The sequence below is a fragment of the Atractosteus spatula genome, chromosome 4 (assembly GCF_055471065.1).
Source record: "Atractosteus spatula isolate fAtrSpa1 chromosome 4, fAtrSpa1.hap1, whole genome shotgun sequence".
In the NCBI taxonomy this organism is placed as follows: domain Eukaryota; kingdom Metazoa; phylum Chordata; class Actinopteri; order Semionotiformes; family Lepisosteidae; genus Atractosteus; species Atractosteus spatula.
Window position 1 is genome coordinate 17,784,051 of NC_142709.1, and position 551,404 is coordinate 18,335,454.

A 551,404-nucleotide genomic window follows, 5' to 3' on the forward strand; every position below is an offset into this window, starting at 1 on the left:
TCTCATATTCATAAAAAAATTATCATATTAAGCTTCTCATATCTATCTGCAGTTTGGAAACAACAGTCAAAGCCAGGTTTTAATTAATGCTTTGGAACAGCAGCCTGGATATCAAAGACCCATTCTGTGTTTTAACTACAGTTTCACTGAGAGAAACAGTTTTAAAAATTGACTAGGGTGTTCGTTATAATACTACAACAAATAAAATGTGGGCCAAAGTACAACAACAAATAAAATGAGGGCAATACCTAAGCTTTTGCTTCTGAATTTTGTGGAGAAAATATAGCTTAAATGTGATTTCAAGATGTTGACGGTTTGTGCATCAAACACAAAATAAAGTCCACTACAGAAAAACATTCCCTAGTCTCAGTTTTCTCTCAGCATTTCAGCTTTCACAGTACCAAAAGATGATGAGCAAAAATATTATTGTCACTCAGGGTCAGTAGAGTAAAGGAGAGACGATTGTTTTAAGGATGTCAGCAGTGAAGTCCATCTGGCAAGGCTGCAAAGACAATGAGCCCTTGTTAATATGCTCTCCTGCATCTCTCACTATTAATGGTGAAAGTGACCTAAAGTCCTCCTTAGTTTTGAATACCTAGGAGATCCCCAGTGATTAGAGTCAGAACAGAGGGAGAGAAATCTGAAAAAGACCTCCCGGTGTTGTACAAATATTACTTCCGATGAGTAAACTAAGTGGTCTCTCAGGGTTGAATCTATTTAAGTGTTCTTACAGCTTATTTAATCATTAAAAATCCCAGGGCGTTTCTCGAAAAGAGACTGTAACCCCAGCATCCTGGCCAAATTTCCCATTGGCCCTTACCAATCATAGCCTCCTAATAATCCACATCTATGAATTGGCTTCATTACTCAGCTCTCCTCCCCACTGATAGCTGATGTGTGGTGAGCGTTCTGGCACACTATGGCTGCCGTCGCATCATCCAGATGGATGCTGCACATTGGTGGTGGTGGAGGGGAGTCCCCATTACCTGTAAAGTGCTTTGAGTGGAGTGTCCAGAAAAGCACTATATAAGTGTAAGCAATTATTATTATTATTATTATTATTTGATTGTTAAATTCAGAGCCAAACTTCATTTTGTCACATAGTAATCATTGAATTTTGCCACCTAAACATATTGTCCATATTACCTCAGTGACACTTTTTGTGAGATATGTTTGAATTGATTAAGTGAATTCAGTGACATGAGCTCAGTAAAAGCAAACAATTTGGTCTTTTAAGACTGGTGACAGTATGCAACTAAAGTAGTACTGGAAATGTGTGCTGTTTTCACTCTGAGGTGTATGAGCTATGCTGGATAGTCACTGTAGCATCTAATGTTATGTAATCAAATCCAGTTTTTAAAGAGACCTCCTAGTATATATTTACCAAACATCTAAAAGCAGATGATTTTCAGATCCATGAGTACAAATCTTTCTGTGCTAAACTGCAGTCTCAGTGTGTGAGGCAGAATGGAACAAACAAAAATCTTCAGTCTTATACTGTAGGTACGCCACTTTGCACTGTTTCCATGGTGTCCTGCTTAGGAGAACTGACCTTTAACCCTAACATTTCCTCACCCTGAACAGAAAGTACACATCAAACATAGATTAAAACTAATTAAAATTCTTTGCTGAGCCTTGAAACATTTTTTACACAACCTCTGATAAACTGTCCAGCAAGAATCTCTCCAGGGACATTTTCACGGTGTTACTGATTTAGCTTTTTATGCATTTGTACGGGTTGGGATTTGTCTGCATGGTAAAACTAACACCAGACTTCTCAATTGTATGCTTAAATGAGGCAGAGGCCAGGTTTCATGGGTGTCTCTGATAAGTCTTCATTACCAATTAATTAAAAAGTCATCAGCATAAAAAATCAAGATACAGAGTGAGATGTCAATCACAGGATAAGAATTGATAAGTGAGCAGTTAAGAGAGGCAGGAGAAACAAGACGTGTTTCAAGATTTGTTTGTTAGGGAAAACTATATCCTTTAGTGTTTACTGTTGCTTACTGAGAGACACAGAAATACAACTATTTCATGCAAGGCACCTTCACCAGAAAAATAACATTTAAATACCTTCAAATGGCTCATGTGAATATGGTCCGGAATATTTGACATGAAAACAAAATATTGGTTTATTTTAGCATGTTTCATTAAGTGTATTCAATACATTTTGCTGTAAATGTACAGTTTAAATTAATTTATGGTGATCCACAAATTTGGTGTTAAATATTCGTTCAGATTTACATATGGAGAGAGATAATACCATTCATATAATACAGATTCTGCAAAACACCCATGGAAAACTTCAATACTAGCTAAGTTAAATACTGTAGGTCACCCGCTTTTAAAGATTGGCAATACCTTTTGATAAATCAAGTCAAGCAGGTAATCTGTTCAATTAAGAGAACTCTGCTCCTTCAGGACTGAAGAGTACTTAGATCTTAGTCCTAAGTGATCTCTAAATTATTTCATTTAACAAATCGCCTTTTTAATTGATCACAAAGGGATTGTTCTTCTGCTTCAGGAATCGGTGATTTAATGTTGACCTAGAAAACCCTGCTGCAGAGGGGCTCTCCAGGGTTAGTGTTGGATATCCCCTGGTGTGTGTAATACATGAGCGCCATCTCCTGGGACATATGCTATACTACAGTAGGTTTGAAGTAAGCTTTTTAGGGAAACGATCACACTTGGGAATTAATTTTGTACTTGTACTATACAGTTTTTAAAACTGTTTTTTCAAATACTGATTTGCTGCAAGAAAAAGAAGAATACTGTACTGTTTAATAAGTGCTAATTTAGTTCTACGGTACTTGAGTAAGAAAAATAAATAGTGAACGTGTTAAGGGAAGGCCTTAATCCAGTGGTTAATGAATACCACGCTGCAACAACCACAGTTGATCCTACTGTAGGACGAGATTTCCTTCAGCGAAGATAGTGACTGTGACTCACCACAATGCCACGCGGATTGGTAAGGATTGAACTCTATGCAGCGTGCTTTACGCAAACAGAGCAGCCAAGTTACTCAAATAGCTTTTTACACCCTGCGTCATAAATTAGCTAATTCCCTAGAAATCTTGTCACTTCCGAAGATGAACAGGTGCAATGACCTTACAAAACATTATCAATCCATCGAACATTATCAAATAAGAACGGTATAATAAAATGTACAGCCACAGTTTAACTTTGCTAAGTAGTCAAATAATTCGTTCAGTTGAATACAGTTTTTAAATAGTCTTCTTTAAATGTAAGTCCAACAAATGAACAATGCCAACCTCCCTCACGTCTGCTTAGCTCAGCTTGTGTCTCAGGTTTTTAACACATTTTTCTGTCTTCCCTTCTCCCATCGCTTTGCCCTTGCAGAAGCTCTATATCTTCTTCTAATGTCTCATCTGTCATTACATCGGCCCCAAAATGTAATGGACTGGGGAACCCTTACCAGGAATAATAAGCAGTTTTCTGTTAATGGAAGGTAGAACTACTGAATTGTGAGATAAAAAAGAACATGGGCATTAAGATCAGACTTGTCACTACTGATGTACCAAGCTTGAAAACTGACATAGTACAATCTGATCTGATTATAAATGCCACCAGGAGATCCAAAAATTATCATTTGTAACAGGGGCCAGCCTTGGTGCTTCTGAAATGCTTACTCAAATAAAAATTCTTTTTTTCACCACACCTTCCAATACTATGTGTGTTACATAGTTTCCATTCGTCGCTAATGACACTCCTAGTTACCAAATTACTCCTTCAAAATATTTTTTGGTGGAAGCTCAGTTTCATTGTTCTTCTAAACAGTGAAACTTTCATCAGTTCCCCCAAAGTGACCCTTTCTTGTGTATTGATTATTAATGAAGTTGAATTTTTTGCCATTTGCTTTTATCTAATTCCCCAGACTTACCAGGACTGTCCTTTACGTGGAATTAGTATGTGAAGAGCATATCTTAATGTGCGTACACCTTCATATTGAAAGTTTCATTAATCCTTGAAAAACATCAATTTTCTCACAAGATCTTGTGTGATAACGATTGTACTTTTCTCCCATTCTGTGGTGAAACACCCTTGCTTAAAGCAGTACTTTTTTAAAAACATAAATCTTTTTTAACAATATTATAAAGTATGACTGAATTTACATATTGTAACAATCCTTCCACAATCGTAATTGCATCTCAGTAAGTAAATATGTCTCAGAATGTACATCTATCATGCAATTATAACAAAACTGTCCTTAGAAAAAAATCTCCTTCCAGCCTTATTAAAAATCTCACTTGTTTATTTTCTTTTTTCCTCTTCTTGGTTTCACATATTTACAGTAAAACTCTGCCCTGTTTTGAATATTTGGTTGAGGACCTTTTGTCTCACAGCTTGAGGCTGTTATTGAGTGTGTGGTTTTGTATTTTTCAGTTTAAATCTTATACTGTTGGATATGCCTATATAAGGTGGAGAGAGGACAGGTGGCCTTATGTTGTCACAGGCATTTTTGTCATTTTAAATAAAAACTCATCCTTTACCTTTTGAAGCAAATAAGCACAGTTAAAATGGGTGTTGAAGTGCTGGTCCTCAGACTGCCTGTGTCTTTTAAACAAACCGAGAAAAATGTTGACTTGCCTGAACATTTCAGTTCTAATTATTTTCAAAACACACTTGAAATCCCAAACACCAGGATTGGAAAAAGCACTGTGCTACATGATGGTATTTAACATACTTTCCTTGTTTTTCCACTAATGAACAAGAAGAAGAAACCTTAGATTTAGACTGAACACAAGCCTTGAAACTCACTAGGACACTTTGTATGGATATTTTTAGCTTTTGTTCCCAGATATACAGGTAACTCCTGTATTTTTAAAAACATAATGTATTACAGTTTTAACACAGTAGCCAAATCATTAGAACAGTAATTAGGTCTTAGGAGTGTAGATCCTAATTCTTTTCAGCTATCTCCACAAGTCTTCAAAATCTAGTCTAGAGTTAATAGCTGCTGCAATCTTCGGTTATGTGTCCTTTACTTCGACCCCTAAAGACAACATTTATTGATTTAATTACAGTATCCTGTGATAATAGGTCGTTAAAATATTATCATGTACTTGGACACAGGTGTACTATACAGTTTTACTAGATCAGACAATTACTCACGCCAGCAAACTGAAGAAATACAACTTAAATGTTAACTGTAGAATTTGAATTTAACTGGCATATTTTCATACAACACAAGTTAATTGATTGACTTCGGCAGTACAAGAGAAAAGCAGAAAAGTAAAATAGGAGGGAGGCAGCACCATTTGTTTCATACAAAGTGTTTCCTTTGCAGTGATACTTTGGAAGAAGATTGTTTTACACCCACACATGCTGCACCTGCGCCACACCCCTGTTATACGTGCACGCCTTTTTTGTTGATCGCGGCACACTTACACTACACTACAGACTGGGCGTCAATTAGACGGAGGAAAAACCAACCATTCTGGTTTGCGATCCTGCCAACTCTTTCACTGCAAGGCACACCCTTGTTCCACCTTGTGTCTCCTCTCTGGGATATACTGATAGTATTAGCAAGTGTGACTGAGGGAGCAACTTCTTCACTGGTCCACTGGCCTGCACTCCAGACACTCTCTGTAATTTACCGAGAAGACTGCTGGTAAGTGGCGCGGTTTTCGGCCTCGTATTATTATTACCAGGGGTTGCCTTGGAAATGACCGTGTGTTGGAGAAGATCTTTATTTTATTTGACATTACTATTGTAAAAACGACAATTTCCCAGAAAAAAAATCAACGCTCTTTTTCTTGTATACATCGTTTGGAACTGGTTTACTTTTTCTTTCGGGTGAATAATTAAAATTACAAATGTGAACTCCAGTGCAATAGAAAATGAAATAAATGCTAAAATATGTTGTTCTGACAGCTCAGTCACATTAATAGTACTGGGGAATGTGAGCACTAAGTGTAATGCCTCTCTGAAAGAAGTTAGTCGTAAATACTTGTAATTTTGTATAAAATCATTGATATGTGGATTTCTTCTTTAGATTTATTATGAGAATAGATGTAAAGAATCACGAATAGATTAACATAAAATACTGAACAGTGTCACAGTGCGGTGTTGTTTTGTCACAAGATTGAAAGGCAGGTGTCCCTTGACAAACCACTCATGATAATAACCCTGAACTGCAGGTTTGGCTTGTTGTTGTTCATTTGAATAGTGGGTGAATCAGCTCTGTTGACATCTTAACTATGAGTATGAAGAAGGTATTTCATTGTTCAAAAAGATAGCTTGACTGAAATTAATCTTACCAGCTCGATGTTTCGTCGAGCAATCTTCTGGACAATATGTTCCGAACGTATTACGAACACAATCCCTTAAATAAATTCATGTGCTCTTCAGATTAAAAAAGGTTCAGTAATGGTCATATCCCACAACACTGTTGATCTTATATAAATAATCCGAAGCTACTGAGTGACATGAAATGAAAGAAACAATCACATTTGTTCTTCTACTTAAATGCTACATGTGAAATAAAAAGGGAATAAAAAGTAATAAAGCATAATAAATGTCCTGCCTTTTCACATAACAATTTTTTTTTTGCTTTCACACTGTGTTCCAGTGTTTATCCGATGAAAAAAGGACAGTTCACTTTCACAGTTGAGCTGGACTTGCTGGCAGGTGTGACATTAAGGCAGTGTCAGAATTATGTTCTTTTATAGACCTTGGATGGTGATTGAGTACAACTTGTTTTTAAAGTCAACAGAGTGACTCTTGTATCTGAAATAGTGTCCGATTGTCCCTTCTGATTCCTGCTTCACTGTTTATTCTGAAGAAATCTGCAGGATTTGACTTGGAATACTTGTATCAGGTCCCCTTGTAGTCTTCTCTCTTCAGGAAAAATGCTATATATGCAGTTCCTTCAGTCTGTCAGTGTAGGACATTGCCTCAAGCCCAGGAATGTGTCTGGTTGCTTCTATGGCTTGACTGCAGAGCAGCAGAAACGTTTTATTGAAAGAAATAAATGATATGACAAATTAAGAAAGGGCAGGAGTATACAATTTAACCACTTCTGTTAATCTTGGAACAGCATGCTGAATTTTGCCACTATACAACGACTCAATTGGTATATAAATTTGAATGATAACTTGATTATCTAAAAAATATGTCACCATTCGATTATTTTGTCTTCAAGAAGTCGATGAAGTTCAGTATATTGCAGTCTGAAGAGGACTTCAGCGAATAACAACTAACCCACTAACCTGTAGTCTGTCAATATTGCTCACAGGTTTCTTCTGTTCAGACATTGAAGGCCTGCCAGATTCTGTGTCAACTGCTAACTAGCTAGCTTTAAACAGAGGTCGAAACAGGCAAGTCTGTAAGACCTGTTACATATTTTAAGCAGTTTTAAAATATTAACTTGAAAAAAAGTTATCTATATTAAGGTAATACGGAAAGCAGTTCCACACTCAGAACTCCATTGTACCCCAGTACTCCAGAACTCCATTGTCATGCGAGGGACACCCCAGAAGAGGGGGACCGGCTGGCAGATGTGTAGAGGACTTTAGGTGGCGACCTTACCTGTGGTAGGAATGCACTTTGTAATGTTTCTGGTATTTACAGAAACGCAAATACCTCTTGGTTGCTTCACAGTTTACTTTGTACAAGCCAGCAGATTAGTGTTTGGTGAGTGTAAGCCGGTTTGTGAAAAAGGGTAAAAAGACTGTGAAGTTAACAATTACATATAGAAACACAAATTTGACACTAGAATGTATGATAGGATATCGAATACGGTCATGACGGTTGCTTGTCCTGGAAGGGTAGGTGGTGTCGCTTGTTTTAAAATAAGATAGAAACTCACCCTTCATGTTTGCATGTGTGGTGGAGCAGGAAGACATCGACCTAGGCTGGGGTTGAGGTGAGGATGAATGTGTGGGATCATTTTTCTCTCATGTTGTCATGTCATATCACAGTGCTCTACAACTACACAAATGAGGCCCGGGGCATGACAGGCTGCTCTCCAGCAGTCTGACCTCCGCTACTCTGGTCTGTGCCAGCATCTTATCACCTCAGTAGATGTACAAGTGATTTTTGACAGGTGCTGACCAATGTGTTAAAAGTTTTCCAGTCTCTGCTTCATGGCTGCACAATGAAAATGTGTAGAGAACTGGACAGGCAAAGAAAGAATCGTCTTAAACAGTTCAAAAGCGAAGAACAAATGTGTAGTTAGGTTACAGGGTTAAACATTTGTACGTCAGATTTAATACCTATAATATTATTGCCTGAAGCCAAGGCAATGCCCATCTTGTTAAAACAAGGACACTGCTATGGCCGTGTTCCTGACCTTTAAAAAATCATTAATCTGGAGGATCTGGGATGATGAAAAGGGTAGATGAATCCTGTTTTCCAGTTTTATCAAACTCTGGCTCTCCAATAAAGGTCGGCTATAACAGCTGTAACCTTTTGTTACCGTCTTAGGTTTTCAGAAATCGAGTATCTAATACTTTTATTTCAGAGTAGTGGGAATGAAGTCTTGAATGTTCCTGAAGACACTAAACTGAAGATTTTGTTCAAATCGTGAAGGCTCAAATTGAAGACGTGTAAGAGGAAGGAGGAACTCAATATTTGGTGGAGGCCCATTTGCAACAATTATAGTTGCAAGTCTTTTTTAAAAAGGCTCCACCAGCTTTGCACACTGATGGATTTTTTTGCTCATGTTTCTTGGAAGATTTCCACAAATTCTCAGGTCAGGACATTGGGTGACTCATGGACCTTCTCTTTGTATTTTGCAGCCACTCCAGTGAAAGGTGGATTTTCGCGACAGCTTTATGTCTCGAGCAGACTGAAGCAGGTTGTCCTCTGAGTTTTGCCCGTACTTTGCCATCAGTTTTCTCAGGTTTATCAGTCTCATCTTATGAGAAGCAGCCTCATAATGGACTGCTGACACCTCCACGCTTGACAGTAGATAGTGTTGACTGGATGTTCTTCGACCAAAATGTTCCGATTTTGTCTGCTCTGACCTCTGACCACAAAACAAATTTCGCTGCATGTTTGCAGTAGCACTTAAATGTTTTGTTGTAAATGGGATTTGAGATGGATTTTTTTCAGTAATGGCTTCCTTTTTGTCTGCCATCTGGGGCCAGCTTTGACTCATGGACATTTTCCCTCATCTCTGCCATTGAACATGAGTGGCTTTGAAACCTCTTTGGTCTTAATGGTTGCATTTTGACTTGAAAATACTACCCGATTAAAGGACATTACAGATTTATCCAATGTATTTATTCTGAAATGATGTGAACCCTTATTATTGTACACACGCAGTGGCCACTCAACTGATTGTGTGGCTCATTAAGGTCATTTGTTGCATATAGGTTTGAATAGTAACGCAATCAAGATTATTCCATTTGTCTTCCACATTAATTACCAATTTACATCTTTATTTTTGGTTTTTGCTTTGAAAGTGTGGACTAAGTTGGGTATTCAACAAATATTAATTTCTGCTTCAAATTCTCGTTCATCACATTGCTTGTAGTGCGATAGCTACAAACTTTAAAGCAGCAAAATGTGACAACTGTGCAAGAGTCTGACTATTTTTGCAATGTACTGTATTTGTAAATATAAATATAAAGTGCTGTTTATATTGGAGTAAATGCATTTAAAACAAATGTGTGAAATTAGATGCTAAACCCACTAGCCTCAATACATAGTTTTACATATAAGCTTAAAACTAAGTCTTTGTTCTTACAGCAGTAAACTCACAATAACATGAAGCAAAAATCAATATTTCCATTCTATTGTTCTAGAGTTAGATCTTCACTGCCATTAGAATCTGGGAACATTTAGAGAGTTTCACAATTGGCCTTTGCTGAAGTCATATAAAATACGGCATATTTCAAACATTTCTTCTGTGTAGAATGAGACGAGGGAAGCTGAGGTGCTGCAAAGCAAAAGATCTCGAAAAAACAAAAAGAAGCCCTTATCCAAATAGAGAAACAGAAGGTGGATGTTTCTGTCTCCAGCATATCTTTCCAGGTTTCCGAATCGTGGGGATGTTTAAGAAAGGCGTGCAAGTTATCGCAGAGATCAGGACGGGTAGCTTTTGTGATGAGGGCCGCAGGCAATAACTCATTGGGTGTGACCTAGTTCACTGCACAAGTGCAAAGAACATTAGCAGGTGGACAAGCACAATGCACTTTGTCAGCACTGTAATCAGCTGGGTTTTAAAACACAAGCTTGTAAGAGAATGTTATAGCATAATAGACAATCACCTGTATAAATGTGTGCCATTTCTGTGTTAATTCCTTAAAAAAAGGCATTATGTTAAATAATAGGTTAAATGAATATGCTGAGCTTGTGTTGTTAATAAGAAGCTTCTATTATTATTATTATTATTTTCTGTTTTCCTCAGAACTGTTCATTTTATAGGTAGGTCATAGGGCCTTCTGGCTGGGTTTTGTTAGGATGCCTTGGGAAGGGTTTGTCATGCCTTAGAACAGCTTTGTCTAGGGTGGGGAGTGAAAAATGAGTTCTTCACATGTTTATGAAATTTAAGCCTCCTATTCATTACGTTCTTGGCTTTATAATGTACCTTTGTTAGCTCCAGATGTAGTGAGTTCTATTACCTTTGTAAGCCCTATTTTTAATTCCGATGTTGTAATTAACACAGCTAAAAACAAATAGTTATCTAGGCTTTTTTTGAAAACCATTATATTTTCTTCAAGAACATGGCTGGGTAGCTTGTACCATACTCCAACACCCTTTAAGTAAAGAAGTATCTCCTGTTCTCAGTTTCAAATGCACTTCCACTTAGTTTCCACTTGTGTCCTCTGGTTCATATTTGCTATTTTGTTCTGAACAGATCCATTCGATTGACTGAATTGTACTTAATTAAAACTGTTTTCTGTATTATATTATGGGACGAGCAACGATTCCCAAAATGTAACTAAGTGTTTTGAAAAGGTTTGAATGTTGGCTCAGAAAGATGCATACATTTTATGTGCCTAATAATAATAAACTTTCTTTTCCAGATTTGAGGTGCAGAATAACTGTGAACAATGTCATACTCCTATCCTAAAACAACATACACTTCCAAAACAGGTAAGACATCACCCTCCTTGGCTTAAATTAAGCTTGTGAAGGTACTGTACATCTTTACTGCACATGATGAACTTTTAAAATTTTACACTAATGTGCACATATGTCACTGTACTCTGATGTGAAATGGCGTGTTATTGAAACATAAAGGTAATGTATAATAAACAGTATCGATAATAATAAACACACCCAACACAAACATTCACGAGTTCCTGAGCTGGTTCAGCCTACACTTTGCACTTTGCAAAGTTCCATTCATCCAGTGCTTGTTCTCATTTCTTTACAGACTGAGAAGCTTAATGCCTTTGATTTTCTTATGACCGTATCAACACTCGTTTACCACCTTTGTTAAAGGATTAATTTGAAAAAATAACATAACCGTCATGAATATTCATTAGAGCAATAAAGGATAAAATGGGATGCGTAGAAGTAGCTATTGTTGTGGGAATGTTAAGTAAAAAAACAAAAAGTGACTGAGAGCATTGCATTGTCAGCTGCTCCAGAGATAACCTCTCATTCAGAGCTGACTAATACTTTTTATTCTGCCCTCTTCATAATGTCACCTGTGACCAGTTTCACTGCCTCTTCCTAGAGCATGCAAAGAAAAGTACTGCTATTATAATACTGTAAATGAAAGCAATTGAACAATTCTAAGCCTATACATATACTACTTTTTGCACATTTACTGCTTGGTGAATTGATTCACATACATTTTACAGTTTTATAGTCCAAATCAAAATCAGAATCCGGCTGTAATGAGAACATACACTTGGCAGCATTCACCAGATCAGATAAAAAGTCGGAAGTTATGCAAAGGAAAAAAAGCTCATTTCGATGCGGAGCCACACCTGCTGTCTCTCCTAGTGCTGAAAAGGTGGGGAGTGAACTCGATTCCTCATACCGTAGAACTGGTTGCTCCACCTGCACACCTCTGCTGTGGAGTTGAGCAATCTGCCACATGAGATGTCACAGAATAAGTCCTGGCCAGCTGTTACTTCCCTAAACCTGCATTCTGTTCATGTTAAAAACCAGATAAGAAACCAGTGCAGAATGACAGGCTGAGGCTGAAAAGTGTTACAAATGTGTTTCACTCTGTAAGTAGTATTTTTAGTATTTAGTATTATTGTAGTATTTCTGAAAGACTTTTTTTAAATTTAAAAATGGCCGTAAATAATAAAGGATTTTAGTACATGGAGTAACCAGCAAGGGCAGACATTTAATTTCAATTCAGTTTAAACGTGCCAGCTCCTTTTACATTAATCCTGGCACAAGAAGCAAGGTGGGACTTCACAAAAAGCAACATCAAAAGCCAGATCTCCGAAAGGCTGCGAGAGAAATAATAAATCTAGTAACTGTTTGAGCAAGAATAGCTGCGCGCAGATATGATATAGACAAGGATCATGACAAAGAAAATGGAAACTTTTTACCCCCAAACTTATCACTTACTATTATTTGCTAAAAATAATAAAAAGCAGCCAACACACAGAGAATCACCTCTTCTTTACACTTTGGATTATCTATGTTATGAAGTCTGATTGTTACATTTGATATCTTTTGTTTAAAAGGACTGGGGTCGAGAGGGTGTTCTTTAAACCTTGGGCTAATCTGATATTAAACCATTCACCAAAATACCCAGAGTAATGGAAGATACTTTTATTTGTGGGGTAAAATTAAAATGTACCTTCTAGATGATACATGTGATTCTCGTCACATTAACCTGGCTCAAGTTAAACACATAAATAAGTAACTTTAAAAACTGAAAGGAATTGGAAAAAAAAAGATATAGGAAAGAAAGATAAATGGGAAGATAAAAGAAAAAAAACTTATTTTAAGTAGTTATAATATCAGTAACTAGTTAAGCATAGTAACTATCAAGTTTAAGCACAAATTCTTAAAGCAATTAAATGAATGCTTGCGGTAATTTAGTAAAGTTGTTTCCTCTCCCAAATCCAGTAGGATTAATTAGTTAAATATGTTATATTCTAAATTGTGTGCGTAATTTCATTTTTTTCTGTTTAATGGTGCCACAGACACCAAAAGCACGTACAGCTCCACTAAGACAGGGGATGAAAACAGGAAGAAAACAAGCCTGCTGCAGGACAACAGCTGGATCAGGAGGAACCCAGAAGAAGCCGAGCCTGTGGAGTAAGTAAAGAGAGGGCTTCCTGTGCACATTCCCACAGCCAGCTGCCGTCCCCAGCTTGAGTCAGTGATGAATATCCCTTTTTATTTGCCAAATACAATATGTAAAAATATCAATAATCACGTAGAGTTTGGGAGATGAAAGCTAGGGTCAGGAAAGCTGCTTTTAAAAATATCAGTCCGTTATTTAGTGGCAGATTGTTTAATTAAAAAGACGGTAAACTTGAAAAATAAGTCACCACTTACAGTGATCTATGATTACAGTGATCTTTCCTTTGCATTAGTTTTACTCCCCTGAGTAAAACAGCACCCCAGCTCACTGCCTGTGTGTCTGACTTGGTGAGATAGAGAGCGAGAACTGTGGCTTATTATGTCACATTCCCTTATTGTGGCCACCCTCTCTACGGCACTTAACTAAAATGTGACAAGCACATGAAATGAATCCTCTTCTACCTGTTTTTAAAGCAACACCTGTAAGCTGCTGGAAAAATCAAGCAAGTAATCTGCTCGGTATAGAGAAATCTGGTTTTGTTGGCTTAAGTGTACATAGATTTTAGCCCTCAATGAGTTAGAATTGCTGCCCTGCAGCACTGGGGCCCTGGGGGTTAAATTCTGGATCAGGGGTGCTATCTGTGTGGAGTTTGTATGTTAGCCCTTGGAAAACATGGAAAACTGACCCTGGTGCCTGTTGCCTTCCAGGATGGGCTCTGTCCCAACAACCCCGTAATCAATAAAGCAGTTAGGAAATGGATGATCTCTAAATTATTTTGTTTAACAAATCAACTGTTTAATTGATCAGAAAGGAATAGTTCCACAGATTGAAATGGTGGTACTACAGGGTTGGAGACACCTGTGTTATACAAGTGGATAAATCATTGCGTATGCTAAATGAAATCTACAGAAAACCTCAAGCCAGCTATAATACAAATCTGTCATAGTTCCTGTCATTAATGACTGATAGAAGTAAAAAAAAAACTACAGATTGCAGACTAATTAAAAATATTGGGAATGTAGTTTGTAATTCATGATTTTGTTTCCAGGTTTCTCGCTTGTTGATTGATTTCTGCCTGTTCAAGATGCATCTAGACTGTTTCATAACCAGGAATCTGGTTCGAAATCATAATCTAACTCTCTCCAGGAGCCCAGCTGTTACAAATGAAGAAATGTAGCTATAAGCCACAATATGTTGCTTTCTCTTGGGCAGGTTGTAGCAAGGCCCTTGGGAACAGGTTTCAGTGTCTATTTTGAATCGCTGCATGCAATGCCATGTAATCCCACTCTCATATTTCTTGGAAATAGGTATGGATCTATCAAAACTGTGTAATGCTCTAATACCTCTTAACAATTTGTAAACACCTCCATAAGCACAAAAATATGTCATTAGTATCTGTTTGCATAGATAGATACATTGCGTTCTCTCGATGCTTTCAAAGGGTCCCTTTAAATCATCTTCTGAAATGTTTCATAATAACAGCTGTGCACAATCACAGCTACAAAGCTTGTTTAATATGTCCCACTCCTTAACCCTTGTATCTGAAGACCATCAAAGAGGACGAAGCTTGTTCCTTCCTTGTTTCACCGATCTAGCAAAATGCACCATGTTGGCTTTGCATGCTGTGAAGCAGAGAATAGCTTTGCAGGCCTCAGGACATCAGGAAGGCAGCTGCTCAGTCTGAAACCTGCTGAACATATCAACCTTTCCAAAGGCTCACCATTCACGACTTTTCACAGGACAAGTGCTGGATCTGAATCGGCTGTGACACCGAAAGAAGCAGAAATAGCTGGCGAAAGGTGTTAAGCCCCATTTTATTCTTTTTCACTTACAGCAAGGATGAAAACTTCGGCAAAAGTCTTCTTAGCCGATTCAAATCTGAAGAGAATCTAGACAGGTAGCTAGTCTGTTGTGGTCTCTGTGCTGAGCGCCTATTCAAAATAAATGCATAAAATAAATACATATTAAACCCTTGGCAATAAAAAGACAAATGCAAATGCCTGGAAAAACTACCAGGCAGATAAATTAAGCTATTTGCATTTACAGCAAGGGAGTTATACCACCAGAGTCACCCGACTGACTGTGTGTACAGAAACAGTACAAATTATGCTATTAACTTGGTGGGACTCATATTAATAAATGTCAGTTACGAAAGCACTCTTCCTACTCACATTATAATGTGAGTAATTTAAATAGCAAATAAAACAAAACTCGGTACTGTATATCTGTACAACACCTATTTTGCACCTGAATTTTGTCCTCTTTCAAGGGTTTAATAGAATTGTAGCTGCATGTGGAGAAAGCTGATTTGCTTGAAAAGGCAGTATGTTGCAAGCTTCATAAGGGCATTGAAAAGCAGAATAAAACAGCTTTACAATATAGCCTCTGTTCTTCAAAATCTTTGCAAGTATAAGTGCCTCCTCCTCTCATAAAGCCCTCTGCTAAGAAATCTTAACTCTTGCATGTGACTGTTTTTTATTACCTTGACCAACTGGTATTGCGCCATTTTATTGTTGTCCCCTTTTATGTAAGGAGTTACTCTACATTATTAAGATGCACAGCCCTAGTTAAAGTGAATAGTTGGCTTTAATATTGATGGCTGCATTTTTGTGGTAAAGCTTTCCTTTGATTGTGGCTGCTTTCATCAGGTACAGTATGTACTGCAGAAGTACTCCATCCTCACTATCGTCTGTGACTGCGCTTCTGCTGCTTGTTACTTGAATGTAAAACATATTACACATGTTTTACTGATTCTAGCTTCCCTGTACGTCTGGCAGTGCTGCTTTGAAATGGAATAGGTGGGCTAGCTTCTGCTTCATACCGGATCGTATGTTGGTCTGGTATTCCTCGATGACATTCATTGAATTTTATTTAAGCAGGCCTACAGGTACTACGAATCCTACAGATACTAACACCTCAAAAAGTAACAACCAGGTGCCATCTGTGAAAGCTTTGTCAAAAAGGTAAATTATGTCTCCTTTTGTTTAGTTATCAGTGTCCTTAGCACATGGCTGAAAACAACCTTCATTCTTCAGGTTAACTGTTAACGCTGTCATGAGCTCAGTCAACACAACAGCAAACGAACAATTAAGCATTTTAAAGGTGTGGACAACCTATTTTGTGGGCTGAGGAGTTGCTTTTATTATTATATTGTTTTAATTCCTCTGTCCTTTGCAGGTTCAAACCAATCAACATTCAGTCTGAAACATGAAAAAAATGGAAGTAGATGATTGCCTGAAATACTTTATATTATTTTAAATAATACTTTATCTTTTTAAATTATTATTATTATTTTTTATTATTGTGTTTTATTATTTCTATCATTTCCAGACTGTCAGACTTTTAAATAGTGTAAGGTGTAGCTGAAGCACTGCACTGTGCTTATTCTTCTTGGCCTCTGTACTCGCAGGTTCAGTGGCAGTGAGAATCAGCTCTCCAGCACCAAGTAAGATTTTCTGTTTGTCTTGTGTGAAGGAACACCTTTGAGGGTTATGGTTTAGTCTCCGTGAAGTCAGTCTCTGTGAATGAAAAAAAAACACCACAACCTGGAAAAGCATTCCTTGTAAGATACATATACAGTGTATGTGTCTATGTCATTGCATAGAGCTAGCTCTGTCATGCTGAGAAGCTCTATTAATGATAAACAGCTACTGAGCTTGTCTTTATATGTGTAAAAAAGTTCCTTCATATGTGTGGAAAACTCGATTTCCAGCACTTCAATGTTGTGAAAAGTCGAGAGCTAATAATATTAATTCAAATAATTTCTATGTATGTATTTACTGTATATGTGTATCTGTCTTTTCACGGGTTCCTTTTAGTTGAAAAAAGTGGGTCTTTTGATTCCTAAGGCAATACACCAAAAGGTACACGCTAATTATTTCTAAAAAATGTCCCACTAACTGGAATCCATTTGCATACCTGATGTCCTTAAGTGTGTAAAAATGACTATATGTTGAGTGTTTAGTTTAATAGTATAAAAGATCATCATTGCCACTCTAAAACTTGCACTGCCTGCGATATATTCTCACTTGATCTCGCTACAGATCACATTTTCCCGCAAACGAATTCAGAGACATGATCCCACAGTTTCACAGCTCACAACTGCAAAAAAGAGCTTTCAGCTGCTTGGAGATTTAAACATTTGGGATACAGTCTGTATGTACTCTTTTAAGCATAAACTTTTTAAACGTTCATATACAAAAAAAACCTTTCCTTAAAGAGAATTACCCAAGGATTGAGAAATCTTACAAAATACCAACACAGTGTCATATACAGTAGCAACAAAACCAATAAGAATAACGTGACCAAATACAAGTAACGAATGACAATCAGCACCCCCAGTGTAAAACTGTAGACTGTGAAGATTGTATGATTGTGATTCGGTGGCAACTATGAAGACTGCTTGATGGCAGCGATAAAGTAACTACTGTATGAGCAGAACACAAAATATCTAACTTGCCCTGTCATTCCACAAATACCGATTGTCATTCCAGGAATTGCACTTTCACTCTATTCTGGAAAGAAACTCACAGGAACATGATGCTTTTCACTGCTTTTTTATTTTCCCTAAATACATTTAAATAAGATTCAAGGGAAGAATTTCTGGGGCAAGCTGCAGTTGCAGCTAATGAAAAAGGTTTAAGTCGAGCTTGAATCTGGCACCGCACTAAGTAAAAACAAAGGAATACAGTTGTAACCCTGATTGAAGTAACAACTTTATCCTTTTTTTTCAGTCCCTAACCAGTTCCTAGTTAGGGTGAATTTTATATTTCACTGTCTTAGTAAAGACATGACAAACGGAACTGTAAAACCTGGTGAAGTCAAAGTTTTGTGGTTTTTCGAACTCTAGGCCTAACCAGATACTTTTCATAACCCTAAGTGCTGTGCCCATTCAACAGTGCTTACAATACTAATTAAACATACAGTATAACACAAAAAGGATAAAATTCTTTAAAAAGCTCTTTAAAAATTATTTTAAAAATTTAATATGAATGCCACAAAAACATGCTACTTTTCAACCACATTTTTAAGAAAATGCACCTTCAGTTGTATTTCTGAAATGTAACTTCAGTACATTTAATAAGTTAGAAGTGAAGGTAGGGTTAAGGGTTGATCTCCTTAAACTTTGGCTCATGTTAATGTTACATACACAATTTGAACGGCAATTTAAATGTTGCGTGAGTGGAGTTTTGGGCTTACCTTCAAATTACGGGGTAGGATGCAGTATGGTATACAAGTATTTTTTTTAATAGGCAGGAGGGTTACACTTTAAAGATTTCCATCCTGTTACTGTTACATCTACATTTTAAATGTGAGTATAAGTGTAGCTTGAAAAGTGTTTTTGACTGATCTGGATCTAATCTTTGGACAGATTTTGGGATAGGCTGCAGTATGGTAAACACTAAGTATAATGCTTTCCCATCAACAGAAGCCCATATTCATCTACTGCAAAACCATACAAATAAGCCTGAATCCTGCATCATGCTATTTTAGTTAAGCCATGGCAAATCCAACTGTAACACAGGTTGAAGTCAAGGTTTTACAGTACAGTCTAGTATAGTTGTAACCTAGGTTGAGGTCAGTGTTTTATATTCTCTTTTGATCCTCATCCTGAGAGGAATTTAAGAAACCTTCATGGAAAGCAGTCTCGCAATATTCACAACCCTCATCATCATGCATGAACAGACAACTTGATTTCTTAAACATTTTTTACATCTGTAGCGTATGTTGCTTTTTTCCAAGCTGGAACACACATTAAAACAGATATTTTTTATGTCTCTCCCGACAGAATATAAAATCCCATTAGAACCTAGGAATGATTGATCTTCATCTCGATTACGTAATGAGAATTTCAGGATTTAACTTTACCCTCTACAATCACTGATCTGGTTATATACTGTACTGTAGCCTACAGTACTATAAGAAAAACTGCATCTGTAACATTAATCCATAAGACAGTGATACAAAAGAATACAATAGTGATTCTCTAAACTGTTTTCTTCTTACCTTTAGGGATACTGATTCTGCATTTAAAAGGTAAGTATGTTTATAAGCTGCACAGTATGTCTCAAATTGATACTGGAAAGAGGGAAATAAATGTGAAACTCTTACAGGGCCTTGGATTCCTCTCTTCCCAGCCCACATGGTCAACTGTTGCTACGCTGTTAACTGCTATACATGACAGCAAATATAAGATTAATTGATTAGTTGAAAGAAAATTGTGTTTCATAATATAAACGGTTCACTGAATTTCTTATTGCCTATTCAGACAATCATGGACAAGCAATTTCGACAGCCCGAAGACGACAACTACAGTTACTAAAAGGTAGGGCTTTGGTCATGACCTTTTGGAATTTGTACCATTTTTAAAATAAAATTGTTATGCATTTTCGTACTCCCTAAACGGTTGAAAGCCTTTGCTGAGAGCCCAGGCTGTGATCTGTAGTTCCAGGAATGCTGGGTTGTTGCTAAGACCATGACTGGGAGAGTGTCTTGTGGACCATGAGGCTTAATTGTCTGGCTAGTCATTTCATGCAAAGCCAGCCCTGTAGCTGACTGTGCATGTAGCAGACTGCAGTGTTGTCAGAGAGCTGCACCACTTCCCCTGAAACCTACCTGTCAATTTGTAACTGCAAAAGCCGAACAACATTTTATTTATTATTGGGCAATATTTACTTGGAATCTTAACAATGGTCAATCTCTCATGAAATAATTAATGACCAGAAATATGTTTATACATAGTAAAACCATAGTAAAAACATGAAATGCTATTGTAATTACAATGCAATGAACTGTGTAATTAGCACATTTAATGTGAATTTGTTGAATTGTAAAGCTAAGCATGAATTTTAAACAGCACATTTATTAAGTACTATGCCTACGAGAATGACTTAGAGAAATAATTTATACGTAAACTTGGTATATATGATAAAACAGTGATTATGATACAGTAATGAACATGCAATAGACAGAAGTAAAAAAAGCAAAAATGTGCAGAAAATTGACTCAGTAAACCCAATAGTAGAAATAAAATACAGTACACATTAAAACCTATAGTGAAAAGATAGACCTTTGAGTTTTAGACAAGTTGACAGTCACAGAGTCTCTAGTGACTCTGAGTTCGCAGTGAGTTCCACAGAAGTGGTGCCACACACAAGCCTGCTCTTTAGTAGAGTAAGAATTCCTGAGTCAGCAGATCTCAGATTAAGTGCTGGATTGTACTCATTCAGTAAGCTCAACTTTAACCTTGAGCTAGTCCGTTCCGTGCGTGTTACTGTAGCAGGAAATCCTTAAGGTCCCTCTGTAAATTTCACAGAGGATGTGACTTATGTGGTGATGTAGAGTAGTTTTAGCCACCTCATGAACCACAGAACAACTCTGTTGGGCGTTCCAATGTTAATTTAGAAGCTTTACACATACTGTACGCCGGTAAAAATAACATGACAGTAGACATAGGCATGTATCAATATTTCAGCATCAGGTAGACCGAGCAATGTTGCACAGATGTAAGATTCCCTTGTGCCTTCTTCACATGAGCATCAAATGACAAAGCAGAATTCAAAGGAATGCTAAGGTTTCTTACTTTCTATCAAGTGTTAAATTTACATGAAGCGTTCATTTACATGGGCAAATTTATCATGAAAGATGTGTAACAATGTTGTATAAAAAGGTAAGACTTTTACAGGAGCGGAAGTTGACGAAGCAAAAATGGTGTAGCAGTGCATTTTTACTCTGTATTTCAATAAAAGAAAACTAAAGAAAGTTTCTCTCAGTGACTCATTCCTGTCCGACTGTCAGTATCTCTCTCTCTCTAAGTCCATTGTCTTTTCCTATATATAAATGTATTTGCTTACAAATATTACAATAATTTCTAAATAGCATTTGCAATATTATTGTAAGATATTTTAACTTATATAAGTGCATGAGATGGTTCTTAAATATAAATAATATTTAAATTTAAATTATAATTTAATTTAAACATTGTATCCAAAAAGTACCAAACATACAATCCAACACTCTAAGGAATATATTTTATTTTTTTTACAGTACTTCATCTTCAATCAAAACTGATGACCCAAAGACGTAAGTTAAGCTTTTGCTACCATAATGTCTGATTAGTGCAGCGTGGTTAGTGTCAAAATGTATCCGTCTTCTAGGATATTGCTGCACTAAGGCATAAAATAGTTTATAGAGAAAGAGTGTGACATTTTGTTTTTTTTTATTAAACCAAAGACTTAAATTCTTGTTCTTTATGTTAATACAGGACATCTTTAACTTCTGGATCCAAGATAACAACGGTTGAGGAAACTAAAACAAGGTATTGAACATAAGACCTTTGGGTAGTCAGCCACAGTACCACTTGCACTTACATTTTGCACTGTGACAATTAAATGGAAAAAAAACACTGCGTTCCTGTGGGTGTGCATCTGATATCTAACACATACCACTCCTGTCCTGTTTATTTCAGTATCACTTCTAAGACCACACAGGATGGAAAGACAACCATTACCACAGTCGAAAAACAGAGCCCTGTAAGGTATGGGTGTTGAGTTTTATTTTAGGTCGATTTTATAAAGACCACTACAGCAACACAGGTGGACAAATGGGCAGTGTCTGAGTTCCTGCGGGTGTGCATCTGATTTCTAACACATACCACTCCTGTCCTGTTTATATTCAGTATCACTTCTAAGGCCACACAGGATGGAAAGACAACCATTACCACAGTCGAAAAACAGAGCCCTGTAAGGTATGGGTGTTGAGTTTTATTTTAGGTAGATTTGATAAAGACCACTACAGCAACACAGGTGGACAAATGAGCAGTGTCTGAGTTCCTGTGGGTGTGCATCTGATTTCTAACACATACCACACCTGTCCTGTTTATTTCAGTATCACTTCTAAGGCCACACAGGATGGGAAGACAACCATTACCACAGTCGAAAAACAGAGCCCTGTAAGGTATGGGTGTTGAGTTTTATTTTAGGTCGATTTGATAAAGACCACTACAGCAACACAGGTGGACAAATGAGCAGTGTCTGAGTTCCTGTGGGTGTGCATCTGATTTCTAACACATACCACGCCTGTCCTGTTTATTTCAGTATCACTTCTAAGGCCACACAGGATGGGAAGACAACCATTACCACAGTCGAAAAACAGAGCCCTGTAAGGTATGGGTGTTCCATTTTACTTAAGTTGATTTTATAAAGACCACTACAGTGACACAGGTGGACAAAAGAACATGTGTGTTTGTTCTTGTTGTAGGATAATGATCTAATCATGCTAATCCCTTTCCTTGGGTACCCATTTGAATTTGAACAAAAAGCTGGTGAAGGAACTCAGCAGTGCTGGGAAGTAGTGACTGATGACACAAAATCGTTACCGTGTTCACCAGAATTGTCCACTCCGGATTTGGGCTTTTTTCAGGGTTCCTGAAGGGTAGCTGTGGGGGATTCATTTGGAAGACATATAGAGGAAAAATACAGGATTCCATTTCTTCTGGATTGTGTGTTATTTATAATTAAAAACCAGTAAAAAATCAAGTGAAAATATTTGACTTTCCACATCACTTTTATGTAAATAACATGAATATCTTTTTGCCAACAACCTTGCTTTCCTTATAATGGCACCATTCACCTCTGAAGGCCTCCTGCCATGAGCAACAGGCACCTTGCTGCCTGCGTGGTATTGAACCCTAGAAAGCCTGCCCTCACGTACCTTGTGGAGGTCCGAACCGTCAAGGCCGGTCGAATGTACTCACTGTGTGCACAGCATCCGAGGGGATCAGAGTGAAACGTTTCTGGCCCCTGGGCTAAATACAGCAGATATGTGAAAAGGAAAAGCGATACATTTAATCCACCTACATTTCAATTAGAATTGAACGGCACTCCTCCGGGTGTAGCTTGTCAGAGTATCACCATGTACAGTGTAGCTGGGTACTGGATGTCTTTACTGGCACCCACGTTTCAGCTGCTCTCTCCCCCTCACACATATGAGCTCCTGTCGTTCGGTTAGCTTGCTTGTGAAGACAAGCCTGAGTCATGTAAAAGGCGACACCTGTTGGCCAGAAGGACACATAGCAGTTTACAAGACACTTGTGCCATGTCTACAAATACAGTAGCTCTCGGCAGAACCACAGTTTGTCTGCCTTTACTTAATGAGATTCCTGGCATGTGACAGTGATTAGCCTATCAATATTAATTCTTTACAAATACTAAATTTATGAACAGCGGTGAATGATTGCATGTGCCTGTAACATAATTGTGTTTAATTTTAATGAAGATTTAATGCACATTATTCAACTTGATTAATATCATATACATTTGCATTTTGTGACTGTTTAAAAGGTAATTACTTAAGGCTTTTAAACTTTCATTTCTCACTATGCAAATTATTTGTGAAAGTTATCATGGACATTCCCAACTGAAGCTAAAAATGAGGAGGCTGTGAGAATGCATTCTTGCAGGCTGAGAAAAAATCAGTCAAATGTATTTTAATTCCGAGTAGTTTTGCAAAGACTACGAAACACAACTTAATAAAGAAAGTCACAGCTGTCTGTGACTTAATGATAGTGTACACTTCTTTATATAACTCAGTGTTTCTGTGCTATTGAAAGAACTTCAGAGGTCCAAAATCCTAATAGATTCCAGGATCAGACGGACCATTCTTCCAAAGAACCAAAAGCTACCAAAGGGTAAAATGATCTACCCTAATGAAAAAAAAAACCTCAAGGGATTCATATATAATTTGGATTACAAATTATATATGCAATATTCCACTTCATGTATGAAATAGTCATATATAATATATCACAGATGATATATAAATTTAATTTTATATATTAATATAAAATATATTTAAAATGTGCAGTTCAGTATATATATAAGAAGAACATGACAAATATGAAATGGGGAGGCGAGGAGCTTAACTTTCCTGTTAACATCAACTTCAAACTTGGGCACAAGTCAACCAGAGCTTGTGAAACGTCTTATTTTATAACAGAAAATGGTTTGGACAGGACACATTCTGACATACTCAAGTCTGAAATGTATTTGCTTAGATTTCTTCAAAAATATGCAAATATTTGGTTGTGGAAAAGCAGCTATGCAAAACGGCTCCCCAGCTGCATTTTTATCAGCTTGGCATGTTAGTATCCTGCATATCAAGCCAGCAGAACTCTATGAAAATGATCATGGACTTCACTTTTTGTGATTCAGACCAACATAATTACAAACGCATGTGGATTTTACTTGTTAATTATTAAGTGATTGGCATTTCTTAATGGAAATGAGGCATGAGTAGTGGCATCATCCAGCTGCTTATTAAAACAGTGGCCCTATGTGTTTTACTCTGCTTGATTTAGCTTTAGCTCCAATAGCCATCTACACTGTTAATGCATTTTGATTTGTGTCTTTCAACGGGCACCATAATTTGCAGCTGGTTTCCTGCAGCTGCAATCTGCAATTAATCTCTCACCTCACATGACTCAGTCGTTTCTTTGACTGCTGATGTCTTAACTTGCTTGCCTCAGATGCAGGCCTTCCTCTCTATCGGCTTTGTGTCCTTTACGTTGCATTGCTTAGCTTTGCACACACCCCTCCGGTCTGAGACTTTCGTCTTTGACGTGCCTAGCAGCAGTGTTCTTTGGTCAACGGTGTGCTGCAGCTGGGGAATTCTGGTCACAGGTGGAGAAATGTAATCTTCTCTATTGTCTTTGAATAGGACTGCATTCTAGATTGGCCAGTTTTGGTCATCAAACATAAAAGTAAATAAACCTGAAAGAAAAACTGGAATTTGTAATTTATATTAGCCTACGTTATGCAATGAAGACATCTCTTTTTGAAAATTCAGCTTGTCTTAAGGGTCTGTGAGTATGTATGTATTAGAATTTTGTATGGCGCCGATCTACTGTGTATTCATAACTAATTGGTCTCTAATTTACTAAGTAGTCTTAAATTACGGGTTATTTTACTGTGAACTAAATCAACTTTCTTTTCAAAGAATACCACCCTCTTTGCCCTCCAAACCATCCCCAGTTGATGGAACAGACCCGAAAAAGACGATCAGCAAAATGTAAGATGCAGCAAATTTGTCTGAGCATTGACCTTTTATCGTTTTACAAAGACATGTGGTTTGAGCTGTTTCAACCACCAAAGAAAATGACATGGTCTTTTAGTCTGAGAAGGAAAAATAAAGATTTATTCCAGGGAAGGCTAACTCTAGTCCTCAGTCCCCACATAGCCCTCTAATTCACATCACCAACTAATGTGAGAAAGGAATTTTTCTTGTTTTTTTTCATCTAAGTTACAAGTATAGTTGAAAAGTAAAAGTCAAACTAGCTCTTGAGGGCTGGAATTGCCCAAATCAAAGATGTATTATAATTAAATAGGGGTTAATTGAATACCAATGTGTGAGTCAATTTATCCCTTCAATTAAATATTGTACTTACCTATAGATTGATTGTATATTGTTTTAAAAGATTATTAAAGTATCAGACCAGTAAATAAACTTTTTCACTGTCAAAGGATTTTGTAACATTCTAGCTAACTGTCAGGATGCAGTACTGCAAAACCCATTGCCTGTTATCGTTATAAAATGAGTAGCAAACATTCACACAAAAATCAATTTCGTAATATAATTTGACAAATCTTTAGTAAGATTCTAACTTTTTTATGTTTCCAGAACTACAAGTGTTTCATCTATTGAAACGCCGCCTAAGACAGAGGTGACTAATATAACAGTGACCAAGGAATCCTATAAGGACGGGTAAGGTCTGAGTGGTTTGTGAGAAACCACAGAAACAGACTTTTTTATTATAGTTGAAAATTTAAAAGTACCAAATCTCTCTACTATACCATCCCTTTGTAATATCTTGTCTTCATCGTGTTTCTTGTTAAAAGTCCAAAATTCTAATGGAGCTAGATGTTTTATGCTGGGTGAAAAACTGAGAATGGGGGTGAAGGAATGTTTGACGTTATAGAGCTTTTGCTTTCTTATAAGACTTGAACCAGCTCAAAGATACTCCTGGCTCAGTCAGTTTGGAATTTTCCAGTGATACTGGTTTAACACAGCACCTAACAAGAGTACATAAGTGGTGATGAACTATTCCAACACATGTCAAAATAGAAATCCCAGAAACCTGATACAAAAAGATACATTAAAATGAGTTATGAAAATGTCTTCAGTAATATTTTTTTAATAGAACTGATAACTAATTCTAAAAAAGGCCAGATTGACTCATACACACTAAGATGGAGTCTTATGTTCATCAATTCCCTATGCTATGAAAAAAGCTGTGAGTCTAAAAAATATATGTATCAATATGTATTGAGTCTCAATTGTCAGCAACTTGATAGTTTTGAAGAGCTGTCTCTGGACCCAATCAAATCTGACTTGGTTGAAAGGGTGTGGTTGTGGGTCTTCAGTTTTAATGATCAGTCCTTTCTAAAGACAAATTCTGTGGCCTTTTATGTTTCTGGACCTTGGCTTTCAGGTGCCTTGTAATGTACTTCAGTGTATATTCTGTATGACTTCATTGTTTTTGCATATGATTCCACAAGCAATGTGGAGTAGTTAACATTTAGCTTTACATTATTAATTAACTGAAAATGGATTTAAAACACTGTATCAGTATATGTTTACTTGCAGTTAATTGAATGGGTTTTAAAATTCTACTTGAAAGTAGAACATGTTTAAAAAGCAGTTTGAGATAATTCATTTTAAAGGTTCCATATACAATACTAATATATTCTAAAAATATTTTTTTAGAATTGTATATATCTTTTTAGAATTATACAATAATAATGTATTCTAAAAAAATTATTAATCCTAAATATTGTAAAAACAGACATAGACACGTCAATCAAGTCAATGATAATGTCCAATGCTATGTGTCTGTAAGGGTATCATGAAATTATACAATCAACATAAAAATACAGTCTGTGAATTATATTGGAGTGCTGCAGAATATAATCTCAGTTTTGATATTATTTAAGACACCAGGGATGTAAAACTAAACTAATACAGAATATCATTGGTTTTAACATGTTACCTTAGTTTTGGCTCCTTTGGGTACATATTTAACTTTTTCATTAAAGGAAATGTAATTTTTAGGATAAGTGTTTTATATTTCTTATTCTAATATGTTGTTTTAAGTTGGTTTATTCATCACCTTATTCTTATACAGTATACTGTGTTATGTAGGAAACAGCTGTTGGATGTCAGAATTCTTCAGAATCAAATCAAATGCTTTTTAGCTAACATAACTAACCTAGCAATTTTAATTTCCGTGCGTTTAATTCCAGCCTCCTTCAGAATGTGGCATTAAACTCATAACCATTTAGCATGGTCACAAAAAGCTGGAGATTTTCATCAGTGGGAATTGTGTCATGCTAATGTTTTATGATAATATCTGTTAAGCAAACAATAGGGTTTGTAGTAGTGGGGTCCTTGCTATTTTTCACTTTTCTTGGTCTAGTGTGACTGACTAATGTTTACATTACTAACTTTCTTTCATCTTTAAAGAAAAGTGGTTCCTGTCACAACTAACAAAACCACAAGGCTTACTGATAAGTTTTCATCTCTGCAGAAACAGAACAAGGGGTAAGCCTGGCTTTGCACTCCTGAGACTAGATTCTTGGTGGTGGGTTTTATCCAAATACAGTGTAATGACAAACATGAAACGTTGTCATTTGTTAAGCTGCATGAACTTTCCGATCAAGGATTTCTTAGTTTAAGGACTGCAGGGGAATTCTTTGAAAAAAAAAAAACTTCGTCATGAAATGTTTTTTTTTTATCGTATAATCTCATTTCACATTTCCAGCCAAGTCCCCTAATGTTGTATGTCATTCAAGGACACTGCTAATGTCCTTTCTTTTAAGTTCAGTTTACTGCTCATGAGCTTTCTCATAAAGTTGCAGGTCCCTGGCTCAAGAATATTTGAGAGATATGCTGTTAACAAAGACTGAATATTTTGTTTATTCACTCAAAACGGCATAAACAAAGCTTCCACTGTGTCTGGTATTTTAGTGTCTTCAATCAATAAAAGGCCTTTTTTGTTCTTTGTTTAGGGAACAAGATCCCTTACTATATTTTCATTCTTTGGAGTTGTTTCTGAAAAACAGCATTGTACATCTTACAATTTCACAGAAAATATCAGCATGCCAAATTAATAAAAGTAGTCATTTTCTTCTTCTTTCACATTGAAATCAAATTTAAGCAATAAAGTAGGAATTAATTGTTAGGCTCAAGCAGTAATTGTGTTGATCTGATAGACAATAAAAATACAATACAGTATTTTAATTATAAAAAATATTGTGTGATTGTTTATGGGGTCAAATTATAATAAAACAATGCAGCAAAGAGCTCTAGATTTTGAGATTGAATCAAATCCAACAGAATAAAGTTCATGATTGTTGTAGTCTATGGTCAATTTTTATCTTCTACACATTTTATGTATTATTTTATATTGTATAAATGGTGTAGTTCTTAGCAGGATTACCTTTTGATTGTAAATGTTATTCCTTTTGTGAAATTAGAATTAATAAATGTTATATATTCTATAACACTGTACACACAACTGTAGAATATTTTAAGTGTGAAAGGTCATTGGGTTTATTTTGCTGATTAACCGCAGAATTTTCACTTATAAGGGATTTGTCATGTAAAAAACGTTGAATGTCCTTTGAGTCCACTGTGGGAAATCTAAGACTTCAGTGACCTCTCATACCTATACGTCAGGGAAAACACATTGGGCACAGTTTTTGCAATGGATAAATTACCCATCTCTTTAACCCCCTATGGGTAAGTCAGCTTACCCATGGGGAATATAAGAACCTTTGTTTCCTATGCTATACTGATACATTTTCTTTGTATGTCTTGCTTAATTTTGTTTCCGTGCCATTATAATACCATCTCTGATTTTGTTTGCTTAAAATTAAAAGGACCTATAAAAGTTACAGCAGCACTGAAGACATTACAATGAAAAAACCAAGCTCCTACTCTTTCAGTCGGACAAGTGAGCCCAGGTAATTTTAGTGTCAGCATCAAGAGTGACGTCAGTGAAAAGAAATGTAAAATGTAATATATACAGTATACTGTATATAGAAAACACTATATATTTTCATTTACTGTATGTAAATCTGGCAATCTTGCCTTTTTTGCTTCCCTCAATTGTCCAGTATAAGCAGTTCATAAGATGTCATAATGCTGTTCAGTGTGTCCTTATGTAGTTATGAGTGTGTATAGTTATCAAAGCACAATAGTTATCAATGCTTATTTTTGCCATGGTTATTTATTCTACTGTGTTCATCCAGCTATGACTACAATGATGCGGTACGCCTACCCAGGAGCTACTCTAGTCAGCTGATTGATTCCAGGTAACACTTTTAGAAAATACAAATACTTTTGGGTTTGTTTTACATTTTGAAATGCTGTGTCCAAAGATAACTCAACATGTCTAACGATATACAATCCTCTATATCAGTGGTTCTTAACCTTTACTGCAACCTGCACTCCTTTGGTTCTCAAAATCTGCTCTCACACACCTTATCAAAAATCACTGAGGTCATTTGTGTTTTTGATCATTTATCTCTTAAAGAATCTGGCATGTCTTGCACACCCAGAAAGATGATCTCAGACCTGAGGGTCCCAGTTTAAGAACAATCCTCTTGCCTTTTTTACTTCCGCCAATTGTCTAGCATAAGCAGTTCATAAGATGTCATAATGCTGTTCAGTGTGTCCTTATGTAGATTATGAGTGTGTATAGTTATCAGAGCACAATAGTTATCAATGCTTATTTTTGCCATGGTTATTTATTCCACTGTGTTCATCCAGCTATGACTACACTGATGCGGTACGCCTACCCAGGAGCTACTCTAGTCAGCTGAGTGATTCCAGGTAACACTTTTTGAAAATACAAATACTTTTTGAAATGTTGTGGGACACAGTAAAAATCATCACATTTTTAACTCAGCATAACATTTATCACACTGACCTCCCTGCTTTGTGTGAAACTCAACAGACGACTTGATGTTGACCTATCCTAAGACATAGCATGTAATGCTTATAAAACTGTTATGCAGTTTGTGATATATTTAGCAAACCATAGCTCTTTTCTTTTCAGTTACAAGATCAGCAGTGAATCCAGCCCAACGGTCTATACCAAAACATCATATGTTCAAAACAGGTATTATTTTAGTTGGATTTTTAAATCGATTCTAACTGTCATTTGCTATGTCTGACCCATCAGCTCATCAGACCAGAGCTTCTCCTGTTTTCCTTGGTGTTCAGTGGATGAGAGAGAACATGAATCCTCTCCCCTTAATGGGACACTGGTCTATTGCAGGGATGACCACCCCAGCCATGCTGGTCCCCATGTACAGTACACAGTGGGTGGACAAGGGTACAGTAGTGTAGATCTGTAGCAGGGACTCAAACCCACAACCTACCAGCTGTGAGATCAGAGACTTACCCACTATTGCCAACTCCTGACAGTTATAAAAGACTCATAAATTTGACTGATTGCATGATTGATTGATTTCACAGCTATCAAAATGTGTTGGATAATGTGTCATTTAGATTGCATTTATGCTATGCAGCTCTTCATCATAAATGTATTCAACGTTTTGACATATATATACTAATGTTATAAAATAAATTAGGGTAGGCAGTTAATAATGCAATACATGTTTAGGTTAATTTAGAGCAGCGGTCATGTCATTTGTATGTTTTGTACAAATAATGATGTAGATCTCCAGAAGATTGTCTGAACCTCTAATAATACGTTCGAAAGACAAGTGATCCATGAAAATTATTAATTAATGTTAAATTATTTAATTTAATGGATACATAATATTTTAAAATCATACAAGATTAATAAGCCAGTTTTTAAAGTTACCATATTATTTAATGCGATCATTGATGCACGATAAGTAAAGATTCACATGGATCCTGTGTTCAACGAATGCTGTAGTTTGCAGCTTGCCAGTATATACAGTATGTACCTATTTGTTTCAACAGCAGGCCGGAAGACTTCCATGATGACATGCTCTCATCAAAATCAATCAAGACAGTTTATTCTACTTCCGACAGGTTTGACTAATTTCTGTTTAACAATGCGATGAAAATACCAATGATTTCAGCTGACTTCAACTACATAATGGGCCTGGGATTTCTTTATAGGAGCATCATTGACAGAGACATGTGCACCTACTGCCGGAAGCCCATTAACACTGAAGCAAAAATGATCCTGGATGATTTGCAGATATACTGTCACGCTTCCTGCTTCAAGGTCAGGAAGAGGCATAATGTACCTGTTCTTGGTTTCTGTTAATGTAGAGCTAGTTAAGGACTTAAAGCAGAAATGTCTAAAGATTATGTTTTATATAGCATCATGATATACTGTATGAGCTATTCATAAATACGGTACATATATACTGTATGAATCCTGGTAATATATCTTGTGAAACGAAAAGAAGATTAAAGATTATTTCTCAGAGGTTCACATTTTTCAACATCTATGAAGGCGTCTGCCTGTTTTCTGATGGTATTTTCACATAACCAATGGATCTACCAGTGCAGTGTCTCAGTGTACAGATACATCATGTAGAAGAAACATTTTGCTGGCACGAGCCCCAAAAAATAAGTGGAAAATAATAAGGACCATCTCATGACAGGTATTTATAAAAGGAGAAAGAAAAACTTTAAATTCCCGAAATGACCCAAATTTCTATAAACAATTTAAAACTGCAGTAGGAAAAGGTCAAACCAAGGTCCCAGTCGAACATGAACATAAGGGCTGGCTGCTGTGAATAGAAAATAGCACCTGCATCCTCTTTTAAAGTATTTTAGTACTTTACCTACCAAACTACTGAAAATGTCCTGTTTTAAGATAACAAAGAACATGCGTGCTCCTGAATTTGGTGGTAACAGTTGTTACAAACGGTGACAGTGGGTCTCAAAAGCAATACACACAGGTTGATGCTTTCGATGATGAATACCAGCTTGGAAGATTTTAACATTTTTAAGAGAAAAAAAAAAATAAAATAGATCTCTGTAGTAGAGTATCATATTCCGAACTTCAAGGTTTAATTCCGTACTTTTCACTTTCTTCTAGTGTGAAGTCTGCAACAGCTCACTGGGACACTTGAAGGCGGGAGACAGCATGTGGATTTACAGGCGCACTGTGCACTGTGAGAGCTGCTTTGGAATTACTAGAGGTAATCCCCAACATCTACAGCATGAGTGAATGCAGGTTGCACTGGGAGAGCATTAGGGCTGTTATCACTCAGGTTTTGGGAATCAAGTAACTTTGTAGGAGCAGCTACTGTGTGGCAGATCACTTTTGTGCTAAAAGTGGCCATGTAACTTTTTCAGAATGATTTCTCCTGCAGCAGTGGCTGAACATTTTTAACCCAGTGTCCTCTGTGTTTCTCTGCATGTTTAGTAATCAAAAAAAGACAGAGGATTACAAATCCTCTGTCAAATCTTTTACATTTAGTTTCTGGTTTCTTAGTTGTGTAACTCTTTGATTTGTTTTACCCTGGTTCCTTGAATTGGACTCTCAAGGTTGTCCAACAAGTCTAACTATACACAATCCTCTATATCAGTGGTTCTTAACCTTTACCGCAACCTGCACCCTTTTGGTTCTCAAAAGCTGCTCTCACACACCTTATCAAAACTCATTGAGGTCATTTGTGTTTTTGATCATTTACTGCACGTCTTTAAGAATCTGGCATGTGTTGCACACCCAGAAAGATGATCTCAGACCTGGGGGTCCCAGATTAAGAACAGTGCTCTATAATACTGTACTAGTATTGAAAATTAGCCGATACATCTTGAATCCCTAACATGATTGTACCATTAGAATGATTTCAAACATAGTTTGAGAAACGATGATAATTGCTTGCCTTGGCATCCACAAAAATGCTGTGGTGGCCAACAAAATAATGAAGGTTGAGATTTATCCCCATCATCAGTTGCAGTACTACAGCACATGAGACTTAAAGGCATCTGCTATTCTGAGTGAGTGTAAGGTCAAATCATTAAGGAAGGGTTTCTTTCATCTGCGTTTTCATTGTTCTGTTGTTATTATTATACCTTTTTCAATTTATTTGCAACTTTTTAAAATGTCACTGAAAGATGCCAGGTGACAGTTATAGCAGGTATACGGCTAACATAATATTAATGCTGCTCATATCCTTGTTTCTTTTTTACTGAAAAGGAAATCGCTTGCAGCTTAATCACTTGCAAGAATTCATAAACATCTAGTAACTTCTCACTGTTTTACATCTTAGCACCTTTATAATGTCTGATTTCATATTTTAAAGTGATAAATGTTTTGTAGATTGGTATATCTGTGGTTGTATAGCTGTAAAGAACATGCAGTACTGTCCATAGTGACAGTAACCTCTTTGTATTGGTGAAGTGGCAGTGCTCTAATGCCTTTGATGCATAGCTAGTGTTGTTTGTTTTTTTTAGAAAAGTGGCGTCGCTGAACAAGACGTAAAAGAAGATGCAAAATGACAAGATATCCTGAAGCCACAAAATGTCTGCAAATATTAAATATCTAAAATTATAAATCAAATATTTGTATGTTGGTCAACAACCTTTAAAATTGTACAAAACAACCCCACAATGTGTGTATCTTGAAAAGGAATTCCTTGGTGTTTTGAATTATGTACTGTGTTGTACCTAAGCATTTCTCTTAGCCTTCAGAGCTCATTAGGGTTGGGTTTTTATTTTGTTTCATTTTAGAATGTTTATTTTTTGATTCTGGAAAAATGGTTTCCCCTAACGACTTCTGAAGCCAAGAAGAAATTATAATTATATTCATACATTTCTAACTGTCTCCTAATTGTATGGGTTGTGGGTCCATTTTTCCCTATAACCATGTTACATTAAATGATAACAAATACCCACTAAGACATCTTTGAAACATTAAGAGATTTGTACTTTAATATAAATGGAGCAAGGCAGGTGAATGTTAGGTGGAAGGGAACTATTAACCTTTGTGTTTACTGATTTTAGATGGCTATCCCTGACATTTAATGCACTTTGATTACTTACTCTTAAAAAGCATATCCAATTGGTAACATATTAATAGTATGGTTTACCTTTTAAGTCAAATAGAAGCTAAAGCCTTTCTGAAACAACTGACTAAAAATTCAATAAATAACTTTGTGGAAAAACTCTCAAATTATTGTATTTATTAATTCTGTAATGTGAATATATAATGTTAAATATTGGTTAATATTGGTGGTTGAAATGACAGAAAGGGGGAGGATTAATTTGAAGTTTATATCAATCCATGTTAGTCCAAATGTTTTAGTTTGATATGGAAATGAGTCAATAACATAAGCACCGTGATCAAATGACTAATTCAAATTACTCAACCCTAGAATGCGTCCATCATTTCCCATTAGCTTTCGAGGATTTGAGTCTATTCAGCTACAAGTATCAGCTGCAGCTCAAATAAAACGTGGTAGAATGCCGCACCAGATCTATAAAAACCCCAGCTCGTGTGGGAATAAGAATAGAGCGAAAATGTTAAATACCCTGACGCTTATGTAGCGTCAGTACCATTGTGGAGCACCTCACCTCACAACACTACTTATGTAATTACTAAAAAACAGCGTATGCTGTTTTTTTTTTTTACAGATTTGCCGTATTATCAACAAGGAATATGATTAACATTTCCGTTGACCCGTGGGTCAACTGGGCACACTGCCGTTGTGTGGAAGCTTCAAACCGACGTAGACCAGTTTCTTACAATGCATGAGGATTATCCCTAAGACGACCTAGATACCGGCTGAAATCTATAATTGAGACGTCGGACAAAACCATTTAAGGCTATTTATACTCCTCTGACGCCAAGAAAGCTTTAACACCTTCAGTGAAGACAGCCTGAGGAGCAGACGTTTATCCTCGCTAGCTCCATGAGCAGAAGTGCACAAGACTGCATCACAGGTGCACTAACTTCAGATTGTAGCTTTAGTGGGGAGAAAAGTTTCCCAGCTGTAAATAACCTCCTTCATATACAGTAGGTATGTAGGTTACAAAAACGCAACAGCATGTGACGATACAGGAGTGGATTCTCATTTTTAAAAAAACACAGCAGTGTAATGAACTGAGTCTAGAACACTATTACATTTGGTTACAGATTTGCACTGGCCGCACCTGAACCCTATTTGAGCCCGTGCAGGTCCGCTGTATTCATCATTCCGAAGCCGGTCTTGGCATTGTGGGAGGAGACAGCGTCTTTATTTTTCGCTGGGGGTGGCTGGCGTAGCATCTTAATGCAACAGTAGAATGGGAGCACTGCTCAATTGGTTCAGCGTAATGCACAAATCTCAGTGAAGGCAACAGAAAAAAGCAGGGAGACGCAACCCCGGTCCACCATTTTTTTTACAGGAGTGATTTATATATAGATACATAATACTTATGTGTATTTTTTTAATTCAATGGAAGCCGCTGTGCTAAAACCCCAAATGATGGCGGACGTTAATTGCAAGAATAACGCTGTAAATGCGGAGCTGGAGGTGAAAAAGCTGCAGGAACTGGTACGAAAACTAGAGATGCAAAATGAGCAGCTAAGGACCAGGGCAAACGCCGTAAGTAGTTGCACTGTCAGCCCGCATATCCTGCAGTCTTCCCCGGCCTGTCTGCTCGGGAGCCCTGTGGGAGCTGGGGGAGTCGTCAGCCCGGTATTTACGGGGAGTTACTGTATTCCGAGCCCGGTACCGACGCTCCTGTGCCCGTCAGCAATCGGTTCTTACTGCCCTTCGGAGGAACAGTACTTGTATTTCAACCCGCATTCTCCAGCTGCTGCTGTGGCACAGGACGATTGCAACAACAGCACAGAGCCCACAATTCTGGATGAGGTGGAAGTACTGGACCTCGATGCCGTATTCTGCAGCGATGAGGAGAATGATTACACCTGGTACTGTAGATTTAAATTACTCCAATGTTGGCGCTCGGTTGACGTTTTGTTCGTTCCTGCTGTTTTTTGGGACTGACTGGTCATTGATCTGTTGCACAAGCCCCTTTCAAAAATATCCGTACAACCTCAATGCAGCCCACTGGGTGTAGTATAAATGTAATGAAATATTATTTATAGGCGCAAAAGATGCATTTTGTGGCGAAAGCTTATTGGAATTGAGGGAGTTAAACATTTTCTAGGTTTCACATGTATCATACTATATTTGAATGAACAACATTTGACAATTGCAGAAGGCCTTCAAGGTACACACTTGGTACTATGCGGTGGCGAAAAAGGAAGAATGTTACAATGATCCTTTTTTGACTTTTGTGTGATGTGTCATCTTGATTGGGAGACGTGCAGTTATTTCCTAAAACGCTTACGAAATTAGTTTCCCGTTTTACTGAAGCGCTAAGTATTCATCTTCGTTAATTTCTGTAGTTCTGGTATTTCTGGTTGAGTTTTTTTCCCCCCAACCTTAAAGTTGAAAGGACTATGCTGGTGCCAGACATCCCGTTGCAGTAATGCTTTGTAAGCTGTAGCTGAATGTATCCAGTGTTCTGGAACATTTAGCACAGTTTTTACAGCAGCAGCAGTGCTGAGAATATGTCTTATTGTAAGAGAACTCAGTGCCATCCTAGTCTAAAAGCAATACATCTGGTTGGTTTCTTTAAAGTTTTCAAGAGTTAGGCCTTGCTTGTATTGACTTGCTTGACGTGTTTATTTTCATTTGATCTCCTGAAATCTATGTCCTCTGCTTTGTTACATTCCCCATGATGAACTGAAATCATTCATAGAACTGTTACTACTGTGGCTTCTGCAATAATTCTGCTCTTCTAGCCTGTTTGATAGTAGCCAAATCATTCAAGGATGTCATCCAGCTGTTTCTTGAGAGAAGCCAGGTTATCCAATTCAACAACATAGCTGGGTAGGTTGTTCCACGCTCCTACCATCTTTTACCAGAGACAGTGCCTTCCATTCTTGGTTTTAAATGCACTTCTGTGTAGTTCCACTGCTGTGTCCTCTAGTTTGTATTTCGCTGCATTTCTGAACATCTAAAGTTTCATCCAGACCTCTGTTTACACTTACTTTGCCTCTACACTTGAGCTTTGTGGAAAATTTGTTTGCTTAATCGAACATCTTATCCAGGGAAAAACATAGATGAAATGAAAACATACTGTAAATGCCAGCAGCTTTCATGCACTTACAAGATAAGTAAAATAACTGCATAAGCTGGAAGCACAATGCATGTGCTGCACTAAGAAAAATAGAATTAAAGCTGTATGAAGATGGTGAGGATATCAAACAGTGATTCAGGCAGCCTGATAGTACACCCTTTGAATGACTACATGAAATGACAGCAGATAATTTGAGCAGACATCACCTCAGCCTTACAGCACTCCATCTTGACTTTCAAGAGGAAACCTTCTTCAGAAGTTATTACATGAGCTATTGTTTTAATAATAATAATAATAATATTATTATTAATTGCTTACACTTATATAGCGCTTTTCTGGACACTCCACTCAAAGCGCTTTACAGGTAATGGGGACTCCCCTCCACCACCACCACCAATGTGCAGCCCCACCTGGATGATGTGACGGCAGCCATAGTGCGCCAGAACGCTCACCACACATCAGCTATTAGTGGGGAGGAGAGCAGAGTAATGAAGCCAATTCATAGATGAGGATTATTAGGAGGCCATGATTGGTAAGGGCCAATGGGAAATTTGGCCAGGACACCGGGGTTACACCCCTACTCTTTTTCGAGAAACGCCCTGGGATTTTTAATGACCACAGAGAGTCAGGACCTCAGCTTTACGTCTCATCCGAAGGACGGCGCCTGTTTACAGTATAGTGTCCCCGTCACTATACTGGGGCATTAGGACCCACAGGGACTGCAGGGTGAGCGCCCCCTGCTGGCCCCACTAACACCTCTTCCAGCAGCAACCTTAGTTTTTCCCAGGAGGTCTCCCATCATTTTGTTTGTCTTTTGCAATGTCAAGACTTTAACCTGCTCGCTTCTTATATACAATGGTCAATCTAGTGTTTAATTTTCTTTCTCAAGACGTGTAAAATGTCGAGCTCTCTTCCTGGCTTCCAGGCCTCAGCGTGTTGTCTGTGTTTACTCGGCCTGAGAAAGCTTTTATGGCCATTCTCAACCTCGCCTTTCAATTCGGGTCACAGTCACGGTACACCTCGATCTAGTGACATTAACTGTGAATGCTGCACTTTAATCAAATACAGATTTGGTAAGAGGAATTTTTGTATTGGGCAGCATGGTGGCACAGTGGTTGGCATTGCTGTACCACAGCACAGGGGCCCTGGGTTCAATTCTGGACCTGGGCTGCTATGTGCAAGGAGTGTGTATGTTCTCCTGTGTGCTACACGGGCCGGTAGGTTCATTGACTTCTGGGAAAATTGGCCCTGGGGTGTGTGTGTCGGCTTTTTAATGGTTTTTGTTTCTCTAATCAAGCAAAAACATTTTTTGTATGTCACGGCACAGACTGGCTAATTATTCCAGGGAGGCAAGATAGGAGAAAAAATGTCAGTCTGGATCTGGATGGGGAAGTTCTGTTTCTCAGATCTGCGGAACACTGTTCTTGTCTCTTGTATTTTCTGTTACTGCCCTTTTTCTACTACAGCTTTCAAAGAAGATCAGGCTTTTCATTATTAATGTCATAACATGTTGAAAAGTTCTACTATACACACTGAATCTCACTGCGACAGCGGAGTAAGCCAGCTTGCTCCAACTTTTTAGACTGAAGGCTTGTAATATACAGTACAGTGAGTTGCCATCACACCATACACTTGCTTTTTCGACTGACATCTATGTCTATATCTTCAAACAGCGTCTGAATGCATTCATCAAATTACTCATTCTGGCTAGCAGAATACATGACCTGATACAGGAATACAAAACTAATTTAATTATGTGCAAATGTTTGTGCAAGACAGGCTATACTAGAAACCAAAGTAAAGAGCTAAATGGAGTTTATAATGAAAGTTAGGGAGGGATGACAACCATGTTCAACCAGACTCGGCTGTCGGTTATAAACAAGCACCCGGAACGTCATTTCCTCTCCTAAAACACTGTTTATACTGTATGCTATCCCCTTCTCTCCCTCGCGTACAGTATGTCTTCTTGAAACCCACCTCTGCAGCTGCCCCCTTGGTCATTCCTCACTCTGCATGGGGGTCCAAGCCTCCTCATCCTGTGGCCAGGAGGTCAGCCCTCAGCCAAGCAGGTTAAAAGGGAGCTGCAGTCCCAGTTTCACAGACCGGTTATTTAATCTTGGTAACAAATTAACTTTATTGATGTTATAGAAAATGTTTTACAAATTTCGAATCAAGCACAAAATCGTGAACTTTCTGAAACTACTATATTGTCGCAAACTGGCATTTGAGATACGGCCCTTCCTGCTCATTAGTCACTGTAATGGCTAATGTAATGTGACGTATAAGTGAATAAGTAAAGGTTGTGCAGCAGACACTTAATCACAGAATTGTTCCAACTTGATCTGCATGCAGAGTTAACAAACAGTATTTGTCGAAACCGAAAGCAATATTTCTAATGGATTAAAAGAGATGTATTAACAGGCCTGCTTGTTTACAATGTCATAGGGCCACACACACGTCACTGGAAGTTTTCCTGCCTCGTTCGGAATTGCAGAACATGGCGCTGCGCATTCCTAGAAATGCTATTTTGAAATGGAAATTGGATGTATTGCAAATTACCGGGTACATTTTACTTTTATTGTGGCTTGAAATACCTTCTTTCTGACCCTGAAATATAAAAATAGCAGTTGCAGTTCCCCCTTAACACAGCTTCTGGGGTGTTATTCCTATGAAAAGTTTTATATTATGTGCCAGTGCCATGTTCTAGCATATGAGGTGCAGAGAAGTCAGTTTATTTATAAACATTTAGCTTAGATAACTGTAAAGCAGGGATTCCCAAGAAATTTAAACCTGTATTTCAGAAACTCTTAATCAGGGCCCCGTGGAACTCTGGTACAGTATGTCAGCAAAGCAGAAACCACATGTGAAAGCTATTTTGATATTGAAATAAGTATAGTCCCTGTGCTGTAAGGATAACAAGAAATTGGCTAAACTCTTTAATGAGCCAATTTGGATCAAAGCCTGCTAGAAGGAAGTTTGCTTCCAGTCAGAGGTTAGATAATATCTAAATGTGTATAAGGTGAACTGTATTTAAGGAACCTCCAAGGGTGTGTTTTTGGTAGATTGTGATCTCTGTGTTTGACTTTTGTCTGTGCACTTGAGATGTTGAAAGTTTTCTTATCTTTCTTTTGTAAGGAAAGAAAACAAATGTAAGCCTGATCTTACCAGTCATTGAATTGAAGTGGACTATAGCTAGTTTAGCTAATTTTAAGATACAGCTTCCAGTGTCGTCCTCCTCAGCACTTGGTTGAATTGTATATTGAGACTAGAACAAGTGATACTATAGGTCTGGAAAAGTCATTAGCTGAAATCTTCACCCCCCCATGCTGTCTAGCTCAAAAAGCCTTTTAAGTTTCCACAAGCAAATTGCAGTATGAAATCAAGGCTTCTTTGAAACAATGAATGTGACTGACCATATTCCTGATTTTTTAGCTTCATTTTAAAATAACTTAATTTGACAGGTTCTCCTCTCTCTATGGGTTTTTATTTTTTTTTTTGCTGAGTCATTGTATGAAGGAAAGGAAGGTTGGTGTTATTGGAAAAGGAAAGACTCTGGCAAACATACTGTTGTGAAATTACACTTGCTTTTTTGTGCAGTTCCCCTGTACGAAAGCAGCAGTCGAACCCCTAAAGGAAGTAGAAAAGATCTGTTGTGCTGTTCTGTTGTTTTTACTGTGAAACTGCTGTCTAACAATGCAAAGTAAGGTTCCCGTAGACCAGTGATGTGCCTGGCTGTATCCTGTTACTGTTGCCTGTTACTGATGGGACTTCAATACAGTATGTTAACTAGGGATTTGTTTAATGTTGAGATAAAAAATAGTACATTTTACTGTTTGGTATTTCTAGCCTTCCAGTTTGCGGTTCATGTGTACATTTCACTGTATGTATTTGACTGCAGGTTGTATGTGTCCCCAAAAGCAAAGCTTACCCCTGCGGACAGAGCCCTCAGCCCGCTGCAGTGGTGCCGACAAGTGCTGGATAACCCTCGGCCCGAAATAGAAGCAGCGAAACGCTCGCTCTGCTTAAGACTTGAACAAGGTAAAGCTCAAGAGTGATTCTGCGGAAGGCCTTTGCAGGGAGATGTGAATGGAGTTCCAAGGTCTGGGTCTCATAACCTAAACATGTTGTTTCCATATTAAATGATTTTTATGTTTCTTTACATCAATGAATAATTGGCGGTACTTTGTAAAAGGGGCCCCGTGCTGCTTTCCCATACTAGTAAGTAATATTTGGAATGGTGCAAGCTTCTGTATCTCGGAAACTTTCTGCAAGGTACCCAACGGTTAAATGTGAAAGTGCCGTCAATGTAGGGCTTTCTCATTTCAAGGTAAGATTCTGCATTTTCTTCCGAATTTCTTTTTGTACCTGCTTGAAGCTAATATCTCTAGATGGGCGCAGTGCATTACTCATGGCTTAGCTGAAATCTTTACTAAGGCTTCTTAAAAACCAAATCCTGTAGAAGTCTCCTTTGATTAAAAAGACAATTTAACAATGTACCGATTTCAGAAGCCACTTTTTAGGATACTGAAATGCACCAGTAACCCCTGCATGACACATACGGTCGTCTTGAATGTCATTTCATTTATTTTTTTTTAAACTAAGTGCTGAGTAAGTATCTATTACTGTCTGCTGGTTTGCACCTCTTCCGTAATTGTGCTTTGATAACTCGAGTGAGATCACACTTGTGTCTGATTATTCTCTTCAGTTACTTATTATAATGTCTGAAATAACTGGAGGAATTGCTTTCAGGAATGAACTGAACAGCCCCAAACCACAAGATTTTTTTTTCTTCTGGTGATATTTTTGAGGATTGAGCTGTTCTATTTTTTACTTTACCTATGGGGTACAGTACATGTGCTTTCAAACATTTCTTAAGAAAGAGAAGGCACCCTTGTTGTTGGCAGAGATCACATATTGAAATTCATAAGCGGAACACAGACTTTGCTTGGTGTTTTGATATATGTAGTCCTGCCCCTCCATTCCAGAAACTGGTTTATTCAGAGGTCATACTGTAGCTTGTGAGCTGCTGGGTTGTGTACATTTTACATGTGCATTACACTAATTGACTATTACTTCACTTAAAGAAAGGTACCATTGTATTTCTTGCCTGCCTTTTAGACATAATGTAAATGGATTAACATTGTCCATGGAGCTCAATCACTTATTAAATGTAGAGAGAGAGATGGGGAAAGGAGCAGATAAACCCGCTACTATGAAGGACAAAACTTGAAACCCCCCACTTAAAAGGTAATGCAATGGTACAGTAGGTCAAGGGAACAAAGAGGGCAGATTAGTGTAAACTTTAAAATACTACAGTATGTTGCTCTTCAATACAATCAAAGACGGCCAAAAGGCAATCCCTTGATGACATCTGTGACTTTCATTTCACTGCAGTATACTAAATAGTTTTTTTTCACTCCTGTTCACCTTTTTAGATCAGAATTCCAAGGTGAATAGGCATTCTTGAAAGGAATGCTTTGTTAGTTCTGTAATGCAGATAAATCCACAGTACATTTCTTGCATAAGCAGCATAAGACGTTTAGAGCCTTGTGCACAACTCTTTAGCATTATTTTTCCCCAAGCTTTTTTGTGAGTCTTTAGATTGTGAGGGCCTAGAAATGAATTGATAATTAACTGGGGGAGGAAATCTGAATTATGATGCTGCAGTGAGGCCTTATGAATTCGGAACTGAATTCGCCAGATGGCATTGTTTACTAGATTAAGTCCTGTGGTTAGTTAGCACAGAGGTAAAAAAGAAAAGCATTTGTATTCTCTGTCGTAAAAGTGTGAATAATTTATATTCCTAGATGCAGAAAGTTTTCTTTCTGTAAGTGTGGAACTTGTGTGTGGAGAGCAGTGGGGTTGGAAGAAAATGATTTTGTGGTTTATTATTAAATACAGCATCAGTAAAGTAGGTAAGCTGATTATGGCTGTATGATGCAGTTTGCTCTCTCGGGTCCAGTTGATCTGAACATTGCTGTGATTTCACATTTTCACACTCCTCAGAAATAAATATAGCACCTCAGGTGGATGTTGTGGCTAAAAACAATTTAATGTCAATTAAATCGGAGTTTACAACTAACCCATTGTTCATTTGTGCCAATAAATTCCCTAAAGCGAGATGTAAACGCCGTTCTCGTTTTGTGCTACTTGCTGGTAGATTGTGTTGTTGGCATGTCAGAGCTATAAGAACAGTAACCATGGTAACTACACTTAGATGAAAGAATCTTGCATGTGTTGCTAAAGGGCTTATATTTTTGACCTGCATCACAACATCAATCTATGTATTTTTCCTCACAGATGTTAATGGGTATAATGCATATTCCCTACTAGAAACAAAGGAGTTTTCTACATCTCCTTTGTACATAAATGACTTTAAGAAATGTGACGTGAAATGTTCTCAATGTGAAAACAACCTGCATATTGTTGATTATATTTTTCAAAATCGTGAACATTTAATATTTTATGTGGTTCTCCCCATCTTCCCAGGGCTTGAAATGTCTGAATTGAGCTGTGTTTCAGCACTGGGCTCTTGCCTCCTGTTAGGTAATGAATACAGCTTTGTGTGCTAGGCCTAGCAAACAGTTGTTTTTGTAGCAAAGCATGAATGCTGGTTTTGTGCTGGCATGGTCAAGCTAAATCTGTGAGTTAGGCAGTATCGGAGTGTGAATTCAGGGTGCCTACCAGTTGCAGAGAATAAATGATTTTCAACGCCCTCTACTGAAAATGCTAAGTTTTACATCATTTTACAGTTTTTCTAGCATTTGTCACCCACACCAATTTGATTAAAAGAAATGGGTTATGGAGAGTGAAGCCAGTAGAATTAATCTGATTATTTTAGTGGTCAGCCCTTACCCTACAGCTCCCTGCTCATACCCTCCCACACCACCCCTCAGACCTCACACTATATCCCAGTCAACAGCTGGAGAAGTGCCTGTTACAGTGTAAGACAATTTTCATAATTTTATAAAAGGACAGCAGAATATTCCTAACAGCCAGATGTTGTAATGGTCTTTATAGCAAGCCATTAAATAATACCAAAAGAGATGCAGCCCATAGATTGGGCCAGAAAATTGGCTTGTTTGTTAAATCGGAGTCTTCTTTGCCACAGATGTGCAATGTTTTGCTGGAGGAATGTCCTGCTGCAGTTTCTCAGACTAGTTTGCTGCAGCACGAGCGTTAAAGTTAATTACACACATCTTCCCCCCCCTCATGTAGTGGCTAACCTCCTCCCTTTGTCTTTGTGATTGATCGCAGCCAGCAGATGGAAGAGTCTCTTTTCCAGCCCCGTTTCTCCTGCTTTTCCCTACAGTCCTGTAGCAGGAATCTCTCCCCTTAGCAACGGCTTTCACTCCTCCAGCTCCGTTAAATCCTCCAACAAACAGATACTAACCGAAAGACCAGGTAATGACTCTTTATTAATACAGCTGCTCAACTTATGCATTACATCACTCAAGGCGTGGAAAAATTGGTTTAGGTTTTTCATATCCTTTAAATACCTGCACTGGTTGCAGGATAATCCATTTTAATGTTACAAGTCTAATACCTCCAGCATAAAGAATGGTCATTTACAACTAGTATCAATGGAGGCTTATTTTTCCGACATCTTTTAGCAGTGGCAAATCAAGTTAATTTATGTGCAACTTGCTCATTATGCAGTTTTGTATTATGGTGCTGCCTCATGATTTAAACCTTTTGTTGTAAAGAGCAAATCAGACTTTCTTTCATTCTTGGATTCTCTTTGTTAAAGTTGATTAAATTGCACAGTTCTGTAATACATCCATTAAGAAACAATCACAGTACATTTTTTTTTTTATTGATGGACTAAAGGATTGCCCAGTGCAAGATTACGGTCGTGGAGGTCTAGTGCTTAATGCACATACCGTATGTCACAACTGTGAGATGCTAATGTGAAAGTGAATGTGTTTTTTCTTTGTTTAGCATCACTGTATTCATCAAGCCACCCCTCGCTTCACCTGGCATTAACTCCCACTGGGAAGGAGTTCCCTGGTGTAGCTGAAAGCTCCCCAGCAGCAGTCTGTCCTGCAGTCCCTCACAGTAAGTGCAGCACCCGTTTGTCAAATATATAATTGCTAAAGTGGCGAAAACTGAGGTGACCAACACACGTATGCATTTTTCTAAGTCTTGCTTCATTACAGTTGGTCAGCTCTGGTTCTTTATTATTGATTTGATCTTCTGATTCCAAATGGAAAATCTACCAAATGCCTCTTTTCAAAGTAATGGAGCAGTCTATTCACCATCGGTCCTTTTAGGGTTAATTAAACTAGCTATATACTGTATGTATGTCCTGGTTAACTACACTTTCTCCTGAAGGAATACTGCAGGGAAAATTGTTCTTGGAGTTCTTCTCTGGTTAAAATATGGGTTTCAATCTATTATTAGTGCTCCTATGACCAAACTGCTTCTTAACTTAAGGCATTAGAAATAAAAGTAGAGTGTTTTGTATATTTATAGGTGTGCGTGATTATATATAAAGAATATATCCGAGGGGGTAGCAGATTAGAAAAGAAGTCTCCTGATATTGGCTTTTCCTTTCCTCTTGAAGGGTATTCAAGCAGACCCTCTCTTCTCAGCCGCCAGTCTTCCATTGACAGTGAACTAAGCACATCTGAGTTTGAGGATGACTCGATCTCCATGGGCTACAAGCTGCAGGATTTAACTGATGTTCAGATAATGGCTCGGCTTCAGGAAGAAAGTAGGTTGTTACCTCCCCAGTGCTGCCTTACATACACTGAAAAGTGCACAGTAAGGTTGTCTGTGCTTCCCTTTTGTAGAAATTGGAACATCCTTGAGGGTGTGAAAGATTCAATTTCTGTGGTGCTTCAGTATTTAATGTACTTTTGGGGTCTGGTTTTGGAAAATATACTGAATTCTTTAGTTCAGGGTTCCCAAATATCACTTGATTTTTTTGCCTCCATCTGTTAAAATCAATTGAATATAAATAGAATAGGCAGCAAATTCACATTCCATAATACACCATGAAGATAACCTTGGTGAAAATGAAGTCCTCCTGCTTTTTGAAGCAGTGCATTTGGGCTGTGTCTCATGGCTTTGAAGCAGAAGCAGAAAAGATCATGTATATTGCCGTGCAAAGGTCTTATGAACAATCAAATTACAATCCAGGCAACGTGCATCATGAATTTACTCAAAGCCTTTAGATAGACAGATGATAGTGAATACACTTTACTAGTGTATTCAACTATTGCAACAATTTATCTGTCTTCGTATTCAGTTAAGCTTGTCATTTAGCAATTTTTAATTCACATTGATCAGAGTCTGCAAAAACCTGATCACAACAATTCAATGTAAGATATACAATGAAGTGCTTTAGTAGTTTATTGTAATCAAATTGTATTCACTCAGTTGGGTGTTCCTCATCGGTCACATTATTTGTTAACCTCCACACACTTAAAACTAAATGGCTGCTTTTTGTACTAGGAAATAAAGGTTAATGGAAACGAAAGTGATATTTTTCACTCTGTCTTTTAATGAATTAATAGAACTATGCGAAATGTTTCACTTTCGCAGAGTATAATGAATTACTTACCAACTAAAAATAAACCCGACGTATTAATATCTTCAGAATGTTTTTACAGGGCTCCTTTTGTGTGTAGTACAAAAAGATAAGGATAAGATCATTTCAATAGCCAGTAGTCATAAACTTGCATTTCCATTATTCTTAACGCAAATATGGGTAGCGTTTGGAGATGTTATGTTGCCATGTTTAACTAAAAGTTTAATCAATGTGGTTGAATTTGTAAATCATTGACATTTTTGGAGTACCATAAAATACGTTTACCTCCCATCTAAACATCTTTTCTAAAACCTTATTGTGTTTAAATCTTTTTTTATGTTTATTTTTCACCCTTGGTTGTTGTGCGTTTGCTGCCCGTTGACCACAGGCCTTCGTCAGGATTATGCCTCCACATCGGCATCGGCAACAAGGCGCAGCTCGGGCTTCTCCTTCCATGCCGGGCGGAGGGGCGTGAGCAGCGACGTGGAGTACGAGCGCTACAGCCTGGACGACGAGGAGGAGGAGTACGACCGCCTCCCCCCTCCGCAGACCCAGCTCCCTCGCTGCACCCCTCTGCACAGGGGTATCCCCCACTCCCAGACTTTCTCCAGCATCCGGGACTGCCGGCGGAGCCCCAGCGCACAGCACTTGAGCAGCTACGGCTACCCACAGTACTCCTCCCCCACGCTCGCATACACACCCGAGCCACAGCAGGGTTACAGGGCCAACGCAGGTAACCACGGCAACTGCCTGCTGCGGCCTTCTTCTGGAGGGCTTGTTTGCTGTGCGGTGCGATTCATTTCCTTAGGACACACCTGAAAACAGTAGGGGGGATGTTTTGAATGGTGACCACACTGGCCTGTCTGCTGCCCTTTTCCATTTTATTTCAGCCTGCACTTGTTGATTAATTTAGCTGTTAAGGCATATTGTCCTCCACACAAATTAATTTAACACTGCAAATAAATATTTTTTTCTAGTTTCATATTGTGAGTTCTATCCAAGTGCACTGATCACTTTATTTTACTTTTCAAATAGTAATGAAGAGTTACAGGTTTTTCTTTCAGATGGTAAACTTTTTTGCATTTTCTGGAAAGTGAGTCTTAATAAGATGAAATTATAGTGGAAAACATAAAACCTTTCAGCTTTCATTTCTGAATATGTATCAACCACATCTCTGGTTAGAGGAAAAAACCTTTTTTTCTTGATTTGACTGTCAGAATAGAAACTGTCCTATTTTTGGTTTGAAACATTTTAAATATAATTTCCCTGGTGATATCTTCTTTAAATTGGGAGCAAATTAGTGGACAGAGAAGTATATTTCTGAATGAACTCTCATTAAGAAATCTTCACAATTGTAATTTAGATAGGTGAACTACAAGAAGATATGTCTTCCTTTCTACATTTGAACCTGGTTCTCTTGTAAAGCAGAGAATTCAACAGTGTTTAAAAATACCTTTTTGTATTTTTTTTGTTTATGTGTTTGTTTGTTTTCTTCAATATTCTCTAAAATTGGAAAATTCTTAGGATCTCCTGTTTGGAATCAAGCAGAATATGAGAGTAAGTTGGAGAGCTTTTCCTTTGACTTGTTTGACTCTGGTGGAGTGCATGAGGTGGTTTCACTTGATGTGATATGGTTTACTCTATCACTGTATGTTTCCAATAACGCCAAAAGTAAAACAAAATACACAGTGGTGTAGATTGGAAATTGATGCATTTTGTACATGGGAAAGAAAAATGAATTTGCTTGTCTGTAGGATTAAATCATACTAGATAGACTTCAAGCACCATCTTACTTCAAGTGTCATAAGAATAGATGCTCTCATTGTTTGAGACCACTCATACATCTGGATAATTTAGAAGGTTCTAATATGTTTGCACCTCATTCCTTATGTTATGTAGTGACCCTTTCTTAATGGAAACAATGTGAACTCATGACTACATGTAAGCTAGGGATCAAAACACTTTTTTAAATAGGTCTGTGATCAAGATGGGAACTATATGTTTTTAAGAGAGACATTTTTGTATTCACTGGATTTTAAAAAATCTAAAATTATTGAACAAAACCCCATGTGTCTTTATCATGTGGAAGAAATTTAGTTTTAGGACTGAAAAGGTGAATCTTGCCTAAAGGGGATTTGACAATACATTAGGTTTTTGTTTGGTTCTGAAAGGTTTGAAATAACAGCATTTGCACTGTAGTTAATATTACTTCTAATTAATAATGGTCAGAGATGGTCTCTTTATTAAAATCTGCAAAATGTAAATTGTCCAATAGATCTGTGAAATAAGTGATACAGAGCCTTATATAGGGGAATTTTTCTGACTGCTTCATTACAAATTATTTTTTGGAAAGGTGTGATTTGCAGCTAAAAAAAATACCACAGCTTTTATGATGAAATGGGATGAACAGCAAGGTTTTGTTCTGATTCATCATATTTCATGTCTGATAAAAAGGACTCCCCTGCCCTTTAAGAACTAGTTCATATTTCATATGTTTGTTAGCCTGTGTCCTGTAAAAGGGCTGTAGACAATTTCATGGCTAAAAGGGAGAGAAAGAACGTTACACTGCATTATTCACCCAGATGCTCAGCAACAGCATTCAAATGTAAAGTGAGATAAAAAAGACAGATGTTAACCTTTAGGAATTGTTTTGTTCATGTTTTAGAAGAAGCCTTATTTTCAATATTAGGTGTATATTTCTAATATAAAAACCAGTTAGGCATGTTTGTAGGGTCGTTTTCCGAATGAAATGCAGTTGATGAGAGGTTTGCACAACTGAGGGAGACTTTGACGGAGAAAAATCTGTAGGTTTGGTTCTTCAGTATAAATAGGGAATAGCTCACTGTATATCTTGCATGCATTTCAGGAGCTCCTATTGCAGAATCGTTTAAAAGTACATTTCTATGCCTTTTCTGGTCCATAACGGATAACCGGTTTAGCCTTGGTGTGCACCAGTTCAGATGCAGTTGTCAAGCCTGAGAGGATGTGTTCTCTTTCTCCAGCAGACAAGCTGAGGCGCAGCATGCCCAACTTGGCCAGGGTGCCCAGCACGACCAACCACACCAGCTCTCCCTCCACCGTGAGGAACAGCCAGAGCTTCGACTCCTCCAATGGGCTGTCCAGGCTGCAGTCCTCAAGTAAGTGTGCTTGAAGAGCTCCAGGCGTCTTTTCACTGGCCGGCTGGGCTCAGCGCTGTACTGGTAGTGTTCTGTTACCCCTTTCTTATTATCTCGTGAGAGTTTGTAATTCGTGGTTGTTGTTTGTTTTTTTTTCCCCAGTTCCGTCGCCAGGCCAACTGCAGCACCGCGTGCACAGCGTGGGGAATTTCCCCTCGGCTGTCAGGCAGCCTCTTAAAGCCACGGCCTACGTCAGCCCCACGGTCCAGGGCCCTGCGGGAATCCCGAGCTCCGTCAGTCTGCACTCGGTCTCCAGCAGCGGGATACCTCTCCCCAACAAGCCCGGGACTCCTGGCTCCCAGGGGCGCAGCGCCCTGCCCAGACCCGCCTCCGTCATTGGGGGCAGCGGCATACCGAGGAGCAAGATCGCACAGCCAGGTCGAAGGTCAGACCCCCAGCATTCCACAGGCTGGCTACTGTGAACTGTAAAGCACTTCAGTCTTGCTGCACAAAGCTCACTTGGCACTTTTTATTGATGAATTTGAATAAATTCTCGTTTGTTTTGTGTGCTTTTCCAGTTTACTCCAGCCTCCGAAGACATTATCGGCACTTAGCACTCTACAAGATGGCAGCTGGCGAGACGGCTGCTACTGATACGAGGGATATATAGTGACGGAGCACTTGGAACATCCGGTAGTGTTCAGAGCCCAGCTGGCTGGGCTGTTCTGCTTGCACAGAAAACTCCTAAGGTCTAGTTTTATTATGAAGTGAGCTGAAATGCTGATGTAACTGTTGAACTGAGGTACACGTACTGTATGCATTGCAATAATGCTACTTTTACGGTTGCAATATTCTGGCATTTTTAAAGCAAAGCATTCTAGCCAAAAACTCAACTTACAGCATAATGGCTTGTTTCTGCATACAACTGATGATAATATAGTTATTTTGTCATTTTGGAACTTTTTCAGAAATGCTGATCAATGAATGTCTACTAATATGGAGTTTTTTAAGAACTAATGTGGTATGTAATATCTTTGTAATGTGGTGCCTATTGTATAGTGCTGAACATTTGTGTTTTGTTTGCTGTTCTTGCTATAATTTTCAGTTAGTTTCACTGTCATCTTTAAGTCACTTTTGTCATTTCAGAGCACCAGATAAAACCACATGTCACGTAGCATTTTGAACACAGATGTTTAGTTTGGAAACATCACAGATTTGGCAATAGTTCTGTTTGATATGTTTAAATGTATTTTTTAAGTCTTAAATCTTCATTTTACCTTTTGTTTGTATTTGTCTTCAAGGTAGAACCTTAGAGTTCTACAGGCAGTGACTTCTTAATCTAAAATGTGACTTTTTATAATGAAAAGCGCTTTAATGTTTATTAACTATTGTATTGGAATGAGCAGATTTTAAAACAAAAATAAAAACTTTTCAAGATATTGTTGTCTGTTATTTCTGTTCATTTACAGGATGAGCTCATATTTGATATTTCTCTTACAATGGTGACAGTGATCACAAATACCAGAGTCATTTTTCTCACATTATTATAATCTCTTGCATCACACTCCCCTAAGGAAGAAAAATGTCCCTTAAGTTCATAAAATGCCTTTCCTGTTTACCCTAACACACTGGAAAGGAGTGCCAGGCTTCTGGACAAACTTGGATTACAAACTTGGACACGCTGGCCTTAGGATTGCATTGGATCCATTTGTGAATGATGGGGCTTTCCTTTTCCAGAATCCTTGCGGTATGATTATGCTCTTTAATCTAGTCCCGAACCTAATGCCAAAATTTTAAAATGCAGATTGTGGCAAGAAAAGCAGTATACCGGTTTTGTACAAAAATAAAACATGAATGCACTTGGATTTCTATCTTATAACTGCAGGCCTAATTCCTAACAGCTGCAGGTAGTAACTTCTTATCTTTCAATGATAATGTGTGTGAGTGGGCCGTGTCTAACAGCCTTACTGGATGTAGATCTGGGTGCCGATAGCCTGGGAGAACACTGGGAGGGCTGATGGGACACGGGGTACCCAGGTGCCCACTCTTCTCAGCGAAAGGGAGGTAATGATTGCTAGAGATTCCATTAGAAGCGTAGACTGTGGTATCCTGTATTGGGTGATGCCTGCCTGGTGCCAAGGTTGCAGGTCTCCCTGAGCAAGTGGACCCAGTTGGCATAAGACATGTAAAGGTAGGCTGTCGATTCTCCCAAGACAGGTTAAAGGATTGGGCTCGTAGGCTTAGGAGCAGAACGTTGATGGCGACGTCGGGAATTCTGCATGTGCCATGTGGGAGCCTAAGGAAACGGGAGGAGATTTAACTTGTGGTTAAAGACTGGTGTGGAGCAGAGGCCTTAAGATTTATGGGGTGTTAGGTGTCCTTCTAGAACAAGTGGGGCTCTGTACAATCAAGAGGGGTTGCACTTGAACCAAAAGCACACCAATGCACTGCGAAAGAGTGTGAGTAGTGTAGTTGAGTATTTAAACTGGGGAATTGGGGAGCAGGGAACTTAAAACTGGTCGTGTCTGGTGGGATCAGGAATGCACAACCAGCAGGCAACCCCAAGAATGAAGTAAAAACAGTTCAAATTCCTCATGCTCGCCTATATGGCTCTACATGGCTTGGCAACTCAGTACCTACTGTGTCTGACTCCTACTCCCCACCTCACAACCTTCATTCATCTGATTCTGGTTTCCTGTTTTCCCCCAAAGCTAGCTTACACTCTGACAGGGCCTTCTGTTTCTGTGCCCCAAAGCTGTGGAATTCTGTTCCCAACGATATCAGAGAGTCACCTTCATGGAGCTCGTTCAAATCCAGACTCAAAACCTCCTGCTTCAGAAAGGCTTTGAGTTAATTGGTGTCTGTGTCTGCTCTTTACATCTTCTATTCCATTTCTAATCCCTTGTGTTTCCTTGTGCTAATTTTGCTGTCTCCCATGTTTGTTACTGTTTTGTTTTAACAGTTTATTGCACTTTTCCTGTAAAGTACTTTGAAAAGATACTTTCAAAGGTAAACATATCACTATTTTAATCATTATTTTAATTAATTAATAGAATATAATCACATAATTATTATATACTTATCATATAATTAATATTAAATAATATTAAAGAAAACTACTTAAATGGTTATACCCACATGCTAGACATTATGTAGTAGAAAACTGAAACATGGTTAAGTGAGAATAATGGGGACAAATATAAAATTAATACGTACATACTTTTTCATAAAGATTGGGCATAACAAGTAGTGGTGTGGGTCTATGTACTGTAACAAGAATGACCTGCTAACTATAGTATTGAGGGTATAGGCTATTTAGCATGTATATGGGTTAAACTGGAACATAAAACTTCAAAGAGCTTATCGATAGGCTGTGCTAAAGATGGCATAATGGGCACAAATAGTAATGATGAACATGAGATCACATAACAGGAATGCACAAAAAACATGCACCACTCATATCGCATGGATGCTTTTGAGCTGCAGGAAGTCACACGCGAAAGACATCCGGGTGTTTAAGCAGAATATTTCGACTACTGCATGCTTTAACCAGAACAGAATCTGCCGGAAACAATATATGCAAAAGTAAGAATCTGATTAATTCGGTGGGGGCGCTATTGAGAATAGAATACGAACGTCCCCTTACATTTATGAGAAGCAAGTGGATAAAATATGGTTTGTTAGGTTTACGTGAGTTGTCGAACACGCCTTTTTTTCTTATTGTTGTTACTGTGTGCAGTTTAGAAAAGTAACAAAAAGATCTTACTTCCCATACCGGGAGTCGAACCCGGGCCGCCTGGGTGAAAACCAGGAATCCTAACCGCTAGACCATATGGGAGGCCATGACAATGCTGTCTAAAGAAATGACTTTATATTGCATGTCATAATACAAATATAAAACAACAAGTATTTACAAGATCTTTATAATACATTTATATATTAATTATTATGTTTATTTTACTCGTCAATTTAAGGTGTTATGTGCTAAACCTTAATATACTGCATTGTAACCGAGTGCCGAAAAGATTTGCAATTCGAAAATATGTCTTTTGACCCTTGACGGTTGCCGTATTTGAATGGTGTCGCTACACGAGAAGGATGGTGGAAGGCTCCTAAGTTAGAGAAGGAATTTTAGGTGTTTTATAGTTTTGAAACAGAGAAAAATCTCTGAATATTGATTTTTTGGGTCATATTTGGTAAAAATGTAAGTATTTAAAAATACCCTTCGGTTTAATGTAGTGTGGGGGTTAGTGTGACGTTTTGGTGACGGATCTTTAATGTTTTTTTGGCGACAGCTTCGCATTTCAGGGATTTGTATTTATTGAACTGCGAGCGCAGACGAGAAGGTACTAGAAGGGCCAAGAGAAAGTTGGAAGGGAATATTAGAGTGAAAACTATTTTGAATTCAGAATTATAACAGTAAAAACGAATAACAAATGAGTAGAATGTCTAAGAGATAATAATGGAAAACTTTTAGATGATGAAAGGGAAATGGTCGATGTACAGTATTATGTGCATTTCACGCAGGTGTTGAGAAAGGGGAAAAACTGACAATGTGTCTCGCACTGACGAGCAGCATGCCACTCTTTGAAGATAAACAACCAGGGTCCGATGACATTTTCCCAATCAAGGAAGCAAGAAATGTTATACATACGCATTTAGCAAAACTCAGTTCTCAACAGTCTTTAAAAAAATCATAGAATTGTCAGATTAAATTGTAGCCAATGTGCTGCAAAACAAATATTGCCACTCTGGAACTAACTCAAAGAAGAGCAACCAGGTAACTGTTTTATGTATTGGATATAGCTTTATCCAATGCAGGGCCATGGGACCAGGAAGCCAGGCAAGTTCAAACACATCTTACTTTTTTGAAAGAAAAGAATATTGAACAGAGAAGACTGTGAGAAGGCCAAATTCAAATATCCCAAATCCTAAGACACTGACAGTGTAAATCCTACAGACTCTTTTGAAATCAACTGGAGAACAGAAACTGGGGGATTAAAGAAATATAAGGAGATGTGCATTTAAAATGGAATAGAACAGTTTTAGGAGTCTGGATTCAGCCATGTTGTCAAAGCCTTGCTTTGTTCAAGAAATATCTGGATGAGATCTTTGCTTTGTCCAGGAAATAAATATCTGAATAAGGTCTCCAAGATCAGTTAGTTAATTGCAACCAAATAAAACAGATAGTTTCCTCTCTTTTGCTACCTTTCTTGTGTTCTTACATAATACCTCAATTAAAAATATGCCTTCCCCGTCTTTACTATGATAACATTTTTCCTTAAAGACAATGTCCTGATTTTTACATTTTCCATTATTCCAAAACTTGTCGTGATACATTAAGCTCAAAGGCTTATATTTTTATATTTATTGTGTTCTAAATGCTTCTTAAAATCTTTTCTTTTAACTCTTTGCAGGGCTGACTACTGGAAATCACAGCCAAAGAAATTCTGTCAGTACTGCAAGTGTTGGATAGCTGACAACAAACCTGTAAGAATGTTGTTTCAGTTAACCTTCTGTTGAGAGAATATGTGTAGTCAGGTATTATGTAAAATAGAAATATAGCCTAGTCTTACGTGTTCTGTAAAGTGTGTAACATGCAGAAGAGACCACAATAGGTGTGCTTTTTCTGAAAAGCATGCAAAATTGGTTTTATCCTAGATGGTTTGTGTGGGTACAGTATTCACAGTGCTCATAGGGGTTTGAAGTTCTTGCTGTTTTTATTTCAAAATGCACTGTTCTCTAAATTTAGTCTCCATTATCTGAACACTAAATTGTTGTTGTATTACAAAGTGGATATTTTAATCCTTTGTTATGCAATATCAATGGGTGAAATTAAGCAAGTATTCATTTCATAAAATGATTCACATTTTATTTTCTGTTTCTGTTTAAAAACTAGAGTATTGAATTTCATGAAAGGGGAAAAAATCACAAGGAAAATGTTGCTGCCAAAATTAATGAGGTAGGTTGATTTCCTCTTATATATAACGCACTCATCACTTTTCCATCAGCTGTAAATAAATGTTCATTTTAAAGATGGCTTTCGTTTCTGTGTAAATAATATTTCAGAGTGATGGATCAGTACTTCATATTCTTTCACAGTGAGGGTCAAGCTATCGTGTGTGTCACAACACATGGTGTTATATATCTAACATAAAAAAATGATTCAAGTGTGCAACACTGAAACTTTTGTAGGCTTGTTTTAAATTCAAAACCCCCATCATGTAACACGGTTGAACTGCTTTGAGTCTACTGTAGATGGCAGTGTTGCCAACAGAAAGATTCATGTGCATGCAGCACATCTTTTTATACTTCAGTGGAGATAAGGTCCCTGCTTTTAAGTACACCCATGGAAAAAAGTTGACACAAGCAGGACCTTCACCATTTCCTATGTTCTGCAGATCAAGAAGAAAAGCACTGAAAAAGCAAAGCAGGAGGAGCGCATGTCTAAAGAATTTGAAGCTATGGAAGAAGCAGCTTTAAAAGCTTACCAGGAAGACCTTAAAAGACTAGGAGCTGACTCGGGTAAGCTCTGTAAATACCAGTGAACTCAAAGTGAAGTGACAGAAAGTGAATATACAACATGGCTTCCAGTGTGCCAAGAAGAAGGACTGGGGGGAAAGTAGATAATAAAAAAAAGCCTTAAATGTCATGTTAGTCTGACTGTGTCATAGTATTGCTGACATAGCTGTGAATGTACACTACTTGTAGAGAAACAATAGAAAAATAGATTTTTCAAGAAAGGTTGTCCAAAGGCAAACCTTACAACAAAAGTGGTTGTTAAACAAGAAAAGAAGGCTTCCCCTTTAAAAAAAAAAAGTATATTTGATAAATTACCTTTTCTGTTGCCTGGATCCGTGGTGTAATTAAGGTCAGATATAAGTAAAAGGTCTTTGTTTTTAAAATTGCAACACTATGTCATCTTTATAAAGTGTTTCATATTTATAGCTGTTCCATCAATTCTGAGTTGATGTGTATATTTTTGTACTAAAACACTGGTTCTGCTGATTATGTGTGTTTAGAATCAAAGGCTGCAGAACCGCGGCGTGAACTGCAACGTGAACTGCAACGTGAACCGCGTCGAGATCCGCAACGTGAACCGCGTCGAGATCCGCGTCGAGATCCACGTCGTGAACAGGCAGAAAAGAGGGCTTCAGGTGCAGGCAGTGGTGGTGAGGGTGACTGGGTTGAAGCAGTTACCGATGATGGCTACACCTACTACTACAACAGCGTGACAGGAGGTAGGCGACGGCATCAGATTGGTCGATTATTTTCTGAAGGCAAGTAGATAAAGATAATCATGTCCGGCAAAAAGGCTCATTAATAACAGAATTAAAAAGTAGAAAAGTATTTTAAACAATAATGACTTGTTCCTAATCCTGTTTTATATTTCTTAGTCTGCTTAGATCATAAAAAAACAATTATAAATTGTAAGTGTGTCCTGTTCCAGTTCCTGCACATTGTGACTTTAATTTTATGGATTACGGTAAATTAGTAGGTGGGGATTTAATGGATATAGTATTTCTTATGACTAATGCATACATTATGAATATGAGTTTTGTAATGCATTTGATGTTTTGTTGAGTAATTTGCTTTCAACATTTGAACTGTTGAATAGTACATCAAAATTAAGAAAGGTGCAGTGCAGGTAACTGAAAGGCATTATCACACATCAGTGAAAGTATGGCTTAGCAGACAAAATTATAATGTGTAAGGTGCTTTGAGAAATAATTATAATAAGCCCATGTGACAGAATGTGGAAGTGGATCGTTTTGGGTATTTTGTGTCAGAAAACATGAGATTGTTTAGATGTTTTGCCTGTTCACGTTTGTTTAGGTGGAAGGACGCATTTGGAGTTTGCATCCGTGTGTAGGTCAGTTTAAATCCATTCAAACTGAGATCTGAATTCCACTCAGAGTGAGAAACCTCCGCTCTTTATTTCAGAGTCACGGTGGGACAAACCAGAGCAGTTCCAAGAACGAACAGGAATTGCAGAGGTACATTTAGTTCTACTCTGTAAAAGCTGACGTCGTTGTTTACAGTTTTTGAGAAGTATTGAAAGCAAAATCAGTTTTGGTAAATAACAGTCTTGTTCATCCACCCCTTTATCTGTTTTCATTCTTTGTACCCTGGTGAAGGTTATTGTTCAGCTTGATATTATTGGACGGCCTTTGTCAAAAGTGCTTTTTTGAGATATTTATTGACTACGGGTAACAAGGTGTAACTCTTTTTAGAAAAGAACTAGCTGCCCATGGATTGAAGCCTTGAGTCCAGAGGGTTATACTTACTATTATAACACAGTAAGCGGTGGTGAGTATCGGTGTTCATCAAGTTTCTGAATTGATTCTAACAACTGGAATTCTATTCTGTTATTTCAGTTTGAATTGTTCTTTTTAGAGGGAGTTGCTTTAATGTTTCCAGACATTAGAAAGATCATTAAGAGGGAACTGATACATTTTTTTTACCATAAATGTATTTTTCTCTTACATTTGTTAAGACCAATAAATGTAATTTGGATAACTTTAAAGTTTATCAGGAAGAAAGGTGCCTTAAATGTGGATGGAATGATGGTGAAGTTTAAAATTAAAGAGCACATTACACTTCACACTGTACTGACACCTCCAATGGGCTATTTTTGTGTGCAGATCCAAAATAGATAATAGGTGTGCTTATTCCACCTTTAAAGCAAACGTTTTCTCTTTCAGACTTCTGTTGTTAAATTCTTTTTCTGAATGAGATAGAGATCTTTAGGAAAACGTCTGGTTGATGAAGCAATTTAGGAAGCTTTATAGAGAGCCTTTTGACGAGTGGAAGCATTTTTGGCAGATATCACAGTCTCTGCCTGTTTGAATGTGTTGTGGTTTGTAAAGTGTGAAAGAGCCAGGTCTGTTGACACATGATGTCCGTTATCCGCAGAGTCCACGTGGGAGAAGCCAGAGGACTACACCCCAAATGAAGCTGAGGTTGGGAGCAGTGTGCCGACCGAAGGCCAGGAGAAACCTCCCTCCCCTGAGTCTGGGGCCTCATCTGAGGAAAATGGGGCTTGTGAGGGAGAAGGTGACTCAGAACGGCTGGAGACTCTAGAAGAACCCCAAAAGCCCAAGATCAGTTTCAGAGTAAGACGCCCACCAGCACCTGAAAATCTTACACCTCTTTTCCACTGGCCACTGTGAGGCTCAGACAGCTGCCTGCATTTGCAGCAGGTCCAGCCTGCCTGAGAAGTAGATACAATGCAGCTGAGGTCAAACATTGACTGAGACAAATACAGTTAAGAATCGTATTATAATGGGACATCTCTAGGTTTAAACCTTTTTTTCTGGCTGTCCTTTGTCACATATTGCATTGCTACATTCTGGTTTGTGTACGGTGTCCTAAGTTGTCTGTTTTGTTTGGGGAAAAAAAAACAAGATTACAAACCTTAAGATTACAAGAGGAATTCTTTTTTGATTCACATACACCATCCTCCTCACTAATTTTACATCACTGTTTTCTTACCATCTCTGAACCAGAACACCCCAACCCCTCGTTTCAGCTGTCACTTCACTTAACCATTCAGTAATGGCGTTCACCATGACTATCAATGTAACAATGAAGTCCAACAAATCCAACAATTTTCTTTCAGAATCTGTACTGAGGATCCCTCTGTCTGAACCACTTGGGGCTCCAATACAACATAGCAGACTAAACAATGACAGACCACTTTGGGTGACTCTGTAGTTCAGAACATCCTTAAATCCTTAAACAGCCTGACTGAGGTGATTTGTCAAAGTGATTAAAGAAAAAATGCAGGAGTGGCTGTAGTGGAGCACTGAGCTATCTTTTGTAGGATCCAGAGAATATGTACTGCCAAGTATTTGATACCAGGTTTTGAATCAGTTAAAACCACAATCATTTCAGTGAGAAAAGCATCATTACTTACCTGTGTAAATTAGATTGCCTGCTATCTTTCAGTTTAATATGAAATCGTCTGCAAGTTCTCGAAAAAATCATTGCTCCTAAATAAGTGTTTATTTCTAGAACCTATCTAGGCCGCTATAATCTGTCCCATTTTGGAATTAGCCAGTGACACTGTACCTTTATAACCTTTGTACGCTTCGTAAAGGCCATTCGTGTAAAGTACTCCCAATTTGTCTGCTTTCATTCCATATAGAGGAGAAATCCAGCGGAAGAGGAGAGCAAGTTATTAGAGGAGAGGGGTGAACCAGAGGAAAAAGAGAAGGAAGCCCAGGAAAAGGAGACGGAGGAGACTTCATCTCCAGAACCGGAGCAGAGCCAGAATAAAGTAACTACGAAGGCAAATCCATATGGAGAATGGGAACAGATAGAGCAGGAGGAAGATCCATAGTAAGTTCGTTGCCTGGGGAGAACTTGACCAAATGCAATAATGTACAAGCAAAAGGGAACATATGTTTGTGGAATACGTTTTCTAACTTTGTTTGGAGTATTTTGATGTCAGATTTTCAGAATATCTAGAAGCTCATATTATAACATAATTATTTACCCTTTGAAAAGTTTTTTTTTCTAATTATAAGTCAGAAACATATGTCCTAAAAGGGAAAAAAAATGTATAAGTGATAAATGATAAGTGAATTTATGCCCCTAGTGTCTAAAAACACGGATAAGTGTACTTTAGGAGTATCAAAGTGTCTTCGATGAAAAAAACTCCCGAACCATACAGGGTGGATAGAACAGTGCAATAGTGTGTATAAAATCTGAGCTGAGTATTTGGAAAGCTAAGGGAAAAGCACATAGGTTTGTTTAATGTTTTTACTTCCTGTCTGAAGAGTGGGAAATGGGCAAATTGTGAGGTTTTACTCTGTAAAAGACTGCGCGGAGGGCTCTCCTGTTTTCCAGGAAAGAGCTTGGTTCAGGAACGGGGCTGTCGTCTGTGCTTGCTTCCACACATTTAAACGCCTTGACTTTCTTCCTGTTCTCCCCCCCCCCCCACCCCCCCCGACAGCGAGCAGGTGGACCTGCAGCTTCCCCAGACGGAGGGATTGCCCCCAGCCGCCGTGGCCTCAGAAGTCCCTTCTGAGCCGAAACTGAAATTCAAAGAGCGGACTATCACCTCCCTTGGAGGTGACGCTGGAGAGGACGTGGCCTTCAAGAGAAGGAAGCTGGAGAATGGCAAGTCCCGGAACCTGCGGCAGAGGGGAGGAGACGACTGAGCCTCCTGCGCCGAGTGATGGGCGTGAAAGGGCATACCGAATACCGATGAACGGACTGGAATAAAAACCTGTGTTTTAGGGAAAAAAATCGCGTGGCAGCTGACACCTGGTCTGCCTCTGGAAATCTGGACTGCTTGTAGAATGTGTGTAGTTGATTCCTTGCGGAGCTGTGTACTGGCACTGTGTGTGTTGTGAAGTAACATTATAGATCTTTCACAGTACTCATAATAGTTCTTATTCCTCGCATAATTAGGACAGCTGTTGCAAAGTGACATTGTGGTTTTATATGACTCCATCTTCCTGATGGACTGTTTTTAATTCTTAACCTTTTCTGTGTTTTGCAATCAGCGGGTCTGTGGATGTGTTATTGTAATGTTATGCTTCTACTTGAAATCAAGAGCAATTCAAGTATGTGCGTTTGCCTGAGGAAGAATCAAACAAAGTTTCAAAATCTTCCCTTCTTTTTCATGTTTGGTAATAGGCTCCGTTTCCGACTTCAGCTGTGAACTTGCTCCATAGTGTGCTGTTGTTGTCTGTTGTATTAATTTGGGGGGAGCTGATTTGAAAATCGGAGCAGTTTGTCAATAAACATTTTGACACATTTGATCACTGGCCCACAAAGCTGTTTTTTTCCTACTCATACTGAGTCATGTGACTAATGAAATTGGGGTGCATTTTGATATCAAGGTTATTGTGAAATTATCACAAGCAGTCCAGCAGACAAGAATGTGTGAAGATAAATCAGAGCAAGAAATGATGTAGTCAAAATGCATTTGCTTGGTGATGTATGGAAATGTTTCTCTAGTGATGCTACATTTTTATGTTGAATTCAAATGACACATAACTTGATGGAACAATGTGGGTGTTTCATTCATATGTAGTTTGCATAAATGCAATTGCTTTTGGGCAGAAATGCTATTCCCAGAAATGTCTTTTTTTATCCAATATTTGTCACTGTACAATAGTGAGCCAATTTACTTTTACATTTATTACATTCTACAGTAATTTACATTTGTGTGTCGCAAGGGAGTTTGCCTTTTTTGTTTAAGCTGATTTGTCTTTTACAATTTGTTTTATCCACTGTACTTTGTGAAACCCTTCAACATTTTAGCTAGCCTAAAGGGAGTAACAGGCCCTTAAAACAATCACAAGCTTTTGCTAAAGGTTTGCAAGCAAGCCAGTTGGGATTCTTCTGGTAAGATATCAGGCTGGTGTTTCTGAGCATTGTGATGGAGTAAGGGTTCAGGAAACATTCATACAGTAATGCCATGTCATTTCTTGATAACATGTACCAAGTGAAGATAAATAAAATCTTTTCAAATATAGTGTGTAAAATTTTGCATGTGATAAATGTAAGAGTTGTTGACCCTGACAGTATCATGACATATAGTGTGGTCAGAATAGGTCAGTACTCCACCGAAGGTAGCCATGTGTAATGGGCTTGACAAAGACATTCAGAACTTTCATTAATTGTTTTAATTTTTAACAGACCAGGGCTTTGTTGTAGTTACTTGCATGGTAACAAGGTTTCTATCCCATTTGAGATGACTTGGTTAGTTCTCCTAGGAAGCTCCATGCATCTCTGTGCTTCTTTAGCAGTTCTTAAGAGGTGAGTCTTTTGAATGTATTCCTCTTTACTTTCTTAATAGCGTTGGATAAAATTTTAATAACAAATGGTACTATTAAATTTAAAGTGTATGTTTCTGATAAGAATTCAATTCAATTTGTACCAATTTCCCTTCAAAGTTGAAGAACACTGCAGGTTAGTAGTGAAGTACTGTAGTGAGAATTCACTGTAATTGTGTAATAACATTACCAGTGAATGTGGTTTGTAGAGTTGGAATTTTTTTTAAACGTAACGTAATAGTTGTTCTTTTTTCCATATTTCCATAATAGTGAGTAGATGAGTGGTTTTTCCCCTGAAGTGTGGGTGAAAAATGCCAAACAAAGCTCAAGAGGTAAGTGGCCCACTGCTTAAATTTTGTTACTGTTTTCTACTTGGAAAATCTGGGTTTTGCGGGACCCCTGTTGGCTAAAATCTCCCTGATCAAATGGCATTATTAGAGCTTTCTACATACATTCATCAGGTCCTGGGAAATTGCTCAGTTGGTGGGCAGTGTACCTACTGAGACAGAGCTCTAGGAAACCAGATGGTGAATATATAGGATACTTTGATCACTATTTCCATGTAATAAAATTTCATGTACAAAATATTTCATGGTGAAATACTGTTTCCCTATTAAACATTCTTTGTTGTACATACAGTATTGTGGTTGTTGTATTGATTTAGTGGAAAAACATTTAATTCACAATAAGCAACTTATGTCTTTAAAGTTGATACAGGTAATAAAAATGAACTTCCATTAGATACAGTAAAAATCTTTCATGAACCTGCCAGAGAGAATTTTATTTTCTTAATGTGGCCCACGCTACCATGTGACTCTACCAACAGTGACAACAATTTGAACAATTGACATTTGATTCATTAGTGCATTCAACATTTTAAAACAAAATTTATACTTGTTTATTTTCCTTTCTTTTTTACCATTTATTTTATTTTACTATATTTAAAATGTGGAGTGAATAACTACTGTATAAAGAATTTATATTTATGGAAAAAACATCAAATCCAAGCTCCCTGAGCCCCAGTGCTACCTGATACCCTCAGACAACTGCATTGCTGCCAGGGAAATTATTGGCAGGTATACAGTAAGTTCTTTGATCTAGTAAATAATGAAGCTACATTTATTTGAGTGCAGGATGCTGTAATTAACTTGAAGTCTGTTCAAGATCTCTCCAAACAACTTGGTTTTGAATGGACAATCATTGCGTATGAGCTGGGCTTCACCAGGGCGGAAATCAGGCAGTTCCATGCCGCAGCAGTGGAGAAGAAAGCCCAGGCACGCAGAATGCTGGAGTGCTGGTACGTCATTCTTTCATTCATCTGAGTTTTCTTCCATTCTCTCCATTGTGAGTAAATCGTGCACTGTGCACCATTGATTGGCTTACTGTAACTTTTTTGGTGTAGAGCATTCTGCAGAACCACCTACAATATTTCTATAATTTGCCGGGACAGATTTTGCCTTTCAATTTAAACTGCTATATTTTCATGGAAACGTTAACAACATGCCACGAGAGCTCGTATACAGTGTTACATATTGCAAATATACATTTATATTTCAGATCTGTGTAGGTTTTTTTAGCTAGAAATTATTAACTTCATCTGTATTTTGGGTTGGTTGCAAGAGGACATTTAAAACACAGTTTCTAATAAAACACCATCCTCTCTTTCTACATGAAAAACATTCTGGTGCTGCTCCTTGCAGATAGTACCGCAACAGGCATGTGTTCAGCAGATATAGCCACACCACGCCTAGCCTGGGGAGTTTTAATGTAAAGCACTCCTATTTTTATCTGCAATTTTTGTTTTCAAATTGTAGCCTTTTGTACAAAAATTACATTATTTTCACTGAAATTGCATACTGAAGCAACAGAGCGTGTTACAACAGTTGATTCGGTCTAACCTACTAAACACACTGCTCCATTTTTCTAAAGGGATCACAACATGACAGGCATTTTAATATCTTCTTTCAGTGTGTAAAATATGTGGGATAAATTGTGTAAAGAGACTTTGTTACATTACCGTACAACTGGTCACCAAAAATACTTGCAGTATAAAGTAATAGTCTGTCATAGATTTGTATTTGTCTTATGATCATAGTCATTATTAAATGATTTTAAAAAAAAATTATAGTGAGATTTGTAAAATAAATCATCACCCAATACTTTTTTGTATCTGGAGAGGTGAAGTTGTGGAGGCTTTTGTTACAGTCTTAGAATTTTAATGAAGTTTGAGTCCAGGATGTATGGACAAGGACAATTGAGTCAGTAATGTAACAGTTCCTTACACCTATTGTTCTTTTTAAGGGCAGTGGCTTTTGGTAATGATGATGACATAGAAAACTTGAGATGAAGATATATTTTTAAAGGATCTGGAACATTCTCTTTGCTTCATTGAACTTCAAAGAAGGAATTTAATTTTCTTTTGTCGGTGTCCAATAACGGCACTGCCCTGTCATTGGTGCTGGGGCTCGTGCCACTTAGCACCAAAAGACGCTTTGAGAGTTGAGAGCTGACTTTCCACGCAGGTACGAGAGGTCGTGGAACAAGCTGAACAAGACGAAGCTCCTGCAGGATGCTCTGGAGAGGGCAGGCCGCAAGGACCTGGCCGACAGACTGCGCTGCCTGCACTGGGGGCATCAGAAGCTCAGCAACCGAGTGGAGCTGCCCTCCGCCTTCCCCTTCCTCATTACTGTCCACAAAACCATCAACAACAGGCAGGGTCTGAAGAAAATCAATGAGCTCAGTCGCTAATACTCCTCAACCACTCCTTAAACCTGGGCCTGGCTGTTTCTTAAGAGTTATTTGTTTAGTTCAAAGAGCAGTGTGTATCAGTTTAGTGTGTATACAAAAGATCTACAATATACACGTGGCCCACATTTGGTTATTTGTTAAAAAATTACTACTGGTATTCTTGGCAAACGCATATACCGTAGTTTTCGATACTTTTACTGTAGTTTAAACACTTTGGCGGCCAAGGGATTTTATTGAAATAGTCCAAAACACCTCTTTCTTGAAATGGCATAGACAGTAGGTACTGTATATCCATGTTAATTAGGTACCTGACTTTACTGAACATCTCTAGCTGTTACTCTTTCTGCAATAAATGATTTGTGTATATTAGTGTGTGGGAGCTTCCTTGCTACTGAATGTTTTGAGAAATGTTGGAGATGATTGTAATTCATATTGATTTTAGTAGCACAGCAGCAATCCATTCTAATCTTTAACAAAAATTAATTCAGCATTAGCTATTCCAGGTAATGTTTTCAAGAAAATCCTTAAACTATCACATTTCTCTGTGAATTTCCCCAGCCTGCCTAATGATGGCAGTGTTTCAGCTGTAAAATGACTGATTTCCTTCATCGTATTTTGTCAGTGCAGAAGCAAATGTACATGTGGTTTCTTGTCTTTGAGTTTTTCACATATTCATGAGTCATGAATGATGAGCCAGCAGTTGTCAATAAGTATTAATTCCTTGCATTTATATAGCAATTTTCATGCCTAAAGACCCAAAAACACCACGTATGAAGGGAGCCACTTCAGCCACTACTGGCACATGGCATCCATTCTGTACCATCACCTCCAGGACAAAACAGTTCAGGTGAAATTATCAAGCGCGTCACCAATTGCACTAAGGGGGGAGATTAGGTAGGCCAGACAGTAGAGGTTCAGAATCTAATTCAGGCAGGTCACCTACTCTTTCAAACAGTACCACAGGATCTTTAGAGACTAAATAGTCACCAATAGTGAAATAGTCCATGGTCTCATCTGAAGGGTGGCACGTCCTGTAGGGCGGTGACTCTTGTCTGCGTACTGGGGCTTCAATCTATCCATCTTCTAACTACATTATCCAGTACAGGGTTGCTGGAGCCCATCCCTGCAAGCAACAGGTGCAAGGCAGGCTACACCCTAGGCAGGATGCCAGTCCATTGCAGGGCAGACAGACATGAACCCAAATCAGGACCCATTTTCATAGAAGTCAAATAACCTACCAGTATTTTTTTTATTTTTGGGAGGAAAGCAGAGCACTGTGGAAACCCATGTGACCACAGGAGAAAAATACAATCTCCATGCAGATATCACCCCAGGTCTGGAATTGTACCTGGGGCCCCAGCTCTGTGAGACAGGAATGATACCCACTGGGTCACAGTGCTGCCCCATACTGGGCTATTGGTTTGGAAATTCTTATGTAGGAAGAAGGGTTTCTCCTACTAGCCTACAAACACTGCTGGAAGCAGCAACCTGATTTTCCTTGGAAGGTCTATCATCTCAGAAGACATATTTAGCTCTTAAGATCTGATGAAATTAGACTACAAGGTGGTTAACTCTACTTCTGCTCTATATAGCAGCTGTGACTGTCACATTAAGAACTGAAAATTGTTTTTAGGTCATTTCTAATTAAAGAACCTACATATTACTCTGACCTTAATCCATTCTGAACATCTGTTGAAAATGCAAATCTCCATTGTCTTAACCTTTTAAAAAGCTGTTGTTTTTTTCTAATATGTTGGGGCTAGATTGCAGTTCAAGAAATTTCACATAAAGAATGCAGGCGTGTCGTGATAAAATATTTTCTTAATTGGACCTTGTATAACTTTAATAACGTTAAATTCTCATTTGCTAATTCCTGCAACCGTTTCAGTCAAAAATGGTGATAACGCTTTTCAGCAAAAGACGATACTGCTTCCTGCTGGCAGTTCTAGAGCTTACATCTCTCGAGTCCAAGGCTTGTAGCTCACTACTTTAAACAATGGAAGACTCCTGTGATCTCCAGAAGAAAATGTTTTTTAGAAAGCGTGTGTAGAGATACCAGAACACAGAAGTCTTTAAAAAAACAATCCTGTCTTTAAAAAAATACAAAAATGTTATATACATACTGTATATTGTCCCTATTACTATTGTTTTTTCCATTTTATCCGTTTTTTTCATTTTATTTACACATTTGTGTAAATAAGCATCAAAACCTAAAGCACTGTTTTATGGGAACCATTTAAAAATGTGAATAATTGCAAATCACACAATATGAAAAATATCATTGAAAACAAATTCGTAAGTACAACAAAGCTAAATATATAAATAAATATATAATTGTCTTCATCCAACACAAAGTTTTTTGGACAATTTGTCAATTCCTCGAAAACGTGGACTATAACACTACTCTGCTTTAATATATTTAACAATCAAATCCCATCTGAATCAACTCTCACGCAGTGTAACAGCAGGTGAACTGTTTCCACTCTCAACCTAACTCGGGTTGTTGGACCTAGTTGTCACATTTCAGCCAATCGCAGAAGTGCGCTTCAGGACTACGAAAGCTATCAAGGTTGGATGAGAGCTACTACGTTACCGTGTTTGCGCTAGACGTGATTGTAGGCTGTATGGATTGGATGTCGGACCAGAAGGTGAATTGAGTCACAGTATAATTTAAATAAATCCGGTAACTCTGTGAACTAGTGAAAAATATGATTGAAACTGAAATGCCGTTCACGTGCTTCTTGTAATTTACAGCTAAATGGTAGTGTAGTGTTTCTGTGTAAGAACAAGTACAGTATATAGCCTCCGCTATGCTGCTGCCTCTGTATAATAATAGATACTGTATGTTAATACATGCCGTTGTAATAATCGATAGTATCAGTTAGGCTGATATTTTTACTTAAAGAAAGTGTAACGCGTATCTGAGCAGCACAAGGAGTACTTTTCTGTGTATGTCGATGTCCGATATAGATCACATTTGAATACAAATTACATTGAGAATTCTGTATTATCTGGATGCTTTAGAAAAAGATGGCTTCGGTATCAAGCTATTTCAGCGGCCCTGAAGAGCTAGAAGACGCTTCTCACGCTGGAAGTTTGCTGAAGGAGCTTAAGCTGTTCTATGACTCCAAACTGTTGGTCGATGTGACCATTGAAGTGGAGTCGTCTGAACTTTACCACCACACCGCGCCAGAAAACGGCAGCACCGGCTTGACGGGGAAGCTGTTTCCGTGCAACCGTAACATCCTTGCGGCAGCAAGCCCTTACTTCCGAAGCATGTTCACGGGGGGGCTGTACGAAAGCAAGCAAAAGAAAGTGACTATACATGACGTAGATGCCGAGTCTATGTCCCTTATCATTGACTACTGCTACACCGGCAAAGTGACGGTCACAGAGGCCAACGTGCAGAGGCTGTACGCCGCCGCCAACATGCTCCAGCTGGAATATGTGAGACAGGCGTGCTCCAATTTCATGACCAGGAGGCTCGACCTTTCCAACTGCGCTGGGATGCTGAAGTTTGCGGACACGTTCGACAATCACGATTTGAAAGCCAAGGCTCAGGTGTTCATCGCGAGGAACTTCCAGCACTTCTGGAAGAAAGGCAAGGAGCTCTGCGAATTGAGCCTGGGCCAAATTAAAGACGTCCTGTCCACAGACACTTTGGACGTGGACAGCGAGAGGAAGGTGTGCTCGGTAGCCGTTCAGTGGATAGAGGCGAGCGAGAGTGAAGACGGGGAGAGCGCACTGGAGCTGCTGAAGTGCGTGCGATGGCAGCTTTTTACAGAGCTGGACAAGGCGTACATTGACGGGCTGAAGTCAAAACCCTTCGCCAAGAAGCACTGCCTAGAATTCCTTGAGGCAGTTACTGCGGCTGGGAGCAGCGAAGTGTCAGAAAGTGTAGAAGAGCCATCAGAGAGGCTGGGCATGAGCGCTAGGGAAATGATCCTCTTCTTTGGCCACCCCAAGGAACCTTTTTTGTGCTACGATCCCTACACTGGAGATATTTTCTCCATGGTCTCGCCTTTGACCGGCCTAGCTCTTAACAAGTCTGTGGACACCTTTTCGGTTTGCATCTCGCCCGAAAATGACCTTTATTTAGCCTCGCAACATTCAAAAAATTTCTGGGTGTATAACGGGGTGCTTAACAGCTGGCAGGAGCTGGCAGAGAGACTGCTGGGGAGGGTGCACATGGACATCGGCTACCTCAACGGGCACGTCTACGTCGTGGGCGGCCGAGACCCTTTGACGGACGCCAGGCTCAAAGAGGTCGAGTGCTACAGCGTTCAGAGGAACCAGTGGGTGTTTGTGGCCCCTGTGCCCCACTCTCTGGGTAAGATTAAAATCGTGACTGTGAACGATCACCTCTATGTGGTCAGCAACAGAAGGATGCTCTGTTACGATGCCGAGAAGAATGAATGGCTCAACTGCGCCGCTCTGAAGAGGAGCGAGTTCCACAAAGCCTGCGTCTACCAGGACGAGATCTTCTGCATATGTGACATTCCCGTCGTGAAAGTTTACAGCCCTGCCCGGGGTGAATGGAGAAGGATTGGAGATATCCCTCTGGACGGTAACACCCACAATTACCAGGTGGTGCAGTATGACAACAAACTGATGCTCATCACAACCACCATCCCTCACCGCAATAAAAACAGCATCACCATCCATGAATATGACCCTACAAGGGACTTGTGGGAAAACATGGGGACCATGCTGGGATCACTGAACTACGCTTTGTCTTATGGCTTTATCTGTCTTTCTGCTCGCATATACCCCTCGCGTCTGGAGTCAGGGCAGAACTTTTTCACCGAAGAGGACGACGACTGCAGCGGCTCCAGCGCAGACTGGGATTTTGATGGGCTGAGTGATGCAGACTCAGAGTCGGGCAGCTCCAGTTCGTTTTCCGACGAGAACTGGTAGCTCTCTCACTCCGAGGACACTCCAGGAGTTCTGTGACTGGTGCCGGTGGTAGTATTATACAGCAAAGTATTTAATTTTTAATATATAAAAAGTTTTAAAATAATTGCCAATATCAGTTTAATCATCACTGTCAGAAAGCTTGAACTAATGTAAGTTGAATGAATGCCCAAATATTATGGGGATAGCATGCAGGTCAGTATTTCTATTGCAGAAATATCATCAATGTTTATATTTTTAGCACAAAAGCCTTAGTGCACCTGCAGACTAAATTTTCTGAATGTTAAATTCAAAATGCAAATGTATAAGGTACAGTGCAGTGTGACATTACTGGATTACATTGAATGCATTTACCTGCAACAGAACAGATCAGCATTCTCTTATAAATATACAGTACAGATAGCAGTAGTTTACATTTGCACAGTATTAGTTAAAGCCTCTGGTTTATACAGGAGGAGAAAATTTAAATCTGAACATTTTTTTCTCCCAGTACAGCTAAAGCATTCCTGCTGCGTGTGTAAAATAAGCTACTTCTGGCTCACAAGAATTCTTCTTCACGCCGCACTATTGAAAAGCTCAGCATGGCTTTACATATGAACCGTGGCACAGGGTCCAGGCATAAAACTTACTTAACTGACCTGTAGAACACAGACCGTTCTTCAGATAGCAGTAATGAAAATAAGATATTTGAGGTACAGTAAATGTTCAACATGTTGATTGCATATTATTGTACAGTATATAAAGTTTTGTTCACAGTATAATGATATTTCCTTAATTGGACATTTTTTTGCCTTTTCACCAAGTTTGAACAGAAGGCAATAAGGTTTGTCTTATACTGAGGCTCCACAGAAGAGGTACAGTATTAACTATTACAGGTGGAAAACGGGAGCTGTTCATTATCAAAGTCACACCTGAAACAACATGGTTTCCCCTTTAATCTTCATTTTGTTTTGATTAATGAAGTATCTACTTCACTGTAGCTCATTTGGTCTAGGTAAAAGTTTCCCTGTATCCTTTCATATTTCACACAGTTTAACCACAGAGCTGAGCTTCTTATGCTTTTAAGATATTGTATAAGAAGCTTGCATTTTCAGTGTCTCAAATTGCTTTCTGTAGATATATTTTACCACCCAAAAGAATAATTTTGCACATTCCAATTTTTGGCCACATTTTTATTTTTAATGGTACAATTGATAAAGAAGAACTAAATATTACAATAGCTTTCAAAGCCTGGCTGTTGAGTGACTTGCACTTATTTGGAAATGGTTATTAAAAAAATCCAGAAACAAGGTATTCAGTAGTCTCATTCACCAGCTTTGCTTGGGCTGCTATTTGACAGCATTTCAAGGAGTGCTTCCTTCTCTGCATACTTCAGCAGCTGTCTGATGAACTCATCCAGGGGCTCTCCCCCTCTCAGGAACTCCTGTAAATAACAGCAACTAAGACAGTGCCTGGAAACTAAACAATTATAACAAGGTTTGTATATTCTATGTTTGTATGGAAGCTAAATGTCTCAGACAATGCCACTTAGACCTCTCTAGTTCACCTTTAACCAGTATGTGGAGTGATGTGAACACTCAAGAGTCATGTCTCTTTCACAGCTCTGGTACCTATACTGAGAGACATGTACTCTAACCCACAAGTTAGATGGTCTTGATTAGCCTCACATTTAAAAGCACCAGAAAATTTGCAAAAGAGAGCAGTCTTTTCAGACCACCTGTCTTGTTTGGTTGCTAGTAGCTAATTGACCCAAGAATCTTATTCAGCTCTTTCTTGAAAGAGGCAATGATATCAGCTTCAAATAAGTAGCTTATTAAATACTCCCACAACCCTGTGCATAAATTAGTGCTTCATGATTTCAGTTTTAAAAGCACTTCCTCTTAGATTCTATTTGTGCCCTCCTGTTTGTGGTTTGCTGTTGATTTTGACTAAGTCGATTAGGTTGAGTTTGTCAGTATCTTTGATGATATTCAGAGCTTGAATCAGGTCTTCTCATGAAAGTTCTCTCTCTTTAAGTCTTATCAGAGCAGGGCATTCTTTTATTTGTTAGCACTGCTGCCTCCCAGCACTGGAGCCCTGGGTTCAGTTCTAGCTCTGGTGAGTTATCTGCCTGGAGTTCGTATGTGCTCTCCATGCTCATGGGGTTTCTTCCCACAGTCCAAAAACATATTGGTAGGTTACCTGGCTTCTGGGGAAACTGGCCCTGGTGTGAGTGTGTCTGTGTGTGCTTGAATCTGTCTGCTCTGTGATTGACTGGCATCCCTGCCTTGTGCCCACTGCTTGCCTGGATAGGCTCCAAGTCCCCTGCAACTTGTATCTGATAAAGCAGTTAGAAAATGGATGGATGGATTAAGTTTCCTTCTATGATGACACTTTATTTGGCCTGGTAAGGTGAGAACTGCTATATACAATAACAACATATCTTCCTCAATTCTTTCAAGAAATGCTGTGGAAAAGATTCATGGATCATTTAACTACTAAAAAGAAAAAAAAACAAGCCTATAAAAGATGGAAATTGGGTTGAATGCCCACTTTTGATTTCCCGACATTCATTTTGTCTCACGATATGGAAAAAAAGATGGCCAGCCATTGACTCACTAACTGCGTCTTAACAGTAGTGTGTACCATGCTGAAACTAAAAGGGATGATGCCAGGTGTGGGAGACTGTAAATGACATTTCTCAGAAAAAAAGTCTTATTAAGAAAAAAACAGTAACAAAACAAAAGGGAGGAAATAGCTGCAGTGGAGGGGTGCAAAAACTATTTCCTTACCTTGATATCTCGGGCAACACAACCAATCCTGTGGTCTGTAACTCTGTCCTGAGTGAAGTTATATGTTCGAACTCGCTCCGACTGGGACCTTGTCCCCACCTGTACCAGACAAATTAAGATTTCTATACATACTTGACAGCAGAGAAAGACTTGAAGCTGTACAGTAACAGAAGTTGAAAAACAATCAAATCAAAAAGTTGCTGCATTTTACAACCCAGTTCTTCTTAACGTTACCTATACAATGAAAGAAGGGAGCCTAGAGGTTAAGTACCTGAAGCTTACGGAAGCTGTGCCTTTTCTCAGTTTCTTTCTCTGTTATCTGCTGGTACATTTTAGCTCTTAGCATCTTCATCGCTGTATCCTTGTTGTGCAACTGTGAACGCTCTTGTTGGCACTCGACTGTTGTTCCTGTTTCCAAGGGCAGCAACAAATTGTCATCATGTTTATTTTACATTCACATTGTGGTGCCAAAGAAGCTGCCACGCAAAAGAGCTGAGACAAGTGCCAATACCTTTTCACAATATGTGGTGTTTCACAAACTATGTTTCACATTGTTATACATGCACTATGGAGTAAACTGACACAATACCAAAAAACACCTGATGAAGTGAGCATAATACTGTGCAGCACGATCTTTCCAATACAATCTGTAAAAGGACTTGTTTTCAGCATTTACAGATGATGCTGATGTGTAGAACTCTGCTTTTGCACCAGTAAAGTTTAAAACACCATGAGAATTATATTCGCTTTTGACAGAATACAAATTTGTCTTTTATTTATCCTTTTTGTCCTCCTAACTTCATTGTCTCTCTCCAGGGGGGCAAACCAATTTCATAAGACTTTAATATTTCAAAGACACTGTACTTCCAGGTTTAAACGATAAATAAAAAAAATAGATGTGGGCACTTGCCTGTTGGAATATGAACTATTCGAACAGCACTATCAGTTGTGTTAACACTCTGACCACCAGCTCCTTTGGATTTAAATGTATCGATTCGTAAATCCTTCGGGTCTAGGTGGATATCTATCTAAGGAGAGACAAAAATTAATTTAAATACATCAGTGTACAAAATTAATGATAAAAGTTCATATTCTTATTATTTTTTTATACTGGGCCTTCTACCCAAAACTGCAATTGAGGCGTATCAGTTAATGAATACAAGTCTTTATATTGTTTCTTTAAAAGACAAAGATCTTCAACAAAAGAAAATGCCTGTCTATACTTATTGTTTAATTCTTAATAACTTTTTCTAGATTAAATTTAACTTTAATTTTCTAGATTAACCCACTTCTATCTAGCCTTTTCTAGTGAAACACAGGGCTGACAAAAAGTTGGTGTACGTTTTTGTAAAAGTTACTTCATGCATTCAAATTAAAACCTGCAAAGATTTTACACACTTCAGTGAGTCCAAGTAACTATGGAAACACGAAGCAGAAGTAAAACATGTTCCAGTCCCAGTAACCAGACTGATGGTATACAAGAACCTGGTCACTCTAAAAGATTGTGCATTTGTGCTTCTCTCCAATAAACTACTTTTCAATACAATTGTGCTTTTCTCTGATAAATAAAATATTGAATTGTAAGTACTTTCCTAAATGTCAAAATGGGTTTCATACACAGTGCTGTTTATAGAAGTAAATAAGAGCAAATGACAGGAATGTCAGCATGTTTTACGTCTAAGAATGTGGCTTGTGCTTTTCAGGTCAAGTACAGCTAATTTAGTATACACCAGGGGCAGCCAACCCTAGTCTTGGAGAGCTACAAGGAAACAGGTTTTCAGGGTCACCCTCAAATCATCATTTTTTGTTTGACTACCCCTAAAATGTCAAAAAGATTATTTGTACAGTTAAACAAGTTCAGAGATTACTTAAACTGAAACTACCAGCATGGTATACTCTAGGTCTCAAGGCCTTTCCTAACTTAACGGAAACAGTTAACAGACTGCACTAGATTGGTCAAACCCCACATTTCCAGTTCCTTACAAATTGATGAAGCACTGCACATTGACATTAAAAATTATAGTCAATTCTTTCTGGAAACCAAGGTAACAGAAGGAATCTTTGAATTCATATACAGTTGCTTCCATTAAGTAAATCAAAAGTAAGGCTTATCTTTACTTTACCTCACTGGGCTGGGGCAATACAATAATGGTCATTGTTCCTGTATGGATACGCTGCATTCTGGATGAAAGGCCAACCTCAGGGATCCTCTGCACTCTGTGGGTCCCACCTTCATATTTTAAATACTTGTAAACATTCTCCCCTGAAATCCTGGCTGCGGCATGATGCAACCCACCTAGGTTAGTGAACAGAGGACCAATTTAAAATTGTGATAGAAATCCGAGGAACGATAGCTGAACATCAGACCAAAACCTCCACGTACCGTACTCAGCAGGAGTGTAATTGAGAACTTCGAAAGCCCAGTTTTTGTAGCTTGCAAACGCAAGGTACATTTCAAAGATTTCTCTGGTGAACTGTTGGCATATGTCACCTGAAAAAAAAGAACAATTCTGACTTCAGCATGGCATTATACTGTACAATTTCATCATGCAATCTTCACGACAGGATGTTGAAACTGCTAATAGCACAAAGCCTGCTCTGATCAATTACCATAGACAACATTGTAGCCCTGCGTAACATGCAGTCACTTGCCTTTTTAAATAATCATATTAAATTGTAATACTCTTAAAAGATGAAAAAACAGAATGATCACATTCTGCTTCAGTAGACAATACTCAGTAATTTTACTCAGCAATAAACCAACCACCGAGACCACTTACAGTAAGTAAGAGGAACGAGTAGGCAGGTATTATCCCAGCAGGCTCACTGTCAGCAGAAGCACTATGCCAGCAGTGTTGTTAAGCAGGCATTCAGTGTTTCTCTGCTGATATCTTACCTCCTGTAGTTCTTCCTGCTGCCACCTCCAAAATAACATCACTGCCATCGTGTCTGTCACTGGGCACTAGGTTCTCCAGCAGCTGTGCAGGGCAAGAAAAAAAGAAAAGATTGCCTTAAATAGCTTGGGTTGTAGAAGCATCTAAAAGATGCAACACTACAGTTCTTACACCATTGCTGCCACCATAAATTATTCTGGATCATTAGTCCATTCCATGCATTCCAAGCAACAGGCAGTAGAGATATCGATTTAATTTTAGGGAATTTTTAAAAAAGAATTCACTACACTCACCGACTTACCCTTTACAGTTAAACCGAGACACGTTTAATGAAACATTGGGTTAATTTTCAAAACAAACACTTAGAATTCAATTCCACACTAAAAACAAAACAAAAAAATCCGGGTGTGCAACTTTCTTCACAAAACTGACCTCCCCACTGTAACCTTTCTTTAAAACGTTGTTGCAATACACCATGAGTTTAAAAAGTAAGATCTAACTGCAGACTTACAAAATGTCTAACAAGACCAAAAAAACATTTCAAAACATTATTTCAAACACAACAATGAAATGTGATTGTTCCTGTGAAATAAAAAGAACAATGTTTATGACAGAGTCCGGGGACTGGGATTGAAAACAACCGGAGCAACACCTGTGATGTCGAGCTTCACAAGAAGACGAGCATTAGCTGAGCCTGCTACGATAGTTTAGGTTTAGACGTTCATGTTAAATACAAATATCCCTGTGAGCGAGAATCCTCACTCTTCTGGTGGAGAGGACAGTGATTTCACTGAATGACAAGAAACGATTTTATTATATCTCCAGTGATTCTGCAATAGGAACCTTTGCAAGTCAGGGAAATAGGTATCGCATAAAGAATTACATACTAATGGACAAAAAGAAGATTTTGTAAGGCTGAGACAATATAAATATCTTACTTGTTGTTGCAGTGCTTCAATGCGTTTTGCAATGATATTCTGCTCCTCCTTAACTAACATCACCATCTGGTCATCTTTTCCCTCTGCACCTGGAGTTAATGACAAAAAAACAAAAGTTCTACATCACCTTTATGCAACCTCATATAGCCCCCAAAAACACGTGCAGAAGAAGTTAACACTTCTAGTCAGTAGTCAGTACCTGGTCAACCACAGTATACAGTATGCAACACTGCAAAACAGTCGCATTTCAGCTAGCCAAGAATATATTATACAAATTATATAAAACTGAATTGAGTCAATTTTCGCACATTATTTCTATGCGTGTTATACTAAAAAATAACCATCTTTGCAGACAAAAAGAAAAATCGTTTCCAAAGTGCGGGGCTTTTTTATTACATACTGTAAGAATGAAAATGTTAGACCATTCTGTCAGCAGGTATAATGTTTAATAGCATCTTCATGTTTAATGGAATGATCCCAGTTACAGATTTTTCTAAGATCAAGCATGGTTCACAAGTGTAAGCTTTTCAGCCGCGCAATTTAGACAGTATATAAAACTTACTCTGAAGAATAGCTTCCACATCCTTCAGGTCTTTCCAAGCTCTTTCCGTCTCTTCAAGGACATTCGCCGTCGGTAAGAGCTCCACCTGTCTTCTGCTCAGCGCTCTTCTTTCACTGTCACTGAGCGCCGGGTTTTGTAACCTGTGGGTAACCTGCTCGTATTCCCGAAACAGACCCTCCAGGTGTTTCTTTACGGGTTCTTCTTGTAATAAATCCCTGGTATCGCTACAGCAGTGTCTTCGCAGCTGTTTCCTTAAAGCATGTTGCAACCTCTCAACACGGAGCGGGCCCGCTTTCACCGAGGGGTGCTGGTTACAGGCGAGCTGCCTTAAACTGCGAGCTGCAGGCGGCACAGCCAGAGAAAAGCAGTGTTTGTAAAAACGAAGGCTGAACTGTCGTACGAAGTTTCTCATTTCGGCAGATTTTTCCACATGGCTAGGCTAAACTAACAGTACTCTCTTACGTTACTCGATACAGCTTCAAAGCATGCGACTGCAGAAAGGTTAGACCGCCTGATCTGAAATACAATACAGCACTCTTTGGTTATCGACTACCTCTCAACTTTAATGAGTTATTGTTAGCCGAGACGTTGGTTTGCTTGGCTGGCTGATGTATGAAACTACAGAATTTGAATCCGGTGCTTATCTCTGTACAAGTACGGTCCTGAACCTGCTAATTTTTACCTTCATATTACCATTAATAAGTTACTTGTTTCGTGAATGAAAGTTAGCTTTAACAACTAGATCTTAACACACACCGCACTACCAAGACTTAATTTAGTGCGAAAACAATTGGAATGAATGATTGCGCATGATTGCTGTGACCCTACAACTATGTTGCAGGTTAATGACATATTTTCTGCAATGCTGTCTGGGATACGTAGTTTCTTTCCCATTGTCACTGTTGAACGCTATACAATACCACAGAAGTTACATTGCAGAAGCAGTATCATTGAAAGAAACGTCTCTTCCCGTGAGAAACACAGATGTTCTGCAATGGTTTGTTAAAAAAAATAAACAAAATATTGCCAAAAGCTGAAAATGCAATTATTTGTCATCAAGCTTTATAATAAAATGATTTTATTTTATAATAAAACGGTCAAATGAATTTTAGCAGCACCATATTGCTTTCGTTGAAATGCTAGGTTTGCACTTTGGAGCTTATAGCTTTTCGAAATTTGAAACTGATTAGTGGCTTTGCCCCCTGCGAATTATCATTCTTAAATTTTAAGTCCCATGTGACTTATTTTTCTAATTAACCTGCAATGTCCTCCGCATACTGATATTATTGACGTCAAAACGACTTAGAAACCAGTGATGCATATACCACCAGAACAATAACAAAAAAATATTTTCTTTTCTGTCACCCCCTGTGTTCTTATCCATCTCCTCAAAGTTTGAAACGCCGTTCGGTATGTTTGCGTTCTCCTTTAAGGATAAACCTTGCGCAAACTCACTGGAGTGTCGACGGCTGCCATCTTGGTGAGCTGAGACGAACGTATGTGCAGATGAGGGGAAAAAAAACACGGGGAAGTGAATGAATTAGTTCTGCTGTTAAGGAGTGAAAGTTAATACGGTCGCTGTTTCATTTTTTAACATTTGCGAGGTTTCATCCCCTGGTGCCATGCCGTCTGTCTCGTTGCCACCCAAAGAGAGTAACCTCTTTAAGAGGATCCTGGTAAGTTTTCAATAGACTGAAGAACTCAGAAGAGAAATACAGTACAGAGTGAAAATGTATAACTTGTACATTAGCCGTGAGTCCCACAGAGAGATGTAAGACAGGCTGTGAATGTGTTTTGTGGAGAATGAGATGGAAGGGTTTTGTTTTTCAAAAATGAGGTTACCTAGTGAAATGTTTCCCCCCACCTCGGAAGTTTGTAGAGAGCTGCCAAAAAAAGCCTTGCTATACCCATTGGTCTAAGAGTAGTATAAATTACACAGAATATATGTGTAATGGATTAACGGATACAGAAGGACAAAATATCGTTTTGACAGCATGCAGGGTGTTTAGTATCATCTCTACATGTTTCGGTCCATGGTATGGGACACTGAGTGACAACGATCCTCCTAGGCTTGAAATTATAGTTGCGGAGGTTGCAGAAAATCGAGGTAAATGTTCTTAAAACAATTGAGCATAAATTTACTTCATTACATACATGTATTTGTGTATACCTTCTTAGGATATACTGTGTAAATAGAGGTTTGTTCTCTTGACTGTTGGTATCAGCCCCTTCTTGCTCTAGGGGAGAGTCGATTTTGGTATTCTGTCAAGAAATTCAGAACAGAGCTGTCTTTTGTATTGTAGGTTCATCTTTAAGGTTTTATTTTCGTGTAAAAACGCGAAATTCACCGACAATTATGAAGTAGATCTTTTGAAGACTAGCGCTCTTCGAAAGATTTACTCCATAACCGTTCTTCTGCCTAAATATGTCTACCCCTATATTTTTAAAATGTAGGTTTGCTACTAGAGTTTTGAGTTGAGATTGGACTTTTATAGGTAGAGTATCTCTGTTGCAACTGAAATCAAATGTTATACTGCCACATGTTTCCAAACTGCCCACTCAGAGCAGTTGCTATATATAGGTCTTATGTCTTGGCCTCAAGTCGAAGTTGCTATTTTCTGTCACAAGTGCCTCTCTAGTAACTGTGTATCTGACATAAGCATTTCTCATAAAAATAAAACAGAATGCCTATAAACACCTACAAAATAGTCTTTGAAAAGATCAGCTCTATACAACTTTGCTATACAAAGCAACTGTTATCAGTTTTTTTAAGACAAGTGTGCTTAATTGTTAATGTTAATAAGTGCATTACAATGTAATAAGGTCTGTTAATGAAATTTAAAGCTCAGCTGAGCAAACAGTTTTGATCTCAGCTAATTCATGATAAGCTGATTGACCTGCATTGTCAAACCTTGAAAGCTCTGTTTTTAGTAAATTTCTTATTTCCAAAGCGATTTCGCAGAAGTGGAAGTATAGAAACATCTCCAGGTTGTTTGTCATTTCTGATTCTTTTTCCTCCTTTAGAAATGTTACGAGCAAAAGCAGTACAAGAATGGACTGAAGTTTTGCAAGATGATTCTTGCTAATCCAAAATTTGCTGAACATGGAGGTATGTTAATTGGAAGAAGATAAAAGAAATATCAATGTGATCATTTCATTGCCTTCACTTTAAATGTGCTCCACCTCATCGGTCTTATGATGAATTGCTCTTTGGTATACTGGTGAGATAGTTTTAGTCTTGACTATAGCAATACTATGACCTGTAATATTGGAAGCACAAAAAACATTATCATCTTTTCTTGTGTTCTCGGAGTAAACAGACCGTTTAGCCCACCCGAGCTAGTCATTTTCCTCTCAAGTGATTCAAGGAAATAATTGATGAGCTGTGTTTCTTTACAGGAAGTAACTCAGAGGATTAAACTAGCATTGGACCATAATGTACTGGAAAACTATGTTCATAAAAAGGTCAGGTCCCACCCAGATTAGATCCTGGCTGGCAGCCATAATCGCTTATTTTTTTAGGAAATATCATGAGTGCTCCATAATCATCTAGAGGTGTTTGTAGAGCACTGGTGTGCATGTGATATTGCACTCATCGTTGGAGTGTCATTGGCAGTACTTTGGGGTTTCGCGTTGCTGTACTTTTGGGATTCTCTTGTCTATATTGAATTTCAATGCAGTTCAGCATCATTTTGCCTTTTGTTTCAAGATACATTAGAACATATGAAAGGTTACAACTAGAGGAGGCCATTCGGCCTGTTTGATAATGACTAATTGAACCCAAGACCTCATCCATCTGTTTTCAGCTGGAACCCATACTCCCACACCCCTTTGTGTAAAGAAGTGCTTCCTGTTCTCAGTTTTTAATGCCGTTCCACATAACTCACGCTTACTGTATGTCTTTGGGTGAATGCTTCGCAGTTTATTCTGATGGAAATTCATTGGATTATCTTTGTCCATGTCTCTGAGGATTTTCCATAGGGATCCATTCATAAACATCTCTTTTCAAGACTAAATAATTCCCTTCAATCTGTCAGTGAAGGACATTTCTCTTAAGTCCCAGAATGTGACTCTTCTCCAAACTAATTCCAGAGTAGTATTATCTGTTTAATAACATGTTGACTAGAGGTTTGCACAGTGAGGTCCTAGTAGTGCATTGTTCAATTTTAACCAAACATTTCTTTATTTAAATTGAGCTTTTAATTATATTTACTAACATTTAGTTCGCCTTTTTTTCCTTCTTCACATTATCTTGAAAATGTGAATGATGTGGCCAAAGTTTTTTTCACAAGTAACCTCTTCAAACTCAGCATTACCCATTTTGTATTTATAGTTTGTTTTTGCTGACCACGTGTTATACTCTTAACTTTTTTTTACATTTTATGTCATGTACCAGGTGTTAGCCCAGTATTGGATTTTAGGGGAAAAAAATTGAATTTCATTTGCTACTTCTGTAGTGTTTGCTAATCACCCTATTTGAGTATCATCTGCAAACCTGACTAGGTTACTAACTATACTGGAGTCAAGATCCTTGATATAAATAAGGAGGAGCAGTGGTCCTAGTATAGATCCCTGCGGTACTCCACTGATTACACATTGCACATTTTAGCATTCATCCTTTGTCTGCATAGACTTAATTTTTTTGTAGTACAAAAATTAGGTTTTGCTATAAACTAAAGTTAATATCTCTATACACGTTTCTCTGACTTTATGGAAAGAAATATTGCCAGCATCCATGTTACCCTGCAATTCACATCTGGCCACCCACTGAAGCTTAGCAGACGTGAGCCTAGTCAGTACCTGGATGGGAGACCTCCTGGGAAAAACTAAAGGTTGCAGGTGGAAGAGGTGTTAGTGGGGCCAGCAGGGGGCACTCATACTATGGTCTTTGTGAGTCCTAATGCCCCAGTATAGTGCAGTACAGTATACCGTTGCATCATCCAGATTGGGCTGCACATTGGTGGTGGTGGTGGAGGGGAGTCCCCATTACACGTAAAGAGCTTTGAGTGGAGTGTCAGAAAAGCACTATATAAGTGTAAGCTATTATTATGATTATTGTTATTTCTATTATTATAAATATGCCATGTCCAAAATATACAAATATTATTCTTATTAGAGACACTCTGTGGAAGAGCCAGATAGGACTTATACTCTGAACTGGAGATCTCTTCTCTTGATTTGAATCATTTAAATTTGATTTTGCTTTTAAAGTTATTCTCAGTTAGAAATTCTTCTTTGGTGTGGTTTGCATTCACTGGGGCTTCCCAATGTTTTTCATCCATGTGTGGTAATAAAATGTATTTTTTTATCTACAAAGATGTTTTCTGTTTTCTTTTTTGTTTACAGAAACTTTAGCAATGAAAGGCCTTACTCTGAACTGCTTAGGAAAGAAAGACGATGCATATGAGTTTGTCAGGAAAGGACTACGCAACGATTTGAAAAGCCACGTCTGTATCTTTTGCAACACCTTTTTGTAAATAAGCAAAACTGGCATATTTTAGATCATAAACTGTTAATTTGATCCAGATTGTTTTTTCATACAGGCTTCTTTTGATTGTGGGTTTTCACATGGGAATTAAATGAATGTGGTTATTTTGTTTAGTTGACAAAAATAAAGTTGAAATATTATGTGGCACGTTATTTTGGTGTGTATACAGAATAAATGGTTAGGGATGTTATGCTAAATGTTGAAAACTTGTTTTAAAACGATAGTAATATAAAAATACATTTTTGACATGCAGGTTTTTTGCATTAGCCTTTCATTCTGATCTGTATATATTATGTGGGGTTTCTGGGAAATACCAGTACATCAAATTTTGCTTCCGTTAATACAGGAGAGTGGGGAAAATGATCATAGTTCAGTAAATCAATTGCTTTGAAAATGAAGGTGAAAATAAGATATGGATGTGTAAAGGAGATATGTAGAATTTCCTTAAAATCAAAAAGTCTTTAAATCTCTTCTGCAATGACTTTAAAACATCGAACATTTTTTGGGTGGGTTTCATAAACACACACTTTAAAATTTTCAATTGTCTTTACTTTTTGGCTGATAACACCAACCAGAAAGCCAGAAAATCCCACTCTCCCAGGAGTCTCAATATCCGTATCAGGTCCTGCAGGATCCTGTGTCTTCTGATTTATAGTCAACTAACCTAATTATTTTATTAGGTAGACACTTATAGGATTTTGCTGAAGACCTTTTTTTTTTACAGTGAGATACTCAAAACAACTAATATACTTGCCTCAGAACCACCTCACAACCTGGTTAGACATGTTCCAATTTTCAGTTAAATATACGTGTATAGTCCACCCATGTAAGTGAGAGCTGAGATGGAACAAAAAAACAAAGGACACTAGGTCCTCCAGGAATTTAATTTTGCCAGTTCTTACACATCAAACCATGCTTGTTTTGAAGTGTTACAAGCTCTGTGATGGCACACAGGAAGTCTGGCATTGCCTGGAACAGACGAGCCTCTTCCCCTGATGTCAGCCTGGAGCTGAAAGAGTTCTGTTAACTAATCCTAGCCTCACAGCTGCTGATATGGAGCCATTCCTTGGGGGATCCCAGTCACAGTCAGTTCGTAACACGACTCAAACTCAATCTTTTTACTCAGACTGCCCTCACAGGAAGTGCGTTTACCAATTGAGCCATTCATCTAGATTGTTACTGGACCTGCAGTCCCTTAGGATTCACCTTCACAACTTAATATCATTTCATTCAATGTTTGTCTGTTCATGTTGTATTGGGGTATCCCTGAACCTGAGAGTATTCCTTAACTAACAGTGTGATTAGGCTGGCATGTCTATGGGCTTCTCCAAAGATCTGATAAGAAGTATGATGAGGCCATCAAGTGCTATCGCAACGCTCTCAAACTGGACAAAGACAACCTGCAGATTCTGCGAGACCTGTCTCTGTTGCAGATACAAATGCGTGATCTGGAAGGATACAGGGTAGGACTGCTGTTACCATTGTGACATTAAAAACTACTTATGTGTTCAGTGACTCAGATTAATGCTTTTGCAAGGCTTTTCTGTGCCAGTCTTTTCTGCAGCTAAATCATACTTCAAATTACAAGCTTTTTTATGGTTAGTTTTGCATATAATGTTTGGATTCTTTGCATGTAGAGCTACAAAGATTTGGAGTAATTGCGTGGCATGGTAGTGAACCAGTGTGCCTGACCTTATTTCTGGTTTGGGCATCTTTGCTTTTTCACCCAATTACCCCTTTTTGAACATGCTTTTTTTAATTTAAAAAAAGTATTAACTGTCCTTGATAAAGAATAATTTGCATTGATTTTAAAACCATTTTAAGCTTAAATTCAGCCAACTGTTGAAACGGTAAAGAAAGGCTTTTGTCATGTGAAGGCATTTCTTAGGGCTAACAATGAGAAAGCATGTTTCTTTGCAGATGTATCAGAAGACTGGATTGACATTTAACATTATTCAGTGCTGGATCTGTTGTGGTCCAGGTATGCTCCGAGTGAAGCACTTGGTCCAGTGTCGAAGAGCATTGAGGAAATATGTATGGTAAAAGGAAGTAACTAAGAGTCTAAAACAACGGAAAGAGAGATTATACAAATCTGCCTGCTTACACTCTTCATTCTGTAGGACAGAGAAGCCTGGCTCTCCACAATATTTGAGAGCACAAGGGTTGTCTCGATCTTTGAGCATTTAATAGGGAGCAATGTATTATTTAATTTATGAATTTTAGCTCTTGGTAAAGGTGAAGAATTATCAGCGCTGGAGGTTGCAGCTTTCTAACCATGGACCAGGTGCAGCTCAGCCTTATACACCCGGCTCCTGGGACTGGAGGGACTGTCCTCCACTGGTGTGACAGGGTGATTCCATCTCTGTGCTCATTCGCCCTGGGCTCTCACCACAGGAGTGCTGAGAGGATACCGTCTAAGGTCACACCAGGGCATTGAGCAGGGAAATCGTGGACCAAACCTGGTCAACACACAGGTCTTGCCCGATGGTTTTGCTGAAGCCAGTCCCCACTCGGTAGGGACAGAAGGGCCAGACACTGGGCTTCCTCAGAAGATCATATACACAGTATATATTTATTTATACATCTTAATTACTGTTAACTTCTTTTTTCTTTTATTCATTGTCCTTAGGAAACCAGGTACCAGCTGTTGCAGTTACGACCAACGCAGCGCGCTTCCTGGATCGGCTATGCCATTGCCTATCATTTGTTAAAGGATTATGACACAGCCTTAAGACTGCTGGAAGAGTTCAGGAAAACCCAGCAAGTGAGAACAAATTTCTTCTTGTTCTGGTTTGACTTTGCAGTCTAGCTGCTGATTCACTGGATAATAAACACCATTGTATCTTCACAGCAGCTAGCAATAAATGGCATGTTTTATTTGTTGATATTGATTTGTGTTCGGTAGTGTGAGGGAAAACAGTTTTGTGAACTGCTGTGAAGGCTGTTGGTAGTGGAGATATCAGTTTTTACTGTTGCCTAACCTCTCTAGAAGGTTTAACCATTTATACTACTTTATTTGTCCCAATACTTACAATCACCTGAAATGGGGAGGGGATTGAGCACAAAAAAGTACTATTATTCTAAAACAGTACAATATAGAAGTAAGCACAGAAATACTGAGAAATAAAAGGTGACATTCTGTACTTCTTGCCTTGTATTAATCTTTTCAACTTAAATCCAAATTGCTTACGTATACAGCAAAAGTAGCCATTTTGACTTCACTGCCCCAATCCTTATGGAGGGTACTGCATGTTTATTTGCTTCCTAACCAATCATATCTGACAATTTACTTCCCAGCAAAGTTCCTTGTCCATGCTCTTGAGCAGCGTGTTCCTCAACACAATTAGTAGGCACCAAGCAATGCTGCTCTCTTCTTAGCCTCATGCTATGACACTCTGTTCTATATGGAAATCTCAATTAATAATGAAGAAATGATCTGACCTCAGTAAACATCTGTAATATATATATAAACTGTATGATTCTTATTAATTAATTCAACTCATGTTTGCTATATATTGAGTAAATTAATAGCACGGCTGGTGCTGTTTCACAAACTTTAATGGTAGGGTATCCAGTTGGAGCAAGTTTGGGAACTGCTGGTTTAGTCTACTTTGCAGTTTTTGTAGTAAATGCTTGCAATCTCAAAGCACCTGTTGCTTGTTGGTTGTTAGTCCTTGTGCTTTGTATTGCAAGGTATTATGTACTGTAGCTACAATTATAGATTGTAATATCATTAATTGTAGATGTAAATTAATAAAATTAAGGTTTCATTCAGTGCTCAAGATTTATCACCCTCTACTTAACTATTTCTAGTGAGTGCACCAGTGTAATTTCCTAACAATGAAAAGTTATTTTTTGAAATGCTGTAATAAAAAAGAGCAGGCTTCTGCAAACAAGGAAAAAACAGGCTGAGAAAAGGTTGCATTAGTTAAGGGTTAAGGTTATTTCATATGTTTCCAGAGGGGTTTGGTGTAAGACAATGTTACTGGTAATGTTATATAAATAATGTTACTGTTTCTTATTTCAGTTTTTGCTGTACATCTTTAATCTGTGTTTAGTGGATGAAATGAAATGGTGAAGATGGGAGTCTGAAATTTGTAGAGCTCAAACCAAGCTTGTCACATAATTATATTTGTATTTCAAACAACTTTGTCTTTGATACAAATCCTTCCTTATGATTGATGACAGAGGTTAAAAAACATGAGACACAAGACAAGCTTGTTAAAACCATTTTTTTTCCCAAAAATGATTATTTTCTAGAACAATGATGACTTTATCACTTGTTGTCTGGGGTATTGGGTGGTGTATCTTTGTGCCAAGAAAAATAATGTACTATTTCAATTGCTTTATTTCATTTTACTTGTAGGTTCCTCCCAATAAAATAGACTACGAGTACAGTGAATTGCTGCTCTACCAGAATGAAGTCATGAGAGAAGCCAGTTTGTTTCAAGAGTCTTTAGAACACATAGAAACATATGAGAAGCAGATATGTGATCAACTTATGGTAGAGGAAATAAAAGGTAAATGATTCATGAATTAGCCTGTTAAGGCAGTTTGTATGCTTTTCACTCATAAAGAGCTATGGGTTACAGCAAAACAATGTTAGGTCAAATCACTGAAATGTTAAAAATATTGTCATGTTAATAAACATGGTTTGAGGGTGAGCCATGGATCAGTACTCTTGACCCAGTAATGGTCTCCTAATCTTTCAGCGTTGTATCTACTTGTATAATTTGAAGGCAAGATTTCCCACAATTTTATTTCCTCATTTTATTTTATTTGTTCCCATGTGTCTGATATCATAATAATTATTAACTGTTATGAAGAATAAAATGTTTTCCCTTGTGTCCTTCTCTTATTTTTAAAAATAATCTTTTTTTAAGATTTAAATACTCCCATCTGATTTTTTTTTCAGTTTTTCAAACGTAGAATTTCTTTCTATTCTAATATCCGTACCATAAAACAGGTCACAAAGTAGTGAGACATATTACTTTATGTGTCATATAACACACATTGGGAATCTGATGGGGACGTAGTACAGGGCTCCCCTCACATGAAGTAGGATTTTAAGAAATTTGTTTATCATTAGAGCTTGAGGGAGAACACGGAGATCATGTTCAAATCACTTTGTTGTTTTTTTTAATAGGTGAGATACTGTTAAAGTTGGGAAAACTAGAAGAAGCTGCTAAAGTCTACCGAGCTCTGATTGATCGCAATGCAGAAAACTGGTCTTACTATCAGGGCCTTGAACAAGCTCTCCAGCCAAGTAAGTTGCACCGTTGGGATGCTCTTTAGGGCTATTATTGGAGTTAGTATGAATATTAATATTCATATTGAGTATATAGCAATACATTGGATCGGAAAGTTAATTTTTTGTAGCTTTAGTGTGTTAGCAGAACAATTGCAAAAGAAAATATTTAACATGATTGCAAAATGTTCTAATCGCTTTAGTGTCTACTCATCATATTTCATGGCACTGTATTTTCTTCTGAAAAAAAAAATTAAAAACAGTCAAAATTTTTGTCCTTAGAGTATTGATCCTATGAAATGTAGTGTATCATTGGTTTAGCACTTACGAGTGCAAATTTGGATTATTGCATTATTATTTTTGTGAGAGGTCTTCTCTGGTTATTGTTTGTGCCTTTGACTCTTTGTTTTGGATTTACTTTTAAAATTAGAATATAGTATCTGCCATGCCTCTATCAGCTGTAATTGCATTTAACAAATGCTGAGAAGACTTATAGAAAAAGTGATTTATAGAAATATTAAAATACCACCGCTATTGTCTGTGGTACTAATTACTAAAGCTTATAAAGTCAAAGGGTTCATTAGTGGCCAAAATCACAAACAGTATTTTTTTCCCACAAAGCCAATACCCACATATCTCAGAAAGCCACATAGTCACTTTAGGGACAAGCATCTTTCAAGGGAAGCATCCTACTGTAAGTCAGAAACCTGTAACCAGTAAGACAGTCTTACAGTGAATTTAGTTGTTTCTTAATGTGAGTGTAAAATACCTTATGATTTAATAAGTTTGTTTGGAGTGTCTGAGTTTCCTTCTAACAAGTCATGTTTTTTGAAAAAGGTACAGTGGAGAAGAGACTGCAAATCTATGAGGAGGTTGGAAACATGTATCCCAGAGCAGTCTCTCCAAAGAGGCTGCCGTTGAATTTCCTTTCAGGTAAAACTCGTCCCTTCTCTTTACTGCCTCCTAACTATTTTTGTGGTGTGTAAGCATCACCTCAACATTTTTTTTCTCTTCTATGGCAGCGACAGCTACAGGTGTTCTGTTATTTGTTGCTATAGAAATGTACTGTTGAGACCCGAGATGCTATTATATACCTCCTTATTTTGCTTGCTTATAAAATGTCCACAATATTGAAGTATTCAGGTAATTTAGAGACTTGATGGAATAAACTAAAAATGAACTTCCATTTTGTTGAGAGATGTTTTCTTCTTTTTAAACACTTTGTTTGATTTGGTGTACAGATTCCTACAGAAAAATTCTTATGGCTTTGTAATGTATTTGAAAAACCCCGGTACTGACTTGTGTTATACTAGTCTGCTGTAATTTTGTTTTAACAACATTCGTTAAATATTATCCATGGAAATAAAGACCTTTTCTTTTGTTACATGTTTTGCCTTTTTTGTTTTGTTTTTTCAGGTGAAAAATTCAGGGAAAAGATTGATAAATATTTACGAACACATTTCAGCAAAGGTTGTCCTCCGTTGTTCACAACCTTGAAGTCATTGTACAGCAGTCCGGAAAAAGTAAGATCCTGTAAAATTGCAAAAGATAAACCAAAAGACTTGCATAATGCAAACCAAATACCTTGCAAAAAAGTAATATTACTCCTTTGATCTGTGCGTTAATTTTTGTTTGAATTTGAGAATTGTTTACCTTTTGTTCGACAGGTTTCTGTAATACAAGAACTTGTTACTGGTTATGATATTTCTTTGAAGACCTGTGATTTGTTTAGCCCTAATGGTAAGTAATTTGTAACTATTGTGATTTGTGAAGTTTTTTATCTCTGTTTTGGATTTTTATCAACATAACATTAACGTCAACATAAAAGTACAGGAACATCTGTCACAGAATGAGTTGGAATATATCTTAAGCATAAAAGTTAGTGCTTTATCAAAAGTTGTTATTTTTAGATTAACAAGAAACACTCTTCCTGTACAGTGAAGAATGATCGCTCAGCCATCTCTTTTGGGCAAACCAGTCCACACTGCATCTTAAAATATAGTGCTGTGCTTATTGTCATAAAAGAGTTTTACCCTAAGTTTCATAGGTCTGTGTTAACACCATGTGACTTCTACTGCTATTCAAAACCGTATTACATCATGTGAAATAAGGTTTAACAGCTCACATTGTGAACATGTGAAACATCTGTTCAAGTGTGAGAATTGCCTGAAGTCCCGTCTATACAAAGGAACAATTAAACACAAAATCTGTGTAACCCATGTTTTTTGTTTTGGCTATTAAATCATAAAGACAGCATCTTTTTGTGAAGATATCAATTCCTGTCTTTTCATTCATTTATCCTTCATGTTTCATTTGTTGTTAAAGCAAGTGGTGAAAAGGAGCCCCCAACAACCCTGCTTTGGGTTCGCTATTTCCTGGCACAGCACTTTGACAGACTGGGCAAGAGGACTTTGGCACTGGAATACATAAATGCTGCCATTGAAAGCACTCCGACTCTAATAGAATTGTTTTATGTAAAGGCGAAAATCTATAAGGTAATCGGGCTCTTGCTCATTCTGTAATAATGCCAAGTGGACAAGCACTTTGATCAGTGTCTCACGACAGATATGTTAAGCATAATCTATCCTACTAGTGCTTGAGGTGAGTTAGGAGTATTATTTTTTTTAAAATGTTTAGAAATAGCATTGTTTCGCATCATATCCTTCACTTGTATTTCTGAAAAACATTTGTCTGCTTCAGTTTGCTATGGAAATTAAATTCACAAGACATTAAGGTTAAACGGGAAAACAAATGTGCTGAACCTTTGTTAAACAGCATTCAGGCAACCTAAAGGAAGCTGCAAAATGGATGGATGAAGCTCAGTCCCTTGATACAGCTGACCGCTTCATCAACTCAAAGTGTGCAAAATACATGCTGAGAGCTGGCATGATAAAGGAAGCTGAGGAGATGTGCTCCAAGTTCACAAGGGTAAGAGCTCATCATCATCATCATTATCATCATTTTATGAAGCAGGGACATGTGGCTCTGGTCCTGGAGAAGCATGGTCTGTCCTGTGTGGTCCTCCATCTGACCTTAAGTACGTTATGTAATTAAACAGGTAATAGATTTCCAAACTTTAAATAACAATTAGAAGGTCCTGTTTACTTAATTAGTTTATTTAAGTGTTGATTAAGTAATTCAAAGCTCATCTGGGAGAAGGGGTGGATCTCCAGGGCCAGGAGTATGAACTTCTGCTTAGGGCTAGTCTTTTTTTTGTTTCTTCTCTTAAACATAATACTGTAAGCAATGAGGCATATATGTGTAGTGGCATTCCTCTCTGATGGACATGTTAAGCTTTATAAAATACGATGGGTTCTTCAAATGTTTGTACTGTTACTGAAATATCTATGCATTCTGTTTAAGCAGTTCAAGTTCAAGTTCAAGCCTTGTTTTGCATGGACAGATGACATATGTTGATAGTGCATGTGCATATTTAGAGGCATTGAAAATGCAACCAATCAGTATGTGAACCAATAGTTTTTGTTCCACGTTTAATACTTCTGAATATATTCTGTGTGAGTAAAAACATGAACACCCACATGAAATGGTGAATATTCATCTTGAAGCATATTGGAGCATTGTTTCCAGTTTTTTTTACTTAACTAAATGTCTTTCACATACTTTATAAAATTTATCACATTTGTCAGAAGGAATACAGTTTTTTATTTGTAAAAGACCTGAAAATGTTTTTAAAAAATATGTTTACATACATAGGAAGGCACGTCTGCGATGGACAACCTAAACGAAATGCAGTGCATGTGGTTCCAGACGGAATGTGCTGCTGCTTATCAAAGGCTTGGGATGTACGGGGAGGCTCTGAAGAAGTGTCATGAAGTAGAAAGGGTAAAGAATTCTACTGGTGTCAGCAAAGATAGATCATTCTATTCTTCAGGTGCACGTCGGACACAATTTAACTTGACAACTTTTGTGTATTTTATCCATCCCTTTAATTTAAAATGTGTATCCACAGTGACCTAATTTAATTATTTTATTGAATAATTATAGTTGTATTAATAATCCTTACACTTACACTCTACTCAAAGCAGTTAACAGGTGATGGGGACAAATTCATAGATGAGGACTATTAGGAGGCCATGACTGGTAAAGGCCAGGGGGAAATTTGGCCAAAACACAGGGGTTAACACCCCTACTCTTGTTGTGAAACGCCCTGGGATTTTATGACTGTAAAGAGTCAGGACTTTAGTTTTAAATCTCATCTGATTTGTATGTTCAGACATGTTTTCCACATCTTTAAAGTTTACATTCTTATGATAAAATTTTGATTCTGTGACAAATATAATAAATTCAGGGCTGTGATTTTTAAACTATAGCTATGAGCAGGGGATATATGCATAATCCATATTTCTGTTACTTTGGTGTTCAATGTAACTTCACCTGTCCAATTAATAACTTTCATGCGGACAGTGACCAACACCTGTTCTGTCCTCGGCAGCACTTCTTTGAGATCACAGACGACCAGTTTGATTTCCATACCTACTGCATGAGGAAGATGACTCTACGTGCCTATGTGGACCTCCTCAAACTTGAGGATGTCCTCAGAAGACACTCCTTTTACTTCAAATCAGCACGCTGTGCAATAGAAATCTACTTGAAGCTACATGATAATCCTCTTACGAATGAGAGCAAAGAACAGGAAGTAAACTCTGGTGTGTTTTTTACATTTCTTGGATCTAGTTTCTCTCCACAGGAGGATTTACTGCTGTCATTTACTGTCATTTGTCATGAGAGATCAAAGGTCATAGCGCTTATCAAATCACTGATCTCAAGTCACATTTTTGTTTAGTCTGCACACAGACCATCACCCAGATGAAGATGGCTTGGACAAAAAGGTTCTACCGTTATTAAAAAAAAATCTAGAACCATGTAGCACTTTTAATTTTTTTTATCTCATAAAAAAAAAGGCGGTGCGGTGGTTCTGTGACTAAGGATCTGCGCCTGTGGCTGGGAGGTTGCCGGTTCAAATCCCGCGGCTGGCAGAGGAATCCTACTCCTTTGGGCCCCTGAGCAAGGCCCTTAACCCCAACTGCTCCAGGGGCGCCATATAAATGGCTGACCCTGCGCTCTGACCCCAAGCTTCTCTCCCTGTCTGTGTCTGTGTGTCTCATGGAGAGCAAGTTGGGGTATGCGAAAAGACAAATTCCTAATACAAGAAATTGTGTATGGCCCATAAAGTGATTTTATCTTACAAGTCTTGCCGGCACCTTCCCATGTTTGTACTCTTTATATTACTATTTTATACTATTTAATACTATTTTCTTGCTCTCTGTAAAATGTAAGTTTTCAAAGAATGTATCTACAGAAACAGCTGTGTGTGCCTTGTTGTATTTACGTTTCCACAGAGTTTGTGAGCTGTCCAGCTCTTAGAGAGACAGGCGGGTGGTGCTGTCCTCGCTGGTAACTTATTGTGTGCCTCTGCTGTTGGGCAGAGAACCTGTCGGCCAAGGAACTGAAGAAGATGCTGAGCAAGCAACGGCGAGCGCAGAAGAAAGCCAAGCTGGAGGAGGAGAGGCGGCACGCGGAACGGGAAAGGCAACAGAAGAACCAGAAAAAGAGGAGGGATGAAGAGGAGGAGGAGACCAGCGGGCCGAAGGAGGAACTTGTGCCAGACAAGCTTGAAAGGGTACGAGCTCCATTCTCTACAGTGGTACTCAGTGATTTTCTTTTTGAAGGGGGAAAATAGTTTTCCTTGTTTACGCATCACCCCCTAAACGTAATATGTTTGCTATAACAGTCTCTTAAGGCCATGTGTTTCAGTGCAGAAGTATTCATAATGCCCTTTAATGTTTTTCATTACTGACTGTAGAATAATGAATAGCTAGAATAACAGTTAACATGTGCAGTAGTTCATTTACATGATTATTTGAGGAAAACTGAATAAAGTCATTTTAATAGTTCTGCTGCATTTAATTGAAAGCATAATGGTGAGACTTATAGCCAGTCACTGGGGTGTTTTTTAGGTAAATATGTTTAATGTTTTGTGTAAACAGCTGTAAAAGACCTTCAGAAAAACCTCAAATATGTCTAGTTATTAAAATAATTCTCATTTTTCTATCAAAGTATATTTTAACATACTGACTATTGGCAAAGTTTCCATTATGTCTCTCGTGTGCTAGTACTGCTGATTGCTGAGCTGCTTGACTTTTTCTGTTGTGGGTCAAGAGCTTTCAGTATGTAGGCCTACATACAGAGCAGAATGAAAAAACTGAATGAGTTGAGGACTTCCTCTACAAAAACGCATAGAATTTAAAGGGGTAAAATGTAAAAAATAATTGGGGTTACAGACTTTATTGTTTTTAGGCAGATATCTGCAAGCACATTAAATGCTACAGTTGATTATTAAATTTCGATTGTTATGCCCAGAAATTGAAGCACCTTATTAAGCTAAAGTGGAGCATTTGATTTACAAAATGCTCTTGTTATATTGGTACTTCAAAAGCTGCCATTTATTAGGGAATTGTCTGCTCTGTGTGTATTTGTTTAGAGACCTCCTTGTTCATTAACGCATCATTAAGGATGTGTAACAGGAAACCTATGACTGTGCAAGATCAATGGTGTTCAAGTATTTGTTAAAATGTTTAAATGCTTTTTAAAAAATGTTTATCATTGCGGTGCTTGCTCTTTGTTCATACAGGTTGAAAACCCTTTAGAAGAGGCTATCAAATTCCTGACACCCCTTAAAAACCTTGTGGCTGACTGTATAGACACACACCTCCTAGCATTTGAAATTTATTTTAGAAAAGGTACTGTACTCGTGTTACACAATATATTTCTCATGCTTAAAAAGAGGTGAATGATAAATTAACAGTGGACATACTGACCTTCAGCCTTGTTTTGTTCTTGTGAGAAACAAAGTAATTTGTAAGAGCGTCCATGATTTGATCCACTACACTCAACAGATTTATAAAAATCCAAAGGTCATTCAGCCCAATTGCTAATTGATCCTGAGGATCTTATCCAAATGTTTCCTCAAAGATTGAAAGGAACAAGCTTCAACATCATAGCTGGACAGCTTGTTCCAGACACACTGTGTGTCGAGAAGAGCTTTCCATCCTCCCTCCTAAACAATTTTAATTTCCATTTTTGACCTTCACCTTCTATTTTAAATGCTTTTATGCTTTCTTGAAATAGTCTAGTACTAGTGTATCATATTGATTTAAAACATTCCCTGCTTTGCACTGGGAAGGATGAGACCTTAAAGAAACATCTGGAGCAATAGAAGAATAAAGGCAACAATAAAATTATTATTTCAAATGTATGTTTTTGTATGTTGTTCTTTGATAACTAGAGTTATTCTTGACTCATTGCTGTAATCCAGGAAAGTTCCTTCTGATGCTGCAGTCGGTTAAAAGAGCCTTTGCCATCGATGCAGACAGCCCGTGGCTACACGAGTGCTTGATTAGGTTCTCGAAAGCAGGTAAGTCTATTTTCATTCGTAGACAGACAACCAGACGCGTCAGTGTTACTTTGTAGAGCCACAGTGGAGTTTGTGTTGATTTGTTTGCCCGTCTTCAAAAACACATGCAAGTCTTATCATCTGCTGATTACTCTTTTCATTTAGTGTCGGATCACAGTAACCTCCATGAAACAGTGCACAAAGTCTTGTCTCAAGAAATGAAGAAAATCTTTGCTAATAAGAATTACGAGACCTTCAACGATGAATTCCTAAAGAAAAAATCAAACTCCATCCAACACTTACTTTCAGGTAGGGATTGCCCACTCTGATTTGAAATTGCAGTTTTCTGACATTTAACAGTGTCTCTTAATGGATTTCTTTGCTCAATGTTTTTTTTTTTCAACTTCAAATGCCTTAATGTTTAAATGGCATATGAAATTATCATCATGATGTCAGGCACTGCCTTTTATTTCAATTTTAAAAATATAGATTTAATACCTTGTTGCAGGTGCCAAGATGATGTATTTTCTGGATAACACAAGGCAAGAGAAAGCAATCTCTATAGCCACGAGACTGGATGAGACAATGTCAGACAGAAATGCCAAGGTAATATCATCGTTCTGTCAAACCATGCGTCAGGTGCTCAGAGCACTAAGAAAGCGAGTTATTTACAGCTCCCTAAATCTTTGATAGCAACTTAAGTATGTCACGTGAGTACCTACTCTGTGATTTGCAAAGTGTGTGTTTCGGAGCTGTTACAGGCATTTGTTTTGTTTTTTTCACCTCACATGTTGTCATTCAAAATGTGTTGTATTGGATAGGCATTCATAACACAACAGTGACCCTAAATACAAACTGGATTTCAGGCACGGCAGTTATTCAGAATGTTTCTTTTTTGTTCATATGGCACCTCACCTGTTTCCTCAGACTTGCACCAGGGTCTTAGACGCACTGTTAGAGGGGAGTCTTGGAACCTGCCAGTCTCAGGCAGAGGACTATCGCTCCGCATGCCACCGGCTCTTCCCGCTGGCAGCCGCCTTCCTGCCTCCCGCGAACGAGGATGACAAGTGCCCCGCCTCCTTGAACAACACTACTATTAACCATGAGGTGCTGTCCAATGAAATCTGAGCCCACAGCAGCGGTATGAGACGTTGAGCACCACTGACCTGTAACTGCTGGAGATAGATCAGGTTTCCTTTTAAAAGGATGTGGTAGAAAACTGTGTGCCCTGGATTTAAAAAGACTTCTGTGCTTTGATAAATGATTTCAAATTGAAGTTTTTTTTGTGCTGTTTTTTTTTGAAAGCGCTGCCATAATTGTAATTTTTCCTCCCCCAGGCCATTGGTGGGGGAGAGGTGGTTCCATTAAGAAAGAGAAAATGTATTGCCTTTTTGTTATGGTTTTATTTTTACTTCTGCATCCATTGCTATATGGTTTCTGGACACTGTACGTCTCCACAAAGAATACATCAGAAGATGTGTAAGCGATTCGTTTTTTGTGAATGATAAAGCAGGGCTTTATTGAAATCCAAAGCTGTACCACCACTGTTTATTCCCATTTCAGCCCCAGGTTTTTATTCCATTACACCACATGGTCAGTTGTAGCTAAGGTGCATGATTGCTTGATGCCTTTCTTAATAAACTTCATTGGATACAGGATGTGAAAAGAATGTTTGTTCAACAGCTTTGTCTTAAAACTGCGGCAGTAACTGATTGCTGTGCACATTTTGTCTTTGCAGATGGGTTTCTAGTCACTTAGATGCATAGTATCATTTTCAAGAAATATTAGCCTTAAGCATTAACACAGTTAAGAAATGCTGCAGTTTTAATTTAAAATAAATCAGTTCAATACACTGTTTTTATGTGGTCTTATACCGTAGCCTTTTGCACTGTTAACATGCGTTATAAAATGGTATTTTATCTAATATTGGCAAAATCCGACAAGTCCATACTTGAGCATGTTTTGTTTGTAACCCTTCTCAGGGCCGCTAGTGATTTTAATGACTTTTAAACCTCAATATAAAGATGGAGGCTTTGTTCACCTTTTTATCAAAAAGAAAGCAAAAATACAAAAAATAGGTCTTGGTAAAAAGTACTTATTTTGTGAGGGAGGGTCTTTAAAGATTACCTTGCTTGAAAATGCTCTTTTTAACTGGCTCCATCATTGTTGTTTTCACAAGGTTTATTCATGATTGCTGTCCTCTGTGAAAAATTGATGTGGTTATTTCCATTACTCGGTTATTGTCTGCATTGTTCCTAGACACTCTAAGTGTTAAGACGTTTGTTGAATTAAGTGGATAGCAGTTGTTGTGAATTTTGTTTGGTTATTACTGGACTTGGGGGGGGGGGAGACCTATATTACAGCACTTTTTCCCCCTGTCATTTTACTGTCCCCTAAATTGTGTGCAGAATTCTCCTAAAATGTTTCACTGTACAATATTGCCAATTTATGTAATGCTGTAATAAATTATTTTGTACTCAAAATGCAACATTTTTCAGTGTTTGTTTACAAAGTATTTTTTTATAACGGGGGAAAAAGATGTTTGATATTTCTTCTTTGTCCCTTTCTTCCTTGAAAGTATTGGTCTTTAAAAAATCTCTCAAGGTAAACTGACGGTGCAAAGAAATCTAAATTTAAAGTGGTTTGTTTTTTAATAATTGCTTAAAGGATAAAGTTTGCTTGAAGCCATTTTTACATTTTGTAAAAGTATGGCATTCACTTTCAAATGTTCTCATTTAAAATTTCCAGTTTATGTAATTATAAGGCAGGATTTTCCAGTACTGGCCCTGGAGGACTGCTGTTTCTGTGTCTGTTTACTGTACAAGCACCTGAGGAAGTTGGCATACAGAGGTCTGAAGGATTATTGGCACCCTTGATAAAGATGAACAAAAAAAGTTGTATAAACAGCACAGATAATGAGCTATTTTTATGCCCCCCCCCCCCCAAGATGGGGAAAACTACAGGCTTTTATTCTAATGGTTATTTCAAAACTTTTTTTAAAGGAGTAACAGTATTTTTTCTCAAAAACATAGAGGTCAAAATTATTGGATATGTTCTGTTTTTTTTAAAGAAAATCAAAATTGAATCTGCAACGTTATTCTGATTATTTAATTACGACTCAGTCCTAAGGAGTGTTTTTTTTTTTCTCATTGGGAATTGATCCATAAGGACATCAAGGATCTGGAAAATTTCTGCTTACAGGAATCTTTCAAGATCCCTCCCAATGTGTGTTCTCCAAACTTATTAAACATTATAAGAAAAGCATTTGTGCTGTTACCCATGCCAGAGGACGTTGCACCAAGCACAAGAAACAGGATCCAATGCTAGTACTAGGATTGGACAGTTCTGTTGTTGGTTTTGTTTGCGGTGGAGAGATTAGAAATTAAATCGCCTGTTTTTTCTTGAGATCTATGCAGCGTGCCTCCAACTTATCATGACATGTTCTAAACTAATATAAAGTGCTTACAGTTAAGAGTCTCCTGTTCTCTCCAGTGTTAACAAAAAAGACTTCTGAAAACATTCTTGCTTTCACTCAGTCATATAACTACTGCTTGCTCATGGAAACGTAGTGTTAAAAACAATGGCGACATATTTCTGGGTAGACCTACAAATTGGCAGACTACTGAATAGAGGCTGAAGTCCTGGAATTTATACAGACAAGATATTTTAAAACCGGCATGATGAGCATTACAACTTTACTTGCTTCTTTCAACAACAAAATGTTAAGAAGCTAGCTGGTTGACAGGGAAGAAATAAACCAAATTCATGAAGCTTTAACCTGAATTTTTGTTGTTTTTTTAAGTTTTTCTAGAGTTTATTGAAAGCAGTGAAAAACCGTTCATACTTCATTTACAGAATAGTTGAAGATGAATGGTGAGGTTTGTGGTCACGAGTTCGCTAACGAAACAAATGCAAAGTTTTCAGTCACATTAAAATGTATTGGTCCCTGTTCACTGTAGAATCATCTGTTCTTGCTCCATCCTTCCGTGAATCCTAATGCATGCTTAACTACCAAAGTTAGAAGCCTTACTGGTATGGGTCATTGTGACTTTCTGGATGGAATATTGGTAATATTCAGAAAACAAGTGGTTTTATGTACATTATTGTCTGAGAAAACCTGTCTTATAAAAGCAAAACGCTATCTAAAGGCTGTGAAAAGCAAACTAGAAAAATGTTCATCCATCGTATCTAATATTATAATAGGAAATTATGTCTTATTTATTCAACGTTGCAGCTGGACAAACTTTATCTGTGATTTCACAGACCATTTATAAAGGCATGATTGATGACCTTACCAAATATGTTGGATATCTTTAGACCATTTACGTATATTGGTACACTGAGATCATGAGATAGGAACGGTAATCCTTGCCAGTTGGCTGGACGATGTGACGTCCGTATTTTGGAAATAACTCCACGCACAGAGTTTGTCAACATTGCTAAGTGACTTCAGGTCCGACTCCAAGCGTGCCCCTTATCTCCCCACATCTCGCGATATTTAACGTGGTGTCTATCTGCAATGGCTAAGGAAAACGAAAATGTCTACAGTATTGTTGCTTTGCATAACAGGACCAATACGAAAGATTTGCATCCCGAATATGACTGTCTGCAAACACGGATTTTTAAGATAATTGTAATCGGTGACTCCAATGTTGGGAAAACCTGCCTGAGTTACAGGTTTTGCGGTGGAAAATTTCTGAAAAATCCAGAGGCTACAATCGGAGTGGATTTTAGAGAAAGGACCGTAGAGATAGATGGAGAGAACATCAAGGTGAGAGTGTTTTTTTTTACCAAGTAGTATAAAGGTTGAAAATAAAGGATGAACTTAGTGGGGGGGAGGTGTTAATTATCTTTTATTATTCGTTTTGCTTCACGCAGAAGTCGAGGGTATCGGACCCAAAATGTTTTTTTTTTGTTTGTTTTAAATTAGGTTATAGAGAGTAATTCTTCGCAATATTTTGTTTAGGCCTATTTCTGCACCTACAAAATACCCCCCAAATCAGAGCACAAATCAAACTTGTGTTCCTGTAGTAAAATGGATCATTGACAATGCAGGATGTATTAAACCTACAGCTGTAAGTGAATATGTTCAGGTTATCTATTCTGAATTATTTACTCTAAAAGAAACCGAAGATGAGAAAAGCTAAATATGTGCAGATTTTTTTTAATTTACCGAGTTGCGCTTTTTTTACTGCAGTCCGTTTTCGCACTTTCACCTTTTAAGCACAGCCTACGGTGCTAGGTTTTCTGCGTTTACACCTCGGACTAAGAATATTATATGGAGAATGTCTGATCGTGATGCTATGGAAATGAAATGGTTAGAGGGTCGCTGCAACCAAAGACTCACATAAGCAACCTGTACGGGATGGCATCCCATTTGTACCCTTCAATCAATATGTGCAGTACATATTTCCAGGAATGCATGAAATGTAGCGATAGAGCTAATCATACCTAATATGTTAATTAAAATAACAGAATATCTTTGTAGCTTGCACCTAGATTCTTGTGATTGAAGCGAAACTTCTCTAGCCCGTTACAATATCTCTCCGAAGGGGCTTTGAACTGTAGTTTGTAGAGCCCTACGTAGAAAAGGGACACAAGCACGTTTGATTGTTCAGTAAACTAAAAGAAAACCACAACCATATATACTATCCCTCTCTTGAATTACAGAGAAGTTACATATTTGCCACAGCCTGTGAAATTCACGTTTTTAGTAGTTAAAACATCCTAATTCTAAATGTCTTTTCCTTTTCAGTTACAAATCTGGGATACGGCGGGCCAGGAGAGATTTCGTAAAAGCATGGTGGAGCACTACTACAGGAACGTGCACGCCGTTATCTTCGTGTACGACATCACTAAGCTGTCGACGTTTGAGAACTTGCCAGACTGGATCGATGAGTGTGGCAGACACGCCGTCTCTCCCCTGGTGCCCCGAATCTTGGTCGGTAATAAGTGTGACCTGAGGGATAGATGTCAGGTCTCCACCTCTTTGGCTCAGAGGCTTGCTGACAGCTACAACTTTCCCCTCTTTGAGACTTCAGCAAGGGACCCCACAGAGAAGGAACATGTTGATGCCATCTTTATGACCCTTGCCTACAAGCTGAAGAACCACAAACCCTTAAGACTGAAACAGCCTAGTGAGTGCAGTATGGTGCACCTCTCGGAGGAACAAGATGTGCAGAGCCCTTGTCTGTGCTGAGAGCTTCCGTGTTAGGAGATCATCCCACCCCATGCTGGGATCAAGCTGCTTATTCCACTTTATTATTGTCCTGTCTGTGAGTGGGTATACTTGATCTTGGCCCAAGATGAGGATTGGAAAGAACGCTTTGTGCATTGGTTGTTGTAGCAAATACTTCCAGATCCCTCTACTTGGACCTTTAGTTATTTTTGACCCTAATGTAGGCTGCAATAATAAAGCATGATCGAGACATTGTGAGGTGCTAGTCTGGGAGGTGATATCCCCTCTTCTATTTAAAAGAAGCCCACGTCTAAGACTCTTAAGTAAAAGGTTGCTATACACGTGCCAGGCAAGGACATCACTAGGTTGCTGCGATGGATTTGTCTACTGCCAAATGCGATGTAGCGAATCCTAATTATGGCTCGTCTGTTAGATGTGCATCATTACTCTACACCTACTGCTCGTCATTTAGGGCTTCTAGCAATGCTCGTCTGTCAGTATTGCACTGGATCGCTTTTGAGGTCTAATGATCAAATTCTTACCTCTTCTTTGTGCTGGCAAACCTAGACATCTGGCTTCATTGAAGGGACTTTTCAAGTCCAGAGAATACTGAACTGTAAAGTGGCTGGGGCCAAAAATGATCAAACTCTTTTTTTTCATTGTCGGTTTATAAAAATGCACTTTATTTTTTTTTTTCTTCTGATTGTATTTTTATTTTATGTAACCAGGCTAAGTAGCTATACAAAATTGTGAGCGTGAAAAATAAATACTAAAACTGACCTCGTAGCAACACTTTGCTGGAGTAAAGACGCATTGAGATTAATGCTGAACTAGAGGTCTTGTAGGGCAGTATCAGATTGTGTGATTATAGCTGAACCAGGAAGACAAGGAGCTGTTTGTGCTGGTTTGGCTTCTCCTAATATCCTGCTTTCTGATAGTGCTTCACCGTTTAAAAAAATCTCAATGCAGATTGTCGTGTACGGACAGATATTTTCTTTGTCGTTGGAGGGAGTTAAAGAAAAACGCAGAATAGTGTGAAGTTGTTCAGCAAGAACACTGGTCTCAGTCTAGCACGAGACTGGAGTGTAACATTTCAAAATTACGTTTCATGACCTAATTATTTAGTTCCAGCTGAAAAATAATGATTTAATTAGAAAGTCATCTGCATGTGTAACTTTGTGTGCGCAGAAAATGTTTTTAAACCATCACTAGATGTCCTGCGATGCTTTTGTGGTTTTTGTTCCACAGGGCATGCAAACACCGTTAACCTCTAATATCCTTAAGTAAAGCCATATGAATTTGCACAGCTTTCATGTTAAAAGAAATGTTTAAACAGTATTTAAATATGATTGTGTTTTAAAGGGATCAAAGGTTTGTCTACCGGGGAGGAATTCATGGGTAGTTTCTAAAGCCTTTGAAGTATTGTCAACAGTTGCACGAATACTTGACAATGTATGAATGCAGAATTTCCTTTTTTTGTTGTGCAAAGACTGTTACTTAAACAGAACTGTTATTAGAAGCCTTTTGTGCAATCCTCTTGCACAGGTGTCATCTGCGTGCCAGTATCTCAAGCAGGCTATTATGTCGGAGCACAGCAGAGGGGTGTGTGTAGGGGTAGTGTTGACAAGTGACAAGGTGGCTTTGGAATACCTGTTGTGCAACACCTTGTACAACACCGCACGTTTTATGATCAAATTCACAGCGGTTCTGCTGCAGTTGGTGCCATCACATGGGTGATAGTAGCCAAAGTGAGGCTGGGGCCAGGTGGGTCTGAGTCAGCCTGCGAATGTTAGCTCTCCTGGGGAATGCCTGCTTCAGTGGCTTTGCCAAACTGCTTCAGCTCTGCACTGTTACCTGGGTATCTACATGAGCTGCATCAGTCCTGCATTCACTGCTAGCTACTTTTAGGAGTGCAGGAGTTCTTTTAGCCAGCAGCTATCCCACCCTCCAATTCACAACTGACTACCCACTGAAGCTAAGCAGGTGTGAGCCTGGTCAGTACCTGGATGTGAGACCTCCTGGGAAAGCTAAGGTTGCTGCTGGATGAGGTGTTAGTGGGGCCACTAGGGGGCGCTCACCCTGCAGCCTGTGTGGGTCCTAATGCCCCAGTGTAGTGATGGGGACACTATACTGTAAAAAGGTGCCGTCCTTCGGATGAAAGATAAAACTTATGTCCTGACCCTTTGTGGTCATTAAAAATCCTACGGTATTTCTCAAAAAGAGTAAGGGTCTTAACCCAGCGTCCTGGCCAAATTTCCCCCTGGCCTTTATCAATTATGGCTGCCTAACAGTCCCTATCTATGACCTGGCTTCATCACTCTGTTCTCCTCTCCACTGAGAGCTGGTGTTTGGTGAGCATTCTGGCACACTATGGCTGCTGTCGCATCCCCAGGAGGGGAGTCCCCATTACCTGTAAAGCGCTTTGAGTGGAGTGTCCAGAAAAACACTTTATAAGTGTAAGGACTTATTATTACTGTTGATAATATTACAGGAAGAAGAGCTCCTCCTTTTATTTCATTCGTATGGGCTGGACTACCCATAACACGATAGGGATGTTTACTTATATACAGTACCTGATATATAAATGTATACGTTAAAGTGGATGCAAATTATTGTGAAAGACTTAGAGCGCCATAAATATTTCTAGAACCTTCACAGGTCAGATGATCCTTTGCTGCAGCCTTGCAGTGTCAAGTGCAGACTGTTATTGGCTCGCTTCAGTGCCGTTATGCATCACCTTAAACCAAAACCAAGGGCATTGCCGTCTTTCCTCTTTCGTCATTTCAGTGACATCAGGCCGTTTCCAGAGTTCAAACGGGTGAAAGGAACTCGCATCAGGAGAAAGACCTGTACTTGACAGATTTCCTTCTGTGCCCTTGTAGCTGTTGTCCAGCCTCTGGTTCGCACCACGCAGAGCCCCCATCATTCCAGCCAGGAGGGCAGAGCTGTTGCTGCTGGCTCTGTGTCTCCTCACGTCCTGCTCTCTGACACCTCCCGGTCAGCACAAGACAGGTCGGAGAACATCCTCAGTTTACCACCTGCCATAGACACGGGTTATGGTGATGATTTCTAAAGCTAGAAGAGGAACTCCTGCTTATGCAGTGATGGCAGTGAGCCTGTTGGGTCCTCCTGTCAACTTAAAAATTGCAAAAAATATTCTATTTCTTATTTCTGTTCTACAGTTCCATGACAATGGACATGTGAAGCCAGATACAGCTCGTTGCATCAGTACGTGGTACTGTATTATCGGCTACTCATGGACTGATCTAGACGGTCTCTAAGACATCACTAAGCTGTTTCTTGGCATCAATGTAACTATTAACTTTCATATTCGCGGGGGTGAAAGTGTATATATGTACTTGTTTAAAAGCAGAGTGCTGTGATACCTCAATAAAAAGTCGAAAGAATTTTCAATTCAGATGTGGATGTTTTCACACTAACTGTATATGTATGTTTAATAACTGTGTTAAGGCCTTTAACCCAGAACTGTTCCAATTGTTCCAACACCTGTTGGAATTTTTCACATAGGCATATTTAATGATAATAAACTGTTAGAAAATGTGAACTTCATACACATTTTTTTACATTCCAATCCAGATAATTTTTTTTCCACTTTTTTTCCATGCAATTGCAGTAGAAATGGGACATTACATTATTTTGAATGAGATATACCTAAGAACAAATTCAGCAGTGTAGGCTGTTTAAAATGATAAAACTGAAAAACCCAGAACAACATATGAGCTATGTATGCGAAATATTCTAACTTTGTGTTAACATAAGAATGATAAGAATAGCTCATCATTTATAAAACCAGACATTCTGAAAAAGAATCATCTGTTTAGGCAATCTTAGAGGAAAGCCCGCTTCTGTCTGCTAAAGATGTGGAACAGGGATGAGAGTTCGGCTCTCAGCGGGACAAAGACCTATAGCCAAAGCTACACTGAAGTGGCCTAACATGAAGGAAGCAAAAATCCTTAAGCAGAACAGGAAAATTTCGGCCCATCAGCGATTCCCAGCCAACCTGCCAGAGCTTGAGCAAGTTTGCAAAGAAAAACGGGGGATTTATCTGTAAGAACTTTAATTACGCCAAAGGTGCTTCCACCAGGTATTGACACAGGGTGTGAGTACTTCTGCAATCGACAGATTTTAGTTTTGATTACTTTTGCATTTTTTTCCTGGAATTTAACTTCTTTCATCCATGAAGACATTAAGTTTGCACATTCGAGTTTCATTCAATTTAAAAAAAAAAGTCTAAAATTTGTATTTTTAAAAAATCTATGGGACAGATCTGGAAGACTGAATTCTGTTGCAAAGTACAGTTTGCCCTGGAATTTATAAGTAATTATACTTGATTTTCTTTCAACTCAGAATCAGTTTGAATGGGCAAGGTGTCAAATTTAGTGTTCATCAAAAGATATAGCTGCTATTATAGCATTTTGGATTTAGTGTGGAAGAATTGTTAAAAAAATGTGTAAAAGGACTATTCAGTTGTGGTTCTCTTAACAGCGTTCAATTAAGAATGTGGTGTATTATTTGGTGCAAATGGGTCCAGGAAAATAAGATTTCTTACTGAAATAACTGATCGCTCTGTTGCGTTACTTTGGATTAGGTTGGAAAGGGTGAGGCGGGCAGAAAACTGTGTTGGAAAGAGTCACAGAGGAGAGCGTGTGAACTGAATCAGCATAGTTCCTCCATCCCAAGTGTTACCTTTAGCACTTTATAAAAAACCCCATGTGTGGCAAGTCTAACATGGTCATTAATAAAGTCAACAGAAAAGTGCAGCTGTAAACACATTTCTCGTCCCTTCCATCTGCTCAGCTGTTAGAAAAGACACCGAAGGTGTGAATATTCCCTGAGGTGACGGACTCTTCCATCTTTGAAGAAACACTTCGACCATGCCATGATGGCTTGTGTGCTGGGAAACAGTGAAATAACTGCCAGGGGTTTCAGAAGCTGGTCGTCTGTGATTCTGTATCAAGTCTGAGCCATTAAGCTATTAATCTAATCACGAATCTAGTGAAAGAAGTGATTGGTCCATATGGCGCTGTTTTGGGATGGTACATTGTTTAGTAGGGACTGCAATTCTTTACGGAACCGCTAGGTGGTTCCCTACACTGCACAAATGTGTAGACTCACAAATTTGGTTACTTACGGAACATATATTTATTTTTACCACAAAAGGGCATGCCGTGAAATCACGTATGTAATAATTTCTTTCCATGTCGTTAGTAATCATAAAAAGAAGCCTTTCAGCTGCTCATCCATGAAAGTATTTCGGAATGCAACTTTAAAGCGTCGTAAAATGCGTTTAATAAATAAATTGTAACTGTTAACAAAATATGAACTTGCTAGATGTTTTATGTATGATTGCAAATAAATGTGTTTTCCTTGTCGTAGCTTTTCTCTACCAGTGGGTAGGTGAAGTCGGAAAACAAAAACACTGAGAAAAAGATCTCCTTCATTCGCAGGAGGAGGGTAATTCGTGAATCAATAGATTTGTAATTAACCCCCTCCAGGGAACTGTCCACAGACAGACCTAAATACTACGTTTTATCGAACTCCCTTAAAACTAATATCATTTTCAGTCATGCTGTTTTCATTTAATCTATAATTACTTCGTATATGCATTTTACTTTTAAGTGGCACGGCAGTATGGAAATACTTTCTGCCCTTCATTATTTTTAAAATGAACCTGAAACTAGCTGAACGTGTGATTTTGGAGCTTAGGCATCTACATCTGCGCTAACGGGAAGAAAAGGAAAACTCGTAACTAATTCGGTCGGTTGTGCCAGTGTGCCAACTAATGTGTGCCAGTAACTGTGTTTATAAACAAACATCGCTTCTGGGAATTAAGCCAACGTGCAACCTCTGAACGTTAGATGGTACTGGATAATGTTCCTTCAGTACCTTCGGTACCAGTTCCTCTGAAGGCAGTGTACGGCGGCAGTCCTAACCTCCACCTCCTGAGAGCCCAGTCACCGCCCCCCGCCGGGACTGAAGTGCATTTAAAGGAGTGTGGCGCACAATCAGTTGTGGGATTTAGCAGGTCTACAGCAGTGGGCATCAGAAGAACTGATCAGAAGTAGTTATCCAGGATAACTCATTTCCTGCATTGGATATATCCAAAGGATAACATATTCGGATAATGAAATCTCCCAAAATGAAATCGCAGAGCAAATGTAAGTTTTATGAATTGACGTTAATGCACGCGTTTTCAGTCGACAATGTAGACAAGTTTTGGATGGAAACCTAAAGTGTTTAGTGCGTTGTTCTTGAAGGGGATATCGTTTATTTTATTACGGGATGCATAACTGCAAGTCTTTTTGTTTGGGTGGCTCGGTTCTGGAGAGCTTGTGAAATTATTTAAATCTCAACTTTTGATTTTACCTTAAACTAAAAATGCTGTAAAGCTTTTGGATGGTTTATGGTGTGTGAAGGTAGGAATTAAATGACGAAAAGCTCAAGCTGATTTTCAGGCAAACTTGGACCCTATTACGTACTTTAATGTAGACCTTTAGATGTTTTTGAAAGCATTTGAAGCTTTAACCGCCCGGGAAGTCACAAATCATGTCACTATATTTGCAGTACTTCGTCTGCTCCTGTAAAAAACGATGATCAATAACCAAATGCGACTATTCTCTTTCCTAGCGCATTTTCTTGAAGATGATGATGATCTTAATGCAGTTCTCTGTGAATTTGACGCTGTTATTGAAGATTTTTCGTCTCCTATGGGCAAGAGGCATTTTAGATACGATGAGCATTTAAAAACCATGAAGAGGAGGAGTAGCGCCAGCGTCAGCGATAGTGGCATCAGTGATTCAGAAAGTAAGTATGGATCTTGCTTCATATTTTGTGTAAAAGATGAGTGGGTTTGTACTGTAATGCCTAATGATGCCATTTTACATAACGGCATTCAAATAATCCAACTGTTATTATGACGACACTGGGACATTAGAAGTTATCTGTCAAAAGGACTAAGTTGTTAGTTGCATTTAGCAAACCACCAGATATCGATGATTACCGCACTATAAAATAAATAAGTGGTTAATATCAAATTTCACATGTGTAAACAGACTTTCGTAATCGGGAAGAACAGTGACGTCTGATACACGTGCCGATATGGTTTGGAAAGACAAAATAATTACACAGAAGAAAAAATAATTACAAGAAACCTAAAGTATACCTCCCTCAACACAAGTATTACAACCACCCATAAAGCATTATTTTAATATACGCGTTTAAAGAAGGTCGATATTCTTCTGCGTGAACACCTGCTGACACACTATCTGCGCGTCTATTTGTTCTGGGATAGCATGCGATAAACCTCCAAGTGAAAGCACTCAAGTCACTAATACGTTTTGAGTATTAGTGCCTATTAAATTCCGTTCTTGACAAAATGCTAAGACTACATCATGAACCGCTTTGTATTCTAATATAGCAGACCACATATAAGCTACATATAAGCTACATGTTACAAACATGTACACACCCATTTGTGCTTCAGTTCAACCACGTATCCAACCACACCGCCACCCATAGGAACAGATTAATTTTAGACGAATTTTTTTTCTTAGCGTAGCTGAAAATATCTCATTCTGTTGCTCGTAACCTCCATACTGTCGCATATTGTGGAATACAAGAGTAGCTTTATCCTTTGCAGCAGAAGACCATTGTCCACAAAAAATGAGGATATTTGTGTTGCAGATTTATGCAGGCAATTTAGTGCAATTAGTAACTCTTCAAAGTTTACATGCAGAGGAAAAACCAACTAGAATGACAACACTTAGCACAATTGAGCCCCTGTTGACAGTCTGTTTAACTTGACGTAGAACGTGTTCGCGTTATTCCATTGAATGTGTAAGTTATAAACAATTATAAACTTTGATTCCCCTTCATTTGCAGGATTAATAGCCTAGTCGAAATGTTTTGTTTAGAAGGTACTGTATAAGTGCTACATTGTTTACAACTGTATAGGACCGTGTGATTATTTAAATGTCGTTACAAATTCTTGTCCTTGCTCTGAGATGCGGGTGTGCAGTTGAAAATGTACCTCGTAATTCTCCTGCTGAACAGTAGCAGAGATTGCATGTAAATCATCATCTTTAGAGAAGGCTGGCAAAACCAACCCCTTTGGGAAGACAGGGCAGGGTATCTGTTTCAGTTTTGTCTTCAAATGTTGTCGTCCAAAGGCTTCAACAGATCATCTTTTTGCGACGATGGGCAGTCCATCTCGCTATCAAAACTGAGCTCACGCTGCCATGTATCTGAGTGAGTTCACGTGACAGAGCATTCATTGAAACTGGGAAGACGGTGAGCGGTCACTTCTAGTGTTAGCCACTGTCAGGTGCACAGACAGCCCTTATGCAGAGCCTTCTAACTGCTGGATTAACAGAAGGGATCCGTCGCAGTTTGAGGTGATAGCAGAAATACTTGCAGTAAAATCAGGATTTGTGCAGATACATCCTGAGGCAATGAACTATTATTTATGCAGCCAGGAGCAACAATATGAGAAGAAATGAATGGACTGAGCCGACAGAGTACAATATCCCCAACTGTAAACAGCATTTCTGTCACACTTGTGCACAAGCTTGTGCAAAGAGAGGGATTTTGAAGAAGCTTTCAGGAATTTTCTTTAGAAATGCTATTGGCATGAATGGACTCATTCGTTGCTCTCCATGGTGTTATGGGAAAACGCATTAAACTAGTCCCAGAAGCTAAGATCTAATTACAACCTCTTTTCTGTTCCCTGCATACATTTCTTTTCACATCTACACAGTGCACACAGATGACAAGGAGCTACAAGCAGGCATCATGTGAAACTGAAAGAATGAGCTCAAAAATGAGCTGGATAAGGGTCCCATCCAGAACTTGACTGATGTCAGCCTTTAATAACTGCCAATCAAAAACCCAGCCCAGCAGACTTCAAAACCAGCAGTGAAACTCAAGCTGGAGGACACAAGAGGGAAAAGATGTGTCTTTAAAAAAGACATAAGAGCAAACAGCAACTGTCTTTACCCAAAGGGTGGTGGGAGTATGTACAGACTACCCAGCCAGAAATGTCTAAGCTGATGCCCTGGCACCTTTAAAAAAGTGGCTTGAGGAGTCCCTTTGATCAATTCATTACTAACAACCAAATGAACTAACTGTAAGGGTCTACTCTGATTTAAAATGGTTATGTTCCTAAATAGATGCGAGGTTCATGTTTGGAGCAGTGTCAGTGTGTTTGTTGCAGTGTCAATGTGTTTGAAGCAAAGGAAGAAATCCTACACCTGAAGAAGGCTCAAGACATTGTTTTTCCTTTCTCTCTGCTTTTCATTGTGGAATTAGACTTAACTTGATGGATTCCTAAATGGATTCAAGCTCATGATCATGAGAGGAACCTATTCATCTCAGCCCATTTGGTTGCCATTAACTCATTGATTTGAGGCAGTTACCCGGCAGTTTTCTTAAACGGCACCAGGATATCACATTCAACAGGCTGACTGGACAGCTTGATCCAGATTCCCACAGTCCTCTCAGTAGAAAGTACCATACAGTATGTTCTCAGTTTTAAATGTTTTCCATAGCAAGATGCCCATTAGACTGACTTTGTCAATGTGTTTGTGGGTTTTAAATACTTGAATCTGGTCCCTTTAAGTCTTGAACTGGTTACAGAGATACAATGTCATTTTCATAAAGTGGAGCCAGAATTGTGCACTGTTCTAAATGAGTTTTTACGTATGCATTGTACAGTGTCAAAACAACATTCTTTGGTTCAGATTTTGCACTTTTTTATATATCCTTACATTAACGTAACTAGATTCCCTTGAGGTCACAGTGTTTTTTAAATAACTTCCCGAAACAATCTTCCACTTATGCTTTTGCTACCAGATTGAACCACTGTGCATTTGTCTACATTAAATGTCATCTGTCTTAAATTTTGTTTAAATCTTTTTTTATTTATTTTCCTGCCTTTGCTAATGCCCCCTTTTGACATAATGTACAAACCTGACAAATTTACTGTATGTCAATTATCTAGATTTAATCATGTTAATTATGAAGAGCAGTAGTTCTAATAGTGATCCTTGTAGTACTCCAATAATAACATCAACTTAATTTGTACATTTCTTTATTAGTCGTACTGTTTTCTGTTCATTGTTCTGTTGTCTATTCAACATTTCAAAATGTCTCCTTTGAGTTTCTAATTTATCGTCTATGGTGAACATTATCAAAAGCCTTCTGAAAATCTCAATATATCTGATCATTTCACATGTATCAGTTTGCATCCATCACTGCTGTTGATGGTTAAAATTCTAATGCTAATTAATCAAGGTCTGCCTTTCAATTCTTAATTGTATGGTTTCTTGCCTTTTTTTGTGGATGAGCACTACATTAACAATTTTTGAGTCAGTGGTTGTTCTATAAATAAGGCAATGTCTGGGAATAATAGAATTGTACTGCATTGATCTGGCACTTTGTGCCCATTTTTTTAGATATTTTATTGATGCTTTAAAACCCATTTTGGCTGGCATTTAACATTGCCTGCAAATTAATAAGTTGTAGAATTTGTCAGAAAATATGAATGACTTCCCTTGGAAGAAGTCTTACTTTCATGATAAGGCTACAAAGGATTTTACCATCCCCATATTATATACATCCCTTTATGAAATATTGGGAATTATTTCACTTTCAATACCATGGTAATCGATATTTGGAAGATTGTTTTACCTACCTGATCTGGCATTCCTGTTTTAGTCAGGATTTCACATGTAAAGCAAACAATCCTATAATCATGTGAAGAGATTATCATTGAAAGAACATGGAGAACCAAGACGAACAGAAAGACAAATTAGTCGTCTGACAAGGCTGCATGTCTTAAAACTTGTGAAAGCCAAACAGGAGACAAAAGCCCAGAGTGTACACCAAAGAAGAGTAGATGGAACTGTACAGTACATAGCTCTGCGAGACTGTAGCTTTAAATCAACACTGTAAAATGAGCCAATGATTTGGAGCTCAAACTTAAAAAGGTACAGTGTGCACAGGAGAACATGTGAGCATGAGAAAAGAAGAAAAGTGAACATGTCATTATGAGATGACGCTCAACATACCTGTACTATTGACACATTAGAAGCTAGCTGGCTGAATATGGATATAAATCCCAAACACGTTTACAGGGATCCATGCCCAGCATGTGAGGGTGTTGGAATGCGGTGCCTCTTCCTGATGTGTCCTCCCCATGCGAGAGAGGTTAGCGTCTTTTGTGGGAATCTCAGTGACAGGCACAGAGATCCCTGCGCTCTGTAATCGCACTCTCAGCAAATTACTCCTTCTGCTTGACTTGGTGGGCAGAGAAAAAAAGTTAAATTACTATTGTTGTCTTTCCAACAGGTGCAGATTCCCTTCACAGAAACAGCTTCAGCTTCAGCGATGAAAAGCTCAACTCGCCAACAGTGTTTTCACCCTCCTCACCCACTCCAACAGTGACGACACGCAGAGGTACAGAGCTCCCCTGCCACCCCTCTTTCACATTCTCCAATTGGGCCATCCCGAAGTTGTTTTTGAATGAAACGGGAAAATAGGCGTAGGGAGAGGAATTGTAAAATCAGACTGTACTTCTGTATCCTCAATCGCCTGCATTTGAAACCTTGAGAACAGTCTGCTCATGTCCACTGTTATACTAAATGAACCCGCTAAAGTTCATGACATCCTACCTGGAGAGGAAGCAAATTGTTAGGCCTAGGACCCACAGAGGTTCAATATTTTCCTTTGGGAGTTTTTCTTTTTCTTTCCTCTGTGTAAAGTGGTAGTTCTGAGTTGTATATACTTGCACAGATTTACAGTTTGTGAAGGCGTCCTATGGCTATTGGTTATGATGACAGATACTAAATACCAAATGCATGATAGCAATTAAAAAATGAACTGAGCTGATACTATTTTCTCTTTCCTTGGCTGTTTCATGTAGTATATACACAGATAGACTGTTCTTGTGAAGTTTTGTGTTAAAATGTCAAAGACTCCCACATAAATAGTGATTTGCACTTGTTACCTGTGGGTAATACCTGTAACTATTAGATATGTGTTTCACTCACTCTGGGGTTCTAAAATTAAGAATACAAAAGTAATTTTGATTTCATGCTTAACTTTTTTTATTAGAGAAATCAACAAATGCGACTGGAGTGTAATGTAACTTTTTTAAATACATTTTCAGCAAAACTTGGTGACACAAAGGAATTAGAAGATTTTATTGCAGATCTGGACAGGACTTTAGCAAGTAAGTACTAAGCACTACTTTTCCTGTTCTCAAGGAATAACTTATTCTCAGATTTGTACTAAAGCCGTACTTGTCATTCTTTTGCTGCAGATTTACAAAGCAGAGAGAGAATTTACAAAGCAGAGGTGTGAAATCAGCCTGTTAAAAGATGCGAATTCATTTAGTTTAACACAGTAGTTCTCATTTCTGGTCCTGATAGATCAATTTTGTCTACTGGTTTTCATTCCAGCTGGGCCCTTAAAGATGCTAATTGTTGCTCGTAATTGATCGGTTTGCTTCTTTAGGCTTTTTTTTTCTGAACTCAAGCCTTAGTTTAAAAAATATCCTAGCTAAGGTACATTATTTCCAACAAGGGCCAGCAGGACTTTCCCTTTCAGTCTTCCTGGACACTCACACCGAACAGCTGAAGGCCATTTCCACTCTGCTGTTTACGGGGCCTGTCAATGAGAAATAAATAAAATTTAATCCACCACTAATTATAGCGTTAACACCACTGGAGCCTGAGGACATACTGATCGTGTTGTGCTTCTCATGTTTGCAGATATGTGACGAGGAGGAAAGGCTGTTGGCACGGGCTGTCGAAATAAACAGAGAATCGCAGGCATGAAGAAGAATGAGCTGTGAGCGCCAGACAGACGCTTTGGCCTCGGAAACACAGACCTTGCTCTGCATCCTGTACACTCTTAGAGCTGTTCTGCATTTGTAAAAACCCGTTAGTGTTCCTTTGAATGAGATGGACAGTAAAAGAAAACATTACAGGCAACACAACTGGCAGCTTGATGTGTGCTTCTGTGCTGCATTTTCATACAAAACTTGAGCTGGAATATAATTTAATTAGCTTTTTATAGAAATGTATTTGTAATGTTATAGAGCCGGTTGTTGTAAATTTATTAATACTGTGCTGTGAAATATATTTTTGTATCCTAAATAAATATTGACTCAGATTCTATTGCTTTGATATACGAAGCTTTATTTTCTTTTTTAATTTAACTTTTTTTTTTGCTGTGATGAAGCTTTTAAGTCTTGTGAACTGAGGATCTTAATTCACAAGTAGAATTGAAAAACAAATGTGAAAATATCAGTAAGTTATAGTTGTTAGATAGCAGTTCATTTTAAGCAAAACTGAAATTTTGTGAAATCATGCCAGTGTTGACTTAAGATGCTTTTAAATTGGTTTTAAATTCATGACATGAAAGCTATACTGCTGCACCTTTAAAATAAGAAAGGAAACAACCTTTGTGGATCGACATGCACTGATGCTGTATAGTAGAAGAAACTTGTTTTAACATGCGTACATTCACTGTATATGCCCTTATATACATGTATACATTACATACCTATAAGTACTAGAAAGACCCTAACTTTTTTTTAGAAACAGGCATTACAGCTCTAAAAGATCAATAGAAAATTTATATGGTCAGACACAAAAAAAAACCAAATTCCTACTGCATTATGTAGTTGGAAGATAGTCCAAAGCCTAGTAGTCAGCCAGCTGAAGGAAAGCCCATTTATTCAAATTTAGGAAGAATGAAATTGTGAAATGCAAACATTTAATCTTGTGACCTTCCATGCCACAGATAAACCCATGGTCCCGGGTGGGTTAATCTTTCTCATTTAAACTATTTCATGGAAAGTATCATTGATACTTCTACTGTGAACTGGCTCTTAAAGGCTTGTAATATGAGTCACTTAATAGTTCTTGTTTGTCGATGAATAAAATGTTATTAGAAAAAAACGTATTTTTTATCTCATTTCATATATCTGCCCCTAAAGTTCATAATTGCCTTGCTTTAGAGACCTCCCTGAAACAGCAGCTGCTAGGTAGGGCTGTAGCAGGGCAGCTGCAGTGTCCCCAGTCCTCACCTGTCAGTTCCAGATCAGTAACCCTGTACACGATGCCTAGGGCCCGGAGGCTGCTGTCCTCCCTATTAAGGAACAGTTTTCTTATCCACAGGGTTCCTTCAGTCCCAGCTCTCAAAGGCTTCAGCTCTGAAGTGTTATGAGGAAGTGTGGAAAAAAGGTTAATCAGTTTGCATGTGAAATGCAGGCTTTTTGGACGTTAGGTCACTTTAGGAGTTATTACCAATTATTTTTTTCACAATTATCAGCTTTTAAAATACAGCTCTTAGCTTCAAGCAGACCTCCCAATTTTAACAGTAGGATTGTGAACAGGGAAAAATAAAAAAGGCGTAGGTCATATCAAAGGGAGAATTAATGAGATTAGCCAGGGTACTTGATCTGGATTTCACGTCACTTTGCTAAAAAGGTTTCCTCAAAATGTCAAGTTCCGAAAAATGTAATAAAAGAAGAAAGTGCAGGACATGTTTTGAAATCAGAGATTATCAAGACATAATCCTATTCTTTGGCACAAATGGAAATAATATGATTACAGAACGCTGTAAGTGATTTCAAATTGATTTTAAAAAGCCACCCTTTGAGTATGGGATTGTCTTTTTTGCTGTGTAATCATTCGACCTATGAAAAATACTTTTAGAGCGATCTTTACATTTCAGCAGAAGAGGACACTTAAGGGAAGGTCAAACTCTTAAGGGCTGTTAACCTGCTGAAGAGCTGTGGATGTGAAAGATTTGGCAAAACATTTGTGAGCACTTAAAACCATTTACTGTAAATATTCAGCCTGGTAAGATGGGTGATCAAGAGTTTGACCCCTTGAGGGTCCACAAAGATAAAGACTGCTCTTCATGATAATGTAATGGACTTACAGGAATGAGACACCTCGTCTCATATTTAAATCTAGTGCATAACACTGGCACTGTGACTCTTTTGTGTATGCTATTTAAGGGTACTTCACCTATTACCTGAGGAGAATTTGAAAACAGATCATTAGAAATGCATGTCTGGTCTGCCAAGATCCTTCCAAAGCATTAATATGTTAACATGTTTAGTTGAATGGGGGAGACACACAATGTAAGTATGTTACATCGTTTTAACTGTTAAAAGTCTGTCTAGTCTCCCCACTGAAAAAAAAAGGTCCAATTGGTTACATTCAAGGCAACTAAACTGAATAAGAGCAGTAAATATGTACAGTGTGGAAAACTATTACAAATCTCCTTTGACCTTTTAAGAGCTAAAAGAAAATTTACAATTGTGTCCTGAATAGTAAACTGAAATCAATTGGCCTGTGATTAAGAACTTGCCTGGAGCAAAAACCAGGAGAAAACAATGTTACTCCAGGACAAGGGTCGGAAACCACTGAAATATGGTGTCAATGAAAATTCTAAATGGCATTTCAAGTAAGATTTTTGAAATGTTAGAGAACACAATTACAATGGTAGTGACGGTTTTGCTCGTGGCGTACATATTTGTGAAAGTTACCATAGTAGGTCTAGTTAAGGTCCTAATTAGAGACATAAGAATGGAAGGAGAATTTAACTTAATTGTCTCAATGGAAAAATGACTATCACCAAGTAAATTAATTAACTAGCTGGGTGACTTGCAGTTTCCCCTCAGAAAAAAATGGACAAAAGGTAGTATAAAATCACTTTTCATTCCTATATTATTCCATATTTACACTGCAAGATATTACCTATAGAGATCTGATGATTTTTTTTAGTCACATTGTTACCCAATGCAATGAATCTGAACCAGAAACAGTTCCTCACTGACAGAGAGACCCCAAATTATGCACTTTGTCCTTTTGGTAATGTTGTTTGTACAGGATTCTTACTTGTGTAAGAACATAAGTGGAGTCTCATTAGAAAAGCAACTGGAGGGTAAAAGAAGCCCGGTTCTTCGCGAAACAGGTGGGCTTGAAGATGTGCTCTATTAAGGACACACAGACGCCTGAGTGGGTTGGCATTTCTTATAGGTCTTGTCAGCTGACTTGGCTATGTCCAGAGGAATGTACTGGCACACAGCGCAGACGTCACGGCGCATTCCACCGGACCAGTTGGAATTGCTGCCATTACGCAAGACACTGTCTGGAATGACTAAAGGGAGAGCAAGGAACCAGACTGCACAAGCTTCACACGTCCAGGATGTATGATCCCTCATTATTCCTCTGGTGATCACTATTTTTTTTTTGGTAGACTTCCTTATTCCTATCAGTTTCTCTATTACAGGTTCTCGTTCTCATCACTTTCCCATCACTGGAAAAAAAACAAAAACAAACGTCTCCACAGCCACACTATCTGTTCCGTTGGCCCGTTTCAATTAGCCTTTATACTTCAGTGTTCATGTAAACTCATTGTAATCCTCCCTGTCTGACCTGGTTTTTATTTTGGTTGCATTATCTCTTTGGCAGGGGGATTCTTAAGTAAATTTGATATAACACTACACCCACAGGCGTATTTAGACATCTTCACTAAATGGGTCTGTCTGTGTACGGAAAAAAAAATCTAAAAACCAGCTGAAGTGGTTGGGACTTTAGAAAGGTGCAATCGTTTTGAAGTGTTTGCTACTTTACTATATAATCCTCTAATTGCAGAGGAGCTCTTCAGACTTGTCAAATACGTCACCTTCTCAAATGTTTTCTCTCACTACTTCTTGCTTCTTTTTTCAGAGTAATCCATCTTCTTAAAACGCAGCATTATTCGTCTTGGTTAAGCTGTTTTGGAGTCTCATTTAGCAGGGGCTGAAGATTAACAGAGAAGAAAGGACCATACACATGGCCACACAGGCGGTTCGTTTCAGGGCAAGTATTGAAATCAATAGTTGTCTAACACTTAATATATTGGCCAGTGATCCCTGGGACTTTGGGAAAATCACGTCAACATTGTCACAGCTCCTCCTGTCTGAGGAGACGTTACCTGGGTCAGAAAACCTCTAAATCAACATGGCAAAGCTTCATTTGAAGGGGTCATATGCAAAAGAGCATCACATCTTCATGGAGGCTATTTAACCCTTTCTAATGTTTTTTTTGCAAAAGCAATTGTGACGGTCTTATCGGTAATCTCAACTTTAAGGCTATCTCTAACATAACGTTAAGGCCATCTCTCATTTAAACTCACGCTAGTCTCCACTTTGCTTAATACATATTGTTGGGATCACTGTGATCATAATATGGCACACTTTAAAGTATTCACGAGGAATGACAGCAGCCGAAAGCTTGGGAGAAATTAGTATCGTTTATTGGGATGTGGAAATTTGGCGTAACCCGCTTGGCTGAGGGCCAACCTCCCGGCCGTTGGACGGGGAGGATAGGACCCCCATACGACCAATTGGGTAGCTGCAAAGGTGGAGAGGGGGTGGAGGAGGGATGCAGAAAACGAACGAGGAAGAGGAGAGGGTGACATTTGATATATATGGAGACCGGTTGCTTACGTCAGGATTAGTGAGAATTGCGGCAGCTGTGTCAAATGAGCGTGGCTGCCTTCATTCCTCCCGAACTTTCATTAAAAACTCCATTAGTTGGAAACTGTTTAGGTTGAGATCAAGGCATGTTTACAATTCCCGGTTTACAATTTCCAGAAAGTAAATTGTTGTAGGAAATGGACATTTGAAGAGAAGAGAAACTGGATAGGATTAATATGAAATCAGTGGAAAATGGATGGCAACAGATTCTACTCCAAGTAGGGAACAAACTCATCCGAAAAGTCAGTAGGTTAGTATTCCTAATGGATAAACAAATCGATTCGGAAAAATCTAAGAGAAAACATGAAAAACAACGAGACACAGCTCAGACCGACATGGTGGCGCAGTAGCTAGCATTGCTGCCTCTCAGTACTGGGACCCTGGGTTCATTTCCTGGAGTGCTGTCTGTATGTAACTCTATGTATTTTCCCCCCTTGGCATGGTTTGGTCCCCTCTTGGTGGTTTGGTTTCTTCCTGGCATACTGACATCTAATAGGTTAATTAGCATCTGGTAAAATGGCCCTGGTGTGAGTATGTCTGTGTCTACCCTGTGTTGGGTGCGTCTCACCCAGGGTGTACCCTGCCTTGCGCCCATTGCTTGCTGGTACAGGCTCCAGCTCCCCCTCAACACTGTATTGAATAAAGCTATTTAGAAAATGGATGGAAGGATCCAGATCAAGACAAGGGGTATTGCAAGCACAGTTAAAGTTACAGTTACCTGCAAGCACAGGTATTAGATAGGCCAAGAAAGAAATCGAAAGGAATATTACAATGGAGACTGAATTAAATATTACAAATTTCTATCAGTACTACAACAGGAAAAGAACCATCAAGGATGAAGAAAAATATATCTGGGACAAAAAACGGAAAAACCTATGACTATGAAAGGGAAATGGCTGATGTACAGAATGAATATTTCACCCACGTGTTCACTGAGGAAGAAGTGAACCACATGCCTAGGGAAATGACAAGACAGAAGACAGTTCTGTATTAGATAGTATTGGCACAGAAGAGGGAGATGTGTTTTGGGTACTAGAGGCACTCAGGACTAATACCTCCCCAGGGCCTGATGGTATCTTTCCAATAGTACTCAGGGAAACATGAGATGTTATTTAAAAGCCATTGACAAAACTCTCCCAACAGTCCCTTAAGACAGGGGTAGTACCCAGGGACTGGAGAATTGCTAATGCTGTCCCTATCCATAAAAAGTTGAGAAAAATGAACCATTTAATTATAGACCCATAAGTCTGGCTTCTATTACATGTAATGGAAATGATGATAGGAACTACACAAAAGGATTTCCTGTATGGAAGTAATATCCTGGGAATAAGTCAGAATAGATGTAGTAAAGCAACAACAGTGATAGATAAATATAGGGCATATGATATGCTGTATTTAGAATATCAGAAGGCTTTTGATAAAGGTCCCCATAAAACATGTGATCAAGGAAAGGCAAGTGTTTTCGACTGAGGAATGGTAATTAAACAGAACACAGGGAATATGCATAAGGGATCAATGCTCAAATGGGGTGAGAGTAATTAGTGGTGTACCACAGGGATCTGTACTAGGAAAACTGTGCTTCTAAATTTATTTAAATGATCTAGATCTCAGAATAATAAAGTAGTCAAGCAGATGGTACCAAGTTAGCAAACACTGTAGACGCAGCAATCTCAGTTCACAAAAAGTTTTTGCTAAATGTCACAACTGGGCAAATACTTGGTAGATAACATTTAACATAGATAAGTGTGGGGTTTTTGCATGCAGGTAGTAAAAATATCAACTATAAATACAAAATAGGAAAAGCTACAAGAGGCTGCTTATAAAAAAGTCTTTGATGTTTATGTTGACGCGTCATTTACATCTTCTAGACAATGTAGGGAAGCGATTAAGGGAAACAAAAGGTTAGGACATATAGTTAAAAGAGTAGAATTTAAATCAAGGGATGTTATGTTCTAATTGTATAATGTAACAGTAAGGGCTCATTTAGGATATGATGTTGAAGTAGGTAGCAGCGTCAGCATGCAGAGGCTGCAAAGGAACAGGTAAAGGTTTATTCCATGCTGAAAGGAAAGAGAAAAGAGACGTTTCGGCTGTGGAGCCTTCTTCAGGTGCTTTCTTCAGGTGTCTTCTTCATTTAAGATATTGTATACAATTGTGGTCACTACTTCACAGAAAAGTTAGTGCTGTTCTGGAATCTGCCCAGAGAAGAGGGGACCTGATTCAAATCTTCAAAAGCCATTCATAGAAAGTTAACCCACTGGATTTCTTCAGAATGGACAGTGAAACATGAACCAAATGGCACAAGTGGAAACTATGTGGAAGAACATTTAACACTAACAGGAGGCATGTCTTTACCCAAAGAGTTGTGGGACTATGGAACAAGTTACCGAGCCAAACAAGCATCAGATGTTAAAACAGGTGCACAAACAGGGGCAACTACAGTAGCTCTCATTTGGATATCAGTTGGATATCCTAATACCACCTCCATGGTCAGCCCCTTTATAATATCGTCTTAAATTCGGAGGGAGAGAGTAGTCAAAGGCACCTCATCTAACATTGTGACAGCTACTCTTTAACGAAGTGAGATAAAGATAAATCTGCTCACTCACAATGACTGGATGGCATGGAACTATTTAATGAGCTAAACATTTAAGTCTTGTTCAGAGAAATCACATTTAACATAAAAAGTGTAAAGGCATTTTCTTTAAAAGCATTTCCTTTTGCATTTTTCTGTCTTTGCATGTATCATTCTTAAAGGGAGCATGTATGTGGTATTCCCCTGGGTAGTCTCCTTTCTTTGTCCCCTATGCTGGGAGGAGGGTTGCAGACGTGTTACATATACTAAAAGAGATCCCTTTCACTATTTGCATGCTTTGGGCAAGCAGAGAAATTTTCAACCAGTGCTCCCAAATTCTGGAACGCCATTCTCTGACCTGATATTGATGATAGTAAAAGATGAAATCAAATAAGATAAAGTGAAAAAACATGAAACAACTAGTGGCATATAGATAAATTCTGCGTGTGCCCTGCCTTGTACGGAATGCTTCCTGGGATAGTCACCATGACCCTGAACTGGATAAGCAGTTCAAAGTGATGTGATACATTAGGCCCTTGATGTGTTTTTCCACTCATTTTCCCTAATGTGTCTCACTTGCATAGTGTTTGGTGTCCTCTTGAAGCCTCAGAAGGACACTTGACAGTTCTGTCACGGCTGAGAAATTGAGCTCAACGTCAGGAAGCATTGTGGAAGAATGAAGTGGTTTGCCACCATTGACAAAATCACAACATTAGAAAAACACTATCTTGTGGTTAAAAGCACACAAAAGAAATAAAAGGTTTGTAGTATAACAGGACCGTGTCTCGTATTAGGATGGAGGCAACAGAGCTATAAAATTGTGTCTTTAAATCTTATTTCTTATTCTTTCTTTTTCTTTCACCTCATTGAGGTGAATCATTGTGGCTGGTAAATAAATATCAGAATCTTTTTAGAAAGGATCTAATGTACATGTTCAAGGCACATTGAACTGCACCTCTTTGTTTCAGATTAAGTCAATGTACTATATTTCAACCCAGTGAACTGAACGATAGAACTGTGAAGAGTGTAATGTTTGGTATTATACAATCAATATTTCTCTTTTCTTACCTAATAAATTTACATAATAAATATAATCACCAAAGATCTTTAAATCTCATTTGAAGAGGCTATGGTATCAGCATATTCTCTCGCCAGAAGGAGCAAATACACTACGGACTGTGTTTGAATCGCATAACTAGACAGTAGGGCTGACATGGAGAATTAGAGTATGAGCAGTCTTTACTTCCTAGTCTGAGATTTAATAATATTTACTTGAGGCCATGATCCTGTCATTTCCATCTGATAGCATCCTAGAGAACCCTTGTACCATGAGACATGTTGATACAAAATTAATTCCCAGTGGCAGAGGTCCATGCATCTTCTTTTTAAAACAACCATCTGCTGGCGCCTTTTTGGCAGAATCGCCTGGTTTGGCTTTGCTCACAGTGCTGGGCTGAGGAGCACTGGCATGAATGAGCAGAACTGTGGGGTGAGGGGCAACATGGAGAAGCATCTCTTTTGAAAACCTAAAGATATCCATGTAATGAATGACCTTAGAGGCACTCGTCAAGATATCCTTTTACATTAAGATCTGAGGTGAAGCTAATAAAGGTAGTTTCAAATGTGTATTTCCCTGGACACGTATTGTATGTGCCAAGGTGCATATGAAGAGATTTTGGTCCACGTTCTTTCTTCCAGCGTGGTCTCCACTCATTGCTTTACATTTAAGTGTCAGAGTGAAAAGGGGAACGGGGAAATCCACAAAACTCTGTCCTAGCAAGAGGGATCTTAGTGTCTCTCGGCCCTCTTTGTGCAGGACAGTCGTAAATTGTGTGAGGAACATTACCACAGATTTTCAAGGCAAAATTGTATGAAGAGAAGAGCATGAAAAGCAATCCAGAAGCAGTAAAAGAATGAAATAATAAGGGTCAGGTCAGAGTATCTGAGAGCTCAAACTGCTTTCAAAACAACCAGCAACTTCTCTACTAAAACCGCCACCAGTTCCCACCAATACAACTCAGATCACAAATTGAGAAATTCGTTACTTTCCTCTTACAGATCCTGTGCCCACTGTAACTCCTGTTAAACAGGCAGGAAATCCCTAAAAAAAACATCATGTCATGCCCAAAAATGTTTACTTCATGAAAGCAATGTTGTGAAGGGACATATGGCAAAAACAATTTCAATTTCAAGGCAAAAAAGAGAAGAATAAATTCCCCATGTTAGACTCCTTTCTTTAACTTAGAGATTCAGCTGTTATGAGTTCCACAAGCTTTTAAAGAGTCATGGTTTTGTTTGGCAGAAAACAACCCAATCTAAATAAAGCTTTTCCTGCCAAACTTAAGCTTATATTCAGAATGTAAGGGTAAAAAAAATATACTGTGGCCATAATTCTAGGTTACACTAGTCCCACAGTTCTGCTAAATGGGCACAACACGTAGATCATCCTCAACTTACTGTATATTTACATCTGGCAAAATCTTCAAGTGTTACGTCCACACTGCAAAATGTGCTTTGTGCTGTGCAGGAGATCAGAGATGTCTGTAAATGGTACGTCATTGCAATACAATTGAAAGGTTAATTCCAGACGGAAAAGCAAAAGGTGAGAAAAAACAACATTTTGGTCCTCACACTTGTGTCCCTGCTCTTACCTCTTCACTGCAACACAGGGTTGACTGGTGAAACAAGAGTGAGCCTTTATGTACTGTACATCCGTCAAGCAGGGATTTTTCTTGTTTACATCTTTCCACAGAAAAGTAAGACAAACACAAACATCCAATATTAGTCACTTCATGTGACTATACAATGTACACACTATTAAACTGTATACAATATAGATTCGATTGTGGTTTTTTTCTCTAAATGTCAAAACTGACGTTATGAGGGACAATTGGAAAAAAGAGAATTTAGATAGACAGACTTGGACTGTTTGCTCAGTGATCCCAGAGATGTGAGATGCTGAAAGGCTCACAGGCTCTGGCATTGACCCAGCTTGTTCATCTGAATGCTGGGAGAGCAGTTTTTATGATTATAAATTACAGGTCTAGAGCTTTCAGAGAGACTAAAGCCATGTTCTGATAATAATCAGTCTTTGGCCATGACAATATACAGTTCTGCAATTTCCTTTTAAGGCAGGAATGTAAAATGAGAAGAAGAACTTACCTCTGGAAAGAAAACACTACGACTTCTTCTGAATGCTGTGGAGGTATAAATCCACAACATGACTTTCTGCAAAAATACTGTAGTCGTGGCTCTTGTACCTATTCACATCGAACCTAAGAAACAAAAACATTACAAATTACCAACATAGTGTACACGATGCTCTGTGGAATATGGATGGGTATACCCAAACATCAGTCTGTCTGTGTTTAGACTGAAAAGATCTGATTGAGTCATCTCACCTCCTCTAAGAATGTGTGCATACCATTCCGACACTGAATACATTTTAAACTGACATTAAAGTTTCCACTGGTAGTGTGAGCATTGATAACATTTAATATATTTCTCATACAGTATGTATCCAATACTACTACAACTTCTACTAGTAAAAGTAGAAAAAAAGAAGAACAACAAGTTGCTACTTATACTGTACTGATTAACAGAAGAACCACCTTTAAATGCACTCTTAAACATTCTGTCACTATGATTTAAAACCAGGGAAATACCCTACAACTAAGAAAATGCATTTTTCAAAAAATCATTTTTCAGTGGTGAACATTGCTTCTGTACAAAAGAAGGTTCATCCTTAGAACTACAGAATATGGGAAGGTGGCACAAAACCAATGTACACTTTTCTTATGAAAATGAATGACTACTACAGTACGTTAAGAGTGCAGAATAACATTTGATTTAGGCCTTGGCCTTATATTATGAGAACCTTATGCCTTCAGTATGTTTTGAAAGAAACTAAAAAAAAATTACTCTGAGCAAATACAGTTTATATGAAAACGCCATCTTTGACCATCCTAAATATAAGATTTAGACAAGTAACGTATACAAAACAGCTGGAAGTACACAGTCTAGATCTGACAAATGTAACAGGCGATTTCTGAGACTCCCGCAGTAGAGGAAAAGTGAGGAAAACCAGAAAGGTTTGAAAATAGGAAAAGTCACAAACGAGCAAAAGTCACCCAGAACGTCCGAGTTTCCCTTTGGGTAACAAGGTGCCTGCTGTCCTCATGTATGAAGACAAACCTGTGTAAAAGACACAAGACAGATGAGTGCCCCCGAAATCCTGCTGTATTATTTGTAAGGATTTATTAAGTATTTATCCAGTGAGTGGTCAAATACTGACAATTCAGCAACGCTCCCAAACCGGTGACAGAGTCTGGCTTTGATAAGCATCCGCCCGCTGCCTCAGATTTTGCCAGCACTGTGTCATTACTGCGGTCATGAAGAAGAACAGAGGTGAGCAAGCTTGCACACGTAGGCACGAGCTCTCCTTCTCCTTTTACGCTGTTGACTCCCGCCGCCGGTTGCGCTCAACTTCCAAACGCATCCACATGCACTCGGCGAGCTGACAAAGATAATCCTGTTTTTTTTTTTCCTGCAGTCAGTCTCATCTCATAACGTTGCCTCGTGGGATCAGTGGCAACACCACAATGCCAAGGTTTTACAGGTAGAAAACAGTAATTGTGGTTGTGCTCTGAAACCACACTGAGATCAAGTGCTCACGCTGTCTAAGCCAAAGATAAAGCTATTGTAGTGTATTGGAGATTGCATTGCCTTAAAATAATAATTATTATTATTCACTGACAGGCTTTTTTGTTCTACACTAAGGAAGACCAGCACAAGACTTCAAAATGCCAGAAAGCAGCACAACCCCAGGACAGCTTGGGGCAAAATAGTTCCTAAAATTGTCTCTAAAGTGAAAGATGAATACATAAATTTAGCTATAATCATGTTCAAGTTCTGTCTAGGGTGTATCAAGCCTTGTGCCTGTTGCTTGTAGGGATAGGCTCTGGCTCCCCATGACTCTGTGCTGGATTAGGCAATGAGAAAATGGATGGATAGATGCAATACAGTAGTCTCCATAACACAAATTAGTATTACAGTACAGTAGACCTTCATTAAATAAGTGCATGGTGAATTTGTTATCTGTGCTTTTGTTTCTTGTTTTTCTCAGTAAGACAGAATCAGATAAGGTGTCTTACTGATTAATACGTTGCACATTTTACACTTTCAATAAGTAAGATTATTCAACCTTTTCCGTTTCCTGCCAGAATCAATTTGATATTTGTTTAAAGAGAGTTTACCAATGAAAAGAATAATGCAAGGTAAAATGGCTGTCTGAAAAACAGCAGACAGAAATAGAATATACTGTAAGTCATGGAAATACTAACAGAAAATAATTTCATTATAATGCCGACTAATGCTAGATTCAAATTTTAAAAATAACACAGATAATTGCACATTCATTCTTTTCAGCTTTGGGGCAATAAATAAATCTGAAAAGTATTGGTCTTGGCAACAGACATGCAGATCCCAACTGGAAAAAGTTCAGTCCATTTCAGGTTTTACACTGCAGTATACGAAAGAAGCAGATAAGAGATTTAATAATTATAGGTGTTTTGATCTTGCTATAATTTTATTTATAGTCATTTTTTAAAGATCGAGATGAGTCCACTGTGTTTATACTAATCATCGTTAATGGTGTTATTAAGAATAGAAATATTAAAAGACAAGTTCATTATCACAACAAAATTCTCTGAGGGGTGAATACAAAGTAAGTTAGATTACATTGAACACTGTTTTTTTTTCAAATTTTGCATTTTGCTAATATAGCATTAAGAAAAAAACAGAGCAATAAAATGACTTGCATAAACTTTTAGTTAATTTAAACTAATTTTCATACTAAACCATATTTGAAAAGACTTTATATATTTGTATATTTCATAAGATATATACACATTTATAACCTCTTGTTGGAAGAAAGAAAATGAACAAAATTTGGAAATAAAACATTATTAAAAACATGAGGTCATTGCAGCCTATGTCATGCACACAGTTCCCTCTTACAACCTATATCTTAAATAGGAGCAATGGCTTTTGAGTCTGTAATTATGCACAGTATATGAAAGGTTTTTCTTCTGTTTTTTCTCATTTATTTTGATCTGTTTCTAGGAGGATGCCTGAAGGAAATGACAACAGCCAAGAACGTGGGAGGGAGATGATATGGTAATTTGTTAAAAAAGTTAGACTGTGGTCAGAGTGAAATTAAGTCAAGTGTAACCAGTCTGCAGCTGTGATAGGATTAACAGTCTCTTCCTTTTTTTGTTACAAATGGGCCTGAGAATTCTCCTGAGAAAACAAAAGAACCGTCTTCAAGACAGCAGCACCTGTTTTAGGATTCTAGAGAAATTAAATTAACCTTTTAATCTTTTTCTTTCCTTTTATTCTGCTCACCTTGTTATTGAGGCAATACCATTGTGCTTCTTTGGGTGAGCTAAAGTCTCAATCAACTGCCAGATGCACACATTTGTCCAGAGAATGGTGTCTGACCACGAGACAAAAAAAAGCTTCTGGGACTGTATTTAGTTTTAGTCTTTAGAAGACTTACTATCCAAGTGGAAGCAATCACTGTGATGTTAAAAAATATAGTACAAATGCTTGTGCTGTCAGCTGGAGAGAGTGACATTATAGTGCACAGCTGCTGTAGAACTAAAAATGCTCGCACTTGTTCGATGTGCATTTACCAGATCTATTAGATATCTTTCTAAATTCTCTTTCCATTATACGATTCACTGTAAGATGGGTTGTGGGAGTATGGAATAAACTACCCAGCAATGTTGTTGTGCCTATTAACCTAGTTGGTTTCAAGAAACAACTGGATGAGATCCATGCATCTATTGACAGCTATCAATCAAGCAAGATGGGCTGAATGACCTCCTCTTATTTGTAACTATTCTTATACTTTGCATCCTGAGAAGCTGGAATATAAAAGAAAAGGAAAAACACATTACAGAACGATACCACAGTGCTGTTTGTTTAGGTATCAGCTGAATTGTTTTGGCCACTAAAGTTTATTAGCTTCCTTGGGTTTGAAGAAGTCTGTCTGTTTTCATTCCACCTCTGCTTTCATGACCTAATGGAGCTTATCATTAGTTCAATGGGTCCAGTTTAAATTTTTTTAAACATGTTGATAATTAAAGTGGGGGGGAGGTCTTTTTATCCTGCTATTGGAGAGCACCAATCCAGGGGATTTTGTAGGTCACCATTAAATCATTGGTTTCTGAAGATATGAAATGATACCATGTCTTCAGATTTTATAATATAGTGTCTATTTCATTTTTAAATAATCAAAAAGTTCTTTAAGTCCCAAATTTATAGCCGTTTTTATTCCATTTTAATGAAATATTAAAGTAGGTATGCCAGAATTTAAATCTCTAAATCTTAAATCTCCACTCCACAACAAAAGTACACAAGACAGGCAGATGGGAGTTCTCATTTAGTTTAAAGATCAATAGACTTCTCTGTTAGGGATTTCTCCCTCATTCAGAAATCCCTTTTCTTTGTCCCTCTCCTGATCTGACCCAGGGAAAGGATTCTGTCTGACCAGTGACCTCTGACCACCAAGGAGAATTAGGGAGGCCTGAAATAAAAGACTACAAAACAAGCTGAATTGTAGCAGAGAAAAGTAAGGTTAAGAATAGGATTGAAAACACACTGTTCTATATGTGAGGTAAAAACATGTTTTCCAATTTTACTTACACTTTAGTGCATCATGCCCACCATTCTGAACAAAGGCGTGACAATGTACTTCGTGTCAGTTTCCTGCCTGAAAAAGAGCTAAAATTCCATGAAAAATTGAAGTGTTCACAAAAAATAAATCATAATAACTGCTCATACTAATTTTTCTACATTCATTCCCACTGGTTTGGTGAAATTGATAGTTCCATCTAATATACACATTGAGAAGATGGTGAAGGCGATATGCATAGCTACATAATGTTCGGAATCAAGGCATCAGCTTCTTACTGTGCTGTGTACCCTGTACGCTAGCAGCCGAATTTTCATGTCATGCACTGAACTGAACATGCTCTCACCCGAAACCCACAGACTCTCAAGGCCCTGAACAGCAAAAGGATCCGTTTGTATGCGGTTAGCCAAGGCTTATGCAGCCCTACTTCGCACCTGTCAGCCTCTGCTGTCAACTAGTGATGTCATCTAGACTCCAACAAGCAACCTCCAGGCCCTACGGCCTATTCTGCACCCCAGGTGTTTTCTCCATGTACAGTATAGCAGGAAAGCCTGAACCACAAGTAGGCCGAAGCAGGTCATTTATGAACATCTGCCACTTTCAATACCATTGAACAAAAATTTACAGAGAAATATAGAAGTTGCATGATACTAAGAAACCGTAAAAACGATTTCCTTTTATAGAATTGTTTTGGTCAATTATAAAAAAAGAACAAGAGAGGGCAGAGAAGTTAGGCTTCAGCTTTCAGATCTACAGTAACTGTTTTTGCTTTAACATGAATACAGTTTTGTTCAGGGGCATTTTAAAATAGCAGAGAGTGCTATGACGTCTATTACATGTTTTGAAATGAAACATGACATTTTTATAATAGGAAGAGGGTCTTATTAAAATAGAATTAAATGATCTGATTTTCAAAAAGTGAAAAAAAAGCTCAGCCTTTGAATGAAGTGCCTCTGCTGCCATAGTACAGTGACAAGTACATCCAAAAATGTATTTCAGAACTAATCTGCAAGTGTTACTACAAAGTACTTACCATCTTAAAAGCAAACGAGATAGTAAATCTTCTTGTCTTTTTTTAGGCTAAATCGGCACTGATACAACATCAGGAACCATCTGCAAAGGCACTATTGGTGCTTTGGCATTGCATTTTCACAACAATACCTATTACCATGACAATAGCCAATGCACATGTCATTTCTACAGGCTGTGGGGATGCTGGATCTCCCTCATGAATGACCAGATGGTTTTCAATAGAGATTGACACTCCTCCCTTTGTCCAATAGTTAGGTGCAACTATCCCTGTTGAACAAGTGTATGTCTGGCTTCCATCTGCTTTTGGACTAAGTTGAAACAAGTGATATTCTCTACATGAGCAAAACCCACATTTCACATCCTGTGAATAGCTTTTTCTTCCAGCTAGTCAGTGCATCATGTGCTCCATTACATATGTGAATACGTGAGGAAACCGACAACATGAAGATGTTTTCTGTCAACAAAAACTGACTTATACAAGAGAAATTAAGAGGATGAATGCTGAACTCAGAACAAAACTAGGAGTTAACTTTGCATTTTGTTTAGTAGCAGGGGAGTTTGAAGAGAGGTTTAAATTCTTTGATCAATTTCATACACAACTTGTTTGGAAGGGCAGTAGATTCAGACAAGATGGAATGTCTTGACTATACTAAATTCCCCAACATTGCCCTCAGTGACCTGACTACTTCTGAGAAGATGGATGGTCAGGTAAACATTTTGAAAATCAGGAAGCAGAGGCTTCCAGAGTCAATAAATACCCACCATCTGAAGACAGAGGGTCAAGCCTATAGCACTGGAAGGTAAGAAACAGCTGACTGACCAGGTGACATAGAACTTTGTAAATGCTGAGAGTTTCAGAGACACAGACTTTTGTTTGCAGTTGGTAAGCTGCCTTATTGATAGAAAGGGTCAGAAAGAGTGTAGGCAGGAACTCAAACTAGTCAGGAACTGATTTAGCTGTGTTTTTGAGTATTTGTCTGAGCCACTGTAAATAAAAGAGAACTTTCTCTTTACCTTATGCCTGTCCTCTGACTGAAGCTTCAGTATGTCCAGATATCTGCAGCCAGAATCCTGACCAGGTAGCATCCAAGTGATCACATTACTCCTGCCCTGGAGCCCTTGCACTGGCTTCCTGTCAGGTTTCATGTAGACCTCAAAATCCTCATGCTCACCTATAAGATTCTCCATGATTTGGCAGCTTAGTACCCATCTAACATATTATCTTCTTATTCCTATTCGCTTCGCAATCTGTTGTGGGTGATAGGGCCTTCTCTCGCCTTCTCTTGCTCTTACCCCAAAGCTCTGTCCCCAGGGATATCACAGAATCACTTTCCCTGAACACTTTCAAATCCTGACTCTTCTTCTGAACCTTCTTCTTCAGAAAGGCTTTTACTTCATTGATTTTATGTCTTCCACTTGTATCATCTTCTGCATTCTAAAAACTAGTTTTTAATTGTGATAATTGTGTTACCTATTCTCATTGTTAACTTTTTTTGTAAGGTAAACCACTTTGAGAAGTTACTTTTAAAGCGACTATTTAAAATAATTATTTATGACAACATCAGGGAGAGTCACACTGTACAAAAAAGCAAGACAAAATTTGTAGACCAGAAATTAACAGATGGAAGATATGTAAAGCAGTGAAAATATATTACAGCATGGACACCTTTAGGTGTAGTATTTAATCACAGGACCTGGAGATGCAGGTTGAAGCAAACTAAAAAAACAAATACAGTAGTAGCAAAAGGAATGCCTTCAAATGCAAGTGTAGGACACACTCCTCCATACTCTTTGTACACCTCACCACTGCCAGCATATTCCCTTAGTTTTCCATATCCCCGTCATGTCAGTGGTCTGTCTTGTTCTTTCTAACCCCATCCTAGTCCCCTCTAACAAAGCATTGCATGGTCTTCTCTTGGCCCTGCTCACACACCTGCTCTTCACAAGCATTAGATCACTGTTTCCCAGTAGTGGTCCTGTGATCCACACACCTGCTGTTTACATTCCATCCCACTTTCATTAGGTAAATAAAGCCTTACCTGATCTAACAAGTTTCTCCACTGGGATATTTGCATTTTTTTTGTCAGAAGTTTGGGATTTTATTTCACTTACAAAATACAACAGTTAAAGCTCCAACGTGTTGCTGAGCTGGGAACAAATACTTCAGATTCTTCTTCTTATTATTATGATTATTAAATGAGGGCTCGGCTGGAACAAAATCCAACAGGTGTGTGGGTGTCACCAGGACCAGGATTGGGAACCACTGCATTCGATATTCTCTTTACTATTTACTCTTCTCTTTACTTTCTCATTAGCTCTTTACTCTCCATCTTCATTCATCACCAGGCATTGCAATATTCAACTCATTTAGCTCCATATCACCCAGGTCTCAATCTTCACTTCAACTCATCTCTTCACTGATTTTCCCAAGCTGATCCTGTTTGGCCAGGTGCACCTCTTTGTAACTATTACACAGTCAGGTATCTACCTACTGATGGGAAGGGGTAGGGAGTACTCAGGACTCTAGACTCCAAACTCTCAGCATTGGAGAAAAGGGACACTGCTACCTCGCCAGGCAATGCTCCACTCCTCCAGGTGCCACTGCCTCCATTAGCCCTGGTTCAGACGGCCAGCCCTGTTTCTTAGCAGTGCACTTCATCTCCATCAACTCTGGCAATCTATCACGCAATCCACCTGTCCAGCATCTGTAATGTCCTTCAATACAACCTGAACTGTATTTTTTCAAGCCTCCCTATCTCACAGAGTCTTACAGGCCTGTACGCCAGCTTAATCCATTACTGGCCAGAGCTCTCGCTCTCTCTCCTTCCAGGATAGCGCCTACATACAGACTGCAACTCTTTTTCTCCAAAATGGTCTTATAAGCCTCTTAATTAGCCAAGTGGAGTGGTTGAGATCATGCAGAACCTATGCAAATAGTTTCTTTGCTTCACACGGAATCTCATGCCCTCTGAGTGCTAATTGCAGATTCAGTCCAGCTGTGCTTCATTCTGCAGGTTTTCCCAATGAACTGGTGGCTAATTTGGCTAAAACCACATCCCGGGTCTGAGTTTTGAGCCAAGATGGTGGCTTTCTCAAAAAAGCAACCTCTCACTGCATCACAAGTTGTGTTACAATAATTACAACAAGTAAAGAAGCATTTGCTTCTAGCGGCAAAAACAACAAAACATTCTAAATGTAAATTAAAGGAGTCCTGTTTTTCTCCAGTGAGGAGTTAATAAAGCTTTCAGGGCTACAACAGGGAACCTCGGTGCACATCAGCAGGTCTCCTTGCCCTTTAAATCCTTTAATCCTTGCCCTGAAGAGGTGCATCTTGGGTAGCACAGGTGTCCACAGATGAGAATACAGGGATAAAAAAATATGAGATACTCTGTATATAGCTGTTAAAAATGTTTGATAAATCTGAAAACATACTGAAAATTATCATTGACATGTTAAAATTATAACCCAGCAATAACTGACATACATACAGTGGTTTACGAACAAGAGAGATTTCATACATCATACCATGATATAAAATGCTATAAAATAAAAGCCAAAATACAAGAAGCAGATGTGTCAGTCATTAATGCCAATGAAAACCCGATCTTTAAAAATCATTTTGTTTTAAAGTGAGACCTTGTTCACTGCTGTGTGCTTCAGTCATCATTACACTAATCTGGTTGTTTCAGGGTGCTGTTTGCCAGTGGAGAAAAGAAAGAGGACTTTCAAATAACATTAATAAAACCGGGGCCAAAGACAGGCTGTACACTGGGGCTCTTGTTGGACACATCCAGTTTATCAAAGCCAAACAGACAGAATAAAAGACCTGCTCTTATTTCAAATGTCCTTTTTAATTTAATGTGATACAATCTCCTTTGTGGGAAATAGATAATCATTTATATGGATAAATACACTTTTCAATTAAACCTCAGTGGAGTCATTATGACAGCAATATTTTGCTTCACAATATGTATAGCTGAAACTCTATGTATTGAAGGCATTTCTATAAAAATGTGATAAAGAAACTACATAAATTAATTGTACCCTTGTTTGAAATACGTTCATTAAAAACATCCTTAAGAGTTCTTGAAAACAGATATTTTCTACCACATGAGAATAGGAGCCTTTGATTTGCATCTTATGGATATAAACAAACAACACTATGAAGTCAATAAATGAAAAATGAAAACAGATTGATTTTAGTTAATGAAATAGTGCGTCTTACAAACTTTATTACCTCATAAAAGAGTTTAACTATAAAAATAATACTGTATAAAACTGTATTTGGGCTAGTTCTTGCAATATTGTTTCTTAACTACTGTTATTCCTTATATATCTTACTAGCCGGTTTTCTTTTACAGACCAACATAAAACTAATTAAAACCAAGCAATTCTTTTAGGGCATGGAATATTTTATGAAGGAACCAGTTGTCATAGAAACCGTAAGTTTTTTAATGAAAAAATACATCTGGCAGGGACGCCTCTTTTTATTAAAAATGAAACAAAAACACAGCCAAGGAATCGTAAAAAATAACATCCTAATGAATTCCACGGCATTGTTAAAAAAAAATATTTGCAACATCTGCAAATAAGCAACTGGAGAGATATACCACAAGCTCTAAATAAAGGTTCTTATATACATATATTAATAATTCAGGTGGGTAACTGCGTCAGCATGCGTAGGCTGCAAAGGAACAAGTAATAGGTTTATTCCATGCTGAAAAAAAGAAGAAAGAGAACACAACGTTTCGGCCGTGGAGCCTTCTTCAGGTGTTCTTCAGGCTTCTTCACACCTGAAGAAGGCTCCACGGCCGAAACGTTGTGTTCTCTTTCTTCTTTTTTTCAGCATGGAATAAACCTATTACTTGTTCCATATATTAATAATACAACTTGGAAGAGCAATCTATAGATGTAGATGTGATATTACAGCTATAACCAAACTCAAAAGTAATATTTTTTTAAATAATGACAAGTAAAAAAAGACACAAAGACCCTCCATTGCCAGAAATGCCCAACATAACATTTAGCAAGCCTCAATAATTAAATTCCACTGACAGATTACCCTATATCAGTGCTTGAGAGTTAGAAAATCCTTGCCTTTCACACCTCCTGAGTGGCGGGGTCTAATTAAACATCAACACCTCCTCATTTAGTGGGCTTGGGCCTCATTCTGGCAACTCTCTCCTGCACCTGCAGCCCAGAGGGAAGGGAGCACCAAAAATATCATTCACCATTCCCCTGTCCTGCACATTCCAAGCCCGCAACCTCCCTTTGGAGGCATCGCAAATAATAGCTTTAATTGGGAGTCATGGCTGTCTGGAGAATGAAACTGGGAGAAGGATTCAGTTGCCAGATCTTCTGGGTATTGAGGAAGAGTGAAGATCTCGTACCAGTGGAGAAGTAGCATTAACAGGCACAAGATGAAATGCTATTTTTAGAGTCCACTCTTTTTGGCTGTTTTAGCATTTGAGCAGTGAACAGTTGCAGTTAAATGTATGGAGGGCTAGTACCGACACAGGGAGCTGCATGCATTTTTGTCAAATACAGAAGCACCAGGAATTATTTAACCAAATCATTAACCCGCGGCCAAAATTTTTTTAGAGCCCACAATGAAAAATAAACTTGGCGTTATCACAGAATTTCCTGCGAGAATTCTTCATGAGTCAAGTGCAGAGCCTTTTTTAACATTTTTTGTCATCATTGAAGACCTCGGCTGCATCAAATTGGATTAGAATGAAAACCCTGATGATTTCGAAGGAAGATAATTGTACTTATCTGGGACATTGTGTACCTTCTGACCTCCATTCTAAGATTTTAGTTCTTTCTTCTCAATAATAGAACAAACGTTCTGTATATTTTCCTGACACTATCCGGCCTTTTTATGCTCCTGATTTTTCAGCTTTAAAACTGAGACCAGGAGCCAGGTTTTCACCCCTTGATTTGTGGGTTTCTGGAACAAGCTTGTTGAAGCAACTCTCTTACTTTCTGGCTTCTTTCAAGAGATGACTGGATGAATCATCAATTACTAACAACCAAACAAACCTGATGGGTTAAATAGACTCCCCTTGTTCCCAATCTTTCTTATGTTCATATCTGTCACTCAGATGAAATCCAGAGATTCCAAAATGCAAATGCAAGGGTCACACCTGAACACAGTTTCAGCACTTTCTGCCTTTTCACTCTGAACTGCGGGTCAAAGTTTTGCTAACTGGCAAAGGGAGGTTTAGTTTGAGATGCACTGAAGTGTCAAGAAACTTACAGTGGCAGTAAATGACCCCATATGAACCTTTATTTTATGCCATTACTAAGATCCTAAAAGTACACTGCACAAATCATTTTTCTTCATCGCCCTAGGATTGTGCAAACTTGCTGTTGTATATTTTTAGATGTTCTGTAGCATGCCGTCTTTAATGTTACAGAGCTAAATTGTTCCATTACCTCAGAATAAGGTTGTTCATTAACCACGGAAGACTGGATTTTTTGTCTGTTGACTCCTGTAACCCATGTGAAAGCCTTGAAAGGCAAAACAATTGTCTGCAAGTCTCTGCTTTTCTTCTTTTGCACACACACTGAACATGCATGCACACAAGACTTGGAGACTAAGACACTGGCGCTGTTGCTTATTGGCCCATTAGTAATATTTCAAAAGCTGTTCATAGACTTTAAAACCATTTTAGGACTAAAAGACCTGCTTGTCAGATGGAGTTCAGAGATAAAGTCACTTTTCCTGCCCTGTGGCGGCTGGTCCCTTAATTATCGTCTGTCGATACTGATTGATCTGCATGGGCAGAGTGCTGATGTAATAAGATTTCATGCCCTGAATAGCAACAGACAGATGTGTGCAAATGGTAAATTAGATCACACACAGCAAAAGAAGCTAAATAAAAAATATTTGGAGATTCAATAAAAAATCTGATTCCCATACATTTTCAGGAATAGGAATATATACACAAGAGGTAACTATTGCAACATAGAGATTCCTTTAATAACTTCCGGTGTATAATCTGTGAGTATATATTTACATATCCACAGTCTATTTAATCCACAAATGTTTTTTTATTACAGAAATGAATGTAGAAAGTATATTACAAAATGTTTTCGTCTGAACTGTGCAGTGCATAGAATAGGATACTAATCTATTATCATTAAAGTATAAAACAGTAAATGCTCGTAAGGCTCAAGGGTAAAATTTGACTCACTGAATGGTTTCCATAATCAGACTTTTACAGAAGTCAAGAAATCCCTGTGTTGGATGAAAGCCACAAAATCAGTCAAGATAAATGATCATAAACACCAGGATAGCATACAAAGAATTCACCCTTTTACAGTCAAGATACAACATTTATAACTAATTCATTCACTAATTTAACAAAACTGTCCTCTTTATATTGTCCAGTCAGAAGATGAATCATAATATTGAATAAGCATCCACATTTTAAAAAGCAATTATCCTTTCATATGTCACATGGATTACTAAGGGAATAGTTTTAGCCTTTTTGTTTTCTGACATGACAACAAATGCAATATTGCATGGTTAAAATACATCTGATTTCTCTTTAGTATGCCATACCAAAAAATGTTTACTTGTTACACATTGAATGTACTAAATTCAGCTTTGCAATCTTTAAGAAGAGTGTGAACAAGTACTGGAAAGCAATGCTTCTTATTTGGAGTTGTTCAGATTAGGCTTTCACTCAAGCTTTTAAAAATAATCGAATAAATGCCCCTTTGATGTTGGCCTTAAAACTAGTTCACGTAAGCTGGGGTTACAGGTAAGTCTTTCTATACACAGAATTTTGCAAACTGTGACTTAGGGGTTATGGAAGACTGAAGAAGAGCTGTTTGCTAAGAGATTTAAAGTTGATCATTTTCCCTCCACAATAACTTAATGAACCATGTTAAGTTCCCTGCTAAAAGGATGCATTATTCACCAAGATACTTACAGTACATTGCATTCTGCACCTTTTTCAAATGTGAAAAAAGGACATTTCATAATAAGATCTCATAAACTGCTGTTAATTCGTCTGAAGACAAAAACAGATGACAAATACAGCAAAGGCAAAGCACATCGAGCTGCGAAATTGTCACTTTTGATTTCCATAGCGTTCTGCTGATTGGACAGACATGAAAGGGTATTTCTGCATTGGGCCACAGTTTCCCACAAGGCTGCCACTTCAATTACAGCCTAGGGCAGGACTGCAAGTAGAAGTCATTTCCATCTGTTGAAGGTTGGGGTGTGTGTGTGTGAAATAAGCTCACATTCTCTCAGTCTACTTCCCTGGAGTGCTAGATAGTGCAAGTCTTTGTAAAAGCGCCCCATATCCTTTTTTTCCATACATTTTGTGAGCTGTCATAACAGCTTTGGCATTCACACTGAGGTTTCTCAATGCATTCAGAATAGCTTCAGCAGGCTGATTTCTGTTGCTGCGGTTACCCAGTTTCTCCAGCTGGGATCTAGGAGCCTAGCATATTTGTGGAGACATGCATGCAGTAATGCTTTCCAAAATATAAATTATACTTTGCGTATATAGCATTTATGACATGTTCATGATCTGTAAGAAAAAAGGGTTGAACTAAAACGTTTTTCTTTTGTATTGGAGAAATGTAGCTAAGTTACGAGTATGTATATCTGCTGTTCAATGTATTAAAACACCCAGTTTGTTTTGGGTTGGGAACAGTGATTATTTGCTACATTTCTGGGGAAAATGAAAGAATAATGCTTTCTCTGATCTTAATGTCTAGAAAATGAGATGGTACATTTCTGAAATGAAAATATATTTAGTATTAAAAAGATATTGAAGTTTCTGGTGTTCGTGTAAAAATGGTTTAAGCTAAAACACCCCCTCAGGAAAATAGTTTTGTCTATGTAGATCACAAGATATAATGTCAGAAAATTGTTACTGTACTGTCACACTATACACAAAACGTGGGACCAGCGTAGGTTGGGTTTCTTATCAGTAAATATTGCAAACTCCTTGGGGGAAGACAGCAAGTTAAGGTTTTGCTTTATGCCAGTTAGCATTGTGGGAGCTTTGACCTCTTCAGATTAAAATAATATAAAATGCCAAGCTATTACAAAATAAGAAATAAGCATGTCTTTCCATGAGGAAATAAACACCTGCTCAGAACTGGTGTAGTTGATGCTCACTTCAATATTATTATTTAAAATACTGCATTTAAACCTAAATACCAGGATGAGACACAAAGAGTAACTGGAGAACAGTTTACTCTCTCACTGCCACAAGGTGCAGCAAACACTCAGCTATGATATTGCTCTTATTCCCAAAGTTGATTTGAATAAACCATTTGTTCATGAGGAGATACTGTACCTATCTGGAGTTTTATATAAAGACATAGGCTCAAGGAAACAGGTTCATGTGGCAGTTTTAGATGAAATACAAGTTCGATACCTGCATGCTTGAGCTGGAAAAGAGGTTTTTAGTATTTTTATCTTATCTTTATAGGGCTCCCGGTGTCCCATTTGTAAGTCTGGTTGCTGGCCATGGACGGAAACTGCTACCTACGTTTTAATGGACATGGGATATTTCCTGACAACCCCACCGGAGAGTTTAAAACAACAGTCGCTGGCCAACGTGCAGAGTCTACACAGAAACCTTAGACTTAGAAGATGAAGTAATGGATGTTAAACCAGTGAAACTGCTTCATATTAGGCTGAATTATGGTAATTATGGGTATTACTTGTCTCAGGCAAGTATGCCATTCTCAAGGATACATGTCAGTGTGGTTTATTTTTATTTCTTCACATACCACACAAAAGAAACCATTGTACCATTGTTGTTGAAATTACTAATAATTGGAATTACAGAAGAATTTATATTCCCTAAATATGATTTTTTTACAGTATATACATAAAGGTATAAATGGTTTAAACATAATTATATGTAATATACTTTTAAAAAACACCAAGGGTTTCAACAACTCTTTTATAAATAATAAATATATAAATTGAAATAATATAAAGAATAAATAAATATGAAACTAAAAAAAGCTAAATACTGACATTTTGTGAGTGAGTACTGTCATTGAAATAAAAAAAAATGGTGTCACATACAGTATAAATCACAGTTGAGACTTTATATAGAGACATATATTTTCAAATATATGTATTCTTTACACATATGGGGGTTACTCTGTTATAGCGGACTAAATCAATTGATATCTTTGGAAAGTTGGACAACTTTATTAATAATTACTTTGTTAAGAAAAGTATGCATTAAAAATCTGTTCTCCACAACTATGAGATAGCAATAATGAAAAGAATATGAGAAGACAGCCATGCAGTGACATTTTGTATCTAAATGTCCAGAACCACCCATCAGTAAGAAAGCAGTTTTATGGGAACAGACATGCAGAAAATTGTTAAAAAGGAAACAATGTTATCATACTTTTGATTAAGGAATGTGCTTGGATATCTGTTTCCATTAACAAGCAGTATCCTTTAATGAAGTCCTGGTATGCAGCTGTGTTTAAAGGCTTTTTCTCAAGGCTGAGAAAGTGTTAGCGACTATCCATGTCGAGGCCAACCCCAGACAGCTGGACCACAACCTGGACCTGCCTGGCGTTGGACTGTCCCGGCAAAGGGGGGGCATCAATACGAGTGGCAAACCACTGCACAGTGAGTGCAATACAGGCCACAAAAATACATCCGCTCGCATTATATACTGTACCTCCTGCTTTCTGTGAGCTTTGTCATCAGTAAGGGCTGGGAAAATGCGATCTCTGTCTCATGGAGTCTGAAACAAGCAAAGAAAAATTATTTACAATGTCGCTGAAAAGCTAAGAAAGAGGGAAAAAAACGGGACCTCGCCTGCTGGCTTCAAGCGAATTTGAACAAAATCATGATTTAATTAACGTCTTCGCCTCCAAATTTCTAGATGTGACAGATTTTTAATCATCGCAATAGGGAGTTCACGGTGTCCCCGTGTTAGAAAGGAACCCCACTCCTGCCCACACGGATACAGGCGACGTGCCACAGAGCTCAGGCCCCTCAAGGCGAATATCAGGCTTGCCTAATGTGATTAGCTGAGTGGGAAAGCATGAGTGAAACTTGGCAAAGTCAAGGGGGAAGCTGTCGTGAGTAGACCTATTAATCACCACGGTAACCCCAGATGCATATTTATGAACTGTCATGAGGCTTTTACATGTTGTTTTATGAAGAGGCCAAAACTCTGGGAATGCATTGCACTTGGTCCCCAGCACTTACTGTACATATAGCCCCCTTTTACACTACTGACCTTCACTGCTGAGAAAACCAGGATGTGATCGTAAGACAACTCCCACAAATCACTCTGGGAACTGTCTGGGAATTGCTGTTTCAATTAAAGGACATCACACAAACATTATGACACCTCAAATTAAAAAGGCTTTGTTTCTTTTGTGTTATTGAAGGTAGGTGGCCCAGATTAAGAGGTGTTGCTCCAGTTTCTGCATGTCTAATATGGTCCTGTGACTCAATTTTAATTTAACGTCTTTTGTAATAACTTACTGTTTGCACGTTTTTTTCCCCTTCATATCTGTCTCCTTTATAAATGTTAAGCTGCCCACATGCCTGGGACAGATGTGCAGAGTTATCAAGTTATCAATTCCTGGTTTTAGATTTCTGAACATCCAAGATACCTTGCACTATTCATAGTAGACAAGTAAAAGTGGTTAATATTTGTAGGAGCTTACTTTACCATGCATTATTTCTATAAAGAGATGCCTTGCATTAAATTGATTTTTATTTCTTTAGTGAGAGATAATGCAAATCGTTTGATTTTCCATAGTATCTTCTTACCTAAAACCTTTAGATTGCCAAGTTTGCTGGCCTGGACTTAAGCCATGATCTGGCTGTTTGCCTGTACAGTGGATTCTTCACTAACAGAGCTGCATTGTGCCACAGATACTAGTCAATTATAGCAGCTTTTTTCTACAACTGGTAATTAATCAGGTCTTGGGCTACTACTAAATCACTGAGCAACTTAAAGACAGAATGGGGAATGCCGTTCCTCCAGACAGCTGGAAGCACAGAAAGTTCAAGGATGAAGTATAGCCATAAGCAAGGCCACACTGTATTCTGTGTCACTATCTCTCACACCGCTTTCCCAAGAGTGTAAACTGTCTCCTCCGTTGTGTGGGCTGAGATTCTTGGAGCCCTTTCTCTGACCTCGTGACCTGCTGCTATGCTCATTTTCCCTATGTGGCAATTACCACATGTCTCTCCACACTCCCTCCTGATGTCAGTCCCCTGACTTGGGCGGCAGCCTCCTCCTGTTACAAGCTGTCGACTCAGGGAAGGCTCGACTTCTACAACCCCAGTCCCGCAGACCCAGCCTCTGCCCCATGCATGCGTGGCACTGCGCGAGCTCCACTTGTCCGAAGGTCTCGAGTCAAACGAGCTGCGTTTTCCAAAAGTGGGGGAATCTGCTTGGCAACCTCAAACAGAAACACTAAAAAACAGAACTTTATTCCAGGTTCTACTCTGTTATTTTAGAAGCTAACTACGTTTTAAATGACTATTGTGCGCCATACTTAATTTGTGTTAACAAATTCAGTATTTTGCATTTTTGTTCTCATTGGGGTTTGTTTTTTCTGTGGTAATTTGTTTAGTGTGAGAGAAGTTTTATCTGCTCTCTGACCGGGGGAAAGTGTGATGGGGACCGTTGAGGAGAGAACGCAGGCTCACGCTGTGTCCGTTATTCTTGTTCTTCTAGTCTTTTCTCTGCCTTGGCTCCCAATAAAGTTTGGTAATCGGCCAGTGAAAGCTCTGTTTTCCTTCATTCCTATGAATGTCTAAATCCCTAAACTGAACCCAGGATTTTATACTATCAAGACTATAACAAATTCTATATATTTAAAGTTCATTTTTCAGTAGTAACATGAATGATTCAAATAAAATAGTTTAGACTAGGGATTCAATGGACTCACAACAACCACATTTCAATAGTACATAAGCCAAATGATGTGCGATGTGAGACGGACTGCTGTCCCATGAATGGCACGTTTTATTACTGCCTTGTGCCCATTGCTTGCTGGGACAGGCTCCAGCTCCCCTGCGGCCATGAACTGGATGAAAAAGTTAGAAACTTGATGGCTGAAGAAACTTCGCTTGTTGAGCAAAGGTCCTTGAATCAAAACAATACGCTCTTTCTTTTCTGTGATGAGGTGATCTACAGTATTTGTGGAATAAAGATGACTGAGCTGAGTAGGCATCCAGGAAACATTCATTAATAGATGACACCATGAACTTTTGACCTATTCCCTAGTACATAAAATTAACTATCGATCAAATGCGCAATCGATAATTTCAGACAACAGTCGCACGTTGAGGTAATGTGTGTTGCAACGTCAGCACGAATATTATAGCCAGCCATGGCATTTCCAGAGTGGCATGACAGCATACACATTTTGAACTGTGAACTGATCTAATGATTTCACACCCATGAATAATCACCCCACTGTGAGATGATTGGAATAAACAGAGGCAGAGTGCAAATCATTCAAGGGTACATAGGGATGTGCTTTAATTATCTCTGTCAGACAATCCTGTACCTGGGATAGACTCCAGCTCCCCCGCAATCCCACATTGGAAGTAGCAGTTAGAAAATGGATGAACGGTTTGATACAATCCTGTGAGGTAGTGAGAGGCAACTTTAAGAAAGAGTCACCTGCTAAGGAGAAAATCCAGTTTAAAATGAGGCATTCCAGGGCTAATTAATTATCCAGGAAAGTGGCCAGTTCCCCACAGAGCCTATCCTATCTGCTTTTCTCCCTCATGTGGGATCTCACTTCCTCCGGATACCATTTGCCCAGGTGTGTCTCATTTTAACCTGGCTCCCTCTCTCAAATTCACCTCTTACTACCGCACAAATCTCATGCATTTTTTTAATCTTGATTCCACATTTCACAGCATACTGTAAATTCACTTCTGACTGGTACCTTTAGAGTAACAAACAGGTGAACCAACAGAAGAGAAACTGAACAGGAGCAGCAGAACACTGCCCCAGTTCTACTCATGAAAGGCACATTCGTTTACTAAAACACCAGTCTGCAACGTTCTGGTAACACTTGTGTAATTTTATTGCTAGCCTGTAATAACTCAATTTACCCCTAAAGTATGCAACCGAGTTGTGATACATAACAATTACAACTTCACTTATGGCAGGCTCTTCTCAATTAATGCACAATGCAAAATGCCATGACACTTTCTCTTTCAGGATACAATACAAAGGCCTGGACCTACCACAAGGAGAAGCCAGAAGCCAATAAACAAAAAACATAACCAGTTACAACAAAAAGAAATATGCAGAATGTCTAGACATCCTACATCACCTGCAGTACATCGGTGCAGGAATGGATAGTGAAATTGAAAACAGTCCAAGTGTGAAAGAAAAGGAATTACTCATGGTTGCTCAATACTTAATTGTCCTATAGTGGTGAAGGCATTAGAGGTACTTAGAATAACTCACCTCTTAAACTCTCAGACATGATCCGGAACTGTAAATTGCACAGTAAATCCTGTTAATCTCATAGACGTGTTTTAAAAATCGGAAAAAGTAAAAGGCTAATGTTACTCTCAAAATCAGCATAGCATCGCATTTTTCAGGTATGTCACTTGAAGAAGGCTCTACAGCTTAAACGTGTTTTTCTTTTCTATTTTTCGATGTGAAATGAATCTTTACTTGCAACATTTGTTTTAAAAATGCACCAAAAATAATTAGAGCTTTCTGTGGCTTTAATTTTATGCAGCTGACATGTAGTTAGAAAGAGTGGTTGGGTTTATTTTTAATTACATGAAAAGGACGTAGAAGCCGTTTTAGGACTGTACTTTTTAAATTTCAGATCGAGCTTAATTTAAAAATATTTTATAAAATATATGAGCAATGTCAATCTTTCCAGCAGCAGGTTCACCAACTACATTGGTTCTAGCAAAGTACACAAATCTTTTGAATTCTTTTCTCATTTAAATTGTCCATTTTCCCTGTAATGTCAAGGATGTGAGATGCAGAGGACATGTAGCTTCATCTATTCATCACTCAGAAAGAGACCATGCCCAATATTAGAAGCTAGGCATGTTGGCAATTCTCCTGAATGCTGAGACCAACATTGGTGTTCCTGATTCATCCCAAGCTAAACTCGGACATGCGACACTCACAAGGTTTGAAACTAGTTATTCCTGATTGTTCTGATCACTGTAGACGTCGGGTGCTTTTAGTTTTGCACGTTTGCTATTCAAGCCGTATACTGTTACAAATGTCAGCAGTCATTGCTTCAAAAAATGTGGATGACATTTAGGGGACGCTACTTGAAAGTGCATTTAAAACTGAGAGCAGGAAGACCTTCTTTATGTAAATGATCATGAGGGTTTAGAACAAGCTACCCAGACATATTGTTGAAGCCAGAACCCTGGTTCCTTTCAAGAAATGGTTGGATAAGATTCTTGGGTCAGTTAGATTCTAATTGCCAAACAGGCTTGATGGGCAGAGTGGTCAGTTTTGGTCTGTAAACCTTAGGATGTGATCTGCACATCATTTTCAATGATACTGTACATCAAACACTGAAGTTTAGCTTAAAAAGAAGAAGCACCTACTACGTAATTGTATATATGACTATGACATGTGACATACAGTACCTTATGACCTTTCTAATTTAAAGTATTTAATGACTGGAAATGGCTTGTAAGGCATAAGGTTCTTAAGTCAGATGCTTCACTTGTGACCTCTTTGTCCACTTTCATCATCTTTACTGTGATTCCATATTATAAACACTAATGACCAAGGAGGAACTATGGTACAAAAAAGAGGAATGGAAGATTTACTCTTACTGGATGTCCTAGTTGTAGTCTTAAAAATAATCTCGGACTACTGGAGCTTAAACTTTAACTGGGATCTTCCTCAAATTATATCTACATTTTACTTTGACGAATGGGATGGTTGTGAATGCATTACAATACACCATTGTACAAGTCTCGAGTCGACAGATATGGGAATGTTGAAGGTTATGTTCTTATGTGTTTCATAGCTTTTGAAATGGCAAAATTCCTGCTTTAATGTGTGTAGGAAAATACAGATGGTTAAGATGTTAAGAGTGCAAATACAAAAACTGACAATTAAAGTTACTGCTGACTCTTGATGTTAATGGTGAGAACACTTGCAAAGGTTTGCACCTGCAAATTTTTGCAACTTAAAATCAATCTCATTCATACATTTATGTACTGTGTAACTAAGTATTTCTGGCAATATGCCTGTTTGAATCCCAAAGTTTTGACTGAGTTTGACAGACATAAAACAGTACATCTGCTTGATGCATCCAGTTCCCTTGTAACTAATGGAAAACGTTACCGAATAGGAAAACACACATCTTATTGCAATGTGCAGAATTATCTACTGAAGAACAACTTAATACTCTTTTTCACTTATTGTGGTCTATTAAGAAACAAAGTGTATTAATATAAATACAGTATACCGTCTTGGCCTCCTCAAGGTCGGACTTAATACACTACACATTTGCATTCTGTGAATAAATAAATAATACATTTATTCTTCTTGATGGCAATGATACATTAAAAGTCAAAAAATGATTAATAAGAAACAAACAGTGGTCAAGGCTATTTTATTAAATAATTTAAACAGTTCTTGTAAGTGCTCTCAGACAAATAATTATTGTAATTAGAACTGAGGAGTAAATAAAAAATAACAGTAGTTTTATTTTTAAAAAGATAACAGAAGGCTTGTTCTCAGATCTATTAAACTTTTCATTATTTACTGAATTTCTTAAGGCATGCCTTCAATTACAAGACATCAACCAAGGACTAATCAAAATGCCATGTTTTCCCTGCACCCAGTGACGGCGCATACTGTACTTCTGCAGAAAAGACAAAACTGCAGCACTCAGTACTTTCACTGGAGCTTGGTATACAGTAAAATGTGGAGAAATGCTCAGGACTTGGGACTGGAGGGTCGTGGGTCCAGATCCTAAGTGAGACACTGTCAGTGTACTCCACACTCAGACTGCTCCAGTAAATGTGCTGCTGTATGAATGGGGACTCTCTAGGCCCTCGCTGTCAGATTGATCTTGATAAACAAAGGATGGAGCAGAGCATAGAGCAGCAAAGGGTGTGTTCTGTTTCTTCTGTAAATCAGGCAAATTACAAAATAAAACCTCCCTCCTTTATCTCCGACATCCAAATTACGAGAAGATGCATGAAAGCCGATGATGACACCTAACCAAATGTGGGCTCCACCAACAACGGGACATTTCTGTAGGAATTCCTGGAGCCTTGCGGGACTTCCTTTGAGCTCTTTCGATGCTTTATCTAATAGTCTGGCTTGTGTTGATAGTGGGGGGTTTGCAGATTAAAGCTGATTTCTTTAAGATGCCGAGGTCAAAATATTTGGCATAAGGCACTGAAGACATACAGGAAAAGATCTAGCACTTACACAGATGGGGCACAAAAGAGAGAAATCTACAGAGCTGGGGTCCGTGGTCTTCAGGTCTCATGCAAGCATGTGTTGGCAGGTAGGGAATGTGGGGTCACTGTCCCAGCATTCCAATGCAACTGTGTCACTGCTCGCTGTCCAGTTCCACAGCGTCAAAGGGCAAAGAGACAGGAAGTTCAGAAACAGAACTGCTTACTGAGAAGAAGTTTTGTGTGACTGATATGTGTATATACTGTGTAACAGAGTGAATCACTACTGAAACTTCTTTAAAAGTGCACTGGGCTGCCCGACTTAGTTTTAAAACATTCAGGACAGAGTGGTCTTGGCTGAGAATCTTAATTCTACAGTAAATCTTAAGGGAACACATTTTCAAGTTGAATTGGATAGTCTTTACGTGAATTTGTTTTTAAAAAGTATTTTTTTTTCATACTTTTGTCTATGAAACAAGTACTTAATTTAAAATGCTTTTGAAAAAGTGTTATTAATATACTGCGTGAGTCAAAAAAAGAACTGAAACTAACAATATCAGTGCTGAACTTTTGGGAGATACAGGGCGTTGCTGTGGGATGTCACCCTAATTCTTACGGTACATCAGACACTCCAATCTAGGAGTCCACTGGGAGACACTCAAGACCAAAGCACTTTAAAAAATATTTAGGAACAGAAAGAGGTTGCCTAGAGATAATTGCATAATTGGTTTGCTATTGTTTATAACTTAGATACATACTGTATGTTCAAAGAGTTAGATTTTTTCATTGATGCTACACTGTTTATTTCCTACTAGTATTTTTAAACAAATGTCCACCACGACATTTGGCTGTACTTTTGTAAATGTCAGAGAATAGGTTATAGCAGCTAAAGGGTGTGAGCCATTGGAGATTAAATTGTGCAATTGTAAGACCAATTTTCTGTCGCTGTGAGCAAAGCATAATTTACTTTTACTACATTAAAATAATACAGAAATATTGCAATTGTCTTCAGGTAGTGCCCCATTGTACCTGCAGCTAAGACTACATTGAAAGGCTAATTGAAATGGTAATCTGACAAGAGTTAATTGGCTGTTGTCAGTTCTCATTGTTTAAGTGAATTAATCTGAAGCAATTTTTGAAATTACCAACATGTGACACTGGCACAGGGGTGTGGTGTTATTCTGAACAGCAGATTCTACACAGTGATGAATGGAAAACATCCTTTGCTAACAGTCACCAAAGGCCTATAGAAAAATTCTCTTAATGTTACTGTCAGCAGTGCTAAGACACTCTGACCTAACTAAAGCCCTGGCTGAGTAGGACTTGATGTGCTTTGACTGGATCAAATCACGCCTGCGATGTTAGGGGTACAGACACAGCCAATGAAAGTGCAGGTGCTGTCGTAGCCTGTGCGGTCGCCTGAGCGACAGGGCAGCCGCGTCACCACTGATCACCAGTACACATCCTCAGGCACTTGACAACATGGTGGAAGTGAAGATCTGCTGCAGGATGTGTGGGATCTGCTTGGTATCCATGGCAACAAACGATCGTCCGGCTGGCAGGGTTCTCTGGAGCCTGCGGGTAGAAGGAGAAGAAGTGCCCCCAACATTAAAATTGCAAATGATGCAGCCCGTAACTGGGCGGGGGGCGGGGAAACAGAAAGTTTTTGCTCTTCGGTAGGTGGACAATGCACATCATTCATGCAAAGGCCTTTGTGTGATGAAAGGCCTTGGGAAAGCAGCCGTGGGGAAAGTGCCTGAAAGCCCGGTGTCACTGAGACCCCTTTCAGACACACAATTACTCAGTTTCTATAAGCCGCATTCATTACTGTCACTTGTTCGGCAGAGAGGAACGTATAAAAAAGTACGTCCTTAAATCACAGTGTCCATGAAAAGGCAAGAGTTAATGGAGCCTCTGCTTGAACTTATTCGCCATGAGAGGTGTACTTCCAGACAGTTCTGCTTAACAACATGGAACCTAATGCTTTATTTGTGTTTAAAATATTCAGTGGACATCTGTGCAATAAAAAGAAAACACAAGAACATACTGCTTACCAGTCAGGATCTGATCTCTGTGAACTGCACAAAAATGACTTAATTATTGCATTTTTCAGCATCTGAAAAAATGCCCTACTTTTTGGAAGAACAAAACGCCTTCTATTTTAAGACACAGCTGGTGCCAAATTGGGGTTAAGTGCCTCCTCGCAGATTAACGAGGAATAATCACCTAGCAAGGTTTGTGTAAATATAATGTGAATTTGACAACAGCGAAAATGCACACTTACTAAAACAGGTCTTAAAGTGTGATTTGCAGCAACTAAAAGACCCGTGGCAAGTCTTACTCGAGCAAAGAAAAACGGAAGTAAGGAGTACGATTCTTAGGATTTACGTGACAGGCTGTGCAGCTCAGCTCAGCTGGCGCGATGCGGACTTGCCTTTCTGCCTGATCTCCCAGGGAGCCTATGAAGATGGCAAAGGCGTGGACTTGCGGGTTGCAGGTAAGCGCCTGTGCGAACCGATCCGGACTTATCCCATATCTCTCCAGGTTGGCGTCACTGAGGACCACCACAAAGTGCTCGTCGGCCTCCTCCCTGGCAATCTCTTTCACAGCGTGCTCCGTCCCTTCCAGAGTGTAGTCCCCACTCATGCAGAACTGGGAGTGGGCATGCATCGTCTGGAGTGAATATGGATTATGAAATACAAATGGGATAAATTCTTTAATGTGTTAAAGATAGCTTTTTCATTGATTACGTGTCAAGTTGTAGTTTTTGCCCTAAAAATAATATTATAAACACTACAACCCTCTCTTATTTCCTAATCCTTTACTTTGAAAGTTACAAGGCATATCCTTTCTGATAAGAATGTTTTTTTTTCGTTTTGGTTTTGTAATCTTTGGAGTTTGTTCATATTTTAGCCGAGGAAATAAATAACATTAACACATCATATTGGTTATCTATGCTGAAAAGAATTCTTTCACTAACCAAATAATGTTGTGAAAACATCTTAGAATCCCACTGAAAGGTTACTTTTCATTTTTGAGTTATATTACTTTAAAGCTGCAATTGTGTTAAATAGAATAGTGATACATTCCATAGATCAGAATGTCCTTTTGAGACTGTAATTTCTATTAATCTGAAGTACTGCAGAATATGTGCACAAGACACAATGAAGCATGTACAGAATGTGACAAGCTCTGTGTGCAGCTGGGAAAAATGCGACTGTATTCTCTATAGTTTCTGTTGCTGAAAACTAAAGGTCATCTTTTTCAGCATAGCAGACTAGTTCGCCTTAAGAATTAGTCTTTGAAGAAATCGGCTGTAGATTTACCTTGAGAACCTTTAATCTCTGTTTGTCGTTCTTTGGAATCTTGTCACACTTGACCAGCTCGATGTTGAAGCCATCGCCCGAATGTCCAACAATATCATACTGGAAAAAGTACGAAACAAGAACATGGTCTGTCATCAAGAGAAGAGCTGATGTTCCAAACGTATTGCTCAAAATTAGACATGAAATACAACATAGGATTACAATTTATATGACTCAAACAGTATAAAATTCTTTGCTTATACTATCAATGCTAAAAAAACAGGGGACAGCTTGCTCTAACAGAGCCAAACCTTCTGAATACCCCTTGTCTCTGATTCCCTGACTGTGGGCATACAGTCGCCTAATAACAATTAGATGACCGTTAAAGGTCAAACCACATCAGGCCCTACACAGCCAGGGTTTTAGCTAGGTCAGTGTCTTAGCACTCTGACAGTAACATCGAGAGCATTTTAACTGCATTAGGAAAATTAATCCTTAAATCAGCCCAGCCTGTGAGTGCTGTCTCCCAAACTTAATTAGTCACACATCTCTCAACAAGACCACATTTGAAAGATTACACTTTAGCATATTTCACAGTACACTCAGCATCGTGCAGAAACTCAAGACAGGAGACACTTTTTATTTAAAGCTCGCTTCCCTGTTAGCAGGTAAGAGCCAGTAAATTAATGCGATCACAGATTTTGATGAGTGTTATGTTTGTAGGCTGGCATAAAAATAGCAGAGACCACAGGTGTCCCTCTATTCCGGAAAGAAAATTTAGCTTTGGTGCTTGAATTCTTTTTTACGTACGAACAAATCTGTAAGGTTACTGCATAGAGAAACCCCAGCCATGTCTGATAAGGCTGTTCAAGGTCACTGGCAGCCGCCGTCTCTTCGCAGGCAGCAGCTTGACTTGGCGACTGGTACGGTGTCCTCAAGCCAGACTTTACAATGAGTCATAGGCAGCTCTGGGGCTCTTGTGTATCACGCCTGTCATGCTCAAGTTATCCGGTCTAAGGTGCGGTGGAGACGAACGTTTCCAACATGCTTTAGCACACAATATAAAAATAAATTTGTTGTGGCAATTGTGCCATGAATCAAAGCAGTCAAAAAGATATTTTGTGAGAAGCGAAAAGAAACTTGCATGTACAATACCCCTGATATGTACATTAAAAAAATTAATGAGACATGTATCTTACACATTCTCCATGTTAAATATTGTGGGTTTTTCATTATTATTTTTTTAAAATACTTTGTTAAAATGTTTTTTTTAACTTTCTATACAAATATTTTGGATTTCTGAAATATTGTTTGATTTTGAAATAATGTTTTGAGTCCTCGAGCTGCGTAGGCTGTATTTGTAATCGACTGTATCACCTTTACAGATGCCACAATACAAAATATCCTGTCAGGAAATGCTAGAGCCTTTGTCCAACAAACGAGCTGGCCAACTGGACTTGTCTCTGGCTAAGTCACTTGTTCCTCTCTCCAAGGCCCAGCTGTGAGAGGTGACGTCAGGAGACCAGCGGCTGCTCTGGTCTGGGCCCTGCCTGCCAGTGTTGCTCAGCGGCTAGTCTCAGTCAGCCCCCTCTTTCACCACAGGCTGTCTCCACGGCAACACTCAGAAACACACAGCCATCTCTCCCAAGGCTGCTTCACAGCACATCACTGCACGGCACAATGCCTGGGCGGGAGCTCTCTTGGTACTGTATCATCCCAGACCGGACCACGCTGCGTGATGCAACGAAAGTGAAAACACTGGATTGTCATGGCTACTGTGATTCAAGGAAAATACAAAGTATTATTTTGGTAAACTGGAAGGGCTGAGGCTATCGGAACTATTAAAAACTAAAAGTTGGAAGCCAAAAAAAGTTAAAGCATTGTTATAGCATCTGTCAGCCATTTAATTGAGTACAAATTGAGAGAAGGTATTAGCATTTATCTAGAAGACTTCACTATACAAATGACACAGACTTACTAAACAAAATTCAAATTAAATAATTAGGATTAACTGTAAATTTGGTGTACTTCATAAACAGAAAGACAGTTAATAAGTAAATAAAGGGCCGTACCTCTGAAATGTTTCAGATTAGTTTACAGTTATCAAAAGGTAAACCTATCTACATTGTCCATGTTATGACCTCAACATCAGTCTCTTTTTCAGAAGTAGAAATAAAATACTAAGAGTTTCATAAATATAGCAAACTACTTTGATTTGCTTGTATGACACATCTTCTACAAAGCCCACTGCTTTTAAATCAAATCTACTTTTATTTTACTGCACATCTGTATCAACACAACAGTCGCCAACAATGAATAATGTGGTCCACCACATTTGGTATCAATAAACAAACTAAAACAAGACTAAACTGTCGGACTTTATAGCTTATTCTAATTCCCACTGTGTAGTAATCAGCAATCATATTGTAAAAATTCATCAGCAAACGAAGCTCAAAACATCACTCCTGACAAAAAAAATATTCTAAGACAGATTAATACAGTAAGTAGGTTAAACCGCGGGAAAACGTTCCTTGTTTGGTTTTCGGCTTTGATAGCTATATTATTTCCCTGTTGCTAACAACAAAACCTTTTAGAAATTACACTTCTCCTCTCCAAGTGGTTGAGTAACCAGCCTTCAGAGAGAGAGTTAGTAACTGTCAGTTGGAGAATTGAGGTTTTGGTCCATGGTCTTCACATCTGACCCACCTTGAACTTGTGCTCGTAGCTCTCCAGGGCCTCTATCACCATGCACACGGCCTCCATGGTCCTCTCCAGCCTCCCGTCCACCCCGTTGAAACGGTACATGCTTCCAGATATGTCCACCAGCAGCCGGAGGCGCTTCGGCTTCTGCTGGGGGGTTCCCAGCTGACACACACAAATGAAATGATAAAAGGCAGAGATGTAACAAATTATAGAGAAATGCTTTTTTTTCTAATAAGTTCTACCAGTTTTCTTCTGCTCCACATATGCATAAACAGGGTTCTGTCAAGGGCATTTTCAACACATACTGTATTACAGTATATACTGCATATATATAAACTTTATTATTATATACATTCTCCTACCAAAGTATTACTAATATTACTTTAGACTTGGACATCCTGCCTAAAGAAGAGGGAATGACCAATGTACACAAATTATCCTGCGATTCCCGGGACTTGTGAAAGACTGCAAAACGGTAGCAGACCCAGTCCATTGATCAGTGCTAAAGTAAAAAGATCAGGGCTGAGCAAAAGAAGGCTGAGGTAAGTCACAGCCAGGAGGATCTCGATCATTGGTACACATGATATTGTTCATTGCTGAAGGCAGCAGCAAACCTGGCTAATGCATCATCCTGCACAACCTCAAAAACTTTACAAGAGCTGTTTAGAAAATAGTAAACCACTACCTGGAAGGGCAATTCAGACTGCAAGAAGATATTACATTGCTACTAACCCTACATCGTATGCAGAGGTGCATCAACATCTCAACTACTGTTAGTTGCTGCTGACAATTGAGAACATCAAGTAAAATCAAAGCAGCAGCATTTAATGCTAGAGGAGAACTGAACTGCTATAACAGGTACCTATAATTCTCCTCTCTAATAAATAGTGATAAGCCAGCTATATCAAACCAAGGTGACTTTAAAATTCTCAAAGAATAAAATATCTAGTGGTTTAAGCAATTTTTTCTTTAAACTCCACAAATTCCAAAAAGCATTTAATATTCCTTCTTAAAACTTAATAATAATAATAATAATAATAATAATAATAATAATAATAATGTCTAATAAGGTCTGAAAAACATTCAAATACGTCTTGATCCTCTCTTCTACTGTCTGATTTATTAAACAAATAACTAGAATTTAGTGTCGTATGACGCACAAAATCTGTGTAAAAAAGATTCCAGATGCACTGCTGGTAGTACATGGGAACATTCTCTCTAACAACGCTCCAAATGAGGAAAATTGGGTACACCACAAACTCTGTCATTTCTTGCTGAGCTTTAACAATGCAGTAATTTTGCACTGTATGTAATTAACAGAAATTTGCCATGTAAGAAAATCTTTGACACATTTCTTAGAGAAATAATGTAATGGGAAATTGAACAGTTTTCAAGAAACATAGCACGGAGAAAATGTAGCATTTGTAACAACCTATCATATCCAAATACAAATTAATAATACAATATAAGTACTAATAAGCTTTTATTTAACATTTCACATTTTAAATGTATATTTTACAATTTACATCTTTCTATGAAAATCCTATTTTTGTTAAGAGTTCCATTAAATCAGTCTAAATACTAAAACATATCACTATACAAAAATAGTCCTTTTACTGTGAATGCACTCCATAGGTGAGCTAAATCACAACAGCAGTACAAAATATTTAGAAAACTTTACTGGAACATTAACTAGGTCTCCATGGTAAAATACACTCCAAATACGGTGTCCTGCTGACAGATGATATTTAATGAATTGTTGTTCAGCACTGTAATCTGAATCAATGCAACAAGAGACCGATTTGGGCTTCTCTACCACTCAAAAGATGTGTCAAAATAAGCTTTATGAATCCATTCCTTGTACTCAAAGCACAGGAAATGTCACTCTTTGGAGTCACAATAATTCATATCCAGATGTCACTTTGTTTCAAACGTAGGACTTATACTGCATTTAAGTAAGTTTAGGTCTACATAAAGTCTATGAAAGGTCGGATCAAATCAAGAACTTCCATTTAAAATGAAATGTTACCATACACATTGCTATGGCAAAGCATGTTTCTTTTTGTTATTGATTTCACTATTTTGAATTCAAATGGTCTTGACCTTTTCAGTTTTATGTTACAACTACAGCACATACACTAAATAAGACCACTTCCATAGTTTAATTTAGGGTATTACCGGGGCCTGTTATGGATTTTCATCTGTGAAAGCTGTCCAAAGATCTGCTGCTCCTCTTGTCCAGAGTAAGAAGCAATATTTTAAAACTTACTTTCATCTATCTGTGGAATTCAGGTTAGTACTCATTCATGATCATGGTGTGATCAATAGTATATCATTGAAAAATAGGCAAATATACCCAGGAAGACCAGATTTAACACAGTACAGGAAAATGAAAGGTGATGAACTCTGTATAAAGATGAAACATATTTTGACACAGCTCAACTTTTACATTACAGAAGAGACAAAGCTCTTCTTCAGTGCTCATTTCCTCCAACTCGAGCTCACCTCTGGCTCCAGCTCTCCCCGGCGCTTGTAGATGGCTTTTTCCCCTGTCAAACCATCGATGATTTTGGCATCGTCTAGTTCTCCCAGGGCCTGGTTCTTTAGCCACTGCCTTTCTTTTCCTTTGGCCTATAGACCATAAAAAAGAAACATTTACTGTTTTCTCCAGAGAGGACTCCTGCCTCAGGCTATTCCAGGAACGGACTCTTGTACTAATCTGGTTAAATGGTCACTAATTATACTACCTTTGCCTTTCACTACATTCATTTCAACGAGATTTATACTAACAAAGAAGTTGTCTGAAAGCCAGCAAGAAATTAAAACAGATGGGATTAATGTAAACCTAGTGCTGGCAGCAGATGGGCCATCACTCAAGCCACTGAGCTCCTAAGCAGCACTGATTACGTGTTCCTGAGGTAATATGAAAAAATATATAATTTACTGTATAATTACACACTTTATACTAACCAAAAATGAAACTTGGTTATTTTAATGGTTATTTGAATTTTAGTTCAAAACTGTCAAGGTATTGTGTAAGAGAGCAACGGGGGAAAGGTTTTACTGCTCAAAGTAAAGCAATACAATTTGCGAGCCTGGGAATAAGAGCTGCATACAGTAGCAAATGTTACCACATAAAACACTTGACAGCAAGGAGCTTTACCAGCTTCTAGTCTGATATTCTCAGATTCCAGAAGCAGAACAGGGCTAAGTCTGGTCAGTACTGAAACAGGAGACCCCCAAGGAAGACAAGGTTCTGCTGTAGGTGGTGTTGGTAGACTAGGATGTGGCACTTTTCCCACAAACTCAATGGTCCACAATAGTGACAGAGGGTACTGTACTGTAGTTGGCACGCTTTGGATAAGACTACTTGGTCATTAAAGATCTTGTAAGAATTGGGGTGCTAATCACAGTATCTTGGCTAAATTTCACTCTGGGTTTGGAAAATGAGGTTGAACTAACACTACTTATCAATCTGATCCACCTATTCTGCTACTGGTACACTATGGCTGCTGTATGTGGTGGATAAAGTGGATCTCCTCCTGTAAGTAAAGTGCTTTTGGATAATTGTGATGGCATGTGACATACAGTAAAACTGCAATTAATACTTTAAATAATCATTAAAAAGTAACACTAGGAAGACTTGATAAACATGCAGTACAATAATTTGAAAAATGAAACCCAGTGAATCAGGAATACAAAGGTAGAAGACAAGTGATTATAATAAACAAAACCTTAGGGGAACCAAAGTTAATATTCAGTTCTGTAGCTCTTTTACTACTGTTGCTCCAACTAAATAAAAGAAGATATGTAAATTCCTAAAAGACTCACAGCTCTTCTGTGAGTTTTTTCTCAGGAGAACATAAGAAAGGTTATGAACGAGAAAGTCTGTTTGGACTCCATTGCCCATTTGGAAATTAGCGGTTAATTGGCCTAAGGATTTCATCCAGCTGTTTCTTGAAAGATGTCAAGTTATCAGCTTGGACGATACGGCTGGGTAGCTTGCCTCACACTCCCAAAACACTTTTCCAGAAAGACGTGCCACATGTTCTTGCTTTGAAATGCACTTCCACATAGCTTCCACTTGTGTCCTCTGGTTTGTGTTTCACTGTCAGCAGTATTGTTTAGTTTGCCAGGAACATGTGACAACACTGCAGAGCGTCATCTCAGGTAATCATAGCTTTGGTGAGGACAACCTTGTGCCAGAAAACCATACTTGTTCTTCACACCCTGCCTTGGCATAGTTCTCAGGGAAAAGGAAATGTAAACATGAGACTGGTGACTGATTAGAAACGCTTACATACTGTAAGGCTGTTTAACCTTGTTTGAATGAACCAAATCACCTTCCATACTGATGCCTTTAGGAACAGTGTCTTTAACATGTCGCCACACGCACATTGTACTGTATTCAATCAAAGTGACAATACTGCACAACAGGGAGAATGTTGGAGTCCTGTTCAGGCACTTTGCCTGGGAATCATCAATTCAACAGAAGTTCAATAAACTGTGTGAGCAGGGAGGACGAGCTCTACAGTAGATTCCAGGATATTTAATTGAATTAAGACTTTTTTTTTCAGTTCATTTGAGCGACATGCACAAATGATAGTCAAATTCACTAACTAAAAATCAAATTCCATAGCACTGTTTTAAAAAATACTTTTTAAAAAACTTTTTATATAATAGAATTCAACTGCAGTCAATACCATAGCCAGTAAAGATGCCTAAAGGCTCTTATACACACTGAAAGTATTGTGAAAGGTTTGTGTTTACTACTTTTTGATCATAACCTGTAAATCAGAACACAGGGAAATCAAAAGTGTAATATCTTGCCATTCGACCACTTTTTCTCTTGAACTTTTGTTGATTTGCTTCATGTCTACTGAATATTTCATCTTTTTAAGAAGATGATTTTGGAACAGAATGGAATTTTTTCAATTTTATTTTATCAAACTGACAAAACAAATTACAAACATGGAGCCTAAAAGAGAAAGTAAAGTCCTACAAGAACGTTATTAAAACAAACACAAAAAAAAATAAAAAAAGGTTGTGTGAAAGTGATATTAATGAGCAGGAAGGCACTAGATGAGATTAGGTGAATTTGCAGGAAGAATAATGTACCAAAGCAACTTCACTTTCTGCAGTAAACTAAAGAAAATCTACTTTACTCTCTTAAAAATAATATGCTGTTGTTCAAAAGCAATACTTAAAGCCCTGTTTATTCAGTGCAACCCACCTGCTGCATGTATGGAAGTTTGTTGTTGTAAGAAAATGCTCACATAACAAGGATTTCAGATGTATCAATGGTTTTTGCATCTTTCTCCACTTATGGTTCCGTGGTTCAATTCTGTCCTCATAGCAATCTGTCGGCTTACACATCAGGTGTTTATCAAAGAGTAACACCAGGTCCTCTATTCTGCAGCCAGACTCCCATGACCAACCCCCATCCAAACCCAACCTGTTCAGTGAAAGGCAAAACCTACTCTGGCTGCAGTTGCACCTTCTTCTTCTAACTCCAGTGGGCTTAAAATCGCACCCTTAGGAGACAGCCAGCAGAGCTGGGCTATCCAGTTTTCAGTCTCCTGCTCAAATGCGTCTCAAAACATTAGGCCATGCTTAACATTCTCCAACAAACTTAATAAAATCGAAACACCTGACACCGCATACATGTAAATTACAGGGCTGTCTCTCTTTTTCATTCCATCTCAAATTGTTCACACATTGCTGGCAAATGGAACTACATTTTTTTTTAACAAAACAAGAACATGAACAAAAACAAAACAGCCATGGAAACACGGTACTTATTCTTCCACTGCTTTTACTCTGACAAATTCCCATGACTGAGTTTGACAATTTGTGACACAGGAGCCTCATCTAAAGACACTTAGATGAAAATTACTTCAAATCTTTAAGACCGCCGATAAATGTAAATGCTGTAAGCTCTTTCAGTCTTTGAAAATAACTCCTTGATATCTTTTCTGCACTCCTCCATAATTAAAGTCTGTTTTTCCAAAAATGTCAAAAAGCAGCATTTTTCTAACTACATCATTTGACACCCCATGGCTACAAGGGGTCTAGCAAAGGAAAATTCCCTGAAAACATTTTTCCCTTTGAATCTCTTATCTGTTTTGAAAACTGAGGAGAGGTGGCCCAAGTGTTGGGGTGAAGTGATGTCAGCTCGTACTGGGCAAGTGTGAGAGGGAGATTTGACGGTACTGCTTAATGTGTGTTTGAAACAAGAGGCGTGAGTAAAAATCCAACACCCCAACACTTTGGGACAAAAATGCGAATCACATAAGCTTCACCTTATGTTTTAGCTTTCTGAAGTGTGGTGCTTCTGTACCCTAGACACATTAAATCAAAGCTACCTTTCAATGTCTCCCAGAGAAAAATGCAGAGGTGCTTTATTCTTTTTAACTCTATCCTGCCAAAGCAGTGCAGTGAGCTGGACCACACATAGAGCACAGTGCCATCAGTCATGTGTGCTTCCCTACCTGGTTGCCACCAAGCAGGTCTGTAGAACAGAAAGCCATTGTTCCCCAAAGTATACCGGCGTACTTACTTTAATAACATTTTTCAGCTGAAAATTAGATATACATTGATTTAAATACCTAAGCAATATAAACCGTGTTCAACTTTTTACAATTTAAGATTTAAGGTATATTCAAGCTCGTAAGTAATGCTATACCCAAACTGGGGGCCCTCAGGCCGAAATCTATTGAGAATCAGTCAAGTGTTCCTTCTTCTCTAAAGGCTGATTGATTCTAACTCCTGTTTTCCCATAAAATCCCCACCCATATCTCAGAGTTTAATCCTACTTGGGAGACCTGGCAGTTGCATACAATGTCAGGTAATCGCCTTTCAGACCACTCCAATGTAAACAATAAAACACCTGGAGGGTGACCTCCTCTTTACTCCAGTGTGATTCAGCTCCGGTGTCCCAGTTCTGTAGCCTTCCCCTCAAGAGGACAGCACTGTTCCTTCAAAGCTCATTCGTTAACATCTGTCACGGGATTCTGACACACACACAACCATTATTCAATGACAAGTAGATGCATGTGAAAAATCCACACAACAACAAACAACAAAGACGAGCACAACATGACCAGCGCCAACACAAACTGTGACTTTTACAGGAAGCTGCTGAGTTTTGTCAATGAATAAGAACAGTCCAGGTTACAAATCTGAACTTCTATTACTGAATATTGAACAGAGTACACATTTTGCAACTGAAGCAGGTTTAAATGAAAAGCACAACAGCTACTGCATCCAGACGGAATTACCTGGAGACTGTCCAGGATGATTCGTAGAGACTGGACTTGTTGTCTGACAGCTCCAGAAAATCTTTCGTAAGTGGCTGCGTCATATTCACTCATCTCAATTTCCTTTAATCTGAAAGATCAGTAAACAAGAATGTTACACAGAGGACAGGGGTAAATCTTTGGGTACAAAATGATGCGTGCACTATATTGGTGGATACACTTTTATAAGAGGCTTCTCCATGGTTAAAGAAATGTTTCAAGCCCTGTAAAGATCTGTGGCTGCATTCATCTGCAGGTGTTCTGCGCTGTACTTCCAAAGGTAAATAAGCCACTGCTTGCACAAGAAGCGAATGATTCATTGCTGAACCTCAGCCAGCCTGGTAACCGGTCCACTGTGTATACAACTGCTCCCCCTCATCATTCTTTCTTTGCACAGCTCGTGTTGTGACTGTCACTTTGACAGCCTGAGCAATAAACAATAAAGTACATGGCATGCCTCTTCCAATTAGAGAAATAATACCTCCATTATGTCACTAATACTCACCCACAACATCTACAAACCACACAAGTAAAGACAGGAATTCTTCCTAAGGAGTACAGTTGTCTAATCCTTCAAACCTCCACTGCAAGATTAAAATAACATTTTTTTGTTGACAAAGTGAAGCTTTTTTTTTCAGTTCTAGGATAACGACAAAACGTCCAATGAACTTTCCTTTAAATTCTGAGAATTTGCTGCCTTACACTGTACCATTCAAGACAATAGCATTATGAAAGCTTAGTCTGCTCCTGCTCTGTATTCAAAAGCACTTCAAATGATTCAAATGAAATCTGCTTTTAAAAAAGTGATACATGCCAAAAGTTGCCAAACAGGGGCACGGCTACTGTATATAATATAGGTGAAAGCCAAGTAAGTCAGCATATAATACGGGAAATGTCTTGCTTTGCTTGTTTTGTTGATTCAAATTTCATACAGTCTGCTCTGATCAGATTATTCTGTGAGTCATCCCTCATGATATAACAATTCAGACTGTGCCTACTCAGAACAGACATCAGAGATTTCACAACGTTCATCTTCGCAAAGCAGATGATGTACTATTTTGATTCCTCAACAATGCAGCCAAGCATTTTTCTCTTTTTTTCTGACTGTAGACAAAACAGGCCGCTTCTAGGTTTTCAGTGGGTTCCAGCTGTTTCCATAGGCCCACCTGCTGAAGAAAGAGCTTGGTCTGGCTTTCAGAACAACGGGCAAAGCCCAGGGAGCATTCTCAATAACTCCAGACCGGCCACTGGACCACAACGCTTTCAACACTTTGTATCCCTGTGGCGAGCACATTCAAGAAGGATGCTATGAATTCTGGAAGTATTCAACTCAACTCATATAGTAGTCTATAAAGAAGTATAATAGAATTATACAATGATTATTTTTTTTAATCAGGTTTTATAAGACTGTATCAGAAAAATTAACATTAAAATCCTGACTGGAGTCATGTCCAAATATGTGCTAAAACTACCACACAATTATAAAACTGTAAAACAAATAATAACACAATCATACAAGTCAAATGAGACTGAGTAACTTTGGAAGGTTTTATAAGTTTTATATTGAGTAAGAGATGAATAATACCTAGGTATGCCTCACTGTGTGGAATGTTCCTGAGGTACAGTACTTCTGAAGGTTATCTTCTTTGCCAACTCTTTGGTTGGTCTTATCTTATCTTTCCTCCTGCTTTTTTTTTCTTTTCCAAAAACAGTAAATATTTAAACATCCTATATCAGCTACTTAAGAAGGTCAGTATCCAGGCAAAGCAATACATTAAAAAAAAACATATTTTCTTATAGGTTATTAAGTCATATCTTTTAAGATCACATGTACATCTTGTGTTCTCGACTGCTTTTGAAAACCTTTCAGTCCGCCCTGAGCAAGAAACCTCAAAATGAAGATAAGATCAGATTTCCTCAAAAATGTCTCTGTCACTGTCCCCTATCATGGTTTGATTATTCAGAAATCCCATGAAAGTGACAAAAGGCACTTAATGACCCACATGCATGAACTATTACTGAATAATTTTATTAAAGTAATTTTACGAATGTGCTTTTTTTAAGTAAGGAAAGCCTTATTTGAGAAACCTACTAAGCTGTGTAGAAAATGGCCTAATTAAATTTAATTTTGCAAATCGGCACAGCTGATGTTTGTGATGTGACGGTGTGGAAAAAAGTTGTTTTTGTTCCTGTAAATAACGCAGGTGACAGTGGTTTGAAACAGCAGGATGTGTGGAAATTCTTCTCATGGAGCACTGTTAATGGAAGCAGTGTTGGAGCTCAGTGCGGGTGCTGTGCTATGCAGGAAACAGCCTGCGCTCTGTGTACAGGAAGCTTGTCAAAGAACTGAGAGGCCCGGCCTGTTCAGAGAACAGAGGCGGCCTTCATCGCTCTGAAATGAGGCTGCTTTCAGACTCTTTTACAATCCAGGGCTTGAAAATCTATCAGCATGAATGACATCATTCATAACTCATATTGTCACACATACTTGGGATGACAACACACATAAGTGACTTGAATAAAAGGTAACAAAGTTCCCTCCGGCCATCATAATTTGCTGGCCACTTCGATACATTAAAGACGTATCTGTTCTTTAAGCCCCTCATATTTCACTGAGAGAAGGAAAAACATTGTGTATAGCATATTGTGTTCAGGTTTGGGAAAACACAATTGTATTGTTGGAATAATTTACAACAAGTTTAATGCTGCAAAACAAATGAACTAGCAAGATGGTGTGAAAAAACGTTTTTCACTGTCAGTCTTTCAGTTTCCTTAATAACAATACAAAGTTCATAGTGGTTCGGTTAAACAGTCCTGTTCCGGAGACAAGACAGTCCCTGTTTCGCTTCTTGAATCTTGTCTGTTTAGATGGGATGAACGGGCCCCTCTTGTTTGTAGCCATTTTTATATTTTAACCATTTCTATAAGAGAGGTGTTCCAAAAACAATAAAATGAGCAGGGCGCAAAGTCTCTGCTCCATACTCATTTATTATGATCTGGTAACATTTCTGCACCAAAAGTCTTCATCAGGACATGCACATTTGGCTCAACAAAGATCTCATAACACCTAACATTAATATGAAACATCTAATGTATACACTGCAATACATAACTAAACTTTGAATTGTACCCACATGAATAAACAATGAACTGTGAGTTTCATTATGCTAACACTCACTGTACTCTTTAAGTGTTGTGTACGTTAGTTCACTCGAATCTACACTATGCGTATCTCTTAAAGCGCTACTTGGTACACACCTATATTAGAACTGACATGCCACATGGTAATATTTTCAATGAATTACTGTTATGCGATGAAAGATCTGTGTTGAGCCAAATGAATATGTCCTGACATACGGAAGGCATTTGGCATTAACAAAAAAATTAATAAATGTAAGTTATCAAGAAGCATTTTATTTTATTGTTTGTGATTGCGCCTTATTGTACAAGACCTCTAACATTATTTTCTCCTTTTTCAAATGGAAAGGTTTGTATCCAAAACTGCCTAACCTGGTGCAGGACAGAAACGGGAGAAATTAAAGAAACCCAAGCGAACACAGGGAGAACATACAAACTCCAGATGCTGTAGAAAGCACCCCAGGAATTGAACCCTGGGCCTCAGCGCGGAGAGGCAGCAGTGCTCTCCACTGCGCCAGCGTGCCGAGTCTGAGTTTGAACTGTATTCACGTCAGTGCTGGGGGAAAGAAAGACACATGTGCAAGCTGTGAAGCTCTGTGGATTTTGGCACTCACGTGTGGGAAATGTGCCTTCTCCACAAACAGTACCTCTCTTTGAAGGCCTTCTCCGCCATTTCTCTGGCTGCTCTTTTCACCTCCTCGGGAACGGCATCCTTCTCCACCTGGGACACTTGATGAACCTTGTGCCCAGCGTCCAGACGGTAGGGGCCTCCCTTTCCACCCAGACCAGCTGTGTCTCTGCCTCCTGCAGGACAAGGAAAAAAGCAAAGAGACCATAAGAACAGTTCCAAACAAGCGGAGGCTATTTGTCCCCACCAGATCGCAACAAGCTGCTTCTGGGAATAAGACAAAGGGTAACAACAAGGCTGGGAAGCCTGTTCCAGACACCAGAAGCCTTTTGGGTAAATAAGTGCCTCCTGTTTTTGGTTTTAAGTACAGTTCCACGCAGTTTCCACTTGTGTCCTGTGGTTCGTGCTTCACAGGTCACTCTGAAGAAAGCTGCTGAGTCGAGTCCGTCAGTGCCTTGGAGGATTTTGAACGCCTGTATCGGGTCCCCTTGTAGTCTTCTCTGCTCAAGAATATAGAGGTTCAGTTTCTTTAGCCTGTCAGTGTAGGATGCCAAGGCTGTCAGGGACACTTTTTATTTTGTTTTTACTGAGAGAATGTTAGAACAACCAAACAGTTTTGAGACAGTACAAAACAGTCTTTTTACTGTACAACAGTGATCATCCAGAAAACTTACTTCAATAACATAAGCAGTGTAGATACCCATCAATCTAACTATCTTCATAATGTTTCCTTGCTCATTAATTAAGTGGTGTGCTTCTATTAGTTATGCTAAAAAAATGTCAATTTCATGGACAGGAAAAGACACAATCGCAATTTTAGGCTGCATGTTAAAATTTCCTACATTTTAGATCACACGAGGAATAAAAATTCAAAAGCTTAGAAGGGACTACTAACCTGTTCCCCCTGCCCACATATTTCCACCAACATGTGGCATGTTGTCAGGGTCTGTCTTGCCATGTTTAGGAGAACTCACATCTAAGCCACTGTCCCGCTGAACTGTAATCTGAAACAGGAAATCAAACCCCGATAAGTCGGACGTATTTTAACATTCTCTGTATATAGTTTTTATTGAAAATTTGAGATGACGTCATCCCAATCCTGCAAGAGCAGGATCTGGAAGAACTGGGGGGGAGTTGCCGACGTTGCTGGACTAGTCCAGACCCTGGTCCTGGTGGAAACGTGACTGTTGTGCAACGTTGCCTAAGGAATCCTGGTCAGAATCTGCTGGTGACACAACCAAGGCTTGAGCATCTTGATTGTGTGTATCAATCCATGTTTACGTTATGGCCTTTGCAAGAGAATGAACTTTTTGGGGTTTACAAATGAATATAAACTGTTTTGTTCATGAAAATGAGGGTGCTCATCTTGTGTTTTAAATGATGACCCAGATGCTCCTATGATATGCTGTATATACCTTGTAAAGTATTCATCCCCAACCAATAATATCACAGGTAATACCTGCTATATACTGTAAATACATTTAAAGAAAAAGATTTAGTTATTTTCCAAAGGTACTGCTTATGTTTTAAACTGCAATGATTAAACTGAACACTCTTGTACTGTATGTGAAGGGAGGTTGAATGTGACATAAATCTTCAAAGATATACAAAATTAAATTTACTGCTTGCTTAAGTCAATATTTTGTGGAAGCACTTTTGACAGCTATTACTGTTCTAAATATTTTTGGATAGGTCTCTACCAGCTTTGAATAGTGGGATAGTATAATCTTTACCCTTTCTTCCTCTCAAAGACTTTGACAAGTTTGTTGGGAAGTCCTGCTGACCGAATTTAAGTCTAGATAACTGTAGCATATTACTTCTCTTGTTCTCAATCCTCTCAAGTGTGGCTCTGACCTGCGCTTCAGGGCCTTATCCTGCCCAGATGTGAATTTTAAACCCAGTTTTAGGTTCTTGGGTGACTCTAGAAGATTTCCCTATCCCTAGCATTTCCCTATAAGTCATCACTCCAGATGCTTCTCATCACACAGTCCCTGCTGTTGAGAAGCAACAGCACTGCACATAACATTGCCACTGCAATGCTTGAAAGTTGGATGATGTACAGCATTAGACTTGCATACAGGTGAAATATGATGCATGCATATGCCATATTTAAGATGAGTCAGTAACTGGCTTCTTTCTTACCAGTCACTTACAGAGATGAAGTTTGTGTAGGAACTGGGATATAGTAAAAGTTTCAGACAGTAAAACTGTGCAGATTTTTCAATGCCACTGTTGGCTTCATCCCTAACAAGTTTCCTGCTTACCTTTCTGCTCAGTTTTGAAGAGTGCCCTGATCTGGGTGGTACAGTATGATGCATATAATCTCAGTAACAAAATAAAATACATTAATTGACAGTATCATAAAATTTTACATTTTAATACAGAGGGTAATAAACATGGGCACTGATGTTGGTCTTGTTTATAAGTTTCTTGATGAGATTCTACATGATATATGATGGTAGAAGTACAGGTTGTGCAGCAGATATTTCACCTAAGAAATGTTAAAACATGAGTAGGCAGTATTACAAGGAAGTCGTATTTACTGTATAGGCAAAACTGTCTCAAAGTCTTTTTGTGGAATTCAATTCAATTGTATTCATTCAAATCAGCTGTTCATGCGATGGCACAGGAGGTGGTCCTGCAAATATATAAGTCCTGATAGAATTTTTCTTTCAGGTGTGTTTTATCATAAAATAACCACCAATGTAAATGAAAGGGCACTTTTGCAGAACTTCACTTGAATATGGGTGTATCTTAGTTCATTGGCAGGGTTACTTTACATCACAATACTTCTAAAGTATCTACAAAATGCTGTCTTGTATACAGTATGTCGGTTTCATGAAAATATTTTAAAAATAATACAGTAGCAAAATTTGCTTGGTCTAAAGCATGTTTACCATGTCATAGGGCCTCTTTTGCATCACCAGAGGTTTTGTTAACTCATTCTGAATCGCAGACAATGATGGCATGCTACTTATGCAATGAAACTTTGACTCTTTTGTGCTGTAAATTGGAGGTACATGTTATCATGTACTTAGCATTTTCATTGTAGTTTGAAATGCACTCATTATTGTCAATTCATTATAACCCCAAATGTAAAAATAGCCTTGCAGTTCCCCTTTCCTGATTGACTTCAGTCACCATACTTAAAGGGATAAGTAACCTTCATCTCAACTGTGCCTCTCTCCTTCTTCATCCTCGACTTGTTTCAAAAGCTTCTTGGTCTTCATGATTGTTTTTTTTTTGCACTGCTATGTGAGTTGTGGCTTGAAATTCAATCTCTGTTAGAGGGAATTTACAGTTTACGCTGACGTCATTAAAGCTAAACCACTTGAATTACACAGACGTTGAGACCTGTCATTAATTTGTGTGATCTTTCAAACTATTCTTCCGCACCTGAAGTGATTTAGAGCTCCTTTTCCAATGGAGCTGAATACATACGAAGTTTAGAATCTTCTCATTTTTAGTTTGTTTTGGAGTAGTGTGTAAATTCTAAATATTTGAAAGTGCCATGATGGCATGGTCAGATAGCAGCAAACCTATGCAGGGGGTGAATAATTCTGAAAGAGATCGTATGCGCAGCATCTTTATGTATCCATTTAATTAACTTTTCATTTTCACAATCTAAAATATATTAAAAAACACAAATAAAACAATACTTATGCAGGGGCTTACAATTGTAGCTGATTTAAAGAATACAGTTTCTCACAATTGCATCTATACTATACTTTACTATAATGCATTTTTTACTATACTATACTGTACGTTTGTTTATACTATACTTTTATTACAATTACAAGAGTTACACGAGTTAGAAAACTCATGTAAGATATAGTACGATATGCTCCTACTACTACAGTTTTCTAACCACTCAAATTTATTTTAATAAACATTTATACATTTATTTAAAGGTATTTTGCACAGAAAGTGATTTTACTGGTATTGAACATCAAGTATTTGCACAGAAACTAAAGTACAGAAGGCGCAAGTGATAAAAAAAAATAGTGAGATAAGCTGTGAGTTATTTACCCGAAGGCTAAATTTTTGGATTTGGCAGTGAATGTTCTCAGGGCAGTTAAGCTGTCTACTGAAGTTACCCAGGGAATTGTGGTCTCATGTACCTGCACCAACACTTCAACTCGTAAACAAACTCCACATGTACACAGGCAACACAAAGAATGTTTTCAGCCCTTAATGAACCATTGAGTTGAGTCTTTCTTTGTTACATAATGATACTTTATCACTGACGGCTGGGACAGCCTGCAGCTATTGATGACTGATTCAAATTTTCCAAACCATAGCCGTGCCAGAGACCCTAGTAAGTAGGATGTGGGATGTGTGGGTTATGATACGTTGTCTTGTACTCAGTTGTGCATTGCCATCAGAATTAAATCTCTCCATTCAGGCTTGGGAATAAAAAAAAAGTGAATACATTTCAGGGAAAACAAGGAGCTTTATATTTTTTTGTGGCTATAAATATATTTTGGAGGTAGTATGTTAGTATGTGAAGATCTGCCTTTAAAAGCTGTAATTCTTCAGTCCTCAATTAATTGGCCTATTTCATGACCTGAAAGTGCTAATTTAATTTGCTAGCTGTACCTTATAGCTATATATACTGCAAACATAGTACTGTAAAAATAGTATTGCTAAGTGAAACAACACAAATAGATTTAGTGCCACAGCAAATACCGTACTTTATGATGACTCATGATCTCCTTTTAAGGCTGCACTCATGTGCATAAAATTTAATTGATTAATATTTTACTGCCTCTTGCTATGAATGCTCACTTTTAATATTACAAAGACTTTGATCCAGATAACAAGTATAAACACGGAGCTGTGAAGATGCTACTTCAGAAAACTGATCCTTACAAATTGGTTTCATTTTGAGGAGAGAGAGAACTCCATGCCATGCTTGGAAGATGTCCTTGTCTGTCAATCAGTAGTTCAAGTTACATGTCTAAGGCGTTACAATCACGGTGTGAACAAAAGAAGCCTTAGCCCAATTAATGGAAAGTTATAGTGACACTTTTAACAAGAAATCACATGACAGTTTCTTTAGTCTCACACAGTCGGGCACAGATTGGATGATACACTTTACTTTCTTACACTCTGTTCACTCTCAAACTATAAGATCCTGACAAAGGCTTGTGTTGACAAGTTCTAATAAAAAATACCAGTTCAAATGGAGCAGAGAGAGTGTGCATTCAGTTCATCCTATTACTTGATATGTAATATTATCTATCCATCCATTTTCTGACCCTTTCTTCCAATTTGGGGTTGTGGGGGAGCTGGAGACAACCCTGGTAAGCAACGGGGGCTCTGCAGGGCGCACCCTGGACAAGACACCAGTCCCTCGCAGGGCAGACACAAAAGCACAGACACGCACACACTAGGGCCGATTTTCCCAGAATCCAATTAATCTACCAGGATGTTATGGATCTCCACCTGTGGCTGGAAGGTTGCCAGTTCAAATCCCGCAGCCGGCAGAGAAATCCTACTCCGTTGGGCCCCTGAGCAAGGCCCTTAACCCCAAAATGCTCTAGGGGTGCTGTATAAATGGCTGACCTTGTGCTCTGACCCCAAGCTTCTCTCCCTGTCTGTGTGTCTCATGAAGAGGAAGTTGGGGTATGTGAAAAGACAAATTCCTACTGCAAGAAATTGTATATGGCCAGTAAAGAGATCTTATCTTATGTTTTGGGAGAAAGCCAGAGCACCCAGGGGAAAAGCATGGAGACATATTAGGTAATATTATCAGAGTGTTTTTGGGCAGTGCCTCAACAACTTTGGGGGTGCATTCTTAATTTTTCTTAAAAAAAATACTTTACCTTCTCTTCTTAGACTATAATGGTGATGATAATTATAGTCAGCAAATATATAGACAGGTAAGCCATACTGATCACGGACCATTTCTACAAAATATACTGTATAAATGCAACAATCCAGAAATAAATTGTTGAGCCCTTCTGTCTCAAAAAGTTTATTTACAAGGACTAGAAAATTAGCAACATCTTCAGCGCTTTAAGAGGGCCTTCCCTCATAAATGTTTTGGTTAAATTGCAAAATAAGGTGTTGTCACTGTTGGGGTAACTAAGCAGAATGCAACTTGGAACACTTTGTTTTCAGAGATGGCCATGAATAATTTAATGTCTTGGATTTTTTTTAAATAACAAAAGACAAAACTCTCGTTGTTAACCTGTCGCAAGTAACAAACCAAAGGTAAATCATTGTCAGTCATTTCCCTGATGACCATAGCAAAATGAAACTATTCTGTCTCTGTGGTGGAAGGCACAATAAAACTTAAAACGTACCTGTGCCTTTGCTGGCGGTGTTACCTGCTCTCAGCAGATATTCACATGAGCTTTTTTTGTTTATGACAGGAGCACCTAACATTACTTTTTCCCTGATATTTTTATGCTAAGTCATATGTGGGCATATCTCAAGGAGCAAGCTTTTCACAATCGCTGTTTGCATCAGTTTGGCAGTTATGGTTCTAACCCACCCCTCTCTTGGAGAGGAGGGCAACAATATACTGCATGAGTTTGCCAGTATTCCTCTTGTTTACATTTAAATTTATTATCAGTTCACAAGCAGTCTATATCCTAAAAAAACATGACCCATGTTATTCTGTCCCCATCTTGTAGTATTAGGTGCTAAAAAAGCAAAGAACAAGATAAAACAGGAAATTAAAAAATGTGTATTGCACAATCCTAGAGTTCTTTATGTTCCTATATACAGTATGTGGCATTTTTCATCTTTCTCAATGAATCCTAATATTTTTTATCTCCGGATTACAATAAATTCCTAAAGCTATGTTTTAATATCAAATGGGAATTTGGCTTCAAAGCCTTATGTTTAACCTCAAGTAAAAAAAAAGCTTTATCCATGATTACGATACCTTGCACATGGACTCTTCTGCTTAAGAGTCTTAAGCAAAAGCAGTAACTAAACTGGAGACAGGTGTCTGTAGCGTTCTCAGCACGAGGGCACTCCACCAGAGCTGGACAGAGCTGGTGAAATCGTGACAATATGTCATTGCAAGGTGGGGGGAGTACATGTTACTTCTGCAATATGTGCAAAAGAAAGTACAATAGTCTAATGTGACTTTTGGAGCAAAGGTTAAAACAATATTCTAGCTCAGACTCAGAAGGGACGGATTAGCTACTAAAAAACATTGTAGTGGCTGATCATTTATAGTTTGCCTTCAGGCTTGAGGCACCTAATCAAAGCTGTATTGATAACAATTGACATTTGACAATTGACAAAATAATATACAACAATGGTGCAAGCTTTAATAAAACTGCTGCTGCCAGGAACATAAGAAAGCTTAGAAATGAGGCCTTTTGGTCCTCCTAGCTTGTTTGGTTGCTAGGATACAACTGATCTGAGGATCTCATCCAGCCACTTCCTGAAAGAAGTTGGGGCGCCAGCTTTGACAGTTTGGTTAGGCAGCTTGTTCCAGTCTCCCACAACCCGCTGTGTAAAAGAAAGTGTCTCCTTAGTTTTAAAGGTTCATCCCCATAGTTCCCTTTTTATGCCATTTGTGTCCCTGCTTCATGCCCATAGTCGAATTGCTTAAATATGTCAATGCCAACAAGGACTGAAAATCTTTGAACCAGATCCCCCCGTAGTCTTCTGTGCTGGAGACTAATAAGATTCAGCTTTAGTCTGTGTAATTTTCAGTCGCTTAGACTGATTTCAAAGTAGCAATTTTTGTTTTGTAATGTGGTAACTAAAATTGTACAGTATATATAATGACTTTTGAAGAGCAGTTAATATGTTTGGCACAGTTACTCTGGGGGATTTAAAAACATATTATTTTGTTTGCATCCATCCGAATGTAAGTATTAATTATTTTCACAACTCCCTAAAAATGTCTGAAATGTAGACTTAACAATTTCGACTGCTTAGGTTTCCCAATGAATCTGACTGGAATACTGTCAAATCGTATTTGACATTTGAACATAAAGCCATGGTTACTGAACTTGACCTCATCTGGTAATCGTGTCCATTTTGCAGAGATCCAAATGTTATCTGGTGATTCTGACACTGGCTCCTGAGTAGTGTACCAGCAAATTCTGCAGTCTTACTATCCAAACAATACATAAATAAAGAAGTCGAAAAAGCAACATGATGTTACAGCATTAGAAAGTTGTCATATACCTCTACACAACAGATGATGTTTATCACTGGAAAAATACATAGACAGCTGGTTCAAACACACTGCATGCATATTTTTAATCCTACATTCAAGTTTTGGAAGTCTTGCTCTGTGTTTGTTGAACCGTTTAAGATAGAACAACCTTAAAAGTAGCTAGACAGGCAGGGTTAACTCTAAAGATTTGGGTTTCACATTACGGCATATATGACATAATGTCACAAACGTGTCACACAGTTGCTTTTAATTTGGTACAGCACATCAGTCCCACTTGTCACTGGAGAAAAATACATGACGTGGCGAGAGCCTCTGGTCCTGACCTGAACTGCACAGGGAAACATTTACAGAGCTATATGACTCAGTGCCTGACTATCATCGGTGACACTGTCCTTCTTAACAGCACTGAAAGGAGACTGAATATACTTCACTCTCTTCTCTAAACAGCCTGAATCACTTGTGGGGTCACGGCTTTATTTTTACTGGTGCAGATTTTTCACACTTTTATTTTATTAACGTTTTGAAAGAAAAAAAACAATCTCTCTTTACTTCAATAATATAAAAGATTTGGCAAAGGAAAATCATGAGTGGTTCAACAGGTCACACATGTTACTGTATGCCTTACACTGAAAAGAATCCCAACTTAGCATTGCATAATTTTAAAGCGTGACGTAAACATAAACTCAAGGGGCAAATAAAAAGGCACTGTAACAGTTCCATATGCTCAACAGTCCTTATGTAATAAAAAAAATAACAAATCACATCAATATTATAAAATAGTAAACGTAATGTGCAAAAAATATCAATGGTATATACCCTTGTCTGTCAGTACTGCAAGTACAGTATAAGGCATAATCATCTCCGCTGTTGAACAGACAGTATAATCATATGTTGGCGGTAGGTCTACAGTAGGTCTAGAGATCCTTCAGTGACCCTCTGCAGAACTGGCAAGAAAAACATACTGCAAATGTGCAAAGAAGCCAGACCCAATGTGCAGTTTTGGAACGTGTAGCACATCCAATTTAACATTCCAATGAGTGTGATGTCTCCCTCACTGGTAACCATTCCATACCTCTAAGAGGATTAAGGTAGCAGCCTTTGTTTCGCACCCCAGTATACAACTTCTTAAAAACAAAGTTGCAATAAACAGGCTGGCTGCTTAGACAGAAAGGATTCCAGTAAACTTTCTCCTGTTGGCTAGGATTCTGTACAACTGGCTTAATGTTTAAGCCCTTGCTTTGCAGGGGTTAACTCCTATTGTCACCACAGAATTTTTGTCAGCAGTTAATTATTTTTATATCTTTAAGGGATTTTGGTTTCTGGGTTTTAGGAAGATACTTTACACTGGGGGTAAGAAACTTCAAGGGTCAACCTGCCATACATGAGGACATCAGGTGTCAACCTAAGGTTTATGGGTTTCTCTTCCCAAAGTATTTTCAAAAATAAAACTTTTCTTCTATCATTTATTTTCAAGATATCTTTTGTCAGTAATGCACTGAATACAGCTAGTAGAGCCCCTTTGGGACCAGACAATACAAACTGTAGCTTACAGTGATAAAGGTTAGTTTGCTCATCCTAAAAGGATAACACAGTATATTTTGAGAAACAGCTTCATTAAATTTAGTTTACAAACTCAATTTGCTAATTTGTTCTATGAAATGTACATTAAAATAATAATGCACTTATTAATGACGGAGATTTCTAAACATATTACAGCAAAATTGTTTTTAAATCTTGCTAGTTTTACAGAATCACATGCTATTCAGATAGGGTGTAGGGTTGCACAAGAAGTCTGCAAATCCTACAACTTAATGCATTTCAGTTACACAAGTGTCAACAAATTTCTGTGACATATGAGCTACCACGCTAAACCTTTCCAACCAATACACGGATAAAAAAAACTCAGGTTACTCCAGAATTTCTAATGTAGAATAATCTCTATAAATTATTCAGCACAGGAGCAAATTAGCCCCCTGGCCAACTGAAAGAGACCAGCAGGGCTGTTCAGTTATAAATGAATATAACCTATTTCAGAAAAAAATAGGAAATACGCTGCAACTTTTGTGGTTTGTGTCACAATTATGACAGAACTCCAGTACCATATAATCAGCCTTACTGTGTGTTTGAATTACAGTGTCAGCTGTCTTAACATATTATGTTGTTGTCTTACTGTTATTACACAGATAAAGTTCAAAATGAAGAAATAGGATTAACATAAACCAGAGAGACTCTTGAATCAGCAAAGGTTTCTTAAAACAAACATATTCTTGAATAAACATTTTGAGTCCTGCATGTAACACCCTGCACTTGTCTATGTTAAATGTAATTTTCCAGGTGTATGCCCAGTCTTGCATTTTGCGCTGTTTCCTAATCCTCCTATTTTATTATCATCAGCAAACATAACTAGTTCACTAACTATACCATAGCAGTGGGCGGCACAGTGGCGCTGTGGAGCCCTGGCTTCAGTTTTGGACCTGTGTGGAGTTTGTACGGTATGTTCTCCCTGTGTTTGCGCGGGTTTCCTCCGGGTGCTCCGTTTCCTCCCATAGTCTAAAAACTGGCAGGTTAATTGGCTTAAAGGAAAATTGACCCTAGGTGTGAGTGTGTGGCGGTCCTCGTTTGTCTCTGGGTGTCTGTGTGTGCGCCCTGTGCTTGCTGGGATAGCCTTGGCTCTCTTGCGACCCTGAATTGGAAGAAACGGTTAGAAAATGGATAGATGTATAGCAGTGATACTAATACTTATCACCACAAGACACCCTTGCAAGGCACCACCCAAATTTCAGCATGAATCCCTTATACAGTGCTCTGCTTTCTATCATATTATAAGTTCTGAATACAAATGCATGCATTCCTGTGAATCCCTACTGTCTGTAATTTGAGAATGTATCTCTTATATGGAAATTTAACAGAAGCCTTCATATTATATGTGGTTTGTATCCATTACTGCAGTTGCCTGTTCAAAAAACTCAAACAGGTTAGTGACACAAGACCTACTGTACAGTACCTTTTCTAAATCAACACAGACAAGACCCTAAAAACATTGCCATACAGATGATCCTCTAGCTTAGTTCTAATTATTGTTTCCATAACCTTAAGGAAGATTTACTGTTCTACAATTACTTGGTTCAATTCTGACACCTTTTTTTGTGAATTGGTGCTTTCCAGCCAATGCGTTTTACCTATGTACAACTTATTTTGTAGTGGGGAGCAGTGGTACCCATCATTTTAATCTCCTACTCCAAGACCATTGATTTCCGGCTCCCCAAAACAAAAAAAAAGTTGAAGCAAGTAACCCTTTGACTGCAGCTCCATAATGTTACAGCTTGCAATAAGGTGAGCATGCTTAATCTCCTGAAGTGAATACAAGAGGTCCTTGTCATTTGTACTCTAAGTCAAGACTCTCTATCAGAAAACATGTAGATGAAAAGCAAACTTGTTCAATGTCTCTGGAAAAAACACATGTGATTGTAACAGTAATAATGTCAATCATCAAACCTTCAAGAGGAATAAATCCTTTAAACTCTTAGGAATGCAAGGAGCATTCTGCACCCAGTCGGTTCATATACGTGGACAGCTAACTAGCAATTAAAAATACACGTGTTCAGAAGAGGCATTGTCTACAGCCATAATTCAGCTAGAAAAGCAAAAGCTGCTGTCTGTATTGATTTAGCTGCTTCAGTGATTTTTCTAGTGTACATGAATTAAGATATTTTAGATAAATCTGTTTTTAAAAACACACATTCTACGGTTAATGTAGTTTAAAGTTATTACTACTAATATTTAAAAACAATTATGAACTACTAAGAAAAATAGAAATTGGAATGCATTATAATTTATGTAAAAGTAATTTATGCTACTTGTAAAGAAAACAAAACTCATATTGTATTGTAACTGTATTTTTTAATAAATGATAAACTGCACACAATTAGTGATGTTTTTTAATTCCTCTTTTTAAAACATAAGTAAAACTGGATAGGGGGAGTACATTAAATCATATGATCCAAGTCAGGAAGCTGGAAAAAAAGTGTCACATCATCCGCAGTAGTGTGAGTACTATGTACTTAGCAGTGTTTTAGGCGTCAATTTCACCAGATAAGAATAAAATCTTGCTTGTGTAATCTCGGTAACTCATCTGCAGACAGCAGACAGAATGTTCCAGAATGGCGTGTTACAAGCATAGCGGCTTTACAATTTTTTATCTTGCCTTTCCTATCAAAATGATTAGGATCTTCTATTTCTCAGCCTGTATCCCCTCAATCAATCAGGGTTTGTTGTGTCATTATTTACCCGTTCTGATGGTTAAATATTTTTTTCAGATTTGTGTTCCATCATCTTAATTAATAAATGCTATGATAAATAGAAGATGAACTTCACATTAATGAGGCTGATCTAAAAATGTCACAATACCAATTTGCAGTTCACATATTGAAAAAAGCTAGGCTCTTATCATAATCAGAAATCATAGGGATAATGCACTGCTTGTCTTAATCAGAAATCATAGGGATGATGCACTGCTTGTCATAATCAGAAATCATAGGGATAATGCACTGCTTCATCACCCTGAGCCTACAGACATCCCCAAAAATTATTTTTGTTACACAGAGAAAGAAAAACAATACTGAAGATCTGGTAGAGCAATTTCAACTTTGGCGCAGTATGGTGGGAGGGGGTTGGAATTGAATGTTATGATGACACCAAATATCAAAAATGCTGTTTCCTCTTTGTATTTTTTCCACTTTAGCAGGGACACTGCAGCGATTTCTAAAGTGTTGACTTCCCCCAGTCTTCTGAACAAATCAAAATGTCAAAAGAGTTATTTCCCTTTGACTTATATTAAAGACGCCTATTTAAAAAAAGTACTGAAACATATTGTGGTATTTCACAATATTTAGTGACAAGGTCTTTAGCTTTGTTTTAGCCTTTTAATTATATGATTGCCTACTGTTTCTAGCTGTAATACTCTTCAATACAGTGTATAATGCTGTAATATTATTGTAATTGTCAGTTAGAAACACTGCCTTCACTACCTGACACAGGTAGTGACACAGGTGCAGTATTTTAGAAAAAATTGATTCAGTGAGTTATTTTAGCTTGTTAGTGTTGGAGCAAAAGGTTAGATTCCAAATCTCTGCCGTAAGCAGGGAAAAAGAAAAAAAAAACAAGCATTCACCATGAACTGTCACTTAATTAAAAGGAGAGCTACCAATTTCTAATGACAGCTTCAGGACAGATGCGTTCAAGGTATGATCTCACAAAGGGCTAATTCATAAGATCAGCGGTAGAGTTCCAAGTGCTCCTCCTACACACAAAGCAGTAACGCAGAGTTCATACTTATCTTGTTGGCATTTCATTAGTTTAATCTTACATCTGGATTCAGGGCTTTCTTTTACTTGTTACAAGCACAGTACCAGCTCAGTGCAATCATAAGCTAATTAAGTAATAGTGCTCAAAATCAGAAGGTTATTTCAGCACATTCTGTTGGATATGTAGGGATTGCAGTGCATATGCACAAATTCCCTCCTGTGTTCAAACCCAAAAAGGTCTTCCTCTCTCTCTTTCTATTCATAAACTAGTCAGAGCCACTTCTTCCAATCATCTAATACTGCATAAAAACCTTACTAAAATGCTAGTCACTTTATCAGCCCTAGGTCTGACAATAAATCTATAATACCTCGAACTCATCTGTCCTGAATATTGATTTTGTTTTATTAGGCATGAGACATCAGGAAATGAAATGTAAAAGAATAGATGACTCATGCTTTCCTTCTGTTCATTCAATATAAAGGTAGCCAGTTTTATTGACAGACACATGGGGAAATTATGGGGGTAGTGAAGCACACTGAAAACATGGGATCATGGGGCAAATAAACACCACTGGAGACCCTAGCTGGAATGTGTCCAATAACTTTCTAGTTACTGATTTGCCACAGAGTAGAAAAGGCTAATAATTAGGGAAAGGTAATAATTCTAGTTACAAGATTTGTACTGAAGCATAGTGATACAATCTAAGCTGTGATGTGCTACTGAGATTTGTTTTATGACAGGGGAATACAAAACAACTCCCAATGACAAAAAGCGGAAATATTTTAAAAGACCATATTAAAGAATCAGAGAAATGCAACCATTCTTAGAAGATATCTTACCGCAGCATTTTTCTTGGCTTATTAGTTATTCTGAACAGGAGAGGTAACACCCAAAAGACAAGGGTATTATTACTCAAACAATGAAACTTGAAGCATCTACTTATACAAAACAGTTCAGAATGATTCCTCTTAAGTACAGGGCTAGTCAAAATGTTTTCTATAAATGCCAATTATTTACTCAAGTTTTGTTTTTTCCTCCACAGATGGCACTTCAGTCGCACTGTATCCACAATGGTGTCACCTGTGGAGAAATAATTTTGTGTTCTCTGTTATCATGAAACCCATGTAATTAATTTGAAATACTGTAAACTGTCAAAGTTGGCGACAGCGTTTTGACTAACCCCTTTATATTCATATTTCTGTTTTCAGTCACTGTTTGGAAACAGATAACAGGTACTGTGTTAGGTGGTACAGTAAGGGATGTCAGGCATGTGTAAAAAGAATATAAATGTTCAGCATGTTTTCGCAGTGCACTCTTGGGAAGACGTGTTTCTCTCACTGTCCTAAAATCCCACTCGTATTGTCGGCAAGTAAAGACAATATTACTCTGAACAGTAACCCTTGAGGTTCTCTTCTCATAAGCACTGTCTTCGTTCACTTTTCAAGGACAAAAACTTTACCTCAACATTAAAACATTAAAAGTGTGGATGTTTTTAATTATTTTTTTTTATAATTGCATGACAATAATTAAATCAAATTCTTCAGATATTTCCAAGGTTAATTTTAACAGCCAGTGATAAATATCAGTAAATGATAGTAAAATTATTTTAAAAGTCTTTAATATTCATTTTTAAGATAATAATAGTGTCACTACCTTGATTATGATTACAAAATAAAATGAAGAGAAAGAACAGTAAGACATCCCTTTTCACTAAACTTATATTATTTGAATTTTTCATAGCTAGGCAAAAGCAGAATATTATTATTTCTGAGATGCCCTAAATCTTTCTTTTCCTATTAGAGCTGCTTTTACATAAATTGTTTCTCTGCGTCCTAGACACCAGACAGGACAGACATTTGAACTCCTAGTCATAATCCAGGATATCCTGGTTTCTTATCCTGTCTGTACCCATGTCAAGCTTCACCGTGGCTTGAAAGCCTAAGTCACCTTCTCTTTCAGTGAGAAAGTGACGTGGAGTAGGTGCTACTCTCTAACTCTGTTACACAAAATATCTGGAGAAGTACAGCGTCCATGATACTGTACGCACTTTCAAAGTGCCTGGTTCTAAAAGAAAAAGAAACACAAAAGTCCATTTCATTGTAAATCAAACAACCATTCCACTACCTACGTAGTACTTGTCTCTATGTGCAACTAATCACTGTTTGAGATGTCGTTTTCAGTTTCACTAGGTTTTGCACTGTGAAATTGTGCGTTACTCCATAACCTGGACCAACAAACACTTGACTTGACAAAACACTTTTATCCCTCAACAAAACTACTCATAAGCAAACTGGGAGTCAGCTTTTACAAGTCTTTTTTTTTAGGTACAATCACACATTTTTCAGAGGAAATAAAATAATTGGCTGTGTAGTTTTGCAGTTTACCACTGTTACTGTACATAATTATTACAGTAATTGCGTTGCACTGTTATTTGCTGCAATGTTGTCTCTCGTTTGATCTACTGCTGGGCTGGAAAACCGATTGCAGACATGGAACTGGGCTGGCCGGACTGGGTGAGTTCAAGCATGCAGTTAATGGTGGGAAACTGCAATCTGGAAGCAGAATTTCTGTTGCATGGGAAAGACATTTAAACTACAGTGGCCACAGTCCCAGAAACTATCAACACAAAGGAAAACCAACGAGCTTTTACTTAATGAGTGCACTGTGATATTTCCTTATTCTTCTGGCCATTCACTGCAGCCCACAAAGTGCATTGAATGTAAAACGTTCCACTGTTAAATGTAATACAGTGTATGTTATTAAATACTTCATTCTAAATCTTCCACTTATGCCTAAAGCATGGCAATAGTTATCCTATGCAGCAACATTGATAGCTTTTAAATACCTGGAGGAGTTCCCAACTGAATCAACCAAAAAAATCACTTGTTAAGAGTCACAGCTGAGTCATACAGCCCTACCAACACACATCTTTCTTTTAATTGATTACAGCCTGGATTTTGATTTTTTGCTACTAGCTCAGATCAGGTCTTTGCTGCTTGCAGACTTTGATGGGGATTCTCAGGTTCCACTGGGCTGGGGTCTTTAAGTGGGCAGCATGTCCTCGGTTTCAGAAAATATTGGTAGTGATAGTGATTGGTCGGGTTGTGGTATTGACTGATGGACATGGGAGGCTTAAAACACGAAACCGGGGACAGCTGGTGATTCATACAATGCTGAGTACAGTGGGGGTGTTGTTACCACTGCCGTCCAGTAGGCAGTGCATGTCTAGACTCCCAAGATCCTCTGCATGTCAAGTGGGAAAAAAATAGCCTAAATACGTGTATCTGCCAGGAGTAAAGAAGGGCTGGAAGGAGATTGTATCGCAGTGGTAGGTGGCTTGTCAGCACAAGTGTAATCACAGACCTTTACTGTTGCACTTCAAAACCTGTCAGTGTGAGGAAAGTGGTGCTGGGTGGTAAGTAAGATGTTTTCAACATCAAAGGATTCACAGCATACATATTAGTAAAGCTGATTTACCACGGCTTGATATTCCTTTTAGTACAACCTTCTTTCCTGCGGTTCCTACAAAGAGCTGTCTTTTGCTGCCAGGCGCACAGCGTGTCCAGGAATGTTCGGCCATTAGCACGCAGCACACAGGTGACCTCACACACTGTCAACTCCACCTGACGAGGTGAATTCTGGCACAACTCCATTGCTGCTTTGCTGCTTTACCAGTTTCTCAAGTAACCTTTACTGATCCTGCCTGAGCTGTGTTTCACAGATTAAAAAATGGACGCAAATGGTTAACGCACACCAAGAGGTACACCTCTTTCAAAGATACACTAAATGCTTGAATAAAACAAACTCCATATTTCTACATGGTCCCTGAATTCATGTACTTATTGCTGATTAAATGCATTCTCTTTTCTATTTGTATTGTGAATTTTGTGTTATGCTGGAAATGTACTACACTAAAAAAATCGGTAAAGCTTCCATTTTCTAGAGCGCGTGTGTTCAGCACCTGTCTGGGAGCCTCTGCCAGCTGGAGTTCTGGAGGAATTCTTTCTGGACCCTTGTTCGGCCAGGCTCAGCGAAACGCTCCCAAAGCACTAAAGCGAGCTGTTCTTCACACAGCTAACAACGGAAGCCGAGCCCTTCTGTGTCCTGATACGGCGACAGTTCACTTTACAGTGTGGTCAGCGCCAATACCGAGACAGAATATCATTTTCGCACCACCTAAACAGCCGAGTTCCTTAACATTCTTCCCAGAGTTAGGAAATAATGTCTCAAATGAGCCACCATGTGGCAGTGTAATGAACTGAGAGTCTGCGGCAACTTCTTTAACCTGACCATGTGGTAAAAAAAACCCCATCAGAGGTACAGTAAATAAAATAATCCTGCTCTATTCTTTTGATATAAGACTACTTACAATACAGAAACAAGTTCAAGAGCCCAACAGACACCTCAATGACTGAGGACTACCCAATGGGCATCTGATATTGTGAACTTTTATACCTTAAACTGTTAACTGTTGTACAGTAGCCCATACTTTGTGACAATATCATAGCAAATTCTTACAAAACAGCAAATTTTGGGGGGGACTGTTTCATACCACTGCTGGAGCCAGACAGAGAGACATTACAAGCTACTTGTGCATCTAGTCGTTGGAATAATGTGAGAGTTATTACCCCCTAATTATTAACCTCAACTCAAAATTCCTTTACTCTCTTGTGCATTCAATATCAGGGTACACAATTTATTTATTATTCATTGTGGGTGTAAATTATACTGTACGGTTAGATTGCAATACTTTTTTGTGGTATTCTGGTTTGTGTGTTACACCAAATATGAGAAAGCATGGGTTTTTCTGAGCTGTTATACTTTGCTACTTACTGCCCAGGATTGCCACACTAAGAGAGACCAGGGCTTACTACCATGGAAATTAAACTAATTCAGAGAATTATAATTACTAAGGTGCTGACTATAGTAAATTACTATGTAGCCCTGGCCTACAGAGAACACAAGAAAAGTTTCAATCAAGAGAAGGCCATTCTAGCCCAATTCGCAGGTATGTAATTATCAGACAAAATCTATTCACATTCTGTACAGGAATACATGGCAGCTGAACAGAACTAAACTTTATTTTAACTCATGAAAGTGATGCTCATTTTTTTCAATAAAATATGAAAAAAGCTTTTGTGAATCCAAACTTCACATGAACAAAACTACATTTAGCAAGGAAAGAAAAACAGCTGCTCCTGTATTATGCACCTTTTCAATCTGCATGTAGAGGTATTAGTGCTTCCACTCAGCTCCAGTGCTGTGCGTTCAGCTCTGGACACAGGGCGAGAGGAATTACTGCCCATTCTGTTTCCATACTTCCTTTAGCTCTGCTGAACTGCATGGGTGATGCTTTTGCTACTGCTTTCTTTAGGTTTATCTGCATCACCAACTGATTCCAAGGCCAACAGATGAGAAGGCCAATCCAGAACAGCTGTTTTGTTTTTCTTCATGAATTCAGACACTCCTTTGCCTTTAAGGTTGTCCCCTTGGTGAAATGTGAATTTGTAAACAACATATGAGCAGGTGGAGATGATTTCCACTCTCTGCCTTTGTACTGTCCTTCGCTAGACAATAAGTTACCTATCACCTTCTAATACCTAGAGAAGTCGCTAGACAATCTTGGCTTTATCTGACCCTCTGAAGACGCCTTCAACAAAAATATTTGGTATATATATTTACATTTAAACAGTTTACCTTATTGCTTTTTGCTATAGTGAATTTTGTAATGTTGTAATGTTCCAGTTTGTCCTTCAAACCCTTAGATTCTTAATTTTTTTTTCCTCCTCAAAAAATGCTAAAAAACCGATACTGTATGATACTGTACATCCTTTTGCATGCCAGTGTGTTTAGCCAATGCTCTGGATTTATATTTCTACCGACGTATTTGCCTAACATTTTTATATAAAGTGGCTTACATTTATACAGCTGGGTATTCTCCTGCAGCAATCTGGGCAAAGGACCTTACTCAAAGGTACTGCAGCAGCGTCTCATCTGTTATTTGAAGCCAAAACCTTCCAGTCACAAATCCCTAACCACTAGTGCCATGAAGCATTACAAAGTAATAATAATAATAATAATAATAATAATAATAATAATAATAATTGCTTACACTTATATAGCACTTTTCTGGGCACTCCACTCAAAGCGCTTTACAGGTAATGGGGACTCCCCTCCACCACCACCAATGTGCAGCCCCACCTGGATGATGCGACGGCAGCCATAGTGCGCCAGAACGCTCACCACACATCAGCTATTAGTGGGAAGGAGAGCAGAGTAATGAAACCAATTCATAGATGGGGATTATTAGGAGGCCATGATTGGTAAGGGCCAATGGGAAATTTGGCCAGGACACCGGGGTTACACCCCTACTCTTTTCGAGAAACGCCCTGGGATTTTTAATGACCACAGAGAGTCAGGACCTCGGTTTTACATCTCATCCGAAGGATGGCGCCTGTTTACAGTATAGTGTCCCCGTCACTATACTGGGGCATTAGGACCCACATGGACCACAGGGTGAGTGCCCCCTGCTGGCCCCACTAACACCTCTTCCAGCAGCAACCTTAGTTTTTCCCAGGAGGTCTCCCATCCAGGTACTGACCAGGCTCACACCTGCTAAGCTTCAGTGGGTTGCCAGTTGTGAGTTGCAGGGTGATATGGCTGCTGGCCAAAGTATTCAAATACGATATGTAGCAGCCGCCATATCACTCTGCAACTCACAACTGGTAACCCACTGAAGCTCAGCAGGTATGAGCCTGGTCAGTACCTGGATGGGAGACCTCCTGGGAAAATCTAAGGTTGCTGCTGGAAGAGGTGTTAGTGGAGCCAGCAGGGGGCGCTCACCCTGCGGTCCATGTGGGTCCTAATGCCCCAGTATAGTGACGGCGACACTATACTGTAAACAGGCGCCATCCTTCAGATGATACTGATTTTGACACAAGCGGCAGGGGGACCTGCACTGTTCAGCTGGAGTGCCCTATCAGGATGAGCTCACAGGGAGAGCAGCGCTATGCAGTTGGGCGGCCAGCAATCACCACATAGGACATTCTACAGCAAAGAGAGATTCGAGCCCAGACCAGCACACATGGGTCTTCTCGTCAATTAGCAGACCGTTCTGTGATCACGCACAACGCTCCCTGTCAGTCTGTAACTCAGGGTGGTCCATACAAAACCTTGGTTCATCACCAAAGAAGACCTGGGTCATCTACCGGTGGGCTTACCTGAGGTGTTGAATCTGAGGAATCTGTGCAGGATGGCATACAGAGGTTTTTTATGAATCTCCACTAACAAAAAGACATCCTTTGTGGTATCGGTATTAAGTGCTCTGTGAACTGCTGAGTGCCTTTGTTTTCTAATTCCCACTGTGTCTAAAGACAGAAATGTCTGGCTATAGAAGCCTATTTCATCCTGAGAACCCACTGATGTTTCTAGCTTTACCCCAGTAGGATATACTGTATGTAGCCCAGTAACTTATAACCAACATCAGTTATAAATCATATACCTGTATGCCACCCTTCACTTCAAGAATTGATTCTTATTAACCTGTAGGGGGAGATCAAACCTAGGATGCTGAACTATCCTGATGCAGTTTTCCTCTAGTGCTCTAGTGATTCCAACAGCCATGAAGAAACACATATGTTTAAGTTTGTATATTAATATTAACATATTAATATAATATTAAGTTATATATATAATTATATTTCTCAAACATTAAATATATATCTGAGCAACATTAATAACTGTGCAATGACTGTACAGTGTGAAGATTACACCCATGTCTCTATGTGAAAAACAAAAAGCAGCATGGCCACCTCATAGTGTGAACTCATCAGATTTCAGAAGCTAAACAAGGCTGGGCCTCAGTAGTGGGATGGGAGATCTTCAAGGAAACCCAGTTTGCTGCTGTAAATACCATGTGATTGAACCACTAGGTGTCACTCTTCCCTTTGGAACAGAATATACAAAGCACTGCCTAGTGTTCTGAAAAGGGACGCTGTGATGTAGGAGGTTCCACACTTCAGAAGACACATTAAACTAAGGTCCTGACTACTTGGTAATTAAAGAACTCAAGGGCACTGCTGATAAGAGTAGAATTATTATCCCTGGTGCCCCGGATAAATACCGTTGCAGGCTTACATGACCTGATCAACCTACAGATCTGCTTGAATTCAATTTGGGAAGCACATCTTAACTTGATCTGCGGTGTGATGGGGCTCCCGGTGTATAATGGCTACCCTGCATCTTGAAGTGGGTGCTGTACTTCATTGGTGGATGAAATGGATCCCCTGGTAGACATAATGTTCTTTGGGATCCTTCAAGATGGAAAGTCTCTCTATCCAGGAAAGCCAAGGAATTCTTGTGATTTTATTTGCACTACATCATTTTATTATTTTCTGCGTTTTATCAGATCTTACCTGCACAGGCCTGCCGTCCTCTGCGCCAATCATATTCCTCCACTCGAGCAGGGAGCGCTGCAGGCTGTCCAGTCCAGTTTCCCACAGCCTTACATACCCGCCCATGTCCACTGTGACTACGCCTGCGCTGCCCAGCGATGCCAGCAGGATGTCTGTGTCAGAGACCTTGGAGAGCCAGCTAGTGTAGGGTGAGAGAGTCATGGACCTGCAAGCAGGCACAATTCAAAGCATTAGGACACCAGTATGATATCGGAGTAATGACCACATCATGATACTTCCTTTCACCAAACAGAAAAGGTATTAATCTAGATAGATCTCAGAAATGTCAAGTGTATAATAATATTTCTGAAGGGTAATCTGTAAATTGTTAGGAAAGGGGACACAATGGTAAACACCAGCTAGGAGTGCAGCAGGAATTCGAGAGGAGGTTCCTGGTAGCTTCAATACCACATTCAACCACACACCGGGTTTGGTCTTCCCACTGGAATATGAGGAGGCAAATACTACTGGAATTTGATCCTAAGCAGTCAGCTAATGGAAAGATAATACCATATATGCTCTGCTTCTGGCCACACTTGTGTCAGACTCATTTATGTGGTGCTAGTTTTAACGGTGTCCTTCTTTCAAATTTCTGCTGTCGCTAAAAAAGTGACAAGCCTGACAGAGCTCAGAGGAGAGTGTGTAGCCGTGAAATTTCGCCACATGTGTACGGTACATGCAAACTTCTGCCCACTGTTTTGGCAGTTAAAAGCCAGATGTATACCAGAATATCTCTACAGAAAATAATTATAACAAAAAACTTTATTTTATATAGCACCTTTAAAGGTTGCTTCTCAAAGTGCTTTACAGAACAACAACAACAAAAATACATAAGATATACAATGAAAATAAACAATGAGAGGAGACAGTAGATGGGGGTACTGAATACAGTAGGAACAAAGGTGTAAATAACACAAAAAGTTAAGTAAAGGCTCTTCCAAAATAGAAGGTTTTAAGTCTAGAAAACAAGCCTGTGATGCAACTGCTACTACTATATACAGTGAAATGGCATGACTCCGGTGTGGCAGCCCATTTTTTGTCTATATTTCAAATATTTTATTCAGTTACTGTGATGTTAATTATTTAAAAACTGCACATCTACCCCATAAACATGTTGCAGTCACACAGAATGCAGAAGGTGCCTGTTTTCAAAAGAGCTTGCAGCGACAAGGGATCTGTTTAGTGAAGTGTAAATGTGCTATTGAGAGCAGAGCTGACACAGTGGTCAGAACTGAAATGCTCATCTTCAACACTGGGGGTAGAAGAACATCTACTGCTGATGACTTGTTCAAAGCAACAAGAAGTGAAAACTGTGCAAGGATATGAAAGCTTTTGAATGGTGCTGTATTAGCTATGCATTTTAAACAAGGCCTTCCATTAAGAATACCAGCATCACTGTCCTTTCCAAAACCAAGGCTTTATAACTTTTGCTTGAATAAAGAAATAAGCTTTGGAAATTAGCACTATGGTTATCAAAACAATGATTAAAAATCAACTGGGGTACACCTAATGCTACAAACTACACTGTTTGGTTCTTAATTCACAGGAGTGTGGTACATCACACATACAGTATCAAAGCAAGTCTAAAACTTCAACAATAAAATGCTGGCTACTTCTATTTAAATTTCCTAACTGCTTAATTTGAGACCTGTTCACCTTTTGTGCTATAAGGAAATGCAAACAATACTAAATTGCCAAGAGAATACGAAGCTCTCTTTCTGTAGATACTGGAATTTGAAGGACGTAAGGAGAGCAATAAGAAAGAAAAAAACTTATGGTGAACATTTTACCTCTAGAAAACACAAGGAAAGATGCGTGTTTTACCTTGGAACAGGAATGTACTTGACGTTCTTCGAATTAAAATCTGTTACTTCCAGATAAGCAGCAACCTGGGGAGGTGTAATATCTTTAAAAAAATAACAAGAACAAAATGAAGATGTGTTAGCCAAAGTTTACCAGGTTCAGGGTAGTAAAAAAATAATTGAGAGTGTGTGCAGAGCTTCATGTGTACAGTATGTGCCCAAAGCAGAGTTCATCAAAACATTTACTGATTTAAATTAATTGACTTAACCAATTAATTAACGTAAGGAGATCAACTATAAAACTAATACAACTAACTAGAAACGAATATAAGAAATATTATTTTCTGAAGCATCTTTCAATTGGCTGTACAATATACTTATTTAAAAGAGCTGAAAACAAAATACATGAGGGTTTGAACATGTCTGAGTTGCGAATTCTCTTACATGGGATTTGGTCTTGGATGGAAGGAGATCAGAGCACGTTGAAACCAAGCTGAGGGTTGTTAAGCGCAATTTTAAAATTTGCTGCACAAATGAATAGGATAAGAAGACTAATCTAGCTAGTGAGTGAGCCTATCCCTGCCCCCTGTCCAAATATCCACTACCCAGCGTTTGCATCTCATTGTGGTCTTGTTTTTGTATCTCAATGAACACTCCAGGGGAATGGCAGGCTCTTTGCCAGTTTTACTGCCCTTTTCATTACAGTGGGGTGTGCTAATCATGGGGGCAGAGAGAGAAAGTGCAGGCATCTGCTGGACACTGAGGAGTGATTCATGATTTTAGCTGATTTTTATAAGTTTGTGATTACTTTTGTTTGTTTTAGTTGATCAATGTTAAGCTAACTTAAAGTACTAAAGCATTAGTACTTTAATAACCATTTAAGGGAGAGCAGCACATTAAGCTATGCGCTAGGAGTGGGCTTGGTTATATGCTTAAATATGCATTAAATTGTAAGCGCATAGCATAAAAACTAAACATACAACTTAGAGAACACCTTTTTAAATAAGAAGTTAAAAAACCTAAGGAACCAGACTTGTGTCCCTAGTATGTGTCATATTAGGGACACAAAGTCATAATAGGGTCTCATACTACTTGAGCCATTCAGGCTTTCAATTCTTTTCAATAATTTTCACATTAATTCAGAATCATAAGTCAATTCAAATACTATGTATTCAAGTATTTATAAGTACTGTGATTATGTGAACAAGTTGTGGTTAATATTCTGGCTGCAGAGGTTGATCATATTGTAAGATGCTCCTGGTCTCATCTACCACTTCAGTATCGCACTAGTCAAGACGGGAAGAGAAAAAGGCACATACCACAATTTCCTGCATCAGGCACATAAAAAAACACAAAGTAACTGAGAAATATCTCTGACAGGGAGAATGATGAAAAAAAGTATCTCCTAGGACAAATCTGCCCTTGAGGTTCAAACCCATATTTTTCACCTTCAAACAAAACTTTGGTCAGACAAGTCGATTTACACAGCTGATGCAAACACTTTACACTGCCTTTGTGGGCTTTGGAAAAACCTAAAAAAAGTAGCTAAAATCTGCTGGTTCAGACCACTGTGATACAGTAGCCTTTGTTCAGATGAGTAAATTCACCTAGCTTTCAGAGATTTTCTTTTTCTCAATGTCATTAAAACATCATATTCCATGGATTCCAGCCACCGCCAAAGAAATATTGAGACTGAGCATGTGTTATCAATGTTTGTATAAACAGCTTTAGCTCTCAACAGAAACAAGTGCCAGGCAAATTTATTGTCACGGTCTCTTTAATTTTGGCAGCTTGCATGAGTGAGAGATTTCCTTACACGCTTAGAAAATCTGCAAAGAAACTGGAAAACCAAACACCCACTTTGTGTGATTCAGCACGTGTTGAAAGTTCAAATGGACAACTGGGTAAAAGCTAAAAAGCTACTTACAGTGTCACTCTCAGCTACTGTATAAAGTCTTGTCATAGCCAGGATTGATTTCTGTGCCACCTCATGCCATCGACAATACTACTCTACTACTACTCTGTTCCCACAGAGAATACTACATAGACATTTGACTACAAGTTGTTGGCGTAATTTATATAAGCAATTGCAGTGCATTTCCACTTCAATATCATGTGAATCACCTCTCAGTTAAGACAGACTATTGAAAGACCCCGTCAAAGTGTGTGGCTACCATTAGTGTGTCTAACAAACTGACATAGGCAGGATAATATGCAGATGGATAGAGTAGAAAGCTGTAATCTTGCCTCAAAGCTTGGAGACTCGATATGCAGTTAAACACTAGTAAAGCTGAGCTGTGCTGTGCTGTGAAAAAATGAGGGTCTCTTGTGCCTGCAGCTCTGACCTTTGGGGTAGATGTCTTTCAGGGGCACGTCAGCGGGAGGAAGGGCCCTGACAATCTGATTGGCGCCCAGCAGGCTGACACAGTTGGCCCGTTTTGCTGCGCCTGTCCTCCGGGCCCCGCTGAAGAAGGTGTCAGCAGAGCTGCCCCCACCCAGAGAGGACGTCCTTTTCCAGCTATATACCTCACTGGGAGACTGCAAAGAAAGAAGGACCGAAGAATTTCAGCACAAAACTGGGCTGCTTCTTTCAACTTGGCGTTTTGTCTAGAGTTTGTCTTTCAGGGAGCTTCATTGTTACTTCTCATGTGACTGGATATTGAAGACACCTTCCCCTCTCTTTCTTTTGAGAACTTTATCAAGTTTACATGTTGACACTTCTGCTCTAAAACCCTTTCGACGTCAAGTGGGACAGATGAAAAGACAAGCCAAGGTCAACACTAGGATCATTTTAAATGACAGAAAGAGTACTAGACTACTAGACCTAAATGTTAATGGATGTCAGTTATATCCTCTTTAGAGCAATGCACATGCAGAACATAGTAAATTCTGAATCCACATAATGAAGTCTAAATACACAAAGCTTTGTTCTGTACACAGTCTGTCCTTAGAACTGTGTTCTGTACAGTCTGTGATCTGTATACAATTGTTGTTACTGCGTTCTGTAGAGAGTCTGTGTGTGATCTGTATTTTGTCCCTGTTACTGTATTCTGTATACTGTGTGTGATCTTAGTACAGTCCTTGTTACTATATGCTTACTGTGTTACATCTGTGTTAATACATACAGGTAGTCCATGTGTGATTTGTGTACAATTTTTGTTACCTCTGTTCTGTAGAGAATCTGTGTATGATCTATGTTTAGCCCCTGTTATTGTGTTTTGTCTACATTCTGTCTTACTTTGATCTGGGTCCTGTCTATTCTAGGGATTATTTCTTCATTTAAAGTAATGAGCTCCTAGTGAACGAGAGTTCATGAGCTGGAAAAACAAAAGATCACCCGCTAATTCATTGTCTGGCCTTTTTAACGAGAAGTGAAATCCCTGGCTGGATTTAAAATACAAATTCACAAAGTTGAGAGACAATTTAAGGGATGTTTTTTTTTCTCCATTGAGCAGCAATCCTTTTTTGGGCTTTTGCACTTTTGTAGCTCAGCCAGGTTGTGCATTAAATATTGATATCCTGCGGTGGCTATGGTTACCGCATTCCAGTTTGGGGGCCTGCATCTCTCAGATTGTTTGTGTGGTGACCCAACAGTGAAAAGAAAAACAATTAGAGGAGAGTAGAGAGGGATCCATAAAATATGACGTATCACAGTGTGTTTTATCCATGAGGTCAGTGTTGTCTCAAGCTGTGTTTGTAAACTTGGCTCCTGTGTGTATTTAAACAGTGTAAACAGCGGCAAGACTGAATAGCACTTGCCTTGACCTTGGATGCTCTATTGTGCATATTCTCTGTTCTTTTACATTGCAGAGTCTGGAAATGTTCTAAAAATTAGGGAACATAGTTCACAATATAGGAGCAAGTAATTCCTTTCAAACCTATAGAACAGTAAGAGTTACATTTAGACTGGATAAATTAAGGAAATTTCATCAGTGTTCAATTTTGAATTTCATGCATGACATAGTGACAGCAGTAACAGGCTAAATGTGCTATGCATGCACAGACTATGTACAAAACACAGATGCACAGAGAGACTGTGTACAAAACACAGATGCACAGAGAGACTGTGTACAAAACACAGATGCACAGAGAGACTGTGCACAGAACACAGATGCACAGAGAGACTGTGTACAAAACACAGATGCACAGAACACAGATACCCACACAGAGTGTGTACAGACAGACTGTGTGCTAGACACAAATGTACAGACAGACCAGATGAACAGAAGCATGTATAGACTCATCACAGAATAAAGTAACATGAATTCTACAATGATCACACAGAGCTAGAGAAAACACCAGGAGAGCAAATCAGAATTCTGAATGAATGGAAGAGGGTGAACAGAAACCTGGGGAGGCTAGCCAGGAAGTGAACTAGGAGTTGTGTGGATGTGTTAGTGAGAAGGGGACGAATCCTACAGATTTTGCTCATGAAGAACCGACAGGAGTAGACCAAAGTAGAAATGGGAAGGGAGTAGAAGATGGGGATCAGGAATGATTATATCATTCCTCCTCTTCTGGAGCAGGGGTTGAGGGTGGTAGAGTCATGATGAACAGATGTGGAGAGGTTGAAAGAACAGAGAAAGATTTCAGACTTTGAGAGGCTCATTTTGAGAAGATGGAAGTGTATCCAGAGGGAGGGAAAGAGAAGAAGATCTAAGTGTCATCTTCACGGAGAAAATATAAAAAGCTATGGTAAAAGATCTGAGGCTCTAAAAAGCAGATGCAAAGAGAGAACAGCAGGGGACCCAGCCCAGAGCCCTGGGGGACACCAGGGGAGGGTGAGTGAGGTGCAGAAAATGAGACCCAGTAAGGTAGTAAAAAAGACAGCAGGAGGATGTGCCAGAGATTTCCAGCTCTGGAAGTATTGACAGAAGGACAGAGCGATCCACAGTGTCAAAGCCAGCAGAAAGGCCCAGGATGATTAAGATAGATAAGAGGAAAACAACATGAACTGTTTGAAGGAAATCCGTAATTCAGAGAAGAGTGTGTTGTGTGAACATCGGATGGGAAGGAATCAAGCACTGAGTGATGATAGAGTTAAGAGTCTTGGCGGTATACGACCTGTTCAAGGGTTTTATGAAAGGGGAGAGGAGAGATAGGGAAAGTAAAGAAGAGAAGAGTGGTGGAGGTTAGTTATGTAAGAGAGATGTGATGCAGGCTTGTAAAAAAGGAACAGGGAAAACAGCCAGAAAGATGAGAGGCAGGGAAGGTGGTTAGAGGTGGGTAAGAAGAGTGTATATAGTGTATAGACATGGATATTAGTACAAAAAAACAAATAATAAATGCCAGTTCTGGGTACTGTATATACAGTAGTTCCTCAAGTTGTATAATGGAAGCTCTGGTCTGAAGATGAAATACAGCTGCCAGGTAGTCAGTTATGAGGAAGACTCTTTGAACAGGGAGTGGATCACAGGTCACGTTAACTTATTTCTCATCATGGTCCAACTAACCCATTAAAATTTCTTGCTATCTCATCAGACAGGGAGATAAGACTTTAACTTTGATGAGAGAACAAGATACTCTTGTAGTACATCTACATTTTAAAAATGCATTGCGGCCTTTGATCTCTTTCTGTCTCTGTCTGGTAGCTTCAGCCAAAACAGACAACCTGTTAAATTTTGCATGCACAGCTCGGCCTGTGCTGGTCTCCTGTGTTTAGACTGTGATAAAGATAAACCATTTGGTAGGTACCTCCTTTACTAAGAGACAGAAAATGCCAAGTTAAAAATTAAAAATTCTGGACCTGTGTTAATCGTAGATAAAATAAACAGATAAATCATTTTAAAATCCTTGCTAAGTTATCTGTTCTGCCTTTGTACAATTTAGAGTTGTTCCTCAAGTTATATATTTTTAAATAGAATTGCCAATTACTTGTTTTATTACAGACCTACCTCCTTTTGGAATTGCCAATGGTGTTCTTGTGACTCGACTCACTGTTACAACCCCTGTTCTCATAGGGGGAGAATGGGGCGTAAGTGCTGACAAGCTTCTGTGACCTTTCCAACCATCAAACATTTTATCTTTTGGCATGTTACCAGTTCTGCACCAATGTGCAAGAGGCTTTAAGCCAAGACACACATCCATCACCAATGTAAAAGCATGTCTGGAGGCATCAAGGATTATACAGCGAGCTGAGACAGCCATTGATGTCTAAACCTACTCCGATCACATAGCCAAACCTGTGCTCACAACAGGCCAGTGTCATAAAGTATTATAAAATGTAAATGTAAAGTATTATTGTCTATAAAATACACTACTAGTGTATGAACTTCACTAGCACTTCAGTGAGTCCTCTAAAAAGGTGTGTGAGCTTTTCATGGCTATTATGTTATCAGCAATGGCAGCAAGGTGAAAAGCTTCTTCTCTTTGCTGGACAAGATGGACAGTAGCGTTGAGCAGTGCTTAGGGCTCTGGACTCATAACAGGAAGTTTGTGGGTCTGAATTCCAGGAGAGAAACGTCTGTAGTACCCTTGAGCAAAACACTTCACCAGAACTGCTCCACTAAAATACCCAGCTGTATAAATGGTTGCAGATAAAAGATGGTTTGGATAAAATAATCAACCATATGCTGTACATTGGTACTAGTTAAATCCTACATAGCACAAGACCAAATACTTCAGCCATTTTCAGCTCTAGGTCAAATTTAAAAAAGAAATGCTTAATATGGTGTAGTATACTTACTCACTAAATTACATTGATTCCATTGAAACATGCAAAATGAGGCTTAAGAGAAGCTCTGGGCAGTCCTGTGCACACAGCCTTGCCTATTGTTTTCCCTGTCACTCACCATGAGGTCTGGGAAGCCTACGACTACAGTGGCGAAGGTGTTCATGTCAGAGAGTATCCTATTCGGAGACACAATCTTCTGTCCCAGGGCTGCACTCAGGTTCTCTGGTGACAACTGATCCTTTGACACTTCCTGTGGTGCTGACATCTCAACACCTGCATGAAAGCACATGCAGTGCATGTCTTGAATTAATGAGATGACCATACAGTACATTGGGATTTTCGTCATGATAAGGTCGATCAAGTGCTAAGTGTACAGTCTCAGGAAGGAAGACATGGTAAGATGTTCCATGCTTGTACATAGCAATGCTGGTTTTGGACCACCAGCTGAGGTGAAAACACACAAATCTCAGGAGTTTGCATTATTTTAAACATGTGAAGAGCAAGTTCTGTGAGGATTGCATTTGTTATATGGATATTCAGCTGCTAGACCTTGTAGATTTTTATCTTTTATAAACAGCATTCCTTGTGACTGTAAACAGTACATAAGATCAACAAAGTCACTTTTCTCTTTTAGGCAGACAAAATAAACGTAGATAAATTTTGCGCTAATGAAGCATGGAGATGACTGAAGGCTGGAATAGCCTCTTTATCTTACATCTTATTTTTTTAGTTTACTTCCCAAAAAAGGGGCACAGGGAATGTGAACTGCACTACAAAAATATTCTATCCCTCTTTTAACAGATCTGCCGTAATTCAAAGAAATCTGTGTTAAGATTACACGCATGTAATGCATTTTTAAGATACAAGACTTTGTGTGCAATTTTGTTAACAAATAAGACAAAAATTACTGCTTTGGATTCAGATCAAAGAAGAGCAACAACAAAGATTCTATGCCTTAAAGGGCCATTCTTTACAGACAGGTTAATGGAGGTGTCTCTCCTTACTCAACCCTTTTTTTAGTTCTATTTATTCATTATGTAATGGTAAAAGTATGGACTTTGTTTAAAGCCACCTTCTGTGAGTGAAAATTAGACACACCTGGTTCAAATTGATAAATTGGGTAATTAATTTTCACACATGGAAGAGAGCATACTGTATATGTATACTGTATGATTGGCTCTATGGATAATTGGCCATGCCTCTAGAGCAGTAATCTGGTGTATATTAGCAGCAATAGGAGAGGGCTGGGAGTCTGTGTCTAAGATCACAGAGGAGTGGAAGAAAGTAAGAAATCAGAAATAAAGTTAGAGAGTATAGATAGCACCGGTGAACTCTTTTGTCTCCTGTAGGTAAGCTTGCAGTCTCTGTGGCAGAGAGAGTTTAAATAGAAGCCTGGAGGGGTTCTGTCCTCAAGAAGTTGTTTTAAAGTAATGCACTGACTCTGAGCTACATTCAACAGCAACAAAAAGATCCAAGAATACACATGAAAATTAAGAAAATGAACATTTAAGACTGAAAAACCTGAGGCACATTGGTAATTCTTTAGATAACTGTGTATAAACAAGGGGTTAACTGATATTCTATTAATTGTCAATTTAATAACAAATTTAAGTTCTGTAGAATTACATTTTCTACTGTTAATAAAGTATTTGTACAGTTCATACCACCCCAGACCTAACCCTTACCCTATACCTAAAACTAACCATAAGCTTTCACTACCAGGTGCTCCAACTTCCTCCCACATTCCAATGACATACTGGTAGGTTATTTGGCTACTGGGAAAATGGGTCCTAGGTGTGAGTTGGTGTGTGTCTGTGTTTGTGGACCCATCCAGGGGTGACTCTGCCTTGTGCCTGTTGCTTGCTGAGACTCTGTACTGGAAAAAACGGTTAGAAAGCAGATGGTGATGATGATTAAAGGAGTACCTGATAAACCTTCATTTGTACAGCTCAATCTGAAGCATGATTGGCACTTCTTACACAACAAAGTTTAAGTGGAAACTGTGATCCATTAGGAACCAGCCGAATGACATCTTGGGATATGTAAAATAGGAGTAATCCAAATGAGAGAGATGACAGGCTGATGGCCTACTTTCATTTCTTGTTTTCAACTCAGAGTAACGCTAGAATGTTCTTACAGGTATAATAATATCCATACAGTTGCTTTTCTTAAGCAAGCAAGGTTTCTTTGAAGGAAACACAGTCGTTATGCACTAGGATGATGACCTGAGGAATACTGGAAAAGAAGGACCTTATGTTACACGTGTAGCTCTTCTCTACCCTTTCCTGATATAAAACATTAGCACCATGCACATATATACTTGTAACCAGCTCAATCATGTTTAAATTTTTGTATACAGTACATCAATAATTTCAATGTTCTGACTTTGCCTAAAAGTACAGTCACCTTATACTGACAGGAAATAACAAAATGAATAAGAACGATAAAACATAGATCTTGGTCAGCCACTCTCAGATGTCCTCTGTTCTTACTCGCACCACTCACAATTTCCTTTTATCTTAGAGCCTCTGTTTTATGGGTATAAACCAAAACCGTGTATCACGACACTTTGTTTACACCCAGCCATGACATAAATAATACAATATTAGTAAAATACTGGAGCAGCAAAATTTTACACGGCTTGGGGTTCAAGGCGATGATGTCCCGTCTATAACATACTCAGTGCAAGAAGCCCTGCTGCACTTAGTTACAGTAATACAGTAATTTGACGCTCTGATGATTCCATTACCTGCTGTCACTCCAAAGCCAGTGCTGACTGCATCCTCAGTAATGGCGTGAAGCTGGCATATGCCAGAGTCCTCTGCTCCCATCTGTACAGGCTTGGTTAGCAAGAACTTTCTACAAAGAAATGCATAATCAGTTACTGGACCTATACCAGTCCAACTTAAGTTTATAAAATTCTGAGTGTAAGTTATTAACATAAGCATGACGTCATCTTTACCGTGATAATAATTAAATTCTTCAGAATTCATAAAGATTTACTTTCAAGAACATACTGAGTCATGCTTTCCTGAATATTGAAAAAAATAGCATTTTTGTGGTGTACAGTTTTTTATATGTTATTTACATGAACTTAGTGCCAGACCTCCTGTTTTGAAAATAAAGTGAAGATGATGAAACAAGAAGCAAAGAAATTCTAAAACAAAAAGGTTAACAGTGACAGAAATGACAGAAAACAACCAGGTCTTATATGTGCTAGCATTTTAAAGCACGTTTTCTTTTGGAGATTTTAACTTTCTCATAAATCAGGTGACTCTTTTTCTTTATACAATTACAGAGAATAAGTTTTAAATTGGTTTTGGTAACAATTCACCCAGATATATTGCAGAGGAATAACTAAAAATACAGAAGAGGATATTTGTACCCTCCTTGGAAAATATGCATCTTATGAATAAAAAAAAATGTTAGGTGAATTAATAAAAATGTTAGGTTAACAAAATCTGCTTGGTACCATGGAGAATCTTTGTTTCCTCCAGCTTTCACTACCCAGTGAATACATGTTTTTATTAAATAATGCATGGATTTTAAAATTGATTCACATGTTGCAACATTCCTAGAACACTAGAGTACAAAATACTAGGATCAATGAATATTGTTTATTAGGTTTTATCAAGAAAGGATCATTAACTTCTTAAATTCTGGTTAATAGTTTTATTGATTTTTGCTGTGTATTTCCACATAACAGCTCAATCTAAATAGTTTAGGACCTTCAGACTCATGCCTGCAGCATCAATGTTTAATTGCTGATATTGAAAGCCATTACAGCTACATGGGAACACACAGACTGGAAATATCCTTCAGGATCAGTATTCTCACTTTATAGGACTGGAAACATACTTGTTGGTCTTGCTCTCCACAAGGAGCCAGCGATCCTCGGCCACAAGGAAAACAGACCTCAGATTGATTGGCAGAGAGATGGTGTGAGATGTTCCTTCTAACACATCCAGCACATCCAGCTGGCTTCTGAAAACAAGACATATTCTTCCTTAATGAGACTCCGTTTATGGTACCGCAGTTTTCACTACAAGAAACACATACAGTAAGGCAACAGCCGCTATGCCTTACCCCTCTTCTCTGTAGAACAGCAGCCAGTTGTTGTGGGAAAACTCTCTGCACATTTTAAAAGAACCCTTCTGGAAGAAAAAAAAACAAAGATCACAGCTTGATACAGATCCGGGTTCGAGAACAGTTCACGAAAATTAAATTTTTCTTCTGAAGTAAGAAGAATGAGTTAAAAAATCATAATAAAGACAACAGTAAGACAACAGGTGCGGTACTGATCCTAATGTTGATAGAGGACAGTCCCTTGTGAGCTACAGTATAAGAAAGACATGCCTCTCTCATCCTAGCGTTAATCCCGCATCAGCAGGGTCTGCTTGTCAGCACACCCGTCTCCATTTGGAGGTTTGAACCAAATCTTTGAGCTGACGTTGCCATTAAATGCAACCGAGAATACTCCAACTGGCGCGTTGCTCCGCCGGGAGTGGGGGAGTAGAACAAAGTAATGTAGCCAATTCATAGATGGGGATTATTAGGAGGCCATGATTGGTAAGGGCCAATGGGAAATTTGGCCAGGACGCCGGGGTTACACCCCTACTCTTTTCGAGAAACGCCCTGGGATTTTTAATGACCACAGACAATCTATTTTACGTCTCATCCGAAAGACGGTGCTTGTTTACAGTATAGTGTCCCCGTCACTATACTGGGGCATTAGGACCCACATGGACCGCAGGGTGAGCGCCCCCTGCTGGCCTCACTAACACCTCTTCCAGCAGCAACCTTAGTTTTTCCCAGGAGGTCTCCCATCCAGGTACTGACCAGGCTCACACCTGCTTAGCTTCAGTGGGCTGCCAATTGTAAGTTGCAGGGTGACATGGCTGCTGGCTATAAGAAAGACATGCCTATGTACTAATATTCACACATGATGGCACAGACACAATAGGAGAAGATTTAATAATGATAAATGAACCAATATTCGATTGAAAGCTCTAAGCTGTGACATCTGAGTGATTAAAAATGCTATCATGTTGTGAAGTACTGAAGCAGGTTCACTATCTGCAATCACGAGAGCTAGCTCAGGTTCTTGTGATATCTGTCCACATAACACATTCTTCAGTGTGTTAAAAAATACAGAAGCATTGGTTTAGGCTCATTAGAGAAAAATACAGTTACTAAATCTTTTTACTATGTAAATGCATTTAAAAAACAGAAAAATATAAAAAAAAATATTGTTGTACATCATAACAAGCATAATACGATTACAATTTATGTTAAGACAATAAAAGACAACACAGCCAAGAGGAGTGGAAAATAAAAATGGAAGAGCCACAAGCTTGGAGCTCGTATTAGCAGGGGAGTTAACTGGTGTAACAAAACCAGCTCTGCATATGTATTGCTTGCTTCAATGAGTACTAGTAAGCAAATTGTTTATTTAATGAGCGATGAATGTACTTTTTTTCTGAATTATTCAAATTTTGAGATTTTGAGTTTTTAAGATGGCACCTTTTCTGGTTTAAAGCAATAAAAAAACAACCATTTTAGTTCAGGTATGGATAGCAATTTAGTTTTTTTAATTAATTTTATTAGGCCTATCTTGTGATTTTAGTCAATGCTTAGACTGGGTCATCAGTGTGCAAATGTGCTTGCAGTTTTCTATTTAAAAGCATTGTTTTCATTAAACAGCCAGCTGAGTCGGCCACAATCACACTTATAAATGTGGTGGTTTACCGAAAAAGGAAGGATATAAACATGGGAGCACTTATCAGCTACAAAATTGTAACTGAGGCTTGCTTTTATTTAGTATTCGTAATTACAGCTGTCTTGTATGATGCATGATTGATGTGCTGCCCAGTGTAGGTGTCTCTTCTCAGGAAAGAAACCGGTTCACCTGGACATCTTTGCTGCTCCACCAAGAGGACGACTTCCTGGCTGGTTCCTCCCCTTCCTCAGAGAGAATGAGCCGCCGCACAGCTCCACTGACAAGGTCCAAATGCAGCACAGTGTTACTCTGTGGAAAAAGAGTTTTTTGCATGGAACTTGAGATCTTCATTTTGGCACTGAAGCAAGCTGAACTGGCATAGACTACCTATTTTGATGACTCATGACTGTACTGCCACAGCTCAAACTGTATCATCAAGTTTGCCAACGACATGACGGTGGTGGGCCTCACTTTATACTCGTATATTGCTAGAATGACCAATAAATGTGAACTTGAACTTGATTTTTGCTTGAAAATGGTTTACCTATTTTATGGCAATATTTCAGATTATGGGGTTACGAGGTTAGAAATAATTGTCTCTACAGAAAGCAGAGAAACAGACCTGGAAAATACTGAAGTTACTATGACAACTAATAGACGACAAATTGCTTTGCTTGCATTTATGTAAAGATCTACATTCTGACAGCAAAAATAAGAAAATACAATAATATTTCAGCCGCCAGGTCCACTAATGTTCTCAATCAATGTAGAAAGCCTAGCCCTGGCACGAATGAGTAAGGATTTAATTGAAGTGCTGTTCTGTGCCACTAGTGGCCCATACCTTGTACTTTGCTAAATGACAGCGATTGGAATTCGATGAAACACAATAACTCAAGAAGATGCATCTCAGCTGGTCTTGACTTGGTGCTAACATTCATCCATTTTATAACCGCTTCATCCAATTCAGGGTGGCAGGGGAGCCAGAGGCTACCTTGGCAAGCAATGGGCCCAAGGCAGAGTACACCCCGTACAGGACACCAGTCCATCGTAGGACACACTCAATTAACCTGCAAACATGTCTTTGGACTGTGGGAGGAAACCCAGGTGAACACGGGCAGAACATACAAACACCATGCACATAGCACCCAGGAACTGAACCCAGGACCCCAGCGCTGTGAGGCAGCAATGCTAACCACTGCATGACCATGCCACCCACTGGAATTTACACAAGGCACTAATTCAGTAACTGTGACACAGTGAGATCCACACTATTTTAGCCTGTAAAAATACTAGTGTTAGTGTTTGGAAGACCCTCAATACTGCCAACTAAGTGTAATCAGAGCAGAAGTGTAACACAACGTAGTGTTATCAGCATGGTTTTAATAGTTCTGAGCAACTGAAGATTTCCTGTACTTACAGTACCTACCAAAGTGGTAAAAATAAGTAAAATTCACGCGTTCTTAAACAATCTTCCAGCTGTGTTTTGTAGTGTCAGGCAATTCATGCCAAAAGATTTTAGAGAGCTGACAAATAGCAGATTATGGCCAAGCTGGGCTTGAATGAACAACTGTTCCCAAAAAAGAAAACTTCTAGCTGAGCCATCAGCCAGTTTTACTCCAGAAACCAGAGGAACACTTCAGCTCCAGTGGGAATGACGTTGGTCTGGGTAAATAATTACTATCTGGAAAAGGCTATAGCTAAAAAAAATCGAAAACAAGGACCATTGTTATTCTTACCCTAAACCTACATCTGTAATCTTAAACTTAGGAACATGAAATTTGGGGAACAGAGGTCAGTGTTTTGGTTAAAGAAATAGCAAAGCCTCCCTTAAGCTAACCTTCATTCATGACGTGTCTAATCTTTAAATTTACTTTTAACAAGAAATGTGAACAAATCCACTGAGCCTCACCCCTGTTTGATGTTAATGGCTTCCTTATGCCCTAAATGACATATGGCGTACACTGTCTGTGTTATTTATAGTAGGTTTGCGTCACTGCTGTACAAATCCTGGGTAGTTCTGGCAATCCATCTGGGATGTGAACCTCTGTGTTCAGAGGTTCTAGTGTGTTTTGTACTTGACTGGGAGAAGAGTGACCCTTGGATGACCTAGTTATGATGTCTGGAATTCCATGCTTTGGACAGACGTAATAAGTAATCTTACTTATTTTCCTTTTTTAAACTGGTATTTTTAGAAGTTTCCTCTTCCTAAGGACTGTGGTCTTATCTAATTTGCAACAGCTGGTGCTGCAAAAGCTCTTTCAATTATTTTTTTCCCCTTTGCACTGCTATTTTTTGGAGCCTTATTAGGTAAACTAACGCTAAGTACTATAAAACAGATAATGAGGGATAAACAACATCTTCTTCCAATATATTTTCTTCTAGGAAAAACTTACATGAGTATAAGAAAAGGGAAAGGAAATAAAAAACAGAATATTTATGAAACGTTCTTGCAAAACCATTCTTTCAAATTTCCTGTTTTCTTCCAAGTACACATTCCTCAAGGCTCATCACTGGGAAACAACTCTGTGCTGGCAGGATATCGCTTAATGGGTTTAAAACACTGCTTGTTGCAGGACTAACACCTACTCCTTGCTTCATAAAGTGTGTTTTATTGCTGCAGAATGCAAAAGGCCGTGGTACTCCATCTCAGGTTGGAAACAAGCCATTTAACAGTAGTGATGAAGTGGTTAAATATGGTATTGTGTTTATAAGTGTTTGGAATAATGAGTCATATTAACATACACTTACAATTAACTGCAGTACATACTGTCTGTCTTAAAAATAAAACGATCCAACTTTATGTGCAGTCACTCTCATAAGTGTTTGTATGTGTGTGTGTGTGGGGGGGGGGTGTTTAAAAAGTGCCCATACAGATATTCTGCTGCTTTGTTTTGTGAAATGTTGTCAGCACTGGCAGACATTGTGAACCCAGGAGTGTGACCTTTCACTTTGGAATATGAATGGGAAGTCCAGTTTTTTTAGTGCATCAGTCCTTGAATAGTCTAGTGTGCAATGGAAATTCATCTTCCTATAGGAGAAGAACACATCACAACACCTGTATACAGTAGAAGCTTCTTGGATAAATAATAACAATAGTGATTATCAACAAGCATTTTTAAGAGCACAGGCCACCTTGGTCAGATAGCTTCAACACAAAGCTCAATTACCTCAATTATTATTATTATTAATAAATTGGTTTCACTGGACAACTTTTGTTTTTGTCACAATGAGAATCACCTTCCCCAGTTCTCAGTTTAACATGTTGTGTCATTTCTCGTATATCACACTGCCAAGTGGTTGAGAGGCTTTATGGCTATTAGGTGTAAAGAGAAGCTGCTGTCAAGAAGCACTAAAAAACAGCACTGAAAAAAAAACAGGCTTTGAAGGAATTCCAAACAAAGATATGAAGAACACAACCTGGACAGATGTAAACGAGTATTTAGTGGTTTTTAAATGAGGCTTGCACACCATAAATACAGTGGTCATGAGAAGCACACACGTCTTTAATCCTCACTGTAGATTCTCCATGAATGGTTGGTAGACAGGAATTATGGGCAATAAAAAAAATCACATCATTGTCTTACAGTTTCCATACCTGCTCCTCGTGCAAGACTACTTGACCCTGCAGTGGGCCACCAAGGGCAGCAATGGTTATGAAGGGCTGCCAGACACCACTCCTGGGGAAGACATCATAGAGGTCTATGTTGTTTATAGTGTCACCATGCTTCTTCATAGAGTACAGGGAGACGGGGTTGCAGGTAGCAACGTAGATGGTATCTGGAGGGCAAGCAGAGAAAGGTACGTTTTGGTGCAATAATACAAAATGTTTTTTTTTTTATTTACCATTGCAAAAATGGGACTCTTGATTTTTAAAGATTAATAATCTGTTCCATAAGCCTAATGCAAGCACACGGTCTTTTCAAATGTAGCATTTCATGAGTGAAAAGCAGAAACGGGGTGGTTGAGAGGGAGTGGCCAGGCTTTCTGAACTGTTTTGAGGCAACAGGAACAGGCAACTGGAAAATGGATAAGTGAAGGAGTCTTGGGGAAGCCGTCATCTACCCATGAAGAAAGAGAAGACTATGTTGATGATTACATACAGACAAGACAGACAGCCAACTATAGTGAATCCTGTCCCATAACCCTAAAATCCTAACAATAACAGTTCTCTGTAATTGTGCCATTTTACACTATGGAGTAATACACTCCCTAGGCAACTGCACGGAAATACCTATTTCTGTTGTCCAACACTCAAGTTCTGAGATTGGACAATTAAGGAGCAGAATGATAACAAAACTAAATTATAAATAAAACTGTGGTGAGGCAAGCTGATGTGCTGGAGGTCTAATCTACAGCTCTGGGTAATTAGCAATGATACTGATGATATTGGTAGGCGATGATATAGGCCTTGCTGTCCTACCTCCTGCCGTGACGACATCACAGACGATGTTGACGTCGTTCATGGGGATCTGCCAGTGGCTCTGCTCTTCTGTGAAACTCAGGGCTCTCGCCTCCTGCCTTTCTAAAGGATAGCCCTGAACCCATAGGAACACAGGGCCCTATGGAAGACGGAAAGGACAACTTCTGCTTTTCCGAAACAAAAAGACATCTCGATGAACTGACACTGGGGAGGTACATATTAAAATATATTTCACAGAAAATATTAAAATAGGTATGTGCAGTGTTTTTATTTAAAAAAAAACAAGTTGGAATACTACCTTTACTTCTATTTGGTGAGACTCAGTAGGGCACAACAGCTTGCGACGGGCATTTCCAAAAGAGTTTGTGGTCCAGTATCCTGCAAGCCTGCACTCTGGTAAAGGTAACCTGTGAAACAGCCCACAGATGTTCTGTTAGTACAAGCTCTGTCTAAAATCAGAACAAAAGCCACTAAATACTCATCAAGTTTTGATGATGCTGTACAGGGACAAGCTCAAGAGAGCAGAGCAGTGCTGTGTCATTGTGCCATCTTACATTATGGAGCAATACAATTCCTCGCCAATTGCGCAAAAAAAAAACATAATTATGTTGTATAACACTCAAGTTACGAGATTGGACAATTAGGGAGCAGCATGATTACAGAATGAAAATACCTTAAAATAGTACAGTTGGGGAAATTTGCCAATAAAATACAAATAAATAAAGCAATTGAATAAGAAATATTTTGTCTTCCCCAAAACAGCTCTGATTTGGCTTTTTCCTCCAGGTTTAAAGGAAAGTAGAGTGTTCCAGAGTTTTGTGTTTTCATAGGTGGAGACCATGGGTGTTACAAAGGAACAAAATAATAATTCCACACAGACTTTTCACTTCATCATGGCTGATGGTGTGTTTCAAGTCTCGCAAAAAGGCAAAAATGAGCATATAAAAAATTGGAACGGTGTCTGCTGAAAATTGTTATTGATTGAACTGGCCAAATCAATGTTGTGGAGTCACTAACACAATAACTGTTAAGCATAAACCAAAATTATTTCCCCTATCTTCCCAGTTTGACAAAGAATCTATGGAGTTTTTTTTATCAGTTTCTTTTTGAGAATAAACTATCTAAAAAATAATTCATTTAAATTGCAAATGTTTAAACAAATTTCAGATGAACACAACACGAAAGGGCACAATATGGAAAGAGAAAAGAAGGCTATGAAAAACAGATTTAATTTTACTTGAGATAATACTTAAGACTGGCATACTTTTAAACTTATTTCCTGAAGACAAAACAGTTTATTTCATTTCACAATACTCAAGAGGAAGGTTTCAACATTCCTTCCTCATTTGCCTTAGAACTTCAACCAAAACCCCACAGGATATTCTCAGACCAGCTCTTTAAAAGCAACAGTTTATGTGCTAAAGGCACAGTAATTGCCTCTATTGTAGAAAATAAAAACAATGCAATTAAAAACACGTAGGACGTTATCTTAGCATCTTTTAAATTTTAGCATCTAATATACAGCAACAACGCAGTCTTAACATTCACTTTTATTCTTACCACGGAAGGAAAATACTTATTTCTTCCTTGTTTAGTGCTCAAATTAAAATATCCTTGAGCATCAATTACAACTCAGGTTCTACAAGCTTTTTTGGTTTCAAGAAAAACGCAAGACTGAAGAAACAAATATTTTCCTTTATTAAAAAATGTACAATGAAATGCAATCATATTGACTCGTGATTTATGAGTTAAACAGGTCTACATCTCTTTGCAAATCAAAAAGAAGAAAAGATTACTTCATTTCAAAGCAGGTTAGGTGTGTAGACCACAGTTATTTTTTAATTTCTCCATATTTTAAATCCAACACCTGTTTCAGTGCTGTAAGAGCATTTGCATGCATATTTACTTCTGTCACATTGTAGTGCTCAATTAAACAAAATACTGCATTGTTATTATATATCAGCATTACATGTAAAAGTCCTTTTTGGGCTTTCTATCTACATTAGTTAAATTAGTTTCCATTTGCACTGAACTAAAATAATCATGTACAGTACTATATAAAACATATAGGAAATGTGAATTAGAATAATATAACACTTAACAATACAGTAAATAATCAAATAACGCACTAATAACTCATAGAAAACTTTTAAAGGAGGTCATTTTAAAAAAACAACAAAAGTTCATAAGAAGTTTGTTGCAGAACTGTGCCAGAAATTATACTGATGGGCTGCTCTGTGTTGCTGTCAGGGATCATTTGCAATGATTTCTTAAGCTGTCACTTTTAGTCAATAACTAGTCACAGCCAGATAACACACTAATTCATTTATAAGGAGGGACAGCACATAAGCTGTTATGCCTTGGGGAAACATTTTAAATGATAAATCCTCTCGGCTACAGAATTATGCACAGTTTCAACTTTCCTGTGATCCCATTAAGATGATAGTTTTGTTCTTAAAATAACAAATATGGTGACAAAGTTAATTTTACATCATATCAGTACACCGGAGATAATATTATTTACTGTCACAATTATGAAGAACCAAAAGTCCTTTGTGGGAATACATCCCATTCAAGTTACACCACGATGATATTAGCAGCTGGACTGTGTACTCAACATATATTAGCAACGGCACAGACCCACATCTCTAGTATAAAGGTCTACAGAAACTGAGAACAAGTGGTATGCCTTTACAACAAGGGTGGTGGGAATGTGGAACAGGTTCCCCCTTCATGTTATTGAAGTCCATAATCTGGCTTCTATCAGGAAATGGATGAGAAATAGCTACTTATTTCCAAATGGGCTAGATGGGTGAATTAGTCTCCTTTTATTTGTAACCTTGCTCTCACTCTTCTATTCTTAACTGCCCTATGTCCTTACTCCTTGGCCAGATGCACACTGGTGGGCTTCGCTCCAATGGGGATGCCATGTTTATGCAGTGTTGTGATGAGAATCTCACACGTCTCTTTGTTGTAAGAATCAAAGTCAAAGACGTTCCGCACCACATTTGCAAGTCCTTCATCTGGGAATTTCTGCAAAGAGAATGAAATTAAACCGTGGCCACAGAAATAGTTGTAAGTAACAGTTCATGTCATAAAAACAATTGAACACAATATAACAAGAGATATTACAAGAGGTCTGACAAACTACTGGGAAAAATTAACACAGCTGGAAACCAAACTCATTAAACCAATGCATTATATAACTAACAGAACATTACATACCGTGTCAAAATTTATACCTTAGATTTTCTGTAGCCCGTCTGCCTTTGAAAAAATGTATTGTTATGCAATATTTTTCTTTATATGGTAATATAACATAATCAAAAATAGATTTAAAAAAATATTTTGGATTTTTTTTAGCATTTCAGACCTTTAAAAATGTTTTGATCTTTACTATCCTCAATGCATTTAGTATGTTATGATGATTTATTTTACATATTAACATTTGACTTTTAAAAATCCATTTATCAGATTCTGTGCAGTAAAAACTATGATGATCTACTTTACCACACTTGGATTAGGTGCATGACCTACTTACTGCTGCTGTTAGCCACACACAAACCAACAGGTGTGTATATAGTATATCCTAACATAGTGGAAGGGCATCACTTACAGAAGAACACCAAATAGGAATAGTTGTTATGACTACGTGATACATGGCCCAGACAAGGACCCCTAATATTGTGGGGTCTCTACAGATGATGGGGGCTCTTAAAATGATCTATGTCTTCATCACATTTACACTGGATAACATCCAGGTAGTGATAGTTTACTGTAAACAGATGTTGCCATCTCTTTTTTCACAAAACCTTAGAGTGTTCCTGTTAGGCTTCAACCCTTATTAATCCTGACCTATGAAAACCCGTAACAGACTTTGCGACTTGAATAATCACGGGCCAACTGTACTCATAATCTCTTTCGAAAACACCAGGTGCACATTACACAGATGCACATGAAACACTAAACAAAGGAAGCAGACAAATATAACGTCCACTTTACTTTTTACAGAACAACTGTAAACAGATTTTGAGGTTGTTGTCTCTTCATGTTGCAACATGTACTGTCCCGTCATGTTTAAGTGATGCCTCTGGTATTTAATCCAAATATGTGACACTGCTTTTGTACTATATGTCTATGCATACACTGTATTTACAAAATGTCCAAATATGGAAGTGTATAACATGTGGCTGCATTTTGGGTTCAATAATCTAGATTGCAAGAAATGCCTACAACAATAATCTACCCAAAAAAGAATGTTGAATGCCACTTCTACAAAATAATTTTCAATTGTTGCACTTTATACCCTATAAACCATGGGCTGCATCATTCTCAAGAGTTCATCTGGGACTTGTAAATTCCAACAAACGTCTGAGCAAAACTGCAATCTCTGTGCCTTTGCCTACATACAACAGCTTCTGTTTCCTTCTCTGCTTTCTTGTCAGTTAACTCAAGCGCCTCTTAATGAAAACTGCCAGAGCACCATTATGTTAAGAATGATTTCCACTGCTCTAGAAAAAAGAAAATACACAAATCAATGTCCCATCATTGACTTCTGAAACCCAATTAGTCTAGGACCTGCCATTCTCCATTAGCTTATGTACTCTCCGTGTGTATCGATTTGTTCCTGTGGTTATGACTCGTCTTGCAATGTCTGTTTTATGTTCAAACACACGGCTCAAAGACATTAAAGCCTAATCAATAACTCTACTTGATTTTAACAGTCGCCGTCTAGCTGCCTTTCATGTATGTCCAGAGAGACATCAAGGTGTTCATTATAGTGAAGAGTGTTACGTAACTTATTAAATTTAAGCAAAAACAAATACCACATTGTATTAAAGATACGTTAAATAATCTACCAAAAAAAGTGCCTCCATAGTCCCTCTCATTCCTTTTAATCACACACAATTACCTGTCATTATTAACTGCAGAGTAACCTACACGTTCAACAACTAATGTCTGTTCTTCTCGCTATCCATATCGGCAGAATAAGAAAAAACTTATGCAGCCTTGTTCACCATTACATTCAAAACAACTGTCGTTTTATCAGGAGACTCGAGTATCATTTCAAGCAAAGGGGCAATTCTAATGAGTTCCCATATGGATACATCAGCAACCTACTTTTTATGACTCTGATACAAAATTATCTGACAGGAAACTCAAACACATGAAGTGATAAGTGAGAGTTTCTGGTTTGTTCTTTTACTCTTACTTATCTGTGAAGTAATCTTCAAAAAAGTAAAATTAGGACATTGAGCACAGGCCAAGATGAAATGTTGAAGTGTACTGTTTCTAGGTTGTTGAACAGACCTTCATGGGATCTTGAACTGCATATGTCACACTTGTCCAAGACAGTTTTTTAAGGAACATCTAGCTTAAGAAGCTGGTAAGTGAAACTGACTTGCTTTTACTGTATATATAAAGCTCTATAATGAGTCATATGTGTTAAGTTCAAAGCATTTGCGCTTCTGCTTGCCTAATGCAAAATAAAAATGACAGGGCAATGCAAGTCAAAATAATACACGTATATGAATGTTTTAAACAAAATTACAGTACATCACAGTATGTACACTTATATAAATGGATACATAGAAGTATATGCAGATTTTTTTAAAATAAAACTGAATTGCAAAAAATGTTCTGACTCAAAGACAAAAGTATTTATGAAATTATAGTATACAGTATGAATTACCTCTAGAAATTATAAGGTATTGAAACAAACCTTAATATTCCACTTTATGATTACCTAAACCATGGCAAACCATGAGTATACTTCCAAGCCAAGATGGTTCTAGAGACCAGATTCATTACTTTTACAAATAAATATCGTTTGATGCAAATTTAAAAAATCCTATTACAGAGGTACACAAAAAAGTAAGAATTATAAGCAAATGGAACTTGGAAAAAAATATCTGGTATTACTAAACATGTTCGTTTATTGAGACATACAACCAAAAAGAACACAAAATACATAAACTACTTCAAATTGTACCTGAACAAGCTCAATTCATTCTTTCACGAGACTCAATGGTCTGAAGAGATAAAAATTCAATTTATTCAAGACAGTGAATTAAGGGAATGTTAACAGTCAGATGAACCCAAAAGAACTAATTTGAAATGTTTATCATATCTTGCAAAGAACAACCCTAGGTCTCCTAAGTGCAAGCATGCTTAATTTTTAGGTACTATATACCTGTGTTTAAATCAAACCTCAACTTAAATAACTAAATTATACTTAGCAGGTGTAGGTTCACTGGATGCAACCTCACACTATACCCAACAACGGTCTGAAGCACATAATCAAGCGAACAACAAAATGACTGAGGGGGAAAAGGAAGAAAGGATGACGCAAACTCTGTGTCTGGATCAAGCTGAGAAGTGATGAGGCCCGTCTCATACCTGCAGGTGTTTGACGATATTCACCACTTCTCTGGTGGAGTAGGGGTAAGTGATAGTTCCCTGGTCAGCCATAGCCCGCAGCTCTCCAAATGCTGCAACAAGTTTCTGAAGGACAGGACCTGGGACATCTGGCCCGTACTGCTTCAGCATGGCAAGCTCTGACTGCGGTTTGGGATTGTCCACTGCATGGCAGCTGAATATGTCCCCTAGGGTAAGAGATCGGTGACACGTGTCACAGAAGTATAAAACGTAAAACTAAAATAACAAACTGACGCAGCCGCCCGCTTAAAATTCGGACTGCAAAGGAAAAAGCAAAAGTTAATTCCTCCTTGAAAAGTAGAAAGAATAAACAGAAACGTTCCAGTTGTTGACCCTTCCTCAGGTTTAGGCCTCACCTCTTCACTCACGCTTGAAGAAGGCTCAACAGCCGAAATATTGTGTTTCTTCTTGCTACTTTTTAGTGTGGAATTAAAAAAAAACACCACAGTTTTGTAATATAATTAATATTAGTTATTATATTGATAATTTATATTAAAATTGGATTTTCAGTTTCCCCCGGTGCCAAATGAATACAAGTTCTTTAACAGTACAAGGCCTTTGAAGTCACTAGGAGATGCCTTTTACCTAGAGCCCCAAAGAAGTCGTTCCCCAGGAAAGGAAAGCCAGGCCTGTTCGCCAGCACCAGCATCCTGAAATCAGGGTGCATCACAATGATGTTGGACCTCCCTTCTGCTGCAGAGTGATCTGAAACAACCAGCAAGTTTTTGTATGAATAAATTCGCTTTAGATACAAGAATCTACAATGTGTGAAGACACCGGTGAGCGCATGCCAAGATTTTTATTTACACGCTAGACAAAGACAAACACGATTCATGACCGGGACTTTCAGATATTCCTGGAAAGTCATTTGTGTCGGTTTCCATGGTGATGACATTTTTACATTTTCAGCTTTCCTGTATCGAATCCTCATATTAAGGAAGCAACCACAGCTTCATACCTGAAACAATTCTTCTTCCATCAGCCAGAATCATCTCTCCACTCTCCACCAGAGTCTTTAAAATACAGGTAACATTGGTGGGGGCCTTGTCAGCTTCATCTATAACCAAGATGTGTCCCATCTTCACTGCTTTCACCTGAGACAACACCGCAGATAAATGGTTAGAGACTGCACAATGACAGGGGCATCTTCCAAACACTGATAAAATATTGCACAGGTCCTATTATTTTTTATTCAAAAGGCACAACTACAGGAAGGGCAGTACAGACCCTGTCTGCAGCTCACATTGTAAAAGATACTTAAATTAAACCTGCAATATTAAATTTACCTGAGAGATTCTCTGTTTGTGAAAATCAGGTGTGTCCCATACTCTAGTATTCTACACTGAGCACACTACGTGAAGACTCCTGATATTTTGTCCTCCTAAAATGGAGACATGCACTACAAATTTGAATTTGAGAGAAAGCTAATGCAGTTTTCAACAAGTATTAAAACAGCCATACAGACAATTCATTTAACTGCACAGAAATACAGTCTTAAACATTTTATAAAAATCAAAGGCTTAAGTGAGCTCCTTCATGTAAAAAAAAAACTAACTTTGAAAAATAAAAGTGTGTTATGGTGGGGATTATCAGTCACTCCACTTATCTAAAAGTCAAGAAAATACTTCATGCACTGATTTTGTTTCACTGTTAGTAGGTCTTCACTAATCAGAGATTAGAGAATTTAAGCAACAGGTTATCTGTAAACCTTCACAATGTCTGTGCTGATGTTGAAAGGATTTACAGTTTTTTCCTCCTCCCCATGTCTGATTTTGTAAATAAAATTGACCAAATTTCACTCCATGACTATTAGGAATTGGCTGCATTGGTGATAAAAGAAAAGTAATCCCCCCCTCATGTACAAACATTCTTTGTTAAGCACAGTTTTCACAATGAAAAATCTGAAATACTGGCTTCATTTTTATTGTCTTTTATTCCTTAATAAGGTAAAGACCTGTGGATATTAAAGAGATATTAGTAAGAAGATCTAAATTTAAAAATATAAGACATGAATTTGAAAATAATGATCATATTTATTCTTGCAGATATCCCACCTTGCTGTTAAGAGCATTAATATTAGAACTGACAACCTACAGGCTTCAAAGCCAACCCTATTAATACCTAAGGAGCTTCAGCTGGATACTAATTAATGAGTCACACTGGGAGCTGATACAGACTTTAGAGTTTTCACTTTCTTTACAGCAGAAGTTCTTTAAAAAAGCACCTTAGTTTCCAAACAGCAATGGCAATTATAAACTTTGGCAATCACACCACAGTCATTAGTGAAAAATCACCAAATTTTAGTTTCCTTACCACAATTTATGAATTTTAGCGGCATGAGTAGGAATGGTATAGTTATTCAGGGAGATTCAGATCACTTATGAATTTTTAATGTCTTGTTTCTGACTGCCATGGGCACGGATTTGACATCTCATCTCTATCCATTTGGGCTCTCTCCACAGGGGGCAAGACCATCTGCTCCCAGATATGTGGATCAAACTCGACATGCCATCTACTTTCTTTCTGTACTTTAATTTGCCTTGACACCGATCTTACGAAGATTAAGTAAAGAGACCCGAAGAAATCCATAAATTACACCAATATCCCCTGAAGATGATTTTTCCTTCTAAACTCCGGCTTACTTTTTTCTAATTACTGGCAACTATGAGCAAAACTGTCCACACAACAATAAATAAGCTTTTGCACCTCAATCCATTATGTTATTAGTTAGATATTTGGAAATCTTGAATATTGCTTTACAGTGTTAGTGGATCCTCCTACTTTGGTGTTATCTGTGAGCTGAGTAGTTTATTAATTCTACTTATGTACAGTATATACACACAGTATATAAGTGCTGTAGGAAATGGAGCACATCCTATTGATTATCTGTATAACAAATGTGGGACGTTCCTTGCAATTTCTGAATGTGACAGCACATTTAACTGCCTGCTGAAATGACTGGGCATCCTAACAGTTGTTCTCACATTACCTCAGTAAAGCAATTACCTTGAATAATAACAGAACAGACACCCCCTGTAAAAAATGAATCTTTACAGTGGCTGGTCTAAAACTTCAGAGCTAAAACCCGCACTAACAGATAGCCACTGTTGACAACTGTCTCTTTCACTAAATGAATAATACATACAGACTAGCACTGACCAGAGGTGAGTCTTCATAAACGATTATGCCATCCTGAACAGAGGGCTGCAAGGTGAGACTCTGTACAGTAGTATCCCTGTGAGGCAACAAAAAAAAATATCACAGTTTATTATTTATTTTCCCCAACATTAACTTAAAAATCACTTGAAAATAATCTAAGGCATCAATTATTGTGCATGGGTCCAAATAAAAAAAGACATTGTCATAACATTGTATGACCTGTTTGGTGAAGCAAAGCATAGTGGGTATGTCTCAAGAGTCATTATTGGTTGGTCGTGGGTCCCTGCTGCAGACACAGCTGTTGTACTTTGAGTGACATACTTTACACTGATTGCTCCAGTCCACCCTATTATATTGTGGAAGCTACATAGCAGTAGAACAATTTAAATAACACAACTAATTTATTTTTTGTATCCTGTTTTCTTTTCCAAGACGCCACATTGCATTAGCACTGCATTCTGAATTTAAGGGATCTCTGCTTCAGAAATCTAGCTATTTCCTTCATTTTCTGAACAGAACACAAGTATATTTTGGTCTTCAGAGAAAACCAAATCTTAGAAATGGGAAGAAAGGAGAATGTGGCACCATGCTGAAGCTGTCTGGAGATTAGGTATTTTGAGAGGTGTCCAAACACAGTAGAGTTCCTCTTCTGCTGCCTGGCCCTTACTCTCTGACCAGTCCTTCCAGCAGGGAAGTGAATTGTTTATTATATTATTACATTGCTTGTTTATATTATTATATCATTACAGTGCTGACAATACAAAGCTATCTGGTCCTTCCACAGGTCACATTAAAAACACTTTTTGAGGTTCACATTTTTCAGGTTTCTGCTGATACAAAATCTGAAGTTGCCATTTTGTTTTTCTTTTTGTTTTTAAATCAATCCCTTTTAGGTTCCTAAACCATTCTTTATTTCTGTTTCTTACTAACAAGACCTGTGTTTGAATTTTAGGAAAAAAAACCCAAACACCATTCTACATTAAAACATATCCAAAACACATACAGAATTGAGAAACTGAAAAAAAACCCAGCAGGGCCCTGGCTGAAAAACCCATAGAAATGAGCACCAAAGACTGGACATAAGTAAACCAAAACTGAGTGTAGCCAGCGTTAACTTGTAAAAAAAGGAAAAGAAAATATTATTTTTTCCCCTTTGGTGTGACCTAGTTCCAGCAAAAGCCTGGTTAACTAGTGTGAATTTATTCATACTGAGCTGAAGAAGCTCCAACTCTGCAGCTGATGCACAAGCTCTTGGTCCACTACTGAAACAGGAACTGGCAACTATAATTCCTCAAATGTTTTTGCTATATTTGCTCTATGGTTATGTTGTTAATTGTTTCATGTTGCTCGTTGCTTGTTCTCCAAAGATGCAATACATGGAAATAAAACACCCAAAAGTTAAGCTGGTCATAAAAAAACATATTATAAAGGGTAAAATGAGAAAAAACCCCCATCAAAGTTAAAACATAAGATCAATAGGAGCAATGTGAAGGAACAGGATGTTTTCAATTCATACACTCAATGCCTGTCAGACTTATACACATTCCCTGAATCAGTTCCTTTGTTCTTGATAGAAATCAAGCCTATTTAATTTTAATGGACACAGTCTTTCCCACTGAGGCTCTGTAATCTTCAAACTTTGAAGCACTTCTCAGAAGAATTAAAAATAGGAAGATCCCTTAGGTGATTAGCCCTCATACTGGGTCAGCTGGATAATATTTATCAAGGGCATCTTACATTGACACTTAAACTAGTTATAAAAATGGCAGAATATTGAACTCTGGATTTAACCAATTAAACAATTGAGAAAGATACGATCTATCAGTGTATTTTGTTCTATTCATTTATAGATATTGGTATGGAACATTACCCTAGCCTGTGATTCTGTTCCAGATCTACATTATCATTAGTGATGATTAAATTAATATAATGATAATGATAATAATTTATTAAACATTGTTTCAAATGCAAAATACAATACAAAACCATATAGACAATACAGGTGACACAAAGCAATAAGAAACAGAAAAAATAGTGCAATAGTCTAATTTGTGATTAAATACATGCATACATTATTTTCTTAGCATCATAAGCCCCAAAAAAGACTAACTGGGCAGCGTTGTATTGAGAGGCATTAAAAACGCAGCAAAAGCCACTGGTCTCAACAGTCATGTCATGCATTTTTAATGCTTCTCAGTATATGTAAATGAAAGAACGGCACCTTGGTGGGATTTTTTACAAGGGCTTCAAAACATAGCACCGAGTCAAAAATAACTCCAAGAATTCTCACTTTAAGAGCAGCACAAATGCTAGTGCCATCATTAGGCACACTCCAATCGACAGCCACTTGTAGCTGTGGCTAAGAGCCACTTAGCAAGACCACAGTCCTGTCACAATTGAACCTCAGAAAATTACACTGTACCCAAAGCTTCATATCCAACCGCCACTTAATAAACAGCCAAGCATAAAGCTGGGGCATAGTGATCACATAAACTACTCTCTAGTGTATTTCTGTAAAACCTAGCCTTGGTGGGGGGAATTAAAAAATACATTAGCACCTAAATGACTGTACAGTAGATATAAAGATGAAACGTGAGGATTTTGGCATTGGCATTTTGAACTACTTTTCTTTTACATAAATTGTGACTTAGAGGTGTTAGTGGGGCCAGCAGGGGGCGCTCACCCTGCGGTCCATGTGGGTCCTAATGCCCCAGTATAGTGACGGGGACACTATACTGTAAACAGGCGCCGTCCTTCGGATGAGACGTAAAACCGAGGTCCTGACTCTCTGTGGTCATTAAAAATCCCAGGGCGTTTCTCGAAAAGAGTAGGGGTGTAACCCCGGCGTCCTGGCCAAATTTCCCATTGGCCCTTACCAATCATGGCCTCCTAATAATCCCCCTCTATGAATTGGCTACATTACTCTATCCTATCCTACTGCTATCCTCCCCACTGATAGCCGATGTGTGGTGAGCGTTCTGGCGCACTATGGCTGCCGTCGCATCATCCAGGTGGGGCTGCACATTGGTGGTGGAGGGGAGTCCCCATTACCTGTAAAGCGCTTTGAGTGGAGTGTCCAGAAAAGCGCTATATAAGTGTAAGCAATTATTAATTATTGTCCACAGTGTGACACAGCCCTCACCTGAGGTGTACACGCCCATCCTGCCACAAGACTACTAGATTTAAGTGCAACATAACTAAGTTATCTTTTATTCCAATAGCTGCTGTATTAATCTGCTTGATTTGCACAAGTGATTGCTATATTTTATTCTCATCATGCATGTTTCACTCACTGAAAACCCAGCTCTTCTATTTATTTTGGACCATGGGGAGGGTGGCCTGGTGGTGCAATGATGAGCGTTGCTGCCACGCAGCGCTGGGGCCCTGGTTTGGATTTCTGGGGTGCTGTCTATGAGGAGTTTGTTTGTTCCCCCCTGGTTCGTGAGGATTTCCTCCAAGTGCTCCAGATTTTCCCCACAGTCCAACAACGTACTGACAGGTTAACGGGCTTCAGAATAACACTGGTGACTGTGTGCATGTGTGTCTGTGCGTGCCCTGCAATGGACTGGCGTCCTGTCCAGGGTGTATCCTGCCTTGAGCCTGTTACCTGCTGGGATAGGCTCTGGCTCCCTCATACCCTGTATGATAAAGAGCTTAGAAAATAGATGGATGGATAATTTAAAGCTCCTGACATGTTTTTAAATCTTATACATTTTATGAACACTTTTGTTAATGGATTTCTGTTGTGTTAAATGTATTATGCATTGTGTACATGTTATTTTTGCTTGCGAAGCAAATTTCCCATCTGGGACAATATGAAGACGCAAGTATTGAGAGGCGAACAGCGGTTTGGGCTCTGGATTTGTATGCGAAAGGCTGTATAAACTGTTAAAACTGCCTTGACAACTTTCTTACATATCCATCTGTTGTATTCTTTAGCAGCAAGATGTGGCACATGGAACAAATTATCCTCCATTCGAAAAAGTGCCTTTACTATTAAATATACATTACTAGTTAGACATAAATGGTAAGCTCAAGAAAATGAAAAATAACACCAGTAAGTACCATTTGCTTGACAAACATTTACTGTTCACTGTTTGTGAACTAGACTTTACAATGTAAATGCAAAAGGTCATTAAGCTCATGCTTCTTAGTTATGCCAGAGTACTGAAAAATAAACCCTCAGTTTCAGGAACGCAGTTCCAGAGGTGGGTTAGTCTACAGGTTCCACAGTTTCATTGCTCACCCAAACTTTGGATAATGTCAGCTAACTTTCACAAACCTCAATGCAAAAATCATTTGGCCTTCAAACTGTGTCAAAGCTCACCAAAGATACTTTTTGAAAAGTGGCCAGCTAGCTCAGGTTACAGAGAAATTTACCATATGCATTCAAGGCTCATCTGTGACAGGATGACCCCTTAACAACACTGAACAAAACTTCGGCCGACAAATGCTGCCTGTGTCATTTTTGTTATTGCAGCAGCATACAATTAGTTTATGGAAAAATTGTTAGTCCAATCATAGCACCATCTAAACCTCCTTCTTATATTCTGTGGGTGTAAAGACAGAAAACATGCACTTTAATCCCGGTTCTCAACAGCAGTCCCAGAACACCTATGTTTTTTTTGTGTTGGATTTCTAAATCTTAATACCCTTCCTTTGATAAACCAATTCTTGTTCAGTTTGAAGGACTGGGGTCCTGATTATGCTCTAAAGTACAGCTTAAAAGTACTGTAAGCTGAGTGTTTGAAGGAAATTTACACTTTAACAAATGAATTAACAAAGTTAAACTTTTCATCACAAATTAATTATATTTCCCAAAAAGGTACAGCTCTGTGTTCAATGGATGAGCTCATTTTCTTTTTCAAAACAGCTGTTAGAGGGAAAGATAAATTTAATTTACTAAGGAAGAGAAAAGCAGGGGTTTCCAAATACAAACAGTATCCCAGCACCTCAGAAAACATGTGAGCTTAGAAGATAATGAGTAACTCATAGAATAAATATTAATTTTCAAAATAGAAGAAAACTAAAATATAGTAAAGTAAAATATTAAATCGATCGATTCTAATGAAAGTTCCTATAAACATAACCTTTATTGCGGCCTATCTTTGTAAACTGGATTTATCTTCCATTTGAACACCTCGTTAATTGCATTCCTTTAAGACAAGGCCAATCAAGAAGGCTTGTGCACTATTCCAAACTTAGAAGCACGCTGAAAATGACTGAATTTTGAGTTGGGCATTGTTTTTCAACAGCACAGAGCTTTCCATCCACTGCCTTCAAAAGAAAGAAATTTGGCCCTGATGAGGTTTGATTACTCTCTGAAAATGGTCTGAGAGTTACAGTATATCGTCAAAGAAAGACACCTATTTCTACAGCCAGCTGGTTTGGACAAGAGGTCGCGATTAAACATTCTGTAAAGGGCAACCATAATGCCCACAGCTATATCCTTCACGGTAGCATAAAATATAGTGTATATGCAACTGCCTTTAAAAGTTTTTTTTTTTAGTTTTTCTATTTTCCTTCTATATTTAGCAGTCCAATTTATTCTGAATCCATAGCCATTAATTTATATCAAATGAGAAGAGAAAATTATTTTTAGAACTTTGATGCCTATTGGTCCCCTTGACAGGTGCCCTAATTTATCACGAGGAAAAATAATTTAGTTTACCCTTGGAAAAAGGAGAAAGGCTTTGAATAAGAAAAAAATACACTGCAGCTGCAAGTTGTGGATTCTATTTATAACCGTCTTATACATGCGGTGCTTTGAAATAAGAGCATTTTTTCGCAATGCCTCATATAAATCTGTGCTGTCTGGTAAGTGAGCCACACAGTTTCCATGATAGTTCATGTTTTTTTTTCCATTCACTAGCATACAGCTTAAAAAATAACAAAAGAATGTGGTGTGTAAAATATGACAGAAGATGACACTGGCACCATAATACAGAAGCTTAAATGTTTAAACAAATTAAGGTCCAATTTGTCAGAAACACCTTACAAATTCTAACAGAAAATTCCAAATGAAAAGACATTCCTTATCAGAAAGCAACTGTTTAAATGACCTACCAAAGTGACATTTATACCGTAGTTTTTAAGACATGACCATATTCTTCTGGACTTACCTACATCCATGTAGTTCAGTCAGAAGTTACCTAATGCTGTTAGCATGGTATTTCTTACTTGAAACAATGCAAGAAGAAAGATACACAAAACAAAGAGGCCTCGACAATTTTTACATAACCGCTTATGTAAAATAACTTGTTGACTTACCTGTGAAGCTGCAGGTACTCACGTGGCCTGTTCATGAGTTGTAGAAATCTGTCCACAATCTTGTTTTTCCCTACACCCTGCAAATAAAAATATAATCAATATCAATTAGGTTCAGGGGGCAAGCAATCAAAGTGCTTTAGTTTAGAAGACACCTCCAGAGTTAAGCTGGAGATGTAGACTCTGACTAGAGAGGGGTGTCTGATCGTATTTTATTACTGGGTTTAGCAATCAGTTTCCTTACTTATCTATTTTGCCAAAACAAAATGTGACGTGCACTCTGCTCTCATACATCTGACAAAAGTATTTTAATTTAACTTCTCTCATTCGTAATTGAACTTTAACTTCAATACAAAGGAAGGAGGGAAGGAGGCAATGATGTACAACGTTTCAGACTGTATCAAATTTGCTGTTCTTCTAGCAAAGAACAAAACGTGCCTTCTATAAGTCAACAAAGATCAAAAGCCTTTAAAGGGCCAGAGCCTTTGGATCATCAGCAGTCACGATGATGACCCATTTAGCCTCTATTATTTTCATCCTCTTCCATGTCTGCAGACCTTTTTAGGTCTCAAAGCTTACTTGAAATCAACATTTTTTTCTGAAAGACAGCATCCCGCTACTTACGAGCAGCACTGTTAGAAGAATAATGCTGAATTATTAAGTAGGTCCACAAAAGAAAGCTAAACATTTTCCCATTTCAATATTTGATGCAGTTACGAAAGCTTTATGAAAACATTTTATATTTAGCTAAACTTAAAGCTTGAATGGCCTATTAATTGTTATTGTTTCTGAAACCAGTTTTCTCTCAGAAAGGAGTTCTGAAATGGCAGCAAGTCTACCTAAAATAAAGCAACTACCTTGAGAGATAATTAGGTATCCTTGTGATTTTACTTCCACGTGTTTGTTTTCATTTCCAAATGGGTTCTTTTGTTTCATCAATCTACTGAGCTGAAACATTTTCAGGAGCCCAGTTAAGTGATCCGACAGCTATTGCACAGTTCCAGAGCCCCCGTTTCCAGCCCCCTGAGGGTCCGAGGGCCCGGGCAACGCGTGTGAAATCAGTCTAGAAGTGACAGGATGTGGGTGGCTTGATGACGGAGGGGGCGAATTCCGGGGGGGCGCCGGAGGACCAGCGTCCGGTCTGACTCAGACCACGAGAGAGGTGCGCCCGCAGGACACGACACATCGTCCAGCGGACCCGCTGCCCCAGCTGTGTGCGAGGTGTCCGAAGTCAGGGGCCCTGGGCTTTCCAGGTCAGGACTGAGGTGCAAACTAGCTCAACAGCCTTACGAAAGGAAACTGGGGAAGAACTGGATTCTACTCTGGCCACTGTCAGCGGCGCCACCATATACTGTTCTTCAGAAAAAAAAACAATAAACCAAAGTTGAATAAACCGCCAGTGGAGGGAAAAGAGCCTGCTGAAAAGATTTTCCCTCACCCCCGAAACTAATATCAGATATTGATTCACAAAGACACTAAGGTAAAACAAATTATTATAAATTAAATGATACCAGCGTAGCATTATTATAACTACCGTGTTGTTTTGAAACTGACAATATACTCTGATTGCTTATCAGAAGAAGTGCAATTATCCTCTTTGAGTATTTGAAATAAATCATGCTTGAAATCCACATAGCCATTTGTCGGCCATGAGTTTTCCAAAAGGCATGGTGGTAACTGTGTACTGCCAAATCTTCCAAACACGACCACAAAAGGTATATAAAACAAAATTTATATACCTATAAAAAAGGTGAATTGTTAAAAGAGCACTGTAATATGCCAGTAAGCAACCCTGGTAGTCAATCTGTGAGTAATCTAAGCACCACTGATTTTACAAAGGGGTCTGCTTATGCAAGGAATAGCCATCATCCAAATAAATGAACCGGCCGTTTTAAGGTGAAGAGGTGGGAATGTGCAGTGAGATGGTATGAATGAAAAGCCATGATCCAGGAAATTAAATATCTAGCCGTATTTTCATTGCTTTTCTTAAATCCCCCCCTGCAAAAACAGACTGCAATCTCCCAGTGGGGGGGACTGCACAATGCACATCAACAATTAATCCTACTGTCTGAAACTCCAGCTGGGTCTGGTGTTGCAAAGGGAGTGTGGACGATCCCTTGCAGTCCTGCTCTAGCGACAGCCAGAGCCAATGGGAAAAACCCCTCAGGAGAGCTGAGGGAAGTGGCAAGTTGAGCCGACGTGTAACAGACTTGAAATTCTCACCTGGTTTCCCACTAGCAGTAGGTGCTCTCCCAACAGGAAGTCCTTCAGCATATCCTCCATCACCAGCATGTGCTGTAGGGGTAGAATCAAATCAGCCAGAATTTAAGTAATTCTGTAATCAAGGCTTGTTTTCTTCCTGAAATCAGTTACAAAGGTTGATATATTTATATATATATAATATATATATTTATTTAGAAATAAATAATAAAACCTACAGCCATACTAACATACTGTATACTGCACTTACTTACACTGTAGGGGAAAATAATAAGGTCAAGCTTCTGATAAGGCTACCAATGGGAACAATTATTTGAACACATACTTAAATGTCACCAGACTGCTACAAGAAAACCCAGATCTCACAAGAAAATTCATTAACAAACAAAAAAGTTCTGTATTGTTAAATTAAGTAGCTTTGGTGGTAAGTGAGTTTGGACACCTTCCCCAGCATTTGGCAAAGATAGTTTTTCTTTTGCATAATACAATGTGTAAGTATAAACTTCAAAGCTACATATTATGATGAAATGTGAAATTATTTTAAACCAAAATAACCAGCAGGTGCAATATGGAAATATGCCTGCAACTACTCTTTATTTTCCATATTTGAGGTCTTAAATAGCATGTAGCATTAATGTATTTACCAATGCACACCAACAAAGAGTACATTACCTTACGAGCAAAAAAACAGCTGCATTTGGGTGGTGCTTGAAAGGCTAATGTAAAAAGAATCATTCTGAAGTTAACAGGAAACTGACAACTACAAAACGTTTTCCCTGACCAAACAATTACTGACCTAGAAAAAAGTCCCATTTACTCTTTACATATTTAATAATAATAATAATTTCTCAATCTGGCATTGCACAATTGCTACATTTTCAGAGATGTGGTGTTCTGATTTCCTCCCACAGTCCAAAGACATACAGTACTAGCAAGACAACTGGCTCCTGGGAAAACTGGTCCTGGAGTGAGTGTGTGTGTGTCTGTGTGAGTGTGAGTGTGTGTGTGTCCTCTATGATGGACCAGCGTCCCATCCAGGGCGTATCCTGCCTTGCGCCCATTGCTTGCAGGGATAGTCTCTGGGTCCCCTGCAACACTGTACTACATAAAGTGGTTAGAAAATGGATGGATGGGGTTATCACATCTTTTATGCTGTCCGGATTGTTCTTACTATTTTTTGGGAGATTAGTTGGGTTAGGAGATGGCATCACTAATTTTCTCATCTGCACGTAACATTTCATCTGGACTTTTTCTAACAGAAATGTCAAAAGATGTTTTTTTATGCTGCAGGTAACACATGAAATGAAATGTACAGCTTGTGACAGAAAGCCAATGCAACCTTTATAGGTCTCTCTTCACATTCATTAACACTCACAAAGAGCACTGCAGCTCCTCCCTGCTCTTTACTTTAAGAAACCAGGTCACCTGAAAGTGGGGCATGCAAGGACTTCTCAGGTTCCCCTGGATGCAAAACAACAGTAAGAAGTGACAGAAAGAGTCAAATCTGGGTCGCTACTTTCTTCTTCATCCTCAAGAGTACTCCTCCAGAAACCTTGACCTATATATCTCATTTCAAATATAACTTAACAGTTACAAGATATCACAGTATACCAGATTTATCTGTGTACAGAATCATAAAGTGCTCCACTTCTGATTTTTATAGCTGCATTCTGAGAACTTGCCGTCTCCAAAGCAATGCATCAGAGTACAATCTCCTTCTTTATCTTTACCTTCAAGGAAGGTTATCTGTTCACTTGTCCCATGAAGATGTTCAATTACGTAATCTGTGCTCTCCAAACTGCACAATTTATGGATGCATATTGTATCCCTATATCATTCCATCTTAGTAATAAAATGCGACCAGAGTATAAATTAAAATCAGAGTATTTCTGAAATGTCAACATCGCTCTTATTAAGTCATCTTATTCTGTACCAGTACTATATCTGCAAGGAGTCACATGATCTCAGTGTCAGAAAATCATTTATACAAATCTTAGGCCTGAGCAGCAGCTGTACAACAGCTGATTTTCAAGTTAGGCAAGGTCATGTTTTAGGTTAAAGATTTAAAGGATAATTATATGTATGTATAAGTGAGACTCAACCCTTTTTTTTTTGTTTCTCCACAACTGCTTAAATGCCACCAGCCTTCGATGGATACTACAGAATAATCTGTTCTTTACCTTATACCTTTTCACCTATACTGTAACCCAGGTATTCAGCCACTTTCACTGAGCTTGGAGTTAACTGTAGTTTAATTCTACTTGGTTTTATTATTTCCAGATTTCTCCTTTGTTTCTTTGATTGCATTTACATAGGATTGGAAACCTACCTCATCCACCTGTCTAACAGGGGACGTAGGTAAAAGAAAACTCCATCAATCAAACTGAAGATAAAAAATAAACACATTGCCATAAGATATGTGTAGTTTCTCATTTAGTTTCTGTTCAACACTGTCACGAAACAGTTCTTTCCAGACCCTATGCGGACGACACAATCCAGAATAGTGAGGAAACACTGGGGAAAAAGGTCATGCAGGGATACGGGGATGAAAACAGGGGGGTGTGTCCAAAGTGCGCTAGTGCACGGGGGAGGTGTGGCCGAGGCAAACAATCCAAAAGTAATCCAGAGGGGAATCGGGCAAAGTCCAAAGCCAGGCGGTCCTGGGACAAAAGGATTAAAACCAGGAACTGGGTCGGAACAGGAACAGGAACAGAGACTTAAAACCATAACGGAGCCAGGCGCAACCAGGCCCCGGGCTCACACGATGTGGAGATCAGATGCAGAGCCTCGAGTGAAGTGAGCGCCTGGCTTTTAAAGGTGAACTGAAATGGGGCAGGAACAAGGAACAGGTGCGGGAAATGAGGCAAACGAGGAAGGGCTGGAGCGCCCTTAAGAGGAGGGGTTTGCGATCGTGACAAACACTTTTTATAGGAAATCAACTAAACATACAGTACATTACTGGAGCTATTTCATGTAAATTTATAAATTTGAGCTCTACTGTGTTGTCAGTGAAAATCTTTAGCGATTGTCTTTAATTAGTGAGATGAACCATTAATGTAAACAGAACAGTGTTCCTGCTTCTCTCTTACATGTCAGCTAAAATTGCCACAGAGTGTTAAACATTATCAGTAATGAGCAATGAGCAAATTGTTCCTTAAACACACTTTCTCCAGATGAACTGCCACAAAGTCTCAGACCTCGCCTGACTGATAATGGCCACCTCTGTCAAACAGTAAAAAATACAATTTCTTCAATATATTATTCCTAGCAAGGTAAATGGGACAAAAAAATAAAAAGTACAAGTGGGCAAATCTTTAAAAAATACTGCAATGACAACTCAGCTGACATACAAACTTACAACATGGGAGTTAAAACATTCTCAAAGCATTTCATAATATTCTAACTGCAATGTATAATCCATGCACATTCAAAGTAGTAAAGTATATACTGTAGTATGTCTATGCACTAAAGTACATAGATATGTCTTGCAGTATATACCACACACCTTGCTTAAATACTGTAATTGAACTTAACTCAACACCACAGGAATTCTCAAGTGTTTCATTCCAGGGAACACAGACCCTTAAGAAAAATAGACCACAGCCCAGAAACTTGCACTCACTAACTTTACCAAGGAAAGAGAGAATTCCTGCAATCACACTTACACAAATACACAGATGGCCAGAATTTCAGTGCTTCTGCTTCTATAAGGTATTGCAAGAATCTCAGTGCACATCCATTTTATGAAGGATTAACTGTGATAATAGGAATTACAAAGGCCACTGCAGGAAAGGAATCACTTCATAGGTTAAGTTGTGGGGCACTGGACTGAACAAATCTAGCTTGATTCTATTTTGATGAGGAGATTCCAATAAGAGGCTTAGTATTTCAATTGAAATTGTTCAATCAACAGAAAATCCAAATCCCTAATAATGAAATATGATTTTGAATACAGTGCTTGACTACGAAACCATTCTGGGCTATTCTTACTGAATGATTTAATGGGTATGTACAGTTTTGCAGCCACAAGCTAAAAAGGAGTAGGAGGGGTGATCTAACCCTCACAGAACTAAACACCCAGACTTGGTGAAAAGATTAAAATTATTCCCTGGCTGTGATGCTATCTCTTTAGTCTATTAAAAAGCTTCAAAAGCAATCTTCACTTTCAAGAACTGAACCAGAGGACCACAAGCAGCACATAATACCTCTGCGATTAAAAAAAGGCCTGCTAATGGAATTACCTGAGCGTTTTCATAGAAGAGGACATCAGGGACCTTCATCTTCTCATCTGGATTATAGACAGGAACAGAGACCCTTCCAATCCTCAGCGTGCCACCTTTTATTTCACCTACAATTGCATTCCCAGAAGGAATTACATTAAAGGTGTTGAAAAGCAAAGCCCAGCCATAATGCAAGGCTGAACTTCAGACCTTTGCAGACAACAAATCACCAGTAAAACCAATAGCATCTCTGTGAGAGACATCTAACACATTTACTTTAAACACCCTGCGTACAGCCTGGGTTCTCTGCTCTGTGGTAGAGTAAGCTGTGAGACACAGAACACCAAAAACAGCAACAAACTACAACACACTTATTTGTGCAGGAAATTGGAATGAGAGCGGTCTTACCAATATGCAAAATAATTAAAAAAAATGTTTTTCAGGGTTTAACACTGTTGTGATATAAGATCTTCTACAGTATTCATATAAACAACAACTTCTGTTGTTGTTTTCTGCCGAAAACTCCCTGTGTCAATGATCAATAAAGAGTTTATTTACTTGGAAATAGATCATCATTGTTCAATTCTAAAGATAATGTATAATAAAATTATTTATTATTCAGCCTTAAAATTAAAAGTCTGATTAAAATCTATAACGGGCTTACAACTAGCATCCTCATGTTCATGCTTTGACAGCTTTTCTGAGCTGTCCTCAATTCCACAGGTCACCAAGTTCTTTTGTAGTGCAGATCTTGCCAGGGTTGGAAGGAATCTGTGAAACACCAAAAACAAAACAAGCAGTACAATCATGATTCCTACAGCTATGGTGTGTTAACAGATGCCATCCCCTCACGCATTAGGATCCACCTAACCTTCGCAGGGTGATATCCACAAATTTTTGCATTATGAAACACAACTGCCGATCCAAGAAAAACATCAAGAATAACGTAAGATTTATTCTGTATGCATTTGGTTGTGACATAACATGATTAGAAAATGCATTTCTTAAAGCTATATGTGCTTTGTGTTATTCAGGTCAGATTCCCCTTCGCACAGTACATGATCAATGCTGCACAGATTGTGCGTAAGCCCATTGACTTCAACATCCTTCTGCTGACCTTAAAAGGACTCAACAATGAAGATCCTTTCAATACATCTCAACATCTCTGTGTTTTAAAATGTGACTTGCTGTGAGTCCCCATATCAAAATCCCAACCTGTATATTGGGCAATAGAGCTTTCTATTGTGGTTCAACTGTGGAATGCTCCAATTAGACTGTATCAGTTTTCCCATCTCTGTCTTAAAAACCCAAGAAATACTGTTTTTTAAAAGTGTCTCAACATGTTCTTTCTACCTATACACTGCTGATTTGTTACCTACACAACCACTGAAGACTATACTGATGATCATCATGGTAAAACTGAGACTGGAACCGCAGATTAGGTGATTCCACTGCCACAATATTAATAATCCACATGTTCCATTATAGGGCCCAGCACGCATCTCTGCAGATGTGTTAATACCTGGAGAGGCACGCTTTATTTATAGAGTGAGAAATGCTCTCTTCTGGATATTGAGACAGGCGGCGACAGATTCTCAGCAACTGTCTTGTTGATAAAGATGAGGCTAATGACTGTGCCTGCAATAGAAATTGCAAAAATTAAGAACTATAAAAATGTGTTTCTTTGATTCACACACAAGCATCTGTTAAAAAAAATTCCAAAACCATTATAAGATCATATACTGTAACTGTGGCTTTAACTCATATTTCATATAGATGTTTTAAATAACTGATTTTAGGGCCCTGGATCAAAGTTAAATAGAGCTCAACAAATAGACTGGGAAGTAATCATCCAGCCAAAGGCATTCATCCTTTCTTTAATTTGACACAACAGTTTAAACATTTAAAGTATCATATTTTATTAAAATATTATATTTAAAACATTAAACTGCCAAATAGAAACACACTGTACCAGCATTTCGATTTATTTCTTTGGCACTTTAAGTATTCTCATATCTCCAACAAATGCAACATTATGCATTAAACTATTTGTAAAAGACATATATGTATTGGTCATGAGGACAAGGGCATTTGTATCATTCAGCTTTTCAGATTCAAACTCAGAAGCAGATAGTTCAAGAGAACAAAACAAAATTGTCAATATTAACAAAGGCTTCTGCAGCTTAGCATGTATAAGTTATATAGTGCCATATATTGTAAGACCTAGTTTGTCTGAACTCAAACTACATTAAAAGAAGATGTTAACTGACCTCTTGTTTGATGACATGAAAAGGAGTCATGGGATACTAGTCTTACAATTGACACCCCATACAGTCTACACACTTTTCTCACCTCTGCACTACTTTAGAGTTCTGTTGTTTTTTTTTTTGCTTTGGCACTCATATGTCTTTGCATGAACAACTGCACAGAGTACAATACATTTCTGCATCTTTTAATTTCAAACAGACTGTGCAGATTATATTTATACAATGCAACCAGTAAAATCGCAGCACATGAAACTGAAAATGCTGCTGTTATGATACTCACCGTGGGGTCATTTGTTTGCCGAAGTCTGTGGGTGAAATGAAGCAGTTGCTCCACAGCCTCCTTTGGAACATTTGGTGTCTGAAAAACAATTCCAATGCTCTCTGTGATATCGTTTTGTTAAGCTGTAGGGCTGGTCTTTGTGTTATGAAATGAGAGTGTGACACAAGAAGCATGACTGCCTCAAAGCTGCTGGTCTTATTCTCAGGGATTGCAAACCTTTTTATAAAAAACAATAACAGAACAACCACAACCACCACGAGGGCTTTTAATCAAAGCATGATTTTATCCAGCTTTGATGAATAGAACCCAACATCTGCTGTGACAAAGAACTAATAATTATAATAAGTATCTCAGTGTATTTATTTGGCATTTGAAACTGCATTTTTCCTTAGCATGTTTATTAATCCCATACACTGACTGGACTCTACAAAATCAGGCAGATTTGGAACTATCCATTCTTGTATGGTTAGAGAATTGAGAAGCATGCTTTTCAGTGGAATCACAGAAAAAGCCATGATAAGTGCTTGAAGTGGCTGAAGTCTTCAGATTCACATTTTTTAACAATTTCTGAATGTATTTCCTCATAATTACTGTGTGTAGTGTTACTGTGATTATTTTGTTCATTGGATCAAGTGATCCATAGCAGTAGGACATCTGAGTGCGATCATCCCAGCCTGCACTATTACTCCTCCAGAAATGATTTTGACAGGAGCTCAGCTCACTGAGTTTTTACTGTATCTTTTGGAGTTGGCTTTGTAACTGCATCAGGTTGCAAGCTACCAAGTCACAGCTTCTTTTACTTCCATCATTTCAGCACATTTTCCTCTCTTTTTCAAACCCTGAAAACACGAACAAGGATCAAACATTAACTAGTAGACAGACAACCCACTGAACCCACTAACGACCCACTAAAGCTAAGCAGATGTGAGCTTGGCCAGTACCTGGATGAGAGACCTCCTGGGAAAAACTAAGGTTGCTGCTGGGAGAGGTGTTACTGGGGCCAGCAGGGGGCGCTCACCCTGTGGTCTGTGTGGGTCCTAATGCCCTGGTATAGTGATGGAGACACTATCCTGTAAAAAAAGGTGCCATCCCTCGGATGAGACGTAAAACCAAGGTCCTTACTCTCTGTGGTCATTAAAATTGCAGGGCGCATCTCGAAAAGATTAGGGGTGCTAGAAGGCCAGGAGGCCAGAGTGACTCGGTGTATACCTTGCGTCTGTCTGGGGTGACCCCACAGCAAGGTGCTGTGCAGTCACTGTCGCACGGTGCCACTCACCATTCCTCTGAGGACCTCCCCTTCTTCTGCCATGGCCAGGGGCTGGACGTGGTGGAACAAGAACATGGTCAGAAGCTCCGGACCCAGCCACTGCTGGGAGGCACTGCCCACTACCGGTGGCTCTGCCAAGGCCACTATCCGGAAGGAGGGGTGGATGGGAAAGACAGACCTGACAAATAACAGGCGAGAATCACAAGCACAAGAAATTACATCCAGACAAAGACACAGCACTTGCTAAATGCAAACCATGCTGTGCACTTGACTACAGGTTTAGTGAGGAGGCTTAGGAAGAACAATAAAAGGAACAACTCTTAATATCTTAAAATCCCACAGCGGCTGTTTCTCTTTTGGAAAGATTTTGACAGTTTCATTGCAACGGCACTTTCTACTTGTTCATTTCTTTGATTTAGCTTGGCCTTTTCAGTGCCTGAACAGCAAGAAGAAAAAGCCGGCCTTGATGTCCGTTTGCAATTGGCTTTTCGGTCTTGGAAAATCAGGATGGGTTTTCAAGATTAGAATTGGGAAACATCTTGCAGGAAGTGAATAAAACCAATTTAATAAGAGAGATAAGCGGAATATGTCCTAAACAGGGCAGCTGGAAAATCTGAGTTTCCATTTAAACTGATCTTTTTCCCCATCAGTTAATTAAATTAGAACACAACAGCCATGAGGCCCAGCAAAAATACAGTTTTAACATACAGCAGAGTTCCTTAACAACCCAATATTTTCATGCGGTGACAAGAGATATGATTTGTATTAATATATAACCAAGTTCCATAGAGTTACAGGAGCCCTTCCATCCTCTAGAGTTTATTATGAGAATTATCTGCATTAGTATCACTAGTATCTCCCTCTACTGGCCTAGGTAATAATTATTATTATTTACTGCTTTTGCATAGTGCTTTTCATTCAAAATAATCCCAAAAAACAAAAGGGTGTTGTTTCAGATCATGTGTTTTCATAAAAGGGAAAAAGCTTCATACAAGAGGAGGGCAATCCTAATTCTGGAGGGCCGCCAGTGTCTGTCAATTTTCTACATTCCCTCAAACCAGCAGTACCCAAGACGCTGGGAGAAACTGGTAAAACTGCTCGCATTAAACCAATAACGAGCTAAGCTAGAATGAGGGGGTCTTCAAGAACCACAATTGTCCACCCCTAGCCAGAACGCAGCCCAGAGCCTTCTCATGCAAAATGACTGAGCTGTCTCTAACTTGCCCATCTGTTTGATGAAAATGCAGACATGCAGCAAGGACGAACTGAGCTTCAGTAAAGACTTGTTGATTTCCACAAGAAACTTGGAATACGTTAACAATATATTAATACATCTATAAAAATAATAATGTGATGATGAGACAGAGTGTCAAAGTAGAAAATCTCTGCAAAACCATAATGGTTTTTATACTATCAGCATGCTTACAGTAATATAATAAACACTTCACATGCTTGAATTTATACTCCAAAATGTTTCCACATTAGTCCTGCCAAAAGTGTAATGTGTGATTGTTTTCACGCTTTACAAATATTTGAATTGCTTTTGTAAACACACCACCAGTAGGGCACATTAATTAAAAAAAACACAGTTTCTAGGTTGAACTTCCAACTAAATATTCCCAGCTAAGCAATTAACATTCACCAAATAGACAAATTAGGATTTTCATTCCAACGTTTAATCATCATTTTGATTACCCTGAAAGCAGAAACAACACCAAAATTACAGATGAGCCAGAGAAGCTTGGAATCATGTTTGGAATAACAAGAAGACACAGAAAATGAAATGAGTGGGATACGAGCACAAACAAGAGCACGTGACATTATTAGTCACGTTGGGAGACAGTAAGTAGAAACTGAAAAGAAGGGAAATAATTACTCTCTCGTAACTCCTTCTTTTAACTCTACAACTCAGAGAAGCATAAAAGAACCAGATATACACAAAATCACACAAGAAGTTTTTTTTTATTTACATATCCCTGATTGTATGTATATCTTTCCTTTTTATTTTTTATGTTTCTAACAGTGTGTACAAGTATCCTGTGAATTTGTACTGACCCAAAACTATACACTACCAGTCTGTAGATGTCAAGACTGAAGGATTCACATGGCACTTTCAAAAAAGCTGTGTCCAGACTGTAATAAAATCCTGACACAATTGAAGTTCGTTAAACTGTCAAAATGAATTTTACATTCTGATGTCAGTCACTCTGGCCCTTCTGACCTCTGCCAACATATTCACTGTAATCAAATGACAATGACATGCCCAGTAGACCCATTTTCACTTAATCTTTCCAGACAGCATTTTCTATTTTTATTAAGGCTGGACTCGGCATGTAATATGTAGGAACATCCCTTGACAGATAACATAACCACCCACTACCACAACCCTGAACTGTCAGGGATATTTCCAAGGGTGTTTACAGTGAGGCACAATGGATCTACTGTCGCCTAGCAACCCTGATCTACCACTGACACTGTCACTAAAAAACGGACACTTCCTGAAATAATTTAGAAGTGCAGTTTTAAGGGCATAGGTTTCAAATGTCACATTAATATACAAACAAGTTAGACTTTGGGAACCCCCTAATAATCACAGGCCCATTACAGTCTCTACTGAAAAACAGAAAGTAACTGTGCTGCTCATGTGACCTACAGATTAAAGGGAGGTAACTGTACTATTTGAAGGCCTTGAAAAATGTTTTGTTTTAAGAAGCCTGTTTCAGTGGAATGTTAGGGAAAACAGTTACAGAGACCCACTAAGTAGACACTTGAAGAGACAAGAAACACATTTTTACTTGAGAAGAAAAAACAGGAAACCAGAGATGACAAGGAATGTTTTCATGCAGCCAGCAACACGCAAAGCAGGGTTTGAAAGGGAAGGCTGAACTGTGATGACATAATTCCTGTTGAGTCCAACAGTAATATGTTTTATGTAATAATTTTCTAAGTACTGTAGTACTACCTCTTGCATATTTGAAAAATGTGAAGTCAGAAGTCTTCACACAGTGAAGTCAGAAGTCAGAAAGTTATTGGGCTCCCAGCTTTATGTCACAGTAACACATTTCTGCTATGAACATGAAATATCTCACCTCTGTTCCATGTCTTTAAGTCTTCTTAAGCACAGGGTAGGAGGAAGTGGGTTTTCTGGGCCCCAGACATTCCTCCTCTAACATATCAGCCCCAGGAAACTGATTTACAATACACTAGGCTCTTTTACGGTATTCCTTTCTCTTTCGTTTCATTTGTGTTCAGTAACCAACAGTAAACGTTGTGGTACTTCTGTGATATATTTACGGTACATTTGTACACTTTTATATACTATATACCGTAAAGTACTCACATCTTGAAATTATACATTTAAATCATAATCTATTTTCCAACCATGTTGTATACGCCAGAAGTTTGTAGAAATATATCAATGACCTAGAGCAAACAAACAGGTCAAGTATACTGCAATGTAATATAACCCAATCTGTACAAAATAGTGCACAACTGTAATCTACAATCAATCAATGAGCAGGACCTCCTAGAAAAAGTGTTTTATATATTCAACAGTGGGTAATGTATATGTCTTGCAGCTTTTGTGTTAATAATACTTTCAGTAATTTTACTTATGGAAAAAATATTTTTTTATTAAATGCTTTTCTCTTTCAATGCAATATGAATCCTTTATGGGTGCTTTATTTCCCATTATATTTACATCAATGGACACACCCAATCAGTTTAAAATGTGGTGTTTGAAGGTGTCTTTCTATGTATATAATTATGGATATTTTGTTTCAAAATGATGCAACCAATGAATGGAACCTTCTAGAAAAACTCACTATGACAACATTTCTTTGGATAACTAAGCACTTCTTTTATAACACATTGGTTTCAGAACTCTGAAGAAGGTTCTGTCAAAATGCATGGACACCGTTATGTACTATCTTTTATAGAAACGATAAGTGACCTCCTCCACACAACGTATTGTCGCAAGGGAAGGAAAAGAAGCTCCTTTCCACATATTGTTTTTGTCCACTCAAACACCCCAATGGACAAGCTAAAGAATCTTTCTGCATTAGTGAATCATTTTGTTATTTATCAAGACAAATGTCATGGCGATTCAGCCCCAGCCTGGTTCGACAGAGAATGGGATCGCAGGCTGACAAAGACAGGGCTTTATTGCCCTTCTTGGTTACAGAGGCAGGTGCCATTCACCAAGAGGAGATGAGGAGAGAGCAAGAGAAACTGCAGGTGGAAAAAAAAGGAAGAGTACAGTTTCCCCTAGTTCGCCATGTGGTGAAAGAGGGTGAACACTAAGGGCGGCCCCCCTTATATATAGTATAGTGGGGGAGTGGAACCTGCCGCTTAAGGTCAGAGGGCAACGGCACAGTCCATAACTCCTTGGGAAGGGGGAACGGAAAGTTACAATATGATTTACTGTTTTGTTCTACTTCATTCTGACGCTCCACTAGACACTTTCCTTTCCAAAATCAAGAGTATCGTCTTGTTCAATAAACAACACTGAACTTTTATGGTAAATCAAAAAAGTATATACACTATACACTGCAATCGATACACCAGTCATCACTGTACTCACAGATTTATAAAAACCTTGCTCATGGAAATGGAGAAGAATATCCTAAACATCCTATCCTAATAATGTAGGAAAGTGATTTTTTTTCTACTAAATAGATACATCTTGCTGTAAACCCCTGCTGTAAACCCTCAACTGGTAAAGCACACTGCAAATGGATGGCCAGCTGCATACTGTACATCTTGTGATTAACTGATTCCAGAGTATTCACATATTCACAAAAATAACTAGACCTTTTTATGTTCGTATAGCTTCTGTTTCACCAGGTTTCTCTACATTTTATCAAGTGGCTTATCTACCAAAATAAAAATAAATGTGATAATGAGTATCAGGCAGGCAGCAACACTCAGATGTTCCCACTTGACTAACACCAATTACTGTCTGAAAAAGTTCACCATTTCTCACCTTCCAGTGAAACGGCTGAGCTGTTCTTAACTGCACAGTAAGGGCAAACAAGTTCCTTTGTGACAGAATATGTAACAATCTCAGAAAACAAAATCTTCGATGATGACAGAGCCAAATCTATTTTGCGATCACCTCACTCACAGTGCATTCTAGAGATTTCTCCAGGGATCCTTCTATATTAACTTCCTTGTTACTAGTGGTAGACGTACTGTACATACAGGTTCATTAGTGCTCTAATGTGCCGGAATAGTTTATATTTTAAGCGAATATAAAGAAAAACAAAAGAAGAGCCCTCCATAATAAATGTTTTTGAAGTAAACAGGCTTACATTGTTAATACAGAGCATCTACCAACCTGGAATGTAATATAATAAGGAAAAGCAAGACAATTCTTTTACAGTATGGCACTGAGTGCACAACACAGCCAGTCCCATTCCTGAGTTGCTATGTAACTTCTGAGGGTTTTACAACTTGGAAAATGTAAAATGTCACCTTAGTTCTTTACATTTTTTTTTGCTTCACTGTATAAATATTTTGCTTTAATGATAATACTTAGAGCTGTAAAAACCATAAGAAAGTACATTGATATAAACATGGTGACGTGTTACAAAAAAGCAACTACTAAAGATCAAGTAATTCTTCTTGTGTTTATTAACCTAGAAATATACATACCTATGAAGTAATCCAAACTGTAGCATATACTATGAAACCCTGGGGCGTTGGTTGTCTAAACTGCCCTCTTTTTGCTTCTAATCTAGTGATATTGATGCAATGGCACACTGGTATTTTGAATATTGAAGTTAACACGCTATTGTTTTCTGATCAGCATGATTTTCTGGGTCCACAAATAATCCCTTTACTTCAGCCTTCACAAAAAATAAAGAAACAAAAGAAAGCCTTCTGTTTCTAGTGGAGTACTACATATACAGTTCCCCAGCACAACTGGAAAGGGAGGATTTTTTTTTCGTTTTAGTGTAGTAATTTATTCCTTTTAAACCAACAGAATTTTGTCAAGAATCCTTCTTTTCTTGATCGCAAGATTGTGACAAACCCGTCTCATTTCATATGTCTGTGAAAAAGATAACCTAGCTCTTTTTCTTGCTCACTTCTTCTTTGTCCAACCCTTATATACCCTATGCGCAGGTTTACATTTACAACACCAGTGCACAATTAACACAGGGCAAGCAGTCCATAAGCTTTCTTATAAAATGTTGGTCACCTGAGAAATGTATTTTTTCTTTATTTTTCTGACTCTTGTAACTCCAAGTGTTACAGGAGGTAGGACTGTGTAATATACCTAAAGGTATCTTCTGTGGCCATAATGAGACAGACAAAAAAAGAACTACCTTTCTTGCAGTTCCTCATCTGACAACTGTAATTCCTTTTTAAGTGACTGGTATCGGTCTGCTTGCAGCAATCTGGTTCCATCATAGAGAGCCAGCTCCCTGTCATGGATCAATCTGAAAGGCAAAGAAAACAATTAACGCTTACAGTCATTACAAACACATGTGGAAACTTGTAAGAAGAAGATCTTAGAACTTTTCAGACTTCAGAACAAAAAAAAATACACCATGTCCCAAGAGGCAATAATCACACAATTACAACAGAAGTCTAATTGGAATTCTTGTCTCATTAAATTTAAAAAAACATATAGTAACTGTGCATTGTGGCGGCACAGTTTTGAGAGACCAATTCATTCACACCTGTACCAGAAGAGGCTCACAAAAACTGTAACTTGTGCCAAAATCAGTCCTTGGTTAAACCTGATCCAAATGTAGATTGTAACGTGATCGACTCTCAGTGGCCCATGCGAGATAAGTAAGGCTACAGCAGCCATATCACCCTGCAACTCACAACTGGCAACCCACTAAAGCTAAGCAGGTGTGAGCCTGGTCAGTACCTGGATGGGAGACCTCCTGGGAAAAACTAAGGTTGCTGCTGGAAGAGGTGTTAGTGGGGCCAGCAGGGGGCGCTCACCCTGCGGTCCAGGTGGGTCCTAATGTCCCAGTATAGTGATGGGAAAACTATACTGTAAACAGGCGCCGTCCTTCGGATGAGACTTAAAACCGAGGCCCTGACTCTCTGTGGTCATTAAAAAAGAGTAGGGATGTAACTCCGGCGTCCTGGCCAAATTTTCCATTGGCCCTTACCAATCATGGCCTCCTAATAATCCCCATCTAAGAACTGACTTGAACTGACTTCATTACTCTGCTCTCCTCCCCACTGATAGCAGGTGTGTGGTGAGCGTTTTGGCGCACTATGGCTGCCATCACGTCATCCAGGTGGGGCAGCAAATTGGTGGTGGAGGGGATCCCCATTACCTGTAAAGCGCTTTGAGTGGAGTGTCCAGAAATGCGCTATATAAGTGTAAGCAAATATTATTATTATTGTTATTACAAGAGCTGAGCTGATGTTGAGCTGACCTGGAGAGAACAGTCAGGGTCCCCAGGTTGACCCGGTGGATGCCATCCAGCAGGACAAGCTTCCCCTCCCGGGCAGCGGTGACCAGGGGAGAGGCCCTCCAGGCCGTATCCCCGCTGGGCAGGGTGTACCTCTGCTGGAGCAGGTCCCGCGCGGTCATATCCTGTCAGCATCCGAAGGCCGGCAGCAACAAGGAAGAATATTTTCACAACAGGGAGCAAATCAGTCATCTGACGTGCCAGGGGCAGCCCATGCAGCTACTGTTTCAATACAAACAGTCTGCTACACTCACTCTTACTTGCCCTGTACTGAAAGGCTTGCTGACAGTGGTACACAGTGAAACCCTAATGTTTAATTATTTATCTGTGCCATTCAGTTTATGAACCAATCGATATGATCATGAAAAAGGCATGCAGACTTTGAAAAGGCTTTAAAAAACAATGCTAAATTCACAAAAGAAGGCATTTACTATGCTTCCTAGATAGATTCCTCTAAACATTCTTCTATTCCCAGAATACAGTAACCCTTGATCTGCAGCATCCAGAAATAGCTACCACATAATAGATCAACAGCTTCCTTTTCCCTCCTGTTTCTGAAGACACCACATATTAAAACATCAGAGCACTAAGAATTCTTCACATTCTTTCAACGTGAACACTGTGGATTTTACAACTCGAAATTCCTATAGTACTTTTATAAATGTAGCAATAATATAATAAAATACTGATCCTCACAGAGGTACAGAAGTTTACAATTTGAGTTTATTTATTAAAAAATATTCTTACATTATATACTTCAAATCTTACATATATGATTCTACTGACCTATAGGGGTTAAGAAGCTTATAGCAAATATTTTATGATCAATTACATATGGTAACTAATAAATGGTCAGCCTTATGAGCAGGAATTCTCAGCTAATTAAAACAGGTTTTGGAAATCTGCTGTTCTAGGAGACAGAAGAATCAAATTTGTTGCTTTATTTGGGTTCTCCAGGAAAGTCTAAACTGGATGTGAGTTGACAGAAAAAAGGCACTGATGTCATTTTTAAAAGTCTTTTGCCATTTTCCTTATTTCTTATTATAAAGCAGAACAAATACCTACAGGAGACTATAGAGGGAAACCACACAGATTATTTAAAGCTGACACGCTTCTCAATGCTCTTGTTCAGCTTTAATCTCTGCTTTGTGCATAATCAATGACTGAAATCCCAAAACCATGGAGCCCATTTAAAATGTAAGCTTTACAAAAAACAAAAAAATGAAAAGGAGGATTAAAGCTGTTCTTGGAGAGCTGTGCGCCAGTTAAAATTTCGGCTGAGTGGTCCTTATGCTTCATCTGTCACTCGGAGATGCTGGAGTGTGTCTAAATCAGTTATTTATACTTATTCTCATTTTCCCTAAAAGTCATTTGTATACTGTTTGTTGCAGACATGACATGTGGGCATTACATCACAACAACTAGTCCTCTGGAGATTGCCATGTAAGACAGGAAATAGTCACAAGCCATAAGAGAGAACCTAACTACAGTTAAATAATAATAATAATAACATCACTTTATTAACCCTTTACAATTTCTTGCATTAGGAATTGTCTTTTCGCATACCCCAGCTTGCTCTCCATGAGACACACAGACAGGGAGAGAGCCTGGGGTCAGAGCGCAGAGTCTGTCATTGTACGGCGCCCCTGGAGCAGTTGGGGTTAAGGGCCTTATTCAGGGGCCCAACGGAGTAGGATTCCTCTGCCGGCTACGGGATTTGAACCGGCAACCCTCCAGCCACAGGCGCAGATCCTTAGCCACAGAGCCACCGCTCCAATGTAAAAACAGGAGACATGCCACCTAACCGCTGAGACAAAAATGGCGACCTATTTTGTGCTCTCCAGTTTTCCACAAACACGTCAAGGATTGTGCACTAATGACCTAGGACCTGTAGAAGAGCCCTGTAGCTCAAACCAAGAAATTGAAGGATCGCTTTACTGTTATACTATATAAGATATTTGTATGTCATACTGTATCTGTTCAGGGTGGGAGCGAAAATAAAACTAATCAGATTCAACTAAGCCTTCTATTATCCTGACACTATTTCCATCACGCAACAATGCAGTCCATTAGCACACTCAGAAAAAAGGGAGCTTATTACCTGATACAGCATTATGGGCTCAATGTTATATCCTAACATCTCAGCAAACTCTTTAGCAATCACAGATTTGCCACAACCCTGCAAAAGAGTAATATTGTTAGTATAACACCAGACACCCTCATTCTATCTGTGCATTCAGGCATAAGCTTCAGATTTAGAGCTTCACAAAGCCTGCGCTTACAAGATCTCTGCAGTTCTGGATAAGAATAAAACTGGACAAATGAGAACTTGTTCTATATTCAAAACATAGTGGTACAAACTAAACACTTCATTCCTCTTTCTGAACTGGTGATTTTGTGAGTTTAATAGGCCAAGCAGGGTACATACTCTAAAGAAGCTGCCAAGAGGTCAATGACAAACACTGGGCCTTACGGCTCAGCTCAATGAGTCATTGAAGCGGGTCTTAGATTCATCAGAAATTCCTACCCATCGTGAAGTATAAGTACTGCATGGATAATCAGGACTGCAGCAGAAACATGTTTTATTCCTTTTGTATTCTTAAAAATATTGATAACATAGACATACTAATAATAACAATGATGTGTCACGAAGCAGTTCTGTCCGGGCCCTATGCGGACGACGCGATCCGGAATAGTGAAGATACACGAGGGAGAAAGTCATGCAGGAAAGGGTCAGGGTACAGGGGGGCACGTCCGAGGTGAGCAGGTGTCCTGGGGAAGTGAGTCCAGGCGAACAAACAAAGCCAAAGTCCAAACGAGGAATCCAAATGGGAGAGAAGAGTCCAAAGCCAGGAGATCCATCCAGGGGTTAAAACCATGAGCCGGGTCGGGACCGGCGGGGCAGGGGATCAGGAACAGAAGGTTAAAACCATAACGGAGCCAGACGCAGCAGGACCCCGGGCTCTCACGATGCGGAAATCAATGAGGAACGCGAAGTGAAGTCTGCGTCTGGCTTTAAGGGGGAGTGGGAATAGGGAACAGGTGCAGGTAATGGGAGAAAAACACGGAAGGGCTAGAGCGCCCTTAAGAGGAGGGGTTTGCGATCGTGACATGATGTAGATGACAATGATAAACTTCTAAATTATTGCTGATGACAAAATAACCACCACGAGTATATAGCAGTATAGTGACAAGATAAAAAATGTAGAAAGCACACAGCCAAGCTTAATTTACAAAAACATTCAGATTTTTTTTTTCCATGGGATTTTGATAAATTAAACAAAACATGTTGAGAATAACAGCAGCTCACAGCAAGTCCCAGCAGGATGTCAGAGAGAGTTCTCACCAGTGAAAAACAGACAGTGCTTACCTTTGCACCAATCAGACACATATCTTTCACCATGTGGGACAGCATCATCTCTGTTAGCAGCCCCTCATGACTGGGAGTCCTAATAAAATTCAGGCTTCGTGACTGGAGCCCTAAAGCCCTGGTTCCAGCTGGGACCTGTAGAGTTAAGACACTTTTTTAAGAGTTGCAAGCACATTTAAAAAGGGATATGAAAAAGGCCAGGACAGACATGGAAGGAATATTGCAATGGAAGCTAAATAAATAATAAAATGCTTTTTTTCCATGACTGCAACAGTAAAAGGACCATAAAGGATGAAGTAAAATGTATCTGGGTAAGTGTTGTACTCAGGTGTTCACTGTGGAAGGCTATAGGATGCTTCAGGCAGCAGAAGGATAGAATTCTTTATTAAATAGTATCGACACAGAAGAGACAGAATTGTTTCAGGTACTAGAAGATTCAAGACTGGTAAATCTCTAGGGCTTGGTGGTATCCAACTAAATGTACTTAAGGAAACAAGAAATGTTATTCATAAGACATTGACATAAGTCTTTCAACAGCCGCTCAAGGCAAGGGTGGAAACTTGCTAATGTAGAGCCCCTGCGTAAAAAGAATAACAAAACTGAACCAAGTAATTCTAGACTAAGTCTGACTTCTATTACATGTAAGGATGTGGAAACAATTATTGGAACTAAACTAGAAAATAACCTGTATGGAAATATGAGTCTAGGGCACAGTCAACATGGATTTAGAAATGTTACGTCTTTCCTAACCAACCTGTTAATAGTTCTTTGAACAAGCAACATCAGTAATGGACAGACACAGCACATTCAGTATGTCATGGTGAACTTATATTTTCAGAAGATTCTTAATAAAGATCATCATAGACAATTGACAGAAACTAAGAACATACAGTACAATTTGAAAATTAGTATTTTATGAGGAACCTTATCAAAAGGCCTTTGAAATCAAAATATACTATACCATAAACTAATTGTGGAATTCCTGTAGAGTTACCTGAAAAGTGATTTCTTTCTCAGCAATCTGGACAGTGACAGATGCCTGCCTCAGCTGGTCACTGTTTGTCTCCTCCACTTTAATCACTCTTGCAGGGAAGGCGTACTTCCTCGAATCAAGAAGTTCAAATCTCTAGAGGAGGAAATACAACATGAATAACCAAGATGACTTAGCGTTAATATAAATGATAACTTAAAAAAAATCAAACAACGTAAGTATTACTGCAAAGTATTACTGTACATTTATTCACATGGCTGATGCCATTAATCAAACAGGTTAAAAGGTCTTCATAGAACTCAATACTGTCATTATATTATATACCTCTTACGTAATGAAAAGGACCAAATTACAAGGAACTAAAAAAAATAACAGAATCGCTGGAATAAAGACCAACCCACTGAAAAACCATGTCCAAAATTTTGAAAACATTTAATGACTCGCGTTACTGCAGTTATGTCCTGCATACAAAACAACAATAACTTGCTGCTCAACACCCAGTTGACGTATGAGGTCAATCTCCAGGAAAGCTCTAAGTATTAGTAAACATATTGGACCACAGTACCAGAGAATCCCACACATTGTCTCCTCCAGAACTCTGCTTCACAGGCTCAGCGACAGTACTGTAAGTGTTAACACACAGTCTGTTACATGGATATGTGAAGCCCTTACTTTCAAGGTGTCTTCCACTGCAGTCTTGCCCTCCTTGCCCAGTATCGACTCATACGGGTACAGCCTTTGGATGAGCTGGTAGGAGGACAGCGCAGGGCAGCAATCCTGAGGGACACATTAAAGACGCGAAAATAACTCACTGCAGCGTGAACAGCACAAATTACATCACGGGGTTCAAAGAACACAAGGTCTACAGCTCCGCCTTGTCCTTCGTATATACAGTAAGTGTGACCTCCATGTGGCCAAGCAAGGCATGCACTAAAACCGGGGCAACGTATTATGAATTACTTTCCAGGATCCAGCTCTGGCTCTTCATTAACTTAATGTTGCCAAGTACAGAAAATGTCCACCTCTGTCTTTCTAATGACTAATTGCTCTAAATAATAACTTCTTCACTTACTATCAATAGCACAATTTTTGCGCCCTTATGTGAAGATGAATTTTCAAAATATTTGTGCAAAATGTAATTTCCTTTTTTCCTGAAAAATGCCATTGGATGACTGAAAATAAACAAAGAGATGTACATGGCCAGTTTCACAGTAATGCAGGACAGGTGAATCCCTGTACCATCCACCTTTGAAAACAATCAAAAACATTTTTACCTGTATCCAGTTCCTTACTTTTCATCGTTACATTCATCTGATGAAGATATTCATTAACTTACCTTACATATATTTTCCCCTTACTACTGTTTGTTAAGTACTGGTGACAGGGATCAAATATTCTTAGATATTAGTAAGACATGTTAAGGTGAAGAGGTGATTGATCATGGTTAACTGTGTAACAATCTTTTCTAGTAGACACTTTCCTAGAAACACTAAAATTGTGAGTGTAGCAGATCTATACTGGTCTCGACAGCAGCGTTTGAAAGTGAAAGTGTTGCCACCAGATTTTTCTTTAGGAACACAAGCTTGCCTCTTGCTTTGAAACCTTCATGAGCAACTACCTCAAAATATTTTACAAATCCAGTGAGCAGAACATGCAAACAGCTAGAAATTTGAAAATTGAGAAAAGCCCATTTTACACCAACGCTACGATACATTTTTAACATCATAAAGGATTATCAATGAATATAATGGATTACCAGGACATGCGGAGGAGGAGGTCCTGGGATCTTTCAGAATTTGGCATGAGGCAGTTTTCTTTATTGAATGCCACTAACTTGGCTAAACCAAAAGCAGCTTCAGACATTGCAAGTCCAGCCAGGTAACCTCCACGTTTGGTTGGCATGCAGCCCCTGTTAATACTGTTGGCACCAGAGCACAGCTGCAGAGGGGATTATCACGATAACCTCTGACCAAGCCTCTGGCCGGATTTACAATACCCCTTAGAAATGCTCAGCGTTAAGGAAAATGAGCAGTACAGGTGGGATGGGGAGGAGTGGCCTGTTCTCATCATCACACATCTTTCCTGTTTCCTTAGGTTCTCAGTAATAACTGATACAAAATGCAACAACAACCCGATCAGAGTGTGGTTTGCTGCGCTGGAAATGTCTTCAGCACCAGGCGGATCCATTACCCTTCAGATGCAGTACGTACCAGGACTTTAACCACTGCAGGCAGGTTGTCCACTGGGAAGTCAGGCAGACCCAGGCTGCCAGATTCCTGAGAGCAAAGCGTGGTGGCGAACGACAAGAGCTGAGAAACTCTGTGAGGGGAACATGAAAGCCCATCAACAACCAATTTCCCAGGACTAGCAATGGTGGTTGACTGCCTTTTTTAAAGATGTAAGAGGTGAAACTAACACACCTGTATTTTACGTAAATTTGATTTACATAGAACCTCCCACAGACCCCATAACGCATTTGCTATGTTGTGGAAAGTTTCTGTTAGGTAGAAAAGAGCAGGTAGTGCAGCTAGTTCCTCCCACGGATGAACAGAGCAGAGTAAACATAATGCAGTCACTGTCCACATCCAGCTCTGTTCTCTCACGTGTAACTGCATATCTGCATAGGAGCTAACTCTTTGTCCCTGAACATTTGATAACTGTCATATAATATTCATTTTGTGTTAAAATACTGAAAAGTACAGTGTAGGATAATGAAAAGTATAGGATCTACAATTTGGTTATAATATGATTCTCTCCCATGTTTCATTTTTTTCTTCATGTGTTTAAAGTGTATGCAATATTTGACGTTTAATTATTTTAATTAAAGGGGTTTTAAAACATCCTTTTTCAAAGCAAAATGTTTTTAGTCCTAAATATCATGAATAGTCATTCTCTCTGTATAAGGACCTCTTCTGTCTTACTAAAAAATTGCTGCTGAATGAAATAAATCAGTTTTTTAATTGTTATTGCTTTGTGTACAAAAAACACTGAAAGGAACATGTAGGAAAATGTTTACTATTCTTACCACATGCTGGTTATTGCTTTAGTCAGTAAAATAAAAACACTGTGCAGTATGCAGTGCTTAATCTTAGCATTTCATGATACTAGCAAGTTTTGTCCTTTACCTTTCAGCTGGAACATTTGGTCCAACAGCATACAGAAGTTTCAACTGGTCCTAAATAATAATAAAACAAGACTTTATTTTATTTATAATATTTATATTAACTTCAGGATCAATCAACAGCATGCAGAATCAGACTGTCAAAGGAATTGGCTCATTCACGTTTTTTTTTATGAACTATGAACTAATGATTGCAGCAGCAGAATGAATTCTGAAGCTCATAGAAACAGAAAAAAATAAGAAAATGCTTGCTGGAGGACACTTCACTGTATGATCCAAAACATACAGGCCATGCTGTATGTAAAAACAGCTTGACAAAAATAAGTAAAATCTTAGACAGATTTTGCCAGATCCATCTCAGGAAAGAGCTTGCAGTGAAGAGGCAGAAGAAAAATTAAAGTCAGAAGACCCCAGGAATAGACAGTAACTCAAAATGGATCCAGCAAAGGCATGAAAAAGTTGGAGCCAAGCCAAGTGGGTTAGGGAGACTAACTCACACCCAAGGACCAAAATTCTGAATATTTACCAATGGCAACTTCAGGACACAAGAAAAATCCCATCTGAGACGTGCCTTTTCTGAACCTGTTATAAGGCTGCATGAAGTGCCTTTTCAACTTCAGCAAACGCAAAGGAAGATTAGCTAAATACAGACTTCCAAGGTGTGGACAGTTTTCAACACTGTTTCTTCCGAAAAACATTCAGTTATTTTTGCTGTACCAAGTACTGATAGTCTTACACTTTTATGTTTTTCTGCCATATTAAATATACCGTGCCGATACACCTATTCTTTTTCTGAAAGTTACATCGAGGGCATAAATCGATGTGGAAGTCAATTGGAAGATGCCATTGATGAGAGTTTTGGAAAAAATCAAAAACGTCAAAGCTACAGCTCGACATGAAACACCGAGACCCCCGGCTGGACGCGGGCCTCCGTAGCACGGCTCACCGTGAAAGGAAGGTAGTAGATGTCCCTGGCTTGGAAACGTGACCTGAGGGGGGGGTCCAGCGGGTTCCCTGTGTACCGGGGCACAGGCAGCCCCAGGGCTATCACTCGGAAATCTTCACTCACACGCACAATTTTCCAGGCGTCCAATTCCTCTTTCGTGTGCTCCTGGACAAACAGGCCCAACAATGAGACAAAAAAACCAACATGTTAATCCCCGCTGACAAGAGACAATTTAGTCCGTGTGGTCTGCTATTATGTTTTTCCATTTATCAGTTCAAATAATCATTTTTAAAACACATGTCCATCCACCACCCATTCTTTTTTCGAAAGCTAGCTGTCTAATATGAGTGGGAAAGGATTTTCATTATAATAAGTAATATTTTTTGTTAAACACTCATTATGGGCTGGATTTCCGAAAGTGCATAAACCAGATTTAAGAAACTAGAATTGTAGTCCAAACTAAAGATTTTAATTTCTGAGTACAAATCTTAATCACCACTGCATGCATACTGACGAGACTCGATGTGTAAAATCTTTATAGTTTGTAATGGTCTGATACAAGCTATCAAGCCCCGTTGTCAAAGCTGATTTATTTCAAGAAATGGCTGGATGAGAACCTCAGATCAATTAGCTACCAATTACCAAACGAGATAGACGGTGGAAAGGCCTTGTCTTGTTTGCAAACTTATGGGCTTAAAACAAACAACGCGTCTTTCAACAAAATATCCAGCACAGGTCCTGGGCTCTGGGAAAGCGATAACTGAAGGCAGTCATCAAACATGTTCACCTCGAGCAGTTTGTCGTATCGCTGTGCGGACATGAGAAACCGTCCGTCCTCCAGCTGCATCTCCCGGTTTTCCAGCAGGTTGTTGAGAACCGGGAGGACGTTGCGCTCTGCCTTTTCCAGCCCCTCCAGTACCAGGATCCTGCCCTGAGTGGCGGCGCGGACAGCACACTGCGGACAGCACCCAACATCGACTTGTCAGCATGGACCATTCGCCTAACTCCTGAATACAGAGGCCTCTAAATGATGCAGCCCAGCAGCACTTAACATGCTTCTGAAAGACATCAAGCACTCAAAATCTTCTCAATGGGCAAAAGATTTCATACTGGACAGTATATAAACTAAAACACGATTGAAAGACGTGTACCTGCACAGAAAACGTATCTTTCTCCAAAATAGCATGGTTAGTGTCATATTGCTTTTGATAACTTAATTTTATGAATTATCGAATTAGAACATTTGATTTCAAGTTGTCTTCAAGATATCAGACTTTATCGTTTCCAGATTTTGTTAGCGATTTTCATAGCTTGAGATGTAGTGCTTTCAAATCGAAAAAAAAACAATTAAAAAAAGTCTAATTATATCGGGGATAGAGTGGGTTTTGTCAAAGGCCGGAAAAGGGTGAAAGGCAGCATGGTGGAGCAGGGGTTAGCATTGTTGCCTCACAAAAGAAAAAGAAAATTCTCTAAAAAAAAAAGGGTCTAATTAGAAGATGATCAGTAGAATTAGGCTCGTGTAATTGAACCCAGCTCAAATAGAATCTACAGGACCCTGGGGTGATAAGGAGCAGAAGCCTGAAAGACAGACACTAAAAGGTGAAATAAATCAAAGAGCACTTTCTAGGGAAAAACTCACCTAGCATTAAAACAAAGTTTAAAATATCATACCAACATCATTTGTTCTTTTCAGAAATTATGATCAGTGTGACACTCTTGCTCTGCATGCATGCTAATTGTTATTAAGGGAAACTGTAAAATGCCACTTTAATACCAAACTGATAACTTGAACAAAACCAGCAGAAAGATGCTATGAAGCCTCAGACCCATAACACCAAGGAAATGAGAGAAGACATACAATTAGTTATAGATGGTTATTTGCAAACTTGCCACATCAAGAAGCTGAAAAGAGTTGTTGGATCCAAACGGTACAAGAAACTGTCCATCTTCACCAGGAACTGTTACTACTTACTTTAATCATTTAAATTTTTATTGATGTTAACCTTCCCGATTCAAAGCTGTATTCAAGAAGACCTCTACACATCTGCAATTATATTTCGATATCTTTTGTTGTGTAATTTGTATAGTTTAGTTGTAGAATTGAGAAATTAATCGTTTCATTTCATGTGTTTTTTTCTGTGTAAAATATCCTCTGAATCAATGCTGCAATTTGGGAACTGAAACACATTTTGTGTCTCAGTGTGTGTCTCTCACAGACTGCATGCCTTTATTACAATATGTACTATTGCTTGTTAGAACCAATATCTTTCTATATTCATTTTAGACAACATACAATTATTAGCAATTTGATTCTTTAACCTAGTTTAAAGTCAATATGAACCTTAAAAAATGCCTTCAAGGAAGCTGTTGTGGTGTATTGTATTAAAGTAAAATGCAGTGAAACTGTATTCAAAATATACTATATAAAAAGGAGTCGTGTGCACTGTTTATTCAAAACATTGGATTTCAGAAAAGTACAATGGTTAAGGATTTCCGAGAAACACCTGTATGTCACCTATTGTGTCATTAGAAAACTGAACTTTTGCAGAACTCTGAACTTGTAACGGGTTATAAAAAAACATAAGGGCATATTTAAAAACAGCATTGTAGGTATTTTACATCCACCATGATGAGAAAGGAAACTCAAAAATTCACAAGCAACCACAAAACAACTAGCTGTGCAATTTGGTTTACATTTAAATATATGTTTGATTTTGTGGGAATATATCTCATAAAATTATCCTTCCGCTCTAAACTTTACTTCTGCTAAATTATCACTGCTGCTATAATCATAAAATTACATTTAATGCGACTGACGCAGGAGTGGTAAAACTTGTAAAAACCACATTGAGCACCATACTGAATTTCAATGAAAAAAAAAATCTGTCAATCCCAAAATGGAAAAACTACACTGAACGTCCTATTTGATTTCCTGGGGATTCTGTTGGACTGGAAATGAAAGTTTTTTTGCTTTTAAACTTCAGTTAAAATACAAGCCATTTAGCAAAACAGGACACAACAGTCTAATCCACAATACCTTCCCTACGGTTATAACTACTGTACTTTGGGTTATCAGCAAGTGCAGAAATAAAAGTTTCTGCATCAGCTCCATCACTGTGCATTCAGAGTATGCATAAAGGCAAAATAAAAGTGAAATGACGTCATCTTAATTCTCTAAAACTAATTAAAATCCTTTAAGTGCTGGACTTCCGTTTGACAGCCATTAAATTGAAACTCCAGTTATAAGCAGTTGTCTATGCTCAGGTAGGCATGCGTGACGTTTAGTGTTTCTTTATCCACAACGAGCCTAAGGAAAGCAGGGAGACATACATCACCTCACCATTTACTTTTAAGAGCTTAATCAAACTCCTTTACTACCAGCACCTGAGAATTTCAATACCAAAGGCCATGCCAGGACAAAGACGATGGCTCAGATTCGCCATGCTGATGTTAATTTCGGATATAAAATCCCACACGGTCCGAAGTCACATAATTTAACAATAATTTGGGAAATGGAGTGGTTTGCCTCAAAGACGCCCACTTGCTGTTGCCATGGCAGCCCGTATAACCCCTTGCAAGCTTTTCATGGGTCTCGCTGAGAAGAACGGGTTTCTTATCCAAAAAGCCTTTCAAAACCATTGTTAAGAATTTTCTCCTGATATCTCAAAAGCACCAAGCATGTTACACCTGCATAAAGAATGTGCTCGGCGCTTTCAGCAGCTGTAAGGCATTGTAAAGATTTTTATTCAGGTTTGAGGACTGTCATTCCCAATTGACAAATTCTGCCAAGACATTACACATTACACAGGGTAAAAAGTCAGAAGTCACAGTATCCAGTGAAAAAATACATACTAGACCTGAAAGGAAACTATACTTATTTGCATCTATGAAGAAAAAGAAATATTTTCCCCATAGATTTTTTTAAGAATATAAATATTAACACGAAAACACAATACTCTCTCTGTGAGGTTCTGATACAGGATGACTTCTAAGCATAATTACACCTGTGTTGACAAACAAGGCTGTCCTTGAAAATAAAAGTAATATATGGGATAATATTTTTTTTTCAGTTGTAACAAAAACAATGAACAATGTTCTGTTTCCTTAATGCTAAGAGTGCACTATAGAGCCAGCCTTTAAAAAAAGATCTGAATCACGATCAACATTAAAGTCAGCCAAACAATGTGATCTCTCTTTGTGAGCATTTCTAAAGAAAGTCTCCTACCTTTCCCACACAAGTGATTTCCATTACCTGCTCACAAAGGCCTCCATTCAACTGCCAGCTGATGGCAAGTCACCACAGAAAGCTATCCTATGTGTGCTAATAGAAGGATTAAAGGGTCAGGGGTGTTTTTTGTTCTTTTTCAGTATTCATTTTGTGATGCCTGTTTTGCTTTTGCTGGCCGGTGTAAATCGGCCATGCAAGAAATCATCTCTTCAAACAGATGTTTCCACTTCAGACCAAACAGAATGCCGTAAAAAAGGAGAAAATGCACAAACAAAAGAAGCATAAAAGTTTGAGTACCAAAGATTACAGTGTAGGGACCTGTAGAGTTCCACAGACAAGATAATGCAAAAAAGTTGGAACAACAAATAATTTTACATTCTGAACTACACTCTCTCAATTTAGAACGGCCTTTTTTTGCTGAAAAACATGATTCCCGTTTCCCAGTTATCTGATGGTTATGTATTCCATTATGAGAATATTCAACAGCAGAAGAATAATGGCAGGATATAGCTTCAATAGCTATGGAACAGATTCATAATTATGCTTAAAGATTCAATTAGTACTTTGTTTGATTGGTTAAAATTTCTGTCATAATCTAAGAGCACAAATTCATAGATAATGAAATATGCTGCATAGATTCTGCCATTTTTCCCCCTTTTTCATAGTTTTATAGATATCACAATGCTACAAAGATATGTACTGCACATAAAGGTTAAAATATAGCTCTCCTACTCAGAAATGTGTCTTGACTTTCTAAAACGAGTCTCTAAAAGGAATCGTAGTATATGTATTAAAGAGGCACTGTTATCTGACAGGCCCTCATCTCTCAGCAGCCTTGCTACTTGTGAAGGATTAACCCTGATCAAAAACACTTTTACGGCATTAAGGAGAATGTCAGATGATCTGGAATGGACAATGCTGATTTGCTTCAGAAAGAAACTCAAACAGTGGAAACAGATTAAAGCAATTTAGAGTGCTTTATGACTGTGACATTTGGAATTGGAATGAGAAATTCTCCAGATGTTACAAGTGTTCAGCACTTTCTTGTCTACTTAGGAATACAATGTGTGATTGAACACAGCACATTGTACCAGTAAGACACCTCATTTTTAATTTTCTTCCATTACATCAAATACCTTAGCTACAAAAAAGTTAAGATCACAGTACAAACTAAATCATAAACAGACACAAAAATATTGCAGAGCCTCTCAGAAAAAAATGCAAAGTTTACACCTACATAGTAATTCCAGGTATAAATTCACAGACAAAATGTATGATTTCATTGTTGACAAAAATGTACTAGACCTGCAGATTCTTTTAAATCTACACACTGCTAATGTTATAATGTCATGTTTTATTACTACTCAATTGATTTATTGTTACAGCCTCGCAAAAAGGATTTGAGGTACATATAAAATACGAACAGCACTTTAAAAGGCAAAAATAAGTGTCAAAAGGTAGTAGAACTAATCTGTACATAGCTCAAAGTCAAAGGAAAACACAACTGAATCTATATAAGAGCATTTATTTTTTCAGAATTAAATAAACATTTTTATATTATGTCCTAAGTATCCTGCAAAAAAACAGAATTCTTTAATAGACTAATAAGGCTATAATTACAATCCTTAGCACCAGGCATTGCAGATAATACTAAAAGCTAAACAGCATAAGTCTTGCTTTTAATTAATTAACAATTACATTAAAAAAACTTGTAACTGCTCCAACAATATACCAGAGTTGTTTCCATGGAAACAAAAAATTATGCCAAGATTAAGTATTATTTTAAGGAACCAAACAGAAATATGGTTGAAAAGACAGCATGCCTGATTTAAGTGGTTTAATTTTTCCATTCTTTTCCTAATTTGGCATATTTCAGTTGTTCAAGTTATTAAAGAAATCATCAAGATACAAATGTTTTGTGCATTTGACAATGAAAAACATCAGCCAGGCCAAAGCACACAGTATCGAGTAGGTATTCTATGTGTCATCCTTTCCATAACTATTCAGCAATGACTACAGCAGATGTTGATTCTAAAACCTTAGTAGTAAGTAGTATGTACAGTAGCTTGTCTCCATATTTCGGGACTCCATTAAAGAGACAACAGTTTCTGAGGTTTTAAAGTATGAGGTTCTAAATTCTACACTGAGGTAGTCATTCAATTGTACAGTATTTGATTAATTTTTCTTTTTTTTCTAATTGTACATCTAATTCAGACCAGATTTAAGAAAGACCACACTATCCAGTGTGGTCTTTCTGTAGTCAGGACTCTAAAATGCAATTTAACATCAGAAGAGCTGTATTAACCCTGGCCAGCGCTTCACTTGTGAGGTGGGATTCTACAAAGAAAATCACTTCAGTACAGCCGTCAGCCATATCTTTCAACTTGCAGAGAAAGCAGACTTGCAATTGTAAAGATGTTCGCTTTTAAAGGGTTGAAACAATCCACCCATGAGACTTCATTAAACTTGAGGAAATATCCAAGTTGCACATTTTCAGTATATATCACACTGCACTATCGTGAGACAAGTAGCTCCGTAAGGGAGTTCAGTCCCAACAGTGTTTTTATGTTGATCCTGAAACGGTTCCAGTTTTATTGTTTGTCATGACAAAATTCAATGCTGATTTAATACTCATGAAAATAAGTGCTTTTTGGTCTTGAGATAAGATGGAATTAAAAAGACGAGGGGATCCTGAGTGACCCAAGCAACGAAGGTGTTTTCCTAGAATGCATGCCGAATCCTGCAGTCAGACTCTGCCTTCTGGATGAGGATATGTTGCAAGTTGGCTGAGACTAGGATGGCACAAATGGTGGCTCATGTCCCATCCAGTAAACAAGCAGACCAGGGAACACCTCAGCTTGCTACACAGTGACCCATCTTGGACTTTTCCAGGGAGCTGTGACCTTGCTCACTGTCAATCAGGGCTCTTCCTGCTCTTCCTGCTGATGGTAACCCTGCTGTGGGCACTGCTGGGGAGATCGTCCAGTGCGTAGAGGAAACCCAAAACTTCTCATCCCTACCATGCCGGTACAAGGGTTGCAGACATACTACTGAGATGATTAGATAGGGAGGATTCCAAACACCGAGAAGAGGAGAAAAAATAACTCATTTCCAACAAATAAAAAGAGCTACTCGAGAAATAAACAATCACCAAAATATCAACTGAACAGCCTAAGCAAAGTGATTTTTTTTTCTTGAGTTCAGGTTAGCTACACTTGCACCTTATACAAGTGCACAGTGTAGGCAGTACAACAACAGTATTCATCCCATGTGCAAACACATGGTTCAAAGTTAGCCTGGTCACTGAAATACTACTCTGTTCCACGGAAAAGAAGAGAGCCCTTTAGGCTTGAAAAATAAGACATCATTAATGCTTTCCTTTTATTACTGTGAGAGTTATAGCAAACCTAAAGCTGGCAACAATGTTTGATAAATGAGAAAAGAAACAATAATTCTTTATAACAACTCACATCCCAACCCCTTGCACGGGGCAAAATGTTTTTTAGTTCAAACAGCAACAACCACAGTTTTTACAAGTGATTCTCATATTTTCATATTCTAAAAAATCTCTAAAAAAGGAAGTCACTTTTATGTACGTTCAGATATATTTTAAGACCCCTTTCAGATCACAAACACTCAATCACAAGTCACGATTTCAATTCCATTGTGCAATTATCTTTCAGATACTGATATAATTTGAGCAAGAAGCCTTGCTGAGAACCTGCTGTGATATTTTAAGAATAAAAGTTTAAAATTTCAAGATATGCATTCAATTAAAGCACATTAAAAAAATAATACCTCAACTTGATGGTAATTGATTCAAAAAGAAACAAAGCATGCAACTGTCAATGTAATTAGGGCAGGATCAAGTCAACATTCTTTAATACAGGTGCACTCACAAACAGGCTTCAATCAGTGTGTGAAACAACACATTTAAAAAAAGATTTTAATACATTTAATAGATCATAACAAATGGAACTATATGTGTAAACATTTACTTCAAAAGAAACAAATCCCACCATAAGAAGCCTGCAAAACCTGCACTATTTTGCAAATTAATTTTAAAAAACGTTTTTTTTTTAAAGAAATCTCAATAAAATCAATGTTTGGGGATTGTCCTGTCTTAGTAGTATTTCAGTATTTCCACCACCTATACCTCCATGTGAATATTTGTGTAGAAAATAAAGAAATGTATGAAAAATAAATCCCTCATCTTGACAAAATGTCATTGAAGCCTTAATAAGATTAAGTAGTTACAATGCTCACCAGATTTCACTGTGAAATAGAAACCATAACCCTCACATAAAAAAATGAGTTACAGAATGGATAATGTGTCTTGCTTCAAGCCACGATGTTACAGTATATTGTAATCAGAATTATACACTGCAAATGACATATTTGTCATCAACTGAATTACAGACAATTTATTCACACCTCCAAGTATTCCTATGCAAACAAATTTTCAATAACACTCTACTCTTTAACAGCACAATAAAAACCTCCAAAATATATAGAGGCTTCTGATGGATTCCTGCTTTCCTGGTGTATAAAAGAAGTAGCATCGAAGAGATTCAGTGGTAACGTGCATCATCATGGTTAAGGTCAAAGATTATTATATTATTGTTCTTTATTAGGAAATTCAAGGCTACTGGTATAGTGGCAGGGCAGGATGATGGCGCAGTGGTTAGCACTGCTGTCTTGCAGCTCTAGAGTCTTGGGTTCAATTCCTGGGGTGCTATCTGCATGGAGTTTCATGTTCATGTGGGTTTCCTCCAGATGCTCTGGTTTCCTCCTACAGTCTAAAGACATACTAGTAGGTTAACTGACTTTTGGGTAAACTGTCCCTAGTGTGTGTCTGTGTGTCTGCCCTGAGATGGACTGGTGTCCTGTCCAGGGTGTATCCTGCCTCGTGCTGGCTTTCTCACGGCCCTATACTGGATAAAGCAGTTAGAAAATCAATGAAAAGTATAGTGGCAACCCTTCAAGGAAGAGGACACAAATGTTCTTGCCACTGTGAGACAAATGGTTCAGAAGGTAACTAGAAATTCAAGGGCAACTGTTGGCGATCTCCAGCACAATGTGATATCTTGAGGTTATAAAGTGTTTAAAACTACCTGCAAGAATATGGCTTTCATGATTACAATGAAGAGGTCTCTGAATGAAGACGAACCACAAAAAGGGCAGCTCAAATTTGCCTGACTACATATCAATGACAAGTGGAACCATGGTCAAATGGAACCTTATGGTCAGATGAAATGTAAATAGAACTTTATGACATATCCTCAGCTTTATGCATGTCATCGTAGAAAAGTGAAGCTCATGTTGACTAAGCTCTGACACCCTCTGTAAAATATGGTCTATTATATTTTGGGGGTAGTTTTTCTATTAGAACCCTAATGAGGTCCGAGTTATTGTGAACTGAAACATGTACCAGAACATTCTGACTAAACACCAGCTTCCCTGTGCCATAACGCTAATGTTTGGCTAAAACTGGACATTCCAGCCTGACAATGATCCAAACATACATCCAAATTAACAAAGAAGTGGTTAAGTGCATTCTAAATAAATGTTCTTGACTGACCATCTCAATTCCCAAACCCTCAATTCAATGGAATAATTGTAGCTCATACTCAGGATGGCAGTTCACAAACAGAAACCAAAGGATCTACAGGACCTAAAGCAGTACTGCTTGGAGACATAGTAAAAATCACCCCTTATAAGTGCCAGAAACACAAAGCACGCTAGGCATCTTGTCTGTATACTGTAATAACATCAGAGGAGAATTGAAAAAATCCTAACTACATTGGTAAAGACAAGTGTGCCCCTTGTTTTTTCTGGATTTAATTAATGTCAAATATTACTTTGTCAGTGAAAAGCTATTAATATTACAGTGTAACATTTGACATATGAGCAAAAGAGACATTATTCATTGACATTATTTGAACAAATGTTATTTAATGTGTCGTTGTTGTTCCTGTTTCATAAGGGATACAAATAATCTGGAGAAGGCATTGTATTGCCCTCTACTTTACAGTAATAACAGAAACATGGTTATATAAAAACAAAAGAAAAAAACATAAGTAAAAAAAACATTTAAATAAAACCACACAAAAATAACCGAACTGAAGACACATTTTTGACAGACAAAAGAACAGAATCAACAATGTTCTGAATTTATGAGATAATTGCTCAATATTTTCATAGGAGACCACAAACCTTGTGGAAATATTTACCTTGGTCCTGAAACTAAAGAATGCATAACCCAATTATTTATCTGCGTAAGAGTCAGGAATGTTTCTTTGTGTTTCAATAATAAGGCTGGTTTCTACATGGTATGAACACACAAACTGAAAAATAATTACAGGGTCAAATGAAGAACATAAATCCCAGCCAGCCCCTTATGAAAGCTAAATATAGGCTGTACAAACAGCAGGACAACTTACACAGCTTTTGCGTCGGGACAACACTTTCTACATTTTTTAGAAATCAGTGTAAAGTCCAAATAACTCTTGAGGGAGGTTTAAAGTGAAAACAACATTTCCAGAACATTTTCAACATCGTGGTTTTCTAAGACCACACTTTGTCAAAATCTATTAGGACCTTAAACACTTAACATTTAAATCTTAAACGTTAAACATAAGCAATTCTTCGCGCTTGTGCAGATGGCAAATAAACTGAACTGAACCAAACATTGATACAATCGTTTTCTAGAAACTAAGGAATTGTTATCCTATGGTCGAGCGGGTGAATATTTGTATATACATTTATTCCATTCTTTTAATTAAGAAAGAATTCTTTACACACTACTGTTATGCTTATGCACACGCTGAGAGAGCAGCCTGGGGAGAGGTTGTGGGAGTCTGGAAGAAGCTGGCCTGCCATGCTGCTAAAACCTCTACTTGCTTCTTTCAAGAAACAGCTGGGTGATCTTTGGATCAATTAGCTACCTGCAACCAAACAGGCTTTATGGGCCAAATGGCCTCTGCTTTCACCTTCGCTATAACCTTTCTTATGTTCTATAGTCGCTTAAAAGCTCAACCCAACTGATAACTGAAACACAGAGCAATCGAGGCACTGTATAGCCCTCCATATTTCACTTGAACAGCAAAAGGTATTTAAAAGGCACCACTTAGCGGAGCTCAAATCCCATTAGTTCCTTCAAATTCTTATTTGCCAGTCACTTCATAGAGGTTATAACATAGGTTAGGAGGAATGACACCAACCAGGTTCAAGCAGACTCAGCTGTCACTAATGCAGAATAACTCCTGATGTCATTTATTCCCCTAAATGTTAGAAATACTATAATCCTCTATCCATCCATCCTATGTATAAACACATAATCCTCTTATTTTCCTGGCATACATAACTTTTTGCATCCCACCTCCACCTCTGCAGCTGTCCCTCGGTCACTCCTCACTCTGCACGGAGGTCCTAGAGTCCTCGTCCTGTCATCCTGGGATTTTATTGATTAAAACACTCCACAATCCTTTTACGCTTAATTCTTGGGTGTGGTTATTTCCCTTATCACCTCGACTATCAAAAACACAAATGGTTTTCTCCTAAAAAAAAAGCATAGATTTTTTTAAAACTCGTGGCAGACTGGTTTCTGATCATGAAAAGACTATAAATGGACTAGAAACCTGAGATGGGTTATGTGATATTTTTGCTTTTACAGCTGAGATCCACTGTGATTTCTTTGATCGCTTTCTTTTAGTAGAGAGCAGTTATTTCTCCTCCAAACATTCCAAGGGAATTTACTTTGGTCTTCTTTGTGAAGACTGTTCGAGACTTTACACCATGCGGTAGGGGCAAGTAGGTGTACCACTGAAGGAGAAGTGAACACAAAGTCAGTTTTCAAAGAAATATGCCGAAGCAGCGCTGGAAGGAGAAACGGCATTAACTGTGGAGAAGATACATAAACAAAGTTACGCCGTTCTATAGTTATTCCAGGATATAAACGCAGCATAGCAGAACAACAGAATTTTTCTTTAAATTGGGAAAAGGGAAAAACGACGCAAAACTCTGATTTTAAAGGGGATTCCAGGTTTTCTGCACAGCTGCAGTGTGGGGTTTGTGTTTAATCTAGTGGTGTGATTTGCTGTGGAGCAGTCGGTCAGCCGGGACCGAGTCGCGTTCTGCTGTTGCCCCTGACAACAGCAACATTCACACGAGCTCTCAAACCTGCAACTCAAACTATATCTGGACGCCTTTCATTTAAGGCAACCCTTTTTCAATCAGGCTAATTAGATGTCCTTTTTAGTTACTCCGAACGGGTGTATCGTCGCTCTGTGATTAGAGCTCCCCCAACCTCCGCGTAAGCGGTTGGTTCTCTTTAAACAAAATCTGCTGGTTCATTCCCCTGTTTCCTTTTTGCATTTCCCCTCTTTTCCTTTCTACTTTTTCATTGATTTTTTTTTTTCCAGGGTCGGCTCGCCAGACTCTCTCCTTTTTATTTTCTCGGCTGGGAACATTGCTTATTGTTTTAGACGCTCCTCACGGACTGTCCTCCTTCTTCTCTGCCTGCAGCAGATACCACTTTTATTTTCTGATCCTGCCATCCATCGCCTTTTCTGAGTTTGGGCTTCGACCAACCATCACGCTGCAGCACGGCTTACCACGAGCTACAGCAAATAAAATGCATCCTTACACTTATACAGCGCTTTTCTGGACACTCCACTCAAAGCGCTTTACAGGTAAGGGGGACTCCCCTCCACCACCCATGCCAATGTGCAGCCCCACCTGACAAAGAGCCAGCTGCGTGAAGCGCGTCATGGCTCAAAACACTGCCGGCTGCGTGCTACCGAACAGCGAGGATATCTACTCTGTTAGATGCCTCCAGAAGGCCGGGTCTATCCTCAGGGACCCCAGTCACCAAAACCACAACTTGTTCTCTCTACTACCATCCGGAAAACGATACCGAAGTACTGTATACAGACCAAGACCAACAGGTTTCGAAACAGCTTCTCCCCCCCAGGCAATAAGACTGCTAAACAGCCAACCACAGCTACAATTACCCAAACGGCCGCTGGCAAATAGGCAACCTACTGTACTTGAACTGACAGTTCGCCCTCCTGTCACTTCGCACTCTCTGGACACATGAACAGCGCTAAATACCTCGTGTTACTTTCTCACAATCTGTAAATTGCAATTATATCAATTATTGAATCGTAATCCCTATAAACGTCTGTCCTTCTACTCTTCTATCCCTCTTAACGAGCTCGCGGATAAAGCACTTCATTGCCGACAACGCCGATGTATGCTGTACTGTTCGTGCATTGATAAATAAACCTTGATCGACTGACTGATCATCGTAAGAGGTCCACTTGCCTGGTCAATGTAGAAGGCGGTGCCAGCGCGGATCTCCCGGCGCTGCTTCAGGTCCGTTTCTGTGGTGTCCCGGGACAGCGCCACGTACTCCACCTCTCGCTGGGTGAGCTCCTGGAGGCATGTTTACCGTCAGCTCTGCACCTCACACCAGCAAATAAACCTACATCCTGCACATGGGTAATCTACAAGAGCACTAGAGCTACTCAGTGTCGCCTACACACTACACTCTAATGCCTTTGACTTAGAGACAGGAAATACTAATACTCCGACATTTGTTTCCAGTTTAGCACTTCAGGCAGTAAACTGGTTCAACAAAAATTTGGCTTTGTACTGCCCTGTGCTGATAATGAATGAAACAGTGTAAGATCATTTCCAAGCAGAATATTTCAAGATGTTATTCATATTATATCACAATCTTTTCATTTTCAAATTAAAGGCAAGAAAAACGTATATTCAGAATGATGATGCATATTGTTCTCTATCCACTACTTAATTGTTTTAAATTCATGTCCCACCTTCAATAATTTAAAAATAAATGTCTAGTTTTCCCGAAAGAGAACTGGGAACAAAGCAGGACTGCACTGTGGATTTTATAGGACATACAGGGACACCAATTAATTTAGCCGGCTTGTCTTTGTGCTAGGATTACAATGGCACAACTTCAAGTAGATAAAGAAAATTATGGAGACATCTTGCCATGGTCAGTTTCTTCTCATTCTGTGTGTGCAATAGCACATCTGTCAAAAAAAATGGTTGTGAGACAACCCCAATCATCCAACTTTCGGCAGCTGGCCATGGCTGTACAGGGAGAATGGTGGAACCATAGCAGTCTATCAAGTAAATGATGAATTCTATGTAAGTGCTGCCAGGATTGTATTAATGCTTAGGGAGGATATACTCATTACTAGCCTTGGATTCCTATAGCTAATTTACTGGTTGCATTTTTATCATCTTGTATATGCTGTATATGTGTTTGAAATATTTGATCATTAACACCAAGTGTTGGATGTTGGGTGCATCAATATAAATTAAATAATAAAAACACTTTCACAGTATATTAAAACTGTCCCAAAACATTCTGTCTCTTTGCTGAAAATCCAGACAACATGTTGCCATAGTGGTTAGCATTGCTGCCCTGCAGCTTTGGTGCACTGGATTCAATTCCGGACCTGCTATCAACATGTGTTACAGTATGAATGTTCTCCCTGTGTTTGTGTGGGTTTCCTCTGGATGCTCCGCTTTCCTCCCACAGTCCAACGACATGCTGACAGGTCAACGTTCTTGGGGAAAATTGGCCCTGGCTTATGTGTTGATGTCCGTGTGTGCCCTGTGATGGACTGGTGTCCCATCCATGGTGTATCCTGCCTTGCGTCTGTTGCTTCCTTGAATAGGCTCCAGCTCCCCCCTCACCCTGTATTGGCTAACGTGGTTAGAAAACGGATGGATGGATAGAAGTTGAAAATCAGGCATGCTTGTTTATTATTGGAATTTAATTTATTAATGAAGGGTTAATTTGCTCTTCCACCATATCTGTTGGCGTTTCATCTGGCATCACAATTCAGACGTTTACACTGCATGATCAACATAAACTGACGATCTTACCAAGTACTGCATGGCAATAGAACGTCGCAGTGGGCCTGGGGGGCCAATTAAAAAGACATCCTGTCCCAGTAGGTCTTTCTGCATGATCCATCGGAGATGCTGGGCCACAGTCTGTGGCAAAGACTCACTCACTGGGGAGGCAGACAGGAATTTATCAGTGTCCCAGTGAAGACAGCCTGTCCTCTGTATAATTATAATTCAGCTGAGCACTCTTGTCACATAGGCTGGTGTACAGACGTAAGGCTCCGAATTGCAGGTATTCTGTATGACCAATGGTAAGTGCAAACAGAATTAGAATTTAGGTAAGTGACAAATGTAACAACTCTGCATTACCAAAAAGCACATTTGGTATTACATCTCAAATCTGAAAATGTAATAAACAGATTTTTTCATACATTATGTGTATTAATAATGACCTGTTAATTTAAAAATAGAATGGTAATTCACACCAAAAAAAGTCAGTTATACTGTATGTGAGTCATGACCGCCTAGAGCACTAACAAATTCTTGCATAATATCAACAAGGACAGCATGTCTGTAACTCAAAATTACAAAAGTTCTATTTAGCAAAAACATTCAAGCAGCGCCATGTGACCAACAGCATACAGTGACAATCTGGGTATTTTATTGACGAACAACTGCTTATGGTACATTTTTACGAAGAGTTCAAAAAGAGCCTGTTATTTAATTTAAACTGCAAGTCTTCCAAAAAAGTAATCTGTCAATCTTTCAAGGTTGCAGTAACTACTAACTTTATACCTATGCCTTGAAAATTGAACATTAACATTGCTTACATGTCAGTTCTTTAAGGTCAGATTTAACAGCAAAATTTAAGACAAAGGACTGGATACAAATCAAAACGTTTACTCACCTACCAATTGTAAATCATAACCCTGAGTTTGATGGCATTTTTCCAATAGAAGAAAATGCCTCTGGTAAACAAAATCACATTTTGGTTCATAATCAATGCTTGATGAGTCTAAATTCTGCTTTTATCCAAATCTTGCAGGTTTAAATATAATTATGTCTTAAAATATCTGATATTCAATATCCAGAACTTTAGGCTTAAGGCTTCTAAAGGTTAGAAATTCAGATTTCCAAGAAAAAGCAATTTAAACAATATCCACTTTAAACAGATATATTCAAGTTCCCCAAATTGTTCAGCCGGCACACAGCTGTAGTTAGTTATATAGTATATATAGTTATAATGTGTATTCAGGTGAAACCTTCGTACGAGAAAGAGCAAAACACAAAGTTCTAAGCAAAACTATTTAACTGAATTAACATTTTCCGTATTTGTTTAATTTACTGTAGTGTGTTGTTATTTTTAACTAGTTTTACTTACTGTGATTAACAGGAACAAGTTCTGGATTCTTTGGCGTTTTCAATCGGTATGAAATTTCACCAATTTTAACTGTATCACCTGAAAATACAAAAAGTAAATTGATACAAAAGCTCTTATTTTACCATAGTGGAATACAAACAAAGACTGGAAGCCAGTTGCATTGCAGAAATGTTGTTTTTCTTTTTATTGAATTTTTTTCATAAGAATTCCATCATATGAGTGCAAACAAAAGTACTTTTTAATTAACATATACATGGCTCAACCACAATACCGCACTCTGAACCCAGCTCTAGGGTCCTGGGTTCAATTCTAGACTGGGATTTCTTCTGTGTGAAATTTGCATATTCGATCTGACACATTGCCTTGTGTTCCTCTGGGAATTCTCCAGGTGCTCCCTTTTCCCCCATTGATGAAAGGCTCGATATCCAGGCGAACTGGCATCTCTTAATTACCCCCAGGGAGTGTGTGTCTTAAGATGATCTATGGCATCCTGCTCAGTAAGTAGTTCTTCCTGCTGAGTTAGGCTCTGGTTCACAATGACCACTAAGGGTATGTTAGTGTGTGTGCTTGGACAGATATACACCAGCAGATAATTCTACCTCCCAAGAAGACAAGACAACCGGGAAAACCTATCCTGTTTGTAAACATTTTATCTTCAAATTCAGAACAAACACATCCTTCAGTCCCTCACTGAGAGAGAGCTACACTCGTGATATAGCCATGGAATGGCGCCATCTTGAAAAACCAAGATGAGCATGTTTACTCATTAACTATTACAGCGGCACCAAAGAAAGCATCCTCACTGGTGGTATCACTGTATGGTACAGCAATACTACCGTGCATGATAAAGACACACAACAAAGGGTGGTCTACTACCACATATTTATTGTTCTGGTTGTTTACTGACTGTACATACTATCACTATTTGCTTGTCCTGAGAGAACAGTACGAATAATAATTCCAATGTCCACGTAGATAAGGCAATCAACTCCTCTGCTCTTTACTCTACTTCAGTGACCAGAAAGCAAAGGATTAGAGAAAGAGCTTGTAAAGAATAATTTATGTTAATGTAAGTAATTTGCAATGGTATCAAAACGATCTAAGGACCTTTATTATTGTATTTGCGTGTGTTTTCACAACAACTGTTATCTATTATTATTAAATAAATCTTAAAAGCATGTAATTATGGTCTCATTATATTCCATCCATCTTCTAACCCCTTAATCCAGTGAAGAGCTGCAGACACAGGGGTGCCAGAGCCCATCCAGCTAGCAATGGGCACAAGGTACAGGGCACACCCTGGATGGAACGCCAGACCATCCAAGGCGCACACACACACACACACACACACACACACACACACACACTGGCCTCTAGGGCCAGTATTTCTAGAAGTATGTCTTTGGTCTGTGGCAGGAAACCAGAGCACCCAGAGGAAACCCACGCAAACATGGGGGGAACATACAAACTCCACTCAGACAGCACTCCAGGAATCGACCCAAGGGCCACAGCTGTGCGAGACAGCAAGGCTCATCACTGAGCCACCGTGCTGCCCCCACTACATCCCAATACAAACCCAATATTATTCAAACTATAATGTTATTCAGCTTCTCAATCATACAAGAACTGGTTTTAGAAACTCCGGATTGGATCTTCAGTCATAAAATGTTTGTGCTATTGGTTCTCATTAAAGCTCTGTAAAAATATGGGTCCGCAATTTATCACAGTAACTTTCCTTTGAAAACAGTATTCCAGAGAAACCTACAAGTGCATGATACGAATACACAATATTGGTGTGAGAACACTAATACAGCAACAAGCTACACCATCGTACCTTCTGAAATTACTCGTTATTCTAATCAATTAAAATTCCTGGGGTAATGAAGGCAACTCACGAAAGTGTACCGTCACAGTGATATGTAACAATAATGTGTGATACCTATAAAGTATGCTTGGTGATTTACAAACACAATCAGAAATTATGAGTACAGGAGATGGTTCGCAAACCGAAACGTGCTCCTTTATCTTTGCATGGGGAGCACACCTGTATTACACCCACTATCTACTACTTTCCGATCCCGAGTAGTAATAAATCGGCACATCGCAAAAAATCGCATCAATATCTTTTTGTCAGAGGTAAGCAAACAAGATACCTTACTAGGTACATATTGACAACCAAAAATAAATAATTTACCTGCAGATGTGTTTATTAATTTGACCTCCTGTCTTTTCCATGTCCAGTCTCCCCTTCCTAGAGCAACTCCTAAAATATTCCTTATTCTTCTGGCGGCTATAGCAGCTACAGTGCCGCTGTACAAAACCTGTGACTGCATTCCTTTGAAAATATTGATTTCACAAGTCCCCGTCGTTTTATGTGTTAAATTATAATGTATATTTATAATGTAAGTAAGTCATAATAATTTCATATCTACTACTGGTTGTCAACTGTACGATGTTAAGGGGGAAGATAATACATGTCGTACAGATGTGTTCAAACAAATGTTCCGGCAAGAAACTTGTTACTGATTATTTTCTTTTCCGCCAATGAAGTGTTTTTGAAACGCTGTCAGATTATTTAGTTTCAAAGACTATTACGATCGGCATGAGGATCTTAGTTGGAAAGGACATCCTTAACTGAATTTCAAGCTATACTGTATATTAGCTACGTGTCTCTTAGGAACTACTGCTGCTGATATATCTTTTTAGTATCTTCAAACTTTTAAGACAATAATAAAACACGCCTACAACAATTCTTCATATTGTAAGCACCGACGCTGATATCAGAGACAAAAAGTATTTTTATTTTGTAACAGTCTGATTAAAGGAATAACTAAGGCTATATATATATATTTATGTAGAGAGTACAGTATACTTTAAGTTTGTAATAAATACATTAAAAAAGAAAATAAAAGCCTAATAGTTTACTATTTATAAATGGTAAAGTTAGAAATAAAAAAGGAAGACATACAGAACTAAAATTCTATTTTTCCTTTTGTTATTTTTTTCAGTTTGTTACTAACACAAGAATAGTAACAAATCAGAAAAGGCTTTTTTGGTTTGTCCAGCACATTTTCCTTTTAGTAGTTTAGTAATCTGAGAACCTCACTCAGCCATTTACTGAAATAAACCACGGTATTATCTTCAACAACATGGCTTGCTCCAGTGACCCCCAGTGTAAAAAAATCTAAATTCTAGAAATTCTCAGTTCTAAATGCACATTCTTGAAGCTTCTACTTGTTTGAACTTCACTGCTCTTTCTGAAGATGTCCATGTCTTTGTGAAGTCTGAATACCTAAATTGGGTCTTCTTGCAGCCAATTTTCAAGATTAAAGATTCTGTTCTTTCAGCCTGTTAGAGTAGCACATTTCTTCAGGTCTGGAAAAGTAGTTTTTAGTATCATATTTTGTTGATAATTTCTGCAATTCCCTGAATTGGAAGAAGCAGAAGCGGTTAGAAAATGAGTGGGTGTGACTATTTTTCCAACCATACCAGCACGTAGCTCATTGATACTGTATAAACCAGGAAGATCATTGGTCCTAAAACAGATCCCTGTGAGATTCTACTAGACACATCACCCCCGATCTGAGCATTCACTTCGGTAACCTCTGTTTCCTATTAACGAATTCTTAATCCAAGTACATACAGTACATTAACTTGAATACCAAATGCCTGCAGTTTAAGAATTAATCTTTTATGAGGAACATTATAAAAAGCTTTCTGAAAGTCTGAATAAACCAAATAATATGGCCTTTGTATCCAATACCACTGAAGCTTGTTCAAAGAAACCTAACATGTAAGTAAAGCAAAACCAACCTTCACTGTCCCCTAGAAATGTATTGTTATGCAGATGATCCTCCTCTTTATGATCATTCTGATCTATCATTTCCATACCTTTTCATGTCATATAAGTTTTTTAAGACTTCTCTTGCATTAATTGATTTGGATTTCTCACATTTTACATTTACATTAGCAATGTAATATCATTTCAATTAATGGCAATTACCCCTATTCTTAGAGACTGCTGAAAATGTTTTCTTATTGGCCTAAGAATACTTCTTGTATCCACTAAGTACATTTCATAGAATACAATTAAGCTCTGGAGATGTGTCTAATGTGCTTCTAGTATGTGTAACAGTTCTACACTAATATTATACTATATAGATGTTTGTGTTTGCTCAGGCTAAAGCATTTTGTCCATTTCATCCTTTCTAAACATATGACTGAAATACTTGTTCAAACACCAAATACATCAGCCATTTCCTTTTTATCACCTATACATCTCCCATTTTCCCCTTGGAGACACCGAAGGATTTTTTTTTCTGTTTAAGCCTCTATTGCAATATTCCTTTTAGTCTTTCTTAACCTTTTTAATATATATTATAACCTGTGTTGTAGTTCATGATATTCCTTTTCTATAACTGGATCTTCCAGTTTTTTAATGTTTTAGAAAGTGTTTTCTTTCTTCTTATATTATTCATTGATTTATTTGGTTCTTTGGGCCAGTGCTTACTTGACATCAATTTACTAACTTATGTGATGAATATGTTTTATGTTTCCATCAGAATATCTTTCAACTGTTGCAATTTATTGTGTATTAATTCCACATCTATTCTGTCCCATTTGGCTTCTCTTTAACCTTGTCTCATTCCTTAATAGCCTGCATCCCAGAAATTGTCAACTTTGCCTTAGATTCTACATAGACTATATTATGATTACAATTCCATAAGTATTATATCACTTCTAGTATATTTTGATAGTTTGTAAGATTTGAATGTCCTTATGTGCATGCTAGAATGACTTCCTTCTGTAGATGCTCCTATAGATCTTTAACAGAACTTCATATTTTCTTATCACATTGGCCTTTTTAATTGACAGATCCCTGCCTATAACTTTTTAAACAAGCAGAATGATTTGTTTTGATACCATGTTTTTGTTTAGATCACACTATCATTACTTCACTTAAGAGTGTAATGGCTGTGGGCAGTGGATTGTAATAAACATATTAAACTATTATTCATGCATTCACATTTCTCCACATATTAAGCCCAAGGAAAATGTAATAGGAAAATTAAGAGGGGGGTTTAAGAGAGTAAATGTTTAGGTACATATGCACATACATGTACTAAATAAGATAACCAAAGAAACACATTTTATGTTGAATTAGCCTTTTTTATTTCAAAATAGAAAGACTTAAAAAAATTGAAACATGTGTTCTGTACAAGGTACACATTATATTAATAACAAAGGAAATCAGAATCATGATACTGCAAAATATGAACTACAAAGCAGTTCTTTTCTGGTGTCTTGAACTTGTTGCTAGGATACTTCATTTTGTATTAAAAGGGTATGATTATCTGTTATATAATAGGAATTACACATTTGAAATGCAGGTCTGACAATACATTGCTTGGCCATCCAACGTCACAACATTGTCTCTGACCTTAGCAATCCAAAAAAGATTATATACAATGAATAGTGTATATTGTGTTATTCATATTTAATTGAATCTGGAAGGCAAGTATGTTTAAGCACATAGTTTCAAAAGAGAGAACTACAGTGAATTACCAATGTGGAGGTATCTACAGTAAAATATCAGGCAATATTTCTCATCTTTAGAACAAAATAATATGCCACAATGTCTATAATTTATATTGGTTTATCTTTCCACCAATATTTTAACTTATTTTTTTTATAAGTTTAAAAGATGCTTTTCATTTCAAAGATGTTTGATGTAAATGTTAGTACATCTGCTGTTCTAACACTGTAACATAGGAAAGGCTTTAAATGTACTAGTTTAAATTATTGGTTCTTCCAAATCTATTTTTAAATGTTAATTTGACTCTTATTCGTGTCATGTCTTCAAACGCTGCTCTTTATTATACTCAAGAAAATCCAGTGGGTTTTTTTGTCACTGCTCATCCAAAAGAAATAGAAATTTGATATAACGCAAAAAAAGAAATTGAACAAACCAGCATAATCGTTGTACTATTAATGCCTATTAAACCAAAATTAGAATTACAATAATGTTATTGATTCAAAACCACAGTTCTGCTCAAGCCTGTGGCGTCACTGGTACACATGTAACTACAGCTAACAAATAGTCCCAGTTGCTGTTGGGGTTTTTTTTTTCTTAAAAATGCGTTGAATGCAAAATATAGTCATCATAAGTATTTTATTACAAAAAAAAGTTTTAAATTGCTGTGTACGGGACTATCGCATTTCTCCCCTTGTCACGGAGTAAATGTTACAATGTGACAGAGCAGAGTAACATCTTAACATTTTTAATAATTATCCCAGTCAGAGCCGTCATCGTATACAAATGGGGGCAATTAAAGGGCTTTAAAACAAGCATGTATGAATCTAGCAAGGAAGTAAGAACGAGATTTACGGTACCCTTGTTTTCAGAGAGGGATTCTACCAGCAGGTGACGTCATCGACATCCTCTCTTGGATGTGCTCCTTATAGGGGTTGACATTTATCACGTGGCGGAGCCTTAGGAAGAGCGTAGCGGAGGGGAGAGAAGTCAACGAGGCCACCGAGAGGGAAAGCGAAATAAATAAGGGGCCGAGGAACACAAATCGAATGCACAATTTCCCAGATTGAGAGCAACAGTAAATATTCCCTAACTCCCTGCACTTTTTCCCAAGGAGTCTTATAAATTGGATGAGAGATTATGGATGATGTCTACCATTACACTCGCAGTCTTGTCTGGGAAGAACTGGTAGGTGTTTTTCTCTTCACTTTTGGGGAAGACTTGAAATTCACTGGCTTTAGATTGGATCACTCGATTGTATCCGTTTCTCTTGTTTTTCGCTGTTAAATATAATAAATATGTATGCTTTTTTTTTAAAAAGGTAAATATTTTGCAACCTTATTTCGCTAGAAACTGCTTTGATTTCCGAGAGCGAAATGCTTCTTCATGTCATAGGTCTGAGTTTACTTTTGTGATGGAAGAAAATTTGCAAACCAAAGTGAAAGATGGGTCTTACAGTGAGCAAAGCGCAGTCTCGGCGCACGTGCTGCGGTGATGTCCTGTGAAAGACACTATATTCCAATAAAGGTTGTTATCATTATAAAAACTCAGGGAGCACCGGTCTCCGAAACTCAAACGATGGCGAGATTTGAGTTTTTAACCTTTTTGCTGATGGACAGTAGTGATAGCAGGACTGTTGTACACTGCAGGACTGCGGTAGCACACAGGTGATGGGTGCAGAATTTGGTCTTGTCGTACGCTATTGTGTAACACAGCTGACTTTCATTGCTGAACAGGTTTTCAAACGGGTGGTTGTCATGACTTAAATCTACATTTTGAATGCCGTAAAATAAGAATGATGTAAATTCTTCTTATCCATCGGTATTTAAAGAATTATTGTGCTGTGAAATGTTTGGCCGTGAAATCCCTGTCTTGCATTAGAAATAGAAGCTCCGATCTAATGACATTAATAAATGAAGGAGTGTTTTACTCCCAGATGTAGACCAAAAAGCGCCTGGGCGTTTCATAGCCAGAACGTCCTGCTGGTAGTACTATTGTTCTTGCTGCTATCGAGACTCGTGTGTCCATACAGTACCATGATCCCGATGAGTGTGCTGGAGATTTACTGGAACGGTCTGCTATTGGGGAATCTCGAAAAAGAGGAAATTCAGCATGCACCAATACAGTATATATTGAACAAACCGACTAAATAGGACTTGTACAGTATTTGATGAGGGTGGGGTTGTTTTCCGAATTTACCGGTCGTCTGACTGAGACATTTTTAAACCGTGAAATGTTTTACTTCCACACCGAGGTCGCGGTTTTCTTCATTTTCAATTATTTACTATTTCCAATCCTACCCAAAAACGTTAGTATTGTTTAGTTGTGCACGCGTTATTTCACTGCTTTTGCATTTCCAACGCTCATATTTTGATTTAATATACAGTGGGTCTTTGTGCATTATTTGCCCGGTAGTAATTTATACCCCCAATGCATCTCTTCAAAAGTGTGTTTGTGTGCAAATGTGTAAGCAATTCCTTATTATTAACACTGCTGTAGCAACTTCACTAACTTTAAAAGTACAACGCACATACTGTAGGTCATTATGTGTTGGGGGGAAAAAAAGACAGCCCATTCCACTTGGATGGTGTTCCTAGTTTTAGTTTTTTTGTTTTTTAAAAAAAGAATGCAGATTATTTTTGAAAATTCAGCCTCGGGAACATCACAAGCACTGTGTATGTGATCTGCCTCGCTGTTTCTGTGCTATAAGCGTAGTACCAGCTGGTTAAAACCGATGAATAAATGGCGAGAATCAATTGCCCCCGTCGTTATCATACTTTTTTCACACACAGTTTGCGTTCGAAATCGGTCCTGTAAATGCACGAACGTTTTGTAATGAGCAAAGAATCTCGGGTTTTGCATGATAATAATTATCAATGTGACACGTACTGTATGAAATAACTTTTTGTCTATTATCTTTTAACTTTTAACAAGGCGATCAGCAAATCCACGTTTGTCCAGTATTCTGTTTAAAGTTCTAAACTTATATACTTTTTTAAAAGCCTTATCTAAAAAGAGACCGTATTTCTGCCATAGTGGTGGTTCTGATGCTTCTGAAGGACTGAACAGGATGCAGTTGTTGGAAAACAAGCCAAACAAAAATTCCTAATTTAAAGCAGCTGAATATCGCAACGTTTCACAAAAATAAAACTATTGAGGCGAATAAACATCTCTAAAACTAAAAGTACCTTAAAAAGACAAAGAATGTGAATCAATACAACTACACAAAGTGATAGATTCTATTCTAACATGCAAAAGAAGACATTAAACGAAAGAAGAAAAAATAATTTACAAAGCAGAATGACTTATTAATTATAAAAGACGTCGAAGAAAATATCTACAGATGTTTTGTAGATATCTTTGTGGGATTCACCTCTTAGTTATTGCAGTAAAACAATACATTCATTTGTAGCGATGCTGTAGTTTGATATAGCATTTACAGTATGTTATTTATTGTGTAAGTTATTTATTGTATCTTCTGTGAACAATATATCAGATCATTTACCTTTCAAGGATACATTTAAAAATTGAAACCAAACGTTGCTTTTTGTAGTGTAACCGTAAAAGTCAGCTTTGGATAACATGACCTATTAATTATTTTTATGCGTATTAATAAGTTTACGAAAACAATCCAAATTTATGGAGCATAACAAACGTTACGACAGATTTCAGCCTCGTACGTCTGCCTACCGAGAGTTTACCAAACGCAAGTTCGTGCAACTTTTTTTTTTCTTCGAGCGACTTTTGTTTCCCTCTCTTCTGAGTGGAAATTAAAGATCGAACTACTGTACAGTAGTAGCCCGTCCCGATACACTCTTCTTTTCGTACAACCACTAGGGTCTGCTACAGAGATTTCCTCCAGTCTTCGACTTGGTGGGAGAGACAGCAGCGACAGTCTGTGTAGACTGTAAAATAAACACATCTGAGAGCAAGCTTTGCGGAGTAAATGCATAACAAACAAATATGGCAATTTCCCATACGGTCCATTGTTGTTTCAGTGTTTTCAAATAGGTAAAAAGGGGGAGGGAGGAGGGGGGGGGGTTGACTCTCTGTGACAGAAGGTAGTGAAAGATGGCGGCGAAGAGAGCCGCTTTTCAGCCGCTGTCCAGCTCTCGCGTCCCGGAGAGGAAGGGAGCGGCTGGCCGCACTAAGGCTAACCCCGAGTGGTGTGCTTCTTCTACCCACCAGGAGTCAGAGAAGGGAGCGCCTGCCGCTGCGGGGATTGCCGGCACCGGGATGCAGCATCATGGAATTGGGGCGGTCGGGGGACCTGGACCGGTAGACGAGTCGTCGGATAGCGAAGGAGAACAAGAAGGGCCCCAGAAACTCATCAGGAAAGTGTCCACCTCCGGCCAGATTAGAAGTAAGGTAAGGAACAGTACTGTTCATAAATCTGATGGACGAGGGAAGCCGAATAAAATTCTTATGTAAATTTACATCTGGACTGTTTTTTTTTGTGTGTGTGAAGTGGGTATTATTGTAAAGGATAACTTGTTTCCCAAGATAAACTGTTGAATGCAGTGTTGAAACAGCTTTTTGCAAGCAGTGTGAGAAGGGATTACAGGACTAAATCGTTATTTTTTTTAATTTAAAGGTCTTTTAATTGTCGCACCCTGATCTAAAGTTTTAAGGTTTGGCGATTTCCGTTTATAAATAAAAAGGGCGGAATAGTACGATAAATATTAGAATAGTTTTTAATTGTAAAAACATTAGATATAAACAGAAATAATAGTACATAAATACGGTGGGATTTCTTTTTTACTTACGGGTACAGTGAATCTAATCTGTTATTTTTGAAATTTCGTTACAAAAATGTTGTTTTCAGTGAGTTATCTTAAGTTATAGGATGCTTACAGACATTACTGAAGCCTCTCAGAAATTAAATACAAATGAAAACCTTTAAAAGACCGTACTGTGGTTTAACAATCAACCCGTGTAGAGCTTTGGATCACAGTGCAAATAAATAGAAATTGGACAAATAAAGTGCAATAAGATGTTTTTGCAACAAATGAGTACTGTAAAGTAGTGTTTCATAGTACCAAGCAACACGTCTGTAAGAAAACTGTAAGAAACTTTTAAAAAATCCTTATAGATGAAATATGGATTCATATTAATTGTATACAAACAGATTTAGAAGTGTTTGATTTAAAGAAACGCAATTAGTACAATAATGAAAGTTGACCGTAAATTTAAAAGGATCAGGATATTTAGACTTTGGACACTTAAAGTATTTATTTCCACTTTTTAAAAATACGATATAGACACTATATATGTCAAATGATTGGAGGTCACACTATTTATGTACAGTAGATGAATATAGCATGATTTGCAAATAAGGCTTCTATTGCCAGGAAGAAAGGTAAATCCAATTAATTCCTTTGCTTTGAAAATATATAAGTCAGAACTGGCACTAGAGAAAGGTGTGTTTGTGTGTAGCGTTGCATAATGCAAATGTAATAAGGGCCAGCTACGATAACTTTGAAATGAACGGTATTTACCTTGAAATGTGGAGTGTGTGGGTACCTGTGCAATGTCTTGTTACTACAGTTCAGTAAATGAGATACCAGGCGTAATCCCTATATTGCATGTGATTATCAATGCGATTTAGGAGTGTATAGTAATCCGGGAGGCTCTGCAGGGATAGAGCAGCTGTTCTTGTGGAAAACTGGAATATTGACTCTGTGTGGCTGATTGATTGATGCAATAAAGGACTTCCAGGCTGACATTTCCAGGAGCTGTACCCGATGACCAACAGAGAAGAAGTGTGTCTTTGACTTAAGGCTTTTTCATGTAACAAATGTAAACGGTCTTTTCTTTGTATGTGTAGACATCTTCGGAAGATCAGAAAAAATCAATTGGAAGTCCCTGTTGTAAAAACTATGATATGGAAGCAGATTATCACTGGTATAATAAGCTTGTGCCATGGCACAGTTATCGGTACTTTGTGTGGACTTTTTGGAAAGTGTGGTGTTCTGGTGCGTTTTTCTTTGTCCATTGGATAAGGCTATTAAACACTCCTGATATAGGAGAATATTCGATGGCACATTTTAGCAGAATTTTTTTCTGCTAAAATATTTTATAATGATTTTTAGTCCCTTTTAGGGACTTTAGTAATTTAATTTAGAAATATAAAAATCCTCAATTTCAATGATGGTAATGATATTACCCATTTGTAGAGCGGGGCAGTCTCTTCGCTTAATGTGAGTGAAGCACTTTTCTCAAGGGTACAACAGGAGTGTCTGACCTGGAACTTGAACTCACAGTCCTCCAGTCTGAAGTCCAGAGCTGTAACTGTTACTTCCCACCTCTTTACAATAATCTTCCATTTCGCTAGACAATGAAACTAGGGTAGACTATTTTGCCCATTTAACCAACCAGCAGGGTGGCACAGCGGCACACTGATCAGCATTGCTGCCTTGCAGTGCTGGGGCCATGGGTTCAATTTCTGGGGTGCTGTCTACATGGAGTTTGTATGTTGTCCCCGTGTTTGTGTGGGCCCCCTCTGGGTGCTCCAGTTGCCTCCCACAGTCCAAAGACATACGGTGTGTTATTTGGTTTCTGTTAAATTGGTGTGAGTGTGTATGTGTTTTTTTTTGTGTGTCCTGCCTTGTGCCTGTTGCTTGCTGGTATAGGCTCTGGCTCCCTCGCCACACTGTATTGGATAAATCGACCAGAATCGGGATGGATGGTTGTTGGTATCTGATTGACCCGATCCCTTTGTTTCTTGAAGACTCCCATGGTATCAGTTTCAAAAACGGGGCTCTTTCAGCAGCCTTGCAGAAAAAAAAACGTTTCTTGTTTAATTTCAGAGGTTGAGAAAAGTAAACGATTTTGGAAAGGTCTGTAGCAGCTGATCTGAGTTTTTGAAGTTTGCTTTCTTCTGCAACTGTTGGATTAGGCAGTGTAGTAGCTGATCTTAGTTTCTGAAGTTTGCTTTCATCTGCAACTGTTGGATTAAGCAGTGTCTTTAGGAAGAGTGGTCATGTTTTTTCATATTTCCTAAAGTCACGCGGGTCATCTTAGGAACACTATGGTTGTCACTCTTACTATTTCCACTACCCATTCGTGTTGTACAGATCTCCATTGAACAGATCCTAGAGCCATGATGGGGGAAGATCTGCAATCGTTTGACACGGCTGCCTTTCTCAGACATGTTTTGCCGGCCCTGTATTAGGTTGTCAACTCTCGCTGTTCCACACGTGACGCAGGCGTGCCCTGTTTTTCGATGGGGTCCCACTGGACCTTGTCGTCAATGTGTACTTTGCTCCTAGTGGAGAATCGGCTTTGATGGCGGCTCACGTTTACCCTCCTTAGGCTGTGCTGGGCCTCTCCTGCACCATGACAACCCCGTCAAGGACACCGAGCTGCGAAAGGCTGCAAGTGGAGCCAAATGTAGACGTGGGGTCATAATAAACAATGCTTGTTTTTAAAATAGCAGCAGAAGCTCACGCCTCACTTTACTTTCTGAGGTGTGAACATTTAGTCAGTTACGAGAAGAGAAGCACACTTTAATGTTAGGTTTTGTCTAGTGTCACTAATATTGACGCTGTTTCACGTCTTCATTATGTATGTTTTTATACAGAGCTTAGCGTGGCAGAGCATGTATATAATGGATAGAACTATTGCATTTTTGTTTAGATTCCTGGAATATTTCTGACTTTTTCGTAGTGTGTAAATTTTCGCCTGATTTGCCATACCTTCAACTGCTGTATCAGCCATCCTAAACGCAATTCTAAACGTGTTGAACAAGTCACTTTATCGTGATGCTCTCTTACTGGATCCTCTAAAACTGTGCTTAGGGACTTACAAGGTATTCTGCAGCTAGAATCCTGACTAGGTCTCATGCCAGTGATCACGTTACTCCTGTCTCAGAGTCCTTGCATTGGCTTCCTGTTGATTTGATTTCAATATCCTTCTGCTTCCATTTAAGGCTCTACACAGTGTGGGTCCTCAGTATCTATCTGGTATGTTATCTGTCCTCTCACCAGAATCACTGGTTCTGGTTTACTGTGTATGTCCACTGTCTGCAATCTGTGAGTGATGTCCCCTTTCAGGTTGCTTTATCTTATAGCTCTAGAAAACCAAGCAAAACATAGCTTAGGGACCCTGCAACATCAGTTGCTTTAACATCGAGTGCAAAGACATACTTTGCAAGAAAGCTTTTTTGTTATTGTTCTATTTCCTGCATCCACTTTGTTTTCGGGGTTTTGTAATTGCCTTTATTTTATGAAATGTGATTTTTATGCATCGTGGAGCATACATTTCAAACAATAGCTTTTAAAGGAACAGCATATAATATTCTTGTTTTGTGAGTGGGTACCTTGTAATCCTCATGGGTGAGTGTGATATATGGAGAAATGAAAAGTGGCATCACTGATCCATTTACCCATACATATTTTCCAGGAACAAGACAGTTGTAATGGAGTGTGAGAGTAAAAAAGAGTTTTATGACCACGAGTGACTTACAGAAATTAAGTATATACATTTTTAAACATAATTTACAGGGACAAAATAAATCAAGGGTTTATGCGGAGGACGTAAATCCAATTTAAATGATATCAGTCTCAACTAGACATACTGCTAGGCCTGCTCTACTTTAACTACAAAGCTATAAATAAGTTTCCATTGTCCAACAAGGAAAGATCCACTCAATTATTCACTTGTGCTTTACACTCCTACTGTATTATTTAACAAAGACTATATTTGGAGACTTGCAGCTCTTGTTCTTGAAAAGGTGGGGGGAGTGCTTGCTTTTCTAATGCTAATTAGTGATTAAGTAAAACCACAGGAGTAAATAACAGTGACAAAGAGCAGTAACGTCACCTGTCTTCAGGCTGTCCAATAAACAGCTATGTATCAAAAACAAAATATGGAATATTGGTTTGCAATTTGCTATCCATTGTTTGGAAAATGTTTTAAAAGCATTTGAATTTTACTGTTTTTTACAGTTACACAATACTTCCTTCAGTATTTTGCCTTAAGAAGACTTACAACACAGACGCAGAGAAAAAGACTTACACAAGACCATTGTGGTAATTTTACACGTTTCATGTGCTGAGAATATTAAAACCCTAATTTATCTGTATTACCGACTGTTGCAGCAAGTTCAATATTGAAAGTTTCTGAAAGTTAAGTTACTTATAGTTTAAATGTGAAATATGAGCTCTGTTTTATTTAATTACACAAGGTGCTGATTTTCAGCTGTTGTTAGACAAGATAGTTTCAGTGGTGAAGCATACCAAAGAGGTGTACAGTAAATTGGTGTAATTTGTGCTTCTGAGGAATGAAGTGCATAACATTTCATATAAATGTTGTTTGGAGTTTGTCTAAAAATATTGAAATTGGGAAATGTGCTAAGGCTTTGAGTAAGAAGCTACTCTGTCCTTTTTCTGTTGAATAACATGATTGTTCTTTTACCACATACTGTACCTGATATTCCTGCATGCAGCAACTCTCAAAGAGGTCCTGCTTGCATCTGCTGTGTGAGAATGAGAGTCTTCTGAGTTTTTCTGCTTGGTCTTTATAGAGGAACAGTCATTAATAGGCACCAAAAGAAACCATTTACTGTATGTGCATCTCCAACCTGAATTTTTGAACAAACAAAATTGTCTTTACCTTGGATGAGTGAGGTTCTAGTATTCAGTCCTGTGTGATAGTGTGAAATAAATCTTGCCAACACCCACCCCCCCAGCTAGTTTCCACACCATCTGTCCGTACTGTAGGGGCATCTCTGCATATCGCAGTGCAGCAGGAAGAGAACAGCAAACCAGAAAGGGAGGCTGCTGAAATGTTTTACTCTTGTACAGGAGTGGCTTTAGGCCTGTGGTTAATCATGCACAGACTAGTTCAATGTAAGGATTTGGTTAACACATTACAACAGAAGGGTGTTACGGTGGCACTGTGGTTAGCGTTGCTGCCTCGCATCGCCGGGACTCTGTGGGTTCAGTTCCATTCCAGACCTGGAATTCTAGGATTCTCCCTGTGTGGATTTTGTATGTTCTATATGTGTGCTCCGATTTCCTCCCACCAGAACCCAAAGGCTGGGTTGATTGGCTTCTGGGAAAACTGGTCCAGGTGTGTGTGTGTGTCTGTGTGTATATGATGGAATGGCGTCTCATCCAGGGTGTACCCTGCCTTGCGCCCGTTTCTTGTCCGGGATGGGCTCCGGCTCCCCCACACCCCTGAATGGGAAGAAACAGTTAGAAAATGGACAGAATGGATCATGACAGAGGCATCCCTTTTCCAATTATGTCATAGAGGGGCCAGACTTTCTTGACAACAAAGGGCTGTGGTTCAGTTTTCATGTACTGTAAATCAAAGTGTGTACGTTTAGTCATCCACCAAAGTGACGTACAGGCCAGGCCTGTTGTTATAGTTCACCTTTTGTTGAGGACAGTCCACACCAGTTTGTAACGTAAGGGCAGCGCCTTGCTCAGCTCAGGGCTCACTAGCGCTGCTGAGCAGTCCAGCTATCGTGTGTGTTTAACCGCAGGGGTGCAGTGACACTTTTTTTTATGAGTTGCCGACTCCATGGCAACGATCAGCAATATCTTCATCTAGCTAATGGGCTCGCAAAAAGAATCCCGGACAGCAGCACTTCGGGAAGTATTTCATTAACGTTTGCGTCTATTTAAAAAAAAAAAGTAGTGGTGACTTTTTTAAACCTTTTCTGTTTTAATGATATCTGGTGAACATGTTGTTTCTGCACTTAATAAACATCTTGATGCGCTGGAAGCATAATTACTAGTGAAAATAAAAATGAAGGTTTTATTTTAAGGCCATAAGCCTTGTTTCCCCACCCCTGCCTTATTTTTAAAACCTCGTGTTCATACAGTGTCCTCCTAAATTCAAGCTGTTTGTAATTATGATCCTGAGATTAATATGAATGTACAGTTGTTTTTATTTTTATTTTGAAGTAAAGCCACAAATGCTTTTGATCATATTGGAACAAAAACATCATTATCAGAAAGCGCAGTGGGCCAGTTTCAGTGGTGTCCTTGCATGCCCAAGCCACACCACACAAATTGCTTGACTGTAAATGCGAAATAACCATTTCGATTTCACTGTCTCAATACTTGTGAAGGGCACTGAATATTACTTTACATTTTTTAAATATTTGCCGTAACTTGCTTCTCCTTACAGTTTGAATTTCTTTCTGTGTTTGAAATTTGCATTTCTAATCAAACAGTTACTTGGGACTGTTCAGTACGTTAACCTCTGAGGCCGGAGTTCAGATGTATACTAAAAACAGATACACATACTGATGTAAAGAATCAAAAATCTTGTAAAACAGTGAAAGTATTTTAAAACAATGCAGTCGAGGCAGACTGAAAAAAGCACCCTGTCATGAAAGGATATGCGGCATTATTGAGGCATGTCTTTTACAATAAACACTAATTAGCTCAGTCTTGAATTATGTGGAGACTAGCCTGTGTCTCAGTCAGGATGAAAAAGGCTCAGAATAAAAGCTTTCTAATTGCTTTATTTCATGAAGACTTGCTCCGCTCTTCAGTCCTATATGTAATTTGCAGCGCATGCTTTCTGGCAGGATCTACAGCGTTGAACTTTTAACCTTTTTTCAATTTGCTCAGCTATGCTCATAATTCCTTGCCGCCGAAGAAACTCACTGGATCATTTCACAATATTTCGGATAAACAGTCGAGGAAAACTGCAGGGCAAGTGCAAATTTGATGCAGTCCCTATTTTCCTTTGTCTGGTTTCAGTTATTAATTTCCAAGGCCTCCTTCTGTTTCCAGGCTGGTATTTTTAATGCCATTAACAGATTCAGCGGGCTGTTGAAGATTTCCGAGTGCATCCACTGCCACCTTCCTCTCCCTGGCGCTCTGTCTCCACACACACATTGCCTCTGATATTGTGCTAGTTAATTCATAGAGCGCTTTTTATTAGGATTTTACTGGGTGCAGTAATAATCGTGCTAACCACCATAATACAAGTTTCAGTGGTAACGAGGTAGCATGCATTGCAAGACTCGGATTTAAGAGATTTCTTGAAGGCGCTCTGAATTCAAATATAAAATAAAATATACTGTTGCTACAAGCAACAATTATTGTTGGCCAAGAGGCCATGTCTCTTTTCATGGGCAAGGATATTTTTAGGTGGAATATGTATGGCTTCCTATGTGTGTTCAAGAATAACCATGGCCCTTTGAACAGTCTGTAAGGAGCTGTAAGACGTATTTGACTCTGAACTTTAGGAAAGGCCAGAGGTCCGAGGCAAGGTCCCATCTAGAGAATATATTGGTTCCCATTATAGAGTTACAAGCTCAATTTTCATTTGACCAGAAGGGTTCATAAATAAGTGATAAAATCATATGACCGGTCTTTATTCAGGTGTGGACTAAATTTCCCATAGTCTCCTATTCCTGTGCGGGTATGCATGAGCCAACAACATTCTGTTAGAAATATATCACTCAACATGGTGTCACGATCGCTACCTCTCCTCTTCAGGGCGCTCCAGCCCTTCCTCGTTCTGCCCCATTACCCGCACCTGTTCCTTATTCCAGCCCCTCTTCAGTTCCCCCTTAAAAGCCAGATGCAGACGATAATCGGGGCTCTACATTGACTCCCGGTTCATGAACTTTCTGTTCCTGTTCCCCCCACCGGTCCCGACCCGGTTCCCATTTTTAATCTCCTGGATGGATCGCCTGGTCATGGGTTTATGCTTGTGTTTTGGATTCCTCGTTTGGATTTCTTCCTGGATTGTTTGCCCCGGACTCACTCCCCCTGGACACCTGCACACCAAGGACACGCCCCCTGTCTCCATTCCCGTCTCCTGCATGACTTTTCTCCCAGTGTTTCCTCACTACTCCGGATTGTGTCGTCTGCATAGGGCCCGGAAAGAACTGTTTGTGACACATGGTAGCAAAACCACGAGACATGTCGGCATCTTCCTAGAAGCCTTTGCAACCGTGTTAGTTTTCACAGGTGTTTGAAAATAACGTCAGGAGAATAAAGTAACAATCCCACTACTAACACCTTTTTAGCTTTTTTAAGTTTAACTTTTATCCCCACAATATCAGTTAGACCGTGAAAAGGCTCAGGAGAAGTAAAATGATTCCTTCTTAGATGCTAGATTTGGAATATGTATTCTGATAAGTTTTTGGCAGCGTTGTGTTACTCTTTAAACAAATGTTGCTCCTATTTTTCTGTTAAGAGTGTAATTTTAACTTTCTTTGAAACATAGCAGCTCTTGTTACATATTAAACAAGAATTGGCTTCATTACTCTGCTCTCCTCCCCACTGATAGCTGATGTGTGGTGAGCGTTCTGGCGCACTATGGCTGCCGTCGCATCATCCAGGTGGGGCTGCACACTGGTGGTGGTGGAGGGGAGTCCCTGTTACCTGTAAAGCGCTTTGAGTGGAGTGTCCAGAAAAGCGCTATATAAGTGTAAGCAATTATTAATTATTATTATTATTATTATTAAAGAACAGCTCTTGTCACATTTTAGCACTGTACTACCACAGCTCTTACTTGACTTGGCGGTGAGGTGAACCCAGGCAAGCAAGCGGGCAAACAAACGACACAATCCAAAAAAAAACGTAGCTGAGTGGACACTGAAGTGCTGTGCAAGGGTAATTCCAAAAGGTGATATCACAGCAAAGCAAATTCGGGAGTCCAAGAGGTCAAAAGATGGATAATCCACAAGGTGTGGTCGGAACGAAGCAAGCATTGAGAATCCATAACGTAACAAGACTAGAGAATGAAACTCTTAAGACAGAGCACAGAGTAATGCCAAGGCAGATCTTAAATGGCCTATTCTTCATGATACAGGTGTGAAGGTTAATTGCACAGGTGGAACAGACCTCCTGCCTGTGTGTGTTGTCATGGCAGCCAGCTGACTGGCAGGTGTAGTTAAGGCTTTGCCGGTTGTCGTGGTAACTAGTGTGTCTTCCAGTAGAGTGCCCGTGACAAGCACGAATACAAATATTCTGCACTATGTTTCTAACTGGCATGTTGCTTAAATTGTTTTTGACATACAATAAACAGATAGTTGCCTTTCCCATGTCATTTTAAGGCTTGCAGTGAGATGATGAAAGGTGTAATGTGTTAAAGTAATACAATTCTAATACATACTTGAATTCCTATCTTCATGAATAGTTACATACAGTAGCTAATTTATAGAGTTGCAGTAGGAGGTCATTATAATTGAGGTATAATTGATATAGAATTGATGATCTGGAAAAATCACGGGAATTAAAAGATATTGGTTAAGATTCCTAAAGAAATTCACTAAAGATTGTGTTCGTGTTCTTATTTTTTCCTTTGCAAGTTCTTTGCAAGTCCTGACATTTGACTTTTTTGCTTCTCAAGCAAAGACAAACAGACCTTTAAAAGGCGTTGAATATAAAAGTTTAAGAACTGAATATAACAGGTTAAGCAATAAGAGGAAGTGTGTGGGAGTTAGGGTGTAATATGGGAAATGCAGTTGATCATTGCTGCTTGTTGGATCTGTTTCTGCATTTCTCTGAATCTTTCTGATTTTTTTCATTAGAAAATAATAAAAATGCTTAGAAAAGAATAAAAGCAGCAGTTCATAATACTGTTTCACAAATATGCTTTTCTTATAGACAGAAGTGGGAGGAATTAAACTTGAATCTGTGTGCCTTAGTTGTTAACCTGTGGTATTATCTGTCATTACTGAGCTGTTGGCTTTGGGTTTTAAGAGTATATGTAAAAGACCTATAGGAAAGTATGTTCTTTCTGAACAACTGTGAAAGTGGGTTAAAAATGAAACAGGTTAGTATAAGCTATGCTTTGATTGCAACCAGTTACTAATATTAAACCTTTAGAGGTAAGCCCTTTGAAAATGTGGAAATCCTACAATTAGAAATGAATTTATTACAGCTTAGATAAAGTGAATGGAACATGGCTGGCAGTGGGATACTGATGTGAAATCAATAGTCTTGTCAGCATTGACTTCCTTTCTGGAACATATGAGGCAGAGCAAACAAAACATTTGTTAATGATGCAATTACCATTAAATAAATCATTTTATATCTAGACCACTTAGAGACAATTAAGATGTGGTTTTCCTAGTATAATGCATTCAAAGTATAAGATTACAGAATTATCTAAAATATTCATTTGTAGGAATGAGATTAAGTCGTCAAAGTTGAAAACTCTGATGATGTTATTAGCAGACTAATCAGACATGGAACAATGCATCATATTAGAGGCCTTGTGGTAAGAGTGAGTTCAACAACATTCAAAATAACAATGTAACCTATCCTAACTAAAATATCACATTATTACTGAATTATTTCAATTATTTGTTGTGTTTTCTGTTTGGGTGGATTTCCTCCAGGGGATCCAGTTTTCTCCCTCCTGTCCAACGACAAACTGGTAGGTTAATTGACTTCTGGGAAACCCGTGCCCGTACTATGTTTTAATGATAAATATCAGCATTATTACAGGCAGCAAGACACCTGAGTTATAGTATTCAACAGACCGTCTGAATTCAAATACTGATTTAGTTTTGTTGGAGGCTTACAGATATGCTCTAAAAAACTCCAAACCTAGTAAAGTAAAAGATCAGTGAAAGTCATTAAGAAAACTTGGGAATGCTGTGAGCCTGGCTGAGGACACACAGAGACCCGGCATAAAGTTGATATTCCAGGTACCAATTTGCCATATTGCAGATGGATAGATAGTAAAGGTCCCAGCTGTAGAATCAGCTATTTAATACTATGCTGACCAAAACTGCATTCAACAGCTCTGACTAATGAACCCTCAAATGGCTGCTTGATGAACGTCTTTTAACACAGCCGCTTTTGCATGAAGCTGGGTTCTTACTTCACTCAGCTACTTGATGTTTCCTCACCTTGAATTGTTGACTGTATCTAATAGCTGTCGGCATGGAATGGCCCATCTTCTGGAACCTGACGACCATATTTCCCCACCTCTCTTTTTCTATTCTTAGGTGGTTTCTTTTCTAGTCAAAATGGGGTCAAATGCAGAAAGGTCTCCTCCGTTAGCTGGTGTCCTTGCCCCTTTCAACGTGAAGAAGCCGTTGCAAAGAATAACGGACATCAGAAACAGTATGAAAATAAAAAAAGAATAAAATCAGCTTAGTTGTCACAGGGAAATGATAAGTGTACCACAGCTGTCAGCTTCAATCAGGACATACAGGACACAGCAGAGCAGTCCAGGTGCAGAGATAAGGTAGACAAGTGATAAAATCGGTCAATGGAAAACAGCCGTGTCTCATAGCTGCTGTGATTGAATTAACTTGGACTGCTTTGCTGCTGAATAAGTGGATATTCTGAGTTACACTTCCTAATACATCAATTGGATGCTCTTAATAGAGTGATGATTGGATTCTGCCTCACATGCTCCAGTCTCTGTCGTGCTACAGCCACATGTCCTTGCCTCCTCACACTGAAACTGCGATTTTCTGTATGTACAGTATCGTTCTTTCTTTGTTGATCAATGTAATCCCAAAGTTTCCCTTGTTTAAATCTTGGTGTCTCTGTGTGAAATCTGAAAACTCCTCTTGTGTGTGTTTTCTTTAATGCATGTGGAAAGTATGCCCATTAATTCCCACCTCAGGTACAATCTCTGCCTTATCGAATTAATCAAGCTAAGGTTTTCCTTTATCAACTGCAGTAATGTTTTCCTTCTCAGCTAATTTGTTGTTCAGTTAGCATGTTTACTTTAATTAGGGAATAACATCATTTTGACCAGTATAATCTTAACTTCATTGCCACTTAATCAGTTGGCACTTTTTGACTTTAATTAGAGAATAATATCATTTTTTAACCTGTGTAATCTTAATGCTATTGCCTCTTAAGCTGCTTATAGTTAGGTTTTAAAGCCCCAGCGTGTAATTGTCCAACTTGGTGTCTTGTGGTAGCAAGGAAAGTAAGACCACACCTGGCAAGACTGAAGTGCACCATGCTTTGAAGATTAGATTAACCGCTTCATACAGACAATTTTAGATTAGAAAGCATACAGTACGTGTTTATTCCTTCTGAGATAAGAGACTAAATGAGACTATCTACAGTAACTAAAGGGCACCCTTGCCTGGAGCTTGGATTTAGTTCAGACTGCCCATTTACAATTCCATGACTATGGAGCAGACTTGACTAAATAAACAGTTCACATATCACATGTGCTTCCAAATGGCTTTAAGAATTTAAACATATCTGTTTGCCACTTGCCAGTGATATAGCAAAAATGTCTGGACAATGTCAACAAGAGATTGCTTAGATGACTACGCCATCTGTATGCTGTTTTTGTAACATTGTACAGTATATACTAAAGAAACAATATATGCAAATATGTAGATGGTACATATATTTTCCCTGCTCTTTGCTTAAGCTACAATTTATTCTTTTTTTTAATTCCAGCGTCTGAAGTCGAGCCCTAGAGCAACAAAGTTTATCCTTTAGATTTCTGGTGGATAAGCATTACATATACATTAAACCTTTATTTTTTTCAGTTTGAATTTATGTCTGTTTGATGAGGTATAAACTTTCCATAAACAGACCTGTGCATTTAGCTTTAAAGGGAAAAATTAATAGCTCTACGCGGAACTCTTATTTACATTTTCACTCGGAGCCTGCTGTTTCTTCATGTTGGTAAGAGCTGCAGCTAGACCTGTTCTGCAATAGACATTAATCCCATTACACTGGCGTTTAGACCACATGGTGACAAGGAGAGGCCATGTGCAACACTTGATATGCTTTCTATAGAAGCATTTTCATGACTGTACCAGTCAAACAAGTTGAACGTTTCAGTGCCACACCTAGACAGGGGCGGAATTTCATTATGATTTTCTTTACAAACAAAATCCCATTTGTAACTGTCTCACAGCTAGCAAGACTGGTATTGGCATTGATATTCTGTCGTTTATTCGGACAAATCTGTTGCAAATATAGTTTTCTAGTAGTATTAATGATGATGTTCAAGGAGGTAGCTGCATACAGTAGGTTGCAAAGGAAGAGGGAAAGGTTTATTCCGTGCTGAAAGGATGTGTCACACACCTGACACCTGAAGAAGGCTCCACAGACTAAACGTTGTGTCTCTTTTCTTTTCCTTTCAGCATAAATGAACAATGATACCATATCAGTTTTCTTTACTAATTTACATGATTTCTTCAGTCCCAGATAGGCTAATAACTAATGTTGATCATGTATTCTGCTTGTGATGGACTGATGTCTATTCCAGGGTGTATCCTAAAGACCCTGTATTGGATAAAAAAAGGATGGATGAACGCCTTTATTTAGAATTAAAAACCCTGCAAAATTATTACAGAAAGATTATTATGAAGACAGATTTAACGGTCAAAAAGTAATTAACTGTGTTTTTAGTGATTAAAAAACAGTCTTCCACCTGATACATGCGATCAGCTGTGTTGACTTTTATTCTGGTGCTGGATAATTTTTTCAATATTCTTTTTCACTATTCTTGTGCACAAACCCATCTATATGAGGACTGACAACTACACCAAGGATGATACAGTATATCTGAAGTTTTACTAATATCTATACAGTATGGGTACCTATGTCTGTATGTGAGGACACATATCTGCATGTGTCGACCTATATAAAATTTATGTCTTAAGCATTCAAATAGCCTGACATCTGTGCATCATATGCAATAGGGAATCTTTTCTCCAATATACAGTAGTAAGTTGTAACAGTAGTAATACTGTTGTATTGTCCGTTTTTAATGTTCCTATTATCCTTCATGGTTGGTTTTTTGTTTTAATGTTTTTATTTTGCTTATTGATGTGCTCTCTTGGTTCATCTTCATTTTTACCACCCTGCAGAATAAAGATGTACAGTAAGGGATCTGTGCAAATAAAGATATCTCATCTCCCAGCTGTTGTTTACTTTGAGGGAAAGGATGACGCAGCTTCAGGCTGTGTGGATACTGCAGATAGATTCAGATTTACGTAATGTAGATATTCAAGCATTTGTGCCATAAATTCATTTTGTGATGGGAAATGAGATTGATTTCAAGCGATATACCATTTAGATGTCTTAATAGACACTAAACGTAATGCATGGTATTTGAATGGAATGAAAAAACGTGTCTCAGGACTACTTCGGTGGAGTTTCATCTGTGCCATAGCATTAACCCTTTGGTCAGTCTCCTTGTGAACAGCTGGATAGTCTTATTTCTTGCTGCTTAGGAGGGAATGATAGCATCTGATCTTGTTTTCATTGCTGGGTATAGGAACATCGTATTTTTTTCATTTTCAATTTTTTGAAACAAAAAAAGATTCTGGTCCAAGTGGAAGTTATGCCTAGTTAAAAAAATCTGCGATAAAATGACAATACTGATCATTGTGCATTTGTGCATTTTTATGGTGGTACGCTTGTTGTGAGTGATGCACTGGCCATATGGTGGATGTCTGTATGGTAACAAAAACATACCAGTTCACAATTAAGTGCACGATGTCAGAAATATGGGATTTTAAATGAGCTGAAAATATGTAACAAAGCCATAGATTTGTCCGTTCATCTTGGCAGAGACCCTAAGTGATCGTCTGCAAATGTCAGCAGTACATTCCAGTCACATTATACAGTGCAGCTGATGGTCTAATATACTGTATAGCCATAGGTATAAGAGCTTTTAGATGACATAGAAAAACAGTGACTGAGTACATGTCTAAAAAATACAGTTTTTATGATTGTTTCAGGATTTGTTTCTGAAAAAAAGCCCCTCTGTGGCTGTAAAGAAAGAAATGTAACCAAAAAGCATTAACCTTGTTGTCTGAAGAGAGTAAACTGCTAGGTAGGTAGCAGAAGTGTGATATTTTTCTTTCAAAGGAATTAAATAATTAATGTAGGCTTGAACGTTTCCTTATGTATCACAAGAGGAGTTAGTTTAGTGTGGTTCACCAAAAGAGAGTCTCAACGGCACTTTTATCTCCTTATTGTTTCACTTCGTATGTGTAGTAATAATTTTTTTTCTCTGTGTATAAGACTTTAGTTTCATATTTTAACTTGCCCCCATTGCACTCTTATACCTGTAAATCTCACTCACGAAATCACAAAAGAGAATGTCCTATGTGCCAGCTGGCTAAAAGACCAAACCTGATACAAGTATTCAAGTATTCAAAATCCTCAAAGGCACAGGCAAAGTCAACCACTTACACAATTACCAATCGCCGCGAATGAACAGTGAAACACAAACCAGAGGACACAAGTGCACACTACGTGTGGAAGTGCATTTCAAACAGAGGACGGAAGGCACCTCTTTACTCAAAGAGTTGTGGGAGTATGAAACAAGCCACCCAGCTGTGTGGTTGAAGCCCGTACCCTGGCTTCCTTCAAGAATCCACTGTATGAAATCCTGGGATCAATAAGTTAACTAGCAACTGGCCCAAATGCACTAAATAGCCTCCTACCTCTCTTTTTCTTATATTCGTAACGCTGGCCCTATGAATATGGCAGTACAGTGAAAAAGACTCTTAACGTTTAATGATGTAACAACCACCTCCTGGTTGCGGCAGCAGAGCATCAAACTGCCTGTCAGTACCCACCACCCCCCAGCCGACCGCAGTAATTATAGCCTTCTGCACTGCTGCTGTGTGAAACAATAGCTGTATGTCCATGGAGTGGTTAAGATTATCTGGTTAGAGCTGACAAGATATAATTGCCCAGCCACGTTCAGTGAGACTTTTGGGTTTATAGTACTGCACAGCCAACAGCTGTTTCAATACACAGCTGCCAGCTTTCCTGCAAAGTTTTGTTAAAGTGATATTTTAAAGTTCATAGATAAATTGCTGTTAAATCTATACCCTAATTTTCTTGTCATTTGATTCAATTAAAGCAGATCACTTCTTCTCCTAGGAAACCTGTTTTGGAGTCCCCTCTGTTGATGTACTTAAACTGCAGTACATCTATGAGATGCTGCTGCTTTCCCGTTGAAATTGCATTTGAGATATCAAAGAGATCACTTTATGTGATGTTCATTACAAATCCAATTTAGTTGGCATCTCTGAAGTATTCTGTGAGTTTAATTAATGGAACCAACATTTTTTCAGGGGAAAGGGTGGTTCTGTTTTTTTTTTTCTACTGCACCCGGAATCAAAAAGAATCTTTGAAGGTAGCTGATATGGACTTCAAAGATGATCAGGTTAAGCCTCATTAGAAGCCAGCCGTGCACCCTTATTAGAATGTTTTTCCAGAGGTTCTGTCTGACTCTGCTCCGCCCGTCTATACACATTACTGATTGATTCGGTTGGCATGGGTTTGCTCATGAACTCTGCTGCCCAGAGACGGCCCTTCAAATGGTGCAGTTATCATAAAAAAGTAAACGCAAATCCAGTTTCTCAGTGACGTGCCTTTAGTGAGTGTTCTTGGCCTGCTGTGTTTTTGGTCGTAGATTTCAACGCTGTTGTGTTGACCTTGAGGCAGAGTACGAGCATTTTTTTAATTTAGAATCACCCGTTATTTTGTAGCATTCCCGTCGAAATGGAATTGTCAATCACATGACGTGGGGAGAATGAGGACATTCAAACAGGCTCCTCCCTCCATCGAGCCTTTCATCCTGACATTCTGTTAGCTCCTTGGTGACGTACAGAGGGCTCAGCTCTGATTGGAGGATAGGAACTTCCCTGCTGATGTCACTGCAAGTCAGGGGGCATCTGGGAAAGCACAGGGGTGGCCAGTTTCCTGGGAGCCAATCCCAACCTTGCACCCGGCAGCACTGAGCCAGCTGCGCACCATTCTCTTTGGGGAACCTAGGGACCAGTCACATGACCCGGGCTCGAACCCGCAATCTCTGGATCGTAGAGCTTCACGCGTTCCCAGAACATCACTTTATTGGCCATAAACAATTTCTTGTTTTAGGAATTTCTCTTTTCACATACCCCAGCTTGCTCCCCATGAGACACACAGCAGGGAGAGAAGCTTGGGGTTAGAGCGCAGGGTCAGCCATTTATATGGCGCCCCTGGAGCAGCTGGGGTTAAGGGCCTTGCTCAGGGGCCCAACGGAGTAGGATTCCTCTGCCGGCCACGGGATTTGAGCCGGCAACCTTCCAGCCACAAGCGCAGATCCTTCACTACAGAGCAACCGCTCTGCCCAAGTGCCTTCAAACAAGTGCCTGTTCCAGTGGCACCTTCTCAGGAGCCCCGTCAACGTTCTCACTTTGACTCAGCTGGAGCCCTTTGAGCTCAGGATTCACTGGGCTCTTTGTTGCTCTAGCTCAGAAATTGCTTGAGGAACATCCTGCATGGGATTTTACCTTTTCACAATAGAATCAGTGCGCAGTTAGGAAGGGCTGAGTGGTATTTCATTGAGTCTTTTGATTCAAACAAAACACGATCATCGGTAGCATTCATCGGCTACCTGATGTATCAGACCATCAGCAAAAAATGGATGGTCTTTTTTTAAATATTGCCACTGGCCGAAGAAGTGCTGATATTTTTTTTTTTATTTATTGCAGAAGCCTACCAGTGAATTATTTTATTGTCTGATTCCGTCAGCTATAAAATTAATTCCCATGATCCCTCTGAATAAGAGGGAATGAAGCCATCAGAGGAGCCTGTGATCCTGTCAGTCCAGATGCTTTGAAATTTGCAGATAAAGGCCATCACTTCTTAAAGCTTTAATATTCTCGCAATGCATTGTCGCAGGCTTCCACTTTCAGTTACAAACACTGTCAGCATGCAGACGGAAATAATATTCTATATAAGAATATTCTAAAAAGAAATAATTATAAAAAAGTACAAAAAGTGTTATCTTTGTCTGTATAGATTTTAAGAGAGTGGTGGCTGTTCTTAAGAGATTGTCAGCTGTTGGCTGGTTATCAGCTGTCTAGTTTTTTAAAATATCAGGGTTAGTAATTGAAGAATTGGAGGATCGCTTTCTTTAGTAATGTTTTATCTACCAGCCCTAACAATATCACAGTGTTTTATGGGTTACTTACAAATTCTTAGCTTAATCTAGTCCAGTATTTTTAATGATTTAGATAGGACAAATCTTGCATTTTGTCTTTACTTTTTGCATTTGTGCCTTTTGCTCTTTGGTGATTGATTAAAATGCCCAGGATATGCTATTTGGAATTGTTCCGAAATACGTTTGGTAAAAACATAAAGAAACGCAGAGATATTATAATGTTTGTTTTTTGCTGCTCTAATGCCAAAATTATACTGAAAATGTTAGTATCTGTATCAATACAATGTCATACCCATGTCACATCATTGCTGGCAGCTGACAGTCCTTTTTCCAAACACTTGATAATGTGAAACTGTGTTTTTCCCTCATAGTGAAATGACAGTTAATGATCGGTTTTCCAACAAGTCCACACTGCAGTTTACATTGGATCAGAAAAAGAAGTGTGGCCTGAGTGAAACCTCCTCTGTGTTTGAAATAGAAGTTGATAACATGGTCTGTAAGAAGATTAGTTGTCTTTGTCTGTGAAGCCATGCCTGCCTCATAGAAAGACTGATTGTTTCTAATACAGCACATAGCCTGTCAGCTGTTGAAAAGCTATTTTTAGCTCCCAGGTTAGTTCCCTCCACAGGCTTGTTCTCAGAGGGTCAGTAATTAAGTAAAACTGCCTGACAGTGTAGAAAAACTGGAATTGGGGATGTACAGTATTAATAACAGCCATCCTGTATTACCATACACAGTCTGATTTAGTGGAAATAGATGTTAGATCTCCCCTAGAGCAGATTTTCTACACAGTTTCATCAGCAATTTTAGAGTAGGTCTGTCTGTTGTATTGAGTGCTCTCTCATTGTTTGTATTTTATCTTCAAAGAAGATGTTTTTCAAATAATAACAATTTTATGTCTCCTCAGAAAACATACCATTTATGGTATGATTAGGAAGATAATTTTCATCAGCCTGCATAAAATATATTAAACCTCCAGAGATATCCACCCTAGAAAAGAAAGATACCTGTCTTGTAGTTCTGATACGATTAGTATGTGGAGTCAGACTGTAGACAATATCTGATAAAAATTTCATGACTTGACATGTAACATTTCACGACTAGTCATAGTAACATTTGAGTATTCCTTTAATAACCTCAGAATAAACCTCGAGTTTGATTTAATCTCACTTGTGTACTCAGTTTGCAATGTTAAATTATTAGCCTGTTCAATGGAACACCTAGGACTAGATTACTGATTTAATTGAACTTTGAGGGGGTAATTTGCATTTTTTTAGCATTCCCAAGTAACATCTTGCCACTGCGGAGAGCAGCGGGTTCTGTTCCATTACCTCTTCACTATCAGTTGTGCAGGTCTGCTGATGCTAAAAATATGATTCAGAGCCTTTGGTTACTGAGGAATAATTCATGACAAACTGGTACCTGCCTTTGCAGTGCTTTGACCGAGATAACAAGGACACTGGAAATGCAGGTAGTGGTTTTTGCAGAACTACGCTTCTTTCAACCCAGTTTCAGTAAAAAATAGAAGAGAAAGAAAAAATAGTCTAAACAAATTTGCTGTGTTCCGTTGTGTGGACAGGAACTTGGATGAATCTGGATATGGATGGCATATTGAAATCACATCTTGCCCACTTGTTTGTGTTGTAACTGATTTATTAGCTGTGCCAAACAGTATAAACAATAATATTTAAAATGGAGGAGTGAGCATACAAGAAACAGAGTGCTAACATACTGTAGTAGGCGGGATTCTTCTTCACACTTTAAAGATGGATAATTCCAGATTTGAAGCTGTTATGTGAATTCAGAAAAACATGAATTAATAGCCTGGGCATTAATGGGCCTGGGTATGATAATGAGACTACACTAGAATGTATCTCACACCTGACATGGTAAAGGAGTTCTGATGTCCAGCTGTTTTGGTGGAAAGTATGAAGAGCATGTGTCAGATGTTGTGAAATCTGGTGATCGGCTTTGTGCAAAGCATCGGGCATATTCAATTACAGGCTTCAGAAGTGAAGAGGAAAGCAATTGAAAAATAAATTATTTTTTGGGAAACATTAAGCTTGAGAGAAAAGGGAAGAGATATGAATGATAGGCTAAGTATTGCAACATGACAGTGCTGTTCTCATATTGAATAGAATCCTATTAGTAACATTGCATTGCTCTTCTTGCAATGAATAGAATTCGATTAGTTGCTCTGGCTGGCTTCTTTTACTAGGCATTGAAGGCATCAGAATAGCCAATCTAATCAGTGTTTGAGAAGGCCAACAGCACGCCAAACCTCTATAGTGGGAGAAGTGATTGCAGTCAAGCACTTCAGTAAAAGTGAATCTCCCAGAGGTCAAGGTGTTTGAGATGAATTAAGATGTTATCTCTGTTGCAATGCATTGTACAATATGTCAAGAGGCAGAAGCTGTAGCATAATAGAGTATTTAGCCAACTATCTCCCTGTTGTTGGGAGATATCAAAGGGATGTGCCCATGTGTGATGGTAGCTATTACCATAGTTAATTTGAATCTGGGTATATTAGTTGTCAGTGTTCAAAGGCTGGGGTGAGGTCTTTCTCCTTCTTGGGCCATTCTCTAAGCAGACACCTCAAGTGGAGAAGAGAAACCTGAAAAAGACCCTTGAAATGTGAACTCAGTACATCTGTGAAGGCTTCATAGATTACTGTGGATATTACTCCAAGTTTTCCAATAAATTCTGTGGGTGGAGACCTAATCAAATGACTTAAAGAAGACCGTGTGGTCTCCAGCTGTGTGGATACAATAATTAATTGCACTGTACCTACTTTTCTAGCTGTAATTCATTAAGGAAGGTTTTATCATGAAACCTCAATACTGCACCGAAAACCTTTAGATAAGATGAACTGAATATCAATGAAGTATTTTATTAGGAAAAAAGAATGACTTTCAGATATTTTGCTTCAGCAGACGACTTCAGGGCAACTTTCCCAACTATAGTCTCCTAGAAGAAGAAGAAGAATAAAAATGATATCTTTTTGACAAGCTTGTAAAAAAGTAAAATATATATCAGTTACATAATCAACTGAAAAACCCTGCCCTACAAAAACTATCTACCTAACCTTGGTTTTATGTCCTCCAGCTTGTCTGTATGGGTTACATTATCCAAGAGGAATATACCACCCACCGTTAGAGCAAGATTTCGTGATGTAGCTAATCACCCTTAGCTGATCAAACTGGAGCTCTCTGCATCTGTACTGTATATTACCCAGCACCTTCAAGATGTTTCGTATCAAAAGTGACTCATACTGTAGAAGTCATTAGCTAATTCTTTACTTACAACTACTGTATACTGCCCAGTTATACAAACATATGGCATTAGTTCTACTTGAAAGAGTTTGGATGTCCTTAGGGACAACATGGAGGCCTGCTTTTTTTCATTCACTTTCTCAAGGAACTTGTTCTTTGTGTTGTAATCCCAAGCCAGCAGCTGCTCTGCTCATTGCCTCTCATCCCTGTGCATTGTGGAGAGACAGGAGGCTGAGAGGGGGCTGGCCAGTTTTAATCTATCTAGCACAGAGCTGTCCTCCCTCTCCCGATTTTGAAAGAAATGTTCTATAAATAAGCCGGGGTATTTGTCCCAGTTGGCAACAGCGCAGCGGCGATCAGCAGAACTGGGCCATCAAACTGGGGCACAATTTTTATTTTTTAGTTTGCAGATGGCAAGTGAAAGACTAAGTGTCTAATGTCCATCTTACAAGAACTGTCCTTTGGATCATTATAATGAAAATGAAAAAAAAAGAATAAATGCCTTTCCTGAGACATCACCTCTTTACATGGTGCTTTACAATACATCAGACATGGATGCAAAAGATAAGTAGATTAATGAGAACTGAAAGCTACAAAATCAAAGTGAGTTTTAAAACGAGGTTTGAAAGTACTGACTGACTTGGAAGATCTGATATGAGCAAAAAGATTATTTCTTGGAGCAACAGAACAGAAAGCATAGTTTTCCAGTGTTTGGAGCCTCATTTTGGGAACTGAAAGAAGGTCAGAGTCCAGAGAGGGCAAACACAGGAAATTAACAGTTCACTGATGTACTCAGGATCCAAACCATTCAAGCCTTTAAAGGAGAGAGCAGAACTACTGTATTTTTTTTATTTTTATTCTGAAATCCTCAAGGAGTCAGTGCAAGGAAGCTAGATTAATTTAATTGTATTTTTAGTTAAAATCCACACCGCTAAGTTTTAAACATGTAAGGAACATGTGGGGATACACTAGTAAGTGCTGCAATGTCATAGTCAAGCCTGAAAAGGCAAAATCATGCAGTAGCTTTTCTGCATTCGATTGAGAGAGATGCAAATGGATATGAGCGATGGTACAAGGCTGACAAAGGACAAAGTTTTATCATTGTGAACAAGAGCTCCTGATACAAGGCATGGATCAAAGATGACACCAAAATTTATGAGTATGAGTTTTGGAGATGATACAGGACCCATGAATCATGAATCAGGTTCACACGTTAGCTAAGTTGATAAGGATTGCTATTCAGCATAACTTTGATCTTGTCAAAGTTCAGATGCAAACATATTTGTTGTCTACAGGTTGTAATGTCATCTACGCAGTGTAACAAGTGCCTGATAAATGTCAAGTTTCATGCAAACATAATTGTGAATGTCATTGGCTTAGAAATGAAAGCTTGTGCCATATCTAACAAATATTCTGACCCAGTAGTAACATATAGATACAAAAATGAATGGGACCAAGATCTGGACCTTGTTGAACACCATTTATGGCTAACTTTGTGGAGAAGCTTCAGTGCCTTGATTTGAACAAATTCTTTTCTTTCAGTTAGATGAGATTTAAACCACAACAAAGTAGTTCCAGTAATGCCAGCAATCCTTTCTAATCTTTTCAGCAAGACAGTATGATAAACATTTTCAAAGGCAGCACTGGATGAATAAACACAGTGGATACAAATCCAGATTCAGTAGTCATCAGCTGCTCGGATTAGTCATCAGATCATTACTAACCCTAACAGGAGCTGTTTCTGTACTGTGCAAGTTAGATATTGTCTGAAAATTACTGTGAAGGCAGTTGCTTAAATTCTAGCTTTTTAACTGAGGGATAATAATTTTTTTAAGGGCTGAGGAAACAATTCAAGATCCATTACAATGGGACAGAGAACTGAAAAATATGAACACAGCAAGGTAGTGGGAACAGGATCCAAAGAATGTATGATTTTAAGCAATACTTTTAAGGAGAGGCAGCATGAATCTCTGTAAGGTGAAATGCACTAAGTTTGAGAGTACATAAATCAATCTCATGAGTGAAATTACAAGATGTAGCCTGACTCCAATTTTTTCTCAATTTTAGATTGAATAAAAGCTCAGAAAAATGATTGCATTGAAACAGACTCTACTAAAGTACTGTTTATAAAAGGGTTAAAAGTGATAATGATTGTGAAAAAATGTAGCAGGACTACTCTTCCCTCCTCCATTGAGCATCTCTAAAAAATGATGAATCAGCCTATTTCCATAGGATTGTCAGTGAAGCTTGAAAGAAAGTAGATGAACTGGCAGGCCTGTGACCCTCCATCTGTCATGATATTCATACCTGTGAGATTTCATGATGCAGAGTGTGATTTGACTTGGAAGTTAGACTTGTTAACATGGTGCAAGATACACAGTGTAAAATGCCATGAAGGGTGGACTTATAAAGCATGCAATCCTCAAGTCTTGTTGAAAACTTAAGATGAATTTGGGAAGAAAATCTGAATAAAAGGGGAACTGCAGTCCCAATTCTTTCCAGACTGCTTCTTAAATCTCGGTAACAGAATAAATTCATTGACGGTATAGAAAAAATTGACAAATTTCAAATTAAGCACAAAATGGTGAACTTTGTGAAATACTGTAAGTCACCACTTTGTCGCAAACCCCTGGTCTCGCCAGGCGAGAGTTCCCACAAATTGTGATGTGATGCTTTCTAGTCCTTCCTGCTCGCCAGTCACTGTAATGACTAATGTAGTGCAGTGTAGGAGCAAATTAAGAACACTTTGTATAGCGGCTATTCCACTACAGAAAGTTTCCAATGTGATCGGCATGCAGAGTTAACAAGTTAAGTTCCATCTATCAGCAAAACCGTCTTGAAGTTGAGAGCAATATTCCTACTGGATTAAGAGAAATGTAAGTTTTTTTGCCTCGTTCTGAATCGCAGAATATGGTGCTGCGCATACCTGGAACTTTTATCTATTTTTTAAGGTAAATTGGAGGTTTTACAAGTTACTGTGTTCATTTTAGTTTTATTTTGGTTTAAAATGCACTCATCGATGCTGATTCTTTCTAACCCTGAAATATAAAAATAGTGTTGCATTTCCCCTTTAATAAACCTGATGTTGTGAAACTTAACAGTGCACTTAAATTTGTGAGTAGTTACCAGAACCTCCTGATCAAAAGTTTGCAGGGGTTTTCTCCATGTGCTCTGGTTTCTTTTCACAGACCAAAGACCTAATGAATTGGCTTACGGAAAAATCGTTCCTGGTGTGAGTGTATGTGTTTGTGTCTGTGTGTCTGCCCTGCCATGGACTGGTGTCCCATCCAGGGTGTATCCTGCCTTGTGCCCTTTTCTTGCATAAAATAGACTTTGGCTCCACCATAACCCCTTATTGGATAAAAAGAATAGAAAATGAGTGTAATAATAATAGTGATAATCATAATGATAATAAACCTTTATTTTATATAGCGCCTTTAAAGAATGACAACAAAGCGCTTTACAGAACGACAACAACAAATTCCCAAGATATGCACAATGAGAATACACAATGAGAGGAGACAGTAGATGGGCGTACTGAATACAGTAGGGGCAAATGGGTAAATAACACAACCAGTTAAGTAAAGGCCCTTATAAAGAAGAAGGTAGATGGATTCTTTCATATGAATTTCAGATTTCATGATAGAACTTGCAAGTTTGGTTTTACAATCCGGACAACTATGGTAGAGGCGTCTGTTTAAATGTAGCCCCGATGCCAGTCAAATAAATGTGCTCCGTAGATATTTGCGGTTATTTTCATCCATCCGTTTTCTAACTGCTTCATTCAGTTTAGGGTCGTGGGGGAGCCGGATCCTGTCCTGGCAAGCAATGGACGCAAGGCAGGATGCCCTCTGGAGACACGGCAGTCCATTCGTGGCACACACAGACACAAACACACTCACTCCAGGGCCAGCTTTCCCAGAAGCCAATTGTGGGAAAGGAGGGAAGAAGGGAATTGTGGGAAGAAACTGGAGCACCCGGAAGGAAATCCATACGAACACGGGGAGAAGATACGAACTTCACACAGATAGCAGCCCAGGGTCCCAGCGACTCCCGGCAGCAATGCTAACCACTGCGCCACTGTGCTTCTCTGGTTATTTATTAGTTCTTAAAAAATACTGAAGATTTCTTTATGGATTAAAAAAAGTTCTTTCCCTGTATATTCCATTCTCTTTCTGGTTCTGCTGGTTTCCTTTATCAATTTATCAATTTGTGGTAAAACCCGCAGACCTAAGCAATGTAAAATTAACAAAGTGAATCTATTTTTCTTTTACGTATGAAGAATTAAAAAGTGTGATAAATGAAGAACCGTTTGATTGTGGAACCTCTGACAAAGCCCAGCTTGCTGTTTTTCCTTTGTTGAAGCACAAGTAATATAGTGCATTTTGAATAGGGTTTTGCAGGATGTCTTAGCAGTGTGTTAATTCATCTGGCCTCAGCAATGTATTTTCTTTCTGTTTAAGTTGATACAGCTGCAGACCAGGAAGTCTGATCGAAGCTTGTGTTTCTGTTTGTAATTCTTCTTTCAGAGTGCATATTTCCTATGCTAAAAATAACCCCAATATATGCCTCTGAATTCCTGTTGTTTTAAGGAGCTTTTCCATGTTCATGCTATATTTTTAGATGAATGGAAGGGAAAAACTGTGGCAACTTCCAGTTTGTGTTCCTTATTTATTATTGCAAGTGTTCAGATTGTTTGACTTTTCAGTAAGGGCTGCTATCATGGGAAATTATCGGAATGAGTCTGAACAAAACCTGAATGCGTTGGGTTTTTTTTTGCCACATCAAAAATGGTGGTGACTTTATTTGCAAATTAGGTGGAAAACAAATTCAAAGTCAGAAGATGGTCAGAGGTGTTTTAAAAGTCCCAGGCCTCAGGGTAGGCTAGGTTACAGCAGTGCTGCTCAAGAACATTTTAGGTTGTCTCATATAAGTAGCCTGGATATTGAGGGTTGGTTCAGAATGTTTCTCATTGTCTTGAAGTAAAATAAGAAAAGAACAAGTTTTTTTTTCCACTGCAGCTGCACTAAGTTGCTTTGATGGCATTTTCAAGTGTGGACAGAAACTCCAGTGTTTTTCTATTCTTAATGCATGGTTTTCCCATCTGACTACAGCTTTGTAACTTAATATATTGCTCTTACAGCTGCTCTTAAAATTGACTTAAACTTGGGATATCCTATTTCCATGTAAAGCCTCAATGTTTTTATAAAGGGAGAACAACTACACCATTATACTAATATTAGGATTCTTAATTTGCATTATTTACATCATGGTTCCTACCTGTACAATCTTCATGGTCTGTACACTTTCTTGAATTTGGCTTTCATAAACACACAAAAAGACAAAGCATTTTTTCCCAAGTGAACTCCTCTGATTGGTCATCTTGCCCTGTTCCAAGCCAAATTAAACATCTTAAAAGAACTAACACAACAGACCCCAGGCCCTGTAGCTGTGAAGCATTGTTTCAGTTAGAAATCCCTTTTCTTCATTGTGCTTGTTTGCTTCTTCTTTTGCCAGCTGTTCACCGTTGAAGTGGTCTGTCTGGGGAAACAAGACCTCTTACACAGGCTTCACTGGGTGGCGTAACCTCTTAAACCCGAGAAAAAGCATTTTTCAGTACAGTGCAAAATAGATTCTGCACTGGGCCATTCTGTAGAGGAGATGTAGAATATTCCTCCATTTATGCCATTCCAAGGCAATTATAGATTGTCCTATTATATGCTTCCTTTCTTTTCAGTCACTTACCTTGTCTCCTGTCCCCAAACTATAAAATTGTAGTTTGTCGTCAGAGTGAATTTAAGCTTGGCAGTGTTTCTTGTAAGATAAACACAGGGGAGTGGCTGGCTGATATAAATTAGATTACAGCTGATAACAGGTTTCCTACAGCCAGCCACAACATTGTGTGTATGTGTTTGAGTGTGAGCATACATATGTGTATGCGTGTATGCGTTAGTGTGTGTGCAACTTTGTGGCTGTGGATGTCTGTTTGTAGTAGAATGTAGTGTTCTTAGGTTTTCAGCCTAGTCCAAGAGCACAGTGTATGATAGCCAAGCTTTTTGTCTAATTATCATCTGTGGAAATCTTCAAGTGTGACTTGTAAAAAAGCACAAAGCACATGAAAACATGAAAATATCAAAAACCCGTTCAAATGTTAAGAAACACCATGTTTCACCTGTTGGGCCATCTTCAGGCGTCACACCTGACCTTTTAGATATTCACACTCAGCAAGGCTCAGCAACCGAAACATCATGTTTCTTCTTTCTACTTTTTTTACCTTTCAGCGTGGAATTAACTTTTACTTGTTTCCATGTAGAAAAGAAAATCAGCTTTTTTTCAGTGCAAAACACATGAACACACAATATTCTCTCCCATTTGTTAGAGGAAAGCAGTACTAAGCTGTACATGTTAAAATAGTGACAGTTTATTTTAAGGGACGCAAATTTATGCAAATTTTCAATGTTTCTCTTTTAAATCAAAAATATATTTCTCATTTCATCAAAAGGAAAGCTTGACCTATGCTTATGTCATTTTGCTAATGGCCCCTTTGTTTTCAGTTTTTCTAAGGAGATGGGCACCTGTAATTTTGCAGCTGTATGGAAGAGTAGCAGAGATAATCATTTGAAGGTGCTTTGTTTGTAAGGTACCAGCTAGTTTCCTGTATTGTAAATCTAAAACATTTAGGACAGCATTTCCCTTTACATTGATGAGATCTCCTGATTTTTTGTCAAAGCAAAAGAGTACTAATAAATTGTGTGAACCTACTGTACAATGTTTTTTACAAGATACACACAAAAATATTGCTTGAAAAAGGTTTACAGAACTGGATTTTTTTTTTCCAGACTAGTATCAAGGAAGGAATACTACTGAAACAGACTAGCTCATTCCAGCGCTGGAAGAAGAGGTATTTTAAGCTGCGAGGAAGAACACTTTATTATGCCAAGGATGCCAAGGTAAGGTTTCTCCCTGTACTTCTGATACTCTACCTGTTCTTATAAGCTTTATACTGTATATTATTGCAGACTGTTTTGCTTAGACTCTTCTGATAACAACGCAGGTTGTACAACCTTTGGATTTAGATCAAAACATTTACCTAACTGCCAGGCTCAAATTGCAATCTACTGTAGATACTACTTGACAGCTGTTTGTTTACCAGAGGCTTCCTGCTTGTATCCAATGGAAGTCGGCTTTCAAGTACTGTGCTTGGGGTTTTGTGATTAGAAGGCGAGGCCTGATGCTTCATGTACAGAGACACCTGTCGAAGCTCTGATGACAGTTAAACATGACTATATGTTTCATATCATCTTGCCTCAGCAAGAGGTCTGTAAGTTAACTTCAGACCAATATGTAGCATCCATGGAGATGTAGCGCTTTCTCCATCTCTGCACTCATGGGCTAGATATCATTTTTGCAGCAGCTTTTTTTGCTTTGTTAAAGGGGAACTGCAGTCCCAATTTCTCAGACAGGATAGAAAATAAATTGTCGGTATCAGAAAATTGGACAAATTCCAAATCAAGCACAAAATTGTGAACTTTGTGAACATACTGTACGGTCGCCATGTTGTAGCAAACTGCAGGTCTCGCCACAGTCACGAATGGTGACGTAAAACCAACCCTTTCTACTCACTGCAGTGATTAACGTAATGCGATGTATGAGTGAATAAGAAAAGTTGTGCCGCAGACACTTCACCGCTGAAATATTCCAACGTGATCTGCATGCAGAGTTAACAAGTATTTGTATTTGAGATGTTTAGTATAGATGTTTAACAAGTATAGTATTTGAGATGGTTTTGCTGACAAGTGTTTGTCAGCAAAACCATCTCAAGATTGAGAGCAATATTTCTATTGGATTAGAAGAGATTGATACACAGGCCTTTGCTTACAGTGTATTAAGGCTTGCAACACGTTACCGGAAGTTGTATTGCCTCATTCTGAATTGCAGACAATGTTCAGCAATATCGTACTGCGCATACCTGGAAAGTTTGTCTGTTTATGTCTATAAACATAGTTTTTATCGTTGCTATGTACATTTTTACTTTCATCGTGGTGTGAAATGCACTCATCAATGCCAATTCTTTCTAACCCGAAAATATGAAAATAATTATTCTAACCCCTTTAATGATTTAGATGGCGAATGCAACTGCGAGTGCTGCTATCTAGCAGCAGACCTAGCTCTTTGACTTGGGCTCTTAACCATATACACTAGCCTCAGCAATTCTCAGGCCACCGAATGGAGACATACAGTATAGTAGCTAGAGAACAGTGTAACACATTACAGTACCCCCCTCCGATGACAGCTGGGGTTATCAGCAGCCTCTTAAAGAGTTGTAGCCCCCTCTATCTCCAACGGACTGGTTAAACAGGGGACACCTCCTGTTTGCCAGGATTCTGTTTGCTTACTGCTGAAGAATTCGGTTATTATGACATACAGTTGATTGCAGTGCAAAGGAAATGTTGCAGTCATTGCTTTCAAGATCATTACTCGTTCTTCTGCTGTAGCGGAGAATGAGAGAGGATCACCAAAAGTAGGATGCCAGGGTAAGCCCTCTGGTGTCAACATGTATTCATTTGCTTTTTGAAACCTATTAGATTGCATGCCATTAATGAAGAAGACCTCTCTGTAGTGACTCAGCACTGCGATGCTGCTGCTGACATTTTGTTTGTATTCTCCATGTCATATCTTTCTGGGAGCTGATCCACCTGCAAATGAAAGCTGTGTTATTGACTTGCCCAGCCCTGCCCTGCATCAGTTGAAACCCAGTTTAAAATCTTGTTTCTTCAAACATGGCCTAAACCTTTTTACAGCTTCACGTGGACACAGGTGCACATTACTTTCAGTTGCTTCTCCTAAAGTCTTCAGTCAAAGCCCACATCTGTATTCTTATTTTCTTAAATAAGCAAATACAATTTAAATAAGGCAGCCGCAATTGCTGGAAAGAACTAGTTACTGTTACGTCTTTCACAAAAAGCAATGTATTAGCCTATCCTTGTAAGCAAGCTGTCAGAATTGCTGTTAGATACAGAATGATCTGCAAGTTCAAGCAATGCAACCAAAAGTTACAAATAAAATTTCTAAGAGAACATTCTCTCGGCCCTCTGTCTTTCCTAAATGTCTATTTTGAAAATGTATCTGTTTTATTTATTTTGTTTCAGTTTATTTTCTGAGATTTCTTTGTAAACCTATTCACACAAAAAATGTGATTAATCTTTAAATGGTGACCAAACTTTGTTAGATAATAACCACATGACACCACTCCTAGCAGTACAAATGTACTCATGTTTTGTGAAGCTGCTTTTCTCTGACCTCTTTCTATGGCTGCAGACAGTATCCTTTCTTCAGCAAGGAAACAAAACAAAATTAATGTGCACCTGATTTTAAATTATTTTAGGTGCATTCAAATGGTTAAAAACTCATCTGTTATACGTAAACACAATATTTAACACTAGAAACACAACACATTAACCATTGCTCAAATCAGTGTTAATTAATCATTCTTATGGAGCCGAAATTAGCTAAAGAAAGCTGTAGGGGCCTGGTAATAGATAATGAGGAATGGCAAACATCTGGAAATTTACTAGTTACGTTTGTGTCGTCGTTTTTTAAGAAGTCCCAAAGTTGCATTATTTAGTGACAATGCCTCAACACACAACAAATCCTGTTTCAGGATGCAAAACAAGTGAAACACGATTATTGTAGTAATGCATTCACATCTTTTAATTTAGCAGTGTTTTTAAAAGTATCTCAGTGTATGCCAGAAACAGCTTTCAGCATGTTTACATTGGGCTAAAATAAGTATTTATCAGTGCTCAGTATTTTCCAAAAAGTAAATATTAAATGAGCAAGGTGCCAAGCGACAGCTCACTGGAAACAGAGGTATGTGAAGTGTATATTATAGATCTCCCTAGGTGTATCCTACAAGGAGAGAAGGTAATGGAAACCATAGCATTTTTTTTACATTAAAACAAAATCAGAAAGGCACTGGCTCTTTATATTGTATGTTACAGGAAAGAATTTGAGTTCTGTACTAATTCTGTTAGTAGTTGTTATCTGTATTATAGCTGCAAATGCTGCCTCGATATGGAATCTGCCCTTTCAGTTCTCTTCATTGTGTACGTAACTGACATACTGTAGCTTAATAATATTACAAATTCTTAATTTATGTAACTCTTGCAAGGAATCCAATGTTAAGCTTGAAGAAGCTGTGTCCTGTCTGTTGTGCACGTACTGTATTGGGCCTCTTTTCTCGTTGGCTCGACAGTCAATGTATGATTTCAAAAGTGAGCAAATGCGCGACAAGGATTATCTGGCCTTTTCCTTTTTAACCCTTCCCCAATTCCCCGATCAGCAATGTGGAAGTACCAGCCAAATGTAAGTACACTGCCAAAATGCTACAGTAGTTCTGCCTGTGTTTGCTTACCCAGCACGTGCTTTTTTCTCTCATTTGCAGTCTCTCATTTTTGACGAAGTCGATCTGTCAGATGCCAGTGTTGCTGAATCAAGCACAAAAAATGTCAACAACAGCTTCACGGTAGGCTGCCACTAAGATAAATTACTTGACCATTCGGGCTAGAATGATAAAGGCGTGAAGGATTAAAAGGAAGCAGCTGTAAGAAGTTAGAGTGGGACTGTGCAGACTGGCAATGTTTATATGACTCTGTTTACCCAGCAGTCTATATTCACCTTGTACAGTGTAGAAAACAGTGTGAATGTCATTCTCTACTGGGAGGTGGGAAGCACATAGCCACATAGTGGAAGGCAAAAAATAATAACTTTTGCATTGACCTGTGAATCTTCTGAATATCTGCCTTTATTCAGTTTAATATTATGTATTCAAGGATCTCAGCTGTTTTTATGTTAATGTTCAGAAAAACCATATCATTCTGTGCTTTATACTGTATTATTCATGCTTTATTTCTAACTTCTGACTACTAACAGATCTTATTATGTGTTTCTTTCAGAGTCACTGTTGTTGTTGTTTCACCTTAGAGAATTAGTTTCTGTGATATCTCGCTATTCAAGAAATGATAACTTGTCAAACATTTACCACAGGAAGCAGGTCTGTGTCACTAAGGTTAAAAGAGCAGGAGTGAATCTCCAGATGTACTTTACCGGGCATGAAAGACAGGAGGTGAAGTGAGATTGCACTGGGATTATACAGCACATAAGCTTCTGTTATACCAGTGTAATGTTATAGGGTGATATTTAGAACATTCTTGTCAAGAACAATATTTACTTCCGAAGGTGTTGAAAGTAACTGTGAAAATGTATAAAGAGCAAGTCTAGCAAGACAGACATAAAAAAGAATGTAGCATAGAAAGAAAAAAACAATTTTTGCACTCAAACTTTTTAGTTTTGGAAAAACTAAGCAAAACAAAGCAAAAGCAAAACGTAACTGACAGGCTGTGCGTCTACAGTAAGTCTCTGCTGCAGACACATCTGTTGTAACTTGATTGGGGTAGTTTACTTCTGCTTCTCCAGTCCAGTATAAGGCAGCCCAATTAGTCCTTCTTGGTAAAGTTTTCTGCTCAGCTTACCATGAGCTCTGAAATATGGAGTCTCTTGTGAAGAGCAACAGTAGACTGCCCTTTATGGTTTCTCCATAGGGTCTGACAAGATCTTACTATCTGGATCAGAGAACATCATATTATCCATGAGCACAGACCTTGTTATTCTGTCTGCTCTTAGCCCTGTACATTAGATGTGATGGTCTGGCCATATCAATACTTTTAGACTCCTGTCTTCAGGATGTATTTTTAGACAAAATTCAAGAATAGTACCTTTATTGATTTAAAAACATAATTCACAATTTATTTTATTTTGACCTTGGGCTCATACGATTTTTAAAATAAATATATTTATGACCGATGAGATGTGTCAGCACTTTAAACACTAAACACATACATTTCACAAATAGAATGTTTTTGTTCCTCTTCTGTAATGAATGTGTAAGTTTGCCTTCTGGAATTGTACCATATAAGACAATAATGCAAAACAGCTACTAAAAAATGCAAAGCTTTCAAGATTTCACAGTCTGTTAGCTTTAACATGTATTTATTAATGCATGCGTGTCCACATTTGTTATTGTAAAGCACTTCCATAGCTCAAGCAAGCTAAATGCAGTGATTAACTTTAATGGTTATGCCTTGTTATTGAGGGTTGTGAAACTACAGTAATTTGTGACTGCTTGTAATTAACTTACACTCATTTAGAAAATTAATGACACAACATGTTGATCCAAAGCGACTCGTCTTTACTGAAGATTGTTTTCAGAATTTAGTTGAATACTGTATATGAAACTGGCAAACGATATTTATGCGGTGCATGTACAGTAGCTCATTAGTTATAATTGAATGAGTGTTAAGATGAATGCCTAGTGTATCTCGCTTCGCTCCAGAAAAATAGCAGCTTTCAGTAGCTGCAGATGAGTTTGCATTTGATGTCCAGGTTTGACACCAGGGGGTTTATTAATTATAATTGCTTACACTTATATAGCGCTTTTCTGGACACTCCACTCAAAGCGCTTTACAGGTAATGGGGACTCCCCTCCACCACCACCAATGTGCAGCATCCACCTGGATGATGCGACGGCAGCCATAGTGCGCCAGAACGCTCACCACACATCAGCTATTAGTGGGGAGGAGAGCAATGTAGCCAATTCATAGATGGGGATTATTAGGAGGCCATGATTGGTAAGGGCCATTTGGAAATTTGGCCAGGACGCCGGGGTTACACCCCTAGTCTTTTCGAGAAACACCCTGGGATTTTTTTAATGGCCACAGAGAGTCAGGACCTCGGTTTTACATCTCATCCGAAGGACAGCGCCTGTTTACAGTATAGTGTCCCCGTCACTATACTGGGGCATAAGGACCCACATGGACCGCAGGGTGAGCACCCCCTGCTGGCCCCACTAACACTTCTTCCAGCAGCAACCTTAGTTTTTCCCAGGAAGTCTCCCATCCAGGTACTGACCAGGCTCACACCTGCTGAGCTTCAGTGGGTTGCCAGTTGTGAGTTGCAGGGTGACATGGCTGCTGGTTTAGGTAGTCCTATGTTAGTGCAGTGCTGACCTGGAGCAGGTCCTGGCAGCACATGCAACAAGGAACACCGAGTGATGTTTTACAAAATAGCACCGCGACTCAGGTTAACGTATGGGTGAGGGGTTTGTGCTTATTAAAATGTCCCCTCAAGTCTCTGGAGTTCTTCTTGCCTCTGCAGACATGGAGCCTCTTCCACTCACTGTAAGTGATTGTTCTAGGCTGAGTCCCTCCAAGCCTACAAGCACAGGGACAATCCTGTGTGCCTCTGGTCCATTGTTAACTTTCACAGTCTTGTAACAATTGTACACTGGCAGTGTAATTTAGCCTTTTCTCACAGATCAGATAGGCCCTTTATAGACCCTTTCTCTTTTCATTACTGTTGATATTGCCATTGATATTTGCATTCTAGCTAAAATATTACAAACACATCACAGCAAAATTCATAGTCATTTTTATTATTGCTTAGTCCTATAAAGCAAACAGGCTTACATTTTTGAAGTCACTATGTACTGTACCGGGACCTACATAATTATTATTAATGTCAACATCAATAATAATAACTTGCTAGCAGTCATTTATTTTCATGTTGCTGATCTATCCCCTAAGAGTGGTGTATTAACTATATAGTTACAGTTACAGTTGCAATTCTCAAAGGCTCAGTAGGTAAGAGACGAGAAATTAATGACAAGCCTGTGTTTATTAATTGTAATTTTTATCGTTTGAGAACACAGGTAAATTTAATTCTGGCATGCTCCTGGCACATCCAGAGAAAATATTTAAGAAGAAATGTCTGTTTGTTGTTTCCTTCCACACGTTGTGTAGTCTAATAATATAAGAGATGACAAAAACAGCTCGGTGCAGTGGACACTGGGCATGCCAGCTGTCTTAAAAGAGATGGGTTATTTCCTGGCCTGCTAAATTAAGACATTGAAGTGCAGTAATAAAGCACTGAAGGGATTCTGACTCTATATATAGTAACTGTCCTTTTTGTTTGAGTGAGCATAGTTTGAAATGTTTAGTGTGGGCATTGACTCTTGTCAGCTGTGCAGGGACTAGAGCTGTGTTCACCCACTGAGAATCTCCTCATGAATAGGGTGGCGAAGACGGCGTTATTGATCTATGAGCACACTGTTCATACACTACAAACCACCCTAGGAAAACATAACATACTGTAGATGTCAGTTTACTAGTGCTACCACCAGACCTCACTGCACGTCTGTAGCCATAGCAACTGCTGTGTACCTCCTACCTCTTACCGAAGAGAAAACAGCATAGAAAGCAAAACATTTTCTTGCCCTCAAACTTACTTTTGGAATTTTAGCCGAATTTTATCTTTAGATGAGGCTGGCGTAGTGCAGTGCGCCCAACCTTTAGCCTCAAAACTGACGGGCTGTGTGTTCGAATCCCTGCTGCAGACACTGCTGTTGTACCGTGAGTGAGGTACTTACTTTTTTTTGGCTCCGGTCCTCCCAGCTGTGACTAGTGGTGCGCCGGACATTCTGAACATTCTGAAGGCTCTCAGGTCCTGTCTTGGCCTAATGCTACGACACAAATCCCCCTTAAACTTTGCTAATCCAGGATTTGATACAGATTGAAAGGATATCCTGAACTTGCCTTTAGGTGTCTGATGATTTGGTGGCCAAAAAACTACTTTTATTCTTGCATTTGAAATGTTTTGAATGTATAGTCATGGCTTGTGTATCTCATTTTCAGTACACAAAGACAAAAAATAATACTTCACGTCACAACATTGGGCTTAGTATTAATGATAGGCATTGAAAGTACCTAAGGAGACGTCATGCCAACCAGTTGTTTTTGAGGAAGAAATCAGTAAAATTGTATAAAATACATATGTTTAGAACAAACATTTTGTTCATAACAATATCCAGCTGATTCTGTTAGGTTTGAAAAAGTAAAGCAAGAAAAGGGCTGTAAACTCATCTCACCAAGACGTGGTTTCTTTCGTGTCACAATTATCAGGAGTTCATGTCAGCACTGAGTCTGCGCTCTGGCACTTACTGTAGCACCAGTTCCTGAAATTGCGTGCAAATGATGTAACACTTGACAGCCAGTCAACACTTCTGCATCCCTGGGCTACTCTAGAACGTTTATAGAGATATGCGCAAATAGGGTGGGATATGAAAAAATAAGACATCGATATGTAAGTAATGGTATTTAATCAGGGGGACAGGGTAGGACATCCATCCATTTTCTAACCGCATTATCCAATTCAGGATCGCAGGGGAGCCAGAGCCTGTTCTGGCAAGCAATGGGTGGAAGGCAAGATATACCCTGGTTGGAAGTCCAGTCCATCTCAGGGCACACACAGACACACACACTCGTGCCAGGACCAATTTTCACTGAAGCCAATTAACATACCAGCATGTCTTTGGACTGTGGAATGAAACCGGAACACTCGGTTTCTCACAAACTCTACACAGATATTGCTGCAGGAGCTCAATCCAGCACTACGAGGCATTTGTGCCACCGTGCCACCCTGGTGTATGGCATTTTGAGTCCAATTTTGAAGTAAGATAATTGTGCTTATAGTTTACTGAAATGACATTTCAAAGTCAAAAGTCAACTTACAATTGGCAACCCACTGACGCTAAGCAGGTATGAGCCTGGTCAGTACCTGGATGGGAGACTTCCTGGGAAAAACTAAGGTTGATGCTGGAAGAGGTGTTAGTGAGGCCAGCAGGGGGCGCTCACCCTGCAGTCCATGTGGGTCCTCATGCCCCAGTATAGTGACGGGGACGCTATACTGTAAACAAGCGCCGTCTTTCGGATGAGACGTAAAACCCAGGTCCTGACTCTCTGTGGTGATTAAAAATCCCAGGGTGTTTCTCGAAAAGAGTAGGGGTGTAACCCCGGCGTCCTGGCCAAATTTCCCATTGGCCCTTACCAATCATGGCCTCCTAATAATCCCCATCTATGGAGTGGCTACATTACTTTGTTCTCCTTCCCCCCCCCCCGGCGGCAGGAGGAGCGATGCGCGACGCGGTTGGAGTATTCTCGGTCGCATTTCATGGCAACGTCAGCTCAAAGATTTGGTTCAAACCACCAAATGGAGACTGGTGTGCTGACAAGCGGACCCTGCTGATGCGGGATTAACGCTAGGATGAGAGAGAGATTGGGAGGACACTGTGAAACTCATGCAACATGTTTTCAGTTAAGCATTGTAATGCTTTGGGTGATAATAAGTGGGCACATTGTGTAAGGAAGTAAAAGGAAGTAAAATGCCTTGCATGTTATCCTGGCAAACTCCTTTTGCTTTTTTGATGAACAGTGTTGAAAATAGACTCTGTGATGTATAGTACATGTCTCTATTACTCCCTGGTGCATTCATGGGTGCAGTAGTCATGTTTAACTACTTTTCCAAATTGTGGTAGAGCACAGAGAACTTTTGGTAAGAAACATTCCTTTACTTAGTACATAAAAAGATTACATACAAGAGGAGACCTTGCAGTCCAACTAGTTTGGTAGTTAGTAGTATTTGGATAGTAATTGCTCCAAGGAACAATTCCTTTGTGTTCACGCATCTTCTGCTTTGACTACTCTGCTTTTTTGTAATAGTTTCAAACAAAGTAATGTATTTTTATTCCTAAACAAAAACAACAATACCTTATATATTTTTATGTTTATCCAGTGGGCTGCATAGAAAGGTATAGAATCACTTCCTTGCTTTAGCAGTGTAACAGTGGGGATAATAGTTGTGGGCACTGTGCCTATCTCTGAATTTGAAATTAAATAAAATTGACTTGTCCCCAGGCGACTGTTCCCACTGTCTAAAGGCATAACATTGCGCACTGGCAACCTTCAGTACATACAACCAGAGTTGGCATCCATCCCAGATAGAAGGAGTTTCTGTTCATTATATCCACGAGGACACTGGTCTCTGAGGTGTCAGCAAGCATTTATGTAGGAATGACCCTGCAAAGTACTTGTATGGGTAGTGAGAGATCTCTATGGGCTGGATTGAAGTACAGCCAGAAACCACATACCTTTTTTTTCTACATATCCTCCTAAATTAATTATAAATATGTCATGTTATGTCATTTGCCAAAGCGCTTTATATCACACGGTGTCGCGGGAAGCCGGAGCCTACCTGGCAAGCAACGAGCACAGGGCAGGGTTCACCCTGGACAGGGCACCAGTCCATCACAGGGCAAGTGCAAGCCGGTCATACATGGGGACAATCTGGAGGCCACTGTAAAGGCCGAGGGGGTAAATTTGGCCCGGACACCGGGATAACTCCGTACTCTTATCGAGAAATGCCCGGGGATCTTTAATGACCACTGAGAGTCAGGACCTCGGTTTAACGTCTCATCCGAAAGACGGCGCACAGTGTCTCTGCCATGAGGAGACTGGGCCGTTAGGACTCACACAGACCACAGAGTGGGCCCCCCCCGCTGGTCCCACTAACACCACTTCCAGCAGCAACCATAGTTTCCCAGGAGGTCTCCCCTCCAGGTACTGACCAGGCTCAACCCTGCTTAGCTTCAGTGGGTAGCCAGTTGAGAGCTTAATTATAAATATAAAATACAAAATAACTGATTACATAAGTATTCATTCACTTTGGGTCAAAATACCTGTCATTGTATTAGTATACTAATATACTACATAGCTGACAAATTGTAGAATTCATAGTGAAAATATTTTCATATCGTAAATTTTGGTATACCTTCCACTGCAATACTGTAGGTACTTTCAGGGTGCAGTCTGTACTGTGCTCGTCTAACGCTTTCTTTTCAGTCAAGAAGATCATGAATTGATTTATTAGTTTAATAACTATTGTCACTTGAAGAAGACCCTGCAGCCGAAACGTTGTGTTTATTCTTTCTGTTTTCCAGGGTGGAATTAACCTTGTTCTTTTGCAGCCAACACCTGCTGACTATTTCCCCACCTGAACTAAGTTCATTTTGCTGTTTTAAACACATTCATTATAGCAGGTGGCTTTTCAGTAACAATGTTTCATCACTACATCAGTCTGCAGTGAAGCAGAGCCACCTTCAGTTAGAAACTTCTGCTATGCTTAAGAAATGTCATTTCAGTATGAAGCCAGCTCTAATGGTCTAGTTCAACATATAAGGAGATTTTATTGCCAGAGTTACATGCTGAGCTCACAAGCTAGAGCTCACTGCTTCCTTCTGTAATTTGATTAAGCCAATAAATGCTGAAACTCATTAACTCATTCAGCGTACATCTCTGAGCACAACAATGCAGAACATATTTAACTAAATGGGTTTGACTGTGTTTAACACAGAATCATGGAAATCTGATGAGAAATGGCCAAGGTGTCCATCAGCACAATAATGGCAAAAAGGCACCTGGCCAGTAAGCATGTGATGGTGGAAAATGTGAGCAAAGGGATTATTATGTTCAATTATGCAATACTTCATATTGTACAAAGAGCGATGGGGCAGATGTTTTTCTAAACCATGGGTCAATATCCTGTTGTACAGTTATTTGTTTTTGTGATAGTAATTGTATAGTGTTACAAATTGTGGCCTGGGTCTGGCTCTGACACCATTTTTAATAAAAAAAGAGTGTGTAAATAATTTAAATTAAATAAGATAAAGATTTAAAATCAGGTTCTGTTATCAGCTTTACTAGCAGGCCAATATATACATGTTATAGGATAAAATACCCCTCTAGTTAGGGGTTAATTCTGAGTGTATGGGTTAATTTAGTATAGTTAAATTATGGGTTAATTTAGTCTAGTTAATTTTGAGTGTATGGGTTCTATGTTCTTGGCACAGCATAGTTTCAGAGTAAAAAAACAGCAAAGATGTAAGCATCTCTCTTTTACAAAACTATGGACAAAAACACACAATTATTACATGCAGATTATACATTTTGAATATTAACAGTAGGTGTGAGTACCTGGGAACAGCCTTTTATAGAGCACAGACCTCACTACCTGGGTCTCTCCATGAGTACAATCTGAAGAGATACCATTCATTTTAAGGGAAGATAATTATTAGCAAAGAAAGGCCTTATGCAGCATGAAAATGCTGTCTCTGGTGACAGTAAATTGGAGAAAAATATTTCTCACTATACCTGATTGGCAAAGTGGAAGAGCATGTAGCATTGCTGGAACACTGTGTTGAATTCCAAACCTGGGTTAGCTGGGGTGCTATCTGTGTGGAGTTTGTATGTTCTGTGTTCGCATTGTTTTCCTCCATGTGCTCCAGTTTCCTCCCACAGTCCAAAAACATACTGGAAGATTAATGGATCTCCCTACACCATTTAAATACATTAAAATTGTACGTAAATGTTAATCTTTCTCTGTAAAGACCATAAAAAAGAAAAAATGTTCATTAAGATCAAAACAGAGCCTGTTTTTCTAAATTTTAAAATCCAGTCACTCCGGATCAGAATTACTTGCTGGTCTTTCTGTCTGTCAATGAGAAAGCTTGGAGTCTGTCATCTAAAAGATGACAGATGCCCCCACACCAGATGCTACTTTGTCAGCGGAGACAGAGAAGGAGAATTACGATAACAACCTTATTACTGAGCAAGACTCATAGACTGATCATTCACCTCTCAGCTTATAATATCATCATCTATATCTGGGCAACTTTTACACAGTCTCTGCCTGTTTGTACTGTTTGTATTCAAAGAAAGAGCTAAGGTTGAGTGTGTGTGGCACTGCACTTTTACTTCTTAGCTCTTTTTTGTCGGTGATTGAAAGGCTCAGAGGCTGTACATGCTAACATGCCTCAGAACTATTTACCTTTTTTTTTAATTTAGGATGAATCAGTTCTCCATTTAACACGCTTGGGACTAGTCAGCTCCAGGCAGCTTGACAGAGTGTTCAAGACAAACGCTGTGCACACCCGATGTGAGCCAGGATGAATAGAATCACTTGGGTACCGTAGACAGCTGAGCTGTCATTGTCTCAGTGATCTTCCCAACACCATTCATCTCCCATTGTCTCCCACTAAGTAATTCAGTCAATAAAATGGCTCCTTTGTCTCAGGCTGTACCTTCTGTTTGTACTGCAGGGAAAACAAAATTCTATGCAAAGACTTTGTAAATAAAACTGTTAAAAGTCATTTAAAAGGTAACAGGGAAAGAAATTAAAAACTAACATTGAAAAAATAAAAGGATTATACAAAACAAGCTACACTTAATCTGCTAAAAGCATGACAAATTATTTTGAAAGTTATTTTTACTTTAATAAATTGCATATAAATGGCTCACTGGGTGTTAAAGAATTAAAGACAGAAGTGCGATTAATAAGCATTTAGAATAATTTTATAAATATCTTGTTGGAATAAGTGTGTAGAGTAATTTACATGTATTCTTATGGAGAATTACTTTCTTATTTACACATTTTTGAAATACACAGATGTTTCAGGATCACATGTGCTAATTAAATTGAGAACTACCTGTATAATCTCACAAATAACTTTGGGCTCAAAAGATCTAGAGAGTGGTTGACCAGCTTCCTTTTGAGATCCATAGACATTTTATTTCCTCTTTGATAACATTCAGTAGAATTAGGTGGCAACACTATATTGCTTTCTCCTCTTATTCTTCTCTCATTTAATTGTGCATATTTGTTGGCAGCAGTGCCACCTTCTCACAACAATTACGGCTTTCATGCTTTCTGTGTTGATTCTTGTGTGGTGATAACATGGTTTGTTCATTGTTAGGGGGATAAGACATGTTACTGTAGGTGTCACAATTTCCTGGACAATTGGGGATTGTTTCAGGCATCAGTCTTTTTAAAACATCTTATTTTGATATTGCGGACCTTTTAATTTGCATGCTCTCCACCCTGTTTTTGTTCATTCTTTTTTTGGGGAATGGCGTACTTTCACAATCGGAAATGAAGGCGCTGTGCCAACCACTCAGTTTATTATTGTTCTATTTAACCTACCAGCTCATCATTACGTTGCAGTTTGTCAGAAGGACTTTTGCTAAATGTTCCACTGTTGATTAAACAGTCATAAGACATTATGGAGGCCCATTGTCTTCTGTTTTCTGTTTTTATTATTTTAACCTTTTTGTGTGACGTTATCATATAATATTCAGGATATGAATGTTGGCGTTCTGCATTATTAATTAAAGTTCCCGCCCCAGCTCTCGAAGATAAAAAGTATATCGGTGGCTTGCAACAGTGGGGTAACAGTCAAAAAATAGGATGGACAATGTAAAATGAAAATATTTTATCGCTCCGGGTTTGGGTTTCATGGTAGCAGCTTAATAACAAAAGCCAGCACTAGTTTTTAATCGCTAGCGGAGACATTTGCATGCACTAAGCACCCCTGTCGATCACCAATGCACACCGACGCACACAAAAGAGCACTCTCTCGAAAGGACAGGAGGTGTCTGTGTGCGTTTGTGTTCTTTGTTGGGTGTAAGTGGCCGAACGGAAACCATACCTTCTGACAGCTATTGTGGCTTTTGTATAGATTGGGTGCCCCTACTGACGATAGCTGGCAGGCAGCACAGGAAGAGAGGATGGAGGGGTTAAATGCATATGTGGAGCTGTGAGTTTAAAGAGCTCGGCAGTCCCCATTTTGAAACTCAGTGCCCTTCCAGAGCAGTGCAGTGATAAAGGGAATCCTCACAGTGAGGTCACACCAGGAATAAACAAGATGGAGGGGGGGGGGGGGAATGAGAAAGAGGGTTTCTTTGCTGACATCACCTCAGGAGCTCGTCAGCTCCAGGCTCGAAGTGCCCCAGCACTGCCTTCCTCCGAGCAGCAATCGCGCAGGGGAGCGAGAGCAAGCCGTTCTGTTCGAATGACTTCTCTCTGCTTCATTTGACGAATAGTCCTAGGAAAACATTTAGAGGTAATGAAGCATTCGTTTGGCTCCTAACTAATGACAAAAGAGGTCACGTCTTTGCATAAACTGTTTAATATCAGAGGAAAAGTGGCCAAATGTTAAGACTGAATCTTTTTCTCATGGAGTTTGGGTCAGAGAGGAAGGCCAAGGGGGTTGTCATTTTTATTTCCTTTAAATACCTGCATTTTAGTTAACAAATTTGATTAAGAGATTCAAAAGGAATGATTATAATTGGATATCTGCCTTGTGCTGGAGAGAAAGGGAAAGCTAATGGGAGCTGGGAGGGATAAGGTAGCGCACAGCTCCATGTGACTGCTGGAATCGGACGCGTGGTTTTGTCTTTGCCGTGCCGGAGGAGCAGAATCTGCAGTCTAATGTAACGAAGGGATGAGAGCCTTGTGGTGTGTAGTGTGCGGCAGAGATAGAGGAAGGATCTAGAGCTAGGAGAAGGCTGGTAAGTATACTATGCAGGAATTGCTGCTTGCGAATCACAATGTCCAAGAGCTGGGAAAAATTGCTTTGTTTGAAGATTTTATACTTATTTCTTCATTTTGCATATGAAAAGGAACTATTAGCTGTGCTTAGACTAAGAAGCTTAAGCCACAATTGTCCAAATTTGCTCATTTGCTCATATCTGTATCTTATAGTTTGTTTTTTTTTCTCCCACGTTGTTTCTTCTGCATAAAATCTTTTCTTTAAGGCTGCTGAAGGTTCAAGGAGATTGTCTTTTTTTCATTTTTGGATACTTACAGCCGCACTCCTAGCTGCACGTGAGACAGCAGCTGCAGTCTTAATTTCTGTTTGCTATGCTTTGTGTTTGCATGACTCTCTCAGCAGCTTAACCCCTGAATAAAATACTGACATATTGAAGCGATCAGAAAACACGTTAATGTTTGCTGTGTGTAGCCGTGGGCTGTTTCGCTGTGCGTGTTTATAGTGTAAAACCTAAACAGTTTCAAGCAGCGAAGGTGCTGTTCTTACACGCATCCAGGTCCTCTTACATAAAAGCATTAGGGGAGACAAACCAGTGTGTGACTGTGTTTGTTGTTAGCTGAGGAGCGGACCGTTGTCACATTGGGGGTGGGGGGTGGCAGTACAAAATGAAAATGCTCTCAAAAGTCACTGGAGAGTTCTGGCTGCATTCCTTATCATTCGAAGCCGTGGGGACAGCCCTGCTCGTGGTGGGTAATGAGACTGCTCCCGGCTCTGCAGAGGAGGGGGAGTCTCTTCCCTGTCACACAGCCTGGGAAGGGCAGAAGCTCCAGGAGAGATGCCTCAGGCCATCTGAGTCTGAGACAGCTTGTTGCCCAACATCTAATTTAAACTGTGACAGCTTGTGCCCTTGAAAAAAAGCAGGCAGTTTCAGTGTTGCGCTCCTTGTGACTGTTGATTTTTGTTCAATTCATTTTTAAAAGTTTGTTTTTCTACGATCTCTGCCTTGTATAAGGTAAATAGACTTTGATTTCTGTGATTTCCAGCTGCTGAGAGACGATGAATGTTCTAACCTTTTATAAACAGGTTGGGAGTTATCCAGGAGTACAGGGGATATTGTGTGTGGAGGCTTCTAAAAAAATGACCACATTGCTTTGATTTATTAAAAAAAATGGAGGACCGTTCACATTGGGAGGTTTTGGGGAGTTTTTCCACGACTTTGTAACCCTGTTTTCTTTCGGAACTCTGCTGTTGACTTGATTGTGTGCTTGGGTTCATGGTGAATCTGAAATGTGAAACATGAAATGACCACAAGATACAATTTTAGTCAGTAGTGTGTCCTGGCATTTTGAGGCTTTCAAAGTTTCTAGATTCTGATAATGTAAAGCAATCTCATACCGTGATGGAACTGCCAATTGTGCTTTTTCTCCCCTTTGAACTTTAGCCCCTATTTAAATAGATCTGTTGTATCAGGCAAAAGTATTGTCTCCCTCCTCTAGACACTAATAAATATTGTGTATTAAGCTGGGCAGCAGAGTAGCACAGTGGTTAGCATTGCTGTCTTGCAGCTCTGGGGCACTAGGATCAATTTCTGGGGTGCTGTCTGCATGGAGTTTGTATGTTCTCCCCATGTTTGCATTGGCCCTGGTGTGAGTGTGTGTTTGTGTCTGTGTCTGTCTGCCCTGCGATGGACTGGCACCCTGTCCCGGGTATACCTTGCCTTGCGCCCATTGCCTGCCAAGGTGGGCCTCAGCTTCCCCGAGACTCTGTTTTGGTTAAAGCAGTTAGAAAATGGATGGATGTTTATTAAACTGTGCTTGTGTAATATAATGTGTAATGATTCATTCTTAAAGACTATACAAGTGTCTTCCTCCGTCGATACAAATAAATATGTGTAATTTTCGCTGTATTACATGTGGGCAGGATTAAATATTTATATAATATTGTTTTAGATTCCCATCAGTGTTATTAAGCGACATACAGTGGTGTGAAAAAGTGTTTGCCCCCTTCCTGATTTCTTATTTTTATGCATGTTTGTCACACTGAAATGTTTCAGATCATCAAACAAATTGAAATATTAGACAAAGATAACACAAGTAAACACAAAATGCAGTTTTTAAATGAAGGTTTTTATCATTAAGGGAAAAGAAATCCAAACCTACATGGCCCTGTGTGAAAAAGTGATTGCCTCCCCTGTTAAAACATTAATCAACTGTGGTTTATCACATCTTTGGAAAGCTGAGTTCAATTTCTCTAGCCACACCCAGGCCTGATTACTGCCACACCTGTTCTCAATCAAGAAATCACTTAAATAGGACCTGCCTGACAAAGTGAAGTAGACCAAAAGATCCTCAAAAGCTAGACATCATGCTGCGATCCAAACAAATTCAGGAACAAATGAGAAACAGAGTAATTGAGATTTATCAGTATGGAAAAGGTTATAAAGCCATTTCTAAAGCTTTGGGACTCCAGCGATCCACAGTGAGAGCCATTATCCACAAATGGCGAAAACATGGAACAGTGGTGAACCTTCCCAGGAGTAGCTGGCCGACCAAAATTACCCCAAGAGCGCAGCGACGACTCATCCAAGAGGTCACAAAAAACCCCACAACAACATCCAAAGAACTGCAGGCTTCATTTGCCTCAGTTAAGGTCAGTGTTCGTGACTCCACCATAAGAAAGAGACTGGGCAAAAATGGCCTGCATGGCAGAGTTCCAAGACGAAAACCACTGCTGGGCAAAAAGAACATAAAGGCTCGTCTCAGTTTTGCCAGAAAACATCTTGATGATCCCCAAGACTTTTGGGAAAATACTCTGTGGACTGACGAGACAAAAGTTGAACTTTTTGGAAGGCGTGTGTCCCATTACATCTGGCGTAAAAGTAACACAGCATTTCAGAAAAGGGACATCATACCAACAGTAAAACATGGTGGTGGTAGTGTGATGGTCTGGGGCTGTTTTGCTGCTTCAGGACCTGGAAGACTTGCTGTGGTAAATGGAACCATGAATTCTGCTGTCTACCAAAAAATCCTTAAGGAGAATGTCCGGCCATCTGTTCGTGACCTCAAGCTGAAGCGCACTTGGGTTCTGCAGCAGGACAATGATCCAAAACACACCAGCAAGTTCACCTCTGAATGGCTTAAGAAAAACAAAATGAAGACTTTGGAGTGGCCTAGTCAAAGTCCTGACCTGAATCCGATTGAGATGTTGTGGCATGACCTTAAAAAAGCGGTTAAGGCTCGAAAACCCTCTAATGTGGGTGAATTACAACACTTCTGCAAAGATGAGTGGGCCAAAATTCCTCCACAGCGCTGTAAAAGACTCATTGGCAGTTATCGCAAACGCTTGATTGTAGTTGTTGCTGCTAAGGGTGGCCCAACCAGTTATTAGGTTTAGGGGGCAATCACTTTTTCACACAGGGCCATGTAGGTTTGGATTTTTTTTTCCCTTAATAATAAAAACCTTCATTTAAAAACTGCATTTTGTGTTTACTTGCGTTATCTTTGTCTAATATCTCAATTTGTTTGATGATCTGAAACATTTCAGTGTGACAAACATGCAAAAAAATAAGAAATCAGGAAGGGGGCAAACACTTTTTCACACCACTGTATGTATTGTGTCAGTTCCTTTCTAAAAAACGAGCCCACAACCGAATCTTGGATTGCCATTCACAAACTAAAGCCCTCTCGTTTATTCCGTGTGTATCACAGGAAAGAGCGTGAGATAATTTCAGATTGCTTAACTCGCTTCCAGCAGAGGATGGAAAATCAGAATCCCTCTTAGTCTTCAGAGGATATATGTGTCTCATTAGACTTCAAAATCTTTCAAGTTAAAAGCTGACACGTTATACAGTAACTAGGGTATTAATGTACTGATTCTGTGCATTACTGTAGAGCCAAAAGAAACCACAGCCTTTTAACATGTATTAGTGGTGGTCGAGTGCCGTCGAGTCGGTATCGACTCATGGCAACCCTATGGACAGTTCCACTGTCACTATCCATAGAGTTTTCATGGCAGGATACGGAAGTAGATTGCCAGGCCTTTCTTCCGCGCAGATAGTGCGAGTGTTGTTGCCGTTGTCACAGATACAGTATGTGACCCTCCGCCGCCAACACTGCCCCACACTGCTGCTGCCCAGTACGGGTTATGAGAGAACCTACGTGGGATACGAACCCACTGCCCTGAGATTATGAGTCTCACACTCTACCAACCGAGCTAGTCAACATGTATTAGTACCAACCCCTAAAGTTATTTTTCATGTCTTATCTTTCTCTTGTGGACACTGAAATAAAGCTTTCACTTTCATACATCACTTTTTGTATTGATATCCTTTATATTAACGAAATCCTGTCATCCATTGAGCAGATGCGCACTAAAAAATAATTCTCTGTAGCGTTTCAGTTTGTACATATCAATTTTACAGATTTACTGATCATCTCCACAGATCCCAAGTACAATTGCTGAATATATTAGGTTCTATTTAATGTGATGTATTTTAAGGAGAGTATAAATGAGACAATGTATATGCATTGGAGGAAAATAATAAATTTATTTAAAGAACTGGAATTCTTTAGAATTTTTTTTATTGCATTAAGGTATCCTTTATAGTTTTTTTTTGTTCTTAGTTCTAAATACTTTGTGAGAGTTGTTTTTCTAAAGTGATAGTGTTTTACCACACTATAGGCACAGATGATGTGTATTCCCTACTGTAATAAAAACAGTTTAGCTACAAGTTATTGTCTCCAAGTGAAAAACATTTACAACTGCAGCACTTTGTTGTTAAAAAAAATTTTCTTTGCATCCATAAATGGTTAAAAATACAATGACCAGTGATGGTTTGTGTTATGTTTCCAAGTTGGGGAACATATGTAGTAGAATTGTGAATTTCTTCTGGCAAGCAATATTATTCTTCTGTCTAGAAATATCTTCCTTGTGACAGATTTAACAGATATAACAAATATAACAAGAGGGTATACTTTAAATGTTGTTGTGCAAGTTGTCACATTCAATTACCTTGTTTAATGAACCAATTATCACAACCTTTGACAGAAATACCCTTCAATAGTTATGAGCCCTTACCATCTTACTAAAACAAAACTGTAATTCTTTCATATTTCACCCTTTTTTTCTGTTTTGCAACAGAAGTAGTACTTCACCATAACTAGAATTATGAACCTAAACGACTTCCAAAATCCCAGAGGTGCCAGGCGCAGTAACTCCACAAGCTGCAGTGCATTGCCTAATTTGCTCAGTTTCCTTTGACTCTACCCACAGATTAATCAGTGATTTGAGGTTAGGGATTTGGATTATCCAGTCGCACTTCTCAGAGCCTCCATATCATTTTGTTTTATTTTGCAGAACAGTGGGCGTGAAAGGACCGTGAAGAGCAGTAAATTGAATGGCAGCTGGTTGGCTTTCTGTTGCATATATTGTATAGCCCGCAGGGGCAATTTCCTTCAATATCTGAATAGCATGATGACGGTGAGACCGTTGTGAGACGTTAGTGTCCGTCTTGAGAATAGGAGATGGACTTCTATGACTTGTGCTGGCCAGGGCAGTCCCAGAATTCTTTCCTGTTGGACAGAGGAATGTGCACGTCATTCCTAAACACCATTACTCCCCTATCTGAGAGTGAGCCAGCTACTGTATTGGGGTGCAGGTATTTAAAACCCATGTGGGCTTGTAATTTACAAGGTCCATTCTGCTCACAGAACTATAAGACGTCAGTCAGTGGTGTTGCTAATATTTTGGCCATGGAATGTCCTGTCAGCCTGGAATACCAAATATCTGTATGGAAGATTAAATCACCTTGTGTAAAAATGCCATGATATGAAGTCCTCATGTGAGCCTCATAATGGTGGGAGTCATCCTTGCTAATATAACAGACATTTTTCTTTTAATGTCTGAAGCTGAATCTTCCTTGTGCTGCCCACAAAACAGAATGAATAGCACTGTGCTAGGCAGCACCTGAGAAATGATAGCCGAAGACGGAAAGCAAAGCAGATATATAGAACTGCCTTTGTTTTTTGGAGGGCTGGGGCTTGTTTATTCATTTGTTAACTTGCAAAATGCTGTGCGTTATCTGCTTTACCTGCCCCACAGAAGAAAGCAATGTGGATACTGGTGATTTCCTGCAGTTAAAGTGTGAGAAATCATTAGTCTGTTTCAGGGTCACTGACACTTTACCAGATATCTTCTAAGAAGCCTCCAGTAAGGTACTGTACTGTAATGATGGATACCTCGGTGGGATCAGTTTGTTTCCATACTTTTGTAAACAGCATTTCTGCTCTTCATTGGCCTGAAGCCAACGGAATTCTTGCTTCAGTCGCCCTTCTGTATCTTTGCTCACCTATTAAACTCAAAAGCTTTTTTTTTTTTACCAGACTTGAAGTAAAGGCTTTGCATGAACATGTTTCTATCCGTGTACACAATAGTCTTTAAAAATAGCCTTTTTTTTTTTCAAAATGCAAAGACTGGCGCTTACTTTCCAAGCGAGCCAGTGTGTTAATCCTAAGGGGTTTTGTAACAGAATTGGCAAAATGCATAAAGAAACTTGTCAAGACAGCCAAAACCGCAAGCTGAAGCACGTACTTTGAAAGCTGAGAAGTTGGAATAGGATTTAAAATGAATCAGTCATTTAGCTCCACACTGAAATTCGGAGGAAGGATGCAAGTTCAGGCTTTCAGAAAAAATATGCATCAGAAACGTTATATGCAAGCTGTGACTTTTATGGGTTCTGGCAAAACATAGTTTTTTGTTTCACATCCTTGTGTTCAGCAGGTCTATAAGCTTTTTAATTGTGTCACTTTGTGCATCTTCTTTTATGACATTTATCCTTTAGCTCTTACTCCTTCTTTACGGATGTTTCCTTGTAAATGCAAATACATTCTGTATATAAAGAAAATACATGTCATGAGTACTCAGACTGTGAACAGTGCATGACTGAACTGCAGTAAGTGTACAGTCTTGCTTTAGTGTTGCAATTAAAGGCTATAAAAGGACTGAACATCTGAACTAAACTGAAATGGATGTTTGTCGTGTAGTAATCTTCAGATCAGCATCACTGTTTATAAGGCTGACTTTTCACAGTTATGTGGAGACTTTCTTCTATTTTATTCTGCAACAAAAATACACATATGTCATCTAATATAGCTCAGAAAGATTTTCCACAAAAGTAAAAAATCTAAAATAGCAGGTACATAGAATGATCAGGCTGTACAATATGTCAGTCATGTACTAGAAGTGTGCAAATCTGTACTTTCCAGTATGTTGTTCTCTGTAATGTGATTTATGGTATTTTTTAAACTGTTCATGTTACTATATGGCAAGGAAAAAAACAGAAATATACAGTATGAATGCCTTTTATCGCTTTGTGCTTGACTGTTAAACAGGGAGGAATTGGGATGTTTCTCTGGCTTGTTATTTTACCAATCCTGACTGAAAGAAGTGTCTTTGTGCATCTCTGTGTGTGTGTGTATGTGTGTGTGTGTGGGGAGGTTTCAGGTGAGAACCCTTTTTTCTTGTTTTTGGAGCCCTGCCTCAGTTCCTTTCCTAAAGTGCTCTGCATTTGTTTTGTAAGCAACCGCCTGCAGAGACTGAGGAAGAAGGCAGCCTCTTTAGAATGGAAATGGAAAAAAAAATAAGTTGAAGACAGTATGATCAATAAATAATGAGTGCATTAAAAGCACATCCTAATCTCTTTGTGGGAGGTTCAGTAAAGGCTGTCCTGGTTATGAAACGAGGCATTTTCCAAGACGTTCTGGACGTCAGAGTGGATATCTTTCAAGCTGTGGCTCTGGAGGCGTGGGCTGCCCTGGCTGGGGTGTAAAGAACAGGCAGATCCCTGCTGGCTGTGCATTCCCCGTCAGTTCACAAACACTTACTCCGCAGTCTTTTTCCAGGTAATTACACCGTTCCGGAGGCTCATTCTTTGTGCGGAGAACAGAAAGGAGATGGAGGACTGGATCACCTCATTAAAATCTGTTCAGTCTAGAGAGCATTACGAGGTAAGATCTTATTTTCCTGAGATTATTACCTGCAGATGTCAGAATCAGCAAGTTTCCAGCGAGGATGCTACAGTACATGCTGTCTGCTGCCATACCAGTCCAAACTGTGGTGGTTTTCAAGAATATCTCACCATGTACCTTACTGTACATGTATCTTTCTTTTACAAGCTGTGTACTTTTACATTTACCTGCACACCTTTCTAGGTGGGCTCTTTAAAATATGGTGCCACCCTGTGTTTCTTCAGTGGATGACGGGATTTTAATGATGGAATACTATAATCTGTTTTAATCCCTCTCCGTATATATTTAGGATCCATTCTGTGCAATCGCACGAGCTTTAAAGAATATTCTGTTACACTTAATGGAAGCATGCTTTTGTTGTATAATTGTGAATATAATGTCAGAAAGTCAATCAGACATTCAATGGGAAAATGGGAGCTGAATTTTTAAACACTTTCATTGTGATGTTTTTCATAAAAATGTAAGAGAATGTGAATACTGTTAATGGGGTTGTAAAGAATTCAGTCCTTACAGGTTCATCTTTCTTATCCAACAACTATTCTAGTGTTTGCTTTTCTTTCATTTTATTTTATAGTATAATTTAATGTCTGGATAAAATCAGTATAAATTGCCATGTTTTAGCTTAATAGATATGCTAATTTATTGTAACAACTTGTTTCCTGTTTAACCTTCACTTCAAATTGTCATATCTTCGTTTTGATCTGGTGATCAAAAAAATAAAGAAATCAGGACAACTCTCACATGTCTGTAGCAGTATAAAGCTGTCGTGCCTGAAGAGACACCACAGGGCAAGATGATCTCTCTTTGACAGTGCTGCTAATAAATGTGGCGACTTGTCAGGCCAACGCCCACAGTGGTGCCTGTAACCAGTGGATAAGGGGGTGAAGGGCGCCCCTGTGATTTCACTGGACGCCTCCCGAGCTCCTGATTGTTTGTGTTCCGGTGCGTGTGGTTGAGGTTGTGATGCATTTGAAAGCCATTAGCTGTAAGTGCTCTTAGACCGAGTCTTATCCCAGCGCTGCCAATTTGTCTAACTTCTCCTTTGCTAGACGGCACAGTTTAATGTGGAACATTTCTCAGGGATGCACAACTGGTATGCCTGCTCCCATGCTCGGCCCACCTTCTGCAACGTGTGCCGGGATAGCCTCTCTGGGGTCACCTCTCACGGCCTCTCCTGTGAAGGTAAGCTCTCCCTCGTCCCGCGTTTCCCCCCTTGTCCTCGTACGGTAGTTGCAAATGTTTTATGTAATTGCTTCCCATGGTAGTGGGAAAGGTATTGGAAAGCCTTGTTGAAAGGAGATCATGAGTTTGTCCTTGGCCGTTACATTTGAGACTGTGTTTGGATTGTGTCTTTTGATTTTTTTTCCCACTATGAAAAAGGGCATATTCAGCACAGCAGCTGTGATGTCTGTGCATTTCTATAGTTAGCTCGTTAGATGTTTGTCAGTTTTCAAAACACTAATGAGATGAGCTACGTAATTAATATTCTTCAAACCAATAAGGAAAACTTTATTATTTATGCATATGTTTCGTTTATGGGGAAAGTGAATTTGACAATTTTTTTGTATGCCTGGAGTATTTTTCCATTAAAGCTACTGCATCATGCAAGAGTCATCACTAATCCAAAAGTATTCCTCTGCTGTCAGAACTGCAATATGTTCATTTTCTATGGGTGCCTTTGGCCTGTATAATTCTCAGCTCCTTGCTGTTTTTCGTTGCATTTCTGTCCGGAAAACATGGGACTGTTCCTTTTTTGTTAAAAGCTGAAACCATTCTGATGATGTGAAGCATGTTACTCCTCTGGACCGTGTTTAAAAAACAACAAAGATGTCATTAGTTTTCATGTTTCAGCACCTGAGATGTGGTGCAGTTTGAACTTGCTGTGCTCATGCATATTTTAAACATGAGACACATGTAGACTACAGTTTCAGTTTGAAATAAAAACAACAAATTTAGAGAATACTGTCCTCCATTTATCAATATCTAGTGCTGTTGATCAGATCAAATGGGGTATGCATTTCTGTAGTTTAATTGTATTTCTGTAGAAATACAAGTATTTTTGCTAAGTGTATTAAAAATATTGGTTATTACCTCCATTTTGTCCAAGAGGGAATCTACTGGCACAGCAGTACATTCTACTTGTGTTATGAACAAATCAATACAAAACTGACTTTCAGTTTATCGTGGTACAAAGTGTGAGGATTACTGTATGTTTGACACATTCTAATGTGTCAAAAAATTGTGACAAATACCTACTACATTGTCTATGTAAAATGTCTTACAGAAATTAGGGTTCTAATAGATAACAGTACTGTTTGAATCTTATGGTGTGAGTCTTTTAGTAGATGTCTTGCATACAGGGCAGAACTTTTTTATTGACTGTCATTCCTGATAATTGCAGAATTGCTATTGAACATTGAGTATCTTCTAAAACAATATGAATATAGAGAATTAAAACAAAAATAGATGTCTCTGTGATTGCTCATGCACCAAAAACAAAGGGAGAAGAAAGCCTTAGGGCTAGTCACTGTCTTATTAATGTAACATGACATCTCTTCTGATACTATTAAGATTTGTTTGAGTGGAGAATGACTTTTAAAAACATTTATTACATTTTTTGCAGAAGCAGTCCATTATAAGAACTGTATGTTGGTGTCTGTTTGTACATGTATGTAGACACAGACACATACAGTATATATTTTAATAAGGTCTTGAGTGAGGCATATGGGTTGAGCGAGTGACCCACAGAGGAGCTGGCATCAGTCCTGTAGATGAACATTAACTACTCTTAGCCTGTTTGGAGATTAGACTGTTAAACCATATGGAGAAGATGTAATGAGTTTACTGACTGTAAAATTGGGATTAAATAGGTATTGTTTTTTCTGAATTACTTTTTTGTTTTATTTCTGAGTTACTTTTATGTCTTGTAAATGTAAAACCACCCAGTTTTGCGGTGTGGCAAGCTATAATTTTACTTCTTGTTAGCATGAAATAATCTGATTAATCTTTTATAAGAACAAATTTATCTCTTTATTTTCAGTATTAAATATGAGATTTACCCTCTTTCGATTGATGTATATGGCCCTTTACTTCTCTATTTGCATGAAGGCATTTTTGAATTTAAGAAATATAGGCATTAAATAACTTGTATGATGTCTCCATCAGGGGTTTCCATGTACAGTACTTGAGCAAACAGCTGAAATTAGCAGTCTGTACAGTCTACTGTGCTGCAGGTGGGGACTCAGAGAAACCATATTGACAGTGCAGTTGGTTATTATTGTAGAGGTGGGCCTGAGATCAATCAAGCACTTAATTCTTATTCTTGTCCAAGCAAGAAGAACACTCTTAATCTGATTAAATCAGCAATTCAATTTACTCAAGGAAATCAAGAGACTAACTCGGAGTGCTTAATTTATTAAAATTGCAAACAAGCCGGTAGTGTGGGTGGCTATCTGGAATTGCAGCACTTTGCTTAGAAATGGCATAACAACACATACAGTACAGTATCTACAGGTGTAAGTAACAGACAAAGGACAGTGATAGATAAAATGTCGCTTGTATTACATTGGGCTTGAATGATGTATTGCCCGACGGTGTATTGTATACTGTTATCTCTCTATACACCTACACCTTTTTTGTACTATTTGGCTTTTGGCATTCTTTTTCCAGAACTAGTCTTTAAATCTTCTGGTTTCTTAATATGTTAATAATAATTGGGTTAAGGGACCAGTTTCTCAGCCTCAGAGAAATGTTAGATCTAGCAAATCAGTCCTCACTTCTAAAGCTCAACATAAAACCTACTTTTACACTCCAACATCAGTTTAATTTATTGTTAAATCCATTATTTGTGTGTTTCTAAAGTTTTTTCTTTCCCTTTATTTTGTTTTATTTTTTAGTATAACACCTTTTGTGAAAGGTACTATATCAGATAAAGATTATTATTAAAGATAATTATTGTTGTAAGTTATTCTTATATAACAATGCACATTATAGGACTGATTCGTTTATTAATCTTGCTATAAGATCATTTAACTGTAGTTCCTTGAAATTATTAGTCATGAAACACTAGAAATGAGTGGCGTTCTCGGGATACTGATGACAGGGAAAATATTGGGCATTTTTGTGTGTTTTGTACACCTTTTGAATGTTTGACATGCTTTCTGACATGCTCACTAGACTAATCTGGGCAGTTTAATTTTAATTTCCAGCTTCAAGCGTATGGATGAATCAATAAGCTACTTACAGTGATTATATTTTATCACATTTCAGCTTGGTCACCATAGCAGTCTCAGTCTCAGTGCATAGTTGCTTCCCCACAATGCAGGAATCAGCCCTTCCAACAATGCTTGGTGTGCAGTACAGTTGCCTGCCTTAACAGAACAGGCACCTACTGGCCTTTAGCAGTCCTTAGGAACCCAAATACAGAACAGTAAATCACTGTTTTCAATTGTCTTATAAAGTCAACACAACATTACTATAATTACCACTGCATTTACAGGATTTTTCCAATTCATTGACACAATCATAACACCTTTTATATACAAATGACCATTCAGCAGCAGATGGATGTGGAAAAATGTGCTTTTTTGAATAATCCATCTTTATTTCCATTATATCAGGAAAGGCACCAGAACACGATCTGTTAACAGAGAACGCCGTTTTGTTCTTCCTCGTTTCTTCTGAAATTAGCTTGAAAAATGGGTTTTAGAAATGGATAGAACAGTTCTCCCAGTTAAACTATTGTATTTATTTGTAATGAAGGTCATGACTATCTTGGATTGTCTTTACTTCTCTTAGGTCTGTGAATCTGCAGTTTTCTAGAAAGCAGTTCTTACTGCTTATCTTGGGAGAGGGCAGTGTTATTTAATCCTAATCCTACAAGAACTGTTAAATTGGACTTCATTGTAATGAATTCCAAGCAAAAAAATTATTATGATATAAATGGTACGGGTCAAACATTGCTGTTCTGAGACTTCACGAAAGATGTCAGACCTTTTTTTTCTGACACTGCATTAACTCTTCTCTTTAATTCTGTTTTTCAGTTTGCAAGTTTAAAGCACACAAGAGATGTGCTGTCAGGGCCACTAACAACTGCAAATGGACAACGCTGGCCTCTATTGGCAGAGATATCATAGAGGATGAGGACGGGGTAATTCTTTTTTTAAAGCTTTACCCTCTTTAATAGCGTGTAAAATAATATTTTTTTAGAATACAGTACGTGAACAGTAAGGATTGTGTAAACATCTAGTAACTGGGTGGGATTTGTACATCTGTCTCCTCACACAGACTCTTTGCTCTCTGAGGGTCTTCACATTATGCTGGAGACAGATGTCTCCTCTATTAATGTAACTTCACAAAATAACTGGGATAATGCAGCAGCTCAAAATTTTCTTTAACAAAAACCTGTTTAACTGTAATGTGGTGAGCAGTTAAATTTGTAGTGGTCAAATTATAACCACTTATGTCCCGGAGCCCCTAACAATTAAGTACTTGCACTTAAAAAAATATAAGAAGAACAACATGTTGCATAATTTTAGCCGTAAGTTAAATATAATTTTTAATATCCAATTATTACCAATGCAAAATGATTGGTTACCAATTATCGATTAGCCAGTTTTGAACATAATTATTTGAACAAATTATTTATTGCAACTACAGTTTAGGAGTGGCTTTTTGGATGGGTAAAATGCAATGCTAAATATATTCTTCATTCCTACTTGTTTTTGAGAAATTAAAGCCCTATTATGCGTATAAGATAAACATATTTAGTACTCTGCTAATTTGGGGACATACTGTATGTGAAAAGATCTTCTTATTAGAAGCTGAGGATAATCATTTATGTTATCAGGTAATTACCCCCAATATTGTGCTAAAGTGCTTTTTATTTAAGTCACGTAATGTAGATTTATCCTGTCCTTTATTCTAACTGGAACAAAGAACTTTTAAAGTAAAAATTAAATTTTAACATGCGAGCTGCTTGACAGATAATATTGTAATAGAGGCAAAAGACAGACACGGACAATGCCCTGCAATGGGTTGAGGCTTCTCTGATGTGCCCACTTTGTTTTGCAGATTGCAATGCCTCATCAGTGGCTTGAAGGAAACCTCCCAGTTAGTGCCAAATGTGCCGTGTGTGACAAGACATGTGGCAGTGTTCTCAGGCTCCAGGACTGGCGCTGCCTCTGGTGCAAAGCTATGGTTAGGACCGCAACACTTCCTGCTCCCTCTGCAGGCTGTCCGATTGCATGTCAGGCCTTGTCTGTTGCGGTGAAATCACTGCACAGCTTATCAGGGTAGTACAGTATATCTACATGTGGATCAACTAAATAACTCCCCCTATGATAATGATAGGTAGTACGTGACGAGTGCTCTTCCTCTCAAAAGTGTATTTCAGTTCTCGCTAAAGCAGTTTTTCCTTTTCGTGATAACTCATTTGTGATGTCTTTCGTTTTGAATGTTTTACATAAATGGAAGACTGGCAGCATTTTCTTACTCCCTGTCTCCTGTGCTGTCTCTGTTAAACCCATCTCTGATTCAAACGTTCTGGGGCATTTAGACTGAATTTGCAGACATGCTGCAAGAAACAGTCCATCTTCTAAGTTCCAGTTCATTAACCCCTGACCTTTTTCAACACAAGTTGTACTGTATATGTAATGTATTTTTTTGCTTTGTTCAAGGCAGAAGTAATAAGCTGGGTGTTTGGTCAGTATTACAGGGTTTTTAACTGAATGCTCGCAGAAGCACACAGCTGATGTAAAACAGCAGTGGTTCCCAACACTGGTCCTGGAGGAACACTGTACTTTGTCTTGCGGTTTTGCTCCAGCCAAGTCCATAATCACTGGGTAATTCATTTCAGTTTTTGATTTGGCTGTACCCTTTCCCAGTTTTTAAGGTTCAGAACTGAGCACATTCAGGTGTGCTGTCTAAAAAGTAACCAGTTTGACCTCTGTGGCAAGACAAAACACTCATTGTGGGAGTGTCTGATAGAGTCATGCCCTCCGTTGTCTGTTCATCATCAACTGATCAAGTGCTAATCTTGCCAGGTAAGTGGGGAACAGGCTGTTCAATTTTCTGTGTACTGACGTTGGCCGCAGTACGTTTGAGGTAGGGTATTGCTGACACTCAGGACTGACCCAAAAAACAAGTTAAATAAAAGTTTAAATAAGATGTTCAAGGAAGTCATCTATTAACACCGGAGGCATAGAGTTTACCTGGAATGAAAACAGCAAAAACCTCAAAAAACACAATAAACCTCCAGAATCAGGGATGGGAACCAATGTATTAGAACACTTCAATATTACAATTTCTTAGACTGTCAGCTGAATCTAGTTTACTTTAACTTCTCACTCACATTAAAATCTTTTTCCCTTTATCTTTGTTTGTGTGTTATGGTGGATGGTGTTCTCACAGGTGCACACTGCCTGCAAGGATATTTATCCACGAAAGTGCCCCTTGGGTCAATGCAAAGTGTCCATCATTCCTCCCACTGCTCTCAACAGCATAGACTCTGATGGTAAGTCCTTCATTTCAGTGTTCATGTGCCGTTAGCCTTCACATGGAGGTTCAGAGAATTACACACAGGCTGTTGTGGAAATGTGATACTGTACATAGCATACACAATGTTGTAATATTGTTTGTGATTTGTTTTTCCACTCTAGTAGGACAAAGTGAAACCTGTCAAGTTTCCACTCATATCGGTACAGAAGTACTGAAAACAAAAGTAGTTTGAATTTTTGTCCAACAAAGAGTTTTCACATGCCCCGTGTGGTCGATTCAGTAGCCCCATTTCACTGTATGTAATCTGTATTGACACTACAATGATTCCTGGAAAGTTAGAAATGATTTGACCAAACGGTCCTTGAACAGGAGAAGTAAGAGGACACTCTGCACTAAGCAGTTATTGACAAAGCAGAGGCAACTTTGGTGTGCTCATGAAATCTGCTGCTTGACTGTTTCTTTTCAGTCAGTGTAGCGGTTCCTAAGACATGAGCTGAGGACTGAGAAAGAGGTTTTAAGCTGTGAGAACAAAATGGCGGGTATGCTATTTTTCCACAAGAGCAACATTACGTCATATGTTAATATGCTCACGCGTAAGTAGTTAGTTGGCTTCTAGGAACATTGGCCCTGGTGTGACTGTGTGCGTGTCTGTGTCTGTGTGTATCCAGTGATGGACTGGCGTCCTACCCAGGGTGCATCCTGCTTTGCGCTTGTTGCTTGCGTGGATAGGCTCTGGCTCCCTTGCGACCTTATACTGTGTAAAGTGGTGAGAAAATGTGAACGGATGGTTGGTGTTATTTTTATAGGTCAGACATTGACAAAGAAAAATAAATGGTGGTCAGTTAGACTGTATCGTTAACTCAGGAACCTCATTTTCACAAGTGTTCACCCAGCTGGAACTAAAATGATGCCTATAAAGTTTTTGAGAAGAAGGAGTTGACATGATATGGATGTAAACATTATCCTAGAATTTCAGGTGTTCAGTGATTAAATCAGTCTGCCATATTTCCTTTCACTTGGTGCATCACTTCTTAAGATTTTGAACAGGCTTTGGAACACAAGATGAATCACGTTTCAAAACCTGTTCAAATTTCATACTAGACTAGACACGTACTGTACAATACAAATACAAAAGTAATGATGTATCTGTCGGAGTGTACCTGAGTAGTATGAAGCTGTTAGTATATCTGGTCTTCAAACACAAGAAGATTCAAAAGTGAAATAAAAATATCCTTGCATTATGTTTAGGCTCCACTACTGTATATGGAGGCATACAAATTGTATCTCAAATCATCATGTATATCTCTTAAGTGCTATTTTTAGCAAATTAGCATAATACAAGGATAGCTGTTAGAGCTGCAGAGCAATATATCCATTCAATTTAACCCAAAGGTGATATTTACAGTACTTAACTGCGACCGTTTGCTCAGTCAAGAGGGATCTTTAAGAGGGTGTTACATAGAGAACAGACAAATCAAGGAGAGAAATGCATCTCATTTGGTTTTCAAATTAATAAATCAGCAATTCCTAGTACTGTTTATTTTTTGTAGCAGGGGAAGAACTAGCAACATGAAACTGTTTCAGGAAAATAAACACCGAGCTTATTTGCATTCATCATATTCCCGAACCCTTTGCCCTTTTCAGATTTAATTAGGGAGCCAAAAGCTGCAGGATTGTGGCAGATTCCTAGATAAATGGATGTTGACAGTGTTCCTTTAGATTTCATCATTGCACACTCCAGGCCTGGCTGAAGAGCTGTTGCAGTAGCAGTCACTAAGGTTGAACATGTACGATTAATTCCTCTCCAATTACCAGGAGCCCAACTATAATCATTTTTTTATTCAAATGTGTGTCAGTAAAAAAAATATGAAATATAATTTCAAGATTTTGTTTATTGAAAATGCAGAGTTTGTCTATGGTCACTGTTTGTTCTATGTGTGAATATCAAGGGTCTATTGACAATACAGCCACACCTGATATTTCAATCTTAAGGGTTGTCTCCACCCCTCCCAGTGAAGGAGTTCTTACCAATTAAAGGGTAACCATCCCACTGTTTTTGCCACACAGAAAGCGCTGTAATTGGACCTTGAGGAATACAGAGTGTGTGGTTTGCATTGGTTATGTAAAGCCCATGGCAGACTCTGATGTCTACTGCACTCAGAAACAGAGAGCAGCAGGGTAGGTGTGTGATGCAGCTGCAGCACATCGAAACATACAGCGGGAAATATAAATAATGCTTAAACTAGATTAGTGGTAAGGAGATAATTTGCATTTGTCAAAGCCTGACACAGATACATTTATTTGCGAGGATTATCGATGGGATATTACAGGGTTGTGCAGCGCAAAGGAAAGCCTGTCGTTAAGTTGTGGATAGAGAGATCAGAAATGCTAGTAACTCCTCAACAGCTGTAACGCAAATATCAACAGCAGTACTAGTGGTGCAGTGCACGGGGGGTGAGGAGGAAACGCTGGTGATTAGCTCGCCCTCGCTGCACGTGCGGGGAATTTCTCCTCTTGCCGACGGCTGCGGCTGAAGGACTTGGCATCTTAATTGGCTCTGTGCGGAAAGCCTCACGTGGGAGAGCTCCGTGACTCCCTCCCTGCAGCAGGCAGCTACTGCTGGCGCTCCCCCCCCCCCCTTCCCCGCCTGCCACAGCCGCAGGGAGATCTCCCGCTCGCCCCCTCGCTCGCTCCACTGGCTCCAGCCTTGAGTGGGGCTGTCACGCCGGCATCCCACCTCCCAGGCGGCCGGGCTCCGTGCAGCGGTACCTGGGAAGTGTACATTCCCGTTAAAAAAAAACCCCAACGCGTTCTCACGTTTACGGTCTCAAGGCGCTGATCTAGGGGGACTGGAAAATTGCAGCGCTTGCCTGTTTTCAGCGCACGCCGCTTCCAGTTCTTAGCGCATCTAAGGTATTAAAAGAGCCAAGAGGGAAAAGAGTATTTCAGGAGGCTAAAATGAATCATAAGCTTTTTCTTCATTATTCTAACTGCAAATGAACAGTGAGGGAGGGTTGAAGTAAAGCGTCTCGGAGGAAATGATGAGAGTTTCTTTAGAAAGGGAAGTAACTGACCTCTTAAATGATTGTTCCACTCAGGAGATCGCCAGGGCCAATATACCTCAGGCTGAGGAATGGCAAGGATCTGTGTTACATAATATCATTTAATATTAATTAAACGTATTGTTAGCATGGATTAGGTGGAAGTGTTTCGGGCCGAGAAGCATTAAAGTTTAATAAAACTGTGGAGCCGATAGTTTTTTTTTCTAAAGTACTGTAATATTCACTACTTTGATAAGCCAGAGGTAACAGTGTTTACAATTTCAGCAGAAAAGGTCTAAATTCTTAAAGTTTCCACACTGTTCCTTTCATATATTATGCATTATTTATTTATGGAGCTCAACATTTTGTTTCAACCATTGTCTGCTACAGTCCATTTCACATAAAAGATGTGAGTGGCATTCATTATGAAAATGGCAAGTTTCTGAGGTAAGGGGCAATATTACACAGATTTTATATGATTTATCATACTTTTAATATTCATGAAATATTGATGTAATAGGTTTTCCTGCTAAATATCGTGTGATCCTGTCTCTCTGAATCACATAATTAATATCTGTTTCTGAGGAAACTGTCTCATTATGATAGCTTCTCATTTTTAACTGGAATCTTAAGATTTAGCAAAATGTGTCACGCCTGGCTAAATGCCCTCTGTAAGGTAATATCCATCAATCAGTTCTGCTTGAATTTGAATTTTAAAGTCAAACCTTTTAAATCTACAGTATCAGCTCTACTGTATATATAACTATTTCTTGAATCATAAAAAAAGGAAATTGGATTGTTGAAATTGAATCTGGATCCTAAAAAGCGTAATATAATTGCTTGCCATTTATTTATTTTTTTTATTAAGTTGGGTTAGGAAACTAGCTTAGGGTGCCTCTGTTATTTTTTAATGTTTCTCTCAGCAAATATTCATCTTGAAGATACTGTGTTATAACCAGAAGTATATAAGGTGTCAATGGGCGCGGAAGTACGGTGCTAAAAGCTTAATTAATAATACAGGAGAGAGTGGAAGAGAAATGTTCTCTATTTGCAATATGTCGGTTTACATATAAATGATTAAAATCAGCTGATGGCAAATTAACCTCCTTTATTTTCCTTTCCTGCCCCGGTATGTTGATTCTGTCATACCTTAAAATTTTAGAATCACCTGTTTTTTTTCCTTTTTCATCCCCCTGTGTGTAATGACTGGTTGTTAATGAGCTTAATGAGCTTGGCTATCTACAGTACTACAGCTCTCAGGTCAGCAATGGTGACCACTGTGTCCCAAGCAAAGGATACTTGAGCTGATTCCAGTTTACCCTCCCTTACGTCAGAACGTACCGGTGCAATTGCGTAAAGATCATGAGAGGCAATGAGAGGAGAACCCAATTAATCCAACTTACGTTTCTTTTTTTTTCCCCCCACAGGCTTCTGGAAAGCCACCTGCCCGCCATCTTGTGCCAGTCCACTGCTCGTATTTGTGAACTCCAAGAGTGGGGATAATCAGGGCGTGAAGTTTCTTCGCAGGTTCAAACAGTTACTAAATCCTGCTCAGGTGTTTGATTTAGTAAACGGAGGACCTCATTTAGGGTAAGTGTACCTGGAAGCATGTTGCCATGGTGCAGGAATTTGCACCAGAAATATTCTTTGCAAAGGATAAACACACACATTAGGGGGATTTTATGGAGCAACGCAGAGTTCATCGGTATTAGACTGAATATGTGTTTTCTGTTGAAATTCTTTCCCTTTCTTATGCGATGGTGGAGGTCTCCATAAATTGCTCGCCGCTTTCTTACTGCTAATTGCTGACTGTTTGAGGCCGGTTTTCTGGAATGGCCCAATAAAGACGATTGTGTTCGAACAAGATTTTGTGTTCTCCTCTGATACTACACCTGCACAGGGTGCAAAGTTCAAACCAAATCTCCTTTTTCTAAAACTCCAAAAGAGTAGGTAGTTTCTCTCTCTTTCTCAGTCTCCCACAGCATCTTATCTAAAAAAAAACTTGAAACTTGAAAAAAACATTGTTTGTATAAATTGCCCAACTATGTGTCAGATGCTTCATTCTCTGGGGTGTTTGCAGATAATGACCAGTTTTGGACTCCTGTGACTTGTCTCTTTCAGTTTGCGCTTGTTTCAGAAGTTTGACAATTTTCGGATCCTGGTGTGTGGTGGGGATGGTAGCGTCGGCTGGGTTTTGTCAGAAATCGACAAACTGAACCTTCACAAACAGGTTGGTGGCGGCGGAGTGTGAACAGACATTTTGATCTCCAGAGTGCAGAAACGTTGAAGAAAATAATAAATGTGCTCTGTTTGAGTGTCACAAGCTTGAAAACATGTAACTTGCAATGTACAGTAAATGAAAACAGTAGGACAAGTTCAATGCCACACAGTCAGTACTGTAGGCATATGTATTTTAGTACCTCAAAACTGAGCATGGCCTAGGAGGAGTTACCTGTTAATATGAGCTAACAAAACTACAGGAATCCCCTCTTGTCCTCTGATCTAGTGAGTTTATACCAGAGCGTGTTATTATTGATTAAGGCTATCCTGTCATAATAGTGACTGACCTAGGACCTTTGCAATGTCAGGTAGCCAAAAGAATATTCGAAAGAGTTGTTAAAAACAAAAAAATCTTAATGATATGGGTTTTGGAACACCAAAATAAAATTCCACATAACAATCTGATGTGGTAGCGGTTCTGAGTTGCTAGAGATGCAATGGCTATGTACCAAGTGTGCTAGTATATACGGAGTACGTGCCTGTGGTTACCTGGTGCCTGGTTGGTTTCAGTGCCAGCTTGGAGTCTTGCCCCTGGGCACTGGGAATGACCTTGCACGTGTCCTGGGCTGGGGTGCGTCGTGCGACGATGACACGCAGCTTCCTCAGATCCTGGAGAAGTTAGAGAGAGCCAGCACAAAAATGCTTGACAGGTATGATGCGCAGGGCCAGATGATTCTGAGTATTGATTGTGCTCTGGCACACTGCAGTCCTCGTTATGTCACAGACGTTCAGCGTAAACCATGCATTTAGTGATATGTTTCCTAGATCACAGAATAAATGCCCAGTAGAATTTATAAACCTCACAGATGCTCAGACGTGGGAAACAAAAGCCAAACTACAGTTGCAGTGTTTCCCTATTGTCTGTTCAGGATTACACTAGATTAATGTCCAGAATTAATTGATCAGAATGTCTTCTCCACACGCTCACATATTCACTTGCAATAAAGTTTGCAGAGAAGATGGCAGTAACAGTCAAGTCAAGTGAATGTGGGATCCTAAGTGAACGTGATGCAAGTGAAATCAGCACAGTGGGCTACTTCACTGCCAACATTAAACAAGGATCCACTGACACTAATGAAATGGCCAAAAAGCACCTTTAGAGTTGAAAGCAGTACCAGCTTCTTTGCACACAAAACTATCTACCAAATCTCTGACTTTCTGGTACAGTACCTGACCTGCCTAGATTAGTTTATAATGTGATGTTCTTTGAACCAAACAATAAATCTGTCTTTTGGAGTAGGAGTAACTTGTAGCTTTTAGTATACAGCATTTAAGCACAGACTGGTGGCATTGTCCTCCTGTTGATGAACCACTTGTAAAATGTCTAAATTCTGTATATATTTTGCCATTGGTGCAAATTCACAGTTTTGTATAAATGGACAACATAACATTCGACCGTCTTTGTCGTTTCATTTAATGGTCAATTATTTGTTTTAGCATTTATAGACATTATTTCTCACAGAGATATACGTGCTACACTGATGGCAGATGTGTGCAGAGGAATGCAATTAAAGAATCATGTTTTCCGGTGTTTCCAGGTGGAGCATCATGACATATGAAATTAAAATACCTCCGAAGCAGAGCTGTCCTGCCACCCCAGAAGAGGGGTCAGAAGAATGCCCGGTAAGAGCTGAAATCCCTCTGTCCTAACAAGAGGGATTTAAATGTTATTTCAATTGACCTCAAGCTTGGGGCATAACAATGGCATGGCGGTCGACGCAGCCACCCCAAAGCTCTAGCATCTTGCATTGGATTATGGCTTGGAGCCCTTCTGGGTAAAGGTTGTTTTCCCCTGCAGTCACAGGGTTATCTCTGGATGCTCCGGTTTTATTCCACAGGGTGAAGGTATTCTGTCAAAGTTAATTGGTCTCCAAATCGCCCCCCATATATGTGTGGCTGTGATAGAGGGGTGTTCTGAAGGATGAATCCTGCCTTATGCCCATTGTCTGCAGGTTAAGGCGCCACTTACTGTAGCTACAACCCCTGGACTAAGTTGTATGTAGTTCCAGCTCACCACAAATGTACATAAACAGTGTAATTCTTTTTTTGTGATGTGCCTCTTTTTTTCTGTCCTGTAGTCCTACAGTGTGACCTTGAGCTTGTATTTGTTCTGATCTTTCCTCTCATGTCTGCCATGGGCTCAGTTCCAGATCTCAGCATATGAGGATTCAGTTGCTGCTCACCTAACAAAGATCCTCAACTCTGACCAGCACTCCGTGGTCATATCATCTGCTAAGTAAGTAGTGAGAACACATGACACATAATTGCAAAGTGAAATAAGGAGATATTGTTCTATATAAAAAGATATAGCATTATATAAAGGACCCTTTTCATACATTTCCAAACACCAGCGCTCAGCATGCTATGCGCTGGAATTTTGATAAAGGGAAAAAGTATATTTTTCGGAAAATTCAAGGTTAAACTTTTCAAAAAGATTTTATCAGAGCTTTTTTTAGAAAAGTAAAAACATGCCCACTGTCTGCTGCATCAAGTACTGCATAAACATGCTTGACCTAACCTCTTGTTGTCTTGGTTCCATTCTTGACTGGCAACCAAGAGAGTAATGGGAAGGTCGGCTTGAGACAATTGGCCGTGTCTTATCCCATATCTCCTCCTGAGCATGAACCCAGCAAGGCCATGGAGAAACAGCCCGGCCTTTACCTCACAACCGTGCTTCTGGAGTTCAGCTGCTGTTAGGGAGGAACTATGGAGGACAGATGTGTATTTATACTTCCCTCTGTTCACGAGCAGATGGTCACTATAGTGACCATTTCAAACTGGCAAGAAATTCTGTTGAAAACATTTTTTCCGGTCTTATTTTCTGAGAAAAGCAATGGAGATTAAATGGCAAGATAGCTATATTCTCTTCTGTGGAATAAAGATGGAATACACTAAATCTTACACCAGCTTTTTCCATCCCTGAAGGGTTCTGTGTGAAACTGTCAAGGACTTTGTTGCCAAAGTTGGGAAATCCTATGAGAAAACCACGGAGAATACAGATGAGGCCGAAACAATGTCTCTGAAAGTAAGTACACTGGCTAAAGGAAATTCCATTGACAACGCTAAATTACAATTTATTGTGCTCTGTCTGGTCTCTATGTGGTAGAGACCTGTTTCGAGACCTGTGTGAAGTCTGGTGACGCCAGACTTCATTCTTCTGTTCCCACCAGGGCTAGAGTGGTTATCCCACAGTAAAACATGTCTAAATGACCTTGCCTCTCTTCTCCTCTCCTCCTCCTCATTCCAGTGCACAATCCTCAACGAGAAGCTAGATTCCCTCCTGCAGACCCTAAATGCTGAGGCCCAGGCAGTGCCTCACCCACCTCACGGCCCCCCGCCCATTGTGGAGGAGGAGGGGGAGGAGCTGGAGGAGGTGCTCGAGGAGGAAGAGGAGCTGGAGGAGGAGGAGCTGAGCGAAGAGTCCCTGACAGAGCTGAAGGAGAAGCTGGAAGAAAACCTCACCGAGAAGACGTCCCCCCAGAAGTTCTTTAAGCCCAGGGAGCAGCTCATGCTACGGGCCAACAGCCTGAAAAAGGCAGTGAGGCAAATAATAGAACAAGCCGAGAAAGGTAAGACTCCACGAGCACGGAAATGAAAGAACTAGCTCAGCACAGCTTGAGGAAAGGCGCTAAAAGCATTGAAGCAGGCTTTGTGTACAGCTAATTTGGTCTCTTAAAGGCTGAGTGATTTACAGTTCATGAAATTGTCACTTCCTGTTAGACTCACTTTGTCTTAGTCACATTTTCTATTTTGTGATAAAATATGGCTACTAATCAGTCAGGACTTGAAAAAGAATAAAAAGAGCTTAAAATGATCAACACGCCAGTTCGATACTCAGCATTAACGGTGAATTCACACCCATGATGTTATTGTCCAAATCTGGTATGATAATAAGACATTCAAAGCACCTGAGAGGATGCTTCAGAGAACAGTATAGTCCTCCAGGGTTTTAAAGAGCTGGGAAAAAATTGACCCCTCTTCATACACAGGAACAAATGTAAAAAGTGCATGGTCTTCTTGTAGCAAAACAGACTGACTAGAACAGTATTTTATACATGTTACTGACAGAAAAAAGGGAAGGGCTAATGACTTCAGATCCATTTAATATCATCTTAAGCATAAAGAATGCAGCAGTGACTATGGCTTTTCCGAAAGGCTACAGTGTTGATGTGTATTTGATGTTGAAGAGGATCCATACTGTATGTTGTGTGTATAATATCTCATCTCTAATGAACAGATAAATAATTCCATCTGTCCATTTTCTAGCTGCTTCTTCAAATCAGGGCTGCAGAGAAGCCTATCTCGACAAGCAACAAGCACAAGGCAGTTTACACACTCGACTGGACGCCAGTCCAATGTAGGACAGACACAGACACATACTCACACTTGAGGCAAATTTTCCGCAGAAGCCAAATAACTTACAGTACTGGTACGTTACTGGACTGTGGAAGGAAAGCAGAGCACCTGGAGGAAAGCCACGCGAACACCTGTGCCAAACAGCACTTCCCTCATCATGCAGAACAGGGAGGGTTAAAGCACACGTTCTTCAGGACTTCCTCTACCCCCTTCTGTTGGGAACTGATGGAGAGAGCTTTCTAATCTCACCTAGTTAGTGGGACCAGAAATATAAGAACACAATAATACATATTGGGTCAACTGGAAATTTTTCGTAGTGTTTGTGTGTTTTCCAGAATGTATAAGACAAGCATGACAGTTTTTTAAAAATCGTGTTGTAGCCTGCGTAAGGACAAAAACGAAAGTGTGTCTTTCACCAGCAGGCTAGGCTTGTGTAGACTGGAAAAAAACGGCCTCATCTGTGCCAAGTGTGGAGTGTTTCTCCAGCACAGTTGTCAGGCTGATTAAGCTGATAATTACTAACATGTCTGAGCAGTATTTGGAGCCAGAAAACCCAAACCTTCCTACACACTCCTGTGACACTTTGGGGTTTTGACTGATAAACAGATGGACTCAAATTTGGCATCGTAAACCTAAAATGTGAAAGCAGGACAAAAGCAAAAACAAACAAGAGGCTCTGTTTTTGACAGATTGACTTACACATTTCCAGTGACATCTGTTATATTGGGACAACAGATGTTATTATATTTTGGGCGTCATTATTTGACAAATCACAACTATAGCAAATTCCCAAAGTCATTATAAGGAAAATCACTTTATCTTTTTTGTACCAGTTGCATTGATGCATTGAAGAGACCTGATACAAGAGGTAAATTTATTATGCTGGTTTACATTTGTTGTCAATAGGTTTGATCAGCAGATGGTCTGCCTGTGATAGACACTTACTAGTGGTGTGTTAGTCACCATTGGAAGCTATAATACAATACATGCTATAACACTAGGTTGCATATGCTGTCTTCTGGGATTCTGATACATTTTCTTTGTAGACCTTGGGCATCCATGTGCCAGTTCACATGTTCTCCCAGCTCATCCCACAGTTCAATGGGGCTCAAGTGTGGATAGTAGGGCATCCTCTGTACAACTCTCATTCTCGTTTCTCTAAAGAGCCTTTGTTACACAAGTAATGTGAGGATGTGCATTGTCCTGCTGGAATATCAGGTCAGGATGAGCCCCCCAGGAAGAGCAGAAAGTGGAGTCTTAGGATCTGATCAGTATAGCACAGTATAGTGATATGGCCATCAATCACTACCAGTGAATTTCTGTAGTTCTGAATATGACAGTCCTGCCCATCAGGAAGCCTGACATACGCTGCATGTCTGTACCACACACTAAAACCGTGATTCATCACTAAACAGAGCTTGATTCCATAGATAAGCGATAGTGTGCTCACTTAGTCCAGGCTCCTTAGTCAACATTACAGGGCCACGAAGGCGTTGCTCTCTTGATAAGTGGGCATATTGTTTCCTTTCTGTGTTTTTATGTGACTTGACTTTCAGAAGTTTAACATTGACACACATTGTCCCCTGCGCCCAGTCAACTCACTGACTAATGAAATGACTTAGTGCTGATGATTATGGATATTTAATTAATATCTAATTTCGGTATGCTTTATTTTCCTACAATTTACATAATTAGAGGGGTAGGTTCCTGTTATGCTCAGTAGAACATTTCTCATAGAATTTGTGTGACATTTTTTCAAACTTCTCTTCATTCATCCAGTGGTGGATGAGCAAAATGCTCACACTGAAGAACAAGATGTTCAGTCTCCAACAGAGTTTAAGAAAGAGAATGAGGAAGATAACAAAGATGATGATAAGGATGAAGACACAAAGGAACTGGAGTCTCAATCATGTAAGTCAGCTGTAGTATTTTTGATTTGTAAAAATCAAGTCCTCACCAAACTATGAAGCCAAATTGTCTGTATTTACTGCAACTTGTTTTGTGCCTGTAAGTTAATAATACAGTATATATATTTTTTAGAAAAGTACAGGTCTTGTCTTAGGTTAAAACCATTAATGCCTTTGTTTTTGACAAACCAGTTACTATCTGCTTGCTTAATGCCTTAATACCCTTAACAATTATCATCATGATTCTGCAATCACTATGCACATGTTGCTTTCCTTTTAATTTTAATCTTCTGTCAGGTCTGGTGCAGTCTGTCTGGTGCTGCGTGCATGGCTTCTTAAGAGTCACTACAGCATAAAGTTCATTACTCAAAAGCCTACCAATATTAATCAGACAAATAATTTGTGCAGCCTGCCAAGTAATGGCAATGTAGGTTACCTAGTCTTCAGATACAGATCTGAGTACAAAAATAAGAAGCATGGTCTGGTCATAAATAAATGTGCTTATCTTGAAATACAAACCAGATATAAATTGCTAAAATGTCTTCAGGCAGCTGATTCAGTCTTTGATGGTGAAGGTGGCTTCACATTTGTTGAAATGTCTGAAGCCCTGAAGCAGCAGAATTGTACATATTTTTACTATGCACCACTTACTCAATAGAACTCCTCCGTACTCGTTACTTTTGGGAAATCCACAACTGTACAAGCCATTTTGGAATGCAAAACATTTGTAATTTTTAATAAATAGTCTATGTCTAAGCACAATGCTGTCACATAGATGTTGTGTTATTTAATTTTACTTCATCATCAAGTTGTGTTATATGTGGGATACATTTTTATTTCGAATGAAACCACATCTTTTGGCTTTGTCTGTACATATATGCAGCAAGTATTTTTTCCGATTCCATTTAAGCCAAGTTGGGGCGTTGTATGATTACTGTGCTTGTTTAAGTGAGCATTTATCGAGACATTTTTCAGATCATTTTTAAACGAAAAAATTCTAAGGTGTCTTTTTCGTTCATTGGACTTTGGATCTGGTGACAAATAAGACTGAGAGAATACAGGGCAAATGAATAGTTCCAAGAGGAAAAAAACAGGCTCCTTCAAGTAATGACATGGAAAGAATTGCAGAGAATTGGTAATATAACAGAAGGTGAGATGCTGGGAGCAGAATGACATGTAGGAAGCTCAAGAAGATGTACAAGGGACTCACCTCTGTAGTGAGCTTTAGACATCACAGGTCAGACACAGACACACCTTTCTTTCACTCCCATCCCTAGGTACTGTACCAATGTGCTAATTTTTGTGCCAGTGAGCAGCGTGCTCAATCGTTTCTGAAGCCGTGTGCATGTTTGGTGAACAAATTCTTAAGACAGGGGGAGCACTGTTTCACGGCCTGTTTCATAGGACGCATTTCTGTATCATGTAGAAAACAAATGTTACTTCAGTAAAATGAAGTAAAAGGTCATTGTTGTTTACTGTGGCTCTTCCTCTTTCTTTTCCTGAAGTTGCAGCTTGAGAGTGAAAGGATCTTTTCATTCCTGGTGGTCACTAGGGTGTTGGCACACAGTCATTGCTCTGTCTCACAGCTCTGTGGGGTTTTGTCTTTGCATGGCTTACTTGTTGTCAAGATATTTCACAGTGTAAAGCTGGACGACTCAAGAGCACAATACAAAAAGACCACAGTCAGCTTCCGCAAGTGCCCAGACCTGACTTGTCTCAGACGATTCAGCATTTGATTTCTTTTACTTTGGATTGGTTATGAGAGATTCAGTTTTAATGTACCTCTTTCCTGAAACTGAGATGCCAAACTTTCAGAAATTGTTGTTCAGCTTGTGTACTGAATTGCAAGCATATTGATTATTTTTATATCTATTGTTTGAATAGAATGGATCGCTATTGTTTTAACAACAGTTTATGTTGCAGTAGTTTTTGTTCAAATTCAGAAAAGTAAAAAATACATTTTTTTTAGATTTGTTTTTTTTTTTACATTTTGTCAAATCTGGAACCTCAGCTTAGATACGGAAAACATTCTTCCATGTAGAAATGTCTTCATTTCAAGGTGTTTGCAACCCAGAAAATGACATTTGCAGAGACACAGAAGGAGGTTTAAAATGCATATTTAAGCATATTGTTCAGAAAGGTTTACCTGGAAAAGCAGAGCCAAAGCTAAAGTCATTCACTAGACAAACATGGTCCAAGTAAATCATTCTGTTATCAGAACGCATTGCCCGTATTTTGCACCAGAATCCCGTACAGTCCCAAAACTCTGCAAACGTGGCTTCTTTTTTTCATTCAGCAGCCAAGACCACTCCCTGCTCCCCCCCTGAGAGGCGCATCAGCCGTAGTACCCAGTCCTGCACCGGCTCCTTCTCCATCTCCCCCTTCACCACCAGCAAAGAGAACCTGCCTGTGCTCAATACCAGGATCATCTGTCCAGGTGCCCGTCACACACCGCACACCCGCACTGTTATCATCAGCTGGAGTGGGGAAAGTGAATGAATGGTGAAACCCCATTGGAAGCCGTAGGAATGCTCCAGATCGATTGATTCATTGAGGCTCCTGTGGCTTTTTATTGAGCATCTGCAAGGATGTAAATCTCACGACTCAAAAGCAGTGGGTGCTGAGGGGGGCGCTCGCCATCTAGTGACTTTGCATTTAAAGATTCACTCTGCTTGTTGTTTTCCTTTGCCCACACAGGTTTAAGAGCTGGCTTGGCAGCCTCCATTGCTGGCAGCTCCATCATCAGTAAAATGTTACTGGCCAACATTGATCCCTTTGGAGCCACACCTTTCATCGACCCTGACCCCGATTCACTGTAAGGAACTTCACATTCTGTCCATTGCCCAGTGTGATATCATGTTTAGACAGAGCCTTAACTGCAGCATTGATGTGTCACTGACACTGATAAATCTCACTCTCTCCTCTCGTATCACTTCATACCTATATTTGGCACTCTTACAGTATTGTGGTGACAAATTAGTGTAACGCTACTAATCGCCATTGTGTCAGCAGAAAAGATCAACAGAACAAGCTTCTGAAAGGACTTGATATGCTAGATTTACACAATGATGGACTCCTACAGTCATTTTCGTTTTGTGGATGAGCATTAATGATTTTTATTTTTAACGTTTTAGCCATGCAGTGGCCTAAAGTCAAATTCTGCCTCTTCCTGTCTTCTCCACACAGAGAGGGATACCTGGAGAAGTGTGTCATGAACAACTATTTTGGAATTGGATTAGATGCAAAAATCTCACTGGAGTTTAACAATAAGCGAGAGGAACATCCTGAAAAATGCAGGTATGGGAATTTGATGCATTTGGTGCCATTTGTTTTTTGTTTCTTCCATTTGAAAGAGGAGATAGATGACGTGGCCTCCCATTTGTAACCTTTCCTGGCTCCTTTAACTTGATGATGTTGATGTTTCTTCTGCTCTTTTTAAAGTGGTTTCGTTTATGCACGACAAATACGAAACAGTGTACCTGGTGATACACCATAACATTTGTGCTCTTTAAAACTCCTTCTTTATAGTTTTGGAAACAATTTAAATTTATTGAGGCATTTCCTTTTCATTCCATAAATGCATAAGGCTATTGGACAGCATACAAATAGAAGGGCATATTTTCTGGGAAGAGAGAAAGTAATCCCTCATCATACAATCTTAATTTGTTCCTCGAAATCAGCTCATAAGGTGAAATCTCAGATAACAGAAATAAAATATCCGTTTACTTCCTGTTATAATCTCCGATTAATCCTCAAATTAATTTTCAAATTGCAATGCACTGTATAAGTTTGGGAATTATGTATCTTATGCATATTAACAATTCTCGGGCTTTCAGGAGCCGCACAAAAAACATGATGTGGTACGGTGTGCTTGGAACAAAAGAGTTACTGCAGAGGACGTACAAGAATCTCGAACAGAAGGTTCAGCTGGAGGTAGGAGCATACTCTAGCTTCCATCAGGAATGCAGGAAAGATTTTAATATTCGTATGGCAAGAGCTCTGCAGTGATCTAGCAATAACTGTAAGTTTGGGATCTTAAAAGTCTAGGCACATTTCACCTCATATTCTGTGCATCTCCGATGCATGAGTGTGGTATTATTTGTGTAGAAATCTGTAATTATGTAATAACATGATAATTTAAAAGGAGAAACTACAATTCGTGATTTCCTGGATTTGAGAGCGAATTACTTGCCTCAGGCAGACAGACCTCTTTTCTTTTTAATTTCCAGTTACAAAGTTACATTGCTCTCAGGGGGGCCTTCTCAACAAACATTAAGAGCTGCTGATCATTTGAGAGACCCACAAGCAGCACAAAACTTTGCCCTGTTTTTCAAGTGACTTGAGGTTGAGAAATGTACTGCTTGCTGTTTTCCCTCAACACAGCAGTGGCTCCTAAACAGCACACATAACCGGTGAATCAGACTGTGATTCACCCCTACCCCTCCCCCACTTTAAGCAAAATTAAACATGAGCAGATAAAAAAAAAACAAAGTGTAAGAGCAGCTCAGCTAAATTATGCTGAGCGTTTTTGTGGGTGATTGGGAAAGCATAGCCGAAGCTTTAAAAATGAAACAGTAGTGCCAAAGTTGAAACTTATCTTCTGTTTTTGTCCTCGCCTTCGTGACAGTGCGATGGACAATATATCCCACTCCCTAGCCTCCAAGGGATTGCTGTGTTGAACATTCCCAGTTATGCTGGTGGGACTAACTTCTGGGGGGGAACCAAAGAAGATGATGTAAGTTTTGAATTTCAAAGGAAATGCGTATCAGACACCAGGGACCTTGTTTTCAGATGCTTTGTCATCCAAACGCAATATATATTTTCTGCCTGCATTAGTACTAACTAGTTACTCCTGAACAATTTTTGACTAGATTAGAAAAGCAAAGTAAAACCAGGATTTTTCATTGATAGGAGATGTTATCATTTAGAAACAGAAAGCTTTCTGTTCTTTCATTCAGCAGACAGTGCATAGAGTCACATACACAGTGGCCTAATAAGATACTCTCTTACCCTCGTTTTTCCAGAGTTCCTTTGAGCTGCATTTTTTTTTCAGAACCGTTGCATGATGGCTGTGCTTTTAGCTCCTCTGTTGACAGACTTCACCGTGAAAAGCGACCCACGGTGAACCCAGCAGTACAATTAACAAGTACAAGGAGATGTCTGTATGGCTCGCAAAAAGGGTAGTTTGTTTACGCCTCGGTGGGGCGAAAGAAGCTTGAATCATTGGAGCTTACAACTTATTAAGCTCCCAAAATATTATGATCATGAGAGGTTACTTTTGGATAATTTGTGTCCTTGGAGGTGCGGTTACATACTGTAACTTTAGCATTGCTAAGGAATATGGGCATCCCAGATCTCCAGGGAACTAGCACTTGGGATCACTCCAAGATCCTGATGGCCATGTTAGAATGGTGAACACCCCTGTATACTTACATTGGAGGTTGTTACATAAAATTACTGAATTGAAACCCTTTACGTCGGTTTTACGTTTTTCAGTATATAGTTCACTTGTCTGGGTATACTAAAGCCATGCATAAACTGTAAGAAAAGAGTGAAATGTATTTTTGCAATGTTCTGAAACCACATTAGGTCCAATTAGTTGCTTTTCTTTTCAGCTTTTCAGATAATGAATGTTCGGATCTGGTTCCAGTCAGTCTTGTTACCTCTTGTATTTCACGTTTTCCATTACCACAAGGCCGTAAATTAAAAATATATGTACTTATTTTTTCAGTTTAAAGCAAAGTCACTTTTTTAATGACTATGTGTGTTTTCTTTTGCTGTAAGTAAACATAGCTTTGCCAAGTGAAAAATAATTTGAGGGGATTTGTGGCTGTATGTGGTTGCAGTGATGTTTTAGCTCCCTCAAGTGGACCCTGGCGGAATAGCATTTTTCATGGCAGTACCTCTGAAATGGTTTTCAGCAAGTACTGAAAGCACCGCCTGAAAAACAAAGACAATGCCCGAAGCTGTAGGATAAGAAATAGATGTTCTTCACCCTCAGCATGACAGGCAGTGGTTCTATATATGGTGGTACTCTAAAGTTGCTTCTCAATCTTTTTTTAAGATCTTTTGTGCGCCGTCTTTTGATGACAAGATCTTAGAGGTGGTGGCAGTTTTTGGGAGCATGCAGATGGCGGTGTCTAGAGTCATCAAACTTCAGCACCACCGGATAGCCCAGGTGAGCCTACACTGGTCTCTGGAGTTGTCTTCTTTGCAACTAGCTTCTTATACGGTGCCTTTTGCCTTAGAAAGAAAGGGGTGCACATGGTGCTACACATACTCATGATGTTATAATTGACATTCTTGGCATGTATTTGTGTCTTATGTTGACTGTTTTAAACATAAGAGGTTTACAGGCGAGTGATTTGCTATTTTTGTTATCTTTTCTGCAGACACTGTTTTGGTGGTACAGAGCCATAGTGTTTTGTTCCTAATTGGGACTGATGCAGCCCTGATCTTAGTGAACCTCAGTGAGAACATCAGAATCTCTACAGATAAAATGTGGCCATTTGGTAGTTCATGCTCTTTAGGTGCTTCTGTAGTTCCATAATGCAATGTACTATACTGTACCAGTACTGTTGAGAGTAGAAACCTCCCTCTGAACCAGTAAGGGACAGTTTAAAGAAGCTTGAATCAAACCTTACCTCCATGTCTTTAGTAGGAGGAAGCAAACTGGAGCACAAGAGCACTAGGAGAATAACGTCAGACCAGTTCCTTGATTAATTTGTACAAGTTAATGTATTTTCCGCTTCAATAATTAACAGGGATTAAGGTAATTGAGATGGATTATAAAGCCTGCAGGATTGTAGTTTACATGACTAGAGTTGTAGACCCCTACCCTCTGGTATTAAAACCTCATCCACAGAAATTATTTGCATGCTGTTTCTAGGAACTGTCAGACCTGTCATGTTTGTTTTCCTTTTTCAGTGCCGATCAGTAAAGATCACAATATTGGGTGACGAAGGGGTTCCTATACAAGTGGATGGAGAAGCCTGGATTCAGCCTCCAGGAGTCATTAAAATCCTTCATAAGAACCGGGCCCAGATGCTGACACGCGACAGGGTGGGACTGGTTCCTTTAAACTCAGAAACTCAGGGGTTCCTGGTCCTGGGGAACCACACACCTGAGCACTCAATTAAATAATCGAGCCCTTAAGAGATCGAGCTTTTTAATTGTTTTTCAGTTCCTAAGCATCCAGAGTGTGTCTTTTAACTATTGTTTTCATAACTCTAAGATCTCCAACCTTTGAGAAAACCTTCTAACTGAGCAACCTTTTGGTTAATTAAGAATTTGTTTCTAAGCAAAGAGCTCCGCTGCAATGAAAACCAGCATGTCTGTAGTTCCCCAGAAGCAGAGATGGTGACCCCTGCTTTAATGTTATATGCTGTAAATGGCTTTGGGGTCTTGCTAGGTTTAGATTGAACTTTGATGGCTTTAGACTCACAGCTGTGTGTGGAGGTGTCTACATAAGTGCGTGGTCAGTTTTTACTGACTCCTGCACTGGCATGTGTGCAGGCCTTTGAGAACACACTGAAGTCCTGGGAGGACAAGCTGAAGTACGACAAGCCAGCACTGCGGCCCCACCTCTACCCTCAGCAATCAGTGGACTTGGCCACGGAGGAGGAGGTGGTCCTTATTCAGATGTGTGCGCGGGCCGCAGAGGAGCTCATCACTAGGTAACCTGAGAAGTGTGAACACAGCACTGTAAACGGGTCTTTCACACGTGTGCAATCAGTCAGTGCAAAATTCGCAGAATACTTTGCCTGAGTTATGCTGCGACGACACATAAAATACTATTAAATAAAAATAAAAATCGAATATATTTCATTTATCTAATAAATACAAATAGTGTTACAATTGAGCACTACATACAGTATAGTAAAATCATCTTAGTGTAACACTGTGAGCAAGGAAACACTGTGCAGAGACAAATATAGCCTTTATCTTTACGCTGTTTTTCAGTTTTCCATGAAAGAGGCTGTTACTTGTATTTTGTGGACCACTGGACATTTCCACGGTGTTTTGACAGCTAGTTTTAATACAGGAGGGCTCGGTGATTAAAAGTTCAATCAGCTGTGAATTATGAATCTGTGTCTTCCTCCAGGGCTTTAGAAAATGCCGTAAACTACAAGAGAGAGGCCTGACTTGGCTGGCTCTCACAAGAACCTCACAATGCCCCATTTTGTGTGTATTTCAGAATCTGTGAAGCAGCGAAAACCCACAGTCTGCTGGAGCAGGAGCTGGCCCACGCAGTCAACGCCTCCTCCCATGCACTCAATAAAACACATCCCAAGTTCCCGGAGGTAGCGAGACCTTTGCTTGCCCCAGCGGGCTTGAGGTTACCAGATGTGGAGCTCCAAGACAAGTTCTAAAAATATCTCAAGCTGTTCTACTTTTGGACATAACCAAAAGACCAGTTAATTGTTTCACTTCCAGGCTACAAAAGACGATAACAAAATCCTTACCCCTCCCTTGTCCTGCAATCCTATTGATACAGTATATAGAACTCCAACCTGCTCTCTGTCTAGTAGGCCCAGTATTTATATTGAGGGAGGAGCAGCAAAGCCATTGACAGGGTAAACGGCATTCTGCGGGAAGGTCTTGGTGGCTGGTTTATTGGTCTAATGGCTTTTTCCCACGCTGTTAATGTGGGTTACCACTGCTTCATTTTTGACATCCTGTCTTAGTCTTAGTCATAGGTATTCTATGTTGCAGACCTGATACATAGAGAAATTCTGTCTCAATTTGTTCATCAATTTGAGTATTTTAATTGGATTTCAATGTTGAAGACTCTTTATCGTGTTCCTACTGCAGTATTGTCAGAGTGCTCAAGGACCTTCTTATATATACCCCTTGATGCAGAAAATTAAGAGGAAATCCTGTACTGTCTCTGCTTAAACACAGCTCATATTTCATATTATCCAGCTCTTACCTCATAGACTGGCTAGAAAATTAAGTACATTTACTGTGCTTTATGTCATTGTTACTTCTATTATTCTAGCATTTTCATTTGCTTCATTTTTGGTTGAAATCAGGTCTGGGTTGGGTTTGTGTGTTTTCGAACAGTTCCTGTGTTTTAAATTGTTCTCACATAAACAAGGTGTTTTGTTTTAGAAACGAATAACAATTCAAAGTCTGTTTTTTTAGGCATTGTGCTAAAGGATAGCTCCACCCTTCACCACTACTTTCAAAACATTGAATATTGACAATATTTCCTCTTTTTATTTTATTTCTCTTTCAGTATGTACAGTATAGTACTAGCAAATAATAAACTGGATTGCTGCATTTCATCCACAGAGTCTAACGAGGAACACCGCGATTGAAGTTGCAAGTAACGTGAAAGCTTTACATAACGAAACGGAGTCCTTACTGGTCGGACGAGTTTCTCTGGTAAGTTGTGCACAGAAGTGCATTCTTCACACTCCTAGCCTACAGCTGACAGGCTGTTTGACTCATTCTGTTTCTGTGCACCATGAGGCTGGTAGCATTTGAAATTGCTTTGAAAACTGGAACAAAGAATCATTCAGGCAAAGGCCGGTAAAGGGTATTTTATTTTAGTGGCCCTAAGTGGAAAGGATGTTAAGTGGAAAAGAAGAAAGATGGCCAATATTTTTCTAATACACTTCTTTTTACAAACGTTTTGTGTATGAAAATTCGATACTGCATATGAATTGTTACCCGCATGTCGAATAAAGAAAGCCAACTTCGAAACTACGAGGAAACAATATCAAGAAAAAATTAGAAACCACAGCCAAATATAGAGGGAACCGAAAGGTGTCCTACATCTCCTTTAATATCAAGCGTATACATCACATCCCCCTAATTAATATGGGTGAGAGCTAGGACAGAGCCTAGAGCAGCACAAGAGACGTGTGATACAGTTCACATTGTCTGACTCTGTGCGTTGTTCGCTGTTGTGTGCGCTCTTACTTTTCATTATAATATTTGTTGTTTAGACTTTATCATGGACCCTAAAGTTGTTAAGAAAATAAAAATTGTGTGTAGTGTGTGTAATTACACAAAAAACAAATCAAGTGGTTACTGAATAGAGCAGACCTGTACTGTACTTAGGTACAATTAAGGATGTCTAGGGAAGCAGTGTCTTTTATTACTAAAAACACAAACCACTGTGTGAATGTTAGTTATGATTGTTTATTTTGTCATTTTTTGGTGAAAAAAGTAAAATTAGTGGTCCTTAAAGAATCGTTAACTCTTCCCCTTAAGAAGTAATAGAACAATTTTTTTTCTTATGGCTTATGGTTTATGGGAAGGAATTGCGTTCGTACAAAATGACAAAGTGTATACAGTACTCATAACCATATTGTAACAACATCTCAATTGTTGTTCTGTTCACGTGCCCCCATTTTTTAGTTTTCAGGACTTCTTACTTTTTGCACTGCTTGAACTTTCCTTTGTAATTGTGACTCCTGCAAATGTATCCAAATATGCAGGTGTATATGCACTTGGTGGTGAAATTATCTATTTATTATCTATTTAGAATCATTTCTATACTTTTCTGATAGAATTCAGGAGTGTAAGGTTTGGTTAGTTACTTTCTATTTTTGCTGTGGTTGAATGTCCCTGATTTAAAATGTCTGTTATTACTACGGTTTCATATTCCTTATTTGTACGTACAAGGTTCACATAACATGATGGGTTAGACTTTGGACTCATAACTGACATGTCTTGGGTTTGAGTCCCGGCTGCAGACACTGCTGTTGTACCTTCAGTGAGGTACTTTACCGCAGTTGGTCACCCAGCTCTACCAGTGTGGACCAGCACTGTGGGGGGGGTCATTCCTGCGATGGACAGCTGTCCCACCCAGGGGAGGGGAGTCCTGTTTTCTCTAATCGGCTTAACATCACAGAAACCAGACGTGAGCTCTGGTATGGACTGCACTTACAGCGCTGTGATCTGTATTCTGAAGGTAGAGGAGAAATCTCTATTTTATTTGTTTTTATTGTTTTCCCTCAGCAACTGGACCATCCGCATGAGGAGCTGCTTTCAAGTGCCCTGCACAGCGTTGAGCTCGAGCTCAGGAAACTGTCTGAGATCCCTTGGCTTTATCATATCCTTCAACCAAACGATGAAGAGGTAAGAGAATCCTTGCTAAAACGATTCAATTGAATGTCTATCCTATGACTGTGACTTCTAGGGTTTCTAACTGTACGAATGAGTGTCGTTTTATTTGAATGATTTCGTGAAACCGTTGGTAGATAGATGATGGGTAAATACTGAGTCAGAGCTCAGTGCTTGAGAGTTTAATTTTCATCTGTGTTGTCCCAGGAACAATCACTGGAATATGGCAAAAGGAACAGCAGAAGCACTATGTTTCGTATAGTGCCAAAATTTAAGAAGGAAAAACCCCAAAGACACAAGTCCAGCCCTCAGTCAGGTAAGTGTTTTCTACCTCAACGGACTTTGAATCACTTTCAGAAGGTTGGGAAAATTTTAGAACAAATGGAATAAACAAAACTGTATAATAATATTCCAATAAAAGTAGATTTGACTGCAGTACACCACAGTACTATTACAGGTTACAATTGACAGTTAATTAGCATCATTCAAAGAGCAGTGTCCATATCCAAGCATATGAATCTACAGTATTTTAACTTAGTTGGACAATGTTTAAAATAGTCTTTTTTGCAAATGCCATTAAAGGTATTCATGATGCAAGGAAGGGAAAGCAAGAAATGTGAATCGTTCTTCCTCTAAGGTTTCAGAAATTCCACATCCCCAGACTTGTCTTGTATCCTATCTTTTTTTTTCCTTTCTGGTACACTAAACAGGGCTTATATGGTGTGAATGCCGGTTACGGTGAGTGTCGAACTCCTGATTCACCCAAGTGATGTTTTAGCTCAGCGCAGTTTAAAACCTTCTGTGGGTGTGTGGTTTCCAGCTTGGAGAAGCAAAGAGAATGCACATTGTGCCCTGGCACTAATCAGTCCTGCCACATACAGTAGGCATACAGTAATAATAAGAACCAGTATTTTTATGGCACTTCTCATTGGACAGTACAGTACATCAATGTACTGGTATGGGCAAGCCTTTGTTAATGAGCATTGTATTACTCTATATACTATGCTACAATCCATACAAATTTTGTGTATTCAATTTAAAAAATCAAGTTACGTAATTCTGTGTAAACAAATGCACATAAATTACCTCAGTTTATGTACTTTTCTTCTACTACTTTTTGCATATCAGGTGTGTTTTTACACCTTAAAGGGTTCATATAGCAATTGACAGTATAATATTAAATGCCTTTTCTTACTTGTCAGCATACCCAAAAACCGTGATGTGATGCTGTTGTTTTCCGAAAGCATTTGAAACACATAAATGATTTATAAATATAAATGTGACAGTGTCATTCTGGAAGCAAAACCCAGTAATGCGTACACACTCAACATGTGATATAGTGTGTTTAGATTTTCAAATGGATTTTCATGACATTCCTCATGAAGATTGAGTCTCATAGTACTTTATTTCATTAATACATTATGCGCCTGTTGCATGCTGGGATAGGTCTTGGCTCCCATGCAACCCTGTACTGGATAAAGGGGTTAGAAAATGGATGGATGGGTGGAACATGCTGCCCAACCATGTTGCTTTCAAGAAACAGCTGGATGAGATCGTTATTCAGCTACTAGCTACCCAACAGCTAAACAGACATAATGGCCTCCTTTTGATTTCTAGCATAATTGTGTAATGTTCTTAACACACATGCCATTCTTCAAAGGACCAAGTCATGTCCAACCATCCATTTTCCAATCACTTTGTCCAGTACAGGGTCACAGGGGAGCTGGAACCTATTCTGGCAAGCAAAGGGCGCAAGGCAGGATACACCCTGGACAGGAGGCCGGTCCATTGCAGGGCACACACAGACACAGACATGCACTCACTCGCATCAGGGAAATTTACCTACCAGAATGTGTTTGGGCTGTGGGTGGAAACCGGAGCACCCGGAGAAAACCCACACGAACATGGGGAGAACCAACAAACTCCACACGGAGAGCCCTGCAGGTCCGGAATTAAACCCAGGGCACACCCCAGCGCTGTGAGGCAGCAATGCTAACTGTACCGTCCCAGGCCATTAACCAAAACATTGTGCGCTTGAAACCTGTAGCGCAGATGCCAACAGTTGAATTATACAGACTCAATAATGTAACTTCAAAAGTGTATCAATTTGCAAACACGACTGGCTGAGTTGTAATAAAGAAGTCCTTTGCTTTCTGTCTCTGTGTGCTTGACCGCTGAACAGACAGTCATATCAAGGTCACAGTCTAGGACGCAGTTTGATGCTTCGAGGAATATCAAGTGTATGTTTGTCTCCGGAGCAACAGACACAAGTTTCAACATTTTAAAACACATTAAAAATTGCCCTCCAGAATGCAAATAAAACAAGTAAAGATATTTACTTGCTTATGTTTATATAAACAGGATTATATAAACCGTTTAGGGAACATGGTTCAGAACAACTCTTTGTCTTTTTTTTTCATTGAGTTGTAGGAGTCGGAAAGGGCAGGAAAGTTCACTGATTTCCTCAATCGCACATGAAAATTAGCTCTGATCGCAGATTTCATAGAAGTATCACTGTGTTTTGTTTGCACAAGATCCAAATTAATTGCAGTTTCTAATTCTCAGAGAACAGGAGAAACACTTCATTAAATTTTAGTTGTGTTCAGTTGTGTTGTTTTAATTTGAAAAGGGAATCAATGCACAAATTAATAAAAATTTAGACAAGAACGCATGTATTTTAAAACACAGAACTGTGTAATGAGAAAGTGTTTATTAAAAAGGACTTTCTGATGGATTTAATTTCACTAGACTGTTCCCTGAATTTTGTGTAAATCAGAATGACTTGCCTAAGAAGATACAATTATCAGTATTTTTTATTGTTACTGAAAGGGAATTTTAAATTAACCTGTAAAATCTAACACCCCAGGAGCTCATGGTTATGAATGAGGTTCATGGGACTGGGGTGGATGCTGGGGACAGGGTAAGATCAGGAACCTAAATTAATATCAAAACTTTCCAAAAACAAAATCAGTTTGGATTTTTTTTCCTCTGTTAAATGCAGAATAGAAATGTCTTCATACCTACGTCATGTTGTCTGTAATGACTTTGCCTCCTGAATGTGTAAAATGACTGAACTGTGCTCATCTTACTTTTTTCTTTTTCTTCTTCTCAGACAACTTAGTTATGTTGGGCTCAGCTATAGGGCTGTCAGCCTTCCTGACCTTCATATTACACATTTTAAACTAATTGGTTCAATAATATTTATCCAAGTATTGTCAAAACAAAATTTCAATATTGGCATTGAAATTTATAAAAAAATCAAACAGTTCTTTTTTCCCCAACATCACTAGGTGACATGAGGAAAAGCTGTGTTTTACTTTTGCAAAACCTGTTGGATGTCAACAGTGGTTAAATATGAGCCCTACTGTCTAAGCAATCGCTTAGTCTGATATCATTTACTATGAAGCTTTCAGTTCTGATTAATTACACCCAGGAGATCAGTCAGTGGTGGAAATAAACGGATGTCTGCTTATTTTCAAGGTTGATTGTTAATGCTCTATGTCATTCAGTCCTTCTCAGTCAAGCCTACCCATTCGTGAGCATTCCAGTGCAGTTTATTTGTTCATAATGTTGTCTTATGCCCAGAGAAAGAAAAACTCAGCTGTCGAATTGTCTCCAAAAAAGGCACAAACCAAGTTTACAAAAATGGGATTTTATTACATTTAGATCAAGAAAAGTGAAAATACAGAGCAGGAATTAGATGCAGTCCTTTCAAGCATTTGAACAAAGGATGGCCATTAACACATCCACTTAATACTAAATCAACAGCTTAAATGAATACAGTCAGACAGGATACATTTTTCTAGCCTCTCCTAAGCACAACATTTGAGCTACAGTGGAGAATGATTTTCTCAGGCCTTTGCAAAAGAAATAATTTTAATGCCAATTTGATCCGAATGCAAACAATCTGAACTACTGCAATGCTGATCTGAAATGAAGCAAATGAAAACCATATTCTCCGACCCAAAGCTCACTCTTTCCCCTGTGATGTTGTTGTAGATATTTAGGAGTATTTTGTAAATACTTAGTAAAACATCTGCTTCAACCAGGCCTGTGTTTGCTATTCTGAAATATACAGTTGATCCAGTTTATTCAGATCGCATAAATAATGTCAAATGCTGCCAGATACACCATATGGGATATTCTGAGCATAAAGTAAAAAGGAATGCCCAGTCTAGACTAAAGTTTCTATTTTGAAATCTTAAATCTTTTCTTTAAATAACAAAAACCCACACTGTTAGATCATGGGAAGAATTTTCATAACCAATACCCTGTATCCATATGCTAAGTCACAAGGAGACTGCAGTTGGGCTGAAGACCATTTCAAGCCCATCCATCCATTTTCTAACCACTTCTTCCAATTCAGGGTCAAGAGGGAGCTGCCGCCTGTTCCAGCAAGCAGTGGGCGCAAGGCGGAACACAGTACATCCTGCATGGGAGGCCAGTCCCTCACAGGGCACACGCAGACTTGCACACACTCACATCATCAGGTCACAGTTAACCTACCAGCATGTCTTTGGACTGCGGGAGGAAACCAGAGCCCCCAGAGGAAGCCCCCGGGAACACAGGGAGAACATATGAACTCCTCGCAGATAGCGCCCCTAGGTCCGAAATTGAACCCAGGGCCCCAGCACTGAGAAAACATCAACACTAACCACCGCGCCACCGTGCCGCCCACACTCTCAAGTCAACCTTAAAAAACTAAAAAGAAAAACAAATTCCACGGATCAAGGCGCTGGCGGATTGAAATGTACTGTACGTTCACGGGTCCTACTGCTGACAGTGGGGCCGGAGCAGGCTGGCTAGGGCTGTAGTCTTGTGACATGAAAAAGACAAGTGGCTGGACAGTGGGCGGGTCAGAGGATTCGGTCTGATCTCCCTCGTTTCTCCCCCCGTGTGCGGTCACTGGGTTCATAGCTGCGAGTCAAGAGGTGAAAAACCCTTAACTGGCTAATTGAAATCGGGTGCATGTAACAAAAACAATTGGCTAGACCAAATTTACATTCAAAACCCCATGTTATTTCAGTCTGTTTATAGAGGTTAGCCATGTTTTTCTATGTGGTATATGTACATCATGACATATATCACATAGGAAAGTGGTATTCAGTTCTATCCCCCAATTTGAGACTTCAAATTCTCTGGAGTACATATCCATGAGTTTATGTGGTAATAAAAAGCAAATAACAACATTCAGGTCAAGTATTTATAACTCATATAGCTCAGAAAACGTACAGGCAGGTTATTATAGAAGTAGTGGCAACAGTACCCCTCTGAGAGTTTGTGTAGCAGCACATGGATACAGGGTATTGGAGTAGAGAACGACACATTCCTTTTGAAATTAGTGCCCAGAACATTTTGTCAATAAATAAACAGATGCTCAGACTTAGGTTGCACAGGCTTCACCTATCCTCTTTCCTATGTCCTGTGTCAATGGTGGAAGTCCTACTAAACAACCTGCATGTGAAACCTCTGAGACCTGGTGTCTATTGACCGGAAACTGTAAACCTCTTAACCCGTCTCTCGCTATCTGCTGCAGCAATTCCTCTGCCCTGTTTGTTTTCCTCTCTTTGGCCTGACCCTGTTTGCTTCGTGATGCATTTGAGCTCGTAGAAATTAAGGGGCTTTTGCTCTTAACTTTGGTAGTTCAAAGGTGGGGCACTGACGAAGTGGCTGCTTGGCTGGATCTGCTCAGCTTGGGAGAGTACAAAGAAATCTTCATCCGCCATGACATCCGAGGCTCTGAGCTGTTGCACCTGGAAAGGCGCGACCTGAAGGTATTCCCTTTGTGCCTAACTCTATCCTTGGAAACGTAAAAAAAAAAGCTCTCCTTTCCCTTCTTCTCACGCATTCTTTTCTCTGCTCTCTGTCTTTTCTGCCTCTGCCCCTCTTTGCTGTTGTGTGCTGCACTGCTTGGCTTTCTCTGTGCAAACGTTGTTTGAGAACAGAACTAATTTACTAACACTGTGTGCTCATTCTGTAAGCCTTTTTTTAATTTTGTACAGCGTTTTCAGCTCCTAGAACGCAGAGACAGACAAGGCTAAATTATGCTCTTAAAAATATTTAATTGAGATGTCAATTGACTGGAGTTACATTGGATAACTGCATTGGATCAGCCAAATGTATAAATAACAATGATAGTGGGAAATAATTACCAGTGCCTGTTTCACAGTCAAAATAAGATTTGGGAACATACGAGGCAGTGCTTAACTGTGGATTCTAGGTATTTGACACCAACAGCAAAAATGCTCAAAAACAAGGTATTAAAAAACATGGTGGTAGGTGTTTGAAGAGAAGCCTTTAGCTAGTGGCCACTGTTATCAGATGTCAGTAACAGGACACATATTTAATTCCTTTATTTTCAAAGTGTCAGCTTTATAGCAGTTTAACATTCGCGATAAGAACAAGATTCATATCAAGACCGGGTTCAAATCTTAGTCTTACCAAGGTGGATGTTTAATGACTCAATATGTCTGTAAATAACACAGATCTTCAAATGAGAGGACAATGGGCATATAGCACAGGAAACTGGGCACGTCTCTGGAATTCCTGACAGGATATGCCAGAGATTGTGTAACTGTGACTTGTGTGATTCATATCTCAAGACTGACCAAAAAAAATACGTTTCTGGTCTAAGCCTACTACTAAAAGCAAGTGAAAACATAGTATATCCCATACTGTTTTTTTTTATTTTAGCTGATGTGTCTAATATTAGCAATGGTTATATGTTAATTCATTTACTTGCATTAGGCTCGCTCTTAAATTTATTTAGTAAATGACAGGGACACTTTTTGTGCAGTTTAGCCATTACTTTTTCATGTTTATATGTGGAACATGTTTATAACCCATGGAATTCTCTGATCTATAGGTTCTTAAGTCTTATAATTTACAAATTTGGCTCCAATACCCAAACACACACTCAGTAGGAAGACACCTATACTCTTTATTTCATGAAGGAAATTTCACAATGAAGAGCAAGGCATTCAGACGCACTTTACAGAGGTGCTGAGAACTGTATAGTGACATTCAGGGAAGAGAGGAACAATTTGTTCATTTCTCCAAAAGAAATATCAATCCCCATGTTGTGAAAGATAAGGACAATGTAGTTACTAAAACACAACAATATATGTATCTGAGCCTTATCTTGGACTGTGCCAGTTATCATCACTCTGTCACCATTGTTTAACACATGTGTCTTCATCATTAATTTTTATTGGATTACCATTTTTCTTGGGCTGTCTTTGTTGTCTTCAGTTAATTAATTTAATATTTTCTACCTTCAGCAGTCTGATTGTTTGGAGGGAATTTCTAAATCGGATAAAAATTATCTAAAATTTCTGTTGTACATTGCTTTATCTTGCAGAAGACTACTCTTACAATGAGTTATTGTGCTTAAAGAACCAGCTAACATAGTTCCCCCTATATACTGTATATATTCACTGACATTATGTATTGCATATATACAGTACATGTACTGTATGTGATGTGTGTAAAATAACCAAACTGTTCTTTGTTATGTTATAAAGCTAAAAGTACCTTTCTCCACTAAATATTCCAACAGTAGACTGTTATCAAACAATACTATTTTGAATCTGGGTTTCAAAAAGAAGTATTTTTTGTTCCCCATGACACATTTAAAGCTTTTTTTGATACAGCATTTTGCTCAGTAGGACATGGTCAAAATCAAGCTTCTAAACCAAAATATCTCTGTTGCTACCTTTCCAATGGCACTCTCCCTCATTTTTGCAAAGTTTAAAGAGGAAGCTGAAAACGGTCACCTTTTTACGTTGCGACTCTGGGTGATTTCAGCAACACACCTGTACGACTACAGACTTTCTTTTTCATATTTTAGTAGCGTAGCACATTTACGGGATATGATTTCCAGACTATAACATTGTGCAGTCCAGCTCTTTTAAATTCTCTTTCTGTATACTGCGATGCACGTTTTACCGTTTTAGTCTTAGCAGTGTTTACTACACCTGTCTTCTGCAGTTGGTCGTATCTGTTACTCATTACTCATTGAGACACGCCCCTAGATTTTCAAAATAGTTTGAAACCCATTTCCTGCTTTGTCCTGGTTGCCTGTTTTCTCAAAATGGCCAGATTTTTTGTAAGCTACTGGGAGCCGGAATGTAATTAGTTTACCTGTATGTTCTGACAGGATAGAAACCCGTTAAGTTTAAAGGTGAAGTCCTGGACTGTCACTAGCCCTGCATTCCTTTCTGAGCTCATCACTTTCACCCTGTTTCCTTCAGAGGCATTCTGCAGTAGAGTGAAAAAATCCAGCGACAAATGACCATAATTTAGCTGTGTTTGTTGATATGTTTTGGGTGTTTTACAACTCTGGAAGATGTCACTTTGCTGCAGGAAGCTGTCCGACTACACTGAGCCCTCTAGACTGGAATCGCGTCATCATCTCGCATCCAATATCTCTTTTTTGGGGACTTTGACTCAGAATCACAAGAGGTACCCGTCTGATTCAGCCTTTGTTTTTGTCGTTACTCTAGGACCTGGGGATAACGAAGGTGGGACACATGAAGCGAATTCTTCAGGGAATTAAAGAACTCGCCAAGAATACCCTGTTGGAGCTGTGACGTACCAGGGCCAACCGGCGTAACGGAGGCCAGCTTCTGAGTGTTTCGCGCACACGACTTTGAGGAGCCCCTAACTTAAGGGGTAACATAGTCCGAGAGCCTGGTACAGAGACTGGGAGGATTAAGAGGGGGAAGAAAGTTGTTTTGATAGTTAATCCTTTGCTAAAAGGAATGACTGCACTCTGCTTAAAAGATTTCAAAGTCTGTGCCAAAAAGCAAGCAAGGACTCGAGAGACGTAATGATGTTGGAAGTTGTCAATCTTTTTTAAAAGCCATTTTAATGTTCTTCATGTATGGCACAAACAGGTATGCAACTGTTGGTAAAAAGCAGAGGCTGCATTACCACAGACACACAAGAGGTAGCAAAACATAGGACTTCCATAAAGAAAGCGTCATCAATTTTGCATATGGCTTCATTATAGCAAGTCAACATATCACTTTACAATAGACCGCTAGCTTTTGGTAATGTGATGCAACATTTTAGGTATAACTTGTTTACATTGTACAATGGTAAGGTGACCAGTGGTTTATCTTTATTCAAACTGTGGTGGACGAAACAGAAAAGATAGATTAGTGACCAAAAAAGTGAAAAGGTTCAGAAGCGGTGAGATAACAATGCATGGTGTGCCTGCTTAATTTGGTATATCTTTTACTGCATGATAAATGTTTGATTTTTTATGTACAAGAAGAACACTTGAACAAGTTTTATATCGATTTAATATCCTGTAATTTACTACTGAAGTATCTCTTTGCTCTAAAGTAGCCTTTTTCTATTCTTGCATGAACCTACTCTGTGTTAAGGAATTGTGCGAACTGTAGCATCTGTGCCATATCCTGAAGGGTAGTTATTGCATAGCGCGTTTCACAGACAGATTGCCATACTTTTTTTTAAACAATAACTTCGCCCAGAACATTTCAGAACCCGGAAGGACACTGTCAGTGATTTCTTTTTCACAATATTTTGTAACTGTGAAAACCAGTACCAAAGTGAAATGTTCTTTTACATTTCAGTGTATTTAGAGTTGATTCCTTCCTCACATTGACATTAGAATGTCAACTGTTCTCAAAACTCACATTAGATCTAAAGTCCCTAAATCTTCCACTAAATGAGAGAACTAATCCCTAGAACAGAGGAAATTTTACAACTGAAATTAAAGCCAAAAGATGAAGGACTGTTCAAAAGAGTTGAAGATATTAACAATTTACTGTTTCATGAGTAAACACTCAGGCACCTATTGCCAATGCTGAAATAGTAATAGTGTTAGAATAGTCTTTGAAAGAATTTAGTGGATGAATAATCCTCTGTGTTTGCACCTTCAAGTTACATTTTTCCTGTTGTACTTAAAACAAACATCATAGACACACAGTTCAGTCTGTTGCTAAATTAACTGCAATGTGGTAGCTTATGCACTAATCTCAAACATTTCTAAATATATAATATATAAGTACATTATAAGTATATTCTGTATGTTGGTTAAATTACAGAAATTATGCAGCTGAGCTGCGACACACTTTAAGTGCTGCTTTGTTGTTGGAGCATGCAGTGTAACTTAAGCTAGCACATTTATAAGACTCACTGTACTAACTAAAAGTAGGTTTAAGCATTGCAGGGCATATTGTATGATGCTAAGGTTTTATCACATAATGCAATGAAAATGTATATTGGTAAAGTTGTTATTTATAAGCTTTTTTAGTATTTGATGTATTATAAACTAATTACACATCGTCAAACGCTCACTGCACCAGAGCGCATATTAAGTTAGAAATGGCAATTTTAGGGATTTATTCTGTGTGTTAAATTGTTATATGCTGATAAAGGTGCAATATTCTATTTATTTTAACTTTTTTAAAAGGTATAATTTAATTTTTCTTCTGTAGCAAAAAGCGATTTTCCTGCTCCTCTCTTTATAGATAAATGGTGAACCATTAGAAAATGAAGAAAATGAAACATTTATCCAGAAACACTTCCATAATTCTATTGATTATCCTGTTGAACTATGCTTCCTTAAATGTTTGCCAAATGTGAAAAGGGTCCATGTGTCCATCATATCGTCACCACAATCTTTCACAGAAGATTGACATGTTGTTGTTTAGTAAATGCAGTCATTTCATGGACTGTGACAGAGTGTTGCAGGTCCTTTAGTGATACATTTCCCCTTTCACGGAACTTGATTTATATCAATTCATTGTGGTGATGAACTGCTGTACCTTTGAAATGGAAGTGCTATAAATTCCTGATTCCTGTAGGGGGCGCAGAACTCACACACTGTAAATCCGTCAAACGAATGGTTCATTTCATGTATTATAAGGAGCATAATGCCTACTACTTCATGCTTGAGACCCTACATACCTAATATGCAGCACATTGAAGTGCAAATCTGAGAGAAAGACAACTTCTTGCTGTAGCCACAATCGTATGTCTGTCCAATGATTTTCTGTGTCTTGTTCAGTTTCAGATTTCTCTGGTATATACTGTACACACTGGGCAGATGAGTGGAGAATAGTTGTTAGCAAATGGAGCTGTCTGAACTATAACACCTCCAATGCAGACAGCTGCTTAGTTTTCTTTACCCACTTTAAAATGGAAAGTATGTTTAGGCTAGTCTGGGAATTAAGAATGAGACTGAGGTATGAATCAGAACAGTGATGCTCTCACCAGTTGTAAATTACAACTCTGTGCTAGATGGTGGCCTTTTAATTGCTAAGAGTTTCTTCCTTCTACCCAGTAAAAAAAACAAACACGATTCATTACTGGGTATATGTTATTTATGTTTGGCAGGTGAGACAAGGAATGGTTTTGATCTGGGCCGAAATCTCTTTGATGAATAACTAAATATCAGAATAAAAAAAATGTTGTTGCACATACCATGTGGCTGAAATTATGAGAATTGTAGGCCCTTACCTCTTCTGCATGCATTTAAAATGGCAGCTTACAGATATGTGGATACTGAACATTTCATTTACAGTAATTGGAAGGTGTAGCATACAGTAGCTTCAGGCTGGGCCTGCTTATCTTGACTGGCTCAGATAACGAGCTTTGAGACCATACACCTCTATTTAAGGACACCAATCTTCAATTCCAGACTGGTAAGAAAGAAGGTATTTCTTACTAAAGCCAACATCAAGGTGCTAGGAAGAGAAGAAAAATACATTCACAAAGATTCCAGATATATTGTTTTAATCTAGAACACATACAGTACTATATAATTTTCACTAAACCCATTGGAGAGATGGTTCTCCTCATTCTGATTTGCAGTTTAGTTACGCTTTCAAGATGAAAATCATATCCCTTGAAAGGAAATGAGGCGTGTGATGCATTCATATATGATGCTTTCATACCGGCCTGTTTTGATATTAATCTATAATGCAATCTGTTGCACTAATAATGTTTACCACAATCGTGATGTTACCTATACTAGTACCTCTATCAAGTATTATTCTCCAACTTGTAAAAACAAATTCTATATTACAGGTAAGGTAAGCAGTAGTCTAGGTTATTTTAATACTTGTGAGAGTAAAACCTGTGTTTGGTATATATTTATTATAAGTGAAGTGTGAATAATTGTGGGATTTGCTATTTTTAATCAGTATTTATAGTTTTTTACAACTCTAGTTTATAAAGATCTAATCTGTTCTAAATTAGCTTACAAATTGACTGAGCATTCCTTCTGGTTTTGCTGCTAGAAAGAAAGACAGATGAGGTTTGAAAAGTTACAAAATGCTTCACTGGGACAAGCATTTATTTTTTACTTTTTTCAAAATGTCTTAATTTTTTTTCTCTGGCACACACACTGGCACATGTGTAGGACCCAGAGTTAAGCAAATGTGAGTTAAAGGTTTCAAGTAAAATGTTCTTCCTCTATTGTGGAAGGTCCCAAAAAATGTATTCTGGTAGGTGAAATATTATCAGTTCAGTTTTTCTAACCTTGCTTGAAATTGAAAAATGTTAACACCGTTTAAAACTGGAGGCTTTCCCCAGGCCTAGTCACAGTTTAAAATATGTTTCTTTTATTCTCATGCAAAACATCTGTCAAGGTTTGTCCTCAGGTTTTCTGTTTTTAAAAACTTAAATCATTGTTTTGGGGTTTTGCTTATCCTGGGAAAAAACAAACAAATACACATTTATCATTTCCATTTTTTCTTTATTTCGTAACATACATAAGATAAGATAAGATCACTTTATTAGCCGTATACAATTTGTCTTTTCGCATACCCCAGCTTGCTCTCCATGAGACACACAGGCACACAGACGGGGAGAGAGAAACTTGGGGTCAGAGTGCTGGGTCAGCCATTTATACGGCACCCCTGGACCAGATGGGGTTAAGGGCCTTGCTCAGGGGCCCAACAGAGTAGGATTCCTCTGCTGGCAACTGGCAACCTTCCAGCCACAGTGCCACAGTGCCAATTTTGGACATAGGGTGCTGTCTGCATGGAGTCTGTATGTTCTCCCTGTTTTAGCTGGGGTTTGCGCTGTGTGCTCTGGTTTCCGCCCACAATCCAAAGACATACAGTACAGTACCGGTAGGCCCTGGTTTGTGTGTCGGTGTCTGTGTGTGCTCTGTGATGGGCTGGCGTCACATCCAGGGTGTATCCTGACTTGCGCCCACTGCAAGCTGGGATAGGCTCCCAGGTTAAAGTGGTTAGAAAATGGATAGCTGGATCAAACGATATGGATTTAAATTCCATAAAGAGCAAATGCGTTTGCATGGAATGTACTCTAAATTCCTTCCCAGTAGTTTATAAGTTTTACATTTGGGTCACATGGTTTTCTGTCCACTGGACCTAAATTGCATTTGCAATATTTACTTTTTGAATATTTTGAGAGGAACCAAAAAAGCACCTTTTGTGACTGTGTTACCATACCATTTATGATTTTAAAATAGAAACAAAAACAATGAACTACTACAGGTGGGTAGCTGTGTCAGCATGCGCCGGCTGCAAAGGAACAAGAAATAGATTTATTCCATGCTGAAAAAAAGAAGAAAGAAAACACAACATTTCGGCCGTGGAGCCTGAACCTTTCTCACACCTGAAGAAGGCTCCACGGCCGAAACGTTGTGTTTTCTTTCTTCTTTTTTTCAGCATGGAATAAACCTGTTGTTCCAATGAACTACTACAACTTTCAATTTCAAGTAATGTCAGAAACATGGAATTGTGGTGCGGCTCCATTTCACTGTTGGACACTTCTCCTGTAATAGCTTTTAAACACCTGGAAATATGTAAAGAAGAATCATATATAATCATTCAGAGTGGTCTAAAAAGTACAGTGCTTGTGACAAAAGGTTCTTCAGTTTGTTTCTGTTCTTATCTTACTCTATGTTCAAAGTAGAACATAAACATTTTATTCTGACATGTGTACTGCAATAAACATTGTATCTCTCTTTAGAGAATGTTATCTTGCCCCCATTTAACACTCTACAGTGCTACACAGACTAAATATGGTCATTTATTGTTAAATAGGTGAAATGTCTAACTCTAATGAACTTTTTAACTGTCTGGTAACAGTGATAAACCAGTCGTTTTTTTTGGATTGCCTAGCTTTTAAATTAAAAAGTCCATAATTCTGTTTAAATGAAAGGTTGCAGCTCGTAAGTGCTGCCTCACTGTATTAATTTGAAAGAAATGTTTAATTATCCATATTACTTATTGGCTTTGGAGTGGGTGGATACATCTGTTTTCCACTACATGGGACTGAGAAAAAAATAATAATGCTTTAGGTGAGGACGGCAAGAAATGATAAGGTATTGACCATAGTATTTTATTGTTTCTTCATGAGTATTCCTTTACAGGATTATACAGTATTTTAGAAAAAGAGGGCAAGTGATCTCACTTTTCTTGTACCCTTTTAGGAAGTTAACTTGATCTCTTCCTGTGCACTGTAGGACTCCTAACCAAAGATGAAAACAAAAAAGCGGTCATAGATGTTTTCTCATGAAAACTAGGGAAATCTGAAATAGTTGTGCTTTTTTTTTTAAAACTCAGCAGAGAGTAAAACAAGAGAGCTTTAAAAACAAGAAATGCAGAAACCATTTAATGTGTTTCTGAATCATAATGCATATTGGTTCGACTAACAAAAACAAAATGGGAGTCTAGTATACTGCCAACATATGCAATGGAGACAAAGATGTGCAGAATGTGCACTTGCTGGTGGTGTCCTTGCACTGATGGATTTTAAAAAATGCAGTGGTTGATTGAGACTGTCACATGACAATATTGAACAGGCAAACAGCAAACATCTGCTTTCATTTTGCTTTGCAACAGTTAAATAATATTGTCTGCACACTTGGGTTCAGTGTCCCAAGATCCAGAAATGATTGAGATGGTGGAGCTCCTACTGTAGTCCTTGCTCCAGCTGTGCAAGGTATTCCCTTCAGCCCCCTGTTACTGAAAAAGGACGAGTATTTGTCCCAGCTGCCAATGACTTTATTCCCACATGTGCATTCTTCAGAGCTTTCAAGGTGGAGCTGTCCCTCTATCACTTTCTGGATTACGTAATAATACTGTAGGGGACCCTTGTCAATATTTCTCAACCAAACATTAGGTGAATGTTAGACAACGAGTTGGGCTTCTGTAATAGAATGAAATGCTTCATGCATATAAATGTAGAATCCAGACAGTACCAAATGTGCAGTTGAGGTTGAGTCTGCAAAAATTTAAATTGGTCTTGTACAATTATTTTACCGTAATCTAGAAGTCTTGCATCTCTATATTTTCCCCTACTGTTATTTCTGCTACCAGCAGACTAACACTGAAACTGTAGCACTGAAGAAGTCTGTGACCCCGCACAGGAAATATTTTGTCCCCCTTTAGATTTTTCGTTTCACCGAGAGAGAGGCACACAGGCGGTTCTGAACACATACTGTATAATTTACAAAAAAAAATGCCTCTCTGAATTCTCTGACTAAGCCTTAAATCACCAAAAGTCAGTTGTTTTTTTTTAATGTCTTTTGTTTTGTAAATGTGCTGTTGACTGCCCTTACAAAAATATACTGCACCTAGTTAGTGCAAGTTCTAATGCAGGAACCCTCTTTGTAGTAGAGCTGTACCACATACTACAGTCCATATCACAATTAGTCTATATTGCTTTATTAAGATACTCCTTGGAGTCACACAAAAGATTGCACAACCCGTGCAGCATAAATACTGCAATATATTTTATAAGGGTGCTTGGTCCACTTACAGCATAGAGCTTAATGAGTGTTCCAGCTGTGTAAATATGTGAAGCTTTAAACTGCCTGGTATCACAACCAACCAATTTGTCTATTTACAGAGCAGGATAAGGTATTTTTTGGTTTTACTAATGTTAAGGAGAAATGAGTTTCATTTGTTTACATACTGTTTACAATGGCACAGTTTTATTTTTAATATAAATACAATATTTGAGTATTGCATAAGGTTTAAGAAAAAAAATGTTTGTGTTTTCACCTTTGGAATATAATGTTACAGTTACTTGTATAGATATTTGGGTGACCTTGTTAGGTAGTAATTTTTATGACTACTAAGTGACTGTTTTCTGTGCCTTTTTTATTGTAGAATGCATGATTAATACCTATTTATTACTGTATGGAAGTCACTGAGATGTGTATTTTTGTATTCTGCTGAAATCAGTGGTTCAATTTTGTTGTACATTTTGAAATGCCTTAAAGTAAAGGCTACCAGTTAAGATCTTCCTACCTAAATAAAACTGAATGCATTCATGATGTGTTGTATTTACTCTTTTCAAATGTCAAAACACCCCAGGCCATGTTCATAAAACCTTTGCAGCTGTTTTAAACGAACACCTGCTTTTTCTTGAAAGAAAACCACAAAAATTAGGGGAGTGAGATACATCTTTGTGTACACTTTTTAGAGTTTCTGAAAGACATTTGTTTTAATTTATATTACAGGTGGTAAAAATAACATTTAATTCCACCTACTGTCTGAACATTTGGGCTTAATTTGATAAAAATAAAAGGATATTAGAGCCAGAGGCTATAATAATAAAATATATCAATTCCCCAAAAGTGATTTATGCAAAGTTATATAATACTTAAGTATTAATGTAATTTCAATGTTATTTCTCAGCTTGTTCCATCCTTCTATAGGAAACATTAAGTATTTTTAAAACACATAATTTCAATTAATCCCAGTGCCTTTTCCCAAACAGAAACTGAGCTTGGTTTAAAATCAGTATATGAATACATGTGTATAGAAAGGAAGATATAATAGTAAGATTGTAAAATCCTATCGTAAAAATAGTAAAATCCTCAAAATTTGGGATTGTAAGCTTTATAAGGCAGCAGAAAAACAGAAGAGTATTTCTCATTTAGTGCACTTATACACTGACACAATGTGAGCTGTAAACCCACCATAGCAAATGAATGTGCCTTAATATATTGCAGTATTAAAAAGGGCAATAAAATATTTCATAAGAAGGGATCAGGTGGTTATGAGAGTAAAACACTCAGTGTTCTTGAATAGTTATTATAGTCTCCTGCAGAATGTTTATGAGCTGAAGAAAGCAGATCACAAGATAGAGTTGTGTAATCTGTAAGAATATCCCTCATAAGAGGCTTGAGAACCTATCCACTGATTGCAAGGTATGAACAAATTTGAGCATCATGAACTTAGAAATATATGCTATTTTGACAGATGTCCAATTTCATAATCATAATAATAATTCCTTCTACTTCTGTAGCACTCTTCTGGACACACCACTCAAAGCTCTTTACAGGTAATGGGGACTCCCCTCCACCACCACCAATGTGCAGCCCCACCTGGATGATGCAACGACAGCCAAAGTGCACCAGTACGCTCCCCACACACCAGCTATCAGTGGGGAGAAACCGGAGAAAACCCGTAACACCCCACATCCAGAACTGAACCAAGGGGCCCTGCGCTGCAAGGCAGCGATGCTAACCACAGCACCATCCAACATACAACTAAAATAACAAAACATTATTGGCAGAGAGCAGAAACTTTGTTCACCCTGAAACTTCTTATCTCATGCTTTTGGATTTGTACAGTAAATAAAATATGCCGACTTAATCATTTTCCCAAAGATATATACTGTATGAAGACGGAAGTATTCACCAAAATACAGTACATTAAACTACGCCGAAAATTGAATGCACAATATCCTAAAGTTCAAAGTCACCATGTTATACAAAAGGGAAAGCATCATATTACAATATAACACAGCAATCGCCTTCAAGGTGTCATATTTACAACAACTGTGTCATCCATCCCCAATGTGCCCAGTGAACCCATGTGATGAAAATTGTTATTCTCAGCTGTAGTTTGTGCTCGTGCAGTTTTTCATCTCACAAAGGGAGGCTGCACTACGTGTGATCTCCCCTCTCAAGTGTTCCCGCTGGGGCAAAAGGCTGTGGATTCAAGTCGCCAATTCATACATCACTGTGGTGTCCCTCACAGAGACATTTCCTCGGATTACTCTATAGTCACGCCAAGTGAGAGCAAACACTGCACATGGGTTAACAATGAAACAAGTTGTGTTCATTGTGTTACGAGCTCTCATTCCAGCTTCTCTTACAACAAGACTGAATGAAAAATCTTACAACAGTCCCGTCTCCTGTAGCACTGCTGATTCAACAAAGACCAAATGAATATTCATACACAATTCTTATCTATCTCTTAGGCCATGCAAGATGTTGGAGCAAAATTTGACAGCCTTTAGAGTTTCATGGGTATACCAGTTATACCCATAATTCACTGTGGCTTTTAACGCCCACACTAACCTCTACTGGTGTCCCAATCTAGAGAGATAGGGTAGGTTAAGCCACATTGTATATACAGTATAAATGATTGATAGAGAAAAGGAAGTTCTATGTCATATTGAAGGCTTAAATGATTAAAAAATAATTTCAGACAAAGGCCTTCTGCAGCTGGTTAAACAGCAGCGAAAGGACTTTTGTCAGACACCAATGTTTTCTTAATCATTCCAACCTTGTGTAGGTCGTAAGAACTTTCTTTTCTTTATCAGCCTCTGATAATATACAGTCCCATAAAGAAAATTTAACATTGAGCTAGAAGTTTACAACACATGTAATTCAGCCAAGCTTTTATGTGTGACTTAGTGCCTTTGTTCTCTCTCATTACCCCTCAGCAGGACTGGAATTATAGACTGCACTTTCAAAGGACCACTTTATTAATCCATTATCCTCTGCGACTACTGGACTGACAGCACAACCATTCAGTCTGGAGCGAAAATACTGCTGTGACATAGTTGTAAATTTAATATAAATCCTATGTTGTAACTGTCTGTCAGGATGGCACTGAGGAATTTAATATGACAGATTGGTGGCTTCTGCTGATACCAAAATTAATAGCTGGGTCATTTTCAAAGTGTTTTGCTCTAGAGCTAAACTTATCCTCCATATTCTAAAACTAATCTTAAAAATATCTGAGGTGCAAATTTGATTAATTAGATGTGCCAAAATAAATATCTATATAATAAGTGAAATTTGCACTTGTTTTACATCAACGCAATTATTCCGAAGACAAGCTGTCTCTAAATTGTCTCCTTGTGCCTGCAATGAACAGGATGTAGTCCTGCCTTGTACCTCTTCTGCTACCAGGGTAGGCTCCACATTGCCACAACTTAAGATAACACCAGGAATAAGTGTCTTTCCAATATTGGCTTGATGCAGGTAAGAACATAGAGTAAGAAAAATTACAAATGAGAGGAAGGCATTTGGCCTTTAGTACTTACAGTATAGGATCCCATGATATCATCCAGGTGTGTCTTGAAGGAAGCCATGATATCAGTTTCAACAACATGACTTGTTCCACACTCCCACAATCCTTTGTGTACAGAAGCACCTCTTCTTTACTTTTTGTTCTTAGTTTTAAACACATCCCTACAAAACACATCCTCTGCTTGCATCCAACGTCCAGTGGGAATCCAGAAGCTTTGTTTCGGGTGCCATCATACAGTAGTCTTCTCTGTTCAAGACTACACATACTAATTTCTAGTCTCGCCATTCCAGATTGTAATCAAATTATTTGCATATGAATTAATTATATATTATATACTGAGGCATAAAAATGCATATAGTTCTTATTGAAACTTAGAAATTCCAGAATTTTAATGACTCTTATAATATGTAGTTATTTGTTACACTTATGCTTTTGATATATTCAGTATTCTTTGATGTGATACAGTAAATTCCGTAACATTTTCAAAAAACATACAGTAATTTACACCTGCATTTCCTTTACTCAACTTTTAGTTACAGTTTATCCTGATATGAATACATTTTAATGCTACTGTGCATCAGCCACTTCACATGGTGGTCACCAAAAATGTTATTTTTTGATGCTATAGTAACGTTCAGAAATATTTATTAATATATAACAACAGAGGTGGTGTTAGGGTTAGAGTAATGATGAATAGTTAATATGCATTTGAAAAATGACCATTAAATGATTATGAATGTTAATAAGTCGTATGTAGCCTTAGGGATATTTTATTCCAATAAAATCTTACCTTTCTTTTTTTTTACTTTAAAGGGATCTAACTACCCCTTTGAAGTACAATTCAAATTAAATGTACATTTGAAGTAATCATTACAAGTAGTAAAACATTTACACGAAGTAATCATTTTCATAAAAATCTCTGGGGTACGTCATCGGTTTGACAACAGCTACAGTACCTTGTCCGGCACAAAACTTAAACAGACTCTACGTCCGTATGCAGGCTCACACAAGCTACAATATACGTATACACTATGTTAACAACGCAATAATTTATTTTTTCCATGTGGTTGTAATTTGAACATCACCCAAAGGTCTGCTTTAGCTTTTTAAAACTTCAATCTTAAAATTGTGGCATGGGCAAATTTTAAAAAATAAGCCGGAATGTTGTAGTTCCGAGGTGTTAATTTTATAGTGGTGGAAAATTATATTTGCAATATAATTAATTTGCAACCTTTTCACATTCCCATCGTCGTTTCGGCGTTCCTCAGTAACCCTGGCAGCTTTCTCCCACGAATATATCATCATTCGGACTGGATTGCTTCGGCCTGGTTTCTCTTGTTTTTGTGAAATGAACTGACAGCAGCCGCGGGTCCGACGGCGAAACGGTGAGGATCATTTTTGAGATGAAAGTAATTACACATGACACACCTTTTCTTGAGAGTATCGCAAATCTGTTGTGGTAAACGAACATGTGTTCTAGTCATGCACGGGTAAATGACGGATGATACAAACGCCTCTGGTTAATGTTGTTTTTTTTTCAGGCCGCGGCCCTGAAAAACAATTCTTGGAAAATAAGAGCTTTAATGCCAGGCTTTCCGTTCCCCTGCGCGGGGTTGGAAGGGAAAGGGGTAGTGCATTTGTATTGAGTCGCTATTCTGTGTCTGGACGCTGATGATTAAAAACTCGACATGTTGCATTCGCATTTCGCCGTAGCTATCGTGTCCTCAAAGACTGGAAACCCAAATAGCATTGATACAATACAGCAGCAGGGAAGATGCGACACTAATTCATCCACAGTAGGACTGCGAGTGGGTTGATCGCTTTTCCCAGGGAGTGTAAACCATCTTTTTCCCTCCCCCCAGAGTGGGACTTTTGCCATAATTAGGGGGGCACCAGTGCCCTATGTGCCTGGATTGGTTTGTTTTTAGATTACGTTTATGCCGTCGCTAGTATGTTATCGGGTGTTTCGGCAGTTTTCTGTCTTCGGGTTGTGACGCCCAGCGGTTTTACAGCACGCCGAAGTGCGGCATTAGCGCTGGCTGCTCAGATTAATTCCCCTTCACAAAGCGTTTCCTCCGCGACGGTCAATACACTATTCACATGAGGTGAAGGTGATAAGAAATCTTCTACTTTTTTTTGTGCTGTGTAATTAAGGGTAGTTATTAGGCTCCATACATTTTTTTATTTTCATATAAACTTTGAGCACTGGGATATTAGAATTCATACTGTAAATAGGATGTGCATTCGAAAAGGTGTCATTAATCAAGGAGTGTGGAGGGTCTTGTGCTATGGAGTAGCATGGAGCATCGACCCAAGTGTCTCTTTTGGGTGTAAAAAGTTAAAAGTCAAATACATCTCCTTAAATGACACCATTTTCATTGCTTATTCAGATTGGACTGTGGTTGTTTGAATTGGCATACGAAACTTAGTGCGATTAGGAAATACAACCCGAGGACTGTTGTCTGTCCTCTTTCACATATTACTTTCTAAATCAGATGGACACTTCTAGCCTGATCATGTCCGGTTGCTGCTGTGCTGTGCTGTGCTGCTGTGCATGTCTCATGTTGTTAAAGTATTTACTGTTATTGCCGTTTCTAAGGTTGCAGTATGTTTGCAACAAATTCTAAATCCTAAGTACAGTATTTCTCAGTACAGATCCTGGTTTCCGTTCAGTATCCACCCCCGTACTCTCGCCCACACTGACACACAAACTGTACACGAAGGCTTGAAAGCCTGACCTATATTAGTGTTCCTATGTTTGTTAATGTTTGCTCATACAGATGGTTGAACAGCCATTCTCTTGAGCTTTTGGAAATAGACACATGTGAGCTCTACCATGCAATGTTAGTCTCACGCATACAGTTAGTGACCCCTATTCTCTGCTTTCGTAGAGAACTTTGCTACTCGCAAACACACATACACGAACTAACAGGGTTAACAGAACAAGAGGAAAGGCCAGCCTTTACAGCCTCATCAAAACTAAATTAAAGCCTAAATAACTGTCGGCTTAGAAGAATACATTTGCGTAGTGTTTTAAGCGCCAGTGAGGGTCACAGAGGTGTTGGCTACTTTCTTCATTTCCAGGAGCGGCTGGTTAAGGTTTCAGCTGATTTAGGCCAATTCTCATAAATACAGGGCATCAAATAAACAGTCGTTTACTTCTGTTGACTCATCGTTTGAAAGAGAATCGTTTTGGTTACGTGCCATGGCTTTTGAAGAAACGCGCACAAAGCTTTCTGGTGGGGGTTTTTCTCACATCTGCAGCTTCCTTTGTTTGCAATGGGAAATAATTCCAGGCAGCGCTGTGGTGCTGGTTGGATGTCTACTGTGTCACAGGACGATTTCTTCACTCTGGGAATGACGTCCGATCTGTTTGAGGCTGCACATTTTTCCTTGCGCGCTCACGGGCGATGGATGTGAACGCTGACCAAAGATAGATTCAGGGACTGGACTATTCACACAATGATTAATAGCACCTAGTTTTATAATGGGACAGTTCTGGTTTGTTGTTTAAATCAGTTCTCTCGCTAACCACTATGAAAAGGTGAATCATGCCAAGCATTGCCATACAAAGCACTCAGTACGTCATTCAGTGTGCTGTTACTCTTTTGCTGTCATTCTTAATCAAAAACAGGGAAAATACTGGGGTAGGTCCTTTCTGTATTGGGAACCAAAAACCACTGGTAAGGTTGCTTTTGCACTCAAAGACTGCTGGCTGGGTTTTGTTCCTGGAAAAAGATTTGGCTCATCTCTCCTACTGTAGAACCGTAGACACAAAAAGATTTAACTCTTTGATTGTAGTGTTCCCTCACAGTACTCAGTGTTGTCTGGGAAGCTATTATTATGAATGTTTTGTCATTTAAATTCATGTCACTAACAAAACATATGGCATCCTGGTGGGTCTGGCTGATACTGTTTTTCTTTTAAAATCTTCTAATCGCAGTTTTCCTTTATATAATGTTTCTGAAATTTGTAATACTCCTATGTGCTGCACATGTGTCTAAATGCGTGCTCTGTTTGTTGCCACATTTCCTCCAGTCATTTTTAGGTACGTACAGTACAGCCCAGCAGGGTCCTCGCCTGAGGTGTTGATAAAGGAGTCTGTTCCTCTGCTACTGCACCAGGCACAGTTTGCCTCTTGACCTAGGAAGTAATTGCGGTAGGCAGGATCACTGCTGTAACAACATTCATTTCAACAATATTTATGATAGTGAAATTCTTTTAGTCGTACAACACCAATATAACAATCAGCAGTAAGTTAAACTACAATAACTTATTGTAGGATGATCTAAACCATACCAGTGATTGCAATATCTCGCATTTGGTGAAGTGATAGCTACATGTTGTATCACAATTTGCTTGGGTTGCAGTCATTAGCTTGTGATTTATTTCAGTTTCATTAAGATTCTGAGAGCGCCTTGTAAGTCTTTTGTGTAGCACCTTGTTCCCTACAGCTTACCCGTTTCAAGTGATAGCTTTGATTAACCATCTGCGTATGACATTTTCTTTCATTCTTGAACTCCCACGGTCTTGTATTGTTTTGCTCGTTCTTTTGATATTTCAAGCATATTGGATCAAAAAGCAGATGAAGATCAAATTAGATGCTTGCATTTTCTTGAATAAGCCTTTCTTGAGGATGTGAACATGTGAGAAAAGAAAAAGAAACATGCAGCTGTGTTACTGTTTTTTGAGCAGAAGAAAATGGATTGTGAATTGTGAAGCGCTCAGGTGTATTGGGTAGTGTTGAATTGTTAGCAGTTTTAATTGTTTGGTCATTTCAAAGAAGCACTTTCTCTTTAGATTCAAAGACTGGTGTTATACCACACTATTTTAAATATATAAATAGAAGTTTAGATCATATTAATGTCTATAAAATATTATTTTTATTACATTGATAATTAAAAAGGTAAATTTCCATTTCAAGCAATAAAATACAAAGTAGGGAGTGAAGAGGAATTTGCTATGTTCCATTTTGATTCAACAAGTATTTTTATTTACAGTATGTCTGCTACTGTATGTTTGTGGCATTTTCTGTAAACTGGTACATTCATAATATAAAATTGTGCCGCATTTTTGTTAAATTAATTCTTATATAGTACACAGATGCATATATCAGAAGCGCATTTCTTTCTCTTTTCTGACATTTTTTCTGACACTACTTTATTTAAGAATGTTTACTGTTAATCTCAACAAAGAGCAGCTCCTTGTCCCCATACTGCTTGTCCACTACAGTAGAAAGATAATCATTTCTGCTGCAGTATCTTGACATTAACATTAATGACACATTCATGTTGTTTTGTTTCATATGACCCTAGTAAATTTGAGTATTCACGGTAGTCATCATACACTTGATAAATCGTGACTAGAAGTTGATTTAGTAAAAAGTCATAGGGATACATTAAGCTTTTTCAACATTTATGAATTAAAATGTAATTTAAATGTATAAAAAATAAGAGTACTGAAATATCTGAAGCATGTATTCAGCTGCAAAACATAATTGCTTATTTCTAAACCCATAGTGTGCCGGTGTTCATGCTTGTAAATATGTTGGATGTACAGGTACAGTACATGTTATTACTGTTATGTTGTTAGTGTTGTGTTAGTGTTGCAAAGCCTCAGAGTGTTTATAGTTCTGAGAGTTACCTTGATTGGCATTAGTTATTAAAGTAGACTGAACAGGCAGAACACTCACTACTATAGCATCAAGGTGATAGCCAAGAGAATTCTCCAGAGATAGAAGATAACATCTTATCAGTCCAATCTTATCATACATTCTAAGGCAACAGCAAACACATAAGACCTGTTTCAACTCTGGTGTCAATCACCCAAAAGTTCAAGGCTAATGTGAACCCACCAGGAAAAGGTGAAGGTTTAGGTAAGAAAGCATTACTCAGATGTGCAGTAGAAGTGATTTGGGAGGATAACACACACCCACGGGTGCAATAATAAGGAATCTTAAAAATCTGGTATCATCATGATACAGTATTGTTCAGATTGGCCTGGGGAATCTGGAGCCCATGCCAGAATTCCAGTCCAGCATACTGTAAAAACACATGACATAGCAGCAGCTACAAGTATTTGACCCCAGTCATAATGCGGTTGGGTGAAACTGAGCTTTTGGGCTCACCACAAATATAAGAACATTTGAAAGGTTGCAGATAAGTGAAGGCCATTCAGCCTGTCTAGCTTGTTTGGCTGCTGGTGATCTGGGGTTCTCATTCAGCTGTGTTCTTGAAAGAACCCAGGGTGTCAACTTCAACGGTATGGCTGAATAGCCTGTTCCACACACCTACCACCCTTTAGGTAAATAATTACCTCCTGATCTCAGTTCTTAATGCACTTACCTGTAGTTTCCCTCTAGTGTCCTCTAGTTGGGCAGAGCGGTGGCTCTGTGGCTAAGGATCTGCGCCTGTGGCTGGAAGGTTGCCGGTTCAAATCCCACAGCCGGCAGAGTAATCCTGCTCCATTGGGCCCCTGAGCAAGGCCCTTAACCCCAACTGCTCCAGGGGCGCTATACAATGGCAGACCCTGCGCTCTGACCCCAGGCTCTCTCCCTGTCTGTGTGTCTGTGTGTCTCATGGAGAGCAAGCTGGGATATGCGAAAAGATAATTCCTAATGCAAGAAATTGTAAAGGGTTAATAAAGTGATGTTATTGTTGTTATTATTATTATTATTATTATTATTTATTATTTCGTCCTTTTCTGTTGGTTCTAAAGACGTCCATTGCGTTAACTGTATCAGTACCCTTCAGGAATTTGAATCAGGTCTCCTTTTAGTCTCCTCTGTGTGCACATAAAGATTTGAAGTTCTTCAAGTTGTTGGAGTAGGACATGCCTTTATCTCACAGAGTGTTGCTTTTCTCTGTACTTTACAAAAAAGTAGCATTATATTTGTTTATAATGTGGCAACCAAACTTTTACACAGTATTCAAAATGAGGTCTTACTAGTGCGTTGTATGGGCTAATTGTGACATAACATCCTCTGTATTTTTGACAATATAACCTAATATTCTTTTTGCTTTTTTTGTTGCTTCTACGAGATGAAAATGATATACCGAAATAGATATACAGTATAACCCTTTTTTCATACATTACCTCTTTAAACTCAGTGTTTATTTTTTATATCTATAGCCTGGTTTTGTCATTGCAGCTCCAAAGCTTGGCATAGAGCAGTACTGAAAATCTTAAACGCCGAAAAAGAAACTTTGCTTTTGCGTATGATTGGAGTGGATCGGTTCTACTTTAGAGTTTGCATCCTTTCGTGATGGTGCTTTAGTTAGAACTGTGGGACAGATGGAATTGAATGTTTGACAGGATATTTTAATCAAAAGCCAGTGTCTTGCATCATGAAGTTGAAGCTTGGTAGCAGATTGGGACAGTATAAATGGGTAACAATATGTAGCACGTTTCAAATTCAGTGATCTAAAGTTTAAGACAGCAAAGAAATCACAGAGCCTGACATGTATTAAAAAGTTATGGGAAGTGCTTCCTTTTGATTAGCAAAGCTTGTGAATAAATGAGAACCTTATGCATTTAGAAATAAATGTAATTCTTTTTGATAGATGTTGTATTTATACATACAATATTGAAACTCACATGCGTCCTTTTTGTTTCTTTCAGCAAATATAGAGTCTGCACCTGCCTGCATTTTCATGTTTAATCAGCTTTTAGTTACAGGTCATTGACAGAATACATAAATTATGATGCTGTAGGTACAGTACAGCTTTAACTTCAAACGTGGTATTGCCATCTCAGAGTAGTTATTTTCTGGGCTGTTTGCTAAATCAGCACAAGTAGGTCATGAATATACTAAAAATGTCAGCATTTCTGAAGGTTTAAATTTGGCAATGAAATCATTGAAAAGGATGTTTTACATTTGTAACATTTTAGATTTTTAAGTTGCAGAGGACTTGAGCAAGTTAACCAGTCTTTCCAGATGATATATTTTTAGAAGGAGATTTATGTGTACTGTAAAGTTGTGTTTCTTTAAGGGCATACAGTCTTTAATTGCGAGGGATGTCAGCCGTGTAGAGAAGTGAATTTACTCATTTTGACCTCTGCAGTGTTGCGTCGTGCATGTACAGTGAACCATGAGCACTTCTACATGTCCTGCCTTAATGTCAGACTTTGCTTCATGCAGTCTATTTAAATGAAAAAGGGGAAAACAATAATGAAATTGTAATTTGTGTGGTGGGTGGAATGCATCTCCTTATTTGCAGATTAATGCCTTGATGGCACAGTGCTGTTGATTACATAGTTTCTAATCTGTGTCGAAAGCCAGGTTTGTCTCATGTGGCCTTATGCAATGCAGCTTTGAATATTTCCTTTGTTTTTTTTGTTTGTTTGTTGAATTGCAGTGCAGTATTTGTTGGTTCATACCCAAGCATTTTTAAAAGACACCTTTCTAATATATGACATTGGTTGATATATTGATAGAGTTTATACTGATCGCTTTACATCTCTAAATTGTAGACCAATACTTTCCTGAGGTTAGACTTTAGTAGCTTGGTTTGTTGTTTTAAAAAATCCTCTGAAACCGCAGGAATGATTACAGGGGACAATCTGACATGAAGGGAGCTTATTTTCCCCTTATTTTTGTTTGAGATAAACATATCAGAATTGTCTGTCTAGACTCCAGATGACCTTTGTTACAGCTTTGAACACCACTCAAAGTGCGCTTTGATTTCTTCATGGGACTTTTCTTCTTCATATTGTAAATATTTTTTAGTCCTTGACCGAAAGTTGCTGTCTGGCATGAAAGTAACTGTCCTGTTTTCCAGAGTTCTCTTTCCACTTCATACAGATGGTCAGGCACTTCTAAATGTATCAGTTATACAGTACATGCAGTCTACAGAGATATTGCATTTATGTTAGTTGTTTCATCTTTGGAGATAATGGTTTGGAATTAAATCTCAGCTGACATTTTTTGTGTCTTAATAAAAACTGTGCTGGCCCTGTCACATTCTGTGGGAGCAGGGCATAGCAAAAGGCATTTAAGTAGAATATAATACAGGTGCATGGGTAATACTTACTATCCCAGGAAACAGCAAAACAAATTGTATATGCATTGTTATCATTTTTGCCCACAAGCCAGCTCCTTATAATTGTTTAAAATGCATGAAACCACACTAAAATACAGATATGTTTAAACCTAAAATTGTTCCACCATTTACAACATAAAACATTGGTAATATAGAAGAAAAAATGGGTTAACTTGCTCAATTACTTTGATTTTCAATTCATATTTAGCTTTTGAAGTCGCCACGTGTTGAAAGTGAGCACTGATAACCTGCAAACTTTCCAATCCAGTCTTTAGGGCAGTTTCACAATACTTTTTAGTGACTGATGCTTTTGAACCTTAGATGCAATTTTACAGCATAAGACCGCATATTCAAAAATTTCAATGTGATATTTTTTGTAACATGAATTTCTTTCATCCCTTAATGAAACCACTGCAGGTGTAGAATGAAGCGTACTGTGAAGCGTAGTGAAGGTTTTACAAATTCAGTCTGAAGGCTTTTTTTTTTTCCAGTTTGCAATACGTAGTAAGGTGTTGTGAGTGCTAAATATACATACCCATTATTTGTGATGTAGATCTGCAGTTGCGAATAGCGGTGGGTTTTTGAGCACTGCTCTGTAATCACAAGTTACAGCATCTGACAGGATTCTGAAAAAAGCTGTTCTGACGAGTTCATGGTTCTGTGGGTTGTAAGTGGTGGGATTCCAGTAAATGTTGAATGTGGAGGCGTACAGTGTGAAAAATGGTCAGTTTAGCATGTGCCTGTTCTGCGTGCTTCTGTTCTCGAATGGCATATACTTTACATTACATTGACATTTTCACGTTCAGTAAATGCACTGTGTGAGAAATCACAATGATACCCCATTAGGTTCTGTCTGCATGTAAGGGTTAAACCTACAAACCCATGCTGCTTCACTATATGTCCCTCCTGCTCTCTAGATCTATGAAACCCTGGTTTCCTGATGACTTGTCAAAACCTTACATGCACCAGTTTTTCCAGCCCTGATTTACACCAGTTGCAACCCCACAGACCTCCTACTTCACAGTAAATTCTATTCTGTCATGACAGCACGACTCAAGCCAGCCTGTCTTTCTTGCATTTTGGAGGAGACATCAGTTGTTTTTAGTGTTTTCGTTGTGTATGCGGGCACTATTTTCAGTGCATTTTCTAGCAAATGCAGAATTCTCTCCGACTCCAAAGTCAGATATTAGGGTGGTGCTTCTGCACCTTTGCCCCAACTCTTTTGTTTTTCACAATACCGAGAAGCTGAGCTCTGTGATGTTTAGTCTGAAAGCCTGTCAATTGTCACATTCCGGTGCATCTGAACGCTTTATAATGTTAAGCCTGTGTCAAGCATAACACGATCCATTAATTCTTCTCACAGCTGTACTTTTTAAGAGCTTAATTTCGGGGAGTAGTTGGCATTGCCATTGTTACATAACTTTTGAATTGTACTAATGGGCTGTGGTTTCTTGTGGAATGATTTTATCACTGTCATTAGCGGGGAGTAGCTGGGTTGTGCCTGCCTTATTTTGTCACAGAGAACTCAAGTTGGTAGCTCCAGCTGTAATTACACTGGAGGTAAATGGACAGTATTGGCCAACTACAAGTACAATCATTCCTTAAGCGTCTTTTTAAGAATTGGCTGTGCTGTAAAACTGCGAACGGCAGCTATACGTTGTGACCCTTCTTTTTGTCTTCAGTTCTAGGTGAGTTATGGAATTCATAAGCTCCGCCTGTCTGTAATGTACCAGTCAGGGGGGTAGAGAAGTCCAGTGGGAAGTCAAACTCCAGTCACCGCTTTAATCACCAAGCCTTCACCAGACCTGGACCTGTCGAAATCTCACCCTCTTAGCCCGCTGCCACCCTTGGGAGTGCATGCGTATCCATGACACTATTTTTCCATAATCTATGTGCCATGTTTGAAGTTCATACCGCAAAAACAAAATAGTGTATGCAGTAATCACAGTCGCAAGGATTCCTTACAGCCATTTAGCTTACCATAATTGTTTGCTAAGTACAGGGTCCTGTGTCTCGTGTGCTTGTTTTTGTCCTGTCAGAAAACTTAAATGGCAGATAATGGTTTATGCTTTGGAATCGGGGAGCTGGTGTGTATACAGAACAGTCATCTGCTTGTGAGTAAACAACAGACAATGCCAGTAGGTAAAGAACCCATTATTTCCAGAGTTCCCAGAAGATTTGCATCACAGCCCCTCTTATATTGAACCTTATGGTGACATCATCACACTCATGGGTATCAAATCGTTCTCAGCTATACAGAGCAAGAATATTAAGTTTGAGCTTGTCGTAGATATTTGCAGTGATATAAAAGCAACTGCTTACCTATGAAAATTCACCTGTTGGATTCATCCGGGGAAAGTACTGTACAGGTGAGAGCGCTCATATGCAGCCTTCAACAGCCTCCATTCTGAAACCAGTTTTGCATGAACCGATTGCAAACTGATGTCTGCACACATGAAGATGTGAGTACAGTATGAGGCAAAACATAAACTTTGCTGTCTGGCAACAACTTCTTGTCAGTCTTTTATGTATTGTGGATTAACATAAAATTTATTGCAGAATTATTGAAGGCCACATAGTCGTAATGTATCAGCGCATCATGAAAGACATCAAAATGCATATTGCATCAAGCGTGCATTGAAATTGCCATTTCTCTAATATTGATCTCTATTTCTCTATTAACAAAATTGCCATAGATCAGTTTCAGTGTCAGATCTGGTTTCCCAATAAATCAGCTATGAGAGAGAGCAACATCCTATAAGGAGTCAATGACAGTGTTTTTTTATGTGTTCCATTTGCCTTCAGGTGTGTGGCCTGAGCCAGACCCCACCATTGCCAAACCATGGATGCCTGTGCCAGAATCCGTGGTATTCCGTATAAGACCAGGGCGTCCTTCAGAAAAGAGGTAAGCGTGCCTCTGAGGAATGTGCAGCCGCGCATGTAGTTCAACACAGTATGGTTTACCATTGGGTTTCATGCTAAATATTATTCCATTCAGGAGCAAATGATAGAGAATCCTATACTGTATTTAACTGTGTCCTGTTGAGCGAATCACAGCCACTAGTGTGATTATGTTATAGAGTTGGTTGGGCTTATGAAGTAATAATTCCTTTTCCTTTAAGATCATCTCTGAAAGCTTGGCTTTCTCCCTGAAGACTCTACTGAAGAGCAGGAAGGAGCTTTGCAATGTGGTGCTTGAATTGCAAGCCAAGGACCCAATATGTCTCACTGAGGTTTGTGCTGAACCTCTTTTCCTGTGGTGTGTCTCTGGAAACGTTTCAGCTTGGGCACATTGTAAAGTACAAGTGACAGAGAAATATAACTGGTAAAATGCAGTACTTACTTACCCATGATAAAATTCAATTTGTCAATAGCAAAATACTACAGGTGATTTCAAAATGTACTTTTCTGCACTTTTCACTTTCTACTGACAGTGATGGAGCCGCTGTTTGGTTTCTAATTTTATTCTGTACGGTATGCTTGAACCAAATGAAAAATGGCCCTATGGCGTTTTGGATGGTCACTGACAGAGTTCAGTTCCTTCAAGACAACCTGCAGCTCACCAGAAATCCAGCAAATGAGGGAGTGATTAAGCCTGGTATGCAGGCTAGTCATATACAGAGTGCTGTTTCCTGTAAACAGTTGAGAAAATGTTATTTACATCAGACAGTCCCACCAGAGTGTCCATGATTGAGGTAAAGTTTATAAAGGGTCGTGCCATATCAGTATAATAAACCTGCCATTCTTTAATGCTTGGTACTTGTTATATTCTAATAATTTGTACTGCATTATCCACGATTCTAGTTCTGATGTCCTTGGTTAGGTAACTGTTCAGGTAGTTTCTTTCCCTATGTAGTATTTGAAAGGAGAAAAGTAACCTAGTGACAGATGAGGAGGCTGTCTAGCCCAGGTATTGCGAATGGCCATGGCTGAAAACTGGCTGATGGATATCTGTACCAGCCACCTTCCTCATGGCTGCTTCCACAACTGGTACAGATTGAGTTCACATGAAACACAGGCTTCCACGTGACTGTAGTCATGCATTTCCAGTATTTTTCATGATTCTCACATACAAAGAGGATTTCCCCCATCCTGCTGGTGGCACTGTTTTGTTGTGGGACAAATGTCATTTTCTAAATTGCTTAACTGCAAATCTAGACACACAGCTTCACTTGATGACAATCCGTGTACTTACGGAAATCCTATAGTGCTGTTTCTCTGTTTTGCTGCGTGTACTTCTGGGATATCGCATGTTTTGCACAAAAATACATGTTTCATGTTCTAATTTAAATTATTTCAGTTATTAATTTGCGAAATTATAGCTGTAATTCACCACAGCCTTGCGGCATATTGTCATGTCATGTTTTGCTTGGTTGTCCCATGTTTGGGTTTCTGTTCTTTAGAAGTCCATGCTTCAGCATTACAGTGCCTGCACACAGCCATGAGGTTTCAGTCTGCAGATTTCGGCATCATCACCTCATTAATGATTGCACAGCTCATTGTGAAAGTCGTACGTAAATATGCTGACAAGGCAGAGGTGATTATACTTACTTGAGCTTTCTCTGCATGTTAGCGGAATAGTATCTTGCAAATACATGCTGTTGTACCATAACCACATGCAGCAGATGCAGTTTTGTTAGAAGCACAGGCATATTTTTAGTGCATAATGTTTTGTTCTTGAAGACATAGATATTTTGACATAGACATTGGTACTTATTGAAGATATTTTTTACAAAGGGTTCAAATAAAGTAAAGAAGTATTATTATAAGTTTTTTTGTGCTTTTTATGGGTCCCTTTCTTTGACCTGAAAAAGTGTTTGTTGCATTGCTGGAACATACTGTAGCACTTGTAAGTCACAAGATGCAGTTATTTTCCTAGCGTGTTTAAACACTAATATTTGCAATCTGTTTATTTCCATGAGTGCCACAGCACAGTTTTTCTGAGATGTTTGATTTGGATGGATAGATTTTAAGACTCTTATAGTAATGGAACTCTGATAAATGCTCATGGATTTAAATGACAGGATTTTAAATGCTTGCATTCCTAAGGATCGGATGCAAAATAAATGTCTTGGTCATGGGTATGAGTCCATGTTCTCGATCCCATAGGATTATTGTTCAGTTGGCAGGGAGAGAAACAGGGTGGACGTGGTTTACAGAAAATGCCACTCGGAAGGCATTTGTGTTTTTTCCGAAATCCAGTTTAATTTCTCTGCATCACTTGTCACGATGTCAAATGAACATCTAAATGGGACATTTTCACATTTTATATAAAAATATGTTCTGTATTTTAATATTTTAAACATGCTTATTATATTATGAATTTACACTTCCTTCTGTTTTGCTCCAGGTTCATTTTGTATGTCTGCCTAGTCTTTCTGAAGCAGTGGAAATCCCAGTGCAGGTAAGAGATCCTCTGCAGTAACTACACATAAGAAATCAGACATCAGGTTGTCATCTTTGTATCTATATTTTATAAGGAAGCAGACAGTCACAATCAGGATACAGGTAATGTACATTTTTACACATCATATAAAATTAATCTCCTCTCATCTCATTTTCTAATTGTTTACTCCTGGTGAGAGTTTTGGTGTTAACAAGCTTAGGTGTTTTATTATATAAACTTGCTCTTTGTAAAACTGAATTTGAGTTAGGTTTGTAGTGTTTAATGGCAACACTTCATTTTATATTTATGTGAAACCATTTAGTTTATAAATGGGTGTTATACTTGAATGTGATAATGAGAAGTAAGAACATTTACATAGTCACTTGTACAGTGCACACTACCTGCTATATATGCCATTTCAGGAATAAATGAAAGGTGAGGTAATTATCAGAAAAAGGCCACTGTGCCATGTGTGCAATTTTTTGTATAGTTCTAATGGATTTGCAATGATCACTTCTAAACACCTGTTCCTGGTAGTAACAGAAAGTAACCAGAGCTGTCCTCTAACCAAAAAAAATCCTAAATAAATCCGCTCGGATTTAGAGCACTATAGAGCGTACACTTTGTGTCTTCTAGGCCTTTTACATAATAAATTAAAACTCATTTCAAACCTTCACTGATTTGCACTGTGACTTCTTGTATTCTGTACATTATATATAATGCATAATTTGAGCAGGCTTGTCACCTATTTATTAGCTACCAATGGGGAAATCCATAGATTTGTCATGTAATGATAGATATTATCTGTCGTTTTCAGGAATAACTTACCACTGTGGTACGTCCATTAGTTTGTCATCTAATGATTCATTCTGTTGTTAATTTTATACTGCAATATGTGAAAGCAGAATTGTATACAAAAGGTGGAGCTAACTTTGGAGCTTTGTCCTATTTTGTATATTTTAGAATGCCAAGCAAGTGTGCATGTGCAGTATGCTGCAGAATGCAGAAGGAGGCTTCTTTAGAAAACACAAACCCTGATGCTTATTCTCACCTCTGTATTTCATTAAGATAATTTAACAAGTCCCATCCTATTTGAAAGTCAAGAGCATAGTACAGAAGCATTTAGGTTTCTCTCTGCATAATGAGCACTTAAGCAGTACCCTTTTTTGTGAGCACTTTTGCATATTCTTAAATATTGGTAAAATTGAATTTACAAAAAGTACAAAGCCTCATCACACGGACAAAGTGATTGTGCTGATTATGCTCATTAACATTTTTCATCAACACCATTGATCAAATGGGGTCTATAGCAAATGTCACAGACCAGTAGCGTGTGTGCTCACTTTTGGAAGAGCTAGGAGCTGTACCTCTGCAACACAATTTGCACTAAATTACAGATTCTGTCTTGTGGGATTCTGTCCCATTCCTCTTGTAGATTCTGAGCAAGCAAGTTTCTGTTCAGTGGTCTCTAAACCATAGTCGGCCACACACCAGGCTCAGGTCTGGTGAGCAGGGTATCTAATGCACAAGTATCACATTCAGATTTCGCACAAAAACTGTTGTTACACGAGCAGTATGATGACAAGCATTCTCCTTTTCCTGCTGGGATCCTGTCACATCCGGATGAGCCCACAGGAAGGGCAGAAAGTGGGGGGCCTAAGAATTGATTGATGTGGAGCTGTGCAGTGAGGTTTCCATCAGTTACTACAGTGACCAGACACTCCAGACCAATGTCCAGTGACCACAGCTCCGACAATCACACTTGAACCTCCCCATTTGGATAACAAATAATAATCCAATAATGTGATATCAATCATCTAGATTCAGTTGTAGTTTGTAAAACTACTTAAGTTTACAATGTAGAAGCACCAAATGAAACTCAAAAATAAATTATAAATAGATTAAATTCAAGACTGGGCAAACTTTTAATGTAGATAAGTTCAGGTAGCAAATATGTAAAACATACAAACAAAAAATTGGAAGCACTAGAAGAGGGTACTTAGCTGTCTATGTGTACATGTCATTAACATCTTCAAGACTTTGGGGAAGCAATTAGAATTGGAAACACTGCTGGGAGGTATAATTAAAAGCATACAAGTTCAATCAGGGCATGTTAAGTTAATGTTATAACAAACTAGTAAGGCCTTGTTTAGAATTACGTGTATAATTTTGATCACCATGTTAAATAAAATACATAGCTGCTCTGAAATCGGTCCAAAGATCAAGCATTGCAGAGCTCCAGGGAGTGTCTTACACTGACAGACTGAAGGAGCTGAACCTTCCTAGTCTTGAACAGAGCAGACTATCCAGAGGACCTCAAAATCTTCAAAGGCATTGACGGATTCAATCCAGTGGATTTCTTCAGAATAAGCAGTGAAAAACGAACCAGAGGGCACAAGTGGAAACTATTTGGAAGTGCATTTAAAACTGTGAACCGTAGGCGCAACTTTACCCAAAGAGCTGGGTTTACCAAACCTTGATTGATTGCCAAAGGGGATAAGTAAGACTCATTTGGCACCATACATATGGTACAGAGTGGATAAGTGGAGTTTATTTGTTCCTTTCTGTGCTTTCTTTCTTGATTCTCACCAGGCTTGACACTCAGCAGGTTAAATCACCTCAGTACCATTGCCCAATCAGTGCTCACACTAATGAAATGATGATTTAGTGCTTGGGCAGCAGTCGGAAACACTCAAGTACATCTCAGTGAATCGTGAATAATCGATAAATCTTAATCGCTCCAAAAACATTTAATCAGTATCCAAACTGTTTTTTTTCTAAAATTGTCAGTGCATGAATACTTTCTTTGAATTCTCAGTATGAATTGTTCCTACAGGCACAACCATCTGTCCCTACTGACCTGTTAGACCTGCTGAAATCACTACATGTGCATAGTCTTAAGGATGAAGAAGTTCTGCTGCTCAAAGATACAAAGAAGCTCACAGAAAGAAAAGACAGTATTTCTCAGGTAATGCAAGTAATTGCAATACCTTCCTGTTAGACTTCGTTAGAAGTACTAATCAAAACAGAGACGGAATGATTTTCAAATGTACAGTATATCATGGAAGTGGTTTGCTATAGTTTTTGTGTCTTTTGTGATATGAAGTGACAGTGAAAACAAGCCCATTTAATCTTGGGGTAAGTTAAATCTGATATTTTGCTCTTGATAAATGTTAAGTTTTCAATCTGTTGTACAACCTTTTAATATCCATCCCAAACCAAGTAAAATAATGATTTATGTGCATTCATATTTCAGGTTGAATAGATGGTTGGAATAAATTTAGTTCCAGTTTGGTTTGTAGCTTGGGGATTCTAAATGGTAATTTTGAATACCTAAGTTAAAACTAGGCTGTCCAGGATTACTGATAGTTGGAGCTGTGAATCCACTGACAGGATAATTAAAATATATTTACGAGCCTTTGACGGCTTTTCGACTGCTTAAATTAATGATTAACTTGTACAGGGGCTATAATTTATATTAGAGTTTCTCACCAAATAAAACTAATGTAACATTGATTGTATTTTCATTTATTCCAGACCTCCTGGTCAAAAGCTATTTGTATTATAAGGCAATCGCCAGAACTTCGGAGAAGTATTGGGAACACAATATTTGCTCTTCTGACTAAATACACTACTGGGATTAAATACGCACTAGAGCTGCACTCCCTGCAGAAGACTCTGCCAGACAGCTGCCAAACAGAAGATGATGACACTAACCAGTCAGTGTCGTCCATTGAGGATGACTTTGTGACTGCTTTTGAGCACTTAGATGAAGAGGAAATGGCAATATCTGATAATATTGGTAGGTTTTTAATTAGTGCCCTTTGGTTTGTCTTTGGATATAAGCCATTTTTAAAATTTCCAGATTTTTGAGTTTGCTTTTTCACTTGACTGGTGTATTATTACAGTTGCCTTCTGCTGCCACATAGAACTAAATTGCAGCACAGCGGCAATATACAGTATATAGGATCATTGGTACCCTTACCACTTTGGTTTTTTACACTTTGCTATACTTTTTCAAGCCAAGAACTGCCGGATCTTTGATATCGAATGGCATTGGTTGAGAATGCTATACGCATAAACCCTGACTTTATTCCCAGAAAGTATTCCCTTTCTTTTCCCCTGAGCCATTACCTCTTTGTGCCTTGATTAACACTGGCAAACCTGTGGTCTCTTTTCCGGTGCAAGCATTGTCTTTGCATTTTTCATTGCAATCTCAGAAATGCACTTTTCTTGCCAGGCATCTGCAGTCACACTTTAAGTCCTTCATGTGTGCACTGGAGGAGTGCAAAAGGGGGAATGCAAATGTCTATATTTTCTACAGGCATGATGCAACCTTTAAGCTGTCATTCACAGCGGAAATCTCAAGATATTAAAATAGTGTCACAATTGTAGAACCTAGTATTAGAAGCTTATTTGCATATGAAAACATTTTTGTGTCTGAAAATTATACAGCATTCATTTCCAACAAACAGGACTTCTTCAGCAGTGATATTTTTGGTGTCTTTTATATCTGAAGTTAAATGTTTTCCTTTAAGGGAAGGGAGTTTAAATAAAATACAGGAGAATTGTGGTCCATGCATCTGTCAGTTCTGTGTATATTTGTTTCTTAGGTTTAATAAATATGCATAGAACTGCATAGAAAAGTCATTTACCACTTAAGATATTAAGTTGTCATTTAGTAGTGTTTAAAATAAGCATAAGCAATTAAAAGCTTGTGCATACAATTGTATTATGTTTTTTTTCAGAGGCAAATAGCTGACAAGGAAATATCCCCTTGTGTTTTCTCTTCCAGCTGCTAGATGGCAGTGGAAGATGCTTTTTGCTCTCCACATTGTTTTGAAAAGTAGTGGACCCTCTGTCTTCCCTCTTTTATTGAGCTAAATGTTTCACACAATCATCAGCTGCAGTGCGGAATTACCAGTGTCCAGATGACTGTCATCCCCACTGATATTATAATGCTTCAGAACACAAAGCAGGTCCCAGAAGGTGGCAGTCTTATTACGCTAGAACGAAACACCCAAAATAAATTCACAAGCTTGCAGCATCACCAGATGTCATAGATATACAGTAGTAAAATGCAACATTTGTTTTCTTAATAATTATTTGGTACTTGCAGTTTCTAACTTTTTGTCTGTTTTCATATAGGCTCTGTATATTCCTGTTATTTGCAACTTCTTCTTTATGTCAGTTAACATAATATCTCATTCTAATGTATACAGCATTTGACAGTTATATCACTATGTTGTAATGATTGTACATGATGAGAATGACATGTGACGGTAGTGCTATATTATGAGTTTCTGATTACTGCCAAGATTTAGAATGTTACTGTTGTCTTTTTAGCTAGGGAACTATTGAAATGACTGTAATTGTTGTATAAGATCACCTTTTTCTTTCTCTTTCTTTTTGACAAAAACAGAATATTTGTGTTGAAGCTGAACTCTACCAGTTTCCAAAATGGCAGATGGTTCCAAAATGGTCCATCGGGACTTTATATTTAAATATTAAAATGTTATGTATATACATTTAAATATTCTTTAGATCAGTATCACTTGAGAGTCTTGATCAATGGCTTGGAGGAAATTATAGATTTGCTTGGTTATTCCAATACATCTGTGAGTTGCTAGAATACCTGTTAACCTTCTGAATTTTATCAGTGAAATAATAATGAATAATGTATAAATTCAAGAGACATCCAGTTATGAAAGTTAACAGGCACAGTCTTTTAAAAGATTTTTGTTCTGTTCTTTTTTACTTCCGCAATAAGTATATATTTGTATATTGTGACTGTTTACTTTTTTCCTTTCATTTCTAAATGCTTATCCTTAGGCCACTACAATCAAAGAAGTCAGCGTGATGTTGCCTCCCAGACTGTTCCATCACATTGCAGAGATACTGCAGGATCAAGGATCATAATTAGCTCTATCTCCAAGAAGTCATCTGCCAAGCCGGTCTCTTCTCCGCCAGAAGGATCAGTCTCACTCAAGGGTTTGAAGTCAACACTGACATCAGATCCTGACAGACAGAGAGGTTTCTATAGACCAAGTAGTCCTCACAAAGGTCAAATAGATTTTGCTTTAAGTAGGATTACTGCATCACTTACAGAGTCTGACGAGTCAGAATGCTCTAGTCCAAGTCCCATTATCTTCTTGGATGAAGAGGGTTATCAGAAGAGTCTGAAAGCAAAACTAGACATTCCCAAAATTCCTGTTCTCAAAGATGGGGTGGAGGATTCGGATTCTGAAGTGAGTGAGTTTTTTGACAGTTTTGATCAGTTTGATGAACTGGACCAAGCTCTTGCAAGCAATTCCAAAATATTCAAAGAGCCAGCCTCTGCTAGCCAGACCCAGAAAAAGAAGTTTATGAAGGACTATGGTTGTAATCATGTGTCCAGGGATGGTTCCAAAACAGCGGGCATGAATCCTCACAAATTTGACCAACCAGTCCTCCCAGCTAACGTAAAAAAACCTACGCCGCTGAAACCAGAATCACCATACGGCGTTCATTCTGATGTTCCAGACTCTCCACGACCAGTGAGGGCCTCCTGTGAGGAGAGTGGAGCATTATTTAGTCCAGTCCGTTCATCCGCTTTTAGTCCATTGGGCTGTTGTAACACCTCTGAGTATTTTTGGAAAGATGAGGATAACAAAGAACTGCGCAAACCTCAAGACCTTTGCAAGCTATATGAAACATACTCAGATTATGCGAGTAACCTATCAGAAGAGATTCTTGGCTCAGTTTATGGTTATACATCTCCTGTGGACACAAAACTTAATAAAAATTTAAGCTGTGTTTGTCACATGAAATTTAAAAACACTAATGGGCATCTTGTGAAACTCGCTGACATCCAGCAGACGGTTACCATAGCTAAGACACAACAAAAATCACAATCATTGAAAGATGGAATACAAAAATTTGCTACAGATTTGGTGGAAAGGAGTCTTGGAAGTGCCTTTAGAGATCTACAAAAAGGAGTTTCTTCCTGCACGACGACACTCTGCCATCTTGCTGCTAGGCTGACTTCTTCAGTGTTTCAAATGGCTTTTCATGAGATTGGCATGAGACATGCTTATGTATTAAAGGAACGAGCCATAAATGGGTTAGCAAGCTTTTTGGTTGGTGAGGCAGTATCTGGGGCTCTGAAGGAGTTCCGCTATGTGAAAAAGCAGATTTTCAATAACACAGTTGCCAGGTTTGCTGCAGATCTCGCAGAAGAATTGGTGTTTGAAGGGATCATGGAAGTGTGCCAGTTCTCACACCCCTCTACTCCACTTACCCCAAGTGAGTGGTCTTTTGAGCAAGAAGAAAAAGTGGTCACATCATATGCTACCGACCTCTCTGAATCTGTACTTCAGGAAGCATTCATTGAATTGTCCCAGGCAGATGTCACCTTCACAACACAGGCAGCAATCAGCGTATCAGTGGATAATATTAGGTATGTGAGAGCTGAAAATATGGCACAGACCACAAAGACTTGTAATGCATCCACAAATTATTTTGGTCTGCCAGGTGCAACAGATCAAAATATTTCAAATGAAAACATCTGCACTGTGAAAAAAGCTTTGTTTTGTACATCAGGTATTGCAAGTTGTATTCCTGTGCCTGTTGCTGGCAAAATCATTTCTCAGGTTCACACTCCAGCTGATGTTTGTCAAAACAAATCAGGTATTTGCCTTACATCAGAAACTGGTCCAAGAAAAAGCAGAGACTCGGAACACAATATGACTGTAGCATCCAGTGCAGTTATCGGTATAACAAAACCAACAACCGCAATGCTAGATCTTGGTCCTGTTTTACAAGGTAGTCATATTTCTGGTGAGACTGAGGTCCTGGACGTAGAACCTAGCAGTGTAATTGAAGAGAGTTTCAGTTCAGATCTATCATCTGGGAAGACAAGTTTTCAAAACTTCTCTGGAAGTATGGTGGACATGATTGTAAATGAAGCCTATGAACTCATGACTTCTTCCAAAGTGAAGAAAACGGTGGAAGAGTGTGCAGAGTTTCTGAGCAAGAAAATTGTAGATAGAATACCTTCAGTCAGTCCATTACATTTGATTCCATCACGGAACCCAAGCACTGAAAATTCAACAGACTGCATCAAAAAGCACAATGCTGACAAAGAAAAAACAAAGGCTTATAACACCAGTGAACCTGACTCACTTCTGAGCTGTGGAGGAGGAAAGACAGATCCAGTCATGATTTCCATAGTTCAGAATAACCCTAACATAAGTCTGAAATTGCAAGACACTAAATGGATTTGCTCAGGAGCTGAAGATGACACTGCATCAAAATATGCTGCTAATCAGAAGAAAGAAAAGGTTAGTGATCAGATTTCTGTCTGTTCCGTGCAACCTCAGTTTAATTCAGAAATTAAAAATATAGCAAGAGACAGTGAATCATGCTCTGCAAGTGTGCAACTTTCCAGTGGAGAAGCCTCTAGAATTCACTATTCATTGATGAGAGATTACATGGAGGTGTCTTGTCATGAAGTTCCCGGACAGTGTGTCAGAAGGGTTGGACAGGCTGCCGAAGAGACACTGAATAACAATGGTAGGAAACCTAACGTGTCCCCGGGCACTCCACCCCCAACTCCACAGCTGCCTCAGCTGGTCTCCCGGGAGCAAGAGTTCAGGCGGTTTTCCAAGAAACTCAAAGGCAAACTTGCCAAAGAATTTTCTCCTGCTACACCTCCATCAACACCCCATTACCACCATGTGGAAGGTGGTAGTGACACAGAGAAGGCAGATTTTATGTTGAAACTGATGAGGTCTCTCTCAGATGAGGTGGAAGGCATTGAGGATGAAGAAGAGGATGCAGAAGCTGAAGATGACCAATTAGTAGCGCACACTGGAACCTGCCAGGGAGAGAGAAGTCCTTCTGTGGAAAACGACCGAGAAGCAGTAGAAAAGGGTGCAATACATTATGCAGACCACTTGGCTTGTCATATCGTTTCCATGGCGACTGAGATGGCTACATTGTGTCTTGAGGATGGAAGGACGTTTGAAGATTGTGAAAGCAAAGACCTTCCTTTGTACAGTGCTCTAATAGGGCAATTCTCTGAGCAGTCTTTAAACTCTCTTTGGACGTATGCAGGGGAAATGGCTGGGGAGGTCATCAGTGATGTGAAGAAAATCCTGGGTTCTAGCCAGTGTAGACACAGCACTTTAAAAAGGGTTAGAGATAGCTTATCTGAGTGTCATCAGCTAGGAGGCCATAGGGACTATAGGTTAAGCAGCATGACAGGCCAAGTATCTGGTGACCTCTTGAATTCAGGGCTCAGTTTTCGGCAAAGCAGCAGTGCAGGTGGACTTACATCTAAGTATCCGAGCTGTGAGAGTGTGACAGATGAGTATGCAGGGTATCTTATTAGGGTACTAAAAAGAGAAGGTGGGAACACTGAGCTCATTTTGGACCAGTATGCCAGTAGACTTGCTTACAGATCTATCAAATCTGGGTTGGCCCAAGCTGCAAGGAAGATAAAGCAAAGATGTAACCTGAGACTGTATTCTACTAGAAGGTCACATCATGAAAATGTTAACGAGTTTCTGAGGGTGCTTACCACAGAGCAGGCGTCCATAGATGCTAGGAGGAAAGTGGACAGCTTCAGTAATGCCCCTCAGTGCAAGTGCCAGCCGATTGAAGAAATGAGCAGGAGGGACTACATGGAGCTTGTTGGCTTTGCGGAGTCTCTGGCCTATAACATAACTTGCGACGTCACAAGAAAACTTCGATCGTCTGCTGTTAGGCTGCCCAAATCCCTTACAGATTCCTGCCTCTACAAAAAGTCCAGATTGGAAGACATGGCAGAGGACCTCATCAAAACAACATTTTCGTGTTCTCTCCTGCCTTACACTGAAAACAGCAAACAGTACCATAGCACTGGCAGTTTAAATGATGGTAATTGCAGCGATAGTGTTATGCAAGTCATTGAACACTATGCGAGAAAAATAGTTGATGATACCTTAGAGATGACCATGGCTTCAGTCCACCATCAGTCAGAGGAAGACAAAAGAAAAACGGATAGGGATATGTATGCTGGAAAATTATCTGAAACTGCCCTGAATTCAGCTTTTGCTAGCAAAACCTGTCGATACTGTGCTGTCCGAGAACACCCTTATTATTTCGGTACTCACTGTAGCAATGCTGCCAAGCAGCATTTCCAGGAAATCCACAGGAGGAGGAGGCGGGAAAGTGATGCAAAGACTGAAAACTGTTGCAGTAGGATGAGGGGATGTGGTCTTGGAATCCCTAGGATACATATCGATTTGGATCAGAAAGCTGTTTTTGCCGAAGAAATGGTGTCATCAGCTATTGAGAGAGCCAAGAGAGAGCTGAGCAGCACGAGCCTGACAGCAGACAGTGGGATTGGCCATGATGGTGCAAGCTTTGCTGAGAGCCTCACCACAGAAATACTGACTTCCGCAATGTCTAATGTCTGCCAGACCATTAATATAAGGTAAAACCACATTCACTTTTAGGGCAGCTCTACACTGTGCAGTAATGTGATTTAAATACTATTTAAAGTCAGACATTGAGGATTGTTATTAAGGCCTTACTTGCAAGTTTTTTTTTTAATGGGTTATTTAATTTTTAAATAAAAAGTTCATATCTTAAAATTCAAATCTACTTGTGCACAAATTAATTTTTAAATCCAGCACAGTTTTTTTATGAATAAAGACTTCTCTTAAACGTCTGTGGTGTGAATTTACCATAAATCATCTGATCTTCTTTTGTGATTTGTGCAAAACATTTTGTTCTAATTTTGTGTAAATTATGATTAAAACTTTGATTGCAAGCAAAAAAAGCTTAGCTTAATAAGTAATTGCAGATGTTTAAGTACATATGTTTGTTATTTTAAATACACAAGTCCTCTTCAGATTCACTAAATCAAACCATAGTCATGCTGTGTGTGTTTTCTATTAGATGTTTTTTTTTCTGCAAAAGGAAAATAAAATATACCTCTGTGTTGAGCATATCATGGGACGTTTTGTTGCAGAGGAGTAGTAGCTTTAAAGCTGTCAATTATGACTGTTATTAATTGGAATTTTTGAGGTTTTATTTTTAAGGAGGGTGGTGTTCAGAGGGACCAAGTTCAAAGGGCTGTTTACTAGCCAGAAAGTCAAAGGTTGCTTAACTTTTGAATGTTCATTTAACAGACAGACTAGCATTATAAACACATTATTTTATTTGCCCACCAACTTTGTCCCATGTTAAAATTTATCAATGCAACCAACAAATTTAATATTTCCCCTGTACGTAGAGATCAGCTAACCCTCTCCTTCCTACAGCTCGGTCGCAAAGCCCCTTATACTTTTAGGACTGATACCACACCCTAGAATAAGCAAGTCCTCTCATATTTGCACAAATATTTGAAGTGAGTGTTTTGGTACTGTCATGTTTAATACTTTTAATCTATATTTTAAAATGCAAAACTAGGCACTCCATATCTTTAGTTTTATTTTACCATTGTTTACTAACTACAGTGTGTATGTCCCATTTGCTCATACTGTAGAAAATAAGCATAACAAGAAAATAAATACAGTAACAACCATCCTGAGATACTGAATATTTAATAACTTTTGTTCTTATGGTTGTTTGCTTCATCTGTTTTATGTGCACAGTCCCTGCACTGTAAATTTATTACACAGGCAAACAATAACAGTAATGTCAAGTTACATCAAAATTTGCATTTATAATTTACATGAAACCACTAGAATTACTCCTTGGTAGAAAGCATTAAAACATATTGGCATATGTTTGTATGTAAATTACTGAAATACTGTGGCTGCTGTCACTAAAACTTAGTGTTGGAGATGATAGGACTGGCAGTGTAAATGTAGGGCTGTAAATTATGCATATCACAGATGGAAGGTTTGAAGCTTCATTTGGAAAAGTGTTCCAAACCTTGGAAGCTCAAAAGTATCCCACATTGTAACCCATTTCTTAAACAAAGACGGTGCTAGGTATAACAAGCTGCAGCAGTTTGCTCATATGATTAAAACTGAAACAGATCAATACTCCTGCTGCCTTTGCTTAATCATAATAACTTCTTATTTCTCACTTAATCATAATGCTAGATCAGGGATGGGTGACTCTATTGCTAGAAGTCAGGAGTGCTGCATGTCTTATAGGTACTGTACTTGTGCTGGTTAAGAAAAAACTAACATTTTCTCCAAATATTTAGTTCACCTAAGTCATTTTGGTTACCCCTGCCCTCAATGAATGAGTCCCTCTTTATACATTTGCATCTTGGCTTGTGATGACAATGTTTTTCGTCCTCAAGACAACTGATGTGCGTCTTTTCTTGTGGGCTTGTATGCAGCGCTGCAGGTAAAGAAGGGTTCCACACGTCTGAATCCACCGTCAGCCAGCAGCTCAGTCTTAGTGTTGGGGATGACAGCACTGGGAGCTGGTCCAACCTCAGCTTCGAAGATGAACACCCCGATGAGAACAGCAGTTTTCTGCATTTAAGTGACAGGTAGAGAAGCAATGTGATATTGCGAGTCATAATATTAACATTTTCTTGCACTTTTTCACCTTTTCTTGAAATGATGGATGCAGATGACTAAAGCATCTCCACACTCTATAAAGTGTTTCAGTACTGTTGTATGTAGTATTTCTAACCGTTTCTAATATGGCCAGAACATCCACTTGGAAGCAGATCATCGTAGGCTAACCTCCTTAGTCCTAGAGGCACATAGCTTACACCTCTGCTAATGGATCACCCTTGCCATGTTTATCCCTGTTTTCCAGTGGTCACATCTTTGCATCAAAGTGTCTCTGAATTCACAGCATTTCCAATAACTGGGCAAAAGAATGAATGAATCAGAGCTGACTATTCCTAACAGTGTACAAATGTGTGTCACAGGAAATAAATCTTGATTCCAAAGTTGGAAGTCTGGTAGGACCACCATGTCAGTCAGTTCAGTCATCAAGATTGTCAAAGTAAACTGCTTTTCAGAAATAATGTTACATGTTACATTGTATCATTTTTTGTGCATTTTACAGTAATTACTTGTGTTACTGAATTTTGTAGTACAATTAAGTGATTTTAAGTATTTTAGTGTGTGGTTACTGTCTACTGTTTCAGACATAAGTGAACGGAATTAGCATTGAATTCCCACATGCCTTGGTCATTTTTGACATTTTCTTTGTGTGACAGTTTAGTATTCAGTATTTAAAATTACATGAAAAAAGTCTGGCATAATAGCTTGATTTATATGCTGAATGGTTTCCTTGATTTCTTCTCATAAACACAAATTGCTGCTCTTTCCAAAGCCTATTTTGAGTTGCATGATTTAATGCTGAGCCTTTTGTAGTTGAGTCATTCATGAAGGAGCAATGGGTGGGACCCACACAAGCACACAGGCATCTCTAGGAAAGCTGTTTCACTCTTCATTGTAGCTCTCTTTAGCAATAAGCTGTTCTTGTCTTCATGGAACTTTAAAGAACTATTTTTTTCTAAAAGCGTGATCTGAAATTGAGGTTTTGTCAGGGTTACAAGCAAGGTAATCTAAAAGATTCAGAAAATAGTACAGGATTGTTACATTTAGATTGTGAACAGAAATGCATATGTATATGCATAAATATGCATAAATAAACTTTATAAATAATCTCCTGTCTGGCGACCCCCCAGTGTTCTGTATATGGAGTAGAGTTCAGGCTGAAGAGGGCACTGAAGACTGCGTAGGTCAGTCATCTTGGTTTCATGACATTTCCCTCCAGTGAATGTGTTTCCCATAATTTTCATTCAGATTCCCATAAGAATCTGCAACCTACATAGAATATTATCTCTCATTTTGTCTGAGGGAAATCACTTGTCAGCCTTGAGTCTTTTATCAGTTGTGAAACAAGCCTCATATTCACTCAGGTGTTCATTACAGTACTCCTTTCTCAGTGCAAAATAGAGATGACTGTGTCTTTGGAATGTGAGCAGGCGGCACACTAAAAGCATTAACCTCCTTTGTGAAAAGTGTCGGGAGAAGCAGGCTTGAGGTGATTACCCTGTTAGAATTTTAAGTTAACGAGCCTCACCATTTGGAAAAACAGTGCTGGTCAGTGTTAAAGATGACATTTGTCAAGTGGAGAACAGTGTGCCTCATACTGTGAGAAGAAATCAGTGAGTTGGTACAGAGGGTGCCTTCTGTAACACGTGATGAAGTATAAATCTTTTATTGACACTCGTTATTTCAAAATTGTTTTTCTGTAACAGGCAGGAGAAGCATTGAGTATATGTCTGTTCAGTGTACATACGGATCTTTAAAAGTTGCAACCAAATTCTTCCAAACTATGTGCTTGACACGTGCAATTTGTGACGCATAATAAGATTTGTTTGCATCTTGTACTGTATATGTCGCATGCAAGTTATAAATTCCACTAAGTATTCCTTTCCACGTTTAATATTCTGTAATTGTCTAGTTGGAAAATACAAAATCTTTCCTTGATATCGGAAAAAGACAGTATATATGTGGATATATTGAGGAAACTGAAGAAAAACAAATATTACAGTGATTAATTATTTAGGTCTTGTGTTTATCAATGAATTGTTATCTTTGAAAATGCAGTATCTAATTATTTTAACTTTTGTACTTGCTCTTTTTTCGTGATGTTAGTTTTCCTCTGTGCTCGCTAATCAAAGCCCTGACCAGTAAAAAAACACCCATTTGGAATGGTTTTTTTTTGTTAAACCTCGTGCATGTTTTTTCTGATTGCAGTTTGTCATTTTAAGACCGTCATTTCTAAATTGTGTGGCTGGAACAGTTCTAGGTTAAAAGTTAAAATGATCCTGTTGAGTTCCCTTCTTTTCTTCCTCGGCAGTAATGGTAACAGCAGTAGCTGGAGCAGTCTGGGGTTAGAAGGAGATATTTATGAGGAGAATTTATCCTATTCACCATCAGACAGGTTGGTCCAGTCCAAGATGCTGAATGCAATTAGTGTAGGCTTGTCTATGAACATAGAATAATTACTGCATGATGTCATAGCTTTGATGATCAAGTGCTGAAAATTATGTCTGTTAATGTGGGGGCTTTTACCTTTTGAAATACAGAAAGAAACAAAACACCTCTTTGTTCTGTTTAACCTTGTGGTTTGAAGTCGCTGTTCAGATGGAACTTTGTGTGTGTTCATATAATGGTGTGAGTGGGGTGAGAGGGTGGGGTATTCATTCATTCTAATAGCAAAAGTTCCTTCTCTATGAGAGAATAGCATATTTCTGTTTAAAACTGCATGCTGCACTCACTAAATGCAAGTGGAATTTTGATTCTTGCTGTTCTGTCTTCTCACAAGATTTTGTTTCAACAAAGGAACAAGTGAAGATGTATTAAGTAGATACCTTAAATAATCTTCATTTCCAATAGATGAGAACATTTTAATGAAAGATTCAAGTTATAACTTTGAATGTATGTGGATGTAGCATGTTTTTTTACATAAAGATAGTCTTTTTGCTATGCATTCAAATATTATGAAAGATGCTTTAAAGTTTTGAGAGTTAATTTAATTTAATTTTTGGTAAATGAAACAGTCATCTTCTTCATGATTGTTTCAATTCAGTGAAAGCTTTCTGTTTCAGATTTACTTTCTGGGTGTTCCAAATTCAGCTTAGAAAGATTGGTGGTTTATTCCATAAAATTAATATTTGAAAATTAAATAATTGTCCTTCCAGTTGATTGCAGTTTGGATGCATCAGAAATCAGTCCAGTTTGAAATTACCCAGGTGGCGTCTTTAGCAATTCAAATGCTCTTCAACCATGAAAAGTAACTATGTTGATATTGCAGCCAAAGGTCTTAAAATTGAGAAAGAAATTAATAAAACTGTATTTATCCGCAGGACAATATAGTATTACAGTGTAACCGGACTGCATAACCATATCTTCTCTGACGTTTAACATGAAAAATTATCATTTTCATTGCATGTGATATTGGACCAAGCAAACTTGTTCCAGTTCCACAATCCACAGATCACTGTTGTACAGCAATCGTGGACTCAGTTTAATCATACAGGCATTGCATAAAAATTGAATGATGGATGAGATCAGATAAACAAAGGCCTTAAAATGCTACTGGAATATTTCCCCTAAGAGAAAATAAGAATGCAGTGAATCAGTCTCACTGAAGTAATTCAGAGTTGCTTTAGTTTGAAACAAGACAAATGTGAGAAACTGAACATCCTGATAATCTGTAATCCTGCTGCTGGTCTTTGCTGCCTTAACGCCTCATTGCATGCATTGTTTCCCACTCTTACTTAACCGCTAGCTGCCAAACGTTGTGCTTTGGACTCTAACAGTTGCTTTATCAAATTGCAGTGATGGAACTGAAGACAAAGAGACGGAGCCCAAGGAGGATTCAGATGGTAATGCTTTCCCACTGTTCAGAATTCTGCGCATTTGCTTTGTTGTGTTTGGTGACGTAGAAGGGAATGCCAGGATGGTCAGTGTTGGAGACACATTTCAGTTCTTTAAATACTCAAGTGTTTTATGTCCTCGTTTTTTCCAGCGAGTAAGCAAGTCAGTAAGACATTTTTTTTCTTACGCTGTCCAATTTAAAAACGGATTGTAACTTCAAGAAGTTCTTGTGCTGGGGTGATTGGGTGTCTTCTGTTTAATTTTCCTTCTGGTTCCAAAATATAAAGATTCCGATTCCACCAATTTCTGCCCGAATTGTTGCCTTTTCCAAATTGCTGTCTTTTCCTGGCTCTAAGGCAAGGATGCCAGACTCACCCAGACTGTGTTACTGTATACTGATGATCACATTAGTGTCTCCTAGTTGAGCTGCATGACTGTAGGTATATTGTAGATTTATATTAGAGCTGGTGGGTATGAACTACTGCTACTGTACATTCCGGAAAAGACTTTTATTGTGTAAGAAGCCATTCACAAATTGTTTGTATTGACAGGCCTTCTGCATGTTGAAAAGGGTCTGTTGGTGGTCAATACAGATGTAAGAGGACAATGTTTAGATCCCCAGATAAGGACAGTCTTGCAGTGGATAGCAGTCTCACACTCTGAACTCCCAGTGCTGCAGTTTGGCCAGCCTACTGAAAAAGAATTGCAGCTTGTGAGTACAAAAACTGAATCGTATCGTATGTTTTAACAAGGCTACTGATCAAAATACAGTATATAGGTTGTACATTACTTGTAGTGTTGCTTTGTTTTAAAAACCAAACTGATGGTATAATTCAATTTAAATATATTATTTATGTCGCTCAGAAAAAGAAGGAAAACATTCTGGAGTAGTGTTTTTTTTTAAAGTGTTGAGTGGAAGCATGAGCTGCTTACTGATTGTGAGCATCCTTTTTAGTCTTTATAGCCATTAGAGTAAATCTAGACTTTTAACATATTTTGTTTGACACTATCTGTACTTGATAGAAGCTGGAACATTTCCAAAATGGAAGTGCACCAAACAGGGTGTGATGTACACTTGTGTGATAATCAAATGTGTTTTCCCCCCTTTTAGTTGCCATTAGTGATAAAGAAGGTCAAGGAGAGGGAGTGGAAGTTGGGAGACCTCCTGCAGTCTGTTCTGAGATATTGTGAAGAAATGGATCATGAGACTACAGGGGATAAACCTTTCTTTCAGTGGCTGCTTGATCCATAAATCCATGTTCTGGGAGAAGCCTAGAATGGATGCTTGTATAAATAAAAATTGTGGCGTAAAACAGTATTTGAAACTTATCATGCAAGACATTAACTCACTGGGCAGTCACCATACAGTGCTGTGCATTTTGCCAAAGTAGAGACATGCAGTAGTCAATGGAATGTTACTGTTCTAATAGGTATTGCTTTTCCACCTACATAGTACTTGCACAGAAGGCACAGCCTTCGTAACCACTGCTGTTTGCTTTCAGTGATGTGTGTGTGCACCGTACGCGTGACTGAAGGTGCTTTTATCATACCATGCATATCTACATCAGTATATTAAACATCTGTGGCCATTTGTGCATTAAAGATCTACACCTTGTTCTTGTATTGGAAAAGCAATGAGTGACAGCATGAGAAAAGTCATGGAAACTCCATTTCTTAAGTAGCAAGTATACTAACACCCCTCCATGGTATTGTTCTAACATGTTAGGGCTTCGGGCTTTTATTTCCACTTCTCATTTGCAGCTGCAGCAAGCAGTTTTTTCCTGCTGTGTTAGAAATTTTGTGTTTGAAGGACTTGTATTTCAAACGCACTGGGAAAATATTTGGTCGTATACATTACCAATGATTCGCGTTTCAATGAATGAGAAGGTCATTTATTTTTTATGCATCTGAGAATGAAGTTCAGCAAGCAAGAATGAAGTGTGCAGTTAGAACATTTAAAGTCAATGTCAGTTTTACTTTGCCACAGATACTTCAATTTGATCTGCAGGATATTATAAATATGTATGTTAGATGCTTTAAAACAGTCTGTATAGTATTTCCAGTGCATATGGCAATAAGAAGACTTACATAAACCCTATTTGCTTTAGAAACTATTTTTTGTATTCAAAGCTATTAATTTGTGTATTGAGGAAAAATATGGAATTTTATGTGAGATGGGTGCATTGTTACCATGACAATATACAACAGGTCTGTAGATGCACCAAAATACATTAAGTGCAAGCATTTGAAAAACATTTGGAATATTTTCAAAAATAACCTACGGGTGTCACGATTTCCAAAATTTTATTTGAATACTTTTGCACTTTGGCAAACCTGGAATTTCCATTTTCAATTTTCTTAACCATCACATCACACTGGAAGTGGTCTCCAGTGACGTAGATACAGCTTCTTCGTGCTTAGTTAATGAGACACAACTGCAGCCTTTCATCTTTTAACCACAGTGAAACTCGCATAATATAGCTTGGAATTCCTGCATGTCGTCATGCAATTAGATACGACACAAGAAAGGGGTGTCTTGAGAGGAACAGGAATGTCACGGAGGAGCAGTGAGTTTGATTGGGAAGCAGACCACCTGAGAAGGTGATCTCAGTCCATTTGACAATCAGACTTGAAGTTTGTTTACTTTCTAAAGCTCAGTGTGCTCAGAGGGAAGGAGAAAATGAGCTGTAGCTCTATAAGCAGCAAAGGCAATTTATAGTTGACACTAAAATTAACAAATTATTACAAAGCATAAAAACATTGTTTTTCTTTATTCTCTTACTTTATTACTTTTATGACATTTATTGTGAAGCTAATGAAAGTGTTCTCACTTGAGCTGAAAGTTTTAGAAGTTGAGAAAGTTTGATTTGAACTGGTCAATAATGAATACATTTCTGATTTATTACATAAAAAACAAAGTTTACATATAAATATGTACTGTAGGGACAAATCATGGGATACAGGTTGGAGCTTTACTCGGATATGTCACATAAAGCATCACCATGATATGAATGTACAGGCATTAAAAATAGCTGCAAAACAGTATAAATAATTCAGTATATACTTTTGAACTTAGATGTATTTCGGTTTATACTCCATGTTCATTAAAATGAATTATTGTAAAAACTTTATAAAGAGTACAGTTCACAAAGGTCCAACAAAATCCCTAGAACTAAAAGAAAATACTACAGTATATATTTCTATGTAAGCAATATGGATTTTTTATTTTGCATTTATTTCTGTTTTTTTTTATTGAATCCTGAGTCTCATGAGGATATTTCATAACAGATTTAGGAAATGTCATGAATGCACAGCTCCATATTTGCCAGACAGGAGTAAATTATACTATTACACACAAATATCTAAACACAAAAAAGTAATTCTCCAAATCACTATTGTCTAGAATATTCTGAAATGTGTAGAGAATGTAAATATTCAGTCTATCCTAAAAGGTGATCTGAGTTTAATGAAGAAATCATTCCTGAAAAAACACAATTGTGAACCAAAATACCAACTTCTGTTGCCTTCAAAGTGAACCAGGTAGATTGAATGTGAATAGGTACTAAATGTCATGGTTTCAAGATGTGCTTTTTTATTTCAAAATAATATCATGCATTTGGACAATAATAGAATCAAGAAAGGGATTTAAGAAGCATTGCTCATACAGTATGATACAGGATATCTACATCCAAGATTAGTATGTGATCCAAAAGAGGATCTTAAATTCTACTTTGTTTTTCTTTTGTTTCCTGCTGAAATAGTTTACCGGCAATTCATTTCTGTTCGTACAGCAGTATGAGCCATTAACAGTAATGAGGTTCTGTACCCTTGCCATGTACAGTATAAAAGGCAGGTTTAGTATATTTAATGAAGAATAAACAGGTGGCTGTAAAAATAGAAAGATGAATCTGGATATGTATTTATTCGACACCATTAAAAGCTGATGCATTTAAAAATGGGATGTTAATCATATCAGGTTTTAGTGGCCTTGGCTGCCTATAATAGACAATGCAGCTACCATGGACTGAGTGTCATGCACAGCAGATGGTTGTATAAAAGCTTTCCAAAAGCTCTTTTTTTCCAGTGGCAGACGTTATTCCATAGTTACAAACTACCAGAGCACTAAAACAAAATAGCAGTTTTTTGCCTTTTTCTGTGCACCCAGTTTCTTGCTGACATGAAAGTTCAATGCCTTAAAGAAATTGATTTTATTACAGGAGCTCATGCCAACTACCAGATTCAATGAGGTATGCTTTTTCAGCCTACGGGTATGAGCTGCTTTAGGAGAACTTATATTTTTGTACTTCTCTGGTGAAGAACAGGTGTAATATATTATCAGGTCATCAATATATCCCATTGATGAGCTGAAAACAGTGCAACTACTATTCAAATTTGTATCTAGAATAAATGTGAATGAAAACACTATTCTTTTACATTTAAGTATTTTTGCATTTTCTTCTGAAAACAACTCGACCAGCTGTGGACATACGTTTTATTTCAATTTACCAAATAAGGTCCCTTTTTTGTAATATATACAGTAGAAGAAAAAGCCATTATTGCCAAAAGAAACTCAGTCTCTTTCAAACAGATTGATTTTTTTATACCATTAGAAAAATGAATCAGTTTGCACTTATTAAATAGAAACTCTCGTACCGAAGAAAATCTACATTTTGGTGGAGTTAAGTAATGAGGGGGGCCGATTCGAGACCCACAGACGAGTTGAAAGAACCTTATTTCCTGGTACCCAGCAAAATTGTAGAACAAACTCAACTGTGTGTTCATGCTGTGTGTTTAAACAAGAGGCATTTATGTGTAGTCCTCTATTGGTCACTTTATTTTATGTACGGTTGTACATTCCTTTTGAAAAAAGGCTTATTGCTATTTAGTGTTATTTAACAGATTGTGTAATAAACAACTTAACAGTTAAACATTTTGTTACTTGTGCAGTGTTATACTCATCCTATCACACATTTTAGCTTAAAGATGATATGTATACTGACTTCTGTATTTTTCCCGCATATTTATATAATCTTGCCAAAAATGTAATGAATTTATGTAAGTTATAAAAGTGAATACTTGTCCTCTTGTGATATTGCTGTGTAGTTTCCAGATTATAAGCTTCAAGTTGCACTATGTTGTTCATTGTTGTTTTAGCTGTTACTAAGAATAAAGCTCTTTTATTATCTGTATAATGTGTGTGTGTGTGGTCTTTGTATTTTACATATTTTAACCGTGAATTTGAAATCAGTTTTAACATGTACTCATAATATTTCACGTACATATTTTAAACTACTACAGTTTGAGTCCAGCCCATAAAAAGGTACTGTATGTTTCATTAACCTACTAACTTTTGACGTCATGTATATATGACAGATCAATCAAATGGTTCCATTTTTATATTTCTGGCCTTTAAGTATTTACCATGAGGTTTCTTCATCATTCCTCAAAAAATCATTAGTTTGACAATGCATCATTCTTTTTCAGAATTTGTCAATGTTACTTTTTAAAGCAATTTTAAAAAGTCCCTGCCTGTGTACCAAGTCATTCTAAATCTGAGTAATTCTTTTTCTGAGTTTTGGAGTTCTAACCTTTTTTAAGATAGTTAAAATCACCTGGTGAATTGTCATATTTGTCTTCTACGACACACCATTTATTTTTTAAGCCATTTTCATATATTGTACATATATATATTTGCCAGTGTTTAGGAATGCATGCCATATGGAAGAAAATAAAAAGCCGTTATATGCAATATATATATATATTTCAGTCAAATTCTAAAGATTAAATGAGACGACAAATATAAAGGAATGGCATACTTCTTAGTTGGGCACCTGGCTGAGGAAATAACAGTGGTAGCTGAAGATCAACACTCACAACCCTGCCTCACTTGTGAGGAATGAACCAGAGAGGCAGCTGCAAGGGTGGAGGAAGAGGTGCTAGAAAAGATGTGGGCAGCCAGCAAGTATCTAGAATTTGGAGAGTAGAAATGCACAATCACAATTTGATCTCCACCTGAACATCTTATGTCCAGGCACTTCTAGACCCAAATGGCTAATATAAATTACCTTTGAATATCTATACCAAAACGTCATCTTGTTATAAACAATCCTTTATCAAAGTTGTTGCTACTTGTATCTGGACCTCCCTGTTGTGGAAAAAAAGACACCTGTGAAAACCGCTCTAAGCTCGCTGTATCTAAAAATTTATTTTTGTTTCCAAAAAATGTTTACAGTTTTGAACATGTTCCAGACAGGCTTAATCTATGTAGCCTACCCTCAAGCAAATGAACTGCGGTGAGGCCCTTTTGGCAACAACTTAACAACGTTTACAAGAAAGTTTTGGATTCAGCATACTCCTCAGGTAAATGAGAAGCTGGGAAAGTCTGGATTGTGACTCATAACACTGGTGTTAATCACAAAAGCTTCAAAACAGGGAAACTCCTACCACAAAATTTTCTAAAGCATTTTCCTGTTTTATTGAGAAAAGTATCCTGATTTTCCATTTTGACAAGGACAGATATACAGATGAGAAAACTGCAGAGCAAATCCACTTTAACTAGGGAAATAAATTTGAATTTGGTGTCTTTGTTTCTTAACATTTGACAGATGGCAACATGTTTGTATTACTGTTAGTCTGCAATGCTGCATTTAGAGCTGATCAGGATGTGGTCCAGAGAAAGCAGCACTGTTGGGTTCAGTGCTAAAAGACAATTGTACAGTACCACGGATTCAATGTGGTGCTGTGTGTTACGTACGAGTGATGTTTGAAGGCTTCATTGGGTTTTCAGTAATAGCATAGCTCATTTCATTGCCACAGAATATAATTAAAAATCCATTTTATACAGAAATAAGTTCATTTTTAAATTATAGTTACAGAAGAAATACATTGTATTTGGCTGTGTAGGAATACACAGAGTCAAAAATGAACTTTTGTCTGCCTGTCAGTGTTGTTAAAGCAGCATTTGGATGAACCGATAAAAAGAATATTTGGATACCACCTCTCAGGGAATCAAAGATACTCAGAAGAACATAAGGCTACAAATGAAAGGCAGAGCAGACCAGTTGGGAAGAAGCTTATTGAACCCAAACATTCATCCAGCTGGTTCTTGAAGGAAGCCAAGTCAACCACATGACTAGCTTTTTCTATACTTCCACAAGTCCTTTGGCTCCTATTCTTGGTTTCACATGCACTTCCATGTAGTTTCCACTTGTGTACTCTGTTCACTCTGAAGAAATCTGCTTGGTTGACTCCATCGGTGCCTTTGAGGATTTTGAGTACTATTTGTATCGAGTCCCTTTATCGTCTTCTCTGTTCAAGACTAAAAAGGTTCGGTTCTTTCATCTTAACAGTGTAGGACATTCCTTTAAATCTCAGAATCAATCTAGTTGCTCTTCTCTGGACTAATTCAAGAGCAGCAATATCTTTTTAGAACATGGTGACCACAACTGTACACAATATTCCAAGATGTACAGTATTTATACAGTAGTTTATGTTTTTACTACCTGCATTCAAAAACCCTGCACTTATCCGAATTAAATGTCACCTGCCAGGTGTTCACCCATTCTTGAATTTTGTCTAAATCTTTTTGAGATTCATTTGATACTTCTGCTTTAAGACATTTAGCAACTGTGCATTGTATTGTACTGTATTTCAAACCTTGTGAAACCTCAGTTAGTTCAGAATGCCATTAGTCAGATGACATCTAGCTTGTTTTTGAGCCTTAAGAGCTCAGCTTTCAACCCAAATCTTGCATTCAGTGAATATCAATCTGAATCTAAACCCTACATTAATTTTGGATGTTGGGGTTTTGTTATGCACCAAATGCTGTACACAGATACCAGCATAAAGTATAAAGTATAACTTGGAAGCTGGTTTGTAAAAATAAAAATGAAATAACAGAAATTTAATTGAATTTACCATCAGTTTTCATTTGACTTTCTGTTGTGGCACCTAGTGGTTCAACAAACACACTGTATTACATTCCTCGATGTTACTGTAAAGTTTAGTAATCATGTCAGTATTTCTTTACATATAAATTTAGCAAAATCATAAATACACAGATAAAAATCAGCATGTTGTTAAAGAATTAACAAACTTTAAACATATTTTTCAAAGCCTTTTGTCTAGGAGAATTCCAAAGCGTCATTCTAAATGGAAAATGCACGTCAGTGATGTGAACCAGTATACAGTAATCCTGTATCACCTCAAACTGCTTCTGTCTGAAAGCAGAACCATATTGTAACACTGATGCTCTGAGACTGTCTACCCAGTGGTTCAGCCTCGTTTCACTGACATGTAGTTGAGATCATCTGAGATAATTTCAGCATTTACTTTGCAATCAGAAAGCTTCCTCGTCCAGTCTGCATCCTGTTTCTTTGTTTCTCCACCTCATCTGATGAATATTGTGTTGCAATATTGTAACATCAAGGTTAAGAAAAATAATGACCCATTAGCAACTCATTTGTTCCATGGTTACATGATCCTACTAAGCTCCACCTAAGCTTTGTCACTTTTAATCAAGAATCACCTCCACCTACAGTTCTACTGTAATATTCCAATACACGGTGTCTGGAAGCTTCTGTTCATTGCTAACAATTTCCATCATGAACGCAGTCAGAATATGATGGTTCAAAAGGGCAAAAAAAAACATCAAGCAAGAAACACAAAAAATAAACGATGTGCTAATCCAGTTCTGTCAAACTGTTGTGAATAAAATGAGTAAGTTGTCAGCTACAGTTCAATGTTAAAATTCTGCCTGCCTCTTACTTGTATTGTAGCTGCAGGTTAATGCATGGACAAATAAGGTAATCAATCATGTGGTAAATTAGAAAATATTTTAATGATTTTTTTCAGCCTGTTCTTTTGAATGTCAGGAAAAATGGTTTAGAGAAAGTCACCACCCCCTTTCAAAAGTTGTTGTATGACAACTTTTAAACAAATTAGGCTTGTTCCATTTTTATTTATTTACACCCAGTAACCCACATTAACCAAGTGAAAATAAAGTTCTAAAACATTCTGAAAATCAATATTTCAAGGGGAGAAGCAGTGGTTAGTAAAGTAGAGAAAAGAGCAGCCGGTCCGGGGAACCCAGGTGGCCGACTGGGTCGGCCGACTTGGCAGCCTCCGGGTCATAAAAACATGAACACCCCTGACTCGTGAAGAGGCACTGCCTCATGACCAGGCTATGGCCTCAGGGCATAGAAAGGGAAGAGGAAGACTCCCCTTACTCCTTGAGGGTTGCGTTGAGAGGCTGTCACGATCCGATTCTTTCCGGGCCCTATGCGGACGACATGATCCAGAATTGTGAAGACACAAGGGGAAAAATGGTCATGCAGGAAAAGGGTCTGGAGACAGGGGGCGTGTCCGGGGAGTGCTGGTGATCCGGGGAGGTGTGGCCGAGGCAAACAGTCCATGTAAAGTCCAAACGGGGAATCCAACACAAAAGCAAGAGTCCTTAACCAGGCAATCCATCCGGGGGTTAAAACCATGAACCGGGTCGGGACCGGCAAAGGGAGGGGAATCAGGAACTGAAGGTTAAAAACATAACGGAGCCAGACGCAGCAGGACCCGGGCTCTCACGATGCAGGATAGAAAGGAGGAGATAGCCTCTTGACTCGCTGAGAGTCGCCGCCTCACGACTTTCCCTCCCAACACCTGTGAGGACAAACGAAGTGTGTGCCAATGCAAAATTAAAACAAACGAGAAAAGAACAGGAGAGGAAGCTGAAGAGGCTACTGTATGTGTGAGCCTGACCGCACAGTGGAGAGGAAAAAAACCCTACATGCCAATTCAGGGGAAACCTCTGGAGGCCCCAGTGGAACAGACACCCCCACTCTGGGCATACTAGCAATAGATAATGAGTAGCTGAAATGCCTGAGAGGGTGATGTTGATGTGAAGATGGACGACTGGCCCATTGTTTAAATAAGTTGAATATCCAGGATAGCTCGGGCAGTGGAGATGGCAGCTCCAACTCTGAAGGAACGAGGAGAGTAAACCAAACGTTGAGACCAGCGTTGGAGACTGGAACTCACAGCTGAGGAGAAAACATGTATCTGGGTACTGGGTACTGAAGTATCCACAATGAAGTGAATCAGGCTAGAGCATGAAAAAAAGAGGCTGGGACACAAGTCAGGTCACTCAATCCTGGACAAACAAGTGAATTGCAGCTCTTAGAATCTGCGGCAGCCAAACACATTGCATCCAGAAGAGAAATCCTTGAAGGGGTAAAATGGCCTTGTCTTGGGAAAAAAGCAGAGGATGTTGGAAGCGATAGGCTCCTTGGAACTCTTGGAGATGCTGTCTCAGGATTCCACGAAGTGCAAGATGGAGTGCTGGAATAGAAAGCAGTGAGGACATTAGAGAGACTGAAATGCAAGGCAGAACTGAATCCCAGAGGTAAGATCCTGTTGCCCTTGGAAAACAGAGAGAACAGCGAGGTTAAAATGGAAATAAAGGCAGCCGGTGGAATGGGGGAAAGGGAGAGCATGCAGTCCTGGCAGAAGAGTAGGCTGTGTGGGCAGATGGGGCTAAAGCACGTAGTAACATGTCCATTGAAGCTGGGTGGAGAGAAAGTCACATTAACGATAATTTCAAAATCTGAAATGAAAATACCGACAGCTGTCAGGAGGAAGGTGAGCTGCAAATTTAACCGTATCCAAAGTGATACGGCTTTTCTGCTGCAAAGCTTACGAAAAGCAATACCAAAAAGGCTTGATCCAAAATGACAAAGAGGAGACTCTAGGAAGGATCCAACGAGAAAACCTTTCGGAGCTCAGGTGTTAGAAGAGAATTGTTTTGGAGCAGCAGGACGGATCAATCTACAGAGGGCCAGACGGCTATGTTATGAATATTCAAATAGGGGCGTGCCTTAAAACAGTAAGAGAGGGTAAATTACAAATCGGTTCAAACTTAAAATTTAATTGGGCAAAATAAAGAACCACCTTAACAAAGACAAGCACGAGCAGCGGAGGGTGGAAAGAACAGATGGCATTCCTGGAAATGGAGAAATTCAGAATAAATTCGCCGAGAGTGAAACTTAAGACGTGGATCCTATGATTATTTTAGAGCAACCGGAGATCTCCAGATTCCGCTGTACTGAGGGTGGAGAAGGAAAACAAAAAGACTGAAGATGGGCGGGGCTGAAGGAGGCGGAGCTGAATGAAATGGTGGCATTTGAATGACGTAATGCGGGAGGCTGGATGGGAGAGGCAGAGGAGGATTAGGTTGAAAATTAGAAGGTCAAGATGGCGAAACAGCAGAAAACGAATGACGTGGAGAATCTTCAAGGAGCTGGAGATGACGGAGAATTAGGCCTGCGAACCATTATTGGTCTAGCGCTTAGAATTCAAGTAAGCTGAATTAAAAAACTCTAGAAGTGTGTGTTAGAAGGGTTAGGGTTTAAATAGGAAAGATAGTTGAATGATAGAGGAAGGGGCAACGCATTAGTACAGAATAAAAGCAACTGTTTCTAGAGGATTCCACTTCTTGTAAGTGCATTTCAAAGCAAAGAATCCACTATGGGTGGATAAAGTTGTGGAAAGGCACAGGTCAGGAGATGGGTATAAAAAGATTTCAAAGGCTTTAAGTATCCCATGGAGCACAGTCAAGACCATCATTAAGAAGTGAAAGGTGTATGGCACCACCCAGACCTTGCCTAGATCAGGCCATCCGTCCAAACAAGAAGGAGACTGATCAGAGAGGCTACCAAGAGGCCGATGGCAACTTTGAAGGAGCTACAGGCCTTTATGGCAAAGACTGTTCACTATGTGCATGTGACAACAATATCACAAGCGCTCCACAAATCTGGCCTGTATAGGAGGGTGGCAAGAAAATAGCCACTCCTTAAAAAAAGCCACATCAAATCTCGTTTATGTTATGCTAAAAAGTACCTTGAAGATTCTGTGGCCAAGTGGACCAAAATTTGAACCTTTTGGCCAGAATGCAAAACGGTACATTTAGTGAAAACTCAATACATTTTACCATCCAAGAATACAATTTTTAGAGTAAAGCACAGTGATGTGGGGGTGTTTCTCTTCAGCTGGGACTGGGCATTAAAAAGTGTGACTGTACCACCCTGCATCACTAACAGACAAAATGGTTTTATTCCAGAAATATTTCCAGATGGGGGAAAAGAAGGCCTTCACCACTGAAGTAATGAAAATATGCTACACTATGGTTAAATGTGTCACTGTGTTTTTTTTATTTTAAACTACAGTACCATTATAGTATTAACAGGGATTAACATGATTGTTCTAGTACTGTACATGATGTTTTGGCGTTTGCTTTTCTTTTTCCGAACGTCTCGTGTTTTAGTCACGTCATGCTTGAGAGCTGCAGTGATGTGTTCATGTGCATTTCAAAGAGGAGACCCGAGTGAAACTATGAGCTCATCCCTTTGCTTTATTACTGTTATTTTTCACTTTCACAAGTCTTTGAAATGGTGACATAATTATTTTGTTTAATATTACAGTTCCTGGGCACCATGGAAGAGGAAATGTTGAATCAGAGCTCTTGCTAGGACATGAGTCAGTAAATCAACAAATCATATTAATTATGAGAGGAAGAGATGTCTTATTTATGTCTTGTATGCCATCTAAGGAAAGAGAGAGGCTCATTTAAAATAAAGCCTGTTCCAAAAATAGACAAATGATAAAGCGCATTAGGGAGCATTATACCATACTGAACGTCTTCTATAGAAAAAGCCAGCTGTTATCTCATCCTCTAACTCACATCTGGCAACTTACTAAAGCTCAGCAGGTGTGAGCCTGGTCAGTACCTGGGTGGGAGACCTCCTGGGAAAGCTAAGGTTACTGCTGGAACAGGTGTTAGTGGGGCCAGCAGGGGGCGCTCACCCTGTGGTCCATCTGGGCCCTAATGCCCCAGTATAGTGACGGGGACACTATACTGTAAAAAAGGCACCGTCCTTTGGAGAAAGCAAAAAACTGAGGTCCTGACTCTCTGTGGTCATTAAAAATCCCAGGGCATTTCTCAAAAAGAGTAGGGGTGCTAATTCAGTGTCCTGGCCAAATTTCCCCCTGGCCTTTACCAATCATAGCATCCTAATAATCCCCATCCATTAACTGACTTCATTACTCTGCTAATGGCTGAAGTGTGGTGGAGGGGAGTCCCCATTACCTGAAAAGTGTTTTGAGTGGATTGTCCAGAAAAATGTGATTTACGAAAAAGGATTATTTTTTGTCTAATACAAGAAAATAATTGTAGAAATTATAGAATTATTGCTAGGATAAGGATTTGAATGACAAAAAGATTAGTAAAATATTATTCTTTTCTTGTAGGCTTTTCTTGTAGGTAATGTAGGCTTTCCAGAGAGAGGCTATGTCTTTGTCTTATACTGACAGGCTGGTAAAACCTTTTTTGTCTCAAACAGAGAAGACTACAAGGGGACACAAATATTTATAATCATTGACAAAATTAACTCAATGGATTTCTTCAGAGCGAACAGTGAATGAGTGGAATCTATGTGGAAGTGGATTTAAAGGGGATCTGCAACATTCATTTTATATTTTGGTGGTTTTGAGGGAATCAGCATTGATGAGTACATTTCAAACGACAACAAACATAAAATATTCACAGTAATGTGTAAAACCTCCTGTAAAAATTTACACCACAAAATAGACTAAATTTCCAGGTACAGTATGTGCAGCACCATGTTCAGTGATTCAGAATGAGGCAGCCAAACTTCAGGTGATGTGAAGCGGCCCTATTACATTGTAAACAAGCAGGCTAGTGAATACTGTACATCTCTTTTAATCCAATAGAAATATTGCACTCGACTTCGAGAGGGTTTTGCAGACAAATACGACTTGTTAATTCTGCATGCAGATCATTCTGGAACATTTCTGCAGTGAAATGTCTGCTGCACAGCCTGTACTTATTTGCTCGTACATCGCATTAGTCTACGGTGACTAGTGAGCAGGAAGGGCCGCTTCATGTCGCAATTTGTGGGAACTCGCTCTTGCCCTCAGTGAGACCAGGGGTTTGCGACAACACGGCGAATAACGGTACTTTCACAAAGTTCACAATTTTGTGCTTAATTCAGAATTTGTAAGATTTTGCGATGCCGTCAATTAATTTATGTTGTTACCAAGATTTAATAACCGTTCTGAGAAAATGCGACTGTCTGTTTAATACTAAGCACAGGAGGAGCAATAATTAATTTAATTTTGGAAGAAAAATGAAGTCCACAATTCTGTTCAATACAGTACGTGCCAAACCAATTGCCAAATCAGTACAAATACACATACCTGCGAACATATTCTTGTGTGCTAGAGATCTTCAAATGCCTGTTGATAAATGCCACTTAATCTAAGAAAGGGACTTCCCTCTCTCTAGGCATGAGTATGACTGAAAGAGCCATAAAATAACAGATAGATGTGGTATCTCCTACTTACCGTTATAAAGATTTTAGAACTTTTATAAAATTCTTATAGTGCTCGAGCCAGTATCTGATAACTACGAGAAGAGCTTCTATTATGCAGACTAGCCTACGAATATTAGTCTTTTGTGGTTTGTGTCTTGTATTTTAGTAGTTTATTTAATAGAAAGTACTAGTGATTTGTTTCATCTCTGTTTTGTTCACTGTTCCCTGTTTATTCTTCCACCAGCTAATGGTACATGGATGACTAAATTATTTTTCTCCCATTTTCTATTTTTTTCCAATATATTTGGCAGTTTGTTGCGTTTGGCAGAGATGTCATCTCTGACCAGTGGGAGGTTTTATTATTAAACTTTTGTAAATTGCCTTTACTCAGTCTGGCTTTAGTACTGACTACGATTTTAACCAGTCATTGAAACTATTACCTAATTGGCTCTGTTGTTGATAACACCCTATTTAAAACCCATTAATTATTAGGGCTAATACAATTGTTTCAACATATTTAATGTTGTTCTAACAACAATCTTTTTAGTGGAATTCAATATGAAGGTATTACAGACTGCTTGCACATATGTAACTCTTATAATATGAGAAAAAGCATTTGGATGATTTTCTAATGCTTCAGATCAAATCATAACCTGACCGACCCCCACTTCTCAGTGTTATAATAGTAATTACTCACTGAATGCTGAATTTCTTCACTGTGATTGGCGGTAGACAATTTACAGCTCTCCCAGATGGTTTTGTGGTAGGATATGATTCACAGCCAAGAGCCATAAAAGACTTCCACAATTCATTTACTGTTATTATATGTTGGGATGTTGGGATTTAAAGTAACATATCTCGTAAAAAAAAGTACAGTTTATTGAGATGACATTTTTTAAGCGGTATTTTCCTCTTTTTGTGTTAGGTTTTCATATAAACGGTGCCTTGCAAAAGTATTCATGCCCTTCCTTTCATATATGGTGTCCTCTTTTTGTGAAATTACAAAATGATGCATACACATCGTTTTAAACCATTTTAGTCATAATTCGAATGCTCTGACCAAATATGTCTAAAGGTAAGATAAGGAACAATAAATATCAGCAAAAGCTAAAGTGAAAGAAGAGAAATAGATTGATTACATAAGCATTCAGGCCCAAACTCAACTTTTGAACATTTGAACTGTGCCTATTTACTGTATGTTCAGGTATCAAAAGCTGGAGCTGATTTAAGCACTGCAACAAGGAAAAATGAAGGACTTTTATTATCTACATTAATACAGACACAGGTATTGGAGCTCTCCATGTAAACACAATTTATTCACCTGGAATCATAGTCACTTCCCATTCACAAGAACTGCTAATTTTAATTAATCAACAAGAATACTTAAACAAAACAAATAAGTGAACACAATTGTTTCATTTAAAAGTGCCCACATGTTTTCTTTGGCAGCTTATTGTAATGGAAATGGAGCCCTGAAGATTTAAAGATATACAATACAGTATGTTCTTTGTAAATAGTTCATCTGCTCTTATGTTTTTATGTTATCCCTATTTCATTTCCTTGTGTGTGTACGGGTATGTGTGATTGTGAGTGTGTGTATGTGGCAGTGTATGTGTGTGTATGTGAGAGAGTGTGTGAGTGTGTATTTGTGAGTGTAGGTGTGATTGTGAGTACAGTATGTGTGAGAGTGGGGGTGTGAGGGTGTGAGCGTGTGTGTGATAGTGTGGGTGTGAGTGTGTGTGTGTGTGATGGTGAGGGAGTGTGCGTGTGTGCGTGATGGTGAGGGTGTGTGCGTGTGAGGGTGTGTGTGGGTGAGTGTGTGAGCGTGATGGTGAGGGTGTTAGTGTGTGTGTGCGTGTGATGATGAGGGAGTGTGCGTGATGGTGAGGGTGCGAGTGTGACTGTGTGGGATGGTGAGGGTGTGATTTTGAGATTGTGTGTGTGATTGTGAGGGTGTGTGTGCATGATGGTGAGGGTGTGAGTGCGAGTGTGTGCGTGAGGGTGCGAGTGTGTGTGTGACTGTGTGATTGTGAGGGTGTGAGTGTGGTCGAGGGTGTGTGAGGGTGTGAGTGCGTGTGTGTAAGAGTGTGGGTGTGAGAGTGTGTGTGTGATGGTGAGGGTGGGAGAGTGTGTGTGTGTGAGAGAGTGTGTGAGAGAGTGTGTGATGGTGAGGGTGTGAGTGTGTGTGTGAGAGGGTGTGATGGTGTGGGTGTGTGTGTGAGAGAGTGTGTGTGATGGTGAGGGTGTGAGTGTGTGTGTGATGGTGTGTGTGAGAGAGTGTGATGGTGTGGGTGTGTGTGTGAGAGAGTGTGTGATTGTGAGGGTGAGAGAGTGTGTGTGTGATGATGTGTGTGTGATTGTGAGGGTGAGTGTGTGAGTGTGATGGTGTGGGTGAGTGTGTGTGTGTGATGGTGAGGGTGTGAGTGTGATGGTGTGGGTGAAGGGCAGTGGGCCAAAGGAGCCCCGACTCAGTAGTTACACAGCAACTATGGGACAGATACAGGATGCGACTGGGGGAATCCTGGTGGGCCGATGTACTTTAGCACAGGGGTGTGTGTCTCATGCCCAGGAAGCTCTCTGTCCAGGGATACACCTCCCCTGTTTCTGGGGATACACAGGGGCTGACTCTTTCCATCCGAGGTCCAGCTGCTGAATTACTGTTCATGACCTCTCCGAGAGTAAAGAATTGTGCTTTTATTGTGCTTGTGACTGTCTTTATACACTTTTTCTCCAAATAACCCACTTAAAGTGCAGGTTGTGTTAGAACATACTGTAATTGTTACTACTCATTTGTAAAACTGTTGAATTTACAGTGTTAATTAGTTGTCTTACAGTTCAGTTCTGAGATATAAAAACCCGAAACCCACAACTGTAACAAGTACACAAGAACAAACCCACAAATGGAATAGGCTTAAATATTTCAAACAAAAAAATAACTTCAAAGACAGCAGTATAACAATTACAATTACATAGTGCTGTGAGAAATTCTGTAATGAAGTCAGCACTATGGTAGCACAATGCAGTTTTGTACCTTCAGAGATTTAAGACTAAACAAGACAATGTCATAATTTTGCAATCGACAATCCTTATGTTAGTCACACTTGGCTGGAAGAACGGGGAAACCCTTTTTCAAAATAAAATATTGTATGATAATAGATGATGCAATTTTTTCTACTTCATTATACAATGGCTTTGGCCTTTCAGTTCTGTGTCATAATATGAAAGTTGAGCACTTTAATTTGACCCAGCTGATATAACAATCATAGTAATGTCTGGGATCTTATTTTTCTGTTTAAAACATACATTGTAACAAAATAAGGGTCCTGATGCTTTAAAGATACAAGTCATAATGTTTCTGAAAGCAATTTAAAGTACCACATAGCACAGCCTTTAAAGTCAGGAATTAAAATCAACCAAGCAGATTACATACAGTAGTTTCTTTGTTTCCCTAGCACAGCAAAGTGACAGAGCAACGAGGATTTAAAGCCTAAACACACAAGCTATTATTTACAAGTATATTCACTTTTTTTCAGGGCCCTCAAACTAAGCCTTATACAGCCAAAAGTTCTGCCACTTATTTGACTCATGTCACCGAAAGAGAGACAGCGTTAGTCAGCTAATGTACAATATAACTAGCACTAAAACCCTGTGCAAAGCGTGATTCCAAAATTTGCATTGGTGCGCAAAAAACTGCTTCCCCCCCAGCTTTGACCTTGAAAATGTCCAGTGATGAAATCTGCTCCAGGTGTTTATTTATGCAGCTAAAAGCTTCCTCCTTCAAAAATGAAAATAGGGTGAAATTTACAAAAGAGGATATGGGTTACTGGGGGCACAGAATTTAAGTTCAAGTACGAAGATTTACTTGTTTTTCTGTTTAAAAACTTTTTTTAAATTTCTTTAACATCTTCTCTATTGATTTCTTTTTCTCAACGTTTCAGCGAGTCTTTTTTTGCGTTTTCTGCCTCTCGTCTACTAACCTGTTCTGTGACTAATGTCACTGAGGTTACATTTTTTCTCAATCTCTTTTGTGAAACCTTTAGCCTCTGTTATGCTGTGCTATATTACTGCAGCGATTGACAAGCAAAGCAAGATTAATGTCTTCCTTGACTAAACATCTTTTTTAATTCCACTTGTTTTAATCCTAAAATCATTTTTACAAGACAAATGTAAATTCATTTTCATTTATAATTATTATTTTTTTTAATTGTGCCCTCATGTATCCCACAGCCTATCTATAGTTTGCTCTCACGGGTTGACAAGTGTCACAGGGTTGCCACCTGAGCCCATTATAACCAGACACTATGAGACACAAATCACCAATTTTAAAAATGCACTGAAATGGAAATAAATTAATGCGGATATTGAGCACTAAAACTTTACTAAATTGACACTGCAGTTTAATTGCATTGTGGGCACTAACAATAAGATAGTCTTGCATGACTTTTTTGAAAATGTAACTTTGATATTTTTTCTCTTTTATTTGTCATCATTCTTTATTATGTATTAAGTATTATATATTATGTCATTCTATATTATACACAGCCCAAATAAACAATCGACAGCACACTTTTGCCCATAAGAATGCATGTTAGATTGGTGACATAGAGATATACTGTACAGTATTTAAAAAAATGGTTAAGTGCAAATGACGACACTAAACAGAAAATACGGATTACTTCAGATTTTCACTATTCACTATGTTAAGGCCAAATATGATTATTAAGCGCCAGTATTAAGTAAAAGTTTATAGCACTCAATAACCTGTTAATTTAGTTAGGTTTCAGGGCAGTTTCCTAATCCTGGTCTGTCTCAAAGTGTTTGTTGATTATGGGGCCATTGAATAATTGGTGAGCACCAGAACTCAAATGTTCAATTTACTGGCAACATTCATCCCATCAGCCAGGTCGTACAGTACCTGGAGGAGGGTCCTGCTAAAATATACAATACCCACACACACATAGAATCATTTGCATAGGGTACCAGAAAAGACTCAATACTCGCGGGGATGCAAGTCGGATTATTGTACCTGTCAGATCTAAAATACTGTCATTTAATTGGCTAGTAAATTTCTATATATATTGTGTTTCCTGTACTAGCCAGATTTATCAATTTATTTACAATCCTGTAAATATCTCAACTTTTTTTTCTGAATTACTGACCTTCTGTGCCATTTTTCATTCCGTAATGCAAAGTGCACTTTTAAGAAACTTTGATACCAGTGTCCAAATTATATAGCATTTCCCCTTTTGTGTATGACTATAAATCCCCACCCACATTTCATCATTCATATTTTTTTGTTTAGTTAAATTAATATTCTACTTATTTTTGTTTTTCCATCAAGATTTATATAATAGAAAACAGAAGATGTATATAAGATTTATATAATAGAAAATATCTGCATTATGGCAAATAGACATTATGGTCAATAGACATTGGTTGGCACAGGAGACTAAATATACCCCGTGTTACGGATGCCATTCTCTCATTTAATTGTCAAACATAATATGTTTTGTTGGGGGAAAACAACAGGAAACACACTGGTCATATTATTGTAAAACACTTCAATTTTACACAAGAGTAAAAAAATTATTAACCCAACAGTATCCAGTTTGTCCGGCTCCCCCTGCTGGTAAAAATGTTTTCGTTACCCAGTAACAGTACGCGATCTATTTAAACCCATCCTCGAATTTCTAGTATCGTAAAATTGGGGAATAAAGCTCCTATTAATTTACAATTCCAACATTTACGTAAATTTACAATTCCAACATTAATTAAATCACATAATAAGTGCGATATTTCGTGATATTCTGAAAGGGTTGTTTTCTGTTGTAGTAGGAGAGGAAAGAGGGTTGTACCACACAATCTGCACAATAATTGCTGTTTTTTAATGGATTGGCTTTTTAAAAGTTTTAACTTAAGTTTCTTTTTTAAGGTGATAGCATAACAGCCTCTGCTCTACAGATTTATTATCATCATTTAGGTTTATATCTCGGTCATGATCTTAACCATTTCCTTTGTTAGCAGACTAGTTTGCATTCATCATATGATTTTTAGAAGTTTTTAAGCTATGGCGGTTGTCTGTTAAGCAATGCAATTAAGTATCTATTGCCACCTCTAACATTCTGTTTTGCAAATGCACTTAGTTTGCTATTTCGTGTTTCCTGAATAGGTTTTAATTACTCCGCAATAGTATGGTCAGCTTTGTAAGGATTACAAAAACATATTGAAAACTCCGATACTGTACGCCCTGCTTTGTCATTTAACTGATATTTCTGTCTCCTGCTACAAACTCTTAATTTGAGGGTATTTACCTATTTAAAACTCCACGGGAAAATAACAAGGGACAATCTAGACATTAGCATCAACAGCGAAATCTAATTATACCGAATACAATGCCTAAACGTCTACGCGCGATCTGTTGTACAGTACATGTCACAAATAATACAGTTCCCAATTTACAACAACAAACTAAGAGTTCAATGCGATTCAGTTGATGGAACCGCTTGTAAATGGCATTTCTTTCTTTCCGGCTCTGATATATCTAGTGTGTAATATACAGAACGTTGTCTATGGTGGTATCGTTTTAGCTCTGAGGTAGTGATTATCCATTGAGTGTTGGGTAGTGTACTCCAGATACCTCCCAGCTTGGGCAGACCAGCTCACACGTCGAAACAAACCGGTAGAAGTACCACCCAAATTCTCTCTTGTGGTCCTGCTCCAGCACTTTGTGGAAGCTGCCGTGGGTACAATCAGACCACAGGGAAACAAGGATTCTCTTGGTTCCCATGGTATTTTAGATGCCATTTCACCACTGTAAAAGCTTTAGCCTCTACTGTACATCAGTTCTCACGTCAAATTCAAAACGGAGTTACAGAATAATGCAGGTAGCGTATTCCGAATCTGCCCCCTTGTATTTACACGGGCATTCATCACCTGGTTGCCAAAAATCATTAGGATGAATTAAAATTAAAAAAGCTTTGAGTGACAAGCTGTCTAGAATAAGCTCTCTCTCCAAAGGAGGTATAGAACTATACCCAACCAGAATAACATGTGGTTTTATAAAAAAGTACATAATGAGCATGCATTAAATAATTTTAGTGTCATGTGGTTTAATGGTTAGAAGAAAGATTGAAAGAGCCAACTTGCTCGTATTGCCTCAATAACCCCGTTTGAATTTTCTGTTATTTAACAGGCTAATCTTTGTTTATGGAAATAAAATGGCCACAAACAAAGCTTGTGACCACATACAAACGATGAAGAAAATTACCGCGCAAATGCAGTAAATCATGTTAAGAATAACGAGATAAAACGTCACAATAAAACACTGAAAATTAAGTACTGTAACTACTGGAAACCTTACTGCAATACCGTTGTATATTTTCCCTTTTCAAGAGACTATGAAAACTTTCTCCAAAACCGAGCATTCCCCGAGAAGTGCCTGATAAAAAAGAGAGGAAAATGGCACAGATTCTGTGTCCCATACCATATATGAATTTATTTCAAAACAAATGGAAAGTAGATGATATTGTATCACGGGTACTAGCTCGTGTGCGACACGGCATGACTTTTTTTAAACTAAAAGGTGTTTTTCCTGTTCAGACACCACACCTCTCTTCCTAAAGACAGGGAATATTGTACTGTAGGTACAGTAGGTATCGGACCGAATTCTCCCAAAAGCCTGTAATTCAACACAGAATTGTTGCGCAAAGCGTGTTCTAAACATTTTAAGAGAGAAAAACATGCAGAACGGCACCCAGTGCATTACATCAAAACATGTTTATTGCAGAAACAGTCTTCAATGTTATTATTTGCTACAACAGCTCGTGGAACAGACTCATCCTTATAAACGATATGTTACATTGTTTTAAATCTATTTTAAATGTGCTTTGGAGGACAAGAGGATACAACTGTCCATCGTTTAATAACAAAGTAAAGTTTATAATGAAATTAAAAACAAAAGAAAAGAAGTGTAACACAACACTAAAAAATTCAACAAATGTCTGGTATGTGTGCATTGCATAGCTTAAGTATTACTTCAGGTGGACTGTAGTATAATCTTAAAATGTGACAATTTCAGAATTTACAGATGTCACGTTTCCTTTGACATCGTTAAACTAACATCTGTTCATCACCAGAAAGGCTTGTATCGTGAAACAACCCGAAATCTGTACACAGGGTACAAAACGGGACTGCCAGTTCATCACTGTCAACTGCCCACACACAGAGAGTTAGAATTCAAGGGCACCAATTCACTCTGACACCCATCCTGTCTCTGAGAAAAGAGGGGTATCCGGGCGAACACCCATAAAATTATGCCCAGTTTTGATTCCTGTTGTGGTCATAAGAAACGTTTCATAGAGTAGCATAGTTTATATTGATTCTAATATTAAGATTTTCATACCGCAAAACAAATTTGTCATAGACTACAATCAATTTTCACATGCAGAGCAACATTTCAAACACTTATACTAACTTAAATTCCTAAAAGGGTGTCCGTGCACACAGTGAGCACTCTGAAACTCGCTATTAATAAAAAATAATGCTGACTCCAGGACAGTAATCAGCAACACGTGACCATCTTTTGACAGAGGTGGATCTTTAGTGACAGTAGTATTATGTGAACAATCTAGTTTAACCTGTATGAAAACTGTATAATCTTTTACCGTAAAAGACCGAAGTAAGACGCGTCTGATTGGCTGACCTCGTGGAAAGAAAAAAAACAAAAGCTTAGTGTACTGCCCACCCACCCACTGTTTATATGAAGCCCTGGTCATCAGTATTTTCCTCCCACATACAAGCACATAAACCCAGAGCTCATGGCAGCTAGTTATTACCGAAGTTACCTGCGAAGTCCTACAGGAATGGAGAACAGCCAGCAGCGATTCGATTCGGGACAGAATACAGAGCCGACTTGCAGACCACTCATTTTTGGGACTCTCGTTGTTATGGGATTGCTTCAGATCGCGTCGAGTGTGGCAATTTTACTACACTTAACAGGTCATATTGGTCAGGTATGATCTGTTTTTCATGTATTTTGTACACAAAGTGGGAATTTTAGAAGCGCATTTCGTCGCGCTGCGCTTCTTGCTCACCTGAGGTTAAGAGCGCTGCGCGGCAAGTAACTGAGAGGGGCTGTTGAACCAGTCAGAAACTAGCACTCGACGTAGATGTAGACGCAAAATATTTTCAGTCCATAAACCGATCTTTTTCAAAAGTTGTCAGACAGAGGTTTCTTTGCTTCTTATACGAACTGGGCAATCGGATAATAAGGGGTTGAACGCATACAAGTACATCCGGCAGGGCTGTAATGACATGTTCAATTGGAAGAGAAAAGAACAAAGAATACAACATAATTTTGTTTTGACCTTAAAAAAAGTTTCATATACTGTTTTACGATTAGTGTTTTGCTTTATGGTTTGACACATTTATCAGTTCTGTGTTGATGCAAAGTTGAATTTATGTGAAATCCAAGAATGTCTTTCGGGATTTTAAAGATAAATTATTAGATTTATACAGTATGCTACCAACGAGCTACCCACGGAATATTTATTACGGAAATTGCATGTAGTTGACAACGCCACTCAAGTCTCAACAGGGGCTTCGTTTTCTGAGCTGTAAACGTTGTTGCACATGTACCTCAGATAAGTTTGTTTGTAGATTAGAAAGATTGTTTTATCTGGTTGTTTCGGGAAAACATGCTAAACGTTGTTTGTAATGCATGTTATTTAACAAGTTAGAAAAAACGTTCATTTGCGGTTTTACTACGTTTCAGTGCTTATCCAAAAGCTAAAAGAAAATTTGTTGCAGCATGTACTTTATTCATTGATACTTTAATACTATAGTGACTGGAGTGTAGTAGGAGAAGAAATTGCGGCAATCAGTTCAGTAGATTCTTGGGAATTTAATTCAAATGAAAGTTAAAATTAAAGTCCAACATCCTACCTGTACAAGAGAGTTTGCATTTAGGGTGAAAGGCAAATGGTACAGAAGTGATTTAATTAAACACTTTACATACATATAGAGTATCAGAGAGTGGTATCATCGAACACTTTCTCAGCTTAAATTTGGATCAAATATACAGATATACTCTATTTTCTGCCCATTTCTATTGATCCACTGTATTTTTCAGCAATGATTTTAGCTACTTTGTGTCAAAATGTGAACACGTGCCCCAGTCTCTTCTACTTCAGTGGATTTAGTGAAGCTCCTCATATACAGTATACCGGCCGAGAGAGATCTGCTGCCACAGATATCATTAACTCCAGCAGAGGAAGAAACAAGGCTGAATAATTTCAATTTACTTATCTGGAGGCACCTCGGTATGTTTCTTTCAGAGTACCTTCAGTTTTTATACTACAGTACATCAGCTACTACCAAATAGTCCAACATCCTACAGGTACAAGAAATCTTCATTTAGGATGAAAGTAAATGGATTCATGGTGATTTCATTTTCCAGGTTCGTCTTCTAGAAAAACACAGGTGAAACGCTAAGTTCAGGGAGTTGTAAACCGCGAAGCTTTAAAAGCTTTAGATTCTAAAATTCGTTCTGTGGTTTCGTTATTTACAATGGATATATTTTCCTCTCCCATCCAGTCATTCCTCAAGGTTGTGGTCCATTGGAAGCATGGGAGTTTAGCGTGATATATAGGCCTAGGCACTCACTGGGAAGCACAGGCAGACTGTGATTCGGGTTCCCTAGGCAGTCTCCACACCTAGCTGACAATGTTGGCTGGGCTTGCATTGGCAGGGTTCCCCAAAACCAAAACAGCAACCCCCCCATTCCCCCCATGAATCTCTGAGCGCCCCTGAGCCAGGCTGCCTTGGGTTCAGTGAGAGTCTGTCCTCATCCGCATGCAATGTGAGCCTTGCAGTAGGACAAAGGCAGGTGTCCATACTGGATTGAGGGTGAGGCTGACAGAACAAGCTTCCAAACTTGGGAAGGGGGTCAGGGTATAAAAAGGAAATGTGCAATTTGTGGTAATGTGGAAGAAAGGAATGTGTTTCCTTGTTTAAAAAAAACCCATACAAAACCCACTTTCTACAAATATTGAAAGTGTATTATTTACAGTACACTGTATGGTCACAGTCCTACACTGCTTAGACAAGTAGCCAACAGTACAGAAGTGATAAAATTAAACTATTTTTCGTAAGCTAGCATTGTCTGCTGTTGTTTTTTTTGTCGATCTTTTTGGAACGTCCTTATTCCTAGAGTGGTCTCTGGGGAGTGTCTTCAGTTTAATCTCAGATGTAAAACCAAATTCCCTGAGGTAATAGATTTAGTGTGTTACGTTGAAAGAGAGGGGATATCTTTTTCCATGGAAATAGTGGAAATTTGACTTACTGTGGAGTAATTTATTTTGAGCGGTATTCTGGATGTGATGGGTTTGCAGTTACCAGTTTTGCAGTAAGTACGGTATCTGACGGAGAGTTTTGCACTTTAGCTGTCTGAGGACATCTTAAGGTAGCACTCGGGTATCCAATATGCCTTCTGAAATAAAGAATAATACTGTTTTCTTTAGTGAGACTCTGAATAAACATTTATCTATTTTAAAGGATCATGATCTCCTTAATCTTCAGGAGCTAATCTTAAAATGTGCTAATTAAAAGTGTTAAGTTTGAGCATCTAGCCTGTTTGGAAGTTAACAGCTAATGATGGGAGGGCCTCAAATGAATGTAATTACACAGAAATGAAACTCTAATGTCATAAGTTACTTTATTGGGTTAATAAAATAATGTACGTCTTAAGATGTGTGTAGTGTTACAATCTGGCATCCAAAAAGGGATAGTAAAAGTTTTATATCTATATTAAAGTGGTATAATACCAAATATTCTGAAGTGCATCACATACAGTATGCTTTAGAAATGCATATGTGACCAATGCAAATCTAAACATGTGGTGCGAAGTCTGTTATTCAATTGCCATATACTGTACTGGGAACTCGTACTCGGATCTGTGTTGGGCTGATACCAAGAGAGGTTTGAGATCTTAATTTGTTTCAGTCATTCTTATCACAGGGCCAGCACATTATGTATTTTCAGTGGCATTCTTGACACATGAAGGAAAGGGGGGGTTGGGTTTGGAGAAGATACTAAAGTTAAACCGGTGAACGCTCTAGCGTGAAAATTAATATACACTGGTGGGTTACTTACTGCACGGCTTCCTGTAACTACTTAACCACACTTAGCATTAAATCCTCTCATTGAAATGTGAAAATGCCCTTAAATACGCTGAAATACACAATACATTTAAGTGAGTAGAAATAGAAGATGGACCTGAAAGGTTACAAACGAGAGGAGGCCTTTCAGCCCATCTTGCCTGTGTTATAGTTAGTTCATAGTTAATCGATCCAGGTTCTCATCCAGCTGTTTCCTGAAAGAAGAACAAAACCCATGAATGAAAAACTAAGATAAGATCACTTTACTAGCCATGCACAATTTCTTGCATTAGGAATTTGTCTTTTCGCATACCCCAACTTGCTCTCCATGAGACACACAGACAGGGAGAGAAGCTTGGGGTCAGAGCGCAGGGTCAGCCATTTATACGGCACCCCTGGAGCAGTTGGGGTTAAGGGCCTTGTTTAGGGTACCAACAGAGTAGGATTCCTCTGCCAGCCACGGGATTTGAACAGGCAACCTTCCAGCCACAGGCGCAGATCCTTAGCCACAGTGCCACCGCTCCGCCGATAAAAAATATGAAACGCTTCACGAATTTGCGCATCATTTGCGTGTCATCAAACACATTATGCTGATAATACAAATGTAGTGTTTTTCTTAAAATATTGCTGATAAAAGTATTTTTTAATATAGTGAGGATGATATATAGATGTAGCGTGTAGATTTAGTTGGAAAAGTCTGAAAAATAGAATTATGTTGTTTTTGTTGGGGATGGTTTTGCTGATGAAAACCCAGTTATCCTAGCCTTACTTATTTCATGATAATTTAGGTTTTGCTGTTTGTTTCTTCAGGTTTCATCGAGTTGTTACAGCAAGAAGGACATTCAGACAGAATTACCGTCACTACATGACAAACCACTAGAGGTGAGTACTTAAAATCTGCACGGACATTGACAATACCTTTAAAGCAGAGCGCCACATGTGTTCTGCCTCAGTTATAGTATTCCATATCTGTAACCAGCTCCAATCACTAATGCAGAACTGCTATATGCAATAGGATAAGTACACAGTCTTATTACACATATCACATACTTGTTAAGATTAGTTTAAAAAGGTCATGTTGTAATCAGACGATATTGACCTTAATATTTATTAGAGAGGTGGCTGACTCTGTACATTTAAAAACTGGCAAATGCAAAACTCCTATGCCTGAATTTGTATCGGTAAACAAATGGTGTGGATACTATTCATAGTTGAATTTATATTATTACCTGTCTGTCTATCATTTTTATCAATTTCCTTTGATAAAAATATCCTGATAAAGTGTAAGACATCTATAAAAAATTACATTTATAGATGTTTTCTTGATACTTTTGCATTAAGGATGGTGATGGAGTAAACCATATTAATGTATGGCAAGAATGCTTTTGAGGTAGGTTTAAATTGTAGCACTGAGAAAACTATACACCCAGAAAAGCAGCAAACAGATTTCTTGTACTGAAACAGCATACAACTTGCTCATATTTTCATGTAATTGTATTTATTTTAAAATACTGGTATGAAATGTTATATTTTTGCTTGCTTTCCATTTCAGATTTTGCTTGTTTCCAATTAGGAAACAAAATTCAATTTTTATGCTTTCTCTGTGTGTATGGTAATTTTGTTCTCAGTTTCTGACATCTGACACATTCCATTCCAAGAAGTCACCATGGTACCAATTTTTTTTCAATTACACTTATCCATAGGTAGCCAAGGTTAAGTTTTCCTAATCTCTGCTCATGAAAGACAATTGAAAGCTAATAGAAATTGGATGCCTCCAGTTTGCTCTGCATAACTAAATTAAACATTGACTGATGGAAAAAGTACACTTTTCTTGGTGGCTGGGGAATAAATTACTTCTCATTTTTTTATCATGTTGAACATATAAAGACTGCAACACATGAAGAGCTTACTGGTGAAGTTTGTTTTTAGAACTAAGCAAATTTAAAGCTATAATTAACTACCATGGCAAAATACTATGAATCTTATTTACTAAATGAGTGAACAATGAAAATAAATAAACAGTGTAAGTGGAGATTGTGCCAATTTATATGTCCTATGTCCAATGCCCTATTTACAAAATATTTGGAAATGTATTCCAACAAAACAGAGTTAACATACAAATACTTCATGGCAATAGGAGTGTTGTCATTTCACAATAAACTGAACTGGCAAGGCAGAGCTATGTACTGTACAGACGAAGAGCCAAAGATTAATACAGTAGACAGATGTCTAGTTCTGTGGTGATTCATTGATTCACCAATTTCTGCCCTGGTCCGAGACCTTTCTGAAAAACCAAAAATGTCACCTGCCTCATATTAAAATGAAAAATTAACAATTTCGATTTCTTTTTTCAAAATAAGTAATTGGTCTGCTTTGCGGATGAGTATAGATTTTATGGTAAAAGTTTATTCATCAGACCATGATGCAATAGCTTTAATGGCATAAAAGCGTTTGTCTGAAAATTACAAGAAGCCCTTTGGTGTTCACAAATTGTTTCATTACAAAATAACACAAGGATTAGGCATTCCTAAAAGAAAATTAAGAAGCTGTTTATGTAGGAAATTAAACTGTGAATCATTTCTATTTTCAAAACAGTGTAGCGCTACGTATTAATGCTCAGAAGCAAAATGTATTTTGCTATTAAGCAAAACATAGCAATCCATCCATATTCCGCACTGCTTTATCCCATGGAGGATCACAGGGGAAGCCGGAGCCTATCCCCACAAGCAACAGGCGTAAGACAGGGTACAGCCTGGGCACACACACACTCGCAACCGGGCCATTTTTTTACATACGCCAGTTCTCATACCAGCATGTCTCTGGACCGTGGGAGGAAACTGGAGCGCCCAGATGGAGAAAACATACAAACCCCATGCAGATAACACCCCAGGAATTGAACCCAGAGCCCAGCACAGTGGTGGGTTTCTGCAATGCTACAGGATATACTGCACTATCTCGCCACCCAGCGAAAATATTGTGTTGAGAATTCTAAAGATAAATGGCATAGGAATAGCTTAGGAATAGTTTGCACAAGCTTAGCTTGCACTTGTAATAGCTTGTGTGTCTTTCTGTCTTTGTTTGTGCTCCTTTGTTATTTGCACCATACCCTATTTTGTTATGGTGATATCGAGGCATGGAGAGCAAAAGAAACCTTTTCACCCCCAGTTTCGTCCCACGCTCTCGTGTTTTTTAGGTCAGTGTCTTGGGCCTTAAAAAGAGATGCCTGTTGCAAGACTGTGGTTGATGTTTTACGATTTGTGTTGGACTTTGGTGAGGAAATCAATACAAACAGTGCAGTTTACTACAATTGAGTAAGAAAGCAGTTTATATCTGTAGCATTCCAGCGCTTAGGTTCAGTTTGGGTTCAAGTTAAGAAGTTGGCTCAATTTGTTGAGGTCTGACTTCCAGTTCAGTTCATTCACTCTGCCAGGCAGTGTTGCCCAACCACACTTTGCAGTGTGTAGTGAGCAGAAGAAGAGAACGATTTGTACAGAAGGAACCCTATTGTTCAATATGTGGGATGTCCCCCTTGCCTAAATGCTCAGTCTCTACAAAGTGATGGCCACGAACAACAGGATGATGCAGAGTAACAGACAGCTCTCACCTTTACTCTTACTGCTGTGCATTGCATCAGATCTGTATGTTGTCATATTATTTTCAGTTTGATAGAAGTGCAAACCTGCAAAAAGACGGTCTTCCTCACCACATTCCCTTTAATATTAGTTTTAGTTTCTTTAAGATTTCATTTGCGTTCGTCTGCTGTTGTGCAATGCAGCTGGCTTATCACAATAACCTACAGTAGCATGATCTTGCTCACGTTGTACTACTGTATATGAATAATTTTGTATTGTAGTACAGAAAAACATATGAGACTGTATGGGTTCTATGAACTTTATTGAACACCAAAATAAATAAATGGGGGTAGTTCTGCAACGTTTTTTGATAAATGTTTTTTTTAAAACATGCTGCTTACATTTAAATTTACAGTAATCCTTTAAAGAGGTACACACCAAAGAACTGAGGCCAGACCATTTTAAGTAGTATTTGTTTTTTTAAGTGGCTTTTTGGTATCCCCACAATTCTAAGGTTCTCTTGCATGATTCAAGTTTGCAGAACTCCGAAGGAACATAGTATCGCTTTGTATCAGTATACAATTTTGTATCAGAAAGTGTCAGGTTATTATCAGAAAGAGAGGGTATAAAGCATGTGATATCCATCTTAACAGTGCCGATGCTTCCTAAGTGAGTTTCAGACAGAAGATTTTTAGTTGTAAATTTTGTGTTGTTCTTTTCTGATATACAGTAGGACTTTTCCTACACCAACAATTCTTTGCTCTGTGGTGTCTACAATATGTGCCATAATGGTGTCTAACTATTTACAAGACTTCTGCAATTCATTATGACATTTCTGTAAGTTTAATCAAGCTCGGAGGGGCTTTAGTAAGAGTAAATTCTGTTATGGGATGCCACAGCACGTCTTTGAAAGGCCTGGATTAAATGCAGAAAAAAATACAGTGAAGCTTGAAAGCCTCCTGTCACATATTTTTCTTATTAAATGTTCCTTTGATTTAAGCAGATGCATTTAGCTCGCACTTGCTTTGTATGTGGTCTCTCTGCCCATAGAAAATGCCAAAGAGGGTTTCAGTGGCACTTGAGCAGCAAGCGTTTTCAGCTGTGGGGCCTTTGACTGTACTTCAGTTCATCTTTAGCTGGCCAAGACTTTAATGTAAAGAGAGAGGAATTGGTATGATTTTTTTGTTAAGTATATTCTCAAAAACAATGTGTGACATCTGGAAGTAAAGGCTATTGATAGAAAGAACCTCAGAATTCTTCATTCCTAGTTTATTACATAACACTATTTTTTTGTACATTCTATTGTATTTTTGTACCTTTTCTTAGGCAACAGTCATGTTATTACAACAAATAATTCATACAGTACTGGCACTTAACAGGCATATCTGTTGTTGGATTTCTGTGCCAGAGCTTGAACTCACAAGAAATGTTCTGACCCCAGTTGTTGAGAAATGCTGCTGGTGTTTTGTTGCTCTGCAAATTGTTTTCCTTTGTACAGTAGGTGGTGATTCCTAGAATTTATTCTCTTGACACCGTCTCATCCCACAGCCATAGAATTGACAGAATTGACTGTGTGACTTTAACCATTTGACTGTCACGAGCTTTGTTTCCATTTCATACCTTGATCATACTTTGCAAGCAGATTAAAGGCTGCTCTATTCTCTGTTAATTTTTTCAATATTTTTTCTTGAAACTTTCAAAACATGGAAAGGTTCAGCATTTGGAAAAGCGGTCACCACTAAGTTAAGTTTTAATGACAAGTCATTTATTTCCATTTAGAAAATGTTGCTGTTCCACCTGGGAACTATATCAGAGGTGGGGGACTTCACTGCACAGGTGTATGCAGGTCTTTAATGACAGGTGATTGTCACACCAGTCCTGATGGAAGAATAGTACCTGTGATAGTAAAACACTGTCTTTTTTCTGTAGTCTGTAGTATGTAGTATGTGTTTGACAATGTTTTGATGAGCTCGTGAAGAAAAGCATTTTCTTACTGCAGTCTTCTGAATGTCTGCCAGGGACTTTTCTGCATATCGGATCATTCATTGAGTATGTTCTGCATGCATATGCTATTGCCTTAACAATAACAACCCACAAATGGCTTATACATCCATCTCATAAAAAACCACAAGTATGAAACAAAAAACCTCTCCAATGTACAGTGCTCTGCTTGGATTATTTTAAAACAGTAATGGAAAAAAATAATGGATATTAAAAATAGAATTTGCCAAGTAATTTGATTTTTTTCAACTTTTTCGTTATATCTGTTTGTCCGTGTCTTTCAGTGTAATATAGGAAAATAGCAGTGAATTTGAAATTACATTCTTTTACCCAGTATGCCGTATTGAATGATATTAGTACTTCACAAGGAAAGCTTACCTGCTGAAACTTTCATTGCAATGTAAGTGAAACCCCTATGTCAGTATATGCAGTGAAGAAGCCTTTTAAAAAATTATCTTGGCCTTGATCCATCGTCAGTTTTACTGTACATTTAGAATTAGAAGAACACCAAATCAGTTTCCCACCGTAAAAAATCTCAAGGTACTCAAGTCCAAATGCCTACAGTCACCTTTAACAGGCAATCCATGAATTATTAATTCCTTCCAGTTACTGTATATAGCGCTTTTCTGGACACTCCACTTAAAGCATTATACAGAGGTATTGGGGATTGCCCTCTGCCACCACCAGTGTGAATCTCCACCAAGATGAGTGCGCCAGTATGCTCACCACACATCAGCTTTCAGTGGGGAGGAAATGAGAGTGATGAAGCAGATTCATTGATGGGTTAATTTAGAGGCCAGGACTGGTAAAGGCAAAGGGGAAACTTTGCTAGGACACTGGGATAACACCCATACTCTTTTCAAGAAACTCCCTGGGACTACAGTGTGCATGGAGACCACAGTATGCAATAGGGAAGGCTCCAGAATTTTCTCTGGAAGCTTGTAGATTATAGATTGATTGAATGTGATTCGTTTTAAAACTGTGCCGATATCAATAGGTAATTACTTTGAAATGTCTGATTTTTTTCCTTAAACCACATGCAAATATAAAACCACATTGTTTTGTGTATGTATTGTATGTCGACTTCAAATTTAATCAAACCTTTCGTATGAACCGTTACTAAAGTTTGACTTGGCATGAAAACCCAGATGGACATTCATAATTTTTCTATTCAAATAAATCAAAAGCTTAAGACTTGCATGGCCTCCCATATTTTGTGTGGAAATTGAACAACTGTCAAAAAAGTACTTGCATTTATTTCTAGATGGATTGCTAAAATGTTCTCATACATCTGCAATCTGTATTTTATAAACTGTCTTTAGCCCTTAATAACCTCAAGGAAATAATTTCGAGTTGTTCTTAAACTGCTCAACTATTTCTCCATGCTAGACCTCTTAAGCTCCTTCATGTTGTGTCATCTGCACTTTCTTTTACTATAAAACATTAAACTAGAGATTGTGATGATCAAATGCTCAAGAGAACAAACAGACTTAGGCTTTTGTATTGTTATCTTTTATTACCAAGCTTGAGCTTCTTGATAGAAGACATCCATTTTGGAAAAAAAATATCCAGACTTTGGAATCGACAGCGTCTGGTCTTGGTCCTCCTTTCCAACCAGATTCAGAAGATTTATTGTTTCACAGAAGGAGTGGCATTCTTTTTTTAAAGTGATCCTCCTCTTTCTGTAGTAATCATTCTGCTCATGAGACTGTCCAAAACTGACTTTCCCCATGTTGACATGATTGAGTGATTTGCAGCTGTGCTCTGCCTGCTCAGGGCAATTAATGTGACCTTTGCAGGACTTTCCATAAACATTACGAGGTTTTGTTAAACTCCCAGAGTACTAAAAACATTAAATAATGAAATTGGCAAAGTTTTTCAATGAAAATGACCGATTAATTACTTGTCATCAACAGGGCTGATCAACTGTGTTGAAAGTCAGAGGCCAACAATGTGTGTGGTCTTCACTGGAAGCAATATAAGATGTTCATCTACGGTATACTCATGTTTTGCACTAGGTTGCAGATAATATCTTCTGGGACTCCTCTTTTACAGCCTGGACAATCATATATCTTATCTTTGATCTCCTGTCCCATGATGCCACTAGTTCCAGCTCATCCCACAACTGTTCAATGGGGTTTAAGGCTCTTTCTTACCTTGCAAGACAGCCAGTGGTACACAAGCAGCACAAGGACATTTCATTGTCCTTCTAGAATGTTGTCATAATTTTCTGAATACAGTATAAAATCACCTTGCTGTCAGCTTGCTACCAAGTATTAAAAATGGAGTTCTGTGGCAACAAGGCACTCCACCTAGTCAATCACATTTGGTTCTTCCCATCCACTTTCCTGTTGTACACAGCAATTGCTGTAATTTTCTGTCTTTCTGAGCCAACACTGAATCATTGTAAAACAGAGAACGACTCCAGGAGCAGACAGGGAGCAAGAGTGCCCTGTCTGACCTCCAATATACTGACATCACACAGGCATTGTGCTCTTGATAAATTGAGTGTGTTGGATCTTTTCTTTTTTCCTTTATTTTTACCAGGTTTGACATTCAACAAGTTAAAGCACCTCATGCAAGATCAAATCTGTCACCACTGAGGTTATTTTGTGCTTTCAGTCAGAAATGAGCAATACATTAAGAAATGAGAAATGGTGAAGTCAGAGTCACTTTCAGTCAGGCAATTCATCAGAATGGTGCCAAGAACCTTTACTGTACTGTACATATGCATTTTTTTCTAAATATACATGCATAGTGATGTTTCTTTTGATGCACATAAAAATCCTTCATATAAGATTCAGTTTTATTTCATTATCTGTGTTCACAGAGTACCCAGAGGGGAGGACTTATTGCAGATGCACTTAAAGATCCAAGAAAAAAGGACCGATCAAGAAGCTGCAAATCTCAGAAAGACCTTAAACCTTCAGCTCATCTTACCATTAGGGCACCAATAAATTTCACACAAAGTAAGTAGACTATTTGGTTCTTATGAAGTTGTGCTTTATAAGAGATAATTGCAAATGAAAATTTGGTCTAAGTTAACAATCTTGTAAATAAAGAATTGAACACAGTTCTCATCATTTGTGGCCACACTGTCTGCCTGTACACTGCTGTGGATACAGTAACAGTGTTATGTAATGTTGGTTAAAGTTCTGGCTTACTGTGCTTCATTGAACTCAATACTGCATTGTGTTTTGTGATGTTTTTTTCCTGCTCTGGATCTTGTAACATGTTTTGCTGGGATAGAGCAACTATCATTTACTGTCGTGCGTTTCAGCTATCATTTCCTTTCCTTAGGGTTGGGGGTTTCAAAGTGAAAATAAAAACAATTGTTCGTAAAAAAATAAAAGATGAAAAAAATCTAAAGCACAAGACGGCTACGTATCTACTACAGTACATATAAAGGACTCTTGTCTGAAATAGAGACGTGAAACATAAGCATTTACTTGCAGGACTGTCTAGGTTTTTGAAATTGTTGTAACATCTGTGATACTTTAATTGCGCAACTGTGTGGGTTGGGATGTACAAAATGACTAAGGTGAACTAGAGGTTAGTCCAATAATTAATAGCCAGTTTACATTTTCCTTACTGCTGCTGAATGCCACTTCTCTGAATTCACTTAAGTAAATTATGTGAATCTTTTTTTTTCCTTTTATGTTCCTGTTGTGCTTTTTAGAAGGAAATATTCAACTAGCGCTGATACACTGGAACACCAACCACGGTCTGGCTCATTTGCGTCACCTTGGCTACTCTGATGGAATCATCAAAGTTCTCGAAGGGGGATTTTACTACGTTTACGCCAAGACCTGCTTCCGTTATTATGCTGGCGTTTCTGGGGATGTTTTAAAAGATGACACCATATTGATACAGTATGTTCATCACGAGAAACAAGCACAAAAGACAACCATTGTGCTGATGAAAAGTGGCAGCACCAAGCATTGGAATAAGACTGACTTTAATCTGTATTGCATACAGCAAGGAGGAGTCTTCCTTTTAAAAGATGGTGATGGAATATACGTAAAAGTGTCAAATTCATGGTTGCTGGATCCGGAACCTGAAGGGAGCTATTTTGGAGCCATTAAAATGAGCAATTTAAATTAATATCTCTGCTACTGAACTGTCTGGTGTAAATAATCCTGCCTATTGAACAGTTTCAAAAATGATCAAGAACCACTGAGCACTTGCTTACAGCAATACTGACTGTTTTATTTTGAGTGCTACGAGGATTATTTGTCTGACGTATTTGCTTTGAAAAGAAAAGGTCTGATGGTTACTTTTTTAAATTGTCCAAATCTAATGTCAGTTGGCATTGTTATGTTTTAATAGGCATTATTGCTAATTATATCAACTGTGGTTGATAGTGTCTGTCGGCACTTGATGTTGTAAGACATTGCCTTGCAATTGTATGTTCTGCTGTGGAACGAGAGCACTTTCGAAACTTGCAGTGCAGCAACTGTGTGACGAACCTTTCTGTACACAGTACTCTCTCTGCCTAGTGTTTAATATAATTTATTATTAACAATAAAGATTAGAAAAGGTTAGGTATTATTTAAAAAAATAATTGAACATTTTTCAAAAAAAGAAATGTCATGCTTTTTTAATATACTGAGAGGCGTTGAAAATGCAACTGAGTTTTAGGTTAGATTTTTATTGTCTCTCAGTGTATAAGCCTGAATGTGAAATGCTGATGAATTCAGTTTCCTGATAAAAAGTATACATTTAAATCCAGTCAGTAATAGCAGTAGTAATTATAAAATGTGTTATTATTAAATAGATTATTACTTATTTTTGACTCAGAAAGTAGATCACACATTTCCTGCATACTGTGTACAGAAAAACCTTTGCTAAAGAAATGTCCAGAGCACCCTCTCCAGGTATCAAATTTTTAATCTTTACATTTAAACTTAACAACGCAGTGAAGCAAACTTTTAATCCAAGTAAGAGCAGTAAGCTGGTGTTAATATGTAAAGTTTCATAATCTGTAGCATATTCAGTAGAAGGTTCTGGGATGGAGTAATCCCAAAATGTTGTCTGTCACATTGTCTAACCTGTGTCCTGAACAAGTGAAATGCACTAAATTCAGTTTTACAAAGAGACAGCTATCTCATTGTGCAGGTAATTATTGAATATCCATATATATGTGCTGATAATTATTGAAGACTTATCTATATATCCATCCATCAGTTTTCTAACTGCTTCACCAAATCCAGGGTCACAAGGGAGCTAGAACCTATAACTAGGCTAGCAACGGACACAAAGTGAGGTACACCCTGGATGGAATGCCAGTCCATCTCAGGGTACATATCCATATAGTCCTTTTTTATTCTTTGCTTAGAAATCATAGTAAGGAATTATACACAAAAAGTACTAAATTGTTTTTCTGTCTGACACCGGCAAATGAAAGTGCATTTCTAACATGCAAAAACATACAAACGTTTACTATAGCAATATGCATTTTGATGTATTTTGATATGAGCAATACTTTGTGCACTCAGTAGCAAACATAGTATGTACCAAACATAGATCTTTCGTTTGTGTGCTTGCTGTAGTTTCTTCCTTTAGGAAACAAAAAGAGTCAGGTTGCAGTTACAAAAGCACAGGTGCTCAGGTGGAAAGAAACTACAGAATGTAATAGAATGTACAGACGCAGTACCTAACCAAAGATGACAATGATTTATGCTCATTTCGCAAATTTTTAAGTTATGTAAAAATGCTCAAATACATGTCTTTTTTAATTATTTATATCACTTAAAGGAATTAAATACTTTTTCTAAATAATGATGTACTTGTCCTTTAATACAGTACGTGGTATGAACGACTTGTTTCATGAAGGATGCATTGCTTGCAAGTATGAAAAATATTTAAGACAAATGTGTCCCAGAAAGTCCCACCAATACAAAACATCTATGAACTCTGAATCTGGATTTCTGGTCTGGTGGGACTGGAAATCAATATCAAAAGTCATTGGACTGGAGAAAGGAGGTGGATATTGTGTGGAGACACCAACACATGAACCACAGCTTGCATTTTCTAAAAATGTCTCTTGAAAAGTTGCATGTTTTAGAGTCAACCTCCAGGCTCTAAGACATTAAGATGTTCCAGTAGACCTCTTTGAGAAAAGCCTGCACTACCCACAGTTCAGTTGTTCATTCACCAGAGTTTTTTTAGTAGCAGAGTCATTATAAAATATAAGTATCTTCCACTCTTCAGATTAACCCTCAAGTACACCACTTCTCAATAATAAGTATAAAAGGGACAAGTCTTTACAAACGTTTGCCTTTTATATAGAGTGAGAGACCCATGTGTGCTTAATGCAGCTTCACCCTTTACCCCTATTTTTCCAATTTAACTTTAAAATGGACTAATCACATTACATAATGAGACACTGAAGCCTTAGAAACGAAATACTGGAATATTCTTCCCCACTGAATCTGCAAGGCACTCTGTGTCTTTTTTCAGTCATCTCCTCCTAATCATAAACCTTCTACCACAGAGACCATACAACTGCCCACTGATATTAAAATACAGGAGTCCAGCAGATCTTGCCTGTACCACCTAGACTCTCACATTCTTCTTTCCTGTAGAAGCCTAGACACAGACCCTTCCCTCCTAGCATCTAATACACACCGGCTTCAGAGGTGTGGCCAATTACAATTTGCTCTTTTCCTCATGTGGAATCTCGAACCCACCGGATGTGAATGAAGCCAGCTGTGTCTCAACTATACTCAACTAGGGGGCTTTCAAGCCAAGCCCCAGTTTTAAACCTCACACACTGGCTGGAATTTGTAGTACAAAAAGGTCACTTGCACTAAGAAAATAAACCTGAATCTCGGCCATAGTCAAGGTGGTTGCTCTGTGAGTTTTCTTTTGCAGGAATTAAAAAAATAACTACATTTTTTAGTTTCATCACACAACAATGTAAATCTTTTTTTTTCTTCAATGTCTTCAGTCTATGTAGATGAATCATACTGTAAGAATCTGAATGTATTTTATCATCCTCAAAATTTATAAAATGGCTAATTTTATATATCTAATAATGGATGCAGGCTTTGAATAAAAATCACTCAAATCATAACCTATTCAACAGGGGCACATTCAAAGTATATACGAACATTTCTTACCTTTTTGCACAAATACAAAAATTCAGCCCATAAAGGAACCAAGCTTTTGTTAAAATGTTTTAATATCTTATTTTACAGCTTTAGACATTTTCTTCCTGAGACATACAGTACATATAATTTTTTGAATTAGAATGTCTATTCTATTCTATTCTTTATCAATAAAACCAGCACTAACTAGAAAATAAAATATCAATATCGAAATTGAAGTTGGTTCTGAAACTTAAAATATTCATTGACACAAAAATGTAAACCAACTCACTTTGAATATATAGGAGACCAAGAGGGATGATTACTGAAGATAAAGATAATGACTCAAGACGTATCCTAAAATTAGGCTTTGTGCTTCTGTGCTCCCTTTTCATTCAGCTGTTGTATTATTAACATGATAGGAAAACTTAATTTACATGAAACAGTCATAATATGCTCTTCTAAGAACTGTCCGTAACTTATTGAGGTACTTCTGTCATTAATACAAAAATATCTCTTTCTAAAAGTGTTGTTTGAAGTAGAGAAAATGTAACATGGAAAAATACTGTAGGTACAGACATGCCAAAGCTGTAACATCTAGCTATGTGCCAACTGATTATAAAAGCATACCAACAAAATTACTTTTATGTTTTTTTAAACACCGATAGAAACACATCAATCTTTCATAATTCAGTAGGACAGCTAGGATTGTTGTGTTTATTTAAGAGCTCTCTGAGAAAGTTCAGCAAAGTGTTGCATTCAGTAAACACGCATAGTGATGTTTCTTCTGCTTAGTAGATGTACTGTACAGTATGTCTCAGAATAGCTAAAATAGCATGTTATTCATTTATCATATTGTGTTTTTTTTGTATACCTCTTTTGTTTGTTCCATATCTGCAATTGGAATTCTGTCAGATAAGAAAAGATACATTTTAGTTGTGGGTAATGCCATAAATGCAGTTGGTCATATAAAAAGATACCTTGTGTGATTTCAAGTAACCATAAGTATTAGGATACATTCACTTTAAGGATACTCCAGAGTGTCAAAGGCAGTATTTGATTATATATCCTATTGCGGAAATGATTGCTTGAATTCAGAGATTCGTTGAGCACCTAAAAATCTATCTAATGTAATCATGTGATGCTGTTCATGCTTGCCAAGTTTTGTTGAAACTACTTTGTGCTTCCTGCTTGTTCTTGAGGTCTTTTTTCTTTAGCAGACATGGAGATTGACTTAGCTAGTTTAAGATTTTCATTTTTATTTCCTCATGATGAACTCCTTGGTTGTATTGTAAATTTTTTGGGTCATTGTTATGCTGCATATTGAACCTAATGACAATAAGTATGAAGCATTTTTTTTTCTGCAGAAGCAGACAATACATTTCTGAAAGCTTCAGAATTCATTCCACTACTGCCAACATTAGTTACAACATCAGCAATGAAAATGTTTGAACCAGTTCCATATATAGACATGTTTATTCAGGTAATGACATTACCTCTACTATGCTTCACAGCTGAGGTGGGTGTTGGAGCATCTGCAGTTACTTCTTTCTCCATACTTTGACCTTTCCATCACTTTAGTAAATGTTTGTCTTGGTCTTCTCTTTCCATGTAACTTTTTTCCACATCTCTGTTGGCTCATCTTTGTACTTTTGAGCAAATTCAACTCTGACTCTTCTATTCTTGCTGCTCATGAAAAGTTTACATCTTGTGGTACAGCCTTTGTAAGTGTGCAAATCATAAATTTCGATACCTTCACCATTGCACTGTGGTTTCTGATTTCACTGATAATTTTTTTATGGTCTTCCTTGACATCTCGGATAATTTCTCCATCATCAGCTGTAGATGTTGTTTCTAGGTCAGTGCAGTCTTGGCTGACTGTGGTTCCTTTCTTCTTCAGTATTTTCCAAATTGTTGATTTAGATATGCTCAATTTCGGATTCGTACTGAGTTTTTATTTTCATTCAGCTCCAAAATTGTCTTTGAAAAATGTATTTATTGCCATGAAAAACCCAGTCCTGTTTTCAGAAAGCATTCAAAATGAACAGACAGCCATCCCCAAAAGTTCAAATTTGGAAACAACACAGATAGAAAACCACCGTAAAAAACACTTATCCCACTCTTTTATTCTCAAGCTGACATTTGAGACTACAGGTGACACTTCCACACGACACCTGGGAGAACTCATCAACTGCCTGGTGTATAACAAAGATCGTATTGCTGAGAGGGTCTCTATGAACTTTGTACACACATTTTCTGCTGAAGCGGCAATATTTTATAAGGTGGTCATTTAGAACTGGATTGTAAGACTGCTGGATACAAGGGCTACTATGTAATTCTATACTGTTATATAGGAATACGTGCTACAAACCTACAGTATGTAATCAATTGTGTTAAAAGAAGTTATCTTTAGCAAATAGAGAATTAGGAAGATGTGTGTGATTTTGGAACACTGCCATTTGGATAAGCACAAGGAAGTGTGATAGATTACAGAAACATTTCTCCAACAATATCAAGAGGGCATTATGGGTTACCATCCATTCCACATCTCCATGCCAGTTTAGCAAGGAAGGATAACTTATTCTTTGCCATTCAACACTGTGGTCCCCTAGAGCAATATCTTAGGTTGGCAACACCATGTGCTTGCCTGCATCACAGAAAGCAGAAATATATATTGCACCTAGGCAAAGCTTTGCTACTGCAGTTCTCCAAACCAACTAATACTAAAAATGTCGAATCAGCTTAGAAGGAAGGGCATTGTAAAGGGCTTTTAACAGTATATTCAATACTTTTAATGTTTGTAATAGGAATTACATAAAAAAACTGATAAAAAACTTTGATTGCCCTTGTAGAACTGAACAGCCACACATTGTCTTTTTAGTCTTTCGCCATCTAGAACCCCATAGGATACAACAATATTCCTCCTTACTTTTAGTTTTAGTTTTGACTGTGTCAGAGGTCACACCTTTTCTAAAAATATTGAAATCTATAGAGTTGTTTGTTTTGCAATAAGGACCATCCTTTCAAAAGTGAGAGATTGTACCATCCACCATTTCAAATTTTGCATTGCATGCCTGGTACAGAATATGTTTGACCTGAATGCCAAAACTCCCCTAATACCCTTTTCATATGGAGTGCTAAAACCTTACTAAAAAGCTCGTAATCCACATTCAGGAGCTCCAATGAATTAAATCTTGTCTATCTTGTGGATCTGGCCATAAACTTTCCCAATCCTTATACAAATCCTTGAAAAGTACACCATGTTACATCTGCCTCCACTCCTTAGATCCCCAAATACTGACTATGCTGTCCTCTGCCTATGGATCAGTTAACTACAAACCAGTACTAACACTTCTGAACAAACTAAATTTGGCTTAGAACCTGCTACCAGCCAGAATTCATCTCCAAGCAGCCAAAATTGTTTATAGCTAATTACCTAATAACAGACACCTGACCATCTGAACGCACCTGTTAGCCAATTGTCCCAATACTCTTGCTGTGAATGTGTAATTCACCCAAAAGGCTACAACTCTTGCTAAAGATAACTTCTTTTAACACAATTGATTACATGTTAAAAAATAAATTACTAAGGAGTACATATTAGTCACGTTCATTGAAATGATTATTATTAGAACCCACACTGAAAAATTGGTCTAGACCTCACTGTCCCAATACTTTTGGAGGGAACTGTATAGTATAAATGTTAGTTTATTGTGATCATTGTTTATGTTGTCTCTTCATTGAGTTGCACATTAATCTCAGCATACTTCAGTCATTGCCATAACATTTCTTATTTTATAGATCTCATGTTGCATGGAAACTCTTTTCTTTAAAGCACATAATGAAATCCCAATTTTTTTGTGTGTAAAAATGTTTGGAGGAACCTGCTGTGTGTGGGGATGTCTTTTAGGAGATCTTTTTTCAAGAAGAAAAACCCCCTAGAGTTAGGGGTCTTCTTGTGCTGTGCACAGACAGTTTACTGTAGGAGTTGTGAATGAGGAGGCAGTGGCGATGTGACACAAAGCCTATGAAACAAAAATAAGCGGTATATTAAGAAGTTATTTACTGGCCTGGTGGAGACTGACAACGCAACAGGTTAATTGACAGCTTTCCTTTTTTTATTGTTCCCCCAATGGTAACCAGTCTAGCAAGTGAGTTATCCTTAGAGGAGTTAATGTTATAAATTGCAATTTGAAAGGGTCTAAATATTAACCTACCGTCAATAACTTAATTAAGCTGTTCGGAATTACAGCATGTTCAGAATTACAGCTAGAACCAGTGCATACTTTACTTTTCTACAGCCTACAAACCTGTTCAGTCATGTGCCCCACTGTGACACCATTGCATTACACGTTATGAATGTTTATTGAAAAGGTTTTGGCTTAACCCACTTGACAGAGGGCCAAAAACCTTGCCTTTATTGGAGGTATTTTGGGCCCGCATGCAGAGTGAATTTAACCAAGGTGGTGGTTACCTGCAAAGGTGGAGCTGGGGTGGAGGATGGATGCAGAAGAAAAGGAATGCGAGGAAGAGAACTGTGATTTTTATAGCATTTTTGAGAAGTAACTTGATGAAGGACATCAAGTTAGAGCAGCAGAGATGAACTGGAATGTGCTTACTCTTAAATCTTGGTTACAAACTCTGCGTAGTCAAAATGTGCATCAATCTCCTGGAGTCAAATACAAAATGAGAAGTGAACAACACCATATTCTTCCACAACACCTCTACTTTTCCACCCTAAATATAGTAGATCTAAGTAATGAGGACTTGACCATGTTAGGTACAGCAGTCCACAGCAGTGCTCTTCCACGGTCTTAAAGCTAACGATAGTTTTTACAGTGCTCTGCTTTTTCAGCCAATAGGGGGTAATGTTAGCTCTAGGAGGACTTGATACTTTACTTTCTGAAATATCCTCACGGATTACTGACTCAATACTTGCATAGAACCATACTGTGCTCCAAACGCTTGGATGGGTTTTTACTTTCATCTTTTGTTTGGCAAAGAGATGTTAAAAACATAATTTCCTGCAATGCATTACGCGTGAGTTTTTTTGGCACGTGGGAAAGATGATTAAACATTACAAATGGTTTGCCAGTTTTGTGTTCTGTATGTACACCCACTTTCTCTATTGTACCAAACAATATATAAAAAGCTATTCTGACAGCCTGAGGAATGTACACTGGGACACTTTATTGCTCACAGATGTCAAAATATGAAGATCAGCAACAGTTAAATACAATTACCTGAAATAAAATCTCTCTAATAAACCTCTTTTATGACATATGGTTTAGAATACCACTGCAGAATAAAAGATTCATTCCAACTTTGTAGTGCTTAGCCAATCAGAATTTCTGCTTACAATGAAGAAACTGGTCATACTGCTTAAGTTTGTCTCCCCAATTTTGAATATCTAGGTCAAACTTCACTTATGCCACCGTGCAGACAACTGAAGGCTCAAGAAGCAGAACTTTTGGGTGGCGGGTCTTGTGCCTTTAGCTTTCCATATTATTTCTGTAAAAAGTTGGACAGTATGTCATACACTTCTGAAAGAAATGTTGATTGTTTCTAGCATCACAAGGAGGTTTTGCAGTTGGGACAGAGTTGAGAAATACAACCCTTGGTACTGGAGAATCCTAAAAGACTGAGTTAAGGTTAAGGAGAGAGGTGAGTATGAAGGTTAGGATTGGGGTTGAATTGAATTTAATGTCAATCTTAGAGTTAGTGTAGGTGATAATTGGGAGCTGGGGTAGGGATTAGTGAAAGGATTAAGGTTATACCTTGGGATAGGGTTGAAGATATAGACTGAGCTCCTATAAAGAAAATCTACCAATATATTTTAATAATGAGTGTATTAATTATATATTTTTACACAAACTTTAACCCTAACTTTAAAACTGTACATTGCAGTTGGTTGCATTAATAATTTCCCAATAATTTCTACGTCTGTGTTTACAATCGGATTGTGTGGATTTACAATTTGGACGTCCCATAATACGTACTGACATTTACATCGTGGTTTATGAAATGTAGAAATGCAATATTATTTCATCTAAACTTGTATTATAAGGATCTCCAAAATTCTTAAAATGACTTCACCATAAATGGTCATTTATTGAAAGACCCACCAGGAATTTCCCTTGTTGAGTTATTTAGAAAACTTTAAAAGTACAAAAAGCTTTGTTTTGAAAAGTCCCTCCGGTAAATCTCAATGGTATACCACTTCCTTGCAATGATATACAATCTATGCACATGTGAAATGTATTTGCTGCACCTGCTAAAAACAGTTTATTTTGTCGTAAGTAAAACTTGACTTGAAATAAGGAAAAGGGTAAATAGATAATAAACGTTAAATTCGGGAGCTTTTAAAGTTGCAGGAACTTGGGAGCACACAAATTGGATGCCCACGCACTATAATGATCATATATTAATATTTGTAATTTGTAACATAACATAAATAGAAATATTGGTCTGATGTTACTCTTACCCTAATCCTAGCTCCAAGCCAAACACTAACCTGAACTCTGACCCTTTGCTTAGCTACAACACAAATTCTAAAACTAATGGGCGCTAACATCCCCTGAAGTCCTTATGGATATAGCTCAGACAGCATATTCTCCACGACTGTAATGGGATGTGTACCAAATTTCATTGCTTCATTGAAAGTCTTTCACTCTATACTTACTTAATTTAGCCGACTAACATCTATCCGCAACCTGCAAGTGTCAGCATCTTGTGTCCTTTTTCAAAATTAAAATAAATATAATACATGATGAACTAGGAAACATTATTTCCTTAGTTAAAATGCAAATAATAATTTTGTTTTTATATGCAGTCGCGTGCCAATTTGCTAAAATAGTCCGCTGATATAGTCATTTCTGTAACAAGGACTGTTTAACTTCTGATACAGATATCAAAACAGTACTGCAAGGAACCTGTATGTTTTTTATAAACAGATGTTATGATTCTGGAAATGTGCTGTAAACAATGTGAAAGCCACTACTGAAGTATAGAATGTCGCATATAGAAATAGCAGCCATTGTTTTTTTACAATACATTGATATTTTTTAAATAATATTTGCCATGCAGAGAAAAAGATTCAGATTTGTTGTAATTTTGTGCTATATGTGAAAGATGTTTTACAAATGTTCACAAACATTCACAGTCCCTTGAATCTTTCCATATGAGCAACCTCAGGATGCTTCATTTTCTATGTATTTGAGGTTTTTGGCTCCAAGGTTAGATTTATGGAGCAGCTGTGTGCTTTGTTCCACAAATTTATGTGCATAACAGTTTAAATACTCACACACTCTTTTGCTGAGTAAGCTCTTCTATTTTTAAGTGGTAGAAGAATTAACTGTGTTGTTTTTCTCACTGTAAATGTAGCTGGACCACCTTAATTGGATGCTTCTTTTTAATAGACAATAAAAAACTGAACCATTTCCTTACCTTTTTAAATAGATTTTCTTGTAGTGAAGTCTGGGTCTCCATACCTCATGACACCTGTAGATGGGAAAAATACCAGAACGTAGAATAGAACATAAGAAAAGATGGTTTATTAATGAATTCTTTAGACTTTTGTATGTTATTCCTTTCTTAGAGGCATGTTGATTTTCTCTAGCATCACAAGAACATTTTTCAATTAGAACAGTGTAGAGGTCTGTAGCTTTAGGTGTATCGAGGATCAATGAATCAAAGAGGCAATCTTTTCATATCTCTATTTTTTCAGTTTCATTTTGTTATAACTACAATTTTGTTACAGTTTTGTAGCCGAATGAGTCTAAAATGTCAAACAGCCGTTTCTGGCAGGAGTCCAGAGTTTGGACCTCAACAAGCTGACTAGCCTGAATGTGCAAAACTTCCTGCATAATACCGGATTCCCTTTCAGTCTCCAATAGTGACCCCTCTGTTTGTTACACACCTGTGAAACAATCCCCTGGAGCAGGTAATAACTCTTCTGGCTATTTTTCAAGCTATTTCTAAAGCTATAACTTAGTTTTTTCTGTAATGATTACCAACAAGGAACATGATATTCTCGATAAGGCTGTGCATTGTAAACGTCAGTATAACTTGATTTAAATTCTAATGATTTACTACTGTATGTAAGTAGCCATTTCTTTGCCTTTTATAGCTGTACACACTGTCTTGATGAGGACGAGGACAAGTTTACAGAAACACCCAGATCCCTTTCAAGCGTAGCTTCCTTCAGCTCAGAATCCCCATGTGACATTGCAACACACCCTGGAGCAGGATGCCACAGCCAGGAACATTTACAAAACAGATGTACAGCAAAGAGATTGTGACGAAAATGATTAAAACTCTTAAGCATAAAAGCTTTGGTGAAGTCCTCTTTGAGCTCCTCATCCGACTTGCTTTCTTCACTAGTCCTTTACTATCAGTAACCAAGTAGCTAAAGGACTTACAGTACCAGCTCCAAAACATAGCCTCTGAGACTTGAAAAGTCACTTGTTCAAAACTCAAAAGTTCTGAACATTATACCTTTAAAATTCCTGAAAAGCTCTCGTGCAGAAGATAATCTTTTCTACTGCAGGCTGAAACTTTCTTGGAAGTTTCTCATCCAAAATTCTTTAAACTTGTCCGGCAGAAACGTTAACCTACTATTTCCTGTGTCATTTGTTCCAGTATGGTCAATGACAACTGGATCAGAGCCACCTCTGGCCAGAAGCCTGTCCTCGCACTCAGGGAGGTCTGCATTTTGGGCACCAGGCAGGCACCACACTATAGATGTCTGCAGTGTAGTGGGATAAATATGTGCAAATCCAAAGCTTTTATGATTCTATTGTTCATTTCGAAACCAAATATGTGACTCATATTAAACAACCAAAAAATATTATGATTTTAAAGCCAACACAGCTTGAGGAAAAAAAATATGTATCCACTCCACAGTATATGTGAAGATGAACAGACAACCGACTACATTTAGTGCTTCAGTACAGATGAGTAAGGTGGTATAAGCTGAGATTCAGGCTCACTTTATGACAGTTTATTTCTGGCAATGTCGCACTTTAAGGAGCTTTCCTGTGGGGAATAGGAACAACATTAAAGCATTTAGTCATTAAGATCGTCTCTCAAACACATTTTCCCCACATTTTGATTGAGGTGAGCTGGAAAAAATAATTTGTTAATTCCTACGGTATATTTTACTTCCACACAGAATCTCGGGCTTCCCTCTGGCTTGTACACATTTCTTTTGTTCCATGATGTGTTGATTTTTAATAGTCTACTACATTCCTCCTGATCAAATTCTGGAACAACACACCAGACATACAGTATACTGTAGACATTTTGTTTTTAGTTTAAAAAAAAACTGGTGCCAGACTAGTAAAAAGAACAGTAATCACACCAGTAAAGAACTGCAAAATGGAGGAAATCAGATTTCCTGTTAAATCTACAAAGGTCCAGACATATGACTCTAAACAATAGATTGTTCTGGGTTTGGTGAAGTCATCGTAGTAACATAAAAATAAGGTCATGATGGAAAGCAGTAGATTGTTCAGTGAGATACAATATAAACTTGAAAAAACATTTTTTAAGGAGAGTCAAGTTTCAAAATTTAACTCAAACATGGCATTCACGATAATAAAACCAGTATATGGAGTTTCAAAAGTGCTGCTCATATTGAATAACAGTACAATATCCATAGGCTGCATTTAATGCTCTTTCACAGCAATTTTAGTTACAGCAGACTTGTCTGTCCCTTTCAAGAACAGACATTTACAACTTGAGGCAAATATGTATTTGTTTAATTCTAAATGAAGTTTTACTCTGAATGCAGACTCTAAATCCAGTGCAGTGCAAATTAATTACACTTATCAAAAGTCCCTTTTTCCTTCCTCCTGTTTAGACCAAGCTACATGAATTCAATTTACACATCAACATTGTTAGCAGCTCACATGTTTTGGCAACGGCTGAGGAATCCCAGCATTGCCTCATCTGTCAGTGGCGGAGCACATATAACTGGAAGCTACCCTGCAGTCTCTATAATGGATAGCTTCATTATCTTGCTATAATGTACAGACCTGTGCTCTACGCACTGTTACAATTACACAAACATCAACACAGTCAGGTCCTTCTGCCAGCGACGGGGGTCTCTCAGGACACTCTGCTTCAATCAAGGATTTCCAGAATGTCCAGGCCTTTCCAATCATCAGGACTTGACACGCAAGCAACTGTATGACAATGTGGTCCACACATATGTCAGTTTTAACCACTGCCAAATAAGGTGACTGATTCTGCCGTTGTTTTAGAATGGCATGAAGTAGAAGGGAATAATATTGCTGTGATTCCTGTGCAATGTTTCTTTCAGTCTATACCAGGCCACTGGTAAACATGTAATCCTGCTAAGGGTGAACTCAATATTAAGTAATCATTAGAATTAGTATTAGGGTATTGTTGGAAGGCACGATGTCACACATAACTTACCATCTAATGATGATACTATGTCAACGCCAAAAGTTTGGTTGTTTCTTTAGCACCGGCTTCAACACAATGATATGCTATAGCTAAAGTATGCAGCTATATTTTCCATCCAAGGCTCAGAAGCCAAACAAAGATTCTACTGTGTGAGCTTAAAACATTTTTGCCTCATTGCTTAATTATTACTATATGTTAAGAGTGCTTCCAAATGAGTTCAGAACCCTGGACAGCTCACAGCAGAAAGTTTCAATCCATCAAGATTGGTCATAGAAGCTCTTTGTCATCTCTTGAATGCCTTTGCTTGTGTGTAACATAAGCACCCAGTGCTCACTAGACCTCTCTCATTCAATTTTGATTCCTGTGTGACTATTCAGAGCTGTGATAAAACTAAATGGACACAGTAAGGGTGGAGACAAAGGAGACTTCTCAATAAGTTCTTCTTTCTTACAGTGTCCATTGGGGTATTACAGTATTAATAGCTTGCCTGTTCTAGGTATATGCTGTGCATTACTGAGACAAGACCAAGGCATTTTAAGGTGGACAGAAGTGGAAGTGATATTAATATATTATTGTTCCTTTAACATTAGTTATTAATTTTAGTTGTTTTAATTAAAATAAGAATGATTCAGTGATATCTTATTTGTCATGTCTCATAGATGTTTTATCTATTTTAGAAGAGGTATTTTTTGTGTTATTGCTTTAATATTCTAATTCAAATATTCATTACATTGATGGAAGTTTCTTTTACTAAGAATCCCTCTTGTATTTTTTTCCCTTTTTAATGTAATAATTTAATATTTGTTAAAAGTACAAATGCTACAGGTATACTCCAGATTGCAGGCTTATCAATACTCTATTCTTCAGTGTAGTCTAATTGTCTTGAAAAGTAAGCACTCACTAACTATATTGGTCTTACTTTCTTCTGGATCTCTCATTATTATACTGTACAGGGAAAAACACTTCTTTCACAATTGTAGCAATTAAATAGAGAAATACAAATTCTCAAACGTTTTGTTGTATCTGAAAATGTTTTCTACTGGATAAGACATTTTTTTAAAAATCGAATACATTGTATGTCTAAAATAAGGATTTCCAATACTCAAGATATTGTATGGGAAATGCAAACAATACTACAGTTCCAATAAAATTCATTATAAGAACAGCGAAAAACAGGAAATTTTGCGGCTTCATTGCACTGCATTGAGTCAGGTCAATATTATGTGTGTCAGGTTTAGTCCTAAAATTAAGCCTCTAGCAATTTTCTTCAGACATTGTTCTTTAGGTGGATAAGGGTGCATATTGCAGTGATGATTCAGAGCAGCAGATAATAAGTAATAACATACATTTCCACAATATATGGGAACAGAACACAATACGTCTACAGAGGGATTAAAGATATTTTTTTGTGGTTCTCAGTTGCATATCCTGCTATGGAATAACCGGACATCTGCCCATTGCTCGATGTGTAAAATGAGACACACCAAAAGCACAAATTTTCATTCAATTCTCATAAGGAACATTTGAGGTCCAGAGAAAGCTTATCAATCAGACATCCCCTGCTGAATGTGTTGGTTTACTGCTGCGAAGACAAATTTAAGTCCGGCCCTCCAAAGTGGAAAGAAAACAAAAATCTCTCATTCTGAGTAGTTGTGATTGTATTTTTTCTCAGATGTAAGCCTGTTTCATGAGGTAAGTAATAAAACGAATGTCCAGTCATAATGTTTTAGCAAGGATCAAAGCAAATGCCCTCTGTTTTAAAATAATCCCCACCCTTGAATTAAAGTGAAAAAATTGAAAATCTCCAGTCCCTTCACACGGTGTTCACGTCATTCTACAGATATGTTTAAGCTTATTAAGGTTTTCAAATCTGGTGCACTATCTCTCACAAGATAAAGTACTAAAAGAAAGTAGGTATAGCATCAGCTGAATGTTGTAGACAAATTTTCTAAACTTTTATCTGTCTACCATGCACAAACATATTGGTTGCTATACTGTACATTTGCTGTTTTCAGGTATCTGTGGCTTCAGTCTGTTATTCTAATGCATTGTTATGTAGTGCACACAGTAGGTTGCTGGGAAGGTAACACAGTGGCAGTTGGTCTAGGGTGGAGACAGAAGTGAAAACAGTAAAATATCTAAATATTATGAAAAAAAGAAGAGCAAGCTTCAGGGTGTGTTGTTAAATTCACTTGAAATGAACAAAAATTGAGTTTGTGATTAATGTAGTAAACCTTCAATTCAGCTCCTATAGTTTTAGCTCTGCTGCTTTTTGACTTGGGAAGAGAGTTGTAGAGAAACATTCACATTTGCCTTTTGGATTATAATTTCCACAATGACCTACTAATAAGAGCAGGTGAACATTCCCTTCTCTAAGGTGCCATAAATTCTCACTGTGGTGATTGACATGGGTTCTACCTTACAGATTACTGTTCGCAATTAGATTAGAATAAATTATTACATTGCGTACAATGCATATTAACGTTTGGGCTAGTGATAACCTGTTTTTCTCCTTTGCTCATGTTGAGCATGTTGCCTGCAACCGAGAAAATAGCCAGATATGGATGAGATCTTTTTTGTGCTTCCAAAGAACTCTGATGTTTTTAAATTAGAAAAGATTTGCAAATATTTTCAAGTGATATTTAGAAAACTGTACAGTTACTACAGTTTTTTGCATCACATAGAGCATTAGGTTTTGCAGAAAAGTCTAGAACATCAGCTCTTATAATCAATAAATATAAAAAGAAGTGGACCTTTTTACTAGCCAATCTGTTCCTTCTTTATTTTTGCTTATGGTACAGCGTTTTTTCCAGCTAGCTTGTGGGCTTTTTTGCAATGGCTAACCAAATTCCAATGGACTTTAACCTATTCAAAACTTGGTAAAGGTGTGCACAAGTTACATAAGATTATATACTGTATTAACTGTATTGCATTGCTGATAAATTATTTCATATTTCAAAGCAGGTGATAGAGGCAGGCCAGTCTATTCTAGATACTGCATCTCTTTAGACCTGAATGCATGCTCGCGATGGACTAACGTTCTTTCCAGGGTGTATCCTGCCTTGCGCATTTGCTTGCAGGAATAGGCTCTGGCTCTGCTGCAACACTGGACTGAATGAAGAGCTTAGAAAAATGGATGGATATTATGCTCACTAAGAAAACATTTTTTTTATTAATGTTCAGCATCGAAGAGGAGTAATCCGTTTTTACCATTTTGATATTGGAGACCTCTGCTTTGGTTAAGAAAATGTTTGGTTTTAATGTAATGTTTGTAATGTAGGAGTTGTTAATAATAACAAAGTTACTGTTAGTTAAACAATGTGGAATTCTTGCAAATGTATCCACCACAGCATGATCCCCATTGACTCATGGTGCCTCTGACATATCTAGAAAATGGTCAAGCTCACTCCTGAGCTGGCCTGCAGATATGCAATGACTCAGAGGGTGTGTGCTAGGAAAGGTCAAAATGAGTCGGTCTCTCATGCTACCCCAGCCACCATGAACAAAAGCAAACACACCCTAGAATTGAATGATGTGAAAAATCATATATTCCTCACTTTCATCTGCATTTTATAGCTATATAAAATACAACAGTGCATAGCAATATGCAATACAAACAATGATAGAGTGAGATAAAGAACTGGCCCTGGCGTTTAAATGACAAACTGGCTCACGTCCAGGCTATGTAGGCAATCACATAGGATATTCTGTTATTTTTTCCAGTCTTACTAGTAGTATTCTAAGCAATACTGAAATGGAAATGTTGAATTATTTAACATGGCTTGACCTTGACACATTATGCACAGTGATTTTAGGTAACTGCTAAGTCCATTTTTATCGGGAATATGGCACTTTTTGCCTCTAAATTTTTCTGCCCTTCCCCTTCCCCCAGTTGTTTTTCAGTTGTCTTTGTGTCCATATTCTGAGACCACAGATAATTCACTGCACGATAAACTACAGGTGTATTAAGGGTGATACGCTATCGGTATACGCTTCTGTGATACAACCAGTGTAGATCACCAGCTGTGTAAAAAACAGTACAGGAGAATGTCAGGAACAGTGCAGATTCCGCTTTAGAGTTAACGCACTGACTCAACTTGGCCATGTGTTTTCACTGGCTTATTTGGGCTGGTTGACATCAATATGAACGTGGGAGAAAGGGTATGGGGGGCAATGACAACTGAGTGTGTAAATAACTGCGGTGTTACTTTTTTAGCCGTGTTGACATTTGCAGTCTCTCCACATAAACTGACCCACTGGCCGTCTGAATGGATCTGGCATTAGCTCAAATTACCCAAAGGCCAGTGCAGCTGTGAATATGAAAGACAGGTTAATTTCCATGTTTTAGCTCTAAAGGGTCGCATGGCACATTGAATTAACTCTGTCCTCCACCAAATGGGGCAGAGCAGGCTTTTAAGACTCATGTCAGTGTGTAGGATGAGCGCTCCAACCCGTTAAATTTCTTTGCCACTGAAACCACTGTGTTGACACATCAAGGCCTGATGGCCTAAGGCCTAAAAACTTGTGTGACTGAAATGTCACATTTATTTACTTTAAAAAAATCACCAAAAAAAACCCCAACTGCAGTTGAAAATACGCTGAGAGTCATTAAAAACACAACAAGTGCTACTGGATCCAATTCACTTCTGCAGCACGTTCAATATCTCTAAGGTAAGAACATTTTTGCTTTTTTGACAAGCTGATCTTGCTTGTCTCATAATGGGTGGGATTCTCTTTCATATATAATCCAGAAATGCTCAGAAGCTGGTAACTGCTGGCCAAAAGACATGAGAGGATTTTTTCGGGCAGAGGAGATGTTTCAAGCAGCCAACATGCCCAGTTTTGATTTAAATACAATATTAGTGAGCAGAAATTTGTACAATAATTCTAAACTGCGCAGTTTAAACGAAATGACTACACAGGGGCTATATACAGTATTCCGTTGTTTTTGTTGCACACTTGGCAGCCATTATCTGACGAAGTTGTAAACATGACAGAGCATGACCTGAGAATAAAGCAGCTGATCCTGTATGAGACAAAGACTTTATTAATCACTGTAATGCCTTTAAACAATCAAATTTAAAATATTTTATCAGAGGTGATTGATTAAGCAAACACATGAGATAATACTGTACCTCCTACTTTATTTAAACAGCTGCATTGCTTTCTACTAAAACTCTGTTGATCGGGTTATAATGTCTTAGCTGACCACTATTTCTTGATCTGGTCAGTCTAGAGCGTGTAATTCTGTAAAGCACACTGTGGCAAACTATTATTATAGTAAATAGTAATTGATTGAAATATGTATTACTTCTATTAGGCAAATAAAATTAATGGAACTCTTTTATCTATCCTTTAATAAACATGTGTGTTTCTCTTGAGAGATGTACATTCTTTACTTTGCATTAGAAAAAAGGTGGAATGGATCGTCGTTTACCAATAGCTTCTAGATGGCAACAAGAAACTGAAATATTTTTAAATGTGAGCTGCAAAGCTCAGTCACAGAAATGGTAATAATCCTATCTGTAGCAGGAAACGGGGAATATCAGAACTTTCACATCTAATGTTTCTTTACTTCCGAATTCTAAACATCGAGAACAACAAGAACAGACATGCCTGAGTTGCTGATGAAAGGAGTAGCTTTTACACTATTGTTCAGCAGTGAAAACTGGAACATGATCTTTTGCACGATCTGTGCTTAGGAGCTTTGGTTTGCAGAGCATTCAGCTTGATTTTATCTCCGCGTTGTCACTGCTATTGCGATTACAGGGTTGTCTGAGGTTATGCAGTACAAACAGCATGAGGCAGTCTGCAGCCCATTCTTCACCAGATGTTAATGAGTAAATCACTTTCATGTTTTATTTCTTTGTGAACATGGAAATCATTTCAATCAACAAATCTGAGTTTCTAACCAAGTATAATGCGTAATTCTTTCATTTCAAAAGTTTTTTTAATCTTTTAATTTGAAGGTCTACTCATTTTAAATCTTGATGTAAAGTTTGCCATGCACCCTAGTTAAGATGCAAACATGTAATTTGTCCAGATATTGGTAGTCAGTCAACTACCATTTTAGAATAAAAGCTCTTGTTCTGCATCTGTCTATGTCTATGAAGTAACTGTATGATAGTGCACTGCCATACAAGGTATAATATAAATTATTTGGAATTGACTAGTGATATTAGAGATGATTAGAGTTAAACATAATAATTACAGACCACCTCCTGCCTCTTTACAGGAGGTGTGCTATAGCCTGGAGTTAGATATCTACTGCAATTAGAAAACTGGCTGTGCCACTCACTGACTGAAGCTGAGATGGTGTTAGTCTATACTGTAAGTGTTAGAGTGCTGCCAGGGCCAGGTGAAGCAGAATCAGTTTAGTTTATGCCAGTAACCCTGCTCTGGATCTCTGGACCAATGCCACTCAGACCTGCCTGTTGTGCCTTTCCATTGAATTCTGGTATCTCAGTGCTGAAAAGTGGAAATGGCCGGATAATGCATATGTCTGAGAGTATACATGCTCATTGTTTTGTCTCTTCAGGCATGTGTAGGGTGGATATAGTCGTAACTGGTACTGAAAAACAATGCGAGGTTAAGAGTGTGTACAGTATGTTGGTGGTGTTAATGGGATTAATTGGCGATTCCTCTGTATTAGCTCATTCTTTATGTAAAATAACATGGTATCAGTATTGGCTTTTCTAATTACTACAAGAATAAAGAAGACCCAGATGTCACCTATAAAAAGAGAAGTACTGTATATTGAACAACAGTCTCTGGAAAATGAAGAAAGCTGTTAATGTCCCCGAAAGACAATATTGGTGTACATAAAATATACAGCCTTGTTTGCTTTTGATAAAGTTCTTTCAAATTTAAATCACCTGTAGTAGGAATTTATGGTAATGTATGCAGCTGTACTGGGATCTTGTTAATTAACAAAGTACAGGTAAGGGCTCAGCGCTCCAATTAGGGGAAATTAGTGAAGAAACAGGGAAAAGTGGAGTACTATCTGTATTAGAACCACTGATCCTCCTCATTGGCATCAATTAACTTGAATTGAAGAATGGTTTCAAACAAGAGAAGATGATTTGGCCCTTAGAGTCTGTTGGGTTGTGATTCTGCTAGGCTGTTTTTTGTATAGTCAGCAAATTAGTCAAGTTTGCAGATGATACTGTCCGAGCACAAGCAAACGCAGCAGAAGTGGCAAAGGAAATTCAAGAAGCCTTAGACTGAATCGAACTGAGCAAAGACCTGGCTAATAAAATTTAATGACAGGTCAGATTTACATACAGTAGCAATCTAACAGTCATGTGAATGATCTGTAGGAATACAGTACAAGGCACAGCTACTGTGGAACTTTATTCAGAAAGGATGAGTAGCAAGGGTGGGGTTTGCATGAGTGAGGGCTGCAGGCTTGGTAAGTGTGATTCAGAGCTATGCTTTTAGTTTGCATTACATGGTTTTCAACCCAAAAGCAAGTTCATTACCAATACAGCCATCTGGACCCTAGCATCCATTGAAAAGGTACAGATATTGTTATTTCATTATATATTTTTTTCATTTAAACATCAATAGTACTGCACATATACAGTATATATAATTACTGTATATACAGGCAACATTTTATAGGGGTGGTACAGCAGCTCAGTGGTTAGTTTTCTGCCTTTGCCCTGGGTTCAGTTCCGGACCTGGGGTGCTATCTCCATGGAGTTTGTACTGTATGTTCTCCCTGTGTTCGTATGGATTTCTTCCAGGTGCTCTTGTTTCCTTCCACAGTCCAAAGACATACTGGACTGAAGCAGAGACATTTTGTTTTTTAGAAACACATTTTAATATCACTCTTAAATACATACACTGAAGTTTCTAGACATTGGTTGCTATGGGCCATTTGAGGTATAAAAGCTCTCTGACCTCCTAAGTCCTTCAGCATTTTACATCTACTATTTACAATTTAGCAGTTCGGTGGTTTGGAGGCTTGTTTACCTACTGTGGGTCCTACTGTACGTTTTCCATTACTGTGACCAGTGATTTGCATGAAATTTTGGAATAGAGCAGTTCTTTCTAGATCATAAAAAATTGCCTTCAAGGTGCTTAGTATAGTACTTCCCCAAGTACAGAGAGAAATGAATACTGAGCTGCAAATGCAGAATCAAACTTCCTACTTTTTGTTTTCTTAGTATTTTTACCTGTTCTAATGTTTCAAACATTTATAAAAGCGAACTTCTGTCCTGAATTAAGATGTTTTACTAGTCCTATTTATACTGATGCATAAGTTTACAATCAAAGCCCTGGAAACAATTAGATTATGTTACTGTTACTGTAAAATTTACAAACTGTTTTTTCGAGTCATAATAGATTATACATGGTTACAGTATCTATTTTACATCTATCCGATACAGTATCTATTTTATATCAGATTAAAGAAAATTCCAAATTATTTCACGTTAGTATTTTATTTTGTTTTCTGAGACGAGAAGACCAATTGAATTCTAGCTGTACCATAAAATATTAATTCGAAGCTTCACATGTAGTCAGATAATGGATTAGTGAATATTGGTCAGTTTCAATCACATTTGGTAATTAGTAGGTCGTGAATCGTGAATCTTGATTAAATAGAGAAAAAAGGTAGAAAACCAATTAATGACAGAATGGTATAGAATGTTTGAAGTACACTTGTATTATTGCCTCCAGGAATATCCCATTGGACATTACATCTTAGGTCCTGCCTCTGTTGTGGATGAGTCAACATCAGTCCGACAGCATGTCTCCTTTTCCCTTCAGCTACTGAGTCAGGTGACGTGTCTTATTTCCCGTCTGGTATTTTTTTCTTAGCTGGTGGATCAGTGTAAGAGTTTGCCACCCTTACTGCGCTCCTCCTAGCTGTAACACTTAAGTGTGCTGAAAATAGCTTAATGGCAGACACCCTAAAATGTCTGTTTCATGCCCCTACTTGGTATGTGGGTTGCTTGAGCTGACCCAATATTTTGGCTCACACCTATTTTCTTTGGAGTGTACTGTCCACACTAATTCATATGCCTGAAGCCCCTTTTTCGTTGAAAACCCCCTTCCTGCATACCCACCCTCTTTAACCAGTCATCGAAGATGGACTTTGGGACATTGACTCTGTGTCCTTTCTACCCCACTCATCTCTTTTTCAATATTTCATTGCGAGAAACGTGTGCAAGCACTGTTCACGAAAGATCGGAATCACAGACCCAAGAATCCTGAAGTCTGGAGGCAATGTACAAGACATTCCTGGATGATTACTGACATTCATACCAGTTACTATTCTTGAGACAGGCTGGATCCGATGGGCTGCTCTGCCTGATGTGGTACAATTGCTCAGCTGACCTTGTTGTCTGGTCACAATAACTCACACCTTTATCCAAACAGTTTGATGTGATTTTTATTTCTGCAGCTCCAAAGCATTCCCAACGGTTTACACCTCATGAGCAAATTTTGAAATACGAAGAACAAGTTTATTTTACAGCGAGGGATACATGAAAAACAAAGGAATTATTATTAAACATAACCTAATAAATCTCAGTGCAGCATTTTTTCAGTTTGCATGAAGCCTTCCAAAAAGCCAAACTGGTAATTTTCCATTCCCCATCTAAACACAGCAGAAATGTTGTTCTTCTTACTTTTGAAACATCTCTACTTGTTCTTCAGTTTTGTCAGATACTTAGAACATTATTAAGAACTCAATTGAGTCCCTTGAGGGCTATTTGCTAAAATTAAATGGAAAAGAACAAGTGACTTAATGGGAAACTTGTTTTTGACACTATCAGTCAAAATTGTTATCACTTGTACTAGGTCTAAAACTGGGTCAGACGCAGGTAAAGAACATCAAGGGTATTGCTGAGAGGGACATTACTTTCAGAATGTAATGCTTGTTTCCTGTTGATGCCCACAATTTTGCTTAAACAACAGTTTTTGTTTTTTTTTTACTACGAACACATGCAAAACCAGTGCAGAAGCTGTGTAATGTAAACCTCCTTAAGGCCACTGCAGTTCTTCAGGGAGCATACTCATAAACACTGTTGGTACTTCAGTAGCACCTACACACTTTCCACCACCCAACTTCAAGAGAAATCAAGTGAGAAAACCAAATTGAGTGAGCATGTTACCCAGTCAGCAACTGCAAACCACAGCCTTCTTTAAAGATCAAATAATTCCAGTATGTCATTAAGAAATGCATTTTCACACCCTCAGTAAAGAAATCCAATGTGGCATGATTCCCATTTCCACTGTGATATGATATTATTTCCTCCTGCACTGCATATTATTATGCAATATTTGATACACTGGTGAAGCTGTCATTCTTATTTAAGTGACCTTTACTCTGAATAACTAAAGGGATCTGTTATTAGCTAATCATTTCCTATCGCTGTCACTATAGTAATCTGACAACAATACAAATAAAAAAGTCTATGATAATATATTTAAAAGCTTAGATACAATATTCCACAACACATAGTTTTCATTTGTGTTAATTTAAGGCATTATCTGACATATTCAGATCTGTTTCCTTTAACATTAACTCTGTTTTTAATGTTTATTTTCTCTTTGTGTATCTTCTCTTGCTATGACACTCCTTGGTGACAGATAAAATGAACATTAACTCAAAATAATTTTACGGAGCTGCAGGTAATACTAACAGTGAGAGCTGAAGTCAGAGTGTGAGGTCCCAAGATGTAAGTGCTATCTGTGCACCTAAAAAAAATGTAGCGTTACTTAAATGACACATACACCAAGATTAAAATTAAGATTATGTGATTACATACACCAATCTTAGCCATCTTAACAATAGACTTAGCCGCTTAGAAAGCATTCCTTTGTCTTTAGCTGACATTTACCTTAAAAAGACACAAAAAAACTTTGGAAGAATGCAATGCAAAGACAATTGTGTAATTTTAAAAATATTTTCCAGCATAAAATAGCCAGCATATAAACTACTCTTGATGATAAGAATCAATCTGTACATGAGCTGCTCTTGCTGATAAGATTTGTGGTGCGTGAATTGTAGCACAAATGTGTCACGTGGGAATGCTGTGAAGTTATCTCTAATGCATGCAGATATCTAATCAAAACCTGCATTGAAGTACTGACATTTTATTCAAAATTGGATCAGATGTTATCTAAGCTTCTTCAATGAGTCTACATTACGTACACAGTACTTATTTATTTTAAAAAGCTCCATTCTAAAGTTGCCTCTTTGAAACATTTTGGAGGCAAAAATAAAAACTATTTAGTAAACACACTGAAGATTATATCATTGCTTTCAGACGTTGTTAAAGCCTTCCTATTTTGCTTAGGGACTGCTGGTGTTTTTCAGCATTCTTCTGAAGACACTGAACTTCATCTTAAAAAGAGTAATTAAGGCCTCTGTATCTACTGACCTCCTTACAATTTTCTATCATAAATACCTTGACAGGCATTTGTCAAAGCTGATGAGGGGTATTTTAGCACATTTGTGGTCTCCAACTTGGGAAAATGACTTTAATTTTATTTTATATAATTACAGGTCTTCCAAATCTCATAGTTTTTCTTATGTACATTCATACAGACACTGGGGTCCTGTGTGTCTACTGGAGAAATCTTGTTGTATGATTTCAGGTCAATGTCATTCTGTTTGTTCTTCCTCTCCCATCTTTTAATAAGGTGCAAAATGCACAACCACTTTAATGATGTTATCAGAATATAGAATATGATGATAGCACACGACAGTGAAATTCCAGAGTTTAAGGGTTTGCTATTAAGAACACCTGAAGTTGGCAAGATATGTATTTGAATGTCATCCAAACCAAGGTGCAGATAACCATAATTATCCATTGTGGTATAACAAATAAAATACTTTTAAATAAGAAAGACTTTGCAACTAAGATGCCTTGTACCTGGTATAGAACAAAGCACTACATTCACTAAAGTCTAAAGACTTTCTGTCTAAAAGTCTTTTTCCATTGTCTCGAGCAAAATGTTAGAGCAAAATATCACTCTTGATCCCTAAGCAGTTTTCCAAGAACTTCACTGATTTTATCCTTTGCGTGGTTGAAAAATAAAAAGAAAAAAAATCCTCATAAAGGAAGTTCATACTCTGCAAATGCCGTCGTGGTTTTCTGGAGTAACTTCAATACTTTACCATTATCATGTGTGCACCAGAGAGGCAGACACAAACTTTGAGGTTTAACTGAAAGACAAAGACATCTGGTTGTTATTACATATACCCAGGGTAATGAACTCACTTGCAGACACTGCTTTGTACACACATACTCTATACAAGGTGTACATTAAAACTTCCCATTTTGAAATAACCCACAAACTCCATGTTAAACTAGGACTAGAATATCCCCAGATGTGATACTTTTGTAGGGCGCATTTTACTATAAGCTAGAGAAGGTGCTTTGTGCAGAGGCCTTTAGGATGGGAAATAATTAATTATAATATTGCCTAATTGACTTGGTAAGTAAATAATTTATAAAAAGTAATTGATGACATTAAACATATCTCAGAAGACACTTTGTTCCTATACATCACAATGGGCACAATGGACATGAGAATGGACATACTGTTAAAAAAAACATTTTAGCACTGTTATGAAGCTAATATAAGCGATACTAATGAAGACATCTTCACAGTGTCATTTTTTAAATTGAAGTCCTTTAGTTCTACTCCTGGCTTAGAAAGTTTGTCCCCTATTTCCTGTGATCACAACAGATTTTGGTCATATTCAATTTGAATAGAACCTTATATCGACTGTAAAAAAATCATTATACTTTCATAGTATCTACATATTTATTCTACATATGTTATATTGTAGCTAATGTCTTCCAAAGGATGTAAATACATTTTAGAATACCCAAATCTTAATAACAGTGCAATTCCTCCAATACATAAGAAATACTATGATATGTTGTTTGATAACTCACAGTGCCTTTTAATAGTAATCACACTCTTCCTATTGTGTTACAATTGCAAAACGATGCATACATATTTTGTAAATTGAATATTTTATTCAAACTCTGAATGCTAAACTGCAGAGATCTAAGTGTAAGATCATTTACAGTAAACGTCAGCAAAAACTCAAATACGTTAATTGCAGTATTCAGACCTGTGAGCTCAATATTTCGTGGAAAAAGCTTTGGCAGTAATTAGAATTGCAAGTCTTTTTGGGGAAGTATATCCAATAGTGGCTTGGTGCAACCTTTGGCCATTCTTCTTGGCAGATTTCCTCCAGCTCTCTCAAGTTGCTTGGGCCATTGTCCTGCGGAAAGGTGAATTTTTTCCCCTGTTTTAGGTCTGGAGCAGGCTTTCCTCTAACATTTGCCTGTACTTTGTTCCATCTATGTACTCATCAGCCTTGACAAGTTTCCCAGGCTCTTCTGATAAGAAGCAGAACTATGACATAATGTCACCACAACCATGTTGACAGTAGTGATAGTGTTGACGGAGTAAACGATACCTTATGTTGGGTTTGCTTCAGATGTAATGCTTTGCATTTAGACTGAAACGTTCCAGTTTTGTCTTGTCTGACCACAAAACCTTTTGCCACATTTTTGTAATATCACTTGAATGCTTTGTTGCAAACTCCATGTGGAATATGAGATGGGTTTTCCTCTCTGCCTTACAGGCCAGGTTTGTGGAATAGTTAGTATACTGTTACTGATGCACATTTTCCTCAACCTCAGCAACTCTGCAGCTCTTTAAAAGTCACCTTTGGCCTCATGGTGGCATCCCTAGCCAGTTTGCCCCTTGCCCTGCTGCTCAGTTAGGAAGGAAAGCCAGTCTAGGCAGTACCAGAAAGGTGTGATACACATTCCACTTCTTAATGATTAACTCACAGAGTTCAAAGGGATACACAGTCCTTCTGATTATTTTTATACCTTTTCTCTGATGCATGTTTTTCTAGAACTTTGAGTTTTACTTGTTTTAAAAGCTCCTTGTTCCTCATGGTTAAATGCTTGACTAAAGAGACAGGTGTATTTATTCTGAAATCATGTGAACTACAGACTCTGAAAGAAGCCACTCAACTAATTGAGTGGCTTGTTAAGGTACCTAAATTCAGTTAGGTTTGCCACAGCAAAGGGTTTGAATTGTGGCTTCCATTTTCCCTTTGCGTTAATTATCTGTTTCCTTCTTTCTTTTTGTTTTTTGCTGTGGATGTGTAGAGTAGGTTGTATATAAATGACCGTTAACTACCACTTGAAAGTATTATTACCACACACTTTAAAGAAACAAAATCTGAAAACTCGGCAAGGATATGAACACTTTTGCAAAGCACTGTATGCGTCTGTAAGTGGTTAGAAACATTAATCATTAAGCATTGTCAATGTTGTCATGTTGTCATATGCATATTCTATGAAGGTGTTTGTGCAAGGCCTGCTAAGGAAAGGGCAGCAATTGCAGCTGACCTGCCACTAGAGGCTGCTACACAGCCTGTTACTCTAGTAAATAGTCTCACATTGGGCGATAGTTAGCTAATTGATCGGATTATTGGTGAAGGGTGTTTCAGCGCATTTTCATATTGGTGTAATTTAGTTTGTGTTTATTACTTAAAGGGAGTGCAGAGTGGATTTTGTTTTTGAGTGCTGACTTTATTTCTTCTGAAAAGTATCAAGTTCCTGGTTTCTTGTTCAAGTTCAAGTTTATTTGTCATTCCAGCCATATACAGTACACATATACAGTGGAACTAAATGTCGTTCCTCCTGGTCCACAGTGCAATTACAGACAAGACACTGACAGTGACAATGTAGACTGGACTAACAATACTAATATTAATAAATAAGACAGTGCAAACTAAGACAGTGTACACCGGAACAGAGGCAGTATATATACATAGTGCAATTTAGCCATTACAGAATAGTATAAAAATACATCACACAATATACACTAAACACTGGGGGAGTTTAAACCTTGTTTCTGGAATTGGAGTGGGTGCAAGTAGGTACCAGGGTGTTGAGAAGCCTAACAGCCTGTGGGAAAAAGCTATTACAGAATCTGGTGGAGCTAGCCCGTATACTGTGATATCTTTTTCCAGATGGTAGGAGGGCAAAGAATTTATGGGAGGGTCTTCTGTCCATTGTGAGTCCTTATGTGTGCAGACCCTTGGAAATGCCCATCTTGAGGGTAGGCTCTGTCATAGGGTTATTTAGGCTGCATAATGCTTTATTCTATCATATGCTATATGATTTGTTTTAAGAACTCATGCTTGGTAATGAAATAATTATATGAAAGCAATAGGACTCAGAAACCACAGGAAGAGAGTGATTATATGCTATACCTTGGCACCTGGCAATTTTTACCAGAATTGGCACAAATGGGTTATTAATGGATTTTTCAAGTGCCTGTTACAACACACCTATTTTTTCTTTGAAGACTAACATGAAAAATAAAAACTTGCAAGATCAATGCATATTTTAAATATTTGCTTTTGGTATGCAATGAGCTTATTATTACCATTACAATGTGAAGCTTTGAAAGACTGGAATGGTTGGCAATAATTGGAAATTAAATACTTTAATTTCTGTTGACTGGGGCTTTGACAAGCAAATTACAGTAAAGTCCGAAACTCACTTGAAACAGGAAACTGACTGTAGCTGAACCAATTAGAACAGAATTCTATAGCAACCCATACCACACATTTGGAGCAGAGCGCTTGAAACTCCAGTTGAATTTGATATATTGAATTTGAGGAGTAAGAAAATCTAAAGTTTCAGTCCTTCTTTAAGTTGGATCCCTAGGTCCCAACAAAAGATTCTATATACTAATTGTAATAGTGAATTGGTTGCAAAGTAATGGAAACAGTTCTTACTTTTCTTCATTTTGTAACTTTTCTGGTATACCAAAAGTCTTGGGAAAGTGCTATACATTAAAAAGTAGCTCTTTTAATTTTTAAATAAATTAAAGCACAAAGTAAAAATAGTCATTCTGTGCTTGTTATGAAGTTCGTATATCTCATATGAAACCTAAATAAATGAACTTTCCAAGTGCAAACTAAATATCTATACAGTATGAGATTTGGGGGCGATTCCTGTTTGTAAGAACTATGTGTGCATTACAGTATACATCAAAAGAAGAAGAAAAGGTCTTTTGTGATTTATGTCTTCAAATCTGTCCCTGTGGATTACTCCCAAGAAATGACGTTTCTCCTTTTGTTGTCCATGTGTTGGGTGAGAGCATAATAGCAAGTTCTTGTTTATCTTGTCTTGTATATGTCTGAACGCTTGAATTGAAAGCTGGTTAATGAAAATTCGCTCTCTGATAGAACTCAACATACAGTAGATTTCTGCAATGGCAGCCCACACGAAAAAATAAGCCATGGGCAGACAACTTGTAAAGAATTATTAGTACAGTGTGTTGGAGTCTTTTTTCTACCAATTTAATGCCAAGATATAAAATTGAAGTACAGTATGGGCACAATGAACTGATTGTGGGCGGCGTGGTGGCGCAGTGGTGGCACAGTGGTTAGCAATGGTGCCTCACAGCACTGGGGCCCATTGTTCAATCTCAGACCTGGAGTGCTCTCTGCCTGGAGGTTCTATGTTCTCCCTGTGTACATGTGGGTTTCCTCCAGGTGTTCCAGTTTTCTCCCACGGTCTAAAAACATACTGGTGGGTTAATTGGCTTCTGGGAATATTAGCTCTGGGTGTGTCGGTGTGTGTCTGCGTCTGCAATGTCTGTGATAGACAGGCGCCCTGTCCTGGGATTACCCTTCCTTGCACACAGTGCTTGCTGGGATAGGCTCTGCCTCCCCCATGACCCTGAATGAGAAGAAATGGTTAGAAAATGGATAAAAAATGAATTAAATTAATACATGGTCACACCAGGAGATGTTAGTCTTTTATATATGCTGTAGTTTACTTTGTAAGAATGTCAAACTAAAAATTGGTTTTACTCATCTATCGTGGTGGGCTGGATTGACCAATAATTATCTAAAGATTTTTTTTTTCATTTTAATTGGGTGTAATTTAAAACTGTTTTTCTTCTTTATTTAATTAATTCTGTACAAAATATTCCAATACAGTAGATCAATTAGTAGATCTTTTCCGTTAATTGGAAAGGTTCATCTGATTTTCAAAAACTCCAGGTAATTGTATGTTTTCACAGCAGCTTATATTTCCAAATTCTTTTAAAACTTTTTCATTTTGTGTGTTTTGAATTTGTTTACTGTATAACAATGTTATAAATAACACATGGAATAGTTAAAAATACAGACTGAATGCACATGTTGAAAGTGCAGTATTGCAGACACCTAGGGCTGTACTGTACACAGTACTTTATCTTATTTAATTCAAAGTGCAATACATTACATTTAGTGGACCACTTTATTTATGAGAAAAAAATATTATGCGTAATAATGTATGATATACTTTTGTCATTTCAGCCTTGTCACCACCAGGAAATGTTGGAAGCTTATGTATCAGTTTGTGGAATATTCAATGATCTACTGGAAATTGTGTGAAAAACATTTTAATAGTGAAAGATCATGTATGCAGTAAAACAATGCAAAGTCTTTAGAAAAAAAATATATCATACTCATAGTATCACTTGAATACTTAGTTATTAAGTAAAACATTAAAATTGTTCAATTAAATTTACTTAAATTGCACTGGAGACATTCATGGTAGAAATACATATTTCTTTATAATTTTGCCTTAATTTTTTTATTTAATGTAAAAGAAAGAGGTGATGATTCTTTCTTCAAATCCAGACCTCTCAAGCAGCAGTCTGAAGGACAATTGAGAAAAAAAAGAGTTATTTCTTTTTAAGAAGATATTTCATATATTCTGAATTATAAAGTATACTTTTGCGTCTCACTAAGGTGTGATCACGTTACCAACAGAGGACTTCAGTCGATGATACCATGTTTTGGATGTCCATTTATATGCTACAATCCTATTTGTGGATCACAGCTTTCCTTTAAACCCGATCTACCTGCACAACATGTTACAGGAGAAAATACCTTGGCACTGATCCCTCTGACTTGTTCATCTAGTCTTAAAGTCAAGGGGAGAAAAGAGCCAAGAGGGAACTACAACTCCCACAATCCCCTAGCCTTTCCTAGGTGGTTGAAGTATAAACCCGGCATGGATTCTAAACCCTTTGCTTAGAAAGGGAAGGTTGAGGGAAGGTTCCTTTGCTTAGGAAGGTCAGGACAGTGAGAGATAATGTTTAGGGAAAGGACAGGAAGGAACAAAAGCCAGCCTGTGTTCTAACCACAAACAGTGTGGGAAAGGATCCAAGAAAAACGAAAAATAGATAATAAATTACCTGAGTAAAACGAATCCTAGAGACTGTAATGAAAGTTAGCAAGGGACTAAACAGTTTAGTTACAGTAGATCTTCAGATATGAGGTTAGAGTTGTTTGGTGTTTATTTATCACACCCTTAAGTATAAACACCTCCACTGTATCAGGACCCTCTTTCCACTCTACTGTTGTGACCAGTACCCACAAAGTGTCACTCCTACCACCCACTTAGCTAGATATTTGGGTGATTTACTGTAGCTTTCAAGAAGTCGCAATAATAGTAAAACTATCCTGTACAGTATCATGGTAATTAAGCACAAACCAAGACTCTTTCCAGTGTTTCCTGAGTCTTTAAGTCTTGTATTGCGTAATACTCAAACACTGTTTGAAAGGTCAACAAATTGAAAACATACACAAACAAAAAACAGGGGATTTCCTGTGATATCGTAAGCTGACAGGGGCAATCAGAGATGCAGACAGGAGACAAGGCTGTTAAAATAGAGTCTAGCTTTTGTTGTCTCTGATAAAAATTAAACTTCTGTATTGTAATCTCATACATGACCAAAAATGAACACTTGCAGGTTTTTTAAATTATGGTTGTGCACTTGTTATCACTTTTAGGAAACATGTGTCTTTAATAATGTTAAGTTTCATTCGAGTATTAAGGACAGCATCTCCTGGAGTACATTGTCTGTACCAAAGTAAGCCACATACTGTGGGCAATGAACTTGATTGCTCCATCAATTTAGAATAGCTGCAGTTATTGTATGTTCTGGAAGGTAGTATTCCTAAAGCATGAACAACAATATAGAGGACACACACTAAGACACAGATATTTAAAAAAAATGTCCTTGGAACTTCTGGCTTTAAGGTTAGAGAGGTTCTTAATTCCTTTCGTTTGTTGGCCAAGATAGGATTTGGGACTGATGTCTCTACTGTAGTTTTGCTAAGAAAGAAAACGCTCACACGGCAAGCAAACTATCAACACTTCTCTCACTCTGACTCCTAAATGAAATATGAGAGGTACTGTATGACCACACACGGCTGCCGAGCCACCAGAGAGCTGGTGTTGTGTGGTACGACCATGGCACAGCGACATCCACCTGCCTGCCCTGCTGTCTCACAAACTGCCTATAAGGATCCTGCCATTGAGGGTACTGCCTATCAGGATCCTGCCATTGTCTGCTTTATGAATTTAAAATGAACAACAGTAAACAAAATGTGTAAAAACGATGGGTTTTGAAACAGAGTACCAGCAGGGGGTTAATGACAGCAGGCTGGTGGCCTGTTACCTCCCTGGCGACCAAACAAATTAACAGGCAGTGAAAGAATGGGTAAACAGTATTTAAGTTTAGGTGCCCTGCTACACCACACTTTATTTGAAACAGCATTGTATGTATATGGAACAGATTACAATGCTGGTTGCAGTTCAGGGTGGAGGTGAAACTCTGATGGTGGGAAAGGTTTTATGCTTGGAAAACAATCTTTAATTGATGAAGGTCATTCTTTCCAGGAAATGCTAATTCTCTATGGCACCATTCAACAGACAATGGTAAGACCACAGGGAGCAGCGAGTTTATGGAAAATATCCCACAGAAAAGCACTGGACTGCTGAAGTCCCCATCACCCTCGGGCCAAAGGATATTGTGAGTGTACTAAGAGGATTTTCTAGCTGATTGGTAGTAAACCTATCCTTGTAATTTGAAATGAGCTTGGAAATAAATGTATACCATTTGGTGTTAGCTGATGAGAAAAGGACACCCAGGATTAGATGGCCAATCAGTTGTATTTTCATTTGTCAGTTTGCATAAGTAGTACATAAGGTTTAAAGCAACACACGGAAATGCAGCGTTATTAGATATTAATCCTATGGCGTGCATAGTTACTGCAGGAATCTGTAGGCAGACTCACAGACAGACATGACAACATTTTCCAGGATAAGTAGAAGCAATAATAAGCCTCTTGTTATTAAGGTGGGGTGTGTTCTTGCAAACCAGATGGCTCAGTAAGACATGCAAACTTTCCATGTTATATCTTGTTTTATTTAGAAAGATCAAAAGCTCACTGATTGAATTCTCCTACCAAGCAGTGAAAAGAGAAAGGAAAAAGTGCACACACAAACTCATGAGGCATGATATTTTTATTTCTTTCTGTCCTATATATTGCTTTATGTAAGAATCTCTATATTGTGCTGGTATGCCTATGACTTTCTGTTTATGAATGTTGAAGATAAAGGTAAAGCAGATATACAGGATCTTGAGTTTTTCATAGGCACAAGCACAGTGTTTACTGATGTTACAGGCAGCCCCTGTTCCTGGAGGTAAAATAATTATCTTCATTTCAGGTAACCTGAAACAGAAAGATCCTGCCAACTTAGCAAACAAATTTAACTGGAAAATGTAGCGACTCATTTTAGTAATCCTACTATTTTAAGGTTACAAAATTATTATAATGAGCAACTGACTTTCCTGGTGAAAAAAAATGCAAAAGGCTTCACCAGGAAGAGTTGTTTTACTACACCATTAAACTGAGTGATAGCCTTGCTAAGCTAGCAGCATTACAGAAAATAAGGGTCAATTTGCCCCATCTTCAAACCCCTTAAAATCATCTGCTGGGGTCCCCCCATATGGCTCTGTAGGTGAAGGTGTACGACCTGGATCCTGGTAGTAGCTGACTGTGACTGGAAGTCCACAAGAGGCGGTGCCCCCACTGAGGGTTGAGTTGGACTGGTCTTGACTGTCATGAAGCACACTAACCCCTGCATCCTTCTCGGCACCTGCAGGCATGAGATGCTGTCAGTCAAGATCATATCTATCCTCCAATCTGTGCCGAACCTCCAGCACTGTGGTGTGGTCCCTATGACATGTTCAAAGGCAAAGGAATCAAAGGTGGGCTTGTCACTGGAGACTGAACACTTTCGCATTCTCTCCTGTGTTCATAGCTATGAGGTGGGACACTATATGATACTCTCATTATCTATTTATTTTTTACTTTTTGTATTTATTTGATCAAAAGCAACCTTTTGGGGGATTTTAATTGGTATTTGGGGTAAATTTAGCTCATTTCTGCATCTTAGCTCAATGATTATACTGTATGGTTCTGCTATCTTACAACGTCTTTTGCCTGCATTATTTAGGTGAGAAACAATACAATAGTGACTGTTTCATCTTTCCAAGATGTAAAAAACATTTTTGTGTGTGTGTTCTTTATTCAGGTATCTTTAAAATAACAAATAACTTTGTTTAGGAAAAAGAGATTAGGAAAAAGAGATTAAACTGAAAACAATCTATTTAAAATGCTTTTTCTTTCTTTACATGACTCCTTAAAAAAACTCAGACATGATCAAAGAAGTATAACAATTATGGAAACTTTTTTTAAAATTTTTTCAGAATATTTTAAGTTTTTTTTTAATAACCTTAAGAGGACTTCATCTCAGAGGTACAAAAGAGGAGGGATAATTAAGAGAAGTCGCTGAAGTGATTTTCTCCCTGCCCACAATATCCTTCATAAAAGCACTAAGTAGCAAATATTAGTAATATCTAGCACATATCAGTATTAGTTTCTTTTTGGAACAGAATTTTTCATTTACAGTAGGTTTCTTACAGGATGCTGCAACTTGGGAGTGTGATTTACTCCTTAAACCCAAAAGGAATAATAATTTTATATAATGTGTTAGTTTATGTCTCTATTTTAAGTGAAAAGTAGATCAAGTGAAGAAGTAAGATGTTGTGCACAGCAAGCTGTGAGTGACTCAGCAACATGAAGTGAACCAAAACAAACCCTTTCAAGACTTTGGCCCTGAAAAGTTCAGTGACCTCTGCTGTGGAAAACAGGGTTTTTTTTTATTTTGGATGCTTATGTACCTGTTATGATGTTTGAAACAACAGTCATACAGAATTCTTAATATTATTACAGTGTCACATGCTTCCTAGCCTTGTGGTGGCCATGAGTTATCTAGACCTTATAACTTTAGTAAAGTAGCGGTTACTCTACCACAGGGAGTATAGCAGGGAGTTATAGGTCTTTTGCTTAATCTGTCTTCTGGTATGATTGCCTTGAGACTGAAAGAGTTTCTCTTTAAAAAAACTGTTACCACAATTGCTTCGAATGAGCCTTTATGCAACTGCACATGCGATACCGAATGCTTTATTGTGAAATTGGCATGCTCAGTTTCAAGCCAGATACATCTCCCAAAGGCTCTTGCAAAGGCTGCATTTTGGATACACTGCAGAACTGTTGTGAGTTCAGACGCATCACTGAGGATATTACTTAGACAGGAGACCACAACATGGTCAGGGTTTTGTTCTATGTAATGTCTAAATTAAGTTACACTGTTTATATTATGGAATGCTTTTTTGAAAAACCAAGCTGACCCTTCTTCTGGGTTCATTGTAGATGTTTTTATTGTTATTGTTTTTCTTATTTTGAAAAGCGTTCTGCTTTTTCTGAACAGTAACCTTGTAACTGTTCTGTGGAAGAGGACACTTGTGACTTTGAAATTTGGCAAACATGACATTTTGTTCTATTTTTTTTTCTTAAAGCAGACTTTCTCTGACCAAAACAACTTAATGTCATAAAAAGTCATAATATTAATATAAGTAACACTTTAATTACATATATGTATGTATTCACATTAGATTTATGGTTTAGGACTATATTGTTTTCTTTAAAATGGTAATTTATTCTGAATTTTACAATACACTTTCTGTTATTTATTAAGAAATCATTTATTATTAATAATAGCAGCAAGGACAAAACTTGTTTAAGCATTAATGATATGTTAATCACCCTTTTTAAGGTAGCAAAAAAATACAATTTACATTTAGTCACGCTACATCTTTTACAGATGATGTGAAACTTACAAATAAAACCCAAAAAGTTTAACTACAGCGATAGAACTTTGACTTTTCAATTTTTCCGTCTGGTAAATATCTCCTGTGAACATATTTTCTGAACACAGAAATGGTTGTTTCTAAAAATACAAAGATTCACTACATAACATGAAATATATTTAGAAATATTTTTAATGATGAGTAATAATCCTGTTTGTAATCACCTTCAATTACCAGAGGAGAAATACAGTAGGAGTATCACAGTAGAGTGTCACTGAAAAACCGGTTGTATGGCACTGTTGGGTCAAATTAATTTTGGTGAAGGAGGTTAGAATAGCTCATGGTAGAAAAAGAACAGGGCAAAGACAGGTCATTAGTGTATCACATCATGCATGTCTTATACAGTATAATTTTAAACCCAAAGTAGTTTAATATTCATTAGCGTAGACCAGTGAAAGACCTTAAACATAGATGGTAGCAGGAACTAAGAATAAGCAGAGATTAGTAGAAAATCTTTGCCAATGCAGTAATGTTTCATCTCCCAGCCTTAGGCTTGTGTTTCAGCCAGACCAAAGAAACCAAATATTATTATAGTCTTGCAGCTGTGCAGGTCCCATGTAAAATGACTTATGGCTGGACCCAGGCCAGCCTTGAGTGGAGAATGGTCAATGTAAAAAACCTACAAGGAAAACAAAACCTGCCATAATTAGCATTGTCAAATCAAGGAGGCAGTGGAAGGAATTAGAATTCAGGCTGAAATGCTCTCATGCAGGGAGGGAGGTTTTATCAGGTCAAGACTATATTTTAAATAAGAAATTCATCACCATTTGTAAGCAGTGTGCTCTCCAGACCAAGATAAAGGGCAAAGAGTTCTCATTTTGATAGCTGTCCTGTCTGCACTCCAGTGCCTTGGGGTCATGTTCCTCGGGACTGTAGGGGCAACATTGCAATATGTTACGAATTAAAACCTGAACTGGCCCCAAAGCGTTCCATTGAGTTTGACGCTAGACAGTAAAGCTGGCAGCCGTGATTTGAAATGAGAAAACATGGACCTTCAAAACGCCGCAGGAGTTCATTTTTCCTTGTCTCAGCACTGTGTTTGCAGCAATCATACTGTAATCAAAACGGAAATGTACCACAGCGATCCCAGAAGGCTCCGCAAAACCTTGATTTCACTGTCAAATATTTTCCAAAACTGAGAAATGAGTCTGCTTGCCAGTGAGTCCAGAAACCTTTGCCCCTGATCTGACTTTGTCAGGAGGTTTCACTATTGAAACACAACTGTGCTAAGTGTGTGTTATATATATATACCAATCCCTACTTCACATAGACGTATAATTCCCTTGTAAACAGTAGAAAAACATCAAGAATAATCATGAGTTAGCAAACATGACAGTGTAATTTACTCACAGTAGTGTTTTCCAGTATTTAAACGTAGTTTGACCAGTGTTGTTGAAATAATGGAAAATATAGTTGGAGCATTCATAAGAACCACAAGGACAATTGAGATACCTAAGATAGGTACTGTCCAGGGTGGGATTGCTCAGGATTCAGTCCTCAGTCCTCTACTGTTTTGTGTCTCTATGTTACCTTAATTGTAAACTGATGAAACCTCAGGTTTACATGTCATTTCCACCACTGGCAGTGCCAGCCACTAACACCTACTTACTGAGGACTTAAATAAATTCAGAAATGAGTGGCTACACATATGATGACATTAGATTCAGGAAAATCCAAGATATTGTTAATTGGCACTTCATCAGAATGACCATGTGTGACTGTATTACTGCCTCGCAGTGCTGGGGCCTGAGTTTAATTCCCAGAGAGTGCTATCGGCAAAGAGTTTTTATGTTGTCTGCATGTTTGAGTGGGTTACCTCCTGGTGCTCCAGTTTCCTTCCACAGTCTAAAAACATACTGGTACCTTTTTTGGCTTCTGGGAAAATTGACCCTTAAAGGTGGCTGCTGGAAGAGATATTAGTGGGGCCAGTAGGGGGCGCTCACCCTGAGGTCTATGTGGGTCCTAATGCCCCAGTATCGTGACGGGGACACTATACAGTAAAAAGGCGCCGTCCTTTTGATGAGACGTAAAACCGAGGTCCTGACTCTCTGTGGTCATTAAAAATCCCAGGGCGTTTCTCGAAAAGACTAGGGGTGTAACCCCAGCGTCCTGGCCAAATTTCCCATTGGCCCTTACCAATCTTGGCTTCCTAATAATCCTCATCTATGAATTGGCTTCATTACTCAGTTCTCCTCCACACTGATAGCTGATGTGTGGTGAGCATACTGGCGCACTATGGCTGGGGTGGATGCTGCACATTGGTGGTGGTGGAGGGGAGTCCCCATTACCTGTAAAGCAGTTAGGAAATGCATGGCTTGATGTACAGCTGGATGTTCCTACCCAAACCCTAGTCTCTAACCCCTACTCGAACACATTATGAACTCTACTGTAACAAAGGCTATGTATTACTATGAATACTTATGTACCTATCTTTCGGAACAAAAATGATAAATGATTATTAATGCTTATTAATGCTTTAATGTTACTTCTGTGATATGCAGTGGTGGTTACATTGAACCACTTTCAAAACAAAGCATGATTAGAGATATTGTCGCACGCTGTTTAAATCAGTTATTAGATTTAATTGAATTGTTTTGATCTCTGCTTTCAGAAGAAAATCATTTTAAACTGTGTAAATCACAGATGTACCAGACATTTTTTTAAGCTTGGCGTTGACCGCACTGTGCAATGCATTTGAGTAATAGGTAAGAGAGATCAGGATAAGGTACAGTAAGACCCTCCTCAATAGTTTGCATGAGTTGCAGACTGAAGTATGCATATGTATTCGTAAAAATAAAGATGAAAGAAGGAACAGAAATAATCTTCCACTGGTAGTATGATGCAGAGGCGTGCCGCCATGGGCCTCTTAAGGAACCTATTTGTCTTCGGAAGCACTGTGATTCAATTGTGGTTTTCTGAGGAGGCTGATGGTGTGACAGCCCAGAGTGCAGCATACTTCTGGAGTTCAATTTAAGGCTCTAGGTTGTCCTGAAAAATCCTTTTATTCTATTTAAAAAGAAACGCACTTTTAAAAACTGAGACAAGAACCGTTCAACTGATTTGAATGTACAGTTTCTTACATTTTAATGCCTCTTGGTATTTAGTTTTAATCTAATAATTGTATTGATACAGATTAAATTGAAATAATATGTAAATGTTTTTTTTATTTAAATGTATGATACCTTAAGCTTATAACTAAAAACTAGATAATTTTCTTTGAAAATTATCTGATCACACAGATTCATCTGCTGTGGAGGAAAACGTGGCAACAGCACACTACATCACTCTACGGATTCACAGGAGAGGAGTTAATGAGGACAAGCTTGGCTCTAGGTATTTGTTTCTGGTTGTTTTTGACTTTTTTTGGTTCAATTCAACTACACTTCAATCATTTTCTGATTGATGAATTTATCAGGATTGCCGTTTTCCAGAAATAAGGGATATTATCCAACCCTCCATCTATTTTCTGACCGGTTTATCCGATTCGGTGTTGCTGGGGAGCTAGAGCTTATCCCAGCAAGCAACTGGCACAAGGCAGGATACACCCTGGATTGGGCCCCAGTCCCTCACAGGGCAACATGCACACCGAGGGCCAATTTGCCCAGAAGTCAATTAATCAACCAGTATGTCTTTGAATTGTGGTAGGTAACCGGAGCTATTGGCAAAAACCCACATGAACACAGAGAAAAATGACAAATCCCATGCAGGTAACACCCCGGATCTGGACTTGAAGTGCTGAGAGGCAGCGACACTAGCACTACACCACTACACTCATGGGCTCTTTTCTGTGCTTTAGTTCTTTATTTCATTGCCATTTCTTTATTTCATTTTTAAAAATTCTTGTGTAATAGTGTTATGAAGGTATTAAACTGAAGAAGGTGTCTATTTATCAGTATTAATAATCATCAAAGCTGTTGTCAAGTACTGTATATGGCATTGTGTGTGACCTAATTCTGGGGAATTCCCCTGAGGGAAGTCCCATAGCCGGTGCTGAGGTTACATAAGAAGTCTGCTGAAAAACGTGTTTGGTTTAGTTGCAAGTTAATGTTTCAAAGAGCTTTTGTTACTGAGAGCTGTTTTCTAAGAGCAACCATTGTGTTAATACTGAAAAAAAGTGACGTAATGCAACTCAGTGAGTATATAGAGCAAAGCTGGTAAATAGGATAGTGGGATCTGGACAGCTTTCCAAGTTGGAGACAGAACCTCCCTATTGTAGGGACTAGAAACGGCAACAGTTCTCTGATTTATCGTATTTTGGCTTCATGTTTGACAACTTTCATTAGAAGTTATTTTATTTGGAAGTGTTATTTGCCTGTTCATTGGTCGTCAAAGTCTTAGAACCATAAAGCATTTGTGGTATACGGGTACAGGAAAAATCCTGGACTTCAAAGCTTGAGCACAGATTAATGTTATACTGCCCAGGGATACTGCACAATGAAAGCGCACAAAGGACTTCTCAGAGGAAGGAAAAGGCAGGGATCCACCTACTTGCCAGAGCAAATCCTCTTCCAGGATAAATACACCACATGATGCACACAGTGGGTAGGAGAAACGCTTTAAAGCATAAGCACATGCAATCAAAACACACGATCACAACTAACAATTAACCAAAACTCAGAGTGTTTAACTTTTGTACCTTTGAGGAAGGTACATACTACACTCGGATTGCTCCAGTAAAATGTCCTGCTGTATGAATTGGTTCTCTCTGGGTCATAAGTTGTAAATATGCTTTTGTTCCCAATTGACCTGTCTGGCTAAATAAAAGATTAATAGTCCTCTATCCCACAGTGCTTTGCATTAGTCCAAGTTCACGGTCTATTTGTATTGTGTTTCCAAGGGATGAGATATCCAAGTTCATTTCCACAAAGCTGTTTGGTTTAATGTATGCTCAATTTACTTTACCGTAGGCAGCCAGACACTTGGATCTTGGTTTTAAAAAAACATATTTTAGGTATCAGCTGGAAAATGCAGCATTTCCTGTGCTTTGATTTAATTATATCGTAGTGATAAGATGTTTTTTTTACAAGACACTAAAAGACAAGTATACTCAATCGAACACTAACAGTTTTTTTATGGAATGTGACTTTGATGTCAACAAATTTCTAACTACAAAACAGAGTCTAGAAATTGGTTCAGTCCTTTCATGCATATTACATACACTTTAAAGCTCTGGGAAAATCTGAGACTCCAGGAAGTGATGAATTCATTTGATTTTGCAGCATGAATTTTATATACCGTGCCCACCTGCAATTTCCTACCACAAATGTTGGAAGAAGCTACGTTTTTCCTTTTCAGTTTCCTCATTATAAAGTCTGATTCACAGGAAAGGAGGTCAATTGTTTTTGAATAGTGTAGTACAGATTCTGAAGGATATCTAATAAAAGCTCAGAAAATACATTTGTTTAAAACAATGCATGCTTTTTTTCAGAAATGTGTAACTGATTTTATGTCTTCTTGCTGTGTAAGCATATCCAACTGGGTGTAGCTATGAACTTTTGGATTAACGGAGAAACAAAGAGGGGAGATTTAAGGAGAAAATAATGTGTGGTTTTAATGATAATTAGAATATTGTATGTTAAGGTCATTATCATAACCCTGATTTCCCTAAAAGAAGTGTAATTGTTTCCTCTTGAGGGAAGTGCCTTCATCACTGCTCTGAACTATTACTGAGAACATACTGTATAACAAAGACGTGTAGTCAGCCCCTGCCTCTTCACCAAGCCCTGCCCCACTCTTACAAGACTGGACTGATATGGAAGCTCATCCACATTTTTTTCAAAATCTGCAGTCCGATGAGGCCAATTATGAAGCTGTCACAAACTATTAATCATGACCCTATGCAGACGGTAGAATCCGGAAGGGAGTGAAACGGACACGGGGGGGAGAAGACTAGGAACGGGGCTGATAGACGAACAGGGGGGCGTGTCGACGGTGCGCTGGTGCTCAGGGGGGCGTGGTCCAGATGAAAGTCCAAAGGGAGTCTGAAGGGAAATCCAGAGTGGGAGCAAAAGTCCAGAACTGGGTAATCCATCCTCGACAGACACGACATAAGTTAAAAACCGGAGCGGGATTCGGTGCAGGATCGGGGAGATAAAAAGGGGTAATGGGGCCAGGCGCTCCAAGCCCCAGACCCAGATGGTCAGGACACCGTTGTGAAGCCAATGCTGTCGAGCCACTCCTGGACCCGCTGGTAGGCAGGCTTCCGGGCATCCATCTTCCAAAGCTGAGCCCAGAATGGCAGGAGCGTCTGCCTATTATAGGGAGGGGCTGGATGGGAAGCAGGTGCAGGAAAATCAAGTAAAACAGAAAGAGCCAGAGTGCCCTTAAGAGGAGGGACTAACAATCGTGACATAAGCGACCTGGAAGGATAACTGCTGCATTGCTTTTAAGAACCTTTTAGAAAAGTAGGATTCCATTCCCTCTGACATTCAGTCATTACCCTTAGGGGAACATGTGTATTTGTGCTTGGCTCATGTGGGTGACACATGAGGTCGGTCCAGAGCACAATTGCAGAGTGGTAATGGGCTATGAAAGCAGAGAAGTCGCTGCCTGGAGGAACCTGGAGTTCTCTCACTAAAGGATAATGGCCAGGTGTAGGTTCATCTTTACTGAGGGCAGGTGTGATCCACAGATCAAAGAGACTCAAACACAAGCCATGACAGCTCCTCCTGGACTACAGGAAGATTCCATGCTGGCACTGATACCTGTTAGGGATTCGGTACGAGGGACCGAACCAGTGAGTGAACCCACTTGCAGGAGCGAACAAAGCCAAGCCGTAATCCGAAAGCAAGCCGTAATCGTAGGAACGAGCCGAGAGTCCAGGGGAAGCCAGATATCCGAAAGGGAATGAGTACCAAAGCTGAAGCGTGATCCGAAGTCGTAGTCAGTAGAGCAATCTGATAATCCAGGGGTAGCCAGTGATCCGAAACAGAGCGAAAGTAACCAAGCCAAACCGAGATCCGAAAAGCCGAAGTCCAAAGGGAAAAGCCGCAAACCGAAAGCCAAGACGAACACAGGGTAGAAGTAGGAGTAGTGCAACCGGGAAGCTTGAAAGGAAAAACCAATACTGAGCAACGAGGTAGGGACGGACAGGTGTTTAAGTAGGATGAGACGGGGGTGTGGTGGTGAATTGGAAAACTAATAGGTGAACAGATGGATAGGGGCTATGCCTACTTCTGCCTCCTCCGTTGCCGGGAGGCAGGGATCGTAACATTACCCCCCCCTCTACGGGCGGCTCCTGACGCCCTAACGGGACGATCCGGGAAGTTAAGGTGGAAGTCTTGGATGAGGTTGGGGTCCAGAATATCCTTCTCCGAAACCCATGAGCGCTCCTCCGGACCGTAGCCTTCCCAATCGACGAGATAGTGTAGGGATCCACGAGACCATCGGGAATCCAGGATTTTATTGACCGTGTAAGCAGGGAGTCCATCAATTACTCGAGGCGGTGGGGGTTTTTGTTGCGGTTTAGACAGGGTGGATCTGTGAAAGGGTTTAAGGAGGGAAACATGGAATGTAGGGTGGATCCGAAGGGTAGAAGGCAAGGCCAGCCGGTAAGTTACTGGGGTAATCTGGGCGAGGACACGAAAAGGACCAATGTACCTGGGAGCAAGCTTGCCAGAAGGTTGCTTAAGAGGAAGGTTACGAGTAGATAACCAAACAAACTGACCACGTCGATGTCTGGGTGGGATCCGACGGCGCCGATCAGTTACCTTCTTCTGCTGAGCTGAGGTGCGAAGAAGGGTGGCTTTGGCCTTCCTCCAGAAGGTCTTCAGGTTAGAGATGTAGTCCTGAACCGAAGGTACCTCTGTGTTGGGGTGGGAGTCAGGGATCAGAGGAGGCTGATAACCTAAGGCACACTTAAAGGGAGACATGCCAGTAGATGTAGTATACAATGAGTTGTGTGCATACTCTGCCCATGGGAGCAAGGACACCCAATTATCGTGGGTAGAGGAGATATAAGTCCGTAAATAGGTCAGCAGTTCCTGATTCATGCATTCTGTCTGACCGTTGGCCTGAGGGTGGTAAGCTGAGGTAAGTGAGACTGAGGCGCCCAGTGACTTACAGAAGGCCCTCCAAAATCGGGAGACAAACTGAGGGCCCCTATCTGAAACAATATCCTTAGGGATGCCATGCAGTCGGAAGATATGCTGTACAAACAATTCTGCTAGTTCTCGAGCTGTAGGTAAAGATGGTAGGGGAATAAAATGAGCAGATTTGGAGAAACGGTCTACCACTACCATAATAGTCGTGTGTCCATGGCTGGGTGGAAGGTCAGTAACAAAATCTACTGAGAGGTGGGTCCAAGGACGATCCGGGATGGGTAAGGGTTGAAGTAGGCCCGCTGCCCTCATCCGGGAAGACTTCATTTGGGAACAGATAGAGCAGGCCTGGACATACTCCTTGATATCTTTAGCCATAGTTGGCCACCAGAAGTCTCTGGAGATGAAATCCAAGGTACGGTGGACTCCAGGGTGTCCAGCGAAGCGGGAGTCATGACCCCATTGTAAAACTGCCGATCGGACGAGATGAGAGACAAATAACTTGTCCTGAGGACACTGAGGAGGTACCGTCTGCCCAACCAAGGCTCGTCGGACAATCACCTCAATGTCCCATCTTACCGTAGCCAGGAACTTACCAGACGGAATGATGGGTTCTGGAATCAATTCGGCCTCAGGGGGGTCATGGATCCGTGAGAGGGCGTCTGCTTTGACGTTCTTAGAACCTGGAGTGTAGGTGATCAAGAAATTAAACCTGGAAAAAAAAAGGGACCACCTAGCCTGGCGAGGACAAAGACGTTTGGCCGACTGCAGGTACTCCAGGTTTTTGTGATCTGTGTAAATCAAAAAAGGGTGATGAGCACCCTCTAACCAGTGCCTCCATTCCTCCAATGCCAGCTTAATGGCCAAGAGCTCACGGTTACCCACGTCATAGTTCATTTGGGCAGGGGATAACTTCTTAGAGAAGAAGGCACAGGGATGAAGAATCTGTTTTTCTCCATGATGTTGAGAGAGAACAGCCCCCACACCATGGCCAGAAGCATCCACTTCGACTACAAAAGGCAAAGTCGGATCAGGGTGTTTTAGGATGGGGGCTGTTGTGAACAGGTGTTTCAGACGCTGAAATGCTTCTTCGGCTTGAGGGGTCCATTTGCCTTGTCTTGGTCCTTTACAGGTCAAGGAGGTTATGGGAGTGACCACCGAGCTGAAGTTTCGAATAAACTTCCTGTAAAAATTAGCAAAGCCGAGAAATCGTTGAATGTGTTTGAGGTTCTTGGGTGTGGGCCAATCAGTAATCGCTGAGACTTTACTCGAATCCATTTCCACACCCTCTGGAGAGATGACATAACCTAAAAAATGAATCCTCGAAGCATGGAAGGTACACTTCTCCAGTTTGACATATAGTTTATTCTTGATGAGCCGGGAGAGTACTTCTCTGACATGGAGAACATGATCCTGGAAGGAATCAGAAAAAATTAGAATGTCATCTAGATAGACCAAGACAAATCTTTGTAGGAGATCACGAAAGATGTCATTAATAAAAGACTGAAACACCGCTGGGGCATTAACCAAACCAAAGGGCATGACCAAATATTTGTAATGTCCATGGGTTGTCATGAAAGCCGTCTTCCACTCGTCCCCTTCCCGAATGCGGATTAGATTATAGGCCCCTCGTAAATCCAGTTTGGTGAAGACTTTGGCTCCATGCACCGACTCAAGTGCTGCTGGAATTAGAGGCAAAGGGTACCGATTCTTGATTGTGATCTCATTGAGGCCACGATAGTCGATGCAGGGACGAAGCCCACCATCCTTCTTTTCCACGAAAAAAAAACTGGCACATGCTGGTGAAGTGGATGGACGTATAAGTCCAGCCTTCAGAGAATCCTGTATGTAGACTTTCAGGGCCTCAGACTCAGAATTGGAGAGCGGAAAAATACGACCTTTAGGAGGGATAGTACCTGGCAAAAGGTCAATGGCACAATCATAAGGTCGATGAGGTGGGAGGGCCAAGGCCTCCTGCTCATTAAAGGCTTCCTGTAGATCGGAATATTGAAGGGGTATGGTAGGAACCCCTGAAGGGGACGTCGCCGTGAGTGCAATTCGTACTGGTAGACGACAGCAATCTTTAATACATCTGGGTCCCCAAGCTAAAATTTCTTTTCGGGACCAAGAAATGTTAGGGTCATGCTGTTGTAGCCAAGGAAAGCCTAACACCAGAGGATGTGTTGGGGTCTCAAGGAGATAAAACCAGATGTCTTCCACATGGGTGGCGCCAATCTGCAAGCTTATAATTTTAGTTTGCCATCTAATAAGTCCTGGAGATACGGGGGAGCCGTCGATCGATTGAACACGAAGTGGAGTAGTCACCGGGGTCAAGGGTAATTTCCAAGTTCGAGCGATGGAGGCGTCAATAAAGTTTCCTGCCGCCCCTGAGTCTATAAAAGCTAGAAGAGGTCTCTTTTCATTACCCCAGAATAGTGTAGAACGAATAAAAAATCCAGAGGAAAACTGAGGGGATTGAGAAATCTCACTCACCTTAGGAACTTGAGAAGGTGAGCTGCGCCTCAAGGATGAGTATGAGGCAGGGCAGGCCGCTTTAAAGTGTCCTAATTTCCCACAGTACATGCAGCGACCCTCTCGTTGGCGCCTCTCTCGTTCTTCAGGGGTTAACTGGGTGCGGGCTACTTCCATGGGTTGATCTGAGTCGAAAGATCTGATAGGAGATAGCCAAGGAGCCTTTAATATTGGGGTCCGAGATCTTTCAGCACTCCTTTGACGAATTCTGATATCCAATTCCAACACTTGTGAAATTACTTCCTCCAAGGTACTGCCCAATTGCGGCATATTTACCAGACAGTCCTTTATTTCTTCACTGAGTCCTTGACGGAAAAGAAAAATAAGGACCTCGTCGTTCCAGTGAGTCTCCGCTGCTGCTACTTGAAAATCTATAGCATAGTCTTGTACAGACCGGCGGCCCTGGTGGATGGAGGAGAGGCGGAAGGCAGAGTCTTGACCAACTACGGGATGACAAAAAACCCCCTTAAATTTTCCTAAAAAGAGATCATAATCCTGAATTTCAGGAGCCCCGCGATCAAGCAGAGCAGTAGCCCATTCCAAAGCGCGGCCGGTTAGCAGTGAAACTATGAAGGCGATCTTGTCCTGAGGAGAAAAAAAAGTTTCCGGATGGAGCCTGAAAACCAGCGCACACTGTGCTAAGAAGCCCCGACATTTCGTAGGGTTGCCATCAAACCTGTCAGGTGGAGTTAGTGGAAGAGGCCGAGGGGCAGGTGTAGGAGCTGGCGGGGGCGGAGCCGAAGCGGCAGCTCCAGCGTTGCTTCCTTGATTGCCGATGGGCGGCATTGGAGACAGGTGCGCAGAGATTTGTTGGACAGAAGCCTGGAGCTGGAGTAAGGCTTGTCCGTGCTGATCCAGAGCCGAGCGAATCTCCTCTTGCTCCGCTGGGTCCATGTTAAATGGCTCAGTATTCTGTTAAGGATTCGGTACGAGGGACCGAACCAGTGAGTGAACCCACTTGCAGGAGCGAACAAAGCCAAGCCGTAATCCGAAAGCAAGCCGTAATCGTAGGAACGAGCCGAGAGTCCAGGGGAAGCCAGATATCCGAAAGGGAACGAGTACCGAAGCCGAAGCGTGATCCGAAGTCGTAGTCAGTAGAGCAATCCGATAATCCAGGGGTAGCCAGTGATCCGAAACAGAGCGAAAGTAACCAAGCCAAACCGAGATCCGAAAAGCCGAAGTCCAAAGGGAAAAGCCGCAAACCGAAAGCCAAGACGAACACAGGGTAGAAGTAGGAGTAGCGCAACCGGGAAGCTCGAAAGGAAAAACCAATACTGAGCAACGAGGTAGGGCGGACAGGTGTTTAAGTAGGATGAGACGGGGGTGTGGTGGTGAATGGGAAAACTAATAGGTGAACAGATGGATAGGGGCTACGCCTACTTCTGCCTCCTCCGTTGCCGGGAGGCAGGGATCGTAACAATACCCTGCACATTTAACAAATCCTCATGGTCCTGTAAATTACTGAGATATTAGCCACATAGACGCAAAGAGTTGACAAGGCCTTCCTAACCTCTAGCAACTCCTGGTGAGAACATAGGTCCATTGATAACAGTCAGAATCTCAGGTGTCCTGCAAGAGCTCATCAAATGTTGGACCAAAGTAGCAACTGGGGCATCTTTAAGTAAGAGTTTGCTAAATTTTGGGACTTTCATCTGCATCAGCCAGAGTTGCCACCATATTGTTGTTAAAATGTCTTGCTCAACCCGGTAAGGTGGAGCAATTGGGTGGATACTGTATCACCTGAAATTCAGAATACTGATCAGCCAAGGGGAGGCCCATCCAATGCATTATCATTGCAATTTCAAGATGCCATATGCATTGGTCAAGTAGAGGGCAAAAGATGTAGACCTGAAGGCTTTAGGACAGACTCAAAATTCTGGCCTTCCTGTTAGAGCACAGAGTGGTCTTGATGATGGCAGATATGATAAGTCCCCTATAACAGAACCACCTTAACCACGGGGATCACCTGGCACAGGAAGAGCACTCCACAGGAAAGCTCAACGTTATTTTGTGTCCTTCTTAGTGAGGCAAGCACTATTGCTGGTCTCAGGCAGACAAGTCAGGTTAATAACATAAAGAATGCATGCGTAAAAGAGAGGGCTTTTCACTATGCAATGAATTGAAGCAGTTTCCTGCTGGTGCCCAGTGCCACTGTGGTAAGTGGGCTTTGCAGAGACCACATATCACAAATCCCTGAAGGAAGCAGGACTGTTCCTTCCCATCTTCCCAAGAAGGAATCTCATGTTCTTGGTTTGCTGGAATGAAGATGAGAAGCTGGAAGCTGCCCAAAAGCCTCCATTCTTGCAGCTCCTGACTTTCACGTGCAGTCTGAAAAGGTTTTGTGCACTCAGCATGTGGGGTGGCCTTCCAAGATATTATGAGCAAGAAAGCAAAGGCAGAGGTTGCAAGCATCCCTAATCAGGTGCTTGTATCACATGGAGTATTACAATGGAAGGCCATCACGCCAGACGTAGAATGTCTAATGGCTTTCCAGAGGACATGTGTGGCACCCAGTGTCTCAGTCCTAAGGAGCAATGCACGAGGCTGTGATCCTATTGAAATTTGGAGCCAGCCAAAACCATGAGGAATGGCTTCCCTTATGCAAGGTCTAAAAAATTACTAAGACCTCATGATGCAATGATTTTGGGAACAAACTCTCAATCCAGTGGCCATCTCATGTTGAAGTGACCACAACCTGCGCTGGATGAAGAGTAGCAGCTCTTTATAAGCACAGCTGTACTGATACTCAACATCCTGGTTAGATCCCAGATTAAGATTTGCCCCAGGGTCTGGAGCAATGGCAAGGTCCCAGTGAAGGCCGTCCTTCATTGAGCTTTGATGAACAGAAGGCACACTCTGGCATCAAGAGTACAGAACATCTCAGGAACACTAAACACATAAATTCTGCTGAAAATTTATGGATGTGGTTTGACACCTTGTTAATACTTTGAAGCCTCAGTCCCACAAAGAGGCTCAAGACCTTGCTGACCTTGAGACACACATGACTGTTGCAAGGACTGAGAGCTCATCGTGTACTTAAGGACTGATGCCAACTGAAAGCCTGAGAGGCTTTAAAACTTCAGACTTCACTGAAAACTTCAGTGCGTCATCAGAGCCCGAGGCCTTTTTAAGATTTTGCTCAGTGCTCCAGGGGCATAGCTCCTACAGCTCCTGTCATCCTGTGGAGATATGATGGGAGTCAAGATTCCATGAGAGACTCTCACTCCACAGATCCAGAAGCTCCTCTATCTCCACTTCGAATTTCCAGCTAAAGAGAGAAAGAAAAGCAGAAATGGAGAAAAGAGATTTAGAAAAAAGGAGAAAAAAAAACAAGAAAGGGGAAAGCCAGATTTGTGCAGTAAATTCCACAGTGGGCCTTGTAAAATACTTGTAAAAGGAAATCTTTGATAAGACAGTGGCGTGAGATTGCAAGGGTTGCAGATAAAAACTGGCAATCAAGCTGAAGTAGGCTGTTACTGTACGTGTACTCAGCGAATGAGAAGGGATGAATTGCACTATTATTCTATGAAATAATGAAAGGGTGTCTCCTGAAATGTGATTACCGCTTTTTTTTTGCCTGTAGCAAAATATACAATTGTTTGGCTGCTAAAGACACACAGACTACTGTATATCATCTCCGTTAAACATGAAGCAGAAGGGAGGACAACAGATAAAAAAAGAAAAAAGGACAAGAAAGGGTAGAGTGAGATTTCCATTTCTTTAACCCACTTTTCACCTCCCCCGTGTTTTCATCTCTCTGCCCTCCATCCCCACACATTATATTCTGACCGGTCTCTCATTCCCCACGCACCTTTTAACCTCTACTTGTCTCTACGTGACAAATTAAACGTATTTGTTTTTTTACGTATCCGTTGTTTCCTTCCTTTCTGTTTAAAACTAAACCATTCTCATTTTTTATTCATTTCTAAAATTTTTCTGAAATTGTAGAAACAATGAGCAAAAATGAACTTTGAATATAAAAAAAAAAATAAGATTCAAAATGCCAGGAAGAATTCTATTGCAAAATATGTCCATGAGTTTGAGCGAATGTTTAAGACAAAAATCAGTACTTTGTAACCTAATATTTCAAAAACATGTTCACTTACAAAATAATGGTAAAAATAATTTATTGTATAGAACTGAAGGCAGCATATATATACAAACATGAAACGCCAAGTTTCTATATTTAATTTCTGCATATTTTTACACATACCTATTTATACAATACACAGGAATATTATTGAAATTCAGGGGTTTTGTATGATATGTATATTTATATATGTAAAATATGCAGCCAGCAAAACCCCCTCAGACAAATTCTTTTTTCCATTCACATCCTAAGGAAAGCGTCTGGAGAAATGCACTCCCACATAACAGCAATCAGTCCAAGCCACAGATAATCTTGCACTCAGGGCGCCTTTGCATGTTGGAAATCAATCTCATTGCAAAACAAAAGACGAAAAGCATTTATCTTTGTTTTATTTTATAACAGAAAAAACAACAGTGTTTTGAAAATTGACACCCTCCCCTCTGTTTTCTATTATTTTACATAATGCAGGTGTGACTCATGCTGCCATCATGTCTTTTGGTTTTTGGCTGTGGTTCTAAACCACTGTCGGCCCAAACATAAGATGCAACACCAGAAGTATTAGTGTGGTTTTATGTTTGCTCATGGTCAAACCTTAAAGCAGGTGTTCGTGGTTATTGCTGGATATGGAAGGTTCAGTATTAGTATGTGAAGAAGGGTTTCCAGTTAGCTGCTATCGACAGTTTCCAGTAGTTTGCACCTCACTATGTGGAGAAGCAAACACTGGGTTTGTAGTACTAATCATGATACTTTAGAGTAACGATAATGTCACAAACATTACTGACAAAAGGAGGCAAATGAGAAGGACCTTTGCCAAGGTTTGGAGTCAAAAAGTATTATTTATTCCACTATGGTGTGAATTACACCTGTTCTTAAAAAATCACAGGATAATTGATAGCTGAGGTTTTTAAATGAACAGTTTTGACAGAATGATCTTGAAAATAGGACACCAAACATGACTTCACACAGTAGCTTGGTCTTGTGTATCACTCAGCGACTGATGCAGATAGCCATGAAAAAGGACACTATTTATCTCAGGTACTGACATAAATGTGTGTCAGTACCTATGTACTGGATGTGTGATTTTAATATTGCAGGGCACTGTACATTTTAAATACCAATGTAAAAACCTGTGAAACCTTGAAGCCCACTTGTTTTTCCTGTGCTTCACTGTCACAGAATGCCATCTTATCAAACCCACACACCAGATTGAAACTCACCCTTTTCCATAATTTCTACATACTGTAAATGATAGTGAATGATATTTCACATCACAATACCCTTTTTAAAACTTAATTTTCTGAAGCTTTCTGAAACTGGTGTGTGAAGAAAGATACGTGTGTAGAAAGGTACACAAAAAACATTAGAGAACTACAAAAGTTTTAAGAAATGAGCTTCACATTTTTTATTAAGAAAGTGGATAGAGTAGAACTTAGAACGCAAGTTGCACTCTATTTCAAATGTTATGTATCCCAGCCAAAAAATATAAAATTTATAGACGTAATTTAATCCTAGTACAAATTGTACAACACCAAAACTATAGTATCTAGTTATTCAAATACTGCCGCTAAAGAAATGAGCTTCACATTTTTTATTAAGAAAGTGGATAGAGTAGAACTTAGAACGCAAGTTGCACTCTATTTCAAATGTTATGTATCCCAGCCAAAAAATATAAAATATATAGGCGTAATTTAATGCTAGTACAAATTGTACAACACCAAAACTATAGTATCTAGTTATTCAAATACTGCCGCTAAAGAAATGAGCTTCACATTTTTTATTAAGAAAGTGGATAGAGTAGAACTTAGAACGCAAGTTGCACTCTATTTCAAATGTTATGTATCCCAGCCAAAAAATATAAAATATATAGGCGTAATTTAATGCTAGTACAAATTGTACAACACCAAAACTATAGTATCTAGTTATTCAAATACTGCCGCTAAGAAAAAAAGCTTAGTTTCTATACTGTATATTAAGGCCACTTAGTGAGAAAAATCATGAAGAATGTTTCAGATTCTGCATCCATCCCTGATCAGAAAGCTACTAATTTCTGGTATGGCTCAGCCACCCTGGAACTGTCCAGAAGAATCTGGCACAAGGCAGGTCTGTGCCCAGGCCAGTTCATTGCATGACAGGCACAGACACAATTTAAAGACATCAATTTTGTAACATGTCTTTGGTGTAGGGAAGGAAACTGGGAACCTTCAGAAAAACCCATGTGAACACACGGGAAGCACACAAATACACACAGAAGGCACCCCAGTCTAGAATCGAACCAATGACCCAAGACCTGTGACTCACCTTTGCTATCATCATATCACCATCCGTTTTCAAGTTGTGCTCTAGAAAAAAAAATGCAGTATATCCAAAGCATTTTCAGCATTAATGAGTACAACAGTACTTTTGAATTATGGATTTAAATTTGTGTGCTAAAAGATCCTTGAACACTAAGTTTAATTATTTCACTCTAACGTCTAAATTTCAGATGAAAACTATGCAATAAACTATGTATTGTTGTATTTTTTATCTTATTTGCACCAGGTTGCATGCCATCAGGTGAATCAAAATAACTTTGTCCAATTTCTACTCTTCTTATATTAAATAATTTAAGAATGCTTTTTGGCATGATTATACCTGTCTTCCAAACTACTCATTCCACAAATGCAATAAACTTGTAAAAGTATATATTTTAAAAGCAACTAAAGGTAAGAATGCCCTTTTGGACAGTTAAAAAAGCATCCATTGATAACTAAGTGAGATATAAATCTATTGTGTGTCTGATACTTTGATAACTTGGTCGCATATTCAGGTTGTAATAGGGAGTTATCTGGTACTGTGCAGTACTGTGCTTAAATTTTCTGGAATACAGTGAAGCTAAAAAGAATAAGAGGACAAAGTTGTGTTCAAATCCATTACTTGAGGCCCTATAGAAAACACAAAGAAAGCTCAGTGATTTGATGAGCCAGGAGAAATGTCAATAATTTAGTTAATTATTAAATTGAATAAATCTGGTAAAGAGGAGTACAACGGTTTAACCTTAATGGTGTACTGTGCATAATGAAAATTACAGCTCCTCCTTTTAAAAACACTGCTTACAATCCTTTCTCGGCACAATTCTTGATTTTTAAAATCCCAGCGACAATGCTGAAGAAGAATATGACTGACAACCCTGAGGACAAATAGTTACAGTAAATTGGTAGTTTTTCAGTCTTCTTATGAATTTACTGTTTTTATACTGTGTTTATGCATTGCTATAGACACGCTTTACCATGATTTGATTGTGTTTTACTATAATTTACTGTTTTTACTGTAGTGTCACCAACCAAAACCTTTAGTAGGGTACTTGTCACGATTGTAGTCCCTCCCCCTTAAGGGCGCTCCGGCTCTTCCACTTCTGAGTTGATTTTGTGCACCTGCTCCCTGTTCCAGCCTCCTATTCAGCCCACCTTAAAAGCCAGATGCTCACTCTGTTCCACGCTCTGCATTGGTTCCTGTGCCAGGCGAGTCCGGGACCTGGAGTGCCTGGTCCCGTTCCCCCCTTTTTCCCCCTGACCCTCCACCGGATCCCGCTCCGGTTTTTAATTCTGTTTGTCTTCGTCTCGGATGGACCACCCGGCTCTGGACATTTGCCTTGTCTTGGATTTCTCTTTGGACTCCCTTTTGGACTATTTGCCTTGGACTCACCCCTCAGAACACCTGCGCACCACGGACATGCCCCGTTTTCATTCCTGACCCCTGCATGCTTTTTTCCCCGTGTTTTCCCCACTCCCACTCCCCACACCCGGATTGTGTCGTCTGCATAGGGATGAAAGAATGCTTTCGTTACAGTACTTCCATTTACTCCACATCGTCTTGATTCTTCCATGTTCTTACAGCAGTTTTCACGATCTAAGCATTTTAATCTGCACCACATACAAGCATATAGGTCAGTATCTCATTGACCACAAGGCTGTTTTTTTCTATCCATCTGCTATTCCTTAATAAGATAACTAGGCTAATGCTGTAGAGCCACCTGCAGTTACTGTGCAGCTTATGTTTCAAACTATGAACAAAAAGAAGAACTGGGGCTGTGGACATACATCAAGACTCCTGATTAAAATTTGCATAATTCTCAAAATACTACCATGTGTTGGTTTGTTAAGCAGAAAACTTAATTTAACAGAGAACATGAGTAATCAATTATTAATGGTTCTAGTCATCTAGAGTATGTAAAAACAATCCTTCTAAAGGCTTCCTTTTAGACCTTCCACAAGACATACTGTATCTCACTACATAAGCTGCCACGTATACAGTTACATCTCCAGATCTCATTGAATAAATAACTGATTAAAGAAATCTCAACAGTATTTACCTTTGCAGATTAGCAGATTAATCGTTTAACTTTCATGTTAGAGGGAAGCCAACCATATGAGATTCCTTCAATCTGCAGGATGTTAATTAAATATTTCAGATTTTCTTCAAAGTTGACTGCCGTAGCAGCTTCCTGGAACAAGCTGAAATGGCCAAAACAAGGGGCATTCCCTTTTTAAATATGATTTTATTTCCTTAAAGATCACGCCTTTTTACATCAGCGTTACAGGTAGCAGTCACATTTCTCAGGTGCACTTTAAAACAACGTGTGCTGACAGATATGGAAGAAGTATCCCATTACACTTGTCAGAAACTAACAAGAGGATACAGGAAGCAATGCTTGAAAAATGACAGTATAAGTTAGTTGTGTTCTCGTGTAGTTTACAAACTTGATGTGTCAAATGGACATTTCTGCTTAACAAGACAAATTTCGAAGACTAGAAATTTGCAAAAATTCTCATCTTTAATTTAACACTTACTTTTCACTCAATAATATAAATGGAAAAAAAACAGTATTTAACTCAAATTATATTTGTCAATAATGATGGGTCTCTTTTAGAAAACTTCAAATTAATAGGGTGTTTACTTTAAAGTGTGTGACTTCAGTACAGAATGATGATGCAACCTGAACTTTGAAAGGATGGAAGGCTATTAAAGTAGGCACACAATGTGATGTTTCACAATGTTTACCCATTTTACATGTGCTCACAAGTTATTACCATCCACAAACAAGTCATGTCCACATTATGATTTTTAGGATTCACAAATTATAAAACCAGACATGATGCGATTTAAGTGCATACATTTTTCCATTGAATCAGGTTTATTATATTTGGGATGAACTATGTGTATTTGAGTAATGATACAGCTATTTGATTGTACTCACTTAAAAGACAATATTACTCAAATAAACATGAGATTGCAAAACACACAAAGAGCTTTCACTAATAAAGCTACACCCCTATTTTGTAACTAATAAGTGTGTTCATCTGTTTGTTTTTTTGTGGAGCTTGATGCTGGTCTGAGCCCATCAGAAGAGCTGTTTACAGAAGTAGTTTGTAGGCTTGGTTGTAATCTCCATTGCACTGAATCACAATATCTTCTAAGAAAGCCCGATCACATGAAGGAAATGAAGTCTGAAGCTTCATCACTGTCCATTCAAGATCATAACCTGCAACAAAAACAAGCACAATAAGTCATTCTGATTTTGTTGTCCCTGGAAGTATCAATTGCTACTCATGGATTTCTTTGAGGGTTACATAGTATTTCTTTACAATGGATCAGAGATGAGCTGGAAATCATTGTACAAGAGAATCTCCAAAATCTTCAACAAATCACACCATGTGTTGTGCCCGTTTTGGATGTCATTTATTGAAGATAGACAAACATAGTCTCGAGGTAGCAACCATTGCTAAAGAAAATGTGCTACTTTTGTTTAATATTCTTTTTGGTATAGAAAGCTTTGGTTTTGAATCTAGCCCAATCACCAGATAAAATAAAACAGACCTTTACCATTTTTAATATTTTATACATTTTTGTTATAATAATTATAGCAAAATACCAGCAATATTTATTTCCTTTTTCCTGTTTGTGAATAATGTTTGCTTTGCCGCTCAGATATTTGTCAAAATTGTCGTTAATCAAGAAATCATTCTTTTTCCCACAGAAATACCAAAAGTAGCTGTAGTCAGCCTAGGATACATATAGCCAAAGCACATGCTAACAGTCATAATGAAGTTATACAGTAGATACAGTGGGTATAGAAAGTCACCACCCCCTTTCAAAATGTGAACCCTTTGTTGTATGACACTCTAAAAATAAAAATGAGGTTTGTTCCATTTTTGTTTACACACAGTAACCCACATTAGCCAAGTGAAAATAAAATTCTAAAACATTCGGAAAATTAATTAATATTACAACAGTAGAATACCTCATTTGGATAAGTGAACACCCCCCTTACAATTGCATTTGTAAACTTGCTCAGGTATAACCAATCACCTTGCAGATCACACAACTAAATTGGCTCCCACCTGTGATCAATTGTGGTGATTTTGATGAGTTCAGAATAAAAGCAGCTGTTTCTAGAGAATTCCACTTCTTGGAAGTGCATTTCAAAGCAAAGAATCCTCTATGGGTGGAAAAGTGTTTTCAAAAGAACTTCGAGATCAAGTTGTGGAAAGCACAAGTCAAGAGATGGTTATAAAAACATTTCAAAGGCTTTAAGTATCCCATGGAGCACAGTCAAGACCATCATTATGAAGTAGAACGTATGGCACCGCCCAGATCAGGTCGTCCCTCTAAATTGGATGACCGAGCAAGAATTGATTGGATGACTGATCAGAGAGGCTACCAAGGGGCCAATGGCAACCATCCAAAGAACACCATTCCTACAGTAAAGCACACTGGTGGCAGCATCCTATTGTAGGGGTGTTTCTCTATAGCTGGGACTGGGGCACTTGTCAGGATAGAAGGGAAGATGGATGGTGCAAAATACAGACAAATTCTTGAAGAAAACCTGCAGCCCTCAGCCAGGAAGATGAAAATGGGAAGATGGTTAACTTTTTAACATGACAATGACCCAAAGGGGCCATATAGTGGCTAATGTTAATGGGATAGGAAGGTTCCTAGAGCCCCGACCTAAATCCCAATGAAAAGCTTTGGAATGACTTGAAGAGGACAGTCCATCAACAGTCACCACGCAGTTTGACTGAGTTTGAACAATTCTGTAAGGAGGAAAAGGCAAATATTTCTCCCTCTGGGTGTGCAAAGTTGGTAGAGATGTATCCAAGTTTTGCTTTCTTTTTTCACTTGGATGTTGCAAGGTACAATTTGCAAATAAAACTGGAAAAGGTCTGATTTTGTCTTCTTTTTGGGTTTTAGGGCAACAAAAGGTGAACATTTTGAAAGGGGGTGGTAACTTTCTATACCCACTTTAGTACAGGGAAAAATGAAATCCATTTACAGTACATACTAACATACTGTACAGTACAAGGAACAAACTACATTTTCATATTGGCCCGTTTATACTATCCGGTACCTCTTGTCTGACTGAAACCTGTTTCAAATATCACTCCAGGTGAAGTTTCCATTTAAACGAAAGCAGCCGAGATTCTTAAAACCATTCACCTTGCTCTCGGTTAAGCTGCCAAAGCAGTTCTATTATCCTGGTATCTGAATTTAGCATTGCATACACAGCATGGAGAATTCTTGTAAGTACTGTATGTGAAAATTACATCAGCCATTTTGACATGGCACGATAACTACGCATCCAAAATAAGTATCCTCTGAAGCCTACATAATTTTAAGTAACATAAACCCGTGAGTAAATTATGAACTCCACTGACGGAATACACAGTGGAAACAATTAGAGGGGCCTTTATATAGAACAGACTAAACAAATACAATTGCAAGAAGAACGGCATGAGCTTCCTACTTTAAAAATAACTTACCATCCTCTTCACTCTCCTGCAGGATAGGCTCCAAAGATTTGGGCACATCCTGTGCTCCATTGGTACGAAAATCTCTTTCTTCTTCTGTGTTTACAGGAAAGGGCAGCTCCTTCCTACCTGATTGCGCATGGGCTTGAATTTGATCCAAAAATTTGGCATTGACCCTAAAATTAAGAGTAACAGACATTCGTGGGCTGGTCTTGATGAAACGTAATCAGCCTCCTACTATCTGCTTTTGAAATATGGTAGCATGCAAGGATCTGGAAACATTGTACAGAGAGGACAGGGGGAAGAAGAGTGTTGCTTATTCCTCTTGTGAATAATCCATAGGATTATTAATAATCTTGCATGTCTAAACAGAAGACAATTGTCTCTTGTTTTATAATGTCTTACAGGCACGAATGAGAAATCTGAGCGTGATAGAAGTTGAATGAATCATTATTTCAAGAGGGTATGTCCTTTGCCTGAAATCAGCTTTGAACTAAATCTTTCTAAAGTATCTCATGACTAGATATTGTCATACTACAACTGACTAAATATGTCATATTCTCTAAATACTTGTAATTATTATAAATATTGTATTTAATTTAACAGACTATCTTTAATATGTCCACTAAGAGCAATTTATCACACCCACCCTCCCAAGTTAAACAGGTTTCCTACTAAGAGGATCAAAGGAACTACGAACCTCCAATATTGTCTGCACCCCTGTATGTGTTGCTTTACATATTTTTAATATACCATTTAATTTTTCTGTAGCACAAGTTCATTTATTAGGCAACAAACAACTTTCCCAGAAAGACACTCTGGACCTCCATTATACTTAAACAACTTCCCTGTCAATGTCTGTCATTTGTCATAAATGAGGAGACAGTTACAGTATCTGTTCAGGGGTGCGATGAGACCTGGAAATTTAAGGATTAACGTGAAAAACAACGACTAACATAATCTCTTTCCCAGTCACTCTGTTGGCATTGTTCAGTGTTCCAGCTCTGTAAAACACTTCTTGCCTGCCATGCCCATTCTGACATGCTCTTTCTTTTGCTCTCCTTACCCAACACTTTGCTGTGCATCCCGTTTATACTTTGTAACATTTGTAACACCCACTCACACCCGAAGAGCTTCCCCAGTCCAAACATTGTTTTTTTCTTTCTACTTTTTCAGCTCAGAATTAACCACTAGTTGTTCCTTAGCATATCTATCATGTATTATTATAGACAAATCTGTATTTCAGTTAGATCCTAATGAATGTGAGAGAGAGATGAGTAGTTTGTATTTGGCGTAACTCGCCTAGCTCAGGGAATGGCAACCTATCTGTGAGGATTTGGCTGCCCAGACCCCATTCAGTATTGCCAGGATTGAGCCAGGGAGCTGCAGTTGGGGTGTAGATGGGGTGGCAGGAGGGATATGAGAGACATGCTACAGGAAGTCCCAGGTGTGAGACTCATATATGTAGGCAGGTGGAAGTATGTGAGATTAGGACCTAACCAAAGGGGTGGAGAATTACATTGAACAGATAAGTAAACTGGAAAGGTGGTGTCAGTCAAGCGTGCTGACTGCTGGCTACTTGGACAGTAATACGTTCATTTCTCACTACCTTATTAATCAGCCTGTGGAGGCTGTTCAGTGTTTCAAATACCTAGGAACAGAATTAGTCGAACATTTAAACTTTGCAGAGAGTGCCAATTGCATTTTTAAGAAGGCTAGTCAGTGTATATTTTTAATCAGGAAACTGAAAGGGTTTGGAGTGAGTCAGAACGTTTTAGAGAACGTTTATAGAATGTTGGTAGAAAGCATCACTATTTCTGTTTTTTTCACGGTGTGGGATGACAGCCTCGGTATTAAGAGAAAAGGCCAGAATTGTTAATATTGTTAGTAAAATAACTGGTTGACCACAGAAACAGCTTAAAGAGTTGTTTTGTATTGCATTTCCAAGTAAGGTTCAGCTTCTTATTGATGACCCATCCACCCTCTTCATTCCCATTTCTAACTTCTGCCTTCAAGGATGCATTTTAGAATGCCTATGGCTAAGAAAGATGAATACAATAAATCTTTTTTTTTCCTTTGCAATTGGTATATTAAACACAGTGACTGTTTCCTGTATGAAACTATTAGATTATGTGTAATGGTAGTGTTATATAGGCAGGGCGAGATGTCTGTTTATGTATAGTTGCATGTCTAGGACTATTGTTTGTTTTAAATGTATATTTATTTCATGCTGAGTGATATTTATGTTGAGTTTACTGTAGTTCTGTATGGTGATGCCAAAGACAAATTTTCTCCCTTTTGGACAATAACAATTATATCTTATCTTAACCTTTATCTTGAATGTCAGTTATAAACTCAAGTACAATTATTTCAATTTACTGAATTGAAATAAAGACAATATGAGAAATTATTCCTCAGACTGAAGCCACTACGTGAACTGTATTATTTAATTGCTCTGTTAAAACAATGTAGAGGACTCGTGACTAAATGAAACATTACTGAATAACAAATACTGTAATTGTAATGTTTCTTCTGATTTCTCTAATGGAGATACATGTGAAGTGTGTAATCTCTCTTTTTGATACCATGAGAGATTTAAATAAGTTACACTAAAATTAGCATTACCTTTTGTGTTCCTTTTGGAGTTCTCTCTGCCTTTCTTCTTCTTTCTGTTTTTGATTTTCTTCCAGGAGTTCACTCTGTGAGGAAAAGGACATACTTGGTCTTATCACAGTCATGTTCGGGTCAGCGGGTGACAGCAGTTTCTATGAAGCAGCTCACTGATGCAATGCTGTGCTTGGTTAACATGCTGTGTGCTATGTGTGGTCAACATGAGGATTAAAAAAAAAAACTGACTGGAATGAGGGGACAAATTGTATTCTGAAACCTTAATTCTGAACTTGGAAGATTCAAAGATTTCTTTATTTGCCATATACAACAAGTGTACTGGAATGCTTACTCGTTCAGCTGTACCCAGTAACATTAAAGAGAAAAGAAAAAAAAGGAGAAAGAAAAAAAATAAAGGCCAGTCTTCACACTTTCGTGTGTTAAATACATCCAAGGAAAGACATGAAGTCATTTACTCTAAAGCATCAATGGAACTTATTTGCCCCCACCCCCTAAAATCTCAGCTCGAAAAATGAATAAGAAGTTTCAGTTCTTTTTTTTTGTTTCGTAATGCTGAGGCAAAAAGGGAGAAAAGCAAGAAGGTTGTAATTCAGTTACAAAATGAACATTTAGCTGCTAAAGGCCTGAAAGCCTGACCCCTCTTTCCCTGAACCAGTAACCCACACCTTTCTCCTTTGCTCCTCTTTCTTCTGCTTCAGTTGTTCATTTTCTTCTGCTTTCTGGGCCTCTCTGTAAGCGCGGCCTCTGGCCTGTGAATAGAAGGGAGCAAACATTAAGTAAGGAAGTACCCCTCGGTGTAGCTGGTGGTTCTGCGCACACTGCGCTGAAAATATCTGGAAAGATCTTTAGCTCATGAAACTGCAGCATGAGTTTTTTTTTAACTTTGGTCAAACTTACTAATAGCTTCAGCATGGTGGACCAGAACCTGAAAAACAAAATCCTATCCATATCTCTGTGGATAAAAAGATCAACACAGAAACAAAACAGCATCAGCTGTCCCTAAGACAATGGAAAAGTAAGAATGTTACTTAAACAGAGGATATGGAATAAATGAATTAGCTTGGAACCACCTTTAAAAACAATATTAGGCCACATAAAGGCCAAGTCTTTCAGTATAAAAGTTCATTTCCACACCTACAACATTTCGTTTGGAGCACTTCCCTAATTTGTAGGAGTCCATCCAAACACTTAAGTCAATACCCAAAGAAGAAAGATCAGGTTAGCTTGTTCTCATATTAGTGATAAAGACATTTTTTATTGCTAATGCCTTTTAATAAAAGCTACCACATAGCAGTATACATAAAAAAATAATCCCTACTCCTGTCCCTCAAGGTACAGCTATTTATGTTATAAGCTTCCGTATTTTACAGGACTTTCCAACGCCTGAAACGATCATGTTTTTAAAAAGTGGCAAGGAATGAAGCCACAGCTATTTCAGTAAAAATGGAAACAAAATTCTGTAGCTTGGATTGATTGTAAATTTACCAGCTTTCATAACAACAAGAACTCAATTAAAACCTTCTCATGTAATTGAAGGCAATCCCACAGGCAAACCTGCTGTGAAGTGAGCAATAACACTAACTGGAATCCTCTTCACTAGTGTAAAACACGGGGACTGAACTGGAAAGTGAACAAGCACCTCAGAGCTATTTACACTCCCTGCCATATTCAGGTTTATGCAGTTGGAATAAGCTGATTTGTAAAAGTTTCACAACAATGTCGAAAGCCACACAAGAAAACATTGCACTGTTTACCACAGAAGCTGTGCATGCAAGTTTAACAATGCGGCCAGCTGCCACATGAGGTAGTTTTTACAATATTTATGCCTGGCCCCGGGCTTGTCAGGCTCCTCGGTCTGCCCACTGGAAGAAGACTTCAGCAGCCAAAACTGTGATTTTTGCATTATTACCAGTATGTCACGGGTTTGCTAACTATTCAATGTTTCTAAAGATGGCACAGGAGTTTGACAAAGAAGGATGTGTTTACTCCCGCTCTTGAATACTTCTCTAAATGTAGTCTTATTTCCAGTGTATGTGTGTTTGGGCTAATTTCAAAGGAAGGGCAAGCACTGAAGCAAGAAACTGTGAGACACGATAACAGCACAACGGACATCCGGGTTTTTTGGGAAACGCTTTTTGAGCCCACATGGAAGAGACCAGTTTCAAGCAGAAGCACACCTCCTGTTTTTAATGCAGGTTTTAGCTTTGAATGGATATATCTACATTGTATTTAAATTCATTAACTCTGCTTGTTTTTGTTTTTATTCATTAACTTTGCTTGTCTTTCTATTGTACTGCATACTGCTTTTTGAAAAACACATCATAAATATTTTATTATTATTATTATTATTATTATTCAGTGCTTTTAGGCAATAGGCAATATCTTTATTTCTCAGTTAGCTTGAAGTGAACTTTGGAAAGTCCCATGACCTAAATATGCCACAGCTCTCTCCAGATTGACTCAAGCAACCTCTCATTGGCAAGCAATAAAAACCTTGTGTGTTTTGATTTTAAAAAAATCACCATAGACATAACACCCTCCACAGTGGAAATAATGAGCCTTATGGACTGAACCACTTATCAGTCAGAAACAGTACAGTTATATTGTACATTCTGTGCAAAATCTTAAAAGTAGAAATTGTTTGCTAAGAAAATATGTATCAAAGAAGTATCAATTGGTGTGAATTACTGTAGCTCCTTAGGCTGCAACCTCACGGCCACAACTATGCAGCTTTGGTTTGAAACTAGTCCTGTGAAATATGGAATGCAGTTTTTGGCAGTGACTTTACCCAGGATGATGCTGGAAGAGAGCTGTTCACTGGAACTGGATCTACGGTGGAGTTTTCAAACCTTTGAAGAAACTGTTGTGTTCTCCTGCAGGAAATAAAAGCATTACAACATTGAAATTAATATTCTGTATCGGATATTACACTGTCCACAGACAATACAGGATATTCCACAAACAGGATACTTGACTCTTCATGTGTAATGTTTTTGGATACAAAAGCTGTTTTGTTTGGTCATCTTTGTTTTGTGGTCATCCTCACTAGAGGCTTCCTGGACAATTTTTCATGCTTGTCAATACCCTGTGATCTGATTATCCAACTTATATTGACACATTTGTTTCCCAGTATCTCATAAATCTGTTTAATCATGTATGCAGTTTTAGTTTGTACTTTTTGCAATAGTAAAGTTGCCTTTTCTTTGATGAATCACAATCCTGCACTGTGGAAGTGTACCTCTGAAAGTAGAAATGTGCTTTAATGCTTTTTGATTTTTTTGTGCATTGTGATCCTTCTGGAGGTTCAAAGTATTTTATTTTAATTTACAAATGCTTGTCCTGTGCCAGTTGTCACAAAAATTAACAATAAATTAATTAAATCGACTAAATGTCTTACATGAGCCACTTCAGTCAAGTCCCTGGCCCCAGAAAACTAAGATTCGTTTAAATTATAAACTAACCCTTGAGGTAACCAAAGAATGTAATTACTTCCTCACTGTTGAATATTCATGGCAGTACCACTTCATTGTTTAGCAGTTGACTGTTTTAAAAAAATCTTGACAAACCATCTCTACTTGGAAGGAGCAAAACAGAACTTCTTGTGTAAATTGGCTATAAACCACCTCATCCAACCACAATAGACACTCATCTTTATAGTGAATTTGGCTACATAATCACCCACCCCCAGAATTCCTGAACTGGAAAGAGAACATCTACTAGAATAAACCGGGGACTCTTGGACAATAGACTAGGTCCACTGATGCTAAGGTATTGCTGCAAAGTGTTGCAAATTGTTGCATTATGACTATTACCTCCATTTACAGTACTGTGCTTTGCAAAAGTATTCACCCTTTACAATGATGTCCCATTTTGTTGAATTACAACTGAAGTATACATAATTTTTAAAGCAAATATGTTGCATAGTTTCAAAGCCTGAATACTCAAACTAAACAGCTTAATGGGTGAAAGGAAATAAATGTCAACAAAAACTGCAAAGAAAAATAAAACCTAAAATATGTTGATGGCAAAAGTATTAACCTCCTGAAACGTATATCATACCATACCATCATACCACCCAGAAACTGAGTCAATCAGATGGTCCCTCCAAACTGGGCAAGAAGGAAAGTGGTAAGGGATGTCGCCGTGAGGCCATTTTTCACTTACTGTAAATCTGTTTCTTTGCCTCTATTTTTGTGTCTTACTTCTCTTGTCCTACTTTCTCCACTCCTACTCTGTGATGGTTTTGCGCAGTCCTATACTCAATTCACTTTGAACAATGTTCTACTGAAGGAAAGAGAGAAATCCAAGCTGCTCTCTGATCTCAAAAACTATTGCTCACTCCTCTCCTCTTTCACAACTAATCTCAAATCGTCTAGACAAGTTTCCAATCTATTATTCAGTCCTTTTCCACCAGTCCTTGTTGCTTCTTAGCCTCCTTTAACTTCTGTTCTCCTGTCTACTTTTTTTTCCCAGATGGCTTTGCTTCTACAGTATGTTCTGCTTTGCAATCTTTGCCACCACTCCCTTCCGCAGCTGGAGCTGAGCAGATCTTCCACAGCTGCACGTTTTCATCATTCATCATTCCTTTCGTGGCCATTCCTAGTCTGTTTTCAGTCCTGCACACCCCACAAAAATTGCTCTTCTCTCTACTTACTGCATGCTCTTCTTAACTTTCCTCTGTCTGAATTCTCTTTGAGCTGTTGAAATTGTTGACCTCCCCAGCCTTGTGTCTTCATTTTCTGAATTTAGAATTTCAGTGCTGTTTGGCATGGTTTTCTTGCTGTCTCTTTGACTGTTTCTGTTAGGTAGCAGAAACAGTGTGGTTCTCTCTTCACTTTACAGTTTTTCCACAGGTCATCCAACAGATCAAACACCAGAAAATTTCTTTCCAAGGCTTCTTAATGGTAATTTATGACAATAAGCCTCAGATTTGTTTCTTATTCCAGTGGCAATTAGCAATGCCTAGGCTGAGATGCCTCAGACTTTTTTGTAAGTTTTACAATCTGCTATACCTAGAGAGATCATTCTTTTTTTTCTATCTCTCCTAAAGCTACTGCAATATTGCATGTTGGATGTGATTATGGTTGTACAGGTTGGTTATTTTTATTGTCCCTCACCTTGAGTGAGCCAAGCAACCAGGACTACTGTATATATGTTAAAATGTATGTGGACAGCTGGGGTATTTGATGAACTATACATCCCACAAACCTGAGGATACTGCATCTAAGTAGTTAACCCCAAATGAGAGGAGAACAAGTAGCGTGACAACTCATGAGACATTTCCCAGAATTTCCCTAGTCAGCCAATATCACCAATAACGTCTTTAAAAAGGACCAGAAGAAAGCAGGTATCGTGGCTGGAGAGGCTGAGTTACAACTTTACTAAACCTCTTCAAGACTGGGATCCTCCTTCAAGAACCCAAACAAATGGGGTATAAAGCACTGAAGAGCCCTAAATATAGGGAAATAAGGTGCATTTTTCATATCTCTGGAAATTTATGTTTCCTTTTTAAATTTGCTATTCAGAGTTTACCACTCATGGAAAACTCACTCAAGAACTCACCCCACTCATAAATATTAGCTTGTGTGTTTCATGTCTTGGCTGAAAGTTTTGTTGAATTGAGTCATGTCTTTTCAGTTATTTCTTATATCTTCACCACCAAAATTCTCCAGGGGCAATTGAAGAAGCCATCTGACTTTGCTCAGCATTCCCTGACTTGTGGGAGTGTTCAGCTTTTTTTGTCAGGACAGACTGCTATTTAAGCTAAATATTTCACTAACCTCTATGAATTCAGATTTCCCTCCCCCTCTTTCTGTAACAACATCATTGAATGTCTTCAAGCAAAGGATGTAAATCCTTTAGAAAAAGCACAATGTATAGAATTACTTGTATCTACTTACAGCTGGTGGTCATACCGAAGTTGTTCTTTCCTCAGATTCTCTTCCTGCCGTCTCCTTTCTTCAAGTCTGATGGCCTAACATGCATTAAACATCAAGAGTCAAGATTTTTCCCATTTAAAATGGTCAATTTTCAGACTCAAGATGATGAGAACAGCATCCCAATGATGGGAATGTGGCATGATTTTGATTAGGCAGAAACACGCACTTTGGGACATCATTTGTGAATTTAATCCTTATCATTGTAAGTGACAGATCGGGTCGTGCTGGCCTGATCCGTGCTTCTCACCTTCTCCCGCTGCAGAACCTTCTTCTGCTGGATCTCCATTTCCTCCGCTTCTTTTCTCTTCCTCTTGTCCTCCTCTTGTTTCAGCTTCACAGAGCGCCATCGGGAGCAAAGCACATTATGTTTTTATTATGTTATGGCTTGACTGCCTAACACACTCAGATAAAGATATATATTGAACTGTAGGGTCTCGATTATCTGCGAATTTAACATTTGCAAATTCGCTTTTACTTGATTTGGTCTGGCTGATGGGGTCCTGTATGGAAGAAGAGCAGAGCGGGATGAAAGAGAGCCCCAGGCTGTTAACCACAGCTTTCAAATCAGCAGTGCAACAGACTAAGATGGTGAGACGAATCTAGCTAGTGAGTGATCCTCTCCTTGCCCCCTGCCCAAGTTCCCACTACCCACCATCCGCATCTAAACATGGTCTTGTTTTTGTATTGTAACGAACGCTTCAGGTTCTATGTCAGTGCCGTGGGGAAGGACAAGCTGGTGACGACTTTATAGGCTCTCCGACAGTTTTATTGCCCTTTTCATTACAGTGGGGTGTGCTAATCATGGAGGAAGAGAGAGCAAGTGCAGGCATCCCCTAGATGCAGAGGAGGGATTCATGTTGTTGATTTTAGCAGATTAATATAAATTGTGATTTCTTTTCTTTCTTTTAGTTGATTTATGTTATTTAAACTAAAGCCAATGCATTAGTGCTTTAATTAATATAAGGAAGGGTTGCTTAAATATGTCTTTTAACCATACATACTATATAGTAAATTATGTTATGGTATGGGGTGGACTTGGTTATTCAGTATGCAAATTTAGTTGTTTCTGACAATTCTCCGCACCAAATGCTTGTGAATTTTAAGACCCTCCTACAATCGAATGTACAGTAGTCATTTCTCAAAGTATTAGTAAAAGCAAGTAAAACTCATATTGGATTGACCTTTTCTTTGTTAGTGCCCACATGTTTTAAAACTTCCAGAGTAATGTATTTTATAATGAACATCATTAAGGTCTGCACATGGTATAAGTATATGCGGCACGGTGTATGAATATGTACTGCAATTAAAGAGAAACGTTTCAGTGGGGAGCTGTGTCAGCATGTGTTGGCTGCAAAGGAAAAAGTAAAGGTCAATTTCACAGTGAAAGGCAAAAAAGGTTATTAAGCCTTTCCAAAACTGTGTTGTCTTCTTTCTTCTTTTCAGAAGAAGAAAAAGAATTAACCTTTACTTGTTCCTACAATATATATCTATCTTTACTTATACTTATGTGACAGTATAATGTATTCTTAATCCCAAAAGTTCTGTTGCTGTATGTGTACATTGGTCTTCAACAACCATTTTACAATAGAGATGAAAAACAATAGTCTTACTCATACATATTAATTCAGATTCAAATCCTTATTACCTGTTTACGATATTTAGATTCCCTTAACTCCAAAAATTGCCTTTGTCTGGCTTCGGTAATCGATATTGCTCCACCTGCACAGATAATCATTTATTAAAACATTACATATTACATATATGTTGTATATAATTTTTTTCCTCTTTTTCTGCATAAACGTAAGGAAAGCCTTAAAATAGATACATCTTTATAACAATATGTAAATAGGATAAAAGTAATAATAAAAAAGTTAAAATAAAAAGTAAAGAAATCCAAAAGAAATCAGCATATTGTAAAACTATTCCACACGGCATTCCAAGCAAGTAAAAACACTTCATACATTACATTTAGCACATATCCAAAGTGACGTTAACCCAATTTAATCCAGTGTAACCAAAAGTTCATGCATATCTACCTTTATTATAACGTTAGAAATAGGAATTATATTGAGAAAAATTATAATTTTTCAATCATTGCTGACAACGGTTGTCGTTACCTCAGGTTAAAACAGATATAACTATATTTGACAATTTCTTCTCTTTATCATGTTACAGTATAATGGGGGCAGCAGAGCCTCTGGACTCATGTCTGATGGGTCTTGGGTGTGAGCTCCAGCTGCATACACTGCTGGTGTACCTTCAGTGAGGTACTTTACCCCAGTTGGTCACCCAACTCTACCAGTGTGGACCAGAATTGTTGGGTGGGGGCGGTCATCCCTGTGATGGACAGCTGTCCCACCCAGGGGAGGGGAGTCCTGTGCTCAGAAACCAGGATGAGCTCTGACCTGATGAGCTCTTATGACCCTGTTAGTTTACCTTCGTTATCTACCTGCACTTCAGTATTGTTTTGATCATACCTAGCTGTGCTGGAGGTAAGCTGAGAGGACCAGGTCTGTGTTCTTCCTTCCAGCGTTTCAGATCTTCCTCTTCCTTCTGTGCCACTGTAACCAGAATTTGCATGTTATCTGTAATCTAAACCACAGCGATAATGTTATTCACTTCTGTGTCTACATGGAGCAGGGCTAGACTGTACAGCACTGCACACAAGGTCTGACTGGTGACATGATCAGTGTGAATAAGCTGCAAAAGTACCTGAATCTGGGATATTTTATGTGGTATTGGTGTCATAATAATGTAAAAGAGTCCCTAAAAGGTTTAGGCTGAGCAAACTCCCAAACTGACAGTGTTGACCTTAAGCAAGTTACTTGTATGTTGGCCTAGCCTGTGTAGAGCAGATTAAGTCAAAACCTTGACTGAACCAATAAAATGTGTATTACTGGCACAGAACTTGACACTGGGTTTCTATTTTTTTTTTAACAAAGAGAGTATATAACAAAAACCTGTCAACAGGTACTGCATTTAAACATTTCACAACTAGCAACTGGATCAAGGTTGAACTTATACTGGACCTTCTGTAGGTACTCCATATACAATGAAATTGTGAAGTGAAACATTTACACCATGAGGAATTTGTTTAAAAAAAGTGAGATGTTGCACTGTTACCCGATCAAATGGAACATGCATGAAGAAAAGAATAAAATGTTTTGTAGCTTTTTGTACCACGAAGCCAGTTCCATCACAGTGATACTAAATTATGTTATCTTAGCAGGACCTGGGTCTCTAATTCTTAAAGCATTACTTATTCAGTGCAACAGGGAACCAGGGCACATGCACTTATTATTAACTTTTCAACCTTTGGTGTTTGTCATTATTTAATGCCAAGTAACTGCAATGTTACACCACTAAGATCTCAATGTCTTGTAACAAACATTTTTTCTGTTTTCGGTTAATTTTGCTGGTAACAATTAAAAAAGAACCATCTGGCAAAGGGAGCACTTTGACTACACAGAAAAAATAATTACAGTCTTGAAATGACTTACTCCTCTGCATTTCCCTCCTCCTTGGTTCATTGGGTGGTATCATGGAATAGCCTCCCATGCTAAAACAAATGGGAAAGTAGATTGATATACAGTATGTGTCTCACGTCTTGAGGGCTTATGCCAGCATTACATTATAATTTATAATGCTTGTGGGGTTTTTATTGTGAAAGGCCATAATAATAATCACTAAATCATGTGTAGAAGGCATAGTAATTTTCAGAGGACAACAAAGAGTTTTGCTAAGCTTATGAAACTGAAAACACATTTACTTCAGCAAGCCAAGAAAACACCCTGTGAATATAATTAGGGAAGGTTTAAGACCATCGCTGTATGCTATTAAACACGGTTAATTGTGAATATGATGTAGTCATTATTGGCCATGATAATATTTTTTAGGTGTTTATACTGAAGAAACCTGGCACTAGCTACAGTGAACTCTTACTTTAATATTACTAGTCCAGTTAACTTACTTTTGCATCTGTTTATACAGGCCAGTGTTTACCTGAAGCAAGTTCCTATAAGAGTGATGACCCACCTGGGATTTTAACACCCAATCTTCCAACTACATGAGCCCTAACCCCAAAACTGCACACTGCTGCCTTCAAATATTTGATTTTCGATATTTTATATTTGAATATGCTTGTTTTCATACAAATGTGTCCCTTGCTTTAAAAAAAAATGTTTTTCAGAGATTAGTACGATGTGACAACAAAAACAATGTGGATAGCTTTGGTTTAGAACAATTGGATATATTTTTCCTTTATAAGTCCAGCATGTGAACAAGTGTCAACACTTTCCATTAAGGAGTGCTTGTGGAACTAGCTAGTGCTAGCTGGCCTAGTGCTATACCACCAGCACTCCTAAACTACTAAGGCCTTTTACAGCAGCCTTGAGCTTTGCTTTTGGGATGTGGTTAGAGTAGCAGTAGACTTTGAAATTAAAGCGGCCAAATTGCAGTCTGAAGGCTGTTTTGAGGTATAGCGTTTGGGTATGGGGTGGGTTTACAGTCGGCTTTCATTGGTGTAATTAGCCTTATTCTTTGTCTAAATTAAATAGTTAGGATCAAGTGGGACACACTGTACAGTACAGTTAAGAAAATATAAACATTAAAAAATGTTAGTAGCTCCCCTGCTGTCAGGAAGCGCCTCCTATTTTTAGCCATTAAAAGACTCTTTTAATTTATGCCTGCTTGCCATGGGTTGTTGAAATGAAGTACTTCAGTAGGATGCAACTGTCAATACCCTGAGGACATGTGAGAAGCCTACTTCCAATCTCATCAGTTCCAAACCGAACCGTACTAAAGTCCTTAATCTGTCTGGGTGGAACGTTCCTGTAAAGCCAAGAACTAGGACGGCTGTATTCCTTAGTTTGAACAGATACCAGAATATAAATTGCACACAATTCTAAATGAAGCCTTAAAATATAACAATATTTAAACATTTTTAAAAACTATATAGCTTAATATTTGGTTGGTGTCCTTTAACCTTGAACAGAGGAATTATTCTGGTTACTATTTATTTCTTTTGACTACTTTCCAGAGCTGCTGGATTCGTTGTTCTGCTTTGGGAGCCGTTAGGCTGGGATAAAGGGTTTTTGATTGGTTAAGCATTTACAGGTACTGATCGTAAATTGTAAATCATGTGATTGTGAAGTGTATATTTTGGTTACGTATGGATTAAATCTGGTTGAAGGATTTGCAGATTTGGATTAAACCATGTTAACTCATTATCTTTCCATACAAAACAAAAACAGGTTAACACAGATAACTGACACCCGAAGAAGGCTCCACGGCCGAAACGTTGTTTTCCTTCTCTTTTCAGCATGGAAGAAACCTTTACTTGTTCTTTTACAGTTAGATATCAATTTCGACTTGCTTAAATTTAGTAAAAATAAAAATAGAATGCACCGCTTTGATTTAGATACACACCTAACCTTTTGTTTATATCAGGCATCGTATTTTGCGCGAATTACAGCTAAATGTAAAGGCGGGTTGCTCCGGTTTTGGTAAACTACTGCACAATATCTTTTGCACCTGAAATGAAATGACTCTTGCCCAGATTTTATGCTTGCGCTGGCGTGTTGTATTGGGCAACACTAAGGCAATACAAGACCATGGATGTGACGCTCTAGCTTGGCTGACACTGATGCGAATATGATCCTCCTCCTCCTGACGCAACGTTTTTTTTTTTATTTGGCCACAAAGCCGTCCTCCTCTAGCAGAAACGAAACTGGAACTCTGGCCAGTAGAGAATAAGTGAAAGCTACTCTCTAACCAAGTTATAAAGAGACAAAAATAAAGAAAAAATAACAACAACTTTCATAATAATACTTACTGTAACATTAATTCTGGACATTTTTACACTGAAATGTGTTACGCATTTTTTTTTTAGCAATACAGTAGCTGGGATATTTTTAATTTCTTTAAATTTTTAAATTAAGATATTAAAGGATCGAGTTAACCTTGTTTTATCAACAATATAACGTAACATATATGAAATATTAAAACATACATTCTCTTATTCTAATATGACATTTAAGATTTTACTTACTATTGTGGGTTCCGGTCGTTTCCTGTAGTTGTATTGCTTTCTTCTCCAGCCGGATTATTGACGTTCTCCCCGTGCGCAAATTCATCGTTGTTATTTACTGCTAATTCCGTATCACCTGTTCTGGAATTTCGGCTCTTATTGCTAAACTGTCCGGCGTCGTTTCTCGCCCGTGTCATTTCGTAGCGCTGCGTGTTTAGAGGTGCAGGTGCTTTAAAGCGCTGGAACACAACTGGAGTTTCGGTATCATGTGATGACATCCAAGGCATAAGGAATGCCCCTCTCTTGTGCCAAGCGACAGACAGACCAAGACGTCTTCTCCTGTTACTAATACAACATGCACCCAAGTGATTATATAAAACACACACATAAACACGAAGACACAGATAATATGAATGGTGCTTATTTATGGAGTATATTACTTAACGAGAGACATAATAAGCATATTGTTTTAATAGCTTTATATATTGGATTTGTATTGCTGAAATAGTAGTAATATTGGGTTGTTAAAATAAAGTTGTATAATATTTGTAGATGACAGCAAGAAAAATAAATGCTATGTTAATTCATTGTTTAACTGAATTTCTGATCAAAAAAGGAATACGTTTAATTAAAATATTATGTGTTCTAAATGATTATAAGAAGGTCTTGAAATTTCTATTGCTACCAGAGCTTTTTCTGTATGTAAATTACATATCGTATACCAACTATGAACATAAATGTAACTTCAGTAAATTCATAAATCAAGAGCTGTTTGTAACTGTGCAACAGATCGTTTCTCCAGCGCAAACAAACTGGCAGCACGGTCAGACACTTTGTGTTTAAACCTATTTAATTAGCTCCCTGTTGTTTTCTCATCCTGTGACCTCCTATGTTTTGTTTGTATGCCTTTGGAATGCCTTTTTTTCTTGTTTTTTATTGAAAGAAAAAAGACTTTGCAAGCAGATTCCGTTATTAGATTGTTATTCGTGAGCCAGTCATCTCATCACAATACGAGACAAAGAACAGGCCATCCTATAAACAAGGTTTAGCATGACCATCAAATTGTCCCGTCATATTGCCAAGCCACACATCCTTGATAAAGCCACATTCGTGTGTTCTCATTTCTCGTGGTTTCCAAGTGTTTCCACGCTTTTAGAAGCGTTACCCTTATTTGCTCCCTTCATGTGGTGAGTAGAAAGCAGTGAGTGTGCTTGAATCACAGTTTTCCACTGGATGCGCGATGTCATCAAAGCTGAGGAGCACACATCTCTGAACTGTACAACGGACATGCTGATGTGTCTAACTCACCTATCTGGAGTTCATCTTCATCTTACAATTAATCTATTATTAAATTAAAAACGCTTACAGTCTTTGCTTGTACGAATTTCAACAGATTTCTATTTTAAAAAAATCAAAATGTGGTTGATGTGCTTTGATGACTAAGTCCATAAACTAATATTGGAAACGTTTTCTGTTATCCTTCACTAAATACAAAACAATGGACACTTATAATTTAGGTTATGTTAACAACTACCTTTCATTATTTTAACCGCTGTTCCCTTTGCTCATTATCCCAATGTTTTTTTTAAGTTAAAAGTATTTTAGTGGGGAAAATAGAGCAACTGATGAATGTAAAAAAAAATAGCTTTAAAACCGGCAATTAAAATGCTTTCGCTGCCGACCCAGCACTATTTTAATTTGTTTCCCCTTCGCTGTTATGAAAGAGTTTCCTGACAACACCTGCGATCCACATAAAATCTACTGTGCTCTGCCAACAAAATCCATTAACACAAAGGCAAAACAAAAAAAGCAACTACATTTGTTTCAAGTTAAATATATATACAACATACCATTGTATATATATTTATTGCTATAAAAATAGTTATGGAAACAAAGGGAAATGTTGGTTTAATGTAATGTACTGTATGTATTACGGATGAAAAGGTTTTGTGTAAATAATTTTGAAGTGTTACCAAATTCTGCATAATATTGACATTCTACTTTGCCTTTGGTTGCCAGGATACCCGTCAGAAAGCACCACAAGGCCTCAAGGCCTGGAAAAGTATAGGCCATGGGTCCACATCCTGCCCCTGGAGACTAGCATGTCTGCATGTTCTCCAGGTTTCTATAACTAGTACCTGAAAAGCTGGAGAACCTGATAAACTGTACTAATTAAGCCAATAAGACTGAAAGCCCACCAGGATTGAAAACCTGATACACTGGCCCCTCAGGACTAAGATCTGGGACCACTGATATAGACAGTTACACCATTGTATAGTTTTACAGTAATAAATGGGGAACAGTATTGGCTCTGGAAGGAAATTGCACACGAAAAGAGCTTAGAAATCGAGGTTTTAACTAATGATGACTACTCCTATGGATAGTTTGCAGCCCAGATATCTATTTCACTCAGTGCTATCACTACAAATATGGGGCGCTTCATGAAACACTAATACTATTGACAACAGCACAGGACAAGGAACGAAATTCCAAAACTAAGATAAAGAACGTCAAATTCCTCAGCATAAATCGTGATAGTGTCACAGATGGTGACCCCTAAATGCAGGAACTGCTTTTAAAAGTTTAGCTTTTGTAGCTGACTTACCATGTAGTATAAGTACTGTTGGTAGCTGCGTCAGCGTGCGTAGGCTGCAAAGGAACAAGTAAAGGTTTATTCCATGCTAAAAATAGAAGAAGAGAAACACAACGTTTCGGCTGTGGAGCCTTCTTTGGGTGTATTGGGTGCCTCACCTGAAGAAGGCTCCACAGCTGAAGTGTTGCGTTTCTCTTCTTCTATTTTCAGCATGGAATAAACCTTTACTTGTTCCTTTGCAGCCTACGCATGCTGACGCAGCTACCAACAGTACTTATACACCCACAGACCAGAGACAACAGTATCTTGCATAATTTTCCTTTTTATTACAGTCCACTGTATCGGTCAACCCACCACACAGGACCCTTGACATAATAATTTCTGTAACTGACTACCTGACTGACATAGAACATACAGTAACACAACTTATCCACCAGAGGCACTTACTAGCAGAGCATACTGCACAAGAACCTCATCAACCAATGTCCCAAAGGAAAAGTCCAGTAGCATCATTCTCCTGAAAACAGCCCCGGTTGGTGAAAAATGTGCCTCCTTCCGCCACAGTGAAGAACCTTGTGTCAAACTTGGGAAGGTAATTCAGTGAATGAGCGTCGAGTGAGACAACACCATTTGTGCATTTGTGTCCTTGTCTTTCTGCTATATCAGCCAGTAAGCCTGTTGGGCAAGCAGATGCGATGCCTCTCATTACCGTCATGATACCCCAGACTGCAAATTCACACCTGCTCCAGACAAACTGCAAAAAAAAAGAAAAGGTCATAAGAAAGCAAAATACCCACAGGGGGAAAAGCCTCCAAATTAGATCCATAATTTCTCAGTGCATAGCAAACCTTAAGAAAGTTGTCAGTATGTCTGTTTTGACTTATTATTACCAGGGAAACAGGATCCTACCAATTTGTTTTTGAGGAACTGATTTACAGAAGACAGATATACAGTACAGTATATGCATGCAATATAGGTTTTGTTGTTGTTTCTGGTAGCACTTTAATATGAATAAAGACAGTAAGTGAACCTCTCATCCATAACTTGCAACCTTTCATAACAAATACTTAGACAGTCTTTTTATATTGAGGTCTGCAATCATACTATGTCCAGCATTTCAGCTAATAAATCTCTTGAGGTTGCACCCTTGGTATTGTGGCTTATGGTAACTTTATGCAATGAATTAAACATGCATAGCTTTTGTGTATATTCTGTATGTTTGATCATAAAAATGAATGAATCATTTAATTGTGATTTCAAAGATTCGTTTTACACAAAAACAATGATGATAATCAGGGGTAAACAATGAGTATACTCAGGGGGCTTGTAAAAGGGTATTTGTATCTGATTGTAGATCTCACTATTACAGACCTCGTGAAGCAAACATCCAACTGGGAAAAAAAAGCTAAACCATGAAAGAACTTTGGGAACGTTCTGTAGAAGTACCTGTATCTACAACAAATACAGAAAACCAACCTTTTTATTAGTCATTTCCTTAAGTTGAAAAACGCGTTTTAGTATTTCACTTTTGACAAACCATGTAGTATGTCCCATTAACCGTTCCATATAACGGCTAAATGTCCTTGAGTTCGAGAGTGCGGAAAGCATGGCGAGTACCAACAGTGTATTAGGCATGGAAGGCGAACTCAAATACGCCGAATACACTCAGAAGTTAAACAACAGGAGTGATGCAGAAATTGACAGAAAAATAGTAAGTCATACCACAGATTTTGTTATGCTACGAAGTAAAATAAGTCAGTATAAACAGATAACCTAAGTCTGCTTCTCTAATGATACCCACACTTCACTAACTTCTTGTTTGTATTTACATGAAGTGACGAGTTCACATTACCATCTCTTATATAATCACAGTAGTATTTTTCTTCTTGTTTTCAATATAAGTTGTAGACGTTTCATAAACGGTATAGTGTGTTCAATATTTTTCTTCGTTACGTAAGTATAAATATTCCAAATATCCTGATGAATTATGACAAAAAGAAAATATTGATCAGTTTGCATTCATCTCAGTGTAAAATCCGGGGTTCGGTTTAGAGCTGTAGGCATTCATGTGAAGGAAAACAGCTTTCACTGCCCGATTATCAAACTTTATTGATGGAAAAACAGGCCCAAAAGAAGAAAAAAAAAGAATAACTGACACAGGGCGAGCCTTCTTTCTCACCTCAACCGTCCAAACCACACTTTTCCCTGGGTCAAAGATTAAACATATAAAATACTGAATATGTTAACCCAAATATGTCTCACATCAGTAATACTACCGTATATGTTAAGTGGCAATAAGCTATAGCCAACTCTAAGAGCATGAATTGTACTCGGCTGTTACATATACAGTACACCTAATGCACTCCAGCATTTTGGGTGTACAATGCATGTTTATTTTCAGTTCGGGGTACTTCGTCTTCTCCCAATACCAATACCTTAGTACTTCATGTAAAACTTACGAGGCTAATAAATGTACCAGCAGGAGATTTTGCGAAGAGTAAAATAGTGTCTTGGTCACTGGGAAGTCTCTTTTACGTTAGTTTTATCGCGTCCGAATTGAGGTCCTTCAAAACAACACCTACTCGATTGTATTGTATGCGTATCAGTCCAAAAAAAATATTTTCCTTTCTCTTTTATTATATTATAGATAACATAAAAAACGTACTACTACGTTTTATACTAGTTTGATTTTTTTAAAAAACAAGTGTTTAATCACTACTCAAAATCCATAAGTCATTTTCATTAATTGCTCATCCTTGACTTGCAATGATACGAGAAAATGAATTGGTTTATTCTTTAAGCACTAAATCACCTTGTTAATGGGAAGGTAAACTGGGCGTAGTTGAGGAGGTGATTTAACCTGTTGAAGTATGATCCAGGTGAAAATCAAGAAGGCAAAATGCAGAAAATAACTAATGTGCCTTATCAAGTGACCAGTGTCTTCATTACCTGGATATGGTGGAGACTGGACTTAGTCCACCTTCAGTAAGCTCTAACATGTTATCAATGATGTGGGGAGGAGTGACTAGTCACCACAGAACTTAACATGTAGTGATTGATTCTGGCCTGGCTGCATGACACGGTGCTCACTTGCTGTCCTCCCTGTGTGTTCTTGTCCCACTCCCTTGAGGCTCTTGCCAGATGGCAATGTGGCAGTTATACCACGGATGCTCAACTTGTCTGACTTCAGCCCCGCTGAGCATTTGTAGGGTGAACTTGGTTGATGTGTGATTTTCTAGTGCTCAGAGACCTGTGAAAAGGCATGCGCTTGTTTAAGGCTTTGCGAGGAATGGGACAGAACCCCACAAGAAAGCATCTGCGAGCACACAGGTGTGCAGCTCGTATTGCTTGCAGCCATGGTCACGCGCACCAGGAGCCAGCGACTTTCACAGTAGACCCCTTATTGATCAGCCTTATTCATTTTAATCAGCAAAATGGATTTACCTGTGTTATATCTGTTCAATAAAATGCTGGTGTTAGTGCCTGCTGCAATAAAAGATTTGAACTCTTTCCTGATTATAATTCCGTGACTGTTGCAGTTATAAGTGATAAGTGATGTTTCTTTAACATGCAGACACTCTGAAATGTTAATGATGTAAAATAGTGAAATTTTGTAAAAATAAATATTTACATTGGATAAAATCTAAGTGTTGTATGAGTGTATGAGTTGTTAAATATTTTTGAACATTAGAGAAAGTGACCTCAAAGTTTCTCATTTCTCTGAGTAGCTTCAGAAAAAAATACTAGAAAGGCCTGTAGGCCTGTGCTTCCCAACACTGAATTTAAGGCTCTGGTGTGTCTTTTTGTTTTTATTTACCTTGTCCTCTTAAATCACCAGTCCTCCACGATTAGGCTTGTTTAGGTGTGTCTGATTTGGAAACTCAGTTGTAAAATTCAAAATTACACTGTTTCAATCGTTTGATTCCCAGCAACTTACTGATACTGATTGATACTGATACAACTTACCGTAAATGTAACTAAATTGCCCTAATGATGAACATGCATGTAGGATTATCTGTGTATCAAAAACTCCCACAACGAGTGTACTGTTTCCTTTTCCACAGGTCCTGCTAGTTACACACCTGTATGAAAGGGGTTCTTAACCTCAGAAATGGGTACAGCATTGATACCAATTCCAAATCCCAATGTACTTTTAAAGAGCTGAAAATAAATAATATGCTTTAAGAAGATCTCATTTGGCAGGCCAGAACAAAAAAAAAAACAGAAGAGGCAGCAGTTGCTGAGGATCAGGCTAAAGAACCACTGCTGTAGGTGAACACTGTGGGAACCCAGCACTCGAAACCTGAAGCCTGATTGGTCTGTGTTCATTTTTCACAGGGCGCAACGTTAATTACTGTAGGACTTGGTGTGGCGGCAGCAGCCCTTGCAGGTAGGGTGTACAGTAAAATGTATAAATTATAAATATAACTTTGTTCCTATACGCTGATTAGATCACAAACTATACATTTAATATGATATATATGGGTGTGAATTTAATATAGCGTACATTATTGACCTTTTACTTTAAATTCACCCCCCTCCGTCCCCGTCACCCCAACCCTCTAGTTAAAATGACATATGTACTTCAAACAAGAACTGTTACCAGTATGCAGCTGTTAAATAGAAATGCTTTTAAGATAACCAAGGGCATTGTTTGTACTGTAATGGTTGTCTCTAAACAGACTCTGTACCAACTGTCTTAAAGGAAAGCCTTAGGTTTGGATTTGGTCTTTTCATCTTCTTATTTTTGAACACACAAGCCTGTTTGCATGAGTAAAGACAAGGGTTTCAAGAGCTTTTTGGTCCTAAACTGGCTGTATGATTTTGTGCACATAGAGGAATACTTATGCATAATTCTCAGAGGAGCAATAAAAGGTATATGTAGTCCACTGAGTGGCTTTGGCTTGCAGAACATAATAACACTTCATTCTGAACAAGGGTATTACAGAATAGATGGCAAAAAGACAGCACAATGCACACACAGAATACTCAATAGAGCAACAGCATTAATGTGCTGATGTAGCAGTCATCAAATGTAATGGCATATCAAGGCTTTTGAAAAAGCAAATCCTACAAATGTTTGACAAATGTATAACTTGGAGTAGTCAAAAAAGACACTCAAGTGTCAGTATAGTTTGGAATAACCATTATTTCGTTTTGCTTTTATCCATTTTTTAGAAACTTGCAACCAAAAAAGGATTTTTGGATTTGGGGTATTTTTGTGTTGTTTCAAGCCTGTGCCGTCTCTGTGTGTGTGTCCATGCTTGGATGTCAATGAAGTTTAGCCAGGATGTAACTGTATGTGCGGTTAAATTGAGGAAGCAGGAAAATTCCATTCTAAATACAGAGAACATGTTTTGTTTGCCAGAATGCCTAATAGTGTGTGGTCCATGGGAAGGAAAGACTTGGATTGTGCAGAATGAGTCGAACTCCTTGAAAAAACGGAGGCAAAACACTGCAGCTTGGGAACTGATCATCTAGTGGTGGTTCTTTCATTAGGCCAACAGCCTGAGAAGGTTTATGTTTTCTAAAGTAGAGCTAAAAAACTGCTATTTACTATGTAACCAGCATACAAGCTGTGTTTCAGAAATTATTTCTGAAGTCTTACAGTGTTCCTTTTTTAGCATTGTGTAATTATTATTTTCATTCTTTCTGTTGCTCTTGATGGTTTGTGGACCGATATAAAGTATTATTTTTTACTGAATTTAGATTTAGTGAAACACAAGTTGTTGTGGTGGTGGGGTGATTGGGGCTCTGAGGATGACAAACTAGAAGATCAAGTCAATAGTGAAAAAAACTTGTTCTTAGCAAATATTAAACAGGATGAATTAAGGTGGTCTGATTTGGAGTCATCTTTCAAGTAGCTATATTCAATGCAACCTTTTTTATGTTTAAGGAAACACTATGTCTGTTTGTATCTTGATTATTATGGCTGCCCAAGACCACATTTTAGGGATTGCTGTTGTACATAACTCTAGATCAATTGTTTTTAATCTTGCTTTCTTTAGGACGGTACACATTTCACCTGTGGAAACCTTTAGGACAAGTGATCGCAGAAACAGCAAAGACAATGCCTGCATCTGTAAGTTCTGTCCAAATTATACTGTACTGATGTATCTGATTCGCAAAACAATTCTATTTCTGATTCTTTGAATCATTACATATTGAACACCAAAACACAATAAAGTATATAAACGGCACAGAATATTTAAATTTATAAGGACATTGAGTGTTTCAAGTTAATTTGTAAAGTTTTATGATGCAGTTTTTTAGCCTTTTAAAAACCACTAACCTCTAGCACAAAATAAAAGATTTTAAATCTTGATTTTTCAAATCTTGTTTTACTGCAGAACAGAGGTAGGTATATGTTTCTGGCTTTACAAGCTGGTTAGTGAGAAGAAACATCCTTGCTTTTACCCACCTCAGTGCTATTACAGTACTAGCTTTGATCAGAGATGTACTGTAACTCATCACGCACTCAGTCTCTCAGACCACTGTGCATATTTCAAAGTCTACAGTCCACCACTCTCTGAAAGTAAATGTTATATCCTTAAGGTAATCGAGCTCATGCAATGACTTCTTAAACCTGCTACATACTTTTTAAAAAGTCTGGGAAGCTGTGGGTGTTATAAAAGTAGCCTTCAGCTAGCTCTTTCTGCAGGAGTTCAGTCATTTACGGTCAACGGAAGGAGATGAGTGAGAAGATACATTACAGCCACGCCAGAGGTTCAGTGAGAATTTTGAATTTTAGATTTCACTCAAGTACCACTCCATATTGAGGGTGACCATTCACAATAGTTCAGTCCTTCCTTGTTTTTAAAGCCATCACGCGTCTGTGTTGGACAGAATAGAGTAATTCTACAAGCAGTGGAATATGGTAGAAAGGCTGACGTTTACATTTACCTCAAGGAGAGGTTCTTATGAATGATTCGCATCAGATTACTACTGAAAGATAAATGTAAATTCTGTTTTAAAGGCTATTGTTTGAGGGTTGAAATGATAAATAATTTATGTTTTAAAAACCATTTCCACACCCAAAATACACGGATTCTTGTATATATAATGGATATAGCTCAAGACTTTGACCAATTTAATTTAAATCCAGGTTGAACATAGAACATAAGTACATTTCCAAATCAGAGGAGGCCATTTGGTCCATCGAGCCTGTCTGGTACTTAGTAGCTAATTGCTCTTAAGGACCTAATTCAGCTGTTTCTTGACAGAAGCCAGGGTATGAGGTTTAGCTTCAACAGCATAGCAGTGTAGCTTGTTTTGTACTCCCACAACATTTTGTGCAAAGGTGTGCCTCCTATATTCAGGTTAAAATGCACTTCCACATAGTTTCCACGTGTGCCCTCTGGTTCATGTTTCCCTTGTTGATTTTAATGAGTCCACTGCATTGGCAGTCCCTATAATTACAGTTGCAGAACCAGGTATACTGCTTTACTGCTTTCTAAGACAGCCATTTTTCTCAGACTTCTCTTATTCATGATAATGGAGTAAATGTATGTGCTTGTTTCGACAACCATGATATTACAAAGAATTTTTAAAAATTATTTTTAAATATTCTTTCTCCAGCCTACAGCTGGCTTTATTTTATTTTATTTACATGTGCACTTCAGGAATTAGGTAAAGATAAGTACGATTGTGTGAACTGTAAAACATTATTCTAAAATAACGTTTTAATTTTAAATTGAAATTGTTTTGGTGATATTCAGTGTAAAACCCTGGATTCAAAGTTTGTATTTTGCTGTCCAAAGAGTGCCATCTGCTGGCAGTATATGTCTGCTGTGTGCTTGTCATGTGGTGTATGTAGTAAACAGTACACATAGTATAGCTAAGAAATGATTCACATTAAAATCTATACAGAACTCTGGGTTATGTGCATATAAGATGACTTCTCCAAATTTTGCAGTTGCTTTTTAAGATTTTTAAATGTCTTGGGAACTTTGTCCAATGTAGTAGACATGCTGAATGCTAAGTGCTGAGCAAGGATTTCCATTTGAACTAGATAGATGGCTTCCAGTTCCTTTCAAACAGTTGTTGTTTTGGATGAGTGGCAGGATGTGTGATTTCTGTCGTTGTGTCTTTTTTAGTTTGAGATGGTGTTCGCAGAAGAAGAACATTGGCGTTACAAGTGCTATAATGTTCATATGCCAGCTACTCTGTGCTCCTCTTTCAAGCTGTCATTTAGCTTTTTCCAAAATATGTTTATGCCAGTATGATCACTCAGCCTGTCATACACCACTCATGATGTAGGAGAGCAAGGGACAGCAAAGACACATAAGAGGAACTGAAAGAAAACAGAAATCATATGTGCAGATGTTAACTCGAATGTGTCTTAGTTGTTCACACGATGTAATGGGGGAATGACATATGGACACAGTGAAGGGTTTTCATTAGAAGGTTCAATGTGGTTTATCTGCCTCCTCTGTTTTTGAATACCAATTTGCCCATACATTTCTTGTAACAGATGTGATTCTAAAATGAGTTGGAGTTTTCCTTTGTACAGTGTGCGCATGAAATCTGAAGCCCTGGGTGTCGATCCACCTTTTGTGGTCGGTGTCTAAGCAGCAGCAGCTTATGCTTTTCACATGCATTCCCTCGCACCTTCTACCCGTAAACCATTTTATTGGCGTATAATGTCTTTGCAAAAACCCCTCTGACTCACTGTCTTGCTGCGTCCTTACTCGTCTTCACTGTGCGACGTGCGTCCACTGTGTTCCATTACCGGAGGGCGACGGAGGCTCCACGTCGGAGAAATGATTCATCGCTCTCCGTGCCGCTCTTCCCAGCATGTTGTGTGATCTTTTACAATGCCGGAAGGCCACATTTTCATAGCGTGTCAGAAAAAAACCCATTTAATGAAAATATAAATCGCATTTGTCACTGTGTGTGTCAGGAGCCTTCTGGTAGGTGAATAGAAGCAGATGTATTGACAAAATGTTTTGGCATCATGGTCTTGGATGCAAGACCACATAGTTCCATGTATGTTAAGTCACACAGATTACGCAAAAGCATAATGCTGTCTGGAAGCTGAGTTTTATCAGATCTACCGTAAATTTGGAATTTTGAAATTCTGTATTTAGTATTCTTGATAACCAGCAGTAATTATTTGCTATAATTGTAGTAAATTCGTCATAGCTTTTCCGGTTTCTTTATATTATGCTTCTGTTTTATCTGTGCCCCTGTAGCAAACCCATGTCTCCTGTTTACAGAATCCAGAAAAAATAAATCCGCACCCAAATTGTGTAGCACACATCACTCATGTACCAGCACCATATGAGCATCTGAGTGTTTCAGAAAGGGTAAACATATGGGAGTATTTTTTTATCTGTCTCGGTGCTTTCTGTGTATTATCCTTATTCAGATTTGAAATATGTGTTGTATTCTGGCCCTGTATTGTAAAGGTTGCTTAGTTTTGTGTTGCTGAATTCCCTCATCCCATTGCTTTACAAGTCCGAGGAGAAATCGGTAGGCCTGGTAAAGTTCAGGCCTAGGTTTAGTCTGTTGCCAGATACAGTAGTTATCTACTGGCTCTGCCATGTTAGCAAATGTAATAATTGTTATAAAACACCAAGCCTGAAATGGAGAAGTTGCAAGCAAACCCATATCTATTAGAAAGGCTTTATACCTTACACAGGACTTGCTGCTAATGTGGAAACAGAAGGCTAATATGTATACCATGGGCTTGAGGTATGTGGAAAACCAGACATTTACACTTTTGTAACAGAACAGAGCTCTATTTCCTTTACAAGCAGGTACTGTAAAGTCATTTTGCACGCTGTGTGCAAAATATATAAACCAGTATTGTTTCACCACTTTAAATTAAATAAGCTGACAGTTCTTGGTTTACTAATTCAGATGCCATGATAACATTTGTTAATGTGTTGTGAAGAATGCGTTTATTGAATTCTTCCTTTTTGTCCTGTTCTCTCTAGTCATTTTCATCATATTACAAAGGTGGATTTGAACAGAAAATGACCCGACGGGAAGCCAGTCTCATTTTAGGTGTGAGGTGAGTGGGCATTGCAGTGGGTTTGTTATATCTCAGTTCTCAGAGAATCTGTGCTGGTGTCAACTAACATTTCCTTGTAAATGTGTGGGTCAATGTGTTGAGTGAGAAGCTTGCAATGACAAGGTTTCCTTTATGGTAAGCACACCACAGTTTGCTCAAATTCTCTCTTCCAGAAACATCTGTGGTTAGATAAAATATTTGGGTTTTGTCCTATACCCTTCATTGTAGCAGCTCGTCAAACATCATGATGTATGTTTCTTCTTCGAATTGTGTTCTTTATTTCTTAATTGACTGAGGAAACAAAACCTCAAATATTTTTTAAATGCTTCTAATTTAAAGATCTTGCCCGTGCCCACTGCTGGTTTCTCACTGACGCATCATCCAGTATTTGTTGGTTTTGTCCTGGATTAAAGGTGACTCATATTTGCCTTTTCAGGTTTTGCATTTATCTCCTCCAAGTCCACTTCAGTGGTCGCAGGTTTAATTACTGATCTTTCATGCTGGAACTCTGGCATTCTAAACAAGCAATTTGGTAAATAGGGTGAATAGACTGGACTTCATTGTTTTTTCGAAGTGTTTGCTAAATTGTGAATTGACTGCAAATTCATGGCCTTCCTGAGAAATTCGTAGGTTGTTTCAAGGCTTTTTATTTTTGCTAAGCAGTCATCATCACTTTGAAGATCTTTTGTTTTCTTTGTACCTAGAGAAAATTCCTATTCCATCACAACTTCGCGCTGGTTTACAGTAGATTTGGTTTACTTTAAAGAGCAGTGTTTTTTTTAGCACTCTTTGAAGTTGTTTTTGATGATCCGATCATTTAAACTGCTCTCATTGATGCAGTTGGGTGGTACTCCTTTGTTTTAGGAAACATTTACATTTCTTTGATTATTTGATTATGGAACTGGCCTGTAAAGTTTGGCTGAAAATTTGTGGGAAATCATGCCACACAGAAGTGCTGTACCAGCTCTCATCTCATGTAAGGCAGGGTTTTTGATCTGCTGGAGATTAATTGATTAGACTAGTCATGTCTTAAGATGTTTGTTTAAAACTGCAGCAGAAACAGTGAGAAGATGAAATTCCAGAAGGGCGATGGGAATAGTTTGAAGGGCAATTACAGGGAGATAAATGCAACATATCAACGTGAGAAAAGAAACAAAAAGACTGCATCAGGCTTGACTACTTTGTGTGTTCCATTCACAACAGTATCACATGCTTATCCTGTCAGGTTGTTAACAAAGGAAAATATGTATAATATACGTTTTATTTATGTATGAATATGAAATATAGAGCATTGCCTTTTATATATTCTTGTTTTTGCATTTGTAGAAGGCTTTTAGGAGTGGGCCCAGCACTTGTTCTCCTCCAGCAGTTGCACTACACAATAGATCAAGTAGAGAAGTGAGAAATTACTTAACCATCTGAATGAAGGGGAGAATTTAGGGAGGCCAGATTGCGGAAAACTAAAGTGGAATTTAACCAGCAGGCCAGGGATAACACCCTGTATGTGTGAACACTGAGATCTTTAATGATCTTTAATGACCTTATTATTATTTAAATTGTTATTGTTAAAGGGTATTTATTCTTTTAATAATAATGATTGTGTATTTCTAATCTACTGTACAGAAATACAAAGCTGACGAAAGATATAGTCCAGTGAAGGCCTTGTTTCTACAGAGAAGGACACTTTCTCCTTTCTGTATTTTATTTGACTTCTTCAGATTTCATGAATTATTTTTTCATTAATGGCACAAAAATGAATTCAGTGTGGAAACAACTGTTTTTTTTGTCTCTTGATAGCTTTTTATATTTTTTGCCTTTACAGGTGGGTATTCCTGAAAACACAGTAAATTGTAGCATAGTTTTCGTAACTTTCTGGAAATCATTTGCTTTCTGAAAAGGCTGTATGAAAAAAATTATATTTTTTATATAACTTCTATATCTTTTAACAGGGCATACCTGAAAATATATCACGCTTCTTATTTAGTCTTCTTTCTCTGCAGCCACTTTACACAGATATACCAATACTGAACCATTCTGGGGATCTCACATTCTCTTCACTTAGCACCTTTATGCCATTATTAAATTGGCATATCTTTCACATGGACAGAGGTGCCTTGAAGAATATAGTAGTCATAGCAACAAAGTCCAAAATGGTGAGCAAAACACCACAATCCTGAAGAAGTGAAGAAGCCTGTGTGCTGCTCATTTTGTTGTTTTTTTCTTTTTCAATTATATCACACTGTGAAACAATACAATTAGTCACGTTTTTTGCAGGATTTGCATGAAGTAGATGTAGATATTGCATTTTATTGCAAAGGTGATATACAATCTTTAAAATATATAAAAATACATTCTTTCTTATTGCAGTTACTGCCTTTTTTCTATTTCCTTCCTTTTTCTAGCAGAAGGACTTCTGATGAAGAAAACCCTTGCAAGAGACCCATAGATTAAACATGAACTCAGTGAAGTCTAAAATTCTGAACAGTGCTACTAAAAGTTACAGTATATTAAATGCAGAAAAGAAAAAAGACGTATCTTGTTAAATACTTCCAGAGTAGATCCAGTGTGAGAAGGTTGGTTTTCCACATCATTAATCTAATGTTGAAACATTTTTCTGAGGATATTCCAACCCCAGTTGGTTGAAAACAACTGTCTTATTGCAGTTACTGATTTAAGTTTCAAAAGAAAAAAACACAAGCAGGGTACACATTTTTCTTTGAAACTTCATGTGTTCAATCAAGTGAAGTGTTCTTCAAGCCATGCTAAATATGCTGTTCAGGACCAGCACTGTTGCTCACGAAGACGGGTGTGATCCTTCTGTGTCATATCTAAACCAGTTTGTAAGACTTGACAAAATATGACTTTGCTGTGACTGTATAGGCGATTTTCACAGCCCACTCTACCATTTCAGAGCTGTCCCTGGGCTGTCACAATGTGCGTGAGAAGTTGGCTGCAGACTCAATTCATGATTTATTTCTACGTCTTTAAATTGCAGTACGTCAAAGGTATTTGGTTGTGGGAGAAAAAGCTTAATTAAAAGTATGTAACTCTAAGCTCAATTTTATCTGAACTAGTGAAAGGCCGTGATCACTGTGACCTAGTGCTTCATTCTTCCTTGGTGAGCTGTATAGATGATGATTTGTATGCTGTTCTGATTCATTGAAGATAAACTCACTCTGATTAATTTGATTTTTGTTTATGTAAACATTGCTACTGGACTATTTCTCCAAGACAGGTGATGTAAGGTAGATGTAGGTGACAATCTACAATCTATAAAAAACCTCAGCAAACTTGCTGTCTCTTCGTGGGGTATAGATCTTCAAGCTTTTAGGTCCTTATGTTTCACCATCGTCTAGAGGGCTTGGATGTACTATGTGCCAGTATGGTATTGCTCAACAAATGTAAGAGACAATGTAATGCCAAAGAAAAACAACAAAAGCTCTATGGCAGCAGGGATGCAATTGGCAAACCAGTGATTCCCGCTCCTGGTCCCGGTGACCCACACACCTGTTGGTTTCTGTTTTAGCTGAGCCCTCAGTTATGCATTCATACTTTTCATTGGGGACGTGGGGGACCTTTAACTGCAGTATTTTGTAAGTGAAATAAAATCTCAAACTTGAGAGTAGAAATAAAATGCAAAGATTCCAATGAAGAAACTTCTTAGATCAATTAAGGTGAAAAATAGCAGGTGTGTGGGTCACCAGGACTGGGAGCCCCTACATTACACCATTAAAAAACACTTCCTCATCACACAAACCTATAGAGTTGCCCACTCTGTTTCAACCTGCCACACCTACTTCGGGCTTTTCACAGCTGTTTCTGGACCCACTAAGGCTTCTCTGCAGCAAACCAATACAAATTGGGCCTAAAGGGGAACCCAGATTGCAGCTGTGGTGCAGCCCAACCAGTGACACACAGGCCAAAAAGTGCCCCCACACCAGAATCAGAGGTGGGCACCCCACTTAGACCCTGGGGTTGCTTTTGTCTGTCTTGGTGATATAATGTTGAAAGCCCCCACATGCTAAATCAAAATGAATTTTAGCACTTTGGCAATGTGCCTAGAGTATATGTAGTGTTTTTTTTTATAGCAGAGGAGGGGAATTTTTAAACTGTCATAAGTTTTAATTTAAACATGTCTGGTGCAAACGTTTTTTTATAAAGAAAGGGTTCCGTCTTCTGTTTTATTTCAGTCTTATTTTCTAGCTCTCTGCCCTACTGTCTTCGACATCATAAATGAGTCTTTGAGCACTGAAGTGGGACCAGTGGCCTTAAAAACAGCTTCAGTTCGCTAATGCCTAGAAAATCACCCATGAACTTGAACTTTATTGCCATATGTAACCGGTACTGGTACAATGGAATTCTTACTTACAGATAGTCTCTCGATTGTTAAAACAAGTGTAAAAACACAAAGTGCAGACAGTGCATCAAGACAGTATACAAACAAACAGTAGACAATGTATAAGCAAACAAATAAACAGTTTGAATGTAAACAATGCAGACATGTAAACAATGACTGGAGACATGGCTTTGGACAACCTTAACATTTTTTGTCCTATATCCAACAAATTTTGGAATGTGTTGTTGCACTACTATTTAACGGTCACCTCACTGCAAATTACCTCTTTGAAGCCTTCCAGTCTGGTTGCAGACAATTAAACGCAGCTCAGAAACTCCCCCTTGTTAATGTAACTGACTATTTTCTCATGCCAGCTGGTTCTAGTTGTCTGTCTATCCTAATTGACCTAGACCTAAGTGTTGCTTTTGACACTGTTATGTAATTTTACTCTCTTGTCTTGAGACAGTATTTGGTGTTTCTGACATCGCTCTTAAACGGTTCAACTCTTATCTTGCTAATCACCGGCACTTTGTTTCTCTTGAGGGTTTAGTTCTGAAGTTGGATTTTTTAGGGCTGGTGTTTCCACACATGAAACTAAGCCCCCTGCTGTTCAACATTTGCATTTTCCCACTTGGTCAGATATTAAAATTACATGGTCTGAATGATCACTTTTATGCCGATGATACTCAAATCTGTGACCATACTAAATCTGATACTGAGGTGGCTGTGTCTGCACTCTCTAATTGCATCTCTGATATAAAAACTTGGATGACTTAAAATTTCTTCACCTAATCTGGGATAATACTGAGATCATGCTACTCAACATCTCCCTTTACCTATGGTAAAGCCAATGCAGTAACTTGTAAATTTCAGTCAAAATTGAAGACTTTATGGGTGGTGCTGAATCCTGGCTTGACTTTTGACCCACGCTCAGAATATTTTAAACATCATTCTTCCATCTCACAAACATTGTCAGACTACGTCCTATGTTGTTTTTGACTATAGCAGGAAAGCTGGTCAACACATTTGTCTTTTGTAGAATTGATTACTTCAGCTCCCTGCAATCCACACTGAACAAACACCAATATGTTCAGAGTTTAAAGCCAGAATCCTGACCGGGCCGCATGCAAGCGATCACATTACTTCTGTCTTGGAGTCAGATCAACAAGTCAACTTCAAAATCCTCATGCTTACTTATAAGGCTGTACATGGCTTGGCACTTCTGTACCTGTCTGACGTATTATTTGTGTACTCCCCACCTCGAAACCTTTGTTCGTCTGACTCTGGTCTTCTATATACAGTGTTCCCCAAGTTTGTTAACATTCTATGGATGACATGGTTTTCTCTTTCTATGCCCCAAAGATCTGGAATTCTATTTCCATGGATATCAGAAAATCACGTACGAGTGCATTTACAGTTAATCTGCGTTTACAGTAAATATAGAGTCTGAATGGTTTCAGAAAGGTTTTTATTTAATTGGTGTCTGTTTATGCTCTATTTTCTAATGACCTTGTATCTTGCTTCACTTTTAACTGCTTGTGTTGCTTATTTTGTAGTTTGCTATCCCTATAACAGTGTTCCTATGATTTAACTTTTTAAAGCTGCTGTGTAACTTTTTTTTTTAAAGGTGCTTTATAAAATTATTTTTAAAGAATTTCTTGGCCTTTTGGTTAATGCATTATTAGAATTTTACCACTAGATGGAGACATGCTCCTCACATGTCTAAGCCTTTCTGCTCTGTCTTGCAGCCCGACAAGCAACAAGACCAAGATAAGAGAGGCTCATAGAAGGATCATGGTTTTAAATCACCCTGATAAAGGTCAGTTGCTCACTCATCCATTGCTTTTTGTGTTTGGTTGGTAACTCTCTTTAAAAATATATACCTAATTATAACAATGGGTAAAAAAATCTTTAAACAAAATAAAGGTACCCCCCAAATGATTTGAAGTTCGGCACAACCTTATGATAGCCATATGTTCACACATACAATTTTGGACATCATTTTGAAGTATTGCAACAAAATAAAATTAATTAGTTCATTCATTAGGCTCTCCTCATCAGTCAGCGTGTCGTACACCTACAGAGTGTGCCACACTCTCTGACTCCTGTTAGAATAGTCTGCACTAGACCTTGATTCATCACGTCACATCTTGATTCATTTGAGGGCGTGGTGGCACTGCGAGTTCACCTGAGGTGCCGCTCCAACATACAGGTTGCTTAGTTCCTGTCTGCATTTTCCTTCCTTTCACCAAGCTTGACGTTCAACAGGTTGAGTCACATCACTACTTGTGCCCAGTCAACTTTCTGACTAATGAAGACCACCAGTTTTTCTTTGCTGAATGTTTTAAAAACAGATTTTTAAAGTTTTTTAAGAACTAAAGTCTTCAGTGAAACCTCCCATCATCTAGCATAAAACGGTTGTTTTGGTCACATTTTAGGTGAAAACTTATAGTTTACAAGGTGAAATATTTTCCCTTTAAATATTCAATACACGCATTACTCAAGGACTTTGTTCTGCTATTTTCTTTGGGTTTCATCCATTTTCTTGAACAAACATACCATGATTTAAAAGCATTTTTCATGTGGGAATTTCACTACCCAAGGACAAACTGGGAGCTCACTGATTTTTAATTCAATGTGAGAAATGGCTACCGTCAGATTTATATCGCCCTGCTGAAGATAAGGATATTGAAGTCCTATCTCTTCTTGGTATAGTTACCTCCTTTTTGTAACATTAAAGAAGGATTCTTGCAAGACATCTCAAAGCGAATAATGTGGTGCACTGTGACAGTCCAGTTTTCCACGTTAGTGTCACCACCCTGGATCACCTGGAAACGGGAAGGTCACTTGCTATTACTACAAGGCACCAATCAGTACCTTCTTTAAAAGTCAAGCTAGCAAAAGCTTAGATGTGGGGAATATGTTTTTTTAGTGCTTAAAGACTGCCTTCACAAGAAAAAAAACACCTTTTTAAATGCGTTCATTCTCTTGTGGTTGACTATTAGTGGTAAATCTCTCTGTTGAATATGAAATATCTCATCTTGAATATAATTCCATTCTCTCCTGTAGTCTAGCAAAAGGAAGGCAAGACATAGATCACATTTAATAATTTCTGAAGTGGCATCTTTGTGATGTCACAACTGGGGTATTTTGCAAAGTGTGAAGGTAAAAACACAATTGTAAATTTATTAGCAGCACACTCAAAACAACATAACGTTATCCTTAAGAGCAAGGTCATATACAGTGCTGTCATATCCTGCAGTTGTGAATACTCTAGATTGCTATCTGCATACTTGGTCCAAATAGTCCCTGGTCCAAAATACCTGCAGTCTTTCCTCTAAGCAGCTACAGTAGCTCATGGGTGTTGCAATTGTTCTGTATACTGGGCTACATGGAGATAATGTCTTTATAGTATTACTAATATTGTTAATGTTCTACAAATTAAAAAGGGACCAACAGAGTGTATGGACAGGTTGGCTGTCATCCCATTCCCATTGTGTGTTTCAATATGTTGAGAACAAAGAACAAAGAGGAAAATTGGTTGGTGTTCTTTAGTCAAATAATGCATCATCTATCTTTTTATGATTGTTTTTAATATATTGGTCCATGCCAAGATCGCAGCATTCTGCACGTTTCCAGCAATGTCCTACCAGTAAAGACAATTTAGGTAAAATCAAAATATCTGAAAGCAAATCCTGCTTAATGACTTCATTCATTGTATTTGGTGTAAGAAGTTCCCAGAATGTATAATTGCACTAAATTTCTAGAATGTGTAGCAGGGCTACTGAATGTTAAGCCCATTCAGTTTTTTCCATACAAGAATTTTGATGCTACCAGCTTCTTAATAGTTGTGTTGATCCCACTGTTTATCAGTCAAATATTGAAGGAGCTAAATGTAGTAAAATTCTGGAATGGAGAGGGTCACAAGGGTTTAATGATAAGTCCACTAATAAACTGTGTAGGAATGTATTTTGTACTGTATGGTCACATTGCATTTTAAAATGAGGCTTGTGTAGGGTCTCCATTTGCAGCATCTGGTAAGGATTTTAAAGCGATGTTGTGAATCTCCAAATATAGCGCTTTTAGGCACAAGACATAGAAACAGAGTGGAATTAGTGGACCATGAATACCATAAAAAACATGGTCACCAGATGTTAAGAGCTCTCTAGCTTAGGACAATACTTTTAAATGTCGAAACGCAGTGGATAATTAGTGTAGATAAGATAGGTGTGGAGTAATATTTTTGTGCTGCTGTGTTTTGTGCCAGCTGGAGCCAAGGGGAGTCCAGTAATTTTAGATGTCCCAAGTGAGAAAGGTCAAAAGCATCAGGAGAAAATCAATATCTGTGAGATGAGGAGATGTGTATGGGGATGGTGGGGGCGTTTAATCATAGTGGTAATTTAGATATGGTCAGGGAAGAAGGTGTAGTCAATGATGCTCTTCTGTTTTAAACAATCGGAAAGGGAAGTGGATATACTTGAGCCTTATTTGTTTTTCCCTTTTCCCTGCCCTGGTGAATTGGATTGTTCATTTGAACAGCACACTGCTTCCTGCGTAATAGTGTGACACATTAGCAGTCCCAGCATACTAGTACTCCATGATATCCATTAGCATGCTTTTGGTGCACTTAATTCATAATGCAAGTGCTCCTCACAAAATCACAGGTATATTCCTAAAAGTAGGCATACAGAACTGTACAAATAGCTGTGTCAACAGCTCTTCTATAATCGCCCATTTGGCACAATGAGGGTAATGTCTCTCGGAGGCTGCCAGCAGCGTGAGCCTCATATGCTGTTGCTGATGCCTTGAAAGCAGGCAGATGGTTATTACTCTAGGGAAGACTTTTCACAGACTAATCCAGTGTAACTAAATCATAAGCTGGACTAGATGACCGCTTTGTGCACTGAAACCCTATTTCCTAGCTTGGTTTCTCTGCTTGGTTTTTCACCTCCGGAGGGAATTCTTCAGACTATAGCCAGGATGAGTTTAGAATCATCTGAAGGACTCCATGCATATGATTGTGATGTTAGGGAAATGTTTGTTGTTTGAATAGTAATGCTTCCTATATCCCATATACACATATTAGGCCAAGTTTAGATCGGCTGTTTTTTCACCCAACCTGATTCATATTGTAGCTGAGATTTAAGGTGACCTAACATGTTCATGGTTGTAGCTAACTTGCAGTATCTTTGATAGATAAAAGAGCAAAGTTAACTTCACAGGTGATGCAGACAGTGGTTGAGATCATTCAGATGCGCAGTGATGTCAGCTAAAAACATTATTTATGTGACCCATTTGACTTCATCATACAATGGTTTGGATTGTATCAAAACAGTACACAAATCCTGCCAAAAACCTTCCCACAGCTATGCCAGTAAACATTGCTGTGAAGCCAAATGTCCTTGTATGCACTGTCCATTTCCTGAAGCAGGGCTTGAAAGTACCTGTGTGAAAGCAGATTAAGCAACAAGAATGTCCCCTATCTTTGCCACTGTTGATGTTGCGACTTAGACTTGGAAATCTTGGCGCAGTTAGTTTCTTGATGAATAATACAATGAAAATTTGCTGTCAGTTTGATCCACAGTGGTCTTTACACAGCCATTCTGTTTTCTGACCATAATAGAGCACCATCAGTTGCTTAGTACATTGTATTTTTCTAGACAAATCATTTAATAAAAAATCTGAACAACTGAGAAAAGCCTCTCATATATTCCCTATCTGTTATGCTAAACATTGTGCTTCCCTCTGAGACTTGTTTTTTTAACTAAAAAAAAATAGTCAAATTAGTCACTAGTTCACTAGTGGCAGCTAGGCAAATTAGCAGTCAGTACCAGAAAAGGATTAGAATTACACTGTAGTGCATGTAAGGACGTTAAAAAACTGTATAGAAAGAATTCAAGAGTAGAGAAACATCTGGAAGATGATGTTTAATCAAGACTAGTCCATTATGTTATACATAGAAAGCAAAAACATATGTAAAAAAATATAAATAAAAGATGGAAAATCCCAAATTTGAACATGCTGCTTATTAAGACTAAGGTATTTATATTGATGCATTTTTTTCTTTTTTAAACCATTTAAGAGAGCAATTAAAAAGGCAAACAGTATCAGTTATACATATTTTAACATGACATTTAAATCAAGGGATGTAATTAAAACTGTTTAATGTACTGTTAGACATTTAAAATATTGTGCTCTAATTTATGCTCTGTAAACATTTTAAAAAAACATACATTTTCTCTTGCTTAAATTTTCACTGACAGAGTAAAATAACTGATATTGTTATTGAACAGAGAAGACTCTTAGAGGACCTGATTGAAATATTCAGAATCCACCAAAAGGCATGACAAAGTCAGTCTTAACGAGTGAGTGAAATAATCACAAGAGCAATAGAATCAACAGTTGAAATAAGAACCAGCTGACCCAAATGGAAACTAAGGGCAAGTAATTTTTTTAAATCTGAAATCTTGTGAGCCATCTTGTTGATACTGGTTCTGGCTTTTTTCAAGAAATGGCTGGATGAGATTCTTTGATTAACTGGAAACTTAACAACCAAACAGACCTAAACTGAAGCTAAATGGCTGCCTCTAGTTTGTACATTTTGTGATGATGCTCATTTTGAGTGTCTTTACTCCTCATTTAAAAGATGTCTTGAAGCAACCTAAAACAATATTATGAATGGGGTATAGTGTCTATTTGGTTTTGTTGTCATGTCATATGCTCCATCCTACCTTCTCTGTACATCCCAGTTAGGGAACAGATAATGTGTTTTGCCATGTCCCCTATCTACCTGCACAGGTACAACAAAGCAAGCTGTCAGATGGGTTTCCAGGAGGGGCGAAACAATGCATTCCACCCCTCTAAGGAACCTAGCCTTTTCCTTTGTGTCATTTAAATTGCTATTTGTTCTTGTCATTATTTTTTCCTCAGAATAATGTCTTTTTTACCAAATATTGTTGTGTACTGCATATTACAGTTTATATTAGATATCTACCCAGCATATGAATTAGGGGCTGCAGTCTGTTAAGTGTTTTTCTGTGTATAGGTATATAATGCAGGCAAAGAAAGAACTGCAAGACAATAATGGAATTAAGCTCTGCTGGTTCTGATGAATCAGCCAGTTTGCGGCTAACCTTTAGCATGAATAGAGAATCTTCTTAGGAAAAATAGTTGGGTATATATGGACCTTCATGCAAGGTATGAAGTAGAAGCTTTGCTGTCAACCTAGTTTTATCGATTTGCAGATAAATAAAATTAGCTTCTATTCTGAGGTTGTTTTTTTAAGAGCACAGAGCATGTAACTGGGTGGGTGGGGGGGGGGTTCCTTTTATCTTTGAAAAAAATCTCTCTTATCTTTTATTCCTTTTTAGCATTTGTTTTGTAAAGAGCAAAAAAGTTTTTGCATTCCACGTCTACAGCAGATCAAACCATGAAACAGTCACACAGCCTATACAGAGAAGTAAGATACTACAACTGCTGTGTCTTATTTATCAATGTGCTGTTATTGCAGGTGGATCTCCCTACTTGGCGGCTAAAATCAATGAAGCAAAAGACCTTCTGGACTCCAGCTCTCGACACTGACTCTGTTCTTATCAGAAACAGTTCTGGACAGCAGCCTTTGGAATTTCCTCTTTCCTCAGCTCCTTAGATCCTCTGTACCGACTGGGACTGGAATCTGACTCACTAAGGAAATATTAATCTTCTGTTTATGTGTGACTGCGGTCATGTGTAGTTCAACTTCAGTATCACATATATTCACAGGGAAAGGACCCAGTGGTTCCTTTGCCTGGCCCTGAGGGACCACTGTGTCTGCTGTTTTGTTTACAGATGAGCCCTGAATCACCAGTGCTAACTGGTCCCTGTAGTTGGCCTGCTTACTTTGACTTCTGTACTCAGTCCTCATTGCAGAAATAATCACTCTGAAGCATGTTATTTATAACAGCTTATGCATACAGTCTGTCCTTAATTCTGAATTTACAGCTATTAATAGTTGAACAATTTGTGATGAACAGACACAGTGGAAATGAAACATTTCCACAATTAATGTTTTTTTCCCTTCTGTTGAGGTTCAATTTAAAACTTTTTAGGTGACACCTGAATAAGGGGAGTTGTGAAACGCAGACATTGGCAGAGCATTGATACCGATTACAAATCCAATTCAGTGGTTTAAGAGCTGAAAGGAAATTTAAAAATATGCTCCAGATAGAATATTGAAATCAATTAGCCTGAGATTAACATCTCTGCAGGAACAAAAACCAGAAAAGACAATAGTCCCCAAGGACAAGGGGAATAGATCTCTGTAATGGAAATACTGAAATAGTAGTTGCACTGCCTTTGAGACGACAGAAGAGAATTGAATCATTCAGCGCTGTCATTTTGTCATCAGATGCAAAGGAAGCAAGATGGATTTTGTTAGAAATGGTTTTGGGTGAATATGGATAAACAAGTTATTTTAAAGTGCCCCAAATTTTGGAGGATATTGAAGCTCTGCTAGTAGGACAAACAATGCCCTTGAATATAATAAATATTAGAAGTGATAGGGTTAAGTGTTGCATGAACTTTGGATATTGAAATATCAGAAATTAAATATGTAAATAACTTCCTAAATTATTGTAATTTAATAAAATACATGTTATTCCCCAGCAACATCTCTTTCCTGTTACACAAGAAGCAAATATGTTTTATTTTCTGTTGCAAGTTGAAGGCTTTTTTGCTTGGATTTTTTTTTTTGCACCTGTTTCTTATTTACTATTATTATTCTGAGCATTTACTTGAAAAATTATGTGGTCTATTACAAAACTCAATTGCCAGACAAAAAGTTTTCATATGTCTGGCAGTTTATAAATACTACCATTTGATTTTTTTTTAAAGTGAGTCTGTAAAGGTCAGCCCCTTAAATTACGTTATCCCATTAATGGTTGTTAATGTCAGACTTCCATCTGGACTGGCGAATCTAGAGTTTAAAAACAGAATTTGACCAAAATATGGCCTCCTAATAATCCCCATCCCAATCTCCATCCAATTGGCTTCATTACTGTGTCCTCCTCCCCAGTGATAGCTGTCCAGAAAAGGCTAGAATATACCCAAGTGGTTGGTATAGTTAGAGGCACATGAATTCTTTGTTCTCTGAAACAGTTCTGGTGAAAACAGTAATAATCCAGGCACACTTGGATAAACACATTTATTATGAATGATAGTCACACACACTACATAAACAACATAAACATACAATGCACAGTTTAATCTATTTACAAGTCTACAGACAAGGTGTTTCAAAATCCTACTTCTAGTTCACCCAGAAAACCCCAGGCTGCTACCAAGTATTCGACTCTTAAATAATGCCTACAGAAACCAAAATAAGAGATAAGGTGCCTTCTAAACTAAATGAAATACCACCTGTAGTTAACTCTCTCTGCAAACACTGTTGCCACAAATTAAATAGGAGCCTATCTCTCATCTAAAAATGCACTCCCAAGGAGGAAAGGCTGTCTTTAACCACGGTATTCTTGACTCAGGTATCCCAAGTTCCCTATCAATACAGAATAGCTAGCTTTCTCTGGCAAGGTTCAAATACTTAGCTTATTTTGTGTTTTGTTCAGATGATCACGAAGTGGAGGATCTCATCTGGCACAAGCTCCACTTGTGCCAGATGAGTTCCACCTCTTCTGTTCTTATGGTCTGATCTTCTTTTCCCTTCTCTTCTGCTGTCTGATCGTATAGTGTGTTTCTGGACTGTTTATTGACACTTAATCATTTACCTACAATCTAAGGTAAACCAAGGTCAACTTTGATTGCTTTGATCACAGTATCTACATATCACCAAACATTCCCTTTGCTTTTGAGCACTAGGAGGTGGAAATATTGACACTAGGTATTAACCTATTGTGCCTAAATTCTTAGAGACCTCCATTGTCATTTATCTCAGCTTGTAACTATCTTGGACTGAGATGTTAAAAAATAATATATATAATCTCATGGTAATCTGTTTATGATTATTGTGAGCAATTAATCCAGAGAGAAGGTTTAGGAGAATGGAGTTGGGATTTGTGTATTTCCCTTCTGAGAATGTTTTTAAGTGTTTCTTGACACTTCTCCAATGAATATGCTGGTGAACCTGTTTTGTAGTTAGCTTTGTGTTGTTGGCGTCGCTCAGCCTCCCCTGGCTATTGTTATTTTCAGCACATCCTCTCACAGAAGTACACCAGGTGGACTGTAGAACAATATGTACTGTCTGTGGGGATACATTTCCATTAAGAAGTGTAAAAAGCACTAGTTAAAAAAAAAATTGATGTACATGTACAGTATACATAACCAGGACAATAATATTGTATTGGCATTGCTTATTTATCTTGTATGAAAAAATGTGTTAAAGAAACAGACCTTTGATGATGATGTATCTGAAAATCTCATTTTTTACTCTTCATTTTTTGCCATACGGTGCGCAAAGAAGTCACACCACTCTGCAATTTGTTTTGCTCCATGTGTCCATTTGTCTTTTATAAGACAAAAAATCCCTAACAAAAAATCACTGTACAAACAGTACATTCAGTACATTTATGTTATTAGTAGCAGTAAATGTTATATGTTATGGTGAAAAAGAATGTTTTATATTTCTTTTATTGGGCCAAAAGGTTAGATATTGCAGAATTAATTTTGAGCTTTAAGCTAGATCAAGTTTTTGCAGTGTCCGTTTCTCTCTTTTCCTTAATCATGAGTTGTAGAATGTGTTAAAGTTGTCCTGAGCCAGTCTGTTGTCAATTCAAGACTTATTCTGGTTAAGACGTATCTGCAGCTCACAGAGACAGTATTAAACATAGGGTGTCTTGTAATGCATAATATGTCTCAGGTTTGTCAGAAACAATTTTGGTTGGAGGTTTGTGATTTGAGGGTTTTATTTGTTTTACAGAGCAAAACATGAGTACATTTGATAGAATGTGTTCTATATAGTACAGACAGTTTACTTGTGCGGTGGAAGGAATATTGCCAATACCGGAATTTGTTGTATACCATACCAACCTGTTCTCTTTCCCTTGTTGTCTAGGTGAAGTGAATCTCGGCAGTAGTCACAAGGCAGTCGCCATTTAACTTTCTATTTCTTCACAGCACTTCTGGCTCCAGCTCAAAAATGGACACTTCAGTAAACTGCGTGCTGAGTGAGGCTGAGCTGGTCGTGCTAAGCTAATGTTAGTGAAGTGTGAATCTGCTGCTGCTGGTCATGTGGTCAGACTATAGGTCTTTGATCTGTGCATACAGCTACTGCACATGCTTTCAGAGGCCTCAAATTATTTATTTATCTTGCGGTAGATCTGTTATTAATAAACTTTCCATTGCTGATATCCTGGATGTGTTCTGAGAGAATACCACCGCACTCTGTGCTTTCGCTTAAGAAAGAAATGGATAGATTTAATGTGATGCACAAGGCGGCCATGTGTTTGCTCAACAGGGGTAAAATAGCAAAAGGCTAAATGTTATATACAGTAATTCCTCGACCTCTTTTTTCAGTGCTGTAATTCAAAATAAAGTTTTCAATCCATTGATTGCATCCATCCAACCAAAAATGACCTGCTTGATTTAGTCTGTATCCCATTTTGTCAGCATTTAATTCGGTTTTCAGCTGCTTAGCCGAAGCCTCTGAATAAAAAGTGACAGACACTTAACAGAGAGGTCTTGAAATTCAGAATTCTGCTCAACAGTGCTGAGGAAAAACAAATTAAGATCCCTATTTTTAGACAGCCTTTGAACATGGCAGTGTTCCTTGAGGAAAAAATACTCCCCGTGATAGTGTCTACAGAGACGCAAAAGAATTCAGTCACAACGTGATGCTGTTTTAAAACAAAAATATAACTCATTAATACCATTCACGCAAAATGCTTAATTACACACTCAGAAAACGATGAATAAGAAATTAACATTCAAGCTTGTCTGTTCATTTCTTGGTAATTTTCTTATTATTGCTATTTAATGTTATTTTGATGTGTATTATTTGCAACATTGACCGTTTTTTGTCATCTAATATGGTACAGACATACTAAAGTCAAACCCCATCTCTGACAAGTTGCTGATACATAGCCCAGTGAGGACATACAGGCAATTTCTTCAGAATCCTGGTGACTAGTGCCAGGAGCCCAGTTATAACGTAAAGGCAGCTGGCTTTCCCTAGCCTGCTGAACTGCTGGCATTATCCACACAATGTATACACATCTTCTTTAAAATAATATAATCACATACCATGGTCAGGAGATTAATCAGGTGAGAAATCACCCTTTATACCCATTTCTGTATGAGAAGCAAGGATGTTTTATGAAATGTATTTGATTTAGATGATTAAAACAGCACTTTTTTTAGTATTTCTTCAACTGTTTAAAAGGACATGTAAACACTGTGTCTGTCCTGTATTACAATATCAGTTTGACTGGCAGATATTTTCTGATGTTTTCATTCTAGGTGTCCTATAGTATATTTATCACCATAATTTGTTAAGCAATATGAAAACAGCTATTATCCAGCTGCAGATGGCTAAGAAAGGCTTGTAAGTGATTCTCTCCACCTCCAAGAATCTCATTAGCAGTGTAAGGTTATGATACACTCCACCAAACTGAGACAGCTTGTGAAATCATGGACTCCTAAGTGATTTAGAAGTTATTCATAGTTTATTATGTATTCCTTCAGAGATTAGCTGAAAAACAGCCTTTGCAGCTATAATAGACTTAAAAATGAAGAACATAACATTTTCTATAGTGATGTGCTGGTAAATGTGTATGCAAGACCCCAAATTTATCATTCCTGAACTCGGTTTGAGTTCTAGATATTAAATGCTAATACTCTGAATGCCTTAATGAATTATTATGATAATAATAATAATTGCTTACACTTATATAGCCCTTTTCTGGACACTCCACTCAAAGCGCTTTACAGGTAATGGGGACTCCCCTCCACCACCACAAATGTGCAGCCCCACCTGGATGATGCAACGGCAGCCATAGTGCGCCAGAACGCTCACCACACATCAGCTATCAGTGGGGAGGAGAGCAGAGTAATGAAGCCAATTCATAGATGGGGATTATTAGGAGGCCATTATTGGTAAGGGCCAATGGGAAATTTGGCCAGGACGCCGGGGTTACACCCCTACTCTTGAATTATAATATACTGGGCAACCGCATGCGGCTGTAGTGTCCATTTTCAGTAATGATTCTGCTTTCATTTTTTCCCAAGCATGTAATTTGTTTGAGGGATTTATTTTTCTTTGTGAGAGCCAGACACTCTCAGTTTTATAATGCAGCAGTTGGTGTTAATTACTATGGGAAGTATAAACAGGGATTAGAGCTGTTTGTGGGTTTTTTTCAACAAGACACTCTCATCTGAAGGGAGTTGTTCCTTCAGGCCAGGCTAGTTATTAAATATCCTGACAGCAGTGTTAGAACATTCGTCATTTGCAAGAAGAATGGGGGTAGTGATTCTCCACCTAATAGCAAACAAAGGTATTATTCTGCTTCCAGCTCTTTTCTTCATTGAAGTTTTTTGGGTTGTGCAGGAATGATTTGCGTGACAATGATGGGTTTAATTTGGGGTTAGTATGGGGTAATTTCACTATTGTGTCAACCACCAATTACCACAAATTTCCAATCGTTATCTCTGTAAAAGCTGAATCATTAGGCAAACAAGTAAGTGGTAATATGGTATTAAAAATGCAACAACAGCAATAGCATTTTTAATACATCTTGGTACATGTGTTTTAGAAACAGCTCTTAAACTAATCAGCATCAAAAGCATCCTGAAGCCAGCTGACATGCTTTAAGAGTAGAAAAAGCTATGGACTCGTTGCTAAGCAACTGTTGTAGGTACTTCTTGAATAAAAACAATTTTAGGAAGAATATGGGTACAATGCTGTTAATACATTTTGTATACAAAATAGCCTAGTATAATATATCTTTCTCTATGTCTATATTGTTAGTAAAAGCATTGTATTATTTTATTGTATTTGATTGTATTATTTTATGTAAGTAGCATCTTGATAATAGTTGTTATTGTCAGTAGCAGCTCTGTGTTGCAGAATAGGTACTTTGCTGTTAAGTTATGTATGGAACATCATAACTGCATTTTACAGCTGTTCTTTAATGGATCAAGTTCATTCTGAACAGTAGCAATTGTGTAAGCAGCCATGCATCTTCTTACATTTTATTTTTGCTGTAGTTTGCTGGGCACAAACCAGGAAGGAAAGCATTTAGTTAAGTTCTTGTCACGCATTGAACACAAGAGTGCACTTTTGCTTACTCTAATTATTCCAGAAAAATTATTCTGAGAAATTATTCCCTCTTAATTATTTATAAAATAACTTAAAAGCCTTTTTTTTTCTTAATGAAAAAGATACTTGTCAATGTACCTCTTAGTGGGACCCTTTTCCTTACTGACCAGGAATATTGAATCTTGGACCTTCTGAGTAGTAGGCAAGCATCTTTAACCACATGAGAAGGGGTTGATTGAACTGATTCTGAGATGGTTTCCCTAAACTGTTTTGCAATGGAGAACACTGAATTCAAGTCGAACGTGTAACAGGACTGTCTGAGAGCACTGTGTAGAGTAGTAGTAAGAATTTTGATTTCTTAACTGGAGTGTTCTGGGTTCAGATGCAGGTTGACTTGCTACTGTTGCATCTTTGAGCTGGGTTTTTCACTGAGATTGCTTCATTCAAATGTTCAGGTGTATAAAATGGGTGCAGAGATAAGTCACTTTGGATTAATATACTGTCCATGAGTCTTTCCTCCTACATTAGAAAAACCATTTAAACTATCCTCTTCTGAAAGTTTTCCTCAAACTGGAAACTGAAAAGGTGCACAGCTAAAAAGATCAGAAAGAGAGAATCATGTGTGTGATCTCTATTGAACTGACTAAAGATTTAAATGCCCTCCTAGTGTTTTCAGCTTTTGTGCATAACCTGCTTGTTTTCGCTCATAAGCAAAAGAACATGCATCTTTTTCAAACTGGAATGGGTAGCATGTGGGAACGGGTAGTTAACATTATATATAATACTGCAATGACAACAGAAAGTTAGAAATGAATTAACACAAACTGGCAGACGGTGTATACTTTACTCCTTTAAATTTATACTTAAAAAAATATTCCCCAAATTTCACTTTGTTCAAAAGGCACTGATTTGAATATTCTTGCTCCAGTTAACAATACATAAACGTGCTGCAACTAATTAACTGCTGCCAAGTGGTTTCGTTATCAAAATATATGCAAAGCTATTGCCTGTTCATTCCCACTCCTATGTAATTTATTTTTAGCGGTAACTTCTATAACCTTCATTAACAGACTTATGATTCAGTACATTTCCACTGGGCTCTGTTTGTACTGTAGATGGAGATATTTTCCCTTATATAATCAGTCATTTTCCCAAAATCAAATTGCAGTTCCATTAGAATCCATGCGTGCTACCACATAAATACAATGCTAACTAAATGTTGTTTAAATGTTATGGGAAAAAATGCTAGTCCAGTGCCCAGAACACCCAACAATTGAAATGTAACTAAAACGTTCCAGCTATCACAAAATCTTCAAATTTTCTGTTCTGTACATGCCTTCTGGTTTAAATCTAAACTTGGTTTTGTTTCAAAAAGTCAGTGTCATTTGCTTTTGTTACTTGGAACGTATTAGTGTCGGTACAAGACAATAGGCATGGGTGCAAAGATTCTCATGGCAGAAAGAGCATTGTTTTTCCATTGTCATGATGTCAATGCATTGTTCAGTTGTCAAAAGAAAGGCTTTGGAAAATATGCTAATGGTACAATTTGACAGTGGAAATGTTCACAGCTTTTGGCAGTGAGCAGCCATTGTTGAGCAGCCACTTTCTGCATAGAACTACCAGCAGAAAGTTAACAGTCCAAGATCTGAGCATGTCAAAAAATTGAACCAGCCTCTCCATTTTTGTAGGAAGATTGATAATACTAAGAGTTTTGTATAAAAAATGATAAAGTTGCTCTTCTGTCACATAGTAAGGAAACTGCAGTAAAGTGCTAAACCTGACACCAAATACAACCAAAAAAAAATGTTATCTGTAAGCAAAGGAGTCTACAATAACATTATATCATGTGACGATATGCTACAGGGTTCACAGGGAGAACTGAATCTTAGTATTGGTTTCTTCTTTTTTAATTATTTTAAGTACTTTGAAGCAAAATAAAATGATCGAAATCCTCTGAAATTCAGTTCTGAGCCACTCCGCCTATGCCAGGCTCCTCTGGTACTTGCTTATTTTGGCTGCCCCATTTGACCCAGAAAGGGATTAAAGTTAATTGCTATGTCTGATCTACAATTACTTTAATTATTTTTGTCAGCCTGCACAATGCAGTTTGCCGACAATAACAGCCACGGTTATTTTCTCTTTAAAAACAGGTTTCTGTGAAAAGGGCAATTTTCTGTATTGTTAACAATACAGCACTAATTAGTAAAAACTGGGGGAATTTTGTAGTATAGCAGTATTCTTGTTCTTGATTGCTCCAGGTACAAAAAAGATATAAAAAAAAAGATTTGTTCCTCCCACAATGACAATGTTTTGTCATTAACGCAGCGGTGAATCTGTGTAAGGGATATTATGATATAATTTGTTGCTCCTGCTATTTTCATCTACTCTTTTAAATATGAAATCTAAATTCTTAATTCTTATTTGTCTTCTAACCAGTGTATGTGCCAGTTTTTATATGTGTGGGTTAAACTCACACTTTGATTAAAATATGTACAATACAGCTAAGGAAAGGGAATCAAGAAGAAAAAACTCATTACAATTATAATGTATAATTCTTAAAGAGGATTGAAACATTCTTTAAAAAAAATGTATGTAACATCATATCGCATCATCATCACATCGCTTCCAATAACAGCTTCTCCGATTCAGAGTCATGGTGGATCAGAGCTTATCCCAGGAACCAGTGGATGCAAGGTGGGACACACCCTGCACAGGATGCCAGTGCATTATGTCCACACAGACACAAACACACACCTTCACACCAGGGACGGTTTTCCCAGAAGCCAGTTTGTCTTTGCACTGTGGGAGGAAAGCAGATCACCCAGACGAAACCCATGCGAACACGTTAAGAACACACATTACAAACTCCAAGCACATTGCAATTTTACACGTAACTTAAATCTTCAATTTTGGTAAAACACTTAACACATCAGACACCCCAAATCCTCTGAGGTGCTAATCTGCTTCAGTTATTGCCACGTACAGTATAATATTTGTAGCAATTCTTCACAATTTCTGTATTTTCACTTAATGTATTCATAAGGTCAAGAGGCTTTCAGTTAATTCTCTTTATACAAATGATATGGTCAAGGTTATTATGCCTTCATACTACAGAGTTGGATTTTAAAAAAAATATATAAACTTATATAAGAACTGCAAGCGTAGTCTTAAAACAAATAGTGTAACTCGGGTGTCCAATCCTGGTCCAGGGCAGGTAATAAGTTTCAAAGAATTGCTGTAGGTCCATCTACATAATCCTGATTGTCGTACCTTTTAGTTGCTGCACTATTTAATCATAGTGCCATTTTAATACAGTAGTTAATGTGACTGGTTTCTTGGGGTCTTGACACGCATGCAAGAAGCATTTGGGGCTAAATTAGTGGTCAATCTTAGAGATTCTGCATCTTCCCACTGTTATTGTTTTATCGGAAATGACTTTCCTGTGGTCTTAAAATATTGCGAGCCATATCCAGTTTTGTGTAGGTACTGAACATGAGCATTACAGGATGCTTTTTTTCTTGTAGCCTCTCGGGGACAAACCCTACCCTTTGATACATTTTTTGAAGACCATTCACTAGGGTTGAAGTCAAATGTTTGGCCAAGACCTACGTTACACACACACAGCACTTCACTGTATGGGGTTTGTGGATCTTTCACATTTAAACATCAAAAGGCTCATTTTCCTGTGAGTGAGCCTAGAGCAGATTATCTGCAATAACAGAGGTGTCCAAACCTCAGGTTCCTGTGTGTGTCAAAGATCTCCGAGGAGTGTGTTAAGTATCACCCTCTGCATGTCGGATTAATCTGCTCATGACTTACCTGACAAGCAAGCAGAGATTGTGACTGCCTCTGCCAATATGGCCGATGTAGAGTTCTGATTATTTCTTTCATTTTATTTGC

General features: G+C 38.5%; 15 protein-coding genes and 1 non-coding gene across 41 annotated transcripts; 12 read left to right on the plus strand and 4 right to left on the minus strand.

Moving 5' to 3' along the window:
- The first annotated feature begins 5,401 nt into the window (after nt 1-5,401).
- scel (sciellin) lies at nt 5,402-34,391 on the plus strand. 18 transcript variants are annotated; one of them, XM_088914003.1, is made up of 25 exons: nt 5,402-5,635; nt 11,001-11,070; nt 13,098-13,212; nt 15,036-15,098; nt 16,081-16,164; nt 16,611-16,646; nt 19,214-19,237; nt 19,470-19,526; nt 21,248-21,283; nt 21,465-21,518; nt 21,669-21,737; nt 21,879-21,947; nt 22,088-22,156; nt 22,297-22,365; nt 25,196-25,267; nt 25,877-25,960; nt 27,719-27,796; nt 29,137-29,220; nt 29,509-29,571; nt 30,029-30,091; nt 30,318-30,380; nt 31,214-31,285; nt 31,376-31,484; nt 32,310-32,412; nt 33,674-34,391. In XM_088914003.1, exons 2-25 carry the CDS (start codon nt 11,028-11,030, stop codon nt 33,688-33,690), a joined length of 1,596 nt encoding a protein of 531 aa, XP_088770129.1. In that variant the 5' UTR covers nt 5,402-5,635; nt 11,001-11,027; the 3' UTR covers nt 33,691-34,391. The 18 variants fall into 18 exon arrangements, with proteins under 18 accessions (XP_088770129.1, XP_088770130.1, XP_088770134.1 ...); XM_088914004.1 differs by having other exon boundaries at nt 31,217-31,285; XM_088914001.1 differs by having other exon boundaries at nt 5,416-5,635; nt 16,078-16,164.
- A 1,130-nt stretch (nt 34,392-35,521) lies between these two features.
- slain1a (SLAIN family member 1a) lies at nt 35,522-51,437 on the plus strand. Its single transcript, XM_088913630.1, has 10 exons — nt 35,522-36,134; nt 41,250-41,389; nt 44,609-44,755; nt 45,293-45,409; nt 45,918-46,067; nt 47,275-47,619; nt 48,411-48,443; nt 49,892-50,023; nt 50,165-50,447; nt 50,581-51,437. The coding sequence occupies exons 1-10, from the start codon at nt 35,656-35,658 to the stop codon at nt 50,654-50,656; spliced, it is 1,902 nt and encodes a 633-aa protein (XP_088769756.1). The 5' UTR covers nt 35,522-35,655; the 3' UTR covers nt 50,657-51,437.
- A 2,331-nt stretch (nt 51,438-53,768) lies between these two features.
- On the minus strand, nt 53,769-53,840 carry trnae-uuc (transfer RNA glutamic acid (anticodon UUC)). The gene has a single exon. It is a non-coding gene; the product is annotated as a tRNA-Glu (tRNA).
- A 227-nt stretch (nt 53,841-54,067) lies between these two features.
- Nucleotides 54,068-61,776, plus strand: wbp4 (WW domain binding protein 4). Its single transcript, XM_088913804.1, has 10 exons — nt 54,068-54,206; nt 55,420-55,492; nt 55,902-55,964; nt 56,404-56,527; nt 57,025-57,243; nt 57,947-57,999; nt 58,237-58,312; nt 58,919-59,118; nt 60,153-60,346; nt 60,963-61,776. Coding segments are annotated over exons 1-10 (1,212 nt in total). The 5' UTR covers nt 54,068-54,204; the 3' UTR covers nt 61,171-61,776.
- Nucleotides 61,777-63,107: 1,331 nt separating this feature from the next.
- Nucleotides 63,108-65,596, plus strand: LOC148835972 (uncharacterized). The gene is made up of 3 exons (XM_088913111.1): nt 63,108-63,128; nt 63,930-64,093; nt 65,319-65,596. The coding sequence occupies exons 1-3, from the start codon at nt 63,108-63,110 to the stop codon at nt 65,542-65,544; spliced, it is 411 nt and encodes a 136-aa protein (XP_088769237.1). The 3' UTR covers nt 65,545-65,596.
- A 2,565-nt stretch (nt 65,597-68,161) lies between these two features.
- Nucleotides 68,162-71,747, plus strand: kbtbd7 (kelch repeat and BTB (POZ) domain containing 7). The gene has a single exon (XM_088914747.1). The coding sequence runs from the start codon at nt 68,575-68,577 to the stop codon at nt 70,459-70,461; it is 1,887 nt and encodes a 628-aa protein (XP_088770873.1). The 5' UTR covers nt 68,162-68,574; the 3' UTR covers nt 70,462-71,747.
- Nucleotides 71,616-78,443, minus strand: mtrf1 (mitochondrial translational release factor 1). 3 transcript variants are annotated; one of them, XM_088914749.1, is made up of 9 exons: nt 77,624-78,443; nt 77,062-77,150; nt 76,126-76,207; nt 75,613-75,720; nt 75,353-75,525; nt 74,140-74,257; nt 73,501-73,637; nt 73,230-73,328; nt 71,616-71,878 (listed from the first exon to the last, which is right to left on the minus strand). In XM_088914749.1, exons 1-9 carry the CDS (start codon nt 78,033-78,035, stop codon nt 71,762-71,764), a joined length of 1,335 nt encoding a protein of 444 aa, XP_088770875.1. In that variant the 5' UTR covers nt 78,036-78,443; the 3' UTR covers nt 71,616-71,761. The 3 variants fall into 3 exon arrangements, with proteins under 3 accessions (XP_088770875.1, XP_088770874.1, XP_088770877.1); XM_088914748.1 differs by having other exon boundaries at nt 71,616-71,881; XM_088914751.1 differs by lacking the exon at nt 75,353-75,525 and having other exon boundaries at nt 71,616-71,881; nt 74,140-74,253; nt 77,624-78,396.
- A 636-nt stretch (nt 78,444-79,079) lies between these two features.
- On the plus strand, nt 79,080-98,256 carry LOC148835975 (N-alpha-acetyltransferase 16, NatA auxiliary subunit-like). Its single transcript, XM_088914090.1, has 20 exons — nt 79,080-79,299; nt 80,648-80,732; nt 82,970-83,074; nt 84,417-84,574; nt 85,741-85,875; nt 87,478-87,631; nt 88,258-88,377; nt 89,197-89,292; nt 89,776-89,882; nt 90,027-90,099; nt 90,685-90,854; nt 91,135-91,287; nt 92,074-92,202; nt 92,813-93,026; nt 93,807-94,000; nt 95,012-95,120; nt 95,696-95,794; nt 95,939-96,082; nt 96,282-96,379; nt 96,701-98,256. Exons 1-20 carry the CDS (start codon nt 79,246-79,248, stop codon nt 96,899-96,901), a joined length of 2,598 nt encoding a protein of 865 aa, XP_088770216.1. The 5' UTR covers nt 79,080-79,245; the 3' UTR covers nt 96,902-98,256.
- Nucleotides 98,257-100,292: 2,036 nt separating this feature from the next.
- On the plus strand, nt 100,293-102,037 carry LOC148835976 (ras-related protein Rab-33B). The gene is made up of 2 exons (XM_088914091.1): nt 100,293-100,544; nt 101,529-102,037. The coding sequence occupies exons 1-2, from the start codon at nt 100,293-100,295 to the stop codon at nt 101,970-101,972; spliced, it is 696 nt and encodes a 231-aa protein (XP_088770217.1). The 3' UTR covers nt 101,973-102,037.
- Nucleotides 102,038-107,960: 5,923 nt separating this feature from the next.
- On the plus strand, nt 107,961-115,149 carry rgcc (regulator of cell cycle). The gene is made up of 5 exons (XM_088913523.1): nt 107,961-108,130; nt 108,600-108,776; nt 113,319-113,426; nt 114,139-114,201; nt 114,743-115,149. Exons 1-5 carry the CDS (start codon nt 108,097-108,099, stop codon nt 114,748-114,750), a joined length of 390 nt encoding a protein of 129 aa, XP_088769649.1. The 5' UTR covers nt 107,961-108,096; the 3' UTR covers nt 114,751-115,149.
- Nucleotides 115,150-125,320: 10,171 nt separating this feature from the next.
- Nucleotides 125,321-266,762, minus strand: vwa8 (von Willebrand factor A domain containing 8). 2 transcript variants are annotated; one of them, XR_016090948.1, is made up of 47 exons: nt 266,510-266,762; nt 264,316-264,393; nt 262,971-263,101; nt 261,369-261,479; nt 248,601-248,768; nt 247,814-247,978; nt 246,872-246,921; nt 245,957-246,065; nt 244,419-244,523; nt 243,750-243,881; nt 242,756-242,890; nt 241,487-241,564; nt 239,350-239,510; nt 238,273-238,386; nt 231,953-232,121; nt 230,677-230,754; nt 229,652-229,767; nt 228,794-228,900; nt 228,151-228,257; nt 223,913-223,984; nt 221,693-221,769; nt 215,423-215,498; nt 213,222-213,357; nt 212,849-212,968; nt 212,225-212,430; nt 208,707-208,858; nt 206,124-206,232; nt 205,826-205,964; nt 205,001-205,182; nt 201,595-201,714; nt 199,773-199,840; nt 199,545-199,670; nt 198,436-198,545; nt 195,805-195,959; nt 191,359-191,551; nt 189,036-189,117; nt 187,173-187,377; nt 166,195-166,303; nt 165,319-165,475; nt 161,516-161,624; nt 156,741-156,866; nt 154,239-154,397; nt 151,554-151,652; nt 150,662-150,900; nt 148,259-149,802; nt 141,509-141,574; nt 125,321-125,364 (listed from the first exon to the last, which is right to left on the minus strand). XR_016090948.1 is itself a non-coding variant. In XM_088913524.1 (45 exons), the coding sequence occupies exons 1-45, from the start codon at nt 266,646-266,648 to the stop codon at nt 149,694-149,696; spliced, it is 5,688 nt and encodes a 1,895-aa protein (XP_088769650.1). In that variant the 5' UTR covers nt 266,649-266,762; the 3' UTR covers nt 147,336-149,693. The 2 variants fall into 2 exon arrangements, 1 of the variants encoding a protein (XP_088769650.1); XM_088913524.1 differs by lacking the exons at nt 125,321-125,364; nt 141,509-141,574 and having other exon boundaries at nt 147,336-149,802.
- A 4,100-nt stretch (nt 266,763-270,862) lies between these two features.
- Nucleotides 270,863-372,741, plus strand: dgkh (diacylglycerol kinase, eta). 5 transcript variants are annotated; one of them, XM_088913411.1, is made up of 31 exons: nt 270,863-271,036; nt 274,037-274,216; nt 302,835-302,945; nt 306,440-306,520; nt 326,167-326,271; nt 327,342-327,474; nt 331,335-331,441; nt 332,365-332,490; nt 333,703-333,805; nt 338,258-338,420; nt 338,952-339,060; nt 339,621-339,760; nt 340,649-340,733; nt 341,255-341,346; nt 342,036-342,135; nt 342,358-342,679; nt 345,246-345,377; nt 347,670-347,810; nt 348,071-348,188; nt 348,560-348,670; nt 349,210-349,306; nt 350,001-350,108; nt 351,438-351,551; nt 352,301-352,435; nt 352,889-353,049; nt 353,571-353,676; nt 354,671-354,763; nt 356,348-356,467; nt 356,660-356,768; nt 362,096-362,226; nt 364,957-372,741. In XM_088913411.1, exons 1-31 carry the CDS (start codon nt 270,989-270,991, stop codon nt 365,041-365,043), a joined length of 3,768 nt encoding a protein of 1,255 aa, XP_088769537.1. In that variant the 5' UTR covers nt 270,863-270,988; the 3' UTR covers nt 365,044-372,741. The 5 variants fall into 5 exon arrangements, with proteins under 5 accessions (XP_088769537.1, XP_088769534.1, XP_088769536.1 ...); XM_088913408.1 differs by lacking the exon at nt 270,863-271,036 and having other exon boundaries at nt 273,920-274,216; XM_088913410.1 differs by lacking the exon at nt 270,863-271,036 and having other exon boundaries at nt 273,920-274,216; nt 347,673-347,810.
- A 4,316-nt stretch (nt 372,742-377,057) lies between these two features.
- Nucleotides 377,058-411,700, plus strand: akap11 (A-kinase anchoring protein 11). 2 transcript variants are annotated; one of them, XM_088913371.1, is made up of 12 exons: nt 377,058-377,126; nt 387,588-387,687; nt 387,905-388,015; nt 390,133-390,186; nt 393,005-393,136; nt 393,706-393,970; nt 396,001-400,627; nt 402,494-402,649; nt 404,989-405,072; nt 406,473-406,519; nt 407,063-407,223; nt 407,623-411,700. In XM_088913371.1, exons 2-12 carry the CDS (start codon nt 387,625-387,627, stop codon nt 407,761-407,763), a joined length of 5,841 nt encoding a protein of 1,946 aa, XP_088769497.1. In that variant the 5' UTR covers nt 377,058-377,126; nt 387,588-387,624; the 3' UTR covers nt 407,764-411,700. The 2 variants fall into 2 exon arrangements, with proteins under 2 accessions (XP_088769497.1, XP_088769498.1); XM_088913372.1 differs by lacking the exon at nt 404,989-405,072.
- Nucleotides 411,701-429,680: 17,980 nt separating this feature from the next.
- Nucleotides 429,681-444,398, plus strand: tnfsf11 (TNF superfamily member 11). Its single transcript, XM_088913388.1, has 4 exons — nt 429,681-429,903; nt 433,858-433,929; nt 441,451-441,589; nt 442,300-444,398. The coding sequence occupies exons 1-4, from the start codon at nt 429,709-429,711 to the stop codon at nt 442,722-442,724; spliced, it is 831 nt and encodes a 276-aa protein (XP_088769514.1). The 5' UTR covers nt 429,681-429,708; the 3' UTR covers nt 442,725-444,398.
- A 54,052-nt stretch (nt 444,399-498,450) lies between these two features.
- On the minus strand, nt 498,451-516,615 carry epsti1 (epithelial stromal interaction 1). Its single transcript, XM_088914364.1, has 11 exons — nt 516,337-516,615; nt 513,788-513,846; nt 512,765-512,848; nt 511,933-512,006; nt 510,535-510,618; nt 510,249-510,322; nt 507,137-507,221; nt 505,014-505,097; nt 504,346-504,419; nt 501,733-501,896; nt 498,451-499,454 (listed from the first exon to the last, which is right to left on the minus strand). Exons 1-11 carry the CDS (start codon nt 516,600-516,602, stop codon nt 499,327-499,329), a joined length of 1,176 nt encoding a protein of 391 aa, XP_088770490.1. The 5' UTR covers nt 516,603-516,615; the 3' UTR covers nt 498,451-499,326.
- A 3,876-nt stretch (nt 516,616-520,491) lies between these two features.
- On the plus strand, nt 520,492-541,903 carry dnajc15 (DnaJ heat shock protein family (Hsp40) member C15). The gene is made up of 6 exons (XM_088914653.1): nt 520,492-520,619; nt 523,247-523,298; nt 524,917-524,990; nt 528,850-528,926; nt 535,011-535,081; nt 540,773-541,903. Exons 1-6 carry the CDS (start codon nt 520,515-520,517, stop codon nt 540,841-540,843), a joined length of 450 nt encoding a protein of 149 aa, XP_088770779.1. The 5' UTR covers nt 520,492-520,514; the 3' UTR covers nt 540,844-541,903.
- Nucleotides 541,904-551,404: the final 9,501 nt, after the last annotated feature.

Bases quoted from the DNA above. Each gene is read 5' to 3' on its own strand.
- scel (XM_088914001.1), top strand. From the start codon at position 11,028: ATGTCATACTCCTATCCTAAAACAACATACACTTCCAAAACAG. The intron at 21,284-21,464 runs GTAAGTTAAGCT...ATGTTAATACAG, and splicing joins AAAACTGATGACCCAAAGAC to GACATCTTTAACTTCTGGAT. The intron at 30,092-30,317 runs GTAACACTTTTT...TTTTCTTTTCAG, and splicing joins AGTCAGCTGAGTGATTCCAG to TTACAAGATCAGCAGTGAAT.
- slain1a (XM_088913630.1), top strand. From the start codon at position 35,656: ATGGAAGCCGCTGTGCTAAAACCCCAAATGATGGCGGACGTTAATTGC. The intron at 36,135-41,249 runs GTACTGTAGATT...ATTTGACTGCAG, and splicing joins GAGGAGAATGATTACACCTG to GTTGTATGTGTCCCCAAAAG. The intron at 45,410-45,917 runs GTAAGTGCAGCA...TTCCTCTTGAAG, and splicing joins CTGTCCTGCAGTCCCTCACA to GGTATTCAAGCAGACCCTCT.
- wbp4 (XM_088913804.1), top strand. The intron at 56,528-57,024 runs GTAAGCTCTGTA...ATGTGTGTTTAG, and splicing joins AAGACTAGGAGCTGACTCGG to AATCAAAGGCTGCAGAACCG. The intron at 58,313-58,918 runs GTGAGTATCGGT...CGTTATCCGCAG, and splicing joins TTATAACACAGTAAGCGGTG to AGTCCACGTGGGAGAAGCCA.
- LOC148835972 (XM_088913111.1), top strand. From the start codon at position 63,108: ATGCCAAACAAAGCTCAAGAG. The intron at 63,129-63,929 runs GTAAGTGGCCCA...ATTTGAGTGCAG, and splicing joins TGCCAAACAAAGCTCAAGAG to GATGCTGTAATTAACTTGAA. The intron at 64,094-65,318 runs GTACGTCATTCT...CTTTCCACGCAG, and splicing joins CGCAGAATGCTGGAGTGCTG to GTACGAGAGGTCGTGGAACA.
- kbtbd7 (XM_088914747.1), top strand. From the start codon at position 68,575: ATGGCTTCGGTATCAAGCTATTTCAGCGGCCCTGAAGAGCTAGAAGAC.
- mtrf1 (XM_088914748.1), bottom strand. From the start codon at position 78,035: ATGAGAAACTTCGTACGACAGTTCAGCCTTCGTTTTTACAAACACTGC. The intron at 77,151-77,623 runs GTAAGTTTTATA...CATTAACTCCAG, and splicing joins TGTGGAAGCTATTCTTCAGA to GTGCAGAGGGAAAAGATGAC. The intron at 73,638-74,139 runs GCAAGTGCCCAC...CCTTGGAAACAG, and splicing joins AATAGTTCATATTCCAACAG to GAACAACAGTCGAGTGCCAA.
- LOC148835975 (XM_088914090.1), top strand. From the start codon at position 79,246: ATGCCGTCTGTCTCGTTGCCACCCAAAGAGAGTAACCTCTTTAAGAGG. The intron at 84,575-85,740 runs GTAGGACTGCTG...CATTGTCCTTAG, and splicing joins GTGATCTGGAAGGATACAGG to GAAACCAGGTACCAGCTGTT. The intron at 85,876-87,477 runs GTGAGAACAAAT...TTTTACTTGTAG, and splicing joins AGTTCAGGAAAACCCAGCAA to GTTCCTCCCAATAAAATAGA.
- LOC148835976 (XM_088914091.1), top strand. From the start codon at position 100,293: ATGGCTAAGGAAAACGAAAATGTCTACAGTATTGTTGCTTTGCATAAC. The intron at 100,545-101,528 runs GTGAGAGTGTTT...TTTCCTTTTCAG, and splicing joins TAGATGGAGAGAACATCAAG to TTACAAATCTGGGATACGGC.
- rgcc (XM_088913523.1), top strand. From the start codon at position 108,097: ATGAAATCTCCCAAAATGAAATCGCAGAGCAAAT. The intron at 108,777-113,318 runs GTAAGTATGGAT...TCTTTCCAACAG, and splicing joins TGGCATCAGTGATTCAGAAA to GTGCAGATTCCCTTCACAGA. The intron at 113,427-114,138 runs GTACAGAGCTCC...ATACATTTTCAG, and splicing joins AACAGTGACGACACGCAGAG to CAAAACTTGGTGACACAAAG.
- vwa8 (XM_088913524.1), bottom strand. From the start codon at position 266,648: ATGCAGTCACAGGTTTTGTACAGCGGCACTGTAGCTGCTATAGCCGCC. The intron at 244,524-245,956 runs GTACGTACTGCA...TGTGTCCCTCAG, and splicing joins CTGCAGTGGTTAAAGTCCTG to GATTGCTGCCCTGCGCTGTC. The intron at 154,398-156,740 runs GTGAGCTCGAGT...TGTGTGTGTCAG, and splicing joins GGGGAGAGCTGGAGCCAGAG to CTGGGAACCCCCCAGCAGAA.
- dgkh (XM_088913408.1), top strand. From the start codon at position 273,920: ATGGCGGCGAAGAGAGCCGCTTTTCAGCCGCTGTCCAGCTCTCGCGTC. The intron at 326,272-327,341 runs GTAAGATCTTAT...CTCCTTTGCTAG, and splicing joins AGTCTAGAGAGCATTACGAG to ACGGCACAGTTTAATGTGGA. The intron at 339,761-340,648 runs GTATGATGCGCA...CGGTGTTTCCAG, and splicing joins AGCACAAAAATGCTTGACAG to GTGGAGCATCATGACATATG.
- akap11 (XM_088913371.1), top strand. From the start codon at position 387,625: ATGGATGCCTGTGCCAGAATCCGTGGTATTCCGTATAAGACCAGGGCG. The intron at 393,971-396,000 runs GTAGGTTTTTAA...GCTTATCCTTAG, and splicing joins GGCAATATCTGATAATATTG to GCCACTACAATCAAAGAAGT. The intron at 407,224-407,622 runs GTGAGTACAAAA...CCCCCCTTTTAG, and splicing joins CTGAAAAAGAATTGCAGCTT to TTGCCATTAGTGATAAAGAA.
- tnfsf11 (XM_088913388.1), top strand. From the start codon at position 429,709: ATGGCAGCTAGTTATTACCGAAGTTACCTGCGAAGTCCTACAGGAATG. The intron at 433,930-441,450 runs GTGAGTACTTAA...CTGTGTTCACAG, and splicing joins TACATGACAAACCACTAGAG to AGTACCCAGAGGGGAGGACT. The intron at 441,590-442,299 runs GTAAGTAGACTA...TGTGCTTTTTAG, and splicing joins ACCAATAAATTTCACACAAA to AAGGAAATATTCAACTAGCG.
- epsti1 (XM_088914364.1), bottom strand. From the start codon at position 516,602: ATGCCTTGGATGTCATCACATGATACCGAAACTCCAGTTGTGTTCCAG. The intron at 513,847-516,336 runs GTAAGTAAAATC...CATTTGTTTTAG, and splicing joins AACGACCGGAACCCACAATA to CATGGGAGGCTATTCCATGA. The intron at 499,455-501,732 runs GTAAGTTATTTT...TTTTTGTTGCAG, and splicing joins GCAGGAGAGTGAAGAGGATG to GTTATGATCTTGAATGGACA.
- dnajc15 (XM_088914653.1), top strand. From the start codon at position 520,515: ATGGCGAGTACCAACAGTGTATTAGGCATGGAAGGCGAACTCAAATAC. The intron at 524,991-528,849 runs GTAAGTTCTGTC...TGTTCTCTCTAG, and splicing joins CAAAGACAATGCCTGCATCT to TCATTTTCATCATATTACAA. The intron at 535,082-540,772 runs GTCAGTTGCTCA...CTGTTATTGCAG, and splicing joins TTTAAATCACCCTGATAAAG to GTGGATCTCCCTACTTGGCG.